At 42.8% G+C, this 576716-nt stretch overlaps 3 protein-coding genes across 12 annotated transcripts in view; 2 read left to right on the top strand and 1 right to left on the bottom strand.

Moving 5' to 3' along the window:
• AKAP13 (A-kinase anchoring protein 13) overlaps window positions 1-203651 on the top strand; it is a 208236-nt gene extending 4585 nt beyond the window's left edge. The window contains exons 2-42 of one of the 10 annotated variants that reach the window (XM_056500305.1): window positions 15451-15505; window positions 33860-34022; window positions 43380-43476; window positions 54671-54715; window positions 71130-71277; window positions 81783-82079; window positions 90354-90537; window positions 101515-101704; window positions 104915-107747; window positions 112348-112409; window positions 141975-142056; window positions 145694-145830; window positions 152272-152615; window positions 155529-155582; window positions 158904-158966; window positions 161283-161460; window positions 162037-162145; window positions 170085-170127; window positions 171423-171528; window positions 176245-176416; window positions 179506-179573; window positions 180029-180095; window positions 181312-181447; window positions 182450-182562; window positions 183106-183252; window positions 183836-184086; window positions 184707-184832; window positions 184927-185044; window positions 185553-185801; window positions 187914-187990; window positions 189308-189489; window positions 189571-189653; window positions 189978-190157; window positions 190885-191049; window positions 192130-192198; window positions 193100-193170; window positions 193681-193725; window positions 194879-194929; window positions 195141-195590; window positions 197294-197606; window positions 198414-203651. In XM_056500305.1, the coding sequence (XP_056356280.1) occupies window positions 54683-54715; window positions 71130-71277; window positions 81783-82079; window positions 90354-90537; window positions 101515-101704; window positions 104915-107747; window positions 112348-112409; window positions 141975-142056; window positions 145694-145830; window positions 152272-152615; window positions 155529-155582; window positions 158904-158966; window positions 161283-161460; window positions 162037-162145; window positions 170085-170127; window positions 171423-171528; window positions 176245-176416; window positions 179506-179573; window positions 180029-180095; window positions 181312-181447; window positions 182450-182562; window positions 183106-183252; window positions 183836-184086; window positions 184707-184832; window positions 184927-185044; window positions 185553-185801; window positions 187914-187990; window positions 189308-189489; window positions 189571-189653; window positions 189978-190157; window positions 190885-191049; window positions 192130-192198; window positions 193100-193170; window positions 193681-193725; window positions 194879-194929; window positions 195141-195590; window positions 197294-197606; window positions 198414-198463 (8046 nt within the window). In that variant the 5' untranslated portion in view covers window positions 15451-15505; window positions 33860-34022; window positions 43380-43476; window positions 54671-54682 and the 3' untranslated portion in view covers window positions 198464-203651. Of the gene's footprint in view, window positions 1-15450; window positions 15506-33859; window positions 34023-43379; window positions 43477-54670; window positions 54716-71129; window positions 71278-81782; window positions 82080-90353; window positions 90538-101514; window positions 101705-104914; window positions 107748-112347; window positions 112410-129743; window positions 129822-131462; window positions 132218-141974; window positions 142057-145693; window positions 145831-152271; window positions 152616-155528; window positions 155583-158903; window positions 158967-161282; window positions 161461-162036; window positions 162146-170084; window positions 170128-171422; window positions 171529-176244; window positions 176417-179505; window positions 179574-180028; window positions 180096-181311; window positions 181448-182449; window positions 182563-183105; window positions 183253-183835; window positions 184087-184706; window positions 184833-184926; window positions 185045-185552; window positions 185802-187913; window positions 187991-189307; window positions 189490-189570; window positions 189654-189977; window positions 190158-190884; window positions 191050-192129; window positions 192199-193099; window positions 193171-193680; window positions 193726-194878; window positions 194930-195140; window positions 195591-197293; window positions 197607-198413 lie in introns of those variants that run through there. The other 9 variants (XM_056500306.1, XM_056500304.1, XM_056500307.1 and 6 more) reach the window with 9 other exon arrangements.
• Window positions 203652-210530: 6879 nt separating this feature from the next.
• Window positions 210531-228937, bottom strand: KLHL25 (kelch like family member 25). The gene is made up of 4 exons (XM_056500303.1): window positions 228824-228937; window positions 228714-228792; window positions 216845-218675; window positions 210531-212056 (listed from the first exon to the last, which is right to left on the bottom strand). Exon 3 carries the CDS (start codon window positions 218656-218658, stop codon window positions 216889-216891), a length of 1770 nt encoding a protein of 589 aa, XP_056356278.1. The 5' UTR covers window positions 218659-218675; window positions 228714-228792; window positions 228824-228937; the 3' UTR covers window positions 210531-212056; window positions 216845-216888.
• A 67538-nt stretch (window positions 228938-296475) lies between these two features.
• AGBL1 (AGBL carboxypeptidase 1) lies at window positions 296476-558428 on the top strand. The gene is made up of 23 exons (XM_056500274.1): window positions 296476-296702; window positions 316172-316235; window positions 317567-317713; window positions 318649-318780; window positions 321103-321196; window positions 339663-339700; window positions 348319-348527; window positions 353713-353878; window positions 354795-354868; window positions 356897-357013; window positions 357956-358551; window positions 359819-359902; window positions 360937-361023; window positions 361339-361487; window positions 364696-364783; window positions 370708-370852; window positions 374462-374615; window positions 398165-398345; window positions 432480-432609; window positions 437145-437276; window positions 441049-441225; window positions 474685-474845; window positions 555559-558428. Exons 1-23 carry the CDS (start codon window positions 296652-296654, stop codon window positions 555860-555862), a joined length of 3480 nt encoding a protein of 1159 aa, XP_056356249.1. The 5' UTR covers window positions 296476-296651; the 3' UTR covers window positions 555863-558428.
• Window positions 558429-576716: the final 18288 nt, after the last annotated feature.

Here is a 576716-nt window from a genome sequence, read left to right as displayed (position 1 = left end):
AAAGTGCAATCACAAATGCTTTTAGTTAGTCAACAGTCCTTAAAAAGTATGAAGTGTGATACCTTGGAAAAAGTAGGCTTTAGTTCTGTTGTAGCTGTAATGCGTCACATGTTGTGACATGGTCAGGCAGTCTAACAAGACTATTTTATATATATTGAAAAAAAAAAAAAAAGCCCTAAAAATCTGATGCTGAAGAGTTTATTGTGTGGTTTGTAATACTAGTGAGAAGAAGATTCATCCTTTGTTGGCATAGCAATGAAGTTCTCACAGTCCAAATGCTCAAATATTTAATCTAGGGTTGGAGAAAACATAAGGAAAAATTACACTTGAAACTACTGTTGGCACTCTTTGCAGCACTTGTGTTGAGGGCTTGAAATACAGTATATTTGATTTCCTTGAAAATCATGGGGTGGAGACTGCTCATTGGATCCTGTGGAGCTGCTCTTCTGAGACAATATTTAAAATGCATGAGCACAGGTAGTTGCAACTGATCCATTTGTTTCCATTTTGTTTCCTTTGTTTCAAGCCCTTCTGAAATTTTCTAATAGACTGTGCAAAATTTGCCACAACTTCTGACTGTTTCTAATCTCTTTTTGTATTTTTTTGACTACTTCCAGGTGGCTGATCTAATTTTCCTGCTGAGCTTTTTTTACCTTAATGTTACATTTGCAAAATACAATGTGAGAAATCTCCCCAAATTGTTTTTTAGTGTGAGATGTTATTTACAGAGTGGCAGCACCGCTGAGATTAGCCTGATCCACTGTAAAAGGAAGGATTTAAGGATTTTCTTCTGAGGCAGCTCCTTCAGGTTTTATTTCTGAGAGTTAAGTAAAAAGAAAATAAGCAACAAATTGCTTATTTCAATATGAGATGAATTTTGGTGAGACTTTTCTCTGTGAGCATGATTTAAGATGGTCATCTTAAAGATTGTTTGATGATGATCAAAACTTTGTGTGGAGAGAAAGTGCCTGATGTGTCATGTTTGAGTCCTCTGTGTGTTTTATCACCCATGACTAATGCAAACTGGAGCAGCAAGTTATGTTAAAATCTGTGACATATTTGTATCTTCATCTAAACCGTATCTGAGGTTTTTGGCAAAGTTACTTGGGAAAGTAAATCTTTTTCCCAGTGTGTCTTTGCCTTCAGTGGTGTAACTGTTCTGTGGGTCTGAATGCTGCACTTAGTAAAACCATTACAAACAAAGATTCTGGCACGGAGCAGTTGTTCCAAACCGGACTGTCTTCAGACTCAAACTACTGACTCACCCATTCTTTTTCCATGGATTAACACACCTGGCATGTGTCATGCATGGATGTGGCCGACTCATCGTGTTCTTGCAGGTATCCCTGTTTTCAGTGTAGGGAAGACCAGAGTGGGAGTGTGCACAGCAACTCCTGCACTTAAAAACCTCCTGGTGGAAGTTGATGCTGGGGACAGGTTTGCTCAAAGGATCCTTTTGCCACATTGCTGCTGTTGCTCTGCTTCTGCTGCTATTTAGGGATGCACAGAGTGGCTGCCCGTGAGAAGTCTCTCCCTTCAGGGCAACAATACAAAAAGTTGTGCTGGGTCAGGCTGTGGGTTGTCTGGCCTTGTTTCCTGCCCCATGGTGTTGGTTGTGGGTTCCTGGGGAGGTGTGAGAGCAAGAAAAGTCCACACTAGTGACTGTGGGCACAGTGGGGTTCAATGCCAGGATGTATGGCACATTCAGCTTCCCAGCACGTGTGGCTGTCAACACCCTGCCAAATCTAGAAATTTGCTGTCAATAGGAAAAGAGGAAAATAGGATGGTGGTGGTGAGGCTGCTGAAGGGAATGAGTCTTGGTCGCTTTACACACGCTGTGTTCCCTCCTGAGTTTCCTCTGGGATGCTGAAGCCTTTGGTCCCATAATAGCAGTGGCACAATGAATGCTTGGATGGAGGAAGCAGGTGTTAAAGGAAGGGGGGAAATGATTTATTTTGGGGGGAAGGGGAGGACAGGATGACCATATCTGACTCTTATACAGACTAATTTATTTTGGCTCATGAGCTTGTGCACAGCACGCTTCTAAATTGCTGAACCCACAAATAAGATGACAGTAAAACTGGGACTTGCTTTTTTTTTGAGTTAATATCACTTAGTGAGTCAGCTGAGGAGTGAGGTTTACGTGATGTACCTCTGGTGTTACGTGCTGAATTCTGTTGTTTTGTTCCCTGTTCCCATAAATCTTTCACTGCAGCAGCAAGGCTGCAGTGCTGACAGCACTGGACATCTTCAAGTCTGCACTTTGTACTTGGGAGCGCTGGTTTTTAATTGTTTAAAACCAAACTGGAGCTGATTGAGTTTACGTGTGGCCTAGATTAAAACAGTTTCTGTAGTGTGATCTGAGGGTCTTTGAGTTGCTGCAGAGGGTGATTCTGAGATAAAGTAAAACAGGCTGCTTCACTGGCTGTGTAGCAGATGTGTTTGCATCCATAACCCAAAGATCTCCCATCCTGGGAGTGATGACAACACTCCATTTCAGTGGGGTTTTCAGCCAGTGCAGGAACCTCTCTTGAGGAGTGGGAACATAGGAGTCAGTTTTTCCATCACTGAGTGTTTTGCAGCCACTCCACCCATTTTTATGATGAGTGATCATCATCTGAGAGCACAGTGGAACACAAGAGGTGGTGAGCAAACCTTTTGTTGCATTAAATGTAAATGTTTATAGTTTCTCTTCTCCTAGCAGCTGCAGAGAAAGTAGGTTGTCTCAGCTGGGTAGAGAAATAAAGACTAAACCCTTTTTATATGTACTGTCATAAAAGAAGGCCTTGTGTAATAAACATTCATTTCACAAGGTCCAGGTGTCTCTTTACCCTTTTGTGTGATTCAAGGCAAAATGTTGCTTCATATGTTTGTAAAGTGCAGGTTTTTCTCTGTTGCAGTGCAGATGCCAACAGGAAAATACATTCACTTTTGTCCTCAGACCCGTTGTGGGAGGATGCTGCATGTTATATTGGTATCCACTGTGTGGCTGCATTTGAGTGCTGGTGTCTCCTGCTGAGTTGGGCACAGGAGTGTGAATTTGTGCAGTGGGGGCTTGAGAGTCTCCAAAATTTGGAGCTGCTTTCCCACCCTGGCCAGAGCTACTAATTAATTTTGGAAGAGCCTTTTGGCTCTGCAGCCTGAAGAAGAGTATGTGTATAGCATGGAGGCTGAGATTTGAGCACTTAATTAGCATAAAATGCTTTAAACTAGCTTATAAAAGTATTTTCTTGAGTGGGTGCCTTTCTTGCCCCTCTATAAGATGCTGATGGGAGTGGAGTGATAGGAGCAGTTTTCTTGAGAGCTATCCTCCAGTTAAAACAGGGCTTTGGTCCCTGTTTTCATGGGCAGTGTATTAAGCTAAAAAAAGAACTAGACTGATGCATGAAGAGCTTACAAGTTAGAACTGTGGATAATAAATATGTTTGCATGGATGTTAAGAGGATTAATAGGGAAGTGCATTGAAAATGGGAGAATTAAAGAAGTACTTAAATGCTAACTGGCTTTATGTGTCATGTAAGCCTTGTGAATTTCTTTCTCCCTCCTCCCAGTCAGTTTCTAGCTGTGTTTGTTATTGGTGTGAAATTTACCTGTCAATCCCACACATTTTCCTGTGTTCAGGGAATTTTGCAATTTACCTATGGGCAGTAAGGTGGTAACATGTTGTCTTTTCAGATGGCATTTCAGAAGAAGAGGTGCTCTGCTGAATGTGATGCGCTTCCTTCTGCAGCTGGAATTGGCTCTAGTTAAACTGTGGGGTTTAGTGCTTAGACCTCCCTGGTTTTTCCTTTATCAGATTAGCTAGGATTTTGGCAGGACTTTGTGCTGCTTTTTCTTAGCCAATCGACTTGCATGTGAGTGTTCAGTAACTTTCTTGCTTTATAATCTCAAAGTTCAGAAGTCATCGGGTTCTTTGAGATAATAAGAGATCCTATCCCAGCAACAGCTTATGGCAGGCAGAGAAAACACTTCAGTATGTGGAGAGCAAGTTTTAAAATGAAAATTCAAAACTCCTTGAGGAAGATGGAGGACCTGTGGCAAAGAAAATGCTTGAAAATGTATACATCTTCCTGAAGCTGCAAAACAGGGGTGTGCTTTTATACCCTTGCTTTCCTGGATTATTTGCAGGACCCATTCCCTCTGTGATATCAGTTGATAGTATGAGATGGCAGTCAAACAGTTACTGTACAATTGCATCATATAAAAAATTATGATGAAATGTATCAGGTGAGTATAAATTTATCAAGCTTTTTAATGCTATGCTTAGGAGAGTCTTAATTTTCCCACCTGTCTCCCCCCCCCAGAACTAATTTGTAAAATCTTTGCCAATTAAAAAAAAAAAATCTAGTCTGATCAGTGCTACTGACATTAATTAAGAAAGAATAATACCAATTGCATAAATATCCGTGCATTTATTCCTTGGGCTTGTGATATCTCAGTGCCAAAGGAAACCTAGGGCATTTTGGAGGAAACATGCTGTAAGTCTTGTTGAAGTTTTTCGTTGGATAAATAAGTACATCACTTGGTGTTTGCAGTAAAGGAAGTAAATTGTTTTCTTTGCAGGTTTTTTGGTTTTTTTTTTGATTCTTAGATAAGTCTGAGTCTGGGCCACTGGGTACCTTGGTGATGGAGATTTGGTTTAACATTTGATGGAAGTTGTCTGAGGAGCAGGAGCTGTTGCAGTGTGATTGTGTTAATGTGGCTGTGATACTTGGAAGAGCAGCATTTTAAATTCCCACACCAGAGATGTACAGCTCTGTCTACTTGAGGCCTTGCTGCTTCTGGCTAGTAGGGGGAAAAAATACCCATGATGGAGAGGAGAGGAAGAACTGTTGGGATGCTGCTAGATGAAAGCCTAGCAGCAGTGAGGCATTGGGGAATACGCCCGAGCTGGGGAATGCAGAGTCAGGCTCTGTGTGTGCCTTCCAGCCAGGGAGAGTTGCAGGGTGGTGATGGCAGGGACCACCCTGCATGTTGGGAAATGATTGTCACCTCTGCTTCATGCTCAGCTTCCAGCTGTCCCTTGTGGAAGAGCAGCCTTTTGGGTGTGCATTGGGCACTCAGCAGCATCCTGTGATGAGACAGGAGTAATCCTGTTTTTTGCCTTTTCTGTGACTTAAGCAAACTTGAATTTACTGCTTAGTGCAGGATGCTGAGCCCCTGGTGCTAGATGTGCCAAATTCTGGGTGTATCTGCCTTGGTCAGTGTCCTTGTCCTGCCAAGGAGCAGAGGCAGGATCAGAACAGACACTGATTTCTGTTTGCCTCTTTAAATTATCGGTGTTAACTCTGTAATGTCTGTTATTCAGAAAACAAATTTTGTCTCATACATCCAGCCCAGAAAAGTGCGTATATATCCAGCAGCCAGGAAATTGAATGAGTCCTGATCTATTCTTAATTTCTTGTGTTTCCTGTGGTTTTATTGTTTGTGTTACCAGCCCTAATATTTACATACTTTTGAATGAGCTTTTCTTTTTTTGGAAGATACTGCTTTGTTTGTATGCCTTGCAAAACAGGTTCTTCCATTTTTTTCTTTTCTAATAACCAAACAACTTACTTTCTCAAAGGAGTAGGAGGAAAAAAAGGAAGATTATAGGAATCACCAAAGGGAGATATCTAAGAATAGATTTTTTTTTTTTTTTTTTTGGCTGATGATATGCTAAGACTCGTTCTAAACTTGCATCCATACTTCCAAATGTCCTTGAGCTCTTTGAGAGCTTTGTAAAACTTGTTGCATATGAAATTGAGTGCTTGTGGGTGCTTTATCTGAATAGCAGATGTGTTTGCAGTTGACATTTTAAATGCAAAGGTGCTTCCATGAAAAATGCTTGTAAGAGCAAAGGTGTAGTTCCCACTGAAACCCCACAGACATTGGAAGACAAGTTGGTGGAGTCTGCTGTGTTAATGTTCAAAAGTGGTGCTGTGAATGTTGTTCATCTGTGTGTCTCTGGAAACTGATGCAGTGCATTTTTTTTCTGCAAAGTAAGGAAGATTTTCAGTTATAGTCCCTGCCTTTCTTTTGGATATGAAGGATATGATGGAGAGGATATGTCCCTTAGTACATCAGCTGGCTGCCTTTTCCATGGGTGTTTACTTTCCTTTAGTAATCCCTTAGGAACTAATTTAAAATTGTCAAAAATTAAAAAAAAAAATAAATAGTGTTCTCTGTAGAATTTGTGATCAGCCTTTATTTGCAGGTGTTACTGTTCTGTGTTGAATTTAAAACTGATCTACAAGTATTTATTTCTTTCAAAAACTTAAGATGGAACTTCAGGACTTTTTCTTTCAAATCTCTCCTGCCTGCCATGGAATAAAACCTATTTGCACGTTGATGAATAGTGGCTGGGGAGCTTGTCTGGTTCTGCAACAGGATCCATAAATAGCATTAGTGTCTGGTTTACTTTGGGAAGGAAGGTGTCCCGTTGTGGCAGTGGCAGCAGGGCAGCCTTGCACTCACTGCCAGTAAAGTTGCCCTGTCTGGGCAGTGTTCACCAGCACGAAACTTGGAGAAACACGATACAGTGTCTCTGCTGAGATACAGAACCCCTTTGAAAGCTCCAGAAAGCACTGACATTTATAGAAATAGGTAGTACTGGCCTTCTTATTTTCTCTATCCCTCTGCTGTCGGCTCAGAGAGGACTTGGAGTATCATAAAAAGTGTGAAAAGTGTTTCCTCCATCACCCTCCCTATCACTTGCTGCAGGGAGCACCTTGGGATGTGCAGAGCACCTTATTGCAGGTGGTCCATGTCTGATGTTCCAGTGTGTTTGGGCAGCACTTGGAGTAGCTGTTCTAGTTGCCAAACTGGATCTGGCAGCTCATTATCAAACCTGTTGGGTTTCAGAATTTGAGATTTGGATGAATGCCTCTGAAATGCACCCTTCCACCAAGGATATTTTCAGGTTTGGTCTTTGGAGCATTTAATTTGTGGCACAGTTGCTGAAGGAGAAACTGTCCTCTCTGCTAGATCAAAAATCAGTTTATTTTGGAAAAGGGAAAAAAAGTATTCAGGAGTGGCACAGTTAACCATTTCTGATACCTCAGAAGCAATTAAGTGTTCAAAAGGGCAGTGGCTGGTAATTGTCTCAAAGTGCATGAGGCTCAGGCTACTCATTGGCAAAATGAAACCAGGTAAAATTTCAGAACTGGAATAAAAAAGGTTTAATTTTTGCCCTTTTAATGAAGATATGAATTGCTCCTTGGCCACATGGCATTTTCCTTTCCTAAACTGCTCGTGGCATGGCTGTTGCTGGATGTTATGAAATGTAAATAACACCAAGGTAGTGAACTCAGCATTCCCTGCTCCTTGGCAGCGTTGGTGAATGGAAACATCTGTCCAGGGCCTCCCTGGTACCCTTCCCTCGCACAGCTCCTGCTTCCAGCACAGCCAACGTGCTGCAAAGTCCTGCAGACCCTCTCCTTAACCTTCCCCTGTCTGCACCACACAAAATGGAGGAAAATCTAGAGGTTAAAAGGAGTGAGGAGTTTTTTTTTTTCCATAGTGGGTATTTTAACACAAGTCATTCAGATTGCTGGTGTTCTGATGCCAGCCTGTGACATGGGGCAGACCTGAGCTCCTGCTCTTGGCACAATCCAACTCCTCTGGTGTGTGCATCTCTTGCATGTCACTCTCTAATCACTCACTTGGCAAATCTTAACTATTCCCTGCCTCTCCCATTCAGATTATACAGAGGCTGTGGCAGGGTGTAAGATTCACTAAAAAGGATTTGTTGGTTTGCAGGCATGGGGATGGATGATAGAGGTTGAACTATTTTTTTATTTCCTAAAGAGGAGTGGGAGGCAAGGGGACAACACAAAATTGCAGCAGCAAGTACAGAAGGACAGTGGGAAACCACCCTGGTAATTCACTCGGAGTTTCCTCTGAGCTTGGCTGGGAGTTCTTAGTAGGTTTTTTACTTTGTGGGCATAAAAAAAAGCAAACAAAACCCAAAAACCTGAGTAACTATGCAAATAATGCAGGAAATACGTAGTGAATGTTTTGTGATTGGGGGAGATAGTAACTGGGGCTTCAGAGCTTTAGGTTGGCTACAGGATGTAAATACTGCTTGTGCTGGTTTGGGTGGGTGTTGTGCACCAGGTTCATTGACAGTTTGGACTCTAAAACTTACTTTGCAAAATAAGTTCATTTCAGCAGACAGTGCTTTGAAGTTGTTTTCATTTCAGCTAGAGAAATTGTTATTAATTTTATCCTGTTGGTAGAATTTGGATTTGAGATGTCCTTACAAGATGTTTTCATGGTGATTTTTTTGAATCTATTTTTTATTTTTTAATCATAAATTGGGAAAAACGGATGGGAGAAGAAAAGGGATGCTCTTGTTCCTTTTCAAATGTAGGAATACCAACTATTTTTCTCCCTCCTCTCACCTTTTGTATGAGTGGTGAAAAAGAACTGTCAGTTTTTAAATAGATCAAAATCTTTCTAGCACATAATATTGGTTGGAAGTGAAGCTGCATGGCCAGGTTTTGATGGTTTAGGGATATGTTAGGTGAATTTATACAGTCATCTGTGATGCATTTATGAAATTTTTTAAAGCTTTGTGTTTTTTTCCTTTGCTGTCAATATGTAAAAAACTATTTCTTTAAGGGAAACCTTAACTGGGCTATCCAGGGACTAATTCTGCATGTAGTGTATCCCATTCTGAAAAAAGTGGGTTATTCTTAATATAAATTACATACTCAGAATAAAGTAAGATTAAAATTACAATGAAGACAGGCTAATAAGGGTTTTAGTCTGCTGAGGAATTTGACTTAAAGCTTGCATTGGAGCCTGGAGTTGAATTTGAGCTGTCAATTCAGCTGAAGTGTAAAATGTCTCCTAGTTTCAACTGGAATAAGCTAATGCAGAGTTTTAATTCAATTACATTTTTTTCCTCTCTTTCATTGGACAGATTTATTAAGAATTATTCTGATAATTTTATTTTCCCCTCTGAGTAGTTCCAAAAGCAAATACAAAGCATCATTGCATAATGGAGGGGTGGACAGCAGAATGCTTCTCTGATCTCCAGTGTTGCTTCAGGATTTCCAGCTCTGTAAATAATTGCTCAAGGCAAGGGTACACTAATATTATTTGATGAACAGGAAGTCTACAAATAGCCAGGGTATTTTGCCATAATTACATTTGCAGTGGTGCAGGTGTTGAGCCTTACCCATAGCCAGGAAAACCAGTGCTTCAAATAGATAGATGTAAGAAAATGTGGGTGAGGAGATGGGATGTAGGTTTGAAGGAAAGTACATCAGCAGATTTGAATTTAAAGATTTGAAGAACATACAAAAGTTTCAGGAGATATGTTGCTGATGGCACTGCTACAATGGCCTGGCTTTGTAACAGCAAAACAAAACCATCCAAACCTCCATTTCTTCAGAAAAGGCAAGATACTCTTAGCTTTTTATTTGTTTTTAATAGATTATGGTCTTAGATTGATGTGCTGTTGGTTCTGCTCAGGGCTCAGTGATATTTGTTACTGTGGTAGTTTTGGCTTGTGCTTCTCACACCCAAATCTTTCCTTAGCTCATGTGATGCAAAAATCCTTTTCTTGGTTGTGTTGGTGACCAGAGCTGCAAAGTGTGAATCTTGAGCAGCTGGTTAGGTGACACCCATGTCTCCTCCAGACAGTGAGAGTGTTCAAGCACTTCATTAATACTTAACTTGAGCTGTCTCAATGAGATGGCTGAAGGAAATGAAATACTGTCATTAAAATAATGCTTCCAGAAATGCCTGAAACCAACTATATTGGGAGACTGACTCATCCTGTCCTTGCTCTGGGAGCATGGCTGCATGCAGTGGGAGGGTATCCTGCTTTTTTTCCATAACTTCATGACCTTGTATCACCAGCCCATGAGTTCATTTAGGAACAGACTGTTGAAGGAGAGAAGATGATATGCAAATGGGAATATTTCTGTGGGTGATGCTCATAGCTGAAATGGTCTTGGAGTAGTTATTTTGAGAGGAAATCTTGGCTCATGTTCATTGAGCTGAGCTACCAAGAGCAGCCTGTGAGGTGGAAGAGAAAGGGATGGGGAGAAAGGAAGCAGGTGGTGAGAGGATGTGTGTACCAGAGAAGTGAAGCAGCACTCATATTATCTTTTCCAAGCCCTCTGTTTTTCCTCCCTCTAGAGATGGCCATTAATTCAAGTGGGCCCTGAAGTTTGGAAAAAAGTTTTGGTGTGTGTGCGAGCAGCAAGTATAAAGAAAATTGCTGTGCTGTGTGTAAACTTAGCATGGAAGTTTGTAACTGAGATGTGTGGTGATGTCTTCATAGGAGTTTGGCTGTGGAGCTTTGGGGGGCATAGCAAAATACTTGTTGCCAGCCCAAATGGACTGGTATAAAAGTAAACAAATACTTGTAAAAGATTGTCTCTGTCTTGCTTAGTACTGTTCCTGAGTGTTTCAGCTTTGGATGTTCTTGAAGAAATTGCTCTTTCTTAGCCTAAAAAGCAGCACTTAAGATATTTAGACAGAAGTGGTGCTGCCTCTCCAGACAGGGATATTTGTATAAATGTTTAAAGTGTCCAGTTAATCTGGCAGGATTGTGACCAAGGCACGATACTGTGCATTTACACTGTAATTATGAATGGTTTGTGCTGTGAGACAGTGTGCTGGCTTCAGTGCTGCCTTTTTGTTATAAACACAGTGTCTTCTGGGCTGTTGTTTAAAGACTCCTTTGGAAGCCTGATTTAATAGTGGAACTGAGTGAATAATTCAAAACCTTTTTATCAAGTTATTGTTTAAATTCTTCAATGAGCTCACCATAACCTTTTTATGTACCCCTCCTGCATGTGTCATACAAATATTAGAATAATTGAGTTTTACTAGTGCAAATGTTTCTGTGAAGCAAATTTTTAGAGCTTGATGTATGACTGTTTATGGAAAGGGGAATGTTAAAATCTCACACACCAGTGCCTATGCCAGAAACTTGTGCTGGCTTACTTAGAAAAAGAGTGGGGGGTGAGACCCTCAGCTTTGTTGGAGCAATCCTAACTGAGCTGGTTTGTCAGATTGACTTGTTTGCAGTTTAAAAACTGCACACGTGTATTTAAAGGAATTTCAGATATATCTCTCTTACAGGCCATTCTACTAACAGTAGCAGTACTTAGTTTTAAAATATTTGCTTTTTTCCAGATAAGTACTATTTTGATTCTTTCTCGTTTTCTCCCCCCTTTACATGAGGTGAACCAGCACATTCAAAGTGCATCTGCTTAGCATCTCTGAGTAGCTTAACAAAGGGATGCACATGAGAGAAAATCCATAGTTATCTTGCAGGTTTCATCATTCCTTGGCTTGGAGTCCAGTCCAGGCTGGAGGAGAGCCTTGCAGATAGGTAACTTGAGTGGCTTTAGCTTGCCTATTCACATGTATTAATGGTTGCAGACTTGCTTGGTGAAAGCTCATTAGTGTTAAGTCACTTTTGAGTACTGATGGTCTTGAAAAGGCAAATGGAGGCCTTGCAACCAGGATGTCTGCAGAACTGGCATCCATTTGTCTTCTGCTTCTGAAGAAAAATGGAAGACTTAAAAATCTAAAGGCAGCTCAAGAAGCAGGAGTTGAGGATTAGGCAGGGAGCTGGGAGATGCTGTTTTCTCAGTCAAGAACTGTTGCTTAATTGGTTACAAGAATTTAGTCAAGGCTGTTTATTCTGTTTGCAGACAAACCATCTCCTGTGCATGCTCTGGCAGTCCTCTAACCTTCCTGGCACCGCTCAGCGTGAGCTTGGAGATGAGATGGAAAATCCTTCCTCTCAGTGCGTCATGAGTTTGCAAAGCCCGATTTGCATGTGCAGGGTTTGCTCTCTGAATTTTGGATTTCTTTGCTGATTTTCCTCTCTGAACTCTGCTGCAGCTGCCTTTAACAGTCTAAATGTTGTTACTGCAGAGCTGCCCTGGAACTCCCCTGGTAATGCCACAAGCCCCTAACCATGTGTGCAGAAATCTGGGATTGCAGGCTTGTGTGACAATGAAACTACTATTGAAATCTTCCATTGCCTTCAGTCACAGCTATTCCAAGTGTAACTGCTGACACTACAGATGCTAGAGACTGTTCATACCTAGGCCTATGAGAAACCTAAGCTGGTTTTTAGAAGTAGGAACATTTAGCTTTTGGGGTTATAAAAAAAACCAAACTGACCTCCAAACCCTGGCATCATCACAACCAGCTTTGACTTTGCAGAAGGAGGGCAGTGAAATGTAAGAGCCAAGTAAACCTGGTGGTTTTTTTTTTTTTTTTTTTTTCTTTTTGGCTTTCCTGAAGTTGTCATCTGTGTAGAGTCATATTTTTCACTGAACAAAATGAGTTGTAACCAGCACTTTACCAGTGGGTCTGAGCCTCTGGCAGTGGTGTTCTTGTCATCTGTCAGCCTGAGTGGGAAGAGTGTTCAGACTTGGTCTGACTCCATTGCAACATTGCTGCAGGTGGGTCTTTATTAAGCTGAAAAGACCAAGAGAAATCTCCTTCATGCCTCTTCATTCCCTTGTGATGCAGTATCAGCTCTGACTTGCCCCTGTGGGTTCCTTGGACCTGAAAACAAGTGGGAGATTTTGGGTGGACTTTTGCTTGTTTTAAATTAAATATTGGTGTAACAAGAGATGTTTTGTGACAAGAAAGACCCAACAATCTTACCAAACATGCAGAACAAGCAGGCTGTGTCTTGTCATCCCATTACGACATTCCCACTGTAGGAAACACCCTTTGTGCTTTGATAAATTTGTCCTTATTCAGAGTGTGAAACTGCAAATTAACATGTAAAATTACTTTTGTGCGTTGGGGATTTATAACAGTTTGTTAGCCCTTCATATTTGTGTTGCAAAGTGTCTGTGAAGATAGGGGAGCAATATTACCTTGTTTATTATGGGGGGAATCTGAGACTTGGTGGCTTTTTCTGAAGTACCCATGAAATCTGAGTATTTGCAGAGTTTGCTGTAGTTTGTGATTGAAGCTGATGCTTACAACAGGCAAGATCCCACTGCAGCACAAAGTGGGGAGAGTGGCTGCCAGCTGAGCTTTGCCTGAAGTGATGTGTCTGAAGAGATGCAGGCTGGGTGAGAATAGAAAGCTGCTGTCTCCTCATTCCCTGATTCTTTGATCACTGAGAAGAAATTATGTGTAATTATCTGTACAGTTTGTGCTCAAGTTTTGTCTAGTATACATAAAATAACCTAAAGGAGGAGGTGGATCAAAATAAGCTCTGGATTTTGTTGTAGCTTTGTTTTGATTGCATATGGATATTCTGCAAGGCAAGAGTTAATTTGTCAGCCTCATCCCCATTTACATAAGTACCATTGATACTTCACCCTCCCTGTGTGACCTGTGAACCATCTCTGTTGGGTCTTCATGCCATGCTAGATTTGTATTCCTCTTTCTGCCCAACACAGATTTACACTCCCTCCATGTCTAATTCAAACTGGTGCCTTTACGTTTTCCCACTCACATCATAGTGTATTAAAATATATATATGTATAATTTTTTTGCTGATATTTATTTAGTGTAGTCAGAGGGGAAAACAGTTAAAGACTTGATGTGTATTCTGGCTGGATGGAATAATGATGAGATATAGCTGAGTTATTTTCTTTCTTTTAAAGCTGCTTGTCATTTTCTGCTGTGGATATTTTGATTCTTGTTTATTTTACTCCTTCGTTTGGAGAAGAATAGTCTGGGAGGGGAAGGAAGAGGCAGGGTTTACCCCTGAAACCATCATTGTTAGCCCTAACTTCTGGTAGAGCTTTGCTGCTTTGGCTCGACCTCTTTAAACTTGAGAAATGTGTTTTTGTTTGCATTTCCATCTTGTTGCATTTAAAAACTATTCTAACTCTACCAGATTGTTTGAACATTACTGGGGGAATGTTTTTCAGAGACTGATAGAGTTTCCAGGCAGCTTTTCTTCCGCCAAGTACTGTACTGGTGAGGTTTTGCTTGGTTTGCTCTAAGAATCTGCAAAGCAACTGTTCAAAATTGCTGACACATGTTAAGTAATGTGGAAATCACCATCCTACCCCATTGAAGTCTGAGTGCTCATGTTGACAGTAAGAGCAAGATCTGACCCTGAAAATGATATGTGAACAGTCTCAATCTGGAGACCATTTCTAGTGTCTTCCCTCTGACTCTGGCTAGTTTATCCTTTGGTCTTAGGTATTCTGTTTTTAAAAAAATTATTTACTCAGTCTCCTAAGAAATACCACATTCTGCCTTTTCCATGTATTTTTGAATTATTTAACCACATGTGTATATTTGATAATGCCAAGTTCAGAGTAAAATCTCAGTTCTTTAGTTGAGTATAAGTAGAGTTAATGCTACTTCTAACAATAATGGTTGTGTTATAATTCTTATTTAATAAGAAATCCATCATCTTCTACCTCCCTTCTCCAAACCTCTAGTTTTCAGCTTTGGAGCAGCTGTAATCAGCCTGTACAACTTCCCTTCCCCCTCTCATGAATAAATCCAAGTACCTTATCTTCTCTATCGGAAAGTCCTCCCTGGCTTTAGCAGCCTCTGGAGGAGGGTATAAAAGGGGCTTTCACTGCTCACAGGAAGCGAAATGAATGGAGGAACTTTTGATAATGCCCCGTCTGTCTGAGCGAGGGATCAGCCCGACTAAATTGCAGCAGATTAGTGAATGATAGTGCTTCAGCTGGGGCCAGAATTATAAGTTTTTAATCTTGGAACAAGCAATGATTTCTTCCTCCTAAACAGTGGTCAACTCCCTCTTTGATTTGGAGGCTTGCAGTCATCCATATTCAGTTAGTTTGGGTGTGTGGTTTCTTTTTTTTTTTTTTTTTTTTTCCCCAGTCTGCATTCATGAGTCTCAACAAGCATTTAGATTTCTTGGTAGCAGTGATTTTGGTGGAACCTGTCATGGCCACATGCCATTTTTGCCAGTAACTTGTACTTTGCTTTGGATTTTTATACCTATAATGAAGTCTTGTATTTCCCAACTTTCTTAATATTGGTATGTGTTGTTCTGCCTCAGTCTTTTGCAATTAGCTTTGGGGTGGTTTGGGTATTTTTTTATATGCAGCATTTTTGTTTTCTGGCCACCTTCAGACTTACCCTGTGTGTGAACATGTGTGACTCCTTGATTCCCACCTCAACTTGTCCAAACTTTCTGATAATCCAGCTCAGTGGGAGGGAGAGATGACTGAAAATCTAAATGGGGCAGCTTAGCTAATTGCCTTAGGCCTGACTCGTCTGCTGGATAACACTGGTTTTATTGCAGCCCAGTGTGATTGACATTTGGGGAATTGCACTGGTATAATGCTGGCAGCAGTAGTGAAAAATCTGCCCTATTGTTTCTGATATGTTTGCTGTCTGAGGAGGACCTTTTTGTTGCAAATAGCTATCAGAAAGTCAGCTAATGGAGTGAATTTACCTTTCCAAGAAAAAAATATGAGTGAGAGTAATATCCTATGTACTAAAATTTTGCCTTGTTCTGTGTTTTTTTAGGCTTTTTTTCTTGGATTTTATTACTGGAAAACTCTCTAATGACAAATTTGCTTAGGTAAGTGAAGCAAGATTTTTTTCCTGTAGATTTTTTTAGAATCACTTCCCCTATCTTAACTGCTTTTGCATGTTGGGCTGTAATGTTGAGCTGCCAGCCAGCTGTGCTGCGTGTGCTGTGGTTAAAGGCTAGAAAGATGTTGTAAACAAAAGTAAAAAAAAGGGGTAATGCCTCTAGTATGACATAAGGACCTCATTTATTCATTTAATCAGATGAAGTGGACGTGGTGCAGAATAATGAAATACAGGTTATATCTGCATATTACTGCATAATCTCATCAATTTATAATTTTTTTTTTTTCCAAGAGATGCTCTGCATTTTTTTACCACTGGAAAAGAAACTTGTTGCTATCATTTAGTGTCATTTTGTTATGAATTTCAACCTTCATGCTTCCAGGTTTTTAGATACAGTTGCTATTCCTCCATCTCTTTCTCTTCCCTCTTTCCCTTAGGCAGGAGCTTCTGATAAGGAGAATTCATAAAAAGTTTGAGAGTTTTATTTTTTTTAGCCCAGAAGATGGGAGAACATGAACAAATTTAACACCTCTCTTTGATCTTTTGAACCCCATCTACACCTCTAAAATGCGGATTCCACATAATTGGTGATTGACAGGATTTCTGAGTGTTGTTTGAAAGCACCTGGTCTTGTGTATTCCTAAATATCTTTGAGGCATTCTGAGCATAAATCCATGCCATGGATGGTGGGTGGAAGAACTAAATGTGCTGCTGTACCAAAATGTACTGTGTTTTCCTTTGTGGTGGAGAGAAGACTTGACTGACCTCTGATGCAAGACAAGAAGTTAATCCCTAGACATACAGCTAATTTGATGTGTTAGTTGGAGTTGTTTGTTGATCCTGGATGAGGCCAAAAGCAACTGCAGTGTTCACGTGGGAATATAGTATCTTAACATCTATCCTGATAAAAGTGCTGCTACTCTTCATAAAGTGTCTGTGAAAGGCTTTTTGTCTCCTGTCTCTGCTTTCTGCAGTACCCACACTCTCTTCCTTTTGATCTCATTCCAGTGAATGGTCAGCATGGCAGCTTCTCTCCTTGACATGAGGGACCTTGGTGAAATAAAATTGTCTTTAACCTGAAGTCTTCTCCAATCTGCTTTTCCCTGGTATTTGTCCCTCTTCAGGGAGGACTTTAGGAGAGTGATGACAGACAACTGCAGAGAGGTTTTTGAGTTCCCTTTAGTTTTCCTTTTAGATAGCTGAGCAGAGTTTATCTATCTGCCATTCCTTTGCCAGGGTACTGAACTCAGGGTATTTTGTGTGGTGTAGCTTTTGTCTTTTCCCAAAACACACAGGAGCTGCCTGATGAATTCCAAACAGTGAGTGAGCCAGCTAAGGTGGACAAGCCCTTAGCAGAACCCTCTGAGAGCATGGCAGAGACAGAGTATTGCTTGGGATCCAGCACTGCAGTGCTCCTGAGACGTGCCATTGCAGTGTGCTGGAGGTTCCCCCATGTCTCCTCAACTGCTTGAGCAGTGACTAATTTGCAGCCTGAGGCTGTATTTATTTATGCCACTGCCTGTCCAGAGGATAAAGAGGACTCTGCAAATGAGGGAAGTATTTAGGCATCAGTTTTAAATCCTTTTAATTTTGTATATTAGACACATCTATGAATATATGCAGACTGAGCTAATAAATAACTGGGGAATGGTAGTTAAGAGGAAAGGACATCATTAATTCTGTCATGGACTCTGTTTTAAAGTTGGGTCCAGAGCAGTAATGTGTTAGGCTGGGAAGGTAAACACTGTCATTATTCAGCAACAAAACATGTACAAGGCTGACATTGTTTTCTTCCTTTTGATATAATAATTTTTTTGCAGTGGTTAGAGTATCTTTGGTGGTCTTTGGTGTGGTAGGAGCCTGATGAAGCCCTCCCCTTTCCCTACTGAAGGGTCAGTGCTCCTTTATTTGAATTGAGTTTTGTATTAATGCTGCTGTGCTGACACAGAATGTGTGCTGTTCCAGAAGGCTCTTGCTGTTTGCTGTGGTTGGGGTGCTTGGCTGGAATTCCTGCAGTATAGTTTGGAGGGAGGTATTTCTGTTTCATCAGGTGATCCCTTTTCAACTCCCCACACTGCAGTGTTAACCCAGGTCAACTGTACATGTCACATAAAAAAAAAAAAAAAAATCCTTTTTGTGCAGATGCTGTTAAAAAGCCAGTGTGAGTTTACCTTGTATATCTTTTTTTTCTCCAGCAACTACACCAGTGTGCAGAGAAAAGGTTTGCCTTCAGCAAATGCAACTTTACATGGTCCTTCAAGGTTAACATCTTTTTTAGTGGGGAGAGGAATTTGGAGGAGTCCTCGCTTTGCATCTTAAAGTATCTAAAATTGCTGTGAGAATGATGATGATATATTTGCTAAAAGGAATAATTGTCATGGTAAAAAGTTAGCTAAACAAGGTAGTTAACTTTTCAGCATGTATGATAACTAATAATGGGAAAAAAAGCTAAAATGTTTGTAGTTTGAAGTTCCCCCCACTTGCTGTTTCTCATAGCACAGCCTCTCTCCTTCATACTTCTCATTTTAGTAAATTTCTTGATGTATAGTTACACACATAGAAAAACAAGCCAAGACTTAATATACATATTTCTATCTTGACTGTGCTCCACATGACCCACCTAGATATCAGATCACTTGAGTTTGCATAAGTGAAGATGTGTGTATCCAAAGTGGGTTGGTGTTCAACCCCTCAGTGCCTCTTCCTGTTGAGTTTTCTTACAAGTTTTGCAGCTCTGGCTCTTCCAGCAGAAGCCTTGGACAAAAAACACTCATGGAGACACCAGTGGAATAGCTGATGCAGCTCAGCAGCCACCTCCTAAAATAAGTAGTGGAAGGATGCCTGTTTCTCTTAGCAGTATTTTCTTTGGAAGATGAGCATCTCCTCAGCATGTCCTTGGCTTTCTGTGTCTCCCTAGCAAGCTGTAGCACTGAATACTGCTTCTTCCACTGTTCCCAGCTCAGTTTAAAAGTTCTTGATTCAGAGTACTTCTGTGGTCTTTCAAGCTCTGCTCTGATTGCAAAACTCCCAGGAATTTGGAGTGGGAGTCCTTCCTTTGGATGAATTGGAAAGAAGTTGTGTGTTGTCAACTTGCACAAGGTCTTTCTTCAAAGTATGAAGTTTTTTTTAGGGGGAAGGATCTCTTAAAAAATTACTAGCCCTTGGTGGGTGGCATGAATAGAATTGACTGGAGGGGCAATTGTTCTGTGGTTCATGTGCTGTTTATTTTGCAGCCAGTGATGTTTTTATATTGCTGAGGCAGATGGAGGGATTCCCAGCTCCACAGGCATGACCCTGGGGGAGATTAGCTGGTTTTAGGTTTCACCACTTGGATGATGAGGTTAGCCTGAGACAGAGATGCATCCCTGTGTATGGAAATGGTCTTGGCCCAGATCTTGTCTGGCGATGTAAACCCTGAGAAAGGACCAAGAGGTCACCTTCAGCTTTTTAAGGAATGTGATGTATGGTCATTCTGTGGCATGTGTGGACTGCTGCTTTTTCATTTCAAAAAGAGTAAAAAATTCACTTGCTAGCTTATGTGTTTTTTAAACACACTAATTAGAGCTACAGTTAGCTCTAAAGTAGAACCTACTTTACAGCTATATAAATATTTATATCTCAGATACTGAAATACTAATAATAAAGAATCCCAAGAGGTATTTTCATAGCTACAAAGCAAGGAACATTTCTCCCATTCTCTGCCTCTTAGCACCTTTCTTCCACTTCACCTGCTTCCCTCTTGCTGAGCTAAGCAACCTCTTCAATCTGCACACACTGGGACTTTATTTTTATTCATCTATAGCAGTCTTAAGTATTTCTGCAGCTCTAATACTTGGTGCAGAAGTGAGCTCTTCTGCTTGTGTCAGTCAATGGTATCTAGAAAACTTAAGCTCTGAAACAAGCTGAAATGGATAGAATCCTGTTTCCTCTTTGCTCACATGGGCACTTATTCACTTCCCCATCTGCTTTGACTTTGAAGACTGCTGAGGTTCTTCCTCTGTCTGACCCACTTGGCATAAGCTAGAGAGGATTGTCTTTCTTCAATAGCCAAGTTTATAGGGCTTCAGCTTGTTCATAAATAATCCTTAGAGTTTTGAGTGCTGCCTTTCTCCTTCCTTCCCCTTCAAAACTGACTTGCTGTCATTTATGTTCAAACTGGGGGAATATTTTATCACTCTATAGATAGAGGAGAAAATTTGTGAAGTCACTGGACACAGAAGGTTGTAAAGTGTACTGAGGAGATTTCACTAAGGATCTGTGATTTTAAGTATTTATCTTATCCACTTTCAGTTTGTGATCCCAGCACAAAAGAGCATCAGCTGTAGAGGAGGGCTTTGCTCTGCTAGTCTTTGTACAAGCACAGTTCCAGAGTGCAAAATACAGGACTTGGATATGCAGGGGCATCTATATAGGAATGTGTAAATATTTAGTGTTCTTCAGAGAAGGACAAGGTGTTGCTCTGCCTTTGCTTTCACACTTAAGTACCTGCATCAGTAATTGGTTTGCATGTGTGGATGGTTGTTTTTAAATAGCATTAAAACTCACTTTCAGTTCTACTGAGCTTCTGCAGACCAGCCTCTCCTGATTGGAACTTTGAGGCCTTGTGATCTGCATGAGATAGCAACCCTCTGTGGAAAGTTAGGCTGTAATTTTGTCCTGCTTTGAACATGTGGGATTCTAAGTATTTCCTATGAGATGTATTACCAGTGTAAACAAACTGTTTTGTTTAGTGTAAGCTCTTTATCCTGATAGGATTGGAGGCATCTTATAAAGCAATCACTGTAAATTTAAAACTAATATTTGGCATTATTTAAATAAACATAAATCAAGATAGTATACAAACAACACAAGTTCCCAGCCCAGGGACCTGAGAGACAGACCTACTTGAATGTAGCCTATGTACTTTTTGTCCATTTCCCTGTTCAATTTAAAGCATTGTGCAACTAATTAATGCCTTTTAGAATTTATATCAGTGATAAAATGGATAAATATTGCAATGGACACAGATTTTAGGGCTACAATTACAGAATAAATGTGGGTGAGTAGATGTTTGTGCAGTCTTTTGGTGCAGCATCTTTTCCACCCTGACTGGTTTGATAAAGAGGATTCCAAACTGAAGCCTTTAAGCTGGCAAGGGTAAATTACTGCTTAGCATGTTGTAAAAGGTCTTGTAGACTGTGGGAGTACATTAGTTATTTCAAAAACATAATGCTGGAAAGAAATTTCTGTGCCAGGCTGTTAAATTTCATTAATATGTTAATTAGATAGGAAGAAGCCCCTTATTTTCTGAAGTTTTCCAACTCAGTTGAAACTCTATCACATTAGATGGGACAACTACATGATCAACTACTTGTCTGAATGCCAGAGCCTTGTACTTCCAAATTAATTGTGTTTTTATGAGCCAGTGCTAACCTTTTGAAAAATAAAGCTTAGGCCTTGGAAAAGACAGATGCTGATGAATATGGGAGGGAATGGGGAAAATAATATATTGTTCTTGGTAATGAGGTGACCTCTGGTGCACTAATTTCACTTACCAAGTAACCATTCTTTTTTGTATATAAAATGTAAAATTTTGCTTTTGAGGTACTTCATTTTAGAGGGTGGAGGAGTTCACAATCCTTTCAAGGCCTGAGTTCAACTGGTAATCCAAGAGGGAATTCAGTATCTTCATAGATGGTGTATGAGTTTTTTTTAGTTTGTCAGGCTTTTCAAAAATGTACAGATTTGCAGATGCGTGAGGGACTGGGGGGAAGCCCTTGCTTCTAAGTGGTGGTAAAATTTAAAACTCTTATGGGTATGGCTCTGATCAACATTCATTTCAATGTTCCCATAAAAAGCTTATGACTTGGCAGGATTTCAGGGACTGAAAAGAAAAAAGCTCTGTATACAACATGTTTTATTAATGTTGAAGGAGTAAAATTGCCATATTTCAGAGTCTGCCACTGCATAGAATAAGTTCTTTTTGGCTCTTGTACACTTTGGCTTTTCCCTTGAATAAAACAAGGTGTGACTTCACATCTGCTTTTTCCTAGTAGCCTTGTATTAATCAGGAGTATACATATTTCCAAGTTCTGGCTAGATTTCATCCTTTTTCTGTCTTAATTCTCCTGTGCTGCAGAGTAAATTCATGATTCTTGACCCTCAGCTGATACTGTTCAAATGTGTTTGCATAAACCTTGATGTTAAGCATCACATCCCACTTACTTGTGATGACTTTTTGCCCCCTTTTAAGCTGTATGTAAAGGTGAATTTGAAATCAGGCAGCTGAAAAAAAAGTCGTCTGTTGAAAACTTGGCAAATGTGGTTGAACTAATAAAAGCAAATTTAAAAAAAAATATATACTTTTAAGGGAAATCAGTACTGTAAAACATGAGCTTTAAGATGAAATTGCTGAAGATAATCTGTGCAAGAGGAGGCAGATAACACAAGTCAAGCACTAAATCACAGTTTCCAGCCACATACCGGTGTTACTTTGGTAAGATTACCTCTGCATGGGGCTTGGCTGGCGATCAAGGAACAGCTTAGGGAGCTGGCTGGAGTGGGATCGGATCGCTGCCGTGTGCGAGGCGTGGGGCACAGCCTGAAACAGGAGTCTGGGGTCAGATCCTCGTGGAGCAGGAGTCTGGGGTCAGATCCTCGTGGAGCAGGAGTCTGGAGTGAGATCCTCGTGGAGCAGGAGTCTGGAGTGAGATCCTCGTGGAGCAGGAGTCTGGAGTGAGCTCCTCGTGGAGCAGGAGTCTGGAGTGAGCTCCTCGTGGAGCAGGAGTCTGGAGTGAGCTCCTCGTGGAGCAGGAGTCTGGAGTGAGCTCCTCGTGGAGCAGGAGTCTGGAGTGAGATCCTCGTGGAGCAGGAGTCTGGAGTGAGATCCTCGTGGAGCAGGAGTCTGGAGTGAGATCCTCGTGGAGCAGGAGTCTGGAGTGAGATCCTCGTGGAGCAGGAGTCTGGAGTGAGATCCTCGTGGAGCAGGAGTCTGGAGTGAGATCCTCGTGGAGCAGGAGTCTGGAGTGAGATCCTCGTGGAGCAGGAGTCTGGAGTGAGATCCTCGTGGAGCAGGAGTCTGGAGTGAGATCCTCGTGGAACAGGAGTCTGGGTCAGCTCCTCGTGGAGCAGGAGTCTGGAGTGAGATCCTCGTGGAGCAGGAGTCTGGAGTGAGATCCTCGTGGAGCAGGAGTCTGGAGTGAGATCCTCGTGGAGCAGGAGTCTGGAGTGAGATCCTCGTGGAGCAGGAGTCTGGAGTGAGATCCTGGTGGAGCAGGAGTCTGGAGTCAGATCCTCGTGGAGCAGGAGTCTGGAGTGAGATCCTCCTGAAACGGGAGTCTGGAGTCAGCTCCTCGTGGAGCAGGAGTCTGGGTTCAAACCTTCTACACCAGCCTCTTTCAGAGGGTGCTGCTCTGCCTGGCTGTGAGACACAGCCCCAGCTCTGCAGGCAGGAGAACTGGGGGTATGTGACTGCTTAAAAGGAGCTTTTATTCCCTAAGTTACTGCACGAGTTTTGGCTAGAGTAGAGTTAATTTTTTCTATAGTAGCTAATATGGGGCTGTTTTTTTGATTTGCTCTGGAAGCTGTTGATAACTCAGGGATGTTTTGGGTATTGCTGAGCAGAGTTTACACACAGCCAAGGCCTTTTTTGCTTCTCACCCATCCCAACTGTGAGCAGGACTGGGGCACAAGGAGTTGGGAGGGGATGCAGCCAGCACAGCTGACCTCAGATGGCCCAAGGGATATTCCAGGCCATATGGAGGCATGGTCAGTGTATAGAGCTGGGGAAGCAGGAGGAGGGGGATGTTCAAAGAGATGGTGTTTGTCTTCCCACATCATCATCATGTGATGGAGCCCTGCTTTCCTGGAGATGGCTGAACACCTGCCTGCCTGTGGGAACTGGGGAATGAATTCCTTGTATTGCTTTGCTTGTGTGCAGCTTGTGCTTTACCAATGAACCTGTTTTTAAACTCAGTGCATGAGTTTTATCACTTTTACCCTTCCAGTTCTCTCCCCCATCGCACTGGTGCAGTGTGAGCAAGTGGCTGTGTGGGTCTGTTGCTGCCTGGGGTTAAACCATGATAGCTATCATACTGTTAAAAATTGACATAGCTATATCTCAGTCTTGTGCTTCTCATTTGTGAGCACTGTTGCTTAATTAATAATTATGAAGCACTTGGAGCACTTTAAAAGTGCTGTAGGATTGTAAAATATTGCATTTGCGTGTGCAGGCTCTTAAATGTGGAGATTTCCACGTTTCCACACTCCTGCTGTGTGAGTGTTTGGCTGAGTCACACAGGCTCTTCCTGACCCTGTTCTCTCCTTGTTTCTCACTCCTCCCATTTGACCCAAGCCATCAGCCTTTCACCTGTCCACCTTCCTGTCCCTGGTTTCTGAGTCTGTCCCTCCAGAAACAAGCAGTTCTGCTCCACAAGTGTTTGAAGTCAGGGTGGAGGGGGCTTGGAGCAACCAGATCTAGTTATAGATGTTCCTGCCCATGGCTGGGAAGTTGAACTGAGTGGTCTTTAAAGGTCCCTTCTAACCCAAACTATTCTATGATCTCTTCCATAGAAGCCCCTTTGAAGGTTGTTATCACCCCATGTCCTGTTCCAGGAATGCTCTTCCCCACACCCATGAGATTGGGCTCTGGTTCCTGGAAGCAAATGGAATTTTTCTTCCTCTGTTTCCTTCCTTGTCTCTCCCAGGCCTGCACAGTGGTCTGGCAGGTGCCCTTTATGGAAACTGTTTGGACTTTGATTTGCTTCCCCAGAGAGGAGCTGGGTGAGCCTTAGGTGCTGTTCTCCCCATGGTGGTCATGGAGCTGAAGAAGAGTTCAAAGGCAGCAGCCAGACTTGGGCTGGGGTTGCAGATGGATGTGTGTGCAGGTGCTCCCTGTGACAGGGACACAGTGAGAAGGTGCTTTTCCAGGAGAGTTGGAGAAAGGTTCATTTGGAGCTGATTGCTCCTTCTGCAGAATCATGCTGTAATGGCAACTGCTGCCTTTGTGAGGCACTTGTGTTGCCTCTATCTGGCCTGTAAACATTTTGAAACTTTTCTTTGATATTCATCAGTACTAGAGAGCTAAAACCCGCCCATGTGAGCATGATTTGATTAGTTATTTGAAGAAATTCCCACTTCCCATATCAGAGTGGGCTGGATTTTCCCAGAGGCTTAGTATGTTATTGGCAGATGAAAACAGAGCACTGGAGTGTCCAACAAGAGATGCAGAAATACCAACTGCTTCAGCAAGAGATGAAATCTCTTTGTAACCAAACTGAAGCTCCCTGGGACTTGCTGGTGTTACCTGCAGCGCTGGCACCGTCACTAATGGCCAGCATCTCCTGAAAAAGGGAAAGCTCATGTAACTTGGTCTGCTGAGCCAAGGCTTTAATTCAAGCGTGGATAAAGCTAGGAATTTGATCAGGCTCCTGCCATCGGTCACACTTTGAGCTGAGTGAAAAGGAGTAGAGCTCAGTTGTGGAACACAGGGTTTTTCTTGTGAAATCTGAAGTGTTTGGCAGATCCCTGAGTAGTCCCCATCAGTTGCCACGTACTCAGGTTCAGCCCCTTGCCATTACCTCTGTGCAGTGAGCTCGTGGCATGGATGGTATAGAAGAATTTAGTTTTTCTTTTTGTCTTGTCCTGTCAGCCAGCTCTGTCACCATATCTTAATCTTGGATATTTATGGCTTGAAATAAAGTATGTATTGAGTTGCACTTAAATCCTAAATTAGGTCTGTACTCAATCTAGCAAAGGATGAAAAATTCTGTTATGCTGGAACCCTTCTTGTGGGGGGAGGGGATTCTGTGGCTTTTCTTAAAATAAAAATGAGGGGAAGGGGAGGAAGAATAGATGGTTAAGTGGTTTCAGTCACTATTAATGTTTGCCTACTGCAGCAATTACTTGTATTTCACATCTTTTCCCAGGGATGGGAGAGGAAGAAAGGGGATGAGGAAGTTGGTTGTACAGTTTTAGTTAGACTTGGTTAGCAGCTGTTGTGTTACAAAGCTAAGAGTTGCTTTTATTTATGCTCAGTTGTGCCCAACATTCCTGGGAGTTCTGGAGTTGCAGTCTATTGGAAGATCTAGACTTGAATTGCTATCGTCTTTGTGGTGTTCACTGTGCAGCAGGACCTGGAAAGTTGGCATTTTCTGCAAATTTAAAGTATTCCTCGGTCCTGGCATTGCTGTGAGGTGTCATGAACATTGTCAGCAATAAAGTTTTGTTCTGGATGCCTTTTGCACTTACTGTGCTATTTCCATCTTCTTTCCAGGCAGTCATTACCACCTTCTTTCTTTCTTACTTAATTTTTTCCAGAGTTTTGTTTAGCAAGGGATGGCATTCTGCAAACAAATCAAACCTGGGCTAATCTAAAGGCTTCAGAGCTGGCCCTGCCATGAGTGGAGTTTTAGATGGGGGAATGTTCTCAATTAAGAGGTCTTCACATGGTCTCCTGTGCTGTGCTCTGGTCCTACTGTGTGAGCTGTGTGTCTGCCATTCACCTTGGCTGGCTGGAGCTGAATTTGGCTGTTTGTGCCTGTTTAAGAAGTTAATCTTTCTGAAAGGCTGAAAGCTGCTTGGTGTGGTGTGGTTGCCTCAGCTACAGGAACGTAAACCAGTAACGCTGGGGGAAACAGGGGGATAAACATTTGCAACTCCTGATTTGCATGAGGAATTACAAGAACCTGGGATACATTTAGTGACTTGGAACAATTTTTATTTGAGTGCTGACACTGTCCTGACCTCTGCACATTTGCATAAGGAAATGAAGTACTCAAGCCTTGCAATGCAATAAGGAAAATCTGTTAAGATTGTAGTCCTTTTACATCAGCTGACCTGGGTCTAACTAACAAACCAATTTAGCTTAATCCTTGCTTTTAATTAAACATCAGATACTTGAAGGCATAAGTTACTGGCAATTAGTCAAAGCATTTAGGAAGCCTGAGTATTGGTGTCTATGCTGCACAGGTTGAAAAGCTTGTGCATAGGTTGATATTTTAAATTAAGTGTGTAAAGATGAAAGAAAAAGAGATGAACACAAGAACCATAGAGCTTGCTTATTGGTGTTCCTGTGAATTGATTGCATCTCTGGTTCTCTCTAAACTTAGGTTCAGATTGCACCATGGAATAGTTGAAGTCACTCACTTGGAGGCTGTGGAGTGACATTTATCAATGTGGCATCCTAAGACAAAGTTGATTCATGATGTAACCTGTCCCCTCTCCAGTGAAATCACAAGGGTGTGGGCTCTGCATCTGCCGCTGCTTGCTGTCTCTGCCATCTTCTTCCCAAGCCCTGGGGAAAGAGATGAACAAGATGTTCATTATCTTAAGGTTGAAGAGTGTGTTGGGAGGTCACTGGTGTCATTTGGTGACTTTCCTGTTTTAATGTAGGGTGTTAGAGCCATTTGAGCAACTTTAAAAATCAGATCCTGTAGAGTAGATAAGGAAGATATGTAAAAATGTGACCCTTGTGTGCACTGTTACCTTTTTTTGTGTGATAAGTGATGCCACATGAGAAGTCATCTTGAAGTCATATAGATGAGGTGTAGGTTTTTTAGGCACTTATAGTGATGCAGGATGATGTTTGCAGACTTTTATGGGTAATACTGGAAGAGTTGGTGTTATTTCCTGACTGCTGTCAGTTTTTATGCTTCTGTGCTGCTGTGACTTTCTAATACGTGTGGTCTGTATGTTGCTAAAAACATACAGCAAATAAACTTGTCCAGGCAAGAACATGACCTTGATGCACAATCATTACCTAGAGCCCTAGGCTGGAAAGAATTATTAGTGTTGGAGAGGTGGTAAGGAGTCATCTTCCAGGTTGGTCTCTAAATATAGTCCTTTAAAGGTTTTAGCAGTGCTTTTGGACTATAATTTTTTTAATTGCCAGGGACATAAATCTTGTTGTTACAAGGGAATGCAAAAAAACCCACCCAGAGTTCTTTCAATTCACAGTACATTCCTCATTTTACAAAAGAAAAAAGTGCCTAACAGATGCTGTAGAATATGCACCTTTTTGAAGCTGTGTGGAGATGAATATTCAATTTATGAGCCAGGAGCAAGATGCAGCAGGGATTATGTGAGAGCTTTGTGTGGGAGGAAGTTACTTCCCATGGTTTACATAGTGTAATAAGAGAAGACCCCTCTTTCCTTGATGGGAGTAGCCCCACTAAAGTCAGAGCTCCTATCCACATGGAGGAAGATTTGCAGATTGAAGTCTAATTTAGGTGTATTTGTTTGTGTAAGGCTGGCTTAGTAATACAGATAAAACAAAATTTATTAGGTCTGTTAAACTTTCAGATTTCCATCCAGTTTAAGAAAAATTTATTGGAATTTACCACTCTGAAAAGTGAGCCTGTCATTTCCTGAGGAGTGGTAAAGAACGCTGGTAAAGATTATAATATCTTTCAAGACACAGAAGTGTTTTTGAGTGGTGTTTGTAGGCTGCCTGGCACAGAGTGCCTGAGAGGGCATTAGGTACTGTGGTGTTATAATACCTAACCAGCCAAAGCACGGCTGGTTGAGCATTGGTGGAGATCCCTGACTTTGTTCATGACTTTGGAGTGCACAGGAGTAGCAAAGCCCTGAAATGCAGTACAGGAGGGTGAGGGAGTTGGAATTAATTTGATGAGAGTTGCCTTTTCATGGGAAATGGGGAGTTTCTGCTCCCAGAAGAGACCTCGTATCACACCTATCAGACCCAGAGATCCAACATCAGCCTTCATACCGTTCTCTGGCAGTACTTTTAGGAGAGTGATGGGTTGGAGATGGGAATCTCTTCATGTGAAGTGAAAGTGAGTCACCCTCACTGGAGACCAGAGTTGGGTCCTCAAGCTGAGCAAAGTTACAAAACAAACTTAATGATGCCTATACATTTTCAGGTACATTCCTTAAGCTCCTGTGGTTGTGTCTGTGTTGGGTTATACCCATGTTTCTTTGCTGTGTTTGTGCAAACTCTTGGAATTCTTTGCATGAGTTGAGCACCTTGTTCAATCCTACTGTGACTGTTATCTGAACACCAACAACCTGGATGTTCATCATTTCCATTTAAACTGTGATGCATTTGATGACCTTTGAGAAACTTTCCTCTTGCTGCTCATGTTCCACTCCTTGCCCTCTGAAGATGCAGGATGATACTTAGTGATTTTTTCCTTCTGTCACTCCAGTTCAGAAAGGCTGGAAAATTCTCTATCAAAAATCACTTAAGGAATATTTTAGTCTGCCTTAGGGAACTTTCTTTCCAGTCCTTGCCTCTGCCTTGTATTGTCTTGTAACAGCAGTGTTTCCTTAGGAACACAGTGTACCTGAGAGGTAGCATATGTGCTTGTTTTGGTGGTTAATAATCGTGGGTGCTGATACAGCAATGATTAAAGCTGGTTTTTAACAGGAGTGATGCTGGATGTGAGAGCTAGGATGCTGCTGGCTTTCCAACTGTTTTTGGAGGAGTATAGGACATAATGGATCATTTTTCTAAGGTAGTTATGTGTTCATGCAGCAGCTGGACAGAAGAGGACCAGCATTTTTGGTAGGTGCATGAGCAGCATTGTGCAGTTTTGCTTCTGTGCACCTTTAGTGTTCATTCCTGTTATGTTCCATCTACCCCTTCAATACCACTTCAGAGGATGGAAACTTCAGTGGACTTTTGCTGTTTATCCTGACTAAAGGGCTATTCTTGATGACTTGTTTTCGCCTTCTATTGCTCTCCTCCAGCCTGCTTATGTTGAGCTGGCTCAGAGCTGGGCTGCTGCTTGCAGGCAGAAGACATGAAGTAGTGTGGGAACAGCTTCTTGCTGACAGAATCCATGAGCTGGTGATAAAGAGAAGTCCTGAGACATTCTTCTGCAGTCCACAGTCCAGAGTGCTCTCACGCTCCCTTCTGCCTTGTGTTTATGATACCCACTCCAAGCAGTCTGGGAAAGGGGGTGCTTTTTATTTAAAAAAGCAAAAGGGTTGAAACATTTGATCAGGCATGAGAGGTGTCTGGTAAAGTGTTGCTTAGGTAATCAGAGCAATTTGACACATTTTAGACAAAATATTGCATTGTTAGCTTTATTTGCAGTGCAACAGGCAGATGAGGGATGTTTTACTACAAGGTAGCGTTGTGGAAGAACTGAACCTTGGGCTTTGGGACTGAGGCTAAACTTCTTGGGAGAAATTCTGCAAAAAGTACCAAGACCACCAAACCCCGCTCCATTACTCTAGACCTGCAGAAGAGCATAGCTCAGAGGCACATCTGGCACGTGCTGTGTTGTGTGGCTCAGGCACTCTGTGGTCAGTGGCAATCTTTCCATTCTGTTTCTGTGTCAAGTGGCCTCGGGCAGAGGGAGCCCAACTTACCTGACCAAAGGGACTTCAAAAGGATTTCTGTTTTTGTCCATCTGAACTATGCAAGTAGAGGCACATGCTTACAATAAAAAGAAAACTGAATCTGAATTCTTCTCTTTTGCTTTTTTGTGGGCCTTTTGGTTCATGACTCACAGTCTCTAGTAGAGCCTCCTGAGCCAAAAATGCAGCTGCATTTTTCTGTCACATGCTGCCTTGCCAGATCCAGTAATAGCAACTATTGGGCAAGAGAGAAGAGAATAATACAACCTGCCTTACTGCAAGTGTTTGTGGAACCATACTCGTGGGAAGTTGAAGATGATTTTCATAGTGAGCAAACCTTTTTATGAACTTCCTCCATCTCCTCATCCTTATGCATGTGGTGCTTGTTAACACCCTGGGTGCTTGTGGAAATAGCACTGCAAGTAAAAGGACATCTCCATGGTTTATGATGGAAGACCTGTTACCAGTGCCTGAACTCTGAGATATTCCTGGAAGAGTAAGATCCAGTAGTAGGGGAGAGGGTTTGAATTACAGCTGTAAAGAATTGAGAAATCCTTTTGGTGAATATATTCAACTGAGAAAAGTAAAGCAAAACAGAGACTTGATGGATCCTTGAAGTGGACTTTATTTCACTGTTATGCTTCCCAGGGAGTTCATCAGCATTTTTTGCAGATCTTCAGTCCCCAGAATGGTGCTCTTATCTTTCATCTAAGGTTTTAATTTTATACTGTACCATGAGAGATTTGTCCTGATGAAAGACTGTGAAGAAGAAATGGAGTAATATTGTGAATCCCTTTAAAATACAGTGGTGGGTTGGTAGTTTGGTCCTTCTTTAAAACCCTCTGTAGAAGTCCTGTGATACTCATCATTTCCATCTGATCAGAAGAGAGTCTGTAGGCTTTGAGCCATGTGCATTTTTTCCCAATTAAGCAGTTGTATCCTATGTTGGATCCTTCCCATAGAGTATGGAAAATAAAAGATGCTTTTAGTCTTTCCCAGATTTGTAACAGTACTTGATATTTAGCCCATGTTTTGCCTTTCATGTAACGTATATGCTTTCTTAATGCACAAGCTTATGAAACTTCTTTAATCTCTGACTGAAGTGCTGCAAACAGAAACTGGCTATAAACAGTACGTGCTGTTGATGAAGAATAACAACCATCTTGGAGGCCTTTATTTTAAAGATTGCATTTTGTTCTACTTTAGAAAGACATTGGCTTGCCAGAGTTTCAGCATTGCTTCTTTTTCCCCTCTGCAACTTGTGATCTTTCTTCTTGGCAGTACAAATATCATTCACATTTTACTGTTCTTTGTGCATGATAGTGGAATGTGAGGTTTGTTCTGCTGCTCAACCCCTTGTGTTGGAGATGTTGGCCAGAGAATGTCCCCATCACCACAAGGAAGGGGCACATCTGGACCTCCAGCCAAGCAGGGCTGCAGCAGTTATTTCCAGCAAGGCTCCTGAAGTAAGAAACCAGATGTGCTTGTATTGGGATTTTGGGTGACAAACAAGACATGGATAGGAGGGAATGCCACCTATGTTTAGACCATGCTGTTTTCTGTGTCCTGTTGATCTTGGCACTGGGAGAGAGGAAGGGTCTGAGAACAGAGCAGTAGCTGAACAAAACAAGGTGAATCAAGGGCAGAGCAAGAAGCTTAACTTGTAATTTCCTTGTCTTTGTTGGTTTAAATCTGACCCTCCACATTGTTTAATGTTTTGTATTTCATTTCCTCAGCTGCTTAAGGAATGGTTGAGGCTGGCAGAGATGCTTCAAAACCATGGTCAGGTGGGGCATGCAGGATTTGAGTAAAGAAGTTGGTTTTTACTTCCAGTGGAGACTCATGTTTTATTTTAAAATAGGTCAGAAAAATTATTTGCTTGTTCCAGCAGTGCAGAGAAACCTTTTAGTCCTGGTTGGCTCATAATTTCATTCTGTACCCTTGAGGATGAAGAAGAAAGTCCAACCTCAAGTGTTCTTGCACAGCAGGAACTAAATCAGTGTGTTTGTGGTCAGAGTGTTGCTTGCAGCAGAACTGGATTTGATCTTTTGCTGCATCTCCATGTTGAGCTTTTGTTTCCAACAGCACTTCGATGCTTTCCTCTCCTGGTGCTCTGCAGTTGAGAGGTGGAATTTGTAAAGGAAAACAGCTGTACTTCAAGCTGTGGAAAAGTTACTGAAGGCAAATCCCTTGGGGTTATTTGGCTTGGTTTCCAACTTTGAATTTCTCCTGTAAGCGGTTAGAAATGAGCCTAATCCTGAAGTCACAGGCTTGAGAGGAATGTGAAGGTGAAATTTTCAGCCTTTAACAGAAGCAATAGGACTTGAATGATCCTATTGCTTTCTTTTGACCCTAATGCCATCTCAAAAAAGGAAAGAAACAACCTCTCACCCTCGAATAAACAAAATTCGGTAGGTAGATGTTTATCTCCTCTGGAAACACTGGAAAAACTTCGTTTTTCTCTGTTGCTGTGACTGACCCCACCTTTGCCATTCCTCCTTAATCACATGCATACCCCCTGGCTCATGGCCTCTCTGGAGGTTTGCATGGGAAGATCTCTGTTGCTTAGGAATTAATCGGCTTCTGCTGGCTGTCCTTCCTCCACCTGAAGTTCTCAGGTGATCTCTTCCTCTTGCGTCACCTCTAAGAATTTAGATGTCAGAAAGAGCCTCACCCTGAGGAATTTAGAACTCTGTGAAGAGCCCTTCTCGGGGGGAAGTCCCTGGGTTTCTCAGCTGGTTCCCCTCCAAGCACACAGGGATGCCAGAGGGAAGCAAGCACAGGGCTTTCCTTGGGATGTCCCAGTGCTCAGCCCTTCTCTCACATCCCACATTTGCAGGGTAAAAGATGCTCTGTGGTTGCATGCTGGTTGTTTCCAGCCATCTGCCTTGATGTAGTAAATGCAGATCTGTTGCAAATGGCTTGTAACAGCACCCTGTGCTACCTTCTGCCTTGGTAAAAGTGAGCAGGAATGGTAGCACATGGAGGTGAACAGTTACCATTGGGGATTTTAACAGAATTAATAGTGTATTTTACAGGTGACAGAGGAATAGGAGAATGGCATTTTTCTGTTAAGAACAGTGACATACTAGTGACATTTTAAAGGATTTCTAGATAAGGCACAGCTCCAGCAGGAAACTGATGGGTCAAAAGAAACCTGGGTGTCAACCTGGCTGACCCTTGGTCCAGCAAGCAGCAGATGTGGCTGGTGGCAACTCAGGGGTGAATAAAACCTCTTTGTGGCAACTCCTTGGGGCTGGCATAAAGCAGGTGTTGAAATCCCTCACTGGTGGAGGCTTGGCAGTGACCTGTAGGAGAGCACCTCTCAAGTTTAGCTGTGTCTTCCCAGCACTGGTCACTGTCAGGTTTCCCTGGATGATTCAAGAGCTGTGAGATCTGTTCCCTTTTCAAAAGGCTGTTTGAGATTTTCTGTGAGGCTGTGACTCTCAGTGAAGGAGCATATTTTTTCACCTGTGGCACCAACCACTTCTTGGGATCTGATGTGTTGTCTGTGATCTCTAGCAGCCTCTAGTGCTAAATTCCTGTGCTGTAGGCTTGCACCCCTTGTATTTTTGTTTTGATGGGGGTCAGAATGATTATTTGAAACTGCTAAGAAGAAAATTGAATGGATCTGTGAATGTGTGGTGAATTTCTCAGAATACTTTTCTTCATCTAAACTCCTTTGTTTAGATTTCTGGATGGACATTAAATTCTGCTGTCTTTTATTTTGTGTTTGTAGAAATGCCAGAATCTATTCATTTATCTATTCTTATTATTTGTGCATAGAACACATGAAAGAGGTGATACTTCTGAGAATCCTGTTCTGGGTCAGATGACAACCAAAATGTTTACCACAACAGACTGGGATCAGCTCAGTCAAAGCAGGGAGCAAAAACTTTCCTGATGCTAAGAAATATTCATGAAGGTGTATTGAAAAGACTATGAGTGCAATTGAAGACACCCTCCTACTTCAGGAAAATCTGTCAGAGGGTTTTAATTCCTTTTCATTAAGTTTTTATTTTTATTTTGTTACCAGCTAACCCTGCTTGGTGCTCTGCTGAGTGATAATCAAGTCCTGAAGAAGACAGGCAATGTCTGACTGGAAGACTGGCCACAATTGCAGGAATACGGGAAAGAGGAGATAACAGCAGTGTCAGGCTGGGTTTGCAAGAGGTGAATCACCACCTGCATAGGTGTAGGTAGGTAGATAGGCACTTTATGTGCACGTGGAAATGTGGGTAGTGCCTCTGCTTGATTGCTGTGTGCCTGCCTGGGTAGTGCCCACAGTGCTGTTGACACTCAGGTGCTGTTGCACAAGTGGTCATTTACAGGTGCACTGGGAGAAGGGTGTGTCCTGACAATTAGTTGGCTTTAACTTCTTATTTTTCCTTCACTGAGCAAAAAGCTGTACCTGCTTGGGATAGGTGAGGAGGGGAGGGTATTCTGTTGGGTGACAGCTGTTATCATTGCTGGAACTAAAGATCCTTTGCTTCAGGGGATGGCTGGGGAATAAGTCCCTGAGTTACCGGTAGGTACGTCAGCAAAGTTGCCCAATAGCTGCTGTACCTGTAGTAGGATTTGGTAGGTGATGGTAGCCCTCATGTAATTTGTTTTTGTTTTTTTGAGGATGCCTAGCAGCTGGCAGTGAAGTCATCACAGTGCTAGTTGGGTGACTGGTTTTAAGTCTTGATTAATGGGGAGGAGTGTGCTTTGCAGAGAAAATAATGAGTAGGTCTTACTATGGCCACCACCAGCCCATGTGTGAAACACATGGGAGGATGCAGGCACCTACAGGATTTCTCTTTGCTGTGTGAATGCAGAGTCATTAACAGGTTCAGTTAATTTCACGTTGTATTTGACGTCAGACCTTGAGACAGAGGCTATATGAGTATTTGCTGACTTGTTTCAGGAATCTTTTTGCTAGTGGCAAAAGCTTGCTTCCTCCCTTGGCATGCACTTGGAGTTACATGCCCTGGGCTCTTTGGGTACTGGGAAAAATCAGTGCCATGTGCTAATGCTATTTGGTAATGTCCCTTGCTCTTCTATTCATGATGCACTGCCTTGCTATGATCTGCCTCTTTAAGGAGGAATTGTTGCAGGTGTCTGCATTTGTAAAGGAAGGTAAAAACAGCAGCTGAATGAAAACAGGCTTTTTTTTTAGAGGGAAGGAAAAGAGAAGTTGTGCTATATGAAAGCAAATCTGGCAACCTGCTGAAGGGTTTGCAGGGTAAAAGATGCTCTGTGGTTGCATGCTGGTTGTTTAGAGCCATCTGCCTTGATGTAGTAAATGCAGATCTGTGGCAGCTGCAAATGGCTTGGAACAGCACCCTGTGCTACCTTCTGCCTTGGTAAAAGTGAGCAGGAATGGTAGCACATGGATATGAACAGTTACTATTAGGGATTTTAACAGAATTAATAGTGTATTTTACAATTGACAGAGGAATAGAAAATGGCATTTTTCTGTTAAGAACAGTGACATACTAGTGACATTTTAAAGGATTTCTAGATAAGGCACAGCATCTCTTCTTGAGGCTTTTGTTTGAACAAGCACGTGCAAATATTGGTAAGCAGCTTCCCAGCTGATGCTATCACTCTTCCTTCCCCATTGCAGTTTTGGTCCTGTCAATTTTCTTATGAGCTCTTTGATAGTGAGCATATGGATTGGCCATAGCACTTAGCTGCTTTTTGAAATCTAAATTATACTTCCCAGCCCTGATGCTCTTATAGTGCTTTTCATCTGAGCACTTTACAAAAAAAGAAAGGTAAAATTAGCCTGCTAAGCTGCAATTTGGTATTGTGTTTATTGACATGAAAAGTCAATAAATTCTAAAAGAATATTTCAGACCAAATTATTTCCCCCTTAAGCTATATAAGTACTATGAATAGAAATCAATACTATCTGGAATTATTTGAGCTTATTTAGTAATAAGCTACATTCAGAAATCTTGGGGTTAGGAGCATTCTCTTCCATATGAATAGTTCATGCTGAGTGCTCATCAAATACTTGAATTACCTTATTTGCTGTCAGCTCATGGGTGATATCTCTGTTAAAGCTGTGCTCATAATACTTTCTTAACCGAGGCTGCAGCTGGGAGTTAACACACATGGCACAATGCAAAAGTCACTCCAGCTGTCAGCTGAACAGGTTTCACTGGAGTTATGTCATGTCTGTGCAATGGAGTGTTAATGCTGGGAGGAGCAAGCACTACTTGTGAGATACAGGTGGTTGCTAGGGCAGGCTTGAGGTAAATCTTTTTGAGTTTGAATGTGAGTTTGGGAAAAGGGCTGACTTTGCTTTGGGCTTCTCTTCTGGATGTGGATAACTGCTGCTCAAATGCTGAGCCTCACCTTCATCCTTGAGCTTCTGGTGCAAGGGAGGCAGGGAGGGTGTGTTTGAGTGGATCTCATGTGCTTGGAGTCAGATGATGGCTCTGGGAAAATGTGATGTGCCCTGTGCAAGTCTGCAGCCTAAACGCTGAATTGTTCGAGCTGTTGTGTAACCCACCCGTAATCTGAGTGCTGCGTTGCAGGTTTTTGTTGCATCATTAAACCTTCTCTTTCATTACTGGTTTAGGACCATTATACAGATCTCCTAATTCATATAATTAAGTGCTGGGCAGCTCCAGTGACATGTTGATTCGAGCAGTGAAGTGACTTAATGTCACGGTTGGGTGGCGGGTGCTTGGCAGAGCCGGGCAGCAGCAGGCGGGATGGAGGCAGCTTTTGAAGAAAGGGGGAACCTCACTGCTGCTTGGGTGGAGAGGTGATCCCATCAGATTACAGACTGTGCTGGCAGCCATCTCTAAAGCCTTGGGCAAGTTGTGTCATTTTCTGTCCCTTTGTGTCCCCTTCCAGCATTTCTCTGTTTAACATCCTGGCAGAGGGATTCTAGCTGCATCCCTGGGGCTCAGCACAGGGGGACCCTGGGCTTGGCAGGAGCAGTGGGAGACAAGAATGTAGATTTGTTCTTTGTCTTTTATGCCAAGATACCTCCTTAATGTGTAGGAGAAAGCCTTGTATTAATGTGTCAGTGCATGTTATAGGCTGGTGTTTGGTTTCAGCATGTACATGTTCCTTTCATTGTCACAAGGTTTCTAAGTACAGTAAAAACTTTTTTCTTTATTTTATTGAGTATTTTTGTAAATTGTGTGGAAATGAAATAAAAATTAGTTTTGTGCATGGGGAAAGTCAGATTAAGCAAGTGAATTGTGTATGTTTCAAGGCTGGAGCAGGAAAGCCTTGCACTGATGGTGATTTTGATTTCCTTCTGTGGTGATGGAGCTCAATTACCTTATTTAGCTCAATTTTACATGCAGGAGCTGAGAAACAGGCCACGTTGTCTGGGGCAGTTTTGAACAATGAAAGCATGGGGATAATTTCATAACCTTGATGTCATGGCCTTGCTTTGAACAGGGTGATGGACCAGACAAACCTTCGAACTGAAATTTTCACTTGAATCTTGTTTGCAACCACTCTGCCCTCTCTCAGGGTCCATACCCTGTTCTGGGGGTGACATGCCATCTTCCCAGGAAATGTCTGGCATTCCTGCCACAACTTGCACCCAGTATTTCAAAGAAAATAGGCCCATTTTGGTAAGTGGGGAACTGTGGTTAAGTGGCATTTTCCTGTGCCTTTGAGGCATTGTGTTGATAGCTCTTGATGATGGCCATGCTGAACTAGTCCTTGCCTTCACTGTTCAAGCTTCCTCTGTTTCCTGGTCTTCTGGAGGGGGTTTGTTTTGGGCTTTGCCCTATTCTAGCAAGAGGCACAACTCACTCAGACTCTCACCTGAATATCATGGTAGAGGAGAGAGGAAGGAGAACCTGTTGCAGAATTAAAAGTGGGGTTTTTTTAATATTGTTTTAGAAGTGTCTGAGGGCTTGAGGTGTTACTGCAGCTTGCTGCTGTTTGCTTTGTTTGTTGGCTAATCAGTCTGACACTGGTTCCCAGCAAGGAGGAGAGCAGTGGTCTTGCCATGGTGATTCAGTGAAGTGCTAATCCCTTAGACAGATTTTAAACTGTCCACAAGCTAAGTTTTAATATCTCTCACAGACAGTCAGCCATGATGGTCTTGTGGAAACAGTTTGAAGTCCTTATCTCAACCCTGATGTGGTGTAACAAGGGTGTCTGGAAAGAAGCAGTTGCTATTTAGGATGAATGTGGTGACAGGCTGCAGTTTAAAGAAGAACACATTTCAGGACCAAATCCTACTTTATTGGTAAAAACTAATGGGTATCAAAAGTATTATTCTTTCCAGTTTTTCTTTTGTTCAGTTTCAAAGGCTGAGACCTTGTGTACCTTTGAAGAGCACTTGTGCAGGACCATGCTCTTAGAGGTGAAGGGTTTTTCACTGCTTGTAGAGTCCCTGTGGAACCTCATCTTCTCCTGGGGGAACAGGTTGCTGTGTGTTATTGCCCAAGAGGCATCTATGAGCCCAGGTTCAGAGGCAAGGGAGACAGCCATAAAGCATCACTGGTCTCTTTGTTTTCTGCTTTGTTGTGATTGCTGGTAGAATTAAAAAAACAAACTTCAAACTCTTTTCAGTTTTGTGCAGCAAAGTTTTAGAGAGAAAACTTGTCTGTCCAGGGCTAGAGTGAACAGAGAAGTGCTCTTGGTTTGTTGCTTCCTTGCTTCCCTTTTACTCCAACATGGGACTGTTGAACTGTTTACAAGTTCAAGGCAACACTAAAAGAGTTTGGGTTTCAAAAGTTGGGAGACTGGGAAAGAATATTTGTCCCCCATCTATTGGTAATCAGGGTTGATGGGACTGCAGTTAACATTTTAATATTATTGCTTGCTCTGCAGTGTGTACAGACATGTGAAGTATGGATATGTTTTACTTTCTATTGTTTTAAAATTCTTGGCTTTTCTTATCCAGTATGCCAAGTCAGATGCTGCTTTCTAAACAAAACCCATAATTTACTTTTAGTGGAATGTTGTGTGTCAGAATGTGATGAGCTGCAATCTGCCCTCCACTCTTAATGGTACAAATACAGCTTGATGCAATGGCTAGAGGATCATGCTGCATTTACATTTTTCCAAAGCAATGCTGATTTTAGATGAATAATATTTTTTCTTCCATTTATATGGGATCATAGAATTGTATAGCTTGGAAAAGACCTTTAAGGTCACCAAGTCCAACCATTACCAAGGTCTGCCCAGACCACCACTGAGCCATGTTCCTAAGTGCCACTTCTACACCTCTTTTAAATGCCTCCAGGGATGGTGACTCTACCAATCCCTTGGGTAGATGTTCCAGTGCTTGACCAACCTTTGGTGAAGACATTTTTCCTCATGTGCAATCTAAGCCTCCCTTGGCACATCTTGAAGTGTTTTGCTCTTGTCCTGTCAGTTCTTACATTGGAGGAGAGGCTGCCCCCCCACCTGGCCCATCCATCCAGCCTTTGCAGATCCCTCTGCAGAGCCTTCCTGCCCTCCAGCAGAACAATACTCCTGCCCCACTTGGTGTCATTTACAGACTGAGAGTGCCCTCGATCCCCTCATCCAGTTAAAGGTGTTAAACAGGACTGGCCCCAGTACTGAGCCCTGGGGAACACTGGTTGTGACTGGCTGCTGGCTGGATTTCCCTCTCTATTCACTGCCATGCACTGGGCCCAGCAATTCAGACAGTTTTTAACCCATTGAGCAGCACAATCATACACCCATTTCAGCCCTGTGCAGCCAGTTTCTCAGGAGAATGCTGTGAAACAAGGTGTCAGAGGCTTTCCTAAAGTCTAGGCAGACATCTGCACCCTTTCCTTCATCTACCAAATGGGTCACCTTGTCATAGGAGGAGATCAGGTTAGTCAAGCAGGACCTGCTCTTCCTAAACCTTATGCTTGGATGGGTGTGATCCTCTGGTTGTCCAAGGAGTGTGTCCAGATTCCCTTCCCTAAGGAATTAGGAAATACAGTTCTGACCATCAGCCAGACTTCTGGAAAGGTCTCGTGAGCCAGTTTCTCCTGGGAGATGAAGAAGAAGGAGGAAAAAGATGTCCTGTAACAAGAATATCATGGTATACAAGTGTAGGCTGTGCATTCAGAGCAAAAGATTGCAGCAGCATGCAGTTGTACACCCAGCAATTTGGGAGATGAGGAGGAGAAGCAATCTTTTCCTTGACAGCATTTGATATGAAATTATGAGAAGGTTTTATAGCAGGCAACAGCCAAAACTCAGAGAAACCCCAGAGGTTTGTTTGGGTGCTGGGATCTGGCTGTGCTTGGGTGTCTTGTCTGTGAAGAGGTTCCAGCTGTATCAAATAATCACAAATAATCAGCTGTCAATCTCCTAGACCATTAGTGCCCTCATCTTGGTGCTGCTTTTTGAATTTATTGAAAGCTTCAGGATGGCAATTACAACCAGATGGTGAGAACTCGTTTGATATGTCAAAGTGCTCGGATGACAGAGCAACAAAACATGGAACACTTCTCAGAAAAATAAAACAGGTTTGGGTTCAGGGAAAGAAGAACAAATTTGAGGAGTGGTTTCCTCTGTGCTGGACATTGGGGAGTGTTGGGGAAGGGTGGGAATTTGCTGGGAAGGAATCAGCAAAAAACTGGAAGCCCTGAGGTCCACGTGTTGGGACTCTACCAAACATCTTTAGGAGTCCCAAGTGATTCCTCTCAAATAAATTATCAACACCAAATAATTTCTTTGTTGTCTTTGTTATTCACTGCCATTCATTTAATTTAGAAATGTAATAAGAGTACCTTTTCATGCTTTACTTCTCAGCCTCTTGGGGATGTATCAGATGCAGATCACCTTTAAGCTATTGGACTTTTTTGGTAAAACAACTCATCTCTTACAGCAATTGCATATATAATCCAAAGGGCCAGTTAATGTTGTCTTCTTAAAACTGTAAATTGCTGTAACACTGTCTTTAAATTTTCTTTTCCTCTCTCTTCATAAAGAGTGTTTCAGTAATTCATCAGTGACTAAGGTAATTTCTGCTTTAGCTGTCTCAGCGTGGAGGGAGCAAGACCATAAACAGTCTGGTAGCTAATAACTGTGTCCTAACAGAAGAGAGGGGTTTTCCCCCTATTTTTATTAAACTCAAGCAAAATAGTTTGTGTAAAGGCAGGTATCAAAAGGACTGTTCTTTAAATTCTTATTTACTTTAGTGAGCACTGTGGGCTATCATGACCATAGGCCCTTTTAGGTAGAAATTATCCAGAATTACGGGTTGTTTGGAATATTGGCAGAGCCGTGTAGAAATCAAATTGCTTTTTATAAAGCTACTGTATGTCATCATTTTCTTGTGATAATACTGAGTAGTTTTTCATTTGTAAAGCAGTTACCCATTTGTTACCCATGAAAAACAATTTTTAAACCCATCATTTTAAGATTCAGAAAACAGGAGCTATGTGAATGTTCATCAACACTTGGTAATGATTTCCCAGTAAAGGAAGGGGAGGAGAAGAAATCCCCATGGGGAAATCCTTCTGAAATGGGTGTGCTTAGGCATGCAGGAGTTGTCCCAAAATGATTTCATGGGAAGCAGGAATCAGTTCTTTGGGGAATTGATACTTTGATGTGGACAACCTTACTGATTGTGCAGGCTCTATACATACAGAACTAAAATATATATGACTTCTTAATGTTACTTGCTTCTTCTTGTAGCAATCTGAAAACTCCCACAGGATAAAAGCAGACAAACAACTGAGGAAGAATTTTATGATCTTTGGTAGTTTTTCAGTGCTAGGTCAGTTTGCTTTCTCCAGTTGCTAATACTTTCCAGGACCTGAGCATCCAAGTGAGCTTTTCCATACACACACCCTCATTCCTTAGTGGAGATGAGGAAAAACCTGCAGTGATTCACAGCATGTTCACTATCTACCCTGGCACGTTAACCATACCCACAGTCCTTGTTGGTTCAAAGGGGTAGCAGCAAACCCTGCTTTCTCTGCCAAAATACACAAATCTGGTATTAAAAGCCAAGTTATCAGTGGCCCATAAACGAGTGAAACCACTGTGTTGTTACATGTGGCTTGGAAGGAGCTGTTCTTTGGAGATCAACACAGGATGGCAAATAGTTAATCATTGCTTTATCAAACAGTAACCATCTTGTAAATTGAGGTCCTGAAAATAACGCTACAAAAATGCCAGAGGAAAGTTCCAGTCTGCTTGTTTGTGACTACAAGGGTGGTTTTTAGTGGTTAATGAATCCAAAGAGTGTTTGTATGCTCTTAACTGGGATTTAAGAGTTCAGGTAATTCCACTTTCAGCTCCAGTAGTTTGGCATAAGAATGTAATTCAGAAATGTGTGACATGGCAGTGAAGGAATTTGTGCACAATTCTCACACTTTAAGAGCATGAATTTTTTCTGTTTTTCCTCTTTGGTCTATATCTAAATAAACATATTTGTAGTAAAACACAGTACCCTGTAGTACCTTGCAGAATACTCTCCCCATTTCTTATCAAAATGGATTAAAGAGACTTTTAGCTCTTAAGATTAAGAAAAAACATTGTGTAAAACCAACATTGAAGTATTCAGGTGATGCAGTTCTTGTGTAGATGGAGTGAGATTTGTTGTGCAATGCCTCATCTTCCAGTCCTGTATGTTCCCCAGCTAATTCACACAGTACAATTGATTTCCCAGCTGGTAACTAGTTCTGTCACTGTTACTCCTGTGCTTGTGATTGCACTTCGAGGTTGGCAAGTTGGCTCAAGCTGTGAGATTCCCAGATTATGGATGTTTTCCCAACAGGGAGAGTGCAGGGGCAGAGTTGCTCTCTGGTAGAACAGGAGGAGGCAGTTGGTGTGCTGTGCTGGGTTTGGTGGTGTGTGTGTAGCCACAACCTTTCCTGGTGTGGTAACCAAATGAAGGTCTGAGATACCCTGATAACTTTGATTTAGCTAATAAAATCTCCCACACAGCATTGAATAAACTATAGCCCAACCTTGGCTTTTTCACCTTTTGACATTTGATTCACTTTACCTGCTCTTTCTAGGTATGCTTTGGAGACCATCCCTCTGGATGAATCTGCTGAGTAGATTTTGCCTCAGAGCAGGAAATCAGCCTGTGGAAAAGTGCAGGCAACCCAGAAGGGTTTGGCAGAGGTGTCCTGCTAGATTTGGGCTTCGTCTGCTGGTCACCATCTGCCGTTATCTACCTTTGTTCTTGTTAAAACACCTTGGTATAAGGGAGTCCACAAAGAGTTTGAAGTCTGAGAGAGGCTGTGCTGATGGATGCAGAGGACTTAAGGTCAGCTTAGGTGTTTGGGATATGGTGATGGACAGCAGATCAACAGCTTTGGGGATAAACCAAATAGCAGGACAGCAGCAAATACAGCTCAGCAGCACAGTTATTCTTAGCTGGTGCCAGTTGTGTGTCTATAAATAGCCCTATCCATAATGTGGCCATTGTCCTGTGTGTGCTTGTGGAGCCACATGGGACTGCTGGAGGAAGCAACACATGCTTTCCACATGGCCAGCAAGGGAGAGGATGGTTTCCATCCCCCTTGGTGAAGGTGTTGCAGTGCCAGTTTGGGTGTTGGGACCTCTCTGAGCCATGTTGACCCTTGCACCTGGTGACTCCTTCTTCTTCCCTCTTCCAGGAGCTGAGTGTTGTGACCTGCCCTACTTCTCCCTGCTCAGTGTGGGAACGACCTGAGGAGCATCTTGGAGCCACCTGTACTGCTTCATGCAGTTAAAGTAAGGTTAAATGTTTTGGCAGCTCTTTCAGGTATACACCAGGATTCAGATGAGTTTGGGAGAATGGATTTGCCCATTGTCAAGCCATTTATCAAACTTAGCTTTGACAGGAGGAGGGGATGCTGATATCAAAGCAATTACAATGATGTAAACAAATTCAACAAGTAATTTTGCCATAAAATACAATCTCTTTGTGGTGGAAGTAGAAGAGGGCTATGTGGTGTTTCCTCCTGTATCAACCAGATGCCACGGTATAAAATAGCACTTAACACTTAAAACATCAGCTGTTTTCCCCTAATATTTTAAGATAGAGCTTTCATGTGCCTGGGGCAGGCATATGGTTCCAGCCCCAGGATTTCCCTGGGAGCTGGGATCAGAGCTGAGGTGCCTCCTGGCTGGCACAGCGACTGTCGGTCTGTCTGCCCCGGAGCTCTCGTGTTGTTGAGGCTTCTGGGTTTGTTCAGCTAACACCACCTTCTTGGTGTGGTGAACCAGATCAAGGGGTGGATCTGACCTGAAAGTGAGTATATGGTTAATGCAATACTGACAGGAGCAGTTTTGACTCATGGAGTTACACCTTTTCTCTCCAAAAAGAGTTGAATGTGTAAAACTGTTAGCCTGAAGCAAAGAAACTGCCAGAGTTTTGCCTGGAAATGGGTGCTTGCCATGTGTGAGCTCTGTGTCCCATGTGTCCAGGGAGGGAGGAAAACCACAACAAGCTGCCTCTCTTCTCCTCACACTGTCCCTAACCTGTTTACCTTCTGCAGTGCCTTGTATTTTCCATGGTCTTGCCTACAAGATCAGTGCTTTGATGAGACTGAGTCCAAATCATTTGGTGTTACTGAGCTGTGGCAACAGCTGGGTGGATTAATCATAAACTGTTGTTACTTGTAGAGAGACAAGCATGTATTGTAATTATTTGGGTTTTCCTTTTTTCAGTGGGGTTGAGCAGTGAAATTGTACCTATTTTCAGACCTTGAGAAAGAAATTAAGTCCTTGGCATGATTATGAATGGAACCTGCTTTATCAGGAATGAGTAAGTGGCTTGCTGAGTGCTGGCCTCCAAGTTCATCATGTTTAAAGGAAGAATGCACCAGCTGCAGAGAAGCAACTTGTGGCTTGATTTGTCATAGTATTTCTTAACTTTCTGTTAATTTGGGGTGCGTGGTGAGTTGCAGCAAGCAGTGCTCACTGCTAAGGAAGATTTCAGACCCTTTCAGGTGGTAACCAAGGGGAATGACTTTCTGCACTCAGCCACAGCCATGAAATCTCTAGGGAGGCCAGCACAGGCAGCAAGAGCTGCTCACCTGAAGTCCTGCCTGGGAACCAGCCTCTGCCTCATGTCTGATTTCTGGGTGTGCCTCCTCTGAAGGATCTGGGAAAGAAAGAAAGGCTAATTTGGAGTTCAGGAGCAGCATTCTCATACCCTTTCCTTTTCCTACCTGCTGGTCTAGGATTTCCATAATTGTTCTTATAATGGCAGTCTTTTAATTTCATTCATAAAGTGGTTACTGCTTAATGAACTTCATGTTAATGAGCTCTGTAACATTTAAAATAGCTGCATAACTTGAAAAAAAGAAAAAAAGCCACCAGCAATGAAGGGACGGATTTCCACTCCCCGAGCTTAATCCTGTGTTATAGCATAATTGAGGAGAGTTGCCTGGCTGGGAACAGCTGCACAGCGTGGGCTCTCGCTTCTGCAGAGCTCCTTGTCCCTGAGCTGGGGTAATAAATGATTTACTGGGGAGGCTGGGACCTGTGGGCACTTAACCCCTTCAGTTCCTGAGGGACCATCCTGAAAGGTCACTTTGTAAAGGCAGTGGAAAGAAACAGTTTTAGGTGTCTGCAAAATGTGAGGTTTTACATATGAGCGTGCTGCAGAAAGTCTCAGGTGCAGAAGGTGGGGTAGTAGAACTGGGTGCAAACAGTGCTTACTTGGATTTTCATTATTTGAAAATTTATTTATTTAAAATTTATTTCAATTAATTTATTTAAAAATGGGGCTTGAACGAGTGTTCTCTCTTTTCTGGGCTAGGGATGTAATATTTTCTGTTGCTTGGGGTTTTACTTCCCATGGGATATTCCCAGTGCAATACAGTGTCCTGGGAAAAGAGCTCTCATTTTCTTTGCAGGGAATGCCACACTAAGTGACTCCATTGCAGTTGCTAAGTGAATGATATGCATTTTTTGAGCCTGTTGTGCCTCAGAAAGGATGTTTCAGCAAAATGAGCATGTTCTCTCACTGCCTAAAGTATATGTTTAGAGAAGAGCATTTTCCCATAGTTTTGTGAGTTGAAAGAAGAGGAGCAATTATGAAGAAACAATTTGTAATTCTGCAGTGTCAGATGTGGTCATGGTGTGCCACAGGGAGTGAGGTTAGCACAGGTGCTCCTGTAGGAAACCTGAAGTTTCTGATGAAATTTTTGTCTTCTGTAGTAAAGTGTCAGCCAGGCTTTTCCTGAGTAAGTCTGCAGTGCCTGGGGCCACAGTGGCAGCATTTGCAAAAGGGAGCCTGAAGGGGAAAATGAGTCTAATATATTCTCCAGAGAAGAAAAGCACATTAAAATGTTGGGCACTGAAGCTTCTTAGACCAAAATGCAAGTGGAAACATGTCTTGCATCTTGATCTTGATGCCATTTTTCTCCAACTCAACTTGTGGCTAGAACTCTCTGCTTTGGAAGTTAAGGTTGGTGCATGCCTTTATTAAAATATGCATTGGGTTTACCTGGTTTGTAAATGCTAGGAAATACTTAATATTGTCAGCATTAAAGTGTATGTGGTGTTTTGGGCATCATGGATTGTTTTCTACTGCAAGCCTGTGTTTTTGGGAATGCAGTACAAGTGCTGTGGTTTGGGAAGCACAGAGAGAAGCAGGGCCTTACTGCTCAGCTCTAGGACTTGGGATGGTTTTTTTTACTGAAATCATCATTGCTCAGTATAGTTCCTAAAACAGCTGAGAGTCAGAGAATAGTGAAGTGGTGAAGTTTTTAGGATATGCTGTAGTCAAGAAGTGTAGGAATCAATAGTTAGAGGCTTTGCTCTCTCCCACTGCATATGTAAGGCTGTAGGCATCTCCTTTCTGTTGACAGCTCTCCACTGTGTTTATCCTTTTATGCACTGGGGTGAAATACTCCCCAAAGCCTGTTCTTGCCTCCCTCCATTCTTCACCTCATCCCATATAATGCATCTCTGTTTTCAAAGATAACCAGTAACTTGCATGATGCTTCAGCTGCCCACTTTGATTCCTGGGGATTAAACCCCCAAAGTCAAAAATCAACCTTACAAACATGAGCTGGTTGTCATCGAGAGCCTCCCCACAATGTGTATTCAAACAACAAAACACATAGCAAGGTATAAACTGGATTTTGCTCATTTGAGGAGGCAGCTAGAATGTCTGCTAAGGATTTCTGGAAGTTAATATTTGAGCCTGAGATAAAAGTCTCATGCATACGTGAAACAGCTGCCCCAGAACCTGTTGGAGGACTTAATTTGAGTATAAACATGTGTGTGCTTTTGCGTACATGCTGCTCTTTAATTCAAGTCGACTGTTAGGTCTTAACTTTATTAGGATGTAGCTACTTGAACTGAAGATGTGGTCTGTGATTTTTATTTTATTATAGAAGCATGATGCCTCCTTATGAAACGTTGTTTGGATTTTACAAATCGGTATCTTAAGTACAGTTTGCCTTTAGTGATACGTTAGAGGAAAAAATTTACAAGTGAGGGCAGGGTTATATTGGATTACAAGTGAATTGCTTGACAGTATGTGTGTACTGTAAAATGGGAAATTAATCACCCTGTGTTGATGACCCATGGACATTTACAAAAGGCTGGTCTTTCTGTAGCACAAATAGATTCCGGAAACAGGAAAGAGGCTTATGACAAGAGGATGAGATCAGTTTGTATAATTAGAGCTGGCTAATAATCCTTTTTTACTCTCTGTTTCTCCAACTTTTACAGTATCTTTCTTTATTTGAAATTGGGCATATTAGCTGTAAAGAGCTGCTGTGATTTGAGTTTTATAGATTTGTTTTTTGAATCTACTAATTGATGAAGGGATGGAGTAGGGAAACACATTTGAGAGGGATCTCTGCCTTCCCCTACATGGGGAAAGTGCTGCTTTTGTTAACCCAATGCTGCTTCATATCTTCCCAGGCTTTGGGCAGGAATTAAGTAATCCAGGTGATGATTTTTTGACAATTTTGAGATTGAAATGGTCCAAAAGAAGAAACTTAATGTTGAGATTAAGGGTATTTGGCTAGGTATTAGTCTCTGGAGTAAGACAGGGCAGACAAAGCTGAGTTAGGGACTTACTGTAGCATGGCTGAGGATGAAGCTTATTTTTTAATGTGTGTGTGCTTGCCTGTATCTTAGCTTTGTGCTACATTTCTTTATTTTGGGAAGGATAATGGGAAAGGTTTGGGTGAGGCAAGTGGTGTGAGCAGGGGGTGGTGCACCCCTGAGCAGCCCAGCTCTCAGCCCAGGAACAGTGTGGTGCCAGTTCCTGCTGCCAGGAAGCTGAGCTACATTAAGCAAAGCAAGTTAATCTATATCCAGGGCATTTTATTAAATCATCACTCAATTAAATCAGTGACGCTCTGTTAGCTTGTGTTGCACTGAGGCTCCAGCCCCTCTGCAAGTGGCTCAGCTCTGCAACTCCCCCACTGCTGCTTGGGGGCTCTTGTACATGCAGGCCACAGTACTGTGGTTTCCAGCACTGTAAGGAAAAATCCAGCAGATTTTAAGCAGATTTTGCACTTAAATAAGTTCTTTAAATTCTTTTTTTCTGGAGAGAGAAAGTTGTTGTGAAGTTTCTTTTCTTTCTGTGAAAGGAATCTGTGTGTGTCTGGTTTTCATGAGGATGGCTTGCCGGGTTACCTCTGTGCTTTTGGAGGAGAGTGATGGTAGATCCAGAACAACACAAAACATCTTTAAACCTCCTTTTCATCCCTCCCTCATACCCAAGCAATTCCTGTTTTGTCTGTAGCTGAATGGCAGCATATGTTTTTGTTTGCTGACAGAACACAGCTGGCAAGCAGTATCACCTGTGGAAATGCTGCATGAGGGATGTATTTTTATTCCTGAGCAATCCATTTAGTGAGGAAACATCATGTTCAGCAAGTTACATAATCTCTGATGATTATACACAAATATCTGGAGGTTTTGTGGTTCTAGGCTCAGCTGTGATACTGAACACAATGCTGCAATGTGCTGGTAACTTGTTTGCTGCTACATGTTTGAGATGTGGTTTCTTGTTTCCTCACCTCCTCTCCTTTCCAGGGTCAATGACTTTTGCTGGTGGTATCACTTCCCTGTGTATCTGCTAAATAAATTTGGGATAGGTTACTTATCCTAATGCATCCAGCCTCCCATTTCTGACCAGATATACAAAATCATGCATTGTTAGAGCTACAGAGACAGTTGCTCTGCATTTGCTATTATGGTGCTTGTTTTAGCATTTATTTTAGTCACTGCAATTACAGCTACTCTATTTATACACATTTCTCCATGCAAATTCTTGGAGAACTGAATTATGGGTTTATTTTTCCTGTCAAAGCTGTGTACAGGTTTTCTCTGGGGTTTTTTTCAATCTCCTTTCACATGGGTTTTAAGGACAGGGCAGTAGTGCACTGATTACACTGATTAGAAAGCTCATACATTTTATGAATGGTGAGTTCTGGTGTTCATTCAGTGTTGAATGAAACTCATGGAACAGAGTGTTAACAAACCCATGTCTTGCCTAATACCACAAGGTGAGAGTAATTTACTGCAGGTCTCAACTTTGCAGGAATATACCTAGGAAAAAGACCACACCAGAAAATAAAACTAATAAAACCAACATCAAGTCATTGTTTCTTTCCATTTTCAGAGTTTTTGCTACAGGTGAAAAAATAAAAAAGCAAGCAAAAAACCCCAAACTAAACCAAGAAGAGCCTTTTTTCAAATTATTGTGTTATAACAAAAAAATGAGGAGACTGATGATGGGTAATACAACACAATAAAGGTCATATACCACTCTGAAGAAAAGGGGAATATTCCAGCTTAGCAATTCCCCTGACACTAGGGGAGAACAATAAACTTGTGAAAGACATTGCTATTTTAGTTCTCTTTGCATGAAATCATGGCTCCAGCAGGAATTCCTCTGTATATGGGCAGTTGGTCTCCTCTCTGCTCCCCACTTACCACTTCCCCATCTTTATTTATCTTGTGTAGTTTAGAGCAGCAGCTCTGTAGGGCCTGAAACCCAATCCTCTTGATATTTCCAAGTACTTAATAAATTAACATTTTGTACAACCAGAGTGTGGAGGAGTGCCCTTCAGGGTGCTTCACTTGGTTGAATGAGAAGTGATGTGGTTTTGGAATCTTGGTTTTATTTTTGTAGTGCACCCATATAGATGGAAGTGATGCAGCTCAGCAAGGGAGGTGAATGTGTGTTCCCAGGAAATACTAGGATTTCTTTAAACTCTTTTACAACTTCTGGGCTATTTGCCTAAAGAGTTGCCTTTAAGGCAGGTTGCCTCACTGTGGGTTATTGGTACTCCCTGTTAATAGAAATATGTAGAAGAAATTCTCTTTGTCTTGCTCTCTTGCAGATATCTAGCATCAAGAGAGCTTTCCTAATTTCTATTGGATATATATAGTTTGGGCTACCTTGGGAAGTGTTACTCCAGAGCCTTGAAATCAAAATTTAGTCTCTTCAAACCAATGGTACAGAATAATTCTGTAAAAAGTAAATTCTGTTGCATCAAAAAAAAAAAAAAAAAAAAAAAAAAAAAAAAAAAAAAAAATCCTCCTTTGGCTTTCATCCCAGCCATGCTGTGATACTTACAGCTGGAAAGACATTCTGCTTTCTCTGCATTACTGTTTATCTACTGGAATGCTTTCCATGCCATCTGTAACCATCAGATTCTTCATGTGTTTTTTGGCTGTTCTTTCTTGCCTGCAACCACAAGCTCTTTATGGGTAAAATTGGGTTAGGTTTTCTTGGGGGTTTGGTTTTTTTCTTTGGTCCAGCTGAGAGTGCATTGGTAAAACTTTGCAAATAAGGATCAAAGTTTCTAAAAATCAAATGTTAAAATGATAAATGAAAAGGTCAAGTGCTGAGATTCAGATAAAGTTCAGCAAAGCTTAAATTTGAAGTATATGTCTTACTAAAGTTTACTTAAAATACCTAAAAACTGAACTTGAAAAGCTTGAAAAAAGTGGAACAGTTACAATTGAAGTTTATTTAGTCCTTGAGGGAGAGGAAAGGGGTAGGTAAGCTTCCCCAGCTGTACCACATGGATTAAATACCCCTCATCCTCCTGGTTGCTGCAGTTCTGCTCAGTTGGGTGGAGGCAAGAGTGGTTGTTTTTTGATTCTGCTCATCCTGTAGCTCTTCTTTCTGATAAAACAATAAATATAAATTTATTAATGGACAGCTCTTGAGAGTGACACTGTGTTTTCTTTCTTATATATGCTTCATATGGAGCCAGGCAGCTGGGAGTGGATGCTGGGGAGCTCACAGAAGCTGGGCAGTGAAACCAGCATTTGATGTAAGCCCACTGCCAGAAAGGGCAATCCTGAACAGGGTGTGATGGGAAGATGGAAAAGGCATTTTGGCATTCCTGTCTACATGTCATTCAAAGTCCTGCAGCCCTTCAGGTTGTACGTGGGGTGGGTTGGCCTGGAGGAACACTGACCTCCCTGTCAGATCTGTCCTCACCAGACACACTTTGCCTGCAATGCCTGGAAGAAATAAACCACCTAATTATGGCCAAATTGAGTGGTAGCTGGGAGTGGTGGGTGAAGAGGTTTCATTGCTTTGGCACGAGGGGTTTGTATCCCTTCCTGCTGCCTGTGCTTAATTGTAAACTCTTCAGGGCAGAAATTTTGTTTGCATTGACATTTTTACAGCTTGTAACCAATGGGGCCCTAATTCTGGATGAAGATTTGGGAACCACAGTAAAACAAATAAATGATTTTTTTTTTCCTTTCTTTTCCTGACATATATTACCATACCCAGGGAAGAGAAGAGCAATCATTTGTCCTCATCCATGAAATTTTGTGTGAAATAACACAGAAGTTCTCTAGAAGAGACATTAATAAAACTCACTGTATTAGTTTTTCAGTGCTTAACAGAGCAGAAAGGTATCTCTCCCATTTTGAGAAGGCTCCAGTAGCTTTCTGTTTTACTGACATCTGCAGATTTTTATAATGTCTGAGACCATCGTTTCTTTGAAGAGCTTCAACCTTGATTTTCATTTCATGTCCTAATTTCCAATTTGCAAATGCAAGGGATTTCACTGTGTTATCTTAAGGTGGGAAATGTAATATAATTCTAGAAACCTTGCAGTGTAATTGTCTGGAGGTATATGGAGCTTGTGATATGTTGCTGCCAGGCTACGTATGTAGGATGTAACAACAATACTTCCTTCATGCAGAAGAGAAGCAAAAGCCCATTTATTAAAGAAACAAATCACACTTATATAGAGCAGATCATGGTAGATCATGGAATTGAGTATAAACTCGATTTCATTGGTTCAAGGAAGGTAACACTCCTGGTAAACATGCTCTCAGACATCCAGCAGGTGCTTAATCATTGTTATGATTCTTTCTCTCATGTTTTCCTTGAGCAGCTTGAGAAAATCCAAGCCTGCTTTTTCCCTGGCATTCACCAGAATCCCACAGTGATAAACCTCCCAGCCACTGAAATTCTAAAGATTTAGCTATTTGTGAGAAATACCATTAATGTTTTAGGTACAGGCAGCTGCCACTGGAGCAAGAATCTGTGGGCTGCCATGAGGTTGGGAGCTGGGCAAGGGAGGTGGGATTTATATTTACCTGTTCTTGTTAGTTTGGATTTCAAGGCAGTTCATGTGCAGTCCAGATCCTGATCTCACAGTAGGGTCACTGCATTATTCTGTATGGGGTACAGCAAGTTCTTCCTGCCCAAAAAGATAGAAATGGCTTTCTGGGACTCAGAGCTGGCATGGCTTGAAGGATGTGCACTTCTAATAATAGGAGAAAACAAAATTTAGCTGTTTAGCTTCCTTTTCCTTGGTTTTTTTTTTTTTTGCCCCTCCTCATTTTTACACTTGAAGTAGTCCAACTTACTGACTGTATCTTGGCTTGGTTATGACCAGTATGATCTGTCTTTTGTTTTTCCTCTTCTTACTGGATTAAAGGTTTTTACAGTTTTTCAGAGCTGCTCTGTGCCTGTCCATTGGTTGGAGAAATTCACTTGTCTAGAGACCTAAATTTAGTCCTTTGCTGATGCAGAGTAGTCATTCAGGCTTATCTGTCACTCAGTTTTTCTCCTATGTTTTTGCCAAAGAACTTCCTAACAAGATAAAATATCTTCCAAACCTGCCTGGCTCCTTGTAAACTAAGTTTGCATCGGTAGAAAAATTGGAATGACATGTTGATTATGAACCAAGGAATCACTTTAAGTGACTGATGTAAAGGCCAGCTAGTAAGATAATAGGGGGAGAAAATCTTCCTGCAGGAAGTATTCCCATGATTTTTTGACAAGACTCAGTGCTCAGCAGTGTCACATTATTTCACTGCTGCTACTGTGCACTTCTCTTGCAAAAAAAAACAAAAAAACCCAGCAAAATCTGTCATGAGTTTGAATTCACAGTGAATTAGTCTATAGCAATGAGAAATTCTAAAAATCCATATGTGAGATGAGCTTGAAAGCTTGGGGTTTTCTTCAAGCATGATTTGATTTCTATAAGATAAAATAAATGTTCCTGTCTAGGTAATGTTTTTATGCTCCTGTTTAGGACACCCAAGTTCAGAACAGGAGAGAGAGGCTCAGGTAGGTCATGAGGGAGATTGGGAGGGTTTGTGCATTTTTTGGTTTTCTTTTTTTCATTTTGAGCCCTCAGTAGGACTGGAACTGCCAGGGGCATGTAGGGCACAAGCAAAGATTGTTTGCAGAGCTGTTCTTGGTTCACCTGCCCAAATGGCAGCTAGTGCTACTAAAACCCTCTTTTCCTGAATAAGTTTCTGTAATAGCTGAAAATACAGTGAAAACTCTCAGGCATAACCATGTTGGGGTGTTATTGCTGTACGAAGGGAATCTCAAGGTTGAAAATAGGTGTGAATTAGACTGGATTTAAAACTCTTGCAAAATACTTGTCCATCCACTGGCTGCCTCAGAGGACCTTTTGCAGAGGGGCTGTTTTGATGCACAAGCTTGGCAGGTTGATCTGGTATTTTTAAAGCAATTGGCACAAAAACATTTTGTAAAATAAAGAGAGCGTGTGAGGGAGCAAAGCTAGCTGGAATCAGCTAAGAGAACTTAGGCTGTGGTTTAATTTCTGTCTCACTAAAGGCAAACTGTGGGATTTGGAAAGGAGCAAAGTATGAACAAGATCCTGCATTTTTTTCTGTGAAAAGCAGAGTGGTATTTCATCTATTTTAAAAAGGTCTTGAAGTATTTGCAGAGAATTACCAGTTCTGTAGACATGAGTAACAGCAGAAATTCCATTTTTAATTGTTTTGCATTCCTTCATCTTAGGATCCTGGATCTCTTAATACACACATTAAATGAAAACTTAGAGCTTTTGTTTAGAGTGAATATTTTCTGCTGGAGTGGAGGAACTAATGCAAGAGAAATTCTGGTTCAACTGACTCAAAGCTCAGTATAAGAAACTTTCACCAGGTTATAGAGAAATTCCAGGGACAAACCGGAAAGAAGAAAGATTCTTGACTAAAATAGCTTCTGCAGGATGAGTACTGGTAGGTTTTTGGTTATGAAAAATGCTAATGCAGAATCATGAGCATCAAATATTCTGGTAGTGTTTCCTTTAAAGCATTTTTTGATAGTTCGTTTTCTGTGTAGATTTTAATTTTTTTTAACAAATAATGCAGTGAAAGAGGTAAAAAAAATGACACCAAATTACCTTGGGCAAGTAGTAGTTGGATTTCTTGAGCAGCAGAGAGAACTACAAATATTCATAAATTATTTTTCATGGGGGAGTGGGAGAGTTGGTGGAAGGATTTCAATTAAGGATTGATAATTGTCATAAAAAGCAGATATGAAGTGAGGATTGCCAGGAGGACAGGTGAACTGAGATGGACATGAAGGGGAAGAGAAAAAGTGGTTATTGGAAAAAGGAATGTGTGAGTGCTAAAGCAACTTACAGAGAAGTACTTACAATTTTACAAAAAATAGCTTAAATTTGCTTTTTCTTTTTTGTTTCAGTGTTCTGAGGTCATGAAACTTAATCCACAGCAAGCTCCATTGTATGTGAGTACCAATTAAAACACTTTTTTTCCTCTCCTACTATTCACACAACACACTTCCCATCAGCTTTTTGGAGATGCTGCTTCTTTTTTCTTTGCTCCCTAAGAAGTTAATTTGTATTTATTTGTATTAATTCATTGCAAATGCTCAATGGTAATGCTCTCAGGTAAGTCACAGCTCCTCTGGTTTCCAGCAGACTGTTTTAAGTAGGTTTTGAGGCATGCAGTGCTGTCTCTGTGCAGGATCCCCACTTCTGTTTTTCCTCCCCAAAGTGTGCTGGAGTGCATGGCAGCGCTCGTGTGACTTGATGTGTTGAGAGGTGGTGAGAAGAAATTGCTTGTGTGGAAAACAGCATCCCAGTGTGCAGGGCTTGCCCTCTGTGCTGCCATTTTTGTGTTTGGAGTTTGGGACGTGGCAGGGAGGACGGGAGGCAGCGAAGGGCTGGGCTGCAGCAGGGTTTGGTTTACGTCAGCCTCCGTAACCTCCGTGGCTCCATGAATAAGGAACAAACTTCCCTGGCTCTTGAATAGCAGCTTTGTTGGGAGCATGGGGACTGTCAAATTAGACCTGGATGTGTGGGGGTGTGTGAGCGTGGCTTAAATCTGTGCCAGAGCTGCCAGCCAGGTCTGCACTGTTTGCTTTCCACATTGCCTTGCCATGCTGGGAGCAGGCTGAGCTGCTGGAGCTCGTGGTGCTGCCCAGGACCTCGCCAGCCAGGGCAGAGCTGGATGTGAGCATGGAAAATTTGAAGGGAAAGTTGCTCCCAAGTGTGGCTTCTGAGGGGAGGGAAGGAGAAACAATCAGGACTGGTGATAGATCTGTATGTTAGAGAGTGTTGCATGTTATGAATAATGAATCATATTGACCTTTAAAGCCGTGGAGGCTTTAAATTTTGCCTACCTTTGCCAGCCAACTAGAATTTTGCATTGGAATTTATTCTCCACCAAAATACTACATAGTGTGACCTGATGTTTTGAGTGTGGCTTTCCAGGAGTACATCATATCCTGAATGTTTCCTGAATTTTGTTAAATCTCAAGTCTACTGAATGTACCTTGACTTTGAAAAAAAACTTCATTTAAACTTAGGATGCATTAAGAGAGAATGGAACTTATGTGCAAATATATGATGAAATAACTACAATAGAAACACATGAATGGTGTAATCAGAACAAAATTATTCTCATGTCATTTGAACAATGTATGACTTTGCTAATCTGGAGCCTTTGTTTTCTCAGGCTTATCTACTGAATTAGTTTATTTTCCCACTGATTTGTGTGGATTTTTATTGAATATGTAATACTGGAGAGGTACACTTAGAAGTCCTCATCTCCACGTGATAGAGACCTGGGCTGAGGTCAAATGTAGCCTGGTGTAAAATAATGATTATATGGCACTTGGTATAGTGTTTCTTTGCATTGCAAATAAGTTCCATTATTAATACATCAGTGACTCCCTCTTCTCTCCTCGTCACTTGGCAAGGTAGATACACAAATCAGCTCCCTTTCAAAACAAACAAATTTGTTGGTAGCTTAAGGAAATTTGAAAGCTGAAGATTTAGTCTTTGTTTGCTCTCAGTATCAATGCTTTGTACATTTTAAGTTCAGTTTTATTTTCCATGTGTTGCTAATTGACAGCTCATCTGAGAGTTGTTGGGTGCCAGCAGAACACAAAGAAAAGGGTATCTTCCTGGTATTTCTGCTTTTCTAGAGGCAGACACAGCAGTCTTGTGGTCTGGTCATTCCTTCTTCAGAGTGATGGCAGCTCCATTTTTCACATACAGGATTGTAGATCTTGTTTTCAAATTACAGAGAGCAGTATCCTGTTAATTCCTCCAAAAGTAATTTTGTCTCCATAAATAACTGGAAGTAACAGGCAATACTGACATGTCAGAGGATTTCCCTATCTTGGTCTTCTTTCAGGAAAATATGCTTCTCCCACACTTGACCCTTTTGTTTTTGACACCTTTTCATCCTTTACACTCTTCCTCTTTTAAGCTAATATCTTAGATTAAGGATTATGCAATTTTGTTTAATATTTTACTAAATCTGCCATGAGTTTCGTCCTGAAAGATGATGATGTTTTCATCAGCAGCATTGCTGAGCTCCTTTTAGGAGGAGAAAGTAAAAAATGATGCCTCCAGTTCAGTTCCTGGAAGCCAGTTAGAGAGCTAAAACATATTTTACCCTATCTGATAATTACCAGGTTGTCCAGTTTTCATAATTCATAATTAAGAAAAGGGGTTTGAGAACCTGAGCTGTCCAGTGTACTTGGGGCCAAAGTTTTTTGGATGGTGGAAAAGATGGTATTTCTACACCTACACCAATGGAAGGATAGAGATTCTTGTATTACTTAAATCAGTGTGTATAAAAGGAAGGAGGACCACCTGCTGTATCCTTCTTGGTACCTGAACTTCTATTTACCTCTTCTGTAAAAATGATCTGTCCTGCCTTGGTGGAGCTTGTGACCACTGAGAGGTCATGGCCTGTAATGATGAGACTGCTGGCCCTAGTAAGTGTGACAATTAGGAAATAAGATGGAAAACACATCCTGTAATAATGAGTGTTGTGTTTTTGTGATTCAGTGCCTCATCTGAGCCTTGCCTGATTGTTCTCTTGTTGATGAGGTTGCCAGGAGCTGGAGCTCAGCCTTGCTGCAGGTTTGGGCTGGGACAGCTGCTCTGCAAACAGCTGGCTCCTGTCCCCAGGAGCACTGTGTGTCACCCAGGGCTGTTGTTACCTCCAGTGAGGAGCTCCCCTGGCCCTGGAGCTGGTGCAGTCATGGGGCTGAGCAGCTGTGCCAGCAGAGATAGGGCAGGGAAGTGTTCCCCAATTTAGCTTGGGTGTGATGGAGTGCTGCTGGTGCTCACGTGGGCTGGAGAACAAGCAGCTCCCCCCCTACCACTGTCAGCACAGAATTGCATTTAGAAGGGGTGGTGGGACTTAGCAGAGCCTGTGGCTGAATATTGTGGGGTGAATTTGAGATAAAAATTTCAAACCCACTCCCTTAAGATGCATTGATTTCTTCAGCTGCACAAAAAAAGTGCATGTGGCTGGGCAGTCTTTTGGTTATCTGCCTCAGACTGCAGTTGGGAACATCTTTATTGATGCACAGACACTGGATTAAATCCAAAACTAACTTTAATCACATCCTTCTTGTATTTCGGTGCCATCCTGTTGATATGGGAGTTCTTATCAGGCACAGTGTAGTGGATGAAGGACAGTGTTTCAGACCTTATTTGTGGTCTGCCTGGGACTTTGTGCTCAGAGTCTCAAAGCTGAAGGGCCAAGCTGTGCTATTAGCTGGCAGGGCTGGGGTGGAACAGGAGGATGGGAGGTGAGAAGTCATGAACTTCAGTTGTGTTTGTTTTTAAGTGCTTGCAGTGACCTCAGTGATTGTCATCTTTTTATAAAAGTTGTATCTCCCTACCACCAACCAGCTTCAGCATTGTAGGGTACTTCCTAGCTCTTGTCACTGTTGTATTGGAATATCCAGATCATCTAGGAGTATAAAAAAAGGATTAACAATGCTCTAAACAATGAAAGTTTATTATTAGGTGACCTTTTTATTGTTGTGATTCATTCATTGTTTGTTTATAGATGAAATTGTTTGCATTAGTCACTTAGATTAAACTGCACTGTTGCTAACATCCACAGGAGAGTGCTTTGCAAACGTGAAGTGTTGATCTTTCTAGAAACATTATCATTAATTGTGAGTCCAGGAGATTATTCAGCAGGAGATTTAATTACACAAGGATCAAGGCTCACAAGCCATGACAATACTTCTACCCGAACTTTAAAAAATATGGAGTACACATGAAAGAATAATCAAGGTTGTGTCTTCAGCTATATAGTGTCCTGAAAAATCTCCCTTTCAAAAGTGATGTGCATGGCTTCTGATTTCAGCCTCTGCTGTGGGGTCTCTGTAGAATTATTGATCATTTTTGTAACCCAGTTGCATCTCCTACATCTCTGAAATCAATGTTGGTTTGGGGTTTTTTTTAGAAAAATGACCTGAGAGCAGTGTTTGGATATGAATGTTTTGGAAAAGCACTGGGGTGACATGCAGGGAATGTGTTGGGAAACATTAAGCTCATCTACTCTTGATTGCAACCAAGGTTACAACCTTAGATCTGCCTTTAAGACGGGAATGTTTTTTCACAGTGATAATGATCAGTGGGTGTGAAATGGAAAAGATTAGCAGCTAGAGAAGCATGATGTATTGCTGCAAACTTTTTTCCTTTTTCCTTTTAGGTTAAAAGGAACAAACTTGTTTTAAATCACAGCACTCCTCCTCTGCATGGTTTGTCTAAGGTGTGCCCACGTTATTTGGAGTGACAAACCCAAATGTGTCATAACTGATGATTGCATGAGAGGGCAAACACTTAATTGATAAAAATGCAGCCATTGACTTTGGTCTTTAATCAGGTCTGTGGATGGAGTCTCTTGTCTAAACCGCCACTTAGGAGCTGTGTAACCTGCAGAGTTTCTCAAGGAGACTTTTTGATAGAGATGAGAGCTCCCACTTCCAAGGCAAAATGTCATGCAGCTTAATGAAGTATTAACTTCAAAAGCCTTAGAATGCATTGACCCTCTCTTAATATAACCTGGGGTTTGGGTACAGTAGGTCCTCTTCTGTTAATGAATGAACTACTCCTGTACTTTTCCCAGTTTGTCCTGCTTTAATCTAAAATTGAAGAAAATAATAATGCTTATAATATTTTCTCTCCACTTACATATTCATATAGAATTATGCCCTACTGAAGTGCACTGAGAAAAACAATTGTTATACCCTCTGATGTTCATGTTTTCATCACTCTCCCACACCTTCTGAGTTAATATTAAAGAAAATATTGAAGAAAAAGTTCACAATACAGAGTTTTGAGGCTTGTGGCAGTAGTGTCTGTCCCAAGTGCTGTGGCTCCCTGTGTCCCTGAGTGCAGTGAGGTGTTGTACCTGTGTGTGCCTCACATCTGGCTGCTTACCATGGCTGAATCCATCTCAGGTGTCACTTGTGCACTGTTGTGTGCTGTATGATTATTGTTCTTCAGAAATCTCTGCCGAGGGGACAAAAGGACAAAATGTAACACCTTTGTAGTTCTACAGTAAGATGCTGTCATGAGGTTGGCAGCTGTAGTTAAGTTACTTTTTTACTAAAGCAGAATTTGTTTGCTTAGTGGCATATGTGGTGACAAAGGCCACTGAGATGCCTGAATATCTGAGGTCAGTCCAGCAGAAAAAGGAGAACATACCACACATGCTTTTGATGTGGGAATTTCTCACCAAAGTCACTGTACAGAAGCCCAGTCTTTGTTTCTCTCAAGGTCCCTAGGCAAGAGGACAGCCAGCCTTGATGTTTAGTTCAGGTCTGTTGTCAGAGGATCTGATAAACCTCTTGTCTTTTATTTGTTGGGTATTTGATTTCTTCTTAATGACAAACTACTTTTCTGCCCCACCTTCAACATGTCTTTGAATAATGAACAAATGGAGGCCTCTGAGCACCTTTTACAAATAAAATACTTGCTTGAATTGCTTGTGGAAGAACCTGCTGCTTGGTTGGTTTTAAGAAAGTCAGCTGGGGCGCCTGAATAAACTGATTTTTTTTGAGAGGAGTATATTGCAGCTTGTCTGGCTCTGCTTTAATTCTCCAGGCAAAATACTTTCCTCACTAAACTGTGCTTGACCTCATCTTTTAAATTTTTGTCACTCAGATCTTTGATTTAGATTCTTTTCATCCTCCACTTGCCAAACTCGGGTCTGCATCCTGCAAGAAGCCATCCCTTCTGTGGAAATGGGTGTCTGGCAGCTCCACCTGAGCTCAGCACCATCCCCTGCTGCTTCTGGGTTCTGTCATGCCTCATTGCAGACGTTTGCTCATCTGGTTATTATGAGGGTGATTGCTTGGTTTGCTTCTCTTGAGAGACATTCTCTAGCTCATGAGATCTGTGTGATGTTAGCATAGGGCTGTTGGTGAAATGGTCACTTTTGTGCACTGACTGAAGGCAGCTTTACCTGGAAAGTCAGATGGACTGCCAGACCATCAGCAGCATCTTCCTCCAGGAGAAGCTGTTGCTTAAATTGCAGCTCAGAGGCCTTTTCTCAACCCTTCTTCAATATTGTCTGAAACTGAAATGCTGGATATGGGTTCAAAGCCCTCCTTCCCTCATTATCTATTTGAACTTCTCTTCTGTGATCCTGTTTTGTGGGTGTGAAAGTGCTGGTAAACAATAAACAGTCTGGCTTGAAGTCTGGAGCACTTCTCTGAAATTCTGCCCTTAACTCACCACTACTTTGCAGCATTGTGTGTGAACTTTAATATGACTTGCAGAAGGTGCCAGAGCTGGTACAGCTGGTAGGGGTGGGAAAGCAGAGACAATGATCTGCTTTTGGGGAGCTCTTAGATTGCTTCCTCCTGCTTTCTGAAACTGCAGAAGGAGTCCTTATATTATCACACTAAGAGCTATATTAAAATTGGGTGAAATAATGTACATGTCTTGGGCTCTGCATTTGGGATTCATTGTTTCTTGTGGTATCTGATGGGCTGGGAGTACCTGGACAGACACAAGAGATGGTGTCCCATCCCCAGTGTCACTGACAGTGCTGCCTCCTCTCCTGTTAGGAGGAATAAGAAATGGAGATCTGCATTGGGTTTAAGAGAACAAAAATACTCTTCAACTACTCTTCCACTGTGGGATGTTTTCTGATGTTACCTTTAGAATGAGCAAACACATTTCCCATGTCATTCCTCAGGATACATGCCCCTGCTGTATTTCATGTGACAAAGTGCTGGCAGTCATTTTGTTCACCTAGAGGCAATTCTGACAGCAAAGCTGATGTGACAGCAGTGCTCATGAAGATTTTCATTTCATGAAGCCAAAATTTCACATAGCCTTCCAAATCCCCTGCACTCTGCCTGCAGTGCTTCCCATTGCTTCCAAAGGCTGTGTTGGATGTGCTTGTCCTCTGCCTGGCTCAGTAAAGCAATTCCATATTGTGCTTAAATAAAAGAATTGTGAATCAGTGTAGCTCGATGCTGTGCAGTGCCATCAAGTGGCAGTTCTGTCTCAGGACACGTTTTCAGGGCTGCCTGTGTTTGTATCGATGTTTCAAAGTGTTTCTTTTAAACATTACAGAAGTTTCATCCGTCTGCACTCGTGGTTGGGGGGGTTACTTCTTCAGTAAGGTAATGATTATAATGGTTTCTGTTCTCTAATGGCAATAATGTCACTTTAAGAAGTGCCTCAGTCATTGCAGTAGCTCTAAGTACTGTAGCTGTGAAAAATTTAAAGACTGGCGAGGATGTTTTGCAGCTGGCAGGAAAATGAGTGCTCTGGAACACACTGAGCTCTCTCTCTGAAGGTTTTGCTGTACTGTAGAGGAGACTGGAGTACCAGGAAAAAGCCATCCTTAGGCTCTCTTCTGCTTTTGGACCATAGTGTTCAAACATGATGGTTTTTGGGTTTTTTTTTTTTTTGTTTTGTTTTAAGACACCTCAAGGCTATTTGTGAAAATACTCCAGTGGTAGAAGATTGCTTCTAATAATATGTCATCATATGTACTTTATCTTCCAGGAATTGTGACTCTCTCCATCTCTCTGATGCCAAGAGAGTAGCTGGATTTCTTAGTCACTGCACGCATTTAGACTGGCTGCTATTGCTCCTAAGCACTGCAATTTTGTTGTTATTGCTAGATGGGCAATTAGTAGGAAATACTATCAATCACTCAAGCAGCTGATTATAAAATTACCTGGTTTGGTTCTCCTAAGTGTAATGAAGAGCAGAAGAGGCTTTAGGATGAGGCCAGAGCAAGACATTCACATCAATTTGGGTGTGTTTTTCTAGGAACTGATTGAAGTAACTTCCAGAATTTCATAAAAAAAGCCTAAAAGTAAGACCAGTACTTGTAGAAACTGGATGGTACTGGAAAGGACATTCTGCAGCAAAATTTCCCCCTTTTTTTTTGTCTTGTCTTCATGTTAATTGTGTCATTACATGGAGACTTGCATAATTTAAAGGTTAACCCCAATGTGTTACTGCTTTTGTGTACCTCCAATCCTCCTCCTCCTCTGTACCAGAGCTGTACAGGGCTTGTGGTGGAAGGGGCTTGGGATTACTGTCACTACTTGCTTATTCAGGCCAGAAAGTGTACAGTTCTTGAAATGGATAGCCTGGCTCACACTAAACTGCCTGAATAAATGAAAATTAAATAGATATTTTCTTTACTATACCGCCAAATTCACCAAAACATTAAAGTTGCCATCTCAGTTTTTTTCCCTGGGTGTTGACATTTAGCACAGAAGGGTGAATGACACTCTTCTTAAACTTACTTTTTTTCTCTTTAAGTTTGATTTTGCTGCTAATTTCACTGTTGATTTTACCATGCTTCCTGTATGCTCTGACTTACCAGAAATGACCTTGGCAGTTTGGTTTTGTGAGGGCTGTCTGTGTACAGCCCAGGCTGGCACTGAGCTGGTGCTGCAGAGCACGTGGAGCCCGTGCTAAGGCAGTGCTACAGCTAAATTAGTCATTAAGAGCCCAATCTAATAACCTGCCTGGCTCTGGGTAGCAGAGTGGCATGTCAGAAAGATCTCTGCATGAAGATAAATCATGTGTCTCTTTCAGCAGTAACAAGATCCTGTTACTTTGATGGATTTCTGCTGGCAGTCTGTAGAGATCTACTTTGAGCTGCATGGATTAATATGTGTGTAATAGTTATAATAGCATCTTGACACTCAATAAAGACTCATCTTGGAGATGATTGATTTGGAGGCTGACTGAGACATGCTCTGTCAAAGGATGTGGGCCACTAATAATGGATTTCTTGAATATCCATTTCCACAGGAGCTTGTGCTGCTCATACTGGTTCAGAGTAAGAAATCCACCCCTTGCTCTCCTCAAACCTTTTAACTCTTTGCAAACAAATCCTGCTGCAGGATTAGACACCTGGACTGGCTTGGGCTGTGCTTGTGGCTGTGAGATGGTGTTAATAAATCAGCCCTAACAACATTGGCTCTGCAGACAGGCAAGTTGAGGGTGTCCATGCTGGTTTTTTTTTTTTAGCACAGGTCACACTCAGGATTGATCCATGAGAGCCAGCTTGGACCTGGAGGCAACAGCTCAGGGCTGTTTATCATAAATTCCTTGTTTCCTCACAAATTCTTTTTTGCCCCAAGTCTTGAATAAAAGGTCTTTTGACTCCGTGCTTGTGTCAACATTTTATCTGTCAATGTGCTAAGCTAATCTTATTTTTGGACCAAATTCTTTGTCACCTTTGAGGAAAGAAAGTGGTGAGGAGAAGAAAGTTATTTTGTCCTTATGTCAGTGTTTTAAGCCATGACTTTGTGGCTAGTATTGGAAGAGAAGATCACTTGGCTCAGTGCAGTGTTAATGAAATATGGAAGGTATCACCTTGATTTGCTCTGTGGCCTGGCAGAGAAATGTGGACCATCATTCTGCTCTTTTGGTGGCCTGCGGGCAAGACAGAATGGCCTGTGATTGTATTTTCCAAAGAATGAGAGAGTGCTTTGTAAAATCTGGCTTTCTCATCACAAAGGTGCTCAGTATCTCTGCTGTTAACCTGAAACCTTTCACTGGTAGAAATAATAGCACTGCTGTTCATTTAAAAAGGAAATAAGGTTAGGTCTGGAGATCGATTTTTAAAATTAATTATTTATTTTATTTAAACCTCAGGAGTCATTCTTGTTGTCTTCTTTCGTGTGGGGTTTTTTTTTTTTTTGTTGTTTTTGTTTTTTTTTTTTAATCAGGAAAACTTCCCTGCTTCATGCTTTAAGATCAAGGAGTTTGAAGTTGTTGACTACAAAAAAGGACACAATCTGCCCCCAAACTTGGCAGCTTGCCATTGTATTTATTTCTGGAGTGTTTCCCTGAAGGTTTTATCTGCAGGAGGTTGCAACACTCCACCCCAACGACATCCATCTTTCTCCCTGCTCCTGACCCAGGTCACTGCCTTTATCATGGGGGATATCTCCAGGCAAGGAGGGATTTCTAGAGCTGCTCATGTTCAGACAGATTTCACAGCCCTACCTTTGTTCCTGGGGCCTGGAGTTCTGCAGAATGAGCTGTGTTTGATGTGATTTTTTTCCCTTTCCCCACTAAGTGCTCCTCTGAGCCAGTCCATAGTGGTGAAATTGAAGATGCCTGTAATGATTGCTGTCATCTCCCTGTGACTGATACTTCTGACCTCCCATGGTCCCTTCCTTTTCTGTCCATGTGCTGGGAGCTTGCAGGCTAAATGGCTGCATTTGGAAAAGGGGATGGATGTTCCAGGCTGAGGCACTGAGATCCTCTGACAGGCTTGCCCCACTCCAGGACAGAGAGGGAAGGGAACTCAGCTGGGTGTTCTGGAGGTAGGACCCTTCCCCAGATTCTGCCCCTCAAGTGTGAGCTGTTCATCTGTTACTCTGGGAATAGCAGCCTGGAAGAGTTTGCTGGGTGTAGGTTATTTTCTTGCCATGGAAGAAGAGCATCCTGTGGTTTTCAGAGCCAGCAGTGATAGTGATGTGTCACAGCTGACTGGCTGGAACACTTACTCAGACCTGGAAAAACTGGGATCTAAGGCTTTCTCAATCACAAAAGGGTTATTCCAGGAGATGAGAGCACTGTCATGTTTGCTCTAAAAATAGTTGCCCAAATCCCATTTCCTTTTGCAGTCAGGACCCTGTGTGGCTGTGCATGGTTTTGTTCTGCATGGGGATGTCCATGTGTCCTTTCCAGATGTCATTCTCTGGGGGTTTAAGCACAAGTTTGCACCAACCCCAAGTAACCTTAGATGGGAGGGATCTTTCAAGGTACTCAGCTGAGATATGGGAAGTGTCTGGGAGCAAAAGTTTAGCTGCTTGTCTTGTTGTGTACTGACAAAGGTAGATGGTAATGGATTATCGAGCATCTAAACAATTATATTGTACTTTTTTCCTTATTTGATAATTTCTATTACATTTTTTAAAGGTGCCTTGCCGTTGCCTTTTCCATGCTCCAGCTGCTTTCAGATTCCTCTGCAGTTCTCAGTTTGAGGTGGAATTGTCTCAACTTTCCCTTTGATTTTGTCTAACTTAATTACTGTCAGTGCTGCACACTTTCCAAAGAAAACGTCATGTGATTGAAAAACCAGCTGTTCCTTTAAAAGCCATTTGGAGGAAAATTACCCAGTGTGTTTGGACCACAATTCCCACTTCATTGATGGGGAAACTCAAAGCACAGGGATGTGAAAGGACTTGCCTGGTGCTGGAATTACAGCCAGGTCCTGGGTACTCTGTGTCAAACAGTAGCTGGGGTTAACAGCAAGTCCAACTCCATCTAAAAATGAGCCTGAACTGAAGGAGGAGGAAGAAACCACAGCTGTGATTTTGTGCTGTGCTGGGTACAGTGAAGCTCTCCTGGGAGCTGTTTAGGGCTTCCCAAAGGGGAAGAAGCAAAAATGCAATAAAGCAGTGACTCAACAAGGGCCTGATTCATGTTATGAGTAGCGGAAACAAAACAAAACTTGTTACAATGGCAGGTTACATTTACTCATCTAATCCTGCCCCTTTAATAAAGCATCATAACCCCAAAATCCACAACAACTCTTAGAAGGAAATACCTTTGAAGAAAAGCTTTCTTTCCTTCTTGTGAATCTCCAACCCATCTAACCCATGGACTTCCTATTCAGTGGGTTCTTGCTGCATGAGAAAACAGCCCCAGGTTTGCTGTCAATGAGCAGCAGCAATTTTTGGATTTTGATTTTCTGGGTAGAACAAATTAATAATTACTGGTTGTTGGTGTTTTCTCATTCAAAGCATAATGTTGAAGTAACCCTTGAGTACTGCAGTGTTGCCATCTAATGCACACTTAATTTTCATAAGTATTTTTAGATTCTGTACATGGAGGCAGAGTGAGTGGTCAGTGGCTTGACTAATGTTCTTTAAAATTCCCAGTATGAACCATGGCTTCTTTGCTTAGAAATCAAATACTTCAGCCTCAAAAATACAGTTTGCCTTTTTGTTTTTTTTTTTTTTTTCTTGTTTGTTTTCAGAAATGTTAAAATTTGTTAGCCATCATGTTAAGAATACTTTTTCCTGTTTTCAGTCCATTGTTGACAAGTGTTCCTGTTTCTGGTAGAGCTGATATCCTTCCCTACTGCCAGCTAAACTCATAGTTTTCATTTTGAAGCTTAAATTTTCATTTGCCAGGACTTTTTTGTGGTCCCAAATGATGATCTATTCCCCCAAAGCAGACAGATTTCCAGAGCTTGAAGTGGAAAAGAAAGATGTCTTTATATGCTTACAACCATTGTTTCTTTTTGGCAGGTGGATAGTGTTTTTGAGGTGATAACATAAGTGATATAAATTTGTTTGAAATTAAAGATTTTGTTCACTTCACTGCCACTTCCAAATACTGCTGAGATCATCTATAAAAAAAAAAAAAAGGCCTTTGAAGGTAAATAGTCCATTTTAACAGGCTTACTTGGAGTTGTTTGTACTTTGCCTACACACAATCCACACACATTTAACTGCAGTGCTGGAAAAAGTACTTCCTAAAAAGGTGGAATTGTGCTTATGCCAGCAAATCATGCTGACAAACAGGTGCCTTGTCCAGATAGTTTTGGGGTTTAGTTCTAATGACAGCATTTGGGCCTTTTTAGAGGTAATTGTATTTCTGCTGCCTTAACTAAGCCAAAACTTCAGAGATAGGCCACTCTAAAATCTCTCTCTGTGTTGTTTTCCAGTTCAAATCTCAAGGTCAGGCTTGGCTTTTCCAGTGCACCTGTCCTGTGGTGAGGCAGATCTGCTTTCTCCCTTTGCTTTGGAAAAGGGAATATGTGTGGAGGAAAGAGCCCCATCCACCTTCTTTACATCGCATTATATCTGAGACTTTTCAGGGGTTTTTCAGATCCAAACAAGGGACAGGGTGGCCTCTTTCATGAATGGACCAAGATGGAATGTTTTCATTTCCAATGGGCTTTAAGCCAAGTAAATATTACTCGATCCAAACTAGTTTTGAAATTAAATTATTCTTATTTGTTGGAGCATTCCAGAGAATGGCTTTGATCTGTCTGTACTTTCACCAAAGGGATATTGGCAGGCCAGCCTCCCATTTCTAGACATTTGGGATGAAAGAAGGGTTATAATAACCACCTTGTGTGGCAGTGATACTGAACAGATGACATTTTTTGGACAATATTAAATGAATAAAGGTAAACATACTTCAATTAAAATGTTTTTGGAGGCTGAATGCAATAGGGCTGTTGGAAAGTCTTCTATGTGGGTTGGAGGAATTTGGCTGCATTTGTAACTGATTTTCTTTAACTTCAAAAATCTTGGAAAGAGAGGGATTTGTTCTGTGCATTATTTCCTTTCCAAATAAATACATTGTTTGAATAACTTAAAAATCAAATTAAAATTGGCAGTGAACAAAGAAATAGTCAGTAACTGGGAGGTAGAGAGGTGTGTTGGAAAAGAAGGCTCTTCTGGGATCAGTGACCTGCACCAGGCACAATGACTGAGTTAGCTCAGGTGACCACCTGCAAGTAAGCTGAAGCACACAGCAATTAAATGGCACATTATCAGTCTTACCAAAGATATTTGGAGACAACTTAAAAATTAAAGTAAAAAAAAAAAAAAAATCCAATAAATAGGATGCTCAGTGTTCCACAGTCTTTGCTGAAGGATCCTGGAGAAGAGGTGGGAGCAGGGTGGTGGAGACCCTCCTACCATGAAGTGTTGCTTAGACACAGCTGAAGAACCTTTTAAATTGATACCAGCTGATGATAATTTGTACTCTCCCAAGACTTAATAGCTGAAATGAGCTGAATTAAAATCTGAGGAGTGGAACAAGTTGGTTGGAAACATCTGCTGGAGGTCACTGGTCTGACCACCTTCCACTTTCAAAATTAGGTCAGGTATCTATGTAAGTTCAGCTTTATGTTTAAGTTCCAACTTAGATTTCAGGTTGTGTGGAACCTCTGGTGTTGAGGTTTCTTACAGGTATTTCTAGGTGTTCTGTAAGTAACTAAATACACAAACTGTCATTTGCAATATTGATGCAAATTAAATTGCTTTTCCTAGAAATAGGAGTAGTTTGCATGGGTAGACAGGTGTCTTCTCACAAAAACTCTGCCAATTTGCTTTGATTTCACAAAAATTAGAGTAGCTGTACTTGATTTCTGAGTTAAATAAAAAGAAAAATCCCTTTTAACAGATACCATGCTTAACACTCAGTGCTGTTGCTGAGTGTTCTGAAGTGTCACCTGCATTTTAAATCTCTTTAAGTACTTTGTATGTTCATGCCTTAAGGGAGAAACGGTTTGAACAAAGATACAAAAAACAAAGCACAAGGGGTCTGTAGGTTAAAACTCAAGCTTTTGGTTTTTTGAACATCAGCTCAAATCTGGATCCATTTGCTTGAAACAGAATATTTAGTTTTCAACTCAGCATGTGAACTGGTCATGCTTGAATTTAAAGCTTGATTTATTTCTTTTTGCACCTGTTTTTATTTTAACACTGACTCTATACAAGATGGACTTCTGCTGCATGGTTCCTTCCTCCCCAGCTGGAAGTCTGGTCGGATAGTATCGCATGAGACCTTGCTAAAATTTACATTTGGAACTCTACAACCTCTGAAAATGCAAAATACACTCATTCTTCCATTAGGTGGTGGGGTTTTTGAATTTCTGGTTTTCTTTCCTATGCTATAGCACTGACCCACATAGCTGATTTTTAAGGGCTGGTCGGGTACTTGCCCCGCAAAATCTTGTTTGTCTAAAACAAGGTGCAGTCCTGCCCCTGGCAAGAGGTGCCAGATGGGCTGGATCAGGGGAGAAGTGGACATAAACTTGGAGGAGGAGATGTAAAAGGAGCTGAGGGAGAGAGGAGGGAGACGTGAGGCAGAGCGTGGGAAGCGATGCTAACGTGGGACGGATGTAGGGAGGGCCTGGGAGTCTGGGAATTTTCTACAATAGCTGTATTTGACAAAGAGAAGGGATGAACTCAGTGCTCTTAAGGGGGAGGTTTTTAAGGAAATGAACATGTGTATTCTGTTGAATATGCAAATCAGAATTACATAATCTGCAATAACAATAATAAGAATAATAAAATCTTTTCCAGATTTGCAGCTGTAACCATATGCTCAGTGGGGTGGTGGCAGAGAGCTGGCAGCCACAGCTGCAGTGTAGAACTGGGACATCCACCTGGTTCTGATCTCAACAGAAAAGGGACAGAAGGTCACATCACATACTGTTGTTCTCAGTGTCTTGTACTTTATATAATTTTTTCTAATAAACAAAGTATGGGGAGTCCCCAGAGGCATTTAAAAGCTGTGTAGATGTGGCACTTAGGAACATGGTTTAGTGATGGTTTGACAGTGCTGGGTTAACAATTAAGCCTGATGATCTTGGAGGTCTTTTCCAACCTAAATGAGTCCATGATTTTTTCATCAAATGAAAATATTTCACTTACTTTTGCAGTAACTGTAAGCCATCCTCTTTCCCTGTTTTCCTTTCCCCATGGAATACTGACATTGGTTCATTTTGCCCCTGTTCTTTCCCATGCAGATGTAGCAATTTCAGGTGTTTTTACTGCACCCTTTGCTGGGTTTGCTGTGATAACCATCAGCACCTTTTATAAATATATTTTTCCCTGAGAGCAGAGATGAGCTAAATGATAAAATATCCTGAGGGACTGAAGTAAACTCTCCATAATACTATATAGTAGAGTTCAACCAACAGACCATTACAGGTTTTTTTTCTCAAGGCTTGAAGAACTGCTGTTTTTGCTGACACACACAGCTGAAAAGCTCTGGATGAGTGAGAAGAGCTACCACTCTGTACCACCACAGTCTTTGTAAGGAAAGTGGAAAAAAAATCTCAGTGGATATAAAATATTGGTATCTTTGTGCATTCTTGGATTGTGGGTGAGAGATGTGTTCAGTGATCACATAGTTGGATCTATGGTTGCAGTGCTAGTTTGGGCAGGGGAGATGTGAGCACTCAAGCAAGAATTAGGGCATTTTATTCAAATTTCTGAGGGCAGAAGCAATTTTCACAACTATCTAATTTCTTTTATGTATATCTATATTCTGAGATATATATTCTGATATATATGGCTCTGTGTGTGTGTGTACAATACACCCTGTGTGGGGTGTGTACATCTTTGTCAGACTTGGTGCGATTTCACCATATTGTTGTTTTGAAAAACAATCTGGAGATTTCTACATGTCTCTTCCTAGATCTGCATTCAGCATATTTCCTAGATGTTGGCTGCCTTTGATACTGAAGTTGACTTGCACGTCTGAAAATCAGGATGGGCACTGAGTCCTGTGAAAGGAGTGTATGAATGGAGAGTGTGAACCTTGTAGGGAGTGTAATCTTATTTTAGATGATGCAGTTCTTGGTCATGTAAACCTAACCTCATTTCTTGTCCTTTTTCCTAGGGTGACTCTGTTATTACAGTGCAGCTGACTGAGGAAGATAAAGTTGAAGATGATGTAGTTTTTTATTTGGTCTTCACTGGATCAACTGTCCAACACTGCACAAGCACGAGAAAGATTAATCCTGGGAGTCTGGAGACAATTTCTCCTGGTAAAATTGCCTTTCTTTGCATATCAGTGTATCAGTCTGTGAAATTTGGTTGCTACAAGTGGACTGGAATGTAATGCTGTTTGCTTGGTTTGGACACGTGGTTTGGATGACTGCTTTTGCCTTTTGAAATCTCTTTCTTGATTTCACTAGAATTATATGACTTTGAGATTGTAGTTATTTAATATGTAAATATGACTTGCTATTGTAGAAATCTCAGAGTTTACTAGATACACATAGTAAAAAGCTTTTAGATGCAGGAAGGATGGTGGAGGATACATTTGTGAGGTTACAGATGCTATTGCCCAAATGGGGGACAGCCCAATAAGCTTTATTTACATTCATCATCTTCTTGACCTGATGAGGTTCATTGCTGCCTTCCTGGTGAAATGCAGCCCTTTCCCCTAAATCCTGTTCAGCTCAGAGCCCACACAGCATTTCTGGAGCTCTTGCAGTACAGGTGATCTGCTGCTCAGTGCCAGCTCTCCATGGCTGGTTCAGATGAGGTGAGTTTCCTCATTGGAGCCCACCACTGTTTTTATCCTTTATCCAACAAAACAAAACAAGTTGGCATTTCCCTTTGGTGACTTCAAGACCGTGGGAATGAGCATGTTCCAGGCTGCAGTCCTCACCATTAACCTTTCATTCTGACTTGTTGCTATGCAGCACATTGCTACCAGTGTGAGAAAAACGCCTGACATTTTCACTACACACAGTGTAACTCAGGCCATTAAGTGTTTCTCTTGGGTTTGTCTTTTCATCTACCTCCTAAGTATTGTTTTGTGAGAGATGCACACAGAGTAAAATTTGGAGTTCTTTTCTACTGGAAATAAGTGTCTAAAAGTTGGCTATTCCGGGGTTTTTTATTTCCTCCTCTTTTTGTGTTGTTCATGTTGTTGGGTTGGCTTGGGAAGAGAAGTCTTTTTATGGCTACTGATGACTGGAGCCCCGTGCAATCAATTAGATTAGTGCTTATTTTCTCCCAGAAGAGAAAGAGGGGGTGACTCCTTCCCTGCCTTTGTGTGGTGGGCGTGGGGCTCTGCCAGCCCTGCTGCAATGACTTCACCTCTCCCTCGGGGCTGTGGCTGCTGTGCCAAGAAGGGAACTGAAAAGCTCCAGTGTTCCCTTCAGCCCATGTGGGAACCAGCGTGCTGGATGGGATTTCCCATCACTGCTGTCCTTGCAGCACTGCTGGATGTGGCCAGGTGGTACCAAAGTGATGCTCTGGGCACTGCCTGTCCTGCCAGCCCCAGATACAGCTGAGTCACTGGGGAGGGCTCCCTGCAGCTCCTGGTGGTGCTGTTAGTGGGAAAGGAAAAGAGGGAATTTCTCTCAATTGTTCCTTTAGCAATAATGGATCGTTTTGTTGTTTGTTTGTTTTTTTTTTTAACCCAGTATAGTCATGGTCTTGTGGTGTGTGAAGCTAGACTGGGACGGGTGCTGTCCCAAAATACAGCTTATTTCAGACAGACTTTTCAGGCACCTTTCAGAAAGGTAGTCCTATTCCTGCACTGTCCAGGGCTGTGGTGCAAGGAAGAGGTGATATCTCACTTGTAAAGTTATCCATGTGGATAACACCCTCATCTGTGCTCATACCTCATTTTGGTGAGACTACCTAAAAAAAAAAAAAATACTTCAGTGGTGAAAAGGTTGTTAAAGAAAGGCAAAGCAAGAAATGGGAAAAGCCATTTTTTTCATACCCTCTGCTGACACCCGTGCATTTGTCCAGTGTTGCTTCAGCACTGACTGCAGTGATTTCAGTGGATGTGTGACTTATTTCAGTGCAGCTCTTCCTCCTCCTCCTCCTCCTTCCTGGACGCACAGTGAATCTGTAATCATGTGTTTACTCTGTATATTCCACAGTTGCCTTGGCGATGGCTGTGGTGACTCAGAGTGTTATTTGACCCCGAAGGGATTAGCCATGAACAGCACACAGTGTGTGTGAGACCAGCCCTTGTTCAAACACCCAGCCCTGGGCACTTTGCAAATGCTCTGCAAGGAAACTCCTGCCAGCAGCTTTTAGCCAAAATCTCATCCTTTACTTCCAGCTCCTGCATCCTTCATTTGTTCCTGTGGTGCAGGGAGTGTTGCACATCCCTGTGAGCACAGCAGCTCCTTGGGGACAGCTCAGGTGCATGAAGGAAGGGCTGATTCACTCAGCAGCCTCTCTGCCTTCCTTGAACCTCCTCTCCATCCCTTCTGGACTCAAAGGCTCTTCTGTCATTCTTGCCCCAAGTCTTCAAAATTTCATCTGGTCCCCAGGAGACTTCAGAAGAAGTCCATCAGCAGCTGGGGTGAAAGGAGTGACTGTAATTCTGTTAAAGCTGAAGTAAAAACAAGCTCAGATTTGTAATTTTCGTTTCTTGACTTTTTCAGTGGGCTTTTTTGATGTGTGGAGGTGTAAAAGACAGATAAACGATTTCATTACATTTGCTGCCAAAATTAATCAGAACGTTTTAGCAAAGCTTTCAAGGAAAATCACATATAAAAAGAAATCTTAACAATGTAAAGTTGTTTTAGGTGAAAAATTAGAGAAAATGGAATGGAAATAGAAGCTGTCAAAGAAACCTCGTAAATTCTCATTGTGTGTGAAAATTCTCTATATCCTGAAAGCCTTTACCTAAATAAAGCTTATTACTGCAGAATTAAATGACTGCTGCATCTTATATAATTACTAGAGCAATCTGCCTCTTTCTTATGCTTATTTTATCATCAGCCTTAAACACTGAATATATATAGTCCATACTACTGTTGAAATGTGAGCTTTTATTTCTGTACATAATAAAAGAAAGTTGTAAATTTTTGGGGGCAGCTTTATCTTACCTGAAGATGTGGGTAAATACAGATTCATCACTTTTTCAAACTACTGAATATGTACCTGCATTTATGCACTTGCTCTAAAGGATGGGATGGATTATTTATCCTGCCCTGCCCTGTTGTTAGCTCTGTTAATTTAAGGAAAGTAATTCCCCTTGTGAGAAACAGATTCTCATCTGAGATGATCAGTCATAACTCAAAGTGTGAAAATTAGCTACTGAGATTCAAGAATTAGCCAGGAGATGTTTTTGTGCTTTCAGTAGCTCTTTTGCCAGCCTAAGGACACACCAGGTTACATCATCCAACGGAGCTTTTGTTTATCTCAGTGAAAAGCTATCAAAACCTTATTTAACTGTTGGCTTTGCTGTCACTGTTACAGTTCTATTTGTAATTAATCTGGTTGAAACTCTCCCTAATGGAAGCAGTTCTCCTCAGCACCAGAGGCACTGTGTAGTTCTCAGCACAATTTCAAGCATTGTTTATCAGACTCAGCATTAAGGTGGCAGGTGGAGGTGTAAAGGCACTGGCACTGCTCCAGTGGGGATCTCAGTGCAAAAGCTTGGTCACTGGAGTTTGGGTGTTCAGAAAGCATCAAAAGTCTGAGCAGGGAAGGAAGTAGAGAAATGCTACCATCTCTGCTGCTGTGGTTAAACTGTTGCTGCTGAACTTGTGCTCTTGGGGATGGATCTGTCCTCGTAGGTCACAGATGCTCATCCTACTATTGTTGGTCATTAACTGAGCTTTTCAGCAAGTCCTTATTCCTACAGCAGCTGAGACTGCCCTAATCTTAATGCACTTTTTTCTTCCCACCATCTCTGCAGGATGGGCAGGGGAACTGAGGCCAGGCAGATTGCATGTGGTAGTGAAGGAAATTGGTGCAAAGCAGGGAAGTGAAACATTCATTGCAAGACAGCAGCCTCATCTCTTGCCTCTCTGCTAGAGCAGCTTTTTTTTCCCCTATTGGGAAAAAACCCAACCCAGTAATAAAAATCCTCAAACCATGATGTGGCAAACAAACCAGCAGAAGAAGGAACGACTTCATCATTGTCCACACAAGTTAAAAGTCCCAACCACAGCTTGCCGTGGCCAGTGGAGGCCTCTGAGCATTGGGAACCTCTTGGGGAGATCTGGGGGAAGTTCCTTGCAGAAGCTGATGTGCTGGGAGCTCCAGTGTTTGTGTGGTGCATTTATTGCAAAAGTTTTCATGCCATCACCATAGCCACTGTATGATTGAACAGATATTTTGCTTTGCATTTAATGACTGATGGTCTAGAAAGTGTGGGAGACAAGGGGGAAATTTGAAATGAAATTTCAAACAGGGAGAGACAGTCCAGAAATCCAGAGCTGCAGCAGCTCCTGATCAAATAAGTGAAGGGTAAGAAACACCCTGTCTGAGAGCCAGGTCACCTAAACAAGAAGAATATTTTGTGAGCTGTAATTGCCTTGGTGAGTGCTATTGCAATGTGTTGTATCACTCCAAGCTCTGTAATACCAAAATTGCTTTCTCATATTCGTTGAACTCAAAAGGTGCAGGATTCTTGTATGAGTTTCAAAGCTGGGAGAATCAAACCTGGAAGTAGAAAAAGAGTCTGAGAGACTGTCTGTCTGCTAGTAGCTGCCTGCCAGCAGTTTCCACAGGGCTGACACATTCCTGTTGACTCACTCTGAGCTTTCTCTCCATCCTTAAGCTAAAGGCAGAGAAACAGCTTCAATCTTGAACTTTTTAATTCCATCTCTCTCAGAGTTGTTGTTTTTTTGGTTTTTTTTTTCTCCTTACTTTCTTTCTGCTAGTTAAAAGGATAGACAGAAATTAATTTCAGTTAGCTTGGAAATATCTTCATTTCAAACTTTTCTTTTACTGTGAAATCCTTTACATATGGTCATGCTTTATTCACTTCTACCACAGACTGTGTTTTCCCCTAAGAAACAACTCTTCATAAAAAAGCTGTATGTCATGAATTACAATCTTTGTACTGGTAGACCAGAAGGGTAAACAAGTTGCATAACAAATGGCCACTTGGCAATACCAATTGTGGATTTGAAAATACTCTTAATTGTGAAACAAAAAACCCTTAAAATAGACTAAAACAGCATAGCCAAGAAGACTTTTTGCAGTTCATCCTCTTTGGTGTGTTTAATTGCTTGAGGCAGTGTAATTAAAAGGAAGTGATGCCAGTGCTAGATGACATCAGTCACAGGAAAAAATGATTGAATCTGTGTTGAAATTATTTAAGATGTAATGTGTGGGGTCTTACACTTCCCTGGGTTTTTAGGGCGTCTGCAGTGTGTAAAGGCCTTTAAAAAAATCTTCACTCGCTCTTCAATCTCTCTTTCACCTTTCCAGTGGAAGGTTTGAAAGGAAAAGCAGAGGCTCCTGTCCATTGCTGGTGCTGTGCCTGTGTATTTCTTAAGGCTTCCTGTGTTGCAAGAGTGAATACAGTAACTGTGTGTATTTCACAGATGCACTTCAAAGCTGAGCTCTGATTTTCAGAACCAGAACTCAGGATTGCTGAAGCACGAAAGAAACACTGTTTGGATGGTCACAGGAGATCCCTTGTCTTCCTTTTCCACAAGCCACCAGATGGCAACATCTCTTGGATGCATCTTGGATGCAAATCTGAGATCCTTCATGAGGTTCACAACATTTGTTTTCTGGTTTTCCTGTCCTTAAATCTCTCTGTAAGACCTCTTTCAACCCAGCTCCACCATGGTGACTTGGAGGATGCAATTAGTCTTTAGTCACCTACCAAGCAAGCCCAAACATATGCTTCCAGCAGGGCTTTAAATAGCTGTCCAGGCTGGGGGCCCATTGTTTGATAGCTCCAGTGTGAATTCTGAAAATAGGAGGTTTGGACAGGATTTCCACTTTTGGAGGAGTAGGAAATGAAATCATCTTTTAATAAAGCTCTGTTTAGGGGTGTTTTGTCTCCATGTAGGCCTTGTTAAACAAGAAGAAGTCTGAAGAGTTCAGCTGCTGCCCTTTTAAGTGCACCCCAGATGACAGGCACAGGTAGCAATTAGATGGACAGGTCTAAGCTGTGCATTAACTTACCTGCTAATGCCTTGCAGCTGAGAAATCTCCCCCTGTTCTGGTACTCACTGATCTGCACTGGTACCATGGAAAGGAAGCAGTGCCATCATGCTGAAACATCTCATCTGTTCAGGGATAAGAACAGCCAGACCAGAGCACCAAGCCTTCATTTTTCACTCTCCTGTTGTCCCCAGAGCAAGCTTCATGAACTGTCCCCATTCATTTCCAGTAAGGAATTCTTCAGTTCAAGAGCTGTTGTCTCATTTAAAATATTTTTTAAAGCATGGTTTGATGTGTAGATGAGGAATTCACTTTATAGCAGCAAAATTAGTCACTGTACCCATCCCTGCATAGACTGAAATAGTTTTTTAATTTCTGTGTTTTTCCTGCAATATGTTGGTATTTCTCAAAACAGCTCCAAGTCAAGAGTTGTTTCCAAGCTAGATTTAAAGTAACTAGGAGCAAAAGGAGAAATGGGATAAAATGCAGTGTTGCTGGAGTTAAGGGATGGATTATTTGACTTTTATCACAGTCAAGACAGCATACAAATGACCACATTTGATACTGTAGCCAAAAAAATGGATGAAGAAGGGAAGTGTAGCCATGTAGTCTGAGCTAGTGAGAAACACTGTTAGGTTTGTGAGGAGAGTTAAAACTTGAACGTGGATATTGCTGGATAACACAAGTATGATGGTATTGAATATTTCATCATTTCTGTTGCTATTCTGGCCAAAGGACCTGATTTCTGGAGAGGACTGATGGCAGTTGGAAGGGGTGCTGGGCAGTACTGGGAACCTGATGGCATTATAAAGGATGGAGATTTCTCATCCCTTCTCTGAGGTGCTCTCATCTGTGTGATTTTTTCAGTTACATATGTTTTCAGCCTGTGGAAATGCAAACTTTTGTAAATAGGCTCATTGCTCTTGGCTGCCCTGGTTTAACCCCAGCAGCAACTAAACCCCACACAGCTGCCTCTTGTGCCATGGGGAAGAGAATTGGGAGAGCAAAAGTGAGAAAACTTGAGAGCTGAGATAAAGCCAGGTTAATAGATAAAGCAAAAACCACATACAAACAAAGCAAAACGAGATTAGCTCACTATATTCCATGGGCATGCAGGTGTTCAGCCATCCTCAGGGCAGCAAGGCTCCATCACATGGTGGAGATTTCCTCCTTTCCCCTGCTCTATACACTGACCATAACTCCATGTGGCCTGGGATATTCCTTGGGTCACTTGGGGTCAGCTGTCCTGGTCATGTCCTAACTCCTTGTGCCCCAATCCTGCTCACTGGTGGGGTAGGTGAGAAGAGGAGGCCTTGGGTCTGTGTAAGCAATGCTCAGTAAGAAGGACAATATACCTGGATTATCAAAACTGTTTCTGCACAAATCCAAAGTAGCCCCACGTTAGCTACTGCAAAGAAACTTAACTCTATTCCACCAAAATCAGCCCACTGACATACCCAGAGTTTTTTCTTTTTCCCTTTTCAATGTCAGACATTTTTCTGTTCCATATCTAGGCAGATGTATGAAGGAATGACAGCAGTCCATAGTGGATGGACATAGGTGATGGAACCTGATGGGTGATAACTTGGTGCTTAACCCATGTTAGAAGAAAGCCCTGCTGTCTGCCAGAGGGAGCAGAAAGATGAGGCAAAGGAGCAATACTGACTGTTCTGGCATTGCCTGCAGCTCTATGTGATTGTGGACAAGTTACTTAACCTTGTGAAAATAGATTTGGTTTTGCAGTGATAACCACTTACCTCCTGAGAGTACCAGAAAGCTCAGCTCCCTTCTGGTAATGCTCTGGGACAAGGGCTGTAGAAGTTCAGGATATTAGTCCAGGCCATTGGATCTTTGATGTGGTGAGAAATGTTGCCCCACTGATGGTTCCTTCAGAAGGTTCCTGTGCTGGGGAGATGTTTGCTCACATTGCTCCTGTAGCCGTTTCAAAGCAGGGGGGCAGAGGCCTCTTGAGCAATCTTTCTGGTATTGTCTGCTCCTGTTACATACTGGCTCCCCTTTCATTTGAACTGCCTGCCAAGAGTCAGAACCTGTCCCATGTTCTTACCCCCACGTCTGACATCTCAGATGTGAGGAAGCAGAACATCAAAGCACTGCAGGCAGTTGCTCTTCTAAAGAACGTTCCCTTGGGTTTAGCATGATGCTTGATGGATCCTGTTAGATAAAAATGGATTGGCAGGTGTGTCACTTCTCTTCTAGGCTGCATTCAATATCTGGGGAAGTTTCAGTAGAATCCTTGTTGGCCCCAGGTTGGGACATGGTCTTTCTATCACCTTCCCTTGTGCTGCATTTTGCAGCTGGTGTTTAACACACGCTCCATCCCAAGGAACTTTGTGTACATCCACGATGTGCTGCTTTAAGGAGACCACACGTCTTGACAGAGGTTTCTGTTGTTGTCTCAATGGAGGAGCCTTTGCTGTCCCACAGCAGAGTTTTTTGGCATTGTGAAAAGGAAGTGACTGTCCCAAATGGTTTCTCTGTAGCTGCTCATGGGCCATTTTTGCTTGCTGCTTCAATCCTGAAAGTCCGCTGGCAGAGTAGTCGTATTCGAGGTTATTTTGCAGATGGGATTCTTATGGGAATAGGCAGAAAATATTTTTTAAAAATTGAATCAAAGGTTTAGCTGTCCTCATGCTATTAAGGAAGCTTTTATTGCGTTTGTTTTTTTTAAACTCTGCATTCTAGCAATTTCCCAATGCTCTGTGTTAGGGAGAGCCCAGCTCGCAGGATTTGAGTCAGCTCCTGTAGGCTGACACATTTCTCTCACAGTGTGCATAGAGATCACTGCTTTTGTGGAGGCTGGAAACAAAACTGGTGTCTTAACTGCTCTGTATTTGTCCTTAGGAAGATCAGCAAAGCAAGGAGGTATAGGGGGAGGCATGTACAGCTCTAAATGGTTTAAAGGCAAATTCCCCCAAAGTTGTATCAACCCCGCCCCTTCTCCCTTGAACATTTGTTCAGTCTGTGAATGGGATTCATCTGAGCAGCTGAGTACTAATACAGTAATGTATTAGAATGCACATGCTCTATTTTCAAGAGTGGTAGAAGTTCTTCCTACCCCCTATTCTTCAAAACAACAGAATTAGTAAATCTACTCCTTCAGCTTTCACATCATCCTCTTGCTAATGGGTACCTGGTGCTAGAAGGAAAGAAGTTTTCTCACCTTTCAGCTCCAGAGCATCCTGGTTGTATTGAGCAGTTGCAGCAATATCTGTGTGTGTTTTCCTCCCCTTCTCCACTTGCCTTTGATACCTTTCCAGCTGCATTTGCTCTCCTTAGGAAGCCACAGCCTCATCTCTGACAATTTTGGTGTTACCCACAGTGTCCTAATAGCAGTTTTGACCTTTCAATTAACTTCAGGATTGCCTCTTTCAGCAGACAAAATCTGTACAGATGCCAAAAGCCTCAGAACAGACTTGTGAGGTTGGCTGAAAGACCATGAAGATTAGGGACATATTTTCCCTTTTGTCAGGGAAATCAACAGCAAAAGGCCCCAACAGAAGAAGGAAACTTTCCCACTGACCACAAATGGGGGCTTAAATTGAATTTTCAAGCCTTTAAAAATAAATCATCATTTTGCATTTAATTAAGCAGGGTTTCATGAATGTGGTAGTATGCTGAGGTCATGGGCAAAAAGAAGCTTTTCCAGTAATTAGTGCAGGGTCCATGCTGTTCTGGCAAAAACAGCCATGACGTCAGTCTGAGGCTGGAACAAGAAACTGTGCCACATAGTGAACTTGAAACACAAACCTTATTATTGAAGGGGCATGTCTGACAACTACAAGTTCTGGTTGTGTTGGACACATAGTATATTTTTCCTTTTAAGATTCCAAAAAGGTGCTTGATTTGGTTGGTGTTTGTTTTTTTTTCCCCCCCTTAAGTTTCTGAGTCAGTGGAATTGCTACCATGCTAAGGCCTCCTTTCTCCTGTTTCCCCTGCCCTAAATAAATAATGAAATTCCCAAACCTCCAGCCCTCTTGTTTTGTAAATATGGAAAGTGGCCATTTCCATGTTTTTATGTAGCAGGAGAAGCTTAGTTTTTAGTTTTGTCATGTGAACCCAAATGCAAGAGGCAGGTGCAGCAGTGAGCACACATGGGACATGCCCAGGCAGGTCGTGCTCTCATAGCCATGTAAACCTTTGTTTTAGGGGAAATTCCAATGTTTTCAGTGCAAGCCAAGTGTTGTTACAGCATTTGGAAAATGTAGTTTTGCAGCACTCAGATTCTAGTTTCTGATCAGTTACTGGAGACCTGAGGAGCTGTGTAAGAAAAGTTTGTCCATATAACCTGGCTTTTGGTACGTTAGCAAATTCTTTTACTTAAATTACTTAAAACTCTTGAGTTTAACTTGTTTGTTGTTGCTGAATATAAATAGCCTGGGTTGCTTATAGTTCTTGACTTATATTGGGACAGAGAAGAGTTATACATCTTTTCCTATTATAATCTGTAAGAAATACTTCTCTCTGATGATACATATAAATAACAAAGACAGCGTTATTTTAGAGTTGTGACCCTCAATAACTTGGTCTTACTTGATTTAATGCAAAGAGTGTGTGTGTCAAAGGAATTGCTCAGTTGTGTTTCCTCAGCCCATGCCATTTTTCTTTTTTTTTTACCATTTGTCTGAATTTTGTTTTGCAGGCCATGACTGCTGTGAGACAGTGAAGGTGGCACTTTGTGCCTCTAGAGAAGGTCACCCCGTTCTGGTTGTGGCAGAGGAGAGTTTCCAGTTTGTCCAGGATGAAGCCTACGATGCTGCCCAGTTTCTGGCCACCTGTGCTGGCAACCAGCAGGCGCTGAATTTCACACGGTTCTTGGACCGCTCGAGGCCCCCTGCTGCAGACGTGGATTTTCTGGATGAGAAGGTGGCCTTGGCATTTCGACACCTGAAGCTGCCTGCAGAATGGAACGTGCTGGGAGCAGACCAGTCCCTGAGCGGTGAGGGCTTGGGGGGCACAGTGAGATTTGCAGGTTGGGAGAGAGGTCAAAAGCCTGGGAGAAAGGATTCCCTGCCATGGGAACCTGCCATGTGCCTTCCAAAGGGTGTGGTGGCCTCTGTGCTCAGATGTCCATCCACATCCCATATTTTGTCTTTCAGCCTCCTTAAAATACATAAGATATAAAATATATAATATAAAACATATAAGGTGTAAAATATATAATTGTAACTCATTATTTCTCCAGGTCTTCTCTTATGAAATATCACAAGCTGACAGTCAGTATTTTCACATACACCCTGAAAGGGTTTTTCTGTGTGTGTAACCATAGTGCTATATGCTGAAAGAACCCTGTGTGTAGAATATCCATTGCTTCTGGAAATATCCTTGTGCCAGAAATGTAGTAAATGTTGGTTTTATAGCACAGGTGCAAAACGACTGTAACATGAAAAATAAATGTGATTTTTCTTGGAGAGCTTGAGGCTCTGGCCCTAAGGGTTTTTATCACATCTCTGTTTGCACACAAGACAGGTTGACACTGTAGTTCCTCAAAATAAGCCTGGACAATTTTGCAAACTGAAGAAGGGAAGGGTGGGAAAACTTGACCCTTAACCACAGCAGTGAGGACTACTGAGAGCTTATAAATAAACCCCATGGCTGGCCCAAATTCTCTGGTGGCTGCTGAAGCAGAAATGCTGAGGTGTTCAGGGTGCTATGGTGTGTCTGTGTCCTTGGAGTTCTGCTTATTTTGTCACAAGGGAGTAAAAGGAAACACACGTGAAGACTAGTTCCAGTATGTACAAATCCTTGCTGTAAATTTTCGGGGTATTTTGGCAAATAGTTTCACTTCAGGAATGTGACTGTGAGGCATCTGTTATGTTTTAAAAGATGTAATGGCACAAATACTTGAATAGGGCTGGGATGTGGCTCTCTTGGTGCAGCAGGCTCAGTTCTGCTCACTGCAACAGGGTTTTCCACAGGAGATTTTCTTGCTTTATTTTTCTGCAGATTGCTGACTGCTTTTGTAAAGCTCAATACAAGGACAGGCAATTCCTGTGTTAGCAGACATTAAAATATTTGTTCATATTTAATGTATCCTTGATAGAAATTCAGTAGCTCTCATATGTTTACAAGGAGATAAACACTTGGTATTCTTTTCCTCTGTGTGGAAGTTTCTTTCTGCATTTGAAAAGTGTTGTGATAATGCAGACATTTCTGAATATGGTCACAGCGATCTTAAAAAAAACTCTGAAACTCTGAATTGTTGCTGAGTTTGCAGGAAGGCTGAGATCTGGTTTCTCTTTTTTACTTTGATTCTTCACTGGAAAATCAGCACTTAGGGAAACCAGGCCACAAGATTTACATTGGTTTGCTCAGCATGTGCTTTTGTGCCTGGAAGTCGTGGTTGTGCAGGGCTCTGTATGTTAATGGACTTAAGGAGCATCTCTGGCATCCACAGTGAGAAGGGGGAGCTCTGTAGTGCCAAATTCTGTAACTTTTGAGTGTTTTGGCATCTTGTAATGATGTGTGTGTAGATAGAAGTGAATAATGTCACTAAATGCAAATTTAATTCAAGAATCTAAGTGCTCTAATTTTTGTTAGAGGCAGAGTTATCTGATAGTTTTTTTTTTTGCAGTGAGATATTCACACATAGGGAATTTGGGGGGATTTTTGTGACTGTGACAGGAAGGACTTGTGTGCATAAGCATCCTTCTGGTCATGAAACTAGAGTGAGATGGAAGAGATGTCCCTGGTTTATAATGGAGCACTAGATTAGAAAAACCTCTGTGCTAAAATACAGCACCCTTATACTGGTACTTGTGTGTTAGTTTGTGGGGGGGGGAGAAAAAAGCACTGCAAAGATTGCAGTGTAGGAACAATTAGGCACTTTCTGGCCAATGCCTGCAGTGGGACACCCTGTCCTGCACTGCTTCACTACCTATGAACAGCTTTTGTAATTCATGCTTCACATTTCCCTAAATGTCAGCACCAGATAATTCCCAATAACCTTCCAGAAGGAGAAAATACTATAGAACTGAGAACAAAAGAAAATGTCAGATCACTTCTTGGAAGATGTTTAGCTCTGCTCTGGGCTGGCACATCTCTATGGGCTCTTGTGGGCTGGAAACAAAACGCTGCTGTTCAGCAGGAGCTCTGCAGGCAGGAGTGCCACAGCTGAGGGGAACTGCTGCTCACAGGAGGCTGCTGTGTCAAACACACTTAAAGGTCGACTTTTCAAAGGCCTGAAGGAGGAATCTAACTTCTGCAAAATTAGGAAGTAATGGCTTTCTGCAGGTAGAAGCTGGGTACAAGGCTGAATTTTGAGGAGGGGGTGGCTTTGTGTGGAGGCTTCCCCCTGCTTTTGCCTGCACCCAGGCTTTGAGCAGAGGGCAGGGAGTTCCCTGCTGTCACCCAGAGGGCAGAGAGGCTGCTGAAAGTCTCCTGAGGCTGTTGAACTCATCTGCTGTGTCACTAAAAAGACACAGCTGCAGAACTGGGGATGGGAGCATCTGGGACATGACAGGTCCTTGGGCTCCATTCTCCTGCTGGGACAGGCAGAGGGTACTCAGCCATTTGGGGGGATGAACTGGGAGGCAGAAGAGAGCCCGGGGCAGTGTGTGGCTGGGGAAGAGCACAGTCCCTGAGACACAGCTGTGCTCTTCACCAGGCATACACTGACCCTCCAGAGCAAGCAGTTCCTGGGTCTTGCTCTATGATATTTGTCTATCTCTATGAACTCCAATGGCATCCACAATTTCAGAATATTCATAATTAAGGATTAGTCTTGTTACTGTGGTATTCCAAACCCAGCATTTCTTTCAGGTGCCTTATAATCATGTCTGTCTTAATAATTACAAGTGCACTGTAACTTTATAAAGAACATAGTTGTTACTGCTGTCAAAAGTGGGGCTATTTACTGTTCTCAGTGGCATTTAAAGGCAGCTATTTAAATGGAACAGATTGTTACACTTTATGTCTAGAAATCAAAATTTAATACGTATCCTGAGGATGTATGCAATGTAAATACAGGACTGTGATGTTCTATTTTAAATTACTGAAGAGAAAATAAGCTAACTAGAAAACCACAACTGAATATTTTGAGGTATGAGTAATGATTATAGCTTGTTTTTGTTGCAGTGGGATAAAAAAAAGGAGAAAACAATTAGGGAGGATCTGAGGCTCAGGTATGAAAAGCTTAGGTTAATTGTATCACTGGTAAACAGATCACTTTCAAAATAACTTGGAAGTAATAGTCTGACACAACCTTTGAGGAAACAGTCTTTCCATTTTGCTGATTAACAGTGAATGGTGAAACTCAGAACTGTGGTTGATTTTTGATTGTGGGAGCTTTCTGAGGTTCTTCAGGAGCTGGTTAATGTTAGCATGGGGTTGCAGTGATCACTGTGATATGGAGCAATTCCCCTGGGAGTTTAAGGACTGCTGTGAGATAGTGAGCCAGGTTTTCAAGCAGATAACCAGGAGACCATCAGATTAGATAGAACACTTAACTGATTGCAGTTACTGATGTGTTGAATATGTAGAGCTTCCCAGAAACGCTCCAGGATAAACATGGTCCTTTGGTAAGTACTGTTTGGGAAATTAAACTCCATGACCTCACCAGGTGGAGGGTGGATATAGAGGGAAACTCTCTGCCCTTTTTTGAAACAGTCTGAATGTATTAGGATTATGGGTTTAATAGCTTCATGTACAAAACCAGTAGGATTTCAGTGTATAGGACAACATGAGTGTCACTGGGAATAAAGATCATAAATTGGGTTGTTTTTTTTTTTTTTTTGCATGAAGGGAGAATGTCTGAAGAGAGAAAGTCACAAAAAAAATCTTATTTTAAATGAAATATCCTTAAAAACCTTTTAAAAACTTTCAGAATTTGGTTATTAGTAGCTAGTCTTTTTTCTCATGGGAGGATGCTAAAGTTATGCTACTGATGATGTATTTCAGGCATGGAGCTTTAATCTGTTCATCTGCTGCACTCTTGTTATAGTTTCTCTTGGAACCCTTTCAATGTAATAGTTACAGGTGTTCTTTTGGTTGGGTTTCATATCTTTTCCAGTCTGCTGCTCAGCTTCTGTGCTCTCTGATAAAGGATGGTATGGTATAAATCAGCATGATCTGTTCAGTGCCAACAGCACAAAGTGCTCTGTTCAGCAGCAGTCCTTGATAAGATGTAAAAAGTCTTTTCCAAAACTAAATTTAGTGCCCTCTGCAGTGGAAAAATGGAAGCAGAAAGCAATTCTTGTTCAGACAGCATCAGAAATGCTCAAGACTGAGATGTGCCATTTAGTCTATGGCTGAGAAATTGTTGGCATGAGAATGTTCCTGTTCCCTTTGATACTGGCGGGAATGGGGACACGGAGAGCTTTTGGTGTGCTTTGAAAAATTTCTTGTTTATCAGATTAGAAAAGGAATTACCCACACATCTTTTTGTTAACTGAGCTCATAACTCCAAACACAACATCTTTGCCTTGACCTTTCTGCAGGGCAGTTGTTCTGCTGGAGCCTTTCTCTAGGACTCAATGTGAGGTGGCAACTTGGTTCTGGGGTTTTTTCCCCTCATTTCTCAAGGGTTGGTCTGAGCAGTGAGAACATTTCCAGCAGAAAGCAAGATTTTGAGGCCAGGTGTGATGGTAGATTTCCAAATTGCTGAGTCTACCTGAGTTTGGGTGAGAACCAAGTGAAGGTCACAAGCACAGGAAAATGAAACAATGCTACCCCATTCCATGGCTGGCTCGTGAGATGGCTCAGGGCATGGGGATAAACTGAGCATGAGGTATAGTTTACTCTATCTGGAAAGGTATTTTAATAAAGGAACAGTAGTTCTTTTAGTGTTTTTGTTGTTTAATCAGGTTTGAAATGAAAGTTTTTACTTAGTGCTCTTGGGCGTGTCATACCCAAAAGTTTTTTTTCCTTCAATGCTTATTTATTTTGTGCTAATAGCACCTTAAACCTTAATCCTTTACTGTTAGCAAAGTACATGTGACAGTCTTCTATGGAAATTTGGTCCTCAGTTGCGCAGATAAACTGTCTGTTCACGTATCACAGCAGAAAAAAATGACACAAAAATAATATATCCAAAGTCTTGTGTTTTGCCAGCTGGACTAGAGTACCCTGCCATTATGGGGCAATAATCATATGTTTCAACTCTTGCCTATTACTAGGAAACGAGAAAGAAACAAAACAATCTTGGCCTTTTCAGTATCGTGTGTCTTGCATTTCCACAATTTCCTAATTGCCAGAAGCTTCTTGTTGACATTCAAACTACAGCCATTTTAAGATGAGGAGCTCTTGCTTGGTATGTGGTAGGAGAAGGAGCTCTAGCTTTTACATGTTAAAGCTTTTGATATTCTTTCATGCATGGGACATTTTGCATCACCACAAGATCATAAAATCATTGACTGAATTTCCAACATTTTTTGTGACAAGATTCATCCCTTCAAAGGTAGGAAGTCTGAAGGGATCTGTCTTTCCTCCTCCTCTCTCCATCCAGTAAAATGTCCACACTTGATGCAGACCAGCTCTTGTTTAGTTTTGAGCAACACCATACACCAACAGATGTATTTTCATTATGTATTAGTAGTTAATCCAGCCCACAGATGGCACATGCCTTTTTAACTGTCACCATGCAAGTTTTGCACACTCCAGAACCTTCCAGAGCCATTGCCTGGGGCTCCTGCAGTTGCTGGATGTACAGTACTTTGTCTCTTGTGCTGCCATCATCTGTGCCCATCTGTTAGGGTGGCCTCATGCCAGGTTCTGTGTCAGGCAGAGCTTTCCAAAAGTGGATAGTGAGCCTGTGTGTTTAATATGCTCTGGTGGCAACACGCCACCTCTTCTTGTCCAGATCCTGCGTGCACACTGTCACTGCCCAAAGGCATCAGGGCAGGGCCACATTCACTTCAGTTGTGTTTACAGACACCTCCATGCAAGCTCTGGAACTACCCTGTCCACTGATCCTGTGATAAAGAAGATTGTTTCAATAGAACAGGAAAGAAGAAGATTGATTCAATGGAACCTTCTCAGAAGGTGCAGTCATATCAACAGATTGGGACAATTTGGGATTGTGACAACTGGGAGGGACCATCTCATCTTTGGAGGTGTGAGATGGAGAGAAGCACCCATTTGGCTCAGGGACAAGAGGAATATCTGCCTGCATCTTGCAGAACTTGCAGCTGCCAGTGTGTGTTTAATGGTGAACCATGAGCTGGTGAGCAGAAGATGCTGCTCCCTATTGGTAATGCTCTCAGCTGCAGGACCAGGAAGCATTTTGGTCCAGGGATCTGTGCTTATGCTTTGCAGGTCTGTGCTCAGCTATGGGGCAAGACTGTTCTAGTTAGGAAGGTGATTTTCCCTTTCAACAAAGCAGCCATAACAGGAGATCCCATGTGAGAACAGGACGTGGTCAGACCAGTACAGCACATGCTTTATTTGGATGGCAGTTGTTTGCTCTAACAGAAGTGCTTTTGTGCCTCCTGCCCCTGTAGGAAGAATTACACCAGATTAGTTATGTACAGGTAGTGTGGGAGCTTTGTGCATGTACAAGTTCTTTGAGTTAAACATTTGCTTTCACTCTGGAAAAGTCTAACCTGTGTCAACATTTTGCAATCTTTCTTTTGTGTCTGTTTATATGCTGTATTATTTTTCTTTTTTCTTTAAATCCAGGGCTGCAACTGTTGATTAATATCCATGTTGTGCTATTTCTAAATCACTATGCTCTGTAGCATTTAATACCAAATCCTTCTCATTACTTAGCCAAAGGCTGAGAATTTGTCTCTGGGAGAGCTCAGCCATTCCCTTTTCTCTGATCAGCTGGAACCTCCATTCAGAACGTTTGTGTATTCAGGGCAGCTTGGTTTTGCTTTAGGGTAATCAAGAGGAGGTTAGGGGGAAGACTTGGTTTGTAGCCAGAGACGTAATTTGGAGTCATTCAGAAGTGAAACGGTGCCAGAAAGCCTTTGGTTCTTGCATACAGATTAGTTCTTCAGAATTTGATCCAAAAAGTTATGAAAAATTGTGTGTGAGGTAGGGGACAACTGCCCATTTTTGCTTTGTTTTGTTTTTCACCAGAGGTCTTAATGATGTCCCTAAAGTAAGTAAATAAGCAAGAAAAACAGCAGCACTTTGAAGAAGTGATTTCTCTAGGGGCACACTTCTTAAAGAAAAAAATACAGAATTAAATCCTAAAGCCATTATGTGCATGCATTTTGAAACCTGTTGTATAGGTTTGGCTGGCACCCAAATTTCTGTGATATTAAATAATTTCTGTGATGTTAAAGGGTTTATACCAAGTGTGCTCATTGGCATGGCTTTCTGAGACCAAGTTGGTGCTTTTTTGTTGTTGTTGCTGTCAGTCAATATTGAAATCCTTTGTTAATTAAAAGAACAAATTTTTATTTCTTGCAGTTTTTTTAACCCAAATGCGTTTGCCTTTCATACAGAAATAACAAGCTTTGATCTGCAAAAGCTGGATTTCAGCAGTGCATCTGGAGCTCATTTCTGGTTAAAGCTTTTCAGTGCATCATTCTAGGGCTGCAGCTTTTGGAGTAGGGGGATATTTTTCTAGATGAAAGCTCAGGCTCAAGAGTGACTTTTACCAAATTAGAAGGTCACGATTATTAAATAGAAAAAGCAGCAGTGGAGATTGGTAGTTTATAAATGCTGCTACTGAGAATGACAGAGCTACTGTACTAAGCTGAGAAAAGCTGGTCTGAGGCATAATCAAACCAGAAAAGAAAACCCATACTTCTTTTTAATTTTTTTTTCTGTATGAGTTTTTAAACAGTTCTCTTTTTTATAACTGCTTTGAATATATGCATGAAATGTAATTTTTTATATTTTTCATGCCTTGGGATCAGTCAGCATCCTGTTAGATAAAAAAATTTGTCCATCCCTAAAACCTGGTGCTGGTTGTGTGAGGAGAAGGTTTGGACATCCAGGAAAACCCACCTGACCATGCTTCTGTTTGGGTGTGCTGTAGCTTGGTGGTGGGTGTTCAGGAAATGGTGGGGTTTTCACATTGACTTCTGTGGTCAGTCTCAGCATGAGAGTCCTAAGCCCCACTGAAGCATGTCCCTTGGGTTAACACTGGTGTCACCTCGATATTGGCAGCCAGGCTGTTTTTCCAGGTGCTGCAGGTTCCTTTGGGCTGTCACCTCCATGCCAGCTGCAGTGTGCTGGGGCTGGGATGTGGGGATATAACATTCCCCTAACCCACAAGCCTACAAACTCCCCTTTCTTTCTTTCTTTTTCCCCTTCCCAGAGAACATCCCTCGGGAGACGCTGATGCACTTCGCGGTGCGGCTGGGGCTGCTGCGGCTGACGTGGTTCCTGCTCCAGCAGCCGGGTGGAAGAGGAGCTCTCAGCATCCACAACAACGAAGGGGCAACTCCTGTCAGCTTGGCCTTGGAGAGGGGCTACCAGAAGCTGCACCAGCTTTTGACAGAGTAAGGATGATTTGGTGGTTCCTCTGCTGGGGTTCCATTCTCTACCATGCTTGGCTTTGCTGTACATTATCACTCAGTGGTGTCTGAGGGCTGTGCTCCATCCTTAAAGGCAATTTTGGTATAATTTTGCTTTTACCATTCTTGCTTGCAGCAGTAGGGGCACTCCTGAGGGTTTAGGGGAAATGCAGTAATATTTTTTGGGAGGTTTCTTGTTGCTCAGTATTCTGCTTCCAGCTGTCTTGTGAAGTTCAAAGTGAGTCACTGTAATATTGACTGATTAAGACAAATCTTATGCAAACACAAATTAAGCTTTTCTTCAAGCAAGCACAACTGCCCAGTAGAGGGGAGCTAACAGGCTTTGCAGTAGTGGACTGTTGTGTTCTTACTTTTTGGACAGGGAGTTTTATAATTACATGAAATAGTGATTGTTATATTGAAGTAAGGCAGCATCTTGTAGAGAATAGGCATTTTACCAGTGTGTATAAAAAAAGGAAGGTAAGAATAGATGGAAATATTTAAAGGAGAACAGAATATTTAACAGAAACAGGTCTCTTGTAAATGGTCTTGAGAAAAAGCCAGGTCTTACTACACAAAGCAAGTAACTAGTGGCATGAGCATTTATTGCACTGCTTTACAAGAAATCCTTTGGAAGATGGCAAGTTAGTTTTGAGCAGCAAATGTTTGGAGATCTAGCTATAATAGCCGAGGCTAATAAAGACAAAGAGCTTAAAAAAATCTCAAGGGGGCTGTTTGTATAGAAGAAAAGATTTAGTCTCTGTGTGTGTTATTCTGGTGCCTGGTTCTCTTAAGCTTTGTTATAAACTTTGTGTTTCTGAATTGACTTCTCCAATACTTGGGGGTTTATGTTGAGTGACCCAATGTCATGTTAGGAGTCTGCTGTGCTATCTACATTATCATGCAACATTCCCTGTTACAAATTGTAAATTATCCTGCTTTCTGTAGTTGTTGGGTGCAGTGCTGGGGGACAGAAAATTTGATCCATATTGCTGGAGTGATTGCATTTAAATTTTATCCTTAAATTCAGGCAGCCACATGGAAAGTGAAGGTGAAGGAGGAGGTGGAGGGTGAGATGGGAGCTCTACCCAAATACCTTCTCCTGCCACCCTTGCTGGCATCAATACAGAGAGAATGACAGTGTTACATTTTTTTCTCCATCAAGGTCAACAGTCATACTGTGAAAACACAACTGTCTCACAGGCTATACTGTAAAAAAAGGGATGTCAAATTCATCCTGTAACTGCAGCAAGGTTCTCCAAGGTGAGATTAACCACATTAACAGGCTTTACATACTGTCAGGAAGCTGAAGCTGACCAAAACTTTATTATAGAGCTCACAGCAAGTACTGCAACCCAAATGTGAGTAGAGGTGGAAATTTAAATAAAAATGGGAAGTAAACAAAACTATTACAACAGCTATTCTTGTATTAGATGAAGTATTTCACAACCGGCTCCAGTTTTGGAATGGCAGTTCTCACTCAGTGGTATGAAAAGAGGACTGGGATTCCATTATATTGTCCTGTGCCATTGGCTTTAAGGAATGCTGCTGGCTCAATCCATGGAATTTCTCTGATGACCTTTGCATTTTGTCTTTGAAAATAAGACACAAGCAACTGCAGAAAAGTTACCATCAAGGTCCCAATTCCTATTCTTGGTATATCCTTAAACTGTTCTTTGTGATTTGTTTTCCTCTTGGACTGCTGGGTGGAAATACAATGTATAAACATCTGACAGCTGTGCCACAGGTCTGAAAACTCTTCTATTGCCATGGAGCCCTTCAAACAGAAATCCTGGTTCCCTTTTCTCAGTGGGTGGGATGGTGTTGGAGCATCGTGGAATGACCTTGGGACTGGCTGGAGCACTGGAGCAGTGACATGGGGATGGCCACAGTCCTTCCTCATGGGAGGGTGGTGTTGACAAAATGGACACATCCTGATTCCTCAGCAGTGATTTTTTTATTATTATTATTATGCTGAGCATTTTCTGCAATAAGATGCGATCAAGACTTGAAAATCCCTATTGGGAGGAGAAATACTGAGCTTCAAAACACAGAAAATTCCATTAAGAGAGCAAGTGCCATTTATGTGCTGTCAAAACACAAAGGACACTGTACAACCTCTTTTCTGCCCTCTGCCTATGCTCACACTGTATAATCCATGCACACAAATTTGGCACACAGCTTATCCCACTCAGCAAAACACAGGGCAGCAACTCATGCTAGTGAGGGCCCCTACAAAGGAGTCATTATTTTTTACAAGTAATTAAACTGCACTATGCCAAATAAATGAATGCAGCATGTTTTGTGATGCATTATCCTTGGGGGGAATTTATTGTTCTCTTGCTTGCTAATTTGCAGGGACCTTGCATTTTACAGTGATTCTCCCAGCCAGCATTGGATGGGGTGAAATTTTGCCATAATTAGGATACAATCATTAAAGAGCAGACATAAAACCTTCTCCATTGTTGTAGTTTTGCCTTGGTTTGTCTGCAAAGTAGCGTGATTCAGCTGCAGTGTAAATACTTTCCTCAAAAACTAATTTCACTGGTGACATTTTGAATTTCTGTTTATCTGATGAACTTTCATTTCTCAGCTTTGGCAGTATTTCATGTAAAAAAAAATAAAAGGTGCTTCTTATGTAAGTTTTCCATTCCTGGAAGTATTCTGTTCTGTGGTGTGCACTGGCTTTTCATCCTCAGACAGCAAAGCTGCATGGGCTGGTTCTTTTCAGACCCAAACAAGGAGCTGCCACAAAGCCTGTGTAGGTCACCATTGAGAGTCAACAGCAGCATTCATTAACAAATATTCACCTAAGAAAATAAATATCATCATCAGTAAACATTCATCACTTGTGTATCATTCCTGAGGGGACTTGTTTTATCTCCAAGATGAAAACTGTGCAGTAAACAGTGTCCTGCAGTGCAAAAAGAAAAGGATAGTGAGAAGGGCAGTAGTTTTATAGAGGAAAAATGTACATAAAGATTTATAAGTAAAGATAACTTTGGAAATGGTGCAGTTTGCACCAAAGCCTTCTTTGAGTTTCAGCTATTTCCAGAGTGGAGGTCTGTGGTTGAAGCCTGTTTCTCCCTGGTGTTGGAGTGTTGGAGCTGGGTGATGCTGACTGCAGGGTGCTGGTTCTGGAGTACTCTGGTTACCAGTGAGTAACTGGACAGCTGCAGAGTGCAGGAGTTGGTGTTTCCCAATGCAGTCAGGGCAGTAACACAATCCCCTGCCAGCTCCATGTTCTGCAGGGCTTTTACAGCAATGGGGAAAATGGCTTCAAGCACCAGGAGCGTGCAGGATTGCAGAGAGCTGCTTTGTAAAACATGCAAACACTGATCTGCTTGCTGATTTTATTTCTGTCTAGTAACATTTCCAGCAAAGCCAAACGCTTGTAGTTCATTCACAGCTGACAGTGATTTATGGCCTCTCAAAAAGGGAAGTGAGAGAAAAATAAAGCCTATTTAAAAAAAAATTAAATTGCACTTTTCTAATCCCAGCAAAGAATTGCAACAGTCTCTGAATTTTTTACTGTCAACTTTTTTTACTTTTGCTGTTTTCACTGCTTTTTGGTCTAAAGTGTTTCTGCACAGTTCTGGGATTGCTCTTCCCTTCAGATTTCCTGGTAACAATCAGGAGGCTTAGTCTGTGAAACTGTAAATTAGTACAAGTCTGTATTTCCAAAATAAAAATGATTTAATTAACACACATAAGGAATAACTCACTGGTAGCAGAAGGGTTTTGTGAATGTTTTTCAATCCATGATTATCACTTGCTATTGTTCTGATTTTACATAAGGAATTGGTGAAGTCTGGGCTGTAATCTCAGTGGTGCCTCTCAAATAAGGATGCTTTTTCAGTGACTTTACTTTTACAGCTAAAGACACTTTTCTGCTTTTCTGAGCCAGATTTGCAAGAGGATTTGTATGTCTTTTTTTTTTTTTTTTTTTTTTTTTTTTTTTTTACCCCAATTTACCAGGCCCTTTAAGCAAGTGTTTGATTTCAGAAATACCCAGTTTATGTTCAGCACATGTTTAAGCATGATCTTAAAATCAGTCACATGGTATACATATATTTTATTTCTGGCTAAGCAGAATCTGAGGCTGTAAGGTTTATTGAATTAGTGCTGATGTTTCTCCATCTGTTCTTTCACTCCTAACCAAGCAACAAATCCATTTGGTCACTATTTGTGGAGCTGAGTTTGTGGTATGTCTTGCTGTGGTGTGGCAGGAGAACAGTTGACTTTGTATCTACAAATGATGGCACAAGATTAAAGTGTTAAGAGGGATTCAAAAATGTTAGAAGGGCACTGAAAGAGGACTCAGAGGTGTGTGTTAAGGAGATGCTGTTTAGCTACAGACAGTCATGTCTTTGTGGGAGGGCCAGTGGTCTACAGGGTCTAGTTTTGTGGTGTAGGATTTTCAGCTGAAACACCATCATTTAATAGCCTTATTATCATGATTAGAAAGATGCTGAGGTGCTGTGGGTTTCTTTTGGCACAACAGAGGAGCAGACTGGGAGTGGGAGGATGGGGCAACCAGGTGTGAACGTGATGGAGCAGGAAGAGTTTGTGTTTCTCTCTTCCACCTACTCACCCCACATCATGTTCCAACTTTTGCTGACTTCCTTGTGTGTTCCCACATCCCTATGAAGAGTTTTCCTTGTTTGGCTCTCTCCTCTCCTTTGTTTTGTATGCAACCATCTCTGAATACAGAAGAGAGAGAAGGCTTAGTTTGTGATAGAAACAGCTTTTTAATGTTTCTGTATTCCCACTCAGAAATTGTGGTCCTGGGAGATCATGGAAAAAGACTTGTGAGCATGAGAAAGAAGAGATTTAGAAGAGATTTGAAAATATTTGGTAAGGTATAAGAAGAAATTATTCTCCTTCCCCCAGCAATACTGATCTGGAAGTGTTCCCAAAAATTATAGGGGCCATAGCTGCTGGACAGCCTTGTGTGGTTGGTGAGTGATTATGAGAGACCAGCTCTGTTTCAGGATAAATTTAGAAAATGCAGATAAGTGGTTTCCCAGAACTGCTGGGGTTTTGGCCTCAGGCATGGGCTAGCTGGATACCCAACTAGGATGCTCATATTTAGTCTCTGGAGCAGATTTGCTCCAAGCAGTGACATTCATGGTAGGAGTTAGAGTCTGAACAGATGGTTGTAGAAGAAGTCTTTGTAAACTGCTGTGTCAGAGGCAGCCAAAGGCAAGGCTTCTTCTCGGGGCTGTGTGCAGAGCCAGTGACCACGCTCGCTTGCAGCATGTGGAGATGTTCTGCAGAGACAGCTCTGCTTCCAAATCACTTACCCTGATCTGAGATGCTGTTTTTAGCTGTAAACACTGCTTGCTGAAGTGTTCTCCATGATAGTGCTTTTTTTATTTCAAGTGCAACAAATGGCATCTGTTTTCACTCTTCAGTGCATTTCATAGAGTCACCTTAAATTCCCTTTGTTTACTGATGAGTCTCCTGGTGGACATTGGGTTCTGTGTTGGACCTACATCCACATCCTGAGCAGGACATCCTTCTCATAATGCTCACCATAATGCTCTGAAAATAAAACAAATGGAAAATGCATTTAATAACAGTTAACTCCATAACTCTTATGGAATGCAGATTGTACTTTTTGGCAAATATAGTTGATAAGAGTTTGTAGCTGTATTTTTTTTTTTTAATGCATAATTAACATTGGAGCCTAAGAAATGCTTGGGTTTAGAAGGGTTTAGAAGTACAGGCCTGTTGTGTTTGGAAATATTGGACATGCTCCCTTAGCATGTGTGCATCTTCAAACAACTGTTGAAGGACCAAGCCAGCTTTTCTCTCTATGATTTACTGCTGTATAGTGTATTGATCAATGAGAAGTTAGCATTACATATTTTGAATTCAGTTATTAAATACTTTAATCTGATATTGAAGGGTAGGTTATGCAATCCTGAATTCAGTTTGGTGTCAGAACCCACAGCTGCAGTTTGTGTTTGTGCGAGGCACTGGAAGGGGTTAGTCATTATTTCTACATCAGATGAACTTTTAACTCTTTCTTTCAACATCAAAACTATTCAAATTAGTGAGCAATATGTAGGTTTTTCTTATATGTAGGTTTTTCTACTTTCCTGAGGCATTTGGAACACTTGGAAACACCTGAAGTATGAATTCTGTGTTTATTAAATCTCTTTCCAATTTGAAAATAGTTGATTTATTTTAACTCATTTCAGCACATGCTGGTTGCATGTGTTTGCTGGGTCTCATATACAATGCATATGGATGGTTATAAAAACGAGGAGGTGCAAGAAAGTGTTTGTGTGCATTAGTGTTTTGTATATCACTGAAGATTTTGGGTGCAAATTTCGTCATATAGATACAAAGCCTGCATTACCCCAACACTTCTGCAAATAGCACTGAAGTTCTGTTCAGATTTCTAAGATAGATTGGTTTAAATGCTGGTGACTGCATTGAGTGTGGGTGCTGGGTTTCCCAGGAGGGATTGTTGGCTTGTTTTAAATTGCCTGTGCTGTGGGCATGTTGCACAATCACCACCAATCCTATCCCTGTAGGCACCTTTCCTTGTTTATCCCAGATCACTGTCTGTCTGATCTGGTATTTTCACTGTGATACCATAATAATAGTAATAAAAGGAATGTAAGATTAGAATTTCAATTTAGTTACATTTTTATTTACCTTACAGATAAGAGCATCTAAATTTTGGGCTTTTCCTAGCTTTTCATGCAGCCATAATGGTAGGAGCTTCATTTAATTTTTTCTTAATTGATTTTTCCTTTTGTTCATTTTTTCTTTGCCATGTGGATCTAAGGGCTGGTGCTTTCAGAGTAAACCCACAGCTGTTGTCAGGCTTGCAGTAATATCCTAAGAACTGGAAATGCTAGTGAGCTTGTTTTGTTTCAGCTCAGAAATCTGGAGGGGATATCCCCAGGAAATAACACCTTGAGTTCCCACACTGCCTTCCTCACCCCTTTGTGAAACAGTAGGATAAATCTTCCTAACATTAAATTTTGCTTAACTCACTGAGGCTTTTTCATTCATCTTCTGATCTCTTCCTCCTTCCTCTTCCTCTCGTCTCAAACCTTGTCTCTTGAGAACATGCCTGCTGTGAGCGCTGGCACCTTCAGTTTCAGACCCTTGTTACTGAGCAGTTTCTGCAGCTTTTGAGGGCAGGCAGAGCTTTTAATCAAGTGGTGGTTTGTTGTTTTTTGGGGTTTTTTTTTGTTCTCCTTTTCTGGTTTATCTTCCCTCTTCTGAAAAATCTCTCGCCCATATCTGCCGGAAGCCAGGAGCCGTGCGGTGTGGCTTTCCTTTCCTTTTTCCGCCGCTCACTCTCTGCTCCCCTGCCAGATGAGGAGAGATTCAGCACGTGAGTACAGTACAGCTCTGCCTTGAAAAGGGACCAGTCTGCTTGGGCAGTGCTGGGAGGTTTAAATAAAAACACTTCCTACTTATCATCCCATCCCAGCTTGCATGGGGCTTGGGGCAGCCTGCTCTGGCGGAAGGTGTCCCTACCCATGTTGGAGCTAGATGATCTTTAAGGTCCCTTCCAACCAAACCATTCTGTGATTTCCTGATTTATCAGCTTGAGATATATGCCAGATGGGCAGGAATTGATCCTGTAGTTTCAGCAATCTGATCAGCTATCAGATGTATGTCAAGTATTTTTCCTTCTCCTCTCTCTCTGTTTGAACTTGTCATCCTTCTTTAAGCCACCTTTCTGCAGATGAAGGGTGGGCTGGTAAGTTTGTTCTTTATTGCATCCAAAAATTTCTCTTCTGGGTTTAACTTCATGGGACAGAAGACTGACCACAGCTGGAGGACTTTTTCCAGGCTTTTTCAGTGGGCCATGGCATGGTTGTGCAGAGGGTAGAGCTAGTGAACACTATCAGCCATCTCAGGCACTCCTTGCTATTTTTACCAAGATACTTTCTTCTGTGAAAATTGAGCTCAGAAATGTTTCTTACAAAATGTTCAGTTCACTGGTATCTGTTACGTATTTTGATGGGAAACTGTTGAAAAGGGAAGATGAGAAAGATTTGACCCAGGATGGTTGAATCCCATAAGAAGACAGATTTCCGTTGTTTCTGGCAAAGTGCGGTAAACTGGATTTTTGTGCTGAACAAAAGCAGATTTTCTAACTTCTTGAAAGCTGGAGTTTGTATACATATTTTTGCTAATAAATCTTCAGTAAGTATTTGCATATCTGTTTTTATCTCCTAGTAGAGCAACTTGGATATGCACTCCTATATAACCACTTCAAAAATTCCAAGTCTGGACAAAATAAGTATCTTTCACAGCCAGGAAGTACAAAATGCATAACAGCAAATCTTTTTTCGTGGAAGAAAGTGTGTTTTTATCATCTCTCAGTAAAACCCAGGACTTGCAATAGGACATGCAGGAAAGGCACAAGCAGTGAAGCTCAGTGTATGAGGGCAAATGAGCAGGAGTGTCTTCTCAAATGGCCTTGGAGGTGATTGCCTGAACAACAGGAACAGTGGTGGGAAAATGAGTTAACGCTTGTGAATCCTCATTTGTCCTCTCTGCTTCAGATCATTAGGTCTGGGATGGAGCAGAATATGAAAGGGTTGATTTGAAGGAGGCAGTAGATTGAACCATTCACTATCTCACTGTTTTATTTTGTGTAATGAAGGTGACTGCTACTAAAAATGAGACCTTGGAGTTTGTACTTGGCTGGATGTGAGAAACTTCTTGCTTTCTCAAAAGGTTTAAAGCTTTTCATCAAGTGTAACACAGACTGGCAGCTTGAATATGAAAAGAAACTGCTCTCTTTGTAAGCAAAAGTGAGTGTTTGATCCATCTGGGCCGTGTGAAGGTTGCGGATTGCTGGAGGGGTGGATGCACTCGCGGTGTTGCAGGGGACTCTGCCTGTCATCTCGCTCCAGATGGAGCCTTTTGAAGTTGCTGAGGGCCCTTTGAGGCTCACCAAGCCATGCAGGCAGCTTTGTGGGTGCTGATTTGGAGATGCTGTGAGGGTCCTTGAAGCTGATGAGAAAGTGGAGCAGTGGATTGCACACAGTTCTTTAATCTGGCTGCTGTTGTCCCCATGAGTGGGTGACTTTGTGCTGCCTTGTACTCTGAGAGTGGCTCTGACTACAGTGGTTTCTCATACATGACAGCTGAAGAGAAAAATACTCCAGACAGAAATGTCTGTGTTTCCTTGATAAAGCAAGGTCATTTCTTTAGTTACTTGTAATGGCTCAGTTGACTTCAGTGCCTCTGTGGATTTATACCAATCACCTCCAGAAACTGGCTGCTTCCTTCTGTTTCTCTGTGGAAATATTGATTCTGCTTAAAGCAAGTGTAATTCTGCTGAAGTCAAGTCATGACTGAGATAAATGGTGGTGAATGGTGGAAGTCATAGTAATGTTTTGTCTGAATTTCCTTGCAGATTTAGCCCAAAATGAGTCACAGACAGGGGTGGGTGGCTGTGCTGGGGCAGAGCAGGGGCAGCCATTGCCACCAGCATTGCTTGCACGGGTTTCTCTGCCTCTCATGAACCATTTGACTGTTTCCCCACCCTGCTCTGCCCATTCCTGTTGCTGATCATGGTGTTTGCTCGTTATGACTTTGCTTTCTAGATTGCTTGGCTTCCCAGAGAGATAGCCCTGTGGCTTGCTGAAGGGCCTTGCCCATAAGAAAGATTTGCTAATTTTAAAACAAGAACTCTCAGAAAAGATTCTGAAAACTGTGTAGTTTTCCATGCTTGGTGGCATGCATTTGTGTTTATGTACCTTCTTGAATTCCTAATTATTTTTAAAAAATCATAGCTCTGCCCCTTCCCAGGAAATTTGTACTTGGGAAGGAAAGGGAGATCTGAAAATAGTTAGTCTCTGCAACAGGGAGGGGACATCATAGAATCATGGAGAAGTTTGATTTGGAAGGGACCTTTAAAGGACATCTAGTCCAGCCTCCAACCCAGCTCATAGATAGGGCTGTATGTCAATAGATGTATTACTGTTAGGAGGAAGACAAGAAAATTCCCTTTTCTTGTACCCCTGAGCAGGTCAGTGTCATCCCCTGTTCGTGCAACATTCCTGGGGTTTTGCTCCATGTCTCTCCTGGGGGGTGCAGGGCTTGGTGGGGTGGTGCACAAGCTGCTGTCTGGGAGGATCAAAAAAGATTGTGGGTTTCCTGAATCAGTTCTGATTCAAAATGAAATATGTGAACCTGAAGGTGTTTGAAGGTGTTTGCTCACCACCTCATTGGGCCTGTGTAGCTGCTGTGTAGCTTGGTTACACCTGAGGAATTACTGCTTTGGGTGGTGCAAAATCAGGGTTTGCTGTTCAGAAAGAATAGAAATTTCTATTGAGTACATTTACCCACTAAGTTACTTTTCTGATCTACAGCATCTTTTTTTCCTTTCTTTCCTTTGGATTGGTAAAAAGAAAGCCCATGATAGTGCTGCAGAAATCAGCCTGTCTCACAACACTGAGACATCTTGCACAGAAGCAGTTTCACAGAGCAAGTTCAGTTCATTTCAGGAATGAAAAAATTGCTGCAATTTGGTGGTTGTTGGGTGTTTGTGAGCACTGTACTGGCTTTGGTGTTGAAGTTGTACCATGAAAGTTTGCATTCCTTCCAACCTATCCCTTTGCTGTTCAGCCTTTCAGGTGTCTGCTGTTCTGTGACAGCTGCTTTGGTGATCTTCACCTGTGATAAATTTGATTTAAAATGCAGTTGTCATGCCCTTAGCTGCTAGTCTGTCACAGTCTGGAGTAAAAACTACTGATCTCTACCTGAGAAGAACCTTGTGAAATAAAGCTTGTGGCTGGCATTAGCACTAAATTACATTATTTTCAAGACTGAGGAGTGTGTGCATGTGTCTGTCTGGCCCTGGAGCCGGTGCTCTGTGCTCCCATGATTAGCTGGCTGTCCAGAGAGCATGTGTGTCCTGCTGGGCAGGATCCCTCCTCTCCTGCCCACTGACCCAGCCTTGTTTTGCAGGGAGGGAGCCAGGGAGCCGGACTCGTGGAGCACCCTGTCCCACACCGTGCACTCGGGGGACTACAGCGTGAAGCACCACCGCGGGCTGGACGTGTACCTGCTGACAGCTGAGGCCAGGGAGGGGACAGCAGCCAGCTGGGAGAGGGACATTCAGCACCTTCAGATGCACATGCAGAGCCACCAGCACCAGGTGAGCAAAGGGCTGAGGGGTGGAAGAGGAGCAGATCTGGTGGGTTGCAGTCTGGCACCTGGGGAGGACTTTTATACCTCAGCATCCTTCAGCACGTTTCCCTAGATGTTTTCCCTGGATGCATTACCAAGCATCCAGGTGGACACCTGTCCATTTGCTTCTTATTTGTGCATGGGGAGATCTGATTAAGCTGTATTAGGCAGCAAATATTCTCATTTGAAGAGAAGCAGGATCAAGGCTGTGCAACACTGGCTCTGTTTTGCCTCTCTCTGCTCCCAGCTCCTGCCTGCTCTGTTAGTTTTGGACCCCCTTGGATGGGCAGGAACACCTCCCTGGAGACATGCTGACCCTCTGCCTGTCTGGCAGACATTAAACAGCTTAAGGCAGGCTCTGGGGTGAGGCTGGGGGTGTGGGCTATAAGTCCAGTGGGAACATCTCTGTTCAGATGGAAAGTTCAGGGTCAGAGAGGAGACTGACAGGAAAGTTTCTGGGATGGGTGATGAAAAAAATGGCTGTTCCAGTAGCAATTCAGTGTAGGACTCAGAGGACAAGCCTGCCTTGGCCACACAAGGTTTGTGTCCATAATGGTCCCTTCACTGTGTTCTTCTCGAGCTCTGTGATGGTTGGACCACAGGAGCTGTAGGGCTTTGGAAGAGCTTCCTTCTGCTGCTTTAAAATCAGAGTCTCATTGGGAAGGTGAGACATCAGAACACGTTTGTGCCATATCTCAGAAACACCCACATGTCTGTCACAGTTGGCATCACTTGTGGGTGTTCCTTCATCAGATCACATATCCGGGGTTGCAGAGGTGCAGGATCTAAACAACAGGATATTTTTGTTGCTTTAAGTAAGGGAGGGGAGAACTGTTGTGTGCAGCCAGTAGGCTGGGGGGATGAGCAGAGGAACGAGCCATTTTCAGCCTTTTCTTACTACCTGAGATATTAATTACTCCCAGTCTCAAAAGGAACTGGTGGCATGAGTGGCAAATCCAGGCTAACTGTGAAATCTCTTCCCCTTTCCATCAGAAGACCCTAAACCATGGCTAGCATATCCAGCTCACTGCTTGTTTGCTCATGCAAATACCAGATCGGGAACATTTTGCCTGACAATGAAATCAGAAATAGACTTCACTTTCCACCACTGTTTTACTTCACATCTAATCTGATTTGAATTTGGAAAGCAGCCCTGTAATTATTTCATTTAGGTCTATTTTGGGTCAGTTGAGAGCCTGTTGGCTTCCTTTGGTGGTGGCTGTATTTTTCCGGCTATCAGCAGAGTGACTTCACCGTGAGGATGCTGGGGCTGCTGCGGCCCCTCCTTTTGAAAACTTGCTTGTTCCCAGGCAAGTGTCACTGTTGTCTGTCTGTCCATCCTGGATAGGATCCAGGAGCACAGTCTCCATTCTCTGCTGTGGGGTTGCAGCCACCAAAGCCTGGCACACTGTTTGCCCTTGGTTACCACTGCACACAGACACATGTCCCATCCCTGGTGCTGCACAAGGGATGGAGATGCCATGCTGCTGCCTTCAGTGCTAACCTGGCTTGAGATGCCTCAAAACCAGGGAGACACAGCTGACAGCATATATGGGAGCTGGGCAGCAGGGTTATTTAAATAGCAGGGAGATTGGTGGCAAACACCAGAAGTGCATTTAGTGGTCTGTGACTCAGTGAATCTGTGGCACTGCTCAATGTTTGCAAACCTCAGAGTGTGGAAGGACAAGTTAAATGCAATATCCTTAAGGTAGCAGTGATGATTTTAACCACTATTAGTATATGCAATACCCAGAAGTTCCCTGTGATGCATCAGTTAACATAGTGGCTGCTTTAATTATGAGGGTGTTTAAGATGACCATTTTGGTGTGAAGTTCTATTTCTCTGAGAACTAAAAACTTAGACAAAATTTTCAGGGAGCTGTTCAAATTAGACTTCAAGTATGCACATATTTTTTTGAATCCTTTTACAAATAAATGCAAGAAAAGCTCAGATCTAACATAGTATATTAGAGTTATATATATGTGGAGAGTCTCAGGCACTTAGTGAGAAACCAGTGTGACCTTGGAAAGCTTGTGGTGCAAAACCCCAGTCAGACCTGTGGGGAGCTCTGTCAGGTGTACACCACAGAACTGGGATTGCTCAGTAGCTTAATAAGCCACTGTTTCTAAGATGTGAACATTGATATGTTCTGTTCTGCAGAGCTGAGAATATGAAAGGAAATATTGAAACAGACAGTTCTTTTTAAGTAAAGGTTTGTTTGTATCATACTATAAAAGCTTGACAAAGCAGGTGCTCTGGAAGGGAAGCACAGATCAGAGAGGAATTGATTAAGATCCTACTGTTCCATGATAATGCATGTATTAATTTTAATAATATGTCATAATTTTGAAATTTTTGTTTCCAGTTAGGAAATAAATTTCAGATATTTAATTATGCCTGCAGTTCTCAGGAATAGATTAGATTATTAGTTCAGTCCTGGGAGCAGGAGACAGTTGGTGTGTTTGGTCATTGCCAGCCAATGCCCATGTCTGAAGCAGCATTTCCATCCATAGAGAGAAACTTGAGGAATGCTGGCAAGAGCTGGGGAGTGCTGGGTAGGGATCTGAATGTGCTGTTAAGCAGCATTTGCTTGAAGTCCTTTGGGACTAGGCTGGTATATATTTGCATTATTTGGTATCTTTACTGATCTTGAATTCAAGTGCACTCAAGAACTGAAACTACAGCTTCTCAAAGAGCAATTACCAAGACTATTCCTTTTCATGATGGCAGATGGTGTAGCTGGGGGGGTAGAGAGACAAATTTCAGCTTTGGGTTGTTCAGGCTGGCTTTTGGGAAAATTCTCCAAGGGAGGGTGGTGTGGCATGAGAACAGATTGTCCAGAGAGGCTGTGGGTACTCCATCATTGGAGGTTTGGCAAGATAAAGTCATGGTTGACCTGATGCTGCAGTGGCAGTAGGCCAGTTTCAGGCAGGTGGTTGGACTAGATGACCTTTAGATGTTCTTTACAAGCAACGTTTCTTTCATTCTAATAAATTCAATATTACCTCCTGCTAATAAAACCAACATGTAAAATACCCACTGCACTACATTTGTAGCTCTCTCCTGGATGACACCAGGAATATGATTCATGTGGAGTAGGATTAGGTAGATACACGTCTTGAGTAACTGCATGACAGAATAAAGCATTTATTCATTTTCCTTTTGTGTCTTGTTTCAGAGTTTAAGGCAGCAGACAGAGCCTGTACTGGGAGATTCTGGAGACAGCTGTGCTAAAGGAGCAGAGGGACATCTGACCACTACCTCTCAGAGCCTGGAAGAAATGGCAAGAGAAGAAAGGCAGGAAAATCCATCTGATCTGGTTCACCTGGACATTGGGCAGCTCTCAGACCAAACCCAGCAGGAGGAAAAATGCAACAGCAGCAGACTGGGAGCTTTAAATGATGCACCAAAAGACATGGATGGTGCAAACAGCCCAGCAAGCTTTTGTGAAAATAAAAACACAGTGATATTGTGTAAAAAGGAAGGAGAGGCGGGGCTAAGATCTGCAGAGGGCTCTGGGACTGTATCAGATGGGGACTGCACTGTGAGCCTGCCTGCAAGTGCAAATGGTGCTGTGAATCTTCCATCCTCTGGAAATACAAATGAGGAAGCTGGAATGACATCGGCTGGAGCTGTTGTGGATCAGGCTGGCGTGGGCAGTGCAGTCAGTGCCCATCAGGAAGTGCAGGCTGCTGAGGAGTTGGCTGCCAGTGCCGCTGCCGTGGCTGCAGGTGAAGCCCCAGCTTCCTGCGAGAGCCTGGATGTGGCCATGGGCCAGACCGAGTGCAGGAACTGTGCCGGGGCCCCTGAGAGGGCCAAGGGGCAGCGGCGGGCAGAGGATGGGATGGCAGAGCCTGCTGAGAGGGCTGCAAACCCGGGAGAGAAACACCCAGCTCAGGAGGAGCCATCCAGCGCTGCTCAGCCCTTACTCACTGCTTTCAACGGCACTGGGTGTTCGGATGGAGAGGATGCAAATGTGGGAGTGGTACCGGCCTGTGACAGTGCAAATGCAGGTGGTGACATTGGCAGTGTCTCTGCTGACCTTTGCAAGACCAGCAGCAGCAAAGGGACTGATGTGGACTCGTGCACTGCTCAGGTAAACGGTGAGCTCACGGGAATCCAGGGTGATGCCAGTGTCACAGCGAGGCAGGAGGTCACTGTGAGCACTGGGGAAGCATTGCCAGCAGTTAATGGGGTGACGGTTCCTGCTTGTGCATCAAAACCTGCTCCTGGTTTGGAAGGCCATGGCAGCAGTGAGAGTGGGGAGCAAGAAGGGCAGGTGGAAGCAGGCAGCACAGATGGAAAATCCAGCCTGCCCTCACTGGAAGGCAGTGTGGAAACTGATGGCCCTGATGCTGAGCCTGAAAATAGAGATGTTGGTGGATCTAATGAAAGTGGTGCAGAACCTGCACATTGCCAGGACAGTGGTGAGATCGCTGACCATGGGGCTGAAGCCATGGAGAGCAGTGAAAAGGAGCCAGTAGGAACTGATACCAGCAGCTGCAGAGATGGAGGAAGCAGAGATTCTGCAGGCAGAAGTCAGGAAGTTGCTGCCTGTCCCCCCTCTGCTGCTCAGACTGGCATTAAAGATGAAATGGACAGCAGCTTCAAAGCAGACACTGCTCAGCAGAGCGAACGTGAGGAACGTGAGCCTGCATTGCTCCCTCCAGAGGATGTGAGCACAGGCCTGGCAAAGCAAGAGCCTGCCCAGGCTGGAGCAGAGAAAGCAGAAAGCACTTCAGAGCAGGAGGGGAGGAGCAGCAAGGTGGAATCGCCCTCTCCCCTGCCCCGAGAAGAGGGGCTGGCTGTGAGTCAGGAGGGAGATGCTGCAGTGGCACCTCCCGGGCAGGAGGCAGCTCTGCAAGGTAATGACCCTGGAGCAGCTCCATGTGCCAAGGGCGCAGACGGTGCCGAGGATAATTTAACAGGCACACCCTCTGCAACTCATAGCGAGGAATCTAAACAAAAGCAGGAAGCGGCGGCGGCGAGGGCAGGCTCGGCAGAGCTCTCCTGGCAGCACGGTGGGAAGCATGGCGGGGTAGCTGCTGCCTGGCCTGGGCACCATGCTGGGGGTGAGGGCTCCCCGCAGCAGGCTGAAGGAGGCAGAGCTGAGCCCGGGCAAGAGGCTCCTGTGAATGGCAATGAGCCCCTTTTGTCAGAGGAACTTGTTGCTGCTGTTGTGAAACCCTGTGCCTGCAGTCTGGGGGGGCCTGTGGTGGGCAGCAGCAATGTGGATGCTGGGCTGAAAGCAGCAGCCCAATCTGAAGAAGTCTGCCAGGCTGGAGCAGCGGTTGCAGCCATGCATGGACCTGCATCAGCAGATGAGTCACTGGGTGCAGAGAGAGACCCTTGTCCGAACGCTGGGCTGAACCACGAACAAGGCCCCGCTCAAGCCCTGCACAGCAGCACCCTCGAGCTAAAGGGTGCCTCGGAGGAGGGAGCCCCCAGTGATGCCAGTGAGGGTGAGGAGGTGCCAAGGCCGGTGCCAGTCGCCCCTGCTGCAGTGTTCCCAGAGGAGCAGGAGGGCTCGGAGAGCGTGCTGCCCCGGGCAGCGCTGCAGCCCATCGCGGAGGAGCCCACGTGTGACAGCGACTCCAGCACCGACACCGTCTGTCCTGCTGGGGACAGCGACACTGCCCCTGCCCTGACAGCGGCCCAGGCTGAGCCCCACGCCAACCAAAGCCACTCTGTACCTGCAGTGCCCTTCTCGCCGTGCTCCTGCCGCTCGCAGGCTGCTGAGTCACTGCAAAATGTGGGAGTGAAGGGTTTGGTATCGGCTAATGATGCCTCTTCTCCAGATGAAGTTCCTAAAATGGTAAAAAGTTTTGATGCAGTGGTTTTTGCAGCAGAGACACCTTGTTCCCATGAAGTACCTGCCACAGAAAAAGTGGGGCTTGAGCCCCAGGCTGCAGTGGATGCTGGAGCCAGCCTTAATGGACAAATGGATTTAAGTTCCTCAGCAAAGAAGAAGAATGTCAGCCTGGCAGTGCAAGGAGCTGAGCCTGTTACAGGTAGGAAAAATCAATTGGTTTCCTACTTTTTAGTTTTTTTCTTTGCAGGCGTGTCTCTGTCACGTCATCAGCAAAGGAAAGGAAGTATGAGCTGGAGGTTTACATTAGAGAGGAAGTGTTTGAGGCTTTTCTTCTGTGAGAAATAAAAAATTTGTAGTTACATATAAAAACTTCCAATTCAAATACATGTTGCCTGTCTGGCACTGGAGGTAAGAGCATCATCTCCTATGAATTGGTACAGAAGAATTTCTAGCACGCAAATCCTCACTGGAAAAGAAATGAATGGGGGGGGAGCTATTTGAATTACTTTACCTTCAAGTTATAAGCTTTCCTGTGAGTTGAGGGTTTATTTCCTTGGTGCTACTCCTTCTCTTTTCCCCTTTATTTTTAATAATGTGGAGCCAGCAGGTACAACGGGGCTCTCCTGATTTTCTTTGCTTGTCAGTTTGAGCCAGCTGCCAGTGTCCCTCTGAACTGGCCAAAGCTGCTTCCTAATTGGCAGCATTAGGTCATTTAAAACAGCAGTGAGCCCTACCCCCACTGCCTTTTCCGGCCTTCAGAGCTTTTTTGTCGGGCAGAGCAGCCGGTGGTGCTTGCCAGTGCCTTTCAGCAGTGCTGGAACTCGGGTGATGAGCTTCCCTGGCTCCTCTGGGCTGGGAATGGGGCTGGCATTCCCCGTGGATGAGTGGTGATGGGGGAGAGCGATGGGCCTTGGGGGACAGCACAGAAACCTCGGGTGCATGAAGCAGGAGCTAATGGAAAACATCTCCAGGTAACTCCAGAAGGGAGATAAAGGGGTGGGTATATTGAATGAAAAAGAAAAGGTTTGTTGCTCCAGCCTGGGATTTAGTGGTAGGTGAATTTGGTACTGAAGAATGGAGGTAATCTGATCTGTGTATCCCACCTGTTCAGGCAGCTGTTGAATGGCAGCAGCTGAACTTTTTCAGTTGCCATTTTTTCTTTGCTATGAAAAAAATATACAGTGTCTCTTGCTTTCCCAGCACTGAACAAACAAACAAATGAACAAAGCATTTAAATGATTAAAAGAAAATCTGCCATGATATAAGTCATGAAGTTGTGAAGTTATAAAGTGGTTTCACTGCTGTAATGCTGAGAGCTGTTTCTTCAGTCTAAGTGAAGCATGGGGTGATGGTAGAGAGTTTGTTCTGATATGTGACAGCAGAATCATTGAAAGCAGGAGAAAGGCTTGGAGGGGAGGGGAGTGTCAGTGGAGGGTCCAGCAAGTCCATTTTTTGTTGAGTTCAGGATTTTTAGGATGTTTGTGTCTCCAAACATCCTAAACAAGGGATAACCAGTGAACATGAGTCAAGAGATCACTAGTAAATAAGCAGAAAGATCCAAAGGTGGATTAGAAAGCTGTTTTCAGAAGGAGCCTGTTTTAATGCTGTGTTGGTTTGACAGTTCAATAGATGGGAGTGGCTGTAAGTCAATACTTGGCTGGGCTCCTTTTCCTAGGAGCCTCTGACTCTGCCAGCTCTATCTGTACAGTCCAGGTCTTTACCTCTGGTTGGATTCTCAGAGCCATGACATTGTCTAGGTGAGGTTTGAAAAGGAAAACGGACCAGACAGTCCAATAAGATAGCAGCAAAAGTAGGAAAGTAATGTTAAGTCATCATTCTACATTAGGATATGGAAAGGGGAGGAAAAAAAGGAGGTGATCCTGTTACTGATTTAAAATACGTAAGGATTTAGGGCTGAAAGGTCTTGGAATAAAATGGTCTGACCTGTCCTTAAGCAGAAATTGTTTATGTGCAATGAGATGCTAAACAAAACAAAATTTCAATTGTTGTATTTTCTCTTGAGGTACCTCAGGATTATTTTGAATAAAAATGTTTGGGAAGCCCAAATAAAAAATTGGCTTTAGGCAGAGACAAGTGACTGCTATGAATCCAAGCTTGCTATTTGGAATATTTCTGAAACTGATCCCTATAGAGCACCATCTAGAACTCTGATATGGCAGTAATTCAACAGAACTGATTTGTTGTTTATAATTTTTGCTGTGCACGTTTTTCATGTTGATGTCTAGCCTTGGGTGGCATGTTTTTTATACAAGTTCAGTGGCAGCCTTCAATTTTTCTCTGCTGTGCCAGTTCTGGGGAGTTTTCCCTGAAGTCTGGGCTTGTACAGAGGATTTTGTATCCATGTTGGACTCGTCAGATCTCAGAATGAATCACTTCTTTTTTTGGTGGAATACAATAAAACCTTCCCAAAGGAAGTGCAGGTCACAAGGCCATTTCTCAGAAACTCGTGTAGTCAGAGGAGTTTATTGTCATGGTAATTTATCAGCAAGGTAATCAGCTGGTAATTGCTGTTGCTGTTACTCCAGATCATTGAGGTCTTTAATTTTTTCATTTATATTGAGAAGCTGCTCTCAAATATACACCTGTTTATCTCATTGCCTCTGCTTAGTTACTACCTATCCCCAAAACAAAGACTTCAAAAGGCTAATTTCCTTATCCAGGCAGGTATCTAGTGACTGGTCACAACCCTGAAGGAAGCTGATGAGGGTAGATCCTGCTTTCCTGAGGCATCTCCTCCTACTGTTAGCTTTAGACTCAGAACTGTGTTAGAGCTGAGTAATGGGTTCTGTAAGCACATTATCTGCAAGTCAGGCAGGTAGATGCTACTCATTAAAAAAGAAAGGAGTTAGGTTATGAAATCATACCACAGTAGCCAGGTGAGAAGAGAAGAGAAGAGAAGAGAAGAGAAGAGAAGAGAAGAGAAGAGAAGAGAAGAGAAGAGAAGAGAAGAGAAGAGAAGAGAAGAGAAGAGAAGAGAAGAGAAGAGAAGAGAAGAGAAGAGAAGAGAAGAGAAGAGAAGAGAAGAGAAGAGCCATGGGTTTATGCTGACAAAACACCTCAGAGTAGTTGCAGTTTCTTGGCAGAAACCAAACCAAGCAAGGTTAGATTGCATGGCTGGGGTTCTGCCATCTTAAATAACAAATACTGCAATTACTGCTCTCTAGCTATTGTCTTGGGAGCAATATCTCCTGTAGATCTAAGCATTTCAAGTAAATATTCATTGACAGAAGAATATCACCTTGTGAGTCTTTACCTCATTTTTATAAATGGCATTTTTCCCATGGAAAAGCTCTTGGTATGATTTCCTTCCCCTGTTAGGGTGGCTCTGTGAGCAGGTAACAAATGTCACTAATGGTGCCACACGTGCAGTAAAGAGACCTCTGGGATAGCTTTATAGTGCTTTTCCTTTGGGGTATTTCTTAATGGAAATTTAGAAAGAAGTAACAGAGTAAAACATTTGTCTTGAATTTCATCCTGAGGGCAAAATGTCTTCATCCTCCATTTCTTACCCAGAAGGGTGAGCTTGCTTCTCCCATCCTCAGTGCACCAAATGTTTATTATTTGAGTGTTCTGTCTTTGGATCAGGATCTCAACCATGGTGGCAGTGCCGTGACCCCAAGCAGATCTCCCAGCAAACAGAACTCAGAAATTTGTAGCATCACCTCTGATTTTTGAGTCTGCCCACAAATTCATGCAGTCAAAGCAAAGTCATTGCAAAATCAGATAGTCCCAAGAAACAAGGGTAGGCATTAAAGCCAGTGGAAGACCATTAGTGACAACTGTTAGGATGATTTCCCCGTGAGGATGGGAGGCTCCTCTTGCTAAATGCCTGTATGGGTAAACTCACTGCAAGCGCACGTCACCCCTTGGAAGGCGTTGTCATCCATGAGTGTTTGTTTTCAGTAGAAATGAGAGAGGGAGAGGGGTTAGAGGAGGGTTTAGCCCTGACACAGCCACTCTCCATCTGGGTGGCTTTGGTCAAATCACTTCACTCCCCTGAAAGTGTCCTGTGTGTAATGAGATTCCTTAGCTTAGGGTTGGAAGAGAATTACGATGTTGACTTCGTGCCAGAAAAAGGTAAGCAGGGGAAACCCCTGGGGAATGGTGACTAATGAAAACTTGGCTGGCCAGAGGAAGCAGCTGGGACATGACATTTGTACAACTGTGGTGGTGACACCATCACAGGAGCATGGAGAAGGGGAAAGTCAGCTGGGACTTTGTAAACTCCAGCAGCAAAAGTTTTGCTTTCCTAGTCCAGGGGAGCAATTCTCTCATCTGTAAGACAGTGCAGGTGGGTTGAATTTTTGCAGCCTGTGATTTTTTTTTTTTTTCTGCAATGCTTAGAATTCTTATTGAGGGCAGGCAAGACTGGTTTCCTATGCTGTCTTTGGGTTATGGTAAGGAGAAAAATAGCAAAAAATTTGGTTCTTTATGTAGATGAATGGGAGCCAAGAAAATACATGAACAAATACCTGCAGATGTGCTTGGCTTCACCTACAGGTTGGCAGGAGTTTCACCCTATGCTTGCTGTTGTTTCATAGTTTCCTTCAGTCCCAAATACAATAGTTATTAAAATGAATGGCAAGGAAGCAGCAAAATCAGCAATGAAACCAGAATTTGGAAATCAAATGTACTTGAAGGGGTTCAAATGGACTTGTTAAAGAGCCTTGGGGGTCGGGTTTATTTTCTTTTGTGGCGGGGGGGCACTGGTTAGAGTAAACAAAAATATTAGTAGTGCTGAAAGAAGTTTGTTTTAAAATTACCTTCTGTTTTCACAGGGAGGTTGGAAATGAAAACTGAGGACGAGGTGGATTTTCAGAAGGTCAGCACAGAGGAACTGGTAAGTGCAGGTCTTGTCACCTTGTCCTTTGCTGTGCTTTGTAAAGAAATGTTACTGCTGCTGTGACCTCCTGGTTTCCTTTCTGTAGCCTCTGCAAAGCTGAACACCGTCCAGTGACGTTGTTCTAGCCTTTTAAAAATAGCCTGGGCTTTTTTAGCCCTTAGATTTTCAACTGCTGGATGAAGGCACATTTGCATTTTCTCAGCCTGTGACAGATGGAGCCGAGAGGTTCCTCATGGGGCAAGGTTGTACCAAGATTTGTGTATGATTTGACAAAATCCTGGAATGCACATGAGGTCAGTGATTCTGTGTGGGGACCAGCAGCACCTTCAGGGTTGTCCTGGAGAGTCTGTCCGTCCTTCTCATGCCTTGTGTTTCCAGGGAGTTTTTGGCAGAAGGGCTGTGGTTGGTACCGGTGTCTAAAGGCATCATGGGCTGGGGGTGTTTGTGCCTTAGCTGGTAGAAAAATGAATAATGAGAGGATATATTTGGATCAAATGTGGGGGGAAATGCCATATTCCTCATGTCAGTGAAACAATATAAAAAGGTCTTGCCAGGAATCAGGAATCCATTGATACTGTACTTTATTACTTGTGCTTCGCCATATTTAAGAACTGTGATTAAAAAAAAAAAAAGGTTGAAATTTAGCTTAACATGAACATAATTCATTTAAAGCACCACTAATACAAATTCTGCTTTGTCAATAGCTGTGGGTTTTTTTTGTCTCACCTTTCCTAGCTGGATTTGTATTTGCTCCTGTATTTCATGTGTGGTTTTGTGTTCCTGAAAAAGTGTTTTGTAAATGGTAAAATGATGGCAGCCTTGTGTTGGAGCACGTTGCCTTTGAGCAGCTGTGTTTGTGCCTTCCCCTACCATTATGAAGCTGTTAAAAGAGAAAATACTGTGGGGATGAGTTTACACTGCAGGGTGGAGCTCCAAAAATCTTTACTCATCATGCAGTAAAGCTCTTTGAGCAGCAGAACAGTCTTGCCAAAGCTTGTAATAAAATCAGGTTTATTATGTTTTTAACAAGTTAAGGCTTAATTTCTGTAGCTGTTTGCTTGGTGAGTTAGCCAGAGACTAGAGAAAATAACTTTCCAAGCTAAAATTTGTGCTGTCTGATATGGAAGTCTCTCATTATAGGAATGTATGAGTCTAAAGATGTCACTGAATTTTTTCTTTTACTGACCCTTTATTAAAGATAATTTTCCTGACCAATTCTTCCGAATCTGGTAATGAAGTAAGAAATCTTTAGAAAATTAAAATTAGGACACGGCCTTTTACTTTCAAACAAGGACAAAAGACAAAAAAAAATTGAATTTGGCTTCCATTTTGCATGTGTTACAGGAATTTTGGGTTTTGTGTGTGTGCTTTCTTCTCTTCTTCCTCTCCTTCCCACCCTGTCAAACACCTCTTTAGAAATCTGGCTTTTCCAGGCAGGAATGGGAGTGCCAGGGCAATGGAAAGTTTGCTGCAGGACTGACAGGGTTTCCTGTTGCTACGTTCAACAAAATAACAACTGCACTATATTGAGGTGAAAAAAAAAAAAAAAAAAGGAGTGGAAGGCTTATAAATAGAGCTAAATTCACACATGTGGGCTGGGACAGAGCTGGCCCTTTGTGCCTCTCCTGCCACGTCCTGGCTCTGCTTTATTTAGTGCTCCATCTTTTTGTAGCCAGGAGTCTTTCAGGTGCTCATTGGCTTCTCATTACAGGCAGTTTGTGGTTAGTAAAGGTGGTTTTCTTAACTTGCTGCAAGTAGAAGTGTTGCTGCTTGCCCCTGGTCAGGAGCTGCAGGTATCACTGGTGCTGGCAGCAATTTGGGATCTTGGGAATTATTGTTAACTCCTGGTTTATGGGTGAGAAATTTGCACACTGCTTTTCATAAGCACAAGTTACTAAAAAAAAAAAACCAAAAAAACAGCCTTGGAGTTTGAAAAGTGCAATTTCTTGTATAGTCCAGTCAGACTGAAAGACAGTATGTTGAGTACTCTGGAGAGAGAAGGGGGAAAACTCTTCTAAGCCGGGTTCTAAAGAATGAAAAATTGTGAAGAATTTTTAGAATTAGCTGGATCTGTGATGCCAGTGTGCATATGTGAGATCTCACACTTTCTCCTGTAGTCATTTCAGAAGACTCTTGTGCAAGCCATGGAAAAACTGCTGATAAAAATGTTTAGGAAAATAATGGTCTGTAGAGTTATAAGCACTAAATAGAAAATAATAGTAAAAATGGTTTTTTTTTAATAATTACAATGAGTTTTTAAATGACCTATTTCTTGAATTTCCAGAGTTCTTTTCTCAGAGGTTGTATCTGTTCATCTATAAAACTCAGTAACCAGAACTTCCCAGGCTCCTTGCATGGTGGGCAGGGAGTGCTTACCCTGATGGAGACTCTCCTGCTCCTTATCTTCCTGCTTAGTTTGGGAATCTTGAGCAGATCTGGGACAATCACTTGATTTGATCTATTAAAATGAGACTTAAGCATTTTTAAAATGGAATAGTTTTTAACTCTGATGAGAAATTTACCTTGGTTTCTGCATGCTGCAATATTAAAATAATTTAAAATGGAGCCTGTGACTACAGCACCACAGAAGTATACCAGCAATTTAAATTGAGCTGTACTCTGATATGCTTCTCTGTGTTGATCCCAGAAATTGGTTGTGATTTATTATTTGCTGAATCTGTGTCTTCACATGGCAGGATGGATAAGGCTGCTTTACTTGTTTCATCCAATGATTTTGGTTGTCTGAGCCTCTGACTGAGAAATTGTAGCTGGCTGATCTCAGGAACAGATTTCACTGGGAAAAAGCCTTCCCATTGCATTTATTAATTGTATGAGTTAGCTCCCATTGGACTGAATGCATCCTACCTTTACCAGGGGGATCAATATTTAATTAATGTCTATGTTTTCAGAAGTTGCAGAGAATGAAGTTTAGAAAACTTTCATCCCTCCACTGATCCAAGTAGTGCAGCAACAATTGATGTATCAGCAAGGTCACTTTCTGGGGGGAAACTTGCAATATTTTCAGTCATGATTTGGAAGATGGAGGCATGTTTATAACACTCAGATGATATCAGGTCAGGAGGGATTGTAGGCACTTGAGAGAACAGGGTCAGGGCTCAGAGTGACCTTAAGAAATTGGAGAGCACATCCAGATAAGAGATAAAAGCAGGCAGTGGGTGCTGCATTTGCAAAGGAGAAAGAAAAATGCACTTTTACCAACTCAGGTTTAAGCTGGAGAGGGGTAGGCTAAAATAAGACTGAGCATTTTTAGTGGTTTACAAATGAATCAGCAGCAAAAGCTATTGCAAGAGACACAAATCTTGTTTTGAGTTATATTTGGATGAGTGTCCTCCATAAGATGTGGGAGGTGAGTTGCTTATGTGTGGCACTGTGGAGACATCACCAGTGCCATCAAATCCAGTTTGGGGTGCCCTGCTCAGAGGAGGACACAGGAGTGGAAGATTGGAAAGTGTTCAGAAGGAAATAATGAGAAGAGATTAAGAAACGTGAGAAGAGATTGAAAGGACTAAATTTATTCGGTGCAGCAAAAAGAAAACCATTGTGCAACCCAGCAGGCTGCCAACATGTAATAGTGGTTATTAAAGTCCCAGATTTCCATGGCAGTTTAATTTACTGATTTGTTAATTTGCCAGGATGATTTAGGCTGGATGTTGTGAAAACATCCTGTTACCATCATAAAACTGTTGCAAGACCACCTAGGGAGGCCAGGAAACCTCCTTCCCTGGGAGCTGTTACAGATCAGAGAGATGATGCTGTCAGGACAGAACCTCAGGTCTCTTGTTGCCCATTGGTTTTGGTTTGTAGGCCCCCAGGTTTGTGCTTTGCTGAACAGGGAGAAGAGCAAGGAGCTGCTTGCCAGAGTCTGGCAGGGTGAAAAAAGGAAGGGGACTGGGAAGGCAGGACTGCAGGAGATAAAGGTGGGAAGAAGGGGATGGGCTGAAAGGGCTGAATGGGATGGAAAAGAGCTTATGGGAGAGAGTATAGACCAACATGGCACTGAGGTGAGTGTTGGGATGGACAGTAGGTGTGAAGAAGGCAGATATTTTTGCTTCCCCCCAGTTGTAATCTCTCATGTTTCTCTTCCTTGGAGTCATGGATAAATGGATAAAATTCTGGCCAAGGTGTACAGTGTCACCCACCTCCTGTGGCTGCTGCTGAGGAGCAGAGTCTGGTGCAGTTGTTGTCAGATCAAGTGGTGCTTCATGGTTCCAAACTGCTGAACCTTGCTGGTGTCCCAGGACAAGGGATTGTTATAATTCTCCAGGCTCCAATTTATTTTCTTAGGAATTAACTATTTTAAGAAACTGCTCACCCTGGGGACCTGACAAAATTCAGGTTGTCTGTGTGCACTGAAGTTCATTTTCTCCATCTGCATGGGTGCACACATGTACATACCATGGAATGGGGGTTGCAAATCCCTTTATTCCAAAGGGCCTGAAGAATAGCATAGGAGTCTCCTCGACAGCTTGGACAATTTCAGAGCAAGTGGCTGAAGTGTTGGAAGCAAATCAGAGCTGGGTCTGGTGGTGGAAAGTGCAGCCTTAACAATAGGTTGTGTTCTCACCCTGCCTCTTTAAATTCACTTGTGTAACCCTCTCTTTGCAAAAGTTGTCCTGTAACTACAGTAAACATTCAAAAACTGAGCCAAAAGGGAGCCTTGCCTAAGCCTGGCATTAATTCAGGAGACTGACACACACTTACCCATCGGGTCAGGGCTTTGGGCTAGTCATCTGCCAGGCCCTTTCTCACACCCACCAGCATCCTGTGTCTGCCCCGGATGCTCAGAGCAGAGGCTTTGAGCTCTGTGAGGAAATTGTGTCAGCTGGCCAGCCCTGAGTGAATTCATTGCTGTGTAGGACACATCAGCCTGGCTGCTCTGGGCATCGCCACACAAGCTGCAGGGAGCCAGAATAAAAGCTGGGGGAAGGAAAATATAAAGAAATTCAAACCAGGCTGGAGTTCTTTAGCCTTTACCATTACTCATGCCTTGAAGGCATTTATACAAGTATTGTGGCAGGTTTTTTGTCCTGCACTGAATTTCTCTGGGTGCTGCATTTCCAATGCCTTTTTATCCAGAGTGCTGATAATCCCCAGCTCAAGACAGTAGTTTCCAAGCTCAGTCACAGGATTCACGGATGTTAAGGGGCGAGGCAGGAACGTGGACACGCAGCCAAATCCCCGGCTCAGCGCTGGGATGCTGCTCCCAGGTCTGGCTCGTGGCCACAGGGCTTGTGCCAGCCCCCGCTGATCTCTGGAGATGGTGAGTTGTTAATTCTCCTCCCCTACGCCCTCCCCTTCAGCCACTCTTCTTCAGAGGCAAAGATTGCTGCCTGATACTCTGTTTTTTCATCATTTCATCATTTTCTCTGACAAAACATCTGGCTCTGCATCCTCCCAGTCGCAGCAAAGTTTATCCCTCTATTTTTTCACACTCATTGTTAAAAGCATCAGGACTTACCTGCAGTTTCATCTGAAGACACTGTTGCCTCGAAGGCAGAGTTGTGTGCATATTCTTGCTGTAGTTTTGAGATGGTTTAGTTGAAGAAAACTATTTAATAACTACAGTTCTTTTGCAATGCTCACTTATGGCTTGCTTCAGATGAAGGAGTTCACTCATATATTATTTTATATCACTGTATTAAAGTAGCTTTCAGAGACCTCTTTTAGAATGAGAACTTTTATTTTAAAAGTTTGTAAAATACAGATCTAACAGATTTTAAGTATAGAAAATCCTGGGCTTGGAGTTCTCTTCCAGTTGTTTGATACATTCATTTTTTATGCAGTCATGAAAGTATGGATACATACTTTCCATAAACTAATGGATATATGACTGTTACTCTAGCAAAGGAATGCTGGCATTGAATATTGTACCTTACGAAGGAAAATACTGTGCTGGTTTTGAATGGTCCGATCTCCTTTATCCTTTGGGTTCTTTTATTTGTGTTTGAAATACCTTAGAAGTTTTGTGGTGTAACTGTTGTACAGTAGACATGGTTACTGCACACTGAATTCCTGGTCTAAATATAGAGAAAACGAAGATGATAACATGGGAGACCAAATGTGGGCTTTTGATGGAGGCTGCATTATTATGACAAATAGGTACTTGGGTGTATCAGATCACTGAGCTTTTGTTCTTCTGAAGAAACTTATCTAGTCCATTCTGATATTTTGGAAGCCAGAGTTGGCCCCTTACAGTGTAGATAGGCTGCCATTTATGCTTTTCTGTAGATTACATGTTTTGCAGTTCACTGGATATTACACCACCTTAGAGGAAAACCTTATAAATAAAAGAAATAGATTTTTAATTATATTCCCATACATTTGTTCTGGATTTTTGTGAGTATTCATGGGACAGATATGAGAGATGAACAGGAAGTCTTGGCCACTGATAAAGCAGGCTCTAGCAATATCCAGGCATTGTATTTCCATCTTTTGAAAAGAATGCTGGGAGAAGGAGGATAATAAGTACTGTTAAAGTTTTTCCATGGTAACATGGAATCAACATACATGTCACCTCGTGGTCCTTTCACAGATTTCCCTTTTTGTTATTGTTCTCAGCCTTTCCCCACCTATTTTAGGTAGTTTGCCTTCCAAAAGTGGAAATTTGTTTGTTTTTTTTTCCTCCAGCATCTCAGCTGTTTCTGCTCAGTGTTTCTGTTTGGTGTCACATACACATCCTGGTGTGGCCCAGGGTGACTCAGCTGTGTTGCAGAATGTTTCTGGGCTCAAACTGCTGTTAAAACATCAGATGAGATAAAAGCCTGGGTGATAACTAAATGTTTGCCTCTTCTTGCAGCATCCTTGCACTGAGCAGACTGATGGCTCTCTGGCTGGCAGGGCCACCTTTGCAGTTGTACAAGACAGATTGGTGGTGGGGGGGAGTTCTTTAAGCTTGGGACTGTGAAACAAGAACAGATGGTTAATGTTGCAGTGGATAATTCAAATATTGTAGTCTACCCAGAAGGACTGTGGGATTTGGTATCCAAGCATGTGATATCTAAAAGAAAATTTTGGGAGGGAGTAGGTTTGGCTGATCTGGGACAGCTGCAGATCAGAATGAAAACCCCCAGGGCCAGAGCAGTGTCTTGGTGTTGTGTTTGGCTATGGGCAGTCATGGCTGTCCTTGCTGTCATAATAGCAAATTAATTGAAACTTTCGAGAATAGGAAACTTCTGAATTTTGGTAGAAGACATTACTCATAAATTATGCCAAAGAGGTGATGTCTCCAAATGACATGTACAAAACATGGACAAGAGTGACTTTTTTTATTGGGACTCCAGAGCAGGTAGACAGACACAAAGGATTAAAGTGTCTCCTCAGTGCTGTTTTACCTCCTTTCCATCTCCACTTTGGTTTTTTTACTGCTGTGGTCTGTGCTTCGGACTTCTGCTTTGGAATAACCCCAGCACAGAGGCTGTAACAAGAACATAAAACATTTTGCAATGGTTTAATGAAATATACTTCATCAGCTGTATAGGAATTAGCAGATGGGAGCAAATTCTAAACTCTGCTTTCTTTTGTACTTGGTCTCTTGCAGCTAATAAAATTCTTCCACTTCTCTTTCTGCTTCACTTATACAGTAAATGTATGCTTAAATAAGCACGTACTTGATGTAGAAAACTTTCTGATTTTCTGTTGAGCAGTGGTGAACTTAACTGCTCCCTCCCTTCTTGCTGTATTTATCCTCTTAGTGCCAGAGATGTACTTGGTGCAAATGAAGGCGGTAGCTCTGCCCAGGAGACTAATCAAAAAAATAGAACAAATATTTCTGGATTACCTTGTTTGCTTTCTCTTCTGTTTGTGTAGTTTGAAACAGAGGAATTGTTGCTATTTTGTGTTTAACCTGAGTTATGCTGCTCTCCTTTCAGATCTGCAGAAAGCCTGGTGTGTGGCTTATGGTTTCCTCAGCCTGGTTAGATATTACTTCTCCCTAAAAACTTTGCCCTGATACCATTATAGCCACTTCTTAGTAGTTTCTCCTCATTTTTGCACTTAGTTATTTGGGGGCATAGTTATCATTACCTGCATCTTTATCCAGTACAACTCTCCCTCTCCTGGAGCATTTCCATCTTTCCCACTGAGCACCAGCACTGTGTTTGCAGCTACCTTGGGGCTGGCTCTGCCCATCTCTGGCTGTGCTCTCCCTCCTCCTGGGGTGTCCTTCCAGCTGCTGAGATAAGAGGCAGGAACATGAAGCCTCACCCTTGCTTGCTCATTAGTCTGAGCCCTGGTACTGAGTCTGCTTAGCATCAAGTAACTTGTTTTTCTTGTGTCTGAGACTATGCTTACCTCCATAAATCAAAAAAAAAAATCATAATCCTGAATTACTTGACACTTAAATTTTGCTTGGTTTCTTAACACAGCTGGACATACTAAATGCCTGAAAGCAGTTGGGAGGAATATTTCCAAAATACACATTTTCAGAGGCTGGAGATGCAGTTCTCTGAAATGTTAGTTTCAATCTGAGATCTCATGTTAGGAGTATGAAAACTCTTCTGCCTTTCCATAACACAGGACTGATTCTTACCAAAAGCATGGATAGAGATGGACTGTTAAAATCTACTGAGATTAAAGAAGGATTCCTTGGTATTTTGTTCCAATATTATTTCTTTTTTTAACTCACTGGCCATAATAAGGTGAGGAAACTGACCTGCTTGCCCAGGAGGAGGCAGATAAGTTTTAGCTTCAAATGCCTGCTCTCCAGGGTTAAAACAGAGCAGTAATGTACCTTTTGAAACTTTTAAAAGAGAATAAATGTTGTTTACATGATGTCCAGATATTCCTACCTGTAAATAACCAAAGAGATGTGTGACTGTGAAGATTGGGGTCTTACAAAGGGAAAGGATGAGAGAAACTCCTCCCTGCAGTGTGGGCAGAAATGGGTTTCAGGGCATTTTGCAAATTCTGTGTTTTAATGTGTTTTGAGGAGATGTCGAGGGGCATCTCAAAAAGCTTTTTTCAGTTCATAGTTGTATATTTTGGGGACAGTGTTTGATTTTTCTTGTCAAGCCTTGTTTATTTCTTCTTTTCTGTCTTTGAGGAAGCTGAGTTTTACTTTGTGTGCTATAAACGATGCAAGAAGTACCCAGAAGTCTGTAGATGGATCCTCTGCCTTTGTTATAAATCTGTGGATATAGACTAAATAAATAGCTTCTTTCTGGGCTTAAAATCCTTACAGTGCAGCAGGCAACAAAAATTTGTGTCTTGGAGTAGCTCCGAGAATTCTTTAATGCTGAAATATCCCCTCTCCTTGTGAACCTCCTCTAGATAAGCAGTTTCTGTTTAAACTGGTTTTTTTATAACTGTCCTTTTGGGCAAGCGTTGGCACAGCTGATGGGGACTCTATGAGTGCATGGCAGGGAAATAAGAAGTTTGAAGGTAAGATTAAACAGGTCCTCTCTGTTAAAAAGAGCAAGAGGAAAGAAAAAAAATCTGTGCGTGGGGTATTGGCTTTCTTTGGCTCTTGATAGTTTGAATGTACACTGAATAAGACTGGAGCTCTTTAAAAGCTTTGTAAGTTGTTTTCTTCTCTTTCAAGAAAACAGAATTTAGATAGAAACATCTTGTTTCAACTAGCAGCTGAATTAAATGTTGAAAATAGAATATTTTGGTTGAATTTGTTTTGGTGGGTTTTTTTGTTAGGCAATTATTAGATTCACAAGAAAAGTACATTCTGTTTTTTTCCAAGCCTTCCTGTGAGCAAGTGTGTGTTCTCTGCCTGGGAATTAGCTCTGTCTGAAGCACCAAATACCTTGTGGCAGCTTGGCTCTTCAAATATATTGTGTGTTATTTTTTACAGAGGATGTTGGCAGGTGTCTGGATCCCAGCAATGAAATAGCAGGAGGGGAGACAAGACAAACCTGGGGTTTATTGTGGATTGCTGTTGGAAATACAAATGGGAGCCAGGAAGATGAGCAGTGGGGGGTATTTTAAGCCAGTATTTAGGTGAGATGTATTTCCTTTATTTCTTGTCTAAGTCTGGTGGGCAAGACCAGACTTGGGGGACATTCAAGCTTTTCCCCCAAACTCCCACTACAGGGGAGGGAGCGAGGTGCTGACTGCAGCACCTCTAAAGAGAGACCAAAGTCAGGAAAGGAGCTCAGCTTTTATTTTCTTCCAGTCTTACCAACTGGCCTAGCCAAAAAAGAGCAGAAAATAACAACAGCTGTTGAAAAAAGTCAAAATTGTGTGCCTGTATCAACAGATGCTTCCATAAGCCATTGATTTTTAGGTTGCCCTAGCTTAAATACAGTATGAGGGTGAAAAGAGTCAAAAAGGTAAAATCTTATCTAGGAGACATTTCTCTGGTTAGGAGAACTTTATACTCTGTCAGAGAAGCCATAAACAAAATTGCATCAAAATGTATAATGACTTTCAGTTTAAATTGTGAAAGTATTTTGCTTTCCATAGTCTTCAGATCTTTTGCTGGCTTTTTTTGCTTATGCATCTGCATTAAGTAAGCCCATTTAACAAAACCTGATCCTCTTATAAACATGGAATAATGACAGTATCCCACATATGGGTTTCATTAATTTTTGCATGTTTTGAAGTTGCCTTTTTTTTATTCCGAAAGGCAAACTTCAGAAACAGAAGAGACTAGTGCTGCATGATAGCCAAAATAGACTAACTGAGGAATAATAACTTTGAGCAGTTAAATTATTTAACTGTTGTGTAACAGATTTTTTTCTATAGAGAAGGATGCTGCATAATCTGCATTCCTCCCTGTTGCTATTACTGGTTTGCTGTGATGGAACTGGCATCAGTTCTGCTGGTTTATCTGCAAGCTTTTGTGCTCCTGAGTCTTGTAAATGCTTTGGATTCTAGCCTGAAGAGAAACCTTCAGAACATTTTCCTCTTTCTTCCTAAGAAAACAAAACCAACCCTTTACTTGTAGTCACTGGCAAGAAATCTTAGATGCTCCATTTTCCTTATCTGCAGCACAGCAATTTGCAGCTCCTGAGACAGTCCAAATCAGAAGGATAACTCAGGGAAATTGCAGGATATATTAAATGCTGCTTTTTGACATTTTTGGCACCATTTATCATCATCCATTGTCTTAAATGTATTTATCTATTGAAAAAAGCTATTAAATATATGGAAAAGCAGCATCTCTGGCAGCTGGGGTATGAGAGAGGGGAGCACAAAAACTCAGCAACTAAAACTTCCCTAAAGCACCTGTACTGGTCTGACATTCCCCATGTTTGCAGGGACATTCCCTGTAACTGAGTGGAGAGGCATAGGGGCAGGGCTTGGGACCCATTATTCCAGTTAGGATTTAGCCTTTTCAACAACGAATGTTACTGTAGAGGGATCTTTGAAAAGCTGGTAGAGGTGTAGGATATGTTAGTTTATAACCTTAGAATAAATATTTTATTGTTTTTCTGGAGCAGCGTCAACTGTTGAGAAAATTCCTCACTAATGGTGATGCTTCCACATATCTGGCTGTAATTATACATGTTTCATGCCCTGAAATTCCTTTAAAAATACTTTCTGAAATCAGGCTATAGGGGAGAGCATACTCAGCATGTATTGATGTAGCAGTCCTTAATGATGGCTTTGTGGACCCAGTCAATCCTCACCCTTGTATGTACATCCTTAGTCCAGAGGGATGAAAGTGGGGTAAAAAGGGATAAAACCAGGTTTTTATCCACAAGGTCAACATTCTCCCCTGGGCTCTTGAGCTGTAAAGATATGTTTGTTTAATATTCCTTACAGAGGACTACCAGGGAAACGGATAAAACAGTGAGCAAAGGAATACTCATGTGGTCCTAAAGCAGACCTCCCAGGAGGGAGCTGGATTCCAAATGCCTCCTCTCAAAGTTTGCCTTGGATTCCATTTCAGTTTCCAAACACATGGAGAGAGGGCACAGAAATACTGGTTGGATGCAGGTGTAGGTAGGAGGGATCTGCAGTGTCTGGTATTGCTGGGAGAGGGGCTTGGCTGCACTCAGAGCATCTCAGTTACCCCTAGGGGCTGAGATCCTCCTTGCCACTAAGCAAACAGAGATATTGGAAGGGCAAAACAAATGCCACTGTGTCCTCAATATCCACTGCCTTCATCAGCAGCCAGGCAAAAAGCTGCCCTGGGAATATGATGGGTGCCTTTGTACAGTGCTCTGCTTTCCCAACTCTTCCCCTCCCAGATTTTCAATTACAAGATGAAAGAAAAGATAACTTTTTCCCTTTTGACAGAGTGCCTGGTCAGGACAATACACCGGGTCGTGTGGGCTTCATAAGGGCTGGGTTGCAGGGACTTCAGTTAAAAAGAAAATATAAAAAGAAGGGAAGCTGAATCATTTTCTGGCATGATTTATTCATTTGAATGACCCGTCTCTGTTTTTCAGTTAGATTACAGTGCCTTAAACTGTAGGCATGAAAGAATGGTAAAAGTTGAATAATTTCCTCAGTTCAAGATGTGTCATTTTTATATTGTCCATTAATTTCACTCACTCATGCCATGCATCATTTTTGTTGGGCTTTATCCACCAATTCATCTCCATAATATGCTAGCCTGTCTCTGGTTTTAGCTAAAGACATAATTCATCAGACAGAACCATCCACCAGACATTTCATGGCACTGATCTTGTGTTGTGCTGAGGCATCCTGGAGTGGCTCAGGCCATGTCTGCCTGCTCCTGTGCCCTGCCCACAGCAGTGGGGGTCATTTCAGAGCACAGGAGTGTTTCCTGCACTCTGGAAGTGTGAGGTGCTTTGTTTTCCTGCACAAAATCTTCAGCTAATTTTTAACCTCTTATCTTGAACCGTAGAGATTCAGTCTTTCTAGAATGTGTTTTTATGGGAGAACAGAACATAAGTTTTTAGTTGTGTCAATAAATACTTTCTTATATCCTGTATCTATCCCAATCATGTCAGAAAACGATTTTTTTTATTACAGATTTTATAAAAATGAAAAGCTACTTTGATTTTTAAATTTGTGAGCTTTATAGATAATGAAATATCCCCTTTTTCTTGCATTTGAGACAAATGCAATAGTCTCTTCCTTTACTCCTCTGTAGGACACATTACTAGACATTGCTTGATGGGGCTTGAGCAGGCCTTCAGGTATTTAAGGGATGGTTTGTGCAAACCAATTTCAAGTGACTTGTATAATGCTTGCAGTGGTTTGAAAACTCCTCTAATGCAATTTTATATTTTAAATACTTCTGTTTATGTCATTATCCTTCCAGATCCCCAAAACTGAAATCCTTGCTTTATAGGAGAATCACAGTAATTAGCGAAGATTATCACTCATTGTGTGCACATAAAATTTACATATTTATTGCCAGCAACTGAAAACCATAAAGGAGAACATAAACAAATCTATTGTGACCAACTTCAGTGTTGGATGAGCTCAGAGAAGTGAATGTCCTTTCTTCAGCAGGCTTGGCTGTGCCAGCTGTGAAATCAAAGCATTATCCTCCATTTGCTTGTTTTGGTTGCAGATTGTGTTATTCTTTACAGAAGTCCCCATTTTTTGGTGTTTGACTGTCTGTAAGTCATTAGACCCCGTGCAGCTGACAGGAGGGCACAGGGGACATGCAGCTGATTTGTTGCTGCAGTTCACAGCTCAGGTGCTCCTTGACAGCCTCTTCTGGGACTGCTCCTGCTTTATCCACTCATGTTTTCCCTTCCCTATTTTCAGCATGCTGAAACTCACAGAGCAAAGCAACACGTCCAGTTCTTGACAGCAGAAGTATTTCTCTCAACTCCCATAACACTAAATAAATATCTGTGGCCTGGTCCAAGATCCCACAGCACTTGAGCCAGCTAGACATCCCAACTGCGGTTATTTTTGGTAAGGGAAGAAGCAGATCTTGCAAAGTGATGTAGAGTCAGCTGAGGGGTTGCTAATCTCTTGTGTGGGTTGTGTTTCTCCTGTAGCCATTTGGGAGCAGTAAGATGGGCAGTTGACTTCCTCTGGAAGGATGTTCAGGCATGCTCCATGGCTGACCAAGGCTTTGGCATTTTTCTGAAGGTTATTTGGACAATAGAAATTCCTGAAAAATGTACGCTGAGTCTCTGAGAAATTTTAGAAAAAGGGAAGGTCAGGAAGTGGCTGAAGGTCTCTCAAGGTGTTTTTGTATTTTCTCAAAACACATGCTCCACATATCTGTATGTCTGACAGCTTTCCAAGCCCTCCTCATTCCCTCATGGCTCTTTAGCTGGTGTTAGACTGTTCTCTTTGAGCTCAAACACAGGCTGCAGCTGGACAGTGGATTGTTTGATTTTAAATTCAGCTCTGTTGTCTTGTCCCAAAGCGTTGCTTCATGAGGAAATGCCTCCCTCCAGACCTTGTTGTGACTCTGTGAATTAAATAGGGAAGTTTTGGGAGTGTCCCAGGCTGGAGAATTAAAACTTGTGTTGGTACTGGTGTTTTAAGGTGTTTTAGGGCCAGGATTGTGAAGGTTTGTTGTTGCATCATTGACCTTCCCTGTTAGAGTAGCATGGATTTGCTACAGGTGGAGATTCCTGTGATGTCTGGCTGTTGGGGACTGTCTGTGTCCCTCTCTGTGACTCCTTTTCTTTCTGTGCCCTACTTACAGGGGAATTCAAAGTCACAGCCAGCCTTTTGGAGCCACTTGTAGCTTGGTGGGACTCTGGTGGGTCACGCCGTGGCCAGAAAGATGCAGTACCACCAGCCCACAGAGATACAGACAGACAGGCACAGTGGGACTGGGTCAGCCACAAAACTCCTCTCAGTATTGCAAACATGAGAAATGCCATGAGAAATCCAGAGCTATGACCAAGGCCTGTGGTGTGAGTGCTCACTGTGGTCAACAGCAGTCTGGTCTGCTTCAAAATCCACATTTGAGTGTCCATCTCTGGTTTCACGTGGATGCTGACCTCCCTCCCAGCATACACGATGGATGTGCTTTCCTTTCCAGATTGGATGTGCTCCTCTTACAGGCTTTGCAGCATTAGAGTGAAGATTTCCTTTGCCTTGTTTAGTTTTAGGAAAAAAGTTATTTGTTTTGTCTATCCTTGCAAGTGCCAGAAATGTAAAATTTTAAAAAGCCTTCACAAAAAGCTGCTTTCTTTTAAGAAAAGAGCAGTTGAAATTGTAATTCTTCTCTCTTACTGTCTGATGAATTTATTATCACCTTGTTTTAGTGCCCAAAAGTGGGTTTTGCCTTGCTTGAAACAGGGAGAATTTTCTCCTTTCATCTGCTGCTCCATTAGCTCCTATCAGAGTCATGGTTAAAAAAATAATACGCCTGAGTATTTCTGCAGATTGCATCATTGCAGTGTTTCATAACGATATGGCAAAAGTAATTTGAAACAGATAACAATAGTTCAGTCTGTTTCAGGATAACCATGATTTCCTTGTCATTAAGAGGTCTGGTGGAGGAGGAGGAGTTTTATCTGGATGAGTTACAGATCATATGGTGTGATCAAGTGTGGTTTTTTTTTTTTCCTTCCCCCTCTTTTCCTTCCCTTGGAATCCGCAGCGCTGGACTTGGGTTTGGATATGAAATGATTGGATAGTTTCAAACTCCTGTCTGCACAAAGTGGCTCAGAGCTTCCAGATGTTTTCAATAAGGAGCCCAGAACTGTCGCATCAGCAGCCGGTGGCCGGGGCTGCTGCTCACGTCTCCTCTCCATTTTGAGCAGCTTGCCAAAATATGAGAGAATTATTTACTTGTTAGAGTAGGTTTTTTGTAATTTAACCTTTATTTTCTGATTGTCTCTTTCATTGTGTTTCAGAGTATAAATGCTATATACTGTCTAAACACTTGTGTGGTATTCAAGGACTGCCTTAAATAGTTGTACAAAAGAGACTGGAAGCCTTTGTTCTGCTCTGTCCGGGCTGAGTCGTGTTCTGTGTCTGCCCAGCAGTGCCTGTGTGGATGGCAGGCTGTGTGCAAGGCAAGATTTCAAGCCTGAAACAATGCAGCAAAAGCCCCACCTAATGTGGGAAGAGAGCGATGGTCTCCCGAGGGAGAGTGTGTCTGGCACATTATCTTCTGTTTGTTTATATTCTGTTTCCCACCCTCCCTCAACAGTTAAGTCTGGAAATGAAGATGAGATGCACTTTGGGTATCTGTAGTCGTCACAGGCCCCCTGATCTTTGCTGTGAGTCAGGAACATAACTACTGAAAAACTCCTGGAACAAATTAGGCATTTGGAAGCTTAAATTAAAAAAGAGAAGGGGTTATTTTTTCTTGGTGTGTATTGATTGTTTCCCTCTATGGCTGAAGGTATAGGGGAGTCAAGGAGATCAACTGACAACCTTTAATAGATCTAGACACATAATTGAGGATTAAGGCAAGTCATCATCTTGATTCACAGGACATGCACCAAGTCCTGGGATATGCACTAAGTCCTGGGACACATCCTGTGCCCAGAGTCACCCAGGCTGGTGTGGGTCTGGTAGCTTCCCTGGCTGCTTCTCTCCACCTGTGTGCACCTTCCACATGAACTTTCTGTTCCCTGCTGCCCCATGAAAGCCCACACTGGGTTACTCGTGGCTTTTGGCCATCCCAAAATGCTTGTGCATAGCTCAGGAAAATTGGGCTCCTGCTGTGAAAGCTGCACACTTGCCAGTGTGGCTCCCATCTGCTTTGACTGGAGATGTTTCTCATTTCCCCTTACCTGCAAGAAGGGTGAGGTCATGTGAGCCACAATAGACTGGATGTTGATGCAGCTACAAGCTGGACCCATCCTGCATCTCTGTGGAAGATGTCACAGTTAGTGATGCTCACCTCCTCTGCATGGTGGGCATTCCTTGCAGCTGGACATCTCTTTCTGGTTGCCAGAGGAAAACTCTGGGGATCAAAGGTGAAGTGCTTTAAATGGAGTGTCTGAGCAGAGCTGTGCAGTTGTTGTTAGGATAAATGTTGGCTGTGATTAAACGGATTTGAAAACAAATCTATCTGCTGTATCAGTTTAAAAAAAAAAAAAGGTCCTCCATAATTAAACATTAGAGCATCATTAAGGCACTGTGACTGTTGCAAATTCCTACACCTGAACTAAATTCACATACTTTGTTTACGGGTTCCTGTCTTGTAAATTTAGATTTGAGGAAATCCCTGCCTTTTATGGCAGTGTTGGAAGGGCTGGAATGCTGTCACAGCCATTTCTGATTCCTCGTCTCGGTGGGCACATGACTGCTGGGACTCATTACTTGTGGAGAAAACTGGTGGCTCCAGAAAGTCCCCAAAGTACGACCACATTGTGTGTGTCCTAATACTGAAAGCAGAAGCTCTGCTCATCGTTGGAGAGAGCAGAGTCATTGGCTGAGATCTTGAGGCAGGGACTGTAGCTGTAATTCAGCCTCGTGAAGGAATCCTCCTCAGTTCAGCTGGTGCTGTGGTGGAGATGAAGCTTTGGGAGGTGAGGGAGAGACTGGAGCATGAGGGAAGTGTGGGGAGGCCCTGGCACTGACTAGGTAAGAGTGTACCTGTGTCCCTCCATTGGGAGCAGCTCATCTGCTGCAGGTCCCAGCCTGCCCAAGGCTGACCTTCGTGTCAGGGCTGGCCACTGTGTCATCAAGTCTCAGGAAAAGATGCCCTTGTCTTGGTTACTGAGTTTGCTAAATCTATAGGGTAGCTGCTTTTGTGCAGTCTGACTGTACAGACTGGGGGGTCACATCCAGGAGCTCACAGCAGCGTGTGGTGGTTCTGTAAACTCCTGGTTTTTGGTGTTTTACAGGCACGGAGGGGAGTCAGTTCCTGTGTTGCTCACAGGAAGGCTGTGGTGCAGTGTGTTTGGGCACTCAGAAGACTGGGTAGCCCTGGGAAGAGAGAAGCTGGAGTGCTTGCTAGCAGCAGATGGGTTTAGATCTCCTTTGGAAGACTCATCTTGCATTTAAATGCCGAGAACTTGCGTTTTATCTGTTCCAGTAGGCTGCAGGGTTTGAGTCACCTTTGCCAGAGTTTGAGCTGGTGGCCACAAATCTGCTTATACAACCAGGGAACCGGGACCACCCTACAGGAGTGGATGAAAAGACCTACAACCCCCTAAGTAAGCTCCAGGAGTGGAGCAAATCCCAGCAGCAGGAGGTGAGCCAGTTCTCCCGGCGCTGCCGAGGGTGGCTGCTGGAGATCGGCAGTTAAACCTTGGGTTGATGAGTGCTTTTCCAGTTCTGCCTTTTCTGCTTTGCAATTGGGATTAAAAATTGCTGCATTTTCAGCTTTTCCATCTAGCAAAGCAGCGAGTTCTGGTCGCTACAGCTCCCAGTCTCTGAAAACTCTGCTTCCCCTTTTCTTCTCTCTTTTTTTTCCTTTCATTTTGAGCCGCCCCCATTCCCTTTTGAATCGGTGAATGAGAGAATGTCTAAAGCCAGGGAAGTATGGAAAGATTTCATCCCTGGAGAGGTCAGGGTGGGGTGGAAAGCGGAGGGGGCTGCAAGGGGGCAGTTTGAAAACAGGAAACCATGTGGCAGTGAGCATGCAGGGCCCAGCTGATGTGAATGAGCTATTGAGAGCACAGAGACTCGCGCTGGCCCCAGCATTAGAAAGACAAAAAACTTTAGGGTTGGGTTTTTTTCCCCCCAAGAAAAAAAGCTCTGCCTTTCAGGCTAGAACAGAAGAGGGAAGATTGTATTTTCTGGACAAAATAGTTGCTGAGATCTTTGCTCTGTGTTGCAAACAAATCAAGAAAAAAGTAGATAGCTGATTTCCTTTTTTTTTTTTTTCCCCATGTGCGCTGATTAAATCATAAGTTTCCATTCCTGGTTTAGGAAAGCATTAACCTCGAAACTGTCTTTCATTCACCTGGCCTGGGGGAGTAGGAAGAACCTTTTTACCTCTTGAAAAACACGTCCCTTTGCTCTCAGTCTCATTTTGGACCGAGCAAACACACCAAGTGCTTGCAGCCAGAAGTGGAAGAGGCTGGCAAAGAAAAGCTGCTGCTTTTTCTTCCCCCCCTCCCTTCTCCTTTTTTTTTTTTTCCCTCTCTCTGAATCATGCTCCCACAACTGCAAAGTAAATTTGAAAGCTGGGAGAACACTGGTGCAGGACTAAAAAGGAAAGCAGTGACGTCCCAGCCCAAATCAGGAGGGAGTGGCTTTATTTCATTATTTTCTTTCCTTTTGCCCAGTGCTGTCATTAGAAATTTAAACTTAATGCAAACCCAAGCCGTCTTGCCCAGTGAACTGACTCGGAAGGAGGAAAGTACTTTTTTTTGTTGTTTCTTTCTGTGCATGAAGGCGTGAAAAACAAAACACTTTGGTGACACTATTTACGTTGGATACGGAGATCGGTTTTTTTGTTGTTTTCGTTTTTCTCCTGAATTAGACCTGCCGTGGCTGAGCCTACCTTCTGCCTTTCCACTTGGAGCGTCAGTATTCCTGCTGCACACATCTGGCTTTTGTTCTCTTTTCAGCCAGGATTTTCATTCTGGTGCTTTTTGGATATCAAACTTGTCTGGAAAACATCTTTTTATTATTATTACTGCAACAGGAAGGTTGATACCATTCTTAGCAGTCGCAAAAAAAAAAATAATCCTGTATGTATAAAGCTGTCTTCAAATATCTTTTGTTTGCTATAAGTTTCTGCATTGCCTGTAAAAGCAAATTTGTTCCAAGAAGACTTTATCAGCCAGGAGCAGCGCTGGGATTTTCGTTTTCCTGTTAAGAAGCTCGGGCAGCTGGTGTGCTGAGCACGGGGACTCCTCTGAGCACAGATGTGAGAGGGCTGGGGCCGTGGTCAGCCCGGGGTTCATGGTGGGCTCTGCTCCTCTGCTCCCGGCTCTTTGGACAAAATGTACGAGCGCCACAAGAGGCGATACAGCCTGTGCGACATTTCCAAGGTGGACAGGACTGTAGATGTTGTGTTGTTAAAGGTATGGTGTTTGTATATATTTATTTACCCTTCTCTGTCTCTGGGGGATAGTCTGTTCCTTGCTGTACTCATGTCCCTTGGGATGATGCAGAGGGGAGGGACAGGTGGAAGAGCTCTTGCCCTTCACCATGGAGATGGTTTTGAATGTTATCAAACCATATCATTTCAAATATTATTATCTCTGCAACTAGATAATCTCTTGTACCATGCACTCTTTGGGTGAGCTCCCTGGCCATCATCCCTGCCCTCTGCCCTTAAACAGTCCCTGATTTGAAATCCCAGGTGGGTGTTTAGTATGAGGGGAAAAGAGTTTCCATTTCCAGTGCTTGCTTTTGCAGTTGAAAGGCACATGTTCCCCAAAAGATGCATTCTGCCAAAAAAAGGCATGGTGGATCTTCCTTTGCCTCTGTTTTTTGTTTGTGTTTGAAGGGTTGGTGTCAGTCTTGTTGTTTGGGTGTGATTTTGTCTGAGGATGGGTTGGAGCAAGAATCAGGAGTGGCTCTTGGCTAATTGTCCCAGTGTGTTCCTCCTCTAATCTAAAATTAGCAAGTGCTCCACCAAATGGCACAATGGCAGTCTGGGAATGTCCTGTCTCTGTAACAGCTTTGTGGAGCTTCAGCAGTTTCCTGGCAGAGGGGATGGAAATAGGAGAGGAGCCAGAGGGACTGCAAAACACAGCCCAATTCAGAGATCTTAACTGCTGGAAGAGCATTTCCTTTCCCTCTCCCTTTTTCTCTTTTCTCTTCTTAGCTGAAGCAGTGGGATTCTACATGATCATATGGGTTTCCTTTTTTATGATTTTTGGTTCATGCTATGGTTTCCAAGACAAGAATATATGACAAATTTATTTTCAATTAATTCTTGTTCTACTTTATCTGCACTAAAATAGACCTAGCTCTTGTTAACTTGCTTTGTTATGAATGAAAGTGTTTTCCTTTAATTCAATGTACCCATTGGTTTTTGGTGGCACAGATAGCTGTAAGTTGTTGTCTCTACCAGCTCTATTTTTTTGAGTATTTTGGAACTCTGATGTGACTGATGCTGGTTGAGGATTGAATCCCATGGTATTCAGTCCATAGACTTGAATATGTCCATAGTCATAGAGTATGAGTCATTGAAAGTGTTTTCTATTGTGCACACACTACTTCTATGAAAAGACTGCTTAATAATTCTTGGAAGGAGATCTGGTACCTCTGACAATCTTGGTTGCCAATAAAAAAGCACAATCTTCTTCTTTATGAAGAGTATTTGATTGCCTGGGTTGAAATACAATTCACCAGAATTATCCAACTTCAGTATTTCTGATGTCACCAGTTCCTTAAATTAGTTTTTTGTTCAGCAAAGCTTAGATTTTATAACAAAATGTGGTTTTTGTTAGTTCCAACTGATATTTTCCTAATTGAGTTTCAGAACTGTGGGTTATACTGTCTGTTCCTGCAAATGACTCAGTGTCCATATATGTGTGCGTGTGTGCACGCATTGCTGCTCCCAACATGGGCTGTACAGCCTGCAGATGTTTAAAATAGGAGGGTGCTAGTGACAGCTACAGCTACCATCAACTCCAGCTCGATTTTCAGTCATCTGTCATGTTTTCTCTGGTTTCTATAACATAACTGGTAGATGAAATTGAAGTTTGATGATCTGGGGGTCCAAGCCAGCACTGAAGTGCGTCAGTGGCAGATCATCTCTTGACGTTAATGGGAGTTGGATCAGGCCCTTAATGAGGGAGCTGGGGGTGGGGTTTCTGTTGGGTTTGGTTTTCATTAAAATACTGAAATAAAACTGTACCTTATCTAGGCCATTGTATTTTGGAGAGTTAAGAGGACAGGGCTTCTTAAATATTGAAAAGCAAGTACATGTCCTTAGAAAACAGCAAACCCAAATCGGATCCACCAGAAGTGTTTGAGCTGGTGAAATTTTAACAAGATACCTGCAAAGCACCAAACAGCTTTCAATGTGGCTGCAGGTTGGCTCAGACAAGCTGTCATTCCTTTTCTAGTGGATGAATATGTTTTGTGCTTCATTTTAAGATAGGGAACTCAGTAATCTCAGAAGTATTTAGGTTTAAAGGACCTTTAAGATCATTGAGGCCAGCCAGTAACCCAGCACTGTCAATCCACCTCTAAACCATGTCCCTCAGTGCCACGTCTGCACATCTTTTAAATACCTCCAGGGATGGTGACTCAGTCGTAGGAGAGAAAATTGGCTGCTGAAAAAGGACAATGTGGTGAAGAAAGAAGATCTTGTGCCCTTTTGGGTACCAAATGTTTATAGATGAGATTATATTTGTGTTGATTGCATCCATTCTTAGATATAGTCATGAAAGAATTTTTGGTTCCTACCCATTATTTTGCAGTGCATGTGTCGTCTGAAGGGCCACTGTCTTGAGGCTCAAATTTTCCATGTTTAGATTGAGCCTGAAACAGTGGCTTGTGAAGTTATGAAGAAAATGAACCTCAGCAATTTTGAGGGTTGATGCACACAATTATTTTTGGTTTACCATAGTTTCTTCCTCCTCTCCACATATGAAAAAGCAAGAGGCAGCAGGTTACCAGCAGTGTCCCAGTCCCTGTTGGAGGTAGGACTTCATCTAGGAAGAAATTCCTTACTGTGGGAGATGTGAGGCCCTGGCACAGCTTGTCCAGAGAAGCTGTGGGATGCCCCATCCCTGGAGAGGTTCAAGACCAGGTTGGATGGTGATCTGAGCAACCAGGGAAGTTATTCCTGTCTGTAAGAGAGGTGTTGGATTTGGATCATCTCCAAGGTGCCTTCCAACCCAAACCACTCTATGATTCCATGATTCTGTGTCCTTCACTGGCTCCTGCAGCAATGTGAACTTGATGAACTTGGATCCTGAACTTAATGAACGCAAGGAAGCCTGGATAATTCACAAACAACATAAAAATTTGCTGTCATCTTTCCTGCTGGGTTTGCATTGTAACAGATGAGGGAGAAGTTGTGGGGTGTGTGGGATGTCTGCTTGTCTGAACATTCTGCTGAGCTCTGGGCAGCTACGTGCAGGGTAAAGCAGTCTGTGCTGTGTTATTGCAAGCCCAAAATGGGAAGTCTCAGTGTGCCCATGTGTGCCTTGGCAGCCCTGTCTCATTTTTATGTTGTGCCTGCTACCACAAATAAAACTATCTAGGGACAGGATACCAAACCACACTGCCTGGCACCTTGCAGATACATGTGAAGTCAGGCATTTAAGTGGGGATGGACAGGCAGTGCTTTGCTTTGGGGATGGGAGACTGAGTAGTTGCAGCTGGGAATGTCTTCTAACAGTTTTTGTCTCAATCTGCATTTCACCTCTGTATGTGAATGCTGAGGCTGTTAAGGGTAGGCATCAGGAGTAAGTTTTTTCGCAGCTGGGGCAATGAGGTTTGATTTTTCTGCTTTTCAGATGAACCAATCCCATTCAGCTTCCAGCTGAAGATCAGAACATTATTCATGAAATTAAAAACAGCATTAATTATTAATCAAGGTATTTTGAAATTAAAAGGATGGCACTATTAATTAGTTGTTCTGCTTCCTGTCTGCTCTGGTAGCTTTACTCCAGCACCAGGGAAGATCTGATGGAATGATCTGTGCCTACATAAGGCAAAGTGCCATTTACAGCATCCTAACCTAAAAATATATGGAGAAGTCCTTGATTTACTGAAACTAGGCTACCTTTTATTTTATGTTGAAGTTTTTCTTCTTTAGTGACACATAAGTAAGTTTATTCCTTCTTTGGAGTTGATCTGGGGAAAGGATGTCCCCAGCTGATGGGTATGCAGTGTTCATCAAACTTTGTGGGCCTAAAATGACTGAACTTTAATCTGACATCTGTCCATGCTGTTCTGGTCATTGAAGGACAGAAGGAGAGAAGTGTCTTTAGAATGATGTAGAGAGTTTTTGAGTTTTCCTGTTTGTGTTCTTCATGTAGAATTACAACTGGGAGAGCAACCTAAATGAAATTATTGTGTTTTCTCTTTAGGCACATACATGTTGTGGGAATTTGCTTTCATATTAGTTAAGAGGTTTTTTTTTTTTTTTTTTTTTTTGCAAAGCCATTGCTGTTATTTTTGAAGCTTAATTAAAGTCTGTTGACTTTTAGTTTTGCTTGTGGAGGACATCCCAGTGCCAAGGGCTAGAAAACATACTTGGGGCACACGTTCCTTTTCCCAGCTGGGACATTGCCGGGGGATAAATGCACTCTAGGAATTTAGTGTTGCTCTTGCACCATAAAGAGCTAATTTATTCAGTCATGTAACATGTCCTGTGCTTGTGCCTTTTTTGGTGAAATTCTTTAATACAGTTTTCTATAGCTGTAGATTGTAGATTGTAGCTGGATTGTTGCTATGAGAGAGGTCAGTTTGCACCTCATTGAGAAAAAGTTCTGATACAGTGTCACCAGCTCTGTAAAGGTAAAAGACTCAATGTAGCATATTCACAGTGCTAGAAGACAAATCTCCATAGAAATCGTTGCAGATATTCAAGTATTGTCCCTTTTGGCATACATTCGACAATGTCTTTGTGTTCTACATCCACCTGTTAATATCTTCCCCCAAAGCTAAGAAAATACACAGGGAGATTACCAAAATAATTTCAATAAAAAATAAATGTGGAACTTGCAAGCAAATTTATATGTCTGCTCTTAATATAGTCTGGCAAGATGATTGCCAAGGCAGTGATTTTTGCTCTTGATGTGAGTTTTGTGTGTATGGAGTCTTTCTGCAGCAACAGATGTTGAAGGAAAACAGTGGAAATTCCTTCCCCAGATGCACCATCCTTCATGCTCCTTTTCAAACTATTTCAGAGGATCTTGAAAGGTGGTTTTTGTGAAGGGGCTAAATCAACTGTTGCTTTAGGTTCTAGTGCAGGAATTGCAGGCAACTGGATAATTTCATTGTAAATGGAATTGTAAAGTTAAAAATTGGTCAGCATAAACATTGAATTCCAGTTCTATGTACAAATTTCTTTAGTCCTATAGGAAGTTTTCAGGAACAGGAAATTCCTAAAAAATAATTATAACATGCATAGAACTTCTAAGAAAATCATTATATCATTTCTGCTTATGAAAGAAATTGAATTTAGAGTATTGCTTTTCTCTACTACTTTTATTCTACAATGGATATTTAAAATGGATATTACTCAATGTGGTGCCCAAGTACTTAATGATACACTAAGCAAGCTACAATTACTCCCCTAAATATTTTCCTATGTGCAGTAGTATCTGGTTTTAGCTGCAAGGTAGATCATAGTCTGGAAGCTGGAGAAAATAAAAGGAGAAAAATGGAAACTTGCACATTTAGGACAAAGTTAAAATAATATGGAGGGAAGATGAATCTCTAGGGATCTGCTAGGAAATGAAAGAAAAAGTCATCTGGTTCTTTGTGCTCTGGAGATGTTGATTTATATCACGACCAGTGAGGTTGACAAGTGCAAACTTTTGCAATAGCAAAAGATTTCCTGGAAGGTCAGTGTGTTCTCTTTATTGTGAAATGGAAGGCAAGAAGAGTTAAAATAAAACCAGAGGGAGAGAAGAAGGACTTTTCCATGCTGGAAATGTAGGAGAGGCTCCCAAGGTGCCTGTTCCTAGTGAGCCTCCACCACACAGCTCTGCCGTAGATATTTATTGTTGGAGTGTCTTTGAGAAGGAGGTCCTGATCCTGGTTTTAGGGGCAGATACCACACTGGAGTGGATCACATAATTCCTTGTCCAAGATCAAGGGGAAGTGAAGGAAGAGCCTGGGAGTTGAGTCTGGGGTCACTCCCTGTTCCTGCAGGACAGAGGACACCAGCCCTGGGTGTCTCACAGCTTGTCCAGCACCGTCCTTTTCTTATGCATAAAGTCACATCAAAGTTCAAGTTCAGAGTCTGCAGGAAGATGTCCCTGAGAGTCAGGAAATACCTGTGTGTGCCCAGAAAGACAAATGGAACCATCTGCTGCTTTCAGCTCCTGCTGGTGTCCCAAAGATCGCTTTGAACACAGAAAATCCTGCAGGATTCAGTCTTTGGTGCCTGGGGATGTGTTCCCATGATTCATTCTGTGTCTGAGCTGCAGATAAACACATTCAGGCTTCTGTATGGAAAAATAGCTGGTTCTCTCCTGGCATTTCTTCAAAAGCTGTGCATTGAAACTGTGTTCCCAGAGGCTGTTTCAGATTCCCTCTGCCCCTGGAACAGCACTGCATCCTCTGCTCCCGCCGTAGACTTGGGATGCCTGGGATCAATGAGCTATAATCAGTGTGGGCAAGCAAGAAAGTGTGGGCCTTTTATCATCTTCTGTGGCCACCAGCCTGTGGTCCTGTCCTTGGCCTTCTCTCAGCAAAACAAGAAGCTGCAGGGAAAAGGGAGGAGTTTTCTCACATGCAAGGCACACGTGTCTGTGAAATCCCAAGTCAAGCTCATTTCAGATTTCTCTGTTCTGGTGCATTCTCCAGCTCCTGATGTTCAGATGCTTTTATAAAGATCATTTCCTCTCCAGCTCTTACTGTCTGTACCTGTAGTCATTATTCCTGAGTAAACACAAGCAGAATTCAGGTTGAGGAGGGATCCCAGTACTCAGTGTTGGGCTGTGGATAGTTGGGTTTGTGTTTTGAGTATCTATGGACCACCCAGTTCCCTGAGACTGTGCAGTAAACCTCCCTCAAAGCCTGTCTGGGCTCGTTTTGGCCTGGGGAATATTTGTATATAGTAGTGGTTTCCTTTGTTTTTGTTTTGATGGTGATTATTATTTTTCCTGAATTAGGGCTACTGAGATAAATATTTAGTTTCTAATGTTTTATTTTGTACATAATTAAGTGTATCTGAAGCAGCACCTTAAACCTCAGTGTTACTCTCTCATTACTTTTTTTAATAGAGAAAAGCAGACGTTTTCAGTACTTGGCAAAGCCACAGGGCTGAGGAGAGAGCTGGCTGGGAAATGGGAAAAATGCTCAAATCTTTTTTGAAAAAATGCCAATGTCTATAATGCATTTTCAGTGAATGACTCAATTGGTTCTATTAAAGGAAAATATATAATGGTAATTCAGCCTAATATGGCTTATTCAACAGACAGCTTGAATCTCTTCCTATTTTGCTTTCTTACTGCTAATTAATGAATGGGATGTTTAATTACTGATTTCCAGTAGTAGATGTCAGTATAAATCAGGAGTAGTTCCTTTGAATTTGATGGTGATTTGTTTAAAATTACGAAGGGTCAGGCTCTTCTTGAGGAGGAAGGAGGGAGGTAGAAGTCAGTCAGAAGGAGATAGAATTTAGTTTTGTGTCTGAAATGGGTCATTCCTTCATTTGTGTGGACTTGAGCACATTTGCATTTGTGCTTCTATGTGTGTTCAGCCTCAACCTCTAGATTTGCCTTTAATAAGATACAGGAAAGTGTGGTGCAAATTTATTCTGCTTTGTCTGGAGAGAAAAGAATAATAGTGTGATATTTATTGACTTTACAGTCATGAAGTGGTATTTATTGACTTTGCAGCTCTTTTAAGTCTAAATAAAGAATAACTTCTGCGGTTAAGTTTAGATGCTAAGGTTAGATACCACACAGCCTTGCTGAGAACAGGGAGTGTCTTCTGTTGAAAGAAACAGAATGTGACCCACTGTCCATGCAACAATTAAAATGCAACATGCTTATGTCGCTTTGGAAAGCAAAAAAAATATTGTTTTGAAGTTTTACTTAAAAATCCTTTATCAGACTGAAGACTGCTTTTCTTTTCCTCGCTGCCTGTCATTGAATATAGATGTATGTAAAAGGGAGGAAATGGATATACAGATGTGTGTGGAGCAGAGGTGCAGGGAAAACTGGGATATTAGATGTGTGTACATAAAGAGGTGTGATGAGGTCTTGGGTGAATATCTGTATAATACAGGGAGTAAGTGCTACAAAGTGTGCATCATGCTTAAGAAAAACAGTCTGCAAGATTCCATGGAGGTGGGATGTGCACTGAGGTCACCCCAAGACCTGACTCTGGTAGAGCTCAACATCTCCTTCACCTCTCCTGGGAGACTCCTGCTCATTTTTCCACTCTCAGAACTTCTCTGTTCCTTCCCAGTCTCTGTCAGCAAGAGCTGCTGACTAGGGAAGGTCATGGCATCCTCTCCACTGGAGGATTTTAAGGGCACATTGGATTAGGACCTCTCAGATGATAATTGAGCCTAACTTGGCTCAGGGACTAGCTGACCTGTCAAAAGCCCTTCCAACCCCATTTTGTCATCACACAAGTAAGGAGGAGGACAAAACCTACGGAGGAAAAATGTGCTGTAGCAATTATCTGCCAGGTCTGGGGCAGTGCAGGGTTGCCTGTGTGGTGTGGAGAGCAGGAGGTGAGTGGAGGTGCTGGCAGGAGCCCCTGGGGTGACAGGCAGGGGACAGAGCCAGAGCAGGGACCAGCCAGCCAAGGACTGCAGTAACACATTCCATGATCTCAGTGAGAGAGGAAACAAGGACGTGGGTCATTAGTCAAAGCAGCACGTCAGGTCAAGGCTAGGAGAGGCTTGGTTTTAATTTATTTAAACAAATAAATAATAAGAAGGCAAGACCAGTGCATTTCATAACATAGGAGAAAGGAGAACATTAAGGGGTTGGGAGTACAGCAAGGACTGCAACAATAGAGCAGGATCATGGAGGAGATTTGAACATAGGTCAGAGGCAAAAAGTAAATAGTAAAAATTCACTATTTGAAAGGGAGGAAAGGAAATTATTTCAGGAGATAAAAGGAAAGCCAGAGAGTGGGTAGGAGAAATACTTGACATATAAAATCAGGCTAAGTCATCGATTTCAGTAGCTTTCTTTTAACTACAGCTTAACATGTGAGATCCTGTGTGTTGAGGCAGGTCAGGAGGGGAAATAACTTCTGGGTTTTGTGGTGTGGGACAGGTGAGATTTGCATGCATTTGACAGTAAGTAAAGGCATTTGGCTCAAAGAAATGGCAGAGAGAGTAAAGGGGCTTCCAGAGTCTGCCAGCTGCAGACAAAAGTGATGGGAAGTGAATGTTGGATGAGCCAAGGGCTGTGGATAGTCCAGCAGACTTCTGAGTCAAAATGTTGGACAACACAACCCGAGTGAGGAAGATGAAAGCGCAGGCAGAGGGAGGAGGAGGCTGAGAACAGATCAGTCATCCCTGCTGAAAGACTGGGAGTCATGGAAAGGGTGAAGGGCGGAGTGAGGTGATAAGGGCTGATGTTGAAATAAACCATGTGATGTGTCTTAGTGTTAAAATGGGCGTTTCTATCATCATCATTTCAGTTACTGCAAGCCCAAAGTGCTGCTGGTTCTCACCATGACCTGGGCACTTCCCAAGCCCTTGATTCCATATCACCAGAGCATTTCGCTATCTCTGAGCTAATTATCTGTGCAGCAACATAGGTGGTAAGGAATTTGTATTCTGTAGGTAGTGAACTGAGGCATAAAACAGAGGATTATTTTCCTACAGTTCTGCTACAAATGGAGGTGGGACTTGAAGCCAAGGTTATCCAGTCCTCTACTAGTAGCTTAAACACTGACTCATCTTCCCTCTGAACTCCTTCCTTGAGCAGGAGCCACCTTCAGATCAAACTTTCCGTGGAGAAATAAAGGGTTTTGGCATATTCTAATGGTTTGTTTAGTGATGCAAAAAAGACTAAAATCATATGTTACTTTTGACATTTTTATTATTGGGAAAAAATTAAGCCATAGCTCTGTATCTGCTGCTTGCTGCAGAGGGGTATTGGAGAAGAGACTAACAGCGGTGCTGGTGAGAGTGGCCTTCCTGTGATGTGCTGTGCTGTTTTGCAGATAAACCGTGAGAGCTGGTGCCCGCTGGAGCCGTGTCCCGACTCCTCCCTGCTGCAGCGCAAGCGCACGCGGGATGCTCCAGGTGAGCTTTGTGCTGAGGGCAGCTCCACACCTGCATCTCCTCCTCCTCACCTCCTCTGTCCCTCCTTGGCTCCCTGTTTTTGACATCCTAGCCTGGATGGGGAAAACACATAAATTAAAGAAACTGTGTAATGACTGTGCTGTGAGTCATTGTTAGCACATGGCTGCAGCACTTGACTAGCAGGGAGCTGTGTGGTGTGTCACCATCTCAAATAACTCTGCATTTCAAGTGCTTCACTATTTTGACTTTTTCCCCCACTTTTTTTCCTAAATAAACTTGAAAGATGTTGCAGGGGGCACACAGACATGGTTTCTGTTTTCCTTTCTTTAGTGTCATGCTTCATTTCAGACCTAAGTATTCTGGTTTATACAAACCTCAATACTTTTATGATTAACACAAATCTTTTATCAATTATCGCATAGCTTAAAGGATAATACGATAAAAGAAAAAAAAAAAAAAAACAAAACAAAAATTTGAGCTCCTAAATCCATATTTATACCCAAATCAGTGGCTTGAGATTTTTGCTTTCCCCCCTCCCCAAAAGTTGCCATGATTCCAGGCTCAGGAAGCAGGAAGGCTGTTCAGAGCCATTGTTCCCACACCCTGCCCACTGGCTGTGCCAAGCTCCCGTCCCAGCCCTGCGTGCTGGCTGGTGCTTTCTGGCTCTTCCACTGGGACAGAAAATCTAGTCTGGGCAAGCTTCAAAGAAGGGTTGGTGTCCAAGATAAGAAAAAAAGCATTTCCTTTCACTGGATTGTGCGTGTTTGAAACAAATAGAGTAATTTATCAGGGCCCTGAAAGGGGGCTTTGCATAGGCTGCTCATGGAGAGGAGGCTTCTTGCCCTGCTGTCCTTATGAGCAGTGGTCTCACCCAAATCTCCTTCAGTTTATATGAGAAACTTGAAAGAAAATGAGTGTCAATGTGAAATTTAAACTCAGTCTTTTAGACTGTAGGCTAAGAAGGGATAGTGTGGGTTAGTGACCTGAGGGGTTTATCCGAAATAGAAGTTCTAGCTCACATCAGAGTTAAATAAGTGCGTTTTTATTAAAAACAAACAAACAAAATACTGTCCTTTATAGAAGAGTCATTAACATCAATAGCTGTTTCAAGAGTGTTTTTGCAAGAGAACCTGTGATATTGCCATGTCTCAGCTTTACTGATTGTATCTGTGAATCCTTTGCCTCTTGGTACAGTATTTTTATGCTTCATTTATCTGCAAAACTACATGGACTCATTTGACTTGCCAAATATATAATCATGCATTCCTATGGATCACTATCAGTTGCACACTTATTAATTCTCTAATGCAATATTACACTATAGAAATATAATATTAATTATGTAATTAGGTAGCTGAATATACAAATTTATATTAATAATTGTAATAATGCATGTCTGTAACACACACATAAAGAGATAGGTTTTTAAATAAATGTGCTCTCCAGATGGACTGAAGCAGCAGAAGGATCTCAGGTTATGCAGGTTCTGGCCTTTCTAGAAATAATATTGTTACTGCACAGGCTTCCTCCTGCTGCTCTGTGGTGCTGGACAATGTAGAGAGGGCAAGAAAAATCTGGCAACACTTAACAGCAATAAAACCACAAGCTGTCAATTGGCTAACTTAAAAATACAGTACTTGATAAGGAATTAGGCCTTTTTCATCTGCTGAAATGACTTGCAAAGACAGAGACCTCAGGTCTTAGAAGGTAACTCCAGAAATTGGAGCTTCTCATTTTCTGTCAATGCTTTTGAAATTAAATGTGCAGAGGAGTGTACCAGATACATAGTTATCAGCATGGAACTGAAGGGCTCAGCCCTGGCTTGGAGAACACAAGAATTTGGAAAATATACAGAAGAGATTGCTTGGAAAAGTTCTTCCTAAGACTTTTTTCTCTGTATTTTTTTGCCTTTATATTATGCACAGAAGTGTTGCCAGGGGTTTGAGATACAGAGCCTGGCTTTGTGCAGCGCCTGTGCAGTTCAAAACTATCCCAGAGAACTGAGAAAAGGGGAGGGAGAAAATAGAGAAAACATGCACACCTCCAACCAAAAATAAAGGAGAGTGTGGGGAAGAGAGGGCTTGGGAAGGAGTTTCTCAGCACAAAAGAGCTGAGGTGTGTGGAGGGGTCCCCATCACCATGCTCCTCATCATCCTTCCTCCCCTCTGCCTCATCTCCTGTGCCCCTGGGAGCTCCTCCCGAGGAGGCTGCGCTGCCTCTCGTGCTGTATCCTCAGGGTGAGGTATCCAGCCCTCAGCGCATCTGAGCTGTCCCCACTGATTTTCCAGTGGAACGTGGCTGGAGCCCCTTTGTTTTTCAGTCTGGGCTGTGGACATGCTGTGCTGGCTGCCAGCTGGAGGAGCAGCACCTGGCCCGTGGCCTCACAGCCGCTCCGTCTCTTCTTTCCCTTCGTCCCCCCCTTGTCTCTCCCCTCCCTTCTCCCCCTCGGTGATGGAAAAGCAGTTCAGATTTTCCAGGTTTACTGAAAGGGGAACAGGAGCAGCTGCAGCATCCAATAAGTGCTTTTCCAATTCTCCACAGCGTGGAAATTCCTCTATGGGGTAATGGGGTTTCCAGTGGGTTTGACTCCCCCTGCCCTAAATGGGGACAGCCCCACCACTATCAAAGAAATGCTGTTTTCTCCAGAAGTGGAGTCACTCCCAGCAGTTGGGATGTGGCTGGGGTATTCCATAGCTGCTGTCAGGCACAGATTAAGGATGGGGAAGGCAAAGAGGTGACCTTAAGCTACCCAAACCTGTTGTCCTTTCACTGATGTTTAAGCTTGATGTCACCAAGGATGCAGTTAGTGAGGTATAATTTATTATTTTATTGCCCTGGCTCTTCTCCAGACAGCTGAGCACACTTTGGATCTATTTAGTTAGAGGAGATCCAAAATAGCACCTTTCTTTAAAAAAAAATATCAAGCAAACTAATAATTAGAAAATATTTTGAGCTGGGAAATTTGAGTGTTCAATTTTTACAAAATTATCATTAATACTTTTGCCTGAAGGGTGAACAAATAAAATATGTACAGACTTTTTCTAGGCAAATACTTGTTAAAGGTTTTGGAAAGAGGCTTTTTCAGGGGCTGCAGTCTACAGTCTACTTCTGTACTCCTGATTAACCCAGTGCAAACAGCTGGAAGCATTTGAAAAAAAAAAAGAGATGCAACATACTTATATTTCAATGCCAGGAGTTATGAAAGCTGAAAGTTTTTTTAAAAATCACCTAATTTTTGAATCTTGAAAAAGTAAAGCTTGTCATGGAATTCACACTAGTGATTTTTCAATAAGGAATGTAGAAGAAGAAATTAAATAATTGTCCAAATATGCACTTGGCATTTACAGGGAATTGATTATTTGAGAATGAAGGCAAATATTGACAAGTTGTATTTTTATATTCATTGAATATGAATCTAATTTTGCAGTTGTTGCAATTAATAGGAAACATCCCATTATGCACTGTATGGGATGCCTCATATGCAGTATATTTATCAGCACCTCAAGCTACAAGTGTTTACAGCTGTTCCATACAGAATTTTAGTTTGCACCATGTACTTCAGTGATGCACTTAAAAAGGAGTTTTAAACTCTGGAATAAAGCCTCAGGTTGTGACTCTCTGTGCTTTGCTCCTGCAGAATGTGAGAACTTCTTGGAGGATGGGCTGAGCAGTGTCTGTGCCTCGTCACAGGGTGGTCTTAAAAGAGAGTCCGGGAGTGAGTCTGACCTCTTCCCCTTGCCTGGTGATGGGATGGAAGACCTTGTCTTTGGGAAGGTAAGAAAGGCTCGTTGGGATATGGTTAAACAAAAACCCTGATAAACTCATACAGCACACACAGATCATCTTGGTTTCACTGGTGAGTTGGAAACCTGGAAGTGATTATCCTGGAACCGAGTAGATGGGAACGATCCGGTCTCCTCCTCGGATGCAGCAATAGGAGGGATGTATTTACTTGCAGCAGAATTCCAAAAGCTATGCAGCCCCCAATGGTGAAAAAAATGGAAGTAATTTTGTCTGTCCAAAAGTAAATCAGGCACCAGAGGAGCAGTTGAAAAGGTAGATTTTCTTGCAAGGTCGTTAGGGATTGCACAGACAATATGAAGTCCATCTTTAACTCGTGTAACAAAGAGCTTTTCTCCAGCAAACTGTGACCTCTGTGCTGACACCTTCAGATTTATATGCTGTAATTCTCAGAGGAACCTGTGTTTTTCTGTAAACTCAGTGTCATAGGAAGGAAACACTCATTCTAAATACTTCAGGCCAATTCCAGGGAATAGTTTTGTTGCCTAGGTGACATACCTCTTATGCCTGTTTGCATGCAAGTAGAATTAAAGTGTTTTCAAGTTTGCTTAAAATCAACAACAGAAGTCATTGCTAGCCTTAGTCATCCCTGTGCCCTTTGTGTTGCTGAGGAGGAGTGGGAGAGACCTGAGAGGCAGAGCTGGCCTCCTGAGCTGAGGATGCCTTCCTTTGGCATCAGTTTTTTGCATCTATGTCAGAGCAACCTGAATTTATTCAGGGGGTCATTAGGTTTTTGCTCTTGAAGAATCGTCTTTCTGGTAATTTATATCCTTCTTGGTGTAAGCACATGATGAAAAAGCACCCAGAAAGAATATAGTGATGTAGAATCAAAAGGGATGTGACCCTTCTTTAGAGCAGCCATCACTGTGGTCTCCATGAAATCCCACTCTTTGGTTCAGCTGCAGCTCACAGGTTTGAGCAGGCACAGCTCCTCCTCTGAGAAACTTTACTCTCAGGGTTCCTTTCACAATGGCTTTCCGAGAAATGTATTGAATGCAACAGAATTCTGTTTGCTGAAATCAAATCAGATGGTGGTGAATATTTTCCAACAGGATGGGAAACACCACAGCCCAGGCTAAGTGATCTCATGTACTATAAATGAACAGTAAAGTCATCCTTAATGCACGTGGTAGGGCACAGAGCTCACCAGCCTCACCCTTTCCCATCCTACTGTCAAAAGGACCTGGACTGTCAGAGTGCAAGGCTGTTTGGCAGAGCAGGCTGTCTCAATTCCCTTGTGTAGAGTGACAGGATTGCAACAGCCAGCTGCCATTTGAGCCTGATTTAATGCTTGTATGGGAAAGTGTGGGAGAAGAGTGCAGTGGGAGCACAGTAAATTTTATATTATACAGAATTTTAGCTTTTCCCCATTCTTATGTGGAAAGTTTCCTTCTTCAAATATGAGAAAGAATGATTAAATTGTAACCAGAATAGGCAGTGCCCTGTAGCAGGGATGCCATAGCAAAGGGAGGAGGTGGTGGGGAAAGCAGATCTTCAATTGCCAGTGGAGAGAGGGCAGAGGCAGGAATTTTTTTTCTCTGTAGAAAGAGAATTTCTTAATTTAGCAGCCTTTGCATTGTTCTCATTATGCAGTGGGTTGCAGACTTCGTCTTCAAATGGCTTCAAAAGGTTCCTGAGTTGAGTTTAGGAAGTTATTCAAAGCTAATCTCAATCTCATTTTCTTTGTTTTTGTTTTCCTGATGACTTTGATTCCTTGTCTCCTTTCTCAGGATTTATCTGAGTATTTTTTCAGTTAAAGTTATTTCTAAAGGACCAGAAAAACTAATTTAGTGTTGCAAGCTTGTTCCTTAATGAAATCTTTTTTGGTTTTGCAGTACTGAGTGCAGGTGGTAAAATGCAAATTATAGATGATTATAGATTAATGACCACCAAAATTAGTGGTGGCTGTAATCTTTTGTCCAAAAAATATTGTAAGATGCTTGTCTTGGCTGTAGTTGATTATTTATAAATCTATGAATTAGTACAGTTTCTGTATCAAATTGGGAAGAGACAGAATATGTTTATGAACAAAAAGAGGATCTCAAACCTTTCAGTGTCATGGTGATTATTGTTATTACAAGTTCTGTTCTTGTTTCCCCTTTCTGTGGAGCAAGAGTTGAACTTCTGTCTACTGGAGTTGTTTTATTTTATTGTAAAAATAACTCCTTCTTTATTAACTGCATAATGCATTAAAATAAATATAGGAGGAACAAGTTACTGTCTGTCCAAGGTCTTTGGGCTGCTTCCTTAGACATCACTTGAAATTCATAGACTGAAAGCCCTGGTTCTGTCCAGGACCATGAAGAATTGGGGTCTGTGGGGTCCCAGGTGCCTTACCCTGTCCCTGGTGTTTGGTGTGTGCTCCTCTCCCATCTCCTTCCCTTCTTCTGTGATTTTCATTTCTTTCTCTGAGGAATGTGTGGAACATGAGCTGTCGGGTTCAGGGAGCTTTAACACTAAAACCTGCCCTTTTTTCCAGACTTTACAGGCTGTCACTGGGATGCAGAAGGTGCTCCCAAGTCTATGGCTTCAGCAAAATGTTTTGGGTTTTTTTTTTTTTTTTTTTTTGCGTCAGCACTTCATTCTCATGTCCTCATCATCCTGCTTTCCCCTCTCTGTCCCAGACAGCCATCTGGGCAGGCTTTGCAGCATCCTCCTCCTTGAATGATTAATGCTGCATAAGGTCATTTCTCACAGTCATCTGGCAGCATCCTGGGGTGGAGCCCATGTGCTTTGCTCATCTTAACTTTTAACCAGCCACCAAAGTCCAGCATTACTGAGAAACTTTTTAATGTGCCTCTTGGGAAATGATTCAGATGAAGGAAGTCAGGAGCCCCACAGATCATTGCCAAAGGAAGGGGTTGCAACTCTTGAATTTTGTTTAATTTCTGCCTTTGTTTTGGTTTGCTCAGAGGAAATACACAAATGCATAAATGTTTTGTATTTATTTTTTCAGAGTTGTTGTATCTCTTAAAAAAAAAGAAGCCAAAAAAAAGCACTCAACAGCTGTGCAGAAAAAAAACAAACCCAAAGGAATAAAAGTTTTAAGGGAAAGGCTTTCACCTCCACTCCAAATCATAGAAGTTACAAATAGTTAATAGAAGGCCACCATTGAGGTTAATTTTCGGGAACCTGGAGCCATAGGCAAATCCAAATAAAAAAATTACTCTGCTGGATTATATACCAAGCCAACTAAAGGTGTTGACTCCTTTAGTGGAATGGTATTCCAAATAAACGTCAGGATTCCAAGGTTTAATTTTTTTCTTTTTTTTTTTTCTTTTTTTTTTTTTTTTTTTAATACTTTAACACCTTTAATGTCTTTGAAGGTCAGGGGACAGACAAAGTTTGTGTCTCAGCACTTTACATGTTGTCATCATGGAAATGATTGAAAGAACATTTTAATTCCCCTTATCAAGACCTCCTGCAGTGGAGAGATTTAGTTGAAGAAGTTACTTTATACCCCACCATCCCAGTGATTTCTTATCCCTATTCAAAGAAAAGTATGTGTGTCTTTTCTCAGAATACTCACTTTTACACCTTATCTTATTTTTTCTTAGAACCTTCTCAGCAAATATTGAGGGCAAGGAAAATGGCCATTAGCAAACGTCTGTAAAGGGTTTTTTTGGCCATGAGGTTTGTGGTCACAGTTAAGTCCTGAGTACACTGAGGTGCAATCCAGCAAGTCTAACTTAAAGAAAATTGGTATTTCTTTAGTGTTTCCTTTCTCCTGTAAGAAAAAACCCCATTCTGTTCTGCAAACATGGTATTTTCTTACTCAAATAGGATTAAAGAGCAATGCATATTTACTGGCCAGATAGCTAATTTTTTGCAGTGGTGACTACAATATAGATGTTTTAGATGTGTCAGCCACACTTGGCATTTTTCAGACAGAGTCATCTTTCATATTAACCATTTTCCTTTGTTTCAAAAAAACAAAGATCATTGAAATGACGGCAGAATATTTTTAGAAGAATAAGCGTGGGCCACAAGTTCAAGGGAATTGTTTATTGTGTGCTGTCGTCAGTTGAATGCTCAAGGTAAAAGTTAAAGTGGACCGAATGTATTTCCTTTTTTTTAAACATCTCCTTGAACTGCATTTTGTGATAAAAGCCCTACATCTTCCTTGTTAGGGAAGTGGATTTAGTTCTGCATTTCAAACTGCAGCAGTATTCTCATCTGGAAAATAAAAACTCCTCTTTTTACTCTAATTCCTCCCTATATAATTTGGTGTTCTGCATTACTGTTTCTAGATGTGCATCCAGATTGAAAGTTTCCAAACTGTCCCATACATGGTACAGCTGGTGGGTGAAGTCAGTTCTCTCCTCTCCTCTTCTGCTGCCCCAATCCCACAATCACAGGATGGTTTGGGTTGGAAGGGATCTTAAAGCATCTTGTTCCAACCCCCTGCCATGGGCAGAGACACCTTCCACTAGACCAGGTTGCTCCAAAGCCCCATCCAGCCTGATCTAATGTCTCACAGTATTTTCCTGTCTTAGAAAAGAGGCAGACTGTTTCCTCCACTGTAGGAGTGTTATCCACATAATGACTGCTTGATTTGTCAGTATTTAAGCAATTCAGTAAGCTCTCATCATGACTCACACAAATATCAGATTATCTTGAATACTGCTGAACATCATCAAAAACTTCACAGGGCTTCCATTTCATTTCTCTTTTCTTTAAACTTTAACTTCCTATTCAAATGTATCATATCTAAAAGTTTACTAGTTTACAGAACATGGTTTTCTGAAAGTCACTATTAATATTTGACATACATTAACATGAAGTGAATGTTTTTGGAGGGATGTATTTTTAGTGTGGTTTTTAATGCTTAGTGTTTAAAAGGTTCTTTTACTACAGTGTTGTGCTGTGGATGCTCTTTTTTTTCCCCTCTATTTCCCTTTGATGGATGTGAGAAGGGAAGCAGTGCAGCAGCATTTAGTTAAACCATCTCAGGAACATTATTGTGTACCTGTTAACTGAACCAAGAATAAAAAATAGCTAAGCTTGAAACAGGGATTCTCTCTGAATAGAGAAATATTCAGTTTGAAGAATTTTTTAATATCTCAATTTCTTTTCATTCAGTTAAATAAAAGATATGCTTATAGATTATATGTGCCCATCATAAACACAGCAAAACAAAAGTCTGGACTGTTTAGCACTGCTCCTGATCATCCTTCCCTCCATGGGGTCTGATGCCCATCTTTCCCTTCCAAGAACAGGATTTTGTATCCGGTTGTCTTCTGCCAAATGCTTGCAGACAGCCTGCAGCCCCTGGAGCACTCAGCTCCTGCCCAGCCCCCTGAGCCCACTGTGTGAGGACAATTAACCACCAGGGTTTTGCTGAATGCTCTGTTGTGTATGCCCTGACACTGCACTCTGCCTGTTCTTATTCTAAATGATACAGCACAGGGCTCTGCAGGAGGATAAATTGACACTTGCCATGTCAGTCCCTCGGGGCAAACACCATTTCAGACTGGAGGTGATGTCAGAGAGGTGCTTGTGGCCACAGGGAACGAGGGCTCTTCTGGGGCTGTGTGGTCAGCATGTGGCCTTTGGCCAGAGAGAACCAGTTTGGCTTCTACATACTGCTTTTGAAGCAAACTAAACCCAAAAATTACAGTATGACTCAGACTCTCTAATACAGGGTGGCTGTTCCTGCAGAACAGTATTTTTTGATGACAGTTGGATTTGAAAAATGCTGCAAACCCTGGTATTATCTCTCTGCTTAATGGAAAGTAGTTGGGGATGGGGAATTAAGCTTTTGGTTTTTTTCTGTCTGTTTTCTGCTACTGAATAATTCTCCCTTTTGTATTGCCTGATGCAGTGGAACAGTGCATTGTCCTTGAGCTCTATGAGCCCATCCCAGTCCCACAGGAGAGGCTGGAGTTTGTCATCAGGAGTTGTGATAACCCCCTTCCCCATTACTTGCTCTCAGTAAACCTTTGGCAGTTTTATGGCACCTTGATTGATAACAGGTTTAGCCAGAAATGGTGAGAGGAGCAGGATTTGCTGTGCAGGATGAAATACAGAACTGGGGAGAGGAAGGCAGGCAGAGGATCTGAGCTGGGAGCCTGAGTAATGGCAGCTTCCACTTGTGGGGTGGAAGAGATCACCCTGCAGAGCATTTCAACCTCTTTTGAAACCAGAGCAAAAAGTCTCAGTTCTAGGATGGTTAATTTGCCTTATGCCATCATGTGAAATACAAAATATTTGCATTTATTTAAAAATTTAAACGTATCCACTTCATTGGAAGTTATAGGGCCAGGCTGGATGGGTCTGTGAACAACCTGATCCAGTGAACAACGTCCCTGCCCACGGCAAGGGTGTTGGACTAGCTCACCCTTAGAGGTCCCTTCCAACCCAAACCAGTCTTATGATTCTCCTTTAACTTATTTTTAATTTTTCTCACCCCAGCAGCCTGAGGAGGAGCAGTCTGCGTGCGATGTCACCAGCTCCAGCTCCTCTGCGGATGACACCGTGTCCCTGGAGAGGAACTCGTCCCTGGGCAGCGACACGTCCCTCCCCTTCCCACCCACGGGGAGCTTCGCCCAGCCCAAGGACAGGCTCAGCCTGGATGGCAGCTGCACCAACATGGTGCCCTCAGAGGGAGGAGAGAAGGAGGAGGAGCTGGACAGCATCACGGAGGTGGCTCCCTCGTCCGTGCTGCGCGGCTCCATGCGGCCGCTGTCGCCCTTCCGCCGGCACAGCTGGGGGCCCGGCAAGAACGCCACCAACGAGGCAGAGATCAACCAGAGGAGGTGAGTCAAGAGCTGCTGTGACTTGCTCTGCACCCACTCACGCACATTTATCTGAGCATGATAAAACTGAAAAGTTTATCACAAGCTAGCACGTCACTTTTGATTATTTCTTTTTCGTTTGGAGAGGTTAAGGCGATCTCCTAACGTATGTTTGTTTGGTTTTTCTTAAATGAACTTTCAGGATTAAAGTCCTTAATACCTACAGTGTGCTTGAGCTTTCTAGAGTAAATGGAATTACCTTGGGATAGATCTTCCATTAGAACTGTCACCACCCCTTTCTGTACAAAGGAGTTATTGGAGTGTTAAATCTCACTGACCACAGAATAAACATGACCATTATTGCTCTCATTATTAAGAGATAACACAGGCACTGGGGTTTAAAAAAATTCTGTGAAAGCTCTTCATAATGGTGAGAAGAATTCTGTTTCACAGAATTGCTTCCACCTCAGTCTCTCATGGACAGTAAGTTCCACCTAACTCACCACTGATGTCCCTGGTGTTGTTCAGGAAGATTCAAAAGAGAACTTCTCCCATCTGTTCTCTCAGAGGGAGAGCTGTACAAGCCATGTGAGTTTGTCCATGCTGGTGCCAAGTGACTGTGGGAAGAAAAGTTGCTGGGCCCCCATTTCAGTGGGGAGGAAGGTGAAATAAAGGAAGATGCACACCAAATAGTAATTGTTTTGAGGTTCCGTGTCATGCCCTGCACTGCTCAGCACTTGGGCTGCCAAGCCCTGTGTATTGTGATTCCAGTGGAGGTTTGGCCAGTGTTTCTAATGTGCTTTAATGCTCTCAGAGCTGGAATGGTTTTAACAGGGTCAGGATGCCATATCCTCCCTACAGCTCACAGAAGCTGCAGGCCCAGCTGTGCAAGGCAGTGCCACTCTGCCTATTGTGTTTTCATGGCAAACATTCTGCTGTTAACAGAAACAGCCATTGCCTGTGGGACAGGATGGCATTAAATTAAAACTGGCCACTCACAACGGGTTCCTGAAAAAGACAATATTGAAAGCCATTCAGGATCCTCTAAGTAACATACAGTGAAAAATGGTTGTTGTTGTTGTTTAACACTGTCATCTTTTTTAGGCTTCATTCCTGGTCCCCAGGTAATATTTAAATAAGTTAATTAATGTATATCAATTTTTAAAAGTGACTGAAGAGTCAGCACACCTGCAGGTTTATGACAGAATGAGTCCATAAGCTCATAAACTCGTTTGGAGAGATTTATTTTTAAGTGTAGGACCTGATGCATAAGGATTTCTGAGGGTAATAAACTGCATAGCTGGCAATCACTGCTAACGCTGAACAGATGGGGTTAAATTCTCCTGCATCACACTTTGGAGGCTGTTTCTGATATGAGAAAATGCATTCATTGTAAATGTAAGAAAATCTCAGTTAAAGGAACAGTAATTCTTCTCATATGTTCTCACATACAGCTACAGCTATGTAAGGGTAGCTGTCATGCAAGGTAATTAAAAAAGAAAAGCTGGGTGGGTCTGTGGTGCTGATTAGATTCATGTTTGTTTTTATGCTTCTTTTAGAAAGGAATTTGGATTATTTGCTGTGTCGTTTTGTTCTTTTCTTTGTTCTTTTCTTATGTGGTTGTTGTGATGTTGAGACTCTCGTTGCTAAGTGAGAAACAACAAATACTGAGGAAGTGAAGTGCAAGCAAGTGACTTTCACTCAGATCAGTTAAATTTGGAGTGTTTGCTTATTCATTTATTTCACATGCAGTAGATGCTTTTCCAGTTGAAGGGGAAAAGTCCTTATTGCAACTTGACTTTTTCAAACCTTCCAAGTAGAGGAACAAGCCTTGGCTGAGGTTTGTCCTGCTGGATCTGTGCTGCTCCCACCCCTTTGTGCTCCGTCCCCTCCTTTGGGCACCCATGGCACTTCTCTGCTCTGTAGGTGAGCAGCTTGCACTCACTAAATGAGGAGAAAATAGCTAAATAAAGTGTCATTGCAACCAAAACCAGCCCAAGGATCAGAACTGGGCTGTGCAGCCAGGAAGGGGAATGGGGTCACAGAGAGCAGCATCAGCTGAGCTCTGAGAGGTGCTTCCTGCCCCAGCAACGACTTGCAGCCCCCATCCACACCAAAAATAGTCCTTACCCTGATGACAAAGATAGCTAAGTCAAGCTATGATAGAGGTGCTGATACAGGACCCAAAAAACCTACAGAAAAAAGAAATCAGCCTCTTGTAAAATTTGATCTTTTCCTCTGTTACATGTTTTCTGCTTTTAAGAGGGATGGGCACAAAAGTTTGTTCACAGAAAAGATTGAGAAAAAAAAATCTTGAATGAAATATGAAAAAATGCTCAGTTCTCCTTTGCTTCTCGTCTTTCCTCAAATACACTTCACAGATAATCCTCGTGTCTACATTTTGCTATTAAAATCTGAAGGAGACCAACAAGGCTGCACAGAAGGATGTTCATCCTTCAGCTCCTTCCTGACATTGGTAGCAGATTTGAAATGCCTGTCTTTCAGCAGTGCTGCAGTGTGTTAAACATCTAGAGAGGTGCATTTTTGGGAAAGAAACCCTCGTGTTTCACTGATGGATTAAGCACTGCAGAACTGGAGCTGGTGTTAGTCACTGTTGCTAACAGCTTCTGTCAAAGAGTTTGGCCTTATCTCAACTTTAAACTGGCCTGGCTTTGGCAGCAGCAGAGTTGCAACATGGTCAATACCTGTGCAGCCTTCTTTCTGTACGAAATAAAGCCAACCAAACCCCAGATTTATTTGTGGAAGAGGGGAGAAACACAGACACTCATCATTTCCTTTTGTATTTCATTTTGTGTTTTCCCTGTTTGTCCATTCCCTCTGTCTGTGTGTTGGGGATATTAATCCTTTAGCTGCCATTTGTTAATTAATTTTTTTCATTCAAGCTGCTGACCATTCTCCATGATTCATTTTCAGTTCAATGCGAATTCTGGGGGATGGTATAAAGAAGCCTCCCATTCATAGGAGAAGGTACAAAGCCAACTAATGTGACTAACTGTTTTGTGTTTGAATGTCTACTAACTCCATCCTCTCATGTTAGTAAACCTGCAGTACCTCTGGAAGTGTTGGCACTAGAGCTGTGCATCCCACCTGGCTGCTTTCTCTCTCCAGCCTGACCCAGGGCAGGTTTTGTGCCCCACAGAGCTCATGCTCAAGCTGTTTCTCCAGGACATTAATGAAGAGAAATCTCAGATAAAGTTTTGTTGGCCTTTGCCATGTGTAAGATTTGGAGTTGGTTAAAACAGTGGTTTACCTGGGAGCATGTGTGTGATTTGGATTTAAAGCACATCAGAGACTCCTGGTGAGATTTGCAGGAGGGGCAGCTGTGGGAGGGGATGGGTCAGACACGATCTCAGAGTTGGAGAACACTTGGCAGATCTGCAGCTGGTTGAATTAAATGGCTTTAACTTTGCTCTTTTGATGGCTTTTATAACCATCTTCCTAAGAAATAGAAAATAGGGTGTGTTTTTCTCTTTGCTTCCATGTGTTTTTCCTCTCTATAACAAACATTCAGTTTCTTATCCATCCCACAGATATGTAGTTCCACTCATGTAATCTTTGCCTTGGCTTTTAGTATATAAAAGAGGATATTTAATTCTTGACGCAGCAGATGTGGACTGTCCACACTTACACATTTTAGGCTAAAGAAAAAAGAAGTTAACTTCTGCCCTTCAGTGGTTCAACCTTGTCTCACCTCCCATAGCCTGCTACCTCCCTTTCTGTGCCAGGTTAACTCAGGATTTCACTTCACTTGAAATATGGATGGGATGGTGTGTATGTAAACACACTACCACATTCCCACATGTGAAAAAAATGTTTCCATGATGCTCTGACCAAAAAAAAATCACCATGCCTCACCATGCATCAGCAATGAACCCTAGCAGTGCTGTGCAGTTCGAAAAAGCACTCTTAAAATAGAATTTTTTTAAAAAGGCACAAGAAAGACCATGCTTTTTTACTTCTAAGAAGCCACTTCATTTGCATCACTGCAGGAAGCATTGCAGTGCCTGTCATGCAAATGAATTTCTTTTTATCAGCAGTCTCTTAAGGCTCCTCCTCTGTAGGAGCTGTGTTAGTATTTAGAGCCAAAATATCCTGAAACACTGAGCTTACATGTAGAAAATGTCTAGAATACCTGGTCATATCTGAAATGTGTGAGAATCCTTTCGTAAACACTTTCTCACTTTTTCTGGTCTCTCAACCATTTTGGAATCATTCTCTCTAATCCCACTGGTGGAGCAGGAGCCTGACACTGATTCCAGCAGTTTGTGCTCTCCCACAGGGCTGATGTAGATAAAAGCTCCTCCTCCTTCCCAAGCTGTCTTCTGTAAAGGAGTTTTGCATGTTCTGCATTGATCCTTTTAGGATTTTATGGTGTTGCCAACAGGCTGTGAGTGGCTCCCCTGCAGGACTGTGATTCTGCAAGAGTGCTTTCCACAGCCTTTGCCAACAGATCCCCTTCCTTCCTTCTTGGAGATCTCAGCACTTCCAGGCTTCCTCCTACATACTCAGGGCTCCTCTTTGTCCCTTCTTCTACTTTTCTACTTCCCTCCCCTGCAGTTTTAGCATTTGAGATCATCACCATGACATGGCAGTGGTCAGGAACAGAGGCATCTTTTAAAGTCTAGTGTAAACATTACATGATTTCTTTAATGAGAATCTTCTTTCCTTCTATTGAAAAGGGACCAACACCAAAATGAGTGACTTTGGAAGGCAAGGTGACATAAGCATATCTCAAAGGGTCCACCAAGCTCAGTGCTCTTGTGGCCACAAGCAGATGGCCTGGGGAGTCATGTGTGACACCTTCCTTGGGGTGCTTTCTCAGTTGCCCCTGAGCAGGTCAGAGTGACCCACTGGGAGGCTGAACCCAGGCCTGAGAGTGCAGACTGTGTGTGATGGAGTCCTGTGGCCAGGACTCACACAAGTGTGAGTGTCACCCTACCATCCCCAATAATACTTAAATTATCTGCCATTGTAGTTGAATTGAGGATGGTGAAGTACTTGGAAATATTGGCATGTTATGGGAAGGAATGTTTTCATGAAGAATGTTTATAGTACTGTGCTGAGAGCTAGTGGTGAAGCACACCTGGGGGTTTTTGGGTGTATCCTCACCCAGTTAGCATCCTTTATAAAACAGGCAGCAATTACCTGAACTCCACCATTGACCACTCTTCCAGAATGTTTCCAGTTGTCAAACCTTCCAGAATGTTTCCAGTGTTGCACTGTGTGTGGAAACAATATGAGGACTTGTCATGACACAATGCATTCAGTGGGTTTAAATCTTCATCTGTGCCCTCAGAGGCTTCTGGCACTCACAATTCCTTGTCCAGGAAGGCTTAAATTCCTTCTGCCCTTTTCATAGGCTCCTGTCATGGAGCAGAGTGTGCTCTGGCCATGTCCTCTCCTTGCATGGAGCTTAGACCTGGGAGCAGGACTTGTGTTTATGCAAAATTCCCCTCAGTCAATGTATGCTTTCTGAACAGCTTTTTTGGGATTTAAGGATCATATCAATGTCATAGCTGACAAGAAGATGGATTTCTCTGTTTCTGCAAAACCTGCAATTGGGCCATGAGCTAATAAAGAAAAAATAACACAAGCAGTCTAAAATAACAACCAAAATATTTGCATTCTGCATTTGCATTTCTTATGTCTTTCGTGATGCAACTTTGGGACTCTTTTGGGGAATGGAAGCTGAAAGGCTTTTTAGTTAGAAGCACTCTTGATTTAATCCCAAGTTAATAGTAAGATTAGGCTGTTTTTTTGGTGCAGCCTCTTTCACTGACTGGCTTAGCAGCATTTAAGAATGTGTCTTTCTCCTTATTTTTCCAAGCATAGTCTGAGATTATTAAATTTCTGTGGAGGGGACTTACAGTATGAAATATCTGTAAGGGATTCTTTTTCTGATTTGAGGATGAGAGTTACCAGGAAAATATTAATCATCACTAATACAACGGCTGTGTATGATTACTTACCAATTGGCTTTGGTATGTTTTAGCCTTGTTTTCCCAAAAACCTCTCTCCCCACAAGGAGTACTTTTTCCAGTACATTGTATACTCTGTGATGGGGTCGATTTGGGGGAAGCATGGGCTGTCCTGCTCCCTGTTCAGTGGTAACCTCGGGGCACTGTGGTGTGTTTGTGCAACCAGACGTGTGCTACTGCATTATTTCTGAGTTTGTTGGTTTTTTTTTTAAGATATGTGAGAGTGAGAGTCTCTTAACGTTCCCCGTGTTCCATAACAATCCGATAATCACTGCCCTTTTCCTTTCTTTGCCTCTTTTGCCGTTCCCAGTTTGAGCTGGTGTCCCTCAGGCGTACAGTACATTGCCATGGGTCCTGACTTTACCTGTAGAAGGTATGGTATGAATCTCTGTGCAGCAGCACAGGAGCACTGCAAACCCCCTGTCGTCAGCTGCTCGCGCCTCGCCTCCCCCGCTGCTGCTCTGGCTGAAGCGTGTTTGTGTGCTTGGTCTGCTTTGTCAGCAATTCTTGGGAGTGGATCCTCAGAGCTGGGCTGCAGGTGGAGGTGGTGGCTGCTTTCCACTGGCCTCTGGCATTAAAAGAAGCTGCACTGTTGGGTTGAGCTGCTCTGTTCTGTGATGACTTCAAGCCGTGTTTTTTTCCGCAGCGGTGATCGGAATGATAATTGTGACAGCCAGAGAATCAAACTGAGATTAAATATGATTCAGCACTGCTCTGTATCACATCAGTCTCATAAAGAGTTTAAGTTCACACAGACTTGCTCTCTGTAAATTGAAAGACCTAGGCTTTTCTTCAAAGAGACTAATTGTGTAAAACCCTCTCTGAAAAAAAAATCACCACAGATGAAAATTTCCCAGGCTCTTAAAGTTTGCATCTTCCGTAGAAAGTCTCAGCACTGAGATTGATGTTTGCAGGTCACATCTTTACCCAATATTCTTTAGAAGCCAAACAGTCCCCCAGATTTTATGCCTTCATAGCTTTTCTCTGGCAGTGTTTGCTGGTTGTGGATAGAACTCTTACAACTCCTCTTCTGAAGAGTAGATTTTGAGAAGTAAACTTGCCCTTCTGGTACAGTTTAATTATGTTTGGTGTATATATGCCAATCAGCAAATTACAGACCAGTATCACTGATAACTATTTTATGGGCTAATATTTGCAGGTTTTAGCTAGTTTTGTCACAAGTAAATGATTTTTTTTCTCTACTGTGTAGCATTGTTGTTGCCACCTTGGAATGTAAAAAAGAGATATTCTTCTGTCCTAAATAATCAGTAGAAATGGGACTGATTTCTACCTACAGGTGTTTTAGAATAAACTTTTAAATGCCTGCTATTGATACACATTGATGAGTCACAATCTTCCTAAAGCAGATGTAATTCTAAATGCTTAAACCAGTCATTTTTTCTCATTAATTATCATGAAAAAAGTTTTATAAATCTATTAAATCATCTTATTCATGGTTTATTGCAGTTTTTTGCTTTCAAGGTGCATATTTATGAGCCTTTTAATGCTTCTAAGGGACTGCAGAACATTAATCACTGCTATGCAAGTCTACCTGAATTTAAAGCTCCTCTGGTTGTTTAAATCATTTGTACAGCCTGTTTTCTTTTTCATGTCAGCTTGTTCACCACTGAGATGTCATGAGTAGCCTCAGGTTGGGATATAAATCCAGGCTAGGGCTGAGACTAAGTGAGTATCAAATCAAATCAAACATTAGCCATGGACTTGTGCTTGTGTCCTGAGAGGGGAATCTGTAAAGCTTCACCCAGTGACCTCACACTGGCATTTCAGCAGGTGTGTTGATGCATGGGCACAAGAAGCAAGAGGGTCAGAAGCAGAATATTAGGGCAAGATTTATCAGATTAAATAGTCCCATGTGAGAGAGGGTGTGTTTTGTGTGAGAGGAGAGTGTATTTGTGTTTTTCTGTAGAAGTCACTTGTCTATCAGCACCTGCCTCTACAGAGTTTGGACAGATGTTTTATTTCTAAAATTCAGTTCTGCAAGCAAAAGCTTAGTATTTTATTTAGCTTTGAATTATTGCCCAGCTTCCTCAGTAGATGATAAAATAAAATTGATTGGGTGATGGAGACAACATTTATTGAATTTAAAAACAAAACCACAGCATAGGTAAAAAAGAAACCAATTTTGGCAGAATAAATGACATGATCAGTGCCAAAACTGTGCAGTGTGAAAATGTAAAATAGGTTCAGAGGATGTGGCTGCAGAGATGAGTGTTACAGCAGCTGATGTGGCTGCAGGGAGGGGTATTGGTCCAGGACAGGACAGAGCTATGCAAGGTAGTTTGATTTGGGTAGCTTTATTCCAAGGGAGGGCCTAATAAAAAGCTAGCAAAGAGAATATGTGGAAATGCCAAAATCTTAAGAAGGGGTGTTTCTGGATTTTCCTGTGCACCACTCAAAGAGAGTGAAAAAAAAAAACAAACAGTAGAAGGGCGATTGACCAGGAGTTTCAATGGTTATTCAAGCAATGAACAAACCTTTATTTCTCATCAGAAGCACAAAGATGTTGCTATTTGCTCTGAAGAACAAAAGAACATGCTGAGGAGTAACACCTGCATTTGCCTGCACACTTGAGTGCCTGCTATGTGCTTTATGTGTGCAGGAGCTCTGTGCTGAAAGACACTGGTCCCTAAGAGTCTGGCAGCATCTGACCTCTGTGCTCTTTCTTTAGTTACAGCCTAGAAGGCCTTGCTGGAGACTCTGGTGAGAACAAAAAACCATCTACAAATCTGGAGGCTTCTTCTCTGAGCTCCAAAGACCTCAGGAGGAGTCCACTTGCCAGCAATCAGTCCCTGGTCCTGCTCTCTGAGGAGCTCGAGCAAGGAGAAATCAGAGACTACAACCACCAGGTAAAGCTGTCCAACTACTGTTGGATGTCTGGGAAATGCTGCACCAATATTTTGGAGGTCATTTTCCCAAGTGACAGCCTGACAACCACCTTATATGTACATGTACATAATACTAAAAATCTTCTGTCTTTAACATGGAGGGATCTCCAACTATTTTAAATTTTCTACTTCATTCTTTGTGGCAACACAACTCTTTTGTCTTCTCCTGCTTAGAGGAATGGCATTTTTGGGGAACACACTGCCAAATATCAGATTTTTTTTATCATGTTGAACCACAGTCTGGTTCTGCTGGGGAGTTGGGAGTCACAACAGCAATTTCCATGGCCCATCAGAGAGTTTTAACAATATCTGTTTTGTAATGTCTTGCAAGAAAAGCAAGCACACCTAGTCCCTCAAAGCATAATTACTTGTCTGACACTTAAAAGACAAAAAAAAGATTTTATATTTCACCTGTGCACTGTTTCACTGTTTCAGAGAGAGTTGCAGTACACATGAGCCCTGAACTGGGATCTGAGGCTGGGCTGGTTCTGCCGTTCTTGGCATGCTCAGGGTGGTTCTGTTCTGTTCTGTCTGCAGGTGCATCAGACATCACAGCCACAAGGATTTAACTTCTGTTCTTCTGCTGTTTCATCTCCACTGACCAAATCCATGTCTCTAATGTCAATTAGCAAACCAGTGCTCGACAGTGAGTAATCCAGTTTTCCCTTATCCGCTCTGTCATCTGTATAATTGAGTAATCTTGCTACCTTCCCAAGGCAAAATGTGCTACTGCCTGCTCATGCTTCCTTTATTACATGAAGTACATGTTTCACTGCTGCATGGAACTATGGGTGGAGAGGCAGAACTCATTCAGTTTAGTTCTGTTCTTCCCAATGTATCCCTGCTGGTTTTTTTCTGTTAGGTTTCCTTTGTGCAGTTTGCTGTTTTCTTTCTAAATTAGACTACTGGTATGAAAACTATGATTTATTGAGTTTGTTAACTAAAAAAAAAAAAAAAGATTTGCATCCTTCCACCTTTCAGGGTTTCTTCCTTTGATGTCAGTAAATTCCACTTGAGATTTTACTTCCCTGCATCTAGATTTTTTTAAAGCTGATACATGGAAACTTGAGAATCCATATCTTGATCTCCTTGGGAGAGTTTGTTGCTATTCATTTTGAGTTAAATATTTTGAAGCAGTTGGGTGTAATTTATTGAATCTCATTTCTAAAGAAAATAATAAAAGATGAATCTATAAAATTTTCCAGTTTAGCTTAATTGAAGCGATAACAAGCATTTAATTTTGCAACTTGGCTGAATTGATTCTTTCAGCTGAAAAAGTCATTCAGAGCCTGCATCTGGATGTGCTTTGGATGTATTACACATGTTTTCATTTTACTAATTGCTAGCCAGAAGCCCTATTGACATTTTAGGTCTTGTCAATTAGTGATGGTGTCTGATCTTTCCTGTTTATTAACATGATTCTCACTTGCAAAGCACAACAAGGTGCTTTAACAAAGGTGTTTAGTTCATGGAGGAGGTTTGCTGGAGGAAGCTCATAGGGATTGTGCTTTGTAGGAGATGGTTTTAAATTTTTCACCGTGATAATTCTATGATTAATAAGGATGTGGGTGTGTCCCCCAACAGCAGGAACCAAGTGGGGCAGCTCTGTCCTGTTAAGAGGCCAGATCTGCCCTGTGTGATGGCACTGCCTCTTCCTTCCTTGGGCTGAAGGTCTTCATTGTGGTTTTTTGAGGCAACCAATTTCTTGGCATTGCACCCAGCCTCTGACCAAACACCAAAAACTTGGCTGGCTCCCCTAAAGTGAGCTTTTGGTGGCTGAGGAAGCCTGGATGGCTGAGGCTGTTAAAATGTCCTGTGGCCTGGTGTTAAAAATGCCATGGAGGCTTGATTATCCCATCTTCCTCTGGAGCCAGCCTGGCCACGCTGGTCCCTGGAAAAAGGAGGGAAGGAGAAGATGCAGTAACCTCTCCAGAGGGGCTGTGGGCAGGGTAGCAGGGTTTGTCTCTGCTTTGAGGCACATGTCTCTGAGTTTGGGACACTGAATGTAAACATTACTAACATTCCTGTGAGCTTTATTTTCTCAGTCATTAATTTGTGACATCTCAGAAGGGCCACATTATTACTGGAAGGTGGGTTTTAAAAATCAGAACATCCAAAATGAATAATCACTTGGAAAATTTTTTCTCAATTCTGGCACCTTCCTGACTACAGAAACTTCAGTAAATTACCCAGAAAAGTTGTGGCTGCCCCATTCCTGGAAGTGCTCAAGGCCAGGTTGGATGAGGCTTGGGGTAACCTGCTTAGTGGAAGGGGTCCTGCCCATGGCAGAGGGCTGGAGCTGGATGAGTTTTAAGGTCCCCTCCAACCAAAACCATTCTATTATTCTGCTTCATTCTTCCCCTTGAAAGAGGAACTGTGTTGTTTGAATTGTGACCATAGGACATATGAAGCAGTTCAGTGCCTCTTACAAGGAGGTCTTGGTGTATAAATCCTTTGTGTTACCTGGGTTTGATGGTCATGTTTTTCCAGCAGGACACTGAAGGGTTATTCAAGAATGACATGGAAGTGAATTCTAGGACAAACTCAGTTCTTTATTCCACTTGCATAATTTTGTGGTAGATGTTAAAAAAAAAAAAAAGACCCTCTGCTCCCTGCAAATGTGTCTGAATGGGAGCAAAGCACCATGCAAATATAGAAACTAAATCCAGATTAATAAACATATGGAGGGTTTTCTATTATTTTTACTGTTTATTGTCATATGTGCTGAAGGAGGAGCAATTTCCAGGACTGAGTTCCTAACCCACACTCCATCTGATGTGTCAGATGTTCCAAGAGCTGCTGTGGCCATTCACAATGTTAATCCTTCAGCATTTTATAGAGGGAGGTCACAAGAGCTGTTGGCTGGAGAGCTTGGAAGAATGCTTTTAGCCTTGGAATAGCAAATTTCCAGTGTGGAGCACTGTTATAAAGCCAGGAATTGCTATAAATAAAAGCACTGAAATGGAAGTTGAGCTGTGCTGGCAAAGGTGGTTCAATTTACAGTAAAGTATTATTGTTCATCTTGACTTTTAGTCTAAATAGACAGAAGGCTACAGAGGAAAAAGTTGTATTGCCTAATTGTGTTATTCAGGTCTGGAACACTGGAACAACTCCTTCAAAAGGCAGTCTAAACAAAACTAATGCATGGGTCTTCCTAAGAATTCTTCAATTTAAATACCTTTCAGTGGGTCCTTCTAGGGTTGTTCTGCTTACTTGGAAAACTACACATTCTAGTCAAATTGCCTGTAGCAATTGGCATTTGTGACTAATGGCTGCAGGAAGTGTTCAGGGGAGTTTGTTTTGCATTGCTTGCATAGCATTGGCTATTTCCTGGCCAGTGTTTTTATATTCTGAATTCAGTTTTGGTGTATGATACCAGCCATGCAAAACCCCTCATTGTATGTGGCTGAAAGGACATATTTTATTATAAGAGAGAAATAATTGTTTTGTCTTTCTCTTGGAAGTTTAATACTGATAAAGTCTTTAGCCTGTTTTCCCTGTTCTGCAAGTGAATTGATGTACCCATGGAATGACTTCAAAGTACCTGAATAGCTGTGCTGAAGATGTTTAATGCAGGTGTTTAAGTAGGACCCTTAGGTCAGAGCTGTCCCAGGGCAGGGTTTCCTCAGCCCTGTCCCAGTCACCTTTCCTGAGGACACATGGATGTACCATGTGAGCAGTGGGTGTCCAGCAATCAGCTCACAGCTCAGAGCTTTCTACCAGTGCTTGCATGAAGAGAAGATTTGGGAAATAGGGCCTTTGGGAATCCAGTTTCCGTGAAGAATGGCTAGCTGGCTCCTAATTCTCTTTTCAGAGACCATGGACTTACAAAAATTGTTGGAAAGCTGCTGCTGTGCAAGGGCTGCTCTTAAAAATAAATGATGGGATATTTGATGCCACAGACTGATTGCTATGTTTGGTAGGCACCTTCCAGGCAAGGGCAGAAGAGAGTGTAGTGGGGCTTTTCTCATCTTTAGGCAGTTTCTTTAAGACAAGGACTCTTAAATTTTAGAAGAAGGCAGAAGAGATGCTTGTTTTTTTCTGTTTCATTTTAGGAGAAGGGAAGTTTAAGTGTCTCCATTTTAAAGGTGGAAATTTTGAAGGGCATAACATTATCAACATTGTTGATTTTTTTAGACATAGAAGTGTCAAGAACCTATTCAGGTAGATAAAGTCAACACTTATGATAAATTATCTTTGCTAGTATTTGGTAGCTTTGCTGTATCATTTAACTGCAGAAAGCACCTTCAAACAGATATTTTGAGTTGTTCTGGTTTGAGTTCTTTCAGTGAAGTTGATGTCTTTTGTCCAGAAATCCATTTTGTTGGTGGTGTTCTCTTTGGAAAGATAACTGCCCAAAATTTTTCACTAAGAGGTCCTACAAAAAATGTCAGCAAAGATAGGGAAAGACTCGAGCCTGAAGCTGTGCATGCAGTGAGACCTGTGCCCTCTGAAACCTGCACCCTCTGGAATTTGCACATTCTCAGTTCTTTGCTTCTTGTGCCTTTCTGGAGCCAGCTGCTTTGCAGACATTTCCTTTGCTTTGCTTTTAGTTTGCTTTGGCTGCTCTCCTCTCCTTTTTATTATTAAATACATTTTCAAGCATGCTCTAATGTCTGCTGTTAACCCACTTCTCAGCCCAGGGCCGGACTCGACCATCGAGACGAATCTCCTTCTCCTTCAGCATCTCTCCACTCATTCCTAAGTCTAAAACTCTCTTTTCTATTGGCTCTTCTTCCAGTGATGAGGAGGAGGAGTTGGATAGTAAGTAACCATTTTCTGTGCATTGCAGCCATAATGGGTGGAAACACAGGGAAATCTGGTTTTCTGCTCAGACTCTGGAATTTCACCTTGCAAACATTGAACTACCCTTTCCATTGCATGGTGTCCAATGGCATTATCTTAGTCCTGTATCTGATTTCTAACCAATGGCAGAATTAAAAGCATTATTATCCAAAGAATCTTCAAATCAGCACCATCAAATCTTGTCTGGTTAGTTTTAGTCTTATCCATGTGGCAGATATCATCACCTGCCACTCTGAGCAGCAGAATAATCTTTACCTTTTTACTAAAACCAAAAGACTTGCCTTGAGCTTGTTGCAGGGCATGGAGTTAACAGAAAGTACATCATTGCCCTCCATAGGTGACAGTGAGTGCATTGTTCAGTGGAGGAGAAGTGGACAGAAGCCCTGATTATTAAATTCCAAAAATCTTCACAGCAACTTCACAGTTTCCCCACTAAGGAAAAAGCACAAATTGCAGTCAAAGATCTGAAATCCTCAAGGTGTTCATATCTAGGTCCTGATATTTTTAACAAAAAAGCTTTTTTTTCTCCTGCAAACTCCATTGCTAAAAGAAGCTCAACTAAAGCAGAAAATTGAATTAAAGTAATTTAGATTCCTCTTGTTTTTTTAAATAGACTTGCTAGAGATTATTCAAAATGCTTCCTATTTCTTAAGCATGTTTTATTAGACTGTTAGAATAAACCACACACATTCCTTGTGTCCTTACTGGGATGGAGGAAATTGCTTTCCAGTCCAATAGATTTTGGTTGCTTCCTGATTTTAAAACAATCTCCACCCCATCCACATTGTACATATCTGAATTCTCCTCCTTTCCATTCTTGGTCTTCACTGTGGCTTTGTCCCTTCCTTCAGAAAAGTCCTGTCCCAGGTGTGATGTTACCCACTTCCATATTTAAGCTCCTTCCTCTGTCCTTTTCTTCTGCTTTTACAAAACTCATAGTTCATGGTCCCTGCAAAGTGAACTGCAAAAACACACAGCTGTGCATTCATATGATGCTCCACAGTATAAAATATCCTTAGGTAGACTTCTTGGTGGAGTTTTTCTGTTTGGTGAGTTCTATTCTTCAAAGCATTTGGGTTATTTTTTTTTTGGTTTTTTTTTTTTTTTTGTTTTGTTTTGTTTTGTTTTGTTTTTTTTTTTGTTTTTTTTGTTTTTGTTTTTGTTTTTGTTTTTGTTTTGTTTTAAGCATCCAATACCTGATATCCATGTTGAGATATGACAATTTTAGAGGGTATTTATAGTAGCCAGTATTTATCTTCTCTCCCTCAACAGTGCTCCTGTTAATGGTCATTTAAGATAATATCAGATATTGTCTCAAACAATGATATTGTTTTCTTTGCATGTTTGAGGTGACTGTACTGTGGTGACTTTATAAAGGTTGATTTAGCCATAGCTCTTTCTGAGACTGCTTTGGCAGTGGCCACTTTTCATGGAGTAATCCCAGACCAGTTTGTTTTTTCACATCTTTAGGATTAATTTCTCACAAGAGGATGGATGTGTGAACACTGAGATTGCACATGCATTGCAGTCACCAATCTCACCAAACCTCTCCATGCCTGCTTTTTCTCTAGAAAATGGAGAATAAATTGAAGTTTGTTTGGTGTTATATTTAAGACATGGGTTTCAGATGGCTGGACAATTATTATGAATCCTTTGGATTTCTTGACTCACAAAAGTTTAATTACTGACAGCATTAAGGCATTGCAAGCTGGTGTCAACATCCTAGTCCAGTCACTGCTTTCTGCATAATGGATCTTGGTGAATTATTTCAAGTCCAGCTACCATATGAATTATTTTTTGTGGGTGGTGCTTAAAAGGTGTTCAGATAAATACAGCAAGTTTTGGCTGCTAGCTCAGGTTCATTGGACATAGATAGCAGTTCTGGCTTTTGAAACCAAAACTTAATTTTTTGGTGGGTTCTGAAGTCAGATTTCAGTTTTGTTCCTGATCATAACAGGGAACAAAAACGTTATGAAAACAAGCTTTGCTTCCCCTGTTCTATTTCAGAAACAAACCAGAAGATGAGGAGATGTGTCTATCTCTGTGCTTATCTTACTGGGGTTTACAGCTTGCAGCAGTGTCATGTGATGCTATATTATAATCTAAAATAAATCATCATCAACAGACCTTAATTTTTCACTGGATCCATTTTGCCTGCCAGCACCAAGAATCCCCCATTTTTAAGATGAAACAACTATTGAATTAAAAGATAAATGATACAGAATTGTAGTTCTCATGCAGTGTATTTTCTCAAGGTAGTGAAAAACAGTCACAAATATCAAATTATTGTAGCTTTTGGTTCAGTGTTTGTTCACATATCTGATGTTAACTGCAAAGAAACAAAAAGTTTTGTGAAATACTTAAATCCAGTCAAATGATGAATCTTCTAAGAAAAAGAAATAATGAGGACTAACCCAGATTAAAAGCAAACTAAAACTGAAATGGGAACCAGAGTTACTGGAGCTTTAACCAAGGATTTGTGAATCTGTAAATTACTTATGTGATCCTATTAGGCACTTAGGTAGTTTTATATTATAAAAATATAATATCACTATTGGAAATTGAAGAGTAGACTTCATTTCTTACATGTTACTGTATTACTAACTTTGGTGTATTTGGGATAAATCATTAATGAGGTGAAAGATTTTGCAAGGGAAATATTAACACAGCTCTCCAAGCAGGGTTTAGGTAACAAGGGTATGCCTGTATTTTAGTTTCTCAATATGAAGAAATGATATTTCTGTCTCAGACTCTGTTGGCACTTGAATCAGTGGTTAGAAAATCTGTATTTAAAGCCCAGTATTATATGCACAGTTTTTCCTAATACTTCTACTGCTTTTGGATTAAGGGCCATCTTTGCCTCTAATGGCAAGTAGCTCTTTTGCATTCACCCTTAGCATGAAGAGAAATTGAGCCAAAATAATGTTTTTCTTGCAGCATATTTGCAGAAGCTTAGTAAGGTGACAGTCCTGCTGCTTCTTGAATTTCAGATAGGGCTGCAAACAGTGCTTGTATTAAGGTTTTTCTGGAGTCCTGGCAAGCCCAGTTGCTTCAGAGAGAGCCCTCTGTCCTGGATCATTTCATCCTGATTTTTCACTGTTCTTCGATGGTTCTGGTAAATGGTGTCAGCACCCAGATCTGCTCCAAGTGCGTTGTGCAAGCAGGTTTCTTGTGTAAAGAGAGCTGGTGCCCTGGCAGGGCTTCAGCTGCTGCTGAAATTCAGCCTTTCCTCAAGCTGTGTTTCGTGATGAAGCCCCAGGCTGGTAACGTTTTGTGGAAAACAGAATAAGGCTTCCCTTGTTTCCCTTACTCTTTATGAAGTGCCTCAGGATTTTGATGGGAAAATGAACTACAATTTTATCAAGGAGAAAAGTTTTATACATGAAACCCGGATGTGCTGTACAATAGATCCTTTCTAGTGGAGTATAAATAAAAGCATTGTGTCAGAATGATTCTCATTTATACCTACTGTCATTGAAATGGCAGTTCTGATTCAGACCCCCTGATTTACCAGCAAGTTTAACAGTTGCATGGTCTTTACTTAATAGCTGAAGAGTGGTAAAAAAACTAAACAAGCTTTCACCTCAGCATCTAATCTGAGAGCAGCTAAGGATGCAGGGAACAGGCTTTATCCCAAGCACATGAAATCTGTTCTAAACACCCACTTCTGGAAAACATTTCCCTTTCCTCTTGAACCATCCCAATATGCAAACTGTGTTTTTTGAAGGGCTCAGGCTGCAGTCTGACCTGTCCCCCCCCGCCCCTCCCATCTTTTGCAGGCACGCAATCGTTCGGCGGCTCCGTGGGCTCCTCCGTGCAGAGGTACAGTGTGCTGGGGACACCTTCTCCTGGGGACACCTTCTCCTGGGGACAACTTGTGCCGGGGACACCCTGTGCTGGGGACAACCTGTGCTGGGGACACCTTCTCTTGGGGACAGCCTGTGCTGGGGACACCCTGTCTCTTTTGGGGGACAGCCTGTGCTGGGGACAGCCTGTGCTGGGGACAGCCTGTCCTGGGGACACCCTGTCTCTTTTGGGGGCACTCCTGCTGTAGTGGGCTCTGCCTTGGACACACAAAAGCCTTCCTGGCACAGTGCACTTCAGCCGAACTCAGAAGTTGTGAAAATCAGTCCTTATGTCTAAAGGCTGAAGAATATTTTAGATCACAGAATATGAAAGTCTGTTCCAAGTCTCATCTCTTAACAAGGCTCTGTTTATTCTTAGCTAATAACATCAGATTATGTGTTACTGCAGGGTATCAGTTTACCCTGAGTTATATTTTACACTAAAAGTAGTGCTTTCTCCCTGTGGGTAATTCTCTCTATCTCTCTCTCGTGTTTTTGTATTTTACTTTTCATCCTTGCAAGCTGCACAGAGATAATCTTCCTGCTGGCTTTCAAAGTGCTTCCCTGGAGGAAGGACCTTTGTGGCACTGGGTGTCTGGTCTCTGTGCCACTGACAGCTTTAGCTTTATTTTGTGACCTGGAGGCCCTTCACCTCTGCTCACTGCTGTCTTCTCCTCCTTGATTTAATTTGTATTTCTGTTCTGCTTTTGGTTTGTGTTGTAATTAATATTGACAGACTGTGTCTTCTAATGCAATAATAGTTTGCTTATTCTTCTATCATAGCTGAAGAAGTCATGAGCTTGTGCATGCAAAAATTATCTGGGATCCTAAAAATTCCTAAATTAATACACATAACCATTGTGGTTTATTACTTAATATTGGTATTCTCATTTCTCAGGTGAGGCTTTGCAGACAGTGTGATTCCTGTTAAAGACATTCAGTGCCTTTCTAGAGTTAATGAGATGCCTTTCTGTGGAAGGAAATGGTTCCTTGCAGCATTAATGGTTCCTGGTTATTTGACAAGGGGAGCAGCAGAGGGTGCTATGGCATGGCTTGCTTCAAAACAGATGTGAGGATTCCTTGACATTTATCTTAAAATCAGTGGATTGGCATTGTGTCTTCACTTTTCCTTCTCTGGTAAAACAACATAAAGCACCTAGACTGACTTGGCTAAAAGTAAATTTTCCTTTAAAAAGAATCTATCCATTTAGATGCTTTGTGAAGGAAAAAAAAAAAAAAAAAAGGCAACTTTTGATCTTTTTTTTATTTTAGCATATCTGAAGAGAGCAGCAGTGTCCCTGCTGGCAAAGGTGTAACAAAAGTCAGCCGCACCTTCAGCTACCTCAGGAATAAAATGTCCAGCAGCAAGAAGAGCAAAGTAAGTGCTTCTTGTGATTTGTGGAATGCCCCTAGGCAGCAGAGTTCTGTGTTTGAGTCTTTGCCTGACTTTCTTTTCTTTACTTTCTTTTACTTTCTTTCTTCCTTCCTTTTTTGGTGGGTTTGTTTGGTTTTTTTTTGTTGTTTTTTTTTTTTTTTCCAGTAAGGGCAGGAATGTCTGTGGGATGATTGGAACTGGCTCCATGGGAAATCTTAGCACCCCAAAATTAATCCCATTGACAGCTGTATGAAGCTCAGTAAGGCCAAGTGTTGGGTCCTAGGTTTGGGGTACAGTGACAGTGCTGGGTGGAGAGTTGGATTGGATGATCTTAAAGGTGTCTTCCAGCCTTTTTGATTCTATGTTTTCACTTGTTTCCCCAGGGTGAATAAATTTTGCCCTGGCATCAGTTAATGATAAATGAGTCTAATTTTTACAGAGGTGTTTAATAAAACAAGGACAGGAGCTGTAAGAAGGGACTGGCTGCCGAGGGCTGTATTGTCTTTTCATCATTTTTTTACTTTTGCCACAAAGTTCCTGTGCACTGAAGTTGTTCAAACAGTGACTTTTAGCAATGGCCAATATTTATATTTTTCTCTTTTTGCCATCTTTGAAACCCTGGAATTTAATTTGCTGAAAGTTAAGCCCAGCTCAACAGCTGAATTTCCTGGGAACAGCATTGATTACAGAAATAATTACATTAATGTTACATACTTCACACAAACGGGCTTTAAATTTTCCCTTGAAGGTTAATATATGTTTGGGGATTTTCTTGGATTGGTTGGATTTTTTTTTTGCTTGACTCTCACCTCAATTCATTTGTTTGGCAGAAGCTCAGAGCACTTCACTCTGTCATTAGGTGATGTGTAGTTAATGTGTTGGTAAAGGTTGTTAATGTGGTTAATGTGTTGGTAAATACCATTGGGAGGCCCTTGAGAGGTGTGATGACACAGAGTTTTTCAGTTTTTACTGGTCTGTTTGTCAAGATAGCCACAAGTGCCAGTGGCTCAGAGCTGCTGCTGAGCAACTTCAGGACAGTGCTCTTCCCTGCTGGAAAGCTGAAAAAGTAAATCTGTTTACTGTGCAAACACCAGTGGGAAGTTCAGGAGCATTTTGCACAGACTGTGAATGAGAATGGAAGTTCATTTACTGGTTCTTGCACTTAATGTGAATAATCTCTAAAACAAGAACTGGACAGAGAGGTAAGAGGTCTGGTTGGGACAGAAAATACAACAGCAGTGCTTTTAGATATTTGCTCAGTGCAGTTTGATTTCACTCATTTCATGATTGTGTCTGAAAATGTTGATAAAGAGTTGTTCCAAAATCCCAACCATACCATGCACTACAAAAATTGCAGCTCATATCAACTCTCATACTTTTACCAAATAAAAGCCAAAGTATCATTCAAGTTACAATTTCTTGTCTGCTCACAGTGAAATGTTTGCATTATGCACATCTTTAAGGCTCCACCAGTACATTCAAATAATTTGACCAAAACATTCATTGGAACACTGGTTTCTCAGAAGCATTATAGATGAGAAAAACCTGTAAGAGTTAAAAAGAAAACCAACAAAGCCTGAAAGAGGAAGCTTGACACAGGAAGTTGGTTTCTGGGCTGTCAGGAGGGAACAAGGCTTCAGTATTGTTCCAGCTCAGTTTTACTTGTCTGCAGACCTTCAGAAATGCAGTTTTCTCAGATGAAATAAAGTAAAATAAAGAACATCCAAGCCTACTAACAGCAACAGCTCTTTTAGAAAATGTAGGGAGTTATGTAAAAAACCTTACAAATAAGGTGGTGTTTAGAGCATTAACTGGAGGGGATACTGATAGAAGTTGGTGTGAATTTAGCCCTGCCTGGCATGTACTTGGTGTTATTTGGGACTATCAGTGACTCTCTTGCTATTAGCAGAGTGCCCTGACTCACCTTTGTAAAGGCTTAAACGTGCTCTATCTTTGTCAGTTCGTGAAAAAACCTCTTTTTTTTCTCATTTTGGTCAAGAGTTTCTGAGAAATTACAATGATTAGCATGAGTAATTTCTCTTTTTCATTGCCTTGCACAGTAATAAGGCAGTGCTGTGCCAGCAGCAGCATTTCAGGGTATATGGTAGGAGTTGCAAGTGTTTGAAAAGGTTAGGAGGCAGGGAATATATGTGACCTGCAGAGCAGGAGGAGCTTCCAACACATAAAACCTCTCTGTCTGGGCAACTTCTGCAGCACTTTGTTTGCTGAAGTACTACATAGCAACACTGAGGTATTTAAAATTCACTTTTTCTGTTCCCCAAACATCACAGAGTGTTTGATTTACTCCCCTCTACCTTTAAAATAGGTGGTCTTAGATTAACCTGTGACTTGTAAAATATTAATCACATCCTTTTCTGCCTGTATGGGTTTGGTTTTTAGTTTTGGTTGGTTTTTTTTTTTTAGCAGTGGAAGCTAAGGTAGGGCAAGATGAAAGCAATAGCAAAGTAGCTAAAATCATCTTTGAGGAAGTAGAAATTGTCCTGCTCCTCCCCCTTTGCTCAACTCCTCCATGCTGAGCCTCCTGTCCCTGGCCCTGCTGCAGCCTCTGCCTCGCCATGGGCTAGTGGGGAGCAGCTCCTGCTGGGGAGCAGCTCTCCTGCCCCAGGGGAAGGATGTCAATAAAATGGAATAGATTCTCAGAGGTACCTCAGATCACAGTGAAGCTGGTGGGACTTAAGAACTGGGAGGTAAGAGCTGTGTGGTTCCTGGGGAGCGGGATCCGGGCACATCGCTTCAGCCGAGCTCAAATCTCATGGCAGCTCCAACAGCACAAAAATAGTCCTGTTTCTACAGTCCTTCTTTAAATAAAGTTCCAGTAACTGCCACAGGAAAAAAGAAAAAGCTGAAAAAAATCTCATTGTGAGACCTTGTCCTTGAGAGGAGCGGCTGGCAGCCCTTGTGTGGAGTTTGCTGTTTCCTCCTTGAGAGTGGTGCACCGATTTCCTGTTTTTCCTGGGACCATTCAGCTTTAACTGAAATTAAAATTAGACTTCAGAGTTGCTGGGGTTTGCAGTGAGCTTCAGGTGGGTTTAAAGTGTAGAATGGGAAATCTTCTTTCAGCATGAGAGTCACAAGATTTGGCTTGAGCTTAGAGTGATCTTTTCTCCTGGAGCTTCACGAGGCTTGGCAGTAGAGCAAAACTCCAGGCACCAATTTGGTGCCATCAGCCCAGACCTAAACAGCAGAGTTTTAGTTGCTGTATCCTGGCAGGCTGGGTATGGTTAGAGATGGGCAGGCCAGCAGATGGAAAGTGGGGCTGTGGAGGTTTCTGTGGGGTGGTGTGAGCCAAGCTGATGGCTCAGAGGAGGCGGAGATGTGACGCAATGCAGACTCTCTCTGGCAGGTTTTCTGCCTCAGACAGGATTATTCCATATGGTAATACTCCTAGTTTTGCTTATTTGCAGAACAGTTTGGGGCCAGTAAACAGACTTTCTGTTTGTGACACTTTGCAGGAGAGACTCTGGCGCTGGCATTTTGCCTGGGATGTGCTGGGAGAGGAGTTTTAGGCTGAGTTCCTCTTTATGTGAGGGTGTCTTCCAGGGCTCAGCAGTTTCCCTGCAGTGGCTGCAGAGCTCTATCCCTCTTTAAACCACTTCATGGCATTTGCTCACTTGGGCATCTCTGCAGCTCTCTGATATTTAGGATGGGACAATATTAAGCAAAGGGCACGTGGCATATAAATAACAAAATGCAAAGATAAGTTGACAGAAGGCTTTACCAGTTTCTGGTTAAGCTTCTCTTTCAGATGCCAGTAAACCAGCAGATAAAAGTAGAGAGCTGGAGTTGACTTGTATCATAAACATTTTGTAGGTTGGTACATGGAAAGATGGGGAGTCGTTGTCATTCAAATTCAGAGTTTTTCTGTGGAGTTTCCTTTAAAAATTGTTTGGAAGAATTCCAAATCCTTGAAAGGCTTAAGGGAAAAATGTTTCAAATTTTTAGTATTTAATATTTTCTATCTAAGGTAGAGATAGAAAAGAAGCAAAAACTCTGCTAAAAGTTGGAGAAGCTGTCTGAGCTTGTTACTTTGCAAAGCTGAGTAGCCCAGGGGTTGAGTCATGGCTTGTGGAAGATGAGAGGGTCTTTTATGGAGTTGCTGTTGTTCCCCAGCCTTTCCATGGTGCCATAGGTCATTCATCCTACCAAAAACCTTCATATAGTTACTTGGGGTTGCATGTAACTGTTGAAAAAGTTGCTAGCTGGAAGGAAAACAGAGGTGGAAATATTTTGGCAGTAAGGCTGTAGAGGCTCTGAGGAAGAGCTTGTGTTCTCTATTAGAAATGCGGTTGCAAATCATGAGCCTTATGGTTTGGCCTTAAAAATTAACTGTGTTGAAGTCTGATAAAAACTGCATGTGGTATTTGTATTTAATATAATATAATTAAAGTGCTGAAGAGACTGATGAGAGCCCAGAAGAAAAGAGGTAAAGTCATTAAACCAAGCAAGTATAAAAAAAGGTAGAAGGAAGTAGGTGCCTTCAGCACAGCCTCTGTCTCATCTGCAGTAGTGTGAGTCAACAGTATGTAAATCCACTTCCACAGGGGCTTTTTAAGGGAGGGCTGTGCAGACACATGGCCATTGTTCAGGTGCACCTCAGTCGATATCCTCACTGCCAAAGGCAAACACTGAGCAATCTGTAACTAGGCAAGAGTTGCACTCTGCCAAGTGACCAGGCTTGTGGTCATTCTGTCTCGGCAGGAAAAGGAGAAAGATAAAGAGAAGACTAAAGAGAAGGACAAAGATTCCAAGGAGAAGGAAAAAGATAAGAAGCTGTTAAATGGACATCTCTTCACTGCAACCTCTGTTGTAGCCCAGGCAACCTGTTACCACTGTATGAAGCCTTTCAATAAGGATTCGTACTACTGTGCAAGTAAGTCAGGGGGGCTCCCCCCCTTCCTTTTATTTTTCATTGAATCTGGCATGGAAAGTGCAAACCTTCCACTTTATTTTCCTTTTGCTGGAGGATGTAAGGTGGGAGGGAGGCTTTGGAGATCGTGATTCATGGAGCAGTGTGTTGTCTAGTGGAAACTGGACTGAAATGAGTCGTGGCTGCATGGAAGAGTCCTGAAACCTCTTCCCTAAGCCTGAGCTGAACCATCACAGCAGGCCATGGGATTTCTTACCCCTTGTTGGGCTCTATCAGTCAGGAGAACTTTGGTTATTTCAGCTGCATGTAGTGAATGGAGCTGAGGTGCTTTGATAAGATGGAAAAAAGACAGGACAGCTGGCTTGGATCATGGCTTCAATTTCCAGTGGGGAAAAAAAAAAAGTTCCACCCATCTGTGGTGTATTGCTTTAGTTCTCTGAAATACTGCTTTGGTGAACCCACAGTGGGAACCACATGGACCAAAAAGGAAATACTGACCCTCTGCTCCCTTTGTACCAGAAATTGCATCACAGGTCAAATGACACATACCTGTCTGCATGTGGAGGACGTGCAGCACAGGGCAGGCAGGATGGGAACCTCTCTGAGGGTTTCTGACAGACTGGGGATTTTGTTCTCATTTCTTATCAGACTGTTTCTCATGCCTGTAGCTCGATAACGTGTTTGTGTGGTTGAGACCAGAATCCTGCTTGCTTCATGCAGCTTCTACAAAGCTATAGAATATGCAGACAAAGCCCATTTTTCCCAGCTCAGTGGAAAAGGCTTTCCTCACTATTAGTAGTTTTTTACTCCACTAGCTTAGAAATGAGTCAAAGTGTCTGTGGGAGCTGCTGCCAGGCTGGAGCCTTCCCTTGCTGCTGGTGGATGTGAGCAGGGGAAGGAGCAGCCAGCTGAATCCCGAGTGGCACTGCTGGGTTTCCTGGAAGAGACTTCAGCAGAGTTGTTTGTCTGATTCATGCTCTGTGTCAGCCTGATGGGAAATGTAAAACATCAACAATTACAAACTCTTAAATGCATCCTCTCCCTTTTCCTTGACTTTCTCAGCAGCTTCTGAAGCCACGTAGAAAATAAAATATATCCCAGTTTAATGCTCTGTATGCTAATGAGTTAAATTCTTTCCTTGTTTTCATGATGCAATGGAAAATTGTTGAAAGTTTTCTGCATTGGCCAGAAAATGTCATAAAAAATGTTTGGTGAAGGCCTAAGCTGAGAGCTCATATCAGCAAGTTCTTTCTCCCATTGCATCTTAAAATCAACCTGAGATGTTTGGAAATGATGGATAAGCAGCAGCAGAGACTCTGATATTCCTGTGCTGTTGTATGCTGGTGCTACCATCACTGCCTTGTCACACCTGTGGATGATTTTTAATGCCTTTTAAAGCACTGATATTTTAAATTAGTGTCTCAGCTTTTCAGTGATGCCCCCAGCTTCCTGAAACATCTACTCAATGCTAAAAGATTGTGCATGCTCTGAAACAAATGGACAAGAAAAAAGTTTAATTTTTAGTAGATTCCTGCCTTGTCTTTTTTTATTTTTTATGATCAGTGATGCAGGAAATAAGGTTTTTGAGGTTTTAGTTATTAATACTAATGACGCAAAGGAGTTAGAGGAACTGCCTGCTTGCTGAAAAGTTAATTTGGAGGAATAAAGTCCCTACAAACAGATTTTTTTAACATTAAAAATTCCAAATTTTTTGCTGAATGGTACATGCTAAAGAGCTGTCTTCTGGCTTCCAAGGCTTGAGTGTGAGTTTCAGGATTCTGCATTGTCTCACTGCCTCAGTTCATGCACCAGAGGAGCAGGTTCTATTCCTCTTCCTTGTTTGGTCTGAATACTTACAGTACTTGTGGATTTTGCAAGAGTTTCCAGGTTGCTTTATTTTGTCTTCTTTTGCACAGGAAATTGTGAGACACTGTCAGAATAGCAGCACCCAATGGCCTTACCCTTATCTCTGTCAAAATATCCAAAATACTGGCTTTTATTGAGTCATCCCAAATGTAAGAGATTCTAGAAATGTGAGCATATTTTGTCATTCTGGACATAGAATTTTTTCCTTTTTTTCTGCTTCAAGAAATAATTCAAAATTTCATATTTGCAGTGTAACATACATGTAAAATACAGTTCATTATCTGTGTTACTGTTGTCATGAATGGAAATATTTTTCTCTAAGCTAGTAAAACTCACCTTGAGCTGTGATCTTTCATCTGCTGAAAGAATTAAAGCCTGAAACCCAATTCTCAATTCTTATGGGGATTAAAAAAAAAAAAAAAAAAAAAAAAAAAAGGCAGTTTTAATAATATTTGAAAACTTTGATTCCAGAAATCTGCTGGCAGAGATCATGGGCAGACTTGGGGCATTCAAAAAAAAAAAAAAGAAAAAGAGAAAACCAAACAACCCAGCTTTTACTCTGGCATATATTCAGCAGAGGGTAGTGTTAAAGCATGATGGTCTTTGCCTTGCTGAATGTGGTGTTTTTGGACCAAAACTTGAGTCCAGTTTCCAGCACGGGCATGGTCCCTGGCAGATGCTGTCCTGCTCCCTTGGCTGATAACTGCAGTAAGCAGAGTTGGGTTCTGTGCTTAGATCTTACCCATGATGTCTGAGTTTGTGTAAATGAATTTCCCTGCCCTCTTCCTGTCTTTTAGATCCCACAGTCCTTGTCTTGATGAGAATAGTATTTGTCTTTTCAGAGAAATATTGGCCCTACAACTGATTTCTCTTTCTGTCTCCTGCTTCTACTTTCCACCTTACTTTCAGAGGAATAATGCCATTGTGGTTTTTTCTCCTTTTTATTCCTTTAACTTAAGACCCCTGGCAACTCAACCTTGCATTGATTTTTAACCAGAATTTCCTGTTAAATTCTGTGAGGAAATGTTATTAACAAACAAAGGGCTAATTATCCTGGAAAGCAGCCTCTCTCAGTATTTGTAGCTACTTGTGTAAACCACAATGGTGCCTGACAGTTACAATTCTCAGTTGTGTGACTTAACAGCTCAGATTACAAACAGCAAAAACTGACCTGTTTTCTGTGGGGCTTTGTTTAATTCCTTGTTTTTGTTTTTTTTTTTTGACAGACTGTAATGCAATTGTTCACAAAGGCTGTAAGGAGAGTTTTGCTTCTTGTGCAAAGGTTAAAATGAAGGTAAGGGATTTCATCCACTCTACTGAATATATATATTTATATATATATATATATATATACTTTTTACCACGTCACAAAATTTCCAGTTTGCTGTAAAGAACTTCAGCCCCAGTGCTGAAGTTTTCACATAATAAAAACCTAAATATATTGTTTATATGAGGAACACACAGATTTCATGCTTACCCCAAATGCAAGGAACCAAGCTAAATTATGTTTGTACAATTATGATTTCAGTTCACTTCAGTATTGTCATCACTTTCACATTTTCATATTTGCTGCACATTTCTCCATCTGTTATTTTGCCCATTTCATTCAGAGAAAATAAAAATATATTTAAAAACATGCATACACTGAGAGGCTTCAGGAAAAAAAATTAGCTTTTTTTTGTTGTTGTATGGTACAACCTTCTGGGAGAAGGGAGGAAGAAATTAAAGCGAATTTCATTTTTCTTTCAGCCACAGAGAGGGATGCTGCAGGCACATGACACCTCTTCGTTACCCACAGTAACCATGAGAAACAAAAGTAAGATAATTTCTTTCCCTCTGCTTTGGGAGTGGTCTGTGTCTGCTGCTCTTTATGTTCTGACAACTGATACTTGATATTATGAAAAATAAATCTTTAACAAAGCAGGGATGAGAGCACCCTCTGTGCATGTTAAGCGATATCTGAGACTTCAGAAGTTGTACTGAAGTTGTACAGAGTTCAACCCCTTCTGCAGTGTCTGTGTAGCTTTGAGGAAATGTAAAATCATCTCAGATTTAGATGTGTCTGTTGTAACTTATGGAAGGCCTATATCTGTTAAGGCCCCAAAATCTGGAAGATGCAACCTATGTCCATGAGTGTCTGTCATGGGAAAGAAATCAACTATGACTATTAAGTGGAGAGGATTCAAAACACAATTATTTTTGTTTTCATTAAAGTTTTGGGCTTAAAGGTAGGCAAAATAGAAAGTTTAATTTTGAATAGGAGGAATTCTGACAAACTGTTGCTAACTTTGCTGAGATACTCACTGTACTGCAGTGACCCAGTGTGACCAAGGATGAAGAATAGTTGTGAAATAGCCCAGGTTGGCTTTTTAGGGCCTTGATTTGATAAGCTTAAGTGATAAGCTTTGATAAGGTAAAGGACAGCTTTTATGGAACCACACTATATATATAATACAGTTGTAATCACTGTGGTATTTGTCATGAAGTTCAGAGGTATTCCTCCAGAGCAGAAATGCATCTGAAGAAGGAAAAATCTGGAATTAATATGAACAGATTAGTTAAAGGTACGTGATGGTATAATGAAATCAGGATTATCATTTCTCTGTGGTACATACTGATAAGAGAAACTTATCTCAGAGTTTGACCAGAAACAGCAAGATTTTTATGACTATGGGCCCAGGGAAATAAAAAGGCAACAGGGTGGATTGTAGCATGTAATTAATTCTTAAATTATTAATTAATTATTATTAAATTATTAATTAATTATTATTAAAACAGTTAAATTCAGTTTCTCACTTGTGTTTCTGGAGGTCCCACCTGGGTATTTCAAGCACAGTGCAGTGAGTTCTGCACAGGGGTCAATGGCCTTCCCTTCCTGTGGCTGTTCCTGACTGCTGACATCCCCTGGGGGTGATTCTAGAAAGAAAAGGCAGGGAATATCAGAGTCTGGATCCTTTTAGGTTGTCATCATGCCAGTGAGCAGTGGTTAAGGTGTTTGCATGGGCTGACTGTTCTCCTCCTTTCCACTGCAGGCTCTCAGCCCAAGGAGCGCCCGCGCTCCGCGATCCTCACTCCCGACGAAAGCACCGTCACCTCCACCTTCAGCAACAGGAGGTCACAGCAGCCCACTGCACTCTCCAAAAGTGTCTCCATACAGAACATTGCAGGGTAAGGTTCCTCCCTGCACACCTGACTCTGTGTGTGTGTCTTACCTGATGCTGCCAACGTTCAGAAATCCAGATCTCACTAAAAATAAGGTCACGTGCTGTGACTTGTGTTAAAGGTACAGAAGGGATCACAAACAGAGAAATAGCCACATTCTGTATGATATCATCAGTTGTCTCCTCCAGGATCTGATTGTCTGAGTTAGTTTAGTCATGGCAGGAGTTCTGAGGCACAGCTGAGTTGGCCTGGTAGATCAAGACCACTTTACAGGGATGCTCTGGGCTCCTAGGAAGAAATTCCCTTGCCTTGGGCTTGATACTGTTCAAGCACACAGCTATAGTATTAACTTTTGTGTCCATAACCAAAGGGTGAAGGCACAGAGCTGCAGTCTTCCTGTTTTTAGACCACATTATATATAATTCATTGCAAAAAACCATAGAAGAAAATCTAATTTACGGTTCCTACCGTACTTACATGATATATAATTCATTTAAAAAACCCATAGAAGAAAATATAATTTATGGTTCCTACTGTACTTGTATATTAAGCAGTTCTACATCTCAGGCAGTCACAGGGACTGGCACATTCTGGGCAGTTTGGATGTCCTGGCTAGTCATGGGGAATTTAATTTCAGTCCATTTTCTGATCTTTCTCAGAGCTAGTGATAAGGACTCTTGTATAGCCATTGGTGCTGCATTTTTTTGCACTGTTTGCTCCAAGGGCAATGAGGATGGGACGTGACTGGAATGGAGTTATCCAAACTCTAAAACCTCAGGAGTGGTTCTTTATGGAAAGCACCGTCACTCACAACTGTAGTGCTTACAGCTTCTCGAGCTCCAGTGGGTAGTTAGTAAACAACTCATAAAAGCACATTTCTGTACATAATCGTGCAGTGCTGGCTTTGTTTTTCAATTCACATTTAAAATGCATTTATTCTGCTTATCTGAAAGTACATTTGGCTGGGTTTTTGTCATAAACAATATTCTGTGTTCTGTTTTTCTGCAGAGTTGGGAATGATGACAGCTTAATACACACTTGGAAATTCCTGTCGCAGTCAACAGACTCTTTACATAAAATCAGCCGGGTTAATGAATCCATGGAGTCACTGGTTGATGAAGGTAAGAGATGTCCATGGCATTTATAGGAGAAGGAAGGTCTCAGTGCTCCTTTCCAGAAATAGAAAATCCATTTTCAGCAATTGTCTTCTTTTATAATGGACAATTAAAGATCATTTATTTTAATCTCAGAATATTAGTATGATAAACTAAAACAAAGCCCCATATAGTAATTTCTTTAGCTCATTGAATTATGGAAAAACATTTAGAAGGTTTCAGTTACAGTTGAGTTACTTGGAATTTAGCTCAGGGACAAACATTTCCTCTTCTGTTGTGGTTTTTTATTTAACTGCAATGTCGTTGCATGGCAGATTAGGAATACATTATCTGAGCTAGAATTTGGTCTGTATGAAAATGGTGAACAAGAAACTAAAAACACTAAAAGTGTTTTTCATAACTAGTCTTTATGTGGTATGTGATCATTTGTGTCAGTAAAGGAGAATGTGTGTGATGTATATGGTGTGACTGACAAAGCCTAAACCTAAATAATTAGGCAGGAATTTCAAATGGGACAAGTTACCCATGTCTTTACATTGCTTTGTGAAGGTGCAGACATGAATGAAGGACAGCTCATGGGAGACCTGGAATTAGATTCCAAGCAGCTGGAGGCAGAGTCCTGGAGCCAAGTAGTGGACAGCAAGTTCCTACAGCAGCAGTACAAAGATGTTGTCAAACGGCAAGATGTGATTTACGGTGAGACATCTGCACCTTCACTTTTCACTGTAAACAGCCTTGATCTACTCACATGCATGGGTTTGGGATCCTTTAGCCTCATGAATAGGAACATTGCTTTGGTTTCCTCAAAAGCCAAAGTCTCATTCTTGAAGTTCCTAGAAACGTAATGTACTCTGTGGAAGCTGTGTTTCTGCATTTCACATATCCAGAAGCCATCAAAAAAATGCAGAAACTGTCTCTCCTCATTTGTCTGCTGATGGCTTTCAAACTAGGTTCCCACACAAGCAGCTAACTAGAAAGTCTTTTCCTGAGGGATTCAGGAGCCATCCTGTGTGGCAGAAGGGGGATATGTGGAGGCTGGCAGTCAGGTGTTAGGAAGGAGAAGATACCAGGGCTGAAGGTTGAGACCCCAGCAAAGCTCTCTGTTGTGGGACGTCTCGTACCCCATGTTTCTCTCACACATGAAACTCTTGACTGATGTTACAATTCCAGATGTGAAGTTTTCTGAAGCCACTTAGAGAAGCCCCATTTTGGAAAAGCTTTCCAATGGCAGCTTTTCCTAGTGCTGTAACCCATGAACTGTTACCCTCCTCCCATCCAGAGCTGATGCAGACAGAAATGCACCACGTCCGCACCCTGAAGATCATGAACGATGTGTACAGTGCAGCCATGGTAAAGGAACTGCAGTACGACCAGCAAGTCGTGGACAAGATCTTTCCCTGCCTGGAAAACTTGCTGCACATCCACAGTCAGTTTTTCCAGCGGATTCTGGAAAGGAAGAAGGAGTCACTGGCAGACAAAAGTGAAAAGAACTTTGTTATCAGGAGGATAGGTGACATCCTGGTGAATCAAGTAAGTGCTGGAAAATGGTTGCAGTTCTAAAAACACAGCTGGAAGCCAGATGCTTTTCCTTCCCTCCTGTCTATGCCTGTCAGATAAGCACAGCTGATGGCACCTTTACTCTTCACACATAAAAATCTCCCCCTCTGCTTTTTGAAGCACTTTTTGCTCTTTCAGAGGAAGGTCCACTGATGAAAATTGATTTAGTTCATTTTGTGGGAAAGAGAAGCGTTCACTGACAGGCACAAAACAGTTTGACCAGAGACTGGAGTGTAGGCAGGAGCTCACAGCAAAATATGCCCAGTGTGTTTCTTGGCTCCATTATTGACCTGATGTTTAACTTAGGGTGGGTCATTTTACTTTTCTTTATCCACAGTTTCTGTCTTGTTTTTGTCTGTCTTGACTTTTTTTGTGGTTGACTTTTAAGCCATGTGAGTGGAGTCGCAGATTTTGGTGTAGGTGTGAGCTCAGTGAAGTCCCCAAATCAGCTGTTTGTTCTCTAGAGATCTGCTTGCATGGTCAGGCATGCTTTGGACTAATTTGCATCAAGTTCTGAGAGCCTGGCAGGCACTGCTGGGATGTCAGCCCAGGAGTTCAGTGCAGGTTGGAGCTGTGTGTCCCATTCTTTGCAGTTCTCTGGGGAGAACGCTGAGCGAATGAAGAAAACGTACGGCAAGTTCTGCGGCCATCACAACGAGGCTGTCAGTTACTTCAAAGACCTCTACTCAAAGGACAAGCGCTTCCAGGCTTTTGTCAAGGTAGGACTGGCAGGACAGACATAGTCAATGGGAAAAACTGTGCTCTGGGGGAGTGTTTTGCTGCAGAACTGAAATTTTCATCTTTGTTCCTTAGAAAAAAATGAGCAGCTCCCTGGTGAGGCGTCTTGGGATTCCTGAATGTATCTTGTTGGTAACACAGAGAATCACAAAGTACCCAGTCCTTCTACAAAGGATACTGCAGTACACCAAAGGTAGGGACCAGTTCCTCTATTCTGAGCACATATTTGTTTGTCCAGTGTGAAGTGTGGATCCTTTGCAGCTGAAGCAGATTTTCTTACCAGCTAATCCAGTCACTGCTGTCTCACATCACTGCAATGAGATAACTCAGTTCCATACTTCCATTCAGGATTAGTTGTTTAGGTACCGTGTTTTAGTTGTTAGAAGTCTGTCTGTAGCTAATTATGGAGCAACATGCCTAGACTCCAAAGTCTCCCAGCTTGGTATTTTTGGTATTGGCTAAAATATGCAGTTAATTTGTGCATTTCATCTCTGCTGTCTTACATGCAAAGTAAATTGGAATATTCCTCAGCCAGTATATGTGAAAGGTTTTGTGAAACTCTCTTGAAGGGGGAAGAATGTGTCATTTAAGTATTAAAAAGGTATAATGTGGGAACTTGGGAGAAGAGGAAGGAAGGAAGTAAAATTGGGAAGTTAGACTGCACAAAGTCAAATCGAGATGTTTCTGTTTCTTTTTTAAAGAGAATGAAGTGGAACACGAGGACTTGACTCAGTCCTTAAACCTGGTTAAAGATGTGATTGCTGCAGTCAATAGCAAAGTCAGCAATTATGAAAAGAAAATGCGCCTTGGGGAGATTTACAACAGGACGGACAGCAAGTCCATCATGAGGATGAAGAGTGGTCAGATGTTTGCAAGAGAGGACCTGAGGCACCGGAAACTCATCCGAGATGGGCCTGTTTCCCTGAAGAACTCAGCTGGCCGGTTGAAAGGTAAGGTGTTCTGCTCTCTGCTGTGGGAGGATGCAGCTCACCCTCTCTGGGTGTAGGATTAGTCCTCAGATTGGTGCCTCCACCTTCAATTTATTCTTCTGCTTTGATGGATTGTGAGAGCAGCTTTCCCCTGCTGTACCCCCACTCCCCATTGCATTTCCAATTCCTTGTGTGGGCTCTGGAGTGACAGAGAGCTGCTTTTCCTCCTGGTGACAGCTGAGGGCTGGGTGGCAGTGACACCTCAGGGTGCCAGCCAAGGAGCAGAGCTAATGAGGGATGCTCTGGGCCAGGAGGACTGGGGCTGCAGCTGCCCAGAGCATTGCTCCATGCCTGTGCCACGGTTCAGGAGTTGTGCTGGCTAAATCTGGAACCCAGCCTCAACTTCCCAGGCCTTTCCTTCCCTCCAAGTGCTGTGGCAGGTCTGCAGCAGTTGCACTGGGACCTAGGGAGATGTCCCAGGCATTTGTTGCTCTTGAGCTGTTGACACAAACTGTTCAGGAGAGGCTCTGGTGTCCCTGCAGCTGCCTCTTGTTGGGTCTCTTGAGTTGCTTCTTGTTTGTTAGGTGGAAGTAGTTTTTTTAAGGTGCACTGTGCACTGAAGTTCTCCACTGAATTGAACACTAAATCTCCCAAGGAATCTTTCAGTTGGGACCACAGTAGCAGTAAGAGCAGACAGGGCTGTGCCTCAGGCTTGGCAGGAAGGCTGGGCTTCCCTTCCTCCCTGCAGCATTAGCTGATTAAATTACAGTCTGTGGGCATGAATGGGGCCTGGGAGCCTGATGCCGTGCTGTGCAGGGAGGTGGTGATAACATGGAGTTCCTATGGGGGATGATTTATTTAGAGGTTTTGGAAGCAGGAAGTTTACAGATGATTTCTAGGCACCCGAGACTGCTGCTGCCTTGAGATGGTGGATGAAGCAAGTTCTGCTGCTGTTGTGAAATTGTGATAAGCACAGGCTCCATTTGCATTTCTTAGTCATAGAAAAGCACAAACATGTCTGTAGTGCAAACTCCCAGGGAAAGCAGTAGACACAGGGAGAGAGAGTAGATCGTTCATATATTCAGATTATTTTGTGGTATTTGAAATGGAGCACTGAAAACTATAGGAAGAACTTTTGTTTAAAGGGTTTCAGCATTTCCTCTCTTCCAAAGTCATGGAACAAAGAAAAAGACAGTCAAATACCAACTCCTGCAAACCTCCCAGAGCCTGGATTTCATTTTGCAGCTTTGCTTAAAGTTTAGTGGTTCTTTTAGCTGGAATGGATTCTGTCTTCCCAAAACAGACTGGAAGGATTTACCCATGGGATGATTTAAGTTTTTGGTTTGCTTCCTTTCTGTCACAAGATTTCCCAAGTACATTGCACAAAACCTCTTTGTGCTGAGGGGTCTGGGTGGGGCATTACACTTGGTAGTTGCTGTGCAGCTTTATGATATGTTATTAGGAGACTTGGAAGGCTCTACATGTACTCTGGGAAAAGGCTGATTTAAAATCCTCTGTTGGCTTGAGGTTGTGTTTCCTTCTCCAGTGAAAGAAAGCCAGGTCCTGTGTCTCACTCAGGCTCCCCTCAGAGTTGTGTTTGTCTGAGAGCAGAATTACTGGTGGCTCCTGAAGTCAGTATTTCCTGGGAAAGAAACTGCAGCTGACAAATGTTGTTATTGCACGATAATTTACACCCTGCAAACCACTCATCAAGAGAACCATAAAACCCAAAACTTCCTGTGCAGATATTTTGCTTGAGGGCTGAAATATTGATTGTTTGAGAAAACAGAGCTTCTATTGAATAAATGTCTCTGGCTTTCACTGTTATACCCATGTCTTAACTGGTAGTGAGCATGTGGCTGGAGAGGAGCACCCCTGCTCCAGTGGGTGAGAGCAAATCCTGCAGGATGCCAGGTGCTGATGTGTACTGCTTAATGCAAAGCTGGCTTAGAGCTAACCTGATCTGGCATCTCCAGGAACTGCCCTTGCTCCTCCTGACAACTGGGAGGTTGTTCTTGCTTCCAGGATTTGCAAAACCAGCCCTGCTGCTCCCCAGCACTGTGTTATTGCAAGAAATCTGTTCTGGGGTGTGTTGTGTGGTTATAGTTCACTGCTGTATTTCTTCTTTTGCAGAAGTCCAGGCTGTTCTCCTCTCTGACATGCTCGTGTTCCTTCAGGAGAAGGACCAGAAGTATGTCTTTGCCTCACTGGTAAGGCTTTAACCTTTTTTTTTCCTTCTTGCTTTTCTATGTGAGAGACCTGTGATGCTGTGTTGTGCAGCAAAGCCAGCAATTGCTTGCTAAACAACTTAATTTTCTTGCTCAGAACATTTTTGTTTGCTGAGCAGACTCTGTTCTTTTTGATGGGAAAACATGTCTTCATGCCCCACCTCCCCTTCCTGCAGTGCCTTGGCACAGCTGATAATTGCCCTTGAAAACCTGCCTGTCACTCAAAACACTTGTGCTTTGCAGTTTGTGCACACTGGAGCAGTGGCTGGGCTGGGAGGGGGCAAGGGGATAATGCAAACATTGTAAAAATGAACCTCAGCAGAAAGAAATGTCTGAATACATTGTGAGCTGCTGTGGGGGGCAGTGAGGTGAAATGTCAGGGCAGTAAATTAGACAGAACAGCTTGAAAATAAATGTCAGAGACATGTATTTGTAATGTGCAGGTGCAAAAACGTTAGGTTTGAGGGCAGGTCCCCCCAAAAAGGGCTGGGCACATTGACCTGCTAAAGAAAACCTGGTGCCTGATGGAGTCTGCTGGGCTGTACCTTCCAGGCATGGTCTAGACTGGCTAAACCTTGTGACCTTTCCACTCTTTGAGCATTTTGAAAGCTGATAATTTGTTATTTCAGTTCCACCAAGCCTCTGCACGGGCTGAGTGCCCTACACAGGGGAAGCTGATTTGCATACAAGTCCTGCTAGTGAGCCAGATGATCCCAATGGGTACAAGGCACAAAGGGGCTGACTGGTGTGCAGGTGACACAGCAGCCTGGGGATGTTATAACCCAGCAGGCTGATGACACAGAGACCATAGCACACAGTGAACATCAGCTCACACATGAGTTCTCACATAGCAGTCAGCTGTGAGCCTCTGAGAACAGCAGAGGCTTTGTGGGATTTGAATACAAGACTATCCTAGAGAGAGGTGGTGAGGATACTGTGTGTGAAGCAGGCTGACAAACTGCACCAAGTGAGGAGCTGTGACATTAATCACAGGGGGAGCGTGGTCAGAGCAAAATAGGGTACAGCTTATAAAACCACAAAGTCAATTTGAAATTAATTCTTTCTTGAAATGGAGTGAGGTGAAATTGCTTTTCCTACAGAACTGTTGGAGGAAAGCAAACCCACCCCTTTTGTTTGACCCCACTGAAATGATTTTGTTTTTTTAACTAGCCAGTATGTTCAGAAAATGTTTACAAACCTGAGATGTAGCACTGTGGTTTACTGGGACATTGTCAATGCTAGTTTGGATCTGGGAGCTAGCTCTGGTCACCCTCCTCACCCATTTCTTTCCATCTGAAGGACCAGAAATCCACTGTGATCTCTCTGAAGAAGTTGATTGTACGAGAAGTGGCTCATGAGGAGAAGGGTTTGTTCCTGATCAGCATGGGGGGAAAGGATCCTGAAATGGTGGAAGTGCATGCCAGCTCCAAAGAAGAGCGCAATGGCTGGATACAGATCATCCAGGACACCATGCACACCATGTAAGACACTCAGCTGTTCTTGTGAGGCAGGGGGTGCACTGGGTGTGTTCTTGTAGTAACTGAGCCATGTCTCCTCTCCAGGGATAGAGATGAAGATGAAGGAGTCCCTTGTGAGTCTGAGTTTGAAAAGAAATTGTCCGATGCGAAAGTGAGAGGACTGAAAGGTAAAATCTGCCTGGAACAGAGCTGGGGAGCCACTGTGGAAAAACATATGGGAGTTTTTGGGTTGGGTTTTGTGGTTGAACTGTGACTTTTTTCAGTCCTGCATCCAGCAAATAACTGCAGTCCTGGTTTGCAGCTTGCCTTCCTTGCATTATTTATTTTCCGAGCCTGCCGTGCCAGATTGCCCAGGGCACTGTCGTGTTGCCAAACCCAGCACATATTGTCATGCTCCACTAGATGGGGCCAATATCTCAGGAATCTCTCAGGTTCCCTTGCCAGAGCTTTTATTTTCTGTCTTCATCCCTGATTTCTGTTCACCCCCACAGAACAACTTCAGCAGAAGGATAAACAGATCCTGCTCTTGCTGGAGGAGAAGACGAAGATCTTCCAGGACATGGTGGACAGTTCTGTGCAGGAGGAGATGCCAGGCTCCAGGCTGCTCTTCAGAGCCAACACAGAAGAGGCTCCTAAAGGAGAGGCAATCATGAAAACTGCAATAAATGAAGGTGAGCCAGTCATGTGACATGTAAATTATAGTAACCAACTATAATTGGTCACCTTCAGTGAAGGCATCAGTTCTCAAGCACCAGTTTTGCAGGGGACATCTTCTCTTTGTCAGAATAACAAGATAAGGAGAAACTCCTCCTGGTATTGTCTCAGGGACAGGTCATGAGGATCAGGAAAAGTAGCAGATATTGGGGGGTGTTGAAAGTGAGCAGGAAAGTCAGCACAAAGAAAACCATGCATTCAACCTGTTTTGGGATCAGGAGCAGCATGGGATTTATCCTTGGCTGAAATTTGGACCATCCAGGCTTTTTGCTGTTCTTCAGTCTCAGCAAGATGTGAGGGTTGGGCTTGGGTTCCTATGCTTGTGCTTGTGGTACCTGCAAGGGACAAGCAGTTCTGTTGGCAAAGGCAAGGGTAGGTGGAAACTCAGGCTACTTTCCAGTATGATCATTGGAGAGGTTAAAATTATTAAATGCTGTTGTCAGAGGACATCAAGGTTGCTTGAAGGAAGAGAGGGAGGTGTAAACTTGTGCAGAGCTCCAAGAGTTGGAGTTAGTGGTCAGACAGAGTGAGTTTTTGCAGGGGCAGTGTGTACTGTTCATGTCATTGTCACAGAAACCTACATTCTTTGTGCACCAAATAATTTCTGACCTGAGCTCAGGCAGGATGAAAATAGCTCAGAAACCTGAGGAGGGCTTTAACATTAACATTGCTGCTTTTTTTCAGTTGAACTGCTGCAAGACCTGGTGAACAGGAGCCTGGGCACTGCCCTTGGACAGCAGGTCAGCAGCACTGCCATAGATCAGGAGGGAGGAGTTGGCCCCATCTCACTCCCTAGAAGGGCAGAAACTTTTGGAGGATTTGACAGTCATCAGATGAACGCCTCCAAGGGTGAGTAGTTCTGTGTGTGCACATCAGAATTTCTTAATAATACACATCATCGTATCCTCTTGCTTCAGAGGGACTTCAGCTGATGGTTTGGGTTTCACAACTCCTCTCCAACAATAGTTGATAGATTAAATCAGAGATTAGGAAAAAAGCCTGTGTACAGGTGGATTGATGGTAGCTGAAAACCTGTGGCTATGTGAGGGTTAAACATCTGAACTCTTCACTCCTCTCTGTGCTCTAAGTAATACTTGCTATTTTACTTACGTGCCACATGAAAGCATTTGGCTTCTCAATAAATTAGTTTCTTCATGTTATTATTGTAATATCTACAGGTCTGTTCTTTGTTCTTCACTTTCCTTCCCAGCAGGAGCCTGTTGCTTTTGCATTTAGAAATGGATGTGGATATTGCTGAATCAAACACCTTCTCCCTTGTCTCTGCTCTCTACGCATTTATGTTCCACCTACATCTGCATGTATTATTCCTCCAATTAAGTCTCTCCCAAAGAAATGCGTGACTACTTATTTCAGCTGCATAGTTGGCTGCTTCCCAATGCCCTCTTTCTTTGCTCTAGTCATCAGAAACTTCCCTGTCCTCAAATTCCTTTCTCTGTGGTCTCACTCACACTCCCAATACAACCAGTTTTGCTGTGCTAGTGTCTGTCTCAGCACTGGGATTGTTGGACCTCGTCTGACCTCCTGCATTAAAGGAGCAGTGTTAGCTCCAGACAGTCTGACATGAGAACTATGTAGAGGCTTTCCCAGCTCTACTGGAGAAAGGCCTTGTCATCATGATGACAAATATACTCACACTGGATGGGTTTATTGAGGGTTGTGCCTCTCTCTGTTGCAATGATGAATGGGACAATCTCAGGCTGTTACCCAAATCTAAGTTTCCTGTAGAAACACCCTCTGATCCTAATTCAGTAGTTGTAGGGTCTTGGGAGATTTTGGGAAAAGAATGTAGGGCCTATTTGTTTTGCCCAGGAGGTATGAAACCTGGCATTCTCTCCAGTTCTTCTGTTCACAACCTGTGAAACCTTGGGCAAGGTTTATAACCTGACTCCCCTTCGTTCTCCCCTCCAGCAAAGCAGAAGGGAGGAGTTTCCTCCTGCAGAGAGGTGGAAGGTCCCAGGACGTGGCGCAGGAGAGCAGGTCTGTTAGGAGGAATTGAGGGTCAGCCTTTAATAGCAGAGCCAGCCTTGGGGTGGGGGGAGGAGAGGGTTTTACATCCTATCAGGTGTGGTGTCCATCATGCTGCTGCAGATTCAGGTTTATGAAAATTTATTTAAGAGTGGCAGAAGGAAGGTTGCCACTGCAGGTGTGGGTTTTCCCCATTGGCTGCATCTCAGCTGGCAATGGGAATACAAGAGTCTTGGCAAGAGCTAGAGGATGGAAGGTCTTTGTGACTCCTTTTGAGCAGAAGGGCAGCACAGGGGGAGGGTCAGAGCCCTCCTGTCCCTACAGGTCAGCTCAGTCCTGCTCAGGAGCACTGATATGAGCCATCCAGGGGGAAGTTAGAAAGAGAAGCCCAGTGTCCCTTTGAAGATCCAGGTATCTGATAGCTAAGGTTAATGATAAATTGTTAGCCTAGAATTACACAGGGTGTTGCACAGCAGTATCTGACCCAGATGCAAATTAACTTGCACAAGAGAGGCATTGAAACTATACCTGCAATAATATACCCTGATATGATTCTATTATCATCCTCCATCTGCTCTTTGCTGCCTCATGTCTTCTCAACAAGTATTCTGTGGTAGTAGACAGCAGTGCAGGGGCTAGACAGAGCACCAGTTAATAGCAGTGTGCTGAATTTATCAGCACATTCTCTGAAACCAAAGTCAACCCTAATCTAAATTCACATCCACTTTTTCTGGTAGTGCTGACGTGTTCCGTATATTTCGGGCTCAAATTCATTTAGTTAAAATGTCAAGAGCTCTGTGTCCGCTTTTGTGGAACATGTGAGTTTCCTGTATTAAATTTCTCAGACTTTAGCAAGTTCATCTCTGCCTTAAAATGTTGAATAATCCATGTCAATGCTGGCTTCTTCCTTAAGGTGGAGCGAAAGATGAAGGTGATGATTCTCAGGACCTTCGGAGAACAGAGTCAGACAGCATTTTAAAGAAGGTACAGCTTGGTTTGTGTGTCTGCCACCACTGAGTTCAGATTCCAGGAGTGACAGCTCTAGCCTTGAAAAATGCCTGAACATTTCTTGATAATTAGGTACATCGTAATAAGTTAAAAATAAAATAAAATAAAAAATAAAATATGCACCCAAAAGCACTGGCTTGAAAGCCACTGCAAATCAGTTGTACTCCTTAGTGGCACAGGTTTAGCTACCATCTGTCTGCAGGTCAGCCAAAGCATGTGTTTAATTTTGCATTGTTACTGAAATGATAAGGTCAGCTACAGCCTTGCACCTTTTCTTTCTGGGGATCAATCCATCACATAACTGCAAAATAATACCTAATTAACATTTTATTCTATATGATTCTAAGTGGTCTAAAAACATGCATAAATTCTCCCAAAATGGAAGGTGGAGGGGAGTGTTTAATGGATGTGTCATTAGTTCAGCTTCAGAAGACATTTGCTATGATTTTTCATTGTCCTCATACTACATTTGTGATCTTGTCATAGGGTGGAAATGCTAATTTGATGTTCATGCTGAAAAGGAATAACGAGGTAAGAATTGATTCTGTTGCTCAGCTGTTCCCTTCATTTAAGTGGCTAGAGAATTTGTCTCAATAGGTGATAATGTAGAAGAAAACACATTCAATTTGCTGAAGCACATCTAGACTTTTAAATACATTAAGCTGAACCCACTGTGTCATTTATTTGTTTAACCTTGGATGTTTAGACAGGGAATTCACTGATTGTCATCTGCTTGCCAGCAAGATGATATGTGCTGATTATAAGCAGCAAGGGTTAATTACCACCAGGATGCACAGGGCTGTATTTATTGTGCATCTGCAGACAGAGAGAGTTTAATTTTATGTTGCAGGTGCAGTGAATTGGGGCAATTAGATTTCTATTCTCCCTTTGATACACATTCATAACTCCTAATTAGCATTAATGACAAAATGAGAAGCAGTTCTCTTAATACTGGCTATCACTGCACTACTGAAAATACTGAAGTGCTCTTTTTCCTTCTTGAAATTAATTGTAGGATATGAGAGTTTCTGAGAAATTTTTAGCTGGGCTAAATTTAGGGATAGGGCAACACTCCAAAGTAGCTTGCTCTGTATTGATGCATGAGGCGTTTGCACTTCTGTATTTTCAGAAAGCCTCTAAGAACACACCTGCTGCACTTGTGTGCCTGCTGTAATGCAGCTTTTCTGTCTGGTGTCTGTGGGTCTTGTATGGGTCACCTGAGGGAGAAGGGTACAAATAGTCCACATCTATTAAAAGATTGCTTATTTTTTTTTGCCCTTTGAAGTTTTTTTTCCTGAAATTTTTAAGTGAACTTCTGGGTTTCATCTAAATTACTGAGCTTGTTCTTGAACAAGCTGATGCTGTGGGAAATGGTTTGAAGAGACAACCCAGGACTTCCCACGAGCTCTGTGTCAGGAGGTGCAGATGTTCCTTCCCCTGCTGCAGTGACATCTAGGGAAGGGAGGAAGGTGATGCCAGGCACTTCTGGGAGATCTTCAAGGGGTGTATTGGTGTACTGAGAATTGATGCAGTCATTGCAAGGGAAGGGTGAGGAAAAGCAGGGTGCAGAGGGATGGCTGTGCAGCTTGTCAGACCCACTGGTGGGACACAGAGCAAGAGAGGATGCTGTCCATGTACCCAGCACCCAGTGAGACCTAACAGCAGCGCTTCTCTTTTCTTGCAGCAGGTCCTCCAAACCATTACCAGCCTCCATAAGCTGCTCAGTGCTTTGCAGGTAGGCTTAGCCCTTCATCCTGCTCCCACACACTGCTTGCCTGAGCTGCCAGTCGTGCTTTGCCCCTTGTTTCCCCTTCTCGTGTCACAGCCCTGCATGGCTGGACACCCCACGGCCGGCTTGCAGGGGTTCAGTACAGCACCCTGAGGTTTTCAGGGATGGCTCTCCCCCCGGAGAGGATGCTGCAGTGACCTCTGTGTGCCGTCCCCAGGGCGTGGTGCTGCAGCAGGACACCTACATCGAGGACCAGAAGCTGGCTCTGAGCGAGAGGGCTCCGAGCCGAAGCTTCTTCCGGCCGCCCTCGCTGCTGGAGCAGGAGAAGCAGCGCAGCCTGGAGAAGCAGCGCCAGGAGCTGGCCAACCTGAAGAAGCAGCAGACGCAGCACCAGGAGGAGAAGCGGAGGAGGGAGAAGGAGTGGGAAGCGCGGGAGAAGGAGCTGGCGGAGCAGGAGGCCGAGCTGGCGCAGCGCGAGGAGCAGGTGCAGCGGCTGCGGCAGGAGCTGGAGCGCGAGCGCGAGGAGCTGCAGGTGAAGAAGGCGGCGTACCAGCTGGACCTGGAGCGGCTGCGCGCCGCGCAGAAGCAGCTGGAGAGGGAGAAGGTGCAGCTGAAGCAGGACGTGGAGCGCTTCGCTCAAATGCGGCAGGAGCCTGACCACAACCAGGTAAATGCTGCCACGTGAGGCTCCCAGGGAAGCCGAGCCCTGCAGGGAGCTCCCAGCCAGCTCCTGGGTGAGCTGCGTGTCCCTCACGGGGCACACAGCTGGAGCCAGCCCAGCCCCAGACCTGTGGGGACTGCTATTTAAAACTGGCTTTTCCCTTGCTGCACTTTTTGCACCTCTGGAGCTGCTGAGGCACTGCCAGTATTGGTGCTTCAAGGTGTATTGGGGGTGCCTGGCTAGTGCTGGACAGCCTGAGCTCTGCCCACTTCCATGTCTGTGTACTGGGGGGTGGCAGGCTCCCAGGGAAGATGCCCCAGGCAGTCCCAGGGGGTGACACTGCCTGATGTTGGCTGCCACCTGAGGGCTGAGCTCCGGGGAGCCGTCAGGCAGAGAGGACATCCCTCAGAAAAACAGCCTGAGAGTTGTGGGTAACCTGCAGCCTCCAGCTAGCACAAAAACCACTTGTGGGGCTGATAACTGCAGGGCAAGGCCCTTCACATGCTGACATCCATCTCCAAAAGCATTCTCAGTCCCCAGCAAAGGGATGGCATTGCCCCTCTCCTGAAAAGACCAAGTACCTGCAGTCCAGTTGTGGCTTAGTGAGCAAAGGTCCCCAGCTCTGCTGGAAGAGGCATCTGGTGTCTGACTGCTCACAATCACAAATAAAAAGCCACACACAGATCCTGATCTGGGCATTTTTCAGCAAGCTAAGTTTTATTCCTTTACAACTGTGCAGCAGTCTGACTGAGGAGAGCCAGCACCATTGGCAAAACATGGACTGAATTTAATCCTTAAGCCTGTTGATCATTTGTTTGTTTGTAACTCACTAATTCTGACTGTAATTTGCTTAGAGCTGCAGCAGAGTTAGTTTATAAATGTTGGATTGCAGAATGGAATTATTTTGGATGCCTGAACTGCCTAATTGTGGAGCTGAGAAGTGAGCTCTGAAAAGGTAGTAACTAAAGGAGGTCCTGCTCCTTCCCACCTGGCTCCTGATCAAGCCAGAAGTTTTTCCAAGCATCCAGTGAAGCTGTTCCAGCTCCAAGCACTTGTAGACAAGGGGTATGGATGCTGTGGGAGAGGCTGAGAGGTAAAATGCCTGCAAGGCCTAAGAGATTTAGGAGAAGGAAGCACCTTCTCGAGGCAGGTATCTGACTGACATTGCAGAGCTATTAATAGAGGGCTCAGTCAAGCTTTGTTGGGCTTGTTTTGATCTTCCCTTTGAATGTGCAAGCTCAATTACATCCTGAGACAGCCGTTAGGGGAAAAAAAAAATAAGGAAAAATGCTTTTGCTTTCATCTTTTGCTTGGGAAGGCTTCCTTTGACACATGGTGCTCCTGTGCCGTGTGCTGGCGTTCCCTTCCCAGAGAGGCACGCTCTCCTTGGCCTCCTGCCACCATCTGTGTGTGCAAACGATGCAGGGTGAGTCTTGCTATTGAGATCTTAGAGAATATTTGCCCTTGGCTTGTTGATACATAGCAGAGTACATGTAGGAGCAAAAGATAGTGGAGTGTGTCTTTGTATGCCTCTTTTTTCATCTTGAACAGAGAGGGCTTTTCTCTCTTTACTTTGCCTGGATGGGGACAACGTTTTACCTGGTGAATGGGCTGGATTCACAAGAACAACCTCTGTGAGTGGTCTGGGACATGCCTTTTCTATCCATGTTCTCTGCTAGCCTCTTTCATGAAACACTTTTCCTTTCTAGGTTTCAAATCTACATGAGAAACTTGCAAGAGTCTCCTCCCAGTCCAGCATTGATGAATCCTCCATGCAGAAGAATCCTTCTCTTCCTAAACAAGGGCACTTTGATGCAGAACTATCTGTCTCCCCCAAAAGGAACAGTCTTTCAAGGACACACAAAGAGAAAAGCACTTTCCATTTGCTTAGCACAACAAACCAGACTAACAAGGCAGCTGAGGAGCAGACCCAGATGCCTACTCGCCTCTTCAGTTTAGCCAAACCAAAGGAGAAGAAGGAGAAGAAAAAAAAGGGCAGGGGACATCGCTCCCAACAGTCTGGTGAGTGTCAGAGGAGCTCACAGGTGTTTCTTCAGGGTTGGTAAGCTGGCTGTTTTCCTTCAGCCAGCAAACTCATGGAAGCCACAAAATCTGGCTTTAAATGAGGATGGTGACAAGGAATGGGGAAGAGCAGCTGTGCTGAGTGGACTTCCCAGCTTGAAGTAATTTGCATGGGCTTTTCTGCCTGTTCTGCAGCCCCTGGGGTTGTCAGAGGGATAAACATTGTTCTCATTGTTTCTTCTCTTCCCATCCCATCCTGAGCAGCCTCCATGGGCTCGATTTTTTGCTTCAAGGAGGAAAATGTTCTGCTTCAGTGTCAGTGCTTTCAGAAGGAGCTGCTGCTGGGATGCTGCTGGCTGTTGCAGCTCCTGAGGCATTGATGTCTGCTTTAGCTCTGTGGCAGTTTGGAAGTGATACCCACAAACCTTCTGGTGGCCTCTCCCTTCCCCTCAAGCTGTTTTGTCTCTTGATCTGAAACAAAAACATACAGGGTTTTTTTGTCTGGTAGTTGTGCATCCCCTTAGGACTCAGAGCTGCAGCTCAAACCTCTGACCCACATGAAATTTGATCACAATGGCCTCAAATGACCAGTTTCATTCATGCTAGCTCATTGATGTTTTCCAGCTTGTGCACAGGAAATCTCACCCATTACAAGGTGTAATTTCATGGTAGCTCATCAGGGAACTGAACATCTTTTAAGGGCCCAGAGGATTTGGCAGACAGGGGGGTTTCTGTCACAGCCCCCTCTGCCTGCTGTGTCCCAGTGTTCCCATAGTGATTCCCACATGATGTTTTTTGGTGCTACAGATTCTCACTCGTCAGAAGCACCTCCAGAGGGTGAGGAGATCTTCTGCTGAGCATGGACTGTTCCAGTGGTCACTGGTGGCACTGGCACCGTGGACATCTCCCTGCCTGTGACACAGCACGTGGCTGGTGCCGGCGCTGGACGAGCATCTGGAGGTTTTAAATAAAACGTGTTCTGAACTCTGCTAAGTGGTGGATAAGGGCCTCTCTCCTGTGGTTTTAGGTGAATTCTCCCTGCAGAGGCTGTGCCTGCACGGCACACAGGACCATCTCCCTGTGCAAACCTGGGGTCAGATGGATTGGGGTAGATGTTGTCTGTCTCTTCTTACTGCTAAAGGATGAGAGAACATAGCCTTAAGGGGTCTGTGCCTTCAAATTCCCCTTTTCTGGGGAAAAGAACCAAAACCAAGCATTTAGCAAAAGATTAGGACTCTACAAATGGTGCGTACACACTGGCATATATAGATATACTGTATATATACATATATGTATCTATGTATCCACTGGGATATGCTTACAGTCCCTGCAGCCAAGTCCACCCGTGGGGATAGATGATACCTGACAACTTTCAGGGAGTGTGTAGATATTAAATATCTTGCCCTTACTTCTCTGGCTGTAACACAGTGACCTGCACGCCCCTTTCGTGCTCATAGGATAGGGGCTGTTTGGTTTCAGAAGGGTACCTTACACCAGGAAACATTCAGAAGCAACAAGTCAGAGGATAAAAAATTTAAAATTATTCTGAACGATTTCCGTGGGCAGAGGAATCAAATGTCAAACTGTTTGTAGAGTCAAGCAGAACATTATGGGGTGTATTTAAAATGGCGCAGAAAAGAGAATTTTGGTGGGCTGGTAAGGCAATCCCAGGGAGCCAGATCAGGCTGTTTAAATGGAAACAACAGTAAACAACATTTTTTTTACACAATCTCATTGAGCTCCAGCTCATTCCCTCCCATCCCTGAAGTAAAGATTATGTTTTTGCTGGAATAGAGCTCTCAGTTGCATTTGACATCTCCATACAAGCCTAACGACTGAGTGGGGGGTGGCTAAAAATCTGCTTTTAGGGATCTTTGTTCTGTTCATTGTGTTTTTCTTAGCCTGCTTTTTGTGCTACCTTTGGGCTTCTGTTTCTCTGGATTTTCTCCCTTGCCCTGCTCGTTTCTGAGGCAGAGTGAGAGCAGCAGTGTCTGAGCAGGTCAGTGAGACATTGCAGGGCAGCAGGACAGGCTCCAAGGACATGGCTCCTATCCCTGTGGCTGTGCAATTCTGGGCACTTGGGAACCATTTCTGGGGAGAAGAAGGTTCTGATGGACAAAACCCCTGTGGGACAGGTCTGGAGTCCAGTGTGGCATGTCCCCATGGCTCTGGGGTGAGGTGTCCATGCAGAACAGGAAGGTCCAAGGGCAGCTCTTGCTGTGCCAGCTGTGGGGTGTCTGTAGAGTTGTGGAATACAGGGATGTGTCCACGGGGGGAGAAGAAATGCAACAAGACACACTTTTCTCAAAAATCACCTTTATTCCAAACCCTGTCAGGAGAATTACCCAAGTGGATTTGTAAATGGTTACCAGTTCAAAATAGGTCAAGGTTTTGCTCAAGAATTTGAAGCTGTCAGGTGCATTTCCTTTCCTACCAGTTTTTTTCTTTGAAATAACAAATAATTTCTCTTCTTGTACTATTGTTTGATTTCAGTTTGCTCTCAGGCTTGTCATGAGCTGGTGACCTGTAGCAGTTTTCAGAGTTAGTGCTGATAAGTATGGTGAGGTGGATGCTTGGGCTGGGCTGTCTTGGAGCAGGAACACTGCTTGCTTTGGAAGCTCTCTACACTATTAAAACTCAGAAGAAAAAGAAGAAAAAAAAAGAAAGGAAAAAGGGTTGAGATTTATTTTTGTTTTGTTTTTTTTTTAATATTATTTGGTGCTTGTTCTTAATTGCAAGCAGGGCTTGCAAAAATATTTATCTTTCATTTTATCTGAAAGAGTTTTTTAAAAAAGTTTACTTGGTTTTATTTTTTTATTTCTTTTTAATTTTGCTTTTGTTTGGGGAATCGTTTGAGGCTTTTTTTCTCTTTCCCCCCCCCTTTAATTTTTTTTGTTTGTTTATTTGTTTTGTTTTCTTACCAAAAGATTGGTAAACCAAATGTTCTCATTTCCCTGCTTCCTACAAACCATGGGGTTGGGCAGTGCTGCTTTGCAGCTCATTCCATACCCAAAGTCACACAATTTCAGCTGAGAGCTTTCTTCAAGGCAGAGCATCTTCAGCCAAAAAAAAATCTGGAAAAAAGACACAGTGGCTTCAGACAAGGCTCCTCTTCTCAATCAGTTTCCCTGTTTAAACATTTTGATAAGTTGTTTTGTCACTATGAGATTTTCAATTTATCCCACTGTCTTTTCCCCAGTCCCAGCACATGCTATATTCACAGCACAGCAATGTCCCATGGCTCTGAGAAGGGCACCAAAAGGCAGATGAGTGACCCAGGGCAGCAGGATTGAGTCTGCCTGGATTCACATCTGTCCTGATCTGTGCAAATCAAAAAGAGCATTCAGTGCCTGAAGTGCAAATACTATTGGCTAAGTGATCTCCCAAGGCCCCTGTGGTTCCTTGACAGAAACCACAGGTGTGAGTCAGAAATACACTGACCAGAAATCCTGTGTATCAAAGCTCTTTGTGTCTTAAATTCTGGTGGACAGACCTTTGTCCCTGGAGGATGTCTGTTACTTCATGATTCACTTTTTTGGAATGAAGCCTTTCCTCCCACGCTGCTTCCTCCTTCTTTCACCTTTAGGAAGGTAAGGGCTTGTTTTTATCTCTTTAGCCTTTTATTTTTCCCATCTCAGGTTTTCTTTGGAAAGGCTTGGCATAGGTTCCTAGAGTCAGATTCCTGCTCTGATCCCTGAAGGTTGTCTAGCGTTGTCTGCTAGATTATGGTCCCAGACTGACAGCACCAAAACTCTTCCTCTTCCTGGCCTTAAAATTGCATTTGCTCCAGTTCCATGCCTGGAATCCATCCTGCAGTTGATGAAAGCATGTTTTTTCTTCAGCCCAGCCTGTTCCCAGAGCCAGTCTCTTGATCCCATTTGGAGTTCCCAAACCACCCTATTTTGCATTGAGTTCCTGGAACTCAGAGTAGGTTCAAAAACATCTGTTTGAAGCCCATGTTGTTGGAGGAGAAGAGGATCCTGGGGGATCTTGGAGCTGTTTGTGCTGGTGTTTTATGGAGGGCAGAAATCAAATTTGATTTTCTTGGGCTTTTCTTGGCTTGGTCTTTGCCATGCCCAATAGGAGGGGTTTCAGTGTCCAGGGAAGGTGAGAGTGTGGGCTCAGACAAGTACAGAAGTGGCCAGTATTAGCTGGGGGTGCCAGAATACCCAGCAGCAGAGAGTAACTGTAGTGAAGGGTGGGAGACTCCATGAGGTTGTGTGGGCTTGGCCTTAGATGCTTTTAAATGAAGTGATCATCTCAACATGTAACTTGATGTCAGTTTGATGCCATAAAGCACTTTAAATGGAACTGGTCTTGCCCTTTCAATTACGGTTATTTGGAGACAATCAGTTTTGCAATTGCTTCCCCCTCTGTATCCCCAGCAAAATCAGAGCTTCAAGTAGGCGTGTTCCTGGTTTGGTTTGGCTTTTCCCTGAGAGGGGAGGAAGGGCCAAGCTTTTTGTATTATTTTTAGAGTGGGTGTGAATCTGACTACAGTCCCACTGCAGATAGGTTAAGTGGCAGGACAAGAAAGCTGGCTTCTCTTGGCTCAGGTACATCCTCCAGGAGAGCCCATGCCAGCTTCACCATCACCTTCCTCACAGCAGATGGGGAAGCAGCCCCACCAGTGGTTTTCCCTCCATCTCCTTTTCCTTGGAGAAACTCAGAGTGAAGGAGATGTGAGGCCCTTTCCATGCACCAAGGTATTTACTGTCCAGGCCACTGGGACACCTCTCAGGTGCCCTCCCCAGGACAGGAGCTATCGTCCCCACTAAGGGTGGATTCTTCCCTCTGGAGGTGTGACAGTGCTGGGCAGCACAGTAATTCCATCAGCTTGTGTGGATTTGCATCCAGAGAGTCTGATCACCTTTGCACCTTTTGTGAGTCACCAGGATATCTCACAGCTGTTGCTGAAACACCCAATTCCAGTCCTTCCACATGCCACCTAGTCAGAAGAGGTTCTTCAGGTGCCAAATCCCAAGGAAGCTGTCTAGGGTATCTATGGCATGGAGCAAGGGAGGACTGGGCAGGGGACACAGGAAAGTATCTGCTAAAATCCCACAAAACATTCCTTGTTAACCAGAACTCTGGAAATTATTCTGCCTGCTGGCCAGGTTTGGGAATTTATCATGATTTAGGGCACCCTTTAAAATAAAAAACCTCCCCTGCTGCTCATAACTCTTGCTTCATTTGTCAGAAGGGGCAGCAATCTACAATCCTTCATTGGTGATACAGCTAATTTTTAAATATAGGTGAACTGAACTGGCCAAATCTCCTACACCTTGTGCTCTTCAGTCGTGAGAAGTGTAGTGCCAGCTCCCTTCCCACCTGCCTTTCCAGGGCTCTGTGCCCTTTCCTTCCACATGCATTTCACTGACACTGATGCTTTGCCCAAATGTAATTCAGCTTCCATTGCTGGGGGGAGGGGGGAACAGGATAACATTCACTGCTTTGCATACAGCTATGAGCTTTGTATGTATTTAAGCTGTCTATAGGTATCCATCTTTTTCATGCTCTAAAGTAATCCTACTATTTTCTTTATCAATATTAAACACTGACTCAAAAAAAAAATAAAATAAAAATCTATGCCCGGTTCAGTTCGCCTATGGTTAAAGTTTAGCCTGGTGTTTATTTTGTACTAATATGGAATGCACTTGAGTAATTCCCAGAACATTGAGGTGTATTATAATAACCTGATATACCTCTGCTTTTGGTTTGTTGCTTATTAAAAAAAAAAAAAAAAAAAAAAAAAAAAAAAAAAAGGAAAAAAAAAGGCTTTGCATTTTCATGTTGAACCCATAAAGAAAAAAGTTGGGAAAAAAAGATTTTTAAAGAAGAGGGTAAAACCTAATTGCTGTATGTTAATTTGTAATTATGTAAAAAGTGAGCAGGTTATTGACTGTAAAATTCTTCAGTTTTTCTGTAAGTTGCCAGAAACCATTAGGTTTTGTAACAAGCTTTTATTTATCTTCCTTTTTAGTTATCAGTATCAACCTCTTGTAAAGTCATTCTTCCTCTAAATAAATTTGATTTTAAGTCTGAGTTTTCTGCCTGATTTTTTCCCACACCTTTGGTATTTTTGCTGATGACTTTTTTGCACCAAGGCTGAATGAAGAGCCCTAACCCCAACCTGTAATCAAATGTTTGTATTACCTTTATCAACTTAATTCCAGTTTGAACCCACTGGACTCTTTAACTTATTTTCCTCCTCTTACAAGATTTGCATTTTACTGAAGGACAGATGGCCATGTGATATTCCTTGGGTTTTTTCCCCCCTTCACACACAAGGCTTTTCATCCTTGTACAAGAAGGGGAATTGTCACAGCTGTTCTCTCTGCCTCTTCAGCCCTGTGATGAGAATAATGGGAGTCTGGGGACTGTATGTGCTGGCTGATGGCACAGAGTTCCTGTAAGGCCCTAACACAGCTCTGTGTGTTTCACAAGTCCTAGACACAGAGGGTTTTGGTTGCTTTGGCTTAGAGAACCAGAGATGCTGTATCTCATCACAAGATGGGGTTCTGTGATACTGTGTGCCTTAGCTGTTCCTGCAAGAAGAGACCCATGAGAAATGCTGTACCCCATCCAGGTGTCCCCTGAGGAGGCAATGTAAGGAAGAAAAGTCTTCCCTGAGGCACTGGAACAGGTTGTCCAAAGAAGCTGTGGGTGCCCCATCCCTAGAAGTGTTCAAGACCAAGGCTTGGAAGGGGCTATGAGCAACCTGGTCTAGTGGAAAATTCCTTGCCTGTGGCAGGGATGGTGGAAAAAGGATCTTTAAGGTCCCTTCCAACCCAAACTATTCTGTGATTCCATGATAAGGTACATGGTGTTCCAGTGCCTGCAGGCATCAGTCCAGCAGGAGAGGGTGCCAGAAGTACAGGGCCATGATGATGAGAAGTCAGAGAGGAACACATGGCTGGGGTTTCCTCACAAACATTTTCTGCTGCATCATAGAAGTGATCACTGCTAGGCCTGCACAGGATTCCAACATCCTCTCCCCAGGCAGGAAAAGCAGGAGCCCTGCACCCTTCATCCTGTGTATTGATTCTGAGGCAGAGGAATTGCTTCATTTCCATCTGTTACTCCAGTTATCTTCAGAGGTACAATTAGGAAGGAGAAAGGATTGCTTGAGGAGAATCAGATATGTATTCATAGAATCAGAATATCCTGTGTTGGAAGAGACCCACAAAGAGCATTGAGTCCAGCTCCTGACCTGGCACAAGAATCAAGTATTGATCAAAGCTTTGTGCTGTCAGCTGTTTGGGGGTTGTGCTGTTCCTCAGCAGGCGTCAGGGAATGCCAGCCCCCGTTAGGCAGCAGTGCACTCACTGCCTGGTGCTTTTCCCTCCTCCCAGCTGTGCTGCACGTGCTGTCCTGACAGCCTGAGCCATGTCAATGTACCTGAACCCACACCCTGTCACGCAGCACTTGCTCCAAGACAGGCACCCCCTGGGTGTGAGACAGGAGATGAAAGAGCTGTTTATCTCGCCGGCTGCTCAGTAGTCCTGGTTTTATTTGCATTCCCAGGCGTCCCAGCTCACCCATTTACTGAAGTTGAATAAAAGCCTTTGCCCCAAACTGTCGGCTCCTGGGTATGGCTTTTGAAAAGCACGTTTTCCTGTGGCCCCTCTTGGCTCAGTAACCTGGATGCCTGACAAAAGCACCCCTTGGGGCACCCCAGCCTTTGCACTGCTGCAGTAAAACAGCTGCTGGGAATGAGAGATGCTGCTCTGACACAAAAGGCATTGGTCACGGGAGATGGGACAGCACATTTACTGATGACAAACCACATGGAGAAAATCAAATCCTTTCTGAATCAATCTCCTGCCAGGAAAAGGCTGGGTTGCAGAGCAAACCAGGCACCCTGAACTTCTCTGGTCCTGCATCATGCACTCCAAACCCCCCATTTCCCTTGGCCAGGGGGAAGCCTGGGCAGGCAATACAAATTGCCTTTGGCAGAGGAGAAAGCAAAGGGCCCTGCTGCTCCATATATGAATTTGACTATCCTTAACCAGCTTTCCACAATTTCATATGCTCACAATTTCCATGCTCTGATCCATTATGGCACAGCTAAGACAATGAAATGGATGCTCTCTCCAGACCACAGGGGCCAATCAATTTAGATGGTACTAAAAAAGAGTGATGGGTTTCTGAGCATCTCACCCGGTCTTTCCTTGGCTCGCAAAGTTAGAGCAAAATATCTTTGTGTTTATGTTGGATGTGGCTGGATTTTCACTAGAACATTGACCTAAAAGGGGTCATACAGGATCCTTAGAATGGGACAAACCTCTAAAAGGAACATTGACAGGCACAAGAAAAGCTCTTTGGAAATATGGTTTAGTGATAGCTTAAACATTTACATTATCTGCATTTCCCCTTCCCTGCCCTTGCTGGGTTCAGTCCTTGCACTGCCTTCAGGAAGAGAAACTGGAGGTCTGGGAGGACACAGGTGCAAGCTGGGCTGGGGCTTGCAGACAGGCCACTCATTCATGGAGGTTTATTAAGAGAAGGAAAGGCAAAATCCTAATTAGTGCAGTGAGTGAGTGAGATGCCTTGTGATCAGATACAAGGTGAATGGTAAAGTAATGACTTACCTTTGCCACTGAAGGCACCTGGGGCTTTTTAACTTGCTACAGGAATGTTAAATATGTTAAATGTCTTGATTTTTGGGAGGTTGAACCATGTAAAAATTAAGTGGAAAATAATATTTGACACTAGCAGCTGATGTGAGCACCTGCAGCTCTGACAGGGATGGGCAGACAGTCCCTAGTGTGTGCCCACAGCTCTTGAGTCACCCAAGCCGGGCTGTGCTGCAGAGCCCGCTCTCCTGCTGTGTTCTGGAATGCCCAAGGGTGCAGGTTCAGGATGGGCTCCCCAGCCCCTCTCTCTGCACCTGGAACTCCTGTATGTCAGTACAGGGCACTTGTTTTCAGTCCCTTTGCTCTCCTCCCTTCACGGTCCATGCCTCGCACCCCTCGATGCAGCTCAGCTGGCAATTCCCAACCCCCCGACCTCTTACACAGCCTGGCGTCTCTCCCTCCGGCGTCTCCAGATGCTCTTTCTTTCCCCTTTCCTTTCACCAAAGGGCTGCTTCTCACCAGCCGCATCTTTCCAGGGAGCCTAATTAGAGGCGGGCAGGAGGGTGAGTCATTAGCCGAGCCCTGCGGGAAGGCCGGGAGCAGCCGCGATGGCGGCGGGGCGGCAGCGTGGGCAGAGGGCCGCGGGCAGCGGGAGCTCCGCCGGCCGCGGGGAAGCAGCACGGGCAGCGGCTCCTGTTTGTGTGTGTCATTCCTCCCGACACCGGCAAGCAGCTCCTGTTTGTGTCATTCCTCCAGACGTGACCCAGAAACCCAGCCAAGGGTGTTTACCCTCTGCCTGCACCTGCCAGGGAGCCAAGCGGGCCCCACGCTGCTGGGCTGGCCTCAGGGCAAGCGGATGGCCGTCCATCCCGCCCAGCCAGGGAAGGGAGAAGCCAAAAGGGCGGTCCTTAGGCTTTTTTCTCCTTGTTTGATTTCTACTCATCCCTTTTAGCAGCCAGCCATCCCCCACGATGGAGTGGAACCAGCATCCTGGGGCCTGGCTGCCTGCTGGGGCTGTAGGGACAAGGAGCCCTGCTGCAGTGGAGAAGAGTGATGGCAGCTGTAAAAGGCAGAATTAAAATGTTTGCTTGGGATAAGCCCACAGGACTGGGGACAGGTATGATGCCAGCTCTTTCTCTCAGACATTAAATCACATTCTGGCTGTAAGTGCCAGCAGTTTCTTCACAAGCACAAGTTGTGCCACCCTGGCCTGGTCATGGACTGTTCTCCCCAGCCTGAGCTGGGAAAGGAGAGCTTTGCAAGAGAGACAGAGCTGAAACCCCACAAATTACTTGATTCCTGCGCTCTGTAGTCCTCAGGGACTGTAAGGAAGAATGAAAGGACAGGTTGAGTAGCCAGGATCAGTCTCTTTGAACCCTCCCCCAGCTTCATTTGTGGGGGGACACAAACACAGAGGGGCCCTGTCTGTGAGCTGCGGCCCTCAGTGGTGCAGCGTGTGCTGGGGAGCGGGAAGTGAGATGTCCAGGCACTGACAGCATGAAAGCCAGGCTTTTTCCACCTAATTGGATCTGTTATTCAGCTGAGAAACACTGAAAGGATTGGGTGGGCTCTGAGCTCACAACTTCAGTGAGGAAGTCGGGACGTTGTGGCAAACTAGGTCACGGCGCTGCAAAACAGAGTGATGGCTCTGCACAACAGCCGAGGATGTTAAATAAGGAGGAGGTGAAATGGAAAGAAAAGAGAGACTGTGAGGAAGGAAGAATAAATGAGCTCAGCCTTGGCTATTCATTCCCACCGGGAGTCCCTGCTGCTGGCTCCCACCTTGGGGCCCCAGCACTGCTGCCTGTGCCTGGAGGGCACCAGGCTCCTGCTCGGCACTGGAGCAAGAGGGATTGGGCCCCATTTAAATTCCCAGTTGGTTGTGGGGAGCTGGGGGCAAAGATTTCTCCTGCTCTTGCAAGCTTAACTCAAACACTGCTCATGGAGCAGCATTTCCATGCATTTCCTGAGCCTGGACTGTCTTCAGAGATTAAAACCTGTTTGGTTTACCCCAAGGGAAAAGGTGCATGGGGAAACAGGAAAGCAATTTCACGTGAGATATATTGCAAGGAGAATGTGCAATGCTGGGGCATTAATTAGTGTGCAGGGGAAGATGACAAGCCACGGACCTGAGGAGGTATGGACATGGATGAATTTGAAAACATGTTGGATAGCTGGAAAAAAGTGCTTCTCTTCTCCAATTATGTGTTTAAATGCCACACTCGGCCTCTGGATGGATGTGGGGCTCTCTCAGACACCAGAGCTATTAAATCACCAGTTACTCTGCTTTTAATTGACTCTCATGACAAAGGGAGTGGGCTCAGATGATAATTCCCTGCAGGGCTTCACTGCAAAGCAGCATTATTTCAAGGGCAGCTGGGGTCAGGCTGGGAAAATGCATATTTAAAACCCAATAAGGCACTATTAGTTTCATTTAAAGAAGACATAGGAGTAGCAGCCTTTTGCATCCAGGGACGTTCAGCATGCTCAGGCCCTGGGGATGGAGGTCTGATCATGCCAGCTGCCTGCCTGGTTCCACCTCTGAGCATCTCCCTGCCCTCTCCTCCTGGGTGTTTTTTGGAGTGAGAAACACCCTGTTACTGAGCTGGGGAATTGAGATGGAGATGGGCAGGCTCCAGCCAGGACAGCTGGGTGGAAAGGAGCTGTATCCTGCCCCAGTTCTCCCATAGGATTGGGCCCTGCAAAACAAGGGAGGTGTGGGATGAGCCCTCTGCTCCTCCAGGGATCTCCATGCTGGGCTCCTGGCACTTCATGGGGACAATGTCTGAGCTCGTGACACCCCACAGCGAGGGCTGGCTATAGAGTGTGGGCTTGTTTCCTGGGAGCCTGGGAACACACAACTCCAGTACCACCAGCAGACAGGACTCTTTCCCAAGTGCTTGCTCCCAGACAAAGCTGAGCCTGACCTGCTGGGATGGTGAAAAAGCTCTTTTAAAAAAGGAAAACAAATCACATTTACATTTCTACCCCTGTACCTCCCATTTAAATGCCAGCCCTGCTCTGGCTGTAGCTTTTTTCTGTTACATCCATTTCTATCTCCTGCTCCCCTCTTATTCTGTTGCTGCTAACCAAGAAACCTTTGTATTTCTCATTACTTTTAATTCCATAGCAACAGGTCGCTGCTGTCACAGCAGCTGCTGATTGCTTTTGAATTGTCTCTCAGGCAAGCTCCAGAATAAATACAAAAGAGCAGGTCTCTGCATGGCTCATATCAAAGCAAGCCTATTGCAAAGCCTCCCCAGCTGCCATTTAAAGTCCCAGAGTCCCATATAAAACCTGAATCAACAAAACTATAGGGCATTTCATCCACATCCCCCCCTTCTCTTTCCCTGTCTCCTGCTCATCAAACAGTAATTTCTACCCTGAATTGGTTTCCCAAAGGGGTCTTTAATGAGCTTTTTCTATGGAGCCTTACACTCATATCTACCCAGCTCACGTCAGCTAATGCTGCTGCCCACCCAGCTCTGGCAGGCAAGGGGACAGGTTCCCTGTCTCCTTTGCAGCTCAGAAATTCAGGCTCCACATCCCTTTGAGACCCTGTATAACACCCATAGGAAGTTTTGCTTCCCAAGCCCAACAGCCCATTACAAGAGGAGGGGGCAAATAAAAATTTGCTGCTCTGAGCGATGCTGCCACAGTCCTAGCCCTGAGCACAGCTGGAGCTGCTGGTCTTGTAGGGAGGGAAAACCCTCCCAGAGTGTTCCCAGATCAGGGCTGGATCTCCCTGTACCTCTGGGAGCTCCTCTGGGATGGGGAGAGATGCACATGGAAGAGAAGCATGGACAGGAGTTCCAGCTGGAAAGCCCATCTCTCCTGTCAATAGGCTCCTTTCTTGGCAGCTGCAGCAGCCAAGAGAAGGCAAATAAGGAAAACAGAAGCATGAATTCTTCTTGTCTTCCTTAGAAATTACTGGCTTTCCCTGCAGGAGTATGGCTGTGTCTGCATTGGGCCCCTCAACCTATTTGGCAGGTGCTATTAGCACTGCAGACTTGCAAGTTCTCCTGAAATCATGGCATGGACAAGCTGCGTGAGAGCAGCTGTGGAAAAGAGAGCCACATGATGTCCTCAGGACATGAAGAGCCCTGGACTTTATTCCCAGATCTACCATTAACCTTGGATAAGACACTTGACACTGTGCCTCAGTTTCCCAAGCACTGAAGCAATAATAATTACAGCTGGGCTGGTTGCTTTGGAGGCTGTTTGTGAACCACCCCACGGAGCACCAACCCTGTTATTAGTCCTCGGCCCTGTTATTAGACCTAAATCCAACCTAAGAATGAAGACTCCTGTGAAAAACACACAAACAGTTTCCCAGATCATCATTTTTATTAAAGTTCACAAGCAGCTGAAGGAAAAAAAAAAAAAAAAAAAAAAAAAAAAAGAAGAAATAAAGGACTAGAAGATGTAAATAAACGTCATCCAGCGCATGGCAGACTGGCTGTGCAGAAGGTGTGTTCTTCCCGGCAGCGACGGGCACCCGCTGCTCCGAAAAGACCTTTGCTGTTTGAAGCTGTGTCAAGGCTTTTCATGGCATTGCATCATTCACCTGGCCAGGCTACAGCCCAGCCTCATCCAGGGGCAAGAGGCAAGCCTGGAGAATCTGGAGATCTGCTGTGCAGGGAAGCAGGATGCTGGGGCACTGCAGGACCAGTCCTCGGCAGTGGCCAGCCCCAGAGAGGCCAGTCAGGAGCTGCATCCCTGTACTGACAGCCGAAATCCACATGCCCTCCTCCACAGCAAAGTGAGGAATGGCTGGGGCTGACAGCTCTTGGATGCATAATCCCAAACACAGTTGGCAGCCAGCGTGTGTGGATAACCTAGGGCAGCCTCAGCCCAACCGCTGGCAGGCAGCTCGCAGTCAGAAATGCTCACATCTCTCCCAGGGAAGCCAGGATGTGGGTGCAGCAGGAAGGAGGGGGATCCCTCCCCAGCCCACCCTGCAATGCTACCCTAATGCTCTTGCTCTGCTTCTGAGGCCTTGCTGGAGCCAAGGTGCCCCTTCCCAAGGCACGAGTGCTCCCCACTGCACCCATTTCTGCTCCTTTGCTAATGAGAGCCTCACCCACGCGCAGGGAAGCTCAGCAGACCAGCTCTGAGCATGCAGTGGGCTTTATCTGGGGAATATCTCGGCAGCAGTGCTGCTGCCTTGGCACACTAACAGAGCCCCGTGCTCTTCCCAGCAGCTGTGTGTGGGGAGCAACCCGGCCTCTGACCAAATCACAGCAGCGAGGGAAGGGCAGGGGGGTGGAATTTAAAAGGCCCAAAGTACAAACTACAAGGCATCTGCCTTGTTTTGTCATCGGTACTTGGTGCTGCTGGCAGTCATCCCAAGCTCCTATGTTTTAATATTTCAATAGCAATTGCCTCCATGAAATGGCCAGAGGATGGGGAGAGCCAGGTGCTCTCACCTTATTCCCTTTAACAAAGTCACCCAAGCAGCAAGCACTGCCAATGGCAAGTTCACTGCCTTAGAAAAAAAATGTATTAATATCTCTTAACCCCCATACTGAGTAACAGAAAGGGGTTACCCAGTCGTTTGCAGAGGGATGCAACCTCCATCTCCCCAGCCCTGTCGGTCCAGAGGAGCCCACAAGCCATCCCTGTGCCCAGCTTGGCAAGGCAGTGCTCTTGGCTCCTTGCCATCTCTGCACGGTGGCCAGCGGTGGGGCTGGGAAGCCCTTGGTGACCCCCTGGCATGATGCTGGTGGTGGGGTCCCAGCTGTGCCTCCCACTCCTGGTGTCAGGAAGGGATGCAGAAGTTGCCTTGGAGTCCTGTGGGAGGACAGGAGGCTCTTGGTCACTGTGTCGGCTCCAGCCACAAGAGAGGGGACATGGAGGTGACTCTGGCATCTGGGGAAGGAAAAAGAAAGCTCATTAACTGGTGTGATGCTCAGTTCAGCCCACACAGGGCACTCACTGGGGTAACCCCCATCCCAACTCCTTGAGGTGGGAAGCAGCTGGTTTCTTTAGGAGTTGGGAGTCCTTTGCTTGTGCAGGATAGGAGAGGGGGTCTTCAGCTGGGGAGGGCTCAGAGCCAGATAGCAAACTTTGGTGGACATGACAAGGCAATGAAAAACTGAGGGAAAAGTTTCACTCCCTTTTTTTTTTAGGCCACAGAGGAGGGCCCAAAAGCTGGAACAGACAAAACAAAAAGACCCTTTTTCTCTTTTTCCACAGGTTTCTCCAAAAACATCCGTATCACTGACATTTCCAAGGGGTTGATTAATACAGTCTGGGGCCAAGCTCAGACTGCACATGCTTCCATCTGCCCAGGGTTAGGAAAAGCCTGATTTTCATCGACTTTCCTCCCCAGGCCAGCCACTCCCTTCCAACACTGCCTGATAAACTGGCTTCAGAGACAACCAGCAGCTGGAAAGAGCAGCAGCACAGAAAAACTGCAATCCCTGTTTATCCGGCCTCGCTATTATACACATGCAAATGGGTTTCCCTAGGAGCCACTGGGAGAAACCAGCTGTGACTCTGCTCCAGGAATTCCAGCAGGTTGCAAGCAACCACCCACCCCAGCAGCATGCAGGTGAGCAGCAGCCTCTAGGAGCCAGGAGATTATCCTGAGGTTTTTTTGGGCTGCTCTTTGCAGGTACACAGGTCTTGGCATGGGAAGGTGCCTTTCTGTGAGCAGGGTTCCATGGATGGAGCTGGGAATGATGCACGCTGCAAGGTGAAAGCTCTGCTCCACGTGGAAGAGAGCCACACCAGGCAGCTGCTTAAGTGTCTTTGCAAAAGGCTTGTTATCTAAGCTGTAATATAATAACCAGGAAAAGCCATGGAACTGACCCAATTCCCAGTGTGGTATTGGAATACAGCTCAGGGCCTGGCACGCAGCCTGAATCTTTGTAGGAGCTCTGGGGCCAAAGTTCAGATTTCAGGTGCCAGAACAGCCTCAAAACCCTTCAGCCTCAGTCACTCAGTGCCCACCCAAAGGCAGGCACCAGCTGCTGGTGCAACATGCAGCCCTCACAGGAGCTGAGCGCACCTAAAGGCTCTGGTGCAAGCCACAAAATCAACTCAGAGCTTCTGGATGTGTCCCAGGAATCAGTGCCCAGCCACCAGCCTCTGCTCCCTACAGCAAAGACTGTGAGGAGGGTCCTCTAGGAGCTAAAAAGAGCCTGATTAGGAACCTCTGGGCAGGGGAAGCCCTGGCTCCTTGATGCTACAGGGTTTGGATTGTTCTGTTTGTTTGGAGATGGGAATTCCAACATCTCCACCCTAGAGCATTTGAGGCTCAGGAGGCAGAACAGAGGGATGCAGTGATTCCCCTTTCCAATTCACCTTCCCTGTCTGGACCGTGCAATCTGACCATCCCACCCCCATCTGTGACTATCCCGTGAAAATGAGAGTTGACAGATAGTCTGGAGAAGCCACTTTAATGTGGAGACAGGCAGCTTGGAGAACCTGTTCCTGGTGCTGCTTGAGGTCACCTCTGGGGAGGGGTTGAGTTGTCCCCCATCTGCACAGAACTGTGACCAACCACCCACCACCCTCCCCCGGTCTGGCTGCACTTCTCTTTATCAACACAGAGTCTTTATTAGCCCAGTGCTCATTTGTAATGTTTTGGCTCCCTATGGCTTCACCACCACAGTGGGAGGGGACGAGGCTTTCCCGTTTCATATTGCTAATCACACTTGATCCCTGGAATTAACTGTGGGTAATAAGCAGTAAATTAATGTCACACGGCCTTCCTGGCAGCAGGGCTGGGACCTCTGCTGAAAGGTGTCCCTGCTCTGCCTGGGAAGGGCAAAGGCCATGCCCTCGAGGAAGCATTTCCAGCTGATCAGTTTTATGTTTTGTATGAAAAGCAGGCTGGGTGGTTTATGATCAACGTTTGTCAAGGACAGACTGTTTGGGTTTCAGGGACCAGTTTATAGGCAGGAGGTTGTTTTTTCCATCAGTACAAAGTACCTTCTCCTGCCATGTGATTGCAAAGGCCTTTCCCCAGCAGCCCACCACGCTCTGCTCTGAGGGGTGGTCGCTCCTAAGTCTTTCAGGTGAGGGGAGGCAGTTCCATAGGAACCTCGGCAGGGGCTGGCCAGCCTGCCTTCTGGGCATCCCTACTTGAAGTAGGATCCCTTAAGGACCAAATCAGGTGTTTGAGCAGAGACCTTCCATGATGGGAGCTGCAAACCAGAAACCCCTTGGCCAGACCTACAATAGGACAATGGGTGACACAGTCATAGGATCCTATAGCCAATTACCCCAGTTCCCAAGCCCAATTTTTGCCCAGCCAGGACAGTGAAGGCAGGCACATGGGATGTGGCTGCTGCAGCGTGGGCAGCTTGTGCACATCAGGAACATTCACTCACCCATCTTGGTGCTTTATGTATGGAGCTGCCACAGTGCCTGAGGCTGTAACAATAACTTACTAAAAAAAAAAAAAAAAGAAACCCACTCTAGAAAATCACGTGGATAGACATTCTTTCTGGCAAGAGCTTGCGTATATTTTAAATAGTTCTTTTAACCGAAGACTGGAGGCAGAGCCAAAGAAGCACATAAAACCCTCACACAGTGACTTTTCACCAGTTTTATTTGCAGTTCCTAGTTTTCTGTGCTTGTCAGGCTTCTGATTGCAGGGGGGAAAGAAGTATTAATACAACCCCCACAACGCTACTCATTAGGTCTGAAGAATCCAAATACAAGAGAGGAAAAAAGGTAGGAGAGGAAAACAGTATCGCTGTGACTTTGACGACTTTTTTTATTCAGTGGCTGAGAAATTGACTCCCATCTCAAACTACTCCCTATTCCTACTCCCAGCCGTGTGGCTGGTGTTGAGCTTTAATATTCAGACTCATCTGCTACCAGAGAAAATTAATTGTCAGCTCTAGGATGGCTCTTAAAGGGAGGCCCCACTGACCTGAGCTGAAAATGATGGAGTCCTCACAGTCTTTGCTGCAATATTTAATAGCCAAGTGACAGTTAATTAGATTACTGAGCCACTGTGACAGATGCTAGGCAACGCCTGAGGAGGAGAATTTGGAAAGGCCATTATCTTCCAGTGTTGGGAACACTTTAAGGTCTCATTTTAACCCTTTCCACTCCTGCCCTGCTCTTGTGGTGGTCCAACCCATGTTAAAACCAGGTGTTTCACAACAGGTAATTTTTTTTTTCCCACCTGAGAAAAGCAGGTAGTCACATTGGGCTAATGCCTGGCTGAGGTGCCAGGAACTCCTCCTTGGTTCCCATCTGGCATCAAAAAAGATGATCACTGGGAGGTGCCTGCAATTTCACCCGCTGGGCGATTCCAGGCACACCAACCACAGCAAGTGGAAAGCAGGGAAGTGAGAGGGTGTTAGAGGGTTTGGGCAGCATTCTTTCTTCCCTGTATTAAGTGAAGTGGATTTTGATGAGTCTGTGGAAGAATTTCCCTCCCCACAGTCCCCACTTTCCAAATAAAACTGTAAGTCAAGCCTGTCAATCCCACACCCATACGTGAGGGTTTCCCAGCTCCTTCAGCTGGCTGGGATGTAGGCTGCAACCACCAAAGCAGGGCTGTGTGTGCTGCTGGCACTGAGAAACCTGCACACTGAGCTAGTAGAGGTGCTACTGACTTCCTGGGAAGATAATGCTACCCAAGGGTTGCCTGTATCACTGTCTGCTTTCACAATGAAAATTGAGAGGAGTTTTTGGGATTTGCCACCCCAGCTGCATCTCAGAACAGGTTAGTGAGGACATGCAAAGAAAGCCCTGTGGAGCCACACTGACAACCAGAATAGCAACCAAACACCCCAATGGGGAGGACAGAGGAGGAACCAGAAACCCTGTCCCAGGGGCACTGCAGTAGCACCTTCCCTGAGCAAGAGAAAACCGAAGCGCCAGAATGAGACACGACATCATGGGTTTCCACCAACTTTCTTACTCTCACACAACCCAAACCACTGATAAACACATTCCTCTTCTGGTTACAAAACCCCTTGCCTCCCACTCAGGTCTGACACAGAAGTCTCAGAAGTTCTGATTTAACAAGCAACAGTTTGGATGATAAATAAACACCAAGACCATCAAATGCACCATGGCTTCTGTGCTTTTGCTTCTGCTACCCACTGAAATGTAAATACAGAGCATAAAAAGAGAACCAGGATTTGCTGGCATTCCAAGGGTCACTTGCCTACATATTCACCAGTTCTAAACACATCACCCAGAAAATCAGCAAAAATATCAAACTACTGAGACATCCCAAAGCACTTGTTGCCCTGGTACCTCCCAGGAGTCATGTTCAAGTGTTTTTAGGAACCTTAACTCCCACAAATGCATGGGAACAGGATGTATTCCATGGTGAGAGCAGGTGTGGACACATGTGCCCACCCATCCACCCACAGAATGGTGATGCTGGCACATCCAGATACCTTGTAGGAGAGGGAGAGGAGCCCAAACCATCAATGTAGATGTATCTCTTAAGATACTGGGAGGATCATCTGGAAATATGAGAACCCTTGGAAATATCTAGACTTACACTAGGGCACTACAGAGATGGTTTTTCTTTCCTGGCTCTGCATCCCCCTTTTAAATGCTCCCTTCCAATAAAATAACCTCATGAGCATCTCGGAACCTGTGGCTTCAGCATGGTGTGTGGAGATACAACTGAGGCAAGACGATAATTTTAATTTAAGAGGAGGAGACCCTTACCTTAATTGACCTCCTGGAAACAAGCCCCCAAGCCCTGCTCCTCATCACGAGGGCAAGTGCTTCCAGGTGCTGACAAAAGCTGTGGGGATGAGCGAGTAAGGCACGGTGGTGATACAGTTCCACGTGTCTGACATGGGGTCATAGCAGTCCAGCGTTTTGCACCTCTGGGTGCCAAAGTAACCTCCTACCACGTAGAGTTTATTCCCCGAGGCCAGGGCGTGGCAGGACATGCGCTTGGCCGTCATGTCCCCGATGCGCGTCCACTGGTCCGTCTCGCAGTCGAAGCGGTAGGCGGAGGCTGCCGTGAACTCCGTGTCTCCTCCCATGATGAAAATCTGGCTGCCCAGGACGGCGGCCGCCGTGTAGCGCCAGGGCTGCGGGCACTCGGCTTTGATCGTCCATCGGTTCTCAGCGGGATCATAGCACTGCACTTTGGACACCATGTCTCGGTGGATGCTGGTCCCACCGAAGACAAAGAGCTTGAGCCTGGCGCTCACCACCGCGGCGTTGCTCACTCCATCTCTCAACGGAGCCACCATCATCCACTTGTTGGATATGGGGTCGTACTTCTCTACTTGCTTCAAGGAAACGGAAGGAGATGCAGGGAAGACTCCAGCTACTGCTGTGTGTCCACCAACCACATACAGGCAGTTTTCCAATTCGGCTGAGCCGTGTCCAAACCGAGCGATTAACATCGGGGCAGCTTTGGACCATTCCTCATGCACCGTGTCATAAACCCAAACATCTTTGGAGACTCCGTTCTCTGAGCCCCTGCCTCCAGTGATGTACACTTTGCAGCCAATGGCGCAGGCACTAAACTCCTTCCGTGGACTCGGCAGGTCTGCTTTGGGAATAATTTCCTTTGCTTTGTGATCTACTTGGTAGATCTTATCACACATGAAGGTCTGCCCTCCCAGGATCAGCAAGGTGTGCCCAGCTTTCCGAGGCCTAGCACATGGGCTGGTGACCACCCCATCATTCTGGAGGATCTTCTTCTTGCACTGAATAGCTTCATCCAGGACAAGCTTGTTCCTTTCATCCACCATGATCAAGTCCTCGCAAGCCAAGGCTTCCTTGAGGCATTCGGAGGGAAGCAAAGCCAGACGAACATTCCTCAGAAGTTCTGGGAGATAAGCCTTCCGCTCATCCAGATCATATTTCACCCACTGCATGACAGCCTTAAAGACCTTTTCTTCATCCTCGATTTCCAGCTCATCACTGGAGATGAGGTCCAGCAGAGTGTCCTTGGAAAGGTTGTTGAAATCCTCGCTCTTGTGAACAGTCTCAAAGTTGACCAGGCACATCCTCCAGGAGAGCTCATAGAGCCGCCGGCACTGATGAGCATCCGAGAGCAGCATCATGCCCAGGCAGTTGGAAGGGTAGAGGTTCTTCTCCAGGAACTCAGCCGCTGCATCTCGGACATCATGGAACTGCAGCATGTCCCCAGCCTCCAGGAGGGACTCCGCGTTCTCCTCGTTGATAATGATCCGAGAGGAGTAAGCAAAGTCCAGCAGCAGCTCCAGCACCTCGGGGTGGAGGCTGTCATGGAAGTTCACCTCGTCATCCAGGCTCTCCCGGAGGCCGTTGCTGAACATGGCCTCGAAGTACCTGCTGGAGGCAGCCAGCACTGCCCGGTGGCACGGGAAGGACCTGTTCCCTGCCCACAGGGTGACGTCGGTGAACATGCAGTGCTTGCGCAGCGTGTTCAGGTGCGACAGGACGCAGTCGGGGTGCGAGGCCTTGTGGAAGAGCAAGATGTTCATGGAGCCGGTGCTGGTGCGGGATTTACGGTTCTCGTGGACGCTGACAGACATGGTGGCTGAGCTCCTGCCTGCAGGGAGGCAAACAGGGAAACCATTATTCCATCATCCTTACTGATATAAGGCATGGAGAACACATGCATGTGCTAGCAAACCCTGGAACACTGCCTCAAAGCACCTCAAAGCACCAGTGGCATCCCCGTGGCTCCTGCTCCATGGCTGCTCCTGCACCCTGGCTTGCATAGCCCTCACATCCTCCAAAAACTTAACTCAGGATGAGGAGGGCAGGAAGGCAGAGTGGGGTGAAGGGGGAAATTCTGCTTTGGTTTCAACAAAGGAGCAGCAAAGTGAGGCAATCAAACCCCAAGCTTGGTGGTGGATTGTTTCAACAGCCCCCAGAGGGTATTGGCAAACCACAGAAGAGTTATTTTTCCTTAGAAAACAGCACTGAGAGAGCAGACTATCCAGGAGAAAGGGCATTGGTCTGTTCTTGGCTCAGCAGATAACAAGTTTGGCTTCTGATTTTCATGTAGATTATTCCAGGTTTAGGAAAGGCAACTGCTACAGTTTTTATTTATGAAATATTTAATTACCAGTAGAAGCCAAAAATTTGAACCGATTGAACCAAACCCATTTGTTCCACTTTTTGATGATAAAACTCACCAGACACCTCATGTGATTTAAACATCTTTCAGGACAGATTCTATTCAGAATAAGACAAAAGAAAGACATAAATTATGTTTTTTTATCAGACAGGCAGAATCAAACACAAGGCTTTTATAAGGCTACTATTTCACTTAAGTGCTACCTGAGACCAATCCTTGCCTGTAGAAGAAAACCCCTTTGGACTGATCAAATTAATACTACCTAGCTGATAAAATCCAAGTCATTTACTCCAAAATACTTTAGCCAGCTGTATTTTGTTCCCCATGTAACTAAAGCAGACAGATACACATGCACAGCCCTACCTTACAGGGGAAGTTAATACAGAAGTTGTCTGGAGGTTTGAAAAATGAACCTGAAAAAATCAAAATGGGATCAACCTTCACTCCAGTCACTGAGCTGTTTAGACAAGACAGTTGGGGAAGGATTTTTAGATGGTTTCTTTTTGTTGATGTTGGTTGGATGTTTTGTTTTTTTTTAACTTTCTCTTCACAGACTGGGATTTCTCAAGGGTCTTTCCAGCCAGCAAACATAAGGTCTGCAGATGAGCCCTGCCTTCCCCAGCCAGCACTGGGGTCTTGGAGGAAACCACAAAATGCTGAGAAAGTGGACACAGCACTCCTGCTGCCCGCAGGTCACAGCCTTGACCTGGCAGTGACCTGGAGCTGCTCAACCCTCCCACACTCCGTGAGTGGATGACCTCAGGAGGAGGCAGATGGCCAGATAAGCTGCCTGACTCAGGCTCTGCTCATGAGCTTCCTGCCCCTGCTTCTCCAGCACCTCCAAAAGAGTCTGAATTAGACAAACAGCTGTGGGCATGTTGCTCCCTCCCCACCCGCTGCCAGGAGTTATTGAGGTTGGTCTTCTCAAGGCCTCACTCATTCCTCAGGGCTGTGTCACAGTCCAAGGAAAGGTCTCTGTTCTTCTCCATGCAGAAACAGCAGCTTGCCCAAGCAGCCACAAGTCCTACTCAGCCTCCGAGTCAGGGGCAGGAATGCTGATGCAGCTGTTGGGTGGGACTGCCATGTCCACAGCCCAAGCTCCTGCATCTGGCAGAGAGGCTGACAAGTCACTGCACTCGTGACTAGAGGCTGTGCAGAACAACCAAGGCTCCAAAACAGAAAGGAAAATGCCATTACAGGACAGCACTTTGAAGTGCATCTGAAGGAAGTGTTTCCAACATCTACACCCAGCACAGGAACAACACTAATTTATGGAGTTATATGGATTCCCATGTCAACGCCAAGTGAGGAATACAAATGAAACATTTATGAGTCTGCTAAAAGCTATTGATTTAGGTTCCTATTCCTACAACCTCAGAAACCGCCCTGCCACTGCTGCTGCTTTCTTTGCTCACAGCTCAGGTCAACCATTCAGTATTAACCTTTTGATTTGCTTATGCACAAAAAAAGAAGCAATTTATATAGGACAGCTATGGAAACAAACACAGAGACTGCAGGAAGGCAGCAATGATTTTTCTGACACTAAGATTGAAAGCAACTACTCCGACTGGAAGGAGCAGGTCATTTAGAAATTGAAACATCTGCATAAAAGCTGCAGCAAAGCCATTTTTTTACATATACATTCATATAAGGACACATACATGTATTTCAGATCTCAAGCTTCCAGCATTAAGTGTCTATCCCAGGGATCCTGGAGGTAAATAATATTTCTATCCTATACATATTGAAAAATATCCAGGGAATAAACTGGCAGGTTGCAGTCCAGTTCCCAGCATTGCACTTTCTATCATGTTGTCACTCCAGGCACCAACTGATCCCCAGTGCAGCTGGAATTCTGAAAGCTAAAGAGGCCACAGTCACAGCCCCTTTACTTGGCCTCTTCTGGAGCAGGGGTGTGACACTAGATGTCACTTGTCACAGACAAGCAGGGCTAGACAGACCATTAAACTGAAACTAAAGCCACCCCTGAACTCTGGGGTGCAGCCATCTCACCAAAAAGCCTTGCCTGTGGTTTTCAGCAACACCCAAACAGCTTTTTCTCAGAGGTTCTTGGATCCTGCCATAGCTGGGCACATGCAGGAAAGAGGCAGATACTAATCCTTCCCCTCACAAACTCCCCTCACTTCATGTCTCAGTCTGCCAGAGACCTTGGCATCATCTCACCCATATCAGACAAACAGAAACTGCAGGCAGCCGCTACTTCATCTGGCAGTTTTCTTCCAAAATGTAGCAGCTGACAAACCTCAGGAGCCTGTAGGTAAAGTGTCTTCTACAATTTCATGATGTGCACAGAAGTGCTTCAATTTAAGCCAAGTTTAACTGCTGCCACGAGCAGGCTGGACCTGTGACGAGTGCACTTCTCTGAAGCAGACACATGCAGACACAGTCTGGCCCCTACCACACCCCTTGCTCCCTTACCCAACTACTGAGCTTAAGAGAAAAAGCAGAACCACTCTGAATGAAGAGTATTTTACATAAAGCAACCTGTCAGTGGCCCCTGCCAAGCTCCCACCTGCTCTGTGAGAGCCTGGGGGTTATCAGAGCTCCCAGCTGCATCTTCCATCACGCAGGAAGCTGTTGCTGGAACAGCCATGTCAATGGGATCAGCAGAAGGCATGATCTGAACAAACTGGGGCTTGAATTTCTCCACACTGCATTCATTTCTTTTCCTTCAAAAGGCAGTTATTGAAAAAATAAGTATCCACTGCATAACCTTTTAAAGGGATCTTAGTGCAGCAGAGGCAGATAATAATCCTTCTTCCATATGGATGAGGGCAGAGGGGCATCAGCTTTTTGACAGCTATCCAATGCTGTCTGCTGGCTGTAGTACTCCCCTGGCTGGCTGCAGCCTTTGTACAGCCAGGATGGGAAAGACAGGTTTTTTCCAGCAGAGCAAGATAAGGTTGCTTTGAAAATCCTTCCACTCATCCAGACAGGGCAGACAGCAATCCTGAAAGAAGGAAGGAGTTGGCTCAAGAAAAAAAGACCCCTCAAATCTCGGCTCATGAAGAAAACGCCCCAGCAGTCTCTCTGGACAGGACAAAGCTTGCAAAGAGAACAAGGGGAAAAACCAAAGCATGGAGCTGGCCAAACTCCCCACACAAAGAACCACAGCTCTCCTGTCCGAGTGCCTTTTGCTCTCTACAAACCACAGCCCAGCAGAAGGCTTTCCCTCCCAGGCTGATGGGTCACCCTTTCACAGCCCTGCTGGAACGGCCCTTCAAGAGAAGCTCAGGAGACATTCTACCACCCCCTGAAAAATCCAAGTGCCTCTTAGACAGGTATCTGGAAGCTCTATCAGGCCCTGTCCCCAATCACAAAAGAACTGCATATGAGAGGACAGCTCAGAAAGGCTATTGATACATTAGCTATGTTTAGCCAGGCTTGGGGTTCCCCCTCCATCTCAAACCAACAGGCTCTCCACAAATCTCCAATTTCATTCACTACCTGCAGGGAATCACCAGCTGAGATCCTGCTTGCTTTCAAGAGGACAAGATTTGAGAGTGATTAATATGCTCCCCAGCGGGACTTCAGGGGATCAAGAATAATTTCTGCTTAGAAGGGGAAAAAAATACAGGGTTTATAAATCTTCTCCCAAGATCATAAAGGCTGGCTAAACACCAGCCAAGACCTCAATTCCCATGATCTGAAGCTGGCACCTTCTGTTTCACCCATGACAGAAGCAGCAAGCAGAACACGTTTCTTTTTGTCCCACTCAACCAGGAACTATTTAAAGCTGTAAACAAACAAATAAATAAATAAATAAGCAACAGGGTTCCTTGCTGGCTTAGCTCAGAGGACCTGGATGAAGCTGCTCATACTGCAGCAGAGTTTCATTCCCAAGAAGCCATATGGACCCTCTATGCATGGGCTGCACTACAGCATACAGACACTCCTTCCAAACCAGAGCAGACCCATCTGGAATGGCCAGTGGCAGCAGGCATAAGATTCATCTTTATTTTCTCTCCATCTCACAATATCAACCCTGTGGGGTGAAACACTGTCTTGAATTCAGTAAAAGTTTAACTTCTCCCTGAAAGCAGTGGGATCAATTCTCTACTAATTAGTAATGTGCCTGCTCTCTCATCTCAAGTATCTGTACCTTTCCATTGCTCTTACAGACTCCACCACCTGGTGCTTAGGCCAGCAGCATTACCCCAGGTTAAAATTACTGCTATAGAACCAATTTCTCCCTTTTTTATTGTAGAGACTAGCAAAGTAGAAATATAAAAGTCACCTACTGCGTTGTCTTCACAGGGAAGAGCTCCTTGCAAAACTGTTTAGGAGAATAGAGCAGTGAGGCAACACACTGTCAAATGCAGAGCTACATACAGCTGTGTTTCAGATGCAATTTCCCAGCACTGGAGACCATCAAAAGGTTTGAGAAAGGGGATCTGTTACATGCAGGCATTCACATACTCAGAGGCAGCTTGAGCTTCAAAAGCAGAAAAAAAACAACAGAAAACAGGAAAGGATGGTGGGGGAGAGACATAAAAAACAAGAAAGGGGAAGGAAAAAATGTGAAGATGTCTTCAGATGACTTTCCTGTCCTTGCATAACACAGCGGACTGTCAGGTACACAGCTTGGAGCTGCTTGAAGTGCTCAATACTAATAATGCTCTTCTGTCAAGAGTGCTTGAGATGAAAGGAATTAAAATTGCACCTGGCATTTAGTGCAGCACCACACTTGTTGAGTGTGGAGCCTGGGCTGCTGCCAGGTGGGCAGCACGGGACCTTCACTACATCATCTCCCAGGCATGCCCTCTGCTCTGTCCACACTGTGTGTCTGCATGCAGACTTTGCTCTCTAATAGGTTGGGTTCATCTCCAGCCATTCTGGTGAATTTAGTGGTTTGTCTGTGTCAGCCAAATTTGTTCCTGTTCTCTTCAGGATGACTAACACAACAAAGATGCAACTGTATTCTGCAGGTTGGAATTCAAACAACGTAACTGCTGTGAATCAGAAGGTGTCACTCTGGATTTACCCTTCCTGAAAAAGTCTTGATGTTTCATCAGATTTGAAATAGGCAAAGCTGATTTGAAAAGGCTGATTTGAAAAGGCAGCTGACTCCATCCCCCAACTGCAAAGTTTCTGATCCTGCCCCAACCTTTGAGAACGGGAGGTATCTTTATCATTTCTTCTCATTTTCTCACTTTCTAGTCTAGCCTGTACATCCTAGACAGAAAACAGAGAGACCATGTGAAAGGCTCCTTCTGTTGGCTCAGACAGAAACTGGGAGGTTTTCCAAGCCCAATTCTGTAGGCTCCAGGAATCAGATTGTCTGGAGAAGATCCGGGTACATATCTGAGCATTTTGAAACTCAGTCTGAGTTTCATATCCCACTCATATTCTCATATCCCATTCTCAGTAGTACCCACCATTCCTCCTTTAAACCCATGCTCCACTCTGAGCCTAAAGCCACCACAGGAATCTACTGAATGCTACTTACTTGACAGAAAATCAGAACATTATTGCCAAGCTGAACCAATTAGTGAGATTCTTGTTTCGTCTCACAGAAGCACTGGTAAAAGGGGCTGTAGTGCCTCAAATCTATGACATGCACTCATCTGAGTCAAAGGCAACCATGCTCCAACTACAATAAAAATACCTGTAGGAAATCCTCTTTGCATGCAACCCATGCAGTTCTATTCACAAATCAGGTATTGGACTTGCTGCTCTGCAGCTGAGATACTCCAAAAAGCTTCTCGAGCTACCTGTGACACAATCAAATAAAGTTCATGTTCACCACTAAGCACACTGGCTTTGCTGTTCCTGGGAACACCACGCCCTCCTACAACCACTACCCAAATCGGGATAAATAATGCTTTTAGCCACAGTCCAGGCTCCAGACAATAGCTTTTCACTGCTCCGCCTTAACCCCAGCGGATCTTTTCAGAGCCCGTGATTCATTTCAGAGGCTGTGGTGGGGTTTTGTCCTTCCTGCTGCCCTCCAGCTCTGCTCGTGAATACATCCCATTCTGCCAGATCAATCACAGGCGCTTTGCAAAGTGAATGGGGGGCTGCAGAGGAGGCAAGCGAGTTCACAATCCCCTCTTCCAAATTATACCCAAAAAGGCTCCAGAATGGGAACAGTCTACTCAACTGCAGTACCTACCCCAGCCCCATCTGGGCAGGATAAAGTCCTTTTCAAGCAAACTTGCTAATGCTCTCCAAAGGCAAAAGGCCTTTGGTACTTCAAACACAGAGGAACCACATGCCACTTCCCAGGGAGAGTTTAGGAGATGAGCTGTGGTATACGTCAAATTAATGCCAGAATAACCACAGCAGCTGCTGACTCCAGAGATCTTATTCAGATCCTCCCACTCTCCCAGCTCTAAGGCTGGCAGAGCTGAGTGCTCCAGTGGCCAGGCTGACCAAAAGCCCTGTCACAGATGCTCACACCAAACAGGTCTGTCTGCCTGCCTGCTGTCAGGGCAGGATTTCAATTTTGGGCCTGGCCAGTTAAGATGGGGTTTTGTTTTGCCTTCCCCACTCCCCTGCCAGGCAGGAGATCATGGTACAACTGCCAGGTTTGGTTTGCTCATTTGCAGTTCTGGCTGGATTTCAGAGCCACAGAGATGGGAGGCCCTCACGCCTCCTGAATGGATTAGCCCCTCATGCTGCTGGGCATGGGGGACATCTATTCCCAACCAGATTGTAAAGCACTGACAGATATTGAAGGATATGGGGCTGCAAGACAGGGCATTGCTTATTGTCCTCTGGCTCTGGACAGAAGGAACAAAACAACCTCTGATTTTTTCCATTTCGGTACTCACACAGCATCAAACCACGCACTCAGCTTGCAAGTTCTGTGCCACTGTGGCATCCCTGCAGCAGCCCAGGCTCTCCCAGGCATCCTGCACACTCTGCAAGCAAACCAGGGTGATTGCCATGTGGTCCAGTAATAAATTTGCCTCGCCACAATGTGACAGGCTATTATATAAAACTGGTAGTCTTTGCAAAGCTAATGGTCAGCAAGTAGACAGTGGTTATAGGACATGCAACATTCCCAGGCTCAAGTGGTGGGGGAAAGACAGAGCTGTCTGTTCTGGCTGGAGTGATACTAATAGTCACTGCGGGGATATAAAGCTGATAAGCAAAGACAGAGAGATGTGATGGTGGTTAAAGGTCAGGCCAGGGGGCTTCAGGGTGGCTTGTTACAGCTAAATGCTTCCTAGGCAGCATCTCTGCAGCCAGTGTTTTCAGCAATGCCAGCTACACTCAGTGCAATTCAGCTACAGTCTGTGAAAATGGGGAGTAAGTCTAGCTCTCAGTTCAAGTGCTGACACGGCTCCAAACCTGCCCCTTCCACAGTCCCTGAGCACAGTGAGCAGCTGTGGCTGCCAGGGACACCCCGGGCCAGCTCTGCCTGTCCTGCTCCACCTACTCACACCCAAGCCAAGCCACTGCTCAACACTCTTTTGTAATGTTCCATTTCCATCCCCACCTCGCAACTCTGCCTGTCCTCTTCCACCTCCACAGATGGCCACATCCTGCCCTTCCTGTTCCACTCATCCACCTCCTAAACACTGTCTCAAACCTCCTCTGGCTGCTAAGAAGGACTTGAACTCCTGCAGGCTTTGGGGACGGTTGGTCACCACCATAGGGACAAAAATGCTATCATAATTCACATGTGCATATGTACACACAGATATGCACAGACTCCTTATCTAGAGACCAGACCATGTCCAGCACTCCCTCCAGAGCCAGAAGAGGATCTTATGGATCAGACTCATGCTCATTTTCACACGTTTGGAATACGTGTTATGCAATATCTTGCCATCTGTCCCCAAGCTGTTGCCGTCATAAATTTCTTTTGCCTTGTTCCTTCAGTCAAAATGTTTTCAACTGGCCTTAACTCCTCTGCAAAAGCACATCTGAAACACCAGCCTCTCTGCTTGAGTTACTTGAGCCTGCCCCAAACACAGCATGAGAGGATACCATGCTCTGCACACATGCTGAGGCAGGAAGAACTTCAGATAACAATCCTCAAATACTTGAGAAAATGAACAAGAAAGGAATGGGAAATTTAAGTTCTTCAGTGCTGAAGCTGCTTACAGCCTCCTATGTCCACATTATGGTGTAATTCTGCAGCAATTTTCACTCTGTTTTTAATTCTGAGAATCTCCTGCCACCTCACACCTTCCTGTTGCAGAGCAGACTTCCACCTATGCCTTCTCCCCAAGTGTTTTACTTGGGCTTATCACAAAGATAAGCCAGAGCAGATGGCTGGGGTTAAAAACACAAAAGAGACAAAATATGTTTTCAGATAAGATTTGATTTGCAGCAGAAAACAGGACCAGAGAAGCAGAGAGGCCCCAGAAAGGGTCCTATAGCACCAAGGAGTCAGACTCTGAGAGATGGACAGAGAGCAGAACACACAGCAGAGCTCAGGAGCAGAGACAAGAAAGCAGAGGAGGGCTCAGAATTCTGGATGGAGATTGTCACCAGAGCAGCTGAGCCAACAGCAGCAGCTGGCCACCACCAGAACACATGGGCTGTGTTACACATCTCGGGTTGCTCCTAAGGTAACTTCAATAAAAACAAATGTCACAATTGCAGGAAGGAAGAAGGAAAAAACAAGGGAAGTTGTCAAAGTATAAAGGTTACAGAGCTGCTTGTTTTGTTGTTGTGGCTCTGGATCTGTCCTGGAGAGGAAGAGGTACGTCTGGAGGAAGGCTACAAAAGCTCACAGCAGCCTGGCTGAGGAAATCATTCCAGCAGATCACAAGAGAACACACGCAGAGATTGCCAGGAAAGGAAAACAGAGCAGTCATGACACTGGGACTCTCCACTGGAGTAGTATGAAACATTCAGCTGTCTGCTTATGCAAGGCTGAGGGCAAATTTTCCAAGCACAAGTCTGACTGGTCTAAGCCCCCTAGCCCAACAATTACAAGTGGAGAGATAAAGAAAATAAAGAAAAAAAAAAATACTTCAGAAAACCCAACTACCAAACAGGCTCTTAACTTTTTTTAAATGCAAAGGGGCCCATGAGGACAGGAGAAGGAGGAAGAACTATTTTTCTCCTGTCAGCTCAGCTCAGTCACTCACACAAACCTGCTCACTGCTCCAGACAGGCTTGTTCGAACTGATTTCATCAGAGGCCATGGAAGTTGTGTCCCTTGGAGCACAGTTTTGAGATATATAAACAGGGTCAAAAAAGGGGGGAAAAATCCCAAAAGGCAATGCCACCTGGCTTTCACATTCACGAGATTAATAGCTGGGGTTTAATTTTTTCAATTTTTTTTTCTTTAGAAGTGAAAAGACCTTCCCCTGCCTACACCTTTCCCTGCCGCTTCCTGCATACGGAGCACGATGGTCCAAGCCCCCAGCGAGCCCCGGGCCGGTTCCGTGGGCAGCACTTACGGTCCCTCCTGTCGGGCACATCCCCGCCCCCGCGGCTCCGAACCCCGGCAAGCCGCTTGCTCGGAGGGGGTCCGGCAGCGGCGCGCGAACCGAGACCTGGGCGGAAAACACTCACCGGCGCTCGGCCGAGCCGGAATGCCCGTGAGCAGCGAAGCGCCCAGCGCCGGGCGGCAGGGATGCAGGGATGCAGGGATGCAGAGATCGGGGATGCAGGGATGCAGAGATCGGGGATGCAGAGATCGGGGATGCAGGGCTGGAGCGCGGAGCGGCCCCGCAGCGGCCCCGGCGCGGCCCCGCGCACAATGTACCCGCCGGGCGGGCCCGGCCGCGCGTGGGACCGCGGGGGCGGGGCGGCCCGCCGCCGCTGCCACCAATCAGCGAGCGCCGCTCCCGTGACGTATACGTTCGCCACGCCCCACTCGGGGGAAGCGACCAATAGAAGGGCTGGAGGGCGGCTTGTGGGCGGGGCGAGCCGAGCCGTCGGCCCCGGGGCTGAGGGCCGCCTTCCGCCGGGCCGGCCCTGCCGGGCTGCGGCCGCTCGGCCGGGCCCGCGTGTCCCGCAGCGTGGGCGCCCGCGGAGCGGTGTCCCCGCGTGTCGCTCACCCGCCCACCGCACGCCCGCGCCCGCGGCGGGACAGGAGAGTCAGCGAAACCCGGCTGAAATTCAGGCAGATCGATGAAATCGCCGAATTTCGGTGCGTGGGGGTTGTGAAGGTCACTGGGCTCACCCGCGGGGCCCGGGAGCGGAGCGGGACCGGCCCCTGCGTGGGGACCACCCGCGGGCCGCTGCCGTCATCTGCAAGGAGCGAGGGGAACGTGGCGGTGCTGCCTTCAGCAACTGTGTGGGCTGAAGCTGGGAAAAAACCCGCTGCTTTAGAAACAATAACATTTCTCAAAGCACTAGCATTTTCGCATAACACCAGAGCAGCTGGAAACAGCAGAGCCTCTGATCCCACCCGTGTTTTCCAAGCCCTGCTCTGGGGTGAGGCACAGCAGGTAACTGCGGACCTGCCCCATGGAATGATGTCACTGTCAGCTGCTATGCCTTCCCTGGGGTTTGTGGAACGCTTCATCTACCAGGAAAAAAAAAAAAAAAAAAAAAAAAAAAAAAAAAAAAAAAAAAAAAAAAAAAACCCGGAAGCTTTCTTTGGTTTCACAAATTTTAAATACGCACAGCAGGCAGGGAAGAGCTGCTCACTATCTTCTCCCACGACCCCATTTCTCCAGGGCCCTACTCCCTATACACAGTCACAAATGTTCAGTAATAAGAGTCAAGTGAAAAACTAGCAGCTCTGTTAAGTATCTCCCCAGACAGTGGCTGGATGGGAATATCCGCAGTGTGCTGAAACTCCCAGACACTCAGGGATGCACTGTTTGACGGCTGCTCTTTCCAACCTAGGAAAGGAAATCTCCCCGGTTTCCCCACCGAAGGTACTACCACTGCTTGTCCCGGTGACAGGCAGTAGTGATTCCATTCAAGTGCTGCCTGCGTGACCAATTTTACACGGTGTGGGCATGGGAGGAGGTTGGAAGGTTGCTGCTATGGGGATATATTGAAACAAAAGTTCATATAAGTACGAAATACAGTCCTTTATTCACAACTTGAGACAGAAGGTCAGCTACAGCTGGCACAGACTGCGCATGGCAAATAACAAAGTACACTGAAGATGTTGAACTGAATCGAATTCCTGGGGATTTTTTTGATCTGTGTTGTTCCAGGTCATTGCAGTTTAACTCTTAGGGTGCTGCTGCCTTCCCAGTCTCAAGCCCAGCTAGTCTTGAGGAGGCTGAAAATTGTCCAGGAGCCTGCTAATGACTTTAATGAACTGCTTAGGAAAAGAACAGGGATTTGTGCAATAGGTGGGTGTGGTGGCATCCTGAATACATCTGTAAAACAACAGAAACAAAGACAAAATTGATTTCCCTACTCCTGCTGTGTTCCACCCAGCTGTTCCCAGGTATGAAGGAGCATGGAGAAAAGCAAGGTCACGTCTCTTAATTCCAAACCATTTTCAGAGTGTTACTGCAAAAGCCAAATGCTGTCCCAGCAAGCTGCGTGTGAACCCAGACTGTCGTCTGCAATGTAGCAGGCAGAATTCTGGCAGCTGCCTGTCCTGGGGGCACACAAAGCTCCGGAGAACTCCCTGAAAAACTCCACCTGAAAGGCGCTTCAAAACCATGCTGTCTATCACTAATCTCCACCCACCAGCTTCTGAGCTGCAGCTCACTACTCTGTCTGGGGCAGAGCTAAACAGAGGGCAGTCCCAGGAAACTCTGCAGGAAACATCCTGTGCTGTAGCAGTGCACACATCTGGTGTTAAAATGCTCAGGCTGATGGGATTAGGATTTTTGCTTTTGTTCCGAGGCAGCAGCAGAAGGCCAGATATGGCAGTGATGGGCACAGCAGACACACAGACTGGCAACCTGCTTCTGGCTGTGAAGGAGATACAGAGCCAGATATCTGAGAAGGCAGGGGCAGCCCAATAGGAATGCTTAACAGAAAAGGAAAAAAAAAAACAAAACTGGCAGACATTTTTAAGTGTTTTTTAAATCTCTTCGTAAAGAGGATTTAAGAATGAGGCTTATGTAGGGGAAAGAAGCTTAATTTATGATGAATGTTAATACCAGCTCCTTACATATGGTACTGGCCTTGAGCATCTCTGAGGGTTTTTGAGGGACTAGTGCTGTGGTTATGATTTCAGTGTATAGGGGAAACTCTCTTGCATTATTAAACAAATCATGCCCTGCATTGGCCATGGTTTGATGTACGTGATGCACAGTTGATGTCAGCCAGCTGGGGAGACAGGACTCTGCAACTTGTCAGCATTTTGAGAATAAGTTGGAAAACTGCTGACTGAGATCCCTTCCTTCATCAAGAACCATCAGAGATAAATGTTTTTAAATTTGGGGGAAAAAAACCCAAACCCAAAGTTTTAAATAATCGTATTTACCCTTTGGCTATATTTGTTTAGCATAACATTCATTATGATGAAAAATGTAAACATCTGCAAAGTTAAACGTTTGATTTGACTACAGAAAACGATTCTGTTTGTTATAGAAATCAGCACTAATTGCCTGGTTCCCATTAAATCCTCACTTTCCCAAAAATGGAGAGTCAAAAGATTTACCATAGCCAGAATTCACTAGCTGGCTTTACCCAGTTTATATCATGGAGCTGGATCTCCTGATGTAGCTGACTAAGTAGGTGATGTTCATCAAAGTAGGAGGAATAAAATTGGGACCGCCAACTGCCTTGACTTCCTTGAATCTATTTCTGTTTTTCCCTGAACATTCCCATCCTACAACACCCTGCTCTCCACTGGCTTAGTTAATAAAATTAGTGTTTTCTCCTCTAGGTCACTGTTTGTTGTCCATCACAGGTCATGCCACAACCAGCTAATGGCTGCTAAGTGGTCTGTGTGAAATTAGTTGAGTGGATCTCCAGCCAGGAGCCAGTTGACAGATGCCCAAAAATCAGTTCTCCAATTGGCTTCCTCGTTGGCAGTCACGGCAGGTTGGTCAAGGCCATGCAAATTCAGCATTTCCCCAGGGCCAGGAACAGAGACAAGGTTGGTTGTGAACACTTTCCTCTCTTGTGAATGCCAAAAGTCTCTAGAGAAGGTCACAGCACCATGCTGAGTGCCAGTGCCCGAGGACCTTGCTATCACCCCAAATTCAGCTCTCCAGGGAACTGGCAGTAGCAAAGCAGGAAAAGCTGCTGAAGACTCCCTGCAGAGGCAGCCTTGACATCAAAGAGAGGGTGCAAAGTGGTCGTGGGAGTCTTGGTGGAAGGTTTCACCCTTTGGCTTGTCCTGCACAGGAGGGCAAGCTGCAGAGCTGCCAGTCAGACTAAACCAATTTAGCATTCCCTGCAGTAACAATATAAATCCAATCTCCCTCCCTCTCCGCCTTCTCCTCCTGATGCCAAATTTAAACAACTTCACTTTTTTTGGCAGCAGGAAACTTCACAATTAAATATAGAAGCAGAGCACACTTTGGGATGGAACTTCCAGCCAGGGAACAACAGATGGCATTGTTTGCTGGGCTGGAAAAGCTGCATCTGCTCCTAGAAGAAATGCTAATCGTGGCTTAATTAGGCATTCAGAGGGAACTGTATCCCATCCCCAGGACAATGGCTATGTGTACATGATCCTGAAAAATATAGGCAAGAAGATACAAAATCATCAAAAATCCTCAGTGGGCCAAGTCCAAATTTGGCACATTATGTGATAGGGTATCCTAGAGGTTTTCCCTGTGCTGAAATCCATCTAAGCCATTCAAAATAAAAATGTAGTTGTCAAGGACTTACTTTGTTTGCAAGTGGTCAGTGATTTTGTTTTCAGTTTCAAAGCAAGTGATTCCAGCCTAACACTGGAATCAGATCCTACCCTGGCAGCTCTGACTCGCTGAGGTGTGGCAAGATTAAAGGGTAGCTGAGATCTTATAGCAAGTACTGCAGATGGGGATAGAAGAATTACAAAGATCAAAAGCACACACCTTGCCCAGGATAACTGATCCCTCTACAGAAACATGAAGTAAAGAGGAGGATGGTGGAAAAGGTTCATTCCAACTGGGTATTCAAGCACAAAAGGAGTCCCATGATGTGCAGTGCCTGTGCAAGTAAGGACATTGTTCCTCCTTCCTTCCCTCAGCCCTGCCAGCTTCCTCCAGAGGTGCAGGCAGCAGGCAGAGCTCTGTGTCCTTGTTTCAGCATCTTCTCTTTGGAGTATCACAGCACCCCCTCAATCTGGAGCCAGCAGAGCTGTTTGCAAAACAAGACTGCCAAGTGTTTCACCAAGAGACTGGCCCCAGCTGCCAGTTGTGCCAGCACTGCAGAGATCCATCCCCATTGTGCTGAGGCTTTGCTTTCAAGCCCCCATCTTGTTTTAATGTCCTTTTTCTCCCCTGCCTGGTTCAAAGCAGCCTCATCTGTCCCTGCTCATGGCAGAGTGTGCTGGACTGATCTTTAAAGGTCTCTTCCAACCCAAGCTATTCCATGATTCTTTGTTCTGGTTTAGTGCCTGGGACAATGTGCACCTCATGGGCAGTGCCAACAGGGACCCCCTTTTGCTGGTTCACACCCCACTTCCAATAGCTCTGGAAACATTCCACATGGGTTAAACAACACCCATGTCCCTTACACCTAAAAAATGTTAATTAACAAGGATCACTGCTGATTCCAAACAATGCTCTCTAAACATTGCCAAAAAATCACTGGAGATTAAAGGAATTTTGGAGCAAGTGACTTAGAGCTGCAGTAAATGGAAGAGTTTTCTTGTCACTGAGGCAACTTTCAGTAACTCCAAAGTGCTGAAAAGAAATATAAGAGTATCCTAAACCACTTCTGCCTTCAGCACCATTCTGCTTCAGAGGGATGTCAGTCCTGATCTGGCACCAACTTTTGGGAAACTAGAAGTAAAAATGGTTCTCCTGACAAAGGATGTAGCTGCAGATGATGAAGCTGTAGGTCCTGATCACTTATTTCAGGGATTGCTGAGCTACACAACAGTTTTGATGCCCAGGCTTTGCTGTCTGGCTCTGAATAGCCTCCCATTTGCTGTGAGTGTGCTCTGTATCCCATTAAACATCATGACCCACATCATGTCTCTTTGAGAGAAACCTTGGAGATTTGCTGACTGACTGTAGCTGCCTGACAGCTGATTTATTTCCACTTCTGCAGTGGTGGAAGTGCTGGCTGTGCCCTTGTACATGCTGACCTGCAGCTGGCCTGCTCCCAAGCACTGCACCCCCATGGTGTGTGGTGGGGAAAACACTGGGAGCAGGTTTTGGAGAAAGGCAGCCACTGCAGGTGTCCATAGCCCCAGAAATCAGGGCAGGCCAAGTGCAGAGGTGCTACTCTCCTGGAGATGGCATTAACCAAGCTCTCAGCAGTGAGCTGCATGAGTCAGGCCTTCCTGGGCCATGCAGGTGGGTGGATGGGTGTCCCTGTTTTCCTCAGAGGGGGTCCAAGGGGCCATTCTCCAGCATTACCTTCCTGTGGTGAAGGATGAAATGGTGACAAAGCTGCCATCCTCCTGCTGTTCTTTGCCCTGTGGACTGGTAGGATTGGGAGACCCAGCAGCCTGGTTGGAGATGTCCTCACACCATGAGATTGAGCTCAGTAGGGCCATCCTGCCAGCACCAGCCTTGGACTCAGCTGACTCCAGAGTGCTGGAGCTCAAAGACATGACAAATGGCAAATGTCACAAGGTCTCAGCTTTCTAAGGACAGCTGGAGAGCTGGTGCCAGCTCATCCATGTATCAGCACATGGGGCTCCAAGCAGGGCTGCTGCTGACCCAGTGTTCACAGTCCGAGAGAAGACACAGGCTTTGGCCAGCTGCCTGGAGTTTAAATGTCTGTGTTTCAGACCCAGACTTCCTTTTGAGAGGTTTCAGAGGGAAAAGAAAAAGCCCAAAAGTGCTTCTAAAACATTAATTTATCCATCAATGGCCAGTTTTCTGCCATGCCTTGAATCTGAGAAAGGCAGAGAGGAAGTGTGAGCGGGGAGCACAAGGAGCATTTGGCTGCCCTCTTTGGCTTGGGGGTATCGAGGGGAGCCAAGGGACTGCAGAGGAAGCAGCTCCAGCTGGGAAGGGTCCTGACAACATCATGTTGGGAGGAGAGAGAGAGGACAGACAGCCTTGCTGTAACTCAGCTCCAGTACTGTGTCACTGCCTCCTACTCATCCTAGGATTCAAAGTCTGTCTCCCTGGCTGTCCACCCCCATGAGCACAAAGTCCTTTGTTTTGGCAGGGGCGAGTGCAGGAAATGAAAATGTGATCCCAGGAGGCCCCTAGCACACCCCTGCAGGGTTTCTTGAAAATGGGATAATTTATTCTCCATGAACAAGGCAAGAAGCTCAGTGAGTTCAAACTGGCCTTGTCTGAGAATTTGTTTCAAAATCTGGGGCACCTGGGGCTTCTGGAGCAGAATTTCTTGTCCTCAGAGAAAGGATTACCAGAGGAAGCAAGAAGTGGAAAAAAAAAAGGTAGGGCAAGGGGGGGATAGAAAAGAAGAAGAAAAAAAAAAGACAATTAGCTATTGCTGTAGAGTCCTCTAGTGGTGAACATTCATTTCACAAAGGACCCAAGTGTGCACCCAAATGAGCTCAACCTCCCATTTTTATTTATTTTCTATTTACATAAAATTGTGTGTACAAACAAATGTCAGTGGCCAAATTCCAAACTATTTTAACCATTTATAAACAGTGTCAGAGGCAATGATCCAAAACTAATAAAAAAAAAAATCTTCTCCCTTCCAAGTAACATCTCCCACCTAAGGATATTCCTCCACATGGGTGGTTTGAAACACTTTTGGCTTAAAAAAATTCCAGATCTTGCCCACTCAGATTTTTTTTTTTTTAGCCCGATTCTGTTTTTGCTGCTGCTGACTGAATAGAGAGAACCTGCAGAATTGAATTGTTGCCCCATGCACACCAAAACCCTTGCCATTTTAAAACCAGGTAGAAACTGGATGGTGGTGCAGCATTATTGTGCTGAATAGCACAGGCCAGTTCAGTCCCCAGCAGCCACAGCAGTGGGTTGAGGTGAGAAGCTGAGTTTAGTTGCAATTTCAAACCCAAGTAATTTAAAATATCCTTTTCTGCCCCCTTCCCTCCACATTGTCCCAAGCCTGTTTTATTTCTGTTCATGGGCTCTATCAGTCAAAGGATTTTGCCTTATGCAAAATTCTGAGTCAAATGGTGTTTGCAGCAATTTGAATGTATGATAGAGGAGAAAAAATGCCACTGCTTGCTGTGAGCACAGCTCTTGGCAGGAATTCCCCTTCCTCATGAGTGTGTCCATTCTCTGCTCTCTTCTTCAGGCCTGGGTCTTCTCAAACGTGTTCCAATTTCTGCCTCATAACCAAGGAACAAAACTTACAAAGATTTAAGACTTCATTACAAAATATAGTCTCACACGCTGCAACCAAATAATTGGACACTGTTTCTTTCCTAAGAGTCTTTTTTTCTTCTTCCTGTGAATAATCACCTGCCAATACTGCCCTTTGAGCTCCAGCTTCTGCATTGGAATAGCTGTATTAACACCTGCTGAAGACAACCTGCTAGTCATTGACAGGCTGTGTAATTTAAGAGGCATCAAAAATACCAAGAAAAGAAGGATCATAAAACTGTAAGCAGGCTGGAGGATGCTGCCATTTAAAATGATGCTTCACCCATGTTAACATGGAATTCAGAGGACAAAAGCCTTAAAGATTAAAAAAAATAATTTAAAAAAATATTTTCCCTGTATTTGAACCAGCACATAGAAATAATATGGTTCTAAAATTACATAATAATTTGGGCTGGAACAGACCACAGGCACTCATTTGGCCCAACACTCAGCACAAACCCTGCTACACCAGCTCAGGGGCTTGTTGAGCTGAGCTCTGAATGCCTCTCAGGCTGGAGATTCCTCCACCTTTCTGACCCTTGTGTGTGATACACATTCAAATAATTCATGTAATGTTTCATCTTTCTGTGCAGCCAGACTCTGTGCTGTAGTTGTGAATCTTTCCTAGCTGAAAGCTGCAGTACTTGGTATGTGTTCCCACTGTTTTACTTTAATTATTTTTCTTCAGGCCTGACGTCCCCCCAGTAAGCAGAGACACTCCTTGAACACTTCTGCTGAGAAGTAAAGCTTGAAGCTTATCTCTGCCAAGCCCTCAGCAGGGTCCAGATGCTTGCTGGTGTCACTGTTAATTAGGCTGATTTCAGAAGTGCTCACTGTAAACTTAAACTGAGCTGCCAGCCCCATATCAGACCTGCCTGCCTGCATTAGTTCTTATATCCCCTCATGTCCAAATCAATAATATTATGCACTAGTAAATAATAAGGGTTTCATAAGTCTGAAGTAACAGATTTAGAGTGTTGTTTCAGCTCCAGATATAAGCCCCTGGAGTCTGTTGTTTAGCTGTTGATTTTTCCGTGTCCCAAAGGAGAGTTTCAAAGCACTTTCAAAGTGCTTTTCACAAGAGGATTAGCAAACAGACCATTGGCAAGGCCCTGGAAGAGCAGATAGTGTTGCATCCAGGTGGGAAAGTTTCCTTTTGTTCTCCTCCCTGTTTTCTCCATGCCAGTGAAAGTCAAGAAGAAAATAAAGTGCCATATTCATGCAAATCTTTACCTTCTGCTGAATTCCAATGACAATCAGAAAGACCATTTCCAGCTACTGACTCCAAATTCCATTATTTATTTTTTCTGTAGTCAACATTTCAATCTTTCAAAATAGAAGATAAACAAAAACTGTTACATGTATTTTAATTTTTTTTTTTCACTGTAAAACCCTTTTCCATCCAAAAATGGCTCACTGTAAAATTCTAACAGGAATAATTTCTTTTTCTTTATGTCTATAAAGATTAAGTTTCAGGAAAGAAATTGACTCAGATACCGGGTAACTGACATGCCAGAACAATTAGACTTGATGAGAAGCTCTGGGATAACAATTTTTTTTAGAAAAATGAGGTGGTAATTTTGAATTCCAGGATGAAATCAAAGTACTGACGCCCAGAGCAAATCCCTTTCACACCCCAGGGACAGAGAGACTGAAATCTGCTTCTCTGAGTGCTGGATATAAGGTGAACATCATTGGTTATTTCCTCAAGCTTCAGGCTTCCCTTCTTTTCCCATAAGAGACCAGAAAACCTGAGGGATATGAATTAAAACCCATTTCACACACAAAGGGGAGACCAATGTTCTGTGTCTTTTATAATGAGTTTTTAGAGGCAGCTGGAAAATGCCTGGCTTTTAGAGCAGAGTCCAAGCACCTTTCTTCAGAGGTATCTTAACACTGATCCTTGCTGCCTGCTTAATTTTGACTATATCTTATTCAGACTACCAAATTAAGGACTTTTCCAAGTGCAAGGAATGCCACTGCCACCCACTGAAGTTTTACATGAGAAAAAAACAAGGATTAAGCCTTTAAAATGGAAATGGAGAAGAGGCCTTATTATGTGGTGTCTGCCTGGATGGTGTTTTTAAATTAGGGTGATTTGCTCCCAAAATCTCTGTGATCCCAGGGATTATGCCAAGTTATATAACAGGCCTTGCCCAGGGGGCCCTTATTCCAGGTGATTTATTAAACATTATTAAACATTATTTTCATATTAAATTGGAGACAAGCAATGAAACCAAAGCAATCAGAAGAGGGGTTTGGTGGCTCAGAGGGAGCATCATGCCTTCTCCTCTATGTCTACACTGTTCTTAACTCCCTGAAAGCACTGTGGTGTGGAGGTGCTTTGCCAGAAAAAGCAAAAACAGAAGCTTTGTTATCTTTAGAAACCACGGCATCACACACCTGATCAATTTACACCCCAGAATTTATTGGTGGAAACATCCACACCTGTGTGATTCCTGTGAACCATAAAACCAGTTTGTTTCTGACGCCTCATTGTAATTGCACCCCACCTGCTTTCCATCAGGAGATGCTAAAGTGGCTCCTGGAGGAGAGGAGAGAGGGTGTGTGGGGTGTTAATTAGAAATATCCAGGCACTGACCTCCCAGACTGGGGAAAGGGGGATGGGGGGGAGCAGCCCTGGTCCTTGTCCCCACATCAGTGTGCAGTGGGGGTGCCAGGGAGCTGTGGAGGTGTTCAGAGGATGCTGCCTCGAGTATGGAGCTGCTGATGGATGTGTGATCCAAGGTGCTGATCTGAGGGCTGGAAGCTCAGGCATCTCCAGGTTTTGCTCCATATTAATTAACTGCTTTGTACATTTCTTCAGTTACTCTTCCCCTCCTCAGTGCACAGGCTCCACTCCACTGTTGTAAACACACTTGAGATTGGAGCCAGGCCTTTTGCTGGCTGAACTTTCTGCTTTTATTTCACTTTAAATGCTGCTTACGGATACTACCTGTGCTGTGCAGCGGCCAGGGGGTTTATATTAATTAAGTGTTGCTATGGAAACAGCACATCAAGCAGAGGATGGTGTTTCTAGGGGAGGGAGAGAAGGAGCTGCTTGTAGCAGAAAGGTCCGTGGCTGATTTGAAGGGACAAGGGTTTGCAGAATTGTGTTTTTGTAAAGTTACCAGAGCCTGGGAAAGTCTCCTGGGTTCCTGTGTCCTTTTCCTTCCTATGGCTGATGATTCCTGACTACATCAATCCTCTCCTCTGAGCCCTGTGAGAAACCCCTGTTCTTTAGTAGATCAAATAATCTTGTCTTCCCCTTGAAATGTTCCCTAATTTACAGCCCAACTGCAGAGAATCAGCTCTGAACAAGTAAAATCATGGTATTACAGTTGAACATTGAGAAGTCAGAAACTAGAACTCTGTCCCTGGTGAAAAATGGGAGGCTTGACCCTTTGCAAGGGAGCATAGTCAGACTGATCTGTGTAGATATCCCTGAAGTCCTGCCTTGGTTATGCAAAGAGCTGGTTTAAGCCATTTTTATATGTGCTTCTTTTCCTCCTTCTCTGAACATAGCAACAGCTAAGGCACCTGGCTTTGTCAGCACAGGAGTAAAAGTAATTGCAAAACATTTTATGTAACTGAAGAATCACTTTTACAGGCCAATTTTGGGGAAATATATAGGTCTTGATGGCTTATTTGGGATAAGCCCCTGGAGCCATCTGTGGTTTATCAAACTGGAGCTGTGAAACACAGAGGAGCAGTCATTCAAAGCCTACATGGATGAAACCAGACTACTCTGTACAGGTTCCCTTCCTTATATTTAAGCTGAGATGTTTCAGAATCATCAGGTATTTCAATAATTTCAAGATTCCTATCTTAGAGAATTTAATGGAATAAGGGAAGTTTCTGCATAACCCCTTTGAACCTGCTGCCTTGAAATGTATTTCCCTTCCACACAGCAAGACTTAAATCTGCCTCCACTCGTGCTCAGAGTGGGGGAATTGAAAGGAACTAGAGTGCATTTGGGATTGAAGCACAGCACCAAGTTCCCTTTCATGCATCCCAGGAGTAAATGGGGGATGTCTCTACAGAGAGCAGGTGGATAATTGGTCTTGGTGCAGATAAGCCTGTTCTGACTCAGCAATCCATCCAGATGTTTTTGAGTATGTGTGATACCCCAAGTGAGATCAGAGCTCTGTGCATAGCAAGGAACATTTCCTTCTCTGAGAGATACCTTATCTGAAGGGGCCCAAAAGACAAAGGGTAAGATAAAAAAAGTATTATGGCAATATTTTCCCTGTTTCACAGATGAAACTGTTCAGGAACTGACTTTAGCTAGTTTCTGTAAGGTTTTGCAGAGCTGAGTTCTGTATAATGGCTCTGAGCCAGCACCTTAGGTCAGGAATGAAATTGTTCAGCCAACTTCAATTTCTGTTATTTTGTCAGACTGCAGTCAAATTCTCTCCCAAATAGTTCCCCAAACCTATATCCCTCATTTTCATCTAGCTGCAATAGAAATCCATCTTTTGAAGGACCCCTGACCTGACTAGTTGCTGCTGAGAGAGGCAATATAAAACTAGCATGTATCATTAAGAGATAAAAACATCTCATAAATGTATCATCCATCCATCCATCCATCCATCCATCCATCCATCCATCCATCCACTTTTATCTCTCCTCCTCGAGTCTGGATGCAGATCAGCCATGCTACCTGCTTATCAATTAAGGAAGAACAGATTCATGGTCTGATAAATTTAGCAAGTACCATGTAAGCTCTAATTGGTGGGCATGATCCACTCGCCTTGCATTAATTCCAAAAGGTTCTCCTGATCTTATCACACATTGTGTCCCCTTTGTATTTTAATCATCCCCACCCCCATTGCACTGAAATTTTTTGCTGTGACAAGCCCAGCTCTGAAGCAAGCTCGTCACTGCTTTCATTGACACTGAAAAAGCCTGTCTTGTTAATAGTATAAACCAACTAGGGGCTTTGCCTTCCAGCTTAATTCAAGAGTGCTATCGACATGAGTGGGTTATAAAAGCTCTTTTTCAGGATAAAAGACAGTTTCTCACCAGAAAAAAAAAAAAAAAAAGAGCTCAAACATCTTTATGCCATCCCAGTGCAAAAAACAATTGAAAAGGATTGTCATAAAAGCAAGCATGTCAGTTGTGAACTTTACTGAATTGAGTCTAATGCAAAATTCATACCGAGGTGTCACAAGTGAAAGGCAGTTTATTAATCCAACTTATCTGGAGCTGGTAGGCAGCAGTCATGGTAAATTAAGATCGTATGAATATTCCCTGGGCTCATTTGAGTTCCTATTCAGGACCCCTTTTGTGAGTGCAGCAGGGGCAAAAGGGTCTTTTGGACCCAAAGCAGCCTTCTCTTCCTCCCCCTCCTGCACATCTTTTCACACTTGTCACACAGTGGGTGATTTGGGGCTAAGTGAAGCATGATGTCTTTGCAGTCTGACTGATCAGGATGCATCGCCCAGCTAACCATGTCATGCTGCTTTATTCCAGTCATGCATTAGAAAGCATTTTATTTCTCCATTACGTTTTGTGCGTTCCCAGGCTAACTTTCCCTACTGCAAAGAAGCTGCAGGGAGGATGGGGTTCTTAGACTCCTTTCTCACATGCTGTCCTGATTTTGCAATGTCTTATTTTCCCCACAGAGAATGGCAAACTGGCTCATAGCTGGTGTGTATGGAAGAATTGCTCCAGTGAATGTCTGTCTGCTGGGAAAGCAGCAGAGCACCTATAGAAAGTATATAGTGGGCTTGTTCAGCACAACAGCCTTTCAGAGGAAACCACAAACACCCTAAAGCAGCAGTGGCGTGGGACCAATGCCTTCCAAAAGGATGAGGGGAAGGAGGAATTTAAATGGTTTGAATTAAAAATGGAGCAGGCTTGCAAGCTGTCTCCATTGTCTCCTGGTGTTCTTGGGTAGTACTCAAAGTAAATAGTGATGAGATTGACAGGTCTAGCCAGGAAAATGGACCCCCCAGTGCTGGCAAATTACATCAAACCCTTAGAACAGGGATGAAACCCACCTCCTTGGAGGTTTAGGCTAATGGCAGGGTTGGGATTTCCCCAGAACCTTGTGGGAAGTAGGAGGGCTCTAAATGTGGCTGGCTAAGGGTTACAAGGCAAAATTTAGCCTTACCAGAAGCCAGACCAATGCTTCTTATTTCTAACTGAGCTGAAGGAGCTGACTAAGGAGCTCAAGCTGGCCAAGTAAGAGAGTAAGAGAGGAGAAGGCGGCTGAGGAGTTGCTGGGAGGTGGAGGAGTTAGAGTGCATGTTTACTGCACTCATGTTTACAGTAGGAGAGCCACAGCAGAGATGTGGTCTACTGAGCTCTTGAAAAAGCTTCTGCAAAGGGAAGAGGAGCTCAGCTTATTGAAGTGGGAAAGAGCCTGAAAGAAAGAACAGGTCTCTGGAGCTGGTACCCTGGTATGAGTGTTGCTGGAAGATGACCTGGATCTATTAAAAAGATGTTAAAGTTGATCCGTTTCTGTCATGTTTATGGATATTACCCAGAGCAGCTTTTATCAGATGTGCATTTGGCTCAGCACTGAAGGATAATTGCAGCTAAATAGTCTATGAAATGAGATCTACAAATGCTATAGAGTGTGAGCTGGCCAAATTCTGTCCCCATTTACATCCATGAGGTGTCTCTGATATCTGTGATGGCAGAATTTGTTTGAGATGTTATGGAGGGTAGACAGGAACACATTGCATGATTATGACAGTGACCTGCTTTGTGTCAGCTGTCCCAATTACTCATTTCATGGTTTTTGGAGTGTCACTTTTCTGTGCTGTGATTTACTCAGCTCTGCTTATTCATGTTGGCCTGTCTTACAAGAGGAAATGGCTCTAAGAATTCCTTGGGCACTGTGCATGGAAGTTTTGCAAACCACAGAGCACAGACAATTGCAGCTGGGAGCAAAAATGAGCAAAATGTACTTGAAATGTGCCACTAAATGATTTCTCTCACCTTTTCTTGCTGAAACCACTGAAGTGTGACAGTCAGTAGAAAAGAAAAATAATAGCAGGTTGGTCTTCCATGGCCCCAGTCATGCAAAGATTTAAAATTTACTTCTCTTACTGTGTATAAATCTAAAATGTGAAATTTATTTTTTATTTTTTTTTATTATTTCTGCAGGATGGAGATTTTACACTCCAGATTAAGGATTGCCTTGAAATGTGCTGTCACGAGACCTTGAGAGAGGCTGAACTCCAAGAACAGCTGATGCCTTGTGCCCACAATTTTTGGGAAATGAGGTACCTTTATCTAAAAGACAGGGAACACCTTCACCTGCCTGAGCTCCGACTGGGCTGTTACTTGTCTGGTTTAATCCCTGCGCTCTGGGTAGTGACGGGGTGGGAGAAGGACACGCGGCTCAGCCTCTGGGGATGGGGAATTGGGCAGCAGCGGCGCTCCTGCGCTCGCAGCATCCCGCTGGCCCCGTGGCTGCCTCGGGCTGTCCTGTCCCCGCTCCGTGGCTCAGTCCCCACAAGATGGCACTCGCCACCAGCGCATCCCAGTGTCCCCATAGGGCTCGGGGTGGCACTCGCCACCAGCGCATCCCTGTGTCCCGGCAGGGCTCGGGGTGGCACTCGCCACCAGCGCATCCCTGTGTCCCGGCAGGGCTCGGGGTGGCACTCGCCACCAGCCATCCCTGTGTCCCGGCAGGGCTCGGGGGGGCACTCGCCACCAGCCATCCCTGTGTCCCCATAGGGCTTGGGGTGGCACTCGCCACCAGCCATCCCTGTGTCCCGGCAGGGCTCGGGGTGGCACTCGCCACCAGCCATCCCTGTGTACCCATAGGGCTCGGGGTGGCACTCGCCACCAGCCATCCCTGTGTACCCATAGGGCTCGGGGTGGCACTCGCCACCAGCCGTCCCTGTGTCCCCATAGGGCTCGGGGTGGCACTCGCCACCAGCCATCCCTGTGTCCCGGCAGGGCTCGGGGTGGCACTTGCCACCAGCCATCCCTGTGTCCCCATAGGGCTCGGGGTGGCACTCGCCACCAGCCATCCCTGTGTCCCCATAGGGCTCGGGGTGGCACTCGCCACCAGCCATCCCTGTGTCCCGGCAGGGCTGGGCTGCCGGGCACACAGCCCCGCCCCAGGAGCTGACAGAATCACAGCATCCCTCATCTGGGGGGGACACACGGACCATGGAGTCCAGCCCTGCACAGGAACACCCCCAAATCCCACCATGAGTCCCAGAGTGCTGTCCAAACACACCCTGAGCTGTGTCAGGCTCTGTGACCACTTCTCTGGGTAGTCTGTTCCAGTGCTCATCATCCTCCGGGTGAAGAACCCTTTCCCAAAATCCACCCTAAGCCTCCCCTTGTTGTAAATGCATTGATGCTGGGCATGAAGTTATAGGTTATTGGTTGGTGTAGTGAAGTTGTTGATGTTTGTGTTGATGTGTGTCTACCCATTGGGTATAATTGACGTTTGTGTTGACTATTTGTTGTTAATGTAAATTGTTAATGCCCTTAGCTGTTTGTCCTTTCCCACGCCCCCAGTACCTACTCTTGTATCCGTGCCCACCTCCACTGCCCCTCCAAAATGACACAAGCACTCATGGGATGCCCTTCAGGGGTAAAAACCCCTAAAAACAACGAGCCAGTATAACATCTTAGACTGAAAAAGGGCACTCCCAGGTGAGGAAGAGAGTGGAGAAGATGGAATCACCAATCAGAGGATTTTTGCTTTGTTTTCATGACTTGATTAGCACTTAGTTGGCATGACAGCCTAGACCAAGGACTAGTGACTGTTTGTCTGAGGGGTCCTGTGAGAGAGGAAGCCCTGGCTCTGCTGAGAGGCAAATTTGTACATCTCCTTCTCTGTGTCGAGTAGGAGCAGCAGCAATGTGTGCAAGCCCTTGGGCTGACTGCCCAGAGTTTCATTCAAAAAGGGCTTTAAAAAGCAGCTGGCCTCCTGGTCCTTTTTATTACACTCTGACCTAGCTCCAGCAGTTCTTGGGTGTTGGTGCTGGTCACACAGAGCAGAGATCAGAGCTGCCCCTCCCGAGGAAGCTGCAGCTCTGCCCTCACTCTGCTCTCCTCCAGTGCCCTCAGCTGCTTCCCCTCCAGATCCTCCAGCTTTGTCACTGCCCTCCTTTGACACTCTAATAGCTGAAATACCTCCTTATCCTGTGGTACCCAAAAGGAGCAGTTCCAGTTTTCCATAGGGAGTCTGCTGGGGAGCTGCCTCCTCTTTTCAGCACAGACATATCTCTAATATCTGCATTTTCTCCTGAAACAGGGATGACACCAGGACTTCTCTGTGGAGAAGTGTGTTTGTCTCCCCTTCTCACTGTGCATATCTTAGCTTCTAGGACAATTCTCCCAAATAAAGGGAATTGAAGTAGGTATCTTTCCTGTCAGACTGGCCCCTCCTGGCAAGGGTGTCCTGAACCACTGCAGTTACCTTAAGCTGCAATGCTCCTTGTTCTTTTGGAAACCCCTGGTTGGGTTGAAGAGCATTAAAACATTAGAACATTTCTGAGATACAACATTTTAGATCTAGTAGTGCAGAAGTTGTGATTTCAGCATTTCTCTGTAGACTATGATTTGAGAATCACTTTCCAGTGAAGGAATTGGTCACATAAACAAGAAAAACACATGATAATTTAGGTGGCAAGCTTAATTACATGATTATTTTCGTTCTCATAAATGTGTATAACCTACAGTGGAATATTCAATAAAATTATAGCTTGGGCACTGAAGAAATTTCCTTATCACTAAAAATATGCTCTAGCCATTCTTAAAGAAAGGTTTAGTAAAAAGCCTCTAAAGTACAGGAAATTGGCTTTGCTCCTTCTGTGGAATATTTGTCTTAAGAAGCACATCACAGGCAGAAGGGCTAAAAAGAGTCACTAAGGTCTGAAACACATGAACTGCTGTAGCAGCAATACTACCAACCCCTCTGAGAGAACTTCTGGGACTTCACTTTGCTACAGATTCTCTGGAGGATTATCAAAAAATTGATTTATGAGTTGAAATACCCATGCTATTATACTTATAATTTGATACTGCAGCATGGGATTGTAGTCACTTGTCTTATTGCAAGTCAGAGTTTCTATTCTAACTGTGGTATTTTTTCAGTTTCTACAATAAAATACTCTGAAGAAGATACAGAGACCAGGATAAATTTTACAAGTTGTTCAGTGTAATGGGGTGAAATGTTTCAGGACATCAGTTCCAGAATGTAAAAGCAGAAATAGGTTACGAACTTGTTTTTTCTCTCATGATAACTCTGACTTTCCAGATGTCTCAGTGGCTGTATTATTTTAAAATGTTATCAGAGAATTCAGGCTACTTATAGCCAAAATGGAAGCATTCAAAAATTATTTACTGTTTGGTGATCTATATGTAAATAATTTTTTCTCCCAAAATGACTGTTTTCCATGAGTTGGGCTGCTTCTCCCCAGATCATCCATTTACCTTTACCTTAATAAGCTGAATTGACAAGCCAGCACTTGCACAGATACAATAGCCAAAATAATTTCTTAGTCCTTTAGCTGGTGTATTTTGTGCCACAATGCCTTTAGTCAGGCTGGAAGGTAAAAGTGCCATGGGGAAAATGTGTTTTTACCACAGAGGTGCTGGATAAGCAGAATTCTTCCATCCTTAGTTTCCTCCAGCAGCTTCCAGCACTAATTATACTCCCATGAAGAACTCAGAAAATCAGTCAGACTTCTTATAGAAGAGCATCTGAGTTGGCATATCCCTCCCAGGTTATTAAATAAGAAAGAGCTACACTCTATTGTCTTTGCCTCCTGTTTGAGTTGCAGAAAAGATGAGGTAGTGCCTGAATGCTTCTTACAGGAGATATTTAAAAAGTCAGAGAACTTTTCTCAGTGTACTTTTCCTCTGCTTCCTTAATCGAACATCACATTGTAGTTAATGTGCAGTTTCCAAGGCAAACTCAGTTTTGATCAAGTTGTGCTAACTTTGAAAAGCTGACTGACTCCAGCTTAAAATGGATGCACTGAAAGGAGGATGAAAGTCCTTTTTTATCAGTGTTGAAGGAAGTAGTTCAAAAGCAGAGATGGTTTCTTTCTGAAGACAAAGAAGCTCTTTCTCACCCACCTCGTGCCATGAAAGAGATCGTTTGCAACTAACTGTCCATCACAGAAGAATTTCATGAACTGGAGATGAAGTGACAGTGCATTGGGAATTTTATTACTACAGCTGGAGTAAAGGAAATTCATTGTAAGAGAATGACTCCTCATGCCCCCTAAGTGTCCTCTTGCTTTAGTTATTTTTTGATTTGTGTTTTTCTTCCCCTCTTTGGCTGTCAACAAGTGTTTTCCTTTATGGCTGGACAGAGTGAACTTATGGTGTTCTCCTTTCCATTTCCTACTGTGAATAATCCTGGACAGGGACAGAAATATGGAGGCAGAAATTCTACCAGCTGTTGAGACAACCAGGATTAGATCCTTAATTTGGAGACACAAACTTTTTACATGGGTGAGGCAATTATTGGTAGAATAGAGCTTTTTAGAAGGCATAATCCCCAGTGACTTGATTTCCATCAAATCCTAAATGAATATTTAATTGTTGCCTATTAAGATGCTCATTATCTATAAAGCTGACAAAACCACTGTTGCTGGGTTTGCCAGCTGGTGAAATTGGTGACATGTAAGATTAGAGCAATGGACCATGACTATGTTGGAGTGGTCTGCTAGATTATAAAAATTCAGCAGAACAGTTTGGCTTTGCTAACAAGATACGGATACTTAAGCCAATGGGACCATAAGAGACTGATTTAAATGACTGCTCTTCCTGCCAGGGAAAATATACCCTTAAAATTTACTAGCTTTTCCAGAATGGGCATTTTAGACAATTAAAGATCTGAGGTCCCTCTCTGGGTTAGATTTCCATTTCTACATTAAACTTAGGGAGATAACTTCATCTCTCAACCAGTGTCTTACCTAAGATTTTTTTGATTAAATAGCTTTAAAAATGGGAAGAGCCATCACAGACACACAAATATACACAGAGTAGTGCTGTGGTCCCCCCCCACCCCACCTTTCTTCTGGCTAGAAGTTCACTGCTAGAGGAAAAGGGAATGTTGTCATTGAAGCAAAGCTGGATTCCTTCTCCACAGAACTTTACTTGTCATAACAAAACAAAAACCCAAATCTTTGTGATCCAGGTTGCAGCTTTGGGCACCAATCTGATTTCCCACCCCATGGAGATCCATGAGGGAGGAAGGGGGAACCCCTGGAACCCCCTGGTTTTATCAGCAGCAACGAGGCCACAAAGCAGGACAAGATCCCTTTCCAGATTGGGTGTTTGGCTGGAAGAATCCATGTGGAAATTGGTGGAGCAGCAGAAGATCTGGGGGTCTCTGGCAGCCCCCTTAGGAGGGCACTGATGGATGAGGATCCTGAACATGGTGAGGCCACAGGAAGCAGCAAGGACTGAGAGCAGAATATTTGGGAATGTGCACACAGACTTTACAAAGAATGCCACGTTTTCTGGAAATCCCCACTGGTTATTTACACCTGGGCCCGGGCAGCCCTGGCCACTCCTCAGCTCTCTGCAGGCTCTGGCTCTGTCTTGAGCTTTTTGCTTCCCAGGACTTGCTCACAGGTGGTCCTTAAGTGTACTTCCCTCCTGCCTTCTCATAGTCGATGCCATCCACAGCAGCAATGGCACAGATGGTGGCCTCAGGTAAAAGCACATCTGAGATGAATCTGATGCCATCCCCAGGATCTGGTGCAGGTTCTTGGTGTCCGTCTCCCTGTACACCTCCTTCAGGTACCCAGCCACCAGGTCCAGCTGCTCCTCATCCTCCCAAGTCTCCACACAGGTCATGTAGCAGCTGGAATTCAGGAATTGGTTCAGCCAGCAGGATTGTTTCCCACTTTTCAAGATCCCCAGGAGATATTCTTCAGCCCCTTTGCTCTTCATTATGAGCTCCACCAGTTTCTTGTTCTCCCTGTCAGCTCTGGTCCTGTCAGGGAGGAGCTTCCTCAGGGGTTTTTGGGGGGAGGTGTCTGAGGAAGACCCTCCTCCTCTGTGTTTGGGAATGCCATCTGCACCACACTGGTATCCTCTTTTTGTGGAAGGTTCAGATACCCATGTAGGGCCCCCTTGGAACCTCCTCCCCTGAGATAAGAAATCCTTCCTTAGAATGCTTCATGTTAGAGGGACGTTCACCCCCCTGCAGAGAGCCCCTGTTATCTTTTAGAGTTTTTATTGTCTTTAATAGGTGATTGGCCACTTCTTTTACCTAAAACCACAAAGTAATTGGATCGTTTTCAACTTATAATTTTTACCAGTTAGTTCCCGGGATAATCCAAGGTTTATTCCTGAATGCTTCCAGGGGAAAAAGTGGGCTAACCAAGGAGTGGTGGGGATTTTTCAAACCTTGGGTCAGGAGAGGGGAGACGGAGCTGCAGCCAGTGGGGTTGCACCAGCAGGGAGGGGCTAAGGGAGCCTGGACCAGCCTCACAGAACTTCAGGGAGTAGAGTACAAGCCATTTTTCTCAGTGCAAAACATAAACCAAATCAGTGAAATACAACAGAGTAGCACAAGAGCATGTAAAGTGTTCTCATACAAATTGTTAAAGGCAGTATCACCCTAAAGTTGGCAGAAATGTTACCTACGTATGATTTGGTAATGAGGAAAATTAACCACTGCAACAAACTAACAAGATGTAGTTTCTTCACATAAAAATCTCTTCAGTTCCTAGACCAGATGCCTGGAAAGCTTTGACAGGCAGAAATTCTTATGCTCAACAGAAATACCAGGGTTGAATTCAATGGTCTGTAAACTATGGGAGTTTAGACAGTGATACTTTCTATTTTCAGTTAAGGTTCTCGGGATCTTCCTCTTTCCTGCTTTTGTATCTGACATAGATCAAATGGCACCCAGCAACCTATTTAAAAGGAGCACACACGACCTTGAACAGCCAGGTGCAAAGGTTACTGGGATGAGAGCAAAGAGCAAATTCCCCCTTATTTTGGGTGCTGGTCTAGGTCTAAAGGGCAGCAGGCTCTGAAATACAGATTACAAAGCCCAATAGCAAAGGCAGGAAGGAGTAGGTACAACGTCCTTCCAGTGTTCTTTTTAGCTAGAGGCAATGCAAGCAAAGTCATCTCCTGCTTCTTGATGTGAATTTGCATAATATCAGATTGTATCCATTTACCAGCTTGATATACTTCACCCCTCCAATGCATTTATTTAATGTATTTAATTCCTTTTGATGCGTGAACAGTGAAAAAGCATCCTGATATGAGTTCTGAGTGCCATGTCAATTATTTAAAATTACACCCAGCCTGCACTGTAATCAGCTTAACCCACCTTTCAGCAACAGCTGGTTATTAAAGATAACCATCACTTTGCTTCTCTTCAGTCCCCCTTCCTGCTCTGTGAAGAGCTGAGGAACTCCAGGTTCCTGAGGCATTTGTACCCCTGGCAATTTTTGACCAAAGCCAGGAGGGTTTTAAGGGATTCAAGATTTCCATGAAGAAGGGTCCTGAGTATCCCATCCCTTTTTAAAGGATCAAGGGATGACAAGCATCTGTGTCAGAGCCAACTCTAGCTAAAACAAATTACCATGGGAAGGAAGGTGTATTTGCAGAGATTAGAAACTGAATCTATGCCTCCTCTGAGTGTTCTCCTTCTCCTCAAGCAGGCCTGCTCCCATGTGTAGTTGGTGAGGAACTGCCTCAGAGGGTGTAAAACAGCATCCACTGGGAGAATGCTGCTTTCCCCAGTTCCTGTCCATGTTCTGGCCATGCTCTGCAGGCTTTGGGAACCTTCCAGTGGCTGATTTGTTTCTGTGTATCAGCCAGCTGAAGCATCTTACCATCCCCTTGAAATCCTGCCCACACCACCCCTCCTACACACACCCTTTGATTCCAGCTGCAGATGGGAACAAGAGAGGAAAAGGGAAAAATCGTGGCAGTGAGGAGGTGGAGATCAGAGACACAGATGAAACAAAAGGTCTAATTACGTGTGCCCTCTGCTCTGGAGCTGCAGCCTGGGTTTTGTGATGCACATGGCTGTACAATGGCTCCAAGTTTATAAAAGGAGAATGTGCTCTCCCAGCCAGTGCTGGAGAAGAACTCTTGCCATCCCTAACCCGATAAGATGGTTAATGGCAGCATCTGCTGCACTCACACACTTGTACTTATTAATTAAAAATACATAGGCTTCAATTTGAAGTTAAAGTGACACATTTAATAGTATCTTTCAGAGCTTGTTAATGCTCAGTGAGGACTTGATAGTCACAATAAGTTTGCATAATAAAAATTTTGGTCCTGATGTTAAAGTACTACATATTATGCAACATGCATACAGATGAGGAAAAGAGGAAACTACTGAATAATCTGTTCCTCTGCCTTCCTAGAGCAGCAGCAGAGGCGTTAGACAGGGGCACTTTAGCTTGTGTAAAGGCAGGAGCAGCATTTATTTCTGCCACAGGGTTATATGTGCACCAAAGTACCTGCCATAGCTTGATAGAAAGAGCAAAAGTGGAGGGAAGATGAGAGCCTGAATGTTCAGCTGTTCCTCTGGATGTGCTTTCATTACATCTCTGAAAACCTTTCATTAACAGCAAAAGCAAAAGGGGACTTCTGAGGATCAGATCCTTCAAATGGGTTGGTGTGATTTTGGAAAGTTAGTTCTGATTTAGGCAGGCTAGGAATTGCAATAAATTTTCAGTGGGATAAACTTAAAGTTAGTAAGATCTCATCTTACCCCCAAATTACAACTTTTCTACACATTTGCTATTCATAATCACTGCACAACATGATGGCATAGATAAAAATATGTAGCTTAAATTAATGATAATTTTCAATGTTAAGGGAACCAAAATAAATTTAAACTACTTTTTTTTTTTTTTTTTTTCCTTCACCATATTTCTATACTTATGTGCTTGTCTCAGCTCAGGCACTTAAGAAACCTGTTTCTGTTTCATGTCAGTTGTGGTATCTGCTCCTCATTGCTTTTGGCAATTGGTTCTCCAAACTAGATCTGAATTTTCTTCTATGGGTATTGTGTTTATCTGATTCCTCATATTAAAAGTTACAGCAGAATTTGCAAAGTGGGAGGGTTGCTATTTTTAATAACATGTCACTAGCTATTCAACTTTAGAAAATCTAGAAAGTTTTCATGTTTTTTGTGGGTAATGTTGTGTTTTAAAACACTAAGTGAGAGTTCTCCCTTGACAAAGAGCAAATAACATTTTTTATTAATGGAAAATCCTCCAAAGCTTTCGTCCTTCCCATATATTTAGTAAATCTTAAACAAAATATAATCCCTGTAGCGTATTTCATAGCTTATTTTCACACTAAATACAGTTTTAGCTAAATGCTTTTGTGTCATTGCATTCTACTAAAAATAAAGTAGTAAAAAGCAACTGTGCTACATAGTATAGGCTCCTTTGTTCTCAGTGCTGTGAGGTTTGATGTCTGCACTAAAGATGAATTCACCATGCTTAGAGAATAAAAAAAAGTTCTCACTTTAGGAGAAAAGATGCATTTTGAAAAGTCTTGTGTTGACCTCAACTTTGAAGAGCAGGGCAGCTTTCCATCTATTCTCCTGTCCAAGGCCAAATTTCTCCTCTCTGATTGAGCCTGTGCTGCAGATTTCACCTAGAAAGGTTTTTTTATTTTCCATGAGTGGCTCCCTGAGGGATATGGAGCATCCTTGTGCTGATGGAGCTTCTCCCCCACGTGACATGGCTGGAGCTTTTGTGGCTGTGATCCCCCATTCCAGCCCAGCTCTAGGAACAACACTAAGGAATCTTCAAGGAATATCCAACACTAAGGAATGATTTTCTCTGTTGTGTCTGAGCTGCACCATTTCCACCAGGGAAGGTTGAGGAATACATTGATCAGCAGCTTGTTTTCCCATAGTGTAAAACAGAGCCAAACCCTACCTGGGACCTATTCAAGCAGGTGTTTTTACAGTACCCATGTGCTTGCACACACACTGGTGTTGAGGCAGCCTCACCTGACTGAAAATGAGCTTTCAAGCAGTGAACAGAGCTCTGCTCCACCCTCAGCAAGGTGATGCCTTGGAGGAGTCACACTGTGGACATGGGGCAGCTGGCAATGCTTCACTGTCATCCAGATCACTGCCTGCAAATTTGTGCTTTGTGTATGTTGGATGGAAAAAACTATGTCAGAGTTCCTCCAGCAGTTGCTGGCCAGCAGTGCAGGGCAGGCTCAGACACACCTGCCCTGCAAAGGTTAACAAGATGCTGACTTGCACTGAGGAGATGGGGCTGAATCAGTTCCCTGACTTACCAGCACCCTGGAGTCTTTATCCTCTCATACAGTAAGATTTTTATCTCAGGGTACTCCAGGGTGGGGTGTTTTCTGTGCTGTTGAAGGTTTTGAATTTCTGAGTGAATGAGTAGGGATGATAGGATAAACCTGAGAGCAGGACACCTGATCCTAAGGTAGGAGGAGTTACAGAAAAGGAGCTCCATGGGGACAGAGGTGTGCCTGGGGGGCTGTGTGGGCATTGGTAGGGTATTTTAGGAGTGTAAAGTCTAAGAAATGAGTTTTACATTCAGTCATAAGTGACATAAAGCTAGGTAGCATCAGTTACTAATAGACAACTCACAGGAATGAAGGAACAAGGTCTTCACCAGTCACTGATCTACAGAGGGTGTCCCAGCTTCACAAGCAAATCACCCTATTTCACAGCCTCCAAGAGCTTTCTTTGGGTGGAAGCAGAAGGAGAGTGTTCTGAGAAAACAGCCCACTTTTTAAGTACAGATAGAATAGGTTTGAGCTGCAAAAATTGCAGTTTCATTCAGATTGCTGGGGGCATAGTCAGACTGAGACCTGGGGCTCCTTCGAGGCAGCTGAGAAGTTCATCTCACAGTCCAGCTGCTCCATGGTAGTTTGGCACAGGGGATCACAGAGAGCCTACCTGAAAACACAGGAATATGTCAGAAAAACACAGTTTGGGGCAAAGTGAGGGAAGAGGGAAAACAACCACTGCAGATCATCATGCAATAAACTCAGTAGGATACAGCTGGAAGGAGACTCTTTAAGCAAATAAGAATAGGGTGATAGGAGAGCTGTGTCTGCTGAAGAGATAGGGAACATTTAATTGATGAAGCCACTGAGGTGAGGGAAGAAAGGAGAGGAAAGCTGGTACTTGGATTTCTTCATTCCAGGTCAATAATCTGAGACTAAATATCCCCATGCACCTTGTACACCAGGAGCTCTCCAGCACGTCAAAATGGAAATTTAAGGATATTAAACTCAGCTCCTAGTGCAATTACTATGCAGATGGTGGAAAATAAGTGTTGGCAGATTTAGTGTGGGTGCTTGGTGAAGCTTGTGTCTATTGAAGAGGCAATGGGCAAACACTAAAGGGGAAATTTCAATTTCTTCACAGCTCTGGAAGACCTGAGATAATCAAAATATCCATAGGGACTGTTTAGATTCTTCTTTTAGGGGGAAAATAATAACAAACTGTGAGCTGCTAGTTCCCATGTGTTTTGCTGCCATGTACAGGTTATCTGCAAAGGGCAGGTTGTGGACTGGGGAGTTACTTGTTGATTTGGAGTGTGATGTGGAAAGCAGAGGCTGTGCCAGCCCAGCAGCCAGCCCTGACCCACAGCACTAATGCCCCAGAGCTCTGAAGCCCCATCACAGCTGATGCCACCTCAGTCCCCTTGTCTGGGGGTGTCATCTGGTGCCACTCCTCAGACCCAGACTCCTCTTGACCTGCCCTGTTGTTCTGTCGTGCCAGAATTGTTGCTGACAGTCAGACTGAGCTGATCCTCTTGTGGATCTCTCATCAGGCAATATCACCTTTTAGAACCCAGGTTTGAGTCCAATATCCAGGACATAATGGAAACTCCTGCCTTTCTCCCACTGCTGCATCACTGTCTCAGCTGAGTTTTCCTGTGGGTTCTCTTTCATTTCTCTGGAGAAAAGGTTGCAAAGCTCCCCCTTCAGTGGAGATTTCCCCAGGGCTGATTTTCTTTGTGTTTCTACTTACTTCCAGTCCAAAGCAGGCACTCTTGGTAGGTAGCTGACAGCCTGAGCTGCTCCCTGCTTGAGCCCTGTAACAAATGAATAAACACTGTCCAAGGTACAACATTTTCTGGTGCTGATTAACCTGAGCTGAAAAGATGGATGCCAGCTCCTGCAAAGCTGTGCTATCAGGGAGAGCAGTGCTGGATGAATTTTGTGACGTGGTTTAGAACCAGACCTTGGTAGCTAAGTGGGTAACAGCACCATCTACCATTTAAGCACTTTATATCCCTGTGCAGCAAAGTCACTCCAGAAGTACACAGGAGGTGCTCAATGGCCATGCTGTGTAGAAAATCCATTAAAGCCCAATCAAGCTCAAGTTTGAAATCCAAGCTTGGTGGCAGCATAAAAAAAAACCCACTTGAAGTGGAGAAATAAATCTCTGCTTAATCTCTCAGAGCAAACCACAGTGGCAGCTCAGTGCAGGCACGGTACAGTGCAGCAGGCTTCTCTGGCAGTGCAGAAGGGGCTCAGAGCTCTGCAGGAGGGACCCACACCCAGGCTATTTAAAATGCACTTGGTGCTGTGTATAACATGCCCAGGCATTCTGCAGTCCTGCGGGAAACTGAGAGGGAGACAGGTCCTGAGAAAAGGACTCTGCTTTCACTGATAGGGGTGGAACTGCTTAAAGGACCCCAGTTTGGCAGGAATCAAGCATCTCAAAAGAAAAGAGAAACCTTCCTTTCCAGCCCAGAGTGGAAAAGAAGGCATTTCCAACCCAGAGTGACAGCATTGGAAAGCCATGGCCAGCAGCCGCCCTGCCCGTGGGGTGGGCAGGGGTGGGACAATCTCACCCTGCACACACATTGTTACATCTCTGTTGTCTCAGGAAATGTCACCTCAGGAGTAAGACAGGGCTGTGGCACCCATTCATCACTCAGTGATGACTTTATAGACCAGTCAGTACATACAGACCAGCAGGACCCCTTGCAAACACAGTTGTTCCCCTCTGTTGAATTCTTTTTTTGCCTTGGAGACATATTCAGATTTTTATATGGCTGTGCTGGAACTAATGAGAGCAGCCTGGTCAAGCTGCCAGAGTGAATCTGTGGGATGAAAATGTTGCACTGATATGCTAGGCCACAGTCTATTCTTTTCCTAAAACTTTAAATTGGTTGAGATCCAATTTTGTCTCTCACTTTTACACTCAGTGGGGGAATTTTCTGGCAGTGCTTCAGTCTGGAGATTTTGCTTCCTGTGTATCATACTCCTTCCAATCATAAAGCTGGAGGGGGGTCAAGCTGAGCAATATTCCCTTGGTGTGTGAAGAGATGCACAAACTGTTTCTCATTAGAGAAGAGCCAGAGTTTGGAACCTCAGAGTACTGAAAATTAACCTTTCCCCAGGGTTCTGGTCCAAACCTAGACTGGACTAGCTCAGCTTGTGAGGCTTTGGAGATAGAGGAATGCAGTGCTTAATTTAGCTCTGATGCTGGGAAGTCACCTCCATCATTTTGCCCTGGATTTGTTGTACAGGCCATGGATTGACCTCAAACTCACAGCAGGAGTGATAGCAGCAGATCTTTTCCTTGACTAGAACAGGGTGAATATACGGCCTGCTTCCAAAATGCAGCTTGCTTTTGAGTTGTTGCTATTGGGTAGGAAAAGGTAAGATACCTATTTCTTCAATGTTTACCCACCATGTATCTGAATAAAGTACTGTCACACCAAGTCCACAAACCACCTGGCACCTTTTAAATTGATTTGACTGATCAAAACCATTAAAGTTCTCTCCTGCCTACAAACAGCTATAAGATTGCCACTATTTCCAGCAAATAAGTAAAGGAGAAGCAACAGAAGTCCTCCTTGCTGGCAAGTCCTGATAGAAGAAGAAGAAGAAAAAAAAGAATATTTTCTTAGTACTTTGAAGGAATGTTTAAATTCTGTTAAGTAAAAAGATTTGGAAGCTGAGTGAAAAAATCAGAGGATGATGATCCCCAAGGATTAAAGATGATGGATTTGACCTGAGTCTAGAAAAACATGTTAGATTAACATTTAGTTGGCTGTTGGATCTTAAAAAATGAAAAATATCTTTTTACTTCTAACATTTGTCTTCTCTTTAAAGTTTTGAAATAACCCAAAGGAATGCAAGAATGAAGACCTATATATACCAAGCTGATATAAGGAATTTTTTCATTAATAAGTAGATTTATTTTTTGCATGGACTTGGGCTTCTTGATTCAAAAAAGCAAAGAGAGATCTCAGGGTTGCCATAGTTCTACATGTAGTGCTGAAACAAGTGTCTTAAATTTGTATCTCATGAATGTGTTTACTATCTGGTAGCATGTTTTTGGGGTTTATGTCCCAGCTCTGTGAGATTTCCTTCAGAAGGGAACACAAAGGACCAGAGTCTGGGCATGGCTCTGACCTGCAGAAAATGCCTGTGGTGTCACCCCATCCCTTCTTGATGGACATAAACTGGCATTTCCTGTCCAGGCAGAAACTCCCCCTATTTGCCTTCATTATTTATCCTGGGATGCCAGAAATCCTTCTTGTGCTTGGATGTCTCTTCTTTTGGCTAGATGGCAAAAGCTGTATGTGTAGACCTACCCCTAATTTGTAGGTTACATAGGATCAGCAAGCAAACCAGGAGAATGAGGTGCAAGAATGGTTTGGAGCAGTTGTGCTGGGGCACTTGTGCTATTCTTCATAAAGTTTGGGAGTTTTATTTCTGCCTAGACTTAATCTGGTCCCCTGGACCAAATGTCTCCATCATACATGGGATCCAAAGCTGTCTGGAGGACCAGACATCAACTTGGTCATTATGTCTTGTGTCTGCCTCAGGGTTTGGAGAATATTTGCTGCACATTTTAGTTGGAGCTTCTGGTTTAATTTATTTCTAAAGGAATCTAGTTCATGGGCATCAAAACAGCTCTGTGAACAGAGCCAATGCATGGTAAATTGATGACTGGGAGATTTACTTCAAAATCCCACTCCTGTTCTGAAGCAAAATGCTAATGTAGAGGCAGCCTTATGTGATGTGTGGAAACAATTCATTTGGTCCTTCCAAATGTAACTTGACTTGTTTTTATGTGTCTGAAAATATTTACCATGGATGTGATCTCTTTCTCCTGAAGAGCTCTGTCAACCCATGAGGCTGAGAGCAGGAGCTGATGGGGGGAGTTATTCCAGCATCACAAGAGGGAGAGCTATGCAGTGGGTGAGATTTAGCAGCACTTTGTAATGGATGCCTCATCCTTCTCTGAGGCTGTTCCTCCTGTGCTGTTGCATTAGTGGCCATTCCTGCACCTTCTTTGTGGGTAAGATTGGCCAACAAGCTGGGGTGGAAGCAGGCAGCTTGATTTTCTGCCTGTCTCCTTTAGCTGGATGTTGTGCTCCTCCCAGTGATTGTCTGTTTTCATGAGAATATCTGACTCTGTTTGAATCCTTACAAACTCTTTGACTTGTTGACCTGCTGCAATAGCTAATTCCACAGGGTGTCTGCAGTGTGCTAAAAAAAAATAACAGCTTTCTTCTTATGACTTCCAAGTTATGTGCCTTTTTAGTTTAACAAAAAATTCTCCATCACTCTAGGAGGAGGGGAGAAGAAGAGCATTAGGTCAGGATTCACCACAGAGTTAATTTTCTTTCTTAACTGCCAAGCTCTCAGTTTACAATCTTTTAAATTCTTTAAAATTAAAGATAAAGCACTTAGTTACTGCAGTGATAGCAGGTTCATGTTTTTATGTGTGTCCTTTCTAGGTTAAAATCACTCCCAGCCTTTGTGATCTCTTCACAAATAGAAGCTTCTGCTCCCAAAGGAACTGCCACAAAAATCTGGCTGCAATCTGTCCATGTGCTGCAGGGTCTGTGTGTCTGGAGATGCACTCAGTGCACCCAGAAAACATCTCCCATTTCTCTGTTGCTTTTCTTGCCCCCTGGACTCACACTCAGAATTCACTTGGCTGCCTGTGGTGACTCCTATGCCTGTCCTAGGGAGAGATGGGAGGTGACTCTTGGCTGCTGAAATCTGTTTGAGTGAAGGGAGGGCAATAGAGAGCTCAGAGCTGTCACTGGGGGTGTGGGCAGGAGGGTCCCATGTGTGCTACTGCCAGAGGCTTCACTGGCCATCCCTGACTGTCTGGGAGGGCTCACTTGTCCCTATCTGGGAACAAATCCCTGAAATAATTCCAGTAAATACAGTGCCTGTGCCCACAGCCCAAAGGGTTGTGTGCCATTAATGAGGTGGCCTATGAACAAGAAGGAAATTGCTTTTCTGATCTAATTTGTTATACAGTTCCTTGCAATGGAGATTCTCTCTTTGCACAGTCTTAGGTGACTACTTTTGGTGCTGTAAGATACAATAAAAATTGAAGGTTCACAGTATAGATTATTTGTGGAAAAAAATTTAAATATCCACAGGAATATTCACTGTAGCATTCAGAGCTGGGTTGTTAGCATCATTTTTGAGTCCAAGATCTCTGAGAGGGACAGAGATAAAAAGCAGGAGAGAAAATTGCAGTCTTCTTAAACCAGTGAATCATGTTCTGGTCTGGATTGTAAACTGTTTTTTGGGAAGTGTATCATGGCTAGTGCACTGTGCTGCCTGAAGCATCCTAGCACCCACATATGCCTGTGCATGTACCCAGCACAGCACTGGGGTTCCCAGCACCATATGCCTGCCTTGGCCAGGAATAATCCTCTTTAAAAAGCAGTTATTAATTTGGGAATCACACTGACATGGATACCCTGCCTCTCATTTCACAAGCAGTGTACAGCACAGGCCAGCTCTGAGATTCCAGTCACTGAATCAGACATGGATTACTGTTCTTGTGGCATCAAAACCCTTCAAAAGGGTTGGTTTGTTTTGTTTTGTTTTGTTTTGTTTTTCCTCCAGCATGGAATAAGAATGGCTTTGTAGTTCTGGAAATTTTTCTGCAGGATTAGAAAGACTTTTCCTGTGCCTGTTGTTTGTGGTCTTGCATCTCACAGTGTGATTACAACATTGCACTGCTGTTGAGTTGAAGCCTGTTTTTTGGAGCAGCAAAACAGAACAGTATCAGGGTGGCTTTATTCTGGGCAGGCTCCAAGTCCTGGGCCCTGCTTTCAGCACTGAAACTGAGTAATGTGTGAAAAGCAAGAGGATGATGGGATCTTGTTGGCACTTTTGGGAGGTGTGGTGTGTGAAAAGCTGTGTTTACATAAGCCCTTGCTGTAGTCCCAAACTCCTGTGGGGAGAGACAGTGTTGTTTAATGTGCTTTGTGGATGCTCTGTTCCTAGAAAGGGACATCTGAATCTGGTTTGTGTCACAGAGCAGTTTATAAACAGAGAATTGTTGGATTTGGGTTGGAAGGGACTTTCAAGATCACTTAGTCCAGACCCCATGCTGTGGTTCAAGGCCAGGTTGGATGGGATTTTGAGGAGTGTGGGCTCATTGAAGATGTCCTGGCCCATGGCAGGTGACTGGAAGTAAATCATCTTTGAGGTCCCTTCCAACCCAAACCATTCTCTGATTTATGATTCTTAGTGGAGGGACACCTTCCACTAGACCAGGCTGCTCCAAGCCCAGTCCAAGCCTGGCATTGGACACTTTCAGGGATGGGGCACCCACACCTTCTCTGGAAACCTGTTCCAGTATTGCTTCCTAATTTCTAACCTACATCTGTGCTCAGAAACTACATTTATGTGGCTCCTGTCAGCAGCTATGTGGGAAGCAATCCAAAGGATTGTGTTGCCAGTGGTCTGCTGAAAGGTTTGTAGCCAGGTCTTGTACCTGTATTTCAGGTATGGTCTGAGACTGCCACATGCATTTCTACAGAAGGAAAATGCCCAGGCTTAAGTAAGCAAGGTGGGAATTTGCTGTTCCTTACACCACAAAGTCCCCATCATTCAATCTTCCCTTGTCATGGCAAGGTTTGCCACAAGGTTTTCATGAGCTGAGAGAATTGGGACCAATTCAGTCACTTCTTCACACCAGAAGGGCTGTGTCATTATTAATCCAAACACCACATATCTCTCTCAGACACCTGCATAGCATGAAGGAAATCTTTCTTTCCATATTGCCTTTCCTATTTTTATGAGTTTCTTTGTTGGATCAGAAGTCCTGGGACAAAGCTGTGGTTGGTTGAGGTCTGTGTGACACTCCAGGTTTCTGTGGGTCTGTTCTAGTGGGGCTTCCTTGTTTTCTAGATATTTCTTCTGGTTCTCCTATACTAATCCATTAATAATGGAGGTTTTTTATTCCAAGGAGTTTGAAAAATATGTAAATTACAATGTTCTGATAATCTGTATTCTGTTAAGAAAAAAATAGCAAATTTATATCCTTTTACAAGCTGGGTTGTTTGAGAATGCTTTTAAAATGACACAAACCCCTGAAGTGTTTCTTTAAATGCATTTTAAACTGTGAGCAACATGAAATTGTTGGAAAATTAATATCTCCAAGATCAGTCACTTAGAAGCATCACCTGTAGTTAAATGAAAGGTTATTATATGTCAAGTTAAAGAGGTTTGGAATAAAGGCTTTATATATGGTAGAAGAAAAAAATATATTTAATTCTTTTACTCTGCAATACTGGTTATCTTTATGTTGTGTGCTATATATTTATTCTTCATGTGCTGTCTCTTCTCATCACAAAATTAGAAGATTTGGGATTAGGCATCAAATGACACACACAATAACTCATTACAGATTTCCCCTTTAATCTTGTTGTGTAAATGTCCCTTTCGGTCCCTCTCCATCCCCTTGTGGAGCCAACCTGGTGTTAATCTCATTTCACTCATAGCAGAACTTTCCAGAAATGCATCTGTATGTCATAAACTCATATTGTATGTACCTTCAACTACTACTACAACTTGTTTGGGGTATGTGCACCAATGCATTGCACCAAAATGACTGTCTGTGTCATGTTATGTAAAGCTGATAAACTGAGATATAATGGACTCTCCTGTTTGGTAGCTGGATGATGTAATTGTCCTGTCTGCCCTAATAGTTGATCAGACAATGGAATGCACATTTTAGCTGCTTAAAAATGTTGGCCATCAACAGCATTTGGTATAGTTGATTTTTGTCACTTATTATTTTGGGTGTTTGAGGTAGATGAGATCACATGGCACAAGTTGGTTCCTACACTGAAAGGACCCACCTCCTTAAGTCAGATCTCTGGGGTGAATAATGGCAAAGGATGACATGATGACTCGACTAATAGTCTCCTTGAGGGGAGCACTTGATAATATTAGTCTCTGCTACATTCCTGCTGTAATTGCTTGCTGGAATATTCATGCAGAAGTGGCACTGCTGCATTCAAAACAAATCCATTGTCAGGGTCAGACCTGGTATTTATAGATTATTTTGTCTGCAGGAGCACAAGGTGGCACAGGAATTCAGCTGTATATATGCTATAGTACATCATAGGATAATCAACAAATGTTTCCTGTGGCACGACAAGCACGAGAACTCAATTGAGGTTGATGAATGGACAGTCCAGAATCTGTGGAATTTTTGGAGGCCCACCCGAGGCTGGAGAGATGTGCTGCCCAACGTTTGGAAACATTTGACCCTGGTGGTGTTTTGTGTTCCTGCCTGCCACATTTGTGTGGGGAAGAATCTCGGGAATGACGAAGGTAATGGAGAGATGGCGATCGCATCTCTTGGAGGGTTTAGCTCTGGGCACTGGCCAGCTGGATGGAGGTCAGCAAGGCCAGCCCTTATCTATGCTTGAAACATGCATTGGTTTTAAATGTCCCCCCAGCTGATTTAACTCTTTAGCTTGGCAGGCACCAAGCTGGACTGTGTGGTGCTGGCAAATATCCAGTGCCTCTGTATTGAACTGGGATCAATTTGAAGCTACCGAAGATGGTAGAAAATATTCTATGAACTGCAAGAGGTAATGCATCGAGTTTTCAAGGCAGCACTCGGTGATTTTCCTCTTTCTTGGGTAGCCCTGGTGGAGGCACTTTTCCAGGTTTAAGAGTGGGACATGGAGATGAGGTTATGGTGTGTGTGGGAGGAAGATCAGTCATCTTCTGGCATTGTCACACATGGTCTGTGCAGCAGAGATGGACCCAGAGATGTGCCCAGCTCACATTTACAGCTCCTCCTCTGACTGTAAGCTACAGGGCTACAGTGCACATTTACAGACAGAAAGTGTTCTCTTCCCACTTTTTGTGCAGCATCTCAGATTTATGAAGCAGGCAGGCAGCATGAGCATTACCTGCTTTGGGTGAGACACTGGGGATCTTCCACTGCTGGGTTATTCCCTCTAGCCATGGACCATGGAGCAATCTCATCCACAGCTCTGTAACTCTTGTGCAGCACCTGATTTTAAGCAGCTGCCAAGATTCCTCCTTTCTGCAAAGCTGAGAAGATACAATCCATGAAAGAAGAGGAGGGCTTAAATAAAATATATGTATATATGACTGTATTTATATACATAAAGTGAAAGAGAGGAAGGGAGGGGGCAGAGCAAAGGAACACGTGAATACCCAGAGCACTTCAAGATGAAAGGTGCTATAGAAATATAGTATCACCATTACTTTTATCAATAGTACAATATTGCCAGCTCACTTACTTCATTATAGTCCCATTGCAACATTGATGTTGTTACCTTGCCTACTTTAAAATAGATTGGAGTTTAGTTTTATCTTCTGCTAGGTAAGAAACCAATCTGAGAGCTCTAGCTAATGTGCTTCAGAGTGACAGAACAACTATGTTTTATGAAACCAAATAAAAGTTTGCTTCATCAACTACTGCAGGGTATAAACAACCGTCAGCCATCTTGCAGAGTAGACATCCTTTTATTTAATTGCAAATTAAAAAACATAAACCACCTTAAACACAGAGCTACTGTCACATCAAATCAATACAATAATTGTGCTCAAGCAGTTGGAAGGCACACGATGCTCAGCTTCTTGCATACTAAAAATATATCAATCACCAGAGCAATAAGCAAGTCTTATAATATATGAGCAGAGGATGGTATATTAGCAAGTTTTGTATTGTATGACTGCTTTTCCCCATTTCCATTGAATACAAAAGGGAAACTTTGTGATCTGAAAGTTGTTAACAATTCCTTTTGTGCTGGCAAATTCCTGTTAATAAGAAAATCCCTGGTATAAGGCAAGAGAGTCTCAGGTCACAGGCAACTCCCAGAGACAGACTTCGCTGCCTGAGTGTGAGCTGTTCTTCTTTATTGGTTTTAGGCTGAGGGATGTGAGGTTTTAAAATTCTTTTCATTAAATGTAGAATGTAGTAATGAAACAAGGTCTTAGAGACTGGGATCACTGACCTGCCTGAATGGTTATCTACTAGCTTGAAAATAAAAGGTCTTAAAACAAATTCCCAGGGTTTTGCACTAATTTCATGAGTAACCCAAGGTTTGGTGGTGTTGCACTGACTTCATCAAGGTTTGGTCTTGTCCTCACTTGCACACTGAACGTGTCTCATTGCATGGAGGCAGAGATGCTCCCCAGGCAGGAGGGACAGCTCCAGGACTCACTTTGCTGGAGTGCTGAGGGCAGCCCCTACAGTGATACAGAACAAGATGCCAGATGCTCCAGGGCTCCCAGCTCACTGCTGCCTCTTAAAAAGGGAGAAAATTTCTGCCTTTCCCATTTCCACTCCCAGACATCTCTCAGCTCTCTCTTCCTTGAATCTGTAAATAACCCCCTTGCTGACGAGGCTGGGAAAAGGCTAAAAAGCTCCTGTTAGCGCTGAGAGCCACCGGCTTTCACAGCGGTGCCCCTCTCTTATCACTACTCCAAACACTGACTTTGATCCACAGGCTTTTTTTTCATGCTGCGTGTAAACAAAGCTTTACAAGTGCTTAGCATTTGCAGGTCTCATCTGCAGGTGGCTGCTGCCTTTGTCTTGCCCTCTATTCTCAGCCCCTTGCTAATAACCCCGGAGTGGCCCCAACAAGTGCACTGGGGTAGCTCCAGGTTTATGGGTGCATGTTGCTGCTACATGGAGTGACCTGCAGGTTGGAGAGCAGTGGGCTTTTTGGACTTGCTCTTTTTGCCCTTATTTCTCACCACAGCTTTTGCTCTGAGCTCCAGCTTACAGTCGCCAGGCTGGAGAGAGCCAAGGGATCTGTCTCAGAAGAGCAGCTCCACCTCCCGCCCTGCCAGCCTCTGCAGCTAGGGAATTTGAAACTCATATAAAGGGTAATAAAAGGGAGATTATTGAGGTAGAGCTGGAGAAAAGCCCAAAGGAAGTTATTGTACCAGATGGAAGTCAATTCTTTCCTAGTGTTAACTATGGCAGCCTTTCTCTTTGCATCGGTACTTTATTGCCCTGATCTGAGAAAGACAAAATATCTCACCCTGATTTTAGTGAGTCCTTGCTGCTGTGCATTTCCCATCCACAAAGCTTTCAAGTACTTTACTAAGATGGCTGCATAAAAACTGAGGCGTAAAGAGCTTATTTAAGTTCTCCTGAAAACCAAGGCAAAGCCCGGTGAAGAACCCAGGTTTTCAGCAGCTCCTGTGGGTGCTGCTGCCTGTGCCACTGTCACCTCGCTGGTCCTGCAAGCCTTTCACTTTCTGTTTAAAGGTTGCTTCCAACTGTTGGAACTGTCATGGCACTGCTCTAAAAAAAGCAAAAAATACCAACCTGAAAACAGAGATTTATGGGGAGAGGATAAAAGTATTAGTGAGGAACCAAGATGCCTGCAGAACAAGCCCCAGAAGCATTTGGCAGGCAGCCCTGTGTTCTCATCTTTAGCCGGTTACCCTACTCACGTTTCTGGGGCTGTGGAGTGATGGAGCCAGTTTATCCAGATGATACTGGAGAGGTGATAAAAAGGAGTCACCAATTAGCTCCGGCTGCAAGTGCTGTGCCATCGGAAGCATTCAGCGCTGCAGGGAGTTATTTGCCTGGGAAAATACAGTGAGAGGTCAAGCGCTGGCACTTCTGCCAGGCTCACACAGTGTCTGTGTCAGAGCCCTCCTCCAAGGCGCTGAAGTGAAGTCTCATCTACCCTGTCAGCTCCTGGAGAAGGGCTGAGAGGACTTGTCCTCGCAGCAGTGGCCAGTGTCCTCTCTGGAAAGGACCAAGATCATCTTTCCACAGGGATTGAATTGCAGGTGGTTATGCCTGGGCTGGAACCTGAGCTGGAGTCACCCTAATTTGTAAAATTAGGCCACTCTGCTCTGGGCTGGGAAGGGTGCCCAGGGAAGGGAGAAGGTGACAGGGGACACATTGTGATCCAGGAGGGCTGGGCAGACCCCAGCTATGTGCGCTGAGTGATTCAAACCACTTTCAAGTCAACATCTTAATCTCCTGAGAATCAAAAGGCCGTGAAACAGCAAGAGGAACAAATTTCAGCTGGGTTGGCTTCGATTAACATCTTCTTTATGAGTCGTGCTCCATGGCAGATGCCATTCATTAGCGTTATTTACGCATTAGGAGACCTATAATTGGAGACTAGCAAGTGTCCTCATCAGGGTTGACCTTATGTATGGAGAAACTGACATATGAATGTCAGATTTGCATCTGTGACTTTTCTCCTCCCAATAGCCACTCTAATATGCAAATACTGAGTTGCAAAAGAATGGAAATAAATAAATCTGCTATTTCAGTTATCTCCGGGAAGATTTGTGTTTGCTGGGGCTTTGGAGGCTGTGCTGAGATTAGACTCTGTCACTTGATCAGCAAGTAAGTGAGAAAGAAAGACATTTCACATGCAGGGGTATGTGGAATATGAATTGTAAATAGCCTGTAGTACAATCTGTGAGAAGAAGCAGGTATAAAGTACATTACAGGGCCATTTGCAGTTCTTTGTTCAGGTATAACTGGTGCTTACAGTCATTTTGTTAAATATTCTGTTTATGTCCTTTTCCATCCTGAATAAGAAGTTATCCCAGTCCCCAGAGTGAAGGAGACTCACAAAATAGCTGCATTCATGTGCTGAAAGCAAGGCATTAATGGCTATGGAAGTGCAGGGGATGAGGCATCAGCAGGGAGAGGATCAAGGGAACAAACTGTTCCCTGTTGCAATGCTGATTCTCTCAGGAGATGAAACACCACGAGGAGAGAAAAAGACCTCTGGGGCTTGCCACGTTCTGTATGGGGGTTCGGAGGGAAAGGCTGCTGGCTGGGAGTGTGCTGGCTGAGTAATTCCCCACTGGAAGAGGTCAGTCCATGGGGAGTCACAGACACGGATCCTGCACCTCAGGCAGGTTTGGGAGCGCCCTGGCACACGTTTGGGCAGAGGCTCCTTTGCCATCGCAGAAACAGAGCCCATGGTCCAGTTGGCTCCCATGGCTCCAGGTCTTGCTCTCTGCCGTGACTCAACCCCGTGGTCCCAGGGATCAGGGAGATTCAGTTTGCTCTGCTGTGATCGCCCCAGGCTCCCCACAAAACCAGCGGCGACAGATAAGCACTTCGGGAGTGTAATTTGTATCCCAGGCAAGCTGAAGTGTCCTTTCTCTTTTCCATGATTATCTGGACAGGTGATAAGACTTTGGTGGTATGAATTGCTCCCTCAGGGTTTGCAGTTACATCTCCCGGGACACATGATAATAAAACAAACAGCCCAGGATGTTCCAGGCACTCCTAGTAACTTTATGAGAAGAATACAAACCAGTCCATCCCAGAAGAAGGATCTGCCTGTATTTGCCTGCTCTCTTTTCCTGGTCACTGTGTGTTTGATCAGAGTCCTTCTGAGTCCTGAGAGCCTGCATTGCAGATGTGGTCTCTTTATGTCACCACCTTTTTTTTTTTTTTTTTTTTTTTTTTTTCTTTTTTTCCCACCACATCCACCCACAGTTCAGCTTCTTTTTTAAATCCAGCTGGTCCCACAGCCAGGTGCCATCCCCAGTGCTGTGACAACACAAACTCACCTCTGCTACTTGGTGAGTTTTCCAGTATGAAGACCCCACTTTTCTCAGCTTTTGAACTAGTGCTCCTTCAGGGATAATCTTAGTTAGACCCAGGTTTGCAGGAAAAGCGAAAAAAAGGAGTAATTCTACTGTTTTTGAGGCCTAAAGGTGCCTACTCCTTGCTGAATCATAATGACAGTCCTTTTTGGTGATGAGGAGACACTGCCCTTGTTGAGCATAAAGTGCATACTTCAGACAATGGGTAAAATTTTTACAGAGATCCCACAAAATTATTGTATCACAAATCTCACAAGTAACATTAAGGCATAACACTGAAGTAATTGGAATGCTTTTTTCCCAGCACTTGCTGTGAATTTTTTTTCCTTTTTTTATTCACAACATTTTTTTAATTTCAAAACTGTAATAAATTTGCATGAAGAAGGTTAATTGCAGGAAACACCAGAATGCAAACATCCAAACATTGTTGCATTTCACAACTTGCTGGTCTGATGCTGACTCTTTGCCTCCTTAATGCTGTTTTCGTGAAATTGTCAGAAGTGTGACTTAAGAGGGAAAAAAACTTTGGCACCTTTAATTGTGTGAGAACTAAGAAAATACATTGGCTGGGGGTCTGCAGGGCCAGATTCATGTACATGACAAAGTGCCAGGAACAGATTTATTACTGCTGCTGTAAGAAAAAAATTGGGTGCTGTCTAATTCCAGGGTTGTAATTCTCCCCCATCAAGTTATATCAAAGACAAAGCATCTAGGCTGAGAGGAGAAGGAGAAGGAGAAGGAGAAGGAGAAGGAGAAGGAGAAGGAGAAGGAGAAGGAGAAGGAGAAGGAGAAGGAGAAGGGTGCTCATGTAGGCTGAGTTTAACTTGAGAGGGATGGGGGAGAGCATGGGATGAGCTGGAAGAAGAAAACTGCTGGTTTGGCCATGTTGTTCCCAGCGAGTTTATCTGCTGGCCTTGCAGGGGGCCGAGTGGAGATGCTTTCAAGGCCTTGCTGGCAGGCTCATCCCTGGAACTGAAACCTGTCAGCATGTGATAATTTGTGTTATTCTATATTTAGAGCAGCAAGTCACAGCCGCAGTTGTTCACGGCTGGTCTTTAAACTGTCAAGGAGAAAGCAAGGCTTCCTTAGATGGGCTGCAAGTCCCTGAGCAATCTCTGCAGGATGGATTTTGTCACTTCATTTCACCTTGGCCAATCCCAGAGTTTATTCTGGCGGTCAAGTCAAGGTGAGGAGAGGGTCTGTTGTAATTAACAGCTCCAGCTCTTGGGGCCAGACCTCTCAATCAATACAGAATTGCAGATCCTCAGCTGGGATGGATGGTGTTGGATGGCCACAGGCTGTTTTATTGGGAGCAGCCCCACTCGTGGATGTGCCTCTGGATCCAGACCCCAGGCTGACTCATTTCTGTACATCCCAAACCCAAACAGCAGTGATAGTCTGCATTGTATCTAACTGAACAGTTTTCTTTCTTGACAAAATCTGTCTGGGATGCTCTGCTTGAAAATAATTTAATTTTTTTTAAGCCTAATTTTGTCACCAGCCTCAGGACTGAAAAGACTGGAAATACTGTACCAGAATCATAGAACTAAATGAGCCCTCTCCACATCCCACATCCCCACTGATCTTGGGTCAAAGTGTAACATTTCAACACGATTGAAACATTTAGTTCAGATGGCAGCTCTTTAAAACAATACTTTTTTTAACAAAAGAAACAACCATTTTCTTTTCAAAAGCATGTTTTGAGCAACAACATGACAGCTTTCAATTCCATGACTGTTACAAATGGGACATGCTGATATTATCTGTTTCATTTTTTTGCAGAATAAAATCTGATGACAATCAGGAAACTGTCATGTTGGAAACAACTTTTTGCAAACCTTTCCCTGTCCCCCAGCAATTTGGCAAATATATTCTCCTTATTTTACCGCTCTCAGCAGCTCTTTTTTTTTTTTTTTTTTTTGCCTGTCAGTCAAAGTGAGTGTAAGCTTGGCAGCCTGGCTAATCCTTGGCTTTTTTTCTGGGATCAGCTGTATGGCAAACCTCTGTGCTATGTATACCTGGCCTCCAAATAGAGGTCTGAGACAACCAAGGCATTTTCCATGAGTCATGGAGCAGCCACCAGATAGCAGTGCTATTCCATCTGTGTGGAGGGGCTAGGCAGTGACCCAGCTTTATCTGTCACCTCTGTCCCATTGGAAATGCTAATCCATCCATTTCTGCGTTTTCTGAAATCTTTTCAAGTCTCAGAAACACATGAAAGTGGGAAGAAAATGGAAATATTACCTCTCTTACTTCTGCCAAAAAAAAAAGTGAATTTAAAACTATTCACAGAAGAGAAAAATGTAATCATGACAGCACTTGGTAACTGCTGAAAATGTTGAGTCACAATAAGGGTTCTGCCTGTTTTCTGTTTGTTTCAGTGGCAGGTGAAGGAGGGTTGATTTAATTATTTTTTAAAGAGAGTGAGACAAGTGTTGATTTAGCAGTTTACTCATCAAAGTAATTCCACTTATAGAGCTGCTGGATTCCAGAAAAAAACATGTTTCACAAGCTGGAATTGATGTCCTGCATGCAGCAATCTGAGAGCTTTGCAGATTTTACCCATAACATAAAACAAAAAGTTATTTTGTAAGGAGGCTTCTAGAGAAACTGGATTGCAAAGTATTTTTTAGAATGAAATGAGGCAAAGCAGTCATAAAGACATTGTCTGGTGAATAAATTTCAGTCAGAAAACTCATAACAGTGTATGAGCCAAATTAAGAGGTAGATGCAAGGAGAAGAGAGGAAATTAATTTTAAAATGAATGTTGAAAAGAGCTGGAGATGATGAGACAGGAACTTCCCTGAGAAACATCACATCTTCTGCTCTGAAGGGAAAAGTCTAGCAGGATGCAAGGAGAAGAAACCACCTCTGACAAAGTTGGCACAGCAAGTTCCTGCACGCTGAAAGTTCTATTTTTATGCAAGGTAGAGCAATGTGCATTTTGTGCTGCCTCAGAGAGTGCCTAGAAATGCTGCTCGTCCTGGTGAATCCCACAGCAGCTCTGCAGCAATGGTGTGGAAGGGAACGTGCTTGGAGGTGACAAGGGCCAATTTCCAAAGTTGCTGGCACCTAATTTATGAGCCTGGGGTGTGCTTACCCAGCAGCTCCCTGATACACTGGCTAGCTGGGCTAACTAGCCCATGGCATAAAAGGCACGATTTCTACAGGTGCAGAGGGGATTGAAAGGCAGAAATATGTGGGCACAACTATGCCTGTCCCATTTAGAGATGATTTATGGGGTAGAATGCACCTCCAAGAGAGCAGGTGTCAGGGAGAGCAGCAAGTTGCTGAGTATTTCTGCTGCTCCTCCTGTAGTGTCTGTTGCTTTGCTCTGTGCCCTTGCCCAGAAATCTGGGAAGAATCTTACAGTGAAAAAGAGAGAAATTAGGCTGACTGAAGATCAAACTGCTTGGAAGGGATTTAAGATTTGCCAAGCAGCTGCTTGCAGGGAAGGGAGTGATCACAGAAAGTCATTGAATGGTTTGGGTTGGAAGGTGTTGCATTTGAGCTATGGGAGAGTGGGGGAAAGGATAATGCAACATAGTTCTTCGTGTAATAGAGAAGCAAAAGAGAGCTTTATTTAAAGAAACACTGCACTTATATATAGGGTAGTTTGTGCAAAACAGAATAGAAAAGGCTCATTGGTCCAAGAAGGCAACACCTCTTTGAAAACATGCTTTATGAAAACATCACGTCTCCAGCAGGTGTTTAATCATTGTTATCATTTCTTGTCCTAGAACAGCCTGAGAAAGGCTGCTTTCCTGGTGCCCAGTAATATCCTAGTGACAGGAAGGGACCCTAAAATCTTCAATTTCCAGCCCCCCTGCCATGGCCAAGGACACTTTCCCTCAGCAGTGACAAACTTCAGCCCTGGCTGGTGGATTTGTGTGCTCAGATAGGCTGAGGGTGCAGGAGCAATTCACATCACACCTGCCTGCATCCCCAGTGCCCCCAAAAAGCCCAAGTGCTTATAGTGGATCCCACAGAGCTGGAAACAGCCCAGAGGCTGCTCACTGCCTGGTGACACTGAGCACTGAGAATTAATGCTGCACAGAAAGGTCTCAGGCACACATTTTGCAGCATTTGCAAACCTCGTATTGAGGAGAAAAGCTTTGGCAATTAAACTGAATGTCCCCAGAGAGCTTTTCACAGCTGTGCTGGTTTATGATGTGTTTGAGGTAAGGCCAGAAGTATGAAGACACTTGCCAAGGGTGCACATTATTTACATTCAATGCTTAATCCCTTCCCAGAGAAACATTGAATTTTTTTCTTGATAATATCTGTTGAGCTTGACTACATTTTCTTTCTTTTAAATGTGAATATTTGGGTCAATTAAGTCTTTCCATATGTATTGTTTAATCCTATTTTGAGCCTCCTTTTCTGTGATTAACAGGAAAAAAAAAAAAAGGAATCATGAAGAAAAATATATCAGAAAAAGAAAACTGAGGGAAAAGAGAAAGTGAAGAAAGTTAAATCTGAATGTTTCATATAGAATTCTTATTTTTAAAAAATCAAATAAATGAAACTATGTTCTGAAGAATAAAAATATGGTTTGCAAAGGAGATATTTCAAAGCTGGGGCACTGAGGGGCATGGTTTAGGGGTGGGCTTGGCACTGCTGGGTTAAAAAAGTTCTTTTCCAACCTAAATGATTCAGTGATCCCATGATTACTTAATAGTTTTCATAGGACTGGATTTCATCCACTCTCACAAAACACCCCCTGTTTTTGCTCATGGAAGCTGAGAGCAAAATTCACTGCTCATATTTGCTACTTACAAGTTGGAGATGAGATTTCCATCCTAGATGGAGCAACTGCTCTTCTGACCAACCCTTTTTTCTGTCATCTTCTTCCACAGTTTAAAGCTAATGCTTGTTCAGGAGCTGTAAAACTTGTGATATCCACTTTTCTTTTGAAAATCCTGTACTTCTGCTGCTGCTTAAATAAACAAGAGAAAAGCTCTTTTTGCTAATTTCTGGTTTGAGTGGAGAAGAAAGCCCCCAGTACTTAAAGTTTTTTGTCTGTTAAAGTAATTACAATAATTACATGATAAAAAACTGCTTAGAAATAAGATAGATTAGCTCAATAACTGCTGTACTGCATTTGCAGTTGATGAGGCTTATTGTATTAATCAATAGCCTGCAACTCAGAAAAATGGCAGAAGTGGGATGGGAAGTAAATGTATCTAAATTTCATAATTTGAAAGACTCTGGATGGATGTGCATCACTACTGAAGCCAGTCTGGGCTTAAGAAACAGGGTGAAGTATGAAATATCATTTATCCTATAAAAAAGTGGAAAATATGTTAAATATTCCACACTGAATTCAATTCAGTAGTTCATGAAATGTCAAAGTGCAGGTGCACATAAATAAATGGAATATTTCTTTTTAGATCCTGCATGCAATTTTAAACATCTGCAGAAGTGAAACACAAGCCCTGCAAGCTGAAGAGGTGTTGAAGATCTCTGAGTCTAGAAGCAGCACACAATTGTAAAACTCACCCCTGAAACCTCTGCTGATCCAGCCAGACTTTGCAGCAGTGGTGTAGGAAATGGGTTGGCTAATTCAAAGAGGTTCATGAATTTTCAATGAAATCCACCTAAAATCTTCCTGGGTATTGTGATACACTCAGTGAAGTAAAGTTCACTTTCAGTCTCCAGAAAAATTGGACTCACAAATGCTGAGATGCCATAATAGCTCAATTTTACAGTATTTTTTAGCACCTATTTGAACATTCCTTGTGAAACTCACAAAAAATCTGCTTTTAGACCACCAGCAGCTCTGCATTACAAAGAAATTAAATAATCTGTGTTGGCTATGAATAAAATTTCTAGATAGTTAGTTTATTTGGAGCAAACCAAAAGGAAACCTTCTCCCATAACTGCTGTGGACCCATCAGTTACTGGGTGCTCTGGAACAGGAATAGGTCAAAGCTTTTCAGCAAGTCTAGTGAAACAATATCCACATTTCTCTCTTTGGCATGGGCAGCCAGAGCTTTTTGTAGCAATAAAACATGTTATTTAGATTGCTTGGATACCAAGGTCCTGTTGTCTCCCAGAGTATTTAGCAGAACATGAATATTGCTACACAGCACCTGTTTTTCCCTGCCTCTCTGTGTTGAATTGCAGCACACCCTCCTAGAGGAAAAAATCTGTGATGGAGCACAGTTTTGGGGACAGTCTCCTGCAAAGCACATTGTATCTAGGCTTCAAGAGGAGAATTTCACATGTCCAATTTATTCTGCCTGTGGAAACTCCCCTGAGAAGATAAATGGGTATTGACTTTAGTGGGATTCCTGGTGGCCCTCACTTAAACACTGTGTGTATATTTAATGGGACAGGGGCTTTATCTCCTTATGGCTGTAGAACACAGAAAGCATTTGTCAGTACTTGATCAATAATAAATAATGTTGATAATAAGTGCCCGGATGCAATGAAAATTAACTTGCATTTTCATTGCCAATTAGAAGTATTTATTTCGTGCAAGTGTGGTGGGCCAGGACACTAAATCATCCAGTGATAATTCCATGCTAAGGAACTGCCTGCAGGTATTATTTGTGACTGCCATGGTGGGAAGAATGAGCTGGGACAACCCTTCCTCTCCTCTTATTTTGCAATATGTTTATGACATATGTTTCTTTTGGTAAATATGTTCTTGCATCTCAGGATGGAGCAGGAATCTGCACCCCAAAGGTGCAGGGGTGACAGTTTCTGGCTGTGACTTTCCCATGTCTCTGGGCAAAAGCTGGGATTCAGCTATGCAAATCCTAAACTAGTGAGCATCTGACTTTCACTATCAGCCATAAAAGTGCACAATTGAAAGGAGGAAGCCCCTATTTGTCCAAAACACTCAGAGCTGTTAAATCACTGAACAATGCGATGACACATTTGTTCCTACCAGCCTTGAAATGTGAGCCCCGCTTGTGATGGCTCCAGCAGCTCTCCCTGCTGTCACCCAGGGCTCCTGGGGGCTCAGCCACAGAGCTGCCCAGGGATGAGCTGCAATGCAGAGAGCCTGCCCAGCACAGGGGACTGGCATCTGGCTCAGGGAGAGGAAATCTCAGCAAGAATACCCTGGAAACAGGGCTATTCATCTAGGCAGCTTTTCCCTCCTGCCACCGTGGAGCTACAGAGAATTGCTGCTGCCTCCTGTACATAGGAACCTGAAACGTGGGCCAGACAGTTTGAGAAAACCTATAAATCCAAAGCGTCTCCCTGAGCTGCTTCATGTTGTCACCAGCCACACAAGCAAGGTCTTAGGTGGGTGGGTGGTTCCAGGGTTCTCCTGAAGGAGTAAAGGGCACAAGTGAGTGTCTGTCAGGGCATTCCAAGGTCCTGTCACTGCCTTTGGGAAGAGGAAGGGTGCTGTTCCTCACAGCAGCGTGTTGGTGTCCTGGGATGGGGAGCAGCACAGAGTTCTGTATCTCCTCAGCAGCAGATGTGATGGAGTGGGGTTGGGTGAAACTCCCCATGTTCTCCCAGGTGAGCCTGCCTTGGGTTTCCCACACAAACACAAGAGCATCCACTCCATTTATTCTCCTAAAATCACCCCATCAGAAGCTGGTAGCTTTTCCATCCATCTGCATCTTGGGTAACTAGAAGTAACACATACAGAAGTAACACTCCTCTGAATCAAGCCAATGTGTTTCTGCTCTGGAAAGGTGTAAATTGAGAGCCAGGTGGGGTGGGAAATGGCAGAAGAATCAGGACTGGGAGCTGTAAGATCAGAGCAGTCAAGGCCAGTAAAAAGCTGATGCTGGAAGAATGAGATCAGCACAAGCCAAGGTGAATTTAGCCTCCAGTGTAGCTCTTGCAGGCAGTGCAGCACAGAGCTCCTCTGTAGCTCTCTCCAAAGAGGGACTCTGGTGTGTGCTGGTGCCCCAGTTTCGCAGAAGTCAGCAGTATTGCTGGGCCACTGAATGTCAGAGGTGCAGGGACTGGCAGAGCTGGGACTGCTGCCAAACCAGCTAAAGCACACTCAGCCAGCAAGTGCTGATTCCATCTCCATCAAGGCAGCTATCCCAGCTTTCCAGCGTGGAAATCTAACTGGTCCAACCAGTTATGCTGGGGAGCTGTGGGGTGAGGATGCAAAGCAGCCAGAGTGGCTGAGGAAGGGTTCAGGCAGGGGCATCCTTGTGTCAGCTCCTTCTGTCTGCACCAACCCTGCCTGGGAGTTACTGCCAGGAACCCATCCTAAGGACAAGGCAAATCAAGAGAGGGCATCATGAGCACTCCTGTGGCTTGGAGGAGCTCTCCTCAGAGGCGTCAGGTATCTTGTCTCTGCCTAGCAGGTTCTTAGTGCAGCCCTGTCCTGGCACTGCATCAGGAGCTCTGAAAGCAAAAAGGGCACCTGGAGCACACGTGGTATTGCTGATTCAGCACTCTTAATACATTTATTTTGCAATTGCACAATGCTGGCACTCCGTGGCTGCAATCCAGCTTGAGGAGGGCATGCACAGACAAACGAAGTCTGCCCCAAACAATTCACATTTTCACTTTACAGCTCTACTAGTACTTCATGCCACGGTTATGGATGATATTATAGACTAGCAAATAGACAGACAGATGGACTTTCTTTCCTCCAGCCTTCCTGCCTTTGAAAAAATAATTTATCTTCTTTTGAGGTAGTTTTGCCTTTTTTTTTTTTTTAATTGATCAAATGTCTTTTGAAACTTCAGGTCTCTTTTTCCTGCTTTGTTGTAGAAGCAAATAAGACAGGCTTATGGCTCCATGTAAAATTTCAGCCTTGTTTATAAATTGCTTGTGATTGATTAAGTAATAAAAATGCTTTTAAGACAGGGAGGTAAATCTCCCAGCTAATTGTTTAGTGCTTTACATTATAACCTTGTTACAGTGACTGGGCTGAATAGCTTTGCTAATTCTGTCTCTCAAGAGTCACACTGGAGCTGTAATCCCAGTTTGCTGCTCTGCCCTGACCACTGAAAGACACAGACCATAATTAATGGGTCAATAAACAAACAGAGTGATGCATCTGAAACACAAGAACAAATCCTTCCTTTTTAAAGGTGAGTTCTGAGGTGGGGATGATTCCTCAGGCAGGAACACTGCCAATTTCCAGCCATGGTCTGGATGAAATACAGCAGGATCATGGCCCCTCTGCCTCTCAGCCACTTCTCATCTGCCTCTGTCATGGAGCCTTGGGCAAAGAAATCAGCAGCACTGAGCTGGGTGTGCTCAGAGTGGGTAAAATGAAGGCTAAATTGAGGAGGCTGATGTGGTTCATATGTAAAATGTCTTCACTGCATGTTATTTTCTCTTTTGGATACAAAGCAGTGACCCAGGTCACATACTGGACTTTAAGGACCATGAAATACCTACAATAAATAATTTAACAGGAGCTCAGTAATCCTAGATTTATTTCTACCTAAACTACCAGAGAGGAAGCAACTGCTGTCCATTGATTGAATGCTTGAGACGGCTCCTCTAAAAAATGTTGAATTGAGAGAGAGTTCTGATCCTAATTTTGATATAGTTCAGTAGCACATGTGATAAGCTGTGATAGCAACCATGCTCCTGATTTCAGGCTCATGCAGAGCTAGATCAGATCAGTCTCTTGGGTGACATGAGCCAGTGCAGCCTTTGTTCACTAAAAATACAGAGCTGCTGGCAAATTCAGACCAGCTGTGAAGGCATCAGCCTCCTTCCTGGGCTCCCCAAATCTGGGGGGGATAAAATAAACACACTTCCACCCTCTCCTGTTGTTATTGTGCTTTTTTTTTAACAAAGTGGCCAATTAGTCTCTTGGCTCTGAGGTCTCTTCCAGGCATTCATCAGCAGCAGAGGCAGGAGGCTGATTGCTGGGGCTGATTGTGCTATCCAACAGCTGATTAGGGGGCCTTAATTATGTGGACTAGAAAAAGGCTAAAAAGCCACCAAGCCTTAAAACTTTCAGGGAGGATGGGTCTTGCTTCTGTGGAGCATTTGATGGTATCTTGGACCAGCATCTCTCCCTCCTTAATGGATGCTCCCTAAGTGCTGGGATGTGTTTGGGTGAAAGTAAGCTCAGAAATGAGCCACTCTTTTGAAGATGTTTTCCTGGGAGGGAAGTGGTGATGGTTTTCTCACAGATCTGGTGTTCCCAGCTAGGCCCACACAGACAGCCCCCTCCTGGTGCTGCCAGTCCCTTCTGCTGCCACCCTCCCTCCCTGTGAGTGATGCTGAGGGAGGTGCTTGGGACTGCAGGTGCTTGGATGCATCTGGGCCAGGTGGCCTCCCTGTGCAGGCTCACATGTCTGAACAGGTACCTGAAATTAGAGCTTTGATTTTTTGCACACCTGCATGGTGGAAGATAAATGCAAGGAAAAGGAGCCCTTTTTTATCATTAAAATCAAAGCAGTGCTCCAACACACAAAAGTTGCCAGCAGGCAGCTCTGCCTTTCATGTGCTCACAGGCTCCTCGGTGTGGCATGACACAGTGGTCCCCCAGTGCTGAAGCTAGAGTCTTAGAGAAAAGAGTTTTAAAGACCTCTGTATGTTCTTTCATTCACCCTGTATCCAGTTTTCATATAAATTTCCCGAATCATGTAAATTCTTATATCCCCTTTTCAGTTGCAACAGCATTTGCTAATTCAAATTTGTGCCATGTTTGCATTAACCTCACTGTCATGGCTTCATTACTATTAAAGATGATGCTTGCAGGTGTCTTATCAAAATGCCCAGAACCAAAACTCTCTGAGGTTTGGTTTACCAGCATTCTACTCTAGTAAGCAACCAGATCTTTATAATCTGCTCCTCAGCTGATGCAAGGTCAAAGTCAAGCCTTCAGTTATTGCAAAGCAATGTCACCTGATCTAGCTAAAAAATCAAAGCAAAATCATTGTCCTCATTACACTTTCACCTGTTCTAGGCAGTAAAATTCCCAATGAATGAGGCTTCTTGGGATGCAGCATGCACTGCTGGAAAACTTTTGTGCCATTGCCAACACCCAACACAGCCTGACTTAGGAAAGCACCAGGGGACTGAGTGCAAACTGCACTAATTTTCCTGTGCCTGGCTTTACTCAGCTGCCTGTACACTCCTCAGAAAATTCTGTGTCCTTAGTGGCTGTTTTACCCCTCTCCTCTGAATCTTAATGATATATTAACAGCACTAATCAGCCCCAGATGTAATAAGCCACAAGGGAGTGTTTTGCTGCCTTGGCCCCCACCTTGCACATGCTTGTTGATGCAATTAAGCAGCTCTTCTGCATCCTGGTGCAATGAATACATGACAATGTCTCAGTCACAGAGCTTAGGCAGTGATGCTGCCTTGAACTGAGTGAGTTGTCTTCTTACTTTCTTGTGCTCTTAGAGAAGATTAATGAGAATTCATACTGAGGGGGGAAAAACATAATATTTTATTTCGCTGGCAGCATGCACATATAATAAAAATATCTTTTTTAATAAAAATCAATGATGACTTAAAATACACAGTAAATGTTGTAACATTAATAAAAGATGCTACACATAAAATTAGACTTAAATGTGCAGTTTTCCCAGCTATTTACAACCCACATTTCAGATCTGATCATGCTTCCAGCAGAGTGAAATGGTCTAAAACAGCTGTCAGATGAAATAAAATAAATACTGCCTCAGTGCAAATAAAATAAAACAGCATCCCAAAAATTCCTGATTGGGCTCCAATGTCACCTCCCTATAAACTGAAGAGGAGTCAGGATGCAGGTCCCAAGCACAGATGAAGGTCACTACAAGCAGGGTTCTGTTGTGCTTTAACCCCTGCTGGACTCTCCAGCCCCTTGCTCATGCCCCAGTTCATGTACTGAGCAGTACAGTGGTTTTTTTTTTTCTTTCTCTTGTTATCTTGTCCTCTGTGAGTCAAACATTTCCTTCACTGTAGGTCCTGCTGTTTCCTGCTCTCCTCCAGCTGATCCAGGCAGTGCCTGTCACAGGCTGCAGCTCTCAGCTGAGCCTGCACCAGCCCAAAGTCAACAAAAAGCTGTTTTGTGCATCCCACAGGCCTTACTGCTGTTTGAATCCCAGCATGGTTTGTCCCTTTCTCAGCAGTGTGACATTTTTCCCTCTTTTTCCATTTAGTGGTCACTCCAGATCCCCTTCCATACAATTATTTAACCAGTGGTTGCCACTTTATACTTATATTTTTGACCATCCCTGCTTATCTCTGCTGCATTTTAAGCCTGTCCTCTGGAGTAAATTTACTTGCTCTGAATAGAATCTTGGGACTAAATTTAATAAGTTTCATTTCTATTTTATCACTCAGGTTATTAATGACAGTATTGAGCAGCACCAGAATTAAGGGGCACCATGTAAATCCTCCACAAGACTTACCTTGCTAGACCAACAATGAAACATTTATTATTCTGGATATTGCCTTTCAAACAGCTCTTCACAAAATATATGACTATGTTTCTTTACTTTGTCATGAGCAATGACAGTTAAAATCTTAGAAAGTGAAAATACAGCTTATCTACTGTGTTTGTTTAGTTACAGAGTCACTTACTCTGGAAGGATAGAATAATTTACTATGACTTTCTTAACATATATGACATATATAACATATATACACAGTCCTTGGCTGCTAATAGCCCAACTGTGAAAGAAAACTGCAGAGTGGATCTCAGTGCAAGAGGGAATTTCCTGGCAGAGAAAGGTGTGGATGCACCCCAGAGAGAAGGGGGGCCTAAGGGATGTGCAGAAATGGTGAAGAAGGGATGAGCAGGTCTCTCCCTGTCTCTGATCCAAACCTAGAGCTTGTAGTAGTGATTTGTGCTGGTGCCATGGTAACTCTAAAGACACACAGGGAAAAGAGTAGCAACAAAGGCAGTGTGTACTCTTACAGGGATTTTTACCTCTCTTACCCAGGGAAGCAGAAATCATGCAGTAGGACCGTGTGTGCCACAGTGGGTCAGAACAATCCTCCCTGCTGAACCCTCTGCTGTGACTGCCAGCTGCAGAGACCTGCTCCCTCTGGATAGAGCCCAGGGTCTGGCTCCATACAGGTACTGTCACTTTGGCAGGGCAGGCAGGCCACTGAGTGAAAAAGAGAGATGCTCAGCCTGGTGTCCTGGGTTCCATGTGCCTCTAAAGAAGACCCTGATAATTGTAAATTAGAATTGTCACCTTCTTGCAGGGGGTACTGCTGTGCTGGAGGAAAGTTTCCAGGCACTGCAGTATGCTTTGGTTCAAGACTTGGTTAAGCAGAGTTCATTTAAGGAGAGAGAAGGTGATGTCCCTATTTTGTTTCCCCTACTTTCCTTATTTAATACCATCAGTCCTAGCAGTGCACTTGGGTACTTGCCCTCTGTGCCCTCTAAATACTTTAATTCCATCCTTGATTATTTATACCCCTTGATACACAGGGACTTTTATCACAGACCCTGCTAGTCATTGGTTACCCATGTGGGCTATTTTTAGCAATGTTAATCTTTCCTCCAAAGTCACTGCCTTGAGTACCCTGATCATTCCAGCTGCTCTTTGCTGAGCTCCCTCCAAGTTCTTGGCAGGATATGCCCCACAGCCTTTTATTTTTTTGAAGATTCCCTTTGTGTTTTAATTCCAACCAGCATGAACAGCATAGAGATGCTGGGTGGTGTGAGTTGTGGAAAATGCAGAATTAGAGTTGTGGGCTGTGTTCCAGCCTTGATGAGCTTGGGGAGATGCAGAGTGTTGAGGGGATTGGAGATGCTGAGCAGAAGGAGAGTTGTGCTATTTCAAGTGTTTGCAACAAGACCTGAAGTTCTAACAACTCACCTGTTTGGGGGCATTGCTCAGAACTGAAAACTGAGAGCTGTGGATTATTTTTAACAAAAAGCATTGCTGTGTTCCCAAGATTTCAGCATCACCTTGAGCCTATGAGGTTCAGTGTGCAGCTCCCTGTGGCTTGGGCTGGGTAAGGTCTCACAAGGACCACTCAGTCTGACAGCAAGCACCTGCAGGTTCACCCTTAATCTTGACTCTTTGCCAGCCTGCACTCTAAATTCAAAGACCATTTTAGGCCTCAGAGGAATTGTGTAAATCCCACCTCCAGGTTTTTCTGCCTGCTACTCAAACTGAGAACACCTTTCACATCTTGCATACGCAGGGTGGAAAGCAGTGCCTCTCCCCACCCTGCCCTCACTTCATTAGTCTGAGATTAATTCAATAAAGAAAAAAAATATGTCACATGTTTATTTACTTTATTTGTCTCATATTTTCATATTCCTTTTTTTCCAAGAAGCAGACAGAGGCTGGAAAAACTGTCCTTCTTGTACTGTTACCATGGAGAGAAAGAAGCCCATTAACATTGTTATTAAGGCTTCTCATGCTATCAGTCAGAAGCAGGGAGCAAGCTACACCAATGTCCCTGACCTAAAACACAAGGCAGACATGCAGTACAGCAAAGCCAGGAGATCCATCACCCTGTGCCAGTGCTCAGGGCAGCTCACCACATCAGCATTTGCAAGATCTAAAAAATGTTCCTGCTTAGCTCAAATATTTAATGCAGTTGGAAGGAAGGACTCGAAAATAAGAAGTGTATAATTTTGGAGAATCTGCAGCTGGTCCAGAATGGGCCAAAATGATGCATTTTGTCCCATCTCTCAAAAGTACACAGAGACAGAGAAGTTAGTGCTTTTTTCCATTGTTTGGCTTCTTACTCTCCCACTGCTTTATATCTCAAGACAGTTCCACTTTGAAGTAGAAATAAAGACTGATGTCATTGGTGCCCAATATCGAAAAAATTGACACAGCCAGGAGTTCATCTCCACTTGCATAATTTCACTGATTCCAGCAGGATTTACAGCTCCCAGTCCCTGTGCTAAGAAGAACAAAGCCAGTGCAGTCTGGCTCTTCTTTATTATCTCTCTTAAAGTTTATGTCTTCAAATATGGTCTGGTTATGAGTTAACAATACTGAAAAGATCAATACTAGAGTCTGACTAGGGGAGCTCAAAACATGTTCATAAAAGTTAAATTAGAATCATAAAATGATTATGGGCTCCTGCCTTCTTTTTTTTTTTTAAATTTTTTTTTTATTTTTATTTTTTTTCCTTGACTCTGCTGTTTGATTTGGGTGGCAGCTTGCTGGCTGCCAGAGAGGCAGCTCCCATCCTCTTCACTGTGTCTTTATTCAAGACAAAAAAGGGCAGGAGCAGGGCTGCATAGAGACCCCACCAGAGAATTTTAGTGCGGTTCAGGTCACATTTAACTGCTCTCCATTTTTATCATACTTTTACCAAAGCAGGACCTTAGCAGGTGGCTCACAGAAGGTTCTCCAAAAATCACAGGAATGAGTGAGAAACACAAAATATATTCACAATCTTTATTGCAAAAGCATTATAGGCAGTGCCTGACACCTCTATGGCCAGGACAGCTTCTACCCTCTTTTACACCATTCCAACACTTGGCACAAAAGAGAAACAACCTTGCTATATTCCTTTATTGGTCTGTTTCCTCCCCATCTTCCCTTGAACCACCTCAGTTTTGTTAGGGGGAGAGGACAAAATTGAGGTTAAATGATAGAATCACAGAGTGGTTTGGGTTGGAAGGCACATTAAAGTTCCAACCTTCCTGCAAGGACAGGGACACCTTCCACTAGCCCAGGCTGCTCAGAGCTCCATCCCACCTGGCCCTGAACACTTCCAGGGATGGGGCAGCCACAGCTTCCCAGGTGACATTTTTGAAGTCTCTAGTGACATTTCTGTGAATAATCATATCATGGGCATGCTGATAAATCTGCTCCCAGCTGATGGTTATGTGTCCATATCTGCCTTGTCTACTTCTGTACCTCCTCTTACTTGCTGTATTTTTAGTGTTTGTCCTTGCCAAGAGTGGGCATTACCCCAGTTTATCAGATGTCCAGGAGGGGCAAAAAATGACCCTGTGGAGATGAAGGGGAGCTCTGGGGTGCAGCAGAGGGTAGAGACATTCCTCAATATCCAAACATCTTCCTTTCCCATGCCATGGTTAAGTTCTCCTAAGGATTCCAGCAGCAGCAGAGTTTGTGTGAACTCGTGTGAGCTTCTGCACGTGGGTGTATCATGTGAGATATCAAAATGCTCTTGAGAACTACCTGGAGTAACCTTGCTCTGCTCCTAACTAAAAACACTGCTCAGTGATTTACATTCCTTTGTAATCAGATGCAGTGATTAGAAATATCTCTTCATTGTAGTTTTTCCCTTTAACACAGCAACCTGTGGCCCCTGTGCTGGGTTTGAGAGGGAAATGTCAGCTCTTCATGTGGAAATGAGTCAGGTATCCTGTGTAAACATCAGGGGGAGCAGGGAGCCAACAAGGAGCTGAGCAGGGGAACATGAAATGGGCTTTAATCTGATCACAAATCTCTCGTCTAGGGAGGTGAGCTCTGGGCTGCCAGGTGCCCTAGATGGTAGAGACAAGTCCCCAGTTATGGATTGCAGGCTCAGAAGGATTAAAGCAAGGAGCTGGTGGGTGATGATATTGTGCTGTTTGACTGTGGTTCAGCACAGAAGCCAGCCCTGGCACCCTCCATTAGCCTTGTTTCCCATCACCAGCCCTCTGCCCTTGGATCACCCCTTCCTCTCCCACATCCCAGTGCTTGGAAAGGGCAAGGTCAGTCTAATTTCTTTTTTTTTTCCCCCTGCAGTTTCTCTGTAATGAGCTAGGACCAACTTCTCATCCCATTTAACCTGCCAATGGAGACTCAGAGAGGAATTTCAAGTTCCTTGACCTCTGAGTGCAGATTTGCTCCCTCTTGAGCAACCTTGAGGCTTCCACAGTCAGTGAGGCAGTTCCTGCCTCCTGCCCTGTTCCCCTCTATCTGGGAACTGGTGCAAACTCCACGGAGGAGGGAGGTGGCAAGGCATGGACCAGGGGGAGATCAGATGGGAGGAACAATCTGTACTCCAGTAATCCCATTTCCAAAGTGCCCAGCTACTGGGAGATGGTGTCCCTTCCAGGTCACTTTAATGCCTTCAGGAACAAGAATGAGGAAAGTGAGGGGAAAAAGGACATAGAGGGTAGGTGGGGTGGTCCCAGGTCCTTTCTGGGATAGGAGGACACAGACACTGATCCTGAGTGCACTGCTGAGATGCTTGGTGACAGGGGAGTCAAGGACCAGATTCACTGAAGGAAGGGGAGTCAAGCAGGGAATCTGCCTCACAGGAGATGGGAGAAAGGAGAATTCCAGATTGTTTGGATGGGGCAGGATGCTCACTGCTACTCATGGGCAAGGGAACACATCAGGAGCTGCCTGAGGAGGAGATTTTCAGATTTTCAGAGAGACACACACTCAAGGGCTAAAAGTGTGCAACATCCTTCACTCAGGTGCTGCAGAGCAGAGTTTTACTCAGTGTGTGTTCACTGGTGTGTGCCCAGGGCTGCTGCTCTCCAAAACACCCATTGTTCAGCAACCCTCCTGCTCCCAGAGAAATAAATGAGGCAGCTCAAAGGCTCTGTGAGGAGCAAAACCTGTTTGCAATACCCACAGAGCTCACCCTGCTGCTGCCACACAGGGTGTGGGGAGGCTGTGCCACTCTGGCACAGCAGCAAACACCACAGTGGGTGGTTACCTGCAACCTGGCAGCCCCAGCAGGGTAATGATGATTAGCCTTGCAACCAGACTGCTGCTGCAAGCAGCTTTGATCTTGGGTCATCTCCCTGAGCACTGCTCTAGCAGCAGGGAAGGGAGCAGCAGCAAAGCTTTGTGCAATCCCACATCCCCTGGCTGAGCTCTCCAGCCTGATAAGGAAAAATTGAATTTCTGTTCTCTGACCTCTGGATCAGATTCTTTCCCCCACACTGAGCTTATTGCAGATCAATGATTTTTAAGTGCTGACATAAACACAAATATTACAGCTGGACAGTTGGTAATAGAGGCTGTTTATTACAGCAGCATTCCTCAGTAAGATACAATTACGTCCCCACTTACGTGGCTCCTTTCAGCTGAGGAGCTCAGAGCTGCAAAGCCTCACAAGACCTTGTGAATTTAATGCTATTGCAGAAGGCAAGAGAGCCCAGACAGGTTGAACATGACAGCATAAAGCCATGTCCTATGGATCCACTGTCTCACATGAAAGCCTGTCTAGCCCAGCCTTGTTTCTCCTGTGGGCAAGACAGTTTGAAATCCTTTCTGATCCCCCAGGTGCTCTTTTCTTCAAACCTAGTGCCAGTCTGCAGTTTTATTTGTTCCAATCAGCAACCATGACAACTTATTAATGTATTCTCAAAGATCCAACAGGATCCATGCAGCCAAGTATCATTTTAGTATCAACAACAAGGAGTTTGTGAGGCATTGCTCAGTCAAGCCATGGAAGGAGGAAAAGAAGTCCTTCCATTTCACATCATACAATGCTCAATCTTCCTTTAGGAGAAAGATATAGGGTGCCAGCATTGCTACCTGATTTTCTCAAGTGCTTCCAGGCTCCCCAGGAACTCAGTGACAATGCTGAAAATTAGACCTCTACCTGAAGATTGATCTATATTTTTGTTATAAAAAGAGATCTACAACCTTCAGGCATATGTAGGAAGATATTTAAAATGAAAAATGATGAGTCTAGAGCAAGCACAAAAGAGATGTAAAAGCTTTTTGAAACAGCACACTCTGTTCCCAGCCCTGTGCTTAACTTGCTTTCTCAGCTGGTGTTGCTGGAGAGGGTTGGGTAACTGAAGGTCATTGCAGGTACTTGCAAAAGTGTCTGGGGTTGCTTCAAAATGAAAGGTTCTTCTCTCATTTCCTATGAGAGACTATGGCCAAAGAAATCTGAAGATTGCAAGGCCCTGGGAAGGCAGCCCAGCATTGCCTAGAAGCATGAGCTGAAATGATTTGAAAGTTTCAGTATTCTTCTTTTTGTTGTGATTATTTTGCAACCAGCATTTACAAAGAGCTACACAGCTCTTTGAAACCCGATTCACTGGTGCAAAGAGAAGAGTGATTAAAACAAATCCAAATACCAGATGGTTTGGGGATTCAAGAGAGTCTAAAGATTCAAATCTCTATTGTGAGGTGAAAACCTCTTGTATTACTTGAAAAATCATTAGCAACTCATGGACTTGGTTCTCAGGGAAGCCATGACTGCACTAGGCTGTCTCATTCATCCTTGTGAGCTGCCTGTCTCTAACACATCTACACCCTCCAGTGTGTCACTGTCCCTTCCCCACTTTTTCCAAGGTTCAGCTGGAAACATCCTTGGTATAGTGACCCAGGCCAGTTTTCTGTGTGTTGTCTGCTTTGTGTTGATTTCTCACTGTAGACAGACATGTGTTCCCAAGATACTGGATGAGGGGACAGGGGTGCTGGAGAAGCCATTGAGAAAAGTGACAAGAACCACTGAATTTTTGTATTAAGAAAAAAAAAAATATAATTATTGTATCCTGTGTCACAGGACAGGTTTTGCCAGTATAGGAGAACCTTCCCCATGTCACACTTTCTGTGGGAATAACAGAGCAGTTGTCAGTCACACAAGGCTTGTCAATCTGGCCCATTTCACCAAGACTAAATTTTGTTTTGCAATGTGAATAAATTAAGATGGAACTGAAAAATTCCTGTATGAGGATTAATTAATCATTTGGAGGGACCCATGGGCTCCCAGAGCTCTACCAGAGGGCTCCTGGAGCATCGTCAGTGTGTTCTGAAAGACAGCCAATAAGCAGGATCTGATTCACTGCCCGAATTAATCTATATGAATGGCTGTGGGATCCATTTGAAAGCAGCATTGAGAATTGGCCTATAAAAAGGCAGCCCAATTTTTAGAGGAAGCTCATTTGGGAAATGAATGAGGACTTTACAATCTCCTTCAGCCATAAAAAACCATACACATCTCACACTGCTGCTTGCCTATTTTAATTAAACCAATAATTAAATTTTAATGAAATGAAGGTTTTACTGAAAAAGAGTCAGCAGTGATTGACGAGTTTTTGGTTGGAAGAGGGAGGTGAAGTGGATATATCAAGCCACGGGGCTCCCCTCCCCTTCCAAATTTTGGAGGAAATACATGGAGAACTGGATGCACATAGTGAGCTCAACAAGGAGCACTTATGATAATGAAGTTGCAAGGCAGTTTGTTTCCTGTGGCTCTCCCTGTCTCAGTGTTTGCTTCCCCACTTCCACCAGGATTAGCCCGAATTCACAAGGTTTTGACTTCCACCTGAGAGCCCAAGTCTGTATCAATGCCAGCACTGTCCCTGCAGGGACACGTCCTGCAATAATCAACACTTGGCTCCAAGTGGTGTTGGGAAAGGTGGAGGTATGAGCCTTTGTGGCCACCCTTAATTGCAGCTGGTCTCTGAAGCAAGTTTTCATTAGAAATGAGCCCAAAGCCTGATGATCTCACTGAGCTGTCTCCAGGAGCAGGCAGCTGCACACAGAACCTTGCTGGGACAAGCCAAGGGCTCGCCAAACGCTGCCCAAAGGACAAAGGGTGCAGATGTTCAGATGAACACTCAGGCATCACTAATAAGCTCTGCCTGCTTGAAACACTGACAGATATGCACCTGGCCACAGCCTCTTTGACTTTTGGGAGAAAAATGCATCAGCTGAATAGATGACAACATTTTTTCCTTTCCATCCCAGATATTGCTTTGAGTTTTCCCGTGGTGGCACTGGGAAATGTGACCTGTATGGTCCCCCTGCCTCTGCCACCGATGCTGGACCTGTCCTTGAGAAACTCTTCCTTGTTTTTGCAAAGTGTAAACTGGAAAAAAATTGTCTACTCCCCAAGAGGAGGTTGTGAGGCTTGATGGATCACTATTTGCTGCATTTTGCACATGTCAAGAGCTACTGATAGGCACACCAGGGAATGTGCCAGGCACATCCACAGCTAAAAGGATGAGCTGCCACAGCTTGAACAAGAGGAGCAGCCTGGGGTTTGTTAGCAATTGTGTCATGTTCATAGCATCCACCACAGGTCTGAGCAGGAGGGGCCCAGTACTCACCAGCATTGGTGGTTCACATCATCGATGTGTTCAGAGTTTATGTGAAAATAACACTGAATGATTATTATTCTAACTACTGTTCTTTAATCTAGTTTCATTTGGAAACATGATTGAGAAAATCCTTCCCTTACTGATTTTGTTCCCTTCCCCTAAAAGCTTACAAGCTCATTGGCCTTTTTCAAAATGAGCTTTAGACAGAAGCAGAAATCCCAAAGATAATGTAGTTTCTAGGATTTTAGGAAAAATATGGGTATAAGTGAGACATGCATGATGTACCACTGGTGAGGAAAAGGCTTTTCTAGTACACTCTGGAGGCTCTGAGGAGCAGGCAAGTGTGGAAAAAATTGCCCCAAGCACCTCAGCTGGAAAGCCTGTGCTCTCAGCCACAGCTGGTCAGCTGTGAAACTGCATTCAGCAAGCCTGGCTTCTACAGCTCTATTGCTTCCAGAAATAGCTTTTGCCCAGGTGATTTCCACAGGGTCTGTGGATTCTTATGAAATTGTACCAAACCATCTTCTTCAGCAGGTCTGCAGGGGATCCTCCAGGGAGGCAGAGTAGGGAAAAAAGCCCCTAGGATGGGGAGAGGAAGAAGCTGGAACCAGAGACAGGAACTGTGGGCATGATGTGGCTGAAGTAGTGTGTGTTTTCACTGGGTTCATGGGTGTGGGACACTGGGCCAGCTTTCCTGAACCATCTTCTTGGAGTGTTTGCAAAAAGCCACTGCTCTGCCCATCCAAAGGGCTGAGAGTGTAAATATGTATTTCTGAGGAAAGTTAGAAGGACCTAATCTCACAAGAGATCCTCTTGGGTTCTTCCAGAGCCTGCTTTCAATCAGTCAAAGCAAAATGTAGACAAATGCTTAGTCTTACAGCTTCTCTGTCTCTGAGATGACTTCCTTCCCCACAGCATAAATTTTCCCTGCATTCCCTGCTGTGTTCTGTATTCCTATAGCCAACTGTTCATCATTCAGCATGGAGAGGATTTTAATGATGAAATATTGCAAATAAGAGGCCATCCTCAGTTCCAACTGTGTTTCACATGATGACAGCTCTTTCCAAGGCCTCCACTGCACTGATAAATTTATTAGGTCACAAACCATTATTTAAATTCAGTCTTAGCCAAATCTCAGTATGTGTGTACTGAGACTACTCCAGGTTTGAAGAGTTCAGCTCCAGATTTAGCCAGTTTGATGGACCCAGGGGAAGCAGGATAGGGATTCTCCCATCATCACTGTTTTTGTCATTGCTTTCTCATGAGAGAGATGACTGATACTCATCATACCTCAAAGCAAAACAACAAAGAGGATGTGCTACTGCAAAAACTGAGGTGAGGAACCTCTTTTGGAGTTAATTTCTAAGTCCCGATATGGGATCATCTGAACCAGCCCAACTTTCCATGTTCTGCTTCACTTGCAGGGCTCATTAAACTGCTACCCTGGGATTATTTGGGTTGAATCCTCTCTTTTGTTTCTTACCCTTTCAGGGCCACCTTTTTTCTGGCACCTTTGCATACAGTGTGGGTCAGAGATGCTAAATGTGGGACAAACAGAAAAGACAGATATAACACAATTTGTTCTGCTATTTGAAAAGCTTTTTTTACTGCTGCATCTGGCTGATGTGATGTCCACTTCTTAAACATTCAACATACCAGATTCTTCCTTTTCCTGAATGTGTCTGTGCTCAGTTTTGCAATGGGAGTGCTGAATGCTTTTAAATTAGAAAAGACATTTTTAGCAGAAAAAAAATGATGACACAAGTGACAAAGAAAGGCTGTCAAGGTTGGAAAAAAGTGTTTTCTTTATATAAGCAATAGAAAAGCTTGGTATAGTTATGTCTGTGGGAAAAGATGTTTTGTTCAGCAGAAACATTTACTGAGCATCAGGATAAAGAGGGCTTTGCCTTGTACTGCTGCCCAGGGATCTGCCAAAGAGGATTAAAGCATCAAAGCTCTTAATTTAAGTACTTTTCTATAATTTCCTCCTCCTCTTTTGCCACTTTAGTGCACCTTTACTGTTATCATTCAACACAGGGGTGGCATTATGGGCCATTTGGGCAGGGGTGGGACAGGAGCCTCATGCTGTGAGGGCTCTATCACCAGCCAGAGGAGCAGCAGCCCAGCAAAGGCTCTGCCTGCCCCATTCTCACAGACCCACAGGCATAGCAGGTGTCTCCTGTGCCAGGGCACTGGGTGCAATCAGCAGCCCTGTGGGTAGATCTGGCTGGAACACACTTGCAGCATTCAGGAAAAGGGCAGGTATTTCCCACCTGCTGCATCTCAGGCATTGAAGGACACAGCAAGGTGCTCTGTAGGGAAAAAGTGGGAACATCTCACAGCAGTCAAGTGATTGAATACACCTTTCTCAAGGTGAGGTGTGTTTGTGTATTTAGATAAGACAGGCATTTCTTAAAGTCATAAAATGGTAGAATTGCAAGGGACCTTAAAGATCAGCCAGTTCCAGCCCCCTGCCATGGGCAGGAACACCTTCCACTATCCCAGGGTGCTCCAAGCCCTGTCTGACCTGCCCTTGGACACTTCCAGTGATGGGCAGCCACAGCTTCCCTGGGCACCCTGTGCCAGGGTCTCAGCATCCCCACAGGGAAGAATTCCTTCCTTGTATCCAACCTGACCCCACCCTGTTCCAGTTTAAAGCCATTTCCCGTTGTCCTGTCCTCATGAGCCCTTGTCAAAACCCCTCCCCAGGCCATGCCATTGGGCAGTGACAAAATGCAGGTTGGATGGGAATGTTCCCAGGGAAACAAAGCTCTGACTAAGCCTGTTCCCCTCTCTGCCCTGGTGCTCTGCACAGTCCCAGCCTCCCATTAAACCAGTAACACCAGCAGTTTCCAGTGGTCTGGTTTGACCCAGAAGATGTTATCGTCACATCCAGTGGCTACAGCAGCCTTGAGTCATTTCCAGCAGAATCTGAAAATCAATTTCACTGTCATGACTTGTGTTTTCAATTTTAACCCCTTCCCTTGTGTAGAAGAGTAAATTATTTCTAGAGAGGGGGGGCAACATGGCATTATTCAGAGGGGTAAACCTCTGTGTAGTCATTCACAAATGGAACATCATCAGACCTCCACATTCAAATATATTAAATTTGTTATGGCAATCACTTACAATAAGCATTGTGCTTGAATGAAAGAGAATGAAAGTGAAGGGTTTGTTAGAGAGAAAAGCATCCAAATAGAAAAAGCAATATCCCTTTATTAAAATATATATATTTCTTAGCTACACATAATTTTGACAGGGGAAGTCTATCCTCTATTTAATATAAATGAAATATGGACAGTTAACTGGGAATTTTACACAGTGATATTTCAATTGCATTTCATAAAATTCAAGCTGGCTTCAGAATGAATAATTTATCCAATTAGATTTCTTTTTCTTCTAATTTTTAATAGAACCTGGCCATTCTCTTATCTATCTCACTGGTTTAAAAATTGAAATGATCCTATTAGAAATCAGGAGTGCAATGTGAGTGCAAAAGTGGTGTCAATATTTTGAGAATGGGGAAGAAAACATCCTCAGGTTAATCGCAGGTTTCGAAGCTCATTTTGGTATTTGGACTTCATTTAATGCTAATGTCAAAAAAATGAATGAGTTCTGCAGTTCCTTGGTACAGACTCTGGACAGGAAATGTGAAGCTTGGCTGTGACTGGTCACTTCATTCTGCTGGTATTGATTCTGCTGCTGCTTTTGTAGTGTTTAATACTTCTTTAGGCTAATTTTGATTTAGCCTGTAAATTACTTTCAAATGTGATTCTGCAGGGTTCAGATGGATAAGCATGAATTCTGTTTTGGAGGTGATGGAATAAGTAGAAAAGTGATAATAACAGAGTAAAATGTTGTTTAAATATTTGTATGATTTTAATAAATATCACCCTGATAACTCTATGGTTGCAGATACCTGGCAGAGGACTTCTGTCTTCCTCTCATCAATTTCCAGATAATCTCATCCAGGAAGACTTCTGTATCTCTCTAATGCAATGCTCTATCTAAAAAAAAATGCATTTGGATACTTACCAATTTTATAGCTGCAGAACATCTCCATGAGGAAAACTTCAAGCTTTCACAGGTAGGGAAAACATCAATGTAGTCACAGGAATAAGTTTCTGTGCTTAGTGTATTACTTAATGTCAGCTGATCCATGGTAATGGTTTCTGCATATGCTCATAAAATGTGAAATAATTGGGCTGAGTGCTCTTTTAATGTAGGTAAAACGATCCTGAATTACCTTCCCTTTGCTATGGGCTAAATGTATGTACACATATTTACAGGAGATCAGATCTCTAGCTTGTTTGTGTGTCTGAGCCCTGGAGCACAAGGAAATTACTGGTCTGAGCGTGTGCAGCACCTGCAGAGAGCTCAGAGGTCCTGCCTTTGTGTTTCTAATCCCTCTGTCCTCCCCACAAGAACATTGGCACTAGCAGAAAGCTGGAGACAGGAGTTTAATTTTCAATTTGTTTAAGGAACACATAATCCTGAGGGCACAGGGGAGACAACAATGCCATCAATATAAACTAACAAGCTAATCTTCAAATTGAGTTTGCATTGTAGTGTGAGTGGGAGAATCTGAATGCTTTAATTCTGGCTTTTAGCTCTGTGTAGGTTTCCTAATTCATTCAGCCTTCCTGTGTTGAGGTGTGCGACCTCCTATTCTTAGAAAGCAAGAACATTGGAAATTCAGCAAATTCTGGAGAAAATTGCTTGGGAATGGTGAATAATTAGAAGTCTCCATGATTAATGGCTTAAAATTTGGTTTCAAAGGGTTTTGCTGTACACTATACATCAATGTAAACATCACAGTCACTGCTGGGGTCTTCCATGAGCATTTTATTCTTTAATCACTCTTCTCAATTGTCTCTTTTTTTCAAATCAAATGCAAGCTCCAGAGGTTTCTGTGTACAATAGTTTCTTTTACTCTCTCAGTACAACCAAGCTAAATACTCCAAAATTTTAAGGAACATTTTCTCCCACCCCAAGCTTCGATGTTGGCATCCCCTTCCTCTTGGGTTGGCATATTTTCAGTGAAATTTTTGCAATTATTTCTAAAGCTCACACAGAGAGCAAGAACCAGACTACTGATGAGTCAGAGACTCTGTTATAGAATCCTATAACAGAGGCCAAAGTTGTGTTTTATAGATAGCTTTAGGGTTCAGACTGCCTGCAGCCACTGCCTGCTTACATCCATCAGCTCTCACTGCCTGAAAATCCACACAGCAGGAATTAATAGTTCCACACAGCTCTGCTGACAGGTACAATTGTCACAAGAAAGAGAACGAAGTGACAATGTGGAAGGGCTTCTTCAAGCAGCTCCTCATTAGCTCTGAAGTAGTTTTCTGTCACTGTAATAATTTGCAAAAGAGATGTGTGTTGGCACTGCTCACAAACCCAGCATCCACCTGCCTCCCACCCAGCACATTTGGGGACACTGCCTGCATTGCCTGGGTTCTTTCCCTCCACTTATTTGTGGCCTCTTATCAGGTTTTATTGAATCCTGCAGATGGGAAAGAACCCCCAAAGCTGTACTGGGTTTGTGTGGCAAAGTTTTGGTAGTGGGGGGATACAGGAGTGACTTCTGTGGGAAGCTGCCATAAGCTTACCCAAAATGGCCAAAAATTCAGTGTTCTAATGGCTGAACACCAGCTCTATATCTATAACATGGTATTTCATGAAGCATGAGAGATTTATTTTTTAAAATGAAATAAAACATGCTTTTAAGAAAATTAAAATCGTTAAACCAGAATTTTCATAGGAAAGGAATTTTCTTGTCTTATTCTGCCTAGCTGTCTGTAGAGTATCTTGTCCATCAATGAATGGTCTTCACAGCACTTTCTCTGAAGGGACTGATGTGTCTCCATAGTTATGACAAAGGCATTTTAATCTGTTTTATTTTATAACCTGGTAGTGACATCCTGGGACCCTGCTGGCACACACAGAAACTGAGGAATGTCATGCTTGTGCCATTTGTTCACACATTGCTGGGATGAGTTGGGGAGGATTAGCCTTACCATTTGCATAAAGCACTTATCAATGAAGGTTCATCATGTGAAAATAGTCCTTGGCCAAGACTGGAGTGTTTTATTCTTCATTTGGCTGCTTCTTAGAAGATTAGGGTTTTATACCAACATCAGCAAAGGAAGTGTGTGCACATTGGGTGTCTGGTTTGTCTTTGTGTGCCACTGAGTTCTGTAAACATCTGCTTTGTGCCCAGAGACCCAGGTTCATGTTACTGTGCCAAAAATCCACAGTTATTCTTTCAGAAGGGACAAACTAAAAAGAACCACACCACACCAAAATTATTCCAGAGGTAAAAGACTGAAATGAGTGCCCCCAAAATGGAGAGACAAGAGTTAACCTTTGTCTTCTTCATATCCAGTAATTATCTCCACTGACAGCTTTCTAACCAGCCTGGAGTGATGTCTCTCAGGACCAAAAATGCCATTGAGAAAGCTGTTGTGGGACTAGTCGACCTTTTCACATTGAAAATATTTTGCTGGAAAATCCTCACCTAACCCTCTCCTCAACTTCTTTATCTGCTCCTTCTTGTTTACCAAGCCCTTTGATATCACTCGGCTGAAGCTAAAAGTGGACTCCGTGCCCTCCTAGGAATTCAAGCTACAACCACAACTGTACTACAGCGTGTCTTGTGCACCCGGGAGTGACCCAGAGCCCGAGCAGCTGCGCTTATAGACACCTATAGCTACCTGTGGGCCACTCTGGGGGCTCTTGGAGCAAACTCTCCCCCAAACCACACCTTGAAGCGGCGGCTCTCCGCAGAGATGCCCCTGTGCGGTCACTGCCTGCCCCGCAGGGCACTGCCTGCGGCCGCAGCAGCTGCCGCTTGGGACAATCATCGGGCTGGGCAGCCAAGAAGCCCTGCCGAGCCTGGCTCCACCTGTCCCTCATGCCGGCTGTATCTTCCGTTCGTTGTCAGCGCTCGTTAAGACCGAGGGCATCTCTGCCGCTCGCTTTGCCTTCTCCGGGTCTCCGGTTTCACTGGAGCGGAGTCAAACGGAGCCGGGTCCGCGCGGGGTCTGGAACGGATCAGCAGGTCAGCTGGGAATGCCTGTCAGGCAGCCAGCGCTGCTCCCTCCCTTCTCCCTGCCTTTCTTTGAGGTTTGTAGCTCTTCTGCTTTCTTGTTGCTATTGCCACCCTCCCCACACTCCCCCTACCACACACCAAGCACCCAGACCTTTCCTGGGCACTTTACTTAATCCCCGGGATTCTTTATATAGGAATTAATCGTCTCGTCACAGTGGGAGAGCTGGGAGGGAGGGGGTACATTTATCTCTCCTGCCGAGGTCTAGAGTTGCATTGCCGTGGTTATTGGTGGGAGCAGAGTGCGTGTGTCTGGGGATCCGTGTTTAGTTCTTCGTTTCTTGAACGACGCAGGGGCAGCAGCAAGGCAAGTTGGCAGCTTGGCTTTCGGGCTGCTTTGTGTCTGCTGCTACAAGGAGGGAGTGTGAGTGGGGAGCAGCATGGCAGAACAAGAAGCCAGTGGCTTGCAAGTCCTTCTCTCCACCCTCCAGGTAAGAACAGCTTGAACTAACAAGAGAGGCGCTGGGCTTGTTTTCCTCTCTAATTCCCCACCAGTGACCTGCAGGGCTGTTCCTTGGCTCTGGCAGCATCAGCGTGCGGGAGCCCCGCACCTCGCCGCCCGAGAAGCGTTTCTGAATTGCAGTTTCACCGCTCGGCGATGAGTGCTGGCAATCGCTGCTATGCATCAATCTGGGCCCCGTGCGAGGGCAGAGGCTCCGCTGCCGAGCCCTGGCTGTGCTCGCAGGGCAGCAGGGAGGTGTGAGGCACCGGCTGCGTGAGATGAATGGGACCTGACAGCGCTGTCAGTCTGAGCTCCGAGCGCTCAGGGCCACCAGCAAACACAGCTGCCAGCGAGGAGCAAGTTCCTTCCTGTCAAATTGTCTGCCCAGGACCCTCAAGCACTCCAGGGAAGTGACAAGAACTCTTGAGATTGTGAGGTGCTGGTGTTGGGTGTGCTCAGTGAATGGTCCCAGGACCAGAGGGAGGTATCCCAGTCCAGATCACCCCTGATGGACAAGCTTGGCCATGGGATGAAGGAGAAGCATCTCTGGCTCTGTTTTCCCACTGCAAGGATGCCTTCCTCCTGGCAGGAGAAGATGCCCAGGTTGTGGCATGAGCTACCCCATGAAATAGGGAGTGTGTTTGGGAGCAAACCTGTGCTTTTATAAGCCTGGTTTTGTCATGAGGGATGGGTGGGAACTGCTTTGCCAAGACAAGCTGCTTGCACATAAAGCAGCTTTTAGAGAGTCATGGTGAAATGCCACTTGTGTGCACTCCTCAGGTGCCCTGAGCCCCTGTGTGCAGCTGTGCTGACGTGGGCCAGACCCCTGTGGGGACAGGAGTTTCATGCCTGGGGCAGCAGCATCCTCTGACTGTCACACATGCCATCACAGCCTCACACACTGCAGATGCAGAAAATGAGGGAGAGGGTGTGCAAAAAAGTCTGGCCCACCTGGGTGAGCCCAAGGATTCATGTGTCCCAGCCCTGTGTCTGTGAACAGCTACAGGCATGCAGAGGAGGTTACAAAACCCCATGATAGCAATTGGCTTTGGAACTATAGTTGTGGGGGCTGATCAACCTTGACATATTTATCCAAGCTTATGTAACTGTCAACAGCTTTTACTTCTCATATCAAACACTGGTTTGCCCCCTGTAGCCCCTTATGTCAGCGAGTTCTGCAGGTAAACTGGCATGCTGAAGAAAATGATCCTGCTGTCCTTTTATGTTTTGGCAGTGTAACTTGTTTGCCCGATGTTGTTGCAGCTTATTTAATTCATATTTTGTAGTAGATCATGTTTGTGTCATATCCAGGCTATAGTACTCTCCCTCCTTTGGATAATTGAGAGCTGAGTGCACCTCTGTTTTTTCTTATGCTCTCTAGCATAACAGCCCTGGTGTTCACTGCATAATCTGGGAACAGAATTGGACAAGACCCAGACCTAAACTGGAACCTATAGTTTAAAATCACGTATGCAGCCTGACAAAGCTACACTGAGGTCTAAACTAGAAACAGTTAGGAGCACTGCAGGCATTGTATTGGTAAAAAAACAAAGTAGCACATCATTCATCACCAGTGCCACAAATCTTGCAGTACAAGACCCTTATTTCCAAAAATTCTATATTCACTTGGAAGACATCAAAAATCTTTTTGTTATATCTTCAATTTGATGTGGAGGCTTGAGTGCTGAAGGGCAGAAAGTAAGGAGTTGATGACAATTACATGTTCTGATTCACCTCTTTCCTCTACCTTCAGCCAAAAAATTACCAGCATAACTTTGTAATACCATGACCGATCTCTGCTAAAAAATCAGGTGATAAAAAAAGACCTTTACTTGACACTGTTGCAAAGTATTGGCCTGGGAAATAATAAGTTTTGGTTGATGTTTGCCTTTGCTGATAACATCTCTCCACACTTCGTTATTTTCTGCAACAGCTGTCCAAAACATGGTTGCTTTGTTTTTGTGACCTGCTGGATTGTCAGTGCTGGTTCAAATTCTTTTATTGGGCATGAAGAACATATCTGCTGCTTACAGCAGGCTATTCTGCAGGGTATTACTGGGCATTTTCATTTCTGTTAGCACATAATATTGCTTTGAATGCAGAAAGCTTTCAGGTGAAGAATGAGGTAACATTCAGCTAGTGTTTATAAACTCAGAATAAAATCATCCTTTCTCCATCAGTCACTCACACAGGACTAAATTTCTACTTCCCTTCCAAGCAGTGGCACAGATTTATATTCCCAGTTGGAGGTCTGTCACCTTGTGCTGGGGGAGAGATTTCCCCCATCTCTTCCTGGCACAGACACTTTCACTCCTAGACTCACAGGCTGGCTTTGGGAAGGGCAGTATCAAGCAGAACAAATCTGAAACAGTGTGCACTTTGTAACTGAGCAACTGCTCTAGTCACGGAAAGAAACACGTTTTTTGAGTTCTTCAAAACTGTTCCCAGTGCTATGAAGGAGCGTGATCCTCCAAAGACAGCTCAAACCGCTGGAAGTGCAATGTGCTGTGGATGTTCTGCAAAGTGACAAGGTGAATAGCAAAAACTCCTTTCAAAGCGCAGCTGCATTTTGTCACCAAAATGTCACTGCAGGGAAGACGTGACATTTCAGATCTCTAGGTATAAAGTGCTTCACTGCTTACAGTGTTCGGCTTCCAAAATGTGAAATTCAGATTTAAGAAAACCCTCTCCCGGTCTCACAGGTTTTGTGGCAGTATGGCAGAGCCAAGCTCTGAGGATTTTACTGTCATTTCTCATTTTCTTTCTAACCCTGCTACCTTCTTCTTTGCTCTCTACTTGACTCTCGCTCTCCAGTGTGATCCTGCAATTATCACCTCCCATCCCTCTGGCTTGGATAGAGTTACCTGTTTGTGTTCCCATCTCTCACTGCATGACATGGAGCTCCTCAGCCCCGACCCAGCCCTGCTCTGTCTTCCATACAAGGACAATGCAGTCCCTCAATCAAGGCTGGGCTGGTTGCCACTCTCACCCTGGTCCCTGGCCACAGCCTGGCAGAAGTAAACACCCTCCCCATTTATGGTTCTTCACCAGGCAAGAAAGCCTGACATCCCATTTTACAGGCAGGCTCCTGTGCAAAATCCCAAGAGATTTGGGATTAGATCTCTTGGCTATTTTAATGCCAGGAGGAGGTATTTGGGTGTTAGTTAAAAACAGCTGGTACTTGCTAAGAAGAGTGATAGAAAACTGGAGCCAACATCTTGCCTTGTGACCCAGACTATTGAATCCCTTGAGACTGTGGAGTATTTTAGTTCCTCCTCCTCGTTGCCTGGCCTTCATTTCACCCCAGCCTCTGATCATTTAGATAAATAAGAAACATTTTGATTCTTCCCTTTCCTTCTTGCTGCTCTCCTCCTCACTGCCCATGCCTTGGTTACCCCCCATGCTTATTCCATGGCAGGATACATCGTGTTGCCTGAGGAGTCCCAGATTTCCTGTTGGCTCTCAGAGTGGTTTTCACATGTTTCCCAAAGCCACAGTCCCCGTTCACATATTCTGCAAAGCTGGCAGCCCCTGGGGCCGTTGGCAGATCTTTGGCTCAAGCTGTCTTACTGTGTTGGACTTCACAGGTTCCCAAATGCTATGGTTTGACAGGGAAAAGATGCAAATCTTATGTATCAGCGATGGAGGTTGTTTTTGCACAGGGATTTATCTGTGAGTGGCCACAGTGTCCAGCAGAACAGAGCAGAGCAGGATCTGCTGTTTGCTGACTCAAAGCTCTCAGCTCTTTGCACTGCCCCTTCCAAGCTGCTGTGCTGGCTGGCTGACAAGGCAGAGCTATTGTTATCCTGAGGACAAGTGGGAAGGTATCTGTGCTGCTCCACTGACAAGGAATAGAAATGCATTTTGCAAAATGATTTTGTCCCCTCTGCATCCTTGCACTTACTCTGGCAGTAGAGCTGCTGAGATTCCTGGCTTTGAGAGAAATAGATGCAAAAAATCCCAGGAGCTGCTCAGGTAGCAGAATGGCCACTCATTTGGGTTGGGGATGGAGGAGCTCAAAGTTTGGATCTGTGTTTTTGGGAGCCTGGCAGGCCAGGTTTAGTGGGATAGCCTTAGAGGGAACAAAAATCAGCTCAAAACCAGATGGTCATTTTTATGTGGTTCATTAACTGAGTTTTACTGAGACTGTTGTACTTAAAGTGAGCAGCAGTGGACTTATTCCTTATAAAAGCTGTTTTAGCTTTGGAACAGCAGAAGTGCAGTTAGGACAGGGAAACACTTGGCTTGCAGGGTTCAAGGAGAAATAGTGGGTGCAAATTTTTCATGTCTCTATTGCCAATGCCACTTGGGCTAGACTTGCCTTTAACCATTGAAGAAAAGGCATAATCCTCCATAAACAATCCTATAGAGGCAGTGCAGGTCCCCACATCAGCTTTCAGGGTTGCTGCTTTTCCTTCCCACCTCCTCTGTCCTCTCCTCCCTGTCCAAGGAGAACCTGAAGGTAACCCAGAGCTTTTCCCTACAGCCCTTGGCTCACAGGGCACTGCTAAGCAACAAACAAGAAGGGAAGCTAACATCCATACATTAATCCCAAATTCCTGCCAGGCCACAGAAGAAATACTGAGGTTTTTCACTCTTGTGAATCAGTGCAGAGCACTAAAAGCCCTCAGAGGAAGCTGTGGCAGTTCTTGGACTCTGCTGAAATCCTTCCACCGACTGAGCTGGGACCAGAATTGCTCTCTGTCCTTGGGCTGGCCACAGCTGTTTCTCTGAGCACACTGCCAGCTCCTCTGCAAATGCCTCCAGATGGGCTATCTAGAATTTTCTGTGGCTGAATTAATGAGAATTCAGGACCTTGGGGTGCAAAATGTCCTCAGAGACTGATGGGAGCAGCAGCAGTGTTGGCTGAGCTGAGCACGAGTGCATCACAGTCAGAGCCTCAGCAGAACTTTGTGTGTCAGGCGAGGAAAGTGGAGTTCTGTTCATCTTCTGCTGTGCCTCATCCTTGTCTAGGATGGGCTGTGCTTTGAGGACAAATGAGATTGTGTCATGAATGGTCGAGGAGAGCCCTTTCTCCCTTCCTTCAGCAAAGCAAATGTGAAAGGATAGCAATCCATGGATCAGTTGGGTGCCAGTCTGGAAAAACTGATTATAAACCTCTGCTTCTGAGTTAATCATGTGTAACATGGCAAATAATCCCACCATGCCTCACATCAGTGCTTGAGAAACCAGGTGATGAACAGTGGGGGGAAAAAAACCCAACCCTGAAGTTCTGGTGACAACAGAGTAAAAAAAAAAAAAAAAAAAGAAAAAAAAAAGGCGAGGCAAATTAATAATTTGTTTTCATGCAGGGCTTGGATCCTGCACAATAAATAATGCACAGAACCACATGCTAAATGATGAGGACGAAATGCTGCATGGGGTGATTTTCCTGGCAGCAGGCACTGCTCATCCTGAAGCAGAGGTTTTGTGAAATAAAACAAGTTGTCATGTGGAAATTAAAAAATGCAGTTACTCCAGGGGACCAAATGAAATATCAGGAATGCTTTAAAGCTGGTGCTTTTTAGCTGTTGAGGGGCTGACTTTATGCTTATGGCCAAGCTGTTTAACTTAGACTATTTGGATGTAATGTAATGGCACATTATGCTATGTCATGCAACTAAAAACTGTGTATTTTGTTTCTGCATTATAGACACAAACAAATTAATAGAATAAGCCACATTATGGAAGGAGGTATATGGATTTATTTAAACAACTTATTTTTCACATACAGTGTGCAATTATATTTAAAAACATCTGTTTATCTATTTGTAAATTGAGGATAATTATTGGTAGTTATCTAGTCTCCCTAGCTGTTTTTTGTATGCCTACAGATGTATTTATACATTACATCAATATTTTTACAACAATGGAAAATTTCCACCCTCTCTCTTTCTCAGGTTTCAATAATTTCTCTCTTTGAAATATATGAGATGTTTTCATACAGAGGGGTGTTTGCCTGAATAGGTCTTGCTAGTGTTTCTTTGTGTAGCATAATCTTATTTTCAGTGTATTATGCTGCATTTCTTGTGATGGCTTAGACACATTTTTCTGTCCGATGCATTGGTTCACTCCTCTTGGTTTTATCTATAATAGGAAAAAAATGCCTGTAGTAGAAAATGTGTTCATGGGCATTTTGAATTAAAGTTTATTATATTATGTTCAGTAAAGTGCACGCAAAAAGTTGCTTGTATTGAAAAAACATAGGGGCTGATAATGGTTGATTCCAGCAGTGTCTATTGGCAGAGATTTTACTGGTGTGTGTCATGAGAAAAAAAAAAAATTCATACACATACTGGGAGTTTAAGAGACTGGGGGGAGGGATTTTTGTGTTGCTTGGTCTGGGATAGCAGGGTTGGAAATTGCTCCTGGAGTTGTTGATATCATAGACACACTGCCTGTGTGTGATCACTCCTGTTTGTGAGAGGATAGATAACACAACTCAGTGAAATAGATTAGATAGATAGATAGATAGATAGATAGATAGATAGATAGATAGATAGATAGATAGATAGATAGATAGATGATAGATAGATAACACAATTGCAATGAAATCTGGGGGATTCAAGCCTCTGGAAGTGCAGCTGAAAGCCCCTCCAAGAGCAGTCAGTGGGAATGCAGAATAAGGCAGTGTCTGCTGGTAGCTCCTCATGGAACTGGCTGTGATCCTGGGCAGAGGTGTTCCTTTCCTGTGCACACCTGGGAGCCTCAGGCTCTGAGAATCCCAAATCCACACAGCCCCCACGTGCCCACACGTGTCGCTGGGCTCTGCCAGACTCTGCTCTCGTGACTGTGCTGTTCTCACCAGAGCAGCACAGAAAATAATTCCCTCCTGCCTTCCCCTGTTCTTTTAATAAGCACTTGTCTCACAGACAGTCTATTTGCACCTGTTGGCCCACAGGGCCCAGTGGGCCTGAGGACAGAGATGCTGATCCATCAGCAGAGCTGTTCTGTGCTCCAGGAATCTCAGCAGGGAAGGATGGGGAGCTGTGATTCCCAGGCAGAGCAGGCTGATTTTGGTCCCCAGAGATCTGTGATTCCCAATCAAAGCAGGCTGATTTTGGTCCCCAGGAGCTGTGATTCCCAGGCAGAGCAGGCTGATTTTGGTCCCCAGGGATCTGTGATTCCCAGGCAGAGCAGGCTGATTTTGGTATCCAGGGATCTGTGATTCCCAATCAAAGCAGGCTGATTTTGGTACCCAGGGAGCTGTGATTCCCAATCAAAGCAGGCTGATTTTGGTCCCCAGGAGCTGTGATTCCCAGGCAGAGCAGGCTGATTTTGGTCCCCAGGAGCTGTGATTCCCAGGCAGAGCAGGCTGATTTTGGTCCCCAGAGAGCTGTGAGGTCGGAATGCCTCTGGGAATTGGTGAGACATTCTGTGACAGGGAGTGACAACCTTCTCCAAGGAGACCAGGAGCAGTAGCTCACCAGCCAGCCTCCCTTTTTCCCTGGACAAGCCAGGTTTGCTGCAGGAGCTGAGGAGTGAGGGTTAGGGGTGAGCAGTGTGGCAGTTTTTGCACAGCTGCATTGTCCAGCCCAGCTGACACTGGTGTCTGCAATCCTGCAAGCTTTGTGTGCCACAGGGACCATTACTGCTGCTGCTTCAGAGGAGACAGTTTATTTCAGAAAATACAGTTTAATTTAAGATGTGTAAGAAGCAAGAACATGAATACAAATCAATAAAATATTTGTAGACATTTTCTGTTATTAAAAATCTGGGTTTATTCCCTTGATTGCTTCATTTTATGAGAAGTTGACCTAAATATAATCTAGGTGGGTTCTTTGAGTGTAGATTCAAATCTCCAAGAACTGGATAACCTTTTTCCTTTTCATCCAAGCAAAACAATTTGTTGTAATACAGTTTTGGGAAGGAAAGTCTAAGGCATTGAAGATCATCCCTTAAAATAAGGGAAACTTGGTCATTCTCCTCCAGAGGCTGATGGAGACAGAGCCCATTCATACCCATGAGTTAATATTTTCTTTTGATCTGTGTACTGTTATGACTTTTGTTTTACTGAGTGGGGCTTGACCATACCATATAGAAATCAAGATCTCAGAAATCAAGATCTCAGAAATCAAGAATTTGTCATTGATTTCAAAAGATGTCTTCTAGAGAGGACAAAGATAACATAGTAGAGATTCTTCTGCCCACAGGCACTATTAAGCTACAAAAAAGAGAATTAATGTTTTAGACCAACTATTGATTAATAGAATAACATTTGCTTGATAAGAAATTATATGGGCAAAGTTTAATCTCCTTCCCTTTGGGGGTTTAGAGAACAAGGATGGGTTTTTCTTCTCATGGTCTCTTCTTGTGGAAGAACACAGCCTTATTTTCAAAAGGTGGTGTAGGTTGAGGTGGAATTAATGAGAACTGCAAAGCTTTCATCATTCTTATTAGAAAATTGAGTAATTCTGACACAGAAGTCCTGTGGGAGAAATAACTACTCTACCAAAGAAATCTTGGCTTTTTTCCCCCTGCCTTTCAACAAGGGATGCTTTGAAGCCAAAACATGTGGGGTTTTCTTCTGACATGGAAACACCATAGCATTGTGTTTTACTGCAGTCAACTTCTGAGAAGCCTTTTATGCACATTAATTTTTGGTGTAACTTACAGGCAAAGGCTTTCCCACTGGGCCTAATGGGAATTTGATCCCTGTGGTAAACTGAGACAGACTCTTCTCCCCATGGCCCATCAGCTCAGTGCACTCTCTGGTACCTATTCCATTCCTTTCAGAGGGAATGATGCTGTATTGATGGATAAAGCAGGAGCTCTGGGCTTTATTTCAGAACTGTTACAAACACCATCAAACTCATTCAATGTCTGTGCCTTCTGCTTTCTTCATTTGGACAGCAGATGGAGATAAGGTTCATCTGTCAAGTTAGGGCAAAGGGAATCTTAGCTCACATTGTTTCCCAAATCAAAGTGTGGAACAACTCACTCCCTGAGCAGATGACACTCATGCAGCCTGGGTGCAGTGCCTCTCGTCCTCTGCCATCTTCTGTGTTTTTTATGGGATTCCTGATGAAAGGCCAAAGCAGCAGATTTACAGTGAAGATAAAGCTGGCCCTCCTTTTTTCAGGATTAACCTGGCAAGCAGAAGATTGACAGGGAGAGAGATATCCTCCCATAAGCAGTTTACTTGGCACGGTGAATGCCCACCTGTCTCACTTCAAAGGAGGGGAGGAGGCAGAATGGACCACCTGACCTTTTCCTATGATTAAAATGCTGATCTGATGAAGTCAGAGGAACAAACTGAACTAACTGCCTCTTTCAACCCTCAATTCTTCCAGGAATAAACCAGCACCATCCACATGGAGAGAGTTTCTGGAGAGACTAGGGGAAAGCAGCATTACTGTCTTGGTTTATCTGACCTTCTCTTTGTGACAATCTTCTGCAATTTGAGAGGCTTCTGGTTCCATGTTAAAGTTTTGCAAGTGGTGGAGAGAGCTGGAGGTGAAAAAAGAGAAAGAGAATATGTGCCTGGCTCTATTTTCTTTGACAATTTCTCTTCCCATATGGCTAAGGTCATTTGATCTCCCCACGATGCTCAGGGACTTCAAGGGGACAGCTGGATGCAGAGATGCATTAAAACGAGTTCTCTTTGAGATGAAAACCATGATTATTAACAGCTTGTTTCAAAAGCTCTCATAGCAGCAGCTGTACCTCACTGACTGAAAACTCTGGAGGGTTTGTCTAAAAGGTCTGCATGGCTGGGTGATCAAACACTTGGAAATCTCCCTAGCTGAGAGTCCCCTGCTATGCCCTACAAAGCCTGTAGAGCACCATAGCACCAACAGGTCTCCTTGGGAATGTGCTTAAACAAAACAGGACACAACAACAACTTTTTGGGGATCTCTCCCTGCTGGCAGTGGATGCAGGCATCAGAAGTAGATTCTGACATAGATCAAATCTCCTACTGGGTATTCACTGAAGAATTCACCTTTCTCTGAGAGATCAGCCCACTGTGCCCATGCATGTTCAGCCCATTCCCATGTGAGAGAGTCTCAGAAGAGACAGCCCCAGGGGTTTGGTTGGGTGAACTCCACAGGGGATCCCAGCAGATGTGTAAAGCTGGGTATTTTTAAATATAACTCCTGTCCCTTTTCCTGGAGCACAAGCACAGACATGGGCTTACTCATGGAGCTAATAAAATGCCTTTCAGCTTGACTGACCAACACTTAGTTTGCAGGTGCTTCTGAGCTGCAGGATGAAGTAACGAGGGTGGAATAAAGCCCCAAACATGCCTGGTTTGGGCATGGTGGCATTGGCTTGCTGCTGTTGGGTGTCTTACATGGGGTGTAGACTAGAGATAAAGGAGATAAAAATCTTTGTTACCTTCTGGATGGAAAATGACATACCCCTATCATGCCTCTTAAAAACTTGGCAACCTTTTCAGAGAACTGAGAGCTTTGCTGTTGAGAGATTGCTGTTTCAATCTAGATAGATGGGTCTCAGCAATGCAGTTAAACTGAAGTTCTGCTTTATATTACTGGTAATATTACTTTAAATCATTAGAATTTCAAAACACAGTTTGCTATTCATTACGGGTGCCGAGTTTCGTTTGTTGTTTGATTTTTCACTTAGACTGGATGGCAAAAATAGGTTCATCATTTTCACTTTCAGGTTCCATCTCTGAAGAAAATAAGCTGTGACTAACAATAGTTATTAGTGGCTTGTCTGTGCTGCCCATAGCTCAATCATGGCTATTAAATGTGATTGATTAAAAGCATTTGCATGGCTGTTCCAGAAGGCGCTTTTGGAAGTGGGGTAGATTGACACATAAGGACACTTGTCTTGGCAAGAGAAAGGACTGGTGTTTTTCTAAATCAGGGTGTGCCTTATAGACATCCTCATCTTTGGCCTGTACAAGTCAGTGTCAGAATAATGTGCAGCAAATGGGATTGTTTGCACTGGAGTGCAGAGAGAAGCCTGGACTGAACTCAGGCAAGAGCCAGGGCAGACTGAGATTAAACCCAGAGATTCTTGGCCTTTATCATGTGTGGTCCAAGCAGGAATGTCCCAGAGAAGGCAAGGATAGCAACACCTTATTCTGGCTATTTATTTGCACATGCACATACTCACATTTGCTATAGCATTCAGAAATCTGTGGTTTCATTAAAAAGCGAGTACATCTGGAAATTTTCCAAGATTCTCCAGACTCGCTTGTACTTTGAGAAATGCCACTGCTTGTAAAAAAAGTTTGTCAACTCCCAAATGTGCTTCATCTCTGGAAGACAAAGTGTTCTCTGGACTGACACCCATCAAATCTCACAAAATAAGAAAGACAGTACCATGTTTCATGCTGCTTTTAGTAGGGGAAAATAAAACTAAAATGGAATGGAGAAAACAGATCTTTCCCTATTAAATTTGGGTGGCAGTTGTGTTAAATATCTGTAACAGAGTGGCATTTGAATGAAACATTAATATTTTAAATTAATTCAGTAACAGCAAAAGTAATGAAAAATATAGGAATAAATCCAAGAAACAGCAATAAACAGTAGGTGCTGGCATGCATATAGAATTCATTGTACAAGAATGGTTAATGCCTTACAGAAACTTAATAAGAGAATGTGAAAGGCATATGCTAGGATAATCTTGGCATTAAAATAAAAATAGATTAAAAAGAGCAAAAAAGAGAATAATATAACATTAAATACAGTCAAAATCTTTAGGTGTCATAGGTAACTTATTGTAAAATAAGAGATAAAACCTGGGAGAATTTATCTGCAGTAGAAATTACAGAAAGAACATTAGAAATATTCAAAAGAAAGTCTAAAAGCCTTTTGCAGAATATCACGTGTTTTGATTTATCTCAAAGTTTCCTCATTCTTTTAACGCTTCCAATTTGACAGAAGCATTTGAGGGTTATATAATAATGTGTTTTACCACCGTTTCTGCATAATAAAGTAATTGCTCTATTAGAGGCACATTAGTGAGAGGAGCAAGTGATAAAAAGGAACTTTGTATCAGGAGGAACTTCTGCACAAGGACAAGCTTTTCTTTGAGAACAGTGAGAAAACTTTGGCGTGAAAAGAGAGAAAAAAAAAGAGTTTACTTTGCCAACAGTGTCCAAGATACTGAAATCTGTCAGGGCTACAATTTCTACAATTCCTGTAGAAATCTGGGTGTGAATATATTTTATTGCAGTGACACACCAATAACGTGGCATTGAGATGAATGACCTTGCTCTGAAACACCTTTGAGTCTTTTTGACACAGCAGGTAAAACATCCTTTGGAAAAAGGTCAGGTCATGATCTGTGTGCTTGCTAATTCCTGTATGGATTAATTAAATGTAGTATCCTCCTCATCTCTTGGCACAAGGATGAATCTCTTTTTCATCAGCAAGAATGAGTCCCAAGCTCTGGGACCTGTTGGTGGGGAGTAGCTCTTTCTTCTCTCAATCTGGCATCAGTATTCCTGTGGGGATAGATTTTTCTGCTGCACTTACTTCTGGGAAGTTGGGAAATCTCAGGGAAGGAAAATTTTGGACTCCTCACAAATAGATGGAAGTAAGTGTGTGATTGAGGGCCACAGTACTTCTGTGCACATAGTGTTTCTGCTTCATTTTGTTGTAATAGCTATCCTGGCTCTGCTGGCTATCCTCAGGTATTGACTAAGTGAATTTCCCACCACAGGGTGATATTTCCCACCAGGAAAATAAGAAACAATCTGATCTTGATGAGGGATGCTATTGGGCAGGTGTTAGCTAATATTTGTGAAGAAGTCTGTGATCCTCTGATACAAGGTGTTATGTTGGTGCAATTTATTGCATTAAATTTTGTGAGATTCCTTGGCATAGATGATTTTCACCATGATATTTACCAAGTTGTTTTGGCTAGAGATCAGCTTAAGCCAAGCTGTTTCATCTCAACACCTTTAATATTTTGAAGGCATTAGGATGTAAGTTTGGAATTTTCCCATCTCTGCCTTGAAGCAGTTCAGTCCTTTGAGAGGAAGTCCTGAAGCTCAGTGAATAGGAGCAAAGCCCTGTCCATTTGCATGTTAGAAGTTGGCTTTGAGGCACTCCTGCTCACCTGGATGGGCTGCCACCCAGTGTGAAGGGTTGGAACCACAGCACCCAGCTGTGATCTGATGCGTTACTGAAAAAGATGCTGCAGGTTATCCCACCCAAGTGCAAACAAAGGTGAGAAAAACCCAGAACTTCAGGTCATTGCAAGCCATGAAAAAAGCCACCCAGCTGACTGCAGCAGGCCAGAGGGAGGGACATTTTTAATGAGTCTTTGCTGTATTTTCTGATATAAACCCCATAATTCCCGCTTGGGGCTTGGTGTGGTGTGAAGCATCAGTAGGAAAAGAAATGTCTGGCACTTGGCTCAGTGGGGTGCTTGCCACAGGGGTGGCCAGGGCCAGCAAGAGGGACTTGTCCCCAAGGCTGGGGAGCAGGATTAAGAAGTTGCTGTGCCATGTGTGCTGTCCCTGGAGGCCCCTTGGCTTCCCCGGGTACAGTTTGAGGGCTACGTGATCCCCCACAGCTGCGGACGCCTTTCTCCCAGGATTAAAGAGGTCACTTAGGACACTCCCAGAGCAGCAAGGTCCTCCTCTCTCAGGCTTTAAATAGCCCCTTTTCCTTCCATATCTCCTCTGAGTTTCCTGGCTTGCTCAGGCCTATCTGGCTCCTCAGAAGAGGAAATTCAGATTTGGACCAAGAAATGCACTCAGTGTTTATCACAGAGGATGGTGACTCTTGTGGTGATGCTGAGGATGTTTGGATGGTTATTTTGGGAGCAGGGGCAGTTTGACCATAATTTCTTGGAATCCTTCTAAGGCTGGATAATGGTAGTATTGTTAAGAAGGTGTTCCACTTATGCCAAAATTCAGGCCATAATCACTTTAATTGGAAATCTCCCTTACTCTGTGGTTGCCTACTGATATTTTTGAGGTCTCTGAACCCTTTTTTCTCCCTCAGAAATAATGATTTTTCCCCCTTAAACTTCCATGTAACAAATACTGTGCATCTTCCAACAAGAAGAAATCACACGTAGCTGGCTGAATATTGAGGCTGAGGATAGGAGCATACAGACAAGAAACTCTCCAGGGTATTTTGCTCTCTTATTTAAGTGTGAATTTTTAGCTCCTCTTAAATTAGAAAAAGCAATTTACTCTGACAAAGCACAGAACATAAGGCTCCAAACCTGGCTTCACAGTTATTGTAAGGGTGGGTAGTCAGCTGTGGGAAGGAGATATCCAGCTGGTAAATCCATAATGCCAGCGGTGAGTGGCTGTGCCCAGCAGTTTGGCCTGGTGGCACCTCTACCTTGCTGGCAGAGAACTGATTTAAGCATTAAGAGAGTAATTAGAACCAGTATTTTCTAGAGTCTCAGGAGGCAGTGAGGACTAATGCTGCTCAGCCTCTAACCTGCTCTTGATTTTAGCCAGTATTAATTTTGCACCAGAATTTCTCTTCAATAGGCTTCAAGTGCAGAGAGTGAGAAATCTGACTTGCAGATGAAAGTCTCATTACACAGGCAGTTGGGCTGCTGACTGCTATTTGTGTGAGCAAATTTATTAAGGGAAAGAGAAGAGAGGAGGATATATTTTGGACAGGTCAAACCCTGCTTCCGTATTTAGAAACAGGCTATTTTAAAACAAACAAACAAACAAATAAACAAACAAACCCTGGAACTGGATATCCTATTCCTTAGTCTCACTAAAAAAGACCCAAACAAACAAGGTCTGGAAGTTTTTTAGCCCAGTGCAGCAGAATCTTTTCTTTAAAATTAGACCATTTTGTTTTGTTGTTTGTTTGGGAGATTTTTCCTAAGCAGTCACACAATTCAACAATTAATTTAAAAGATGTATTGGTAGAAACCATGTGACACGTTGTCTTGCAAGAGCGACTTCTTTCATTTTGCATTCATTATTTTTGTGATTGGAATAACTGCTTTGTATTTCTTCCCCCAAATAAAATATTTATTAGTAAATCTCGCACTGCACAAATTAATGCTGTTTGATTTCTTTCTGGGTGTCCGCCTTTTCTCTGAATTAATGCTTAGGCTCCCAACAAACCCTCTCAGTAGGCTGTGTGTCTCATTCAGGGAAATACTTGCCTTTAGGCAAAAGACACAAAAGCCCATAAGACTGAGTTTATGGAAGGTTTTTGTTTGAAGGGAGTGCTGGAGGAGGAATGGCACTGGTGGCTGCTGTCCTCCAGGCAGGACACGGAAAATCCCACCTCTGTTGGATTCCTGAGTCTTGTGGAAAACATCCCCAGAGATTTCCCTGAGGTTACCTGTTATTGTGGCTTAGTAGCAATTTTATAATCTTGTCTTGAGTAAATAACAGCTGGTCTTGGCATGTTCCCAGGAGCAGAACAAGGAGACAGGAGCTGTTCCCTGCTTAATCGTGGGTCAGTGAAATAAGCCCAGCTGCCAGTCAGAAATGCTGGGATCGAGCTGTTGTCCTCCAAGCCCAATGTCACCAATTAATCACTTGCTGCCTGTAACCTATCAATGACGATGTGCTGGGGTATTTCTTTTATTCCTGGCTTTCTCCATCCTCCTGCTGTTTATCTCTGAGGAGCTTCTGCCAAGCTAACCCCAGTGTTTCAGGGATTAATTCCCAGAAAAAGCTCAGAGAGGAGCTCTCAGCCAGGAGCTGATTAAATGCATCTGAGCTCATCCTTGTGATACTCCTGGTTGGGTGAGGAAGACAGGATGCTTTGCTGGAATAAGGCTAAAGGAGATGAGGGGCTCTGAACAAAAAATACAGCCATGCTTGATATTTAAAGTGATTGTTTTGTTACTTTAGCCTTTGTCCAGCCTGTGAAAGGCAACTACAGGCTGTTGTTAATAGGTAACAATTTGGCTCTAACTTTAAATCCTTTTAGTGAAATCCTGCAGGAGGTCAGCGATTTTGTAATCTAGTTTAAGCCTCTGGGAACTTTTGTCTGCTCTTATTCCACCCATATACAACAAATGCATCTTCATTAGGCTGTGCACATGTAGATGCTGTATCTAACATTTGTAAGTGCTGGCAGGAATGGAAAACACTTAGCAAGAGGAATTTTACTTTTCTCCTCTCTTTGGTTATGGTTTGTTCTTAAACTATCAAACATCTCTTTCAATAAAAATAACTAATATGTTTATTTTTACCAGAGCTGGGTAAGAAATTTGCATTAAAGAAATTACTCTATTCATCTTTTTTAGATCAGGCACAAGTTGTGATTTTCTCATTTGTACTTACTGTTCAAAAAGATTTACTGATTTTTTTTTATGAATGAATATGTTGGCAATTCATCCACAAGGAGTTTGTTATGTGTATTAATTTAAACAATCGATTCTAATGGATTTCAATGTCCAAATATATTTGATGACTTTGAAAACCTGAAGCTAATTAATCAAAATTTGAGTTGTTTCTTTTCAAGAGGCTAGTTGTCATCTAGCAAGACAATAGCAGCTTTAGGGTTGTTTTTTTCTATGTTGTCTTGCCATTATAAATAGAAGCTGTGTTCTTCTGCAGAAGTCTCTGTTATTCAGTGGTGCCACTAAAGTTAGTGGGAAATATGTTAGAATTTGGAGTGAGATTGGGGTTTTATCTGCTGTTTCAGCCAACACATGAGTCATCCAACTCCTTCAGTAGGGTGCAGGAGGAAGGGAGCAATGAGGCACCAACACAGAATTTTAGTGCTAAAATATCAACAGTAAACACTCAGGTAAAATATTTGGCAATATCACCCAGCTTTAATTTTCACGTTTTAAAGGTTGATCTTTCATGTTCCCTCAAGTTCTTTGTTTGCCTGAGTCCCTGGATAAAGCGCATGGAAAGTCAGAGGATATCTTATGTCATCACTATTTGTGTTAATGGCTTAGGAACCCACAATCCAATCAGTTAAAATAAACAACCCAGTGTAATAGGAGCATAAATCAATGAAGACTTCATTACTGAAACCTTAATGTGTAATCCATCCACCTACAGAGGAAAGGGATACTGAGAGGCAGCAAGACAAAACCAGAGGACAGTTCTGATTTAGGCAACTCTGATATTTAAAAAGGTGTTGAGAACAGTAAGTCTTCCTGGAGTCTGTAAATCTGATGGATACTCATCACTCCTGACAGCCTGCCCCTGACTATTAAGTCCCTGTGCTAAAAAATGCCAAGAAACTCTTGGGAAGAGAGCTCTGAGTGTTCTTTGTTTAGTCTGGGAGACTTGAACCAGCTCAAATGATCAAAGATATGAATTAGGAAGATTAACATAGAACTAAGATGATGTATCTCACCCAAGAGTAATGCTGCTCAGAACTGCTCTGACCTGCTGCAGACTTTCCTTGCTGAGTGGTCCCTTGAGCCAGTGGCACAAATCTGGACTCCTCTAAGGTGAGGGTGGCAATACTTGGTGAAACAAGAGTTGCTGGATTTCATTAAAGCCACGTTCTGTTTGGCTTGGCTCTGAAAGGAGCAGTAATCCTATCACCAAGCCTTTGATTTCAATGTGGATAATAAAAGGGCTGAACTTGAATGTTCAGTGCTGAGATCCCTGCTTATTGAGTTAATAATGAATAGATACAGCAGGTTCCCTCTCTGGCACGGGCCAGCTCTGAGGTGGGGGTGACACAGGCACTTTGCCTGTGGATTCTAGCTAAGAGCAAAAGCAAGTTGAGCCTTGAGAAAGCCATCAGTGCTCACAGACCTTCTCCACTGAGCCCCCATTTCAGAAGTGGTTCTCTGTCTGTTTGCTCCAATCTCACCCTCACCTGACTCTTCTTCTTTCCTTCCTTCCCTTTCCCTGACTACATCTTGTTCTTTTCTCTCATTCCCCTGCTCACACCTCTTGTCTCTGTGGCTTGAGCAGGAAATGGTTGGTAGCACTGCTAATTGACCAAAACCAGTATGATGGTTTTGCAGAGATTTGGAGGGGTTTTTGTTAATAATTATGACTGGGGGGGAAAAAAATAATCTAAGAATACACACAAGGTTTAGGATACAGAAGATGGGAAACATTGGCACTAATGTAGTTACTCCATGCAGAAAATGGCACGTGCAGTTTGCCAATACAGAAGGAGATCTGGTTGCAGGGAGCTGCCAAGCATCCTACAGGATTTCTGTCACAGGGGTGGAAATCTGTTTCTCCAGGCTGGCAGTCACCTGCTCTGACTGCAGACTGATCAATGTCCTGCTTCATCCCCGTGTCTCACCCTGTGCATACCCTCCCCAGCTGTAACAAAGGAGGAGGTATGAACTGCAGCTCCCTAATTAGCTACACAATCCTCAGCACCTTGTCAGCTTGTGCTGTGACTTTTTCAGGGATCCATTGGGAAAAAATGGTCCATTTGCATTAACAGTCATTATTACAGATCTGAATTAGATTTTTCCTAATATTCTTTCTGGAGTTTCTTTTTGCTAGGTGTTAATTCTCGACTCCTTGTCTTAAATACAGAGTTGCATAATGTTAAATATGTCAGAGAATGGTTGAATCAATTTGGTTGGTAAAATGATCACATGTATCTAGAATAGATACCAGGTTAGTTTAAGTTACAAGGTAGGTTAAGTTTCTGAAGCAGTTCAACATTCAGAAAGATAGGAACCATATATTTGTGAGATGTTATCTTATTGTCATCATTTAATTGAAAATAAAGTGATTCCATTATAGTTTGTGTGATCCTAAGGTTATTTGGGACCAAGGCTGTTCAAATGCAAGTTTTGCATTATATTAGAAATTTCTATGGTGGTGTATCAGTTCAGAAATAAAGACATCCAGATCTTAACCCAAAGCCCTCAAATTGAAATACAGACTAGTGATTAGTTCTTGAATCACAGCAGTGAAATCTGTTTGGAGGAGGATTAAAGAAGGGTCCAGTATATCACACAGATGGATGGCAAATATCATGTGCTTCCTTCTCCTCAAGTGCATTACATCTTATTTCCTTTAATGCAAAATTTAAAGTGACTCTAAAGCAGAATGTGTCATGCAAAGTGTGGTAGTAACTTGGTCTTAAAATTAAATTATATTAGTTTAAAAATAGTCTTAGGAATTTTTCTTCTTCTCAAATTCAAAGTTTCCACGTGGTTGTGGCTGCAAAGACAGGGAAATTTTCTTGGAGCTGGGATTAGTATAATTTAAATATATTGTTCTTCAGCTCTAAAAATAAGAAGTGCTGTCATGGAAAACCACCTCACATTTAGCATTTCTTTGTGATACAGAATTTCCCCAACTTTGGGGTAGCCAGATCAAACCAAAAGAGAGCTTTTGTTTAGAATTTAGATGTAAGTGCTACAGAAATTCTACTGTTATTAAATAAGGTGTAGTATGATATGTTAGAGGCTTTAAAATGTGTTATCAATATGTTTCCACATCTTCACTGTCCAGATGGCACAAAAGTGCTCAGCATCCAAACAAGGATCTCAGTGCCTCTGCACTGCCTGATGCACTGCAGCCCTGTGCAGCACAGAGTGTCCTGTTCTGAACTGATCTGTAAATTTGGTGTGTTCCCATTCCAGAGCTCCTGTGACAAGGATGTCATCCTGAACATTCTCAGTGTCCTCACTGACCTGCTGTCTTTGGGTAAGGAAGCAAAGATTTGGGGCAGTGGCTGTGGGCTAGGGCAGAAAGGGGGTCCTCAAGTAAGTCAGGGAATTCATACTTGCATTTAAACTTGACCAGGTGTTTGCAAGGTGAAAAAAATATAAATTGATCAGCAGTCCTTACTCTTGTGTTTGGAAAACTGAGTTTATTCAATGTGTTACAGAAAAGAGACTCAGAGAAAGTTTTCTCCTTTCCTTTTCCCTTTCCCTTTCCCTTTCCCTTTCCCTTTCCCTTTCCCTTTCCCTTTCCCTTTCCCTTTCCCTTTCCCTTTCCCTTTCCCTTTCCCTTTCCCTTTCCCTTTCCCTTTCCCTTTCCCTTTCCCTTTCCCTTTCCCTTTCCTTTTTGAAGATGCCCATGAAAAGTATTTCATAATCCATGGCAGTCAATTTGGAAATGTTCAGTGCCATTGGAGAGAGGACTGTAAGGCAGGGAAAGGAACCTGATTTTTCAGAGCCCAGGAACCCTTTAATGCAGTGTTCAGCCTCTCTCCAAAAGGCACTTCTACCTTGGCCTGCAGGGAATGGATGTCACTTGATGTGCTGAAAGCTGCATGAAAAAATAAATGTATTGGCAAAAGAACTGAAAAAACAGTCAAGTTCCTTTTCCTTTCTTCTCCACCACAAAAATATCATCTGCTAAACAATTCCCAACCCAGCTAACCTGCCAGGCTGTGGGGGCTGCATTGATGAGGGCTGGTACCCCACTCCTGGAAGCCCCACCAGAGGCATCTCCTGTCCATCTGGGGCTGTGTTTTGGAACCCTGCAGCCCTGATCCTCAGCTGGGTGCAGGGATGGAGAACAGGGGGTCCTGCTCTCCTCTGGGAACTGGGTGAGCAGCATCCCCAGCCAGAGCCTGGATCAATGTTTGTTAACACAGCAAGGCTCCCAGGGTTAGAGTGTGGTTTCTTTGGAGACCTACATTTATTTGAAAGCTGTCCCCAAGGCTTCTCTAGGATTCCTTTTCATTTGGCAGAAGCCCAGTGCAGCTTTAGTTCTTTCCTTGTTTAATTTCCAGTATCTAAGAAAAGATCACTGAGCCTTTTGCTGCTTTGAAACCTGTCGCTGTCTCTGCTTATTCCTCTCTGCCACATTTCAGTGCAGAGTGAAAAACTCCTGCAGCACGTGGCTTTGGAGAGGCAAGGGCTGTGGTGGTGACAGGCAGCAGAGCACACAGTTCCACCTGGGGTCCATGGCCAGTTCTGCAAAGCTCACGGCACCCAAATATTGCCTGAAGCTCTTGCACCTGGGGGTTTGTGGCAGCTGTGGCTCAGGGAAGGGATGCTCTGAGCAGTCTCTCCTCTCTTCCCCAGGCACTGGACGCAGAATTCACTACGTGGTGAGCAAAGGGGGCAGCGAGGCGCTGCTGCAGGCGCTGGCCACGGCCGCCCGGACAGAGCCCCCGGACCAGGGCACCCTGCTGCCCCTGCTGAGGCTGCTGGCCAGGGTGGGCCAGAGAGGTACTGCTCACTGCTGGGGCAGGGCAGGCAGGGCAGTCATGGCCTCAGCGCCAGCAGAAGCTGAAGGGACAGACATTCTAGCAGGGCCTGTTGATACACTCATCCAGAGAAGGGCAGCAGGGCTGGTGAGGGGCTTGGAACACAAACCCTGTGAGGAACAGCTGAGGGAGCTGGAGGTGTTCAGCCTGGAGAAAAGGAGACTCAGGGGTGACCTTATCACTCTCTACAACTCCTGAAAGGTGGCTGTAGTCAGGTGGGGCTGGTTCTTGACAGAACCAGAGAACACAGTCCCAAGCTGTGCCAAGGGAGATACAGGTTGGATATTAGGAAGAAGTTTTTTAATGAAAGAATAATAAAATATTGGAATGCTTTGCCTGAGGATGTGGTGGAGTCACCATCCTGGATGTATTTAAAAAAAGACTGGAGGTGGCACTTGGTGCCATGGTTTATTGAGGTGTTAGAGTGTGGGTTGGACTTGATGATCTTGGAGGTCTTTTCCAGCCTAGTTACACTTTGATGCTGTAATACAAGACAAGGAGTAATGGTTTTAAATTGAAAGAGGATAGGTTTAGATAAGATGTAAGGAAGAAATATTTCATGATAAGGATGGTGAGGCACTGGCACAGGTTGCCCAGATAGGGTGGATGCCCTATCCCTGGAAATATTCAGGGTCAGATTGGACAGGGCTCTGAGCAACCTTGGGTAGTGCAAGTGATTGTGAGGGGTTTGGACTAGGTGGCCTTTAAAGGTCTTTTTCAGTTCAGACTATTCTATGCTTCAAATATAATGACACAAAGTAAATCCCATGTTTTTCTGTTTTCAGTGAGATTCTTATAAGATTTTGAGTTACAAGGCTTAATAAATGTATGTTTAGCAGCACAGCTGCAATGACCAGCAATAGTTTTGAATAGTTAATTCTCATTTGCTTTTCACAGATAGGAAGTTTGGGCTTAAAGTGCAGAAGGCAGAAGCCACTGATATAATACTGAGCTTGGCAAGAAGACACCTGGGCCACCACCTGCACCTCACCCACTGCCTCTGGGTCCTGAGGGTTTGTGCTTCTAATGGTGAGTGCCAGGATTTTCCTCTTCTCTTCTGTGTGACAACCAGCAGGGCTCTTTTTTAGTCATTTCAATGCAAAGAAACATTATTCCTGGTAGGGTTAGTGCCTGCATGCACCATTAATATACAGAAAAGCACAAAAACCAGAACAACCTTAGAAAAAGGTGCTCCTCAAGGGGCCTATGCAGCCTTTAAAGTGCATTTCATCTGCAAGCTATGGAAATAAAAATGCTATAGTGAAAAATATTAATGGCAAAGATCTTCTATTCTGGAATATAGACAGTCAATTCTTCTGCTGTGAAACCTGGGTACCTTAAGTCTCTCTACAGTTCCCATTACCATAACAGCCAAATGTCTCACTGTTGTTGATTATATTGATCCTCAGAGCAGCTCCATGAGGGTGGAGAAGCAGAGGGAGAGAGAAATCTGTTACTTATTCAAGGTCTCCCAGGAAGCAGATGCTAGATCCTGGTCTTTTGACTAGTATCCCCTCAGATGTGAATTCTCCCAGCTTTTATTGCCTGGCAATGCCCTCGTGTTAAATGATTCAAGCAATGGGATTTCCAGTATCCTCTCTTGGGATCATTACAGATTCACACAGGCTTTCTGTGCTATAAAGCACAAATTTCCCTTTTCTCACTCTAACCCTTTCCTCTCCTTCCCTACATCCCTCACCCAGCAGATAAGTCTTGATGGCCATCCTGGCTGCAGAATGCTATGTGCATCCTGAGATTTAGCTCTCCTGCAGGTCCCTTCTGCCTGGACAGGAGCTGGCTTCATGCTTTGGGCTTCCTCAGGCAAGCAGCCAAGCCTCAACACTCAACCCCTCTCCCCTGATAAGCAGTATTTGAAAGTCTGAGTGTGGCTGAAAATGCAGCCAGAGACAGAAGATGAAATGTGCCTTTATTTGTGTTTCACAGCTGTGCAGTGACCCTGGGGTGCCCCTCACCCAAAATGATGGTGTGCCCACTTCCCTGCTCCAGTGCACCTGCACTCAGTTCAGCTGCTGTTTCTGCAGAGGTTTTGGGATGCACATGGCAGCCTGGCTCCCTTTCTGTTAATGTCAGACCAGAACCCAGCTCTGCACCTTTGCTGGAGCACCTTTGTTACTCTCCATGTACCTCCAGCACTCTCCATTAATAACTTTGACTTTGTGGGTTCTGTGGCCCAGCTGGGAGCCTGCAGGGGAGGTTAGGTGAAAATCTGTGTGGATATGATATCAAACCAGGGGATTACATGTTCCCAACATTAAAAATTACAGAGTAACTTAAGGGAAGCCAGAATCATACAAAACTCTTGAGAGTTTAGGCATGAGAACAGTAAAGATGAGTCCTTGTGTCACCTCATGCCCCACTCTGTCACTCCCTTCAGTGCCACCAGGTGTTTGTGGCTGCCCACATCCTGCTCTGGAGCAGGATGAGCTCGAGCAGCCTTGCCCAGCACCCTGTCTCTAATGAATTGCCAGGCAGTGTGAGTGTGGCTGGCAGGCCTTGCAAGGCTTTCCATCACAGCACAGCTTGGCAGGGACACAGTAGGACAGCAGGAGATGATGGGCCCTCTGGCAGCTCTCTGATGACCACTGGGAGATATCTACAAAACAGCCAAAACCCAGCAGTGGGCAGGCAGCCAGGGCTCCTTCTGGCTGCTGTTGATTACTGATCCTTTCACCTTGGTCGCTTACATTTAATATTTCAAGGCTGTATTTCTTCCTTCATTACACAGAGATATCCTGTCTCATAGTGGGGAGGTCTGGCTAAACACCTAGGCTATGCATTAGGTATTGAAACTGATTGCAAAATCTGTCTGTAAAAGTTCCTAGTGTGTTAAAAAGTGAAGGATTAAAGAGAAAATTGGCCTGGATGAAATTAAGCTGCATTCAGAAGCCCCCCAAACCCACTTTCACTCTGCTGAATAATGGCACAGAAAGAAAACTCTGCCCTGTAAGCCCCTATGAAATGAACTATCCTCATAGAGTTGCATGTAAGAAATGTGGGATGAATTTGAGCTCTGTCATTTTTTATTCTGGGAGAAGACCCTGTTTAATTAGGATTTGCTCTCTGGAGTGTACAATGTGTACAGGAAAGGGGGCTTTGGGGAAATTGGGAAAGAGCTGCAGGATTGGTTTCACACCCATTTTTGGCTCAGGTTGTGTCCACAGACAGCTTTGTGCTTCACTTTCTGTGTTTGTAAGGGGACCTCTGGAGTCCAGATGGGATCCCAGAGAGCTCATAGCCCCAGGGGCAGCTACTCTTCCCCACATCCCTTCTAAGCAATGTTTGCCAGCTGCCTGCTTCAGAGCTGACTGCTTTTCCCTTTTATTGCCATAGTTACCACGGGAACTATGCTTGGCATCAATGGAGCCATGGAGCTGCTTTTCAAAGTCATCACTCCCTACAGCAAGAGACACGTCAGGACGGTCAGGTAGGCACTAGCCCCAAGGGAACTCATCTTTCCAGGACAGCAAGAAATAAAATTTTGGTTCCACTTGAAGAGGCAAAGAAATCAGAAATGTATGCAGTTTCCACTCACTTTAAATCTGCAGGGCTTTTTAAGAGGCAGAAATAGTTCCCCGAAGGACACGTTAATGCTGTGATTCATCATATGATTCATGCTGGTGGCCCTTTATTTGTAGTGTGCCCTAGACAGCGATGGCAGTTTGATTGCAAGGTACCCTCCTTCATTTCCCAGCCACAACTGGCTTTTCAGAAGCATGTGCTGGCAGCCAAGCCACTCCTGCCTCCCACTCAGCAAGAGCCTCCTGCCACCACAGCCTGGGGGTAGCTAGAGTGGAATCGTGGCAGTGCTGCCTCATCCTCCATTTGCAGGGAGTCATGACCTGGTCATCATGATATTTTTGAAGTATGACAGTTCTTACTAGTATTAATCTGCGTCTGCTTTTAAGCCCATCCCACATATCTCAAATAGTTCTTTTCTGAAGACATCAAGTCCATTTTATGTCTTCATCTTATTGCTGAATGTTAGTCCTCAAGGTGTCTGTTCTGCCCACTTCCTCAGATGCCTTTCAAGACAAACTTCATAAGAGCAAAACATCTGCATCAAAAGAGCAAAACAAGCCAGTGTCTGTGGCTTGCTCTTTAAAAGCAGGAGGAAGAATTTGCTGCTGTGAGCTGTGCCCACACAATCCTGTTTGTTTAAGCCACACAGAACCTGCCAGTTCTCCTGCTGGGACATGCAGTGGCTTGTGGGGCACAGTCCCTGCTTGCTCAGGCATGTGCCAGCAAGGACATGGCAGCATTCAGCTGGCTGTGGCTTCTGCATGGACCTGATGTGGGTGAGGTCCATGGCTGGTGATTACTGAGGAAGCAGCTTCAGGTAGAGCACGAGGGGAGAAGGATGAACAGCCACAGTTTGGCCACTGATTGCTTAGCTGTGGTTGAAGTGGAGGCCAGTCACCCTGGATGCATTAAATAATGTCCATCCTGCTGTTACCATCAAAGACTGACACCAGTTCTCTCAATATCCCAATTTACAGAATAGCTGGGAAGGAATCTGCATTAATTTGCACCAGCCATCAGTGCTGAAGCTGCACATCAACACTCAGTACTGTTGTTAGCTAAGGGCAGCTTTCCTCCAGTTCCTCTGCCTACATGTCTGGAGATACACCATTTTTTGACATTTTGCTTTTCTAAATAAGGTAGTTAGGGGGCCCAGCAGATGCACAGCTTCCTGCAGCTGCTTTGTTGATGGGAGCCAACTCACTTTTGCCTGTGCTTTTGGGTTTCTAGCACAGTGCCAGGTACCTGGAACTGCTTCACAGCTTCAGTTCTCTCAGACAAAGTACCTGAGATTCCTCTACATGGGGATACCACGATGTTCCTACACAGAGGTTTGGATATTACTCAACCCAAAGATTATTACCAGTAAGATATTATTCCTAGGATATCTCTGCATTCTTCAACATTCCCCTCAGACCTCATGTAATAACTTTAAGATATGGGCAACCAGGAGAACTGCTTTATGTATGATGGGGTGCCCAAGATGAGTTAGACCCAGAGCTGGGCTTGGCTTCTGAGGCAAGCAGAAGTGATTGATGGGTCCAAGACCATGCTTAACTAAAAAATTCCACTAAATTCACTGTTTTCCTTCCTGTGGAAGTGTTGGCTGTGATTAGAACAGTGTTAGTTCTGCTTCAGTGGTAGGCCAGGATCTGTGTGTGATGGGACTTGGGCCTGTATCAGTTTTCTGTTAAGCAATGCCACTCAAGTTTTTAAATTAATTTTGTGCAAAAGTGCTTTATTTTCCATTGACTTTTGCATAGGGAAAGTGGAAACCTTGGTATCTGTCATACCTTTCTAGCCTGGCTTCTTGCTGAGATACATTTGGAGATGCAGGGAGTGTTGCTGGGGGTTACTGTAAATGTAGTCTGTAAAGTGCTCTAAAATACTCACTTCTAAGGGAAACAACCAGAAACACCCTGCTTTTGATTTCAAAGATTCCACATTGTCAATATGCAATATTTAGCTCTTTCTTCCTTTCATCTGGTGCACAAGAATTGTTTTGAATTCTTCTGTGGACATTTTTTTCCATTTGGAATACAGACCCAAACACCAGAAAAGCAAACTCAAAATTTCCCTCTGTAAATTCCATTTTATAGCTAATAAGCCTTTTTATTACTGAAAAGCTTGAATTTATTTTCTATTTGAAAAAAGGTGTCTTGAACATTAATTTTTGTCTACCTGACCTTTCTCACTGCTAGTTCAGTTTCCTAATTTTCTTTTTCTTTCCTAAAATATTTGTGCTCTTCTTAAAACATATTTTTCTTGAGTGTGCAAACGGCACGTACAATCTTTGCTGGGACCCAGCTCGCAGGAAAAGGTGATTTGGCTCCCACCCACTCTTGATCTGATGAACAAGGGCCATAAATCAGCTCAAGCCTGGTGGCCACTCAGCTGGCCTGCCAGGGCTCAGAGCTGTGCCTTTTGTTTCATAACTGAGCAGCTCAGTGGCACAGTGGAGACAGCCTGTTTCACATCAGAACCAGAACCACACAAACCTGTTTTGTTTTAAAACACAATTGCAACCTATTAAAAGGCACTAGTTTCTTGTTAGTCAGTGGAGATTCTGTTTGCAGCTCACTTGGAGGTGCTGCTTTCACTGTGGAAAGTGGCTTTAGGAGATATTGTTGGCAAGACTTTAGGTCTTGAGACCAGAAGAACAGACTGTAGAGTGGGTTACAGATCTTCTCTCCCAGCATTAGCAAGTGCCTGGAAATAGCTGCAGTCTGAAAGCCCTAAGCATCTTTGCAATTTATCAGAAAATGGAGGTGGGTACATGTGGGAAAATGTCTTTCCATTATTTAACTTGCTCTAGCTAAAAATTTGTGAGGTGACTGGGGCAGGGAGCTTATGGATGGGTGTTCTGAGCTGGGGAGAAAGGATAAAAAGGGGTCATTTCTTTGTCTAGCTCAGCATGAGCTCCCAGCTGTCTGACACTGGTGCAGCTCTTCCCAACGTGGCTGTGTTGAAATTGGGAGTGTGGTGTTTTGGTGTGGTTCTTGGTCACATCTGCTTCTTTTTGGGTATCAATATGGAAGCTGTGGAGAGCACCAGCCTCTAACCTGCCTACAGAGGAAAACTCCAGTGTTGTCCCAGAAATCCTTTGCTCCTCACTTTGTATTTCTCTTGATACCTTCTCTCCACCTCATAACTATGTGCCACCATGGTTTGCCTTTTTGCTGGGAAGGAACAGCCGGCAACTGTGGGAGCTGAGATTACCCTGGCTCTCTGATCAGCTGCCAGGAATGCAGCATTGCAAATGCACCACTGCTCTGGTGGGCACACCCCCATTCCCCTGCCCTGGGCAGCAGCAGGGCCAAGGTCACTTTAAGAATCTGCCCTGGAGAGTGCCCTGGGAGAGCTATTTATTTAGCCCGCTAAGATGTGGAAACAAGATACATAGTTCTATTTATTTTTCCCGGTGGCAAAGCTCTGGGGTATTTAGAAATAGTCTCCCCATGCTCCAATTGACCTTCTCTGGGTATGTGCCAAGTGGCTCTGATTCCCCTGAGACTGTGACTCATGGGCTTTATTGGCTTTAGTTAGGCATTTTAGGTCTTCAGCTTGCTGGTGCCATGACTGTGGATCTCTCCAGAAGGATCCATATCTGAGATAAATTCTACATGGAAAAGACATGGAACTCTCTGAGGTGTAGAGAACTCTTGAGTTAACCCCTGTGACATCCAAGAGAGTTGGAGACAAGGTTGTCTTGCCCATCTCTCATGGTGCTGCTCTGCAGAGAAGGTTTTCTGATACCTTTCACAGGGACAGTTTAAAATAAAGCCAGACCATGTTCTGCTTTTCTCAGTTCTGTTTGTGTCAGGAGCTGGGATATCTGATAGGAGTGTGTGTGGGATGCTCAAATCTTCACTCCATCAACACCTTCTCTAATGTAGCATCTCTGATGCCTCACACAGTGCAATGATCACTGCTCTTTTCACCTTTCATCCTTATTATTATTATCCCTGTATGTTCCACAGCTTTCACCCCTCTCCTACTTTCCTGTGTCCCTTTCAACACAGTTGCTTGTTTTCCCAGCTTGTTGTGAGAAGTGTTAGGATGTGTTGTGGGTTGTGGAATGTGACAGTGGAAGGTGTTTGCTCTCTAGTCAGCCAGGAGCTGGTCTCTTCTGCATGGCTCTGTCCAGGTTGTCAGGCACCAGGTATCCTCACCTGTGGCTACATGTTGTACAGGCTCTTCTAGGACTCCTCATGTTGAAGATAGAGTATCAGAGAGGCTGAAAACAAAACCCTGAGAATTTATTCTCCTTTTCACAAGAGGAAGACCTGTGCTTTAGAAAATGGCAAGTGTGGTGTGACTGGTGCATTGGTCCTTCCCTCCATTGTGTTTTCCTTTTCTGCTGTTAAAATGTTGGTGCACAGTTTTATTAAAGCAATTTGGAGAGTCTTTTAAAATGTCTTTGTTTTTCAAACCTCTATGAGTACATCTATTTATCATACTGAGCAGAGCTGGCTCATGGTAAGTGTTCACATAAACCTTGTATGAAAGATTACAACAAGAGTGAGTATTCATCAGAAATAAAAACTCTTTCTGTGTGTATTCAGAATACTTGGCTTTCTACATTGGCCTATTCCAGTAAAGTTTGACTACTTAATTAAAAGTGGAAAGTGAATAAAAAAGGTCTGGGAATGGTGCCAAATTAATTCACTAGAAAATGTGATATGCAGAAATTATCTGCCTTTGCTCATGTCCAGCATTACCCACTTCTGACATTTGATCACAATTCTTCTTATGTTTGGTGCTTATTGGATAGTCCCAGTGCCTCAAATGCTTGCTGATAATCTCCCTTTTCATTAAAGGGAGGAAATCCTCCCATATAACTCTATTTCACCTGAGGTGGATATCTTGATTCTTCACATACTGAAGGGAAAAAGAAACAAGTTCTCTTCATCTGTGGTAAATGTTTGCCTCTAGAAACTTGGGGTCTTGTAAATGTTTATTTCTCTCTGTGCAGTGGAGGATGAGTCTGCAGTGGGCAGCTGGAAGTGGCATAATGGGCATTTAAAGCTGGGTCAGGTAGAAGATTGCTGAAAGAGATTTGTAAAGTGGAGTCAGATCCATCTGTGTCAGGGCTCAGAACCCAGGAGGAGTGAGAATACCACAGGTGCCTTGTCTTTGCTAAGTGCTCAGGCCATGAAGTGATTCCTGTGTCACATATTTCTGCCATAGTGGGAGCTGAGGAGATTTTTACTGACTACAGGAAGCAGAGCTCATGCAAGTGAAAAGAGAAATGCCAAGGTGATCAGGAGAACACATCTAAAGCTAAAAGCCATATTTAATCAGATATTGTCAGATTTACCAAGGAAAATAGGAAGACCCGGAAATGCTGAAGTTGAGGCTGTACATAGCTTCAAATTAGGCTTTGAATATAGAGTTTTATATATATATATATTACTCTGCTTTTTTATAAATCCTGTTTTGTTTGCATACAACTGAGAATCTGTTTTCTCATCTTGAAACTGGTGCTTCCAGTCTAAGGTTGAAGTGTTGAGTCCATGGTGTTAAAAAGTGACCAAGGTGCCACATCAAGAAATGTTTGTACAAGACCTTTTTTGACAGAACAAACCAGAACAGCAGTGGGCTATGTCTGGTTTAGACAAAGAGAGAGGAGACATTTACTGGGGATGAACTGAATACTGGACTTATCTTTTCTGCTGAGCATGATGGAGAGGCACATGGAAGAGATCCAGCTGCAAATGTGTCCTAGACACCAGTGCAGGGTGTTAGATCTTTCCCTATCCTTAATCCTGGGTGATGTCTTGCTGTTAGACCACCAGAAACATTTACTGCTGTTCCATCTCTTGGGTTGGTCTAAACTTCCAGCTGCTCTCTTCTTGAGCAGAATATCTGGCATATCTGGCCACTGCCAGACTGTATTTTGAGAAAGAGCAGAAACTCAAGGCACCAACATGGGGATTAGTTCTTCTTCAACCTGATAGGGAAGCTGTTGTGATGGGTTCTTTTTGAGGAGTGCTGCATACACAGCTTTATGCCTTTGTTTATTTGGCAGTGGTTCCTGATAGAAGATCAAAAGCAAATCATTCTTAATTCCTCTTGTTAGTCTGTGTTTTGTCATTAATCATGTTGAGCAGTCTGGATATTTAATTGGAAAGTAACACATGATTCTATTGGAATGTGGTCAGAATTAATCAATGCTTAGCATTTTGAGAATAAACAGCCACTATTTGGTTCACTTGATTCATGTAGAAAATTCACAGGAAGGGAAAAAACATTTCAGTTGAGCTATATCACAGCTAAATGACTTGCTTCCCATCTGGCCTTGATCTACATGGGATTTGTCCTAGAAGTCCTGTTAAATAAAACTAGAAAATACCATTCTGATGAGATGATGCCAGCAACAAAGAGTGTTGTCTTGAAAATTTTTGTTTCTATAAAGTGTCTCTTCAACTTGACTAAAATTTCAGCTATCATGAAGCAGGGATGGTTGCATCACTAAGATGAGTAAATAAACCCTGCTGTGCAAGTTTATTGCAGTGAGCCATTGTAATAGCAGAAATGATCTTGGAGCCAGAGGTGTCCCAATTTCATGCAGTTCCTTCTCTTTTATTATTTTTATGGTCTGTGTGGTTTCTCTCAAAGAATGACCTGTTCTAATATCAATAATCAGTTACAAAATCTCATTTCAGACTGGTGGTATGTCAGTGCTGCTTTGCAGAACAAATAGAGTTGCATTTCAGAATTTCACTTTACTGGCATTGCACTGTTAATAGCAGTAGATGAGAGAAATTGAAAAATTAAGAGGTAGAGACAGGGGAGAAAGAGATTTGAAAATAGATGAGGAATTGATGAGGCAGAGAGGAACAGCATCTCCCAAGGTTGTTCCAGAGGTCTGGAGGAACACGTGGCACACAGAAATCCTGGTGCCATCTCTTGGTAGCCTTTGGAATGGCATAATTCACCACAGCTGCACCCTCCTCTGAGGCATTGAAAATTGGTGAATGAGCATTATATGGAGAGAAATTCACTTCTTCTTAAGTTTATATGTCATGGGAAGGGAGGAACTGATTTAGAAATGGAGCAGCTTTGAGACTGTTATTTTGAAAGAGATGGTTGCCTTTGAGGTCTAGTTTATGTTTTATATCTATTTCAGGTCAGAGTTTGACAGAGAAACGATGCTTTCAGCTGAAGGCCTTTCTTTGCCTGCCCATCATTTCTCCCCTTTGGTGTAGCTAGTGCTATATTTAGAAAGATGCTCTGAGGGCAAGTCCCTGCTGTTCTCAAGTTCTTGGCTTTTCACAGCTGGTGGCTATGGCAGATGCAGTTCATGGCTGGCCTTTTGATGGTTTTGGGTATGTCCATTCTGCAGGCAGCTCTGGGTTTGCTGGACAAGAGATTCCCTCTGTTTGAGCTTAAATCTCCTCCTTCTCCTAACAAATGCTCAGGCTTGCAGTGTGGGCTACCCAAGCTTCTTAGGACATGTTATCCAGTCTGGGAGTATTATCCATGTTGCTGTATGAGTTTTGCTGTTGGTCTTTGTTGTAACTGGATTAAAACTAACACCTGGGTGCCTCACTGCAGTCCCACTGCCTCCTAGGACTTCTCTGAGGTGCCCATGTAATCATGGAAACTGTCACTCCCATCCAAATGGGATGTGTGACTTGATTTCATACATCAGTTGCATCTCAGAGTGTTTCCCTGGGTTAGATGAATTGTTAATGTTGATGATGCTGTCTTGCAGCTGAATATGATAGTCCCCCATAGGAGGTTAGGTCAAGTGTGAACTGGTAATCACAAGCATTTTGTAAGTAGCATGTCAAAATTAGAGTGGAATTATTAATGTTTTTAACATTTAGACCACAGCTAGAAGGATTATAAAATATTTCATAATTTAGGAAGAAATGAAGGGTTGGGTGACTTCTGGAAGTTGGTGGGTTTTCTGTGAGGTGTGCAGGCTCCTGATCTGGAGGTGCAGGGAGATCTTTCACCAGTGGTGGTGGGGCTGTGTGAGTAAAGAAGGCAAAAAGGTCTCATGTTAGGAGACAAAGGATCTCTCATGTCTGAAGTGTTACCCTGAAATGCTGTGGGACAGTCATGTGAGACTTTTCATATGTGTAATACACTTAACCCTCACATTTCTCATGCCTTACTAAGGGTAGTGAGGGTACACTCAGCCCTTCTGAGGCATTCAGTGAGAACACAGATGGGGGAAATGAGAAAGGGGAGAGAAGAGAAGTGAATTTGTGGAAGGTTTTATGTTCAGGTGGGATGCAGTTGAAGTGGACTGTGGGGTGAATGTGGAGCTGGTGCAGTGAGGAAAGGGTTGAGCAATGTGGTTCTGTGACCTTGTAATCATGTTTGAGGTGGCTGCGAAGTGCCAAAACCTCCAGAAAACATCAGCCAGGCAGCCCTGGAGGGAAGGGATTTCTAAACAAAGCCTATCTGAATGTGCATGCAGAGATGATGAACGGGTGCCCACCCTGCCTGTTTGCCTCCATTGGTTTTCCTGTGTCAAGGAGACAAAGAAAGAATTCCCCCTCGGAAATCACTGGGCTGAGCAATGACGTGAATCTCTGATAGAGGCCAGAGAGTCAGCAGATAAAGCTGAGGGCACTCACTTGTGTGTCAGCACATGTGAGAGCCCAGGAATCTCCTCTTCTTTGCCTTTCACTTGATTTATTGCCATTTCTCCTCCCACCCAGAAGCCTCTTGCCCTTATGAGGAGGGTAGGAAGCAGCTGCGAAATCCTCCCCACAGAAGCTTTCAGTCCAAAGGTAGAAAAGGGAAATTTGGGAAAAAAGCAATGAAAATAAGTCTCAATGCAGAACTTCCACAGAAGCAATTTGCACAATGTACTCCCTACAAGGAAATCAGCCCCAAGACTTTTTCCTGGGGTTGCTGAGGCTTTTTCCCAGCTCCACCAGTGCTGACAATGCTGGCAGGTGGAGTGTGAGCCAGTCTCTACAACTATCAGTGGTTTTAAAGCACAGCAGTGATTAGACCTGCCCTGAGCAGAGTTATATGAGAGTGTCAAAGCCTTAGCAACAGCCCTTGTGCTGCAGGGTTCCCTGTCCTGATTGCACTGTTGCAGCCTCACCAGCTGTAGCAGCAGCAGGGTAACTGGATTTAGAGATAGAGACAACACAAGGGACTCATTTCCAGTGGCTGAAAGAGAGCTCTAAAGTCTTCAGTCTTTCAGGCTCTTTTGAATGGCTATCAAACAATTATTACAGAGAATGAAAGAGATAAAGTAAATATTAGAGTGTTTGCCAATGAAGGTGAAATGAATTTTTTAGGGAGAGATTTTGTAGCAGCAGTGGCACGGATTCAGCACAGCCCTGGCTCACTAATGCTGGCACAGCTCTTCTCCATCTCTTTATCTGCAGGGCAACACTTGGAATTGCAGCAATGCCAGTAAAATCTGTAAATAAACCCAGAGCTGAGCTGCTGTGGGAGGTGTTTGGAGGCAGGGCTTGGAATGTGGAGGGGAGAACCTGAAGACTTGAGGAAGTGGCTGGTGAGGAAGAGCAGGGCTGCTGATTCCCAGCATGGATGGCTGCAGCTCTGGGGATGGGAGTGGGAACTCCCCCTGAAGTGCAAACCTCGGGAAGGTCATGGCTCTGAGACAGCAAAAGCCAGATTACTGCAGAATTGAAAAGATAGAATCATCCTAGAACTTCAGCACACCAAATCCATGTATTTCTGTAGCCTGTGTTGAAAGGATACAGTTCAGGCTTTGTGTGGACCATAGGGGACATGCTGCAATAGATAGCACAACAGCTGTCACTGTCTAGTCAAAAGCTTAATTTTCTCCTTGTTTTTCATTATTTAAAACTGCACTTTAAAATTTTGTGGTCGTTCCAGTTTTAACCACCTTCCAGATTTTACTATGTGGAAGAGCCATCTCAATAAGGCTCAGAATTTTTCCTATGAATTGTAATTCTTTATCCCTTTTGCTTCATTATTATATTTACACCTTAAGTTCTACCAGCCTTGGCTTTGATATGGTCTGTTTTCAGATCCCAGAGTTTGTCTGGATTGTATAAAATGGAAGATTTCCAATAGAAAGGAAGGGGAAAAAACCAACCCCAACCCCTAACTTTTATTACTTAGGCTTCTACAAATTACTGCTTCAAAAAGTCCCTGCAGTTATGTCAGTGTGACATTGAAAGTTTCAAACAGAAAATATTCAGAGAACTTGACCCAGTGTGTGCTGCATTTTGACATTTACTGACTTTATCTTGCTTTTAAACATTCTAGCTAAATGTTGTGAAGAACAGGCACTGGCATTAAATGTGACCAGATTAATGCTTAATAAGGAGTTAGACATGTGCAACTGAACAAATTCATTAGTGTGTGGGTGGCTAGGTCAGGGTTGGGGTTAGGCTGGATCAGCCACAGCAGATGCTGCCTCCCCAGCAGCCTCAAAGCTCCATGGTGCTGTAGTGACCTGTGCTGCAATTGAGGCTGGTGTGAGCTGCCTGCTCTCAAATCCCTTGCTTGTAGATGTGGGGAAAAGCTGAGGCTGTGCTCTGGCTGGCCCTGGCAGTCTTCCTGCCCATCCTCTCATAGGTTGGGTCAAAGACATTTCCTGCATGTTGAATCTCAGCTGGGCAAACTGCTGTGTGGAAGGCAACATGGTGATCTAGCAGTTAGACCTGTTAGTCTGACTCTTGTGCATTCTAGTGAAATGAGTTAACAAACATCTCATTCTTTCTCAGGACTCTACCTGTGCTGCTCCCACTGCTGTCTTACACAGCTGTTCTCTGAAATGCAGATCTCGAGGTACTGTGGCTGCAGAGAGCCTCATCTCTGACCTGCAGGCTGCCTTCCCTGCAGCCACAAGTTCTAGTGCTGTCCTGCAGAGCTGTGGGGACAAGGACAGGACAAGGACAGGGTCACAGCAGGTGTTGGGGAGCTGCTGTTGGGGTGGTGGCTCAGCCTGCTTGCAGAGACAGCCTCTGCAGAGGATGCATCCTCATTTGCAGCATCTGTCCTGTTGTGTGTGAGCCTGATCAGTCCTCAGGTGACTCTGCTGCCTTCCCTATCATAGCCTGGCAGTCTGATGTCCAAAAAGCTGTTGTGGGAAAGCATTTTGCTTCCCACACCTTCCTTTTCCTGCAGATGTATCCCTGGATGTACTGCACAATGCAGCAGTATCCCCACCCCCTGTCCTCACTATCCAGCAAGACAAACCACAGAGTGGCAGAGAGAGGTGAAGAGCAGGATGGCTTCTTCTGCTAAATCCTTATTGAAAATCCCAGGCAAATTAATAAGCTTTTCTCCCTGCTCTGCATTTGTAAGATTTCCCCCCCCTAAAAATTCATGCTTACCTGTGGCAAAGCTAGTCAATATTATACATTTCTAGCAACATTCTATGTGTGTTTTGCAGTCCTCTGTTTTGGTACACATGATGGGTAAAATGGCCATTTTTTTCTAGCACATTTGAAAAATTCCTTAAAATTGGCAATTGGCACTGACTGAAGGTACTTAGGTGAGACCTGAATTTTTGAATGAATGTCCAGATTTTCAGAGATATTTAAATGTGTGAAAATGAAAGGGAATGTAACCATAAAAGAAAGCCTCCCATCAGGTTAATGGATTAGCCTGTACAGTTAAAAGGTAGCTCTGACCTTAGTATACAAAGGAGCTTTGAAAAATCCTGCTGAGTGCTGCCTGCATGTTTAGACATAAAAATGCCTTTTAAATTCAGGTCAAGATGCCTATTGTGAATCTGTAAGAGAATGTTACTTTGTGATTCTTGAGCGTGTTTATGCATTGTTCTCAATTTGAGGCTGATTTAATAGTGCCAATTAAGCTCAGTATTGTGTGCACGTGTGGCATACAAATGGACACCCCAGTATTCCCAAGCATGTTCCTGTTTGGCAGCATCAGTTAGGACCAACAAACTGTAAAGTGCCCAATTCTCACTAAATTTAGTGCTGGAGGGCTGTGTGTGGATGCACTTAGGGACCACAATCATTAGAAAGGTTGAAAAGTGGGAATAGCTGGAAAACAGGAAAGATTTGGTGATCTATTCTGCACATTTTCTTCTGCATATTTTGTTGAAATTCCACTTGCATATGAACCTTTCAGGCAGGTCTAACTCTGTCCACCATCCTTGGTATTTGGTAAGAGTAATGGATAGAAACATCTGATCAGTGTGCATATCAGGGGAAGTGATACCCCCTTGGGAAGCACGTGGGGATTGATAAATGCATTGCATGCAGGAAGATTAATTTGATAGATTAATTTCATCTTTTTGCACTTGTACTTGCTGCATGAAACAGCTTCTTGCTCTGGCAAATTCAAAAAATCCTCTGCAATCCAGCCCTCTTCCCTAGAGATTTTAAACTTTGAGTTTCCTTGGCTGGACTTTATGGATGTGCTTCATCTGAATAGGACCAGAGGGGAAGGGAAGTGCAATATAAACTCAAACTGATGGATATTTCTAGGGCCTTGTAATATGGAAACAATACCATTAGATTAAAAAGAATGGAGTTTTTTATCTTGTGTTCAATAGAAGTCATTCCTTCTCTTATTCTGAAATATCTGACTTTTGCTTGAAGAAAAAGCTTCTGTACAAGTCAGCCTTCTTTCTTGGAAGAGATCAAGGAAGATGATGCTTTCTCAGTCCTTCAGCTTCATAATTCATGTCCTTTTCAAGTCTCTTATGTTGTACACATTTTTTAAATTAGCTTCTCTGAAAGGTGTTTATTTCTTTGGTTCAAAAGACCTACCAACTAAAACCCTCAAATAAAACAGACCTCAAAATTCTGGAAACCACAGGAAAAGCTGAAATGAGAACTCACATTTTCCATCCATTGCAGCAGCCTAGCTCCATGCAGGAAAGGTGACTATTTAAAACACAGCTCAAGCAAACCTTTCACTACAAAGTGCTTTTGAAAGATGTTGTACCCTGAGATTACTGCTGCCTTAGAGATGGTTTGTGCTAACCAGCAGTCAGGAAGAGCTATGGCTCTTAGCCTTGATTGCATTGAAACCAGCCTCCCTTTTATGCTCTCCAATAGCTCTGGGCACAAGCAGTGATGGCTTAGATACTTCTCTACCTGGATGTCAGCAACACAAGCTGCCCTTGGATGTTTCATGGCAGATTTGAGAGTATTCACAAAATAAAAATCTTGCAGTGGTTTGCCAGCAATATGGTGTGTGTGCAGCCTTATTTTCTGGCATCATAAACCCCTGGGTACCCCCAAATTCTCCCTGAATTGTTCACCATCAGACTCCCTAGTGGCAAAGCACCTGCAGTTCAATTTCTCTGAATGGAAGCAGTCCCTGTTATGCTGCTGAGGTTTGAGCCCAGGATTCCTGGGTGTGTCACCAAGAAGTGTCATTTGACTTGATCTTGCCCTAAGCAGGGTGCACAGATTGTGTCCCTCTCCCTGCCCTTTCTCTGGATGTACACAGCACACTCAGGAAATTTTAAGGATGAATGATCCATAAGTAAGAAAAATGAGGCTGGGTGTCTTCCCCCATGTGTGGAGCACACAGTCTCCTGTCAGTGGAATCTTCATGTCACTCCCTTTGGTTTCCAGAGCAAAAGCTGCTGGGAATGGATGAGCTACAAATCAAATGACAGCTAAGGAGTGAGCCAAGAGAGCACCAGGCTCTTGAACTGAGTGGTGCACCATCAGTGTGTTCTGTGAGTCTTAAAATCCTTCCATGCAGTCAACCCTGTATCTCCTCTGGAGTGGGGTTTTGTATTTTCAGGAGTCGTTTTCTTCAAGAGACAGAAACAGGTACAGGATTGTCCATCAGAGAGCCTTGTGCTGAGATTAGAGTGTAGAAGAAAACAGAAGAGATCTTGGTTTTCAGGCTCCTCTGCCTGCAGTGATTTCCAGCAAAAAATATCCTGGCAGCTGAGATCTGAAAGGGTGACCAAGGCACAGGGCTCCTTTGTCCAGACTCTTTAACAGCCTGGTTTTACTGGCTAATCCAATTGTGCTTTGGCTTGGGACATGGAGTTTTTCTTTGTTGTTCCTCCTGGTTCCTAAGCACAGGATCTGGAAGTTGCATTTGTCTATCTGTCTGCTAGTTGTACTCTTGCCCAGATATGCAAGCTGCTGACTTGGAAACACTTCAAAGTTTTCCATTCTTCAGAGTGGCTGTCTCGACTGCTACTACAGGGAGGTTTTAATGTTTTCTGATTATGGAGCGGCATTTATTATTATGCTTTATAAGACAGTGCAACTTTATTTATAAATCTTTTTTTTGTTAATATACAAATGAGTCTCCTTTGGGATACACTGGACTTGACAAAACAGCTAAGATTTTGCTAGTGTATTATCACAGAAAACAGAAAATCAGAGGAAGGCATCTGGACAGATTTGGCAAGTTTTTTTAATGATTTAATTCCTTTTTCCCCCCTAGTCTCCCCTCCATTCCTTCTTGAGACAAATGCAGAGCTTTGCTCTGGGCATGCTATCAAATTCTCTGGTCTGGCATATGGCTCATCAAGTCATCTTTTCTTGTGCTCTTAAACTTTTCCTCCTGTTCTCATCTTCCTCCCACCCTGTCCTTGCTCTTGTGCACAGTTTATGAATTCCTCTCTCTGCCTTCCTGTCCCAGGCTTACTCATCTCATTATATCCCCTGATGCCAGCAAAGGTGCTGCTGATTTGCCATGTGGTGCTGAGAGGTGCTGGTATTATCACAAACACTGTTTGCCTGGCTTGCTGTAGCCCCACTGGTGCTTCAGTGGTCTTGCTGCTGCTTTCAGTGAAAGCCTATTCTGCTTCTATTCCTCTTCTATGATTTATTGTTTCCCATAAGGTGTTTTGTGTGTTTGATTTTGTTCAGCATCAAAGATAGGTAATATTCTGGGGGTGCTAACACCTGACTTAATGTGCAAATTACAATGCTGATTGAAAGTCCAGACTTAAAACAAATGCAGGGAGTTGACTCTCTACACAATACAGGTGTGAAGTCCTTTTCCAGGATATTTATGAATGCTAAGATTTTACAAGTTCAGAAGTTCTCAGGCAAATAGATGGAAGCAAAATCAGCTGAGAGCTGAAACCCCTCCCAAAGGCTCCACTGCTAGTTTATGGTATCTCTGGGCTGAAAGCTGCTGGAGCTTGAACCTGTTGTGCAAACCCTAGCAGTGTGTGTCTGCTGTGGCCTTGCATGCTTTCCTTGGCACTGTTGGCCACAGGACACTGGACTCTTTGGACTTCCATTAAGCTGATGCAGCTGCTCTTTTCTGGGCTGGCTGATTAACTCTGCACTTAGAATACATGTTTCTCATTTCATTCCCATTATATCTGTGTTTCAAATGTAAGGCTATAGGGGTACAGTCATTCCTGGGCCACTTTCCTCAGACCCGTTCCTCACTGGAAGCTGGGCCTGGCAGTCCCATTATAAGCAGTCAAAGTCATTAGGTTGTTTGTCCCATTGCTGCCAAGAGGATGTTTCATGCCTTCATTTTCCAGTGCTTAAAACCAATCCTTTCAATTCCAGCTAAATTTATTCATGGCCATTTTATATCCATTTATCCTAGTGCCAAATTTTTTCCTCAGCATAAGTATCTGTCTGCCTTCCTCAGTGTTTACTTCTCTGCCACCCAGTGTGTCTGAGGGGAGCAATCCAGCTGTCTCTTGGCTATCATTTTGTTAAGGTGACTAAACTGTGATCTTTAAGACTCCTAATGAGTTATGTCTCTGCTACCATAATGGTTTCCTTGGCACCTTTCTGCATGGTTCCTTCTGAGTTCTGCACACAGGTGTTCTGTTCAGGTGAAGCCTTCTGTGAGAACATCCATGCTCCTTTCTCCATTGGCAGTGGTTTTCTGAGACCTGATCCTTTTCATGGCTGTCACCCTTCTGGTTATGCTTGTCCTTATCCCTTAATGGGCTCATATATCCAGGGTGTCCTTCGACTCATTTCCAAATTATGAGCCCCTGCTCGTAACAGTAATCCTTATTAAACCCTAAATGCTTAACCTTGCACTTTGACTATTACATTTCATCACATTTCTGTTCCTTCAGAACTCAAGAACATCTTGTTACTCCTGGAAGATATTCTGAACTCCCTGCTATTGGCAGCAGTTCCTGACTTCACACGGTCAGCAGATTTTGTTAGTATACTCTGACTTTTTGTGCCAAGGTCATTAAAGAAAAGCTGAAATAAGATCAGTCTGAAAAGATCCTTAAGGACTTCCACACATAAGTTCCCTCTAGACTAATAATTCCTCTTCCAGCATAACTCCTGTCATTGAGTCTTTAACCAATTCCTTTCCCACATTGTAATTCTTAAACTAATCCTCATGTGCTCCAGCTTGGTGAATAATTTTCAGTGTGGCACCATATAAAATGCTTTATTGAAGTACTGATAAATTAGATCTAACACACTTCCCTTGTGTAGAAAAAGTTGGTTTTCTTATCAAAGAAAGATACCAGTTAGGCTAGCTTGATCTACTCTTGGTAAGTCTCTTTCATCTCTTAAACTTATTTTACCTGTTTTACAGTTTGTCCTCATGTTTCTCATGATTTTTTCTCTCAGAATCTGTTCTAAAGCAATGCATACCATTGGAGTCAGTCTACTGGGACTGCACCTAGGCCCTACCTAGACAGTTGGAATTGGAGATTAGACTGAGAACATGCTCTGGGAATTCTGGAATCCTTTGAGGATGAATGAAGTTGTCTGCATGCAATGTGGTTCACAGAGCCCCCCCAAAAAGCATATTAAGATCCAGATTTGGTCATTTGTTGTCTGATGGGAGGTTTGCTGGCAGTTTTGTCTTTATGACAGCAGTGTAGCTTTGCTGAAATTCTTAGCAATGCTCATAAGCACCTACAACATAAAACAGATGCCTAGAGGAAATCCTGAGAACTCTTCTGCTTGGAGCCAGAGATACTCTGGTCATTCCTTCATTGCTCTGCCAGGTGATTGAGACATCACATTAGGCCTGTAAAATATAGGTATGCAGAGCAGTCTCTTTTTAAAGGCACATACTGGAGTGTGAGCTTTGGGAGATGCTCTGGGTGGAATTTGAACTTGCTTAGAGTTGTTTACTTTGTCCCAGGCTTTAAACTTGGTGAGAGACTGTGTGATCAGTGGCTGTAGTGTTCCTTTCTGAGCAGGCTGAATAGCTGGGGGATGACATTACTCCTCCACCATCTGAATGGTTGCTGTTCAGCTGGAGCTAAGTAATGAAAGCATGACTCTGCTTCCACTGGTGAGATTTTAGCTACTGATTTCCTGTTCTATCTGCATTTGAGTGCATTTTCTTTGCAGTTTGTAAAGCTGTTGTTGAACTCTGACAGATTCATTATGAAAGAATGACTTTAGATAGAGATGTTGACCCAATATCAGCTCTTGAATCTTCGTCTCAGCTGCTGTTAGGACACACAATGAACAGGAGCTTGGTGACAAAAAATATTTATTTGTTGCAGGATGATAATTGGCTCAGTATGAAATTTAATGCAATTTTATTTGGGGATTGGTTTGTAAAGAGATTATATTTTAAGGAATCCTTGCACATGGAGGTTTTTGTAGCTTTATTTTTTTAATCAGCTCTGGACACTTGAAACTTCACAGGAGTAAGCCATGTTAGAAAAGGAATCTTGCTCCAGGAGAACATGACTGGAAAAGAAAGTCTTCTGGGAGACAAGTGATGGAGATTTTACCACATGAGGAAGGAACTTACCTCCAGAAGTTGGGGAGCAAAGATGTCTCAGTTCAGCTTCTCAAGCTGCAAATGTTAGTGACCATCTCCCAGCCAAGCCAGTGCTGTGCTGGCTCAGGCAGGTTCACTTGCTTCCCTGCACAATGAAATGACACAAAGTCCTCAGAAATGTCTGTCCCTGCCTTTACTCACTGAAAGCAGTCTTACTACAGAGCTTTAGCACCTTTCCTGCCAGTCCTCCTCTGACTGGGGTCTCTACATACCTCTGCAATGCAAGATGTGGTTTCAATTAAAAGAAAATTAATTTTGTTTTCAGTTAAAGCTGGGAGGGAGGATGGAGAAATATTTCTATTTTGGGAAAATAGACAAGGGAGTGGGATTTTGCTGGAAATACTGACATTGATGTCCAGCTTGCTATGGAAGTTATCTGCTGATGCAGATAGAAGCTCTGGGGCAGCAGTTTAAAGACTTGTTAGATCACTTTGTGGGTGTTGCTTTAAATTTTAATGGTCACTACAAATCAGTGTAACAGTAAAGCTAGAGGGCTAATGGTCTTTTAGAATAACTGAGTCAGCTGCAGAGGCTGGATCCTCTGTTGGTGTAAAACATTGCAGTTCTGTCAAAGTCCATCATAAACTGTCAGTTTAGACCATCTGGGAAGCCTGGCCCAGAAGACTGTGAAGATGAAGGTTACAAAAATTATTGAAGAAATTGACATTATTTCTCCATCTCTCTTCTTTCCCCAGGGCAGCCATTGGGGCTCTGGCAGCTCTGCTGAAATCAAGTAAGCTTTTTTCTTTGTATTCTTTCTGGCTTTCCTTGCTGTGCTGTGCTGCTGGACAGAATTTTCCTGTTGAACCTCATTCTCCCTTGGTATTCCCTCATCCCTTGGTCCCAAAGAGCAATGCAGGAAAAGGCAGTAGTGCAGGAGTTTCCTGTACCAGTTCTGATTTTTGGAGCACCCCCAGCCCTGTGGGACATGGTGCCCTGAATGCCCAGGGAGCCAGGCTGGACCCTTATTTGGAGTATTTGGAGAGCATTGGTTGTCCTGGGGCTTGGTACCATGGGAGAAATGAGGAATTTCTCCAGCCAGTGACAAATACTTATTGCCCTTTCCAATTTGTTATTTCTTCCATGGAAAGGAAGAAAAGGATGTAAACAACAGCAGTGTTGTTTGGTTATGAATTATAAAGTGATTTTAGGAAAAGGCATCATGTATTTTCTACTTTTTTTATTATTATTATTTTTTAAAGGTACTGGAGCTGGAATTCAGGAAATGGTGCTGATACTGTAAAATCAAATAGAGCATCACTTACCAGAAGTCAGCTGAACTGTGTTTTTAGGGTGATTTCTGCAGTTCTGAGTGGCCAAGAATGTATTCTAGTTTTTTCCTTGTCCTGTGGTTCAGGGCATGAGAAGCTCCAGGCTTTTGGAGCAGACTGCTGTGGTAGCTGCATACCAATGAGCAGGTTGTGTCTTTTGGGAAGAGTGGGTCAGGAGATGTGAGAAACAGCTCTGGTTCCTTGAGATAAATTCACCATGCTTGAAAAAGTGATGAATTCTTTTTCAGGATTTGCACCAGGGCATCTTTCTTTGTCACAGTTAACATATTTGTGGGCCAGGCCTCAGTGCATTGGAATGGTGCAGGGGGTCTTGTAAAGTTAAGAATCAAATCTGGTGAATGCTATAGCACTTAAAAATTGCTTCTGAAAACAGGGGTAAAGCTGTACACAGCAAAGCACCCAGAAGCACCTGAGCATGTTTTATCTGGGATAAAAACTAAATGGAAGGCAGGAATCCTGGAAAGTTCTACAGTAGTGAAGTGGTGGACTGATTGTGAGGGGTTTTTTTTGGGATTTCCAGTAACCTGCTTGCTGGGAATGGTGGGGACATTGTATTTTTATGGTGCTGAAGGCTGTAAGACAGGACAAGAACATGGCCATTCTGGGGTATCCCTGTAGGTCTGTCCTTGAGTGTTTCAGCCCAAAGTGATCCAGGGCATCATGGTTATACACAGGGCTGTGCTGGAGGTTCAGTGTCCCTCTTGCTTTTAGCAGAGCTGCAGTGAGAAAGCAGTTTTAAAGGGAGCAGGCAGATGGCAGTGTGTCTCCCTGATGGATGCAGAAACATCCATCTTCCTCTCAGGCTTCCAGAAGCTGTGCTTGAGGCTTGTCCACCTGCAGAGCCATGGGCTGGCTAGAAACTGTTTGGCTTCTGAACAGAAGCTGATGCTAAATGCTCACTTATCAGGTGCATAACTGCAAGAAGCAAGATATTCCTGGAAAAGAGACATCAGCATAAGAAAAAATTACCAATCCAGATGGACCTGGGAAGTCATTGCTGCTGTCTTTTAGAGGGGGAAGTGTAAGATGGTCTAAAGAAATAAGTGATGGAACACAACAAACTTGTGCTTCATCCACGACAGGGAGGAAATGCTTGGAAGCCCAGTGAGAGATGAGAGACCTTGGTTGTCCTGTGTCCCTGTATCCAGTGATGGCCACGTGGTGATAATCAAAGAGATGGTGAATAATGGAGAAGTAGAAGCTTAAGTCCCTTCTAATGGCAGTGCTGTACCTTTCTATCTGAGAAAACTCAGATTACTGATATGGAGAAGACATTTCTTGTCTAATCATCAGCTAGTCTCTCACTCCTGATTTATCTCTTTGCAAACATCTCAGAATATTTTGCCAATCCTTGCATGCTGCTCTCCCAGTGGCTATTTGCCACCTGCCATGCCCACATGCACACACCAAACAGCTCCCAGCAAGCTCTTCCTCCATTGCCTTACTGCTTTTTAAATATCTACCTATTATCTCTCCACCATGTTAACTCTGACTTTGTAATTAGGCTGAACATCCTGATTAGTAAATATCTATAGTAGTGCTGAATTGCTGTGACAGCATCAGGAGTATTTTTGTTCTTCTCTTTGGTGTTTTAGTCAAACTTTCCAGTGTTACTCGTGTCTATTCTTCCTTCCTCAATTTCTGGTTGTTCACTACAGGCCAGGGTGGGGAGGAGGAGGCAGATCCTGGCAGCTATAGATAAACTGAGGTGGGGGTCCCAGAATGAACACACTATTTTTCCCAGTCTCTTTTGACTTTGCTCTACTTCTTCTCTGCACATATGTCTTCATATCTTGGTTCAGCTCTGTATTAAGGCCTGAGGAATTGATTGAGAAGCCTTCCTGTGTGTTTGAGACCCCAGGGGCTGGAGCCTGTTCGAGCAGCGCTCGGAGGTGTGGGATGCCCTCCAGGTGGGTCTGTGGATTTAGTGAAACCCCAGAATAAACCAGGCAAACCATCCCCAGTTTGGGGGGCAGTGGGATCAAACTGGACACCTGCTGTCCAAGCACAGACAAGCCCAGGGCAGGGGTGCTGAGGCTGGAGGGGATGTGAGGGAGCAGGAGCCACACGGTGGCAATGTGATTATAGGGATCCCCACCGTGCCCAATCCAGTGAGAGTTTTGGGTGAGTAATTTGTTTATCAGCAGGTTATTTTAATCTAATTTTGGTCGTGTTTGTTATTCCTGACTATCTGTGCTTCCCAGAATTACTGGCTTGCATGTCTTTAAGGAAATTAGCTCAGGCTGGTCTCAGAGGCATTGGCTGAGCGGATATTGAGGGAAAAGGCTGGAGAAATGGGCAGGGCCCTTGTGCAATGCTTGCCTGGTAAAATTGTAATGAGCAATTTAAAAAGACAGGTTGTGGTGACCTCCTGATGGTGCTTATTTCATCAAGACAATTCTGTGTGCTAACAGCAGTTACTGCTGATGGCCTTTCCCCTCTCTCTTTCTAAATCTTCCTCCTTTTGCTGTCTTTATCTTCTTGCCTTCTCCCACAGCCTTTCATCTCTCATATCCTACTCATTCCTCCCCATCTTCCATCAACTAACCTTTATTTAACCCTTCACCCTCTTCTTTTTTTATTTTATTGAACCATAAGAATTATATTTTGTGGCGGCTGGGATAAAATGATCATTGTCATTCTTTTCCTTTTATGTTGGCATCAAGGAGGGGCAACTAACTCTGAGGAAGAGAAAGTGATGTTCTAGCAGAGAAGCAGATTAGGCTTGCACTCCCTACAGCTGAATTCATAATGCTTGACAACAGATCTATGAGGCAGGTCTTTGATCTTGAGTTGAAATACCCCATTGTTAAACCATCCCAGTTCCTGTAGCCAACAGCACAATGTCTGGGATTTGCCTCATGCACCAAGTACCCATCTCTCATCATCACTTTAAGTCTTTGTTATCCATCTCTGGATTCAAACCCCAGTGTCAGTCTGGCTCTGAATCCATGATCACATCTTGTTGGGTATTCTGAATTTTGCAGTTTCTTTCACAATAATCTAAACCGAGCATTGTGTCTGTCTTTTCTTCCTGAATTTCAGAATGCAAGCAGTCTTGATTCTATACTTTTATCTCTTTGAGAAGAGCCACTTTGTGGGAAAGAAAATAATTTTTCTATGTCCTTTATATTCCCTTCCCCAAGACTCTTTGCTCATAGACATATCCCAAACTGAAAGTAACTCAGTGCTCTAGAGAAAGATGTTGGCTTTATCTCCGGGGCATGGCAACTTCCTGATGTTTTGCCTCTTAGGGTGGGTGAGCTGCATTATTCTCTATTGACATCCTTAATAATGATTGTTTACCTCCTTGTCTTGGCACGGGCAGTGTTTGTGCCTCCAGTGATGATCTGGCTTCAGAAAATTCAGTGTCTGAATTTGAGGAAGTAGTCTTCCAAATTCTGGTGTCCTTATAAAATCTCTTTCAAACCACTTCAGTCAGAAAAATCACACTGTAGATTGTTGTGCAATTGTATCTTTGTTTTAAATTTTATTTGTTTTTTTTGATGAATTGCAACCAGAAAATACTGTGAAACTGAATCAAAGGAAAAAAGGAAAACTGTTTAGGGCAAAACTACAGGGCAGTCTTCTGGTTTCCAACACAAGCTTAATACCAACTTCTGCTTGAGTGCCAGCACTTCATGTGGGACTCAGTTTCTTCATGAGGACAATTGATTTTGTTTCTGTAGAGAGCCCTTGTGCTTTTCTGTGCAAAAATGGCCTCTCAATGACCAAATAAAACAGCTGTGTTCTCTTTGCTGCAGGAGATGGCTTGCATTTTTCATTCCCTAGAGCAGAGTGGGGAAGTTGGAGTTTTTCTTATTCCTTTCACTGCTTTAGGGGCCATAGGGTTAATTTAGCAGAGTATTCTTATCTCCAAGCTGTAGCAGTGTATGTTCTTGGCATAATGAATCAGCTGAGTGGCATCAACAAAGAGATTTAAGCAGATAGACAGAAAGATAAATATCTCTTTGTTCTGCCTGGTAAGCAGTGCATTGCTCATCATATTTCAGGTTGACTGTAATTCAGTTTTGTGATTGAATACACTGCATGTTTTCCAGTGGTACCCGTGTTCTTGGCAAACACTTCAAAGGGACTGGATGGCAAAAGGGCTTCAGAAATGTCCACAGTAGCACTGCTGGTTGTGAGGCTTTCATCTACTAGACTGAAAAACTGACTTCAGGCCCCCACCACAGAATGAGAATTCCATCAAAACCGGGGATTTCTTTCTAGTGAGATCCCCCAGCTAATTTAGATGCAACTTGAACCATTTGAGGCTTCTGCTTGTTGGCTGGGGATTTGTGTCAGATGTTTCTGGTGAACTGCACAGGTGATTCAGGTCCCATGTTCTGAGCTGCAGTGCTCCAACTTTCACTGATGAGCAGCCACAAATGGAGGGGCAGGTCTAGAAATGAGGGAAACTAAGAAGGCATTGGATGTTTTCTTCTCCTCTCAGTCTCATCAGGCAGAAGGGGAACTCTTTCAAAGAAAATAGGATGGTGTGGTGGTGAAGACAGTGCTCCCCTGTCAGAGATGGCAGAATAGGATTAGACTGTCACAGGGGAAGAGTCAGAGATTGCTCAGACAGATCTGATCCAGGAGTTAGTTTTAATCAATAAACATGGGTATGTAAAATATTTAATAAGTACAGATTAATTGAAGGGCAATACTCTATTTACTGCACTTAAGGTTAGAATGGGATACAAAGGTGATCACATAAGTTCATTCTATGTCTTGGATGTCACACACATGAAAAAATGTCACTTACTAACCCATCCATGTCAGGCAAGAGAACCCTCAGCCTTGAGGGATAACCTTGAGAGCTGTCCCTGCTCAGGGGAGGTCAGTGCCACACATCCAGCTGCCACAGAGGGAGAGCTCAGCTGATGGCTGCAGATATTTATAGCTTGGAGTGGTTGATGGATATTCAGATTTCTGCTGTTAATACAGCTTTGGCCACTGATCAGCCCAGTCTTTAGCCAAAATAGGTTTTTTTTGGGTTTGTTGCTGAACTCCCACTGATGGCCTCACAAGATAGGAATCCCTTCAGTTCACTCAAAATAGGACCACCATCCCTGAGCACCTCTGAAAGCTGTTTGGTAGGAAAACTTCCATTTCCACTGGCCACTGACCATAGCCAGGGAGAAGGAGAGGGTTTAACTAAAGAATATCAGGAGGAGAGTCAAAAGACAGGACATTTTGCCACTTACCACACAGATTGTACACACTCACTCCAGGAGGGGTGATTCTTGCTGCCTACAAATCTGTGCAGTGCTGCTTGTACCTGTATGATTCATTTCCACCATCTGTATTTGTGCCAAAATATAGATAGATACCCATGCTGGTGCATCCCTAGATGGAGAGACCAACAGACACAGACAGGTGGGGAGGCCTCCTTTTTCCATTCTGCCTTCTGGAGATCTTGGCATACTTCCTCTTTCATTTATTCACTACTTTATTGACTATAAAACTGAAAAAATGGAAGAAAAAATAAAGAAAAACACTGACAGCACAGGAGAGCAGAGGAGAATCAATGAAATCAGACAGGAGAAACAAAATGAATGTGTTTTTTGCCCCTTCAGCAATTAATTCTCATTGCTTTTGATCAAAGGGTTCAGGAAACTGTAGTCCTGCCTCTCCATCTCTTTCTCACAGAATAGAGTATCTCAGCTTTTTCTATTTTGAAGAGACTGTTTTGATCTTGAAGGTGGGAAGTACTACAGAAAACATGTGAGGAAACAGCAAAAATTATTCTGCTCACCTTCCTCCATGCTTTTCAAGGAGTATTAAATCTAAAGCATAGGACAGTTGTGTGTTCTGGTCCCTATGGAGTTGAGATTCAAATGTGGAAATCTGTCTTAAAAGATCACAAATACACTTTGAGAGAATTTTTTTTAAAATAAATTCCCCAAGAAGCTCTACACACAGTGTTTCCCAGTTTTTCCCTCTTCCTATTGACATTGACACAGAAAGCTTAGACTTCAAGCTCTGAGTGCTAGAGGCTATTAAACCCTAGATCTAGTCCAATTTAATCTGTCCCTGAACAGCTCAGGGAGGCTCTGAGTCTGATCTAAATTGTCCCTACGTTATGCTCCCCAGCTCTCTTCTTCTTGTCATGTTTTATACTCTTATTGACTTTTACAGAGCTTCTTGAGTAATTCTTCAAGGAAGATTGACTGATTTAAGGGGTTAGTCATCCTGCAGGTTAGTAAACATGACAGCTGGTTGAGGATTAACAGGAAATCATGAATAAAATCATTGGGATTGATAAGGGGTTCTCAAGCAATTAAAGTTTTCTCTCAGAGAGTCAAATAGAAAACAGAAATACAGAGTGAAGGTCAGAGGAGGAGGGTGACCTTCTCCATGCTGACAGCCACTGAGCCTCAGAATGCAGAGTTAGTGTAGGTGGTTCCCAGCAAGGGCAGGCAGTGCTGGAGAGCTGCAGGCCAAGCTGCGGGAGCTGGGCAGAGCTGTGTGGGACTGGAATTGCTGTGGGAGCAGCAGCTCAGTGCAGGGGCATGGCAGCAGGGTGGTGAGAAGGTGCAGAGCAGCATTAAAATGGGTTGGCAGCCTGGGCTGGGGGTGCTGGTTGGTGCCAATGGTGGAGGAAATAGCAGGACCAGGCCAGGCAGCAGAAAAACCCTCCAATCCCTCCTCCAGGTAAGGGTTTGCTAAGCTAGTGCACAGAGCAGGCTGAGATGACTTCAGGTGACTTATTTCCCTTTTCCAATGTCTCCACCTGCTTCATCACTGGGATTGAGGTTTGCTGCCCATGCTGCTTCCTGCTTATTCCTTCCATAGGTTCTCTAGTTGCTGATGGATGCTCTGGCATGATGGATGCTCATCTCTAGCATCTCTCCCTTACTCCAGCTGCTTCTCCTGTCCTGTCAATGCCCACTGCTGCCTTTAGAGATCCAGGTGTGAGAGGCTCTGGCCCTTTTTAATGAAGTGGAAATGGGTTGGAGCCCACCAGCCCTGGAGCAGCAGGACCAGGAGCCATCTGCTGTGGGCTGCAAGGGCTGCTTGGCAATCAGAGAGCTCAGCTCCTGCCCTGCTCAGGCCACCTGGCCCCCAGTGATTGCTGAGCTCCTGACAGCTTTTAATGTGTGTCACAGCAAGGACTGGCAGGAGCAGTCAGGAAAATTTAGGCAGGGTTGGTTTAAAGGGAGGCAGCCTGGAGTCTGGTATGGTTTCATGTTTGTCCTGAGGACCAGGGCAAGGGATGCAGTGGGTGAAGGAATGTGTTTTAGAAACTTAGTAGAATTTGTATTATATCTCCTTTCAGTCTGATATCCTGGAGCTACATGATTAAGGGAATATTGTAGATCTCATTTTATACTTTTCTAAATTTTTAAAAAAAATTTTTTTTGTCATTTTCTTGCCCATGCAGTAAAGCCTTTAAACATTATCTGAATGTGACCTTTAAAATATTGGAGCCAGAAAGCAACAGAAAAGAAGCCCAAACTTCTATTGCTTATGTTGTTTTGTTAATTTTTAAATACTGTGGGTTTCCAGAATCACTTGATTCATGGCTTTCATTATGCAGGTATTTGTGGGAATACATTTAGAAGTTAAACATAATTTCTCTGGCTGTGACAGGACTGTACAGCCACAAGGTTTTTGAATTTTTTGATCTTAGCAAGGTGTTCTCTCAGGACTGAAGTGCAGCTCTATGTGAAGATTTTCTGCTGTTGGCTACTCTTTCTTTATTCAGCTTTTCTCACTCCTCAGGAGCTTTGGTAGTTTCAGGAAATCTTGTGGTGATGTAACTGGAATTAGGTTTATTAGTACTTGGAAGGAGATACAGACTTATGGTTTGGTTCATCTGGAGAGTTCCTGTTTCCAGACAGGACACTGTTGTCCTTTGGTTTTTTTTCATGTATTGTTCCAAGAACATAGGTCATGTTCAGCAAACAACATTTTAAATATTAAAAAAAGTTTAAAAAATTTGTTTTTTAAACTGAGACTATTAGCAAGTGTTCAAGTCTGAGTTCAAGCACTGAGTAGCCACAATTACCAAACAGGAAGGAGTTTAATTTTAATTTTTTCTCCTTTGCAGAGTCCAACAGCCGCCGGGCAGTGAACAGAGGCTACCTGGAAGAATTGCTGAGGCTCTACCAAGACTGGCACCACAATGATGTCTCCAACAACTACATTTACATTCGTAGGGGTCTCCTGCTCTGCCTTAAATACATCACCAACATCCAGCTGGGCAGGGAGACTTTCCTTGGCTCCCGGGGAATGGAGATTCTCTTCACAAGTGTGCAGGTAACTGGTGCTTTTTGTGTTTAAATGAGGTGATCTGGGGGCTGGAGCTGGGTTCTACATCCCACTGCAGGAAATTCCATTGTTATATAAATTCAGGATAGGAATATGAATGAAAAACTGATAAAATTAAGAACTAATGACTTTCTACACAGTTAGTACTTCAGAAAAGCTGAAGCATTTAGTTTTAAAACAGAACTTAATTTCTATGAGATGCATGGGAATTTTAGTTCATGCTTTAAGTGCTTTTCTCTTTCCTTATACATCCTGCTGCCTGCTTGGACAATTTCTCCTGAAGAATAATACAGTATCTCTATAGGGGAATTGGGTCTTTTGTGAGATTTTTCTTTACAATATCCAGATGATTCCACTCAATCAGCCTTTTAAACAAAAGGGTCATTTAGCCAAGCCTTTCCTAATGAGAAACACCCATCAACAGTTTTTCAGGAGGTTACATTTTGATCTTGTGAAACATTAATGTGAGTTCAAAAAAGATGCTATGGTCCTGTGGATGGGATGCCTATAAGGTATAGAAAAGGCAGGTACAGAGCAATGAGAGTTTCCTCAGCCCCTCAGCAAAATGCTTCCTTAGCTTGCTTTGAACTTAGAGAAAATCACCAGTGTGATTCCATAGGAGTGTTTCCATTGTCATTCTTACTGGCTCTGCATTATCTCACTCTAGAACCATCAGAAAGAAAAAAACTGTCTCCTTCTCCCTTAAAAAAATCAATTGCCTTATGATTCAGTGTATTTTTCTTCCTGTTTTCCATCACTGTCATGAAGGATTTTTCTGTGAGTCATTTCTTACCACCAGAGTATGGGAGACTTCTGGAATTTTTTCACTTCACTTTCCTCATGAAGAACTGACCTTTTCTTTAGGTAGGATGAGGTGGCCAGAGCCAGCAGACCTCCCAGAGGATTTTGGCCTCTGCTCATGAGAAGTGCCTGGTCTGAGGAGACGTGAGCAGGGTGGATGGAGAGAGCTGCTCCAGGGTGGATGTTGGCTCGTTCCCTCTGCAGAGCCTTCCACAGCCCATGGAGCTTTCTGAGCTAACACCTCCTGATAGCTCAGCCTGGGAGCAACTCCATGGGAATGCAAACGTGGGGGCACCTTGGGTGAACAAACAGGAAATGACACACCAAGGCTCCAGTGAGCACTGCTAATGCTGATCCTCCCAAAGGTCAGAAGTGGAGCAGAAATGACAGCTTCAGGGGCTCCAGATTGCTTTTTGTATCCACTCCCAGTGTGTGTTATTAGGGAGACCTTGGACAAGGAATAGCCAAGGTTGATATATTCAGAATTCTCTCACTCACATATTCTCTCACTGCTTCTTTGGGATATTGTCAGTCTTGCAGTGTCTGTCCAAGACATGAAGGGTTGGCAGGAGTCTGGCAGCCCTAGGAGGTCTCACTTGTGCTCTTCCCTACTCTAACCTGGGGTAGAGGCTGCTGTGCCATGAAAATATTCATAATTTTCATGATAGGAAGATGGGAAATCCTGTCTCCTGACATGGACAACAGGCTGTAGCAAGAGAGAAAGAGATGAAGGCAGGAGAAGACAAACAGCTCCTGACTGGGAAAGCAATGACTCTGTGTGTGGACAGTATTTTAGTGCCTTTAGGGAATGCTCTGGCTGTGGTGATTAACCTGGGCCAAACTCTGAGCAACTAATGAGGTTTTTAAGGTGTTGAAGTCTAACTAGAAAAGTTAGAAAACTTTTTAAGCTTTTTTTTTTTTTTTACAGACATATTTATTGAAATGAAAACCATTTTGCCAAGCTGGATTTGTTTTAAACTCCAGTGGAAATTCAATTTACAAGGCTGGTTTTCAGTTGAAACCTCTCTGGCTGCCTATTGTCTGGGCTGATGGACAGATGAAATACCTGAGCTTTTAATAGTCCTTAAGCTTATTTCTTTACAGGAGGAGCCAGTAGTTCAAAAACTGTCACCTCACATAGATTAGAAATGACTGCTGCTGTATTGGAGAAGAGTTTAGAGATATTTTAGGGGAATTTAGAGATATTTTAAATTCTACTTCTACCTGGAATAAAAAATAATTTTAGATAATGAAATCGTTAATGGAAAGGAAGTACTTTCTGTTCCCATTCCCTCTTCCTAGCTGCACTTAGATTTCCCTGACAGTTAAATGGTATATTCACATTAGCACTGTCTGGTTTTGTGTGCAGTGTCAGAGCTGCCTACTCAGACAAGAAAACAGGTTTGTGTGTGCTTTAGGAGAGACTGCTGCATGGAACATTATCTTGATATTTTATCACTTTTCCATCTGGTTTCTTAAACTTGCCTTGTTTCTCTTCAGCCTTCCCATCCTACTCTAGGATAACATTATCCTGCATTCCACTCTGTCTGCCAGTAGGAGAATCCATCAGCATCACTATCTTTTGTCTTCCTGTCATATTGAAACCTCTTTTTTATATATATATATATATATGTCACATACCATAATATCTGTTCTATTCCAGATTCAGTGGAGAAAAGATTGAGTGTGGAGATTAAAAAGTAGATCTGAATCCAGGTTAGCTCTACATGAGTTTTCTGAGCTAAGGATTTACTCTTCCCTCATTCACATTATTCCACCACAAAAATAAATGGGATAGTTTACACACAGAGCAGTCTCCTGTCTGCTTCCCAGGTGTCAGTAAAAAGGGCTTTTCCAGCACACTGATGTAATAATTTTCAGTCATTTGTAAACAGTGTTACCTTAGAATCTGAGAGCACTTTATGAGCAGTAATGAAAACAGTCCCACATATTCCCTCTAAGGCTTGCTTGCACTTGTGAGCTAATTTGCTGTACAGAAAAATATGACTTTCAAATAGCATCATTGACTAACTCCATGTGTTGAAGTTCATTGTCTGGATGAACATGCCTTGTACTTGACTATTTAAATTCACTTGGCAATGAATTAGGATGGTTGTCCCAAGGCAGGCAATTAAACAGTCCTGTGTTCACTGTTTTAGCAAAAACAGATCAGTTTTAGTAAACTAAACTAGTAGACTGTTAAGAATATTAGCCTGTTCCCACATGTAGGCAAACTTTCCTAATCTTTCCTTTAATAACAAGCAAACAAAGGCAACCATATGAAGGAGTGAATAAATCAAAATAGAAATAGGAACCCTTCTCCTTGGTGTTTGCTTTACCCATAATAAAACTTTCCTCTGAGATGCTTTCATAATTTTCTTTCCTCTCCCCCTAGTTCCAAACAACCAGAGAACTAGAAATACATTTAAAATTCTTGTAGTGAATCTTGTAAGCATGTCAGCTTTAGATGATTTTTTTCTATCCTCCCTACAGGAATCCTGGTTAATCCCACTGAATCTTATAATGCTGCTCAATCATACATGAGAAAACAGAGTAGAATCCTCTACAACCAAAAGAACCTCAATGCAGCCATTTTCATGTTCCTAATTATTATAAAGGACTTTATAATGACAGAATCATTTAGATTGGAAAAGACCTTTAAGATTGAATCCAGTCATTAACCCAGCACTCTCAAGTCCACCACTAAACAGTGTCACCTTTTCCTACAAGGAGATCAGATTAGTCAGGCAGGACCTGTGTTCCAGTGGTCATTTTATGTTCTTGATGTTCTTTTGGCCCTCTGCCTGGTTCTGCTGAATGCTTGGATTGTTTTTTTTTTTGTTTTGTTTTGTTTTGTTTTGTTTTGTTTTTTGTTTTTTTTTTTGTCCAGCCCAAATCCTGACTATGGGCTGTCAGACAATGGCACAGAGTATCTGTTCTTCCCTCTTGGTTGTTCTGTTTTATCTCTGCCACAGGGATGCACAAATATGAAATAGTTGTAGAATGTATTACAATATTGCTATTTTGCCTTATAGCACATTCATGCTGCTTATTTAAGTTGCATTCCTGTTCTGATGAGCTCAGTTCCAAACCAATGAAGAAAACATGCTGAGAGGCAGAGTGAAAATTGTGAATTTGGGTAGGAGGGCTGGGTTTTCTGAGAATTGCACCAATTGGTTTTAAACAGCTTTGCTTTTGGGCAGCACTATGGTTCCTTTATCCAAATTCCCTGACTCTGTTATATTGAAGACATGCACTGTGATGTATGAAGACTTACATCACTTCTATGATGTCCCAGGGGGTCTTTGCTTTAGTTCTGTGGGGATTTTGGTTTGTTTTATTTGCAACAAAAGTCTGAGAAACTCACTTGCAAAACAGTACAACAAAAAAAATACAAAATATTCTGTCTTCAAAGTATACCTGGGCTCTACAAAATCCTTACATGTCTATTTTTTCTTCTCTGGATTATAGCAGCAGAAATTGTGGGATACTGCAGTTACTGATTATTTTATGATTAGGTAACATATAGTGATCTTTCAGAATAACTCTTGGGTCTAATGCTTTAACCACAGAGAGTAGAGTGCAGTGGGAGTGCTCTCTTTGAGAGTATATTGTGTACCATGAACACACTGAAATCCTGCTGTTAACTGTGTTAGTTTATCTCTGTGAGTTTTGGCATGATGACTCTGGGTGCAGTGGTGCTGAAGGGGCAGAATCACAGATTTTGGCATGTTTTGGCAGCCAAAACCATACACACAGGCTCCACAAAGCCTTTTTTAATCCATATTAAAAACCATATTGCTTCAGTGATACTGTTACTTGTGTTATCTTCCTTTAATGTACCCTGACTACAACAATTTGGAGCAGAGCTCAGAGATGCTGTGTCTCCCAAATGACATGTGGGGATGGAAATCCCCTGAGGTCCATGCATGTCTGTAAGAGATGGGCTGCAGGAACTCAAGTTTCAGACTGCAGAACTTGCTGTTCCGGTTATATTTCTTCAATGATAAAAAAGAAGGGGAAATAATGTGAACAATATGAAGCAATGTGTCCAGCACTTTCACATAATTTTCAGGTACAATCACAGTGCAGTTTCCTTGATTTGTGAATATTCCAGAATTTAGGAAATACTTGAGAAGAAATATTGAAAAGTATTGATAACTGGACAAGATTATTGCAAGAGTAAACCTGTAGGTTTTATAGGACTGGAAAACCAAGATTATGATTTTACTGTAGTTTATGGGTGTGAATCATGGCTGGTAAAGGGAATTATGTTTTCATCAGAAGAGTGGCTCTGCTTTGGGGGGTTATGTGTGACAGGGAGGACTGTTGTAAGAAGCTGTTCTTAATGTAGTTCTCCTTTGTTTCCTAGGACTGTTTGTCTTGTAAAAATCTGGATCCTATCATAACTACTGCGACTCATATTCTGAGGAAGTGCTACCCCAAGGAGCATCTGCCTGTGGTGACTGTCAGGAGTTCCTATTCCTTCCCTCTTCCTGGGAATGCCAGTGCTGAACCTCCATGTGAGGGATCTGAAGGTAAATGGCCAAAGGGTGAGTTCAAAAGGAGCATGACATAAGAATTAAGTGTGGGATCTGGGGAAGGGAGACTTGGCATAATCCTGAGATTCACAGATAAAATTAATCTGATAACCTACAGTGTCACTCAATAGGGAAGAAATTACTCCCAGGTCTTCTTGAAGCTGTGAGAGTCTGTTTGGAGAATAAATGAGAGAAGACAGAAAGGAGTAAGGAAAAGGGGAAAAAAATTCTTCTGTTATCCAAAAAATAGTGGAACAGAGTGGGTATTGCTCTTCAGTAACAGACAGAGACATGATTGTGCATTGGCTGCTTGGGGGGTAAGAACTGCCCTGCAGCCTTTTCAGTAAAGAATTGCAAGAATTATCATGCTTTTCCTTTCCTAAAGTAAAAGCAGATAGCAGTCATGCTGCATGAGTAAAAGATGGGAGCTGTTGCTGGAAAGCAGAACTGGAACACAGGCAGGAGAGCTGCTCTGCAGAAAAGGCTCCATGATACACAGAAGCAATTTTTGCTACATTCAATTTGGTGTGGATGATGCTGAAATACTGTAACAATCATAGCAGTAAAACACCCTAATCTAGATAATACAGATTAAGAGCATCCTGTAATATCATTGCAGCCAAGCAGAAAATCTCTGCATTGCTTTGCAAAATGAGTTGGATCCATATCATGGGGACATTTGTCATGGTTTTGAAAGGCAGTGCTGGAGTCCAAGAGAGGAGAGCTTAAAAACTGGGTGAATTGGTGCCAAATTCATTTGTATGAGATTAACAAATGGGATTTGCTTTAATCAGGGTTGTGGTGGGTTGTGGACTGTGTGGCACACACAGAAGAATTTACATGTATTTCTCTGTGGGGTATGAGAGGGATATTAGGTTGAACACCTGTCTCTGCCTCCTTCCTCCTTCTGCAGGTGACAGTGAAAGTGAAGGAGAGGAAGAGGCTGAAAACGACTGGGATAACGAGGATGTGGAGAGTAAAGAGGAAGTAGGTATACGAGAATAGTTCCCATAATTATCTACATACTGGAAAATAAAACTTTCATTGTTCATTTTTACACCTTGAAACACTAAGCAGAGAATGTAGATGTGCATGTGGTCCCATGTGAACACACTAGATGGGAAATAGGAGGATACTTGGAAGAAGGAAAGGAGAATGCACTGACTTTCACTGAAAAGTGCCCTGCTTTTATTGTATTCATTGTCATGCTTGTCACCCAGAGTGGAGGGAGTTTGGTGGCTTCTCTGTTCCTGCAGAGGCTGCCCAGAATCACGTCCCCAGTCAGGGATAAATGGTGGGTCTTTGATCCACTAGGCATGTGCCAGGAAAAGGGCACTTAGGGAAAATTGATTTATCATCTAGGAAAGGCTAACCCTTTCTTTATTCCTATACCAGTGCATATTTAGGCTGTGCACCTTCCCTAAGGAAAAGGTTAGTTCTTTTAAGCCACAGCTGGTGCATTTGAATCTATATGCCTTCTTTATTTGCTGCTGTGCATAGACAAATAATACAATTAATTATTCAATATCTCTCTGAATTCTCCCTTTGCACTCTCCCTGAAGTGACCTAACTAGCAAAAAGAACTTCTACCAGCTGAAGATGAGGGTGCAAACTTTTTTGTTGTGAAAATATAAACAAGCTCATATGCAAATGTGAAGTAGTGAATACTGCTAATAAGTCTTGTCCACATAAAGAGGCTTGGGAAAGCAAATTAAAGAAATGAAGTTGCAAATGCAGTCTAATTAGAAATGATTGAGACCTTCTATGAAAGGGAATTCTCATTACTTGTCCTGTCTTTTTCTCCTCAAATATTAAACTGATGTCACCCAGTGAAAAAAGGAAGTTAACCCCCCCACATTATCTGAGTGTCCTAACTTGCCCCTGTCTGGCTGTTTTTATCTGAATATTAGAACTCGTCAAGATGCTCATTAGGAATAAGGCTCATAGTGGATTTATCTCCTTCTTTAATTAGTTATTCATTCAGTAACAGCTCCACTATGCTTCTGAACTATTTCATTATTCATAAGGATTTACCAAGTAGATGTAAGCAGTTTTGGAGTTGGTTTTTTTTTTTTTTTTTATTTTTTATTTTTTATTTTGCCTAAGAGCTTATTCTGAATATGAGTTTTAAATACTGTTTGTCTGGTTTACTGGCCATATATCTCCTGTAAAAAACCTTGCTAAAGGAAAAGCAAGCAGGGAATGGATAATGAACGTTCAGCTTATCCCTTTTTCTTTTCCTGTATAAGATCTTTTGCAGAATGTTTGCTGGTATTGATGTGATTTACAAACATTTTCACAGCTACATAACACATCCATGCATGCTAACAACACCAACCAAACTGAAACTTGGCTCTACCCTTCCATCAGGAACTGTTCAGAGAGTTCTATGAAAATAAAAATCACCACATCTTTTCTTTTCCATCTGAAATTTGAAGCTTCTTATGCATCAGTGTGCTCTTATTGGCAAATCCTTTTCCACCAACCTCATGCTCCTGGCAGGTCTTCATTGCTTTTCCATCTCTGCCCAAACAGCACTTCAGACTCTGCTTTTTCACCCAAGTGTGGCTCATGGTTTGAAATGCCATGGGCAGTGCTGCATTCAGGCAAATTTACTTATTTTTTGTTTTATAACAGCTCTGGAAATGAATCTGTTTGTCAGGAGCAAATAATTACTTTGATGGCATTTGGTGGGACATAAACACATTGAATTATTTGAATAATGCTGTAATGTAATGCCCAGTCATCAATGCCATGTCTCCATCCTTTCCTCTTGTTCCAACTTTTCCTGTTTGTTTTTTGTTTGGTCGGTTTTTTTGTTTTATGTAATAGTCAAATGCTGGACACAGTTTGGCTTTGGTTCTCACATCTGATATGGGTGAGGCTGCACAGTAATGCACAGCAGCCTTTGACTGTGAACGTTTCAGGTACTGGTTTTATCCTCAATTCACTGATGGTTGAGATCATCTCGTGGGGCAGGTGTAATACACGTGCTGTTCTATTCTGCTTTTGTAGGACTGTGACTTGGAGACTGATGTGAATAAATTGAGGTCAAGGCCAGTGCTTGACCGGCCAGAACAAGAGCTTGAAAAGTATGAAGCTCTGTGTGCAGAACTGTCCCAGAATTTTCAGGTATGATTGTAGTGCAGTTTCCTTTATTTGTGAATGTTCCGGAATTTAAGAAATACTTGAAAGGGAGTATTGACAAATAATAGCTAGACAAGGCTATTTCAAGAGTGAATCTCTAAGTCTTACAGGACTGGAAAGCCAAAGATTATGACTTCTGCTGTAGTTTATTGGTGTGAATCATGAGTGATAAAAGGAATGATGTTTGATGCACATTTGTCTGGGTGTAGATTAAGTAAGCACTGTTGAATCAATTGCCACATGAGAAATCTGTCAGATAATTTGTATCCTTGCTGGCAATTTCAACAGCAATATCAGAATCAGAATGAGATGTGAAAAGTAAATACTGTCAGCTAGTGGTTTGAAGGAAGAGGAGATTGCACTGAATGAAATGAACAGTTCAAATAATTTTTTTTTGTAGTGGTGCTTGGGACAAGAAAATAAGGAATATGGCACTCATTACATGTTTTGGAATTTAGGAGAGCTGAAAACCCTGTTTCAAATATGAATCTGAAAAAGACTGCTAGGTTAATGTATCTCCTGTAAGCACAATATTGTGACCATAAATAGCCAAATGGAATTAAATCATACTCCTGCATGAAGGTAAAGTTTTGCATGACAGATTGGTCACCTTTACCTCCCTGTAACATTTATATCTTTGAAAAAATGCCTTGCAAAATATCTTCCCTTCTTTGTTTGAATGATTGGTTTTGGTTGAGTCATCTTCATCAGATTCTTTTTGGTTTCTGAGGTTGAAACAGCTTTGTGGATAGAGAAATACTGGCAAGTGGTCCATGCACTGAGTTTGCTCTGGCTGTTTTATTGGTTGAGTACAGTTTTGGGAGATATGTAAATATTTCCTCTTTTCCTCCTTGAAAGGTTTCATCTGGAAGGAGGCACAATCTGTCTGTAGTTTCTTTTAATTTCTTCTGCTTTTTACATTTAAAGGAGCTTGAATTTGAATCTGAGGAAAAGAAGAGCTTGGAGGACAGGACTGAGAAGCTTCCCTCTGCTCCCTCTCATTTCATTCCAAGTGCTACTTCTGTGAAATATCCAAACTGCAGATGGAGAAACCAAAGTGCCACAGAGATGGGATCAGATCCAGGGGAAAAGGATTTCAAAGTCCCATTTCAGAGCAGGAGAAAGAAGGAGGAATGCATATGGGATAAGAATGATGAAAAGAGAGACATTGCTGAAGAAGCCCAGAATAAAGACTTCTGTGAGGAGGAAGATCCATCCAGGAGTCATGTGTTTGCTTTTTGCCCTCTCCCAAAAGATGCTGCTTGGTACAAAAAAATGTTTTACCCTCACTGTGAGGCCTCAATCAACGCTAGTCCTGAAGTGATGCTGGAGAGCTCAGATATAGTTAGAAATCTTCTGGAGAAGCACCACATCCCATTCCATAGCCCTTGTTTCTATGCAGCCAGGGCCAAATGTGTGAAGTCCATCCCAGGCTACAGAGAGCTGGCATTCCCAGATTTCTGGGGTCACCAGCCACCTCCTTCCAGCAAGCCCGTGTTGGAGCGCAAGCACGGGGTCCAAAGGTGATTGTGCTTTAATGGAGTGACCACACTGAGAGCTCTTGGGCTCAAACATGGCTTATTAGGTCTTGTTCTAACAGCTCTTGTTGAATGTCTCAGGAAGTTATTGAACAAGTTTTTTGCCACCCAATTATTTGCCTCAATTGATTGGTGAATTCATCAATATACCTATATCTGTGATAAGATTCTAAGTTGGATTGTGAATCTGTGATCTTGTTAGAACACAAAGAAGAACAAGTCCATTTTAGAGATGGAGAAGCCTCTGTGTCCTTGTAAGATATATTTTTACCTTCAATCTTACTCTTTATTCAGCCACGTTTAGTGCTTTTACCATTGGTCCCATCTGGTTCTTTCAGGGACAATCCTATCTGTCCTCTCAGGACCTCTCATTATTTAGGTGCTCACTTGAGTGGGAAGTTGTGTTTTGAAGTCATGCTGGGAGAGAAAGCTCCTATAAAAACAATTTTTTGGCTTGACATAGGCCTATATGCAATGACTTTATATTTCCTTTTAGTGGTATGGGGATTTTTAGCAGGCAGCAAAGATGGTGGATTCTATGCTAAACTTTAGAATTGATCAACAAATGGCATTTAAGACGACTGATTGCTGACTGCTAGGGAGAATCATTCTTTCTGCAGTAAATATTTAAGCTAGAAATCTTATTTAGAGGCAAAATCACTCTACCATCTTCCTGCACTGTTGCTCTAAAAGCTCTGCTTTTAAGGCTACAGCAACATGTGTAACTGCACAGCTAAAATGGGACTAATCATATCATGCTTTGAGGCATAACATGATTCAAAGGTCAGGAAGAAAATCTGCTGTTCCACATTTGACCATCTTCAGGGAACAGAGAAGCTCTGTTTAATAATGAGTAGAAATCAGCTTGACTTATAGTCAATATTCACTCTGAGTCAGATTTGTAAGTTTGGAAGTTATGGTAGGTATTTCCTCACAGGGTAAGACTGTCCACTTGGGGGTTGGCATTGACTGGGAAGAACTGGGGATAAATAAAATATGACACAGTAGTGTCAAATCCAGCAGTGAATAAAAAATTTTGCAGAATCAGTGTTTTAACCCAAAAGGCAACCCATAGTAATGGGGATGGACCAGAAGTGTTCTCACAATGTGAAAAAAAAGTTCACCTGGAATCAGCACATGGAAGTCCTTCCCAGTCCTTAAAAAGAATTTCCTAAGACTCTTTCTAGAAGCATACTCTATATTTCTCACACTGTCTCTACAATTTGCTGATTTGCTGCTTTCTTGTTCTCAGGGACAGAGTCCTGGATGATGTTCGCCGCCTAATCCAGCCAGGGGATGTGATAGGAAGAACTGTGTTTGATTTAGATGATCCCAGGTGGGTCACTTAAACTGAGTGTGCAACCAGTGCCAGTGCTCCCACTGAGCTCAGTTCACTTGACCAGCTCTGATACAGGTAAAGAAGAAATAGCACAGGAGGTAAAGCCCTAACAGAGGAAATATCCAGGAGGAGCAGATTCCTTGTAGATGACTCCAGGGAAAGGATTTGCTGTGGAAGTCACTGGAGGAGGAGAGCATCAAAACTTTTAAGATAGAACAAGAAAATACACCAGAGGGACTGTAGGTTGTCCCTGGATCTCTCTGCATTGCATGCAGTGATTTGGAACAGAGATGTGAAGACTGGTGCTGGGAACTGTACTTACAAATCCATCCTTTCCACCCCCTGAGGCAGCATTTCCCACTGAGTGCCTGCACAGCCAGTGTCACAGGCTGTAGATGTGCCCTGTTTAATAGTGTGACACTCCCACAGCACTTCTGAAAAAACCCTCAAACATCTGGCCTTGTAAACTGCTTTAAAAGCTCAGCTGTGGTTTGTGAGAAAATGTAGCACCAGGCAGTTGAGAGGGTCCCAAATCTAATGAAATTGCATTTAGAGGAAGGATAGGTGACTTGGAGGACATTCTTTGGAGTAAAAAAGAGGTGAGAGTTTGAGGTAGGAGAAAGTTATGTAGCTGCTTAGGATTAATTTAAGGGTTTCTAAGCAATTGGAGGAAGAAACTCTATAGATGAAGGAAGAGTAAATACAGAGTAATTGTATAAAACTGCCTTCTGCAATTAATGAAATAATAGGAATAGTCCAGTGGGAAAGTAAGTCAAATAAAGAAAGCAAACATGGACAGCAACAAAAGAGAGTATTGGGAAAAGGCAAGATGTGATTTAGAATTACTAAGCAAGAGTAGAGAGAAGTTGCACTGGATAGGAAGGTTATGGATTTGTTCACTTCCTCCTCTTTCCAGGGTTGTACTTACTAAAAAAAAAATATTAAAGCCAATTTTAGCGTACAAAAGGTGCTGGGGAAGGCTTAGCTTTGAAGCAACCTGCTACAGGTGTCCTTGCTTTGCTTTCCAGCAGTGGCTCAAGCCCAGCTGCTCCAGGCTGTCTGACGTTTTTCTCCAAGTTCGAGTCGGGAAACCTTCGGAAAGCGATCCAAGTGCGAGAGTAAGTACCCTGCAGGGAGGTGTCCCACCCACAGCACGGGATGGAGGCTTCTCCTGGCCTTGGAAAGGGTCAGCCAGGGAAACAGCTTAGGTGATGTGGAGCTTGTTGTGCCTTCTGACACCTGGATGTCATGGAAGGAACATGATGAAGAAAACAGCTCAAAATGTTTTGACTGTTATAGTGTGAGTATTTAATGGTGCTTGATGGTGATGCTCACAAGGTATCAATCAATTGGACTGCATAGGCTGCTGTCAGCATGTTCAGTGGCAGACAGGAGGTGTTCATGGCCACTGTTTATACTATTCTCCTTTGCAGGTTTGAGTATGACCTGATTCTGAATGCAGATGTGAACAGCAGCCAGCATCACCAGTGGTTCTACTTCGAGGTCCGTGACATGAAGTCAGCGGTTCCCTATCGCTTCAACATCATCAACTGTGAGAAGTTCAACAGCCAGTTTAATTATGGTAGGAGCCTTTGGGGACTTGGGGTGGCCTTCTCTTCACGAGAGCATCTTTTTAATGACATAAAGGTTTCAAACTCTCCTTGTCTATAAGTATCAGGGAGACTGTAAATTCAATCTTATCTGCCCTGAAGTCCACTGAAAAAGTCACTTTAGATTTGTCAAGGAACCTTTGTCTATCCTCAGGAGGACTGTGGAGGAAACAGAATATTGAGACCTGGGAGAGGATTTGTGAGGGGAAATAAATGTCACTGTTGTGTTTATAGGCCAGAACTGAAGAAGAATGGCACTAGGGTTGGGAGAGCTGGGGGGGGAAAGACAATCTGTTGGAACTGAAAGAGCAGCATAGGATTGGAAAGTACTTCTAAGATTTAAAGAAATGTGATAATCCTCAAACAAATATTCATGATTCTTTGGTTTTATCTAGTAAGACATCTTCAGACCTACTGAAATTTCTGTTGATATTAATGATGATTAAAAATTCTATTCCTTGCGGTCTTTGAGCTCCTGTCATGGTTCAGGAGGAAGGCAGAATCATTCAGAAACAGGCAGGGCAAATCCCATCTTTCAATACCCATTTCAGAAGAGAAATTATTTCTTCTGCAAGAAGACTGTGGACTGAATTCTTGGCTGGCATACGCTGGGTATTTTTTGTTTGTTTGTTTGCTTCCATGGAGGTCTGTTAATTTACACCAGCTCAAGACCTGACTCAGAATGTTTAATAAGTCCATAATATTAGACTTTGCATTCCTCTGAAGCCCTGTGGCTACAGCCTCTAGCATCACCAGGACAATTCTCTGAGGATCAATGCACCTACAGCAAACAGCACTGGGAGCTGGAATCAATTGTAGGTGTGAAACTGGCTGGATGAGTTACATGACAAATTAAAAGGCATTTACTCTTTAACCCAAAGGGCTGAAGTTCAAGTAGTCATACAGAGCCCACTTGAATTTTTTTTGGTCATCTTCTATCAGTATGGTATGTGTGGTAGGAGCCTGAAAATGAAGGATGTTGATGTCCTATTTAAAACCATAATGCAATCATTGATGTAGCCCCTAATGCCTTCACTCTTGTAGCCAGAGATTCAGGCCATTATTGGAGGAAGGTTGTTATCTGCTAGTCTGGCTGTTGTCAGCATTTATAATCTCATTTTGTGTACCTGAAACTGCACATGACTCACATGTTCAGCATGCAGTGAAAAATATATTTGGAAGAGAAGTGTGAAAATACCATCTGGACTAAGGAGGGAGGCTAAGCCATGGCTGGCTTTTGGATGGCTTGTTCATGGGGTTGGCTATTAAACAATTCCTCTGTGGGTTCCTTCTGCTGCTCCAAGCAGGCAGTGAAGCTCCAGCTTTTCTGGCTTGGCTGAGTAAAGCTCACTACCCCTTCCAGCACACTCACAGCACTTACAGAGAGCAGTGGTAAGAGATGCTGTTTATTTGTCACATTCCCTCTGCACCTTCCTGGGCTAATGCCCACACTCTGAGACAAAAAGCCTCCAGTTGTGATGTAGTGCCAAAGTGCCCTGGGTGGCAGTTCTTCACAGCTCCTGGTTACTTGTCTGGTTTGATTTTTCCAATTTGCTCTTGATTAGATGGCACTCTGTGACTTTCAAATCAGCAGAAAGGATATTTAATGAAGTAGTTGTGGCCAGAAACAGAGCAAGACAGGAGGTGCAGCTTCCACCTCTCTCCTTCCCCCTTTCTTACTAACGTACTCTACCATGGGAAATAATGGGATTTCATCAGAGCCCTGATTTCAGTTTGTTTTCTAAAACTGAACATTTCCACAGGGGCAGTAAAAAGAAGAAACAGATTTTTATTTTTAATTAAAATGAGATGGCAGACTAGTAGCAACCATTGCTCTGAGACAGTTTCATGTGTGAGTCCTTTGGACTCAGAGAGAAGGGCAGGAGCTGGCATTCAGGATATCAAAATATCCTGAGCCCCACATCCCCCGTCTGAGCAACTGGGCATCTGGACAGGCCTGTGTCTCTCAAAATTCATGCTGGCCATGTGCTGGTACCAAACACAGAATTGCCTCTTGTATATAACTCACAGCTCTGGTTCAGAAATAGCATTCCAGAGGCTGCTCCTGGCTGTGGTGAGTTAGTGCTGCCCCACAGCACAGCCAGAGGTGAGCTGCAAAGGCATTGCTGCTGATACTGCCTGGCTCCAGCACTGCTGCAGAGTTTAACAGAGAAACCCAAAGGAAGCAGGGGACTGAACAGCTGTCCATGCAAATCTGTCATCAGTGTTAATGATTTTCAAGCATCACCTCCCTCCAGCACAAGAACAGCCAAGAGAAGGCTTGGGGGGCAACTTATCAACACAAAAAAATACTTGGGAGGGCATTTTTGTCTTTCCTAAATGCTCTCTCATAGAAGTGGTGCCAGCACCATGGGTGGGCTCAGCTGTGGCTGTGCTGGGTCCACTGGAGCTGCTGGCAGGAGCCTCCCTCACCAGGGACACCCTGTGCAGAGAGCTGTGCAGGGAGGGCAGCATCCCCACCCTGCCCTAAAGAGCAGGCAGGTGTGTACAGCAGAGGAAATTGATACAAGAACTCCCTGCAGACGGGCTGGCTGCATGGAGCTGTGAGTAAAGGATGTGCAGCTCAGATCAGAGGAAGCCTTGCCCCTCAGGGTGTGGAACAGTCATATTTTGGAGGTCAGGAAGAAGTCATGCTCTGGGATAGTGCAGTCCAAAGATGGATGCTATTGTTATCAGCATTTATGACACTTAGATGGTATTTAGGTCTAATATGAAGTTTAAAATCTTCTAGTTTTGCTTGCTGGTTTCAGAAGGTCAGGTGCTGGATGCACCACAGTTCTCAGATGCTATGGTAGGATTAGGAGTTCAATAATAGTGCAGCCAAGCATGAAATATTGGAGTAACCAAGTTACTGATCTTGTTGATGCCTTGATTCATATTATTTTCTTTCCCTTCCTCAGCTGGTAAACAAAATGGTTTGCAAAGGCCAGAAGAATAATTTATTTTTTAATAAACTCCATTCAGCTCATTTCTTCTGGAGGGGCTTTTTGTACAGACATGGCTGTCTCAGAACAAAACACAGGGCTTTGGGAATGCATAAACTATCAGCAGAGAAAGCACTGACAAAATAATGATGCTTCTTCTTTAGGCTTTTTCTTCCCACTCCTGTCTTTTCCAGCCAGGGAAGTCCATCACCTGAAGCTGTCTTGTTTTCTGTAGGCATGCAGCTGGTCATGTACTCAGTGAGGGAAGCTCTGCAGGGCCGGCCCCGCTGGACCCGGGCAGGCCAGGACATCTGCTACTACAAGTGAGTGCCCTTTTGGTGAATAATTTGTGCCTTCCTTTCTCCACTGTTCTGCTCCTGTTAGCTGCACCGATGTCATGAGCCTCTTGCCACCCTATTTCAAATGTCTCTGCATTGGTGCTGGCTCAGTGTGTTATGTGCTTCCCCCTCAGCAAACAGCCACAAGTGAGGTGTCACTGTTAGATGCCAGGGAATATGCAGAATTCCCTTGCCCAAGAGGAAGGAGAAGGAAAGGAGAAATAGTGTAGTTGTTTTTTCCCCTGTCCAGGAAGAAAAGAGCTGGATGGGATCATTGTTTTTCTGTTGCATACTCTGACTTTTATGAGAGATAAAGGAGCTGAGGAGCTAAAGAATGGGCTGGATATAAAACAGTGGTGCAAAATAATTGTGGCAAGCTCAGTGCTGATATTTGTGCAAGTTCCCAGTTTTAGGCTGTTTTTGCAGTGTGCCAGAGCCTCAGAAGAAAATTCCAACTTGTCCCATGTTCTGTTGTATTTTTCTTTTCAGGGGTGGGGAGGGGTTGAAGGCACAGATTATCCTCTCTCAGCCTAGCATCTGTCTAGAGCAATTTGAGTAGCTATTTTATTTTGTTTCAAGTACTCTTTGCTGACCTTCATGCACCTGACCTTAGGGTTTTCTACCTCAAGAGCTCACATATATGATGCAGTGGCTTCCCTTTATGTGCCTGTAATGTCTGACTCCTCTGAGCCTGGGCAGACTTTTCATGCTGGATACCATTGCAGTGGCTTCCCATATCATTAACAAGGCTGCTATTGTGCTGTGATTAAACAGCAGCTGACTTCCAAGATTAAGCCATGATTGTGCAATTAAGCCTGTAATCAGATTCTTGTTCAGAATATATGAGAGAATTGTTTTATTGATTTGGAATAATCTGTGTTTTCTAGCTGTACATTGAATTATATGTCAACACAATCATCTAGGATAAGTACTTGTTGTCTCTCATTTATTGTGTGTTCCTGGTTCTCACATTTTTGTATACACAAGAATGTGCATGCACGCACATAAACACATTTTCACCTCTACTGAAACTTCAATGTTTTTGTTTCAGTGATTATAAAAGGGATTCTCAGTCACTGGAAGTTGTAGGGGGGAGGCATGTGAAACTTGTGTGGTTGAGGCTGTTCAGGCTTCTTCTCAGAAGAGAAGGAGATGGGATTGCTACAGTGATATCACACTGCCAGTATTTTGGGGAAAGAGCTCACTTCAGTTCCATTCACCTTACTCACAGGTCCTAAGCTGGGGCTGCATATTTTTAAGGGAAATTCATCCAAATATTTTTACCGGGAGTTATTAATAAATATGGGGAAAGAGTGATATACTTTGAAAAGTACAGGGGAACCCAGGGATGCCTTTAATTGCTTTTGCAGCAGGGCCTTTTCTGAGAGACACCTCAGCTGAAGGGCAGGGGAGGGAGAGCTCGTTGGTGAGATGTCTGTGTGAGCAGGTTGGCTGATCTTTGGCATTCATCTCCCCTGGGGATGGGGAAGTTCACTCATCAAGATGAATGTTGTGGCACAGCAGTGTCACTGTGTACCTTCCTCATGTGCCTCACAAGAGCTTTTGTGTTGTGGGGAATATTAGCAGAGCTCTTGTCAAAAAGTAGCTGAGTGACACTTCTGCTCTATTTTATTGCCTCTGTGAAGTGACAGGATACAGCCATGATAAACAGTTGCAGTTACAATAAGATCATCTAATTCTCTTGCTGTCTTGGCAGCTTTTATGCACTGAATAATATTCCTTTCTGGCAAATTATTTAAGGAACAATGGCAGCTGAGTGTTGAATTGGTGACAATGTGCTTGTGCCTTTGGTTTCATGGCTCATTCTAAGCATATTATCTAACCTCCAGCTTTTTCAGACAGCACTCAGGTCAGGTAGTAATGAGGTACATGGAGTGTTTTGTTCTCACATCAGCACTAAAAACTTGGCTGTTTAGTGATCATAACGATGTCAGAACTAGGTGTTCTCTTTTCAGCATCTTTATAATCACATTAGATGAAATAAACATCATAACATTAGCAGGTCACTTCTCAGCTCTAATGATATCTGTGAGAGGGTGAGACATCAGTGTCACTCTGAGAGCACCTGGCCTTTGCAGTGTGACTGAACACCTTAATGGCACAATAGCTGGGGGAATATTCTACTTCAGCTGGGATTCTGCCTGAAATATTGACAGCAAAAATACCTTAGCATGGATTTGCCCTTCGTAAAAATGTTGTGTTTGCATTTTGTGCTTTCTGATGTGGCAGACTCCAAAATAACAGCCATGCCCAGTAAATTGTTAAATATTGCTTTTTATGGTATGAACCAGGGTGTTGCTAAAGCATCTTGCTCTTAATAGCCCCACTTAGAGATGTAAGGAGGTCTGGTGGGAAGTATTTTGCACCAAAGGAATACATCAACAGATTAGGAGAGAGAAATATTTTACATTCCATTTGAGCTCTGTTTTGAAGTGGCCCAGAAGTCTGGGATATTGGTACTTTCTTTGGCCATTTTAGTCTAAGCTGAAGATGCCATATTCCATCATCTAGCAGTGCTTTTTTACTACACTAAGTGCTGCAGATAGTCTAAAGATCAGATGGCCAAGGGATATTGTTCCTGAATCACTTGGTGCTTTTGAATTCCTCAGTTTACAACCCAGCTGCTTTCCTTCCTGCATCTTTGTCCAAATTGCTTTACCTGTCTGTCTGTTTCTCCACCAACAAAGGGTGGAAAATTAGAGTCACTTGTCTGCCACCCAAATAATGGAATAGATAAATGGGGAAGCATGTTTTAATCAGACAGTGTTTGCAAAGATTTTTTTAAGCTCAAAAAATTATCTTGCACAGTAGAAGATAAGTAGTATTATGATTATTATTAATTAACTCTTCATCATTGCTTATGCTGGAAATATAATACTTGTGCTTTTTTTTTTTTTTTCTTTTTTTTTTTTCTTTTTTTTTAAGGAGAGCAGTAAGCAAAGTGATTTCACTGCTACAGTGACAGTAGACACAGCTTGCATGTTCATTGAGAAAACTATGCTTTGGTCTTTTTTTTCCTTCCCAATAACCAGTGTGTTGGCTTCTAGAAAGCATGAGAGACTTTCAACATGTTTTTGAAAGAGAAGACAAATAAGGTAGTGGGGACCAGGTGCTGCCAGAGTCTTTTATTCCTTTCCTTTTCCTTGCTTGTTACTTTAGGCTCCATGCTGATATGGTAGGGTGTTGTGATGAAAAAGTGGTGAGGAACTAAAAACCATCAATCTGGTGGAGGAAAAAGGAAGCAATAGAGCTATTTTGGCTTGACAGCAGTAGGAGGAGAGGGAGGCACAGAGGAAAAACGTTATTTTTTTTTAGGCTTCTTTTAAAAATACTCAGAGCTACTGCTTTGTATGACGGATTGTGAGGAGACCAGATTATATACAGTAAAAGTACATGATCATTTACACTGCTTACACACAGGGGCTTTTTCTTTTCAATGCAAGAGTGAGGAATACTGAAGCCTCCCAAAGCCACCTGTAAGCTTCCTGTTACTGCCAGATAGCTTGCATAGATTGAAGCAGATGTCAAGAAGTGATTCAAAATGTCTTTTCTGGGTGTGCAGTTAGGTGGAACAGCAGAGATGCTCAGAACAAGGATGAAAATGCTGCTGAGCAGTGCTGTGGGAGCTGGGCAGGGTGAGGAACACTGAGCTACCAGTGTAGCATCGAGGTCAGAGGTGTCTCCTGCTGCAAACCCCTGGGTTAAAGTGACCATTTTAGGTAGGAGAGGGAACTTGGCTGCAGAATTACAGACTACAGAGGGAGAACCTTTACTTTGGAGTGTTAGGGACAGGTGGGAATAATGTCTCTGTGAGATATTGAGGCAATTTCTGCCTGCAAAGACCTGCTTCTTCCCACACTTCTAATTACAAGTGTGAACTTGGAGGGGAGGGCTTGGCACTTGTGTGACCACTCTTTATGAATAAGGTGATCTAACCTTCCAAGTGACACTGAGTATAATAGAGGCCATGGAGATGAGCATTTTCCTTCTGGACCATGCAGGAAATGGCCCTAATTATCCTTTATTGTCAAAATTAACAGGAGCTATGTTAAATGTCATTGTTCTGACTTCAAAAAAATACCAGACATTAACCCTTGATCCAGTGAAATACATACATAAATGCTAAGTACATGTTTCTATATTTGTGGGGTTTTTTTGAATTTTATTTTTTCTCTTTGAGTCTCTTTGTCCAGTGTTAAGGTGCTTTATTTGCAAAGGAAATGTTGGGGTAAAGGGTTCAACTGAGAATGAAATCACAGGCTTTTCAGGTTGCCACTGTGACTCAGTGTTCCTGCACTATCTATTGATCCAGTCAGTACCACTCACCCCACGTGTTCCTAACTGTTGAATTCAAGTGAAAACCTAGCAGCATTGTATTGTCTCTCCTTTATGAAAAAGAGCTGATTATTTTGGAGAATTTGACAAGAATAATTATCTTTTCTCTCCACCCCTTTGAATAAAAATGAACAGCAGCAAAATAAACTAGTATTGTAAAATTCAGGAGCTGAAATTGCATCTTTTGGTTGCCTCTTCTATTTTGCATTTTAATGCAACATTGATGATAACATTTGTCAAAGAAACCTCACAGTCCTTCAGAATCAGAAGGTTTGGCAACAGCATAATTGGTGCAATGTGGGAAAAATATTGTTTGAAATGTACTTATAGATGCAATTTGCTCTGAGGCTTCTCCCTAAAGTGCATGATTTGTCACTTCATCTCTGCTGAAAGAAAACTTTCCTACTCAGCCTGGAGTCATCTCTTCATCAGAGTAAGTCTCCTGTAAGAGAGTAGGCCCTGAGATAGACTGGGGAGCTTGTTAGAAGATTTTGTAGTTTTATTGAAGCAGGATTTGTGTGCCCTCTTAGACCTGGTCAGTGTGGACCAGCCTCACCCAGAGCTCTGTTGTAGTGAGGCTTCAGCTCAGTCACTGCTGTGTCCCTCTTGCTGTGTCCCTCCTGCTGTCCCTGCTTTGCTGCACATCCTGATCTGGATCCTGGTCCATGACCTGACCTCCTGCTGGACCCAGACCTGCCCCACCACCACAATCTTCTCTGATGACTGCACCTGTGGTTGAACCCCAGTCATGGGTGCTGTGGGAGATGACCCTGCCAAGAGATCTCTGCTCTTCTGCTTCCATGTCAAACTCAGCTCCCTGTTTTTCAGGGAGCAGCTAGTCCTAACTGCTCCCTGAGATGGGGAGGCTCAAGTCTTCAAAAAAGAGAGGTACAAAGAAGAGTTTTTGGGTAGGTCACAACTGGCAAATCTGTATGAAGTCATTTCTCCTTCATGAACAGTCTCTACCCAAACCCACTCTCCTTCCTACTCAGCAAAGTGCCTTTGTTGTTATCTGAAATATTTTTATGTATGTCCTATTTATTATTTATTTTTATTCCTGAAATATCACTTTTCTTCCTGTGGTGGAACTGAATAGTTGCTTTGGCAGGGTATTCATATTTTCTAAATCTCCAGGCTTTTTGCAGAGTATTTTCTCACGGCATTGTTCAGGGCTGTGAAAAGGAACCTGCATCCTGAGCAAGATAATGTGGATATCTGAAGAAATACAGCAATTTCAGCTGAATGCATAGTTTAAATATGTCTGGACTCTGCTATATGAGCTACTATTAGCTGCCTGCTTCTTTATTTGCATCTTAACAAAACATTAATGGAGCATTAATGATGTTATTTTCCCAGGAGAGTGCTCCCATCCATCAGCAGCACATGACTGGCTGTGCCCTGCTCTGCCACGTGCAGTTCTCCTCTAATTCCCTGCTGGGCTTTGTGTCCTCTTGTGTGGATGTTTCTCTGAATGCTTATTTTTCCCGTGGCTGCTTCAAATGCACATCTAGAAGTGCAAGGCATTAACTTTGCTCCTCTTTCTCCTCTTCCAGGAACCACTACCGCTGCAGTGCAGCTGCAGGAGGAGGTGTGAGGGGAAGGTTCTACTACACCCTCACCTTCAGCATCAAGTTCCCCCACAAAGATGATGTTTGCTACCTGGCCTACCACTACCCCTACACCTACTCCACCATGATGGTAATGCTGGCATGTCCAACTTGATAAGATCATGGCCCTGGCAGCTGGAGCTGCTTGGGTGTGTGTAGATTGTGAGATGACACCTCCTCATCCCTGGGACTGTTCAGGGTCAGCTAGGATTTTTTTTGTTTGGGTTTTTTTTTTTTTTTTTTTTTTTTTTTTTTTTGTTTTGTTTTGAGCAAGCTGGTCTAGGGAAAGGTGTCCCTGCCCATGGCAAGGGGGTTGGAATGAGATGATCCTTAAGGTTCCTTCCCACTGAAACTATTCTGGGATCATGATGGTGTGTAAACAATTGCCTTGTTTACAGCTGCATCTCCTGCCAGCTGTAAAGCCCAGAATGCTGTAGGGAAAATTAAATTTCTCTGTGGGATAAGCACAAACCATTAGCACTTAGACCAACCATAATGGAAACCAAAGGTGTCTCCACTCACTTGGGCAGCAGGATTCTCCTCCTGAAGGGCTGGGAAGCAGGGGCTAAACCTAATGGCAGCTCAGATGTGCTGCCTGATCCTCCTCTGACCCAGGGTAGCAGCCCAGCTTTCAGAGCTGCCCCCAGCATTACCAGGCTGCTGATCACCTGATACTTTACCAGCTCTTTCCCCAGTGCCAGCTGGAGTGTCAGAAGGAATTTGTGACGCTCCCACCAGTGCTGTCAGTACAGAAACTAAAAGAATACAACTCCAAAGCACAAATTTAATTATTGAATTTTACCAAGTTTTGTTTTTTTTGTTTTTTTTTTTTTGCTGGGCACGGCTTTGTTTTCCACAGCCTTTTCTGTGGAGAGGGGTGGATGGTAAGGGAATTTTCCAATGTGCTTCCTCTATAATTGATGTAGGGGAGACCAGGGTCTGAAGGGAAGACAGGATGAAAGAAGTGAAATGAATAGTTCTGGGAGTAGCTTTGCTTTGATGCCATAGATGAGAATGATGTTACTGCAGATGAAACCACACAATTCCAGTAGATCGATTTCCCTTCCTTCTCACCTCAATTTCCATTATCAACACGTTTTGTTTTGGGCAGTACATGCTGGTGTGGGTTGGTGGAGCTTGAGGTCCCTGTGTTTTTTACAATTGTGTCAGTTTTCCATAACCAGGTGTTGGAGGCTGTGCTTTCCAGGGCAGTGTCCTCCCCCAGGACTCGCTGTGCTGCCCAGCATGCCAGCAGAGTGAGGCTGAGATGGATTCCCTCTCAAGAAAGCCTCTTGTCAACTGCTTTGCATCCCATTATGGACATTCAAAGAATCTGCTTCCAGTCTGGAAGAAGGCCAGTCCAGCCTTCAGTCCAAAACATGGCTGTCAGCTCACTTTTTATCAGTGCCTCACCAGTTACTCCTGAAGTTCTTTGGGGAAGAATGTGTGCTCCAGTGGTGGGGTTTGACCTTCAGCCCTGAAGGCTCCAGTATCTACAGTCTGCAGGGTAAAAAATACATGCAGTACTGAAGAATTGGTTGGACTTACCACCATACATTTCACATAAATGCAATGCCTCATCATTATTTTACTGTTATTGATTTCTATCTTCTGCTGGCACAAAGCAAGAGAGACTTGGAGAGTTTGTATGCTCTGGGAATCACTGAGTATCTCACCTGCTCCAGAATGAATAGAATAGAGATGAAACAGATGTTATTCCTAGGCTTGCAGCACCAGTTCTTTAAGTATTGCACTGTCTCTTCAAATAAAATGCTTATTGAAGTTAAAGGGAATTTTGCCCCAGGTAAAGTTTAAATGAACTCAGACACAATAAAGACCATAAAGTTTGGTAAATGGGAGTTATGGGTAGAAAAGGTTGATAGACTGTGTCCAGCTCTAGCTCTAGCTGGACACTACTAATAATTCTGAAAGGCTTTTTTGCTTGGGCTAATTTAAAATGTAAAGTGATGCACTATACACATTTCCATTTTATTTTTATTTCCACAGTAAATATACTAAATCAGGTTTGTGCATCAGTAGATTGCATTTTAAAGCATTTGTCCACTGGTGAAGTGTGTGGGTTTTACATATCAATTATAAGTTAAAAGTGACTATGAACCCAAGGGCTCAATTAAAGACATAGTGCTTTGGGGAAGAAGATAAACTTGCATATGGAGTTAGTAATTTGAAAATGTTTTTAAATATCATATATATTTAATGGTTATAGGCATATTTGCAGGAAATATTGCAGAATCCTATTTGAACTGGATGCACTCTGCAGTTCATTACTTCTTGTCCATTAGTAATTACATTTCTTTTATGAACAGTAATTTATCTATTTTTACATCACAGTATTAATTGTTTTGATATCTAGCTGAAGTCTCTGTGGTAGCTATACCCAATTAAATTTCACTGGGTACCAGGAACATAAGTAAATGATGCTATTGAGCTCACTGTATCTATGTGAGTTTGTTAAATGCATCTAATAATTGAATTTACTTTATAGAGCTGTATTTTAATTGTTTTATAACATAGCTGACTGTAAATTTCAGTTCTGTGTTTACATGGTTCTATTTGGATGCTGGTAAAGCAGACTGAAACATGGTGAGCTCCAAGGTTTGAATAACAGGAATGTGGTATCCCATAAATATGGATCAAAATTTAACCCTGGCTCAGAGACAAACCATCACCATGTGAGGGCCATTGACTGAACTCATTTTTAATCAGTTTTAAACTTTTTAAAAATTTTTAAAAATTTTTGAGTGAACTGTGTTTTAATTATTGTTGGGATGAATGTGCTCTGTGCACCTATTCCTCCCAACTGGGAGACAACTGGTGTTCCACAGCTCTCAGCAACACCCTGCAGTGGCATTGCTCACACTCATCAGTTGCAATGCAAACAGAGAACTACACTTCATCTGGTGTGTGGGTGACAAGTGGCTCCATCTCTAATGAGGTGATCGTAATTTGTTCCAAAAAGTCTTCCTTCTGAGCTGCCAGTTCTTTTTCTCAAATTTCTCAAGAAGCTGTTGGACTTTAGAATTGTTTAAAACTGTCATAAACTTTGGGGGTGGGGGGAAAATCTCTCTTTTTTAAATAACTTCTTGGAAAGGCACTTGAAATTTCCCACTACTGATTGTACAAAATGTTGTTTCGATTATAAACTTTTTGGCTGCCTCTGATATGGAGTTGTCACTGAGTTTCACTGGCATGTGCTTGACAGCTAAGCAATCAATTCTGTAAATGTTCAAAAGTGGTGAGTTTTCTCACATTTCTACAAAACCGTTATTAAAATATAAAGAGTAAATTCTTCTTTTGAATTTCATGTATGCATAGAAATTTCATCAAGCTCATGAAAGCACCTAGGAACTGTTCAGGCAAAATCATAGAATAGTTTGGGTTGAAAGGAACATTTTAAAGGTCATCTGGTCCAACCCCTCTGCAACAAAAAGGGACACCCTCAAGTAGGTCATGATGCAAGAATAAATATTCTGTGCAGCTTCAGTGGACTGGGATGCACTGTGAATGGCTTGTGCATATTTCTGGGATGTAAAAGGTGGTGATATTATCTGGCAGAAGAGAGGAACTGGGGAGTTAGCAAGATATGAAATTAGTATCAAAAATAATATACAGCTCCTGGAAAAAATCAGGTTATAGAGTGTGAACTCCTCTATAATTTGCTTCCTTGCTTCTTTTTCAGTCCCATCTTGATATCCTGGAACAAAATAGGAACCCTAAGAAGGTTTACTGGAGGAAGCAGACACTCTGCCAGACTCTAGGAGGAAATCCATGCCCATTGCTCACAATCACTGCCATGCCTGAGTCTAAAAACAGACATGACCTGGAGCAATTCTGTAAGTAACCCAATGAAGCATTAAAAAAGATGCTGGTGAGTTGTGCTTGTGTCAGCAGTGACAATAACAACCTCTTTTGTGAATGTGCTGGTTTTCTTGTCTTTCTCATTTTGGAAGAAAGAATATAAATATGAGGAATAGCCAATTATGATGCTCTTTAAACATTACAGGTTTGCATGGAGGAGGGAGGAGAATCGATGCAATTTTATATTTCTAATTTCTCTTCAATGATGTAAAGTTCAATGATTTGAAAAGTTCAAAATAAAATATCTCCTAGACCAAAAAAACTGTGAAATAACTAATTCAACAAGATTTTTTTTAGCATTTTTTGCTTTCTATTAAAATTATTTCTGCATTTTGAAGTCTTAAATTTGGAAAAAAAATCCCAAAACCAAGATAAGTCATTCCCAGCTGGACCAGAAATTGAAGTGTTCTGGTGAAATTCCAGCTCCTCCAGTGTGCCCAGTAGATCCATCTGGACACAATATAGCTTTTTTCATTCTGTCTGAGACCATATTGATGATGTACTGTTTAATAGTAAATATTATAATTGCCATTTTATATCTAGAGCTGGTTATTTTTTGTTGTGAGAGCCAAAGATTTAGACCTTCAGTGGCCTTTATGAACAAGATTAAGATATGCATGTTTCTGTAACTCAGCAGCAAGTGATAAGATTGATTAGCATCACAATGGGTTAGCTTTGATTTTAGAGCCTAAATCATTAACTACTTCTGTGTAGGTTGGTTTGTTTTTTTTTTCTGAAATCAGGAACCAGGTATGCACTGAATTTTATCTCTTCAAACACAACACAAGTTGAGACCTTTGAGACTGGTGAATATTTAAATGGTCTTAAGATCTTTTTGGATGTTAAATGAATAGTTTTCATTACCTCACTTAGATACTAGGCTAGAAGAATCCAAAAGGATTCTGTGACATGAACCACAGTTCTCGTTGCAGACTTCTCCTTGTAAATTAAAGGGAGCTGAAATATGAGAGTTGGTGAAAGTTATTGCAATGTTTTTTGGTCCAGGTTTAGAGCAGTGACTGCAGCTATGCTGACATTACAGTGTAATCACCCACAGCTCATACCTTTTTACTGTAATAAGTTGATTAAAAATTCAGCTTTTATCCTGCATTAGCAAATCTGTGTCATGAACAAGCTTTTCTTGTTGAAATATTAAAGAAAAATAGCCAAGTACAGGCTACATGGGGAATTTATAATGTGCATACACAGTTTAATTGTGGCTGTCCATGCCTGGCTTGAAGAGAGAATTCCTTAAGCACTTTTTTCCCATGATAATGATGATACAGAAAACCAATGGGTGGGAGCTGGGGAGGGGAAGGTTGATTATCTAAAGCAGCCTTTGGCACATGGCAGGTGATCACCTGTTATTTGCTGACACCTCATGGCAGAAGGTCTCAAGGGGACAACTGAAAGTAGGTTGGAATATTTTATTTGAGGATTGGAGCCTTCTGCAAGAGACATGCAGTGAATAAGATTTTCTGCCCAAGTGAGAAATCCTTTCCAATGGTGGTACAAAGGAAAAGCTGAGCTAATATTTGGGTTTATCTAAGCAAGGGCTTGGAGTAAGTCTGTCACATGAGGAGTCAGTATCCTAAACACTGGACTTTTGCTCTTTTGGCTTTGAAAGGACTTTCTGAAAGGAGTGTTTTGCCTTATGAAAGAAAAAAAAAAAAAAAAATTCAAGAAAGTATTGTGGTATAAATGGGACCATATTGGGAGGCATGGCCAATTTCTGGAGCACTGCATTCTCAGATTGTGTTCTCAGACTGCTTCTTGCAGTGTTAGAAGAGAGCCTGGCAGATTTTCAAAGGTTGTTAACCTGTCTGCAAAGACGAGGCTTGGCTTGCTCATTCAGCCCAGTTTGCTGAAAGATTCATGAGGCATCTATGAACAATTTTGACAGATACTTTTTCCAAATGTTTCACACTGTTTAATATACTGCATCTAGGTTCAAATCCCAATTATGTGGCTTAAGTCCTCTTTATTTTCAATGGAAAGAAATATCTCCTGCCTTGTGGTAATACCTGAAGCCAGTGAGAGCTGGTAGTTCTCCCTGAAATGCCATGAAATCCTGCCCCACTAAACCCCTCCTCTGAAGTCTTGCACTACAATAAGATTGCAGACTTCCTACATCTATCCATGAGCCCAAGGAACTCAATTAAAACAGAAGATGTAGAAAGCCCCAGCTGTCCAACTGAAAAAATAAATTTTTGGGGGGGAAAGACATTGTCAAGGCAACACAGTTTCACTCAAGTTTTGAAGACTGTAAAAGTAAACAGTACTATTCTTAAGTGATGAAAATATTTATTGTTTTATCAAGTGGAAGAACAGCAAGACAGCACACCATGTTTTATGCTGTGGGGATGCCCTGTAGGCAAATCTGAATAATCATGTATGTGCTTATTTTGTTTGAGTAGCTTGGATAATTATGGCTTTTGGGGATGCATTTAGTCTAATTTGTGCTGCTTTGTGTGGCTTTGATCAGCAGTTACTTCTCAGTTTCCTCATTTTGTATGACATACCCATCTTTCTGTGAAGTGTTTTGGCTGATGGAAGGACCTGTTTGTCAATGTTTTCCATGCTAAAAACATAACTCAAGAGTAGCAACTTAGAGCTAAATATGAAGAGACCAAAGGGTGCAGGATTTCCCTGCAATAAACCCCATCTTTGTGCAGTCTCCATGTATGAGTATTCTACCTTGAGAAGGAATGTGGTGCTTCAGCACTGAGAACTTGGCATGTGGATAATGAATAAAAATGGACAGCCCTTGTTTTTTCCTTCTGTAGGCCAATGCATAATTTTAATGAGCTATAGTAATTCTAATTTCCCATCAAAGGTATGTTGCCTTTGTTACATGTGTTAATCTACACCTTGAGAGTTTCTTTTCAGCAATGCCAGTGGTACAAATCTCACCAGGACTCTGTAGCTCCTGCACATGATCCTACTGAAATAATCTAAATCTTTCCCAAGTATAGACATGCAGGGATAAGGAAACATCACAGATAGAGGCATTGGGTGGGTGAGGGGTACTGGGAGGGCAGCAGGATCAGCCTGGTAGGAGTGCAGTGGGAAGAAGTTATTTTGCATTGGAAGTGCCAGGGAGAGTGAGGGCATGACATCCTCTGTGTCAGCTGTGCTTTAGTTCCCTTCCTCAGCTCTTTCAGATTGCTCTTGTCAGGCTTTAGATTAATGTGGTCCTAGGTTAAATTTGTCTGAGTTAAATTTATTAACGTGCACCTTGTTAATAGGAAGCACCAAGCCATGCTGAAGGGAAGAAAAATGGGCTACTTCTTTCCTTCATTATGCCTTGTTTGTGTGAGGCTTTGATACTGACTTCAGGCTTCTTTCTCCTTCCTCTCTTTGTATCTGCCCTTTATATGACAGTGGTGTAGTGAATAATTTTTACTAAATGTTCAGTTCTGAAATTGGTATGAACACAAAGAAGTGAGCTGGGAACTCTAGGGCTTCATCTGCTTTTACTCTTGTTCATGCAACCACTTAGTTACAATCAGCACAACCTCCTCTCCAACTTAATCCATGTCTGTGGGTACCTGGGGCTGGTCAGTGGTCCCTGTTGGGCTTTCAGCTCCATAGGCTTGAACAAATAGAGACTGAGAGGGTCTATCTTGTTTTTTGTGCTTGCTGTTTAACTTTAAACTTGCCCTTCCTGCCATCAGATGAAGACTCAGCATCCAGCTAGTACAGATGTCTTTAATACCCATTCTAACTGCAATAGCCTCCATAGTCTTGTGATAAAGGTAAAATCATTCTGACTCTGTGTGGGTGACTTTATTTCTGGCTATGTTAGGTCTGCTGATGACAGTAAAAGGGATTTTTGAAGAGAGGGCAATTCCCAGCATCTTTCAGAGCATTCTCAAATGATGCAAGAAGAAGGAGAATGATAAAGCTTCCAAATCTTGGTGCCAGCTCCCCACTTGATGAATTAATAGGTGTTTGCAGAGCTCTGATTTTCTTCACTTTGCCACACACACACAGCCCAGTGAAGGCAGTGTTAGCAGCATGTATGTGCATCCAGTAATAGTTTGCAAACTCTTAATTCACAGTATTATTTATGCATGTGAGTAACTCCACTAAACTCCCTGGCAGACAGCTGAGTAGACCCTGCAAGCAGGAGGATACTGTTGTGACAGAGCAAATGGACAGATTCACTCTTCAAAGAAGTGTAAGGAAAATATCTAAACACTGACACACGGGCAGTGATAAAATTGTCTTCTTGTTAAGAAAATAAAGGACACTGATATGTTGCTAATGTTAACAGAGTGGTGGAATTAAAACCACCAAAAGCAAAATAATTGGTCAGAAAAGAACAGAGTACACTCTACCCTCCCAATGTGAGCGTTTTTCAGCAGGTGTTTCCTGGATTTACCCTGGGTTGGGGTGGATTTGCTCTCACCTTTAATTGGGGAAGGGAAGGGGCAGGACACCTCTGAGATGTGATGTAGTGTAGGTGTCATTCTGGTTAGTGCTAACACAGAGTAATGACTCTGTCCCAAAGGAATTGCACAGCTCTCTTCATGGCTGATTGTACTGTTGTCATCCCCATTAATAACAGTGATTATTCAGTGTGGTATGTGTATTCCAGAGTCAAAACACCTAATGAGTATCCTTTTAGCCATGGGCAGCATTATAGATCTGAATTCTGTGGTTTAAAGTTAACCCAAATTGTCCCAGATAATTAGCAGCAGAGGTAAGGGAAATCAAAGAAAAATGACATTAGCAAATGGATTTACATCTGTAATACCTGTCACTTTGAGTTGCTCTTCTGTCATCATGTCCTCTTTATGCATGGCTGAGGAAACCATTATGAATATTGTCAAAAAAAAGGATAATGACACCTGCTTATCTTAAATGTAGTCTCCTGGGGACTTGAAGCACACTTTTTGTCTAGGCATGTTTCTGAAGAAGGATAGGGTAATGTTTTCAGGATAGATATGGTAGGGTGCTCATACCATTGAATTGGCAGATACTCCTGGAGCTGGAATGAGGGATAAAGTGAGACTAATGAGGTGTCTTTAACTGGTGTCATCTTAAGCCTACAGACACAGTTGCTGGAAAAAACTATTCTAACATTTCTCAATTTGCTTGTGTAAGCTATTTAGATGGTTGTTTTGCAACTTTGATCTTTTCTTAGGAAGCAACAAGCCCTTTACCTTTAAATATAAATTGCAGCAAAGAGCAATTCCTGAGCAAAGAACAGCAGAGGATGTGAATTGCAGGGGCCACTTATGCAGGATACTGGGAAATAATGATCATGTGGAAAATGTACACAGTTTAATTAAGCACATTGATTAAATCAATATGACTCAAACAGCTTAGTGCTCCAATCAGCTTAATCTCATTAAATGTAATTCAGGCCTCAATAATTGATTAATAATGCATGATAGTTTATGAATTATTGACTCCAAGTTATTATAACTGTGCCTGCTCCCCGTGTGGCAGCCAGTGTTGCATGTTAATTATGAAAGGCTCAAGCTCTCTTGAATAACTTTTTCAAACCTGGAGATGACACATCTCCTGGTGAAACAGGGATCAAATTAGTTCAACACCTTATTGGAGTCAGCCAGCCCCAAAGGAAACTGCGCTCCTTAAAGGAAGCTCTCATCTAATAATGTTGAAATAAGGAGGTAGAATGACCTGCTCTGGTTGGTAATGATCTTTTCAGCAGGCAGAAGGGCTGCCTGTAGCAATTCATCTGGAGTGCTAACCTGGCATTGTGCTGGCTGGAAGCAGCTCACACCAGCCAGCACATCTGCACTGTCACTGCACTGTCACTGCCTCCAGCACACAGCAACAGCACAGCCACTGCTGAGGGACCCTCAGCTCACACACCTGCCAAGTGGGGACCAATCCACCTCCCCAGAACTGTCTGGCTGCTTTCTGTGGAAAGGTCTGATAGGCTGTTATAATGACATTTCCACAGTGCTAATGTCATGCAAGAAGAAAGAACCGTTTTTCTTGTATGGAATATGAATATATATATATATGAATAATAGAATAATCTCAGGAGAGAAACCAAGAACTGAAGAAAGCCCCTGCTCCTGGGGTGGTCCCCCATTAGATGGCATTTCCACTGAATGGAACAGAAGATGTCATCTCTGACAGACTGTTTTTGTAGCTTTCTAGGTACTTAATGTGGACCAAATTGCAGTCTTATGCAGAAAGTGTCCACCAGCATTACATTTCCTTCAAGTATTCCATTTACAGACCTGTTCTGCTTTTTCTTGTCATCAGTTCTCTCTCTCTCCTCCTTATTTGTGATTACAGTTAAAAGTGAACAGATTTTACTGTGTAAAGAAATTGATTGAGATGATTATAGAACACTGGAGAAAAACATTTTTTTCTTCATCCTTGCATCTGCAATAATGAGGTTTGTGTCTTTGTATTCTTTTGATTTGAAGATTTTCTTCTAATTTGCAGGGCTGCCAGGCAGAGGTGCTGATTTCTCTCTCACTTTGTACCAAACACTTTGTTTTTGGTGACAGGAAAAGTCAGCTGTTGTGAAAACTGTTATCCTGTTTTAATGCAGCAGTGAGGAAAGGCTGAATAAAATTGTCATGTGTTCTGCAGTGCTAAATAATTACAGAATTGAGAATATGTTTTTTTTTCCACTTGAATAGACAGTTTCTCAAGCTTCTGAAGCCAAGCAATGCTCTCCAGTTATGCAACACTGATGGTGTGCACTGAAATTTTTTCAAGATTGTCTTTCAATTTCAAACATCTCTTCTACTTTTTCCTTCTGATATCTCAGTCACAACAGCTTTGGCAGCTCCCTGCAAAAAAAGCAGACAAATTTCTGCAAAACTGTTTGAGTATCCAGCCTGCTGCCATAAAGATGGAAGCTGGTTGAATGGAATATGAAATCTGTGAGACAGACACATGGTTGTCTGCAGGCTGAGGCCAGTATTTTTCATGATGTATCAAATGCTCTTTGCATTTGGGAATGGTGGTGGAGCCGACTCTGCCAGCAGAGCTTTGACACTGTGGTCAGCCTTCTGTGTGCTTGGCAAAATACATATTAATATATTGAATTCCAGTATTCAAGGCAGCAAGGAATGGACAGAAAACACTGAACAAGAATGCTAAAACTGGGCTGTGAAGCATAGACAATCAGAGTTTTTTTAGCAAAGAGAGAAAGGAAATATTATGGTAATCTCTCATTCTGTCCCACCCTCTCCCTAATGCAGCATGATGGCAGAATAAGCACCTTAAATGAGATTATTTGTAGTGTTCTTCATTCAGCTGCCCTGTTCTGTTTTTTTTTTTTTTTTTTTTTTTTTTTTTTTTTTTTTTTTTTGTTTTTTGTTTTTGTTTTTTGGTTTTTTTTTTTTTGGTTTTTTTTGGTTTTTTTTGGGTTTTTTTGTTTTTTTTAAATAAAATTCCTTCTGAAATTTGGATATTTTTTCCAAGCCCTCCTCTGCTTAGAGGATAGAGCAGGAAATTCTGTAGCACTTTTTTTCAGCACTTGTTCAGCTGCTTTTCCTTCTTTGATTTATAACAGTCTTATTTCTGCCCCAAGAGACTTATAACCTTTTCATGTCCTTTCTAGGGAAGAAATCTGATTAAAGGCTGAATTTTCTGGAACATAAGTTATCAATATCTTCTTGGTTGGTATGGACTTGGGCTAGAACATCAAGAGTTGGACTTGATGATCCTTGTGGGTCACTTTCAACCCAAGATATTCTATTATTCTCTCAGCATTGCTTAAGGCTGGCAATGCTCCAGACTTCCAGAACTTAACAGCCTTTTCTGATACACTAATGAATTAAACATCTTGAAAATCTCAATTAGCATATCTTAGTCATAATTATTTTATTTCTTGATTGGTTTGTCAAGTGCCTCTGAAGGGTCTTCTCACAGGAGTGTGGTACCACTTGTATTTTTGCTACAAGGCATTGAAAATTATCAATGAAACTGAAGATGGTTTGGTTGTATGTATTTCTTATATTGCTTTGGAAATTTATATGCAGTTGCTTGGAATGTACCTGTCTTACAACACCCCAGCACCAGAGCTCATTGCAGTGGATCTGCAAGCTTCTGTAGCAGTGCCAGGTTGCCCAAATTCCTGCCTTAACAGAAGGCAAAGAAAAAAAAAATCTTCTCACTTTTAGGTGGGAACATTTTGTGAGAAGCCTGCAGGTGTTTTGTTTCCAATGGCCAATCAAGGTATTGAAATAGAGCCCAGCAGAGCCCCCAGGCAGCTCTTACTCTCTCAAATGGTGAACAAGCATTAAACTGATACTGGGTTTCTATTATCAACTTCAAATTATGGTGTGGCAGAAAAACCCCCAGATCAGTGTGTTTCTGTGAGTGGCACATTTCCCATTCCTGGCCATAAATTCTGCTCAGGTGCAGTCCTGTGGGGCAGGTGCTAAAAGGTCACTGTGGTACTGTGTAAGTCAGCCAGAGAAACATTTGAATTGAGGCAAATCCCTCCTCAGTGTGGCAGAGCTGGGATGTGAGAGGGAGGACATAATTTTAGGGTCAGATTGTCACTGGAGATTGAATACTGATGGGAGCAATGTGCTTTTGAAGGTGGGAAGAGTCAGTGCTTGTGCCTCAAGGTAAAGCCAAGGTCAGGAAGGGATTCCTTCTCTGGTCACAATATTGCCCAGCTGGACACATCATACTGCACAGGGTGGTTGTTTTTCACAAGTCAGAAGGTCTGGAGCACCTGCTGATGTATAGATTAGGCTGTCTTGAAGGAGCTGGATTTTCCCCTGTGTTAAAACAGCTGCTTGTGGTCAGTAGTGCTGAAGGTGTGGATGGTGGGACAGTCTGGGGATTGCTCTTGCTCCTTGAATTAGAATTTCCTCAGGTTCAGGCCTTCTGTAAGGTAAGAAAATGGCATTTTGTAACAGCAGAAATGAGAGCAGTTGTTGTCCTTTCTGTTTGGTTGTAGCTCCTCATTGATAACTGCTAGGCAAGCTGTGATCAGAGAGCTGGGAGCAGGACAGCTGGCAGCTTGGCCCTGTGGAAGAGCAATCTGTGGCTGGAAATCCCAGGGGGTGCAGCACATGGACCAGCTGCTGTCAGACCCACACAGCCACTCCTGCCAGCTCAGAGAGCAGTTTTGTTCCTGGTTCAGTATTTTTTTCTTTTCTGTTCCAGAAAATTTGTGCTGATACACAGATTGAGGTAGATACACATTGATGTCTGATGATCTTGTGGGAGCAAACTATTTTGGATGGCAAGACTGGGCAGAGCTGGCAAAAAGTGGGGTCTGCCACTCTTCTAGCAAACCATTGCTTTTAGTTTGGGAACTCAGCTTGGGGACAGTTTGTCAAGTCTTGCACAGTTTGTGTTAGAGAGCTGCTAGGCTGTGACAGAGCCCAGAGTGTGTCCTGTGACAGGGAGCTGTGCTCCTCTGAGGTAGATTTTTCATGATGCTGTGACTCTTGAATTTCTCACTCTAACAATAGGCTTCAGCTAGCACAGGCAAGAACCCTTCCTCAACACCCAGAGCTAACAGACTGTTGGGATACAGTGTGGGTGGTGTTATAACTTTCATGTTGCTTTCACCTTTATCCTTCTAAACTGGGAACTTTCTTGGTGCTTTTAAATCTTGGCTGACTGGTTTGGAGACACTGTCTACTGCGTCTGACTTGAAAATAGAAAAGTCATTCAGCTGATACCTCAAGGCTTTGAAAACTTTCTGGAAAACAACAATCTAATTTCTGGATTTAATGTTCCAAGCTATGCATTTTTGTCTGATAAAGGCTGACCTAGCTAGTCATGCATTACAAATGCCTGGAGTTGTTTGGATTGTATGGAACAGCTTTAGTGCATGTTTGCCAGAGCCACAAGCAGATAGTTTGTTCAGCTCCTCTGCCCACATCCATGAGAGGGGCTCTACACTCCTGTGAAATGTAGCAAACACCATTTCTATGTGCTGATCTTAATCAAATGCTATTTCTATGCACTGATCCTAATATTAATCTATCCAAGAGCATTACTGAGTGAGGAGGCATATTTGCAATACATGGTATGAGTTTGTTTTTCTCCTGGTTTTGTATCTGGAATTCTGAACACCTGCTATATCTAATTCCCACCTGTAAGCTGATTTTGCTGGGAGGGTCTATGCAGATTTCTGCCTGACCTGTTTAACTGGGTTTAATTTCTGTAATTGGAGAATGAGATCCATTCCTGTGTGACTGATGCAGCCAATCTTATCCCAGTAAAATAAGCCAGCAATATGTTGAAAGTAGTAGTTTGCTGATGCTACTTGTTGCCTATAACTGACAGATTCTAGAAACAAGCATTTGTGATTAATGGGCTGCAATTATACAGAAATACTAAAATGAAATGGGACTAAAAATACCCCATAATGATTTTTAAAAGGCCATTCTGTTAATGAGAGGATTTGTCCATCTCTACATCAAAAAGAAACTTGTTAGCTCTCTGAGCTTGCCCACCTGTTTCTAATGCAGAAATAGAAATAAAGACCAAGCAGAGACAGCTGCTCTGCTCAGACTGCAAATGTGCTGATAAGATCAACGAGTTGATGAGTGACATGGTAGACACTGCAAAGTGCACCAGTGTTCCCAGACAGCTAAACTTGGACTTCTGTATCATTTCACAGCACTTACTATGTGGCTGTAGCACTTGGAAAATTATATCTATCAAATGACCAATGTGCTTAGAAATTAATTTGCTCTATCAATTGTAATTGTCATGCTACTTAGCTGTGGGTGGGGGAAAGAAAGTAATCTTCCTTGCCATTTGGCAATTCTTTTTTATAAGCTTTTATTCTTTTTTTTTCCTATTGAATTTATTTAGCAAACACTTTTGAAGATATTTCTGGGTTAGCCTGCGTGCTTTGAAATAATGAGGTTAAATTAAATAGGTAAACTAAGAATGGGGCTGGAGGTATGTTTTGGCCCACAGATAAGGAAGGGCTTGTGGACAACTTAGGGACTTTCTTTTTCTTAGTTTTATTTTTTAAGAAAACCGGAGAGACCTACTACAACATTCTATTTTATTTCCTCATTCTTCCTTTACCACTTTCATAGCATCTTTTGCTTTTTCCCTTAGCCTGAAAACATGACACGATAGTGATGGATAAAGGAATACCATAGCACTCTGCAAATGTGTGTGTGCTTGATAATTTTGGGAAGGATGGGTGGGTTCCAGAATGAAAATGACAGCTGATCTTGATATAGGACAAATAATATGAGTGAGAGAGGGCTCTACTGATTATGTCTAAGTGCACAATTCAATTCATTTTCATAGCTAATGAAAAGAGGAGGAAGTGATTTGAAGCAAGGGATTATGTAGAAAATCACTTCTAGGGTGGATGTGGATGGCACAGAATTCTTTGACTGGAGCTTGGGAAACAGCTGTTGAGCTTCCAGCTCTGATTTGTATTTTATCCTTGGGCAACTTGCTTGGCTTTTCTGTAAATCCTTCCCTTCATAACTTGGTACACTTGAAACATGTAATCTTCAGTCTATGAAGTGCTTCAAGAGAAGAGGAGGGAGATGGAATTTATTATCACTGGCATCAGAGTGACTTTGACAGATCTCCCAGAGGAGTTTGGGTCCCATGGCGAGCACCTAACAGAAGGCTGCAACTAGTCATTGAAGTAGAGATGAAGAAAATAGGTAGATGGATGGGAGGGCAGAAAGTCCTTAAATTCCTTGCTGATCAGGCTGTAAAAAATGCAGAGAGGCTTTTATTGTAAAAATGAGGCTGTAGTGGATAATGCAGCAGAAACTGTCTCTGGCTTATTTTTTTTTTTCCTTCGTGCTTGCTGTGCTGGGGGAATTTTTGAAAAAATTCCGAAAAAAAAAAAAGTATTTTTTAAAAGTCCTTCCTATCCCTGTAGCCATGTGCAAAAGGTGCAGCCAGAGCTGAGGTCATTCCTTCCCTGTCCTGAGTAGCAGTGGACAGTGTGGGCTGTAACAAGATTAGTGACTCCAGTGTCTTGTCTGCTTTGTCACTTCACAGTGTTGCAGGTCATCCTCACACAACTTGGGAATTGTTCCTGTGTGGAGTAGGGAAGTGCCTTTAGCAGAGCAGGCACTGAAGGCTGTTTTTAAGCAGAGTCCTGTAAATCCTGGCCTCTGGCAGCCCAAGCTGTTTAGCTGTGTTTTATGAATCAGGTCATATCATGTCTGCCACAGCTTCCAGATGCCATGCTCCTTCTGTGACAGTTCTGTCAAGCATTTTGGAAGGGCACAAAAACCACAGCAAGAGGGTCACCATGAGGCACAATTCAACTCATGGGAATTGAGCTTCAAAAAGAGCTGCTGGCCAAGGGCTGGAAGAGAGCAAGAGACAGATGAAAGGCTCTGGGTGTGTCAGTGGCTGTGGTGTCCCCACTATTCCTATTCTCCCCATTTTTAGCCATTACTAACTATGAATGACCAAAAATGAGGTGCTTATAGTCTCTGTGCTGGCCCTGCCAGCTATGGAGAATACCTGTCAATAGACTTGAAACAGCTCTTCTGCTCATCACTGATGGCTTGCTCCTTAATCCCATATCCTACATCATACCCCTTTAATAAGAACAATCCTAGGATCCACTTTCTAGCCTAGCAAAAGTCTCTCCCACCGGCTGGGCATCACTTGCCATGCAGACACCATGACCTTATTTGCCAGCCTATCACAATGTAATGGGAAATTAGGCTCAGCCCTGATAAAATTGCTGTTTGCACAGAGAGTAGTGCTCCCCATGAGGCCATATAACCTACCTCAGATGTAATTTAATAGGCAGAAATCAAATAAAATGTATCAAATTAAAACATGCAGATAAATGCATGCAAACCCTAAAATGAATTTGGATTATAAACAGGCAATGAGACTGAATGGTTGGCTTCTTCACCCATGAGGGAAGCACCCTAAGTAATCAGAGGAAAGAAATAATTCAAGATCCTTTGATTTTGAGAGTTGATGGGAGTGTGAGGTGGCAGGTGAAGGCTATTTTTTGATGTAAAGTCTTTTTCATTAGCTGCATATTCTTGCAGTTAGAAAACATCAGTTAGACGTCTCTTCATATTTTGCAAACAAGGTATTAACACAGGAAGCTTTGTTAGATACAGCAGGAAGATAAATCATCTTTGCAATGCTAGCCATTAGCCTGTCACAACCATGATCACAGGGATTTTCTTCTATATAAATAAGTGTTTCTTTTAAAAGCACTCAGAGTTTACAGAGCAGGAGATGAAGTGGCAGCAAACACTGGAATATAATGGTTTTGATATGAGCGTTTCTTGCGGCACTTTAAGAGAGGAGCCCATGCGGTGGATTGTACAGGCTGTACAGAGTGAATGAGCTACAGTGGAAGGATTCTGGGGCAGGGTCAGCTGGAAAAGTTCAAAGTTCTGCTGAGAAAGTGCAGGAAGGCACTGGGATTGAGGAAACATGACAGTATCAGCTTTATGAAGTCAATCTGTGTACTACACATCAGAAATTCAAATTGATTAGGAGCTATCAATTGTGCTGTTAAATTATTTGCCTAAATGAACCTTCTGGAGAATGCTTTTTAAATAAATTTAATATCAGTTAGGAAACTGAGAAGAACTAAATGCTCTCCTATGTGAAAGCTCCCACTTTTGCAGGGATACATGGGGTATGAGGAAGGACATCACATGTTCCACTTCTGTTTCTTCTGGCACTGCCAGGACTGTTCTGCAGCCTGACTCCTTTATTCATGAGGACCTTTATCTATGCTTTGTAGCAATTTGTGGGGATTAAAAGAACATTTTTCCTCACCCAACCTCCCTACTATCTTATTTCCCTGAACAGACCCTTCCTAACTTGCCACTCTGCTCCCTGCAGTGATTGATGCAGGAAGGCATCATCCATTAGACATTGTTTTGCTGGCATCTGAAAGGAAGAACTTACTGACCTGAGACAGGGACTGCTCAGTGTGTCTTTCCACAGGCTGTTTGAAATTTCTGCGTGTTATCTACTTTATGCAGTGGAAAATCTTGTTCCACCCAGTTTTGTCAAGTACTCCGGGGCTCAGATTGTGCTACATGAGCCTGATTCCTTCTTCATCTTTAGGATATCTCAGTAGTAGAAGTGCTTGAAAAAAATACAGTGTGAACTTAGTTGGGAACTTCAGGGCTCACCTCTGCTATTTCTCTTGGGAAACTTATGTTCTGCTTAGGGTCTGTCACACAGCACATCATGCAGGCTAGGAGAAGAAGGATGGTGCTGCTTATGTCATGGTACAAGATCCTTGGGCCAGCATCAGTTTTGGTCTCTTGATGATCTGATTGAAAGACCTTTTATGTTGACCCCTTATTTGTGTTCCTTTGCTAAGGTATTTGGGGAGTTCATCTAAGACCTTGCCATGAAGGCAAGAGTCATTATTCAAAATTTGGAGACAGCTTTACCTCATTGATCTCTTGCTTGTGGAAAGCAAGAATTTCCTTTGGGATCAGCTCTGGACAGTGCAGTTCCAAGATTTAGGATAGACTTAGACTGCAATGATGTAAAAGTCAATTTAATGATGCCACAAATGAGGTCAACCTGCAGAAGGTCCTTTACTGTGAAGGTGTTGACACAGTGAAGTGCTAGAAGATTTTTTTGTAGACTTTCTGTTTATTTCCATTTTCCTCTGAGTTTTTTTATATTTAAGAAAAGACACAATTTAAAATTCTCATAGTTTGCTTACTCCAGGAGAAATACAGAATAATATTTTTAAGAAACATTCCCTGCTTGACTGATTCTGGAGCAATGAGTGATAAATATCAAATCAAGTGAAGACCAGAAAATTAATTTTTACCATCAGAAGCAATCTGTGATGCTTTTTATCTTAACAAAAAATGATATTTTTTCACTTTGACAATGAGAGGCTCTGATTGTACTTTCTTTTAATATATTTTACTACTTTCAAGTCATTCCCTGAGGAAGACTTCAAGTCAGGGAGAGATGGATCTGTGCCACTTAAAAGCACAACACATATTTAAGAATAAACATTACTTTATGCTGTAGGTGGTAATAGGTGGGTTTTAAATATGTTCTGCATAAAGAGTAAAGAGATTTTTTTTTTTACAAACTATAGAGTTTGTCTTCTGTAGAGCAGAACAGCTTGAAGTACTACACAACTTAAACTAGTGTTAAACTTATTCCCAGCAGTGAAAGAAACACTGGCAGGTGCTCCATTTCTCATGCCCATTTCAGGGTTCACAGGCCTCATTGCAGGTTCTAAGTTCATCTCAGAGTGGACAAAAATATTGAGATCCTCACCCAATTTTTTACCATTCCTTTCATGCCTGGATTTCCCAGAAGGAGAATTTAGTAAAATCTGGGCTTCTTAACTGGATCCACTGAAGTTAGCAAAGAAAACAAATTCCTGTTGGGTTCCTTCTGTCCCCAGCCACTGCAAAATGACTTCTTGTGCTCTGGGCAATGTGGTTTTAATGTTAACTTCCACCTCTCCACAGGAGAGACTTTTTAGTGTAACTCACTGATAGTCAGTCTAAATGTTCCTTTGTGGAGTTTCATCCCATTAACCCCGATTCACCCGGGTTTGGCACTCTCAGCAGTTCCTCTTGCCCTGAGCCTGCTCTGGAGTGATGGCAGTGAGGGGCACAGGGTGTTGGACTGGGGGTAAAGGCTGTGTCCCCCCCAGGCAGGAGATGGGGATTGAGGCATTACTCACTGGGTGTGAAAGCCATTTATTCCTGGGGTGTGTTCTGGGGGCGTCGCCTCTGCCAGCAGCTCCTGCTCCAGACTGTCCATCTGCTGCCCTTGCATTCCACACAGAAGCTATTAGTGCCATGCACAGAGCAGGGGACATGGCCAGAGGGCAGCTCGTGCCTCGGAGTTCACAGCTCAGTGATGCTCTGCCCTGTAGGTGCAAAGGCAGCTTGATCCCTTCAGGGATCAGATACTCAGAAGCCTCTCTGGCAGGGGATCTAACCAGAAAGTGCAGTTGCTGCTCTTGCAGTGTTGAAATGTGCCTTGCAAATGAGAAAGATGAGCTGTGAGTGAGCAGGGGGTGTGTAGAATGAAATGTAAAAGCAAGAGGTGAAAATATTGCTGGTTTGGAGCTGAAGCCTTATTAAAGTCCTGTCTGTCCTATTTGGGCAGATTCTTCCCAAAGTATCGTATGTCACCAAAATCCCATTAAACTGTCACATAAATTATCAGGGTTTCCTTTTTCCATCACTGTGGATTACCCAGGGAGATATTTTTATGACAATGGAAGCTTTTTCAGTCTGCTCCTCCTGCCTGATTTCATTTCAGATGAAATCCTTCTCTCAGAAAAGAGCCTATGGATTTTACAGCTCTATGGATCTCTGCACTCTGCCTGCTGCAGCAGCTGTCCTTCAGGTCTCTGTACTCATCTCCTGCTTGCACCTTCTTTGAGGCATGGGACAGACAGTTTAGGGCAATGTTCTAGTTCTTCTCTCAGTTCAGCCTTTTTGTCTTTGTGCAAAAACCCCAGAAGGTGAAAGTCACATATATGCCTAACTTGAAAATACTGCTTTTTACTACTTGCCAGGTCTCAGAAGCCTTGCATCTCTGCAAGACAGTCTACATTTCTCCCATGCTGACTGAAAAACACATGGATTGATGGCCTGGCCATGGCAGTACAAAATACTTGAGTATCTGAAATTGCCTGCTGCCAGAGAACAAATTAAAGGCATAATGTGTGTGTTATAGAAGCAGGGGATGATAGATCCTTGCCTGCCTTCTGACAGATAATCTGGAGCTCCCTACATCAGCTACCTAGATCATGTGTTTGAGCTGATCTTAGTGGCTGCTGCTCACACCTTTCAAGGGATACATAAGCAGAAGCTGAGAAATGGTAATTTTAAGGGGAATAGAGAGGCTTTGGAAGATCATTACTAATGACAGGAATCCCAGAAATTATATAACTTCAATTTTGAAGTGGCAAGACTGTCACTAAATGAGAAGGTAAGACAGAAATTTCCATAAATAATTCTGTTCTGTATGTAGGAAGAAGCCCTAATGATGTCAACGTATGATGATGAAGTATTTCTGAAATATTAAATATTTCTTATTAGCCACTAATTAGTGGCTAATGCTTAACATGGCTTAAAATGGCTAACATTAAGTAGCAAGCAGACACCTTCCATCAAAGAGAGGTGGCAGGGCTGCCTTGTGGACTGGAATAGTAATTCCAGCAGCCCTCAGAACAGAAAGCTAATTCCAGAGGAACAAGGGGAATCATGGACCAGGTTCCATCATGATTTATGTGGCTGCAGGCCTCTGCTGGCACTGCTTTGGTGAAATCCACTTTTTGGAGATTCTGGGCACAGGACTTTATGAACAAGGACCCATCAGGAGGGAGGGCAGTCAGGTCACCTCAGGCTGGCTCAGCTGATAGTAACTTGTGTTTCTTTTTATGTAGCCTAGTCCCAGTGGACAGTGAGGACAGGTGATTGCAATCTTTTTATAGCAGCCTTTTGCAATTTAAAGGTTATTTCTCCTTCTTCTCTTTCACCTTTCCTCTCTGTGTCTGAAACCCATTTCCTCCAATTTTTCAGCCTAAGACTTCTAAACATTTTATGATTTTTCAATGACCTCTTCAGTTTTCACCAGTTTTTTTTAACCTGTGTTGGGCAGCAGTGGGCACAGCCCTGCAGCTATTTGGTTTTGGTCACTGGGTTGACCAGGGGGTAGTAACAGGGTGTTTTTTTTTGGTGTTGCCTGGTGTGGGTCCCAGGAGAGCTGCCATTTTTGCAACTGCTTTGCACTACTGTCTCATCTGCTGTAATCCCCTGGTCCTTCCTGGCAGTACCTTTTCCTGGCCAGCTGTCCTCATCTTGGTTTCATGCCCTCGGAATGTGCAGAGGGGAGCAGAGGTGGATGGCAGAGTGAGCCCAGGTGTGGGAGGTGCACCCAGGCAGAGGAATTCCTCTGCTGCTGACAGCCTGGGAGGAGGTAAATGCAGGTAACATGCTTGACAGCAGCTTAATAAGGTACCTGCATGGTTTCAGTTTTGAAGTCTGATGATATTTGAGCAGCTCAGAGGGTGTCAGAGTGACACTGGATATGCCAGTGAATGCTGAGTGGGTGAATCCAGGACTGGATGTGCAGTGGTTGGAGATTTCTGTGAGGTGCAGGGGCACACACTTGGGATGGGGATGTTAGTTATAATCTGAGGCTATTTGCAAAGGGTTATAGTAGGGTTTCCATGGATATAATCCTGAAAAAAGGTTCAGTTGTTCCCCAGCCTTCCCCAAGAGCTATCCTTCAATTTGAACTGGAATTAGTTCATGTGGCTTTCCTTTGCCTTCAGTCATACTGAAGGTCCTGCTAAATAATGATGGTGGTTCCTGCTGCTTTAAGAGCTTGGGATTTTGGAAACTTCCCCAAAATAGGCTTGGCAACTTGCTTACCAATTTCCTGGAGTTCAAACCAAGTGTTTGTAGGAGGTCAAGCTGAACTGAGGCTGAGCAGTCTGTACCCATATTCAGCTCCCTGATCATCTCTGATTCAGAGGTGAATGAATTCATAAAACATGTACACAAAAGAAGGTTGCCAAGCAACTTGGAGGCTGAAACTCTCCCATCAAGAGATGAATGTAGAGAACAGGCAGCTGAGATAATTTGTAATGTTCACTTCTTTGCCACATGTAACAGTAGTAATGCATATAATACAGAAATATTTAAGAAATTAATAGCTCATTGGTAATTCTGGAAAACAACAGCTGATCCTGCTAGACTGTATTTTGCCTCTGTATTCAGATGTGTCTGCTTTTGGAGCATTTAGCCAAAAACAGGCACAGAAAGGAGACAGCAATCTGGGGTAGGGGAAGATGGGCATGGAAGAATTATTCTGTCTTAAGGCAACTGAAAGTCTGACAACTGGTGGAAAAGTTTTAGGAGGGGAGAAAAGTATCTGACAAAGATTCAGGCTCATTGTTGTCTGTGATCTCAGTATTTGATGTTTTTTACAAATATACTTTAATATATTCATTGTACATCACACCATTTCCTCTTTTCTCTCTGGCTTTGCATAACTCTGCAGCCTTGGGCATGTCAGATGTATCCAGGACATGATGCAGCTGTGACATGCATGGACGAGCTATGTGATGTCCTCCTGTTTACCCATCATTTACTCACAGAACAACCTGTAGTGGGCGCAGCTAATTAAGTTGGGAGGAAATGTTCTGCTTTCTTGGTTTTTCTCTACTATATCCTGGGGTAAACTTGGCCCTTTGATCTGTGTAATGCTCATGGTAGTTATGCTGTACTTAGACATAAAGGAGAAAAAGAAGCCTTTGTCTTAATGGCCCTGGGTTTGTGCAAAGGAAAGTGAGATATGCAGAGGCACAGACAGAAAGTTTCAGCCCAAGACCCAGATCTAGATTGAATTTCTCACATGCTGTGTCCATAATTCCCTTTGACTCCTTAAAAAAATCCTAGCCCTGTGTCATTTCAATGCAGTGTCCCTTTACAAATGGCATGGCTCAAACCTCAGCTTGAAATAATTTAGAACAGCAGCCCAGGTCAGGGCATCTGGAACTGCTTTTCATTTCCTTTCTGTGCTCCCCTTGATGAGGGACACTGCTGTGTTAATGGGGTTTTGTTCTTCTCTTTCAGGCTTCTCATTCCACAATTGATGTCACGATTAGTGACATCAAAGTCACCTCTTAGTGAACCTTGGTGATGACATGACTAGAGGAGGACCCTTAGAGGCAGGAGATTAAGCAGCAAGTTAGCACAAGTAGAAGAACAAAGCTCTCATTTTCATTCATATATCCACAATCAAAAATGAGTGAAGGGAAGGAGAGATGGGAATTAGGTGATGCATTAGTAAAATTATCATTCAAAGGTTCTTTGCTTGAAGTTTTGCAAGAGGAATCAGTGGTTCTTTAATCTCCCACCTTGGGTATTGTTGATGCCATGTTATATTCTGGGCATGTCGAAATGTAACACAGTGCAAGGAGACATGATTTGTTGGATAAGGCTTTATGTAGCATGAAAAGGCTCCTCTACTTTCCCTTTTTATTATTTACAATCCCAGAGAAGGTTATGTGTCATGTGGGCTTTGCAGAGATAAATGACTAACCTGAGCTTTCTGGCAGCTTCCTCAGAACTTGGAAAGGAGCTGCCTAAGTGTTGGCCTCAGGATTCTGGACTTAAGCTCAGTTCTGGTCCTGGGAGGAGCTACATGAGAGAGCCTGAGGTTGTGAGTCCTTAACACAGGTTTAGCAGGGCAGGGAAATTGTACTCTGAAGGAGCAGAGAGAGAAGGGCAGCTGGGCACCAGTATAAACCAGCAAGCTGTCCTGGTAGCACTGGGCTGGGATGGTCAGGACTCAGTTATGGGGGTGCTGGAGGTCAGGAGTGAAGGGAAGCAGCTGAACTGAGTGCAGAGGTCTCGACTGGTGCTGCCAGCTGAGTGTGGACATGGCTGGCAGTGCTCTGTCTACTCCTTTCATGAGCTCTGTAAATAGCAGTCAGCAGTCATTCCAAAGTAACTGGATATGCTGTAAAACATAGGTTTGGGCCACTCCTGCTGTTTTCCAGGTGTTTCAAGAGAAGCAAGTTTTATGGCCATGTCATCAGCTCTTTGCTCTATTTGCTGCTTCATTACTTTTCATGCTGGGAGCACTCTGGGGGAGCAGCACTGGGATGTGGGATTTGGCTGGGATGGCTCCTGTGAAGGGAACAGGCAGTTAACAAGCTCTGTGGTTTCCTTGCTTGTACAAACCTTCCTTATGACTCTCCTGTGGGTGGGATGTCAGAGCTGTGGATGTGCTTGGCAGGAGGGGATCTTTCAAAGGAAACTTTCACTGGAATTGAGAGATTTCCTTGGCTGGACCTGCAGGCAGTGGGGCCCTTCCATTGTCACCCACAGGAGAACAGTGTAGGTGATCTCTGGTCTCTTTTTTCCCTGCTCTCATGTTTCCTGAGGTTTAAGATCTGGAGACTCCAGGAGCTTTTCCAACACTGAGTCTAAGTAAGACAAGCTTGTCTTTGATGAGCCTTGAGAGAAACAGCAGAACTCATGTCTCTGCCAGCCCCATGCTATTGCAATTAATAGAATTATGGCAAATTGTCCTGTGTTTCTGACATGTGAAAGCTGTTGCTTAGAGGTTTTTTTTAATTTATTTTTCTTATTTTAACTAAAGAATGAACCTCTCAATTAAGATGCTGAGCTCTGTACCAATATCCAGAAGAGGTAAGAGTTTTTAAAGCTGTATTCATCAATTGCAAAAGAGAGTACATTTTATTTTGTTCTGTGCTATTTACAGCTGCTGTCCATTAGAAGTCCTCAGGAGCCTCATTCCCAGCTATAACTGCACAGCCCCATAAGTTTAGCTCAGCAATGAGCCTGCAAAACAGCACTAAATCATGGTGATGGGAGAAAGGAGAAAATGTTTGGAAATGACAAAATGCAGCTGATGTCTTTGTGAGATCTGGTTTTTGTTTGTTGCTGTTATAAGGCATTACTAAGGTAGATGGTAATGCACAATTAGCTGGAGAAGAATAGAACTAGTGTACTCTAATTCTGGGGCAAAAAAAATCAGAATGGCTGGTTCTGCAGGAGCTAAAGGAGCCTTTTGCAGTCCATAAGTGCCTAGGGCACTTATGAGTACACATTGATGAAAATGTACTAGCCCCCCAGTATGGTGAGGTGTAAGAATGATAAAAGCCTAATATGTGGTTATTGAGAAACAGAGTCCCAGTAGCTTTACTGGAGCAGAATGTGATTGCTCTGTAGGAGCTCTTTGAGCTGGGAATGCAGTTCACTCTTCTAGTCCCCACCAACTGCTTAAGAGGGAAGTGTGGATTGGGATTATTTCCAAATCTGAATGTGTCCCTGTAAATTGTGCTGTAAAATATATACTGAGCAGAACTGTGCAAAGTAAACAGTTAAGGAGAGAAATTAATGCTTATTCCTTGTTTAATGTGAAATGAGAAGTTTCACCTGTATTCCCAGCTCTGACACAGCCTTTTCTTGGTCAGACAAACAGCTGAACAGCTCTTTATTACCATCTGTATTTTTGGGGATGGTGTTGTACCTCCCTGTTTTACTATGATTGATTAATGATTTGCAAACTGAAGGATGGCTTTGGGAGCTAAAGACAGGGGTGTGCAAGTGCTAATTCAGCATTTGTTTACAAGGGCACTCAGCTGATGCCTTTGGGTTTGCATTCTGTCCTGCTGCCTCTCCCAGTCCTGACAGCTGAGGCTTTCAGCTCAGGAAGGGAGCAGAGCCTGGGCTCTGATGTGTCCTGATGGAGCAGGACAAGCCTGCCCTGGCATGGCTGTGATGCCCTGACAGATAAAGCTCTCCACTCAAGTAAATCTGTCAGCTCACAAAGGGATCATTTTAAAACAGATAATTGCTTTCTCCTTTCCTTTTATTTTCTGTGCCTGGCAGGTTTCTCCTTCTGCCTTCTCCTGCTTCCTTGGCCCATCCCTGAAGTGTGCTCAGCACAGATGGGATCTTCAAAGAATCTGCTGTCAAACTTGGTCTTGTCTAAGCATATGTATGCTGAGAGTTTTTGGAGGCTTGCAACCAGACCAAATGTGTTTAGTGGCTTTTTCACAGGAACAGCAAATAACATATCTGATAACAAGGAAACTTTTGCTGTTAAGTTGTAAGTCTGTTTTGAAATAGGTTCAGTAGAGATTATCAATGAACTGTTCAGTAAAAATTCAATTTACTCTTTTTTTCTTTTTTTTTTTTTTTTTTTAAAAAAAGCAATACACAAGTCCCCTCCCCTTCCTCAAATTGACACAGCTTGTTTCCCGTGCATGAAAGTAGTGCTAGAAACAGATGAACTCTTCTAGTTGCAACTTCTGAAAATCAGCCTTTTTAATCTGAGTGAGCATCTATATCATATAAAACTGAAAAAGTCTTTCCAACAAAAGCAACAGCTTGCCTTAGCTACGTGTGTTATTATTTCTACCCTTTGTTGTATAGTTATGAAATAATGATTAGGTTTGAGTACTCAACCTCTGCAGCTCTGGTGAATGTGTTAGTGTATTTCCTTTAATTATATCAGTTAAATTCAATTAATTATGATTTTTGACCCTACAACACAAATTATTTCCAGAGATCAGGCAGCTTGCATGTCCTTGGAGTCCCTTATGAGTGGGCAAATCTGCTTAGATATTTAGAAAGTTCTAAATTATAAATGATGAAATACTGAAAGTGGAGCAGGACCTTAGAAAATGAAATAATTTCTTGCTGCCTTTTAAACCTTAATGAAATTTGATGGGATCAAACTTTCAATAATCACTAGAAAGTGTGGTAAAGCTTTTTGGAGTAACCTGCACCTGCAGAATGCTTTCTAATGGTACATGTAAATACCTGTAAGTTATCACAGAATAAACAGAGAGTTTAGGATGAAATGGGCTCTGTGCTGGTTCTGAGGACCAAATCTTTGCTCAGTTTATAAACAGCACCTTGAGAAAATATCTGGGATATCTAGGTATGCAATTTTATTAGAATGCATTTTGGATGGTTATTTAAATTCAAAAGGAATAAAACCCACTTGGAAAGATCCTGGTGGAAGAAAAGTGCTGCTAATGCAGGGGTGTGTTTGCTTTGCCCTGCAGGCAGCCGCCCGTACGTGTTCCTCACAGCCCGGGTGCACCCTGGGGAGAGCAATTCCAGCTGGGTGATGAAGGGGACCCTGGAGTTCCTGGTGAGCAGTGATCCCATTGCTCAGCTCCTGAGGAAGTGTTTCATCTTCAAGATTGTGCCCATGCTTAATCCTGATGGAGTCATCAATGGCAAGTGAGTTGTGGCATGGGCTTGTTCTGGGGTTTGTCTGTGCACTCAGCAGGGCTCATCTTCCCTTTGCCCTGTGTTTTACTCATCCTGTTATCAATCCTGTGTGGAAAATGTGAATCTGAGACATGGCCTGGTGTGCTGTCCTGAATTGTGGTTCTGTACTGTCTGTGGTCAGAAGATCTCTCAGTTCCCTGGAAGGAGTGTCAGTGGTGCTGGAGAAACAGGATCTTTACTGATAAATGCTAAAGCAGCAGGGCAGAATACAGCTGCAAAGCAGATATGCCTGGGAAAAACTGTCTGTAATTAATGCTTTTTATAACCTGGTGGGGGGATGAATAAAGATTTCTTAAATTTTCAGAAATATAGAAATATTTTTCTATAGTGAACCTTCCTTCTTCTCCCACCTTCTTTTCAATCTTCCTTACCACGTTTCCTAAGAGATGCTGAATCTGATCTTGGAAAAATATTGATTTCTTTTTCCATTCTTTACCTTATACACTCCCTATCCACCCACACTAACTTCCCTCTCCCTGTACATGACTGGAAAAGGTACAACTCTGCTCCTGATATGTTGAGCTGAAGTATTTTTGTGTGAAACCTTGAAGAGGGCTCTAAGCTAAGGTAGGCTTGCACTTTGCTGGAAAACAAATCTCCTCCTCTCTGCAGACAGTGGAAGTTGTTCACTTTGGGTGTTTGTGGAGTGGCAATGAGTTAATAGCTGTTGCTCCTGCCCCATGCAAGGACAGGACATCGTGGTCACATCCCACCAGTGGCTGCTGGTGGGGTCTTGCAGGGTTTGCAACAACTGTGTCCCCTGGCTTATTGCAGAGGAGCACATGAGAAATGTCAAAGCTGAAAGAGGGGCTTAAACAAGCACTGGAACACAGCAAAGTGCAGAGGAACAACTTTTCTTAAGCTACAGTCCCACACCTGCTTTGGGGTTGGGCTGTGCTGACAGTGTTGCAGGAAGAGAAAAGCAAATCCTGAGCAGCAACTGCATTGAGCTGGTTTCAAACATTTGAGTTTGGGGTGAGTGGTTCACCAGGGAGCACCTGGGGCTTTTCTGACAGTCTCTAGTCTGTGATGTCACAGCTTTTGGGCTGCTCTGCTCCCCAGGGCCTGGGTCTGCCAGAAGCCTTGGGAGGACTGTTCAGAATAGCTGGGTGCTGCCCCAGGTGTTCAAAGCCTCTGTCAGCACCAAATGCTTTCTTGATCCTCGCAGACAGAAAGGACAAGAAAAACAATTGTGGCTTTTCTCCCTTATTCTTTTCCTCTCACCACGCTTAGTTAAATTTTCCATCAGAGGCAGGACTGGAGGGAATGGCTGACCTTTTCCCCCAGCTGTCAGGAACCAGTGTAGCAGAGAAGGGACCTTCAGGAGGGAAATGTGGCTCTTTGTGACACCTGAGTGAAGGGTATGGCCCTGGGTCACACAGGGGGGTGTTTTGTGTTCCATGGTGTAGATAAGCTTGATCTGTAGTTAAATCTGTAATGAAGGAAAGCTTAGTAAACCTTAAATGAATAGGACCAGGAGAACAGGGACTTGGCCACATCTTCTTTACTGATCATGGGGCCTGGGGAGCAGAATAAATAATTCCTTTATGCTTTACATTAAATACTTCTCTCTTGTGAAGCCTCCCATGGCCCACATATTCTTCTTGTTTCTTTATATATATGTTTTTAGTAGCCTCGGTTCCTCCTATATGAAAAGAAATATTTTTGTTCTGGGCCTCAGGTTTACTGGTAGTGTGTAAAAGTGTGTGTGGGTGTGTAAGAGTTGCCACTTTCTTCTTCTTTCTTTATGCAATTTAATGTTTCCTTTTTCTTTTCATCTGCTTCCCTTTTCTCACTCTTCCCTCCTGTTAAATCAAGGAGGATTTTCATTGAAAAGAACTTGATGAATTTTGTAAATTAATGAACCAATGAGTGGAGATGGGAGCTGGTGAGTGTTTTTTAGATAAAGAAAATTTATTGGAAGCCACATGATTTCTTCAAAGCCTTGGGGTAACCATAGTAGCAGCTAGGTGGAGGAAATCCTGGTTTTTCTTTTGGAATATAGCCGTGGACTATTCTTTATCCATTTTAAAAATCATCCTGTTCCCTCCCCCAGCACAGGCTGAGTAAGCTTTGCTTCTCCAAGGTAAGGCAGGTGAGGGCTGGGTTTTCTGTCTCTCTGTTGATGCTCCCTCCCCTTTAATTTGCTCTGTCTGTTCCTTGTTTTCTCAGGGGATTTGTTCATTACCTCCTCAAACCTATCAGAGAAAAGCTTCCTTTTTTTACAATTACTGAAATTAAGAGACAGAAATGCCCACTGAAATCCCTTCCAAAACAGTTTTCCTCTGCACACACTCAAAAATTACAAAGGAAAAAAGGAGTGTGCTCCCACTTAACCTTTGGAACCTGGTGCCTTCTATTTGGATCTTAAGAGGAGGAGAAGAAGCACATTTGTCTCTATACCCAAACACACTATTTGTATAAATGACCTTTTTCTCTCCTGTATTAATACTTACTCTCCTAAATGGGTACATTGTGTTCTCTGGGAAATAAGAGGCAGAAAGAATCAGGGATAGGAAAAAAAGCTAATGGCTGGTCTGAGGAGTCAGTTTATGATGCAGAGCTGCATCCTTAAGGACTAAATCTTGAGGTGATGTCACACAAAGCTGTACAACTGCTGGCATCCCTCCTTCTCTTTATTGCTTCTCTGTGGTCAGAGGCTTGAAGGAGAAGTTTAGTTCTAAATTGGTGCCATGCACTCTGCAAACACACTCCAGACTGGTTAATCTATGATGTGTGTGTTTCCCTAAGGATAGCTCAGAGATGTGAGGAGGCTGGGAAAGGAGTGGTTTGAATTAATGGAATCTCTCTCTAGGAGAGAGGTGCTGCAGGAGTCATGTGCTGCTCTTTGACAGATGCTCTATGAGCCTGTCCCCTGTTGTAACCCAATACCAGAGGTATAAGGAATGCTTTAGGAGCCTCTTTTGAACCTTTGTTTATCCTATGCTATGCCTAACTCCTTCTTAGGGACTAACACAGTAAATAGCTAGGAAGGAGTTACAGTTAATAGCAGTCCCCCTGTTTTCTTCAGAAGTTCTGCGCCTAAATTGTCACCACCTTGCCAAAAGTAGTTGGGTAGGCATATGTGGAAGGCAAGGCATACATGGATAAAAAAGAGCATTTTGTAGATTGTGGAAGACTCAACCCTCACGTGCACTGGCTGTGCTCTGAGATGCTCATTGTAAGGTGCCAAGAGTGTGCACTGGGGCTTCCTTAAGACCTCAGAGATGACAAAGATGCAAGTTCTGTGAATAGCTGTACTGAGATACTAGCTGGCTCTGGGAAGTGCATATGAAGTGTGGACTAATTTTCCTCAAGTGGAGCAGAAATTTCTACACCTCTTTGCTGCTTTGGTGCCTCAGGTGTTGCTTCTGTTGCCTTCCACTGAAAGGGCAGTGATGGATTTGAGAGCTTAGGGTACCAAATGTGGCTAGAGCCTGCAGAACATGAGATAAAATATGAGCTGCAGTATTTCTTAGCTCTCATTTCACTGAATTGTTCCTTGGTGGAACAACCAGAAATGGTGTCTGGCCCTGCACCACACACTTGCCTGAGCTCCTCTCTGCTGTGGGAGGTGCCCCAGTTTCATCCAAGGCCCTTTGTGCTGTGCTGATGTGACAGCCCATCCTTGGCTCTCCTTCTGTGATAAACATCCCCCTGCAGACAGCTGCACCCCAGGACTCTCCCTTCTGACAGCACTTCCAGTGCAGGATTGTTTATTCCTTCCTTTATCAGCCAGGGCTGCTGGGCCCCCTGAGTTATTAGCTCTATTCACTCATTGTCAGTGTTTCCTCCTTCGTAAATATGCCCCCATATGTCTCTGCTCCCGAGGAATATGCTTTCTTTTCTATTTACTGCTTTTCCCAGGCCCCCACCTCCTCATTGCTCTCTCCACCCAACGGCCCAATAACAGCCAAGGAGATAAATAAGCTCCATAACTCTTCCCAGCTATTATTTTTTGTTGTTGTTGTTGTTGTTGTTGCCCTGCATGGTAATATATATAATAACAAGGAAACAAATCTTATTACTAAAGTAATTACAATAAATAAAAAGCTGAGAGGGGAGATGAAGGAAGGGTCTGTCAGGGGAGCGATTGCAGTAGGATTTTTTAAAATTTAATTTACTCGAGATGTTCTCTGCCACTTTGCTGATACCCTGCTGAGGGGGGCTGTGACTAATTAGCAGCCAGCTGTTGTTTTAACACCCTCACCTAATTTATAGTGTGCCTGAGCCTCTAAAACAGGAGTCTGTGTGATATCATTGTCTATGGGACTCAGCACCAGCCTTGTGTCAGTAGTTGGTTTTATTGTTTGGTGCTTTTGTTTCTCAGAAGGTGTATAGCTGAAATTTTGGGTACTTTGCTACAATTCCTTTTTACTTCAGCATATCCCATGTGCTTTCAGGAGTTTGACCCAGAGAGTGAGCACAATTTGTTGCTTATGAGTGCTTGTCCCAGTGCCCAGCCTAAAAACTGACCAAGACAATTCCTGCCTTTTGACTAAAAAGTGTGGTGTGGACAGGATCTAGGGTCTGTTTAAATTCTGGGGCTTCATTCTCCTGTTGGCAGGTTTCTCATGGAAGTACCATATTGTTCTTGCTAATAGAGTGGAGATTGCAGTATCATCTGTCTTCTAAATGGTCATGAAATCTAATTAGTTAATGGCCATATTAAAAACTGGAAGGATCCAAGGCATTGTTCCATGTTTCATCAGTCTCCCAGTTACAATGGCCAAAGCTTTGTAAGCTCTCAAGCAGCAAAGGTGCCCAATGAGTTGTGTGTGTGTCCCTGTGCTTTTTCCTGTGCGATTTATGCTGTGGTGCAAGGTCACCTGGAAATTTTACTACAAAAATCACTGGGTGTGGGCTCAGTGATGTTACTGCCTTGGACTCCTAAACACTTCAGCTTCTAGCCTTGGGACCCATTTCATTTTGGGTAGGTTCTACCTTGCATTTTCAAGTTAGCATGAATATTAGATACGAGCAGGTTGTTCCAGGCTCAGGAAGGGATGCCTTTGTTCTGCATTCGTGTCTGTTTTCCTAACTGATGATGTGAGTTTGTAATCAGATGTGTGCACTCCTTTGAAGACATTTTCAGGAGCCAGGAGACTGGAGTACAAAGCTGGCTTTTAGTGAAGTTAATGAGATGATTGAATTATATTATAATTCTTGTTAGCTTGATTGTGTGTCATTATCCCTTTTGTTTGTTATTATGCTTATTTGAGTCCCATTTGTGGGATATTATTCCCATCACAATTGTGCCTGTGCTGGGCTCTGCAGAGAGACAGGCAAGGAGCAGCTGGTGCCTTGTTGGGGCTTGGTGCATTATTGCCACAGGCTGTGCAGTGGGACTGGTGGCAATGAAAAGGATGCTGGGCTGGTGCCTCCCCTGCAGCCTGACCAGCATCTCATGAGGCACTTCATGGAGCTCTGAGCTTTGCAGCTGCAGCTCTTCTTCAGGATTACATCCTGGCACAGGAAAAGTATCCTGCTGCAGGGACTTCCACAACCACCTGATGGGAGGTAGTGAAGGATTCCTCAGTATTACCAATGCAGGAACTAGGGAAATGTATTAAAAATCAGGAGTCTCTTTAGACCTTCTTGGGATTTCCAGGATGTATATGCAAACCCTGGCCCAGCTGGCTGCAGAAGCAAATAAATTACACTGAGATGTAATTGCTGCTGAACTTGGATGGTGCCTTGTAGCTGATGGTGGTAGACATCAATCACTGACATCAAAGCTGAATATTTTGGAGTCAAGCTAATATCACAAGTGAAGGGGCTCTTTTGGCCACTCATCTCAAGATCAAGTCTGTTTACCTGACTTAAAGCCTGTTGGAAGCTACAGATGCAGAGATGGAGTTGTTATTCATAGGATGAGAAAAGAGAAGTCCACAAAATGAAATTGTAAAAACTTCACTTTTATAGATGCAATGAAGAATGTCCAGTACTTTACTGCAATATCCACACTACCTGGAAAGCTGAAATTGCCTGGGAATGAAGGTTATTGTCTCTTGTAATATACCTTCATATATTACCCTGTGTAATAAATCAGGCAGTATTTCTTTCGACATGAAAGCTGGACATCCCTGGAGTTCCAAGTGACATTTCTCATTTTATGTGGCTATTTGGCCCTTTTAAGTATTAAAACACATAATTTTTTTGTGAAATATGCACTGAATTTTTTGAAAGCTTATAAACAAAAAAAAAAAAAAAATCAGGAGTTTAGGTTTGCAAGTGTAAAGCTGATTTTCCATGAGTTTACTTTTAAAAATTTCTGTGCTGGGTTAGCTTTGTCTTTTGGCTAATGTTGTTCTTTAACATTTTATTTATTTATGTATTTCTCTCTCACTTTTTCCCTTCCCTCTCTTTAGAATCTGTTATTCAAATGCAGCATTAAAGCTGGTGAAGTACTGTGGTAGGAGAGGGGATGTAAAATTACCTTGGGTTGGGGAAACAGGCTGGCAAGTGGAAATGGTGTTTGTAGAAAAGCGATGAAGAGCCTTGTCTACAAAAATAAGCTTCATTTGAGAGCTTATGTTTTCAAAATTGTTGTGCAAAAAATGTACCTACAGAGGTCCAGCTGAAGTTGAATTGTTTACCTGTGCACATGGCTTGTGTGATTGCACATGCAATTGGGTAATTACACGAGCAAAATTTGCTCCAGTGGTTTCAGCAAATTGCCATCCTAATTTTATAAACCCAGCTGAATGTCCCACGGAAGCATCAAGAAAATAAAAACCAGAAAATTGAGTCAATACTGCAATGAGAGGGTGAGAAATCAAAACCCTTTCTGCAGCCTAATGGGCAGCACTGCTGGGAGAGAGGAAAAAGGTGCAGCAGAGTTCTAATGCTGCAAAGTGGCTCTGAGTCTTGAAGGGGGAGGAAAACTGAAGGGCTCTTGAAGTTGTATAGCTCAGGTTTGAGCTGAGGGGAGAAAATAAAGAAACAGGGGGTGAGATTGGCAGGGAAAAGAGCTCAGTGATGGTGCACCCTGGGTCAGTGACACTGCACAGCTCTGAGGTTGGTGTTTGAGCACATCCTACCTCCATGATGTCACAGCCTTGGTGGGGATAGCAGGTAACTGTGCTGATGTTTTTCTGCATGGAAATAGGGGTGATTTATGATGTAGAATTCTTTGGAAATTATGCTGTATTCAGAGTTGTGCAGAAATGAGAAAAATTTCCATAGTGTTTTAGAACTGGCTTATTGAATATCACCAGTGGATGTGTCCTTATATAAAATTGGTACATTATGCATTATATCCTGTAGGATCCTTCAGTGTGTGGGGAAGCAGAACACAGGGGAGAAGTGGCAGTGAACAGTGTAGTCTAGGTCCTAATGCACCTTTTTGATTGCTTTTGTTTGTCTGCCACAAACAGCAAAGACTTAAGGACTCACCAGTTGGAGAGGTGCTGCTATATTCTACTCTGTGTGTATAATATGCATATTTCATAGAATGCCAGTAGGGAAAAGGATTTATTGCTAAATGTGCACACATAACAATCCATAATCAGATTAGTATCTTTACCTAATGTTGTTTTATTGGGAGGTTTTTTTCAAGTTACCTGGCAGGAACAATGTGAATTCTTTCCATGTGCATTCCATGGCAGCATCTCTGGTGGTAGTTTCCTTCTCTGTTTCACATGTTGCCCCATTTTTCTCCCAAAATGCCCATGAGATCAGCTTTTGAAGGAGAGGGAAGTAGCAGTCCTCCCAGGGACCCTGGCTCTCACAGAGCACTGCCTGCAGCAGAAGTTTGGTTCTCAGTTCTAGCTCTGGTCTGTGGTGTCTTCTGCCAGCAGTGACAGGAATGGCATTAATGAAGACTTACTTCTTGAGGAACGTTTCCTGTATTCATTGTCTGTTAGATAACAAAAGGTCATTAGCATAAAAACAAAAGGCAGAGATTTAAAAAGTGATGATTTTTCTGTCTTCCCTCTAACAGTTATGGCACATGAGAGGGTGTAAAGTGCAAAGCAGCTGAACACTCATAAACTATTTTAATATCACTCAGAAATGAGAAGAACCAGGGAAAGAGGCTTTATGTAGCCATGTAGTTTATTGCACTAATCAGTCACTTCTGCACTATCATGACCTGAAGTTCTTGCTCCAGTGATGTGAAAAAAAATTGGTGATCTCCCATCCAATTTTCTAAAATATCTTGGTCAATATAATCGAAATGTTTAGCACCTCGTTTGAGTAGCAGTGCTTAGATGGATATAATGTTAGCCAAGGCAGGTCTGGATACATCTGTGAGAGCAGAGAGGTGACACGAGGTCTGAACATGGAGTGGAAGGAGCTGTGGGAGGTTAAGACCAAGCTGTGTTTCTCATGGGTATTTTTAGATGACAAAAATAACATCTTTGGGGTTAGACTGAGATCTCTGGAAAGGCAGCTGACACTTTGTGTGTTGAACCATCTGCATGGAACAGCCAAACCAAAGTCTGCAGATTCACCTGTGTCCTTCTGTAACCCACGGAGAGGCTGAACGTGGCAACCCAAAGATGGTGGGAGAATAGTTGTTTTCCACTCTAGAACATGCTTGTTACACAAAAGAGAGTTTGCTTTTGAATGACTTTGTTGTCTGGATTTCAGGTGGAGACCAGCTAAGTGTTTGAGTCACAGTAATTTCTGTTGCTTTCCTTGACATGCAGGTGAGGGCAGCCTTGAACTGTGCTACTTCTCTGCCTATCTTTAGACAGCCTTGAATGGGATGTAATCCCATCCAGCATGTAGTCTGTTCAAAAATCAAATAGTGTCCATATCAATGGCTTTGAGCTTTCAGGCTCATAACAGTAATACAGCTGGGAATGTAAATAAAAAGGAGAATATTAAGAAAAAGGCTCTGTTGTTGTAAACAGTAGAAAGAATTCAAATCAAGTGTATCTTTTTATTACACAATTTCTTATCTAAACAAAAGCCTAGCTCAGGGCTGTTATTTATAACAGAATAACAGAATATGCCAAGTTGGAAGGGACCCAATAAGGATCATTGGTTCTGCACAGGACACTCCAAGAGGCACAGCACGTGCCAGAGAATATTGTCCAAATGCTTCTTGAACTCTGTCAGTCAGTGCTGTGACCTGGGGAGCCTGTTGTGGTGCCCAGCCACTCTTTGGGTAAATAACTTTTTCCTAATATCCGACCCAAACCTGTGACACTGACAGACCTGTAGTTTCTGGTGTCCTCCTTCTTGCCCTTCTTGAAAACTGGGATAATGTTTACCAGCTTCCAGTCATCTGGATCCTCTCTGGATTCCCAAGACTGCTCAAAAATCATTGAGGATAAGGGTTTTCCATTACCAGTAGCTCTTTGAAGACCTTCAGATGAATCCCATCAGGCCCTATAGATTGTAGGGATCCCGCTGGAGCAGCAGATCCCACACAATTTTGGAGTCCATCTGGAGTGGATCATTCTCTAATGAGCTGGCTTTGACAGGGTTCATAGCTCTCTCTTCTTTTAACTGATGATTGTCTCCTGTGACAGTGTGGACTGATGACAGAAGTTTATTTGTAATATCTTTGGTCTCAAAGTGCCATAACAAAACACCTGCTTTACTTTCAGGCATTGTCCCCCCTTTGGACTTGGCTCTTTCATAACTGATGGACCCACTGCTTTGTGAATGTTGTGGGTTTCTGCTTTCAGGCCACTGGGTAGAAATTGTGGCAACCAGGTCTGCAGCAGATGTTGCAAAGCACAAGAAAGAAATCACTTAGGTGCAATCAACCCCCTTCTGTTTTGTGTTTTTTCCCTAGTATTTTATTAATCTCTGAGAAACACATGTGGCAGCTCTGAAACATAATTTTACATGCAGTCTCAGATGGGTTGGTCCCTAAAGAGTACATATCTAATTCTCCACAAACTAGCTGTGGTGCAGGTACAACTCTCATTGTTAATTCTTGCTCAGACCTCATGGAAACCTAAATAAGGAGTTAGCTGTAAGGTTTGCCAAAACTTCTGATGTCTAAATGATACAGTATTCTATGCATGTAAATGCATATATAATGTTAATAGAAACTATTTTGATCCAGATTGCCAGGATTGAAAGGATGCAGTTGTGCTTGAAAAACAGATATGTGTGTGCATGCACAATTACTCAAGCTGGGGTTCAGGCATTTAAGTGGCCATTTGTGCTCTCATTTTCAATTATGATGTTCATCCTAGGGGAATGGGTTTGTGCAAATCAGCAACACAAATATGCATATGTTTTGGTGTGTGCTACCCTAAAAACATGTTGCATTACTTGGACATAAACTTGGATTGATTTCTCTTCCCTTTGAAATTTCTAATTTAATCTGAGGAATGTGAGCTGTGGTGGCTGAATGGCAGTTCTTCAGCAGCATGATTTCCTTTTCCAAATGGTTAACTCTTGTAATTGTTTCTGTAATGTAAGATAATATTTCCTGCTAACAGTTATTTAGGATACTGTCATGGCAAGCCATAATTCAACCCCATTGCCTAGTGGCCCAAATAATGACCAAGGCTTGCCCCCAGTTGAATTATCATTCTTATGTTTCCTACTTTCCCTACATGCACCATAAACAAGTCTGTCTTTATGCCAAACTCTGAAAGACAAAGGAAAGCAGAAGCACTATTGTTGATTCAGAGCTCCATCCTGCAGCTTCAGGGGAGAGCTGCCTGTAGGACTGCCAAGGCCTTTAAAGGGTTTTTAGTGACTTAGCTCACAGGCTTTCTGGAGGCTCAAGAAGCTCTTATTTTTTTCAGATTTTTAATATATCTATAAAGAGCATCTACTGCAAATATTCAAGAGAGGATGAAGATGTCCAGTCTGACACAGAAATGGAAGGCTATTTGAGCTGAAGCTAAACTGCTCAAAGATCTTCAGCACACTGGAATTTGCACCAAAAATAGGAACTTTTGAGTCATCTGCCTTCTGCCTAGTGGAAATACTGCTTTTAAAGAAGATTGTGTTTAATATCCCTTCTGTGGTTTTTTAAGAAAGAGTAGATGTCAGGGAAGGACAGTAGCAATGTGAATGTCACAGGAGGGTGAGGTTTTGTCAGTAAACAGTTCCTGGGGAAAAAACTCTTGTTTAAGTTCCTTCATATTAGTAATCCTATTAAGGGTTAGCATAATAAAGGTTCATTGATTAATTTTCAAGCTGTAGCTTGCCTGTGATCCTTTTGGAAGGAAACTATATGAAATGGAAATATATTAAGACTATATGACAATAACCCAAGGAAGTGGGAAACCATATATTTTTAAGTCACTTTTTGTGATGCAAAATGACATCTTAATTCTTGGAGTTTTACACCATTCATGCTGGGGGAGTCTGTGAATCATTAGAAGTAATATGCAAATTTATCTAGCCTGGGAAATGGGTCTGTGACTCATACAAGTTTGGGGCAGGAATGTAAGCTTTGTAAGCTGCTAAAAGAATGTGAAAAGGAAGGTTGTAACTTAGACTTTCTAAATGGTGATTCACAGACAGGATGAGGGGTAGGACAATTTGTCTGGCTAGATGTGGGAGCTATGCTCAGTCATGGGTCATTCAAGGACAATCTAAACTAAAAGGAATTAAAAACAAGCCTGTTCTGGACTCATCTGCAGAGTCCTGGATGCTCTGATGGTGCTGGGGATGCTCTGCAGAGACTGGGCTATGAGCAGGGTGGGATGTTAGAGCAAGCTGAGAAAAGGGGTCTTACCCTGTTGCACGAATGTTTTGGGACTGGACATGAAGAGCTGTGGCCTTGACTATTTCACACTGGAGAGGGGAAGATGACTCCAGATGAGGTGTGTGCTCCAGCCAACCCAAACTTGACATCACACTTAATTAACCTGAGCCAGCTGCATCCCTTCAGCCTCATGGAAGAGTGTGGGTGGCTCGTGCTTCCATTGCCATCTGTGGTAAAGCTCATGGGACTGCACAGACACTCTTGGGTTGATGTCAGAGGAGCAGTGGCTCCAGCCTCCTCTTTTGGTGCTCTCAGGTGTCCCCTGGGAACTGACTTGCTGAAATCTTGCACTGGCAGCTGAGTCCTGATTAATTTGGGTAGCCCAAAGCAGGACCTGCTGGATAATCTCAAGAGGCTCTCCTGGAAGCCTTCAGTGCATTTTGTACCCTTCAAGAGGGGGAAGAGATGAGATAGGTGTCCATTAGGCAGCTGAGTTCAGGAGCTTATCTGCATGGCTTTAAGCCTGCTACATTCACATCAGCCCATTAGAGACCCTCTTTCCTTGAGTGGGAAGAAGGAAGAATTCTTACTAATTCCCTAATACCTATTGGTAATAGGCTGCCTTTTCTTTTTCCACTTCAAAATGTCACATTGGATTCCTGATGGAATTAGAGATTTTTATCTTCCTTCCCTCTGCTAGACCTCTGACTTTTTCTGGTTTTCTTCCACATTGAAGACTTAATTTCTCACATATGTGAGACAGTGAAAATTAAACAAACAAGCTGGCAGATAGACAGAATGGTTCTTCATGTCTGGCAAGCTGCAATGAGCTGTGACTTAGGAATTACAGTGCTTCATATTCAAACTTTTCTTTTTGATGCATTGAGGTGGCACAGGAGCTGACAGTGACATATGGAGAAGGCCACCTTAGCAGGATTGAGGCTGTTATGTGATAAATGACATGGTATGTCAAAGGACTCCTGTTATCCATCATGCTGGCTTCCTCTCAACACTCTCTCCAAAACAAGAGGCAGCTACACAAACAACTGGGGGAAGCTGTAGGTAGGGTCAATAGTGTGCTCAAAAGAGAAAATAAGAAAGGCTGGAAGTGCATGTTCTCATGGGCATAATAGCCTCTGAGTCTTGAGCTGAGAATTTTAAAATCTTTTTCTGTTGAGACTTCCAGAGTACCCCAATTTTACATCTTTGTCAAGAATAAACCTCAGTTTCAACAGTTGTCTCAAAACTATGAGGACAAAAGGTTTCAAAAAGCCACCAAGTTTAGTTCATGTAAGCTTTGTCCCTGTTCAGCACCATGTTTTGGACTGGAAGCATGGTTCTCTCCCCTGGCACATGCCCAGACTTTGCCTCTCTCCTCAGATTTCCTCTTTCCTTTCACCTCTGTTTGGTAGTTTGAATCTGAAATGCAGTGGAATGAAAGTCCTGATCTGTAATTTCCTACATGTGTGAGACATGGGAACTAGGCAAAGTGGTACAAGTGCTGTTATAAAGGTAAGGGTGACAAAAGAGTTGAGGGAAGGAGCAGGGCTTTGACTCCCACCACACCTGACACAGGAGCAGTGTCTGCAGGACACTTCCTGCTTGTTTTGACCATCCAAGTTAAGCAGTAATGGAGCAAGTTTCACAGCTCTGTGTCTCCCACTGTTGGAAAGTGTGTGACTTGATCTCAGACTTCTCTCTGTGTCACATTTAACCCAACAGTAGCTCTTTATTTTTTAAAGTTCATTTCAGATTGACACATGCACCAGTGGCTGTTCAGGAGGATGAAAAGATGTGGGGCATAACAGGCACCTGTCCATTTCAACCTCCTCCAGTCCATCTCTCTTTTTTTCATTAGCCATAATGGCTGTTTTTTTCCTCCACTTGATTAATGGACTCTCAATAGCTATGTAGTCTATAAACCTAGACAAGACAAGTAGTCTGTCTGTTTTGATCCCTCAACTCCTAAAAGCCTGAGTCTGACTCTGCCTAAATGGTGCTTATGTGCCCACATGCACAGTAGTAATTGGTGCAAAATATCAAATGTCACTATGTGACATTTCATTCATAACAGCCACATTTAAAGTGAAGGCTCTGACTTGATGATTCACCCATGGCCAGCGTCAAATTATCTGGGATGGTCTTCATGTTACAAGTGTCAATCAACAAATTAATTAGTCTGGAGATAATGTAATCAGAGCCCATCAGTGAACTGGCTTAAGGAAATCCCTTTGCTTCCAGATTGTTCCCACAGGCTGATTACATGAGATGAGAGCATAGCCTTGGAGAAGGGTGGCTGCAGCTTCTCCTGCCCCTTTGGCAAATCCATTTCTGGGAGGATGGAGTTGCCAGTCCCTCAGGTGAATCTGTTCTGCACTCCAGTCAGGACTTCAGGCTCTACAGTTCCTGGAAGCTCCTTCCTAGAATAAAATTTCCTAAACACAAACCAACCCAAACATATAGATAAGTCAGGCCCCTCCTGCTCCCAGTGCTGCTGTGCTCCACTTCATTTGACAGTACAGATTTTCCTTCACAAACTCTTCATGTGATGAGACACTTATTTCAGCTGTTGACCCCTATCAATGACCCCTCACTGGGAGATCAGGTGTAGAGAACCAGGCTATTATCTGCCTTCCACTCACACATTTCTAATCAAAGCAGCCAATTTTGCTAACTCCTACAGCTGAAGTCACAGTGAGGCAGACCTGGCTGAGTACAGAGAAAAAAAGTGCTTGGAATGGCATAGCCAAGGGTAAGAAATCCTAGGGGTAAGGCTGAAAAAGAAAAGTTAAGCTGGGAGACAACATGAACAAGCAAAGCAGGGAGAAATTCTAAATTCCAGTTTTATTTATTATAAGAAGTCAGAAGAAACAATGGAGTGAAGAAAAGCATCTTTACACCCTCCCTGTATCTCTCCATGATCCTTTAGCTCACTGCAGTGAGCACTGGTAGAATGCTGTAGTGTATTCTGCTTTCTTAACAAAAAATAGGTTTTAAAAAATCCCACAACAATTAAATAAAATCCAGAGCAGCTATGACAATAAGATATCTTTTCAGATATTATTAAGGGTAATGTTTACTCCAGTTGTGACACCTGTTGAATTCTCTCTATACTCAGACACCCCTCAAAAGTGTGAGCCCTGTGCAGAGCCTTCAGAAGAGGAGCAAGGCCATGTGGCATCTTCTGCTTTGGTCTGCAAAATCCCCAGCCCAGGCTATGAGCCATCACTTTTGTCATTACCTGTCATCAGAGGGATCTTGTTAAACAGGGCAGTAATCCTCGATGATGTGTCAAACACTCGTGCTGTTCCCTCCCTTGGAGCACTAATTTTGGTTGATAACTGTTTTTTGCTTACCTTCCAACATGATGTAGAGGTGTCACTTTATTATATTTGAATGTTTTAACTGCATTTCAATAACAGATAAATGATGCCAGTATCTTGTAACCTGATGGAGCAATAGCTTATTGTCACAAATGATGGACTGACATCTCAGGCTGGATAGTGAAACTCAGCCTTTGACTTTGATTTTCACTTTTTTTTCTGGTTTAAAGGTCCTGTAGGCTTCTTTTCTGGTTTAAAGCTGTAATTGCTTTTTGGGACTGAGAATGTTGTAGTCTTAGCTCTGGATTGGAGAAGAGCTCTTGTCTTCAGTTTCTTCATGTTTCACTGTCTGGTTTATAATTATAATCCATAAATTGTGTTAGGATTTTTGGTAACAAGGAGTATACTGAAAATTAGATTCTTCCTAGTATTTGCAGGAGACAGGGAAGGAAAAGCAACATTGTTAAATGAGAGTGTTGTTTGTCTCATCTTTCTGGGTTTTTGGTGCAAGTGTTTGGCATTTTTTCCAGGATTCCAATCAGATGTTTGCCCAGTGCTATTTGAATTTGCATCCTGAACTCTCAGCTGAAACCTCCACAGTGCAGAAGCTTATTTACCATAGGAGACTGATATTAGCATCATTTCCAGAGAATGATCTGGTTCCTCATTTGTAATTCTGCTCTGTAGAGCTAATGGAAGATGCTCTAAGCAAAGTCCTGGGTCTCTGTGTGTTAACAAAACAACACTGAGAAACCCCCAGAGTACCAAGCTACTTTTTCTTATGATTTATACCTTTTCAGTTATGTGAAAAGAAATGTAAATATTATGCTTGTTTTTCCTTGTTATCCCAACATATGGTGTTTTTTCCCTTGCTTTACCCCCACAGGGAGTTATATCCTAATTTATTTTCGTTTCAGAATCTGTCTCTCTTTGTCTTACACTTTTGCCCTTTCCTTCTTTGTGAATTTCTCTCTCCCCATGCAGTTCTCCTTCTGGCTTTTTTTCTCCCAGTCTCCCACTTTTCATTTTTATTAATTTTTGCTTTGGTAATCCACTGGGATTTTTTAAGTCTCCTCTTTAGCATGATATGGACCAAGGACCTTGCAAGCTCCACGCTCGTTGTTTGTAATTTCTGGTGGGGACTGCTCAGAGAACTGTTTGCTGTTCTTTCCTGGTGGTGTTGATGATTTAAAGGAGGACATTGACCAGGGTAAGAATGAGCAGTGGCCCATTGGAAATCATATGAGGTTTAACAAGAACCAGTGCTGGGTGAGAGGCTGGACATGACCCAGCCATGTGCTCTGGCAGCTCAGAAAGCCAAACACATCCCAGTCTGCATCCAGAGACTATTTACAAGGCAGGACAAAAGGGGATGGCTTCAAACTAAAATAAAATCTGTTTAGTTAGGGAAAAATTCTGTATTTTGAGGATGGTAAGGATCCCTGATCCCTGTAAATGCTCAAGGCCAGGTTGAGTGTGGCTTGGAGCAACCTGGTCTAGTGGAATGTGTCCCTGCTGTGGCAGGGGGTTGAGCAAGATGACCTTGAAAGTCCCTTCCATCCCAAACCATTCTGTGATCACAAAATACTGTTGTCCAGAGAGGGCAGGTTCCCCACAGCATATAGGAAGATTTCTTCAGCTGCTCTCAGGTAGACTAATTTTTACCTAGGTTTGCTATCCAAGATTCCAGGAGTTATTTAGGGTTCTATGTTATTTAGGAGCTGTAGTATGTGTTGAAAAAGTGTGTGCTTTATGTCAGCTATTCTCAGTTTACCCTATTCTGATGGGTTTTATGTCTTTTATCCCTTTCTGGCCTCCCTCTGCTGCTCTGACAATATACCTCAATCAGGGAAATTCTGGCCTAGTAGTTCTCCTGCATTTGCAAAATAATTCTTCCTTTCCAATTCATTAAGTAGCTTTGCTCCCTGTTGGCCTGTACTATTACAATATTTCCCCCTATTACTTATGTAGACTGTTTTATATTAAATAAGAGAGAGTTTTATGTGGTCTAATTAATAGCATTCGGAATCTTTAGTGTGTAGCTTAAACTTTCCTCAGATGTGGAACAAGCTCAAATCCCAGGAAAAAGATTCCTGGGTTTATATCTTCCAAATCATAGCTTTCATTTCTGTGGCAATTTCCCTCAATCTTCAAGAAATAATAAGTGGTGATTGTAAATTCTCTGACTAACAGTTCAGCAATTATGATATTAATGACAAGTATGAAACAGGTGGTAGTGGGGAAGAATTACAAGAGAAGAGCAGCCATCAAACTTGAAAATGGCAGCAGATTTCTCTTTCTCCTCCTTGAAATTCTTTTGGCTAAGTGAAATGAAATTTTCTTTGATCACTTGTTTTAAAAATTGTGTTAGTAATAATTCATTTATCTGTAGCATATACAGAAGGGCCCCAGAATTCCATGAGTTACTGTAAACATCTCTGGGGTTTCACTCCCTGTATCTGCATTTAGTACCACTCGTCCCAAATAATTAAAAAATGCGTTGGCAAATTAAGAAAAAAAAATTGAAATAATTTAAAAGCCACACTGTGGTTATTTAGATAGAATTAACTGGCATTTTTCTTTTTTCAGTTATGTGGTATGAATAAAACATTTTTCTGTATGGAGCTGATTGTAATGTAATATCCCTTCTGCTTCCAGTAGGGAATTGGGAAAGGAGTTGCTTTTATAAACTGTCCTATCTGGAGGTAAAAAAAAGTCTAGTAGGGAACAGAAATGAGTACTGTATATAATTTCTGGATTTTTAAAAAAATATTGTGTCAGACTTGCTAGTGGTACATTTGGAAGGAAGATCACCTTGTTTATTCAAAATGATCTGTGACATATCTACAGTGCATCTGGGTATAGAAAAGTCATGTATCAAATTATTAAATATTGATGCATCAATTCACTAAAGAGAAGCATTTTTTCCTCTTTTTATTTGTTTTGAGCAATGTTTTTCACCATTTGTAATTATTTCCCCCCTGATACTTTGAAGTGCAATGAAGATGTTTATAGGCAACAGAAAGAAAACATCTTTTCTTCTTCAGCATGCAATGTAATAGCAGATGAAAGGAAAGTAAAAAAGCACAGTAAAGAACTGACAGGCATCACATGGCAACCTGGTCCAAGAGGACAAAGCCTGACATTTGTAGTCATCATCAGATTAAACAGGGGACCCCAAGTGCCAATACTGAATTCTGAGCAGGCCATTCTAATGGTGATGGGATTGTAAGGAAAAACTTTCTAAGTTTGCTGAGGTAATATGCCCAGGAGCAGAAGGAATAAGAATTGTTATTACCTTGTTCTAAAGAGCTTATTTTAATGTGTAGCATAATGCCCTGAATTCTAACAGGGATATCTTTGGCATTGGAACATGAGCCTGTGAATGTTCTGAAAATGCATATTCTGCTGGCCAGTCACACAAAATAGGAGAAGTGATTTGATTAATTTTCTTGTTTCAGGAAATGGTAAATAACTGTCTGAGTAGCACTGTCTAAAGCATTTCTACAGCCTTTAGCTTGAAGGGCAAACTGGTCAACATAGGTACCTTATGGCTGGATCTCGTTTTCCTACACCCCATTAGAATTTCATAATTGTTCTGCTGGTAACCCAATTGGCTATGTAAATTTATCCTTTTTTGCTTTTGTTGTTGTTTTCTTTGGTTTTTTTTCCCTCTTTTTAAATTTTAAAAATATTTTAAATTTTGGAGGGAATTTTGGTGTTGTTATTTTTCATTTTTTAATTTTTGCTTTGTTTTGATTTTTTTTTTTGCTTTTTTTTGTTTAACAAGTAGCAAACACTGTGTGTTAGGATTGTGATGGCAAGGAAACCTTTCTTTTGGGAACAGCAAAAGGAGGATATGTGCTGATGCTCCCTTGCCATTGCAACTCTTGCTAGGACCTGATGTCAGATGTGCACACACAATCTCTTGGAGAATATCTATTTACTGTGTAGGAAACCTGGACAGGTGTTCATTAAAAATTGAACCCATTTTGGCCATAAAATGCAGGGCATGGCTTCCCCAAGTGTTGCAGAGATATTTCCTGTGTGGACATTCTGGGCTCAGTTTGAAACACAGATATGTGATCAGGTTAATGGAGCAGCAAAGACATATTTGCAGTTGGAAGCAGACAGCTAAATAATAATAATAATAAATCAGTGAGTAAATAAATAAAATTCAAGCAGCTCTCTTTTCTGAATGCAATTAAGGAACTGTGTCCATTCAATCAGCGTAGTCACTTTGCATTTGATGAAATCCTGAGAAGTGGATGTAAATAATACTTTGAAAACATAGTTGACTCAAGTGTCCCTTTGTAATGATGGGAAACATGTTTTGGAATGATTTTCAACTTAGCTCACTGAATAAGAATACCCAAGGAAGTGATTCTTTCCTTCAAGACTCTTGAGTTACTTTACACATATGCAAGTAAAAATATATATCTAGCCATTTGCCTAAGCTTTGTTCTTGACACTTCCCCTGCTTCAGGAGGATTTAATAACCTGTAAGAAAAGGGATTTTTCTGAGTTCCTATTATTATTTTATTCAAGTGGTATCTTCCAAACTGCTGCTGCAGCAAGATTACTTTAGCTTCTTAAGGGAGAGATTAGGTCAATCATAAAACACTGGGATCTTTGAGCCTCCACTGTCTTTAAAAGTTTTCCATCCTGGAGATTTTTGGTGGGATGCAAATATAATTTATAGCAGAATTCGTAATGGATGCAAGCAAATTTACCTTGGAACTTGTTTCCAAACATTGCCATTGCTTCAAATAAAGTCCCTGCTGAGGTGGTAGATGTGAGTGGAAGTTGGCAAAGGGAAAAGCAAGAAGGAGGAGACCCCCTGAGGCACTCCAGGAGAAACAATGATGTAAGCTGTCACTGAATTATGCAAGGAACTTTCAGGCAGCTTGCTATGGGCTGTGACAAATCATCCCTGCAGGACCCAGAGCATGAACAGAAGAGGCTGTGAAGGAACACCATGAAAGCCCAAAGCTGTCACTGTCTGCAGGGCTGAGTGGCTTTGGGCATTTATCTTCCTGCCCTGCTAGATGGGGAAGACCTGGTGATTATTTGTCCTCTGGAGTAAGGCAAGAGCATAAGGATTTATTAGAGTAAACAGGGATCTTGGAATAAATGGTGACAGCAAATCAGAATGATCCTGTTCCTTTTGTAGGCCAACAGCAGAAATCTTTAAATTAGGTTAATTTCTGCTTGTACCTTTTCTTTTCCAAAGGGGAAATTTAAACTGTATGTTGGAGAATTTCCCTCGTATGGGGAAAAAAAAATCACCTCTTTCTTTTCAATGTCCATTAGTTGTTCTTTGTGAGAGACTGAAGAATAATTTGGGGAGAGAAGCATTGAACTCTGAGGTCTTTCTGCCAATTCAAGACAGTGAGCTGTACCCAAGGAGTAGTGCCAGTAGCATAAGTTAGGACAGCCCTGTGGCATCCCTTTTTCTTTCAGCTGCCAGGCCAAGCATCCCCTTTTGGCAGTGCTGGGCCCAAGCCCTCCATTGCACAGCTTTGTGTGTCAGTGACAAACAGTCTGTCACAGGGATGGGGCTGGCACTCCTTCCCAAGTGCTGCCTCCGTGCCCTGTGTGCCAGCACTGTCAGAGCAGGAAAACCCTCCCAGGGAGCTTCTCCTTGGTGCTTGGCTGATCAGGCAGGAAAAGGGACACACCTGGAAGAGGAACTGGCAGCTCCTCATCTACCCTCCTCTTTATCTACAAAAGACCTGGCCCAGTTAATGTCTTTATGTTATTTAGACAACAGTTTATAGTAGAGCAACTCCTCTTCTTCTGGAGCTTTACACTTGGAACAAACTGAAAGAGAGGAGGTGTATTTGCAGAGCATGGTTGGTAAAATATTTTTTGTCTTGCCTTTGATGTGACAGATTTCAACATTTTGGGTACTGTTGGTTTGTTTTTCCTTTCAAGGCTTGCTTAACTTGTGGAGAGGTGGAGAGATGGTTTTCTCTACATAAGAATGAAATGTGAAATTCCTGAGCAGCACTGGAAGCTTGAAATGAAACCCTTCAGTGGAGAGATGTGTGCTGTGTTGGTGTGTTCCCTATGAGATCTATTTTGAGTCTCAACACCTTTTTCTTCTCTAAGCATTGGATGGGCTTTATTGGGGGATCCAGGAAGGGATAGTCACAGGTCAAACAAAGCTAAGCAATAAATGATTGAGTGGATGTTAAGCACTAAATCTTTTTGATTTTGTCAGTGTCTTCTAGTGGTGCAATTATCTTAGATTTTCCCCAGCTGAATGAGAGCTTTACTTGTACCCTTTAGAGGCTGGACTCAGAAGGACTCACCAAAATGCATCATTTAGGGTCAACTTGCATATTGAGGAAGGAATGAATTTGTGGATTTGGATGTAAACTATCATCCTGTTAATTCATCCTTAGCATTTGTGAACCATTTGATGCACTATTTTTTCTTAAGAGCAATCATGCTGCAGAAGACATGAGGATCCTCTCATGCAAATGAGAGAAAAGGGCACAATCTTAATTTTTAATCTTTGGAGAATGGCTCACAGCTGGAATCATGAGGGTTTGGTTTGTTTTTTTTTCTCTAAAGTGATTTTATTGGAAATTCAGTGATTATGTTTTTGGCTATTTGAAGGCTTAGCACTCCCCTCATCATCTGATGGTGTAAAACCCCGTTCTGTAACTTCTCCCAGGGAAGTCATATTCACCTGACTGAAGTGCTGGGCTGCAACCCCACCAAGCACTTCCAGCCCATTTCCACACCTGTGAAATCAGTGTTTTACTGCTGTTTGCACACAAGTGCAGTTAGTGCCTTGCTGCTCAGCAGCAGCTGGGCTGATGGCAGGCCAGCTGCAGCCACTGCTGGAGAGGAGCTCGTGTAGCAGTGATGGAAAACCCAGCCACACAGGTTCCTAATTGCAGCTGGGATTTTGCAGCTGTGGAGTCACACCACGAGAAATACATTCAAAGCTGCAATTCAGTGAGCATGCTTTTCAGACCAACAAATTTGCCTTGTGAGCTGGAGAGAAATGAGCTCTATAGATCTAATTCTTCATTTTTTTTAAAATTTTTTATTCTTTTTCTGGTTGCAGTCCCTTTTTGCTGTCTGTCACTGGTAATTTTCAGTGCTCAGGAATAGAGATAAGCATCCTTCATGGCATCCTTTGAGGACCACTAAGTAATTGCTTTTCAGGCTGTGAACAGCTTAAAAAAAACCCCTATGAATGTTTTGCTCTCTTTGAATCATCATTTTTCCATTTTTCTCAAATGTTTACTGTGCAATCTCAGGCAAGTCATTAAACTGTTTTGTAGTTACTTTAGCCATCTATACAGTGATGGCAGTAATACCTTAAAGAAGCTTTTTGGGCTTAATTTAATGATTATATAATTGTTTGAAATGTCCCAGTGTTAGTCTGAAAAGAGATGGTCCTATTGAAATGGAGATTTCACAGTGAAAGTACATTCACTGCACTCTGAGGGAGGATAGGGATGCTTTTAAAAAAATTAAGAGGGTAGGTCTTTATTTGGGGCATTCAAAATGGCAAAAAATATGACTGGTTTGTTGTACTTTTCCCCCTCACTAGCAAATTTTTATGATCAAACTTGCCATCTGCTCAGAAAAATCAACTTTTTGGAAAACTACTTGTATTTTTCTCTGGTTATAAGCATTGTTATATCTTAACAAAAAATTACAACTGTTAAAATTATTAAAATTTGTCAATTGCTGTGCAAAAGCAGCTTAGATTTTTTGCTTATATGAATATATATGAATCACTTCTATTTGTTCCTATCTCTATATGCCATTATTAATTTCACAATGTTATTGGAATGAAGCTGGTCAAGAAGGGTAGAACAGTGCAGTGGTCAAAGTTTTAGCTAGATCCTTTCTTGTAGGCAGCAAGTGACTTCCCTTGCTTGTAAATATTCCAGAAATACAACAGAAGCCAAAATAATTGGCAACCTTGTACAACCTTTATTCCACATGACCAGAATGGCCTGCTTGAATTTGCACATTGATTTTTGCAGGGGATATTTCTGTGAGCTTATCTGTATTGACTAAATGTTATGCAGCTGAGTCTTTATTCTCTCTTGGGTCTGAGTGGTAGAATTAGCTCAAAGAACAAGGAATGCTGAAGAAATTAAAAAAGGAAAAAGCACTACTGGGTATAATCAGAATTATTCTAGAGGCTTCGTTTGCCTTTTGTTGTTATTTTAAGCAAGCACCATGCTTATTTCTCTTTCAACTCCATCTTGAAATTGAGAAAATTTTATTCCTCTGTTTTTTTAATGTGATTGTACTGAGAGAGACACATCTGCATGGAAAACAATATCTTGAAGTTTCCTAGCAATGACAGAATATTGGTTTTTTTGGCAGAGAATTTGGGAAACCTCTTGGTTCCAAGTTGGATCTTGGCACTGTTTCTCCTTGGAGGCAAATGTTGTGCTGCCCTGTAAATGCATCAGTGCTGCCATCCACCTGCTGAGCTTAAATGTGTATTAACAGTTAAAATGTGTTCAGCTTTTCCACATAGATATGCAAAATATTTTTCTCTATAAGGAGGTTAAAATGAGTTTTCTTATATAGACAGAGAAAAAACTGTAGCCCTTGGTTGATTTCTACAAACGTGGGCCTGTTCTTTGGCTGCTGTTTGAGTGTGCTGAGTTGGGTCAGCCAGGAGATATAAATTGCTTTTAGTGACACTGTGTCAATTTTTATCCATGGGCCTTCCAAGTAGGAGAGCTATAGCTATAGATTATCCTTTCCTGTGTCTTATAAGAAGTGATATAGAAGTTGCATTACAGCTCTCTTCTCTTTTCCTTTTCTCCTTGTCTAAATAAGGGGCTCTGTCAGGCTGGTACTTTGTCATCTACTTTCCAATTAAATATTTCAATTTTGATCAGGCCCTGATATTCTTAACTCACTGCAAAACAGCAGTGCCACTTATCTGAAAGACTTTTAAACACTTTGCTACCAAAATGGTAGGTTGATGGTCAGTTTTCTTCATGGATGTCTTCAGGATTATCCATCTGTCCCCATGTATTCACATATACACAATTTGTACCCCTTTAAAAGATAATTCTTCTATTATGTTACATTAAAGACAAGTGTGTAGAGGGGTTGGCAGGGAAGAGCTCAGGGAAAAAAGCCCAAAAGGTTTGGATGAAGCACTGCATGTCCATTCTGGAAAATTCTGCTGATATCATTCTGACACTTCAAGCTTCCTGATTCGTTTGGAGGAGAAAGTTAAAAATGAATGCTAAGGACCATAAATTAGGTGACCCAATCTAATTTTTTTTTTTTTTCAGGAAGCTAGTTAAGAATTTCCTGACTTTGGAAGATGCTGAGTGCTTGCAACTCTATTGAACTTCAATAGGCTATGATGAATAGCTCCATATTTTGAAAAATCAGGTCATTTATTTCAGTATTCAAGTAACTTCACTTTACAAATCTGTTTCAAGAGGGAATTTTTTGATCCTACTAGTCCCCAATTAAAATTTGTCAATTGCTATGCAAAAGCAGCTTAGATTTTTTGCTCACATGAGTATATATCAACCACTTCCACGCATTTGTTCCTATCTAATGTCCTAGTTTTTCTTTACCAGAAACTTCCAGCAAGGCTTGGACTGTTAATATGTTCAGCAAGGTACCCATTGCAAGTCTTTCAGCTCCCCTGAGGTTGGGATAGCACCTCTTAGGAATTTTAAATTTTCCTATGCATCCTGAATTCTCAGCACCAGCTTTACTTAGCACTTTAAATGAGCTCTCTTAAAACTTTGTCCAAGTCTTGCTAGGGTTTGTGAAGCTTTCTGGAGAATTTGATTTATTTTTTTTTTTTTCCTAACAGGAATTCTATCTGCTACTGCTTGTTATATGTGTACATTTAATTTTTTTTTTTTGTTTTGTTTTGTTTTTTTTTTGTTTCCTGACTGTTTTGCAGTGCTCTGCAAGCCTATCAGGTATCTCTAGTGGATACTTTATTTTAATAAGTGTGTATTGAATGCTTCGTTTAACTTGACTGTTTTGAAGTGCCCAGAGACACCGTGCTTGGATGAGCAGTTATATAAGTGCAATTTGTTTGGGTTTTTTTAGTATCAGAATTAGGATTCAACTGAGGGTTGAAGGCTCACAGTGCATGTGTGTGGAGGGGGAAAGTAAACAAATAAAGGAGAGTTTAGTGCATCTACACACAGAACCCTGAACTGCTTTTCATCCCTGTGACTGCTCTGCTCACTGCTGGTCAGACCCCAAATGCTCTTCCAGCTGCAGTTGCCTGGTGCCTGAGGATGCACTGCAGGAGTAGATTGATGCTAGCAGAGAGCTGAGTTTGCTTTCTGTTCTCTCTTTGTGTGTCCTTGCCATTATCTTTATTCAATAATTATGGCTTGTGTGCCTGCCCTGGTGAAAAGATGTTTTATTAGTAACACTTAGTTGTCTGCAGGCTGGATGTGTGGCCCTTGTGGTAGTTGCCAGATTTCATACAGGGGCAATTCAAATCCATAATTTTTCTTGCATTCCTAAAACACCTTATTTCCTTTGCCTGGGCACTGGAGGAGCTCAATCTTTCCTCTGTTGCTCTTTATCCAAGACAGTCAGAAGAGGGGCGTAGTAGGGGAGATGGTGCACACATTTTTGAGCAGGAAGCTTCACAAAAGAGGGAATGGTATTTGGGGATTTTCTTTAATGTTATTATTATTTTAATTTTTTTTCAGTAACTGCAGTGACTTATTAAACCACTTGCTATGCATCATTTCCTAGCTACTGCAGGAAGCAGTCTCCAGTTATGGTAGTGATGATATTTTTAACTCACAGCTCAAGTCCCTCAAAGCCTTAATGGTCTCCAGCAATATGTGGAAGAATCAGGCATAGTATTAGCCAAGAGTTCACAACACTGGAGAGAAGTATTATGAAGGAGTAGAACATCAACAAGGAAGATATAATGTGCTGGCAGAGAAAGAATTCAATGATCTATGCCTGGTAAAATAGAAAATAACCACATCCTTTCAAAGGCATATGGAATGTATAACAAAAAAATAGGAGGAGGTGTTTTCATTAGGTTTTTGGAGAAGTTGATTTTTTTTGCTGTTGGTGTGATTTATGTTGGCTGTTGTCTGTTGGGTTTTTTTGTTTTCACAGAATGGCTTGGGTTGGAGGGAACTTAAAGATCATCTATTTCCAGCTTGCCTTTTCTGAAATGGAAGCTGGACTGCAAATGGGTCTGATCCATAAATATTGTTCATCTGCACAGAGGGGAACATTTATTGCAAAGAAAGCAAACTGTGTTTTATAGGGACTCCTGGCTCCTCAGTGGAATTCACAGGCAGAGTTAGAAATCCCATGTCACAAAGGAGAAATATAAAAAGCCTGGCTTCATATGTATCATTGCTGAGTAACCTGTGAGGAAATATCACTATATTGCAGAGAGATTATATTTGCTGTGCAAGTAGCCTGTGAGGTTAGTAGGGGTCAAGTCCCAAAATGCTGTGCCCCTCTACATTGGGAATTCCCAGTGATGTTGAAGGTATGGCTGTAATGTCTTCATAATCATATTTAGTTTACAAGAACTGGAAAAAAGGTGGAGTGGAGGTGGGTAAAAGAGGGGAAACCCCTCTAGGATGAGCAACAAACACAATCCAGTGTTTTCTTCCTTAGCCAGCCCACTGCCTTTCAAAGGAAAGAGTTAGCAATATTTGCATTTGGGTTTGTGTTATTTTGTAGGCTACAAATCAGCATATTTCAGTTAATTCTGCTTTTTCAGAAGTATAATTTACTAATGGAAGAATTATGTCAGCCTGTGGCCAATTCCACCATAAATCACAGCAGCCTCTTGTGCATTGAGGTCCCTTTTTGTGCTCCTACACTGAAATGAGTGACTTGATGGAGTAAACCCATCCTGTGCCAGGTCTTTCTCAGAGAAGAAAACAACATTTTTTTTGACCAATGGGATTTAATACTGAAGGATTAATATGTGAGCCTATTTAGCATTACAGGGGACAACCAACACTGCCTAATCTAGACCAGCCATGTTTTAAACACTGTTTCATAAAGTTTATTATTAACCTCTCTTCAGAAATCAACAGAATAAATTTGGCAAAACAACCTTTCAGCCTCCTACATGGCCAAAAATATATGTGCTCAAAAGCATCTTATTTTGGAACACCACCATCTCATTGTCATGCAGGTGTGATTTGCAGAGATTTATCCCTGCTGCTTGTTTTTATTGAAGATGGCTGAGGTGATGGAGAATGGGACATACTCAGCTGGGGAGGAGTGGCTTCAGGCTTCCTCACCTTCATCTCTCTGAGGTCTTCTTGTCTTCTTTCTCTTTTTTCCTTTTTTCTTTCTTCCTTGCCAGCTGACAGGTCACTGTCCTGCTTTGCTGTGAGGTGTCAGCTGGCTGAAACAAGCCTGATTCCCATACAAAGCTTTGCAGATGCCAGGGTACCACCTCCTGGACTACTTGGCTAAGGATGGATTGTGAAAAAAACTATTGGAGATCTGAAGCCATTCTTTTTTTTTTTTTTTTTTTTTTTTTGGTTTTGGTTTTTGTTTTTGTTCCTGGACCTCCACACTCCTTGCTTGTGACTATCACTTAATTCTAAGTTGCTACATTTTGCTCTTTTGCATTGTTTGTTTCGGTTTAAGTTTTAGAACAATCATCTGCAAATTGCAATTCTTAGTGCTCGTTTATATGCAGAGATTGCACTGATTTAACTAACAGATTTTTAAATCAACTCAGTTAATTCGATGCAACCCATATGTGTGCAATTAGCTCAAGTCAGTTAAAACTCCTCTCCAGTTCTGTGGATACAAGGCACATTTAAAATAGGAAAGGATACAGGAATTAGAAACAGGCTAAAGGACATAAATTTAAAAGTAAAGTTTTAGTTAATGTGATATGCTTTCATCAGCTGTCAGGTTCTATTCCTAGTTTTTCATTGATTTACTGTTTTGCTGCATGAGTGGCTTCACTTTTCAATATCCCTGCCTGCAAAATTACTATTTGCTGACATTGCTTGTAGGAGGATATAAGTGGGGCTGTTTGAGAAAATATTTTTCAGGATTTTTTTTTTTTCCTCATGGAAAGCTTAAGCTTTTCTATGAATAACAGATAATCAAAACTGGAGCCAAATCTTGCCATTTAAAACCAGTACTTCCATTTGGAAGTGTCATCATGGTGCCCTTTGGGAGTTGTTTGGCTGCCCTTGCCCAGGCTCCTCCAGCCACACTACAGCTCCCATGTTGCATCATGATTCTGCATCTCACTGAGTTGCTGTCACAGAGTCTTGATGTTGCATTTAGGGAAAATGTGCCCCCCTCTCTGAAAGAGAGGAACAGGTGCCTAAGAAACCTCAAATTCATGTTTTCTGAGTCCTTAACCATTTCTGATGTTTTGGATAGTAAAACTTGGAGTTTTGACAGAAAATTCAGAGTTTTCTGGGGAATTGGTGTTGGATTGGTGAGGAAAAGTCAGTATTTTCTGCAAAAAGTCGATACTTGTAGTAAGAGCTGAAAAGTGAAATTTCCACACAAAACCAGTTTCTAAGAATGCTGTTCTAAAGCTTTTTTATTGAATGAAGTATTTGAAGATCCTCAGAAGAGGCTCTTGAGATGACCCCATGTCATGGATGAGAACCCAGTTTATATTTGCTCCCTGATTCCCTATTTGCTCCTTCGTAAAATAGCACAAAACTTTTATTACTTGAACTTTTTTCATAGATGACAGTGCAAAGTGTGGGCAACTGCAGGTGAGTTAATTATCTGGTATTTGATGATTACTGCTATTACAAATAGAAGAAATAGGAGTGAACTGGGCATCCTTTGGTGGGGAACTGGGAGGGAGGTTGGCTCATCCCTGGCAGGGCTGTTTGCTCACCTTTCCAGCAGATCAGGTGAACTCCTTGTCTTGCTTGATGATGACACTGGCAGCGTTAGCTGGGATGAGGCAGATCTCATTCTGCATCTCCAAGTGATTTGTGACCAAGTGTGACTTAATGAAATGTGTCCACAGAGAGAAAAGGAGCCCTTCTATCAGAGGCAGCTGAGCAAGGACAGAGATGTGGTACATGCACGGAACAGGAAGAGCACAGATTGCATCGTTTATCTTGGGAAGAAAGGAATTGTCCATTGTGACAAAATCAGTCAGATGCAGCAAGTAAAACACTGAAGGTTCATTACACTAATTAGTATCAGTGCTCAGCTGCAGGGAGGCAGGGAAAACCTGGCAGAGTGATACCTGGGGATAGTGTTTGTCCAGGAGGAAGAATTGTGCATCAGATTTATCAGTCAGTGCTGGGAGGGGAGGGGAGGGTGGTGCAGCAGCCACGGGCTGAAATGAAACTGGTCATTTCATTGGCACCCAGGTGGCACAAATGTCACTCAGGACGTGAGTCTGGCATTGTGTGTGTGTAAGGTGCCATAAAAAAAAAAGAAGAGTAATAAAAAATTTCCTCTTAAAGGCTTGGTGATAAAATAAATAGGCAGCATTTCACAGTGCAATTGAAAGAACACCATTGTTTGGTACTTTATGGGGATCTCTTAGGAGAAGCTGACTTTTTGGCCTTGTTTTTTATCATCTGGCCAGTTAAACAGGGCCAGCCTCCCTTGGTGCTCCAATGCTAAATGTGGTCCTTAATCTTGATAAAAACCAGTTTGGTAGTAAGATGTGATGCCAGTGATGCTTGAGGACAATTAGCATTGCAGTAGCTCATGCATAAGTAAGGATGGGAGTGTGATTAGGTCTTAAGAATGAAATACACACTTGAAGAAAAGAGATATGAAATAGGGATTGTAGGTCCTGGACTCCCAGCTGTTTTGGTTATGCTGGAAAGGTAAACTGCTCTTGAGCCTGGTTCTACTTTACACATTTTAACATTCATATTGCAGTCAGAAGGAAAGAGAAGGATGGGAAATAAATTGTTAACTGCAATAATGCTGATGGCAAATGTTTCACTGTAAAGCCTCCAAAATTTACATTGTTCTGGTGATATTCCATTTCTGGAATAATCACTGGCATCACAGGGCTATACCAGGATGGAATGTAGCCATTATGATTTCAGCACATGGACTTGGACAAAGCCAGAGTCAAAGCCAGGAAATAATGATTGTATTTCTGACAGCCTCCATTACAATATGAAGGAGGGCTTTTCTGCTGCTGCTGCTTCCTCAGTCACCAAGTCTTGACTTATGGAAAGATTTTAAATCAAGAGCAATAGAGCTTTTTCTATCCATCTTATTTTTTTCCCCTCCATGTTGCTCCGAGTTTTCTGAATGGCAGGACCATAACACTTTAATAAAAATATTTCAGTTTTCATCCTAGGCTGCTGTTATTTCCAAAGTCCAACTGCTGTGTCTGGTTGAAGCTGCCTCATGCTGCTCAATGGCATCTTGGTGTTTACTTGTGCCTGCTGCCTTTTATACAGATACTGTCATCCTACACTGGTACTGCTGTCTGCTTTTAAGATGCACAGTGAATGGTGATGCTCCTCTCTACATTTCAAACATGATGCATCCCTTTAGATTTTATATTTCCCTGAGCCCCAGGTGCTGTTATTATCAGTCCTGACATCATTCATTCAATATGATGGCTCCTGTCTTTCCTTTTATCTGTTATGGACAGGAGACTGGGAAACATTTTATCTTCCAAGCACAGCAACATATTTTCTTTAAAAAGTGACTTTTCTCTCTCACCATTTCATTCTTTCTTGTCTAATATCTTGTGTATTATTCTTATCCCCAGTCTCTTAACTACACAACCCTTTTCAGTATTGTTTTTCCAGTGTTTCTGTGTTTCTCATCCCCTGCCATTTTTGTACCTTTGTGGGACACAGGTTTATTGCAGTCAACTGAAATGTTCCATTGACCTTATCAAGCCTCATGTTATGACCAGGTAGGATCTCTCCAGCCATACATGTGAATTGTGCAGAGTTTTGTGCAGCACCTGAGGTTACTTTGCCCTCAAAGCCAAAATGTCTTGGCTCTATAAATAATAGAGGAGGAGGGGGGACTATACAAACAGTTCAGGCTTTTGAATAAGAGAATCACAGTTTAATCATTTGAGATATGTCTGGGTCATGACTTTGGGTTGAAGATACATAACAATTAGCAGAATTTCAGGGACTTTATGTAGAGCCATAGAAGTGGTCTTTTTTATTGTTTTTTTTTTTTCTATCAGTCATTTTTGTAAACATCCACTAGTCCCATCCAGGATGGCATGTAGCCTTGCTAATGCTGCAAAAGAGAAAATGCATGTGAAGCATTTAAAGGAAATATAATAGCTTGGAACTCTGTTGTAAAAAAGGCCTTTGATTTGAGTAGTGAATTTCATTAAATCCTGCCAAACATTCAAAGCCAGTCTCAGCTCTCCAGTCCCTTTATTTGCTATCAGCATTTGAAATCAGCTTAATATTTTACCTTCACCCTTGGCTGCAGAGCAGAACGGGCAAAACCATTATCTGTGCATGTCATCACTATTAGGAAAGAGAGAAGGAATGAAGGGATAAGGAGAAACAGGACTGGAAGGGAATTGGCATGTTCAAAAGTAAACAGATTTTAGGAAAATGAAGGAAGGACAGAGTAGGGTGGGAAAAATCATCCTCTTGTAATTAAATTTGAGTTCTGCATGTCCTTAAGAGCTGTGGATACAGCCAAGCTGAGGGCTAATTTTTAAAGCTTTAAATAAGCAGAGGTGTTAATCTTTGAAGGTACAAAGCTGAACTTTGTCTCCTAGCTCTTGGCTTTATGTACCTTCTTTCCAAACAGTTCATAAGAACTTCCAAATTATTGTTTTAGAGTTGGATTACCCTTCTTAAGCTAATATTAAGCACAGCAGCACCTGTGAATTGCAGAGCTAGGGATTATTATTTTCATAGTCACCTCTGAAAAAAGTCAGAATTTTTGTCAGAGCAATAGAATTGATAAACTGCATTATGAACTCGATTAGGAGTTTTTCTTGTGTGACAGATTGTGGGATTTCTTTATAATTGCTGAAGGACTAATGAAAATTTCTAGAAGCTTTTAGTTTAAAAAATAAAAATTGAGTTTGGCAGTGGTTTAATATTAGTATCTGTGTTTACTGGATCCTTTTAGCAGTAATTTTCAGCTGTCATATTTCTATTCCCCTGCTTGTTTCTCCCTTTATGTTAGACTCATCCAGTGAGTACCAAGGCATTTTATCAGAGGGATGTGTGGATGGTTTGAGCAGGCATAAACTAATGTCAATTCCTACAGGAAAGGGGGTATAATAGGCTTGGGGTGTGACCAATGACAACATTGAAAAACTCTTTCTGTATGTCTGAAACAAGACTCCCTTCCATTTTTTCTTCTTGATATTAAATTAAAACATAGGAAGTACAGCTATCATTCTTTCCTTCAGAATGAAAATTCTGTTATTATTCTCGATTAGTTTTGCTCCCTGGTATAACTGTGATGGAGGAAGGCATCACAGCCTCATGTCAAGGAAGTGTTTGGGTTTTATTTTTTTGCTGGTCACATTGGAAAAAGATGAGTTTCTTTATGCAATTCAGTGTCTCTCTCTATGTCATTGTACCTATTGAGGGGAAACTGTGTGGGCACACAAATTCTTGGCAGAAATGCAGCTGCTAATCTCAGCTGAGCAGTTGTTGTCCTGCAGATCAGGAGAGGTGAGCCTAAGGGTAACTTTATCCAAAGAGCTCTTAAGAAACACAACAGAAACTGTCGTGTTTTCATGCAGATTTTTTTGGCAGAAGCCTCCCAGCAGCATTTTCTGGCTTCCCAAGTGTTATGCATTGCTAGTGTTTTCTGATTTGCTGAGTGAGTAACATGAGGTATGGATTATGAGGAAATAAGGGAATTCAGATAACTGAAACTAGAGTAAACTTGGAATGGATCTTGTGGTGTTGCCAGAAACCCCAAGATGTCATTAATGACCTTGTTTTTCTACATTAAAGAATATGAAATATTCTTAGTGACTTTTTGTTTCTTTGTCTTCCATTTTTAACCAGTTCTCCATTATTCCCACCTATTTAAAAAGAAACCCCAAAACATCCCTGCTTTATGACCCTTTTTTCAAGCATTTTGCAAGTACATTTATATTTTAATTTCTTCTAAGTGGTTGGTGCAGAAAAGCTGAATGCAACTCTGTAGCTAGAAATTCATCCAACTTTTAGGATATTTTAACTTTTTTGAAGAAGTGACACCCCAATTTTACAGTGCCACTGAAAGCATTCTAGTGGATAGTTTGGAGATGATGAGAACCTACCACAATATCTCATATGCTGGAGGGTGGATTCCTGCATTTTATCACCACACCGTGATTTGAAAATTATCAACCAAATTACAGCAAATCCTTTGAAGAGTGTAAGGCTCTGATCTACACAGTCACTAACAAGGGAGATTAGTTGAATTTTTCAAAATTGCACAGTGCTGTAGTGCTCCACATGGTCAAGTATCCTGCACAATCTTCCACTGATCATTGAGTCAGTAACAGAATATGTTGTAACTAACTAAGGGAAACGTTTCCTCAGTGCAAATCTGGGATTCTTATTTAGCTTTTTATCCAGCCTTTGCAGTGAAGCTGGGTAATTGTTCTACATAATGCTCTAGCAGGCATCATGATATCCTTGATGGGCTTTAGATAGAGACATTTCTTGTGAGCAGAGAAGCTTAAATGAGACACCCAGCTCGTCTCATTTAAGTACATTCACGTTTTTCAGACTGGTCAGTGAGATTTGAGTGCCTGTCTTCAATTGGAGTGAGTAGAAGTTGGATGTGCTTGTTTGCTCTGGGGGTTTTGGGAAGCCTGTGGTCTATGCAAGCTGCATGAATTTCATAGCACAGAATTTAGAATGTTTCAGAAGATACTGTTCTCAATGGTCTTTTGATTTGTGCCTTCTTAGGTAAGTGAAAAACTGCATTTATTTGCAGGACAGAAATTACGTGGACCTTAGAAGGAAAGGAAATTTAGAATTAATATACTCTAAGAACCTGAAAAACATAATATGGATTATTGGTTCATTCCATCCCAGTGTTCAAAACCTTTATATCTGTGTTCTGTTGACATTCCCTGTCCTGTGCCATGGCTGGCCAGGATTGGAAATGCTTTGGAGCCAGCTGTTGTTTCCCAGTTTGTGATGTGTTGCTTCCTGATTTCAGCCTCCGTTGTTCACTGAGTGGAGATGATCTCAACAGGCAGTGGCTGACACCCAGCTCCCAGCTGCACCCAACAATTTACCACACCAAAGGTCTCCTCTATTACCTGCACAGCATTGGCAGGGCTCCTCTGGTGAGTCTCTTGCAGGTTCTTTTGTGTGATTCTGTGAATGGATTGATTATTGCATTTCTGTGAGCAGTCTTGTTACAGAGCTGCAGTGATTTGGGAGCATCATGTCCTGTCACACTTTCATTTTGAGAAATTGTTTTGAAAGTTTTGAATATTTATCGTGTATTGAATCTTCTAACCAGCAACTCCAAATTTCAGAATTTCTGTATACCTGGAATAGCAATGAGAAAATTTATTTCTTAAAGCTCTTTATAGCCTCAAAGTACTCCAGCTAAACTCAATATTATGAGTAGGTTCTTGCTATCTTCATGGAAGCATTAGGAGAAATTCCAGAAAGATTTAGTCCAAATGGACTATGCTAAAGCCATGCAATCACAAAAACAGAGGGAGCAGCCCTCAAAGTGTGTGAACTTCGCTGCTGCTTCAGCCATGGGAAGAAAAGCACTGGGTTTGGGGGCTACCAGAAATTCATGAGATGGGTCTGGGATCCATCCCATCTGCTCAGTTGCCAGCAGAAGGAAAAGATAGTTCTGAGATCCCAGGAGGAAAACCACAAGGAGCTTCAAATTTACAAACAGATGTGGATGCGTGACTGGCAGGTTTGTTGGTGATAGCTACAGGAAATGTCCAAGTGCACCAGAGTCCTCTGGGTTTGGTGAGAAATGCCCCAAACAAGGTGAAAATGTCTGTGAGCTATTCTAAGAGAATTCTTGCAGTAATTTAGTTTTTGTCTAAGCTAACAGCTCTGAAATTTATCTCTGTAGGCTGAGAGGAGTATTGTTGAAACTCAGCTCAGAGCTGCAAATTGAGTCACCAGCATTTTCCTTTGGTTCAGAGCAGTGTAGGATGAGTCTTTTTTTACCCTGTAATTTGCTGTCTGGTCTCTTTTAATACATGACCCTCCTTGTCCTATTCAGGTGCATGAAGTTGAATACTCAGTACAAGTTTTCATCATTGTTGAGTGAAGGGAGACTATTGATCCTACCATCTCCCTCACTCACAGACTGCATGTCAGACTTCATAAACTGATTTTTCTTTGCCTTTGAAAAATACATTGATTTTAGTTTATACTTCCTCAAATATGCCTTTCCCCTCATTCAGAAGAGAGCTTGGCTTTTGGGGTTTTGTTTGTTTATTTTTAATGTGTTTTCTTTTAACCTGTAAGATCCCATGGAGCCAATTTCACTGATAGCCAAATTATTTCTGTGGACTCATTTGGTTTAATTTAACCTAGGGATGTGCAAGCAGTTTCTTCAAAGCCAAGAAAAGCTGCTTGAAGGAGAAAAGCAAAGAACTTCAGCAGCCCTTGAAACCAAGGCCACTTTATTTCTTTAATTAACAAGAAAATAGCCTGTTAAATTATGGGGGGTTTTTGCTTACCTTGTTGGCTCTGGGAACCCTAATGAGACCAAGAGACTGGGTGCACTGGGACACTGCAGAGTCTCATCTCTAGTGAAGAGCAGGATGCTCTAAAAGGGGGAAGGAACTTCTAGTGGACCAGAAGGCTCTGAGCAGAGTTTTCTGCCTCTCAAAGGCATTATATCAAGCTTGGAAACAAGCACAGCCTGCAAGAATGTACTCATTGAGAGGAAAAAAAACCTCTAAGCATGTCTATCTCAAAACTGGCATTTAATGTCCTGTCACAATGTTATTAAGAAAGAGACTTGACACAAAAAAAAGGAAGAAATTTCCAAAAGTTCTGTTTTCCAACAGCTTTTCTTGCTTTCTACTTTATATATTGCTTTTATTTTAAAAGGTACCTGACTCTGTGACTCATAAGGAGGGTTGTTTTTTGAGCTAGAAGGCAGTTCTTACCTTTAGGATGATCAGTGCTGGCAAATAACTTTAAATAGCTTTAAAAATTGTGCATGTTTTGAGTCATATCCCTGTGAGTGCAAGCTTGGGAGTCTGACTGGTTTGTGTGTCTCAGTGTCCCAGCCATATGGAAGGACAGGCTGAAGAAAAAGCACTGGGAGATGCCAAGTTTGCTCAGTGTTTGCCCAGACATATCCCAGGAAGAATTCTGTGTTGGGTGCTCAGACTCTGAAATATCTCTTAGCCTTGGCTGGGTGGTGAGACATAAGCTGCTCTGTGGTGTGAAAATCAGGCAGAAGGATGTGCTGTAGAGAATAATTGAGTATAAACATTGGGAGTGACTGCAGTATCCAGTCAAATTAATTAAAATGTAGTGCTATGCAACTTGCAAATAGAATGAAAGTGTTTTCAGTGGCACTGATGGAATTTTACTGTGGAAGCTGGTGACACTCAGTGAAAGATTCCATGGCCTGAACCAGGTGCCAAATTACAGAACCTGGCTTTGGTAATCCTTTACCAGTAAAGAAGTCTCAATCCAGATCTGTCTGCAGGTTTCTTGAGGTGCAGAATTATGGACCTGCTACTTATCAGGCAGCATCACTCTCTCATAATCCCTGTGGGGTTTCTGATAAATAATAATTCAGGCAGATAATATGTTGTCTTTTGTGTGTTGTAATTCTGTAAATTGGCAGGTAATTGATACCCAATTGAGCTGAGTTCTCTGCCTTGAAATAAGACAAAAGCTGTAAAATCCTCTTTGATATTCATAGAAATACATTCTAGGTGGTAACTGTGGTTAACCTGAGCTACAACTGTGTATTGCTGATAGCTTAGATGAAACACTAGCTGGAAAAATGTCTGTCATTAATAGAATTAACAAATGCAGCTCTTTGGAAGGAGGCACTCCAGGATAACTGTGTGTGGATCAGAGTTATTGCTGGGTAGGTGGCTGTTCACATGCTCCAGGTGTGGAACCTGCAGTCCCTCAGCCCCACAGAAAGATCTGGAGGTGAGTGGTGGTGTGGGAAGGGCAGAAACCAAAGGAAGCAGCAGCATGTAAGCTATGGGATGTGCATAATTGTCCATCTGACAGGTTATTATGTGTGCCTCAGCCTCTCCAGTGTCAGAGGAGCTGAAAGAATGTGCGTGCTCAATTCCCAGATAAACAAACTCCTGACATGCTGCAGCTAAACTTAGTTACTGTGGAGCTGGTAAATAAGAAAACTAGGGTAAGTCTTGCCCTAAGAGTTGGTGGAAGAAGCTCATGTTCTCCATCTGTTTCTCCCCTCTTGTGCATGTATTTAGGTAAGAATAGGGGTGGGAGTGTTGATCTGCTGGAGGGTAGGAAGGCTCTGCAGAGGGGCTGGGACAGGCTGGCAGTGAGGGCATGTCAGTCTCTTCCAAGCAACAGTTGACAGGACAAGAGGAAATGGCTCAAGTTGTGCCAGGGGAGGTTTAGGTTGGATATGAGGAAAAAATTCCTTCTCTGGAGGGTTATCAAGCTTTGAAAAGGCTGCCCAGAGCAGTGGTGGAGTTGCCATCCTGGAGATATTTAAAAGATGTGCAGTTGTGGCACTTGGGGACAGAATTTAGTGGTGGATTTTGCAGTGCTGAGTTAATTATTTGACCTGATGATTTTAGAGATATTTTTCAACCTAAATGATTCTATGGTTCTATTTTTTGCACCCCCATATTTGTCCTCCATCTCTACATGGATCCATAATTTTTCTCTACCTTCCTACAAACATTTGTCTCCAACAGAAGTCCTAGAAAACTGTTTCAATGAAATCTTGAAGCTCCTTTCCACTCTACAGTGAATGCTGTTGGTTTAAAATTAAATAATCCCTTGTCTTTAGAGATTCTTAAATTTTCATTGGCAGATTTCTGAATATTCCTGATGAAGACATGGAGAATATATGTAACAGCCATGTGTACATTGACTTAATATCTCACAGGGCACTGAGATTGATTATTCTTTAAGGCCTGGGTCAATATTTACCTCTTGGGTCATTAAATTGTGATTTTCATTTCCATGGGAATCAATATCTGCCTATAAAGGCAATCAAAACTTCCGCTGGAAGTGGAAATGTTCCTTGTGCCTCGTTTCTGTGACAGCTGACATGAGAGATGGATTGCACAGACAGTTAGATTAGTGTGGAATGAGATTATTTGCCTTGAATATGGGTCATTTTCTGTGCTTGACTTGCAGGAATTCATGCAAAGGTCTGACAATACAATTGCACAATTATATTTTCCTGAAAATTATGTAGCATGGGTTTTTAATTTAAAGATGACAGAGCAATGATTAATCGCTTGGGGAGGCATAGATTTCATATCTCATGAGGATAAAGCTGGAGTTTGGAATTTAGAAGTGGAAGGAGCCTGACAAATTGCTCCATTGTGGTATCAGGGGTTCTCATGAACCCTTAGGTTGCTGAGTTGCCATGGATTCTTGCACAGGTGTCATGTTTATCTCTGCTGCAGACAGAAGTGCACCAGCCATGACTCTGGACCCCTGAGATCATGTCAGATCAAATAAATAAAACAAGATGCAAGTGGCTAATGAAGTCTGACACAGGTCAAAGTCATGGCCCAGAGTCTGAGCTACTCTGAAAAAACCAAAACATTAACACCACCCTGCCACAGTCTAATAGTGCTTATTATGAAGAACCAAGAAATCTTTCCAATGTTCAACATTTTACCGTGTTCTTTTCTCTCTCTAGGTCTTCTGTGACTACCATGGGCACTCCCAGAAAAAGAATGTGTTTCTCTATGGCTGCAGCATTAAAGAGACCTTGTGGCAAGCAGGCTGCATGGTTGACACAGCAGTTGTCACAGAAGATGTTGGCTATAGGGTAGGTCCACTTGATTCCTTCCTTAATTAGCAGCCTCTATGATTATATACTTAAAATATTTAAGATAAGGTCACCTCAAAAATTTTGGTGATAGGATGCAAACTTTCCTTGCTCCAGAGGAATAATGGTCCAGAGAATTTCAAGTTATTTCAGTAATATCTTCATGCACCACATATTAGGGACCCATGTACTGATGGTGTATTTGCTAGTTATTTCATTTCAGTAAAATGATGCACTATAACATTTGGCTACAGGCTAATAGGACAGACATATTTTTGTGTGTTTTATAATTTCTAAATATACATACAATTTTTTCCTCACCATCCTACCCATAATATGAAAATAAACGGGAATTATGTAATGTTAACTGAGAAGATGATGGTGTCCCATGGTCCTGCTCAACTGAATTTCTTCATAACAAGATGCTCCTGGTCCTACTGAAACTATGGGATAATTCAGTGGATGCCAAACAAATATACTGCTGTGAAGTTATGTCCAGAACAAATGTTTGGTGTCATACCTAGGAATTTTAAATGACATTTTCCTATTAAATAAGTTTTTTCAGAGAAAAAAGAAATTATACAGTCCAATTCTAGTCCTAAAAAATGTTAATGCCACAAAACATAATTGTAGCCTTAAATTGATTGTAGTTACAGCTTGGATTACTCAAACCTGAAAGAGTTTGAGAAGTCTTTGTCAGTTTATATCTCTGTATAATTTTTGCTACTTCAGCATAAATACTCAATATCCTTCCATGAGATTTTCATGTTTTCCATCTCATCTTATGGAGCTGCACAGAAAAAAACTGGAACTTCACTGGAGGAAAGTGGCTGTGAGGGGTGCCTGTGGGAAATATTGGTTCCTGAGGAAAACAGGGAGGGTTCCCCCAGCCAGGGCATTTTTGGCTGTGTTTGAGTTCTGGGGGTTTGCAAAGGCTGAGGAGGCTCTCTGCTGCACAGACAGAATTCAAATGTTACTGCCAGCATTTGGAGCCTGACCTGAATCTGCAATGAACGCTCTGAGGCTGTCCAAGAATACTCTGCAGTGTGAAAACCCATAAGAAAGGTTTTTACAGCTCAAATCCTTGCTTTTGCTTGAAATAGGAGGTGGGTGCCTTCTGCAGGGGGTCACCCTCTCCCTGCTGAGGTTGGGGAACTGGGTCTGTGTGGGGACATTCCTGAAATTCCAGCTGGGAGATACCCAGCCCTGCCCCAGCCCTGGGTCTGTCTGAAATTCCAGCTGGGAGATGCCCTGCCCTGCCCTGTTTGCACAGGTTTGTCTCCTGCCTCCTCTAGGTAATGGGAATTAATCTGGCCTCCATGATTGATTTTTCTCCACAGGAACAGAAACCAAATACCTCAAGAAAATTATGGGTTTTGGAAGAGCCTTTGCCTCATGTGTTATAGATTCAGCTGTAGCCCTTGGCAATGTACAGTCAGAGTCCTCCTTGCCTTTAATATTTGGTGGCCTTGGGTGACTTGCACAGCATTGGCATCATAATCCCAACCTTTTGATAAACATTCCAGGCCCCTTTGACAGCAATCTCTGCAGGGACATTAGTAAAGAAATATAATTCCATTCTTTTTGAATGGGATTGGAGGTTTATAGACAGGGTCCAGTGTAAGTGGAGCAGCTTCCTTTGCTGTCACACGAGATAAATCCAGCTGCAGGAGAGACATGGAACACAGTCACACTGCTGCACTATCATAAAAGCATCCTTTAAAGGGATGTGTTTTCACACAAAATATATTATTGAAAGATAATTAATGAGAAGAATCAATAGAGAAGAAAGAGCCATTAGTGTGAAATCCAGTGAATGCTGGTAAAATGAAAAGAATATTAAATTCGGTTTGCTAATGCTTCTAAATGAGTCCTGTGTTCAGAGACATTACTGTTACCTGCCAGTATTTTTATTTAATTAAAAGTCAAAGATTGATTATGCATATAATTTGAATTGCTCTAAAAAGCTAAACTGGATTAGGGCTCTGATGATTGTATTTGATGTGATAAGTTTATAAAATTTTGTTTGTGGGTGCAGATAAGGGCACATACCATTCACATACAGTTTAACTGGGTCTCATGTGCTATGGTTCTGCTGAATATTTTTTATTCCTTCTCAGTCAAAATCCAGGAAGCTGTGCATGAAGCCATACAATTTTGTGATCTCTGTGCAGCAAGTAGCAGGCTGAAGGCAGTGCAGGAATATTGGATGCTTTATCAAAGGCAAGAAGTGAATTTTCAAGGTTTCTCTGTTCCAGTGCCCACAGGAAAGAGAGTGCTGCAGCTCATAGTAACACACTGGAGATCTTGACGTGAGATTGAGGCTTGAGGTGGTCTCAGATTTAAAGTGAAGTTTTTTGCTTTGTTCTAGTTTTCTCTGCCTCAGTTTTATCTGAAAAATGAACCTCATGGAACAGGAGGAAACCAGTGGTGGCTGTGGCCAAAATACACTGAAAAACTAAATATGTATAAAGGAAAGATATGTATGGTTAAGTTTGCAAGAGATTTTGTAAAGGAGGTCAGATCAAATATGTAACACTGATATCAAGCATGTTTTAGGAAAGGACATTGTTCAATCACTTTGAAATCAAATATTCCCATACAGTGATGTGAGGTAAAGCCCAAAAGAACAGAACTACAATTCCTCAGAATTAGTTGGTGAAACTGACGGAAAGTAAAATTAGGTGGTTAGTTTTCACTACCCAAACTGAGTGAAATTCAAGGGTAAATGTCACTAGCAATATGTGGGAACTCCTTCTGTAGGATTCCATTCAGTTCAGGTGTTAAAGAAAACTGTCATAAAAGAAATAACGAGTATTCTAATTTTGCTTGGTCTCCTCTGGGTGGATCAAATGATGTTTTGGCACAAGTTGTGGTTGGTGTAGCAGCACTGAAGTTCAGACACACACAGACATGACCCACAAGAGTGTGTGTATAACAGCCCATCTATTCATTAGCATAAGGTGTGCCCTATGTAGCTGTTTTCTATTTTTATAGAGTGTAAAAGTAACCCATTTAGCCCTCTGTAATGACTAAATAATTGTTGCCTCTTCACTGATGGAATATTTTTTACTTCAGGCTTACTGTTTATAGGCTTTGTTGGGAAATATGATTTTGAGAGTAAGAAATTCACTCAGGGCTAAGATAAAATATTTAATAGTTATAATAAAAATTTTTATTGTGATTCTTTAAGCAAACTGTATAAAATACATTGTTTAGACCTGGAAGAGAGTATTTTGGTTTGTATCACAATGTAAGTTAGTTAAATGCTGAACTTTATTTTCACATCCTTATGTGTGATGTTCTGTGAGAAAATGGATCCTCTTTCTCTGCTCTGTACCAGCTTCAGACAAAATTCCTCCCATGCCTCAATCCCTGGTCAGACCCTGGATTTATGGTGGGAGGAGATGTAATGGAACTGCAGAGGGGAGAATAGGGATGTCAGGTACTGAGCTGTGGCTCTTGGCAGCACAACAGGAAGGTGTAGGTTGGTTGAAGCAACTTGAGAACAAAACTGATTTCAGCACTTCACCCAAACTATTGGGTGTACAAATGTTTGATTTTGAGTGATGTATGTCAAGTCTATAGAAATGTTGGTCTTTGGAATGGAACAAATGTTAGAATCTGAGGGTTTCACATGGGATGGAGATGATGCACCAGCTCTCAGTATCCATGGGTAGATTTGGTTGAGGACACATTAAAACACAGGTCTGTCTGTGTGTGTGTGTGTATGATATCAACACACACATCTGTGCAATTCATTTCCTCACAGACTCTTCCCAAAATCCTGGACAAAGTGGCGCCTGCATTTGTCATGAACAGCTGCAGCTTCCTGGTGGAGAAGTCGCGGGCGTCCACGGCCCGTGTGGTGGTGTGGAGGGAAATGGGGGTGCTCAGGAGCTACACCATGGAGAGCACCTACTGCAGCTGCAGCCACGGGCTCTACAGAGTGAGTAAATCTTCCCCAAAACCCTCTGCTGCCCTCCCAGTGCACATCTCATGAGCTTGGATGGAGGAGGTGACCATTGCTCAGCACTGTGTGCGCTCTCCAGACCCTTGTAGCCAGAATTTCTTTTTAGGGGAATCTCATTCTTTTACCCCTCATTTTTTTACCTTCCATGCCAAGAAAGTAGAGTCCCTCTCTGAGGTTTCAATCAGCAGGGAAATAAAAGGAAACTCCAGTCTGCAGCCAAAAGCACTGTGCTGAAGAGTGTTTTGGGGATGATATAGGGACTTATGCTTACAAGGGCTTTCACAGTCTTGTAATAAAAGTCCTGGCAGGTCATATGGATATTTTTGAGCCTAATTCTAAGGTAATTAACTGGAACACTCATTGGTACAGACTCACTGCCTGAGCTTTCTCCTAAATGGCTAAATTTAAGAGCCTCCACTGGAAATCCTGCATTTGCAGTTGCCTGTTCCTGACAGGCAGAGGTTGGCAATCTAAGGCTACTTCTGGCAGATTTCAAGGAATTCAAGCTGTGCCTGTGACTCTGATCTAGACAGACCCAAATTCCACATCAAATGAGGTTGGTGGGAAGGGCTGTACTTGTACCAAATGCATCAGACTGGGAGATCTCTTGGCAATTTTTAAGAATACGGGATAAAGTTGAGTGATTGTATTTGAGTGATCATAATTCCCCCTTCATTTGAATGATTAATTTTTTGCCTTTTCTTATTCCAAACCTGTTGCTTTCATTTGAAAGGCTTCTACATTCCACCTCATTTCTTCCACTAGGGAGCAATCCTTATCTGCACAACATTAATAAGCAGTTAAAGATCCTGAAAGACCCTTAAGGAAAGAGCCATTATTGCAAATAACAATTAATTAATAAGACATTCAAATTATTATCTTTGTAAGCTCTATACTAATCCTTTTACCTCTCTGTAGAATGTAGCAGGAAGTGTTCAGCTGCTGTTCTAACCATGCTCTACTATACACACATAATTCCAGGACAGGAAAGGCAGAATTAAAAAACGACAGACAGTTAAAATCAAGAGAGTGTAATGCCCAGGGCAATTATATCTAACACTCTCTACTCCTGAGAAGTGCTAATGGCTTTTTAATAGGCACCACAGGTCAAGACAGTGGGTTTGAATCTTTTTAGACAGTGGGGGGGAATCTACTTTGACTGAAATCAATGACAAAGCTCCAAATGGTCTCTGCAGAGGAGGATTTCACTGATTTCTTAGATAACCACAGTAAGATCTAAAACCAGTGACATATTCGATTTTATTGATATTTAATAACTTGTTCTCCATCAGCATCTCTGAGGTCTTTAACCAAACTTGCTTCAAGTGTGTCATTAGATGCTTAAAATAGTAGGAAGAGAAATCTCTTAAAATATATGAAATTATTTTCTATTTCTAGAAATGTTTGTATTTCTTCTTGTCTTCTTTATTGGCACTGATCAGAACCACAACCAGCTACTGAGGACAAGAGCAAGCTCACATATGAGGGCTTGTGACTGGTAGGAGAATCCAATGTTCCCATGGATCTCAAGGAAGTCTGAAAGCTGTAAAGCAGTTCTGAAATTTCCATTATGAATGCCTTGGAAAGCTGAATCTTAATTGGATCACTGGGTTATGTTTATGAGGCCACATATTTTTGTCTGTTTTTTTAAGATTTTTTTGTTGTTGTTGTTTAAGGTTATGATTTATCCCAAAGATGGAAGATACATGAATATTCCCATTGTGAAGAATTCCTTCACCAATTCTCAGTCACAAGGACAATACAAACACTTATGGCAGCTTCTATGATTCAGGCAGATTTAAACTATTTCCACTATTTTTTTTTTTCCAAATGCACTAAGTACCCAACTTGTTAGTATCAAAATAGAGAATATAATTTCTTATGTTGATTAAACTGGAACTGCATATAAATACATACATAATACAATACATAATAATACATAAGTACATACATAATACAAATACACAGTAAACACATCTCTTCCATAAAATGGATGCTTATAAGCTATTTCTTCTTCTTTTCAGTGGTCTTTAGAGTTGGCCCTATTTACTTGCTTTTACAAGTGGATTAGTAAGAGTGTGGAATTGACAGACTGAAGATTTTGTTGCATAAATACAATTTAATCCTCAGCTTCCATCTATCAAGCCAAAGCTGCTTCATCAGTATCTTGGAGCCCTAAATCATTCTTGTAAACTGGAAATTAATCACATAAGAGGTCATGTTCTTCTAGTGGCTCCAACACGAGTTCTTCACTCTGGGACCCTGAAGTAGAATGACACTAATGCTCAGGCAGAAGATGTCCTGCACTTAGGGCTTTCTGACATTTGGTTTGGAAGATTTGTTTAACTGTGGATCAGTTAAATGAGTGAGTTTTAAAAATTGCATATGAGTGATCTTCCTGAAATATATCCAGAATTTCCCCCAGACAAGCACACCCCTTATATTTTTTTTTTTACTTTTACAGCTTGAAGTACAGTACAAACAACAGCTAGGATTTAAAACATCTTGTTAAATGCAGCAGAGGCTCCCAAGTCCATCATCATTCAGTGAATCAGTGGTCAGACTCCTGTTAGCAGCAGACCTGGTCTTTAGTTTTTTTCCAGCTTTCAAGCTTTTCTTTTTTTCTTTTCAATTCAAGCCAGGAATTCATTGAAGCAGCTGCTTTGCTGGCTGTGAGCACAGGTACAGCACTTGGAGCTGCACAGAGGCACCTGATGGGGATTGTGCAGAGGATTTAGGAAGAACAAGAAAGCTGTAGAGAGGCTGCAAGAGGTTAAAATATTAATTGCACAAGGCTGGTGAGTGTACCTCATCTCACCACAGGCTGAGGAAGGGCTGAGGTAAACCAGAACTCAGTTTTCCTGATAGAAAAGCTGTGAGAGTTTTTCCCCTGAAATGTGTGTCCCCTCTCTTGGACTGAAATTTTAAAATACTTTAGTGACTGAAAGATAAGGCAAGAATTGGGTACTATTGATATGCAAATGAGAAACAATAGTGACCCCAGCTTCCTTTAAAAGTCATTGGAGAGGAGGGTGGAAATGAAAGGAGAAAAGAGATGGTTTGTCTGAGAATCTCCCTGTCTGTGTGATCAATGGAAATGCAATAAGCCAACTACCCTTAAGGAAGTGAAACATAAAACTAAAGAAACTATTGATCTTATCTAAGGTTTTGTTCAACCTAGGAACAAGAAAAGAAGGTGGTAAAATATCCAAACTCTTTTTCATCTTGTCTGGATTGCCCAAATCAATCTTGGAGGAGCCCTATCTCCATTTGAAAGTTGCTAAAAACAAAGTAACAAAGTTTCACAGGGAATTTTGCCTCCCGATTCTGCTGGTTTGTAACCCAGTGGTCAAACCAGAAACTCTCAATAATAAAATAATTAACTCCTTATCATTTCCTTTCTCATGTGATGACTGTCTGCATTGGTCCTCATTGTAGATTTTACCCCTCCAGCTCAACTTGATTTCAATTGCTGTGTCCCTTTTGTGGGATGCAGAGCCCCCTTCTCATCTTTGGTTTTGAAAAGTCTGAATGCAAAGGCTGTGCTGGGAGTTCTGAGCACAGGTACAGCCATGACCCCAGAAGAATTAATGTTCTGTCATGTCACACTCTTTCACCATTCTTCCTGATTCCTTGTTACCTTGCCTGCTAATTAGGACCCTTCTATAGCATATTCCTCTGTGCTGTTCCATTCTTTATTGCATCCATCACCCTCCAAGTTAATACCTTTAGTGCCAGGGTGTGCAGCTGAGTTCCAAACCATATGTCTTGGTAATACAGCTAATCTAAAAAATCGAGTTTCATGCTCTGTGTGTACATGTTATGTTGGAAAAGCAGTTTCCTTGGCATGGGGTGCCTGATGGAGGAGTTGGAGTACTAATGGAAATAGATTTTAGCTTTTTCCTTCAAATGGGTTATAAACAACAAGGAGTAACAAATGAGTTTTAAAATTATTGCAGGTATCTTGACAATATCCTGTGAAGGAGATTTTAGTGCTGGTATGGATCCCTCTTTGAAGAAATCTTTTGGCAGAGCTGAGAAATAAGATTGGGGTTTTTTCAAGTCCATTTTAATTCTTCCGAGTCAGAGGAATTAAATAACCCAAATTTTCTCATAGGACTTGATTAGAGGAAAAAGCCATCCCTTTGCAGAGACACTGGAACTGGAGACCTCAGCACCAAGCAGTGTGGTCATACACTTCACAGGGTACTCTTGATAGTAATTAAAAAAATCTTTGCTGGACAGAAGTGGTGAGAGTTAGTCTAATTAGAATATCTAATATTATCCATCCCCTTTAGCCTGACCAGCATGGGCTGACATGTTTAAATGAGTGCTGGATCAGTGATTTGCCATGGAAGAGTGGCTGAACTAAAGCAATATTCCAAGATAAAAGCCTCCCCTCTTTCTCATCCTTCAGAAGAGGCCTGCTCTGGTTTGATCTCTTTCCACCCAGATGAGCCAAATTGTTACCCATGTATGATTGACCACTGAATTGCAACATTATGTTTTCATAATTATCAGTAAACAATTAAATATTTTCTTTATCTTCCTTACTTTTGAAGATTACTTACCAAATTTCTGTGAGGAATTTTTAGGTATGTTTTATTCATAAGCAGTTTATTACAGTTAATAGTCAGAAATTGAGTTGTTCTGATGGAGTTTGCAGGTCACATGATGCTGCTTCCATTCTCCAGTAAGATGTATATTGTTATTATAATAAGAAGTCTGGTGCAGAAACTTGCAAATAATTTTAATTTGGCTTGTTGCCAGAATTAAGCCAGCAATGAAAATTATTTCAGCAATATTTTCTAAAAAGCATGTTTGATAAGTAATTGTAGACAGAAAAAATAAAGAAATGGGATATATTCTATGCTTTCTGGTGTACATTTCTGGAAAATGATTACATCATCTTTGCAGGTCTTACAGACTCTTTGCCATTTCTGATTTCTTTTGTGCCCCAGAGCTTATACTTTTCCTGAGTATGAGTAAGTCTCAAAAGCATTCTTTAAAAAAAAAAAATCATCTCTAAAATGTGTTTTTTAGCTGACCCTCAGTGCTCTAGAGATCTCATTCTAAAGCAGATGCTGAGAATAAGAAAGAATAATTTTTCTTTCTGATAAGTCTGCTTCCAGTTCTGGTCCAAAGTGGCTCAAATTGGAAGCAGCTGTAACAGCAAGAAAAGTATAGGAAAAAAAAAACATTGTCTAATATTAATCTAAGGACTGATGTTTCAAATTAAGGATGCTGTTTATTCCCTTTTCTTAAGTTGTTATCCAAAAGTTTGCATCCTATTTGCTTTCTTTTCCTGCCTCTGTTATTTCCACCCACCCCTTGCACTAATTGACTGGTGATTCATTTTGTGAGATATTCTAATTGTATCTTTTAGGCTTGTGGGCCTCACTTCATAGAGCTTTGTAGGGACTAATGGTATTTAGGAAGTGGGGGAAGAAGAGAGAAGGGTTTCTGAGCAAACAAAACAGGAGATGCTGGGTGTTTGTCCTTCTTGTAGATTTCTTTTTGTATGTATGACAAAAGATGGTCACTGGTGCTGACTGGATCATGAACTAAGATACTAAATCAATTTTTCACATCTTATTTTGATAATTCTTTCTCCTGAGATGTTGAGTTAGCTGTATCCCTGACTTGCTATGACCTTGAGAAGAGGTCCCATGCCATCTGGTTAAATTACAGCACAATAAAATATGACAACAGAGGTGAGATCATAGTAGATATGGCTCTGCAAAGCTGGGAGGTATCCAGCCCTGTTGAGATTCAGTGGACATGACTGGCATGTAGAATAGAAAAGCAGAGTTGCCATGTACCACTTTTCTGGCCCACCCTTTCCCACTGTCATACACTTGTATTAGCTCTGCTGTCTGCCCCTTCAGCTTGGGACTCATCCTTGGAGAACGTTTCCCAACAAATCCTGAAAATCTCCTTTCACTTGCTCATGGTGTTAGCAGTGTTAATGGTGTCCTAGCTGGTAGCTGGCTTTTTGTTAAACCTAGGGACACAGCAAGCTCCATGGGGCTGGGGAGTGGAAAACAGGCATCATCTTGAGTAATGCTTGTCTTGAATGTTGATCTTCCTTTAGATTTCTTTTTTCCCCCCAGTGTATTGTAAACAGCTGATGTTTCTAGTTTGTTTATGGGATATTTTCCCCCTCAAATACTTGGTTGCAGGCCAGTCTTCCCATATTCCAAAGCTGTACTCCAGAAAGGAGTTGATAAGTACTGACAGGGACTATCAAACTGTTTCTCTACAAAGTGGATGAGCAACAGGACTGCATGGAATCAGAAGTGCAAGTGTCCTGTCATATCCATCTTCCAGCATTTGAGAGAACAGGACTAGATGGAGGCATCCCAGGTTTTGACATTACCAATCTGGGCAGCCCAGGCACTTGAGCAAAAAAAGCTATTTGCTATTGCACTTGGGGTTGCATGCAGGAGAAATTGCATTTTGGGAGGGAACAAGACATGAATCAATGGCTCACCTCTGTGTTTTCACCCTGTTGACAAGTGACTGCTGTTGTGTCCCCATTTGAAAATGAACACAACCAGTGTACTCAAGTGGAGACATAAAAACAACAAATGCTGTCACCTTGTGATTGAGGGACTAGGTTTGTCCATGTGCTGTAAGGAGGAACAAGCTCTCCTAGTATTAAAAGCAGTGCTGTCATGCTCAGAAGTCAAACAGTCCTTTGTAGTGCCTGAAGGCTGAAAATGCCTAGCAATTTATGGTTAGGCTAACTTCTGAATTGTATTTATTCCATTTATAGCTAAGGACCTGTTTGGACTTCAGATGTTAGTCTTAACTACATTCACTGTACAAATTATTAGAGCAAACAGAAAAGTATAAAAATAAAGCAAACTCAATATTTAAAGATTGTTTTTCATTTTTTTTTACTTAAGATATTATGCTGACAAATCAGCCAACTGCAGTCACACATGCATGTGATTTTTCTGGATAAATGTTACTGTTTTGAAGTCCACTAAGAAATCCAGAATGGCATGACCTTGGGATCTCAGTCTTCTGAAGCAAAACCTCTTGGGGAGGATAAGGAATAGAAAAGCAACATCCTAATGGAAACTAAACACAGCATTTCAATGGTGCCCCTTTAAAGGCACAAATATCATTGCACATCATCCTTTCAAGTTTTCTGGGGAATTACAGCAGCTAGCTTTTTGATTTCTGATGTCTCTCTTGCTTGTTAATCTGGCCCCGTGTGGATTTATTGTACAAATCTATTTGGCAGCTGAAAATTGCCCTTTGATGAAGCTCCTAGTCTAATCATGAACTCCTCAGGCATGGAAAATAAGAATGGGTAGGTGGAATAGCACAGGCTAAAAGAGCCATGTTTGCCTTTGACTATGCATGGATTTCTAGAAGCATCTAAAATTCAAAGTTTTTGATTACAGGATTTTCTGTAAAGATGAATTCCTTTCCTCTTAGGATCATAACACTTGCCATGCTGGATCAGACCACTGGTCCATATAATCAGGTATCCTGCCTCATGCAGACACTTTCCTCATGGCTCTGAAGGAAACAAAACCTGCCTGTAAGGCAACTGATTCAATTACACTAAGACACAGAAAGGAAATAATCCTACCAGCCTGACCTCTCTCTCCTATGCCTCACACACTACAACATGAGCCCTGATTATCATTTTCAAAACTTGGAATAATGAGCTCTATTCTCTGTGAATAATGATGTCACTTTTTCATTCTCTTTTGTAATCTTCTATCAGACAGGGCTTCCTGCAGCAGTGCATTCTACCAATTGATGCCCATAATATGTATATGCCATCTGTTATTAAGCTTAAACTATATTTTGAAATCTAATCTTCCTTTAGCTGGTTTCTGTATCCTTGTGAAATGTGCTTCCCACAGCTGCAGAGTTTCCAGTTTGCTTGTCTGTCAGCTCTGTATCCACCCTCACTGCCATCCTCATGCCTCTCTTACCTACTGTGTTATCCAGGCCCCCTGGTCTGGTCTCCCCTCAAATCACACTAGATGGACTGTTCATTCTCTTCAGTCTCCAAATCTGCAGATACATCCTGATTCTACCCATCTCTTGTCTGTTTGGTTCATTTCCTTGTTTTGTTTCCAATTCAGATTTATTTATTTTTCATTTTAATATTTCAGATTTATTTAATTTTTATTATGTGCTGAAGTCTTTTACTAATTGTTACCTTTTCTCTGTTTTTCTTCTATCACAAAAATGATTTTCAGTTGCCCAGTATAACAGATCTGATTATTATTTCTCTGCATTGACAGTACTAAATTCCTTCCTTACTGACCAAGTGCTGATGGATTTTTTTGCTAAAATCAGAACATGTGCTTTTGCTTGGTACTTTAGACATCATAAATAATATGTGTGTGTCTGCAAAGTGAGCTGGGTGGTGGCTTGTCCTCGAGTAAGAGCCAGGTCTGCCAGCTAGAGAAGGAGGGTATTTCACCAGTCCACATCTGGGAATTCTGCTCCTTCTCCAGCTCCTTGGGTATGGTAACAGTGTCCTGTGCAGCACAGCTCCACAGCCTCTCTGTCTTTCTGTAATTCTGTCTCAAGCGTGGGCTGAAGACTTGACAAATATTCCAGAGTCATAGCAAGAACAAGGGGAGCTCTGTGCTCCTGCTCTCCTCTGCCACGTCCAGGTGCAGCCTGTCCTCTAGAGGGAAGGCTGCAGTCACTGGGAAAAGTATTAAACACTGAAAACAGAATTTTAATAACAAATTCGTGAAGCTTTGATGCTTAGATGAGACTTAGTTCTTCTGTTTTGACCTGTTGTACATCTTAAGCCTTTGGGCTTCACCCAGGTGGCTTTGTACAAAGCCTGTTAACTTGTGTTTGTGTAAACAGAAAAATATCCAGGCTGGATTTGAGAATGTCACAGGATTGGAAATCCATCTGGTCCCTTGGTATTTTCTAGATGTCAGTAACTGTTAAATATTATTGCCTTATTCTCATTTGAATTCATCTGCCGGATGTTTTGGCTGCATTTGTGCTATTTTTCTCTGCTAGTTTAGAGAGACCTTTAGTAACTTAGAGTTTGTTCTCTTGAAGGTACTTACACAATGCAACCTAAGCGACCTTTCAATCTTTTTGGATAATTAATTAAACATGCTTAATTCTTTAATAGTTTGTCTATATCAGAACATGCATGAAAGTGCCTCTGTATTAAGTAAAGGTGCAAGTGGAAATTCTTGTGCTAAACCACATTAAGCTACATGTCAACACTCTGAAGCAGAATTAAGGTGGCTGTAATTAAATTTGGCTTAACTCATTTCTAAAGTAAATTAAGCCAAACTAAATTGTAAACACTTCAGTTTCAAATACCAGAGCAGAAATATGTTCTTCTGTGTGTGATCAACTTGTAAAGTGGGGGTATGCTTATGTCAGATGAACTCTGAGGCAGAAGTTGATAAGCCTAGAGGACAGTTTGGGGTGGAATTTGAAGTTTTATGGCTTATCTTTAGGTAAGACCCTGCATTGCATACTGCATATGGATGATGAAATAAAACCCAAAAAATCTGCTGTGATCTCCCTTGGATGTGTTATATTCTAATTTTTGTCTAAGGAATACAAGTGCTGCCAGATGGTGGGAGATCTACAAGTGAAGATATGTGGTCTAGAAAGAGACATTTTGGCACAGCATGCAACATGCAGAGATGGAGATTTGGGGACAATTCAGAAATAATTTGCTTACTTGTCATAAGCAGGGAAAGCTCAGACCTGATGATAGAAGAAATAATAATAATAATAATAATAATAATAATAATAATAATAATAATAATAATAATAATAATACAGTTGTTTACTTACAGTCAAGAGAAGAAAGCGAATTTTAGAGACATTCAATGCTGCTGCTGTGTGATGCTCTTCTCTATAGAGAATTAGAAGGATATTCCTGAATGTCTTTTGCTGCAAAACAAACAACCTCTGGGATATTTTCAACCAAGTAGTTGTCATAAATGAGCCTCACTTAGCAAGAGTGGACAGAGGAGTAAACACACATGACACTGCACTGTCGGTCTAGACAGAAGTATGGGATACAAAGGCACGTTTGGATGATGCATTTTGGGAACAGATAGCAGAGAAATACAGGAGTTTTATATGATAGGATTCTTCAGGGCTTTTGATGAAAAGGAAAGACAAAAATCTTGGTGATTTTACCAGAGATTTTTTTAAAGGTGTAAGTCAGGGGAGGAATGAAAGATGGTTATTGTTTGCATAAACTGATGTGAAGCAGAAGCCCTTTTTTGGAGAAGTGAGCCATGTTCCAGTGCTCAGGAGGTCATGGGGGTGAGGGTCCCTTGCACTTTGGAGGAAGAGAACTAACCTTGCATGAAGTGGTAGGGGGGCAAGCCCTACGAAAACAAATGCAGTTCAGACTCAAACACCTTGTCATAAATAGGCTGAACCAGTGCAGGAAAAACTGCAGATGCAATGATTTCTCAAATGTCTCCACACTACTGTTAAAGAACAATGAGCAAGACTAATTGAAAAATCATCTCTGTTGATAAGGTGTAATTTAACTGGTTGTACTGGAAGCTGCTAGGAAAATTTTGGAAATTCTTGAGTTTAAACACCTCCAGCCACTGTCTGTTCCCTTCTTGGGGAGGACAGAAAAGGCAGCAGCACGTCTGGCTGGGAAGGGGGTAGTGGCAGTGTGCTACATCTTCATTTACTGATAATTCAGGTTTACATCCTGCAGGTAGGATGGCAAAGGCCAGGAGATGATCCTCCTTGGCACGCTGAATTAAACCAGAAAATGGGATAAACTACCTCAGAAGCACTTGTATTCCATGCAGGAAAAGTAATGTGCAGCCATGGGTTTCAGTTTGGGCGAGATCTTGAGATTTCGTGTGGCAGCAGTAAATGCTATTAAAGATTGCAAACATTACAGAAAACTAATTTGTAACACAAAAGATGTAGTATCCACTGCAGTTCTATTTTGGACTACTTTGTAACAGGAAATGATGAATTCATCTCTGTTGTGGGAGTTTGTGGTTACCTAGACACCAGTGATCATGACCCAATTACATTTAATGTGGGCAGGGGACAGTGTTCCTGTTAACACGTTTTCTTGTATATTTTTTCCTTAATAAGGGTGAATTTTCAGAGCTGAAGAAATATTAGAGTTAAAGCAGACCACAAGAGGGGGAAAAAAATAAAAGTATTATGAATAGAAATTGAGTCCTTTTCTAAAAAGGATTTTGTTGCATATCCAAAAAGGCACAATTCTCTAATCAAGGACTGAGGACATGTTCAGTTAAAAATGATGCTGGTTGAGTAGTAAAAAGAAAGTAATAATTAGTGTAGAGGACAGTGGCTCATAATACTGATGAAAAGTCTACATGATTGATTACAGTGAGACAGATTTCTGTTATTTCAGTCTCAGTTTCTTGTTTGTTAGCACTAATTGTTTACAGTATTTCTGAATGTAATGAGTAAACAACAGTAGAGGTCATTTCCCTAAATGTGGCCCATGAAAATAATCTTGTAAAGAATAATAGCATAGATTTATTGTCCCTGAACAAAGAAAGTAGGGAAAATAGACATGAGCCATTGTAATGTTGGAAATGGATATAAGAAGATAAAGAGTAAAAATTCATGGCAGTCAGTCCTTAGAACAGTAAGAAAGTATTTGAAAGCATCACCAGTAAATAAGTTCTGGAACACTTCTATAGAAATTATTGCATGGAAAAGATTTTCAAACAAATGCCTTTATTAAAGTAGTGCCTTTAATTTGTTTGAGGCATTTCTTTTTTCCACCCATTACCATGTTAATCTTTCCAAAGATTATGGTTCTTGTCTGGGTGTTTTCAGTAATGATGATACTAAATGCTGATTTTCTTTGCCCTTATTATTTCTTCCTCTGGGATTCATTAGGTCACTGGACTAAGAGCAAAGGGAACAAACTGTTTCTTTTCATGACCTTTTCTATCTGCCATGGATTGGCATCTATATGACAGTTATTCAGTTTGTTGCTTCTGACCCAGAAATGGGAAATTTTCTACTCTATTGACTGTGTACTTAGTCCTAGTACAAGGGATTTGGTTTAAAGGGACCAGATTCTTACTAGGCTGCTGCTAGGATTTATGCCTCTGAAGATGCTTTGCCTCATTTTCTATTGTCGTCACCATCACCACAGTCAACACTTCCTCAGCACCTTTTGCCATGGAGGATAAAAATATTGATGTGTAGTTGGGGAAAGCAGGTGTTGTCTTTGAAATCTTCTGGTATTTCAAGCCAATGTTCCCATTTGGCACTAGGGTGAAAACACAGCCTTTTAAAATAACTTGCAAAAATTGAAAACAGCTGATCACAGAGCAGGTCACTACCTGCTTTTGGCTGAAGAAAATTCATTCCAGTCTGCCTGCTTCAAAGCAAGGATTTAGATTGCTAGAAGGTCTTTTGTTGAACTTGTACCTGCTTCTCATGTAAGAGTTGTAATATATTGTGTAAATAATGAGATGTGCCTTGAGCCAGAAAGAGACTTAATTGCACAACCAGGAGCAATGGTACTCACCTAAATAGAACAGCCCCCATCCCTTGTAGGGAAGAAGGGAGCTCATCTTGCAAGGATATTTTTCTTGTGGGGTCTGATCAAAACCATCACCCAAGAGCTGAGCAGCTCTTCCTGAGAAAGGTCACCTGTACCCTGTCATAGTCTCACAAAGAAGTTTTGTTTTAGACAAAGCATCTTTCTCAAAACATTTCTCACCAAATTTCTTCCTGTTTCCTACCCCCTCCTAGCTTTATGAATAAAGGAGAAAGTTTCCTTTGGGGGTGCTCGAAGTAATGACTGAATTCCACAATGAAATTGAATCAGAGATTCATACAAAGCAGTAATGAAAAAGATGTTTTATAATGAGTTTGAGGGAGATACTGTAAATGATTCTGGGAGAGAAGTCTAGCTGTGTACTACCAGGGCTAAAAAAGGCCTAGCAGTTTTGTCCAGTTTACAGCAGCTTAGTCCTGATGGAGATCACTTATTTGATAAAATATAATTTAGAACAGATATATAGATTTTCTTTTGCCATGGGATCCATGAGGGCTGTTTGCATTTGCTCATAGGTACTTTTTTTTTTAGGTAATAATTTGATTAAAAGACACTGCTCAGCAGATTCTGCAGAAACCTGTTGTGGTTTGGGGGGAAGCTAGAAATTGATAAAACGATTTTATCTTGCAAGATAATTGAAAGTTGAGTGAGATTATTTGGTTTGAATTTCTGTGTCTACATGAAAACAATGGAGGACGAATCTAGCATTTCTGATGGTGTTTACTTTAACCCCCTTTTTTTAACTTTATATTATACTTTCAAATCTATTTTTACTGCCTTTCTCATATTTTTTTTTCTAGCCTTGAGGAGGAATAGGCTTGGATCTGTTGTGAGTTAGGGAGAAGGGCTGCATCACCATGTCATGATGGCCCAGAGCATGAATGCCTCACTGGCTGGCACTGATGGGGAAGGAGAGACAAGCCTGGAACACAACACAAACAAACAAGCCTGGGCTCCTTGGTGACTCATCCACAACCTTCAGCTCTCCTAAGCCCAGGTGAATTGGCACCTGAAGCCAACCCTGTCACCTGTGCTGCCAGACAGAACAATTCCACCAAAGATGAAAGCTGTGAATGTGCAGTAGGCAGCTGGACACCAATTTTGTAATGACCTTTTTAAGAGCAGCCCTTCTGTCTCTTCCAGTGAGGGAGAATGAAATAAATGGGTTCTGAAAGTGGAGCTCAGGCTGGCTTGGAAAGAGCGACAGAAAGGTTGCCTTTCTGATCCAGCCAGGATGTTCAGTGATTGGAAGCACTTCCAGGGGTCAGAGCACTCAAGACTTTTCTGGGTCAGGAACAATCCTCCTAACCTCCACACACACAGAAATTACTTGAATTTCTCATCTGATGATCAGCTCCAGGTAAAGGTGTTGCACAGGCTGGGTTCCTGCAACAAGCCACCAGAACTGTTTCTGTGGTTTTACACATTTAGTTCTCACCAAATCCATTGATTTTTGTACCCTGAATTATGATTTGTATTGGGGCCTGGTATTAAATGTCAGCTTTGAAAATAGGCCTTGTCAGGACTAATGCAAAATTCACTCTTGTGGTTAATTTAACAAGATACATCGGCAGACATTGTACATTTATTAAGCAACCATAATTATATTTATATTAATGCCAGTGTCTACCCAGGAGAGATTCAGGCCTGGCATAATAGGATTTGTTTGTAATGCAGAATTGAGATCTCTGAATATAGATACAGTGGTGAACTCAGGGCTTTGAGAATGAGGCCATGCTGTGGGCTGAGCTTGGGTAGCTCTGGGATGTTCTGCAGGTGAGGCTGTGGGCTGTGACAGAGGTACATGGTTAGAGCTCATGTCAGGCTGAATACTGACAGATTTTTGGTTATTCTGGATGCTGCAAAATTGCTTGAAATCAATTGGTAGAGGTATTCACTGCTTTCAGGTGCACTGCATTTGCATGTTCATTCTCTTTAAAAGGACAGCAAAGCATTCTGACAGTTCTAAAGGTGGCCTGCTGTGCCTGAAGTGTGTTTAGTTTCATGCTGTCTCCTCTGAAGGGTATGGCATCAATTCATTCAGGTATGATGTTGATCATGTGGCACATTTTTATGTGGGTAAGGTCGTTGCTTAGGCTTTGGAAACAAGTGAATGGGATTATTTCTGAATTTTCCTATGTATAGTTATGATATTTCTGGAAGATGGCCTGTGGTTATTGTCCTGTTCTGTTCTGCACTGATGTCCTGGCAATAAAGCAGGAGATTTCTGGGACAGTGGCAGCTCTGCTCAGTTGGTTGCAGGAGGCAAGAACAACCTCGACTGGATTCAGCAGTGTCTTCCTGCTTTTTATGCTGACACAGTTCCCACCTCCCCTCCTCTGCATACTGATGTCCTGCATCTTTACTCTGCTTGTCTGTCACTGCAAACAAGGGAGAACAAACTTGACAGTGGTGGATTGAAGGGCTGTAAATGGTTATTGATTCCCAGACCTCTTGCATTCCTAGAGGTGGGGGTGAGGAAGGGTGTGTGCTTGGGGACAGAGCATGCAGGTTTGTGGGGGTTTTAGCATGGGTGAGTGACAGGATGTACATGGTTATGATTTTTCTGTGGATTTGCTTATTCTGGCTGTGTGCAAATGAGAGATTGTGCTTAGAAGGTGTGCACAAGGTTGTGTGTGAGTGTACATTTATATCTGCTTATAGGCAGAACATGAAACACAGGTAATTGTTATCAGCATTGCCTGAGTCTAACACAGAGATTGAACTTGATCTTGGAGGTCTTCCCCAACCTAAATGATTTTATGATTCTACTACATCAGTGCATGTGTCTTGTGTGGGTATGTGGAAAGCACATAGATGTTCCCTGTGGGTCTATACTAGGAAAGGTGCAGCTAAAATTAGGATGAACTCTGTGTCATTCTGCTGCCAGGTGACACTGTCACAGTTGCTAGTGCAGTAGGGTGGGAAGAAGGCAGAGGTGCATAACCTCAGCCTTCCTGTTAAATCTTTCCTGCCATAGCACATATGGGAGCCTGTAGTAGCCTGTGAAAGGGAAAAAAGTCTAATTCTAAGGGAAGACTAAAAAGAAAATGCACGCAGCATGACTGAGTTCAGATTTCATTAGCTCCTGATATCTCTGTTCACAGGGAAAAAAAAAATCACATTTCCTTGGTGACCTTTTAATAAATGCAATGCTGGGGCTAATTCTGTCTCTCCATTTGTAACTAACTGGAGTGGAGGTGTGCAGTGCACAGGATAGCAGCAGAGCCTCTGAAGGACAGCATGCTCACAGACACTGCCTTCTGTGCATTTCTTGCTTGTCTGGGGGGGCCCACAGGACAGGAGATGAATGCCCTGTGGGGTTTTGTGAGGTTCTGTCCCATCCCTTCTCCCCCCAGGATAGGACAGGAGGGTGGGGCAGCCTCCTGCCACTGAGCAGTCCTGTTCAATGACACCTCATAGATGTGAGGGGTGGTGGAAAGCAAACCAGCACAGGCAGTGCCTGTCACAGCTGCTGCTGGAAGGGCAAGGGAGAGCAGCTTATCCTTGTAATGTTTCCTCCTTACTGCTCATATGCTGTTTATTAGAAGGTGGAAAAGAACTTTCATATCTTCTTAACTCTCCTTACCTTTCCTTAGGGTCTCCTACAGCTTTTCAGGCATGTCTTTCTCAGCACAAACATTTTGGGACTTAAAATTACGTGCATGGATTTAGTGGCAGAGGAGTGCAGGGCAAAGCAAGGTAATTTCAGCTGGAGATGGAGATGTGGAGTCAGACCCTACTGAAGTGCCCTCAGCCTGCTGATACAGAGATGCTCAGCATCCCACAGATGTGTAAATGGTCACTGGTTCATGCCTTTGGTCCTAATTCCAAGGCTAGACCTTGCCATCAGGATACTGAGGTAACAGTTTAGTGAATGTGCTGTTGACTCAGTGTGGTGACTGGTGGAGCATGAATGGGACCTTTTGTGAGTCCACTGCTTGAAAGGAGAAATCTCATCAGGATTTCTCATATATTTTTTGGAAAAATCTTTTGTTACATTCTTTGGGAAAGAAAAATCTTGGGTAGATTTATGAATTCACGTGAAAAGGTACTTAAAAGAGGGACAGCCTGAAGAGGGATCAAATTATTGTGGTAGAGATTTGGCTTATTATCTGCTCATATAGCCCAAGAATGAGAAGTATGAAGCTCTTCTCGAAATGTTTGGAATACATAAGTACAGTCCAGATGGCATTTAAGGTCAGGCTGGCTTTGCTGGAGATCCTGACTGGTTGAAATAAGGGAATGTAAAATTCTGAAGAGAGGCTTATTTCATGAAGACTGAATAACAGATATTTCAAGCCCCAAGGTGCTTCATTAAATATCCTCTCTTTCCAGTCAGTTCCACTGATTTCATTTGAGAGTGTACAGCTATGATAAACTGAATTAAATGTGAGCTCTCATAACTTCTCACCCAGAATCTAAACCTTAAAGAGCTTCCAAAAAGGCAGGATCAGTAATTGAAGGCCTTCTCCTTTAAGACAGCCAGAATGCTCCCAAGACAACCAGAAATGTTTTACCTATACTTCTGTATCAATACTACTGAGGCTTGGCATAATCCCAAAATACATCTCATTTATGTATATTTTCTTGGATTTAAAAGGAAAATATAACAAAAAAGAAGAAAAAAACTAAAGCCTTAAGAATTTTTTTTCCTCCATTGCCCATGGCACATTTTTTGTACAACAGCACAAAATTATTTGTTATATATACAGAACTCAGTCTCTCTATATAGGGATTGTAGAGAATTTGCCTTCCACTTGAAGGGAAAATCAGCAGTAGGGTACATGGAGAGAATAATTCCCCATGTAACCCATGTAATGAGCTGACAGATTTGTCTGTGAGTGGGTGATTAGTCCCTGTGAATGGCTGGGCCCACAGCTCTTGCAAACCTGGTAGAAGAACACTTAGGGACTGAATAAAGACTTTTGTCTTTGCTGATTGCACGTAATCCTAATTGGGTTTTGGATGCACGGCAAGGTTAGTGGCACCAGACACAGCACAAGTTTATGATTATGCATGATATAATGCTGACAAATGTACTGTCTCCACACCCAGACAAAGAAGTGAAAAAGAACAGGTTATATTTTTCCTAAATCATTTGCCAATCATTTTTGATTTTCATTAGGAGTCTGAAAGAGTCTGGGTAATTGTACTGCTCAGCGTGGCTTTGTGGAAAAGGGCTTAATTTTTATGTTTCCATTTAGTGAATTTTATTGTATTGTTTCTTAGCTCCTTGATGAATAAATCCTAGTTACACTGAAGCAAATGCCTGAGAAATAGAAAAACAAGTCGGTGTTACTCCTTTGTATGCATTGGGGGTGCCAGGTATTGCTGGGTGTAATTAATTCACTTGTGAAGGACCCAGATCTGCATTATCGTGTTTTCCCATTTTAACGCTAATTACTAGAAATTATTAGCACGGTGTTAATAAATGAGTGAAGACTGTGTGCACAATTTACAAGAGGAATAGATATGAATCTCTGTCTGCTTCTATTTAGCTCCTGTCTGTACTTTCCTGACTCACAAGAGATGAGTGCTTGTACTGGTGGAGTGTTTGTGTGCAGGAAATACTTGTGAGTGCAAACTTGTCTTTTCTGAAGACTGTGACTGAATGTGGGCACATATATGAGTGAGCTAGTTCCAAGCACTTTCTCTCACCCCTCCAAGTATGCAAATGTGCACTGGTGTGTCTGTACATGGTGCACATGTTATTTTAATTGTGTAGTTATGAATGGGTGTGTTTGTTATGGTACCTGTGTCTCAGAAATGTGTCCTTGAGTGTTGGTGATTGTCAGTCTGAGACAGAGCTTTCCATGTGTGCCCTTGTCTCTCATTCATCCTCACAGATGTGTCCTCTATTAGTAGCTGTTAATAAAGCCTTTTGGTTTGCTGTTGCTTTGGGGCTTGGTGTTGGGGTTTTTTCACTGAGAAATTGTGCATAAAGAGCTTGGCAGAAAGTGGTATTTTCTTGAAAGCCATGTCTAGTGCTTTTTTCCCACTGTCAGCCAATTACTTCCTTTAGTGTCTGAACATAAGACTTGCCAATAAAAGTCCCAAAATAGCTTCTCTCACTATTACTAATGTTTGCCAACAATAGCTAGGGAGGAGGAACGGAAATCTATTTTTGTAGCTGGGTTCTAACATAAGGTAACCCTGCAGGCTTTAATGAAAATTAATTCAGTGCCTAAAGTTAAAGGCTTATTTGTGCTGGAAAATTTTTTTGACCAAATTCAAATATGACAGTTGAGAGGTGACAGGTGTTGGCTCCTTATGGACAAGAAGGTGCCAGACAAGTGAGTGCAATGCAATGCAGCGAAGATTGGCTGTGGTTTGGGATGTTGTAACCTCTAAATGGAACAAAGCTGAGCATGTGCCAGCCTAAACCAGAGTCTGAGCTTTCTCCAGCATCAGGACTGAATGTGAAGGACTGTAGAGCTGAAGTGGAAGGGACAGGTTCATGTCAGCTAGGGATGGACAGACATGGTGAGGGAACAGTTTTTCTTGTCCAAGCTACAGCTTCTGCACTATTGCTCATCTGGAGTAGAGAATTTGGAGCTTGCACTGAGAAGAGTTAAGTGCAGTCTAGCAATGGGAGAAATTAATTCCAGATGTCTGAGCAAGGTGAGCAGGCCTGTGAAGGATGGGCAGATTCAGCCCAGAGCCCAGGTCACTAAGCAGGTCTGTGGTGATGAAGCAGAACCAGGTCAGGCCAGGAACACAAACCAGTGGATCAGGATCAGGTCCAGTGGTGGTGACTGGGGTCAGCCTAGGAATCACTGGTGGATCTGCAGTGACAAGGAGGGTCCCAGGTGAAGACAGGAACTCAGTCTGTGCATGGCAGTCCTGACTGATGGGACCTGTGGGCAAGATCAATGGGCTGATGTTTCTGCTGCTTCTTCTTGGGAGGCAAAATAAAGTCAGGCTCCCAGCTGCTGTAATAACATCTATTCTTCCAGTGTTGCATCCATCCTTAAGCATCACTGCTCTCTCAACTCATGAGGCTTTTTTGTCCCCTGACTGCCTCTGAAAAACTGTGATTGTTTGTTGTCTTGAGCCTGTCCAGGTCCCACCCCTGTCCATCCCTGCTGTGTGGGACAGCACCAGCTCTTTATCCTGACTCGTGTTCTCATCCAGCTGCACTTGTGGGCTCTGGAGACCCTTTGTCAGGGTGGCTGGTGCTCAGGGGATGGGCAATTCCTCTGCCTGAGGAAAGGACTTGGTCTCAGTGCAAAGGGGAGAAGCAGGATGTGACTGAAGACCTGCCTGCTGTCCTGGTCTCAGTAGTATCTGTCATTAGTCCAAGTTTCATGAATTGCTGGCTTTTTATTACAGAATATAAATGATACAAGCTCTTTCTAAACCAGACTCTTTACTGTGGTTTTGTGGTGAGGGTTTTTTTTTTTTTTTTTTGAAACCTAATCTTTATTTCTTGTTAGTCTCTGATTTTTATTTTTTTAATAAAGCATGGCAGAATTCCAGATTAATACCTTGAAACAGCTTTGTTCCTATGCACGAGAGGTGAAGTGTGAGAGATAAAGAGGATTGTGGGCTCTCTCCTAGCTCTGCCAATGCCCTTGATGAGGTGCCTTTGCCTAGGTTACTCCTCCTCTGATTCAGCATCCCTGCTTGAAGCTTGCAGTGCTGCTCTCCCACCTCCCAGAGGGTATCCTGCCATTAATTGAGGGATGTATCTAACTGGCTTTAGCATGCAGGCTGAAAGTCACCAGGGACAAAGCTGTTACTGGGGCAGGAATAAAGGTCAGGCCCTTGCTGACATCGTTGTCTCCATTAATTAATGCACTAATCTCTATAACTCCTCTTCAGCAAATATAATTTGGCCTCAACCCTTATTTTGTTCATTTTTCTGTGATTTAGCTTTGAGGGAACTAATGAAAAGACCTTGATGGAAAAATCCTGCTTTTCACCATATACTTTCCCCTCAACCAGCCCTATAACTTGTTCCCTCCTTGTTCCCTTTTGCTCCTGTTTGTCTGAGGGCTTTGCAGGAAATTCCCCATGCCAGTTAAATGGCTCTTCATGGCATACCCAAAGAGACTTATCCCTCAGTCCAGGTTTTGAGGAGTCATAGCTGATTGCTTCAATTACTGGGAAAACAGTGTGTGGAATTGATTGAAGGGGGAGAGGAAATGTTTGAGTCTATTTTCTTGTGGATATTTCCTATGGGAAAGTGCAAGACCAATTCTGGAAGACATTAGGAGGAAGTGTTTTTTCCCCAGCTGAAGGGCTGAGTTGCCATCTGTGAGTGCAGGAAGGAGGTGTCAGTAGTTTGGATTCTGTGACCACACAGCCCTGAGGCTCAGCATTTTGGGACAGCTGTTTTTGAACACAGAGTCTGTCCAGGATCTTTTAGGGATTGCTACCAGCATCAGAAGATGCAGCAGGGCTTGGAGAGGAGCAGAAGGCAGAGTGAGTGAATTTGTGTGTTGAAGTGCAGTGAACCGAGCCATCCTTGGATGGGCAAGAAGGAATATTCCCTCCAGTGCTGCCCACTGGGAAATCAAAGAAATGAAGAAAATCTCTCCTTGTCTTCTGTTCAGCTCTTAGTTCTGGTTTGTTGTACTCTCCATTCCTCCGTGATTACATCCATGTCTCAGTCAGGTATTGTTTTCTGCTTGAGTTGGGAACATTCCCTAAAGCTGTTCTGAGTGCACAAGAGTCTTGTTCTCTTTCTTAGGCCAGTTTTAGACTGAATTTTGGCAGATCACACAAGTGTGGAATGTCTACTGTCCTGTCTTACATCATCATTTATCCTGTATCATTTATTTTTCCTTTAACAGATTCTTAGCACTGTCAGTCTAATTTGCATCAGGGGTTGAAATGTATTACCATAATACAGTGCATTGTGGGTAACCCCGTGCAAATTGTTCTGTGGAAAGTCGTGATAAATTATGTTCTTGGGGGAAAAAAAAAGGCAGAAAAACAAAGGCTTTTTTCCTTTCCCTTTTCTTAACTGTTTGTTCTGTGGATTTCTGAGCAGCTGCCAGAGGCAGAGTTTAAATGAGTTGTTTGACATTCAGCACCACGTGCAGTGATGCTCCTCCCCACAGGACACTGCTGAAAGGATGGAGTTGAAAACTGCACTGGGTTTTCTGTAGGTCTCTGTGATGTTTAGTTTTAAAACATTAATAGCTTGTCAAAGGAAAAATCTGAGTGAATGTTGGAATAGCACAGTAAAGAGGAATGTCTTGGTGCTTTTTTTGTCTCCATTGCCTCCCTCTCCTCATCTGTAGGAATATCAGTTTTTGCAAGCTTAAAGGGCTTCAGATGCCTCTTGGAAGAGGCAGCTCTGATCAATGTAATGTTGTTTTTACATCTTTGTCTTCTTTGTTCTCTATTACCAAGGTCATTTTCTGGGGAACAGGCTCCTTAGTTCCTCTGAAACTCCATGTACTTTCCAAACAGAAGCAGTAATCCTCCTTTTGGACAGAAGACTTGATTGTAGTAGAAATGATTGCAATGTCACAAACAGAGGATTATAATTTTCAGTAGAAATCATAAAAGGACTTGTAAGAAAAAGGCAGCATGTTCTTATGCAAATTTTCTCAGGTAGTACATCTGCAAGATGAAAAATCCTGAGAGCCTGTAATCTGGAGTCAGCATCTCCTCTGCTCATAAAGGTTTGTCTGCTTTGCTGTGAATGGTCAGTAGATTTTCAAAGACTCAGAAACTTGTACTTTGTTTTTACAAGCCCTGTGTGCTTCTCACCTGATGCTCTCTCTCACCTGCCCTCCATTTGCTTATTTCTGGTCTCCATCTCTGAAAAAGTTAATGTGGACATGTTCATGGCAGAGCAGGGGCAACATGTGCTTTTGTGTGGGTCACATCAGTTACCCCACTTGAGAGAGCTGCCTCTCTTCACCATGGCTCTGTGTCTCTGAACTTGCCTCCTGTTCTTCAGTCTGTAACTCACAGTCTTCAAGGAATTTCTTTGTCTCTATGTCTCCTAAAACATGGAGTGAGCAGGTATTAAACTGACCCTGTGCTGGTAGTTTTATAGAAGGGAAAATAGTGACAGGTGGTTTGCAAAATCTGAATCCAGCTGCCAGTTCTGACCAGTGTAAATATGTCCAAATGTCTAAAATCATCTGCATGTTCCAGATCAGCTCTTCATGGACAAGCACCACAAGTTCCTATCTCCTGTAATAATGCAGAAGCTTTGTTTTGATCCTCATTTTTGCTTTCCTTTTAGTAATAATTTTTTTCCAATTACATTTAAGGTATAAATATCCAGCATCCATGTCTTAATTGCTCTCAGTTTACTTTGTGCCACTGAACATGTGGGCTCTGATGAAATGAACCTTTGGGCTCTGCAGGCTGCAAACCCTTGTTAGTGGTTAATGGCAGCTGGTTCACCTGAAAGGACCTTCTTGATCTTTGGTTTCTGACTGTGGATATCACATCCCTGGGACTCATTGCAGGATGTCCTTCCTAACCCAGCTTCTGAATTAAATGATTAGTAACTTGCCCTTGGACTGTCTGGTGAAATCTCCCTCTGACCCAGCTTTCTCACATATTCTATAACTTTCTATGGTGTTATTGTATTACATGTCCATTTTTTGAACCTATATTAAGTCAGAGCAGACATCAGAGGGTCCTGCAGTATTTTTGCCTGAATTACCCTCAGTGTTATCAGCCATTCTCCAGGTGACTAGTATAGGGTATCCAAAAGAAAGAACGAAATAAAAAGGTCATATTTTCCCTGTTATTGTCCATTTCTCTGTTAAATGTGACAAGCAGCAAGAAGGGTCCTGTGTCAGAATGATTACACTGACACCTGTAAGAGGACAGCCAGAGAGCTCCTTGCTTGCACTTCCATCCTCCTCTTCAAAGGGAGCAGGCACCAGGCTGGGGGAAGCCCTCTCCTCTGCAGTGTCTCTTTCCTCTGATCTGAGCTGGGCAGAGATGCTTTTTGTGCTTTCCCATGTGCCTTTGGCTTGGAAAATCAATGCCTCCTTTGTTGTTTTAGAAGTGCTAATACAATAAATTGTGGGATCATAGCTGTGTCCTGTCCCTGATGCTGAGGTTGTAGGGAGGGATAGGTGGGAAGGCTGGCTTTGATGGTGTTTGCTGAAGATGACCAAAGAGAATTTGTGATATGGAAAAAAGAAATTAGCCTGGGGGAGCCATTTATAATTCAGGAAAAAAGTCTCAGGTAGCTCTTGACATGTATGAGAATAAGGGGATGGGTATAGAAGGCAGGAAAGGTTACAGTAATGAGAACTGAAATGGGAGAGGAAGGTGCAAGCTGCAGATTGGTCTGTGTCCTTACCTCTCACCTGTGAGGGTCTGTGTGAAGGCCTATTTAAAGCAAGTTTTTAAGGAGAGCAACACACAGAGGGCCTCAGGATAATCTCTTCTGGGCATATGCATGTAATTATTCCACCATGGAAGCCGGGTGCCATCTGATGTGCCCAGAAAAGCCACCCCCGGGTGGAAGCTCTGCTCTGAGGCTGTTGGCAGGAGGATATGAGGGGTTTTGTGCAGAGCAGACTTAGACCTGGAAGAAAGAAGCAAGCTTCTATGCTTCAAGGTGAGATTTGGAAAATAATAAAGGACTCCAAGGACTGGAATAATCAGAGTTTGTGTAGGTTGAGATTTGGATGCGTTCTGGAGCCACAGGTTCCCTGGCACAGAGCAGGATGCTTTGGGACCATGCTGGCTGCTTTGTACACAAATCAGTGCTTGCACATTGTCTGCTCTGTTATTTGATATTTGATTAAGGTTGTAACTCACAGAATTAGGTGAAGCCCAGGTTTTTTTCCTGTAGGAATTGTAAGGAAATAAAGAAATTGAACTACTAAAAAGAAATCTTTAAAACTGACCAGCAGATTCAGCAGTTGACTGTCTAAACCAGGTTCAACAAGGTAAATAATCATAATTATGATTCCTTATGGTTAAAAACTTATTTGACATCATGAGAGAACCACCAATAACACAACCACAGGACCTGGACTAACACTGGGATAAGGAAACCCAATGACTGAGAGTACTAATAGAATTGATAGAGCCTTGATAATATGGCTTTTTTAAAAGAAGTAGAGGAGTTGGAGGACAAATGAGAAATTAGTATATAAAGTTTCATTCATGGCTTTCAAGGGTGAACCTAGGCTAATTTTCATGCAGAATGGTATCAGTGGGCATCCCAGATGAGTCATGGCTGATGAAAGGAGAGGCTCCCACAAAAAGAAAAAAAAAAAAAAAGGAAGAAATTTTGGGAGTTACAGAATGGGAAATAAAAGGGTCTGTGTGTAGTCAAAACCTAGTTAAAAGGCTGGGAAAAGTGGGTAGGATAAGGCAAACCCTGGGATGGAAAGAAATGTCAGGTGAATCCAGTTACCACTCTGGGAATTGGTGCTGGTCAGTATTTCTAATTTGAATGACTGGAAGGCAAAGAGATAATAAGATCTGCTGCTAGCAGCTGATTCAAATTATACTGTGGGAAGAAGGGCTGAAAGATTGTGGGTACTGGAATGGAAGATGAAACATAGGCAGTGGCAGGGTGCAGCATGTTTGAAGGAGTAGTTTAAAGCATTCAGACACATGGCTGGGCTCTGAATTAGCTCTAACCATTCAGGAAAACATAAGTAGCTATTACAAAGACAGCTTGATAAAGATGTCTGTGCCATGTGCAGCAGCAGCAGTAAAGAAAAAAAAAGTGAGTAAGATGTCTGTGTGTGTGAAGAAACAGGGAGCCTTGGAAGATGCTCTAATATCCCTGTAGATGTGAGTGGTAACACCTCCTGTGGAGTGCTGTGTGTGTTATGGGTCATTTCTTTGTGAGAGACAAAGCAGTGATATACATGGGCTGGAGGGAACAGATGAAAGTGCTTAGTGGCCTGGAAGGCAGCTTCAATACAGGGAAAGCATTGGGGATGCTGGGGCTGCTGAATTATAGAGGGAAGGAATAAAGCTCAGCAGGGCAGAGAGCACAGCAGCTTGTGGCAGAAACACCTGGCTGGGGAGGCTCTGCAGGGCTGGGGAGGCTCTGCAGGGCTGGGGGTGCTTGGGGCAGCACAGCAGGGAGCAGAGCCTCCTCCCAGGGCTCTCCTCCACCTGACATTGCTGCCAGGCCAAGACAGTTTCAGTGGCTTGTTAGACTCCATGGTGATCTAATGCCAGCCAGGGGTTTAAGCACAGAATCACAAATGGGACAGGACTGCTGTGGAAGCATCTTGAGCTGCTTTATTATTATTTTTTATTTCCTCCCAAGCATCAGTCTCATTACAAGGTTGGGACAATGGGAAGATGCCAGCAGCTCACACCCTCAGCAGCAGCTGTAGAATGTGATGTTACAACACACTTTGAGACTTTTTTGACCAATCACAAAAAGCAAAAGCATATTGACAGTAGTTCCATCCAACCATTATAAGTACACTGGTTAAAAGAATGCTTCCTTATTTTGAATACAATATCTACTTGTAAGCCTTAAAATACAATGCACAGAGCTCCATTATTAAGCTTAGACCTTCCTAATATAAAATATTATAAAATATTAGATGCTAGATAAACTTTTCTGCAGCTTAGAGAGTTATTCTAGCCAGGCATTAATACACAGACCATTGTTCTATTTGTCCTTGCTCTCTATATCTCATAGAACTTTTCTGCTGACATGCCTTGTGCTTTCTGCTTGGCTGTAATTGCAGATTGCTGTCTCTGAGCCCTGCTTTTTTTCAGCTTTCCCCAAACCCTCTGATTTTAAGGATTCCCACAGTGATCTGGTGTGGCAGCAGAGGGATGGAGATAATGTGGGTATCATGCTGGAGCAGCTGGGGTGTTGCCTGAGTCACACTGTGCTGGCTTTCACTAAATCTGTTCCAGTGCCCCTGTCCCTGTGTTGGTGCAAAAGTGAAGGGTTCCATGATCCTGGTGTCTCATTTTGGATGGGGAATTAAAGCACACTAACCTTGCTGTGTCATTTTGGTCAGTAAATATTTTCATCTGGTGGGAAGGATAGACAGTACTTGTTAATTTAAATGCTTGAAAACCATGTGGAAAAATAACAAAGTGTTGTGTAACATAATAAAAATGTGCATCACCATTCTATGAAATTAAGATGCTGCAACCGATTCTTTGTATAACACATAATTAACCTGGGGATCCCCACTGTGAATGGCATTATGAAGACAAATACCTTACTGAGAATTTTTAAAGTGGGTTTGACACTTTGAGTAGCATCTACATTTACATTAGCCAGGATACATCTCATAAATCTTTTCTTCCAAGGCATGTGATGATCACCAGCCAGGATTAGAAAATTATTTTACACCCATGGTGAAATATGGCCAAACTGGGTAAATTCATAGCTGATGAAAAGGCTTGGCTGGGCCAAGAGTCTGCTTACTTTTCTGTACATCAGAATTATTTATAGAGGCAAACTTTTAAGTAGAAGACGAAGGGAAGAAAAGTCATCCAGGGATTAGGCTGCCAATTTAGGACTTGAAAAATTTCAGCTTCTTGCTTTCCCAAACTGCTTTTAAAAGCTAATTCATTTGACACAGACTCTGAGACATTCTCACAGCCCCACCTCACACTTAATCTGCAGATACCTCAGGCTATAACCTGTCTGTGACTTGTTCTGTGTTCCACAGAGTTCAGATAGCAGGGAAAGGAACACATGGGAAGAGGTAATGGTGAGACTACTGATGAATTTTCAAGGCATCATCAGATACCAGCCTGTTGAAAATACTGGGAGGATGGGGAAGAAAGGTGCTTTCTTGAACAAAGCACTTGCTAGCCTCCAATAACTGGTAATTGCTTTATTTCCTTGCACTGCCTCAGAATTCCTATGTGACTTGAACAGTCCCTAGCTCTGTTTCTTGGCAGCTTAAGTATCCTGTAGCAACAGTTGTTTTTCTTTAGAAATTGGCATGTTGGAGTGTTTGGATTCTGTTTGATTTGTTTGTTTGTTTGGTATTTTTTTTTTTTTTTTTTTTTTTTTTAATTATTTGAAATAGTGGCATTGCCTATGGCATTGGTTATGTCCACTGTCAAAAGATTGCTTTCTGGACTGTCACATCTTCATTGGAAGGTACAGCCAGGCTTCTCCTCCCCAAAACTGTCTGCAGTCCTCAGACAGGAACTTGAGGCACTCCTGATCCTGGCACTGTGGAACTGCAGATTCCACTCAGGTGTGCAGCTCTGGCCTGGCCTTCACTCAGCCTCTTCAGTTCTGTTTGAAAAGACATCATGGGACAAGGAGAAAGATTGCTCAGTGTCTGCAGAGAGGGATAAGCTTAGTCCAGGTTCATCCAGAGCCTAAAATAGGTCCCCAGCATGTCACAAGGAAATGAATGAGACAGAAAACCGATGCACTAGTCAATTTTATTGGAAAGCAAGAACTCTGCAAAGAATAGCATCTTTCTACATGGTTTGTCTGCACAGGTGGAAAATATCCTCATTTGTCATTCTCTTTTTGTTCCCGACATGGCCACCCATCACAATTATGGCTCACATAAAAACAAACAAAAACCAAACCAAAACCAACAAAAAACAAACCAGAAAAACAAACAAACCCTCCCTCTCCCCTGAAAACCCCCGAACCAAAAATGTTTTTTTTTGTTATTCCCTGTTCAGCTACTACCTGTGTGTGTTTGCAGTCTTTGAGGAGGTGGAAAGTTAAATCCACCCCTGTCTCCATCCTGTGTAGTTTGCAAATTGTTGGTGTAAAACATGAGTAGCACTGTGGGGTAGAGTGGCCAAGAAAAGTGAGCTCAGGTGCAACACTAATAAAATTTGGCTCTTCCAACACTTGACAAGCTTGACATATACTGAGTCATTCATGGGAGATGATTAAGGAAGGGAGAAAGGATGCTGAGGAAGGAACAGAGAAAGAAAAGAAATTTGGGAGAGAGAAAAGGGTGGAGGGAAAGAGCTGTGGAAATACTGTGAGGGAAAGGTGTGGAAATGGAAATGCCAGACAAAGAGCTAGTCAGTGGAAAGAAGGAAAAAACCTTTCCCCACAATAGAACTGGAGAATTTGTAACATAAAAATCTGTTTTTTTCTAGAGAAATTGGCAACAAATTTTGTTTGTTAAATCTCCAGTTCTTCTATAAACAGTTTGTCCAGGACTCTTTCTCCAGCAGATTGGAAGGAGAAGGTATTTCATCTTCCCTTTCAGTCTGTTCCTTGAACAGTGTTGCCTGTGACACACATACCTTTTAATAGTGAAAGAGCCCATTTGAATGAGTAAGACAATAATTACTTCTGTGCTGTTGAAGTTTGCTCAGCCGAAACACCAGCTGAGCTCAGCAGAAGTTTTGTGAGGAGATTCAAAGCAAGTCAGGCCTTTTCTCCTCACCATGAGGGCAGAACACCAGATGTAATGAGGACAGATGTGCAGAGCAAGGCACAGTTCCCCAAGGGTGCCAGGGTGCTCAAGGTTGCCATTAGCTTTCCTCTTGTTATCATTCCTCTGTATCAGCATCCATTGACCTCAACAACCCTTCCTTCTTTCTCACCCTTTTATCACTCCCATTCTTTTATCTCCTGTCTCTAACTCCAGTCCCTCTCATCTTTCTTTCTAGAAATTCCTGATAGCCTGGTTTTTTTTTTGTTTTTTTTTTTTTTTTTTTTTTTCCTTGCATCTTCAGCCTTTTCCACTTGCTTAATCCTCTTGAAATGCTTTGGCCCAAATTCCCATTCCCTCCACCTCATCTGTTTTGCATGCCATTCCTGCTGCTGGGGGATCTCTGGGCCATGAGAAGCCTGGCTTATTCCCTGCTGTCCTAGCTGTCCAAATAGCCAGTTCCCCAGCAGGTGTCTGTGTATTTTCATTCACAGGGGTTGAAAGTACAGTAACCTTCAGGGCTGGCTCAAGCTAAAATGAAGGCTGCAGACACCAGGCACCAAATGTTTCATTCAGCTCCTGAAGTTTGTCCTCTAGAGCTTCCAAATGGTTTCGATTAGTATTCCAAGGGAGAGCTCACTGATGGAATTAGTGAGAAACCAGACTGTCAATTTATTTATACCCGGCCTTAGGGCATAGCCATTGTGCATGTGTAAAGCTGTTGAGATGCAGGGAGTATTCTCTAAGTGTGTGTGTAGATGTGTTGACTGGAAGTGGGTTTGCAGGGAAAAGCTGTTGCCCCAAGGACTGAACAGTGACCTAAAGCAGGAGAGGCTGTGCTGAATATCAAAAATCCCTTTTAGGAAAAAATTGATCCCTCTGAAATTTTCTTTCTACTTGTATTTATTAGTATCTCCCAGTCTAATTTTACTGTAATTCTCATTACCCTTGTGGAGAAAGCTCTAATTTAACTCCTGGTGTCTTTCCACCTCCTTCAACAATATCTGTGTTACAAAACTATCACTGCCTTTGCCTCCTGGAGTATTTAAAGTACGTGAGTAATGAATAATAAAGTTTTTCCATTGCATTGTCATTTAGCCTGGGAAGTATTTTGAGGGCAAGCTGAGAGATATTGGAAATATTTATTGTGGGTATTCATTTGATGCATCAGTGCCAAGTGTGAATGAACTGGTTTTCCAATACAATTTGATCAATTTTGTTTAGGAAAATTTGTATTGACAGTGTTGAGGCCAAATGATAAGTCTTTTATTCCTGTTCCCCTGTTTTGTATTACAGTGGAAAATAAATACATCTCAAACTTGGACTGTTCTTAGGCATCCCCTCCTCCCATTCTGTCTGTCTCAGTACAAAAATGTGAAAAGGGTTTAAAAAAAGTTTTTCAGCCCCATTACTCTCTATAATAGCCAGGAAACAATTAACCTGTTATCCCTTAACATGATGTCTGCAGAAGATTATTGCATGACAGGGCCCAAGGGACCAATTTGCATTGTGCAGTGGAATGAGGTGCATCAAGCTGATGCTGGTCCAGGATGGAGAGCAAAACCTGTGTGGAGCTTTGAGCTGATCATTAAAGTGGGGTGGTTTAGTTAGCATGTTTCTGAGGCTGGACTAATTAGGACTGATGAGTTTGTCTGCAGCTTTCTGGTGCAGGGGTGCTGCTCCCTCCTTCAGAATTCTCCTGGACCCTTTTGGCACGGGAGACTTTGCACCACTGGTCACACAGCCGTGGCCAGAGGAGGGCACAGAGCTGTAAGGCCACGTGCCAGAGAAGAAGATGGGGTCACTGAGAATCCAGGCTGGCAGGACACTGCAGGGGAGCTGCTGGCAGGCAGGGCAGCTTCCTCCTGTACAGCTGTGACAAACAGAGCGTGCATTGTCACTTGTAACACCCAGACAGCTTCCCTGCCAGCTTCTCAACCAAACCAGAGTGCATCACTTCTACCTTTCTACCTGTCTTCTTTCTTTTCTTTCTTATAGGATATTTTCATAACTATAAATTTAAGCACAATCTCAAACTTTTAGCAGCTGGCTGTGCCACATGGCTACAAGGGAGATGCCTGGAGGTCAAGCTTCTCTTTCAGTAATGCAGGTGGGGCTGATTATTACCCACTACACCAGGTCCTGGCATTGCTGGCAGCTGCCATCAATAACATTAGTTCAACATGCCAGCCCTGTGCCCAGCTTAGTGTAATGGCAGTCGTGCTCTGCATCTCCAGCTCCTCCCTCTGCCCAGAACTGAGGAGGGAGGAAGGAGAGAGAAAATTGCCTGAGTTAAAATAAATAGATGTCCTTATTTGAAGTGAATAAAGTGTGCTAACAGGCAATCCTCTGGCTGAGTTTCTGGCTGTTACTCCTGAACTGTCTAACATCAAAGCAATATGGGCCCATTGTACAGCAGCTGACTTCAGTGCATGAGCTGTTACTGTCTTAGGCTTCTGAGGTGTGCTGTTGTGTTAATATTTTATTCTTTTTTTCTCATGCTTTCTTAAGGCCTCTCCATATCCTGAGTAAAGCTCGAGGGAATCATAAAGCCACAGGCTGACTTTCAGCTCAGGCACTGCTCACATCTCCTTGATAGCTGTTTAGTATGTTGCCTTAATCTTGGAAGCAAGACCCTGAGATGCACCCCAGGGAAAGCCTCGAGATGTTCTTTGTATTTTTTGCCCCTGAGGAAATCACTCTCTTGCTGCAGAAATGACATCTTTTTTTTCTCTGAAATGTCACCACTTCTGCCTGCTGGTTGTAACTCTGCCACACTCAAATATCTTGTCTTTTAAAGTAAAATACTAAAACATTTAGGAATCTATTTAGAGCTGCTGAGCATTCTTATGGTTTTGTGTTAATGACCCTCAGTTCCCATAAACTTCTCCTTCCATTTGTGTTTTTCTTATAAATTATTGCTACACTTTTTTTTTTGTACTCATATCTTGCTTGGCAAAGCTTGCAGTAGAGGTGAATAAGGGGAGAGCAGAAATGACATCAGAAATTTGTCCACTGTGATAAAAACACTTAGGAGACTGCTCAGAGGGCAAAAGTCAGTTTTCCTGGGGCCCTAGACCCTGCCTAGCACTGAGGCTGTTCCCTCAGATTGTTTGTGCTCCTCTGAGCAGGTCCTGCCATGTCCAGGCACTCAAAACATGTTTGAGTTCTGGATTATGTTCATCATAACCATGGATTCATACCTCACTCATAGGGCCTCAGAAAACAAACTGAATTAAAATATCTTGTCTATAGGACAATGTACTTGTATCAGAGAGGGTGTTTTTGATGCCAGGTGATATTTGCATATGCTGGACCTTCTAGAGAGGAAATTATGGTGGTGCTGTGGAAATTGCTTCTAACAAAAATGCACCAAAAAACTCCTCAGGAGGGCTGCAGACATTTATGTGTCAAATCTCTTCTTTCTTCCATCCACCTGTGTGTTTTTGGCTCAGAAATAATCTTCCAGAGGTGCTCAGACATGAGGATCCCAAAGCATTTTTCAAATATAACTTTATATAGGAAAAGAGCAGAGGTCTATCCCTTGTCATGGATAACTGAGTACATTATATCTTATAATACAAATTATAATGTGTTCAGCACTCAGGAGATGCTCACTAACAAATATCTAGTGGAGAGTGATGTGCAGGCTGTGCTGATGTGGAGCTCACACCATGCTTAAGGCCAGGGCTTATTCTGGACTCCTGAGAGTTGCTAAGGGAACAGCCCAGGAATGGAGCTGGAAGTCTCACAGCAGCTTGGCTGCAGAGATGTTTTTTACTGCAAAAACACACAGGGCTGTTACTGGCAGAGGCAGCAGCTGCTCCAGCCCCTGATGGGTGATGTGGTCACTAAGTTCCAAAGGTGAGGGACTCTGCAGTTTTAATTTTTTTTTTGATACATCTGAGCTTTGTCTCTGCCCTCCTCTCAGCGGATGTATGAAATTGCCATCAATTACACTGACTTACTCTGCTGCAGGTCCTTGGTGTAAAACCAAACACAGACTATTCACAATCAGCAAGGATCCACAGCTTGGAGAATTCCTCTCTTGAAAGATGAAGTTGATAATCCAAACCCTGTTTGTGCTACCAGCTTTTAACAGACTGAGAAATTCCTTAGAGGTGTTTGTTATTTTGCAATTACTTTGCAATTGATTTTCTTAAAAAACAATTCATAACTTGTTAAAGATCTCTTCCCTTTTTTTCCCCCCTTGTCCAGTTCCCTTTTCCATCTTTGCCACTGCCTAATGTTTATAATCACAGGACTTATTTTTTTTTTCCCCATTACTGAGGTAGAATGCTCCTCTACAGAGAAAAACTGAATGATATGTAAAATTGAATTTACAGCCAGGTTCTCTTGGGGTCCAAGTCTAATTCTTACCATGACTTCTGAAATTTTATTTGAGACTATTTAAACTATTTGCCTCTGTTTCCCCTGCTGTAAAAGAGAGGCTATTTTAGAACAGCTTCTGACCATGTGCTGTTAGTTAATTTACAGATGATTCTGTAGGGGAAATTTCTATATGTAGGAATCATGAAACCTTGTGCCTCTCTCCATCAGGGCCTGCAGCTGGGAACACAGGAGCTGGAGGAGATGGGGAGCAAGTTTTGCCTTGGTTTGCTGATTCTGCACCTCAAATCCCTGCCCTGCAGCAAGGAGCTGATGGCTGAGGCAGCTCTCCTGCTGGACCTGGAGGAGGAGATCACAGACCGGGCACAGAGGTCAGTGACTGTCGTGTCCAGAGGGCTCTGCTGTGGGAATTGAGCTGGTGGGGCTTTGTTTTGGGTTTAAACCTGCAGAAATGGACTCTTTATGGCTGAGATTTGCATCTTGGAAACTGCAGTGCATGGAGAGTAATTGGAATCGAGATGGAATTGACTCACAGAGAAACTACTGAAACATTGGGTCCATGCCCTGCAGCCATCCATGGAGAAAAGAGGTGAAAGAGAAGTACCTGTTCTCTATTTTCCAGTGATTTTCCATTTTCCTATCAAAACTACTTACTGGAACATGGGGATGGTACTGCCCCAGAAAAATTCATCAGCAGGAAACATTTTCTTGCTCACTGTCCAGCTCAGATCCTCCATGGAGAGGATCTCTTATAAGAAAGGCATTATCTAAGTGCTGCACTGTAGGGAACAAGCATTGCAGATTATAAAAGGACACTGATAGCATGATGTAGAAATTGTGGCCCACATACTGCAAGTGCATTCCTATAAATTCTTTTCCTCACTGCATGGAGTCCTTTAGTCATTTAGAGCATAGATTTATGACTTTTTGATGGACAGAAAGAAATTTTGATCCTACTGCTTATTTAGGACATGTTTTTTGAAATTGCAAAATTAATTTACTTGCTTCTTATGCTCAGTGGGTGGGGGGGGTATTTAAGTGAGTTTTCCCTGTTATAAATACAAGAGTAATTTGACCTGGGAAAATATCTGAGTACGAGATTATTCAGCTTGAATTTGTGATGAAGCAGAAATACAAAACTTCTCTAGGCCACCATCACTTGTTAGTGCTATGTGCATCACATATGATTGCAAGAATGTTTTTCCAAGACAAATGGAGAAAGAAGACTTAGTGATGTGACATTATTTGAAGCTCCCCGATGGCTTTGCCTTCAAAGAGCTCTCCCAGCTTCATCAATGAACATCAAGTTTTTCAGTTGCAGAAATACCCCTGTAATTTATAGCAGACTTCCAGTCTCTCCCCTGCAGGAACATTTACCCAACATTAGCACCACCTGCTCCTCATGCCAAAAATCCATTCTTGTTTTAAATGTTTTTGAGGGACGCTTTAAAAAGAAGAATAAAATGTTGAGACATTCCTTTGGATTAGCTGTGCTCACTTGTAGTGTGAACATATAAATGAAGCAATTAAGGTGGATGCTAAGCACCATCTATGTTGTGGACAGCCATCCAAAAAATCATTGCTGTGTCATTAGAGAGAGCTGCTGGAGCCTGGCTAGGTGGATAGTTTTGGGATATAAATCAAACTCTCACTTTTGAACTGGAGCTAGAAGGGCCTTTGCATGAAAATAACGTATGGGAAGAAAAACATCAAACCCTGGCTTCTCTCAAACATTGACAAAAAGCCATCTGGTCACAGTAACTCAGTGAGCATTTTCTCTGATCTTTCTTGCCTTCTGTTACTTTTTCCTTTAGCTGACTTTATATTAATGGGAATTCATTCTGTTTATCCAATACTGTGTGGTAGTTGATCAGTACAGAAGGAAGATTTCTAGCGACAAATATTTTTAAAGAAGTTAACAGAAAATAAAAGTTCTCTCATTTTGTAAAAACTCCCTTGTGTCCTCAGTAGCTGAAAGCTTCTACCTCTGCAAGTCTGGCCAGCAGCAGCAAGCACCTCTGTGGCACCCAGGAATGAATGTCATTGCTAAAAGGCAATTAATTGATGGGTAGCTGTTAATTTTCACTTCACTGGGTGTTATTGCAGGTTTGTGGAATTTTACTAGCTTGGATGTAATTTGTTGCCATTTGCAGACCAGGTAAGCAGCTGAATTGATAATCCCACCCAGAGGGGTCACATTGCAGGAGGTGGTTGCAAAAGGCAAGGGAGATTCAGGGACCAAAGTGTTTGCTAGCATATTCTCTTTAAGAATAAATAATTAATGGCAAATGATTGTGCAGCATATTGATTCTGATTCAGATAATTAATACTTTCCTCCCATGTTTCTCTGAGCCTAGCCAAGAGAATTCCATGGTTTGGTTTGAGTGGGAATATTGGAACCAATGGAAGAATGCAGAACACAGAGGGCTCACTGATACAGACAGGAGGGCAACTATTTCTACATCCCTCTTTCTCCTCACAGGTTTTGAGAAAAAAAAATTATTGAAACATTTCTCTGGAGGAAGCTGAGGGGTGACACTCAGTCTAATATTAATCTGTAATTATTAAGTCTAATCTAGTTCTGTGAGGTAGCATCAAAACCTTGCAATTTTACTGCTGGTATATCATGACAGTGGAAATTATACTCTGCTGCTTCCTTTGGGTTTGAGTGAAATGTTTGTAGTTTAAAATTACCTCTGTTTTCCTGTGTGGTTACCAGAAGAGTGCACAGTATCCTTACATGCTTTCTATACTTTGCTTGAGAAAGTGTGAGTAGGTGTGAATAAAAATACCCACATTTCTGTGTACCTTTGCCAAAGCAAAATCAGATTTGGGAATCCTTCAGGTGTAACACAGGAAAAGTTATGGGTGGCCACTTGGAAATTTTTTTTTCTTAAATGCTTTAAATAGAGAACAGGAGTGTCTTTTGAACAGCCTACAAGCCATCCCTTTTATAACCAGAAGTCTGGAGTGTCCTGGTCCCAGGAAATTGTATGCATGACAGATATTTAAGTGGGAGGCAATAGCTTTTACTGTAGCTAATGTTTTCTGGCAAAGGAAAAGGTGTCCCAAAGGCTGTCCTTCTGATATGTGAAGAAAAAGATACAAAAATGTTTGAGGCTTTCCATATCAGTGTTCACCAATATTAAAAAAGAAAAAAAAAAAATATTAGTATTGTTCAACCTGGATGAAAACACAAGTATTTCTTAGTTGCTACGGTTTTGTTTTGTGGAAGTCAAGCTGAAATTAAGCTGTGAGCAGTGTGATGTATTGCACAGTGCTGATGTTAAGTGCATCTATCTCAATCTAATGTGTTTTCTGTATAAGGGTTTCTGAGTGCCCATCTCTGTAATACTCTGGGTGACAGGTCAAGCTGTGGAACAAGAAGTTAATCCAGCACTGGATAAAGCTGACTCCCAGATGAAATGTCTCATTGCAAAGGTACAGAGATCAAAAGCTGTGGAGCCAGAGATCTCTTCTGTTGTGAAATCCCTGCAGTTCATGTCCTGCATTTGTCTCTCCTTGCCCTGGTATCTGGTGTGCCTGGCATTGACTTGGCATCTCAGCATCTCCCTCCGACAGCAAACATTTTCACCTGTCAAGGTTCATAACTGTTTGTGTCCTTTAACTTTCCTCTTCAGGCTCCCTGTGCTCTGGGTGTGCTGCAGCCTTATTCTCTCACCACTGCTGTGAGGGAGATAAAGGAGCAGGCTGGACCCTGCTTCCCTGGAATAAACTATTTGCTGTGCACCTTACAGAGCTCTGTCAGAGCCAGTGGTCAGTAAATTGGATGGAATAGCTGTCAGGGAAGTGCCTGCTCTGGTGGAGGCATCCTGTGAGAATGGGGGATTTCTCACACCAGAACAAGTCCATTGTGCTCAGTGTGCTGTCTCCAATGAGCCAAAGAAAGGTGCAAGAAGCCTTTAGCAGACCTAATAAACACAGTTTGGTGCACAAGCATTTCTTCCTGTCCCCACTTTACAGTCTGTCTTTCCCCTAAATTGTCAAAAGGAATAATTTACAGCCATCAGTGGGGCAACATGTGGAATAAATTCACAGCAGAGGCAGTGCTGCCTCTGAGAATAAGCCAGAGGGGCTGAACTTCCACCAGTGGGGCTGTGTGGCTAATGGGGCAGTAGAGTATTTCCAGCAGAGTGTTTTCCTGGGCACATGATGTCCCAGGACACCATGAAGTTGGCCTGACAGCTCTGTGTCACTGTTCCCAACACGTGGTAGCTCAGGAACATGCCAAAAATGGAGAAAGTACAAGATGCAGCACAGAGGATGCATTAGAGCTGCAATGTGTGATGGTGAGGAAGAAAGGTTAAATTGCTTCAGGAATTAGTTGTTCTTTTAATTATCAACCTGTGCTTCTGGGACACATCATAATGACTCTCACATTCAGGCACTGTCACCCTCATGTTACACAAACCCTCTGCAGGGATTTAGTTGTTGTGGATTTTCTTTTCACTAATGATATTTGGGTTGTTTTTTGAATTGAATAAATAACCTTTTTTCCACCAGCACTGAATAGCTTTGATCTTATGGACCACTCTGCCAAGATCAAAGGCCAAATATGTGGAGAATTTTCTGGGCTTTGCAACCACTTTCAACAAACAAAGCCATGTGTCAGCTGCTCATACAAGCAATTTATTCTGCTCTTTCTCAAACTTGGCCTCATAAGACAGTACTGCCATGCCCTAGGAAGAATTGCTGATGTTTCCAGCATCCCACCATGCCTTACAGTCAGTCCTGGCATTCAGAGGCTTTCTGTGGGGAAAATGAAATGCAGCTTGTACTTTGGACATTGTGTTTTTTGATAATAGTTTTCATGCCTCATTTCATATAAAAGTAATTAAGTTTTAAGTCTCTGCTGTCCAGGTAGCTTCACATTTGTCATGACCACAAGGAGGATGGGAAGTGACTGTTCACATAAAGCAGGTTTGAGAGAGACAAGGAGCAATCCCCTCTCTCTCCAGTATACTCCCCTTCTTCCTTGTGGTTTAAACTGATGGCACATTCCTTAATTTTGTTTTTTTCCCTGCCCTCCAGCTTGTGCTAGGAAATGTTTTGCATACACAGCAGCAATTGCAGCCATTTGTTCATGAGACATCTCCGGTGTTGAGACAGACTTTTGTGAAGTCATTTTCTGCTGACTCAAACATTATTTATTTCCTGTGTTTCTTCATCATTTCTTACCTTTCTTGAGCAGAGCTAAATCTTTTTCCACCCCAGATGGTAAATATGTCTAGCTCTGCTATTAATCAAAAACAGAAGGCTTAATCATTGCCCTGTTTCTTTGCCCAGGTGCAATCTCTTCATCTTCCATACAGTGAGCAGTTAGCTGGGTCAGTGTGTGGATGGCAAAGCCAGGAATTGACAAGAGGGATTTGCAGATCATTTGGAAATGTGTGTGCTGTTCTTCTATACCACATTGATGCACCATCATGATCCTGGATAGTATTGAACTGTTGAATCTCCCATCTTTTCACTATAATGCACCTTCCCCTGATTATAGCTGTGCAAGCAATTTCACTCATCTTTTAAACTGTGTGGCCAAAAGGTGATTCAGATCAAATGAAAGTGATTTTGTGGAAATGAAGCAAATAAAAAAAAGGGAAAGTTCAAAAACCAAAAAATGCAGCTGGAACAAAGCATTCTCACTTCATTTGGTGCATCCTTAATGCATCTGTGAACAGCAGAAATGTGGTGTTACACCCACATGCAGTTCCCCTGCCTGGTGGGATCTTCCTCTTCTCACAGGTGAATCTGGGTGTTGGTGTTATATTATTTTGGTTATACATACTGAAACAAATTGCAGCTCAGGGGTTTAGGTGCAAGACAGGACTTCACCCTCCCAGCTCAGTGTAGCAGCAGTCAGTGTCCATTCCTGAGGCAGACTGGACAGCTGGACTCTGGGGAGCCCTCTGACACATGGCTGAAGATGAAAGGGCTCTTTCATCACTTAGAGAATCTAACCACAGCAGGAATTATTTGACCAGACTTGATTCAGGTTTTTATTTGACTGGAGTTCCATTTTTTTCCTGTAAGTAAAGATTTGGTGCATTTTTGATCATCTGTAGACATTAAATACCTTGTGGCAGCTTTCAGAAGAGGAGAGTGTTTATTGATTCTTTTTTTTCGCTTAGTCACAAATTTTATTGCTGGTAAAGGAATTTGAAATTTCTACTGTTATATGAGCATCTCTGGATGAGGTATTTCTGTATTTGGATGCTGGAGAGAAAAGTGCTGTGAGAATGCATTTACCTAAGTAAGCCAAACTACTTTGTCACTTTGGTGCAGAACACAGGGCAAAAGGGGTTTCTATAATGCATTTCATAAAACACTTGTGAGAGCACAGGCTAACATTAATTCAGTATGACAGGTGTGAGAGTGGCTGAAGCTGGGCTTTGGCTTCAGAGCAGTCTCATGTTGCTGTAACCATTTAGGATCAGTTCAGGAAATGCTTTAACTCCTGACTGTTTTATAACACTCTCCAGCAATCTTTCACATTGATGTTGCAAAAGAGTGGTACCCTCCTTGCACCCCCAGGGTCTGACCTAAAGAATTGCTGCCTCTGCTACTGAGAGAAAAAAACCCTCAGATTTTGAGTTTGGATCTATTACAGATTTTAGATTTTATTGTTTTATATGCCTCGATAATCTTGTTATCAAAATAAAAATTTGAACCTTCTTCTGTCCACCCCTTCATCCTTCTTATCTATCCTTTTCTGTGCCTCTCCTTTGTTATTGTGAGAATACAAGCCCAGAGAATTCTTTGGAGGCTCAGCCAAGCAATGCAGCCTATAATGAATATATTTGGTATTCAGAAGGCTTTCATGTAGCTGTTCACAGGTAAGCCACTGGAATTCAGCAACTTTTCATTAACACTTTCTAGAGCTGTCTCTATTTTCCTCCTATTGATTTTTATTATTATTATTATTCTGAAATGCATTGCAAGCTGCTCAGCTTCTGTTGACTGTTATCAAATGCCAGTTCTAGTTATGCCAGGCTGGGTATAAGTATTCATCCTCATTTCAGAGGTAATTAATTTATCCTTTTTAAGCTAATAATAGCAATTTAAATAGATGCAGAAAGGAAGGAGAGGAAAAGAGCAAATGGGAAGAGAAGGAGATCATAGAAGGAACTTCAAACATGCACAGAAGCACTGCTTGCTATTGTATCTGTCTGAGGTTATTCAAATTACCATACTCACACAGATCTGACTGGACTACAGATAATGAACTTGTATATAGCCAGCAGAACAAATGGGCTCTGCAGTGCCCTTTCTGTGAGGCACATTGCTATGGTGCTGTCTGGCATCAGACACTTTGGTATTGATTAGGAGCATCTGTATTTCTGTGCTGCAGTCTTTCTCTCTTAAGATCTAACTCGAAATATGAAAGCCACTGGGGCCCTTCACATGGCTGAGATAGAAAAATAAAGCAGAGGCTATCAGGGGTTCAGAAGTTCCCATTTATGGAATGTTCCCCAAAGCAATGCACTGTGAGGGGTGCACTCTTTTCTCTGAGGTGGCCTTTATACAGACCAGGGCACTGCTGACACCAGAACAGAATTTTGGGTTTTTTCCTAAGAGGATGCAAAGGGTAATGGGAGAATCAGTTTGTTTAGACTATTGATCATTTTGAATGCAGGCAGAGGTGAGATTTCAGATTGAACATGTCACAGGTGTAGTGCTGAAGAGGCAGGTTCAGAGCACTATATATAGCATTATACACACTATATCTACACTGCAGCAGCAGCTGAACACCAGTTGCATTAGATTTAGGGCTCTGGCACAAGATCAGGAGGAGAAAACTTTGTCAGTGCAACTCTGATGGTGATCCCTTCCTTTGTTTTCAGCTGTTTGACATTATTCAGAGGATAGGGATGCACAAGGCATAACTGTAGTGGGAGTCCTTGTGTCTTCTTGTGGGGGGAACCATAGATAAACGCTAAGGTTGTGTCAAGGGTCTTGGTTATTTAATGTTTCCTTGTGGAACGTTTCCAAAATGGTGTTCCCAGAGTGCCAGAACAACTTGAGACTCATGAAAACCAGAGAACAGTCAGATTTTTCATACATGCTACAGTAGCTTCTCTCAGGCAGGCAGAGCAGTGGAAAGAGTGAGTGGGATGGGATTAGATGAAATGCACTTCCAACCCTTTAGAAGTAAGCATGTTTTTTGGGGAGTTGTTTATTTTTCCCTTCTTCATTGCAATTGTCACTTCAGTTGACCTCTACTTAATCTGTCCACAGCTCCCACCAGAGCTTTTTGAGGAACACAGTCATGTAGGTGAAAATTAGGCTGGCTGAGGATCAAAACAGACTTTTCTATCCCATGTGCTGGAGAGTTAATCATGTGGCATAGAACACAGGAACAAGAGACTTAGATCTGGATTATCTGGATCAAAGGCTTCACCATGTGGTGTTCTCACCCCTTGATTCCAACACAATGGCTCAGATGTCCAAGTATCACAGAACTTAGAGGCAAACCAGTGGTCTGTGAGCTTCTATAGAGCAGAATGTCTCCCTGCCCACCAGCAGCATCAGAGGCTCCAGTCCTGCAGAGCAGGATGTGGTGCTGAGAGTAGCAGTACATGTATTGCCACTGTCTGAAGCAGGTTTTCCTGTCATGGGTGAAATGCAGGGCTAGAAGGAGCTGAATCCCCTCTAAAACCACCAGTGGGATCCAGTTTTTCACCAGAAGTTTGTACCTGTGTAAATTATTCAGACAATAAGAGCTAAGGACTCCCAAATGGATTTGATTTAACAATGCTCACAGTTTCATTGTGTCCCCATTGCTGCCTTCTTTCTCTGCAAAGAGAAAATGAGAGCAGAGATTTCTGCTTTCGAGGTAAATGCAGTGTTGCAAGTCCTTTTGGTCTGGTGCCCAGCCTGCAAATGAGAGTCTGACCAAATCTGCTGTACTGTGGTGAGTGTACAGCTGCTATCTAGGAGCATATCAAAAACTTAGCATGACAAATAAGAGACTAAACAGTTAAGGGGAGAGAGAAGGCAGAGAAATTCGTAATTAAAGCTGTCAAGTTGCAGTGAAAGGAGCTCATAGCCTGGAAGGAAAGCGGGTGGGTGAGCAAAGTGTCATACTTGCAGGTGAAAGTTGGCACTTGAACAGCATTTTAAAGCACTCCAAAGCCACCTCCACTGACATCTCAGCTGCATTGTATATTCTGTCAGAGGCTCTGGCTGTTCAGTGTATTGTGGCTGTGACTCACACACAGCCCCTGCCTCTTGCTGCCTCACTGGGTACTGTACAGAGACAGGCAGAGGTATTGTGTGAGACAGGAGATAAATGGTGCAGGTTGTTGTTCCAGGCCCCAGCACATGTGCACAGAGTGGATGAGTGCTTATGCACAGAGGTACAAATGTGAAAGCCAAATCCCTCTAGCCCCTGATAATTCACTGTATTCTCTCAGAAACCATATGAATTTATTAGGATGTTTATGTTCAGTGTGATGTTGGTAAAAAGAACTTATGAGAATTAGACTGGAGTTGAGAGTAGAAGGATGTGAGGGGGAAGATGCACATGAAATAAAAGTGCACTCAAGCTTAACATCCCAGATACTATTCTCATGAATGCAGGCAAAATTCTCTTTCAAGTACAGCAGCTCTCTTCAATACTGATGGAGCCCCATCTGTCTCTGGCCCTGGTCACTCTGCAGCACTTAGCAATGCATCCCAGCTGAAAGGACCTTCTCTAACAGCCCAGGACAGAGCACTGCCACTTTCTTGCTGATGTCACAGTGCAGTGTGGGAGGTGTGGGGCTGATTCCAGGCTGGAACAGTGCAGATGGACCTGTGAGGTGCTGGAAGGGCTCAGTGTGCACATGGGGATGGGGACAGGGGGAAAGGAAGCCAAGATTCATCTGCAGAACTCTATGGAAAAGTGTGACTCTGCAAGAATTGGATTGGGATACAATGGCTGAAACAAATGGAAAACCACACCTGTTTCTTGTGAGCTTTCCCTTCTCAAGGAAAGATTGTCACTTCTGCTCTTGTGTCTGGGGGAAGATGGTGTAGGCTGCTGCTGCCTGGACCACGAGTGCTAAAGGAAGTCATCATGCCAGGGGCAAGGGCTGCTGTCAGAGCAGCAAGGAGAGAACAGGGTGAGAGGAAAGAAAAAATACTCTCTGTCTTTGTTTGGGGGTATTTTGTCTGTTTCCTCCTCCTGGGAAATCTCCCATTCATATTTCTATTTGTTCCTCTTAAAATTTGTTTTTAACCGGAGGAAAAATTAAATTTTTGGAAGGGCAGATTTCATTTTCAAAGTAACAATAACATGCTTTCTGGTTAGACTTTCAAGTATACCCCTAACCATTTAAAAATACTTAATCAGCAGCTCTATCTATGGCCCATTATTCACCATTTAATCTATAATAGCTTCCTTTTAAGCGTTAACAGTTACTTATTACTTTAAATCCCTATTTAAACATGAATTTGAGGATTTGGACTTGTAAGGGAGAATAAGCAATAAAAGCAGCTGAATGCCAGAACAAGATTTTGCTATCAGGCCAGTATGATCAGGAATTAGGAATAAGGGGAAGAATATAAAGCATCAGTTCTCTGTTTCTCTTTCTAATCTGTTTGTTCTGTCTGGTCTACCCAACATGTTTTTACATCACACTCTGTACTTTTTTCTGAAGATGCCATTTTATAGCACCCTCCAAAGAGCACCAGCATCTCATTTAAAGATAAAAGTCCAATGCAATTCAAAGAGAAAGCAAATACCCTTTCCAAGTATTAAAGCTGTGCCTCATCTTCCACTGAACTGCAGGGGGCAGCCAAGAATTTGGGTAAAGTGTTGCTACCCGGATTTATCTTGTCAGGCTTTTCCTGGAATTAATACCTATTTTTTGTTCTAGTGTTTTCATCTATGAAAAAGTGAATCATAAGGGAGGATGCAGTGTAGTACTTTAATACAGTCAAGTGTCCTTCCTGATGGTGCTCAGCACTGGAGATTTCAAAGAGGGGTGCAGCCACTTGCCATAGTGGACAACTGCAGAATGCTCCTATTCCCTGAGGAAATGATTTTCTATCTTCAGACAGTGATTTATTTATACCTGAGAACACGAGAATTTTTAACATTTCTGAATAATTACAATAACAATAATTCTATCTAATGAAATGTTCCAGTGCTCTCATTTTCTGTGTAAGTTACTAATGCTTTTTGAATCTTGCATTGCTCCTCACTGCACCCTGCTATCTTGTGAGTTTTATAGATTAGCTGCATGTTGTGAGGAAAGAAAATATTTCCTTTCATCTGCTGCTCTTTCCCCTTTGCAAATGCACCTTTGTCCTCCACTGTAACAGAATAATTGGGAGTGCCTAAACTGCCAGGCATTTTGTAAACAACTACCATCTCCCTTCTCATGTATCTAGTCATGAAAGAAGATAATTCTTTTAAATCTCATGCCTCTAACTACCTTTATCACCTACTTTGGACCCTGCTGATTTATCTGGTATATTTAAGATACAGGAATTCAGAATGGGTTTTCTAGGGAAAGTGTAGCATTTTTTAAAGTAACAGTTTTGTATTATTTTTAGTGTTGTCTGTGGCCTTGCCATTGAGGTTTATTATTTTCAGGAAGGATGGTGTTTTCCTGGATTAATCAGCTCCATCTTCACTTGGTTCGATAAACTGCATTGGAGAAACCCTTTTACATTTAAGCAGTTTATTTTTGAGGATTACTGGCCACAAATGGGGGTGGTGAAGGACACCAGAGTCTCTCATGTGCATGCCCATAAAAAGTGATGCTTTTCTTTAGACCTTTTAGATTTCAGCATTAATGTGTCTGGCCTGGAGACAGTGCTTATTCCTACCTAAATATTCCAGAAAGAACTGAGCAGAAAATAGGGAAGTGAGTGGATGAGGATATGAGGCTGGTAGCTTGTGAGAGGTACAGAACAGAGAGAAAAAGATGGACAGTCCTGTCAGAGGTGGATTTGGAAGGGTAAGGGCAGGACAGGACTTAAGCCTGCCTTCCCCTCAGCTCATGGGAGTGATTCTCAATATTACAGAACCTAATTTCAGGAGCTCAGGATTAAAAAAAGGCTTGAGTGGAAATATAAATAATGGATTAGGCTGAAAAATTGGTTTAGGCACTTTGACAATGTCTCTGAGGTGTCTTTGCCCCTTTCAAGGAGAAACAGATTGGAGACATGAGATGCAGAAACATGGCTTTTGTTCACTTTTCTCACTCACATTCTAAAATCATATCCAAACTCTTATTGTGCAAATGTGCTGCTCATGATCAAAGACTTATCTCAGAGCAGAGAAAGTCCCTGGAGAGCAAGGCCTGAAGGCTGAGTCTGCAGTGCAGCTTGCTGCATCCCAGCCTGTTTGGGAAATCCAGTCATGCATGACCCAGCATCTGATCCAGTGAAGAGGGGAGCAGTGTCCCCCATGTCCTTCCCTGACTTCTCCTTGCTGCCTTTGCTAGCCCAGCTCCCTCTGCAGGCCAGGTCCAGCAGGAGTTTGCCCTCACCAGTGTCAGGCTGTCTGTGAGTTTCTTCTGTAACACACCTGCTAATTTCCTGAATTTTCTCAGGAATTGAACACTGATGTAGAGGCTGGAATTTGTCTGAGAAGGGACAGTGGATAGGAATGCTGAGCTCTTTGCCCTTTTCAGTACATTTTTCCATCCCCTCACAGAGTGACTCTAATAGCAATATTGGGAAAGAAGCAACAGAAAGGTGTTCAGTGCAACTTCAGAGCTGATGCCCTGCAGGTGTGACAGGAGCAGCCATGAAAGCAGCATAGCTGTTTGCATAGAGATCCCTCCTGCCTTGTGATGCCTTTCTGCCTCCCTTGTGGGACTGTGGATTTGTGTGCCAAGAAGGCTGCTGTTAACACAGCTCAAACACCTCACAGGTAGCAGTGCCCTTGATCTGTCATTAACAACGTCCTTGACACACTGTGGCATCAGGAGGAAAGCTTGTGATGCTAATTGCTGGCAGCACTGTTCTACCATGGATGTTACACAGAAAGCCCTGGTACATTTTGTCTTAATTTTGAGAGAGGGAGGCTGGCTTGGTTTTGCTACTTTTTTTTTGGAAGAGTTTCCCCAAAGGGCACATGACAGCTGTGAGGCTAGGGCTGTGATCCCAGGAAGGTGACCTTTCCCCTTTCCATCCCTGTAGTTTCCAGTAGGCTTTTATATTATTTTGTTTTGGATTTTTTGTTGTTTAGTTTGGGAGGGTTTTGTCACTGAATGATGTTCCTGTGCTCTCTGCAACCTTGCAGGACTGTCCTCTCAGCTAGATCTGTGGGTAATGTCCTCAGGCAGGGTTTTCAACTACTTCACTACCTTTACACCTTCTGAGTGTCCAGCCTCCCTCCATCTTCTCTATGGTAGAAGAAAAAGCTGGAGAATTTCCCTTGTTTGCACCTTGCTTTTCTAGAACTTACCTGTGCTCTGTAACAATTAAGAAAATTAAGACATAGGGATATATGCCCTTGTTTAGTCCCTGGTGATGGGTCGAAAGTGGAAATTAATAAGACAGGAAATTTGTTTCTACTCTGCAGTCAGTAAAGGAAATTCACTGGAACTAAATTAATCATGAAGCAGGCACAAAGAAGAGAAGAGATTATCAGGGAATTAACTCATTAATTAAGTTCATACCAAAATTCAGAAAAGGGCATTCTTCAAGATAACAACCGAGTTCAAAGTTCAGCAAGAGTTGGTCTTGGGGTAAACACAATTTTATATCACAACTCTGCCAAGATTTTATTTTAGCCCAGCATTTGGCTGATTATAATGGTATATCAGAAAAGCTGCAGGAAGGCATTCAGCAGCTGGCATCATCTAGCCCCAAAGTGTGAGGACAGAAGCTATTATCAGCCCGTTCACATCACTAAACTCTGGTTCCTGGTGTTAACAGCAGTGTGGGAGCCCTCTCTGTTATGGCACCTTGCTAAATTTAGAGCTTGATTGCAAATCCTCCAGTGAATAGCAGCTGCTTGCTGGTGAGGTTTTTTTCCAGCATGAGGGTGAGCAGAAACCACATGCAGATTTAAGTGAGGTGAAGTGCTCAAACACCCTCCTCCATGTGGCACTTGTCAGGACCCCCAGCACGCCCTCTTTGTTCCAGTTCTCAGAGGCAGGGCAGGATGGAGGTGAATTCCTGTGTGCTTCCAAGTGGATGGGCTATGGCTGGAGTCTCCTCGCTGTTCCAATGGGAAGCTTCTCTCCATGAATCTTTCTTAGGCTGTAGCTTGAACTCAGGGTTAATTTAGGACCCACACAGCCCTGTTCTTGTTAAATCAAGATTTATGCTGCCTGTGTTGCTGGCTGCACTCTAGCAGGAGCCTGCTTGCTGTGCAGGGAAATGTCTCCTTTGGTGTTGCCAAGTACAGATACCCTGGTGAAGGGAATGTAGGAGAAAGGAAAAGAACTCTGCTGTTACTCTCTGCTCTGTGCTGCAAAATCCTGCCAGGTAGCTCCACACCTTGGTGTCAGACCTGCTGCTGCCAGGTGCCACAAGGTCCCTGTCCCTGGGCTGGGCTGCAGCAGAGCTGGGATTACTGCATTGAGACTGGTTTCTGCAGCATGTTCATAATGAACTAACGAACCAGAGCTAAACACTGGCTGGAATGAGAGTGAATCCGTGTGAGAAAGGCCCCCTGCTTTCTCTCTTACCCTTTCCTGTCTCCTGCTTTCGCCGAGTCTCAGCAGGAGCGCAATCAAAGGCGCCCGGGAACATCTGAGCTGCCTATTTGCCACTTAGGGCTTCCTGGGTAGTGAGGCTTCTGCTTTGTTTATTTAGAGCTAAGTGTTCTGCTGGGTCTCTTCTCACCTTCTGTAAATAACAACTGTCCTCAAAATTCTTCAGGCTGATTACTGAGACTGACAGCCTGTGTGTTTTGAGTAGCTGAGCCGTATTAATCTGTAATCTACTCTGGCCTGTGAATGAGAAAACTAATGCATTGAGGATGTCACAAGAGGTAAAAGCCGAAGGACTTAGTCTTCCTGGACACGTGAGGTACTTTGGTTGTGATGTGAATAAATCTCCCAGCAGCAGCAGCAGTGCATAAACTGTTAGAGGAGTTTGCCTTTGATAGAGATTTTATAGCACCAAAACGAATTCAATTTTAGAAAATATGAGACACAGAGTTGTTTTTTTGTTTTGTTTTTTTCTTTTGCCTACCTGTAGCTTGTCATTGTAAAGTTTATTCCACTTAATACAGGAATTGATGGCAGAGGTGCAAACTCATATACACAAAGAAAAATGATCCTTCAGGCCACCCAATAGATTCACCAACTTTATTAACCATCTAAAAGTTTTGTATGTGGCAATGCCAGTATTCAAGCACTTTCTTTACAGTCATTGAGAGCAATTTATCCCATGTGTCTTACACACATTTCATAGGTTCCACTAGTAGCAGGGTAACTAACTGGGGAATGCTGTCTCACCAGCTGGAGAGGGAAGAAGTAAAAAGAGAAGAGAAGGCACAGTCTAGGGCTGAAATCTCTTCTCCTTTCTGTTTTAGAGTCTAAACCTCTTCATATCAGAGTGTGAAAGCTGGAAATGCATCTCCTCAGACCCAATCAATAAACACATTCTAACAGCTCTTGCTAAAGTGCAAATGGGAAAATAAATATGAGGTCCATGGATTATACAATTGTACACAATTCAATCCAGAGTTTACACTGTGATAATCCAGTCCTGTGTAATCCACACCAGGCTGATAAAATATCAGCTTGTTGTGTGTATGTGACACAAGGCAGATGAAGACTTCTCTGTGCTTTGGAACAGGACAGTTAAGAATGCAGAGTACACATTCAGGGAGCAAAATATTTCTTCTTTGTGCTTTTAATACAGCAAAATGCTTTGCTGCTCCTTTGGTTTCCTTCCTTCAGTCACAACAAAGGAATGTTGGAAGTGGCTCCAGAGAAACAAAGCCTAGAAAAGAAAAGGGATTTAGTGAGAAGAGATTAGATGAAATTTGTAAGAAAAAGAATTCCCAGTGCCATGTTCCCAGCTCAGTCTTCTGAAGGGAAGCCCTTTGCTCCTGATCCCTTATGATTCACTTGGCAGCTCTGCCTGGAGTGGCCTCTCTCCTTCATCTCTGCTGCTGTAAACTAACACCCAGCGATAACAGCCCTGCCAGGCTTGGTTGCTGCTGATGTATTGTACACAGCTTTCATTAATTTATTTGTGCCCAGCAGCTCATCAGTGAAAGCTCCTTCTAATTCCCTTCCTTCTGATCTGCTGTGGACTTCTGAGGAGCAGGAGAGAGTCTGCAAGAGAGGAGTGACCTGTGATGCTCTCTTGGTGTAGCTTGAGCAAGTTTTATTCGAGCTTTCCTTTAACACCACACAGTTTAATCAGGGCATGCTGATATAGACTTGTGCCTCCTCATCCTCCCATCTTTTGACCTTACAGTGATTGGCTTTTAACACTGTTGTCTCCACTAGAGACTGATTTTCCTGGTTTGGGAGCCATGTGCAGTCTTTTCCCTGCCTCCCATTTCTGATATTCAACAATTCCTGCTAAGGTTGGTGGAAGAGGATGGCAGTGACCCTGCAGTGCTCTGGTCTGAACTCTCAGAGCCCTGCTGCTCCTTCACCTCTGCTCTGACAGCTGGTATGGAAATTATTCCTCCCATATTATCATTGTGGGGAATGAACTTTAAACTTCATTTGTGTTTGCATAAAACTGGAGGAGTTCAGGGCTGGCAGGGATCTCCACAGGTCATCAGCTTCCTGCAGGGAGGATCAACTTTACCTGTACCACTCTTGCTATGTTAATCTAATCTCTTCTAGCAGAGCTTTAATAATGGAATTACTAGACTTTTTCAAATCTATTTTAGCTCCTACCACCCTTATATTTTCCAGGTATCTAGCCTGAGCTCTGTCTGGCTACAGGAAGTCCTGGACAGTAATTTTTTTACCTATCCAGCCTAGTCATAGAGAATTAATTACTTCAATGTGTCTTCTGCAACATTTTCTCTTGAACCAAGTCCTCCCTGAATTGCTTTACCCAGATCTGTAGCAGGGATCTTAATAGTGCTGGATCAAGAAAGAACAGATTAATTTATATGTCAGCCTAAATTCTTTTTACCCCTACAGTATTGTATTTGCATTTTTGTACAAGAAAGGAATGGGTGGCTCATGTTCTGCTTGTAGTTTTTGATAAGGAAAATCAGTATTTTTTCCCAGTAGAAATCCTACCTTGTCATTGCTCCTCATTTTCTGTGCTTGTACCATTGATTATTCCTGTCTAATTGAAGTAACTTGTACTTGACCCTATCGAAATTGCAACTTTTTTTTTCAGGTTACAGCTCTAGTTTGTCAAAATTATTTTGAATTTTAATGCAATTTTTGTCTTATTTGGTTTCATCTGCAAATTGAATTAACATACTTGCATTTTGTCTAAATCTTTAATAAAAATATTGAATTGTACCAAATGCATGTCCGAGTCCTGCAGAAGCTCGTTCAACACATTTGTTTTGACAGTGAAATGCTGAGAACTGCTCTGAGTACAATTTTCTAACCAGTTTATATAATTACTCTGCTATAGTTCACCTAGACCCTGCTGCTTATTTGCTGCAAGAACTTGAAATTGTTTCAAAAAACTTTACTATGTGACATCTTGTCCATGGGGTATTCCCCTGGTACCTTCTCAGAGAAGCAAATTAGAATTGGCCATCATAATTTCTTCCTGACAAAGCTGTGTTGACTGATCCCTACTTCTTTTCTCCTAAGTGCTTCCAAATTGTTTCTTTGCTCTGAGGAACTGGAGTTAACCTGACAGATCTATCGTTTGCTGTCTTCTCCTTTTTCCTGCCTTCAAAAGAAAGTTACTCTATTGTGTCAGTTATCTGGTTCATCACCAGTCCTTCCCAAGTTCAAAAAAAAATAATCATTAACAGCTTTGAGTTTGATTGAGTCAGTTTCTCAGAGCTGCAGAAGGAATACAGTAGATTCAGATCATTTGGAAAATCTGAGGAATTTAACTTTGCTAAACAATTCCTTTTGTCTTCTGGGCCGCCTTTGTTAGTTCTTAACAATGTTAATTAATCACAGCAGACCTTTTATGAAAACTGATGCAAAAATCACTCTTCTCAGCTTTATTGTCAATAAATTTTCCTTCTATGAAAAGTGGACTAACAAATTGTGCTGCATTTTACTAGTAATAAACTTAAAGTATGATATTATTTGCTGTGTGATATTTTTGCCAGTTTCACCTCCATGCTTTTCTTAGCTGTACATTTGCACACATTAGGCTATTCTAATTTTTTTTTAACTTCCTTTGCACTTTTGCCATATATTTGAAGTCAGTTAAGACATTTTAGTATGACCAAGATGGTCTGGCTACCTTTTTTTGTAGTAAAATAGATCAACTTTGTAATTTCTCTTTTTGAATGTACAGGGGTTTTTTAATAGTCTCTTATAGAAAGAAAATTCATAAGGATCCTCCCCCATGCATCCACCCAACTCCCATTTAATTCTTAGCTGTGGAAGATTTACATAAAACCTTGGCTGCATGATCTTACTCTTTCACTAAGCTTTGGTGGAGTCCTTTCATGGAAACACCTTTCACGGTTCTGGGGCTTTTGTTGTCTTTCTCTTATAGCACTGCTTGCTAGGAAAATGTGAGTTTGTGCTTTATTGCTAGAGAACTTCATGTTTTATGCTGGGTTGACAAGGTCTTTAAAAGTGAGAAAATCTGCTCAATATCAGGGTTCATTGCTTGTGAAGGAAACTGTGTTCAGAGTCACCTTTGCCTGGAAATCATATTTGCAGTCAGATAAAGTTACAAGATGAATAAACCCACATTATTCTGTTAAAGTGCAGCTCAAACAAAGATTGCAAATTTCATCACAGGCTTGTTGTTGCAAAACGACACCAAAACCTTTGCTCGTTTTATCTAAAGACCTTGGCTTTATCTCTTATTCTGCAAGTTCTGTTCCCCAAAGTCTCTTCATTCTTTGAAGGGATTGTCAGGAGGTTTTGATCGATTGGAGGTGTTAAAAGTAGATTGGAGTTAGACTCCAGTGTATTGCTACTCCTTTAGTCTGGGTGATGCTCTGTAATAGCCCAGAACTGGCCTACAAATCATCTGATTACCCTGGCTGGGTGCCTGATGAATGTAAACCCAGGGAGATTTGCTTTCAGCTCTCTTGCTGGGTACCCTTGGTCTGCCTTGTGGAATGAGGGGAAATCCAGTCAATTTAATAGCCTTGACACTGGTCAGGGTCAGCAATTTTTTTTTTTTTTTTCTCTCTGGCTTAAGTGTATGTAATTCTCTATTTCATTTGTTACCAGCCTTCCCCTACCTTGTGCTGGAGTGAGGTTTCTGGAAGGCCACAGTGAAAATTTCCTGATGCCTTTTCCTCCCCAGGCTGAACAGCCCCAGCTATCCCAGCCTGTTTTGATAGGAGAGTCTTCATGTTCATAGAGCAGCCTTGTTCTCTCCAGGAAAGGCTTCTTGGCTCCCTGTGATAATTCTCTGTTTCACAGAGCACTCCAGAATATTAAACTTTTACAGCTTCTTTCACAAAGGCTGTAGGCTTACTGGGGTAGAACAGACAGCATTTCTGAGTGTACATACAGGGTGGGTGTGCTTCCCTCAGTGTTTTGGAGTGTATTATCAATTTTCCCCAGTGCTTGCTATCTGAAGATTGAAATCTGTAGCTGCACTCTGTTGGGTTTGTGTCTCCTCTAATTGCAGTGTCTTCTAGCTCATCCTGATTTATAGCTTGCTAAAAAGCATGTACCCCATAGGACAGAAGGCATGATGTGCAGGTTTGTATGGCAGGACAAATACCAATGAAAAATGAAGACCAACTTTATATGAGCTGGAAAAAACACAGAGGAACCAAAGGGAGAAATTGAAAAGAAAAGGAAATGTGACAATATATGTTTACCTCTTTCTCTTTGCTCTGAAGTCTTCTGGTTTTCTAGACCAGAGGTTTTCAAAGGAGGATTTAAAGGACCAACTGCTTGCTAAATAACCTTCATTGTGAGGGTATGGAGTGTTGTCACTCAGGGAATTATTCATTCCAGGTGGGTTTACCTGTGTTCAATGGAACTGCACCTCACCTGCAGTGGTGGAAAGAATAAAAATATGAGCTTCCATCATTTCTAAATGACATTATGCTTCTAAAGAGATGAAAACTGTTCTTAGTCTTAGTCTGAGGTGTACATGAAGTGAGAGACTGAATCAGAGCTCCATGAATATGAGTTCTATTGAAATCAGGTGCACAGTGTGTGAGAGAATGCAGTCTTGAGCAAGAAAATGTCAATAATTTCTTTATTCAGCGCATTTGTTTCTAATGATGTTTTGGTTTTTGGTTTTTTTGTTTTGTTTTGAACAAAAGGTACTCTGATGTCCTGCCTGAAATCTGGAGAATAATAATTATTCCTGATATGCAGCCTTCTAGCTGAATGTTAAGAGGGAGGAAAAGATAACAGAGGGAAAAGAAATAAAAAAAAATTTCTTGCCTTCTTATTCCTTACACCTTCAGGGAAAAGGAGTAGACACATTTGTGAGTCCAGTGTCATAAAGCAAAGAATAAATCCAGCAATGCTGAGAAACAAGGCTTTAATTGTTGTGCTGAATTACTCTCTATGTGAGAACCTGCCTTTGCCCAGCACATGTATTCTTGGAGGATGACAACTTTGAAAAACTGTGAAGCAAAATTGTTTTGAAAACCCTGGAGAATGTGACTTGGAAATTCCTAGACCATTTGTTCCTGTTTTCTCTTGCTTTCTTTATCCCATGTCAACCACTTCCTATTCCTCATGGTTTCTTCATTTATGGTTTTGGCCTTTGCTTTTCTCTCTGTTCCAGCCACGTTATACAAAGCCAAAGCTTTCTAATCTGCATTTGTAACACATATCCAAGAGGAGATTAGTTTCAAAATGAGACTAGAAAATAGTACCTGGCTCCCTCACATAAGCCTGAGACAAAGCCAGAACAGTGCTGAACTCTTTGGAGTCCTGGTTATTCCATTGACTTCTGCTTCCCTTTTACTCCAGCACTGAAATGCAATTACAGCTCAGAAAAGTGGCAGCAAAGTGTAGCTTGTGGGGTGTCATACCCAATCTTTGTCAATGATGTCCAAGCCCAATCAAAGGATATTTTCTCCTCACCTCTGTCACATGAGCACTCTGGCAGCAGATGTACTACCTTAGATCTCTCACACTAACTACTTTCTTAGCTGCTGCACTGGCAGAGAATATGGAAACAAAAACCTCTACGCAGAATTGTCTGATTTTTTTTTTTTTTTTTTTTTTTTTGGTGAAGTAGCTGTTTTACTTATATAACATCATTGTGGTATCCAATGTCTAATTAGCTTTTTCCTTCTTCTGTACTGCATGACACAAAGGAAAAAGAATATGCCTTGCAGCTTTTGGTGTAAAGAACTGCAACCAAAAAATATTTTTCCACTATTTTGATGCTGTTAATGCCATCATACCTAGTATTTATCTGCCCAGGGCTTTGTCTGTCCAGGGCTTTGTGTCATGACAGAAAAGACAGCTAAATAACACAAAATGTCTCCAACAAATGTGAGGTTTTGTGCTTGTTTTGATCACAGTTGCATTCCTTCTGTGTTGCTTTCTGCCAACATCCTGGGGCTAGGGGTGATCTGGGACAGGGGGAGGTGGAAGAACAGATTATAAAACAGAAGTGGAAGGGACTTGCAGAGTCCTGGTGTGTGTTGTTGATTTGAAAGCTGAGCATTTCCAGGAACAAAACAGAAACACAGTCCATGACTTCAGTGCATATGGCAAAACACTGGAGAAAAATCATAGTCTCATGTCCAGATTTTCACAAAGGAAGAGAGGCAAAGGTTGCAAAATGAACTTGCTCACTGTAATTTTTCCAGGTATAGAAATAATTGTTTCAGAAGGAATGATTTAAGTTGAATGGTGATGGGACTTGATAACAGCCTGTGTCCAGTACCCTGAGAAGTGGTGTATTAATGCACTGTCCCCATTTCTGGGTCACAAATGAAACAATGATGTTCCTCCTTTCTGAGGTTCTGAAAGTGCTATTTAATGACCTCAAATTCTTTTCCTTATCTTAACCTGTCATAAAGTTTAGTTACATCTTTGTAGAAGTATTCCCATGCCCTAAGTCAGAAGCTTAAAAAACAAAACAAAACAAAAAAGCCCCTTGGCTTATAGCCCCTTTGGGAATTTTGGCACAATTTGGGTTCTTCAATAGCCGTGATGCAAATTAAATTAGCTAAAATTTATTGATTCTCCAGTTTAGCTAAATCAGATTTTAGTCCAATCAAGTGTTTGCACATGCAAGTGCATTGAAACAACTCAGCACATCTTAGGCAGCAGATTCAGTTCATAGCTGGACTCAACATCTCTCAGAGAATGCCAGGGGAGACATCCTCCAGAGTCCTGGGATTAATGAAGATCAGGAATGTTTCTAGCCTGATCTTCACAGGTGAAAGATATGTGTAACTGGGAGAAGCAGACTAATGAGAAGGAACTTCCCCTACATCCATCTGCCATAATATTTATTAATGTCTTTTCTTTCACCACAGAGTTAGATACAGAAGCATTAAAAATGTGTCTTTTTCTGGGAAAAGACTGTGAAGGGAAACAATTTGTTAAAGATAGTCTGAATACCTCTTGAAATGGCAAGCACTTGACATCTCCTAGTCAGCCATCCTAGAGCTTTCTTGTTCCCACCACATGGAACTTCACTAAAGTAAAATCCAAATACAGCAAAAAGCCTTTTTTTTTTTTTTTTTTTCTTACTGCCATTCTTTCCCACTGAAGATGGAGGGGAAGGAATTTGCTGCTCTGAGATAACAAAACTGTGAAAACAGAAACAAAGACATGGGAACTGCTTGCCTTCATCCTGCACAGCTTTGCCCTACACTGATGGAGGCTTTCTCTGGCTCTGCAGTTTGCTCTCACTCTGAGCATTTTGATGTGAGATGAGGTCATGGCACCTTGGCTTCTAACTAGATCAAAGCAAGGCAAAACACCTCCTTTGGAGTCCTCTTAGGAGAAGCAAAAAAGGAAAGCACCCCTTCAGAGAAGGAAAGAGATAGATAGGGGAGTCAGAGAAGGATGGCTGTGGAAAAGTAGGGGTGAAGTTTGGCCCTTCCAGGAATACTGTTCTCTTCCTGCAGTGTTTTTCCAAGTTCTGATACTTCCAGGCTGTCAACTGAGAAAGGACAACGATCCATTTTCAGGGACATATCAAAATCTGATGATTCCTGTATTTCATCACCTTTGAGGGCAATTTTCCAATCATGCTGCTGCTATATTTACTCAGGATGGCTGAATCTAGAGAGCAGAAAAATAGTGCAGCACTCATCCACAATTTGAACCAAGCTCAATTCAGTGCCTGGGAACTTTATTTTATGGAGGCAGTTGAGATTTATTACTTCAGTGTCAAAGGTAATGATTTGGCCAAGTACATAAGCAGAATATTGCCCTTTGTGGAATGAGAATTTGGTCTGTTTGCATCCTGCTCTATAAGGATATGTCTGAATTTCAGGACCCTGGCAATGTACCAGTTCAGTGCTTGCATGTACCCCACTCTTGTTTCCATAAATCCATGAGTAATGGCCAGAAAGGTGCCATGTCCCTGAAAAGTGATGGATGGACTACAGGCAATGCAGCAGCCATGCAGCTCCCTTCAACTTCTGCTGTTAGGGCTTGAGGGAGAGTCTCAATAATCTGAAATGATTTTAGTTCTGCTGTTGGGATAGCTGCTTTATTGTGCTGGGCAAAGGCATGAATGAGTATGGAAAGTCATCCTTCCAAGTGCCAGGGAGCTCTTTTGTCACATAACCTGTAACAATGAATGATTTGAGCACCAAGAATCTGGCTTAGACAAGATTTTGGAAATGAGAAAATAACCACTGAAAAGGAAAAAATATTTTTATTTCCACATGAAAATGTCATGACTGTAAACTCTGCTTCTTTGTCCCTTCTGCAACAAGAAACAGAGTCAGCCACATGGCAAAGCTGAGACATTTCTTTATGCAGTAACATAGAGCTTCTGATCAGGGCCATGAAAGTTCTCACTGGTTTAACCCCACAGGTTCCCCATCCTAGATCTTGTGCACTAGAAGCACAAAATCTGCTTGTCAGGGGGAAAGTTGACACACTTGTGGCTTTTAGTGCAGTTGTGTCGGAGGGGGAGTAGGGATGGTGGAAATAGCCTTGACAAAGAAGGAGCACCAGGCAAAGTGCAGGTGACAGTGCAATTTATCACATGGCTGTGAAATGTATTAGCTGCCTATCACCCTCAGTTATGTAAAACAAAAAGAGGGAGAATTGATTAAACTATGACCTCTTCCATCTACTGGCTGTCATTTTAGTACCTGTGATGGAAGCTGGTGTCTACTCATTAAATGCGCCGACTTCTCCATTTCAGTTTTGGGCAGTACATTAATAGTTCATATTGTGGGATTTTTCTTTCCCTCTGCCTGGCTCAGTACATGCAGAAGAAGCTCCCCTCTGTTTACATCACCCCTCTGGGGTCAGCTGCCCACCCACCACGGAGTCAAGGTGGATCCCTGTGCCAGGGCTCCCTCCTCTTTCTCTTTTGGCCCACGTTCTCTCACTCTTGTGTCTGGATCTAGATCTCTAATAATCCTGGCAGCACAACTCCTGATTTCTCCTGGACAGCTTGACATCAAATCCTACAGGGGAGAGGGATGCACTGGGCACTTCCAGTCTCCCAGTCTTAGGGGAAAATATCTTCAAAAGTTTAGTTATACAAAGAATTATGGTTGACTCTATGACAAAAGAACTTTAAGCAGCAAATAATTAATCACCACACTTAAGGGGAAGTTTTACATGGGTCTTTTACAGTCTGGTTAGTCCAGATAAGGTTTTAAAAGATCCTCTATTCCATAGAAGCTTGATACTTCTACCTCCCATTATCTGTTTAGGGAGATGCATAGCCATAAAGTTAAACTTTAAAAAGGTGGCTGCTAATTATGAAAATTAATTTGTGAACTTGTACAGACTCTTTAATCAATACAGGTAACTGCCTGAGCTGAGTCAGTAACTGAGCTGCAGGCAGACTGTGTAGTAAGAGTTGCAATAAGAGTACACTGCTTCTGTGGGAAGGATTTATGAGACAGTATGAGCCTTTATAGTGCAGGGGGCTACCAGGCCTTTGAGATCATTCTGGCATTTCAGTGGCCCAAAGTGTTTTCATAATGAATACACAAGGGCTGCTCTTAAGACATCTGTGTATCTTCATCCATCCCCATGCCAGGCAATCTGAGCATCAAATACAGAAGGGAAGGTTGTCCATGGATTATTAACATAAACTTGCTCAGGACTAGATTACCAAAATATACTGGAATGAGTATCTACAGAGATCAGTCAGCAAGGATTTTTCTTCAGGAATTAGGAATGTCTTTAATGGATTATTATTTAGTAGAAACATTGTTCTCCTTGTGTCTGTGCATCAGGTACCCTGATATGAGAGCATCTCTCCCGAGCAGCTGCTCTTACCACCCTTTCCCATTGGGTTAGGACATACTTCTTTCTGCCTGCAGAGTCCAATTTCTCTGTTATTGTAGTCAGCTGCATCCTGCTGCACCAGTGAAAGGAATATAGTGAGGACATGAAAGAGTTTGGGAAGGTGACTACCCATGGTCTGGCAGCAGGCCATTGCTGAATCTCCAATAATCTGATCCTGCTACATGAAATCCTTTCTGTTCTGGTTTTAGAATGTTCCTATTGCAGACTTTTCTAGGATGAGGTGTGAGAAATAGTGTGAACATGGCTCTCCCCCGAGTTGTGCTGCTCTGAGATCCTCTCCTGCAGTATTAAGCAGGAGAATTGTGTTCATTTGCCTCTGGATGGTCTCAAAGATTGAAACTTCTGCAGCAAGACTTGGGCTATTTGTGCTTTCATTTTGTACTGGCTTTCATTTGAGTAATAGAGCCAGGGAGAGGAGTAAGCCCAGTAAAATATAAATAAAACAGCAGCAGGATGAATAATGGATCCAGCAAGTTACCTGTGTAAAGAAAAGCAGTGTCAAGCTGCTCATATTTGTGCCAGCTCAGTGGCCATGCAGGACCTCTCTGGTAGCTAAGCAACAGAGGCCATAAAGACATCCAGGCCACATGAGCTACATCTCCAGGCTTTTCTCCCTATGGGAAAGCTGTGAGTGGGCAGACAGGTAGGAAAGAAGCTAGCAGTGGATTTCTTCCTGTATTTCAAAGCAGCCCAAGTAAGGACTAGGATCTATTTCTGTGAATGTGTTACAGAAGAAGAAAAGTTCCATGAATTCAAATAAGTCCTGGGAACCTTACAAAAGCCCAGTATGCAATTTGGAAAGTTCACAGAACCTTTGTGTCCCTGGGATTCACCAGTCACCACCTAATAAATACAAGTCTCCTTATGTTTATTATTGAGTTCTGCCTGCTTTAGTTTCCTGGGTCTATTAGTCACCAAATTAAATTTTGTATAAGTAATAGTGAACCACTTTCAGGTAGTTCTGCTCAGGAAATAATGAAGAGCAGCCTGAAAATCAACTTACCTAACCATTTATTCTGTGGATAAATGCCGGAGAAAGTCATAATAGCAATAACCGAGATTTATTTAACTCCTTTCATTTGAAAGAATCCCGGAGGGCTTTTCTCACAGCATACAAAGAGATTGCTCACTCCCTGCTGAAATGCAACACTTCTGGGGTGGAACACAGCAACTGCTCTACTCCATCAAGAACTACATAAAATTTGTTAACAGGTAAAGAGAGAAATAACGGTAGTATTTTTTGTAGACAGAATGTAATCTTCTTAACTGGAATTTGTCCAGAATCTTGGATTTAAAAAGTTTTGTGCTTGGGGGAAAAAAAAAAGAATAGGTTATCAGGATCTAGATTTTATATCTTATCCAAAAGACAGCTATGTGTTGGGCACTAGTTCAGTACAGACTAACAAGCAAGACCATCTTGTATTAATTACTAGATCTTTACAGCATCTGGGTTTTCCTTTGAGGCCATTCCATCATCTAGGTTCAGACTTGCCTGATTCAAAAGAAATCATGAGATCATACTCTTAAGGAGTTGCAGATATTAATTTGCTACTCTTAATGGAAACTGGATTACCTTTGCCCTTTTTTCCCTTGCCAAAAACTGAGCTAGGTGTATGGAGCTAGAAGATGTCTTTGGGAACATGAGGAGAAATCCTGTGTGTTATTACTTGACAAAATAATATTAAGAAAAGTGCTATTATTTATCTATCTATGCATGTCTCTACCCAGTAGTTATCAGAAACAAATAACTGAGGTTTAGGCTGGCTTTCCCTTTGAGCAGTAGGAGAACTGAGAGCTGATACGTAGTGAAAGCCAGTAGAAAAATTTCCTTTTTAAGTGACCTTCCTGACTAATGAGCAGTTGAGGGTCACAACCACAGAACAAATAAATGAGGAGCCCATTTGAGAAAAAACTGAGCCGTAAATTATAGTGGAACACAAGAACATCAATCATTCTGCTTTGGTTTTAATATCTCAAACTGTAGATGCAGGCTGGATAGAGACAAGAAAACCCAAGTGCCAGATCTAAAAGCAATAAGGCCTTGGGCTGGCTGTGTGGTGCTAAGAAGATATCTGTGAGCATCAGCTTGTCATCTTCATTCCACTTCATCCCTTGTTTCTTACTGTGTTTTTCTCAGGGTCTCTTTCTCCTGCCATATTTTGTCAGACATATTCTCCTGCACAAATGAAGCAGTGGTTTGGAGTTGTGTGTTTCTGTAAACTAAGGGAAATGTTGATTAATTTATTATTAATGGTTGAACAGCTGTTAACAAAAGTAGAAGCTGAAGACACCATAGCCTAAATTCCTGGTACCTAAAAGAGGCAAATCAGGACAGCACCATCTTCTTTATCTTTAGATCAGATTCTTATTAATCAGCTTCAGAAATCAGAATGCAGCTGGACCTTTGTTATACAGTGACTCTCCAGAAGCCAGCAGGGCTACTGGTGAGCAAATACCAGCAGTATTGCTGATGGTTTGCTTAAAAATATCTTAGTTACAGTGCTGTTTGCCTTCTCTGATAGCATTTGAATGTGTTACCCAATTGCAAACAAACGTGGAAGAGAGAGTAAAAATCTTAGTAGAGGTATAAAAGTGTATTGAGAATGGATGTTAAAATGGAGCAGAGAAAGCCCTGATTGCAGCCTACTGGAGAGGGCAGGCAGAACTGGGCTGGTTATGGATATGCCTGGTCAGTTGGCATATCCAGTATTAGTCATCCTATAAATTGATGTGGACTTGTCCCAGTGCTTTGGCATTCATGGAGGACTTTGCTGGGGAACTTGGGATGCTGCAGAGTGAGGAATTGGTTTGGTTGAATCAATAGGAACTTGGGCTTCTTTGGAAACTTTTTCTTTAATCTTATCCATTCTGAAAACGCTGCTGAAAGCACTCAACAATGACCATTTATGAAATAATGGGCTGTTCCAGGCTCAATGTCCCCCACATCCAGTGGCTGGGAGCCAGCAACTCCTGCATTTATCATAAAGTGCCTAAAGTACTGTCCCTTACACTTTGTGCTTTGGTTTTGTTGTCTGTAGAAATGGGAACAATAAATCCTGCTCTCCACAGTGAAGTCTTTTAAAACTCCTCTCCAAAGAGATAACAGCACAGTGCACAGTTTGCATCTGCTCAGCTCCAGCCACACCTGGCTTTGCTCCATGCTGTACAGCCTTGGTCTGAAACATTCCCAGGAGCCAAGTGATTAAGGAGTGCTGTGCTGAGATAAAGGAGGAGAAAGGGGAAAGAGAGATCTGTTCCACAGGTAATGGTTGAAAGGGAAATAGGCCACACAGAGTGACTGTCAGAGCATCACTCCCCAGGCCAGCAGGACCCTGCTGACTGCTACAAAGACCTTCAATACCCTTGGAAAGCACTGATGGAAGGGCAGCAGCCACTTCTGAATATGGTGTTTGCTGAAACCTTGGTAACTGCCATCATCACAGTGCTTCGTGGAAATCTTACTTGAGGAAGAATCTGCAATCTGGATGTCTTGCAGGTTTTTATCTGTATAACCCTAGGCTGCAAGAACACCTGGTACACAGGAAAACAGCTCTGCATATTCTGCAAACTGACATCCATGAACAATTTATGAGAACAATAGCACAATCTCTCTTTTTCTACAATGTGAAGGATATATGATGATAAAATACTTTCCAAGGACATGTTGGAAATCTAGACCAGAATTTACATCAAGCCTGTTACTTTTTTTTTTTTTTTTTTTTTTTTTAATACAATTTTTATTTGTCATCTTTGTCAAGAGAGATTTCCTGGATTACAAATGATCCCTGTGGTTTTAGTGATTACTGGCAATCCAGTGCAGCAGGTCAGAGGAAGCAATGCAGCCAGGTGATTGAAATCCATCCTAAAAAGATGCTGGGTGTGAGCACAGACTAGCTCTCATTTGTCATTTGTCAGCTGTCTAGGCCCCATCACTCTGTATCCAGAGAATGAAATCAAAATATTTCTCACCATAATGGAGTAGCTATAAATGATGCCATAAATATCTGGGCAAACATGGGAATCGCTACTGCTCAGCTGTAACTTGCATATGGGATGTGACATATTGCTGTTCAGGAAAACTTAATTGAAACCATTTTCCATGAGAAAACACAGCTTTAACAAAATGGATCTTTTTCAGAAATCAAAGTTTCCAAGAATCTGCCTGTAGCATATTTTCTTGACACAAATCCTTTTTGAAATTGCCTTTTTTTTTTTTTTTGAAAAAAAAAAAAAGTCAAATTTCATTTTTTATTACTTCCAGTATTTGTCTCAATTTTTCATACTATTTCAGTTGTACTAATACAAAATATGTCATTTGTTATAAAATACCTTTTTTAAGGGGAAAGAATCATGGTAGTTGTATGTTCTGGTTTAGTGCAATTCTATAAATTTGGAGTTTTCATTGGCTCTCTTAAGCCTTCCCATAATTATAGATGCCAAAGTACAGTTTCTTTACTTGCTTTCCCTATGAAATTTTGCTGGTGCAAATCATTCTCCTGACATTTGGCCTGTCACTTGTAAATAATCTGAATTGTGGGCTTGTGTCATTCTGTGTCAGAACTGTTTCACCTGTCTTGTACAGACTGTAAATCCAAAAATTTCATTTTCTGGGCAACAGGGTAAAAAGCACAGAAGAGAATACAAAGCCTATATTTATGGCATTGCCCAAAGACTGAACTGTCAACAGGGAAATAATACTTCTTTCTTATAAACACTATTATGCCTTAAGTGAAGTCAACAAGAGCTCTGTGCTGGCCTCAGTGGAGCAACACTGGATCCAGGCAAGTAGATCATGCATTTCCCCATTTTACCTTTGCACACAGCCTGGTGATACAGAGCTGAGAAGCCTTTTGATTGACTTGCACTGATGTATGTTATTTGCAGCAGTTTAAATAGCTGCTTTTATTGTGATGATGATGACAGGGCCTGCAGACCCCAATTAAGGCTCAGGGACATCCTAGCTTGACATTGTATAATTACAAAGGGAGACTTGTCTCTCTCAGCTCACCATTCCCTGAAGCTGTGTGCATGCTCTGCAGGAAGCACCAGCCTTTTGTTGAAGAACAGTTTTTCACCTTTTATTTCAATGCAGAATTAGTATCTTAATGCAAAACAGTTTCTTTGTTGCCTTCCTTCTAGAACTTTTCAGCTCTCCTTCAATGCCAAGATGACCTTTTGGTCAATGTGAATTTTTGATCTCCAGGGAAATCTCTCTGTGTCTCTTCTTTTGTTTAAATCATTCTCCCTCCTCCACACATATCCACTCTTTTCTCTCTTGGATTTCAATCTGCTGTAGCATATTCTCAGTGCACAAGTCAGGGAGAATGAGATGGACAAATGCCTTAGAGATCTTTGATTTATCAAAATATTTTCATTCCAAAATGATGGCAGGGGAAATTGCATCATCCCTATATCTGTCTGGGGAAGAGGAAGCAGACTGGGAAATATTTCTGCAGAATGATGGACTCTGGTGTCAGTGTCTGTTCCAAGGAAATAAAAAATGTGTGTGTGGAGAGTTAGAAGAATTAAAAAATGTATGTAGGTATAGATGACTACTCTTTGGCATCCATAACTGAGGAGACAGCTCAGCCAATTTTGTTTCTCTTGCTTTTGAAAACCTAAATGGATAATCTCAATAGGGAAGTCAGAAGAAAATTTGAACTTTCATCTCCTTGAATCTTGGTTTTCAATTACAACTCTATATTGATTTATGAAATTATTGGTCTCAGGTCTGGTTTAAATAGATGCAGCTCCATGGGTTTTCATGGAATTCCCTGATTTCTTCCTGTTGATGATCAGGTTCATTGCTGTAGCTGTGACAGCTAGAGCCCTGTCCAAGATGAAGTCACTGTACTGGCTGTAATCCAGACACAAAGGCTTTCTTCAAGAAACCAGGAGGCTTAGGAAAAATGTCCTCAGCTGGCACAGCCATCACTGTTGTTGGGCTTCTGGTCAGATCTAACAGAGACTCAGTTTGATCCTGGAGATTTGCTTGTGTGAGTGCTGATTATGTTCTGTTATATTGGAATGTAACAAAATGTTTGATTGATTTCTGAAGACTTTATGTTTTCATATGCTCCAGAGTCAAAAATCCATCTCTTTACATGAGTGTCAGGAAACCAGAGAGCAGCTTTAGGCACAGCAGTTTCTTGGGACAGGAGATTGCTGGGAAGAGCTGGCTTGGGCTCTGTGCTCCTTGCAGTGCTGAGGGAAGATTTCAGCAGCCAAGGAAGGACTTGGGATGTTCCTTGCCCTCACAGAAGCCAGGAAAAGCCTGTCCCTTATGTCTTCTTGGCACCAATGAGTGCAGCCAGCATGGCTTTGCAGTCCATGCTCTCACCAGCTCTGCCTCTGATCCCTCCTCAGGTACTGCAGCTGAATTTTACACCAATTCCTGAGAGCCCTGCCATCAGCTCTTGCCAGAAGTCCATCATACCAGCAATATAATACAGAGCTTGATTCCAAACCAACTTGATTGAAGTCTGTTCCATTGCAGTAGAAATAGAGAGACCTAAACAAAATGCATCTTTCAGTTTTGGGGAATAATTTTTCACTATCAATTTTGCAGTGGCGCCTTTAAAATTTTCACATAGTGAACAGAAAGATTTGCATAAGAATTCTAAGGCTGTACATATAACTTCTATAATTTGTATGAAAATTGCACTGATTTAGGAAGGAGTTTAAATTATTTTTTTTCCCCAGTGCAAACCAAGCCTGCCAGTGATGGAGTTAGAGGGGAAAAATCAGCAAGGCAGGTTAAATAATCTTTTACTAAAGGCAGTATCTTGTATTTCCCTCTAAAATGCCTGTCTGATTGATGTCAGAGATAGGATATGAATGGGTTTGATCTAGTATGTCATTTCCTGCATTCCTGAGACATTATAACTCCTACCTAGCTCCTTTCCCATCTAAACTGCTGCCCACTCCTGGCTGCACATCTCTGACTCTGCTCCTTTACTGGCTCTGGATTTTGTCTTGCTGTCACAACCACTTTAGCTTGTCAGGCCAGCAGAAAACCCACCCAGACAAATGAAGGAGAAGAGTCATCTACCAGCCGAGTGCACTGACATGTCCAAGTGCTGGATTCACTGAATTCAGCAGGAGGACCCAGTCTGGGATGGGCTCAAGCTTCCTGTTTAAAATACAGGATGCCAAACTGACTAGCTTAGATTAAACATCTGGCTTTAAGGTGCCAAAAGGAGCACACAGCATCTGAACTGCTGTACAGTCCTTCCTAATGCAGAGATAGTTACTCCCAGAGGGTTAAACTTGTGGTGACTTCTTTTCTGAGTCCACTGTGAACAATTCTCATCCCCCAGCCTGGAACTGCAGGGTGATCATGTGTTGGTTGACTGCAGCTTCTCCCCCAGTTGCTCATGAACAGTGATACAGCCTCTTGTGCAAAGGACATCCCACACCTCTTCACCTCCTCCTCTTCCAAGGAGCACAGCTAGCTAGGTAGATGTCCTGCCCTTGCACCTCTTCTTCTAGAATTGAGCCTACTGGTGAAAAATATGGATGTCAAAATCATAAAAATAAATATAAGGCAAATTCCTCCTGTCTTATCTGCTTAGTTTTTCAAGAAATGTCGTGAATCTTTTACTGGAAAGGACCTAAAAGGAGGCAGGGCTGTATTAGGGAAAATGAGGTGAAGAGCTATTTTTAAACCCAGTGAAATAGTATCAGACAAATTCCATTTATAGGAACTTGTACTTGTCTTCTTCTGTGCCTTGAAAAGGATAATGATTTCTGTGAAGTAATGATCCTCTCATCATAACAGGATCCCAAGTGCTGAACCTGGTGCCCTCCTTGATATTTCTATTAGGTTTTTTGGACTAACTTTCCTCACTTCCTTTCCCCTCACCTTTAAGCAAAGACACTGCAATGTTGGTTTTTTTTTTTTTTTTCTTTCTATTCATCCCGTTTCCTTCTTCATTATAAGAAAATTAGAAGCTTGGGAAAGCCTCTTGTGGTGCTAAATTGTTACTGGCTAATAAAACTGCAGGAGCCATAGATGGAGGGGCTTTTTCCATAAATCAGCAGTGGAGGGAATTAGGTGGCAAGAGATGGAAGTGCAATGTTTAATCAGCTCATGTAGGAAATCATTAGCTGCACACCCTCATTCCATCTCTGGCTCATTCTTCATTCCCAATGGCTGCTTTCCACCAGACCATTAACATTTTTCAGTGACTTTCTAAATGCAGTGAAAACCCACAGAAGTGGTGAAATATCAGTGGATGCTATGAAAACAAAAGGCTGAAGGATGCACCTCTCTCTTGTTTGTTTTCTTTTTTTTCCCCTATCTTCATGCCTGTATTCTTTTTTCCTCTCAATTAGAAATGTACCAAGGTAAATGACAAGTGACCTCTAGCTTGGAAGGCTTCTGTCCCCTTCACCAAATAAAAAGAGGCAGAAGATTTAGCTGTAACATGGACAAGAATAAGATTTTTTTATTAGATTTCCTGTGTGTTCTCATTTATGGTTTTGTCGATTTCATGGCCTTTTGCACAATCTACCATTGTGGTCCAATTTCTGCAAAACTGATCAGAGATTAGGCTTTTCACTTAAGTGGCACAAAAAAAAAAAATAAAAATACTGGGTCACATTTATTTGCTAAAAATTCAGGCCAAACAAAACTGGTGCTGCTCAGCCAGCATAGCATGGCTCTTAAGGGTCCCATAACTCAGTGTGTGTCTCACTGGCAAAGGCTAAGGCAAAGCTTCATCTTCCACTGTCCTTTATTTGATGTGAAAGAAACTCTCTCACAGCCTCCAGAGAGAGGAAAACCTCACCCTAAGGAGTAGTGTGATTTTTTTGTTTTCCCTGAGACTGCAGTGGTGCCGTGGTTTCTGCTCTGGGTTGCTAATCCCGTATCCTTAACCTCCCTTTGCATTAATGTTGTATTGGTGTGGTAATCCCAGGCTCACAGCCAGGGGGATTGGGTACCTCTGTGTGCTGGCCATGTGGTGACTGCAGAGCTCTGATGAACCTCCCAGCATTTCTCACCTCATCAGTTCTTGCCCACCAGTCTGCAGAGGCTCTGTGTAATCCAAGCTCCTGCACAGATTCCCACAGTTGCTATGGCTTGAAAAGCAAGAGCAAACTTTAAAAATGAGTTCCAGTGCACTTCCCAGAATTATATGTAATGTCTTTCTAATTAATTTTGGGTTTTATTATTTTTATGTAACTTCTGGGGTAACTGTAGAACAAGTTATAGGTCAGTGGGGTGTTTTTTATTTCTATTATACTCACAGGAGCTGCTCACATGTGTATTAGCAGCTGGTAAGAGATGTTCCCATGCCAAACTCCTGTTGCTTTTTAGATACAACATCTGTCACTTGCTGCCTGTACAGTTAATCACATTAACTGGTGGTCAGCATGACTGCATCTGGCATGGGGTTTTCCACAGAAAACTGTAGCGGGGGAAAAAGTGGCTGTAAAGTTGTGAGCTGTGCACTGATCAAGGTGGAAGTGATGTGGGTTTCTGTGAGTTAACATAGGCTAAGCTGAAGATAAAATTGTATGTTCTTGAAAGACAGCAGGTCCACAGCTCTGTGTTTTACTGGAAATGTCCTTGAGCACTCTGATCCCATGTAGAGGGACCAGCTCCCTGCTCTGTGCTTCTGAAAAACTGGAAGCATCATTAGTTCAAACTGCTGGATAATGGGTCCAGTCCACATTTGACAAGAAGAGTGAGTCCAGCTCCTTTTCATACATCCTTGTGAGTTTTCTTTGCCACTTTCCCATCCTAATCTGGGCATATCAACAGGGGATGGTTTAAGGAAGCCTCTACAGGGAGAAGGCAGTGAAAATGTGGAGAGTTGGCTCAAAGTACAAGTGACATAAATTTCCCTTGCTCCCTGTATGTGACCTAATGCCTGTAGAGAAAAGATGGAGCAGCAACTCCTTCCTCTTGTGAGCAGCATGGATTGAAGATTTTTTCAAATGGATTCTAGCTGCTTCCCAGAAGGAAGTGTGCCACTTTGAGAATAAAGTTTGACATATCTCTACAAGACATATCTTTTCTTTCTCTCCATTTTATCTTTAGAATTCAGAAACTGTTTTATTCAAGCATTAGCTGGCACTCCATCATACTCTGACTCCTTAGGTACAGTGTCTGCAAAACCCAATGTGGAACAAGAGCCCAGGCTGATAAGCAGAGAACACACTTGAAGTAACATCTCGTTTGTCAGACAGTGAAAGAAATACTGAAGAGAATGATCAAAATGTGTCTCTGTGTTAGTCCTGGTGCTATTTTGCTGTGGTGAAGTGAAAAGAGTTCTTTGAGCAAGAGAAGGCAATGACAGCCCACACCTGACTTTTATCAGCTGCTGCAAGAGTGCTGCTGTCCTCAGGAACCTCTTGCCCAATTATCCACATCTTGGTCTGGTGCTGGAAATGTGATTCTGGAGCAAAAGTAGCTGTAAATCCCTGCTGCACTTTTGGTTCTCCAACAGACCAGTCTACCTCGAGATTTTTTTAGCTATCTTGAGCTGTAGGAAGCAAAACACAAATCTTTTGCATCAGAGTCTATATGAGATTTTTTAACCCTCTACCTCTTTTTCCTGAAAAGGCCATATGGTGGGGCCATGCAAGGAAGAGCAAAAATGCTTATTGGAAGGTTTAGAATTCTTGGGGAGAAGGATGCCAGAATGAGAAGCAGAGGCAGAATGAGCCTTGAGGAAATCTGTGTGAGGCTGTGCACTCTACAGGTTACTCTGCATTGTTCTATTGCTTCTTTTCTGCTCCAGCCCTTAATATATTCTCCCCAAAACTGTGAACATGAGGTTCATTTGTGTGTTGGAAGAATGGGATGTAATATTTTTTTTTAGTATAGTACAACTGCCCCATTTTATAGGATTTTGTTTCTTTGGCTGAAACTATACCTTGGTAGACATGCTCTTGAAATTGTGCTGGGTGGATGGGAAATGATGAAAAATATAGAAGAATTGGTGATTATAAAATTAAAGTAGCAGTGTAATCTGTGCAGAGATAACAGGGGAATGAAAGTGTCTCCAGTTAGACATTGCTTGCAGACATTGCTGACAGATATGTGGGGTTCATGTAGCCAAATTCTTCTGTTACAATTTACAGATCACAAATGACATGCAGAAAAATACCATGGTATGAATTTAAATGTTGCTCCATTGAGCAAAATACAAAGGAGGAAAGCATTGGTATATAATTGATTAAAAAGTTGGTGGTAACAAAGGCTTAGAGAGCTCCAGGCTATAGCACATAAATGAGAAAAATCATAAACAGGAGAGTTAAAAGTCATTCCAAAACAAGAAGACTGAAGTGTTTTTGTAAGAAGAAATGACTTTGCCAACCCAAATCTAGTCAGGAGAACTGGAGATGTACCTGCAAAAATTCAAATTCAGAGATATTAATTAAGACAGAGCATTAAATATTAAAAATTTTGCTAAGCAGGAATACTCCAGACAATAAGCTTATTTGGAGGGTCAGAAGAAAATTCAAGCAGCAACATTCTTAATAACTGATGAAAGTGAAGTGGGATTTCTACTCTGTCACACGTGACTCTCTATGTGTTGGAAAGTGAAATTTAACTGATGTCAGATCTGTGCTGCCACAGCAAGAGTCATAGTGCTGTGTATGGAAATGGGTCTGGATGAAAACAGAGTCTGATTCTGCAGGCAGATTGGTACAGGAGTTTAGGCATGGGATGTAATGATTTCTTCTTTTAGGCCATTGCTTTAAATTCAGCCCCTGTCATCTGTGACTGGGATGTGTTTGCCTGCAGTGGCTCTTTGACCTACTTGAGGTTAATTGGTGGTTTCAATCCATCCCTCTTCATGTGATTGTTCACACCCAACTGCCCTACTTCTAACTGATCCCAGAGAATCACTGTTGTTTTAACCTGGCTTTTTTTAGTGCCCTTATTTTACAGAGACATTATAGTTGCCAACTGGCATCAGACCAGGGGCACATCTGGTTTCAACTGGTGAGGAGCAGCTGGGGTCTGCTGCCGTGGGGAAATGGGCAGGGAGCAGAGGGATCTCATCTCTGCAGATGAGACGTGACTCTTGCCCCCAGGATTCCTGTAAAATGAGATTTAGACAAATATGCCAGCTACGTGCTCAGCCCAGATTCAAGTGGGCAGGAGCAGAAATGGGTGGTGGTTGCTGTTGCTGTTGTTTGCAGCATCTTGGAGCTGTGAACTGGGGCCCTGCTGTGTTAGGCAATGTGCAAACTTGAAACAGGAGGGCTGGTTCTTCCCCAAGGAACTCACAACTTCTGGGTACAGCACGAGAGCACAGACTGGGGGGGGCATCCAAAAAAAAGAGAGGAGATTTGCAAGTACTAATCAGCAAAATACTCAAAAATATTCTTGCAGGCATCAGAGAAAACAGGGCATTAATGAGGAGTTTGAAGGGTATCTGTAAGATCCTTGTGAGTCTGAGATGAGTCTCAGAGAGGTTTGCTTGAAAATCCAGCAAGCTTGTGATGGAGCTGGTGGTGTGTGAGAAAACAACTGACCTAAACCCCTAAAAAATGGACTGTCTGATAGCATAAAGGCAGATAATAGAATGCCCTGGTATAAATGGGAAGGACTGGAAGCCTTGAAGAGATGCTGCCTTTGACACCAAAACCACAATTGATCAGATCTGGCAAGGAGGTTGGGTCCTGTGTTGTTGGCATATGAACCTATAACAGCATGTTGAGAAGTGCTATACTTTTTTTAGTTGATTGGTTGTTTTTTTGTTTGTGGGGTTTTTTTGTGTTTGCTTTGGTTTGGTTTGATTTGGGTTTTTTTTTTGTTTGGTTTGGTTTTTTTGTTTGGTTGGTTGTTGTTGTTGTTTAAAGATGGCTATTCTGATGATTTGGTATTTATTTAGGTTTTTTTTTCCCTGCAGTGTGGCCTTGCTGAGGGCACTCCCCACACCATCAGTATGTGGTGAAGGAGTATGAGCAGCACTGTGCAGAGGGTGTCCCATTCCATGATCCTGCACTGTGTGTGCTGCAGGACCCAAGCTCCCTGTGCTAATATTCACATCCAACTGATTCCCACTCAAAGCCTTGAGTTGTTTGAAATATCCTACTTGGGAAAAGAGAGAGGCACTTTACTGCCTGAGCTCTGCCCAGTGGAGGCATTTAGCTTCTGTGAGAAGCCTTGTCTGCTCAGGGTGCCTGGCAGGAATTCCCAGCCTGGCCCAGAAGAGCTGGGATCCTGTCCCAGGAAAAGGCACAGAGCACATCTGCCTGCCTGGATGGGCAGTTTGCTCATCTTGTTTTGCTTGGAGGACCCTTTTGGCTCTTGGGATGTGCTGCTGCTCTAGTTGTGTTTTGATAACTGGAGTCAAGGGCAACCAGGGGCTGGTTTTTTTTGTTTTTTTGGTTTTTTTTTTTTTTTTAATTGGAGAAATCCAAATAAAATGCAATAAATGAACCCCAGATGTGGGCTACATTCTAAAAAGTCTAAAGAAGGGGAAGAGGCCACAGAGGGGATGAACATGGTTTCTGGGAACCCTCTACATGACTCAGGGTGAGGGATCAGAACACTTGAGATTTGTAAAGCCTAAATCTGATAACACTTGAAATTACTGTTACTGGCAAGATTTTTCACCTATGTTTTGGTGAGCCCAAAGTCTTTTTTTTTTAACCCCTATATGCCCTGACTTGCCTTGTCATAGAGTCATGGAGGTCATTGCAGCTTATAGAAGCCAGATATTTCTACTGCCCTAAAAAAAACCCCAAAGTTTTTGGACTCAAAAAAAAATCCCATTTGTTCAGGCTGATGGAGAGATGACCATGGAGCAGATAATAATAAGTACTGAGATCTGTTGAAACTGCACTCAACAGCATTAAAGGCAATGTTCTGCTCCCACTGGAGGTCAGTAGTGAAATGTTTTATCTGTTCAAGACAGTGGGGACATCTCTGCTGAATGTGACAAGCAGCTGAGCTTACCATTTCCCTGTCAGCTCCTGATTAAAGTTAAATTAGTTCAAACTTGAATTAACAAAATCATTTTGTCTTCCCTCTCCCTATCTCTTTCATTTTAAATTTTGAGTTTTATTTTATTCAAAGGCACATTATATTTCTTCACTAGCATGTATAATTAATTAGGAGTCTCAGGAAAGCAACCAACTCCCAAGGGAATTGCTGTGAAATTGCTTGGTGTTTCCTCTGTGGCTCTCAGACTTTCTGTTTGGCTTTTGGGGTTTTTGGGTGTGTCTATTTTTTTCCCTAAGGATTATGTTCCCCTATATGAAATAATTTCTATTTTATTATTCCTTCATCCCCTTCTTGCAATTTCTTTAGATGTATGTTCCACTTGATCTCAGCAGGAGTTGCATTATTCCAATCACTGTGTATTTTTAAAAGTTTGGGGTTTTTTTTAATGGCACCCTTAAAATACCTGCTCACTTCACCTTTGTCATCACCTTAGTCAGCCACCTCTAGCAGACAAGAAGAACTAAAGAACTAAAACAAAACAAAACAAAACAAACAAGCCATACACATCCACAAAACCCAACCAACCACCAACCAAAATTTAATCACCCCAAAGAGCATTTAAAGTGCTCTCTGACTTTAAAAACAGTCACAAAATTTGGGGTTTTTCCTGCTCTGCTCATGCAAAAACAGACTTTCTCTAGCAAGTGTGCAATACTGTGTGTCTGCATGTGAAATTCCCTGGCTCAGGGTAATTAGTGCACCTTTTTAATTGATGGCTGTAGATCTCAGCCTGCTCCTCATGCCCAAAGAGTTTTCTTTTATTTGGTGCAGTAGTTTTCCTGGTGGCCTGGCTGTGGATATGTTTAAGCCTTGAGGTCTTTTTAGGAGGTTTGCTGCTGCCTGATCAAGGTGTCTGACAGTAGTGAATGAAAGAAGGGACTCAGGGATTAGAAAAACAAGAATATGAACAGCAACATGACAGAGGCTGGCAGGAAAAAAAAGAAAGTGATGCTGTCAGAGTGGGTGTTGTTTGGCACTAGAATGTGGAAACTAGCCAGGATAAAAACTGTCTCTTTTAAACAAGAGCTTCACCAGTAAGAACATAAAGTAGGCACCTCAAAGCCACCCCAAGGCCTCATCACAACCTGGTGAAGAATTGCATTTTCAAGGCAGGAGGCAAATCTTTCCTTGCTTCATGATATATTGCTGAAGTAAAGGGCTGACACACATGAAAACTGAGACAGTCTAAATCAGTGTTCAGCTCTTTACCTGGGTCAGAGCAGGAGCACATCTGAGTTACCAGGACAAACATGCTCTGCCAGCCATGACTGCTGTGGCTGGATGGGAGTGAGAGAGCAGAGCCAAAAACAAAGGTCATTATGGAAAGAAAATCTGCTTTTTCCTAGCCCCTCTCTCTCAGTGGCAGAAGGTGACACTCATTTTCCTGCAGCAGCTCTTGGTTCATAGAGATCCTGTATTGCAAGACATGAGTGCACCAGCAGTAGCTTTACAGGGCAAAAAATAAATGGCATAAGGAAATGTGTAAGAAAATAGCTCAGAGAAGAGAGAGTAATGAAATGGAGGCTTCCTACTTTAAGGGAGTTACAAATAGCAAATATCAGGGAATGTTCCAGCAATTCCAGCTCCACTTTTCAATTGCTGGCTGATCACTTTGAAGCAATTCAGAGGGAGGCAAGCATTTTCCTTGCTTAGTATTTAAAGAGATTTTGTAACTATTCCATAGCAGAACACAAACAGGTGATTTCAAACCCACCAGACTCCGGCAGTTTTTCCTTCTTGCACAATTCTGGGTGGGAAGCAAGCAATGAGCCATTAAATAACACATCTTCAGATGTGCCCTTACACTATGCAAAACTGTAATCAGACCTCAGTCAGTCTTAATGGCTCTGTTGGCAGCATCCCCTAATCCATCACCCCACAGGTCCCTCCAGGAATGTGTGTTTGAGGCATTCTCCAGATAACTTCAGCAGGTCTGCCTGGGAGAAGGAAGGAGGTGTGACAAGATAATCACCACTCAGCCATGAGCAGTGGCTGCTGTGCTGAAGCACTGCTCTGCTGAGCCTGTGCTGAGCCTCTTGCAGTCATTACTTACAGGACTCTGCCTGTGGAGGTGGGTGAAGAGCTTGTAATGAAGACAGAAGCTGTTCTCAAACTCGGGGCTACTTTGTCCCTATTAAGCTGAAGTTCTGCCCAGCAAATCACAGCGACTTTTCAGCAGAGATCATCTGCTATTCTGAGAGCAATGAAGGAGCAGGGATCATTCACAGCATCTATGGATGCTAATGTCTCAGACCTGCTATATGCCAGCGAGAGCACTTAAGCCTGCATTTTGTCATTGAAAGTAATTTCAAATCTCAGTGTACACCAATAGTAGATAAAGAGTTTTTATTGCTTCCAGAAGCCTGGTTGATACTGTAATTGTGGGAAAAGCAAAGGAGATATGGTTTGTCAATACCACCAACTGTGTAGACAGAGAATCAGTGCTTTCCTGATTTATTACTGTTATTTTGAAGAGATTTCTTCTCACTTTGCCTCTTGTCCCATTGTCCTGCCCACACTCCCAGTTCTCCCATGTTCTGCTCCTTACTTTGAGTCTGACTCTTGGAAACTCAAGGAGGTAAGACAGTTAGTGCTTTCCAGTGGCTGAACCAGTAATTTGTGAGCCCACACAGAGAATTATGAGAGATTTCATAGTTTGAAGCATTAGAGCTAAAGCTGGGATCCTTGTGCTTCAAGACATCTGTCCCAGCTGCAGCCCAAGCCCTCATTAATGCAGAATTTTGACTGTTGTACAGCTCTTGGGTGGGCTGTGGGAAATGATCTGTTGTTTTCTGATCACTTTGAGCATCTTCATTCACTACTAATTGACATCTGGGTTTAAAAAGTAGCAGGGCTGAGCAGTTTTGGGCCTCAGGCTTGATTCTCAGCTGTCCTGAACCACTGTCTGTGGTAGCTGGGTCCTGGGGTTAGCCAAGGTCTGGCCAGAGCTCCTCTCAGTCAGCTGAAGTGTACCCTGAAGGGACATTTAAGCAGAGCAGCTGGAGCACACTTTCTGAGTCTCCTCTCCTCCCCTGTGAGCAGATCCTCACTGCAAACCTGCCTCTTGGAAATTATCAGATGTCCTCTTTAACTCCAGGGAGAATCTGTTTGTGTGGAGGATGGATGCTGAGAGTAGGCAAAAGTGACAACTGTAAATGCCCTCTTCAAGTGCAGGATAAATTTCAAGAGCTTTTTGCAAACAAGATTGGAAAGGGAGCTGCAGAATCAATGAAAGATTTCACACATTTGGTCCTGTGGGGTTTGAAAAGGAGGTGAGATCCTTGATTATATCAGCAAACAAAAAAAATACAAAACCCTGCCATCTTGTTAATTCCTTAAAGCTTTAGCTGTTTGCTGTACAAAAAAAGGTTTCTGATTATCGTCCACCTGTAGCAGAGGAAGGAGGAGAGGGAGCTGCTGAAAGGTATGCAGAATTTGGCACAAAGAATTTTAATTGATTTCTAGTGCCCCCTCAGGCCAAGGGTGCTTCATGAAGGCCCATGCAAGGGCACATCTATTGGCAGCTGGAATATTTGTCTCTCCTCTGATGATAGCCAGGATGCAGCTCTGTCAGCTCAGCTGATATTAGACTAGCTGGGACTGTAGATCCCTGTGTCACATTGTCGATGGTCATTGACTTGCAATGTCCAGTTGCTGGCTATAAATAAGGGAGGTGGAAGTGGGGGGAGATTGACTTGAAATACCCTGCTCCACTTTCCTCAAGTCTGTACACAACAGACTCTATCAGCTATGGAAACAGAGATGAAATTACCTCCAGGAACTCAAAGGTTGTGTGTGTGCACTAATGGCATCATCCTAAATGATTCCCAGTGGCCCCATTATTGGGGCTGAGATGGCTTGAGCTGAGCTTGGGTTAGTTCAGTCAGGGCACAGTGAGCCAAATTCCCCAGCTGGGTGGAGGAGAAAGGCAGAGAGCTGCAGCTGGGTGTGGGATGTGCCCATGCTTCCTTTCATGGCTGAGCTCTCACAGCCATGAGTGAAGTCAGGACTGGAAGTAAAGTGCCCTTCAGGGTGAGGGCTGGCTGGGATCAGCAGTGCCAGCAGGGAGGTGCTCCAGTGAGAAAGAACAGTAACAGCTCAAGTAAAAATAATACTGCTGTCTGGCTCTTTTAAAAATTCACCCTGCCTCTCTCCTTTAGAATGATGCCTGGAGCTGAGCTGAACACTAATGCATTCCAAAACTGGAAGCAATTATGCCTCAGGAAACAGCTAAAACCAGTGGACCAAAACCAACTGGGATAGAACGTACAGCTAGAACCCTCTTTTAAAAACCTGCATTTGCTGAAAGGTGTTTTGTTTCATTATTGAAGCACTGAGTGTGTTTCCTGATTTTTTGTGAAGGTGAACAGAAGTTGTAGTGTTGCTGGTCAGAGGCCACAGGAATTTTCTACTTCTGCCATTCTGAATGGCAACTTGTGCTAGTCCCAAGTCTCCACAGAGCTCTGCTCAGCTCTGCTCCAGAACTTGGATATTTCCAGCTATTCTTATCATAGCCTTTTCATGTAGCTCTGCTAATGCACCCAAGTCTTTGATTTATATCTGTTTTCTCCAGTTTTGCCCCTCGAGCAATTTTCATTTCAGCTAAATCCTGGCCTGTGATATTGCCATGACTTTTGGTCATGAAATCTGCTTTGGGTGAAGAAAGTGAGCACAGAGGTCTGAAGCAAGTGGAAATCCACGTAGGAGTACCCTGGGACTGTGAAATTTTTTCCACCTGTAGCTCTGGAGATGAAGGAGAGATGCATTAGCCTGCTGAGCCACCCAGGCTCTGCTGTGAATCAGCTGTGTCTGCACTGGTATGAGATGCTGATGTGCCTCCAGGCTGTGGGAGCAGCAGCAGTGGGAGGGAAAAGGGGCTCATGTTCCAACACAACAGCCTTTTCTCCCTTTGTCCATGGCTCTTCCCATGCCAGAGACTGCTCATTCCCCAGGCATCTTGACTTGCCCACACAAGCAGATGTTGTGGGCAGTTCCAGAGGTGCTGACTGCTGATGGCTCTGTTGATCTGTCTGATTACAGAGCTATTCCTCCATCTAATCACAGCTGAGGCACCTAGAAAAAAGAGCCCTGGCTGAGCTCAAAGGTCTGGAATGAAGTATACAATACACTAGACTCTGTTTCCACAGCAGTAGTGGAGATGTGAATGGGTGAAGCCATCCATGAGCTGCCCTGACGCCACAGACCTTCACTGCCCTGTGTTTGTGCACTGGAGAGGCTGATGTATGCTCTGAAATTCTTCAGGGTGTCAAAATGAGTTACAGGCATTAAAAGTGAAAGTTTGGCTCAGGTATCCTTGGCTGCTTGGACACTGATGTTCAAAGCTTGCTCAAATCTACCCCTGCTGTTCCATTCCTGTTTCTTTTCACCAATTGGTTGCTGTTGGCCTAAGGTTTGAATGAAGATGTTCTCATTTCAAACACAGATTATGTTTAGCCCTGGGGGCCTGGAATACATAACTGGAGCTGGGTGACATTAGCTGAATGGAAAAACTTTGTTGGAAAATGGCTTTTTTAGAAAATGAAAATTTTTATTAAGCTGGAAAAGGTTATTTGCTTTTTTTTTTTTTTTTTCAAAAATATTTTGTGGAGATTTTAAATTAATTTCTTGCCTCTAATTTTTGTTTGGTTTCTTGTGTTGCCTTGGAAATCCATCTGTAGTTGGGGATATTTTTCTTTGTCCGTATGTTCTGTCATTGGACATGTCTTTTTTTCCTCTGTGTGTAGAAGACTATGTTGTCTTTGTGCTGCTTCTTTCTCTTTTGCCCTTTCTTTTTCCTGCCATGAAAGCTCTCCCCTTTTTTCCTTTCTGGTTATTTAACTTTCAGCATTTCCATGTTGGCTTGGTAGACAGCTGCTGTACTTTTTCTTCCTCCTTTGTGTTCAGCTTTGTACTTTGCTGGGCTTTGTGTCACACCTTTAGCCATTTGACACACCTTTCTAGTTCTGCTTCTTTGAATCACTTTCCCTTCTGACTGTCTGAGGTGGGCACCATTCTTCTCTTTTTCAGTATTAAGCTCTCCCAAGCATTAACTCTATTTGAAAATCTCTGATGAAAAAGGCAATTAAGATCCTGTAGGGGAAAAAAAAAAAAAGAAGAAAAGGAAACAAACCCCAGAAATCCCAGCCTCTGCTCTAAATGACAATTATGACAATTCACAGTTATGTTTTAAATGTTCATGTCTGTTAAATGTAGACTGCCCTGGGAGATGGAATCCCAAAGCTGACTGGGAGAAATGAAAGGCAGAGACTGAGTTAGCAGAATTGTGTGAAATCTCTGCAGAAAATGGAGGAAAAAACCCCAGCACATCTGAAAAGGTTTCTTTTCCCCTGTTGATCAATAAAGGTTCTTCACATGCTTAAACTGTATTTGTCTTAATGAGACACACTGAGAAGTGACTGACTGAGTTTAATGAGTTCAGGTCTGTTAAGTTCTCAGACTTTCTCAAGGTATTAGTGGGGTGTGTTTTAGAGTCAGATTCTCTCCCACTTACTGCCTTGTAGCTCACACCTCCTTACTGATTACTGTTGTGTTTTACCTGGATAAAAAGCCAAGTTAGTGCTGATGGAGCAGCTCATGTTAGCTAAAAAAACCAGCTGGAGGCAGCAACCCTTCCATTGGCACAGCTGCTGCTAGAAGGGATCTCTGTCTTAGGCTGCTGATTTAGGTTTGCTTCCAAATTTAGGGCTACGTATTTGTAACTATAGGCACCTAGAGATGTGATTTAGGAAGGTATTCAAATTACTGATATTCTTAATTTACACTGGCCAGAAAAGGAGGGAGACCAAATTTTAAAAGTCTTGAAACTGCAAGGAGAGAAAAAGTGTGAGAGCAGGAGAAATTAAACTTCTACCATCCTGTAAATTATTCACACGTGCTGCCTGGTAATTACTTATAATGAACATCTATAAAGCATTTTGATGTGCTGAGATGAGCAGTACTATGGAAAGTGTGTCCAGTGTTTAGATCTGAGGGATAAGACACCAGCAGAAAGGACAGGACTACCCATATCATTATCCTCTTATGGTATGTTGGCTCCCTGGTGCCTCAATGCCTTATTAGAAATCCAAATTACTTCAGAGCCAATAACCTAATGATGCTTCAGATTAAGGAATAATGTGGAGCACTGACAATTTCTAGCAGTCTTTCTGAACATGGAATTTGAGTCCTTCCTTTCCTCAAAGGGGCAATGCCATCATAATTCTTGTATCCCTCTGTCCAGCTGCATGACTCAGCCTTGCATCTCTTGCACCCATCAAGGCAGTGATCAAGGAATCTGTGACTTGCACTTGCCTGTGATCTCCCTGTGATGTGTGTGGTGGAATGTGCCTGATTAGATTTTTGATCTACTGATTCATAACAAGATCCCATTAAGGAAGCAATTTTCTACTGATCTTTGTCAGTAACATCCTGAGCTTGATCCTGCATCCTTGATTGTTTGATTCTTCCCTTATTGAAAAATGCCCCAATCATTTGCATTGCTTGGCTTTGAAAGGGGAGCCCATGGAAATGTCCTGTGCAATGAAGATTCATCATTTTCATGGACATACAATCAAAGTGACAGAGATTTTTAAGTTATGGTAACACTTCAGTATACAGCTGCAGGTTGGAACATTAAATCTGTTCATTCCTAATCTTTGTGAGCACCCACTTTTCCCTTCCCATCCCATGTGTTTGTATTTCTGAAGAAGCACCTTCCTCACCTCTGTAGGGTGCTCTTGGCATCTCTTCAGGATTCACTATCCAGCTCAGAAAGGCTGGCTGATGCCCTGGTACAGTAGAACAACCTCTTAACAGGCAAATTCAGTTAAAACTTAAAGGGGGCATAGACAAATTAAGGTTAGTTTCATTCTGCAAAATTTATAGCTTCTCCTCTTGCCCTTTTTTTTTTTTTTTTTATTACAACTCAAAATCAAAGCAGAAATGTGGTGGCAGAATAAAGATAGAAAGAAAGGAGGGAAAGAAAAAAGGCAGGGAGGAAGGAAGAAAGAATGAGACTTGGTTAAAATAGAGCTCTTTTATAGATATGTAAGTTAGGTCTTTTCACAGCACCAGTTGAAAGATGGTGACATTTGAGAGTTCAAGGTAAGTCAAACACCAGTTGGAGATTAGTATCAAGGAACATTTTTTAACAAGTGTTCCACTGCAGGCCAAAGGTAGCAAGAAGAAAAGTCTTTCCTTCATACATGCTTATCACTTGTGAAGGAAATAAAACTTTTATGGTTAGTGTGTCTTTATGTTTTATTCTCAAAATGACCTGTGCATTCATTGTATCACTGAATCAGCTTCAAATGGGACTCTTTTCTCTTGTAAAGATTGTGGTGGACCTTTACATTTCTACCTCAGGGCAAAGCTGCTCCAGGAAAAGAAAAGGTTAAAGAAGAGAGAAAATATAAATTCTAAAGTAGTGCTGTAGTTATCATCAGAGAATGACTGATAAATCACTTAGTCAAGTATATTAAAAATATATGACAATATCAAAAAGGATACAGAGTGCATATACATAGCCATTTGTAAAAAAAATGATAATAAATTTTAAAAAAAAAGTGACTGTTTCCATATGGACCTGGTTTCTGTACATCTGTTCCTTTAAAAGGTTGGTAGGTCGTGCAGCCCCTGGGAGTGGATGCATTGGACTGGCTGGCACTGTTAGGTAAATAAAACATGCAGCAGCTCCATGCTCTGACCCTGAGTGGGCTGCATGCACTAAACCCCTTAGGTAACTCACAGCAGCAGGGAAATATCCATGCTAAGAGTGCCATGGTGCCATCCAGCACAGCCAGCTGGAATTCATCCCAAAGGACAAAGCAGCTACTGAGCCAGTGCTGTGCATCAGCCAGGTCAGAGAAACCTGCTGGGAGGTCCCACCTGAGGGCTGCTCCCTGGAACTGTGGTCATGGCTGTCATTAAATTGCTGCTGTGCTTAGTGTTGGGACATCTGTGTTTGAAGGAGGCCTGGAAATGGAGCTGCTGTCTCCTTTCCCAGCTGGCTCTTTGCTCTGCCTCGCTGTAGGGTCCAGTGATCAGGATGGAAGCAGGGAGCAGCAGTGCTCTGCTCCCCTCTCCTGTGTGACCTCCAGCATGTCCCTAACCTTTCTGTTCAGTCTGTACAATAAGGAAAAAAGTTCTTCTGTACCTTCTCAGGCTATTGTGATGATGAATATGTTACTGATTGTAATGAACTCATACTGGAGCTGTAGGAGCCATATAAGCATCTGAGATAAGTGACAGGCAGCACACAGGAAAGGGCTGTGCACTAAAGCTTTCACTGCCAGAACTGCATCTTTCACATCCTGCTGAGCTTTACTTGCTGCTGATCACAATGAACAACTTAGGCCCTGAAGCTGGAGGATTGATATTCTTTGTACTTTATTTTTATCCAGCTGGTGGAATGGGAAATGCTATCTTACCACTTCTTAGTAGTGTCTAATCCTTCCTGGGCTCTGTCTGAGTTCTTTGTCCCCAGAATGCCATGTGGGACTGAGTTCCCCAGGTTAATTACACACTAAATAGTGTTTCATTTTGGTATGTTTTCAATGGGTGGCCCTTAATTGCATGTTGCCCTCCAGGTCTTGTGTTATGGGAAAGAGTAGAGAGAGAGGGAACCAGTAATTGCCCTTGTAGACATTATCTGCAGTGCTCTCTCATATGCCTACTCTCCTGCTTTTACTTTTTACCCCTCATCATCCCAAAGCTTTTCATTTTCCTTCTAATGGATTACTTTCTTCCCCCTCTATAATAATGCATAATAATCCAGCCTACTTTTGCTGCCTCCGCTGTCTCTTTCTGCTTGGCCTTTTTAGTGACTAAGCCTGAGCACATTATTCCAGCAGAGGATGAAACCTACTTTGACACAGAACAGCAGAATTTTATCTGCACTACTGACTTGTCTCATTTTGATATTCTTCTGTTTGGGGGTTGTTTGGTGTTGCAAAGTACAGGAGATGTTGAAAATCAGGAGTGTTTTTTCAGGAAAGGAAAGAGGAGTGGAGACATTCTCAGGAAAGCTGGAAAAGGGATGTCTGGGTCATCAGGGTCTTCAGGAAACGCTTTTGGTAGACTTTCATGTGACTACAAAAACACTGGAGCTCATTGGTAGTCTTTGTGGCAGAATGAAATGCTTTCAGAGCAGGGTCAGAATCCGGTCAGTTTATGCAAAGCTCCAAAAATACGCTGAAAGTTTGAGGCTGTTATTAAATATAGGAAAGAATTGAGCTTTATCTTCTTTGATGATTAAACAGCTCTTTATCCTGTAGAAGTAAAACTTGAAAGCCTTTCTGTGATGGGAGGGGATTGAAGTTCGCTGTTTTATTTTATGAGGAAAAGGACTGGAATGGACAATAATTGGGAATTGGTGATCCATGCCAGCTCCATCCCCCCTGAATTCTGCCTGGCCTCCTGTCCTGTACACAGCCAAGGGTGGCCTTCCATGGAGGGCTGCCAGCAAATCATGAAGTAGAGCTGTTTTTATGGATCCATCTTTGAGTTAGTCAGGGAGAACCTCACAGATCTCATTCATGGTGGCCTGTGTGACTCAGCATTGCAGGGTGGCTCTGCTCATGGTAGAAATTGTGTTGCTGTGAGCACTCTAATCCCATTTTGCAGTGTTGCTTTACTCTGTGAAAGTGCAGACTCAAACACACATGACTCCATTATACTTCAGAGCATTTCTTTTTTCCCTAGGAGAAAAATCAAAATTGGATTTTCCCACTGTTCTGTCTGTCCTCTCTACCTTAATTTATAAATACAACAGTGCCATTCTTCATAAATTTCTCCTCCCAGTCCTTAGCAAAGCATAGGATGACATTTTGTGAGATGTATAAAGATGTATTTTTGATAAGATTTTCTGCTGATACATATCAAGAGTTTGTGTCATGTTTGTAGGCTGTGCTGTTTTATATCACAGGAATACCTTGTGTTTTGTTATTCAGACTATCCCAAACACAGGCACTGTTAGCACTGCTGCTTTACTCTCCTTTGTAGCACTTTGTGGTAGTATGTGATTCTTGTCCTCCACATATAATTCCATGCCCTGGAGGGATAGGAGAAACAGAGGGAGGAACCCAAGTTCTGTAGTGTAGTAAAGAAAGAGCTTGGGGGAGATTTCATTGATATCTCTATAATTCAGGTTATTCAGGGAATGGAATTATTTTCTCTTTAAATGTAGTAACACAAGTAGCAGTGTTTTGGATGAGTGAAAGAAGAGTTTGAGTTAGTTTGAGAAGTTTTTCAGTAATGAGAACTGGGATGTTAACCCTGTGAAGTGGGTGTATGTACAGCACATTGTAACATAGTGGTGTGGTCTCTGCTGGGAGGGGATGCTGGCAATCTTGGTCTCAGATGAAAAAACTTTGGTTACTCTCTCAATTTCAAATAATTATAAAGGGAGCATGACTGTCATGTTAATGAATTTTAAAATTAACACCTTAATGAAGAGTTCAAATATGAGTTTCTGGGCATATCTGTAGGAACTTTTTCTCTGAAAGTTTGGCTCTGGTGGAGCTCTATCAGTTGCCAATAGGCAGCTGGAAAACTGACAAATGGCAAGATCAGTTGGTTTCTAAAGACAAAAGTTGATTTCTTCTTGTGATCTGAAGGCAGAAAGTTTTATTTCCCCCATGCTAATTTAGTAGATCTTTTCCCACCAACTCATGGTTTTCCAAAAAATATTTGTTTGACTGTATTGAGCAAAAGATTTGGAATTACAGCCATAGGAAAACCTGTTGGAGAAGTTGATGTGTTGACCTTTAGAACAAAAAGAACTTTGGATGTGATCCTGGCTTCACCTCATCAAGGCACTCAGTCTGTGCTCATTTTTGAGCCATGTTTGACATGCAATAAGCAGAACTCTTGCCCAAAACATCCATCAGGAGCTGTTCAGTGGGTGATGTTTTACAGGAGCCAGGCAGGCACTAGAGCATGACCTCAAAAGGGTAGCACTCCAGTCTGGGAAGGCATGGGTCACCTTCAGCAGAACACAGTGCTGGGAAACAAAGCATAAATCAATAAACATGGCCAAGGTCTTGAACAGAAAAGTGAAAGGCACTGTAAACATATCCCAGCATGATCTCTGGGGGACCTACAGGAGTGTTGGAGACTTCAGAGAGACTGGTGAGGTCACCTGGAAGGAAACAGCAGAGTTTGGAGTCTCTAAAAAAGGATCTTGGCATTGGCTGTCGTCTAAACTGGTTGATTTTCCAGGATCCTAAAATAGTGAAGCCAGGGACAGTCCAGGGTGTGTAAATGGTGTGGAAGCTCCACAGCTCTATCTCAGCACTATAATTTCATACTTAGTGCTCAGTATGTACTCCCCAGCTGTCTTACAATCATCCCAGAGCCTGCCCAGTATCACCAGTCCCTTGACTTGTTCCCCTTGTGATCTGGCTATCTGACAAGTTTTTGGCAAGTGAAGGGGACACTGGATTTTCAGCTCTGTCAAAGTATTGCCTGTGTGCACCCCCATATCCTGAATGAACACAAGGCAGCTTGTTCCCATCTACTCCTGCACTGTCAGAAAAAATGAAGGCTTGAAATAGGTTCCTGTGCAGAAGTGAGGTCAGGTGAATTTTATGGGGTAGGAGACTGTTGGGAGGGAGCTTGCTCTGAGAATCCTGTTGATATTATTCAGTACAATAGGACTAAGAATTCAGAGAACACCTGAGAACATTGCATCTCAGGGCAGGCTGGAGGCAGGGAGCTTTCCACTCTGCTAAGTGCCAAGAAGGCTATTTCCATATGGAAATAAGTGAACCTTTTTTTTTTTTTTTTCTGTCCTGTATGGTGTTCCAGGAAGCATTGCTGTGTCCAGAATGTGAATTGCTCACTGCAGCTCTTCATCTCCCTGTGGCAAAGGAATACATTCACCCTCCCTTCCTGCTAAAAGCACCCATTCCTCTAAACTGTCCCTGGAGCTTCTACAACTTCTGAACTCCCACATTGCTACCACAACTCAGAAGCTGTAGCCTTTAAATCAAGTTGAGGAGTTATTTTTTATTTCTCTTGACGTGGGTTAGTTGACAGGCAAGTCTTCATTTAGATAATTAGTGGCAAAATAAGCTAATAATAAATTAATAATGGATTTTTACATATTAAGAGCAAGATTTGGAAGTTACAGCTTCTTCCAAAATAAATTTAAAAAAATAAAAAAAGGCAGAGGGAGCAATCCAGTCCATTAAAGCACCACTTAATTCAAGGCTGCATTTATTTGCTCTTGAAGTGGTGTGGGTGGCAGTTGCTTGGTATGTCTCCAGTGAGTTCAAAAAGCTTTGCAAACAGCTCAGATCTTGCTTGTTTGTAATGAGCTGCATTTTTGTTGGCTGCAATAATTTGTGAGAGACAGAAAATCTACCTGTAACCGTTACCTCTATCTCTCACACCTGAAGTAGAGAGCAATCTTCTGATTGGAAAAGTTTTTGGAGGGAGGAATGAATTTGGATAGAGCCAAAGAGAAGGTGAAAATCGACTTTTCTTCTTTCACCTTCTACTTTTCTCATGTCTTCTACTTTATTCCTTAAGCACAGACCCAGTCCTTGAGAAGGCTCTTGCAGACCATGAGCTCTGCAGTTTTACCTTTTTCTTCCCAAAGTTGTCGAGGTTCTTTTGCTTGTGAGTGCACAAGAGCTTCAGTGAGTTAGGATTTCCAGAAACTCTCTGCACTGTTCTGGAGAGCTCAGTGGGAATTGGGCTGTGGTCTAGAGGATGGAGCTTCACAGGCTTTTTTCTTTGCAGAGCTTCAGTGGTGCTACAATTAATTAAATTTGCTCCTACAGGGCTCTCCAGGGGAAGAATCTGCTCAGCTAAGAGGAGCTTTCATTCATTCTCACCCTATTTCTTCACATTCCTTCTTCCCAGCAGAAGTATTTTCATGTCCCTGGTTTGAACATTCCTTGCTTGTAAAGTAGGCACTTAGTGATATCATTGATAATTACAAAACCTGTAGACTTCATTGGAATTTTAAGTTAAATGGTATCCAACCATCAGGAAATATTACACCCTGACAAATCAATTACCAAAATGAAGTAACATCCAATTTTTTTCTTCTTCTGCTAATTTTCATTCTGGTTTGACATTAATGCAGTGGTGCCTTCTTACCATGCTTTTTATTTAACTTCCTGATCATTTTTATGTGCAATGTACACTTGGTACAATACAGGATTTTTAGACCTCTCTGTCACCACCCACTTCCCTTTATCCTCCTGTCAGCTCTCACTCCAGCCTGGCTGACACTTTCAGCAGCTTGGTGGACACCCCAGTCTGCCCTTCCCTTCAGGGAGAGGCTACAGAGGAGTCAGCCAAAGCAAAAACCCAGGCTGGCAAAAGACAGGGGAGGGATTTGGCTGATCTCTTGAGCTCAATCATGCTAATCTTCAAAGAGTAGCAGGAGAGAAAGAAGTGGGGTTAAAGTTTAGATGATGAAAAGTCATGGAATGATTCGTCTGAGCTGTGGAGTTATCTCCAAAAGTTTAGATAAAAACAATGTCCGATTTTTGATTTAAATCTGGTTTTGCTTGAGTAGAAGTGGGATTTGTTTTCCTGGTTCCCTCTGCCCTGCAGTTTGTGCCATGGCAGCAGCTGGGAAAGCACAGAGGGTGTGCATGGTGGGGGTGTCTGAGCACCTGGAGGAGCTGCCTGCCCTCTCCTTGAGATCCTGCTCTGGGAGCAGCACAAGCAGCTTGTCAGCACAGTGGAGAGGAGACCAAGGCACCTGCAGCAGAGGGCTAGGCAGGAGAAAAAAGTGAGAGGAGAAATATATGAGAAACACATGAAATTAAAGGTGGAAGAAATTACTTTGAGTCTGGCTTGAGTGTTGTTCAGTCCATCATTGACACTCAGGCTGTGAGTGGTGTAAACCACTGAGGAACTGAGAATCATAATAAAACACGCCTAAACTTTTTTTAATAGTCTTTTATTGTCTAGGAAAGGTTGTTCTTTTCCTTAGGTCGGGCATGGAACCACACAATTTTCTGTGCAGGATGCTCCTTTTCCAGTTTACATGAGCCCTTTATTCCTACAATCCCTTTTGTTGGCAACTCATCCGAGCACAGTCTTGAAATGAGAGAGTGTTGCCATCTCTGTGATTAATGGTTTCGTCCATTGAATTGCAATTACAAGTTTTAATCAGTTCATTATTCCACCTAGTTTTTTGGATCTTGACAGTTTTGCTGTGGAAATTAATTGAATTGGCTTCACCTCAAGGCTTTTCTGCAAAAAGATCTTGTCTTGCCTTTGGGGACTGTGGGGGCTAATTGGCCAACTCAGATTTAATTTCCTCTTTTTCCAATATGGAAAAAAAAAAAGGTTTGAGGATGTTTTTATTTCCTTTTCCTTGTCAGCTACAGATTCCCGTTTTCTATTTCATTTTCCAAACTCCATTTTCTTTACAGTCAAGATGGGTGCACTGCTAAAAGTTCTGCTTGAGATAACCATTGAGAATCCATCTTTTTAGTCAAAATTGTTAATACAGTTTTCTCTTCCTCAAGAGAGTGGCTACTTCTCAGAGACAGCAATTTTTTCTCCCTGACTACTTTTTTTCATTTCATCTGGTCTAATGGATCCTGTTTATAAGGAGAAGCCCTGTGACTGGCAAAATTCTTGTTATAACTCATCCTTGGATTTTGTTTTTGTTTGTGCCATATTACTGGAACTCAGAGATGAGCAAGCAGTAAATTCCCTAAAGATATATACTCTCAGACAAGAAATCAAATTAGTGGAGACTTAGTAGTCTATACAGCTGCCAAAAAGCTCACAATTGGACTCCATCATAGAACACAGATGTGATCCAAAAGAAATTTCATCAACAACTGGAGTCAGGCTGAGTTGTTAACACAGTGTGAGGAGATGTGCAGTCAGTGCTGCAACAGCCCTGCCAGGCAGAACCAACCTGCTAAGCTGGAGCTCATGCAAGTGCTGCCATTCACTTTGCTGTTACTTTGGAAATATTATTATACAGTATTTGTTTAGGTACAAGAGATTGTCAGATGCATGTTCTGAGTGTCCATTCCTTTCATTGTGTTTCCTTGGGACACCTTTTGGGATCTGTTGTGAGCTTGAACTGGAAAGGGTGGGTTACAGAACAGCCTGAAGAAGGTAAAAGAGAACAGCTCCTAGTAATGACAACCATATACCACGTGGGATTTTCAGAGCTCTGAACCTTGTGCATGTGGACTCATGAGTTTGTCATTAATCTATGGGTTTACTTGGTGTATATACCGAAATTCTGTGTCCAAGCTGGAAGTTGGAGCCAATCCTTTTTTATGCCTATAGGCAGCACAGGATCCTTCTCTGCCAGGAATTTCAGATTTCTTTTTTGTTCAGAGCAGAATAATCCAGTACCAGGCTGGGATGCTTTGGAAGGGGGTAAAAAGAGATCATGGAAAGTAGAATATGTTTCCCTGTTTGGAAACTGAGATTTTTTTTTTTCCTGTTTCCGGTTTGGAAACTGAGATTTTTAAAGAAGTAAATGTATTAGGGAACAAAATTCTGTTATCTTAGAGTTTCTCTTTTTTATTTTTTTAACATTTTTTTCTTTAATGAATCAAAGCATTTCTGAACCTGATTTTTCATCACAGCAGGAGCCACCAGCCAATATAAGTATTAGAGAAGAGGGCACAGTGGCATCCTAGGTTTCATTTTCCATTGGTGTTTTGCTGTAATTAGAAGACTTTCTGCCCTGATGGGAAAGCCACAGGCTATGAGGCCAGCACAGAAATGGGGCAGGACCATACGATTCACCTCAGATTCAGGTTCCTTTTATTAAATGATAAAACCATAAGTTTCCATTTCACAGCATGAGTTTAAGGCTTCAGTCAGAAGTGTGAAAAGGTGCATCATGCTGGAAAGCTGATTAAAAATACATGGTGCATATTAACAGAGCCCAAATGGAATAATTTTTTTTTCCAAATTCTTTTGGTTATTAAGGTACATCAAAGGTACATCCTTTTTAAATGATGAAAGAACACCCTGTCCTTTTAGTCAAGGTGATTAGTGATATTACTATCAATAATATCAATTAGTATCAGATCCTTTTGGTATAGTTAACAAGGAATAACATTTGTCTGGCAACTCATAGTGCAGTATCCAGAAGGGAGCTTATTAAAATATGACTCTTCCCCTTTCCCTACAACCCTTTGGTTTAATTACCTCATTAATAATAATGCAGGATCCACAAAGTAACTTCCTCCTGGGTGCTCCCAAGATGTGATGTGGAATTACAGAGACCAGCAAGACTGAGAGATATTTCTATGTTCTGTCTTCACAAGAGAAGGTGGGAGGTAAAACTGGGGAGCCACAGGAGTGCAGAAAAATCTGGGATGTGCAGCCTGGTTTGTGACTGCAGCCACATCTGAACACGCTTTGTGAGCTTAAGAGAAACAAACAATAACAGTTCCTTCAATGTGCACAAATATAGATCTGTTGTTTAAAGAGCACACAGCTGTATCTGCCACCTCCTGATGCTTTTGACAGGAATCACAGAAGGAGCAGATTGGATCAGCAAAACTTCACTCATCCCTGACAGTTTGATTGCACTGCTGTGGAGGATATGACAGATGTTGGAACAGCACGAGCAACTTAAACAAAATGCATCAGGCACAAAGCTGGGGCTCAACCTCTCCTCCACTTAAAATGATTTGTAATCTCTGAGTGGTCAGAATACAGGGGCAATGGTTTTACATGTATGAGGGGAAAGGGAAGATTGGGACAAGTGGGAAAAAAAAAATCCTCAAAATGATGAAGTGCCCAGTAATATCAGACAAGTGTGTGGATCTGGAAACATGCTATTTGCCTTTCATGAATTTGTTCAGAAATGAATCATAGCTGAGGCACAGGAGACTTTGGAGATTCATTGGGCAAACAGCAAACAGATAAACAGGCTTTACAGCACGTGCATATGTAAAAATATGGAACAAAACATTCAAAGGAGTCAAGGAGCTGATGTTTGGCAGCTCATTCCTGCCTCAGATGTTTACCTATCTACCTGTGGCATTGTTTTCAAATTTGCTGAGAATTCCTTGCTCCTGCTGATTTTTCACACTGTGCCCAGCATTTCTCAGAAGCAAGACAAATGAGAATGGAAATACTTGAGTCATGTACCAGTGGCTCTGAAACACAGGGGGGGCTTGGGCAGTGCTGGTGCTCAGAACTGCAGGTGATGGATTTTGCCTGTAGGTTCTGTGAGATCTTGCAAGCCACACCAGACTGCTTTCCACATCATAAGTGAGCTATTCATTTTCTTCCTGTGTTTCATGGAAATCTCTTCTGCTCCCTGTTGTGGGTGCATGTGTGAGGTCAGCAGTCCTATGTCCCACTCACCAGTTGTTTATCACTACAATAGGATTTATTTTAATGGGGTCAGAAGGGATGTAGGTGGTAGCACCAGATAGATATAATGAGTGTTTGGCCTGTGAATGGGGTGACTTTGTCCACACTACTGTGGGAGAGCTGTCATCCTCCCCCAGCACACCTCTTCCTCTTCAGGTTCCAGGAATGGGCACAAAATGACCAAGTGTGCAAGAGGGTCCTGTTCAACAAGCTGGCTGGAGAGCTCTAAACTAGATTTAGAATGGGAAGGGGTTGGATTTTTGTTCAACAGAGAAAAGCCAGGTACCAATAGAGCTACTACAATCCTATTTTTTTAAAAAAGCAGCTTTCAAACCTTTTTACATCCCCCACATTTTAATGCACTTTCTTTTCCAGTGGTTGTAGAAAAGATTCCCTAATTAATTCCCCCTTCCTTTCTCAGATCCCTCCTGTAGATGAGTTTTTTGTGGGTGTCTCAAGATGAGAATTGAGTTAAAGAATAAGGTTTTTATAATATCATAAGCTCTTGTAATGTTTATCTTTCTCCCTACTTTCAAATGCATCCCAAGCAGGTGGCAGCCTTCTGGTTTCATTTATTCCCCAAACAAACTCAAAATTCCAACCCACATCTTCCACTGGAGCTGTGTTTGTCCCAGGTGTCCTCCTCAAGGACTGCTCCACCTGGACTCTGGATCATCTCCTTATATTCAGATGGGACCACAAATATCCTGCAAGGCTGAGCCAGCAAACCACACATCATGGTTTTAGTAAGACCATAATTTGATAACAGCGTGAAATTTTCAGGATAACACTATATTGCCACTTAATATATTTTCATACTGCTTTTATATTCCAGCCCACTCCTGTGCAAGTTTTTTGGGGAAGGATTGCTCTCACTCTGCATTGTGTGTGATGCATTCATTGTTTTTGCAGAGAAAAGCCAATAAATACCTAAGCCAAACACAGTCTTTTTCTGCTTATCTTTGCCTGTCCTAGACCTTCCCTATTTCAGTGATATATATCCAAAATTCAGGACACAGTATATTCAGACAGCCCTGGTGCTGAACTTTGAAGGAATATATGGATTTAATAGTTTAGGCTCAACTCTTTCTTCATTGACCATTTTAATATCCTTCATCTGTCTCTGCTCAAACTTCTCCTTGTTTCCTCAGCAGCACAAACCTTTGCAAAATACAGCTCTGGCTGTAAAATTTGGGTGTCTAAATAGAGCTGGTTGCCTACCTTCCTCTGTAGTTCATGAAGAGAGGAAGAGGCTGCTGAAAGATGATCAAATTTTTAACTTTATTTACCTATGGTTGCAATGTATCTTTTGTCTCCCTTCGTAGATTTGAGGGGTAGACACAAAATTTAGTTTAGACCAGGTGCCATTGTGGTGGCTGAACTACCTGAGACTAATTCCCCTCTTACATTGGTTTAATACTTCATTTTTTACATGTCTCCTTGGATGTCACCCACAGTAATTAACAAATTGAAGGCCAAGAACCAGAGATAGAAATAGGAAAAAAAAAATTAAAAAAGAGAACTCAGCTAAATTTTCATGTCCTTAATTTCCCTAGGAGCAACTAATTTTGATTGGTATCTGGGAAAGGGACAGATGTTTGGAGATTCCTCTTTTTTTGCCTTCCAAAAGGTTTTGCCTATTCCTAGAAATCTCATGTAAATTAGAAATGCTGCAGATTTTCTGCTGGGGCTCTTTCCTTGTGTAGGTACCAGTGTAATTCCAAGCAGCATAACAAGTACAGGATGACATATGGAAACAGCAGTACACAAATAAACCCTGTGCAAGAGAATCCAAACCACAGTCCTGGGCATACATTGACTCAGACAGGATTGGCAAGCAGGAAAGGGATTTGTTAAAATAAGGTTGTGCCTCTCAATGCTTTTCTGCTGATTTTATGCTAAAAGAAACCTCAGGATCAGAGCAATGAGACACATAAGGCTAAAGTCTCTGAAATCCCTGCAGGCCTTATTATGTGTATAAGGAGACAGGCAGTGTGCATTTCAGGGCTGGGGAAGCTGCTGCACTTGATTTAGGGGTAATTAAAGTGTGTGAGTGATGGCAGAGATGGCATGTGATGCCTCAGACACCTTTTCTCTATTTTGCTTCCTGCCTGCAAACTCATCTGCATGCTGAATGAAGGATAATGTCTCACAGCATTCTGCCTCTTCCTTTTGAAGATTTCTCTTCTGCTTTTCCCCCTCCTCTCTGAGATTTCAGACTGAATATCTGGATTTTGCTCAAAACTAGATCCTTCTTCCTACCATGGCTGAATCAGCAAGATGTTTTTTCCTGGGAGTAGGAATGTTGGTCATGCTCTAGTGTGTAGAAATGACCAGTCTGGTGGGCCACTGAGAAGAAAATAGCCCCTGCTATTGACCCACTTTTGTTAGTGCTGCCGACCCCTCCAGAGCAACTAATCCACAAGGGAAGGGATGCTGATCTCACTGTTAACCTGCCCATGGCCTGTTTTGATTCCAGTAAGTCAGCCAAAGGGAGGATTGGTGGTGAATGTCCAGCTGTGGAAGTGACTGAGTCTGCAGCTGTGCACACAGCAGGGGCAGCACAGCCCGGATCCGATGGATGTGGCAGGCAGGAGCAGGCACAAATGGGAAGGATTTCTCTTGAACTCTGTCCCTGCTGCTGGACACAGGATGGGTGACATTGGAAGAGACCACCGTGGGCCATCTGGTCCACCTCCCTGCTAAAGCAGGGTCATGCTAGAGCTCATTGCAAAGGATTGCATCCAGATGGTTCTTGAGTATCTCCACTGGGTCCCAAATGTTCAGGAGACTCTTGTCTAAACCCCGCTGAAAAGGTCTGTCTTAGGTCTCTTGTAAAGGGGTTGAAGGCCATCCATGATTGCAAATAAATGTATTTACACCAAAAGAGAAAGACAGAGAATGCACACAGAGGTGATAATTGTTCACATTATTCCATCTGTCTAATAGCAGAACAAAATTACTGGCAGAATGGAGTTCACAGTAAGTGAAAACAAAAAGCCTGAGGCAGTCACAGAGCCATTAAAGAGAAAGGAAGGTTTGGGCTTTGACCTATGACTGTCATTTTCCTCCTTTGGCTGCACCTCTCAGCTGAGCTGAATCAAACTGAAAGTAGTCCTGCACTCATGGTTTGTGTCTGTGCTCAGCCCTTTGCCAGAGGGAAAGGGCAGCACTTCGTGTGCCCTAAAATGGTGCCATTTCTTTCCCTGGCTCCTGATTAAAAAGGATGCTATGTGGGGAAACTGTGGGTGATGACAGCCTTGAGGGTTTCCTCCTGTTTGATTCAGAAAGTGCAAAGGATACCATTTAGATCAGGCTGTTTATGAGTGAAAGATATTGTTGACAAACCAATAAATAAACAATGGTTTCAGAGTGAGTCTGTAGGGAAAGTAATGTCCAATCATTCCTCTGATAAATGTCACTCCAGTTGTATTGCTTTTGTCTCCTATTTATGAGAGTAGAACTGAGGTTTATAGGTTAAAGAAAGATTTGAAAAGAAATTGAGAGTCGCAGAGTTGGGATCTATATTCTTTGACGTGACAGATTACTCCAGATCAGGTTGGCAATTGGTCACATCAGAAAATTAAGCTTGAGATGCTTGTTCTGTTTTTTTTTCACCAAAAACTGCCATAAGGACCTTCCTGAGACCAGTAAATCAGAGAGAAAACAGAAATGTCTGAAGGAAGAGAGGGAATGAACACAGCTTGTAACACAGCAGTCACGTGGAAATTGTCAGTAACTAAATAGATTTGTTTAACTAGTTTTGGATAATAATGAATTTTTAAATTATTGTGTCCATTGCACCCATATGCACTTCTGGACAGCACACATTTGTACATATGGGTTCTCCCATTTGCCATCTTTTGAAGCAACACGTCCAGAATGCAGTCTCTGCTCCATCAGCTGCCCTCTCCCTGCCAGCAGTGATTTCCATGGTAAGGGCTTCATGGCTCAGGTCCCTGAGCACCAGAAACACACAGAGGATCTCGTTGGAGGTTTTTAACCCAGGGCTCATGCTCTGCTGGGAGGGGGTGCCCATACCCAGCTGTAATGACTAGCTGTCAGGGAGATGCATGGTGTCCTTTCAGCAGCTGAGCACAAACAGATGAGGGTGAGGGTGGTATTTCTCCAGTCCCTTAATTAGAGCTTTGTGAGAGCAGAGGCACAAATGGAGATGTTTTCCATCATCTCTGATGAGGAGGGAGGTAAGGCAGAGAAACCAGTTTGCTTTTGCTAGCCCTGGGCATTGTTCCTGCTGTGATAAGCATTCACCTTCTCATTTTTATCACTCTCCCTTTAGCTGTTTACTTCTTTTGTTTCTCCTTTCCTTACTGCCTTCAGATTCCTAACAGGAACTAGCTTTCATTTTAAATAGCTGGAACCTCCTGTTTTTCCATAGCAAGACTTTCCCAACCCAGTTGTTGAGAACTGCAGTAAAGTTTAAAGACCATCTGTAAGGTTGTTGTGTATAGGGAGCTCAGAGCAGCAAATAAAGAAAACTGAGACACAGTTTGAGGTAGTGAATACTTCTAAAAAGCTAAAAACAGAGCTCAAGAGTTGTATTCTGGGGTCTGGACTCTCACCTGCAGGTGCTACTGTGTAGGTAAGTGAGCCCTTTTCCTCCACATCATCTAAAAAAATGCAGAAACTTGATGCTGCAAACAGAGATCTAGCCCAAAGAAAAGAGACATTTACTTCCTTTCATTCATATCTTTGCCCCTCAGAATCTTTTCCTCAGGTCTAGTTTATCACAGCATCAGCTGCACCATTCTTGCTGCACAGGTTGGAAACAGAAGTTCCTTTTAGCTTCTTGTGAGGGAAGGAAGTCCAAGGAAATGTAAAGTCCCTTGTGATAATTCAGAGGTTTTGGCAGGTAGACAGCAACAACAGGAGGTGGAAACAGACAGCTGTGCAGGGGAGGAAATGGTGATATAAATACATGTTTAATTGCAGTTTAATTACAATTACTTACTAGGCAAAATTTATTTAAATGCAGTATAATTAGAGTGAGACCTTGATTTAATCACAGTCTTATCAGACACAGTTACTACTATTTTCCCTCACTTCCTCCTCCTCCACCTTCTTTTACATTCCCTCTCCTGAATTTGCCCAAATAAATTAAAAGCCAAGACTTGAAACAAGCAGAAGGTATCCATCTTGGAAAGTTTTCAGTTTCCTGAAAATTCAATAGCCAGGTGGCTACCAGCCCAGAATGTTCTCCCTGGAAACTGTGAAACCCCCACTCTGTCTTGGCAAGCCGTTACTCTTCCTTAGCAGATAATGATAATGGATCCTCATTAGCTGGGAATGACTTATCATGAATATAATTCATCACTGATGGCAGACCTCATAACCCATCTGCTCACAATAAGTAAATGAGACAAGTCAGACAAGATGGATTGTCCTTTCTGATCTACCTTTGGAGTGCCTCCACGTCCTGTTGCAATGGTTCATGCTGTGCCTTCACACCATGGTAAGGGTGAACATGAGGAGAGACACAAAACCTCTTGAGCAGCTGACCCCAGACCTCATCATTCTCCATTTTCCCTCTTCCACTGCTGCCTCTTGCTCTGCTCCTTGCCAAGGGTCTGGGCATGGCAGTGGATTCTTGCTTTATGAGACAAGCACTCCTCTCTTGAGGACCTGTTGATGTGTTCATGGACTGCTCCTGTGTGGAAGCTTTCCCCACTCACAGCTCCTGTCTCCTTCATGGATGTTACATGTTTAAAACACTGTTAAGCAGTCCCAGCCAATATAGGGAAGGGGAATGGTGGGTTGTTCTCCTCTGAAGGCTTTATGGACTCCTCTTCCCCAAGGGTTAGTCATCCTTTGGCAGATTGCACTCCTGGGAACACAGTTATTCCCATCCTTTGTCATGAGGGAACTAAGACACAGGCTGGTAATCCTAACTCACACAGACATGGAGACTGTGGTGGGAGGGGAAATACCTTTACTCTTCAAATTAAATCTGGGTCCCCTCTGAAGTCCATAAGCTATCAGCAAATTTGCTCACCTCAGTGAAAATACTATTTCCTCCTTCCATGTCAATACCAGTTAATTCATACTGTTGTGCTTTGCATCTGTCTCAGTCTGTTCCAGCAGCTCTCAATAAAGGAAAGAGTTAAACCTATCCATAAAACTGTGAAGCTATTCATTAATTACTGCATGTTTTATTCTGCTGTTGAACCATACTGGCCCTGCCTGGAGAAAAATTATGATTTGCTGGGGTCTTTGAACAGGGAACCAAAACCAGAGACATGGAAGCTTTTCCCTCCTTTCCTGTCAGAGTTTGCTCTGTTTTCTTTCTTTTTCTTTCCTGGGTTTTTTCCATTCCTTTCCTCTCCAGTAATTTCTATGTGACCTGATAATTTTTTTTACTGTTCTTGTGTCAATTTTTCTGTAAGAGAAAAGTAGTAGGAAGAAAAAAAGCAAGGAGAGGTTTTAGTTTTTACATCCCTCCTCTCCTGCTCTACCCATCTCATTCAGGCTGATGGAGAGGAGGGAATCTCTCCCCATTATGGGATTTCTAAGAGCTGAGGGTCAGCAATTCCTTCATATCCCTGTGAAGTGGGTAAATAGGCCATGAAACCTGGGTCTTGTGTTGCACATCACAATAAGTCACACAGAGCCAACTGGATTTTCCCACCTGCTTTAATATTTATTTGACAGTGAATTTTTAATAGGGAGGGACTTTCACTCATCATCCTCAGAATGCCAAGCAGGCAAAAGAAGGGAAGGGAGAAACTTGGAGTAGTGGATGCAAAGTACTGGGGAAAGGGAAGAGAGGAAATATGGGAGGAGAAAAAGGGAATTGGAAAGGGAAAGAGGAAGGGAACAGGGAGGCAGTAGTGACTGCAGCATCTTCGTTTGAAGATGAGTTTCTCAGATAACAGCAGCTCTCACAGCAGTGAACAGTTCACACACAGCAGGGAAGCAAAAAACCTGGGAAAGAGTCTTTGACCCAAAGGCACTTGTACCCTTCTGGAGTTCATTTCTCACATCCAGCTTTTGTGTAAAAACAAATAAATTAACCAGTGATTTGTGAGCCCGATTTGTGGGGGAAAAAAAAAAAAAAAAAAAGAAACCTCTTGTGGTCCAAAATCCATAATTATACCCTAGTGCAGTGAGTGACTGAGAGAAAGGGATAGAGAATCACAACAGAGAGACAGATACCATTACCTAGATAAAGAGATGGTGAGGAGAGAGAGAGCAAGTGCTTCAGAGAGATGACGAGCATTAGATGGAGTGGATATATAGCTGGAATTAAAGAGATGGATGCTGTGAGTACCCATGGGAAGATACCTTGCACAGATATTCTGTGAATAGATGTTGCAGGAAGAGGAATATTGTTAGAGAGACAGGCACTGTCTGGGAAAAATGGGCAAGGCAAGAAGTAATGCTGCAGCTGGGAACGTGAAGATTGATTCTGTTGATAAATAAAGTCTATAAATAAATACTAAAGAAAAATACTTCAGTAGCCTGCCATCTATGAATATTTGACACACACATCTAAGAAACTTCATAGCACCTCATCCAAAATAAACATAACCAAGCAGCTACTAGATATGTGTGTGATTATACTGTTTAAACATTTACGAGATGTGAGCAGCTGCAGCAAAAACAACAATTTATCACCCAGTTCAGAGCTCGTTTCACCCTGATAGACACATCAGTGATGGTCTGGCACCAGCATGGCAGAAAGACCAGGCCAGCAGGTAGGTAATTAAGTGCTGAATCAACACTGGATAAGGAAATAAGAAAATATAATGTTTGGATTTCAGAACTGGAAATAGGCCACAATCTGCATATGAGCTCCCCATTTTGTATCCAGGTTTACCAAGGGATAGCACATTTCAAAATTATTTCCACCACTGTGCTGTACTGGCCAAAGCCTGACCTTACATGTGTGTCTGTCCCTGCAGCCCCACAAGCCCCTGTAGGTTCTCCCATTCCCAGCTGTCCTCAGCTGCCCTGTGTCGTTGGATCCTGCTGGGAACCAGGGAAAAAGCAGCCCTGAAGCCTTGGGTTTGCTCAAGGACAAGAAATGTTAACAATGATTAAACACCTGCAGGGTGGGTGAGAGCTGTGTGAGTGTCTCGTGATGTTTTCATAAAGCATGTTTTCAAAGAGGTGTTGCCTTCTTGGACCAATGAGTCTTTTCTACTTTGTTTTGCATGAACTACCCTATATAAGTGCAGTGTTTCCTTAAATAAAGCTCTCTTTTTCTTCCCCATTACCCAGGGAACTATGTTGCATTATCCTTTCCACTGCTGCTATTGCCAAAGTGCAACAGCCCTATTGACCTTGGTGAGCCTTGAGAGTCCTGGCAGGAGCATGGAACATCCTATTCTCTGCTTTGGGCAAGAGTTGTCATCTACCCAGAGCCCTGTTCCTGTCAGGCTGTCAGCTTAGTGCCCTACCTGGAGGGTGCTGAACAAACTGAGGGCCTTTCCAAGGAGCCTGATACTGTTGTAGCTCCTGTGGCCAGCAGTCCTGGGCACTGCTGGGGGCCAGGCCATCTGAGCATGCAGGTACTTTAATACTTTTAGTCTTTCCACCCTCCCTGTGTCTCCTGCCTCCCTTCGTGCCCTTCCTTTGAGCTTTACAAAGAGCTCATTTCCTTCCTATGCTCTAGGTGGAGATTTTTAGTATCCCCACTGAAATTCTGTGCCAGCTACTGTTCTGTTCACCTCCATAACTGATTTCCTAATCTGTGCTTTGGCAGGATCTTTCCTTTTGTGGGCTGCTCAGCTCAGTGCCAGGGAGGCTCGTTTTGAGGCTGTCAGTCTCAGCACTGCCCTTCAAGCAGGCAGGTCCATGCTCAGGGGCAGCAGGACCCTGCTGCTTGTCCAGCACAGTTTGCTTGTGCTCTGAACTCTCTGAGGATTCATGATGCACCCCAAAGTACTTCTGCAATACATCACAGTTGGTTTGCTCATTTTTTTTCCACCATGACTTGAACATTCAGGTCCACAGCATTGGCAAGACAAGCACATTAACCCTCTGTTCCTCTCCTACAGCACCTCCTCCCCACTACAGTTACTGCTTTAAAACAGCCCTCATCACAAAATGTTTGATTTCAATTCTTCCTATTAGAGGCCTCATGTATGTATTTTATAAATAATTTTCTCTCATGCACACTTGTAAATTCTCACAGAAAGAGCTCCACATACTCTCTTTTGGCTTACTATGGATGCTGCCTTCAGGGCCCCAAAGCTGGTTTTAGGGAAGAGGCAATTACATATATATTTAATGGTTTCAAATTAAATTTGAAATTAGCTTTGAACTGTATCATCCATTTCTAGTAATGATGCTTAATGTTATCGTGAGAAAATCAAGTGCTTTACATTTTAGCTGTCAATTGAGTCTTGTTCAGGAGGCTGACCAAGGACTTTTGGTATGACATGCTGGGAAGGTGATTAAATCCCTGCCAGGGTAAGTGGGAATAGTATTTTTATTTTTCTCCTCTTCCCTTCATTTCAGTCTTTCCTAGCAGACAGTTTCTATCTCTAAGGATGTATCTCATAATAATAATTGGTTGTTATCAGTGGGTATTTTCCAGTAGAGCAAAGATATCTAAATCCAAAGTCTCCAACAGAGGAAATTGACAGGTCTGAGTTAAGGAGTTTCAGTTTAATCCATCTCAAAGGAGAAATATTAGGCATTTCCTGACTTAGGGAGTAGTGTGGGACAAGGATATGTGAAAGTTTTGGGATGGGGAGACCTTGAAAGCAGCAAGGGAGTAGACAGCTCAGGAAATTTTCTTTTCTCCTGATTGTCTCCTCATGGACCTCTCTTGCATTGGGAATGCCTACAACAGCATGAAGTGGAGGAAGCATCTCCAGAAGTTACAGCTGTGAGTCTGGGGTGCTTGGCTGGGCTCCTCCACAGCCACAGATCTTTGGACACATAATTTACACATTTTGCTTATCAAATTCACCCTTAGCAGCTTAGCTAATACAACTCTAATTGTGTAAGTGTATTTAATTCTGAGCCTTTTCCTCCTAAACTCCTGAGCCAGTTCCAGCAAATACGTGTGTGTCAGTGAAAGGCAACTGGCAGGATTTGTGCTGTCTTCCACATCTGTGGAGCAAGTGTGTGAGGCTGGCATGAAAAGTTCCACAGGCTCTCACTGCTCTTGTAATTATCCCATCCCTGGAAGTGTTCAAGGTCAGGCTGGATGAGCTTTGAACAACCTGATCTAGTGGAAAGTGTTCCTGGCCATGAAAGGAGTGTTGGAACGAGATTATCTTTAAGGTCCCTTCCAACCCAAATCATTATGTGATTCCATGGAGCGATTGTCCTTGCACAGCAATCCTTATTCACTTGCAAACCAAGAAATACTCTGAGTGTTAAGAATTAAGTCTTGCACCTTTGCCAAGTTTTGACACAGGGCATATTTCTCTTATCTTCAGCTCCTTAAAATTTTTGCACCTGTTGTTGACTGACTTTAGAATTCTTTGCCTTCTGTTCTAAAAATGACAAGATTTAAAGTAAAGTGTCATTCCCTGCCTCAGAAATGGCTGCAGAATTAGTGGTGAATGATGTTTTTCAGGAGCTCAGCTGCTCATCTGGGACATGCTGGTGCAGCTTCCTGCACATCACCAGCCCTGTTCCTGATAAATCTTCAGGCTGCTTCCCTTTGCAGAAAGCACTATGGGGTGTTTCAGGCTGCAAAGTTTGTATGTAAAATAAATGCATTGTTATTTAAAAGTGATTCATACTGTTGGGAAGCCCAGTAAGGTGAGCTGATTGGTGGGTAAGCAATGGAGTGTAATAGCCCTTGGAAAACTGCTGTGTAATAACAGCTTTGATTCCTTGCAGGATAAAACTGCATAATGTTGCCATCTTTCCTGTACCTTTCATGTGCACAGCACTTGATATACACTAAGTGTATTACTTTGTCATCTGGACTGATGGCTGGTCTGATCCTCCTGGGCTTTGCCCGTCTGCTTGTGAGAAGTATGAAGTTTTCAAACAAAGTTTCAGGCTTAAGGCAACACCTAAATTATACATTTCTGAAGTCGCCTTGGCAGTGTTTCTTGATAGGTTGCTTTTTGAGCTGAGCTGATAACCCATCTTGCCTCAGAAATGCTTTTTCCACCCCCCTCCTTGCTACTGAATTGCCTGTATCATGCACCATTAAATCTGACACAGTTTGTCTCCGGGTTGGCTGTGCAGAAAAGGAGAAAGTCCAGTGTAAGCCTGGGAAACTCAGGGTGAAGTCAGCAGCAGCCTCCACCATTCCATTATCGCCATCATTCCAAGAGCCTGGGTCCCTCAGCAGCATACAGGGATTTTTTTAAGGAGTTGTGTGTTACTGGCATTGAAATGTTCCTGTGGGGGTACCCCATTATTGCTGGTGCAGCAGAAATGTCTGTGGAGAAAGCGAAGCCATCATGATTTGGTGGGGAAGGAAGAGATTCTGTCATAGAACACATCAATCAAGAGCCCTGTACATATCCATGAATATAATCTTCCTAAATGCATCCCCTCTGTGAAGTGTGTTTGTATATTCTAGCACTGGGGTCTGTGCTGTTTGCACTGAAAAATGTAATTTCTGTGGGCTCTTTCCATGCCTTGGTGACAATTCATGAGCCAGAACAGCTCAAGACCTGGTCTTTAACTGGTGTTTGAGTGACAGAGTCCACCAGAGAAGACCAGTTGTCACTTAATTTTGGTGCAGTAAGCAGCTTTCTGAAGCAGAGACAAAATGAGGAGCTAGCAAAAGATAACTACAAAGGCAAATGCCAGGAAATACAAGATTTTGTGACTAATGAGGTTCTCAGGTCCAGTGGAACCAGTGTGCACAAGTCCTTAGCCTTGGTTTGCTTGGTTCCAGGATTGCTGGGCAGTTCAAAATCAGAGGCCACACTGGGTACAGAAAATCTGGCACATTTTGGCTGTTTCTTTCCCTTCTAAATAATCTCCACTTTTATGACATTACTTGTTTTCAGGACTGCAAGAATTACAGCATTTCTCTTTCAAAATATGATCTAGCAGCTAATCCTTGGTGTCACTGAGCACCTCTCCCTCCTCTTGATGTCAACAGGGGCTCCTCATCCAGCTAAACTCTTCATTCCTGTCTGGCAGAATCAAGAGCCCTGACTTCTGTCCCTAATGGATCTGGAAACCTGCTACTTTATGAGGTCATGGTTTGCTGAGAGGAGTTTTTGGACCAAACTCAGTAAGGTTTAGCACCTTTTTGGACCTTGCTCAGTAATGTTGAACACACTTTTGGTCACTGCTTTCAGAGGAGAGAAGGGCACATATATAGAAGAGGCAATTGAAGAGCTCTGCACCCTCATTTAGACTGGTGGTGGAAAGCTCCAGACACACCTTGGCTCTGCCATGCAGGTGGAGGGATGGAGCCTTCTGTGCCCACATTACTGGGGAACTGGGGCAAAGAGAGAAAAGCACTTTGCTCACAGTGACTGCAAGCCCACTGAGTACAGAACCTGTATCTCTGAAAACCAAGTGGTTTAACCTCATGATTTAATTTTCCTTTGATGTACAGCCTGACATATTTTTTCAGTCACTTACTCTGCACACAAGAACTGACCTTTTATCATTTTTAGTTGTAAATCAGAGAGTGACGTTAAATGCTTGGGGTGGTTCTCTATAAAGTGATTGTTTCACTGCTCTGCAAGCTGTGCTGTAATTTGCCCCATCCATCCAAATACATGTCTTGCTATAATTAAATGAATACTTTTGTCAGTTTATGTTGCTTCAGCTTTCACTCAGAATATGCTTGCTTCCATGGTGGGCTAGTATTTTTCAAGAATATATGTAAGCATATATAAATACAGATATATATATTCACATACAGAAAAAAAAAAGAAAGAAAAATGTAATTGCAACTTTCAGGTAAAACAGAGAATATTTTGGCAGGCGTTTGAAAATTGATTTTTATAAAATATTCAGAAAATACTCATGTTAACAGCGATTTTAAAAATTGTTCCCTGCAGGGAGTTGATAGATGCTACAAGCTACAAATGGATTCATTTGAAAACTGCATCTGCCTGTTATAACAGGTGAAACATTATTAAATACCTACAACAGGAACACAGAAGAGAATTTGGAGATCTCTTGTGTAACAAACAGCAATGGCAACTTTTATATGTGGTTTACTCTGTTCTGTTTGCAAGGAGATGCTGTCTCCTTAGATCAGAGCAAATGGTCCTTGTTTTTCCTCTTTCCTCTGTTTACTGGGAGTCATCTGTTCCTGGCTGGAAGGTCCTTCTGGCACCAAGAATCCCTTTAAAACCCCGTTTGAGCTCTGAAATAGGTTGAAACTGATGCTTCATTTTTGTCAGCTCTCCATGCCTGTTGTTTTTCTTGTTCATCCTTGCAGTTCCTGACAGACAAATTTTAGGAAGCAGGGAGAACATAATGAAATATTTGCTATTCTTCATGAAACATCTGGCAGGGCTTTGGCAAGATCAGGGAATTAGCAAGTGTTGCCACTTTTATATGCAGTAAATGACATTTTTTGTTGTCCTTAATGGAGTCCAAAGCATATGCAAATCAGCTGTGTAATGAGCGAGGTTAAGCAAGGTTTTGGATTTGGTTCCATATGGTGTTAAAAACATAATTGATCAGAATGTTTTGAAATATATTGAACATGAGTATTCAGATTTGTTTTATCTGAATCTCATTATGTCTGAGAAGAGATTTAGGATGAGGGCAGAGGCTGAAGTTTTAAGCTGGATCTATTATTGATTATTTATTATCACACATACTTCATCAGATGTTTCTGCTATAAACCCCACTTCATTCTGCTTTAAAGGCACAATAGATTTCTTTGACCTTGCCCTTGTTGTCTTTCATTCTTATAGGTACACACAGAGTTTCTATCTCTCTCCCCCCCAACTATAATATTTATTAAATATATTTGTTTTCCTCAGGAAGGGATGAGAGGACAAAAGTCCCATAATAGTCTCAGAACTTTTTACAATACAGAGGTTTCTCAGATCAGTTATGATGAGCATCCCTGAATGAAATGCATGACTTTTAGGAGGGTTGTGACTTTGCAGATTTGTGTTGGGTCCATTCCAAGAAATCTGTGGTAACATAGGACCTTGCAGAGGTAAAGTTACTTTGAGAGGTGGCTGTGTTGACTGACACTCATCACCTGGAACCTCTTAGGCTTCAGGGCTTTGCCATCATGTTGGCCTTAACTGCCTTCAGTGTACTCCAACAATTGTTTTCTGTGGCTCTTAGATTTGTCTGAAGCCTTTCCTTAAAAGCAGAATTCAGTGGAAAAACATCTGTTGAACCCCCATGTGTTGCCATATCCTGTCCCCTCTCTGGGTGCTTCAGAACAAGAATCATTCTCCTCAGCAGAGTTGAGCAATTTCAGTCCCACCTGTTCTTTAGCCATTTGAAGCACAAGAAAAAGAGCTGTGCAGAGGGGTTTCTAAAATAGGTATTCCTTACTGTAAGAGGTACAAGAATGAGTCAGGTCCATGTGGAATAGGAAAATGTCCTGATTTCCTTACTGAGAATCCAGGATCTTAACTTTAGCCACAGTCTTGCTTTAAGCTGTCAAATAGCTGATAACAACACTGGATGTTTTAGACAACCATCTCTGCCTGCCTCTGGACCATCCTAACATATCTCAAGTCACAGAATCACTGGGTTGGAAGAGACCTTCTAGATCATGGAGTCCAACCCTAATACCTCACCTAAACCACGGCCACAACTAAACCAAGTGCCACATCCAGCCTTTTTTCAAACACATCCAGGGATGGTGACTCCACCACCTCTCTGGGCAGACCAGTCCAGTGCTTGGTCACTCTTTCTGTAAAACCTTTCCTAAGTATCCAGCCTATATTTCCCTTGGTGCAGCTTAAGGCTGTCCTCTCGTTCTGTCAGTTGCTGCCAGTCCTACCCAGATGGTCTCATTTCCCTTTCAGGTGAACTCCTGCTTTGTCAACACTCACCTGGGGGCTGGAGTCAAAGAATTGCTTTGCTCTGGTCACAACCAGCTCTTTCCCTCAGCTTGATTCCACTTGAATGCAACAGCATCAAGGTTCAGTGATCACCTGTTGTTATTTCTCAGGGAGCTGTAGGAGCACGTCCTGAGACTTCCTGTGACTTGTAATAAAAATTGTGCTCTGAATACAGAGCAAACCATGTAACTGTGTGCATGAGCTGTCAGGTGTGTGTATATAATGTGTATGAATCTATTATTTATCTGTCTGTATGAATCTATTATTTATCTGTCTTTAAGGAAAGGTAGATAAAGGGTTGTAATGTATTTATGGGATTCTTTAAACTTACTACACGGACACAAATATAAACCTCTGCCATAGAATCTCTGAAACATCAGAGTGAGTATCAGCTAAAAAATAGATTTTCATGAAGAAAAACTAGCAACCAAGAGGTTTCTTTCTCCTTCACAGGGTGTAATGGTTGGAAATTAGTAATTTACAGCAGTTATTAGTTCAGTCAAGTAATTAGATATCTGTCATGTGCTGTGCAAACAAATATTTGCATGTGTATTTATCTGACCCAAAAATACCTTGTACATAGGACACATATGTAACTAAGGCAAAGTCTAGACATGTCTTGGCCATCTTAAAACATTTTGCTTTCAAAATCCCAAATCCTTTAAGACTCTTGGAGAGAACTAAGGGATATATATACGTATGAAACTTGGAATTTTGAAATTAAATATATAGAGCCAGTTATACAACTTGGATAGAGTCAGTGGCATTATGTGAAAGAGCACCAAGGGAAACAGGAACTCTAGAGAACCTGCCTGCCTTTACATTCTTTATCCTCAGCAGCAGAATTTTTTAGCATCTAAGCCAAAATCTTTCCATGTTTCTTTTTCCCACACAGTGCCAATATCTCAACTACTAGAAGCATCTAAAAGCAATTACAAGTATTCCAATAATCTTCCTGTATTACTTTGGCTGGGCTGCTAAGTATCATCAATAACATGATTATCTTTTTGAGAAGAAATTGCTTGAGATAGAGACACTGTGAGAAAAGCTCCCAAACACTTTCAAAATCATATTTTCAGCAACTCTTTCATTATTTAGTATCCTAATGAGTTCTGGTAGTCTCACTAAATATCTTCCCATACAAGAGGACTTGACTGCTCTTTTTTCTGTAGGAAGCTTAAGCTGTAGAAAGCCAAAATTTACCTGTTTTGGAAGCATTTCCTCTGATCCATGTATCACATATATCACATATGCTTCTTATAAAAGTCTTCAACTTGCTTAAAATCTGTGTCCCAGGACTTGAGCCCTGGTGCTTGGGATTTTAGCCCAAATGTCAAGAATATAGTGCTATACAGATATGGGCAGTCAGGTCTCAAGATTTCTTCAGATATATCTCATATTGCCAAGGAATTAACACAGAAGGTGGTGCTGGATGCCAGTTTTGGGTGAATGAGCTGTTCCCCCAGCTTGGATGGAGTGGCTGAACTTGCTTGGTGTGACTGAAATTTAACAGGTTGCCTGGTATGTCTGTGGAGGTAAAGTCAGAATTTTCCAATCTTGGTTCTTTTATAATTAGCTTCACACCATAGTAAGTGGAAATTTTACTCAGTACCCTGGTTTAGCTTGTCAGTGGTGATGGGGATGCAGCTGTTCTGTTCATATCTGCCCTTGCAAGCAGCAGATTAATGGAATTATTAATGTTCTGTCCAAGCTAGGTATTGTACCATGTGAAAGAAAACATCATCACAAACCAAAATGAATATGCCAGCTCACAAATCTTTCATAAAGTACTCACAGGATGGTGCTTTCCCATGCTGAAATGTGAATGTATTTAAAGAAAAAAAAATGTACAAGACCTTAGAACAGTCTAAGGGTGAGAGAAGAAAAACTCATTATGTCTGGGGTCGGCAGCAGCTGCCAGAGCTTCATTTCGTGGCTGACTTGTATCTGTTCAAGTCAGTGGGTTTTATTAATGCTTACAAGCCTACAGCTATAAGGATGCTAAAGATGCAGTGTTTGCCCTGCTCTGATATATAGATTGGTCCTCCATTAGGAGGAAATTAATGATTGTTCATAAGACTGAATCCACAGCCTCTGGCTTCTCACAGCTTTTCCATCCAGCACGTCTGAAGACCAGCTTGTGTCAGTTCTGTTGGTTGGCATTGGAAGCACGCCTGGCTCTGATCTGAGATCCCTGGAATCCAGGAATGTCATGTAGTGTCAGCTACCCTTCAAATGGGAGAAAAATCACATCTTGTCCTCTCTGCAAACTCGTCTTTCACAGAAGGATCAAAGCTGTCCCAATGGCGTGGTGGATTTCAGTTCAGTGCAGCTCTCCCTGTTCATATGAGGCTTTTCCATTTCCTAACCACCTGTGATGGGAGGTGTGTGCCCAACACCTCCCCTGCCCCTACTGCAGCATCTCACACTGCTGGAGGCACCCATTCCTGGGGACAAGAAGAGTTTATGGCAGATGGAAGTGAAATGCTGACCCAGGGCTAAATTGTTGCAAGCCTGAATGAACATTAGGGGACAGTATTGGCCAGGAGTCAGCCTGTTTCTTACTCTTTGTTCTCTCCTTTTATTTACAAGCTGTCTTCCCTTCTCTTCTAAATAAAACCCATTTGTCCTTTACTTATCTAACTGGTGCACCAGACACCCATTTCTAATCTGGCCAAATCAATTATAAATATTGCAGTCTACAATTAGCCTGGGAACTTCTGAAAAACTAATTAGCTCGAGCCTTAGCGATGAATTACACCTTTCTCTTGGCTATTTGCAGCAGGAAGAAAAAAAGGAAAAAAAAAAAAAAATCCCAACCTACACTAGAAGCAAGACCAAACATCTCTCAGCCCCAGCAAACAGAATTCAAGGCCAGGTTTAATTATGTTCATATTGCTGGTGAAAGGTTGGGCTGTGGTGGGCTGAGAGCCAGGGCACCTGGCACTGCCTTGGGCTGAGCACACATTCTCTCAGGAGAGGTTGTGTGATGCAAAAGTCCTTCTCAAAGAGTCTTTGGGAAGGGAAATCCCTTGGGAGTCTGCAAAGTTAACATCATTAGTGTTTGCTGTGTAGCAACAACAGAGGGGAAAGCAATGGCTCCTAAAGCTGGAATCATCTTGCATCAGAGCAGAGCTGATCCCCTCCCTTGGTGAGGGACTAAATAGATCCTTGTCTGGCATTCCTCAGGCAGGAGGGTGCCAGGCTGCTGTCTGGGGAGCTGCTGAACAGCAGAGCAGAAATTAGAAAGTCATTACAAGGTGTGCAAGGCATCTTGTAGCTACTGAATCCAGACACAAAGGGCAGATTAAAGCCCTTCTTTGCTGGCATCTTGTTTCTGTGTTGTATTTCTTACAGGTGTAATTACCTGCAAGCATCATAGTTGTTTCATTTATGTCCTAAAATACTTCTTTATGAAGCAATTAAAGGCAGAATTGTACTCTGGGATTACTGCAAATGTGTCTGCTTAAGGTTCATTTTAGATTCATTACAAGCCTTCAGAAGCAGTGTTCCTGCTTTTAATAAAACATATGGTTTCCTCAAAAGCAAAACTGTGCAAGACCACACTTCCCTTTTGGATTTGGTGATGTAGATGGAATTTTAATGTCAAAAAGCCAGAAGGGCAAGGCAATTCCAATTCACTATGGAGAGGGCAGCATATCTTTAATGCTTCAGGATGCTTTATTTACCAGCACTGGCAACTGTTCATACAATAGGTAAAACTTCTTTGGAAAAGAATGGGTGATTCCCCTTCTGCACAGGTGATAATTGTGGTCAGGGAACTTTCTGGGGTCTCCAGTCCCTGCCTGAGTGGGGAAAAACCACACCCTTCTTTCTTTCAGGTGAATGGTGTAACTGCAGAGAACTTGACCTGTTTAATCACATAAAAATATTTTCTTCTGTTTTCTATTCACACATGAGAATGTCTCATCTCTTGAAAACTTTCAGTGAAGCTGTTTCCTGCCTTATTTAGTCTATGAACTGTATCAGAGATGTGCTTGGCTCATCATACACAGCCATATCCCTGCTTTGGGCAGCTTCCAAAGAATTGGGACATACCATGATGGAGAGAAAGCTTAACACAAGGAGAAAATAGGGTTACAGGCAGTGTGATTATGCTGGGAGGTTATTTTCCACTGCAGAGAGAGGTTGAGGACATTTGCTTGTTTGTTGATACATCTTTCAGAGAGAATCATTGGTATGTCCATGACCAGCAGTGCTCTCCAGCCTCAGCTTTTTCCTCCTTTTTATGTGATGCATTTAAACCCTCCCACTTCCAGTTCCTCTCTGACAAGGCTGCAACAAATTTCAACAGTGAGAGGAGCAATACGAAAAAAAGTAAGGGCTCCACTTCCTTCTGTAATGCACTGTGAGGCCTGTCAAGTGAAGGTCAAGCAGAAACCCTGAGCAGTACTCACAGATTCCCTAAGAGGGACAGTTGTCAGTGCCTGTTCCTTCCAGCAGAAAAAAATGAGATATTCTATTTTGAGCCAGCCAGCAGAATACACAGAGAGTGAGTGACCTGCCACAAAAACAAAATGTGAGTGAAAAATCTCTAGAAATTGCTTAGAGGGTCTCTAGTTTTCTCCATTCCCTGGAAGTGCATGTACAAGTAGATGAAAATTAAGTATGGAAGAGAGATTGCCACTCATCCCCACGTGCAGTGTGTAGCTGTGGTTTATCACAGCTACAGAGTGTGTCCTGAGGTGTGGCTCAGCAGGACAGCTGACATGAGAGGTTTCTGTCCAGCTGTGACCTAGAGGCTGACTCAGAATGAGGGGTTGACAGTAGGCACCTGAAAGAAATGTTTTCCAGTCATACCACAAAGTTCCAGTCATGCTGACATGTAAGGAGGCACTGGGCTCCCTTCTCCTCCTCCCATTAAGCCAGCAAAAACCCCAGAATTATTTTACAGGGAACCAAATCTTGCTCACTTTCCAAAACCGAGCAAACAAAAAAACACACCCACATAGAAAAGGAGAACTAATTAAGATTAAGTCATATCTGAGTAAACATGCAAATTAAAAATCAAAACAAAGAAATTCTATTTATCACATCATGAAGTTGCAAATTGCTGCTGTGGCTCCCATCAGCTGGAATAGATGGGGGCTGTAGGTTCTGAAGATCAACCAAATGTACAGATGCTTTATTGTGAAACTGGGGGACTGCTGGCTGTAAAATATATCACCAGCCTTTCCCCCTCTGTTCTGCACTGTCTTCATCTTCAGTGGTATTCATAGTCTATATTTGTCTTGGATTTCTATAATGTAGTGTCATTGGTTTTCCTCTTTGTTTACCTTCTGTAAGACAACATCATTATTCTTTGATAAATATGTTTCATGTCTCCTGGGTAGTTTTTTTTGTTGTTGTTTTGCTTTTGTTTTTTGTTTCATTTTTTGCCAGGTGAATTATTTTCCAGCTTTTAACGATCAGATTAAAAATAAACAAACAAACCCCCAAAACTCTGTTGGGAAAGAATGCACTAGTCAATAGATGTTTGCAATCCTGTTCCTTACCATATTTCACCCTTTGCATGGAAGGAGATGATCTGTGGTGTGGGGAAGCACTGGTGGAACCTGCTGCTTGGAACCAGCCCATTTGTGTTGCTTTGTAATGTGTTTTAAATCTTCCTGCAGCAGAAAGCGAGTTATTGGGATGTTCAGTTCCATCCAGTGCACAGATGTAGCTGGTTTGTAGAGCTTGCTGGTGTGACAAAGATGCTCTCAGCTTTGGAGCCAGCAGTGACTGCAGCAGGAGGAGGCTGGTACCATCCACTTGCTGGCTCACTGTGAGCTTGTGGTGGTGGCTCTGACCCAGGGCTGTCAGTCCAGGCTGGAGAAGCCACCACTGAGATCAGTGCTCACTGCCTTGCTCACCACTGCCACAGCAAAGGGCAGAGCTAATGAGGAAGGAAATCTTCCTTCCTGATCTCCCAGCAGGGTCTGAGCACATCCTCACTCGTGGCAGCCTCTTCCTGCTGTCCTCCTAAAGGGAGCTCTCATGGCCTTGGTGTTTTGTGTGCTGTGCAGGCAGGCAAAAAGGGGAGCTTTGGAAGTCCATTATGAATGTTTTATGAATAAATACTTGCTTCCTAAAGAATATCCCTTCAGTCTGCAATGTAAAGAATATTTTTTTTTTGTCTTTCATTCTGTTTGTTGTCTTCCAGACTTCCCTTCATTAGCAAAATGTTTTTGTGGTAGGAGGCATTTTCCCTTTTTTGTCAGAAAAATCACTTGAATTATTGAAAAATTCAGAAGATCCTGTTATTTGGCTTCCCAGATTTAAGTAATAATAGAAACCTTTTTTCCCCCCAATTATCCTGTTAATGCAAATATTTGACCTTCAGTTCCTAGGCTGCAAGCTGTTCCATCTGTAAAAAATCAGTGAGTTGGGCAACAGCTATGTTCTGTCCCAATGGCATTAGCAGCTCCTTCAAAAGCTACAATATTGAAAGTAGGTATGCTTTGGTTCTTTTTGATTGCAAATCTGCAAGAGCAGGGCTTATAAATGAAAATTCTGGTTCCCCTGGGTTTAGTCAGCTTTGAACATTATCATAGGTACTCAGTATCATGGTAATTCATGCCATGCCTGCATATGAAAAATAAAAGAAGAAACTGAGCCCACTGGTCAGACTCTGCTGGGACCATTGCTGCTGCTGTTTGTGCTGGGAGGATTGTCCTGGTTTGTTTGTTTTGTTTGTTTCATGTCACATCCTCATTTTCAGTATGAGTTCTTCCTGACCCAGATTTCTGAGCAGACTGAAGCAGAGCCAGAAACTGTAAAAGTGCATAATTATTCTTTTATTTATTTTTAAGCTGTACAGCTCCATTAGGCTTTCAGAAAATCCTTTCTACCCAGCCTTTGAAGTAAACTAAGCCAGAGATCAGCCTGAGAAGATGTGGGTTGACACTGCTTGTTTCTGCTGCAGAACAGTATGCAGTTCAGATCTGGAGTCTCAGACTAGGAAAATCTTACACCTTTCTTGGAGTGCAGAAGAGGGGAGGGATCAATGCATGCAAAAGCAATACTTTACACCTTTGGTATGTTCTGAAACCTCACTTGCTGGCACTACTGTGAAACAGCTGAAAGCTGGAAGATCATTCAGGTTACTGACATGTAAGTGAGCAGATCACACGTTAAAGCTGTGTATGCTCCATCTGCCAAGCCATTCATTCTTCCCAGCTCGGGACAAATTAGAAACTCTAGCCCAGAGGTGGAATATTATTATTCCTTTCCCTGTCCCCCAATGCAATACATTCCCCTGCTCTGAGTCTGATTGAAAACATTGACCTGGAGGTGAAAAATGCAGTATCTCTTCCCCTGATTCATCCAGACTGTGACCCAGACAGCACTGAAATCACAGGCTTCTTTCTGGTCTCAAAAAACTACCCAGTTGCCCTCATAGGCTGAGGGCCAGCTGGGATGCAGGAAGGAGGAGATGTTGGGAGGAGAGGGACCCCCAGAGCCATCTAGTCTAGTGGTCACTTTTCTGCCATAAATATTGCATCAGGCAAACCTCATGCAGTGTGCATTGAAAGCGGGCATGTAAGGAAAGCCCTTGTGGCCATTCCTTTGAGTAAATGGCAGGAGGCCAAGGTGGGGTGACCTGCCTTTCTGAGAGCCAGATGACGTGGCTGTGACATCCACTTAGAGTCTTTCAGGCTTGGCTCTGAATTTGGCCCTTCCCCAGGAAGTCAGGATATCAAGGCCTTTCCATGTTCCTCACAAAACACAGCCACTCCTGGTGCTTTTGGCCTCCCTGAAGCCAGTGGACTTGAAGATCCAAGAGGCTTGTTTGTTTTTTTTTGTGCTGCATCTTGTTAGCAGTGCTCTGAGCTTGCACAGAACAGGAGGAAAAGATGCCAAAGTACTTCAACCACCTGGATTAATTAGGGCTTACACTAAATGTGGAACTGCAGCAAGGGGGATGATGATTAAACCAGCAACCTTCTGGAAACTGAATACCTTCTTCTCTGCTATGTTTCAGCCCCTGTGACCTTTGTAAGTGCCTCAAGGCAAGAATGATATTGTCTGTATGTAAAGCACTCTGTTTCTGTATAAGCAATAGCAGTAATAGAGGTGGGAATAATAATGCTTTACTCCTGAGAGGTCAGTGAGTGTCACTCTTCATTTAATCCCTCTCTCTGGTGAGACAGACACAAAGACACACTGGAACTTGCTTGGTACCACCTCATCCCTTATTGACAGAGCCAAGGTTGACCCCAGAAAAAGCATTTCCCTGTTGCTTGCTCTTCCCCTGAGAACATCCCTTCCTTTGGTGACCACAGTCTCTCTTGTGGTTTTTCTGCAGAAGATGCAGTAACAGCAGCCTGGAGTCTGATGATGAACCTCCTTGTGCAGAAGAGATTGATTATGACACTGCCAGTACCTCTGATGGTGAAGAGGAATTCTTGGAGCTAGACCAGGAGATCCAGGAGTGCCTCTCGTGTGTGGAAGGGGAGACAGAAGATGAAGTGACCTCAGGACAGACATGTGGCTCCAGGGCTCTGAGGGGGCTCTACATTTCCAGCCAGCCAGCAGCCAACAGCACAGCTCTTCCTCTGGGTTCAACAGCACTTGGACTGTACAGTGGGTTTGAGAGCAGTCCTGTGTGAGCAGGGCTCTGACTTGCAGAGCAGCAAGAAAATGGGTTGCTGCTCATGTTTCCCTGTTTGCCAGCTTCAGCACCCTTCCCAGATGTGTTGCTCCTGGTTCTGAATGGATAGTTGACTGTATGTTTGTGTAATTTGGATAGATACATCTGAGGATGACTCCTTACACTTTGTACACGAGGCAGAGCGAGGGGCCGCTAGCCAGGTGGAACTGTGTGAGATCATCCACTCCTAAACATAATCCCCAGTTTCATGGCTGCCTCTAGCATGTGGTTTCATACAGATTGACCTAAGGAACAGTGTTTGGAGACCAAGGAATCAGAGATGATTCTCTTTTTCTGACTTTAGGCAGCCTTTGCCTGGAGAAGTGACAGTTATTGAGACTTTTCACCAGAGCTCTCTGTTGCCATTCTCTCTTGAGCTGTAGAGCATGTCTCTGATTTCTGTCTGATCAGAATTTTTACAGTGCTTTCAACAGGTTGGGTCAGGCTGTGCATATTTCTGAGCTGGCTGTATCTCAGCAACAGCATGGGAAATCCAATGTGCCACAGTAAGGAAAGCAGCAATGACAATTCATAGTGATCCTCTGGAAACCTGGGCTAAATTCACCAATAGATTAGTGAAGGTGGCAAAATCCAGGAGTGAATTTAGCCCAAGCATCAATCAGAACAGTTTCTTTAATCCCCAAATGAAGAAAAATAAGATTTCTCCTAAAATTGCCTCCCAGTTCCTGAGAATCCATCACAGAGAACCCACACACGTGTTCTATATCTCTAAAGCACAAAGCCATGTCACTTCATCTCACACTTCACATTGCCTGATCTTGCCATGTGTCTTAGACTCTGCTGCTGCAAATGGGGCATTGCCCTGAATCCAAATGGAACTAATTTTAAGATGCAAGAGGCTCCTAACTCTGTCACTGCTTTGTGAGGCTCAAGGACAAGGATCAATGTACAGTGTGTTATAGCATTACAGCCTGCAAGGACTCCAGTGATTACCAGTGATGGTTATTATTAATATTCATGCATTATTAAAACACTATGTCATCTTCCTGGTTTTATGCTGCTTGTGAAGAGAATTCCTAGTGCAGAACAAGATGTGTTTCTGAGCACCTTTCCTCAGACTGCCTAGACAATATTTTCCAGCAGGAGGTTGCTCTTTAGATAAAAAGCTCCTTCATGTCCTGCTCGGTTTTCAGTATCTACGTATTTTAAAGTCTTCACTAGCACATAAGAGTTTCCTGTGTGTCTCTCTCTCTATGATGCTGCTCAAAAGACAGGCAGCTTGGGTCCTTAGAAGCTGAGCTTCTTAGCCCAGACTAATTCATTAGGTGTGGTGTGTGCCTCTGTACAGATGTCCTGTTCTGCTTGGTTTAGCGTGCAGTTTGTTGCACACAATACTGAATTTTAATAAAAGGGTGGCTCACAGGAAGGGGCACAAAAGAGGTGAAACAGGTGTTCCCATTATAATAGTTTGTATAATTCTGCTTTAAAGCTTATTAACAAAGAAACAATGTATGTGCATAATTAACTTAAAAATCCAGTGTTTGTAGGCATGATGAAAACTTGACTTGGCTTACAAAAGCCATGCTGTGGGATGTTCAGCAGTCAGCACATCCCCAGAAAACAGAGTAGAAAATACTGTTGTACATATCTGTACAATGTCTGTAAATGTGCATGTCTGCACCCACTTTGCTGTCTGTACCAACACTGCCACAACAGTAGCTGAAGGGAGTTTACCAAGGTTTGCCAGTGGTAAACCCTATTGCAAAGAAAAAAAAAATCTTCTTCAGTCAGCATTTTCATTAATGAGATTCAAATATTCTGGCTATAAAATGTGGCTTTCTAGCTGTTTCATTCTGAATTTTTTAAGATAGGGAGAATTCAGTTCAGTGGGAAAATTCTGCCATGGTGACTAAACTGTGCAAGAGTTGTCAAACTATAATAAAAGATGTATCTTCCATGTGTGTTTAGAGCCAAATGTGTATGAGCAATAGCACCATTTCAGAGATCCCTGTGCTAGGAGCTGCAGGAGGTGGGGGGATGGCAAAGGCCCTCAGGGTGTTTTCAGTGTCTGGGATCCAAATGCAGCAGCTGAGCTGGGAGCAGCATCCCTGGACATCACCCACACCTGCATAAATGCTGCTGTGTGGTGTGAAAAGCCTGGCCAGTCTTTTCTCCCTGGCAGCATCCCATGCCTGTGCCCGATAACTTGTCACAAGCAGTGAGGACGCTGCAGAAGGCAGGGGCAGGAGAATCCCCAGCCCAAGGATGCTCAGCCTGCTGCTGAGGATGTGAGCGGGACAGGTGAGTCCCCAGCCGCTTGGGATAACCTCAGGAGAAGCGGTTTTGTGGGCTCTCTCCTTTTCCTCCAGAACTTCCCCAGGGAGCAGATGCTCCTTTTCTTTTGACAGACCTCTAGAGGTCAGGAGCATTCCTCCGTGCGCGCTCCGCGCTCCGCGCTATTAAAATTCTCCCTGAGTCATGGTAATTAAGCAGAGCTAGGCTCCGCACAGAGGAACGGAAGTGCATTGACTTTAATAAAACAGAGTGTAAAACAACTTTAGATTAACTCCAGCCTTGTTTATTCTTGCACACTTGTAATTCTGGTTCGGTCTCCGCAGTGAATGGAGCCCTTGTCCCCTGCGCCGGGCCCGTCACCTCACTTGAGCCCGCTGAGTGCCGGGCACGGGGGGCAGCGCCTTTTCCTGCTGCCGCTAGCTAATCCCGAAGAATTTGGAAACCCGGTGGAGAGAGGGAGGGGGGAGAGGGAAGCCGCCCTGCTCCCACCGTTTTGTCGTTCCTCAAGAGTCAGCAAGGCTGGCAGGTTGAGACTCAAGCCAAATATTCCCACAGTGGCCAGAAGAGAGGGTGACTCGCCTGGTCCCCGCTGCTGCGGCAGTTCTGGGCTCCTGCCAGGCACATTAACTTTTTTTACTGATGCCTTTTGTCTCGCACTGGCTCTCTTAGAGGCTGTGAATGGCTGTGCTCTCCTTCCTCCCCCCAGTTTGCATGATGTGGGTGGAAGATGCTGCGCTGAGCCCTGCACTACACTGCACCCTCTGTCTCAGCCCCTCACCAGCTCCTGGGTCTCCCGGCCACAATATCCCTTTCCTGTCAGAGATCATCCCAAGGATGCCTTGCCAGTGTCTAGTGAAATACATGTGTGTGTGTGTAAACCTCTGGGCTAAAAAATAAATAATTAAACAATAAAAAGAAAAAAGAATCAAGTCAGCAAACTGAAGGAAGAACAAAATCTAATTAGTTTTATCTGCTGTTTGTTATGAGGCTGTCAGAGTGCTCTATCCCCTAGTTTTACAGCACTCTGGAAAATAACAGTGATAATAATAATAAACAACCGTGCACTGGGTTGTTTTTGAAGCAGGCAGGAAGCAGATTAAGGAGAGGGAAAGACAGCAGCCCTGCTCCTCCACTGCTTCTCTCCTGCTGCCAAACAGCAGAGATGTGGGTGATAGAGCTATCTCCTGTCTTATCTGTCCTTGGACAAGATCCACTGCCCCTATCCATCCCTTAGAGATGCAAAGCCTGAGTCAGAGACTGTTTGGCAGCAATTTGGGACACTCATATTATATTTCTTTCCTTGCCACAGATCCCTTATGTACTCTTGACCAATTTGTTTGTGCTCACAGTTTCTGTTCCATTGTGAGATACAAATAGCAAATACAGTAGTGAAAGTAAGTGTGTGCTCTTGGAATAAGGAGGGGAGGAAATGTGGATGTAAAACTGCCCAGGTGTTTGCTCTAGACTGATTTCAGCTGATGAGAGGGGAGCTGGAATTACTCTGTGCAGGAGTGTGGTGGTAGTTGCCATCACTGGTTTCCCCTTCAATGATGCACAGTCATGATTTGTTAGGACATTTCTCTTTAAGCTGTGCTGGATAATTTTAAAAGCCTCTTCTCTCAGGTTGTTGTCAGCCAATCCTGTCCCATGGTCTGGTCCTTACAGTGAGAAAATTTTCCCTCCTGTTTTAGTGGGAGCTGGGTTGAACCCTCTTTTTGAAAACACTTGTATGGTTTTCCAGGCAGAGGGCTGGACACAAGGCTCCAGTTGAAGATAATATTCAAAATCTTGGAGAACTAAAAACCCTGTCCATGTAAATGGACTGGGAAAAGATGAAGGACAAGGTTAAAGAAATAAGGTATAAATCAGAGAGGAAGGAGAGGACTCAGTGCAAGGAGAGGAATGAAGAGAACAGGAGGGAATAGGAGTAGGGGGCATTTGGGGGAGACACAGGCAGAGAAATGGGTGAATTGTTCCTATTTGTGCATCCTCTTCCGTCCCCAGATAATGTGTCAGTATTAGTGCTACCAAGAAACAACCCTCTTTACTGTAGAATAAATCTGCCACTGTATTCCCCACTCCATAAACGGCAGCCAAGTCCGCATCCTCAGCGCTGCATTGTGCGCTGGGGTCTGTGAGTGCTTTTCATGAGCCCGGAGCATCCCTGCCCTCGGGCTTTCTCTCCAGGGACGCACATCCTCAGACAGGTCCTGGAAGATCCACGGCGTATTACTGTTGACGGAGCAGTTTGTGGCTACATTTTTCATCTTTTCTTTTTCCTGCTTCTTTTATTTCACTTTTTTAAAAGTGAGAGAACAGGAGGGAGTGAGAGACAAAGAAGAAGTGCCCTGCTACGAGTCTAGCACGATCTCCAGAAAGATGGCAAGGCAGCTATTTTAGCATCAGGGGCTTTTTTAGCCTTTAATTAAGCTGCTTGTAGCTCATGCATGGACCAGTGAGAGGGAAGACAAATCCACCACTAAAAACAACCATCATTTGGATGCTCTGGCAATAACTCCAGTGTCAGTAAAGTGCCATAGCCTTTGGCTAACCGAGCTCTGGGCACTGAGGGGCTGGCTCCTCACCAGCTGATGTAATTGCAATCACAACCCTGTTTTCTGCCCCCTTGCTCCTTCTGCCTGACTGACGGCTCTCCCTGAATGGTTTCCAGTGCATGCTCTGGCAGCTCCTGCCTCTGCCTCGGCATTTCCTTTAAAAGTCATTTAGCTTTTCTGTGTTTGTTTCCCTCTCTGTGAAGTGGGGTTATTAATATTTATTTTCGGTGAAAGGGGTCACAAAGAGGTTTAAATCTCCAGTGTTTACAACACAATTTGATATCCTAAGAGAAGGCAAACAGGAAGGATTAATTGCTGCCTCCTACATATATCTGCCATCACCGAAATAAAAATCCTGCCCATTGCTGGGATCACCTCTAACTCCTTTCCAGGGGCTTGTGTTTCCTTTGGTCCTTGTGGAAGGTGGCACAGGTGGGCCAGACAAATCCTTGAGGTGAAAGCACGGACAGTGTCGACAAAAACTTTAGATTTTTTTACAGCGCAGCAGTCTTCCAAGAACCAGGCAGCATGCTGGTTAGTGAGTTAGGAAAATGGGAAATTTAATAGAGGTGAAAATGAGGCACTTGGGAGAAGAATGGAGCAATCTGGTAAACATCTGAAATGTCTCTGCCCAAAGGCTAGGAGTGTAAGGGCTAAACAGGAAGAATGTAAAGCCTTAGTACATATACCAAGCTATGAGTTAATCAGCTTCCCAGACACATGGAAAAGAGAAAGTAGGAACAGCAGAAGAAGGATTAATTGGCTGTGAAACATCAGGGAATTGGTAGGTTGAGTCAAGGAAAAAGGAATACAGGCCAGCAAGCTGACTTGGAGATTAGAGCAGAGGTGCAATGATGAGATCTCCTAAGGCAGGGAGAAGAATAGAACAAAAGAAAAACACTAAAATTGTGTGAGGACCTCATTAATGCCTTAAAATGAGAAATTAATTGTTTTTTGAAAGTTCAAGCAGCAGCAGACTAGGAATGAGAAGATAATGATACCAAAGCACGTGTGGATGAAATCAGAAGGGTCCTGGCAAAGAATGAACTAGAGGTGGCTACAAACACACAAGGGAAGAGAAAGAAATCCTATAAATATGCTAGAAAAAATAAAACTGTAAAACTCTGTACCACAGAGGGAGAGCACATGCAAAGGGTTGGAGTCATCATTGCCTATTCGACTCCCCTTTTCACCAAAACAGTCTGGATATTATTATCATTGCTAGATAAATATAAAACAGGTCACACTGATTGGGGTATGGGAATGGGCCAGAGCAAAGGGGTGTAAATTAATGAACCCTTACACTGACTGAGCAAATTCAAACTGCTTGACCTGAGGGAATTCTCCTGTAGGTTGTCCTGTGAAAACAGTCCGTGAACAGTTAGGAATGGACTTGAAGAATTTCTCCTATATCAAGAGTTGAAAAGGGCAAATAGGGTATTTGTTTGTGTAGATAGAAAAAAAAGAAGAGCCAGGAAATTTAAATCAGCCAGCTAAGCTGAGTCACTACACAGAAACCTCAACAAATTATGAAACAAACAATTCATTAGTTGCTATAGGATAAGAAGGTGGTAAAAGAGAATCAACATGGATTTGTCAAGCTGATCTAATTCCTTTCTTTTATTGGCTAATTGGCTTAGAGGATAACATATGTCTTTGCTTTAGGAAAGCTTTGAAGACTTTCTTTTCATAAAGAATGAAAGTAATATGGTTCATATGAAGTATTTGTAAGGAAGGTACACGTTAGCTGAGGAATTAGTTAGGAGAGACAGGTTTCATCTCCACTAATTTTAGCTTTCCAGAAGTTAAGCATCTGAAGAAGAGATGACTGAGAGAGGACCTTGTCAATTCTCTCAGTATCTGAAGGGAGGGTGTCACTGAGGTGGAGCCAGGCTCTTCTTCCTGGTGCCAGGAAATAGCATGGAAGGCAATGGGCAGAAACTGGAACACAGGAAGCTCCACCTGAACAGGAGGAAGAACTTATTTCTTGTGAGGATGACTGAGCAATGGAACAGTTTGTCCAGAGAGTCTGTGGGTTCTCCATCCCTGGAGATGTTCAAAAGCCATCTGGACACAATCCTGAGTGACACTTTTTGGAGGACCCTGCTTGAGCAGGGAGATTGGACCAGATGATTTCCAGTGGTCCCTTCCCACCTCACCCATCCTATGATTCTGTGATTTAGTCTCTTTAGGGTAAATGTAGAGAAACAGGGACCCCACGGGATCTACATCCTAAGATACTGGAAAAGGATCATTTGCTGAGCTATTTCCTTGCCTTGTTAAATTCTGAGTGAAGTTAAACTACCAGATCAGATGGGACTCCTAGCTTTAAACCCACCCCAAAAGGAAATCCCACAGTCATGCTTGCAGGATTATTTTACTTAAATAACTGAGAAAATACAATGGAAAATCCATTTGGGTTTTTTTTTTTTTTTTTTTTTTTTTTTTGGAAAATCCCGTATCTTTTTGTTGAAGTTCAGCTCCATGTTTGTACACCTTTATTTATGTCAATACATCTGCCAACCTCACCTTCAGCCTTTCCAGCACAGGGCTGTGCTTCAGAGCTGCCCACACCCCTCTCTGTATCCCCATCCTTTGCTCTGTATCCCAATCCTTTGCTCTGTATCCTCATCCTTTGCTCTATATCCTCATCCTTTGTTCTGTATCCCCATCTTTTGCTGTTACCCCATCCTTTTCTCTGTATCCCCATCCTTTTCTCTGTATCCCCATCCTTTGCTCTGTATCCCCATCCTTTGCTCTGTGACCCCATCCTTTGCTCTGTATCCCCATCCTTTGCTCTGTGACCCCATCCTTTGCTCTGTATCCCAATCCTTTTCTCTGTATCCCCATCCTTTGCTCTGTATCCCCATCCTTTGCTCTGTATCCCCATCCTTTGCTCTGTGACCCCATCCTTTGCTCTGTGACCCCATCCTTTGCTCTGTATCCCCATCCTTTGCTCTGTGACCCCATCCTTTGCTCTGTATCCCCATCCTTTGCTCTGTGACCCCATCCTTTGCTCTGTGACCCCATCCTTTGCTCTGTATCCCCATCCTTTGCTCTGTATCCCCATCCTTTGCTCTGTATCCCCATCCTTTGCTCTGTGACCCCATCCTTTGCTCTGTGACCCCATCCTTTGCTCTGTATCCCCATCCTTTGCTCTGTGACCCCATCCTTTGCTCTGTGACCCCATCCTTTGCTCTGTATCCCCATCCTTTGCTCTGTGACCCCATCCTTTGCTCTGTATCCCCATCCTTTGCTCTGTATCCCCATCCTTTGCTCTGTGACCCTATCCTTTGCTCTGTATCCCCATCCTTTGCTCTGTGACCCCATCCTTTGCTCTGTATCCCCATCCTTTGCTCTGTGACCCCATCCTTTGCTCTGTTATGCCATCCTTTGCTCTGTAACCCCATCCTTTGCTCATTCTCCCAGACTGAATACAGAGAATACTGGTGATCTGGGGGGATCTGGGATCAGACCAGGCGCTCTCACTGGTGGCTGACATCCAGGTAGGTGCCAAGAGCCCTGGGGCAGGGAGCTCACACTGGAGCCACTGTGCCAGATGGCCTGAGTGCTCTCAGTTGTAAGAGCTGCTTTGTACTTTTTAGCTTTACTGATGCAGAGAGAACATTTTGAACTGTCTAAGCCTTCTAACCTTGTATCATTGGCACACGAACAGCAGCAGCACACTGTTGAACATAATAACAAGAGGGAAAGAGCTGTGGAATTAAATAAGTATTTAAATCTTAGGGTTTGCAGCTCAGAGCTAGAAGCTTTAGCTGTGTTATTTCCAGGAATTGGTTGAGTCATGTTTGAGAATAATGGATAAGATTAATTCCTTCGTGACTATGGCTGAATAAATTATTTGACAATAATGATTTGACTTCTTCTAGCTGCTTTTTCTAATGTGTATGATGCAAAAAAATATTTGCTGTATCCTGGATGTGTGTGCTGGGTATGGTGCACTGGTCCTTGCTATCTGGCAGTGAATTTATTCCCCAAAGACAATCTTCAATGGGATTTACCCCAGAGCAACCGAATGCAGGATTTGATCTGTCGTATTCAGAAAGATTCATTTTTCACCTCATCATGTAGGAAGATAGAAGAGAGAGGGAAAATTATTTCACTCTGCACAACAACCCCTTTTCTTCAAAGCATGAGCTGCCACAGAGCCAGGAGCAGGGCCCGTGGAGGGACAGGATAAATGTTGCTTGGCAACTCCACGCCACTGATGGGAAGAGCTGAGCAGGCTGAGCATCACAGAGGGATGAGGGAGACACAGGCACACCAGGATGGTGGTTTGTGTCTGGCCCTGTTAGAAATGACACCACTCCTGCCCTGGTAATTGCTGTAGACACAGACAACAAAGTCTGTCCGGTTGGGTGGGAGAGTAATTGCAGATCATAAATGCTGAAGCATCCCCTGCCCACTCCCCAGGCACAGAGGGGCTTTGGATCTATTCATATCCTGAAGGTCACTGGATTCTTCCCGTTTAGCTAGCTGTGAGCAAACCTTAAAATGGCTCAGAGGTGCTGCTGCTTGGTTAAACACCTACAGGGAGCCAAAAAAAGCCTATTGTCCTTTGCAGCATCACACAGCCACCTTGCCACTTGTCACAAGTGTCAGGGGGTAGTGGTGGTGCAGCCCTGACAGTCTGAGGGTGCCAGAAAACCCAAATTTACAACGAGGCTGGTTGTTAAAACCGGGCAGCAGAGTTTCCAGACACAGAATTCCTTCATCAAGTTTTGTCACTATTGAAGGATCATAAATTAAAGGCAACTAGATTGGTCTTGCAAAGCAAACCCCCTGTGGCTCATATGTTAGCACACTCTGCCAAAATCTGAGTTGCTTTCAGCTGCAGCTCCAGGAGCACCTCCCTTTGTGTACCTACACAGAGAACACTGGTTGGTTTATCAGGCCTAATGCTGGCACAAGGATCAAAAGATCCTTAGCAGACTTCATAGGGAGCTTAGTGGAAATGGGATTTTGGGTGCAAAGGAATATTCTGTTTGAAGCTTGAAGCTCTTCCCACAGTATGATTCTGGGGAGAATAAAGTGCTCACTTTACTCTGACATCGTGCAGTGTTAGACTTTTCAGCAGGCCCTAAAATTTTGGACTGAGAAGGGATGTTTGCAGAGAGCTGGCTTTTCCTAACAGCCTCAAATTGCAACAATTCAAGAGTTTTGTTTATGGAAAGTGCCCAGACTGTAGTAACACTGCAGGTGTTATCAAAATTCACTGCATGCCTTGGAAAGTTTTGAACAACCTGTGTAGACAACACATGTGAAATATCCTCTGTTGTTCAGCATTAGAGTGCTGGTTTTTTTTTTTGTTTTTTTTTTTTTTTTTGAGTAGCATAATGTCTTGGATGTTTCTAAGTAAAAGAAACCAGCAATTTCTAATGTGTACTAAAAATTGGATTTTTTCTTTTTCTTATCATCTGCTGGAATAGATGGAATAGCCCTTTGATTTTGGAAAGGCTGCTTATTTTTTTTCTCCAAGTATCCAAATTTGAGGTGTCCTCATTGCCTTGCTCTCTAGGCACAAACTTTAGTAGGTTGAGCAGCTTAATCCAGGTGTGATTCCTTCTGGCCTTCATTTTTTCATGCTCTTATGGATATTTTGCTGAATCACAGACTGTGGCTACATGTGGCACTGCCTTGAAAACCCATGGAAAATTTCAGCTTCCGACTACAACTAAATACATCATTGTTTTTCTTCATTTTATGTAAATAAGTGAGTGTTTCATGAATTATTCTTTCTCTCCATTTTTTGTTGATGTTCTTGTTGTTTGTTTTGGGTTTTGGGGTTGTTTGTTTGTTTGTTTGGGGTTTTTTGTTTAATTGAGGCTTTGTCTTTGTAAACCTTTTTTCCTTTTGTCACTGTCTCTTCTTTCAGACTAATGGAATCAATTACATGTTGTTTCCTGAAGAGAGCTTCTTCACCCTGTGGCACACTCAGCCTTATTCTGATCTTCCTCAGGTTTTATGCTGTTCTGCTTCTTTTCCCATTTTCCATTTTCCCCTTTGTTTTACAAGGATGCACCAGGGAGCAGAGACCCCAATGCCAGCACCCCAGAAAACTTTGGTTTGGTCTCTTGTGCAGAACTCTTGCCCCACTGATTGCAGGGGCTCCTGCCTGAGGAGAGCAGACAAGGATCTCTCTCTTGCATGGAGGGCAGGGATTACAGAAAACATCTTTCTGGGGCATCTGAGGTCACACTCACACGTGCCTGTGTCTCTAGAGATGTGCCCCTCGTGGATCCTCAGGGATCCACCCAGGCAGGTGCCACTGGCTGCCCCAGTGCCCTGCTGCTGATTCACCTGGCTCTCAGCTCCCAGTTCACATCCTGCATGCAGCACTCATAGACACCAGCCAGAGGAAGCTGGGATTTAGATTTCAGTCATGTTTCTAATTCCTTTGGTTTCCTGCAGCTTCTCCTCTCAAAGCAATTCTCCTCAAGGCCCCTCTCACTCCTGCTTTCCTTTCACTGGTGCTCACAGGCAGTGCAGAAAGGAGGCAGCCAAGGAGGTCACAGCTTCTTCTTGCCAGCACCTCTGGGGGCAGGGAGGCAGCTCCTGCATGGCAGAGTTATTATACCTTTTTTAAAAAAATTGCCTTTGATTAAAATGTAAGGGTCCCATCCTTTTGTTGTCATTAATGTGGGCTGCAGGCTATGGGCCTTTGAAGTGTTTCCTCTTGGCTCATCTCCATGTTCTTTCCTTTTTCCCCCTCATTTTTCCTTTTTTTTTCTCCTCTCTTAATTTCAATTCTCTCAATTATCTGCCCTTTCCAGCTCAGGGTGAGATTTGTTAATTTTCACATGCTTGCAAAAACCTGGCTGGCACACTCCAGCTCCCTGCCAGCTTCTACATGGGCAGCCAGTCCCAGAGCAAGCAAACAGGCAGCACATCTCTCCCATGGGCTGCCTTGACCCTGCTTGGCTGCTCCAGTGGGGAAGAGGAGGGAATTGTGCTCTTACCTTGCCAGAATGGCTCATGCCCTTTGCAGGAGCACCACTTAGCAAGGCACACCTGAATACTCTGCTGGGTTTAATTGAGGAGATACAGAATTATTTTATTTGTGATTGTGGGCACTGCTGAAGGCTCAAGGAAAAATCCAGCTGGGATCTTTCCCAGGCTGGGGACTTTGCTCAGAGATAAACAAGAGAAGGAAGAGTGAATAACACAGATGAACACCTGCTGTTGATCACAGAGCCACGTGAGTGTCTTGTGATGTTTTGCAGAAAGCATGTTTTCAAAGAGGTGTTGCCTTCTTGGGCCAATGAGCCTTTTCTATTCTGTACTGCAAGATCTATCCTGTATAAGTGCAGTGGCCTTTCAATAAACCACTTCTCACTGCTTTGATGAAGTCCTGTGTGCTGCTGCATTATTCACCATTCCTAATCAGACAGCAACATGTGATCTCAGGCCTCCACAGGTTGATGGACTCCTTTCCATCCCCTAACCCTGAGGGTAATATTTTGTTTCTCAGCCTGAGTGGAATAAAAGGACACCAGGCTGACCCTTAATGTCCCCTCAGGTATTTTCACCTGTATTAACTGATCCTAGTTTGGGTAGGTCCAAAGAAGAAACTTTAAAACTTATTTCTCTCTCCTCTCCTCAGAGTTGTGGTCTGGCCAGTGGAAATGACTGGAATGTTCATCACCTTTGTCATATTCAATCCCTAGTTTCTTCTCCCATAAAAGCACAAGTGAATGCCTATAAGTAGCTTCTCTTTATCCCTCTCATAAAAGACTGCCTGCATGAGGTTTCTGTCTGTCTTTAAGGAGGAAGAAGTTGCTCCAGATATGGACAATCTCTTGCCCCAGTTACAGGTATAAATCTGACTTGAACCCTTCACTACTGGGCCAGCAAAACTGCTCAGGGAGGGAAAAAAAAGTAAAATAAAAATAAAATTGAGGGTTAGAACTATCATTGATAGCAAGCTTATTAATGTTTTGTCTTTCAGTGTTGTTTAGGTATACCCTGCCCCTGAGCATCCAGGGATATTTCCCCTGATCTGCACTGACTCAGGATGCTAAACCATCCAAACATTGCACCTTGCTGGAGTTCAGCGTTGGGATGTAGAGAATCTGGAGTGCTCCAAGAACTTTTTCCTGCCTTATCCAAGTGCTCTACAGAATGCTGTCATTCTCTTCCTAGCTTCCCTTCCCCTTTTCCTCTCAAACACAGGCATGGTTTTCTTTTACAGGAAGATGCTTTCTCCCAAGCACAGTTATTGGAGTTTTCCTTTTGTGTTCCTCAGGCTGGAAGTTTCTCTTAATTTCTCTTTTTCCCATAGAAAAGAACTATTAATTGGTGGAACAGATTTTAAAGTGATTGAAATTAATCCTCCAGCCTTACATCCTCTCATGCCTCAAGCAAGAACACATCAGAGAGCTCCAAAACTTTCCAGCAATGCATCTCTGGTGTGTTTGTCTAGGAACTGGAAGGTGAGATTTCTGTGTACAAATCTATGTGGCAGTGCTTTAATTGCTGCCCTGTAGTCACTGCACAGAAGCTCATGGGATGTTGGATCCCAGATGGATCTGGGGCACAGATATCAGAAAAGAAAGACAATGAGATGGTGGCAGCTCACCCAGTCCAGGAGGGGACTTGATGCACGCAAAGATCTCTGCTCTCTCAGGAACAGCAATTCCAATTAAGCAATTCTTAAATTCCTGGGGTTTAACAAGTCACTGAGCAAAGATAACTGATAAGAACCTTCATCCCCAGGTCATGTCAAATGGGAGACAGAATGGGTGGAACTGACACCTCTTCTGCTAACATCCAGTGAATTCTAAGTGGATTGTGCATCCCTAGCTTCGAATTGACACAGAGCAGACAAGACATGAACTGTCTGCATCTGGCTGGATGCATTTGCATCCCATTCAGCCTCCTGCTCAAACCCATGGGCCATCATGGGGCTGGGTGCTGCACTTTCCAGCAGGCCTGGGGTGAGAACTGCCAGCAATGATTTTAGAAAGCTGCCCAACCTCAGCACAGCCCGTTGGCACTCTTGGATTTTTCTCCATCGGACCTATGTCTTTTTTCTCCCAGAAACGAGAGGATGATGAACATGACACTTTGGTTGCCATGGGAACACAGCATGATGTTTGTGTTAGCTGTGCTCCTTCCTGCAGCCAGAGCTACTGGCTCAGAGGTGGCTGTGACCAGCCCTGGTGGCACCTGGCCAGGCTTGCCCACATGCCCTCCCAGGAGTCTGGGTTTGGGGTCAGCCCCACTTGTGTTATGAGAGGAAAATCTGATGTGACAAGTCACTGGAAATGAGGAAAACCTGTCTGACTGTTGGGTGGGAAATTGATGAGTCCTGGTTGAAACTTCTGCTGTAAAATCTTGCTGAAAATCATGAGGGGGGGTCCACGGAGACCACTACACTGCTCCTGCATAGGGAATAGCTTGAAGTTTTTTTTTTGGGGGGGGAGGATGAAATGGAGCCCTGAGTTCTCCTTGTAAGTCCTGTCAGCAGCAGCTCTAACATCCCAGGCAGTGTGTGCCACAGCATTTCTACCACACCCCTTCTTCCTGCAGGTTTTGATATATTCCTTACCCCTCTCCTGTCCACCCTTAGGGCTTTCCCAAGCCTCAGCTTGGCAATAATCAGGAAGCACTTTCATGTTCTTGCAAAGCCATTTGGAGCTTTCAGAAAGACAGTCTGGGAGAGACGACTCATTGTCACTGCTATTTTTCTCCTTTCACAGACCTCACCTTATATCCTTACCCGATATCATTTTATCAGGGACAGAAATATATTTGTGAAGCTTTTACAGAAGAAAGTTTTACTGAAGCTAAGGGAGAGGATGAGGATGCAATCCTGCTTAAGAGACACGTGAAAACCACAGTCAGTCTGTCTCACTAATGTGATGGTTTGAATGGGAATCACAAAGGGTGGGAGCTCTCAGGAGGAGGCAAAGGGAGCCCACTTAAAAACAGCTGAGATGATACTGGAGGCAAGGAAAAAGGTGAAGATGAAGGCTGTGTTGCAGGCAATACAGACACTCTTAGGGTCTATGAGAAAGAGTGAAAAATACCACCAAGGGAATCCAGCCAGGTGGTTATAAACAATGATAAAATAGACTTTAGAGGAACAGCTTGCAGCATGGTAAGTGTTAGTCTTTAAGACCTGTCAGAAGTTTGGTAGAGAGTAGCAAAATCTGCAGAAATAGATTAGGAATGTGAAGCTTGTTGCTAGAAAAGAAAATTTCTTTTCTGCCTGTCATAAATCTTTGCCTCTTCACCACTTTAGCTGCTTCCTGCATTCCCTAAGCAGGCTTAGCGTTCATACATGGCCAGAGGGTTTCAATTTGAGCTCCAAATAATAATAATAAATTCCATAAAGTGATTCCATGTGGAGAGGGGAGATAATGGTGCCTTATGTTTACACAGTAGGTTCCATGAGCCTTTGGGTCAGGCAGGCTGAGTTTCTCACCTGCTGCTGCAGTGCAGAGTGTTCTGGGGGGACACTGCACCTGCTCTGCAGGGGCTGCACAGGCCAGGGCGGGGAAACTGCCCAGGATGAAGCTGCTGAGTGAAAACTGGGTAAAGAGGAAGAAGTGTATTTCTCCATGCTGGATTTTAGCCAGGATGCTGAAGTTAAACACCTGGTTAATTAATAAAAAGAGCTGCAGCAGCACCATGCTCCCCAGAGCCATGCTGGGACACTGGAATCTGTGCTTTTTTTGTGAAGATGAACCTGGCTCTTCCATTACAGCCTCACTGCCACGAGTCCCAGGACTTTGCTGAAATTGGCTCAGTTGAGTGTTGAATGGCAGCTGCTGTTTTTCCTGATGAAAAGGCTCTCCCAGCTGCAAGCCAGCCCAGCCTGCCTCTACAGAGGGCTCAGTGCCTGTCCTGCCCAGATCAAGGTATGCCATTTTGTTTCATCTGGTGCAGGAGAGCAGGAGATGAATAATAGCTCCACTGAGAGATCCCATCCTTTATGTTAGCAGGAGGATCATGTGTTTGGGAAGGGCTGAGAGAAGAGCATGTCTGTTATCACCTCTCTGCCTGTGTTTGTCCTGGGATGCCCCATTCCTGTCTCCATGGGGAAAGGCCATCTCAGCTTCTCTGTCCTAGGATTGGCTCCTAAGCAAGGAGCGCTGGGGCTTGGTTCTTGTGGATGATAAGAATCTCTCTGTTCGGGTGGTAGGACCTTGTGATGGCTGACCAGTGGGATTTCTGGTGGGAATTATGTTATTAAAAGCATTTTCGACTTTTTCTTAGAGATTTTGGCTAAGTCTATTTTTGGCTTTGCATGCAACACTGCAGTCCCTGGAAAACTCCCCCTCTGCCTCTTCTGCCTCAGTCCATAGAAGTTCTTCCTTACTCTGCTTTACCTGACTGATGCAGGGATTGTCTCTGTACTGAGGCTTTTAGTTCTGGTGTTCTGAGTGTGAAGGGCCAGGCTTAGCAATGTGCTTTTCCCTTACAGTACTATTGTCCAGTTGATCTGCTCTACCACATCTGACCTCTGGCTGTTCCATTTGCTCCTCTATTTCAGTTGTTAGAGAAATATGCAATAATCTTGAAATCTCACTGTAGTCAATATCTTCCCTTTTAATTTTCATCTACAAAAGCACAATGCTATTAGAACTAGCTCAGCTTGAAAGCAGATGAGCATCACTGTTTACAGAGAGTTCCCTGTCACAGGCTTGGGGTTTTATCCCTGCAAACCTCTGCTGGGACACGGAGTGCTCTGAAAACATAAGCTGTGGCTTTGATTTCCCATCAGACTTTGAATCAAATCCAGGGTAAAGGGAAGGACTGTGACATGCTTCCCATATTGGGACTTGTGGGAATTTTGCCTGGTTTACACAAGAGTGCACAAGGGAGAGGTTAACACTCCAAATGCATTTCTTAAGGAAGGAATCAGTGCTTTTTCTTGCATTACCTTGGACCCATGCTCCCTTCTCAGGCTGAACAGCTAAGTGTGTGTACAGGGGCCTCAGTGACACAAAGAAAATACAAAAATCAAGGTCTGTCCCTTCTGTATTGCCAGGAGGAGACACCTCTGTCTGTGACTCTAAAGCTGTTGAGCTGCATGTCCTGGCTGGAATCCAGCTGAACTGGGTGTAGAATAAAACCATCAATTATGTGCCCTTGGAGGAGATATCCAGATTGTCCTTCTGCTTGTTCACAGATGAGTGTGCTGATGTGGAGCAGGGGTTCTGGGGTGATGTCTGTGGTGGTGGCTGGGGTCCTCCCTGCCTGAAAGTGGAAGGCAAGTGGGATTTTTGTTTTCCTGAAAGAGGAATTGGCTACATTTAGTTCCTGATTTTCAAGATTTTGAAGGAGCACTGGTGTGCTTTGCATCAGAAACTGAGTTGTGGAATGTACTTCATTCTCCCCTGTCTCCTTTTGACCTGGTTCAACCAGTGATGGTTGAATTGAGTTAAATGGAAGAATATGAGGCTTTTGTCTTCCATCTTGATCTTTCATGTTTTCCACCATCATCTTTTTGAATGCTTAACAAGCCCAAATCCTCCTGCTTCCCAGGGACCATCTGGCTGGGCTATATCTATAAAGTCCTGTAGCTCTACCAAGTTCAGGGTCATTAAATATTCCAAACAAACCTTTCTCTTGTGATTTCAATTGGATCCACAAACGACCTTTACTTCCTGCCTGAAGCTCTCTAATTGTCAGTGTTGGTGGGACACCTGTTGTCCACTGAGGCTCCTGTTGGTCTCCCAGCATCAAGGCACAGCTCTTTCCTTTAGTTCTGCAAGCAACAAAGCACTCCTGCAGTCCTCCCATATGTCTCATATACTGAGTTTTCTACCTCTGAGAAAACCTCCACATTCCCAGTGTGGGGGATATGGATATATATAATTTTTCATGAGGACTTTGGTTTGTGTAGTTGAATTTTTGCTTTGTGAGGGTTGCTTTTTTTTTTTTTTTTTTTTTTTTTTTCCTTTTCTGATTCTATCCCTTTGCTCCTAATCCCACCACCTGGTATGGCTCACACTGCAGAATCCCTCTGCCTCCTCAGTGTGTACACCCTTCAAATATTTGTAGACATTTATCACTTCCCCCTCTCTGCTTAGTCATCTCTCTGCCAAGCTAGACATATTTAGTTCTTCTAATCTTTCCTTGCAAGTGAGTCCCTCCAGCACTCATAATTCATTTCTCCTTGCTCTTCTATATTTTCCAGTTTGTCAGTACTTTAAGAATTTCTTATTTTGTGGTGGTTTAATATGAGCAGACACAAGGAAAAAAAAATGGAGAAGAAAAGCTTCCTGAGGACAGAAGGGTTTTTTTGGCTCCAAATCCCTGGGAATAGATAAGAGTGGGTAGTTGTGGGAATTCCTGCTGCAAGTTCTGGGTGGGTGTCTGGGACACAGAAGAGTGGTCCCCTCTTCTCTTCTGAATTTCTCTATTCCCCATCCCTGAAACATGTAACAAATTCTATCAGCTAATATTTTGGCTGGTTTGTTTCTGGAGTTCTCCTCTTAAAAGGGACTTGGCTCAGCTTCCCATTCCCTGTGCCTCTGTCAGGCTAAAGGCTTGGCCTAGGAGTGACTTTTTTCTAGTGGGCTGCAGGGTGTAAGTGCTTCAGAGGTACTGGGTGCATCTTAGCAGTGCTGGATTTCTATTTCTCAGCTTTGTTCTTCTCAAATACTAGCAGGCATGGTGCCAAAGGATCATCAGAGAGAAGCCAGCTCCTTTTTATCTCAGGAAGATTTTTTTCCCTTCTGGACATTTGTTTCTGCTGTGTCCAAGCTTTATAAAAAGGAATATAATTTCAAATGGGTCCTGTTTCTAGGAGCCCAGATGGACCTTTTTCCTTTAAATAACTAACTCAACAAATTCTTTATATAGAACCTTGTTAATTAAAGCTGTGCCCCAGGAGGATAGGCTGGAGATGCTGTTCTGTCTCCACGTCTCATACTGAACTCCACAGTGGTTTTTGAGGCATTCCTGGTGTCTCACACTGATGGCAATTTGGGCTGTCTGAGCTTACATGACGTGAGCAGAATTGAAAGGAATGATGGGGAGCAGCAAGTGTTCCTTCACTCATTAACTACAGACAGGGCTGCAGCTTTGCTGTCTGCATTAAGGGCTTTAATATTCCCCATCACCATCTAGTGACCTGCAAGGGAGCAGCAGTTTATCTAGCCAAGAGATTCTGTCAAATTTGCTAAACTGAGATAGGCATCAGTATCAAAATGCTTCCAAAACCAGGATAAAATCCATAGCAAACTTGCACTGTCTGCCTACCTTTACATGGTGCAATCTAGATTTCAACAGACAATTCAAGAGCAATGTGTTTTTTACACAGGAGGAATGAAAAGATCCTGTTTTCCTTCCTTATATATCATCATCTTCCCACTCAGACTAGATACTTATTAAGCATCTGTCTTCTGTTTTGATTGTGTCCTGAGAACATTGAGTTTAAGTAGAAATGTGCTGGCTGGGCAGGAAATGTTTCTCCATTGTGCATGAAGGCTGTTTGGGTCTCTTAAGCCAAATTACAGACGGAAGAGGAAAGCAGAGCAAACAAAAATTGTGTTGGTTGGATATGGGAATGCAATTCATTCTTTTCATCCAGCCCATGCCAGTCCATGCCACGGGCAAGCTGATGCTTCTGCATCATCATAAAACGTAGAAACAAGAAACCCCAAACTTCTGGAGCAAAGAGCAGAAGCTGTTGTTGCTTTGACAGTGGATTGATTTTCCCAGCTGCTGTGGGAGCAGCCTTGGAGAATCACAGTACATTGCAGATCTACACACTGGGTATCAAAACAGGGAGAGAGAGCATTTACTGTCACTCACAGGGTGCCTTTCACCCTTCTAGTTATCAGAGCATTCAGAAGAATTAAACAATGGCTCTTTGTCTAGAAAAAGAAAACACTGCCTCTATCAGAAGCTTAGGCAGGAGTGGCAAAATCACCACGGCTGGAAAGAAAATTGAGAGGCATTTTCACCAGCCCATCCTCAGATAAACTTGTTATGGGCCCTGATTCTTGAAACAGCACCATGTCATTTATTTTAGCACCTTCAAACTGCTGATCAGCATCATCCCACTGCAGCCTGGGCTGGCCAGCTGCTGCCTTTGATGCAGTTGCAAACGAGCTTGTCTTTCCCAGAGGAATTGGCTTCAGTTTGTCATGTTTGTCTACTGTCAGTCACATTTAGAAAGAGGGTGGGGTGGTTTTTTTTTTTTTTTTCTGTTCGTGTTTCTGCTTTATAAGAATATGCAGTTGCTTAAGATCCATTTGGTTGACAAAGTGTTTTGCAAACAAACTGTACATGGGAATCACTTTGTTCGCTGCTGAAATGCAAAGCAATAATTTTTATTGTGGAATCTCGAGAGACAGATGTGGCTCAGCACAGCATGACTTTAAGGATTCAGCTGACTAGAGGTGGGATTACAACCATATTTAAAGCAAAGCACACATTCAAAAGCTTTGAGCTGAGGTTTATTCTATGCAAATATTTGACAAGTGGCCTCTCATTTAAGCACAAATAAAAGTATTGAAGCTTGCACCATTTATAGCTGTTGGCAAAAGAAAATTGTTTCTAAACAAGTGTCTGTGAAGTATAATGGTTATTTCTCCCCATCATAAGTTCCTTTGTTATCTTGCTTGCCCCATTGACTCTTATATAGAAAAGGGTGTGGGAATTTTATTTATTCGGTCCCTCTTTTAATGTTTTCTGAACCTCTGATCTTTAGTGAGAATTTTTATGTCTTTTTGCCTGAAATCAGCTCTGTATCAGTTAAAGTTCTTTGAGCTTAAATAACTAATACAAGGGCAGATCAGGTTTTTCCTTGCTCCTGCTCCCCAGGTGTTCCTGAGCAGAGATGTTCAAGCCCTGGCCTCATTTCCATTCATTGCAATGGAGTGATAACAAAACGCATGGCCGACTTCTCTAATTAGTCTCGTGTTCCTCAAGGTCTTTTGTTGTTGCCTGATATTGTTTCGTATAGTTTAGCTTTTTGGGCTTTGTTGGTATTTCCCTAAACACCCCTAATAGTTCTCC

This window comes from Oenanthe melanoleuca, chromosome 10 (genome assembly GCF_029582105.1).
Source record: "Oenanthe melanoleuca isolate GR-GAL-2019-014 chromosome 10, OMel1.0, whole genome shotgun sequence".
Lineage (NCBI taxonomy): Eukaryota > Metazoa > Chordata > Aves > Passeriformes > Muscicapidae > Oenanthe > Oenanthe melanoleuca.
Note: the sequence above shows the minus strand (reverse complement) of the source record. Positions and strands in the feature narration are given on the sequence as shown.

Coding starts and splice junctions, on each gene's coding strand:
- AGBL1 (XM_056500274.1), top strand. CDS start 296,652: ATGGCAGAACAAGAAGCCAGTGGCTTGCAAGTCCTTCTCTCCACCCTC. Junction 374,616..398,164: donor ACATGACCTGGAGCAATTCT/GTAAGTAACCCA, acceptor TTTGCCCTGCAG/GCAGCCGCCCGTACGTGTTC. Junction 474,846..555,558: donor ATCACAGACCGGGCACAGAG/GTCAGTGACTGT, acceptor GTTTTTCTGCAG/AAGATGCAGTAACAGCAGCC.
- KLHL25 (XM_056500303.1), bottom strand. CDS start 218,658: ATGTCTGTCAGCGTCCACGAGAACCGTAAATCCCGCACCAGCACCGGC.